Genomic DNA, 486,048 nt, shown 5'->3' with positions numbered 1-486,048 from the left:
CTGCTGCTGCATGGCTGCCCACCACTTTAACAATGTAGGGATCTCTGACTGATCCCTAATACACCCCCAAAGCAGCTCCCGTAACTTGTGCCAAGGGTTGCAGAGGTCTGTCAGATCAGAGATCTGACAACTTCTGATTGCAGACTGACAGATCAGCCAAACCAATCTGCCCTGCATTTTTTTCACCATTTCTTATCAAAATACTGACCTGATACAGGGAAGATCTTACAAAATGTAATAAAGTCTGCTGCTGCCAAGGAATGATTGCTGCTAGCATTTATTTTTCCACAATTATATTCAGGGCTGCTGAGGGCTTGGTTGTCCTTTTGAGACAGACCAGATCAAGGAGTGGTGTATACAGTACATCATCCCAGGATAAATCCGGGGAGGCTCTATGACTCAGAAGTGAGTCACTGCTCCTCCTCTGTTTCTTCCAGACTCTTGGGGGCGTACTAATTTATTGTCGGTCTGTATCTGCAGTAAATTATTACCCCCAGCTCAGCTATCCTGCGCAGAAGGAATTCGGACATGTTCTGCTCGTTCCTCGCCTCTCGGGAGGTGTAAACAGGTGAGCAGACGCACTGTACGATTGCACACTGAGACCCGAGGGCTTGGTAACCTGTGCAGACATCTAAGAGGAAAGCAAAGAAATGGGGGAGTTATTTTTTTCCTCGTTGAATGACATGCTGCCCAGGTTAATTATTTGGAACTACATTGTTCCCACCAACCCCCCAAAATCCCAATTACTAAACTAAGACTGACCTTTCAGAGAGTTATTTCTAAGAACTTGGATAAAATAAGACAGTATGACTCAAACAACAGGAGGAAAGTGTCTGCATCACAGTTAAGCCACACAAATTGCGTTCACTGTCAGAATCAAGCATTCTAAAAAAAAAAACCAAACCAAGAATGATTAATCCTTTTTTCTCTTTAGCAAGACAGATTGAAGTATCCCAGTGGAGCTAGACAGGAAGTGTTTAAACAATGCCTAGTTAGTCTCCAGCAAGTCTTCACTAGTAGGAGTACAAGCTTTAGGTCGGAAAGGAAAACAATAACTAAACAAACAGATTTTTACATATGCATGTACAAGATAAATATATTCAGAGAATCACAGAAAAGCATGAAAAGGTACTGAATAGAAAATAGGCCTGTTCAGCTCTTCACATCCAAAGTTCAGGAGCCTGAGGACACTGAGGATACAGTAGAAATGCATAAAATATGATTTTTCCAGTGGCAATGCTGATTTAAGAATTTCTTCCCCCATGTCATTCATCTTCATCCCCATGCTCATTTTTCCACCTCCCCCCCCCCAGGTTGTGTTTCACGAGACAGTTTTCAATGGCAGCACTGGCTTAAGGTACAACCCCTTTATCATCTCCAACTGCTTATCCCCAGCCTTGTGCCACCCTGGCACAACTGTTTGCATGGCCAAGTGGTAAATGCTCTATTCTGCAAAGATAGGTGCCAAAGTGGACCTGAAATGGCCTTTCAAATCAAAGAAAGAAAGAAAAAATCGTTGCAGAATGGCAAATAGCAATGAAAGAGAATTACGATTTTTAGAATTATATATGTTAAAATGTAAGCAAATCCCCAAATCCCAAATTTCTAAATAAAGACTTTGAACATGAGTATACCACTACTTAAAATCATACGTACTCACAAATTCAATTAATATTATAAATTATATTAAAAATAAATTGATTCTCATCTTCTTAAAAGATTGCATATTAGTTTTCGCCACATTTCTGATTAGCCTTGGCACAGGCTGGCCCTTGAACTTAAATTGCCTTAAAAGGAACCGTTTCCAGTTTTTTCCCCTTCCTTAACATTTTTCACAGACCATCATTATTGTATAGAAAATGATTCTGCTGGCCAGCTGCAGGCTGCTGACTGTGATGTGGCAGATCACTGACGGTCAGCACAGCAGGGGATTACTGGGGATCGCTGTCTTCATGGAAGGAAACCTGGAGGAACATGTTTCCAATAATACCGCAGACCTAATGAGTGCCCAATTTTATGGTGAGACCTAGCAGTGAGGCTGCCGGGCCATTGCTTCATGCTGTGCTGTTCTAACATTCATTTATCACAGTATTTCTCGTGCTTGTTTACTGTTTGCAATGCAGTGGAGCACTCTTCTGATAAATATGCTACAGTAAACAACACGGGCTCCCACCCAGTGACTCCTGTGTATGATCACAGCACAGCTACGTAACAGTAGTACACACGGACAATGCTGTGGGGGCTGGAGAACAGAAGATGATTAATACACATAGTGGGATTCTGTGAAGAAAAAAAAGGAAAAATTCAGCTCTATCAGTGGGTATTTTACCCCTGTGGAGAGCTACAACAATGTCGTAGCTGAACAATGACATCCTAGAGAAAACAGAATTCCCCATAAAAAGCTCCTTAAGAATAGCTTCCCTGTTACATCACAGAAACCTCATTTAGGAAATTTAAGATCAGAAGAGAACAACTCCGAAGTGGCAAGAAGATGGGCTGTCAATAAATTCTCCCATCCCCAGTTTCTGTGATGCTGTGGCCTAACATTCAAAAATATCTTCATTCTAATTTTGTCTTAGAGGATTTGGTAACTCCTAAAAACAGATCGAAAGCTGGAAGAGTGAGGTGTACTTGAATTTGGATGCCTCCTGCGTCTAACCTGGCAGAGGGAAGCGGCACTGGAGCTACCAGCTGAGGCCAGTCCATCCCCTGCAATGCAGCCGCCGGAGCCAGGCTGATGGATGCTGACAGCCCCGCTTTCATCTGGCAGTGTCCCCGCCACCAGCTGCGCCAGGGAAAGAAAGAGCGTGCAGGAATTCACAGCATTCCCCCTCTGATTAATCCCCGGCTGTCCCGCTGCGCCTGAATGAATTGGGCTGGGGATTCGTAGCTCTGCTGGGGGAGATTTGCTGATTTCTTTGAGCCCCCTGGGTGGAAGTGATATAGAGAGCAAATAACTAGCAGGCAGTGCCGAAATGATGTAATGGGCCAGGGCATGAAAGCCCCTCGCCTCTGCTCTACCCATGTTTACTGGTCTTTTCTCCGTATGCAACGGGGAGTGGGTGCAGAGGAAAACTTCACGCTGCTGCCACATGCTGTAGCTTTACAGCTGATTTATAAAGCACACCCCAACTTCCCTAACCGAGTTCTATGCAGATTGGCCAAGTTACAAGAAAAGGCATAAATAATATTTAAGCCATGATCTTGGGAGCACAAAGACAGCTTGGTTGCAACCTGACAGGTGATCTGAGGATGAAGATAGGTAAGTACCAGGGTGCAAGGCCCTGTGGCTGGTGCAGCCACAGCCCTCAGCAGCCGCCCCAAACCCTCTGCCCTGGCTCCCTCCTTCTTTCCAGGCTGGACAATAACTAAATATCAAATTAAAGTGCCATTTCAAAAATGAGACCTAACATAGGCAGAATGGTGGGAAGGCTCTGGAAGCGTTACACTTAAGAAACTAACCCGAATCTTAGAGGAGAGTCACTAAGGGATCCGACTGATTAACCAGGTACCTAGGGACTATGTGAAAACGTGCATGTGAATTCTAACTATAATTATACAGGCCTTGCTATAAAATAACATCACTGTACCATCCTGATGCTTGAAAAAATTGTAAGGTCTCAGATGCTCGTAATTAAGATGAAAAGAGTTCGTAAGTATGCACAAAGCTTCGCATCTCTCTGTTTCCCCAAGTAAGTTTCTCTGAAAGAGAAACACATTTTCTTGCAGTGCGCCCTTGAGCCAGCTCCAGTTTCTAGATTTCAAGATCCAGAGGAAGGAAATGTGACAGATGATCTGTTTTTCCCACCTGTGTGATTCACACATAGCTAGTAATCTCCATCATTTATAAATCAGCAAATACTGCAAGATTTTGTAATTTTTAAAATTTTTGTTATTGTTTTGTGCATGTTTTGCAATCTAGTATGATAACTCTGAGAATATTTAGATATTACATTTATATATATATAAATGTAATAAACACAACTAATAAATAATCACAAAGAAAACAGAAACTGGCATCTGGATTATTTGGCCCATTATAAATATGAAACACAGAGTTCTGAATATTGCACTGAAAAAATTCACAGCAGATAACTTATGATCATGTTGTAGCAAGGAAAGAAACGAAAATACAACATTTCAAATACTGTTATAATTCAAATCGATGTACAGACAAGCTGACTCATTGGCTAAGCCATTCCCTGTGGATTAATTACTCAGCCCAGCCAACCGCTTGCACTTTTGCCTTAGTCTTTTCTGTGAAGGGCTGGAGGGTGAAACTGTTACTCCGAGCAGCTGTAACTAACCCCATTCTGTGTAAACTATCTGTTCTGCAGTGCAGCCAGCTCGTAGGCTCCCATTTTCTCTTTTTTAATATATTGGTGTTGTTTTAGATTTAGATAACAATCTTTTTCACTAATTTTGTACCTTTACAAACGTTGCTCCTGAGTTCTGAAGAATCAGAATGCTGCTGCAGTTCTGGTATAAAAATTCCTGATGCGATAGCCATTCCTGCAGTAGATAATTATTACTCTGGCATTAATGAAGCTGTTAAATATACTGCTGTTGTTCTGCTGAGACCAGGGGATAATGGTCAGAGACCTAAAAGTGAAGAGGTCGGATTATATTTTCAAAGCTAAAAACATTACAACTGGAAATCTCTTGGAGGTTTTTGTGGAAAAATTCACTCTGCTAACTGCATATCCCAGTCATGGTTTCTTGTCTTTCTGTAATACCCTCCCTATGAACAGTTCAAAGTTCCCTGTTTACAGCGATTCTTGGGTCACCAGTGTGGACTGGATTTACTGGAGGGGCAAAGAGGACTACACACGCAGTCTCCCAGCTCCATCTGCCGCAGGAAGCGCTCAGTGCCACCTGCCAGCAGAAAACCTCTTCCGTGTCATGGGTACATTCAGCCTTACTCATAGGTACTTCTCATCCCAGCATCAAAACCAGAGGAAACTGAGACAACGTAATTAAGTGATGTGCTTACTGTCACAAAGTAGGGCCAGGTCTGGAACCGGTGAGTTTCCACTTCCAGTTACAGAGCTCTTTCTCTGACAGTCTGATTTTACGGTGTTGCTATAAATATTGGATTAAAGTATCTTGCAAGGACAAAATGTAAATTTCCTTCTCTTTCTTTAGCACTGCTCATTCAGTTATCCAGAATAGCTTCTTAAAAGTACCAGGTTGCTTCCAATTTGAAAGCCTGTGTTCCTTTTTTACTTTATTACTAACAATACCAGCTAAAAAAGACTCAATTAGAATTGAGAACCCACTGTTAGGTGGTTTTTGTCATCTTAAATGATTAAATTGTGGTCATGAAGGATGAACGCTGAAAAAAGGATCTTGTCAGACAAAATGGGTGAAATTTGAAGGCCTCTTTTATGCAACAGCAAGGCTGAGAGCTGCAAAGGAACCATAGGTGACCCTAGTTCAAAAAGATTTCAAATCAAAAGATCTATCCAATGACTTAGAGGTTTCAAGAAGGCTTTATCCATCACTGTGTTTTAATGGCTGTATCGAACAATCTCTGTGAATCTTACAGTCCTCACTTTCCAGCCCGGCTGAAGAGCTCCCCCGCAGCGTCGGCGCCTGCAGTTGTTGAATAAATGTTTCTCACACTACAGCTCAATTAAGTCAAGGATATGAGGGAGAAGATGATCCAAGTAATTCACTAGCCTGTATAGTAGAGGGAACCCACAGGAGGCTGGAGAATTCATCAATCTTTTAAAATGTACCTTAAGACTTTACAGGGTGTTTTGACTCTGATTTTTCTTTTTCATTCTTTTTCTGGTGTGGTTAGTTGTTCATTATGTTTCACAATCAATATCATGGAGCATACACATAATTTGTAGTGCACCAAACTAAGCTAAACGTGTTATCGATAACTAACATTCTAACAAAGCAGTGTAACATGATATAATATTGCAAAACATTCAAACCAAGTAGAAAACACTTCCAGTACAAAGATACAACAGAATTTGCTGCAAAGATTTACAAAAATATAAGCATCACATAAAAGGATCTGTGATGACTATTAATTTTTTATCATGTTTCCATTTTAGTTGTAAATATTCGCATAGGCGGTTACCAGCAGGAGAAATGTAAGCTATTTGATGTGTAAAAGTCCATTGCTTCTTAAAGATTGTGGTTTTCTAGCCCTGATGCTTGCCATAGATTTAAATGCTAAAGTGACTTTCCAGAACACCACTTCTCATTGTTGTTGGTGCACTCTGTTCTTCTGTTACTGCAAAATGTTAATTCACATGTTACCAATTACTGGATCTTTGACACAACACGTAGCAGGAAGAAGAAACCCCTGTGGTTTTTATGACAATAGTAAGTAGAAGTCAAGTTAACGTTTCATGCCAAGTGGATCAGGAAAGCAGTAACTGGAGAAGAATTTTATGGTATCATAAATATCTACAATATCTTGTCTGGCAATAGCTTATGTAATTTTCTATGTATTGTTGCTTGATACTTAGTTCCTTGCTGAAACTTTGCACCAAAACTCAAGGTAGAGATATTCTACAAATCATGGTAAATTTCACGGAGTTCAAAGCTCAGACATGAGGTTTTTGTCTGCAAAAAATGTCTTCCATGATTTCAAAACAATTCAGCTTTGCTGAGGAGCTAAAGTTTAGCTTTTTGAGAGACTGAACAGAGTTACTTTTAAAGCTATGAAAAGAAACATTAACTTTTCCAAATTTTTGAGGATTACATTATGGCTTTTACAGCTAATGTCAGTGGCGGAGTGGGGCCAAGCATTTGGGAACTGGGGGCTGGAAGTTGTGAATTAGGTGCACGTATATGCATGCACACACAGGAAGGTAATGTACTAACCACACTTCTGAAATAAATTTTGATCTTTCTTCCTTCTGAACAAAGACTTTTCATTACAAATTAAATAAACACTAGGGGATTGGAAAACTCATTTCAGCACATATGCATATATATACACACCATAGATACATATATATGCATGCTTTTTATCTCGGTTGCAACAGGGCGATCGAACATCCAATTCGTCTTCTAATTAGGCCTTTTTAATGGTTAAATCCTCAACACTGTAAACAAGAATGAATAAATCAATAAATCCTTTACTTGGGTGCCCACAAACGTTGTCATCGACCGTTTTGCCTTGGTTTCTCTTCCCTCCCATCACAGCTGATGGCTCCATCCGCTGAGGGATGGATCAGGCTGCCCTGGGGCTGCTGGCTAACAGGGTGGCCCCAGCCCAAGCACCCACAAGGAATGTAAGGCTCTTAAGCAGATTTAGTGTACCTACCAGGATCCTGAAAAAGTGCAAAAGAGAGGACAGAAAACAATTTGAAGGGCTTTTCTTCATGATTTTGGTACCATATCACTCTCTCCTCTTTATGTGGCATGCAAGTCACAGTAGACAGTATTTTTAGCCCTTTCTGTGTTACATGGGTGCAAAAATTGCTGACAGAAACTGCCACCATGCTCCACTAATACCTATAATGCTGTTTCACTGGCATAAATGTCCTTTTACATTAACGTAGACCATCTACTTTAGGGGCTTTTAATGATGCAACTACACTGACATTTAAAGCAATGGAAACTTCTCTGATATGACCTCAGATTAGTGGATCAAATTCTAAGGGGATATATAAAAAGAAGTGGGGTATATTAAAAGCCGACAAGTTGTTAAGAGTCTAACTGGAGCCAACACATGCATCGAGAAGGTGTGGATATGCAGATTTGGAACTACACATTTAGACTCAATTCTTCTTTCAAGTAACATTTTCCTGACAACGGAAAACAAATACGTCACATCTGCCACGAATGTGCTGTACGTAACAGCAGTTCCTACAGCATCAATATTATATTTACTTAGTGATTCATCCCCTTCCTCTGTATGTTTATCTAACTACCCTAACCACATCCAGTTACCAATTACTAGCTAGAAATGGCCTTACAAAACCATGTTCAAGGGACTCCAAACAGTCAAACACAGACTGAGGCTTTGGTGTCACCACTCATCGCCAAACATCTGCACAGCAGAATAAATCAATCAGGACTTTCCTAGAATAAAATATCAGCAAGCAACCTGACTATTTGCAATTGAATCTCCATCTCCTCTAACCAATAAAAAGCTTTCAGATGACTTCAGAAGACTCTCAATTAGGCCTTTAAAACAGAGGAAGCAAGAGATCTTCATATAGTTGTCGCATATTAAAACTGTAAAACAATTTTTCAGAAGCCATTCAGTGATTTCAGATAACAGTACAGGTAAAACCAACAAGTGATTTGCCAGCTCTGCCATTTCAAACCATGAAAGTCAAATTTATTTTTCTTCTGATTTGGGTATCACCACCAGTTACCTGAATTCTCAGAATCGAACTCTGTTCTCTTCAGCTCGTGTCAGTGCAATTCAGAACAGACTCTGGTCCTGCAATGGGGAACTGTACAACTACTAGATTATGCCTTAACTAGAATATAATTCTGTTCCTTTAGTTCTGTGCATTTTACAGGAATAAGACAAATCATAAGACATTTTTCAGTAATGTAAGCAAGTTTACACACTCCTTGTCTTCTCCAAATAAGCTATGTTTCCACAATTGTAATTATTATGTAATTATTCATGGCTTTGTAAGCTCTTTGTGGCAAGAGACAAATGCCAAATCCAACTGCCACAGACTGGACTGTCACTCTCGTATCCCTCTCTCATCCCTTTTAATCTCTCCCAGGAGTTTGGTCTCCCAACATTTTTAGAAGAGAGGCAGTTTGAGGCAGAAGAGCTTCCATGTATGAATGGAGTTGCATAGGATTTCACTCTTTTGGGAATTTAAAGTATTCCCAACACATGTGCAGGCCTACATAATAGTCTTTTGGCTTGAAAGATAAATTATGAAGTCCTAAAAACTCTCAGCTGCTGAAATTCAGAGCCCAAACCACATACCTTCCTCCTTCAGTCTCTCACTTTTCCACAGGACATTCCACCAACAGCAGATGACATTTCTCTGAATGAGAAACAGAGAGGTGGCTACCTTCAAAAGCTAATTTCAACTCCACAAGAACAATCTCCCGATGCTCCCTCAGCAGTCAGTGGAGAAACGGGCACTTCCATATGCCTGTCACTGGCTACCTTCCTTTCTACTCCCCTTTCTCCTGGGACTACACAGGAGGTTAGTCCTACTGGGCTGTGGGAGCAGCCCAAGAGTTAGCCCTCCGGAGCACCTAGACCCTCTGCTTACCCATCTCTCCTTTCTGTACAGCTGTGGTGGCTGGTATCTCACGGCACTTGAGCTAATGCATCTGTCTGCAAAAGAACAGCAGTGAAGCGATAGGAGTAGCACAGCAAGTGGTCCTGGACTACAAAGTAGCTTCCCCTTCTCACAGCTTCAATATGCTTCCGCACAAATGTTTTCACGTGCTTTTCCTGGGGACTGACTGAGAGTCTGGGAAGGCTAAACTAGAGTTAAAAAACACTGTGATCCTGCGTTTAATTATGTGGTAAATAAATGTGGATAAGGGTTTGATGTTAATATGTATTTTTTATAGGTGTTGTAATACAGCTACTGTCTCATGTAGCTGTAATGAACAAATGTGAAGAAAACTTCCATGACTCAACTGACCATCCTCAACTTTTCACACAGTTTGTGAAGGCATACCTGGCTCTTCACATCTCTCTTTATGTGGGGATTCATAAAACCTCAAATCATCCAAAATAAGAAGCTAAATAGTATGGGAGCAGCCCTTCATCTGATATACCCTCAGTGGAACTTACATTTACTTACGTTAGCTGAGGATCTGGCTCCCAACTTCTCCCGTATTTAGTCTCACATCTTCAGACTAGTTCATTTGACTCCTTGTATCTTCCAGCAACTAAAATAAGCTTCCTAACATTTCATATCATTTCCAGATACTACGGTCAGCATACCTGCCAAGGCTTAGCTGTTCCTTTTGTATAGATGCAAATGCATCAAGTGGGCAAAGAAAATTACTTTTTTTGTCAAATTTGTTTTGAATCACTTGACTCTATTTTAGAATGATGTAAGCCCTGAAAAATGCTGTGGGACCATCTGAGTCTGTTAGCACTTTTAAGTAAACAAACAAAACCTGCTTTAATTTAGACAAATTTCCAGGCCACAATTGTCAGAACACCACTAAAAGCTCTTGGGTATTAAAAAACAAAATCTAAATAAGAAACAGAAGCTACGTAAGGAGGAGGGCTCTGTGGGAACCTTCCTGCCTTTGGTCTGACAATCCAAAAAGTGTGTTCTGGTTTCCCCCAGCATCCGGTGCACTCCAGCAGGTTTCTAAATAAAGTTGAGTAAAAACTTCACTCAAAGCTTTAGTGTTCCTTAAATGGCATGTCTCATCTTTGCTGGCAGAGCTGCAGCTCATGTTAAAGTAAGCAACAACATTAACATTTTTCCTAAATGCTACTCTACATAATCTAAATGCTCAGCTCAAAAGTCGCTCAAATAAGCACTTAACAACTTCAAACACTTGCACAAGGCCGCATCCATTCAGAAGAGCTATTTTTTCTTACCTCACTCAATTTCCCTTCAGTGTTCATTAAACAAAGGATGCTCCATATGTGACAAGAGAGAAAGGCTAGATTTCAGCTCGAGGACTAACGTAAGTCAATTAGAATCTATTGGCTCCTAATTACAGGATTTGTTATTTATCCCAGGCTGCCTTCCAGTACAAAAAACTGGTGACTGATGCCTTCTCTTTGTGATAAACATTCACTTAGATACATGTGGAGGCTGAAATGCAATGAAGATTAAGTGTTTCTGTTTCCTTTACTCTGAGCAAGCACTGTTCAGCTTTCATGAGAATGTTTAATCCCCTTTTAAGCCTAAGTAAAAGCAACCTGTATTACATATAGCATATTCTGATTGTGAACACAGATTCTATCTACTGGAAAACCTGTAAAATAATACAAGCCAATGCATTAACTGCAAAAAGTATTAAAAAATTCTGCAAATTAAGACCACATAAAATTAAATTGCTATGCAACACTAACATTTTAGAGATAATGTATCTTATGAAAGTCTAACACTTAATTATGGAAAATGAAATAAGAAGCATGAAAATTATAATTGAACAGTAGTCCCTCTGATACATTCACAGAATAGAGTACTAAAAAATCTTATGAATCCAGGGAAATTATATATGGGTCAACTTAAAAAAAAAACAACACAGAAACAACAGGAAGCCCAAATCTCACTTTAAATACATATTCAAGCACTTGCATCAGCAACTCCTTCTTCAGCAAGCTGAGCACCCAGCATTTTCACTACCATCAACACCTCTTTGAAGTTCAGACCTCCTCAAATGTATTCTCCTGCTTTACATGAATTTCTGTCACAACTCTTTCCTTCCCCATTATCACCTGCACCACAGAGAGCACAAAAATTCACATAAAATCCCACAGAAAATGCAAAAGATCTATATAAAGCTGCAAAGTGTCTTCTGTCTCTCATCTTCAGCTCTTAACAAGTTTCTCAAAATGTTGGGAGAAGAGAGTTCTGGTTACACCATGGAAGGAGGGAAGACGTGAACTGAAATAATCAACAACCACCACCACGAATGCCCCAAACCAGCCTGAATGGTGTAGCAGGCTGCTAACTTCATACACGGGCTATACCAGGAACCTCTGTGTGGCTGCATCAGTGCTTATGACACGTGTCCAGATCAGGGGTTTTGTTCAATAGTTTCATTATCAGTAACAAATGCCCACCACTCGCCTCATTCTGGCTGGTCCAGAACTAATGAGCATTTTAGGAGAGTGCAAATCAGATCTGGGATCCTATTTTTGAAAGGGATTCTTTACAAGTGCAGACACGCCCCCCGACTTAGCATGACCCACTTCTACCCCTGGAGTGTCTGTGTTGCCCTTGACTGCTACGTTTGCCCTGAAAGAGCAGCCCTGCCCGCTCCTCCCTGGGCTCTCACCGGGTTCAGCACAGACCTTCATCTCCCTGCCACAAGGTTTGGGACAGCAGGCAAGACTCTGGAACATCCCAGGAGGACAGCTGAAGCCGCCCAGGGCAGCAGTGCCACTTCCCACTGCTCCACCTGCGCCGAGTTTCTTGACACAAGGGAGCACAGTATCAAAGACAGTCCTATCTGCTTTAAATGTAAAAGGAAAAATATTATATTAGTATAGCTCAGTGAATCTTAATTATTATTGTCAAGGTTTACTAATAACATATACAACTTATTTACCTACAAATTCTTTCTCCTGCCTGTGCTGGATACTTACATTCACCAACATATTAGTCATTGCTTAATTACCGCTACAAAGCCTTATTAATATGTATGGATAAAGAGCTCTCTGGCAGGAATGCATTTTAACGAAGTTGCTGAAAGGCAGCACGCAGTAATTTCTAGAAGGTTATGCCATGATTAACAATAGCAAACCGACTGAAGCAGCCCACGGACAGGATGAGGTATGGAACGAAAAAAATCAAATTAATTTTAATATTTTAATGATAAACTTAATTAGAAAGCGTTTAGGCATTTTGACTGAGCAGTTACAGCTTCGAATGGCTTACAACTATTCTTGGAGGAATGGTGTCACTCAAAATGTTGTCTGCAAGTGCCCAGCAGCGTTGTCTGTAGGACGTGCACTATGCTGCATGAAAGGAGGATGTTGGAGACGTTTTGTGGCCATCCTGTATTTAATGGCACGCGAAGCACCAGCATGTTATTTTTGAGCTACAGTCGGGTCTCTAACATTCTATATTGCCCAACAACATGTAATTTACAAATCAAAACACATATGCTGTGTATGTAATTGCACTTATTTCCTAGAGCAGCAATCCGCTTTGCTCCCTGTGTTATTTTTTGTGATGTTTGCCCTTCGCCTATCGTTTTCACAGCGTTACCCAGGCCTTCCTTGAGGGCACAGGCCCAGCATGCGCCATGCCGAGGCACCCGGAGGGAACTGAGGTGGCGGGAGACCCTGGTGGGGACAACTGGTCCGAGAGGGAACCCAGGGCGGTGGGTGGCAGTACCTGAGCCATGGCACCGCAAAGGGACACCCGGGACCGAGTGGAATCCAGCCCAGCACGCCTCCTTTGGAAGGCAAGGGAGGAGGCACCCGGCAGTACGACCGCGCTCCGGCTGTGTAGGGCCGCGGGCGGGAAGCTGCGGCCAGGCCAGGCCCGTCCCGGCCCGGCCCCGGGGCGCAGCAAGGCCCCGTCGGCAGGCCCGGCCCGGCCCGGCCCGGGCGCCCGGGACAGAGGACACCCATGGCAGAGGACGCTCGGGGGCGGGCCGCCGTGAGGGTTGCGGAGCCGCCCCGAGAGGCGGGCCCGGACCGGACGGCTCAGCGGCGGCTGCCCGAGTAAGGGTCGGCGGGGGCGCGGGGGAAGCCGCGGCGGGCGCGGGGAAGGAGGGAAGGGGAGAGGAGGCAGCGGCGGCCGGGCGGGCCGAGGCGCAGGCCGGGGAGCCTCGCCGGAGGGCCCACGGTCCCGCGCTTCCTGCCCCGGGAACGGCCGCTCAGGGGCCGCCCGGCCCCGCCTCCGCCTCCCGACGCGCTCCGGAGGCCCCGGCTGGGCCCGCTCCCGGCGGCGTCTCTTTCTCTGCTCGTCCCCGGAGCCCCACGGGGCCTCGGGGTGCTGCCACCGTCTCACGGGGCTCTCCTCCGCGGGCAGGGTGCGTGCTGCAAGGCGGGATCCGGGGGAGTTCCCTCACGACCCCGACCTGAGGTGCGGAGTCTGTTTTGCCTCGTCAGTCGAGGGAATCTGAAGTTTAATTTTTGGCAATAAATGCTGTTTTTTCTCCCTTCAGTTCTTAGGGTCATGTGGAACACCGTCACTTTGTGCTCCCTTGGCAGACTGCCCCCCAACGCCACATCTCCGCTGCTTCCAAGGTTACAAACCTTAAATCGCGTGTTCGAAAGAAAGTATAAGGACTTGTGTCATGGTAAACAACCCGCACACATACTGCAGAATCAGGGGTTTGAAAGGACACGCGACATGATTCCCTACCGTTTAGTAAGTAATAAAGCAAAATATAGACAGTATGCAAAAACTTACCCTGTTTTAGATGGACGTATCCTGTCTGTGTATCGACATGTGTTTGAAGAAAATTTAAGGAACAGTGAGGCTGTTATTAAAAGGTAATAAACTGTTTTTGTGGTGTTTTAAATATGTTGCTGCTTCTGAGATGTTGTGACAGTTACTTAGAGGCACTTTTAGGGACTTTTAACATAGGAAGAATGCTAATTAAAAAGCCCAGAGACTAAAAAAAAAAGCAAACTTCTGTTCTTAAAAAGTCCAGAGACTAAAAAAAAAAAAGTTGGGTTTTTTTCCTAACCATTTTGAAGCTTAAACTAGTTTCCTTGCTGCTATTTTCTCGGGCAGCTTCTCTGCAGAGTGAATTTTGCAAGAATCGGCACTTAAAAATTTCAGCCCCCCAAAAGAGGTGCCTAAATGTTGACTGAAATGCCTGAACCTAGGTGCAGACTGTATTTAAAATAGTGCCATGTGACATTGTTTTGTATATATTGCCATTTTTTCTAGACCTTCATAAAATTTGTTTTGTGTTTGATTTTGAATGCAAAGACATAAATGGTGACTCACACATTTACAGATCCCTCCTGCAAGAGTAGGTGACAGTTACTGCAATTAATAGTGATTCACTGATAAAAGCAGGAAAATGTATTTTATGTGTTTGTCCTTAAAGATCAGATGGCAAAAATTCAAAGGCCTTTGTTCAGAGGAATGATACATGAGCTGGAAGCAAAGCTATGGAAAACACACTGTGCCCTCCTGTGGTGGCATTTACGACACTATTAAAGATCCATAGCTTTTTTTCTCCTGAGGTTTTTCAATCTCTACAGTCTGCAGGAAGCCACAATAAGATAATGGAGTCACGAGCAAAGTGGTGCATAAATAGTTATGTCAAACAGTATTTTTAGTTAAAGATGATGCATCTTGGCGAAAAATATTTTACTTTAAATAAATTAAGAACCTGGTTTATTTAAGACCAAAATTATTCGAGGTACCACATTTGTTTACAGTTTATTCAATTCTTTATCTGTACTTGATGCTGCCCCAACAATAATGTTGGTAATCACTTCCTCTCTTGATGATTGTAGTGACACTGCAGTGTTCACTACTTCTAAAGTATATCTTCTGTGCTGTAGAGTGTGCATTTCTTCTAGATTTAGTAATTTATTCTACTTACCAGTTACTGATTTTTGTCAGATAAACTTGTTGAGGGGAACTGAAGGAGGAAGCCCTTGACTGGATTCTTCCCTAGAGTAGTTGGAACATGGAGGTAAATGTCCATGCTGAATTAGGACTAGCAAATAATGATAGCTTTATTAATAGCTGCAAGTTTATAGGCTAATGTTGTTTGTAGGGCAATATCTCTCAAAGTCAGCTTTGGTCGCTGATGATCAGCCCCTTCTCATTACTCCGCTCATGGGGTTGCTGGCAGAGATTAATTATGATCATACATTGTGTTGGGTGTATATGGGCAACACCCAGGGGAGGATATGGATTTAATAACGTCTACTATCTATGAACATAAACTACAGATAGAATATTATTTCACTCTTTTTTTTGTCTTTATTAGACAATTTTGAATAACGAAACTAAAATGCTTGCTTTAAATAACAAACCTTTGCTTTTTATTACACTTTTTACAATCTGAAAATGCGAATTCGTCTTCATTCTCATACCATTGATATGAAAACTGCAATACATTTAAGTCCTATGTTAACTCTACTAAAGGGTAACTTGTAAGTAAAGGTGGTTTTCATTAATTGAAACTTTGTTTTTTAAATCAGATATTCAGAGTTGCTAGAGATGGTCAGTAAAGGAGGGGGAGAAAATGCCATCTTGCATCATACTCAGAGAAACAAGAAGCTGTTTGTTCGTGAACGCCTGAAGTTGCTACTTGATGATGAGTTTTTTCTTGAGCTGTCTCCACTGGCAGGCCTCAATATGCCATATGGTGATGTCCCTGCTGCTGGGTGCCTTACTGGTAATTGCTAGCAAATGTAATATTAGATGTAATGGGAAATTGATGAAGTTCATTTGTTTCATTGCTCATATCTTTAAGTATGATTCATATTAGATCTAAAGATGGATATGGGTTGAGAGTATTGTTTTGAGCAGCCCATGTTGGAGATGCAGCCCAGAAGGAAGAAGGGTTTTGAACCAACATGATCCTTAATATAATTTGAGAGATGCTGTTTGGGTGCAGTGATGAGTAAGTGATTGTAAGCAGTGTACATTCGTTGTAGTCTGTGTGTGCTGCACACCTTCCTATACTAACCAGCCTTGCTCACTGAAGTTAAGGTGTTTGTTCTTACTGGGAAAGGAAAAAGGATGCGTGTAATCAGTTTTATGGAATATTTTAGTATCTTAAGAATGTGCTTTCCTAGGAAAAGTGAACATCAGTTCTATCCAGTAGCAGCTCCCAACATGAAAGAGTTCAGCCACTGCTGTATTATTCTTCTGCAATCTTTGCTGGGTAATCTGGGAGAAACCTTTAAAGAAAAAAATGTTCTTTCATTTCTTCTAGATTTAGCAATTTGTTCTACTTAGCAGTTACTGATTTTTGTTTCAAAAATTTAGAATGATGTGTCAAATACACTGTTGTCTGTTAAAGGAAAGGGGACAAAGTTACTGTGTGACACAGGAGCTGTGACATATATTTTGTAATATTTTTCAAATTATAGATGAGTCTTTTCATTGCATTTTGAAGAGCAGTTCCAGTTTAAAAAGTAACTAGAAGAATAGAGTATGAAATCCTATCTTTTGTCACAGATTGTTAAATTTTTCAGTTTTATATAGGTAATTTTTAATTGCCTTCTCTGTTATCTCAAGAGTTGGAAGTCAGCCTATGTATTTTTTTCTCTTATATTGTCACTGGGAGTAAATAAGTTTATTTCAAGTTCTGTCTTCTGTCATTTACATTTTTTAAAAATGTCATTAGCTTTCAGTTTGTTATTCCAGAAAAGAGCTATAGATTTCTTGTCTGTGTGGTATTCGCAACTTAATTTGCAGCTTCTTGATATGGTATTACCAAAAGAACATCCTAGCTATAATTTGCCCCCCTTGTTTTGTCTATGGTATTCTAGAGAGTCCTGATAAGTATCTGTGGTACCACTTACAGGAATTGGCAAAATCTGTGGGGTCTGGTGTGTCTTCGTGGCAAATGATGCAACTGTGAAAGGAGGAACTATTTATCCGATTGGAGTGAAGAAACAATTAAGAGCTCAAGAAATAGCCATGCAGAACAGACTGTTATCTGTGTACCTCACTGACAGTGGGGGAGCATTCCTACCACTACAGGTAATACCAGAACCACTTAACAGAAGAAAATACCTACATTTATTTTAGTCATACTAACGTTTAACAATAAACCTCAGATTTATGTTTTGTTTTCTTGGCTGGTTGACTTTCATTGTCTGTTGTACTTAAATTGAGTTTTGTTCACAAATTGGAGTCCGGGAGATGATTTGAAGATACGTAACAGTGGTGATCACTATGGCTAACGTTGCATCTAGCATCTAATCAAAGTTTAGAAACTTGAGTATCAGTGGAGGGACAAAGTGCTGACCAAGTATGGATATTCCTCAGTGTGCTGAAATGCTTTGGCATCTTTAATAAATTAGTACCTTGTTTGAGGTTTCAATTTTCAACTTCAGAATCTATAAAATTACTCTGTATTTTATTGTAGTGTTTGTGATAGTGATGCAGTAACCTCCATGGCCTTTAAAAATGTAGTTTTTGAATTTCTTACTATAAAAGGAGAATTTGCACAGGTTCATTTCCAACGTACAGAGGTCATGTTATCACAGAGACTATAATAGTTCCTTCTCCAGACTGAAAGCAAACACATAGAAGTTCTTACCTGACTTAAGGAGTTGTATCGAAAACTAAAAAGGGAAACTGTGCTGAAGTCATTTCGCAGATAAAGTATGAACATGAGCTTCCCCTTCTCCATGTTTACAGTCTCAGTTTGTGTAGAATAAATTGGTTTCACAAAAAATTATGAAACTTATCTCTGCTTTCGAAACACATGGGTATATTTGTGGAACTGCACAATGTATAAGGGGAATAAATATCATAGCAAATGCTGTATATGAAAGTTTCAGCTATGATTGTTAGTGGTGACCTTCCCGGAGTCAGTTCCAATGCGTTTGTGAATTAATGGAGTGAAGAGAAAGCATTGGCTTTTGTAGTTAATATTGAAACTCACTTTGTCTTTTCTCTGTAATGTCAGTCAGAGCTGTTTCCTGACAAGTCACACGGTGGCAGAGTTTTCTACAATGAAGCAATAATGTCTGCCATGAGAATCCCTCAGGTACAGTGTCATTTGGAGTACAAGTAAGTGTAGTACATGTGATCAGTAGAGTTCTGAAAAAAGTTTTGTTCTAATACAGATTCTAGGAACAACTCTCAAATATGCAAAAAATTTTCTAAAGCTCACCTTTTCTGTTTGTGGGGAAGGGAGATGCAAATAGTATCTCACATAACAGAATACTTCAGCCTTAAGGATCCTCTAAGTGTTACCAACTGATCATGATGGAAAAGCATCGAATCACTAGGTTATTTTAGAGTAAACATTGAACTCTCAAAACGAGCATTGTTGTTCATGCTGGTATTTATATCTCTAGTTCATTGTTCCCCAGGCTGCGATTTAGTCTCTTGAATGTTTCTGAAATAAATGTAATGGTTTTGCCTTTCCATTTTCCTCTTTCCAGCATCTTGGTTTGTTTTGGTTTATTTGTCCTTCAGGTGGCAGTGGTGTGCGGCTCCTGTGTAGCTGGAGGTGCTTATGTTCCAACCATGGCAGAAGAAGCTGTGATTATAGATAAAATCGGTACACTGTTCCTTGCTGGCCCACCTCTGGTAAAAGCTGCTACAGGAGAATATGTCTCTCCCGAGGACCTAGGAGGGGCTAAACTTCACTCTAAGTACGTGAAATAAGTCTTTAAAATAGGAGAGAATTCAGCATACTTAGCTTTAAAGAAACTTTCATTTTATCTTAAAATAACGTGAATGAAGCTACTCCAGTGACAGGATACAATACGGTCCTCAAGGACTGAAAAGCATGCAGTGAAAAAAAAAACAGTAGAAATGATACATGAATTATTATAAAGGTTGGTGGCATTCAGTTATATATGTGGGAGTGTCACGGGGCTAGATACAACTCTTTGAAATTAAAAAAGTAACATGGCATTGTAATTTTGTCTTTACTACTGTCCACGGGAACTTTCTACTTCCACTGTGTGTGTACACACACACACACACACGCGCTCGCTCTCTCTGATAGAAATCTCACATAACTACAGAGGTCAGGATCAGGGCCAAAAGTGGAATCTATTATTACACTGTTTGCTTTCCTTCTCAGGTGTGGCTTTTTTGTTAGATCAGCCAAATGGAAGTTAAATTAAGTGATCTTATGGGGTGAAGCAGGGATTGGACAAATCTGGATTTGGTTCCCCATTCTTCCACATACTTTCTGAGCAACTTCAGGCGAGTCTGTTCCTTTGTGCCTCAGAGGGACGAGCTATAGAAGAGGGATGGTATCATTTCTTTTCCTAATGTAAACATTGTCAGGATACAAATATTAAAAAATAATTGTGAGTGTTCGAATACTGTGATGATGGGGAAAATGCATAAGAAATTATCTTTTGTTCCCTAAACTGATGAGTGGAGTGGTGGTATGACTTCTTTCCATTTGTCTGCTTCTGAAGACACTAGACTAACTCACTGCAGAGAAGAATCTGAATGCTTGTAAAAGTACCTGAAGCAAAGAAAAAAAAATGGAAAGCCTGCCTGTCTCTGCTGTTAATGAGGGCTTCATAGCAGGAGATGAGCAAACAAGAAATAAACCTGATAGTAGCTATCTAACCATTTCTTTAATGCTATTTTTCTATGTCAGAAATTTCTGTAGTTGTCAAAATAGTTATTCCCTTCTAGATAGGGGAAAAGGGTGGCTTTGCTTCTTTGTTCTTGGCATTCTATGCTGTGTATATGGTAACCAGATTCCATACCTTTCTCACAAACACAAATAGTAGTATGACAGTCACCTAACTGTGTTACACGTAATAAGTTACTGTCTTTATATCCGGGCTGGAAGTGCTTATTTTGAAATAATTTTTAAAGTTTGTTTTCCCTTTATTATATTGTTTGCAACATCATCATCATGAAAATAAATTCAAAGGTCTTTCTTTAATACAGGTAAACACAAAGGTCACAGGGAAGAACTTACTGTGAATTTGTTTTTGGGTTGGATTGCACAGAAATTCCACTGACTTAACTGCTTTCAGCTCATTCATACAAGAACAAAATCACACAATATTTCCAGGGAGGTTGGAGAGTCACAGTATGGGTTAAGGTTTTTTCCTTTAGTTTGGGTTTTCTATTAGAATTCAGATTTCATTAATTCAATACTAACTAATGTTGCTTTCTCTCCTAGAGTCAGTGGCTGTAGTGACCATTTTGCATCTTCAGAAAAGGAAGCCTATGAATGTATTCGAAATGTTATCTCTACATTAAATTATGATCCACTGCCAGAGAACGTCATAGAGCATGACAGTCCTCTGTATAGTTCTGATGAGCTCTTGGGACTGGCACCGCAAGATTATAGGTGTACTCTTCCTGTAAAATTGGTAAGGTGACAGATACTGTATTCCTTCGTCCTTTCAGTCTGCTCCAGATTAACAGGCAACAGGCTGTTCTCTCTTGGAGAATCCTGAAGTACCTGAGATATTCTGTATTATTACCTAATCAGTTGCCAAACTGTCTTGAGTCTGCAACAAAGCAGAATGGCAACAATTCTGTGGAATTATAGAAAATATTTAAGCTGAAAACCTGCTAGAAATAAGATAATTACAGATTATGCCAGCTGATCCCCATCTGTTTCCATGCACTGTTTGAGATGCTGTTATGTCAGTATGTCTTGTACTGTGTTGGCTGCCTTGAGAATGTGCACCCCTTTAGTGTCCCGTTTTCCCCTCCCTCTGCCTTCCCCCCCCCACCCCAAGTAGTCAAGACTATCATCTTGTAACATAAATGCCTAATGAAAATACTGACTGAAAAAACAACAAAGCTCAAATTAAACTTGCTTGAGGCTGGAACAGATGCTAATACATAAGCAGAGACATGCAGAACTGCCCACGCTATTTTCATTGTGTTGTTCTAGAAGAGATTTAGTCTCCAAGGATGTGAATCCGGTATCTTTTCCAGGGGTAAATTCCTACAGTTAAGGGGATTGACTGTATAAAGCAGTGCAGCTTTGAAGGCAGCTTTTAAACTATGTTTGAAAAAAGCATGAGCAATATGCAACTGAGTGTTTCTTATGCATGCAAACTGTAACTGCACACAGGTTTTTTTTTTTACAACATTTTTATGCACATAAACAACTGTGCTCTGTAACACTGAAATAATTTTGGAGTTGAACTTTGGCTCAGAATACATTGAAGGTAATCAAACATAAACACAAATTTGGTATTTTGTGCATATTGAGTATTTAGCAGAGTGTAAGACATAAAAGGGCCTTCTATGCTCATTTAGGTTGACAACTTGCATTATACAGGTCTCCTTACTATTTGAACAGAGCATATCTTTTAGCAGAACTATCCTATTTTCACTTAAATTTCTGTAGTAAAGACTGTATATTTCTCTGCAGATTCTGAGCCGTCTGATGGATGGAAGCAGATTCCAGGAATTCAAGGCTAATTATGGAACAACATTAGTAACAGGATTTGGCCATGTGGAAGGGTAAGGCTATAAGATTTCATATCAAAATGTATGGACATACCTGTCTAAATAGCTTTCATATCATTATCAGGTTTTACAGTATTCCAATAACAATGTTTATGAAGTTCTGAGTCAGTCAAGAATTGGTAATAAAATACGTCTAGAAAGCCTGATCTTCTGTCTCTGAGCTCTGAATTCACCATGTCTCAGGCCAATAGCAGCAGAGAGTGATTACAAATGAATGGTTTTCACGACTTTGTGAAATGATTTGTTTGTTCACAAAAACTACTAGCCAGACAGTTAGAACACTGAAGTCTCAGCAGATTACTGAAGAAATAAGAAACAGCATCTTTAAAAGTGTTCCATCCCAAACTGAGTTGAAAGCTATCATCCCTTCTCCCATGTGATGGAGATGGGATAATACCCATACAATAAAGCCTTGCATAATTCAGATCAGGCTGTATTATTAACACATTCATGAAGCATACAACATCCCTGTCAAATCATATTTAAAAAAAAAAAAGGTAGTAAAATACATTTTTAGAGGCTCTTTAGGCTGAAAGTATAAACTTTTCAGATTGACTGCTAGGTTCTATGTTACAGGAATTGGAGAGAGCCCAGAGTCCTGACACCTTGTATGTTGTCTTGCAGTGTAAACTCTGACAGGTCCTCTATAGCTTTACCTGCCCTCTGGGTATTAATCCATCTTAATACTTCCATGCTTTACCTATCAGGAGTGCTGCAAGACTTCTTGTTTGTTAGGTATGTGAGGGTCCTTGAATGAAATGACACATGTAAGTGCATCCTTTCACATTCTGAATTTCTGTAGAAGGGCAGATCTGTGTGTGTGTACGGATATTTTTATTTCCTTCCTTCAGAACATTATGAGCTACAGTTTCATAATTTCTGGGGTTCAAAAGTGAAAATGTTCATGTGTCTGTTTTGTAGGCACTTGGTGGGGATAGTGGCTAACAGTGGGGAGCTGTCTCATGATGCTTCTCTCAAGGGTAGCCATTTTGTACAGCTGTGCAGTCAGCGGAGCATTCCCATCCTCTTTTTTCAAAATACTGCTCCACATACAGCAGAGCCAACAAGCATCTCACAGGTATGGCATTTTTAGTTCAATATGCTTAATTCAAGTAATGCTTAGCTCTTTTTTTGTTTAAGATTACATTTTGAAAATTATTGTTAGGAAAATAATTTTTTTAAACCACTCTTGATGGTTTAAATCAAGAAGCTTCATAATTACTTTGTTCTTAAATCTTTCCATTAGCATTCTCACTTTATTCTAGCTTTAAGCAGGCCTCTATGCTTATCTAAAATGGTACTGTCCAGCTGGCATGTGAGCTGTAAAACTTGGAATTTATAGTGCTTTTTATATTGAAATACAACCTATCAATTCTTCTGATACCACTGCGCTCCCCAGAAAAATATACTTGTCTTTTAGAAAAGTGAGGGCATTAAAGTACAGTATGTTTTGTCCTGGGCTACAGAGAGCCTCATGGTAAAACCTACATTAGATTCTCTGAACAGAGACTGTTTCTGCAGCCCTGTTCCTCCCAACTGTCACCAGCACTTAAAACAAAGCCTGGCATAATTGCGTTGTACTAAGTTTCGCTAATGCCTGGGAGAGCTAGGGTTGCACTGTATCGTAGGTTTTTGCACATTGGTTATAATTGTTTTGCTGATTTACATTATAAAATAAGTGCATAATGGGCTTTGGTAGTTAATGATGCTATCTTACTGTTGTGGAAGAAATGATCATATGGAATTGTAAAGAAATAAATGTTTTAGAAATACAAGTTTGATGGGAGCAGAGGGAATCTAGAAGAAAGACTTAAAGGATCTAAAATCTTTATTTTCATTTCAGGCAGAGGCTCACTCCAACAGATTAAAAGCCCAGGCCTCCATGATGGCTGCTGTTGCTTGTGCTGCCGTTCCCAAAATAACCATTGTAATTGGTGGCTGTTACGGGAGTGAAAGTTATATTATGGTATGGGTAGCGTAAATGTTAATGGGTTTGATAATAGACTTTTTACACTTTACCAAGATTTCACAGCACTTCATTTTTAAAAAAGAGTCAGCTGTTGTTACAGACATTTAACTCAGTTTGCTATTTTAACTACTTTTAAAGCAAGAAGTGCATCACAAGATGTGATTACAGAAAATTTGGTCTGCATCTAAGAACCTAGAGCCAGTTCTAAAAGTCCAGGTTATCTGAAAATGTCCCGACTTGGAGACAATCCTGCCTTTTTCTCAGCACATGCTGTTTGTTTTCAGTGATCAAGGAGCATGTCTCCTTTAGTTTTGCTACTATTTGTGCTGTTCATGCAGCTAGTAAGTGCAGTAGGGCTCTTTGCTTAGAATTAAACATGTAAGTGCTTGGAGGAAAAATAAAACAATAAAACAGCAATATTGAGGGCAGCGGGGATTGTGGTGGTTGCTGCTGCAGGGTGTCTGTACTAATACAGGAGCTGTAGCTGTAGTGGTAAAGGAGCTGTATCATTAATGCTTTACAAATTAAACTGTATTACATTCTGCCTTGAACTTGACTGTGTCATCCTATAGCCATCTTTTTGTGATTAATTTCAATGAGTTTGTGTTGTGTATTTTTTTGTAGTGCGGGAGATCATTCAGTCCAAACTTTCTGTTCTTGTGGCCTAATGCAAGAGTTGCTCTTGTAGATTCAAGACATTTCTCCATAGTCCCACAAGCTGGGGACAATGACTGTACAGGAGATGAAGCAGAGCTAAAACATCTGAAAGAAAAGTAAGGACATTAAATATAAACCCTTGCAGTTACACTCAGATTTAATTAGTTAAATTACCTACTTTTGTTCATCTTGCAGGTCAACACATCCCAAACAAATAAAGCAAACCTGAATCTACTGAAAAATACTTTAAATTTCCATGTAATTCCATGTCTGCTCTTAGGGTCTTCTCAAGGAAGCACAAATGTTTGACTTTTAAAAAACCAACCGACCAACCAAACCCCCACAACAACAAAAAAACCACCAAAAAACAACCCCCAAACCATACAACCCAACATCAAGATATTCTGCTGTATATTAAACAATGGCAATCTTCTGAATGTGGAGGATGGTCTGTACTGCAGAATGATCAGATCTGTTATGTATTACATGCTGGATTCTAATTAATTTTAACAGTAGTACTGCACATTCACTTGAGATTGAAGTATATGCCTTTTTCATCTATGATTTTGTTTTACTGGCCTGATGTTTTTTATTACATTTTTGTGCTTTTAAGCTTGTTTAATACTCTGTCTTCTCCAGGCTAGAGGAAGAAAGCAGTGCATTTTACTCTTCTGCCAGACTCTGGGATGACGGTATAATTCTACCTCAAAATACTAGAAAGGTAGGGGTTTTTCCTTATTTGTTCTTTACAGTACATTTTATGCTCAGATCTCAAAAGGATCTTGCGGTGAATGTGCAAGCCTATGACTTGCTCAAGGTCAGCGGCATGCTGAGTCCCAGAACTGGGTCTCCCACTTCTCACTCTGTTTTCTGTGGCATTTAGCTTTGCAATTCTCATCTTTTCTCTTCCCCATTAGTCTATCCAAAAAGTTTCTGTTGAATTCTGGTTACTTGACTACAGCATTTCCTCATTGAACCTCTTAATTGACTTTACCATTTGATTCTGTATCTTAATCCTTTCTTTTTTGGTCTTGCATAATCACCCATATCTTCACTCTTTTAAGTTCAGGCTCATTACTGTTCACATTGTTTCCATTCTTTTGTCCTAGGATGTTTATTTTTGCTACTTTCTCTTCGTGCTTGTAATTTGCTGCTTACAATTGGGATGCCCCCCCCGCCTTTTTATTTATTTTTTAAGTTGGCAAACATCCACTCCACTAGATTCTTTCTGAAAGCCGCTGCCTTTGTTCTTCTAATTTTTCCTTGTTAGGTTGTTTATTAGCAATACTTCGTGTTCTTTGCACTTCTGAAGCTTGTTTGCTTAAAGATCACAAATACAGCCTGCTATCAATTAATCCTTCTAAATATGGTACATATTTATAGTACTATGTAGATGTTAAATATTTTCTGTGGACTTTAGGGGAACTTTGATAATGGGAGAGCACTGAGAAGTATCTTCTAGTACTAGAGCCCAGAGACTACCTCTGTCTAGGAACTACACATGAAAAGAAAATATTCATCCAGGCCTGCATGGATGAACAAGGAGCTCCTGGACAAACTCAAACACAAAAAGGAAGCCTACAGAGGGTGGAAGCAAGGACAGGTGGCCTGGGAGGAATACAGAGAAATTGTCCGAGCAGCCAGGGATCAGGTTAGGAAAGCTAAAGCCCTGATAGAATTAAATCTGGCCAGGGACGTCAAGAGCAACAAGAAAAGCTTCCATAGGTACATCGGGGATAAAAGGAAGACAAGGGAAAATGTGGGCCCTCTCCGGAATGAAACGGGAGACCTGGTTACCCGGGACACAGAGAAGGCTGAGGTACTCAATGACTTTTTTGCCTCAGTCTTCACCGGCAAGTGCTCGAGCCTCACTGCCCAAATTGCAGAAGGCAAAGGCAGGGACTAGGAGAATGAAGAGCTGCCCGCTGTGGGAGAACATCAGGTTCAAGACCATCTAAGGCACCTGAAGGTGCACAAGTCCATGGGACCTGATGAGATGCATCCACAGGTCCTGAGGGAACTGGCGGATGAAGTTCCTAAACCACTATCCATCGTATTTGAGAAGTTGTGGCAGGCTGGTGAAGTTCCCACTGACTGGAAAAGGGGAAACATAACCCCCATTTTTAGAAAGGGAAAAAAGGAAGACCCAGGGAACTACAGGCCAGTCAGTCTCACCTCTGTGCCTGGGAAGATCATGGAACAGGTCCTCCTGGAAGCTATGCTAAGGCACATGGAGGACAGAGAGGTGATTGGTGACAGCCAACATGGCTTCACCAAGGGCAAGTCCTGCCTGACTAACCTAGGGGCCTTCTATGATGGAGTGACCACATCAGTGGACATGGGAAGGGCTACAGATGGCATCTATCTGGACCTCTGTAAGGCCTTTGACATGGTCCCCACAACATCCTTCTCTCTGAACTGGAGAGGTATGGATTTGATGGGTGGACTGTCCAGTGGGTGAGGAACTGGTTAGATGGTCGCATCCAGAGGGTAGTGATCAACGGCTCAATGTCCAGATGGAGATTGGTGACGAGTGGCGTTCTGCAGGGGTTCGTATTGGGACCAGTACTGTTTAATATCTTCATCAATGACATAGACAGTGGGATCGAGTGCACCCTCAGCAAGTTTGCAGATGACACCAAGCTGAGTGGTGCGGTCGATATGCCAGAGGGATGGGATGCCATCCAGAGGGACCTGGACAAGCTCAAGAAGTGGGCCTGTGTGAACCTCATGAGGTTGAACAAGACCAAGTGTGAGGCCCTGCACCTGGGTTGGGGCAACCCCCAGTATCAATACAGGCTGGGGGATGAAGGGATTGAGAGCAGCCCTGCCAAGAAGGACTTGGAGGTACTGGTGGATGAAAAGCTGGACATGAGCCAGCAACGTGCGCTTGCAGCCCAGAAGGCCAATCATATCCTGGGTCGCATCGCAAGAAGCATGGCCAGCAGGTCAAGGGAGGTGATTCTGCCCCTCTACTCTGCTCTGGTGAGACCCCACCTGGAGTAGTGTGTCCAGCTCTGGAGCCCTCAGCATAAGAAAGACACGGACCTGTTGGAACGGGTCCAGAGGAGGGCCACGAAAATGATCAGGGGAATGGAACAGCTCTCCTGTGAAGAAAGGCTGAGAGAGTTGGGGTTGTTCAGCCTGGAGAAGAGAAGGCTCCGGGGAGACCTTATTGCAGCCTATCAGTACTTAAAGGGGGCTTATAAAAAAGATGGCGGCAGACTTTTTAGCAGGGCCTGTTGCGACAGGACAAGGGGGAATGGTTTTAAACTAAAGGGGGGTAGATTTAGACTAGATATAAGGAAGAAATTTTTTACACTGAGGGTGGTGAAGCACTGGAACAAGTTGCCCAGTGAGGTGGTAGATGCCCCATCCCTGGAAACATTCAAGGTCAGGTTGGACAGGGCTCTAAGCAACCTGATCTAGTTGAAGATGTCCCTGCCCACAGCAGGGGGATTGGACTAGATGACCTTTAGAATCATAGAATAGGTTGGAAGGGACCTCTATGTGACAGTTGAAATGAATTATTTTTACTCTCGGGTAATTTTCACCAGCACACCATAATTCCTGTTTACATCTTTAGCTGTTTTTTTACAATATTGTTTTGCTACTTTATCCCAGTTCTTGCTAATAGATGGAATTTATGTTTAGCTTTGTCTGAACTGACAGCATGTGCTCATTCAGATCCTTAATGTGCCTTTTTTTTAATAGGCTTTAAAAGACAATGTGTGCTCCAATAGCAGTGGAATATGCACAGTGAAATTAGGAAAATGCTTCTCATGACTCTTGATTTCCAACAAGATGCACAAAAGGTTTTGGCAAAGGAGACTATTATACACACCATATGATGAAAGTTAACAAAATCTTAATGGATGTTGTTTTTGAAGACCAAAACCAGTTCTGTATTTTCAGTCCCTGTTGTCACAAGACACCAAGAAAGATGACTTCTTAGAAAAAGATGGATGCGGAGGAGGAGGATGTTCTGCTAATTTTTGATATGCGATTGGGAATCTTAGGAGCATAGCTATGTAATAACAGAAATTGATTATCACTTAATATATTTTCATTGGAGTTTTACAGCAAAATAGCTTCCCAGTGTTCCAAAAGTAATTCTCTTGTCACCACAGTGACTTTAAAATGGTTCAGTGGTCTCTGTATGCAATGCATAAACTTTGGGATCCTGAGGACATTCCTTCCTTTACGTTTCCCCTGCCCCAGTGGTAGATTACACTGACATCTTATCTCCCCTGATGCTACAGCCAGCAACTGTTCATTTTAAGTGTTCATTGTTTTGCAAAAAGTAAAACAAATGCATTACGGAATGAGGGCATAACTAGTAAGTTTTACTAGTTTTTTGTCTTATATTGTCTTTTGTTTTTAATTAGGTAATTGCAAAGTGCTTAGAGATTATAGAACAGCAGAAGTACCAGGTCATATCTCCGTGTCAATATCCTGTCATCAGAATGTGACTGCAGCCATTTTCAAGTGATCAGCCTTTTAAAGTTAGCACCGTGTACTAGAAATCTTTAATGTCAATGATTTTCTAATACTTTGATACCATTAAAAACATTACCATTGCAGACAAACAAGAATCCTGGATTTTAAGTCTATTGGCAATAAGTTTGTATTTTGAACCGTAGCCTCTTACTACATTAGTTGAAAACTTATTTTGTGAAAAGGAAGGATTAAGCTGAGAGTCTAGAGCACACTAAGGAAGCAAATTAATCCCAAGCCGTAACAATTGCTTGATTTTTTTCATATTCACGTCTTAGTATGAAATCCAGAACTCAAGAAACTGCACTTTGACAAAAGAAATGGGAAAGAGAAAACACATAAGCTAGCATGTGCAATTTTCAGCCGCAGTAAAGGACGAAATGCTGCCTGCCACACAGTCTTGGGCCTGCCAGTTCAGATTTCCAAAGCAGCTATGGAAAGGCTCCACTCGGATTGCTCTGAGGATACTAAAGGAGTGACCAGGAAGTGATTTAAATCTGTAACACTTCAGTATAGGCTAAAAATTACCTCTTCTCAAGGCATGTAACAGAGCACAGAGACTGGTCTACATGTTTCCATGTGTACAGGTATTGCGTTTACACTGTGCTGTTTCATGCATCTTTAACTCTGCCACAGCTGCAAAGTTTAGTTTTGTAAAACCAAAAAACTCCCCACCATCCCAAACTTGTGTTGTTTTAACTGTATAGTTCTTACACCCTTTGGCATAATTTCAAGATGTACAGTGCTATTTGAAAAATACCTGGTGAAGTATTTTGAAGAATCATCAACAAAACTGAAATGCTCAATCTTAATTAAGTAGCCATACAAAGAAAAAGGCTACTAGGAAGAAAATTAACTCTATCCCAGCTGAAACCAGGACAGTGATGTTGAAGGAGTTTAGGTCATCTGAGTGCTTGTAAAAGGAGACTGCACCTTTTCAGAGATGGAAGAAACCTAATGCGACGTGTTGCAGGCAGTGGTCATGCTCTTTTGAAGAGTCCGTGGAACGTCACGGGAATGTTCACCTCCACTTCAGCCCTGGCAACCTCGCTCATGTCTTTGGCATTCAGGATCAGGAGGTAGGCGGGCTTCAGCCCTGTGCCTGGGCTGATCACGATGCTCAGCACAACCCCTAGTAGGCAAGGAAAACAAGAAGCCTGTCCCAGGTGTGCACTTGCCGTACCCTTCCCTTGGGCTGGTCGAGGTAAGAGTAGCCACTCGCACACAGGACACCAGTAAATCCTGTTATTATCGCATGATCGTCAGTTCTGAAGTAGACAGATTATTTCTCACACCATTTTGGGTTCTTGCCGTTGTCAGCTTGCCAGCGGGGGGTGCTGTGGCACAGTAGCTCCTATAGAGTTTCTTTTTAAAACTGAAAAGTGTTTTTATGCTGAAAAGGAACTATGAAAAGCTATTGCAGGGGCTGACGACAAATGTCACTTACTGGAATATATATCAAATTTGTCCATTAATTTTTTCAACATTATGAATTACTTTATAAACTTTTAAATTACTTTACAATTCTGCTTCTGAGGTTTAATGCGATGAGATACCCATTTCTGGATCCTGGCATCCCTGTGTGGAATGGATGGGACGTCCTAGCTCTTAGGTTGTTTGTTCATTTGTGTACTCTGTGGGTCAGTCATTGCAGGAGAACGTGGGAACAACCATACACCATAGTCCGTGACAGCATCAAACACAGCCTTGGGGAAGATGACAGAAACGTGAGCATGGAGCCCGGTGTTAACTCAGCTTTCGGTGAGTGCTTCTGCAGGGGCTTAAGTCCCAGGAAGTGAGAGAGACTTAAACATATCCCTAAAATGCATGTTGTCTACTTCAGTTAAAGAAAGCTTCTAAGAACAAGCTTCAAACCTTTTCATTTCAGTGGGACTTAAGCCCCTGCATAAGCACTTTCCTGAACTGGGAACAGATAATAAGAAATTTCACTCTGAAATATGAAATATTTGGCTATGACATACAAAACTCTCACTATAAACCAGTGAGACTTGGCTCTTAAATTCAGCAGAGCCAAGACTTCTCCTAGCTTCACGTAATCCTTTTTGGAGATGAGGAATTCAGGGAATAAGTGGACACCCTCTCAGGCTGAGTGCTGCCACTCACCTTCAAAAGTAGGTTCAGGGCTGGGGATGTGCGAAGAAACGCGTACAGTGCTTAGCATGAATACAACTATGTGTTCTTGAATGACAAAGCCTGTATTCACTACACTCCTGCACGAGGAGGATGGGTTAGGAGTAGAAAACACGCTTGGTTTAGGAGAGGTTTAAATTTTACAAAGTTCTGCCACCTGGAATTTCCTGATGGAAAAAGGCTAGGAAATGAGGACAACAGATCATCTAAACCTAGAGGTCTTTCTCCTCCTTTGTTTTCATTCAGTCTCAATTTTCCCACATTCTTCTCAGAAACTTCCCACCAGCGTTAGAACAAGGTACATCATGTCCGGGAGCTGCCTGTGGGCTCTGCTTGTGCCCGCCTCTGGCACAGCCTTGCAGGCAGCCCCCGCGGCCAGCAGACACAAGCTTTTCAAATCATGATGCCATTGACCAAAATAAAAATCACTGTTACCGTCATCTTCCTCTAGGGCATCCGGATTGGAAACAAAGATCGGCTCTGATGGGTACGCGTCTGGCTCCTGCCACACCCATGTCTCCTTTGTTTTAACATTCAGCTTGCAAAGCTAAAGGTGGGAAAAAACCCGAAAAAACCACATCTCAGAAATACTCTTTTTTTTGTCCTTAAACTGAAAGCTCATGCAAAAGATGTGCCTCACCCGTTCATTGATAGTTACCCTGTCTGGGACAAAGTGATTCAGCCCCAGCCCATACGCATACGTGTAAGGTTTCCCACCATATTTCTTGTAATTGATCTGTGGAAATTCAAAGGCTACAATAAAAAAAAATTATGCATGAGGATTAGTAGGTTGCAGAGTGCAGGGGGTACTTGTGTTGCCACTGGCTGTGCTTCAGGGTCATCATCTTACCGTGGCGTGGCCCTGAGAAAATAACTTCTGGCTCCAGCCATATGGTCTCATCGCTGCGCAGGGTCGCCGTAGCTGTCGTGTAGGGCAGGGTGACCAAGTTCTTGCCCGTGTCAGCCTGGGACAAAGAAAAATACACAACAGAAATGCAGAAACAGATTTCTTAGTCTGTTTGCACAGATCCGTTGCAAACTGCATTGAACAGCGAAGGCAGCGATGTGCAGCAGAGCCTCATCAAGCTGCAGAATGGCAGTATGCTTCTTCCATTTTCTTAGCAATAGTGCAGTGAGAGTGCCTATTGCTAAAACCAGACCGTATGTCAGCCTTCACTGTGCTCATAAACACATGCATAACTTTTTTCCCCTCCTTAAGACATTCAGAGGTTTTAATTAAGCACTGCCACATGGGTTGCACTTTTTGCTTGATCAGCAACACAAGCAGGGGTGCCTGTGAGCTTTGCAGCTCTGCAAGCAGCTCGGCTGACCTGCATCCCCCCGGCAGCCCTTGGCCCACCTGCTGATGACCACAAGCGGGATCGCTGGGAAAAAACCCCAGCAATTGCAAGCCAGAGCGCTTTGCACCAGGCTGGCCACTTAATGGACCTCACACTGTGAGTTGGGGCTGGAGGATTTAACCACACGTGCTCAGGCTTGCAGCCGCTCCCTTCTCCGCTCCTGGCAGTGGCACCCTCCAGGATTAACTGCTGCCCCACAGTCTCTGCTCTGAACAGTAACGTATGAGAAATAAAACTGAGTAACATTGATCAGCTAAAGAAAATAAAAAGTTTCTCTAAAGACCCATACTTTAAGTCCTGCACCCCCATGAAAATGCTTAATTTGAATTAAATGGGGTCAGGCAGACCACTAATGATGCTCGGCCATAAGCCCTGCAGGGGAGTGGTGCAGATGCTGGCGCCTCCGAGCCCCGCTGGCAGCTGCAGTGGCACGGAGTCACGCTGGTACCTTGTCGATGTTCAGGGGCAGCACGTATCTGCGGGCTTCAGGCTGCGGGGCTTTCTCTGCCTGTTGCTTCACTTCATCCCAGTTTGCTCGTAAGTTGGCTAAGTAGAGGTAATTGTAAACAAACTCGAACCTGCACAAAAACAGGATCACAGACAGAAACAAAGATGTCATTTGCAAGTGAGGGGATTCAAATGCAGCTGTTTTTTTCTAAAATTCAATGAAGTGAGACGAGTCCCGGCCCAGCTCCTTGGCAGAAGCAAGCTGTGCGTGCGCATCGCTTCCCCTGTGAGGAAAACCCGGCAGCTGCTGGTTTTCGCCCTGAGTGCCCTGCAGCAGCGGCCAGAACCACCTCAGCTCAGGGCGCCCCGGCTATGCAGCCAACACGGGGTTGGGCAACACCATTTCGATGCCACATTTCTCTGTGTTAACACAAAAAGCAGCATTCGAACCTCAAGCAGATCCTGCTCATTGCAGCCCCAGGAACTGAAATATCATCAGCCCTTGGGTAGTCAATAATATTTATTAAAGATAAAGGGAAACGAGGTCTCAGAAAATGAGTTTCAAACAGGCTCTCTGCACCTCTGGGTAACTTCCACACTGTCTAGTCTGTGTGTCACCACATGTGAATATTTAGATGGGTTGGGGAGAGTCAGTGCAAGTGCCGCAGGCGATTCCAGTGGGGAAGGGATGTGCCAGCGCAGGGACCGGCATGTCTGGTGCTGGGGCTCTGCTGGCCCCCACCAGCTTGTGCAGGGGGAGGCACAATGCCACAGGGACCCTCGGCCACCTCCAGGCTCGGCACCGCCAAGACTCACCCCTTCCAGGTGCAGAGGTCAACAATCAGAAATCCATTATCTTCGTAGGTGTTAATGTGATGGAAAAGGTTGAAGGCCGAGGTGCGGTATTTGATGTTCAGGAGCCTGCCTTTCTTCTCTGCCACATGAAGCCAGACCTGAAAAGCAAGCAGCTGCTTGGTGTAGGCTCAGAGAAATGAAAGTGAAACCGATACATGATGGGCCTCCCAGTCCAGGGCTGGCTGCCCAGTACAGCCCAGTTTGGTACGACCCACCGCTTACCCCCATGGTTTCGTTGGACTCGAAGCAGTCCATGTAGTTGGCTCCCCAAAGGCTCCAGGAGGAGAGGAACTTGAGGAGGTTGATTTTCACCGGTGTTTCAACAAACACTATGTAGTTTGAGGTCAGCCCAAAGCTATTTGGAAATGTACGGGGAGCACATCAAGCTCACTGTAGTTAGTTTGGACAAAAACCACGTAGTAGTTTGACTTAAGCGCTGAATATAGCACAAAGATCATCACTTAAAATAACAGGAATATAAACATCCTGATTTTGGTAAATCTCCTAATTTTAGTTGCTGATTACATGCAAGAACAAGCCCTGCGTGTCACTTCTGTAGAGCATGCAATGCCAGCGATGCTGTACACACATACCCCACCTTTGTGTGCTTGCAGAAATAAAAGGGGACTCTGTTAGCCTGCGCTCACTGCTCAGAGCAGCTGCTTTGCCGTGAGAACACGCTGCGTGGCACACGTGAGCAGCATCCCTCTTTTCAGCTGACCTGCATTGTCAGTCTACTGACCCCACGAAACGTTACCTGTGAACGTAAGAGGGCTTAAACCTGTCGCTGCAAGGGAACTGCACCACCACCTCTGACTTGTTCATCGGATCTTCCTTGTCTGGAAGAGGACAGTTGAAGGGTTATGGGGGGTTTCACCCATACTTACTTAGTCTGTATTTGTAGTGTTTACCCAACAAGTTTCTGCCTTTAACACAAAGGGAGTTCATGATTTAGAAACCATGTAAATAATTGTTTTAAAGATAACATTTCCGTTAATTAAAAAAGCAAATACAATCTAAAGATCAAAAAAAAGCAACTTGATGATGAAACTCATTTGAAGGATAAAAAAAAAAATTATTTATGGGACAAGATTTTCTCAGTTCGCTCAGAGGTGGGATTAACTGACCTGCCTGAAGCGGAGGAATCCGTATGATGTTATACGCGAGCGCAAAGTTTTTTCCAAAGCAATTGCCGATGTTGTAAACCGTCCCGTCGTTTTCAATGTGGGGATGAGCCGTTGCCCCATTGACGGACACATATTTACAGAGATCCACCTGGAGAAGAAGATGCAGAAAGTCAGGAGCTTTCTTGGCAGGAGATGAGAAGCTACCAGCTCTGCAAGGTGTTGCAGGTCAATACGTCCTCGCTTCAGATGTGGAAAGTTCTTCTCTAAGCCCAAATCACTGTCTGTTTTGTGACAAGAACAGCAAAGCCAAACAATTTGAGACGGTCAGGTGAGCTGACATAGTTACAGGGAGAGGTTCGGGATCCTGGGGTGCAAAAGGAAAGGCTCCACAGGCTGGACATTGGTAACACAGCAAAGAAAAACATCAACACACGCATTCTATGTTACATATTGTTCTACAGGCTGAATGTTGCTCAGCTCCAATGTAAATAAAGGGAGCAGTAAAGCTCTGGTGAGAAGCCCTCCGGTTACGGTCCCCTTTGGCCAGGCTGCAGTGTAGCTCCAGTTTGCAAACCCCAACCCAAGCACGAGGATACAGACCATGGACCCCCATCGCCTCCTAATTAAATATTACTCAGAGCAGCAGCAGTGGGTTCATTTACAAGCTTGTTCTGACTCTGCTCTCACTAACCCTCACAGCTGGCTTCGTTTCTGGATCATCTTCCTGACAAACCCCAACTCTTGCCTTGTTGTAAGAGGCTGTTATTAAACATTTTCATTTTAGTTTTACTCCTCCACATATTTAGAAGCTCAGTATAAAGACCCACCTGCTTAATTGTCTCTAATGTATCTGGGTTAATTTTGGTTATAAAGTTGGTCTCAGTACACGCATAGTAATCTTCGCCGACGGGGTAGATGTTAACAAGGGCATTATCAGTGACCTCCACACCTTTGAAGTATGAAAAAAACCTGAGCAGAGAAAATGGACAGGCAGTCAGGGGCTTCTTGGAAGCGGAAGCACTGTAGGACATCGCTGCAATGTCTACAACCTCGAGGTACCTGGAAAAGATGTTCTTGCATGGGTCTGGGTACGCATAGGTGCCAAATTCTGTTATCACGATCCTTTTCTCAGTCATTGCTCTTACATAAGCATCAGTTCTGATAAACCTGGGTAGGGCGAGAAGGCACATTACAGGTATAGCTGTAAAACCGCAATGGGCTATGCAGTTAAAATACCAATATTCTTGTGATGAGCCTTGTGAGACCTCTGAAAGCTTGCAGGTCCCCGCAGCCTCACGTTGCATCTGGAGCACGTGAGGTCCAGCAACTGCCCCCCCCCCCCCCCCCCCCTGTGGCACTGGGAAGGGATGGCTGGCAAAAAGCTGAAGCTGATGGGAAATACAGCGCTTTGTCTAAATGTTCAAACACCTGAAAGCTGATAGCTCGGCAGCTTCTAACTGAAAACACATTTCAGTTTTCAGACAACGTTGTAATTCTGTCACTGCCTGCAGCTACATCCAGCCCTCCCTCCCCTCCCAGATGTTTTGTAATCTGTACAAAAAGTTGCATTTCTGCTAACTACGAGTAAGTTTCAGTTATTTTCAGCTGGTTTTAGCGATGTCACTGTTAGAGCTCTTCCAATAACCGCATGGACTTGAAATAACCGGCACCTCCCACGTGCTGGGCAGCAGAGCACATCCTCAGTGCTTGCAGTTGAGCAAGTGCTTCATTATTTATGTTTTTTGTTTGAAAAATTGCCACATACCTTCGGTGATAGGTAACATGCCCCTCCTTGAAGTCGAACTTGTGGAGGAGCGCCTGACCATCAAAGAGGTGATAGAAGGGCTCTGCGCCCACCTCGAACAAGCCAGGACCACATCTCAGAAGGCTTCCTCGCAGCCAGGTGGGAATCCTGCCTGCGGAAGATGCAACATTGGTATGTGCACAGCCCATGGCAAATCAGACCAAATAATTTTTATTGTGTCAACAAAAAGAACAAAAAGCTGCAAGCTATTTTTTTAACGTTTATTAAACTTGGTTTTTAAACATGCATGAGCTCTTTAAACTATGCTGTTTTCTTCACCTACACACCTACCGTAGACCAAGGTATTCAGTATTGAAAAGTCTAAAGATCCCCCATCCAATCTGTCCTTCCTCTACCCCAAAATACACCAGCCCTGTTAAGTCCTTTACCTCCGACCCTGTGCTCCAACCCTTGTAAAGCCTCCGAGCTCTGGTGGCCTGTGAGCTCCCGAGAGCAAAAGCTGGGCAGGAGGAGATCAGGGAGCCCACACCAACCTGTGACGTGGGCGGTCACCGGAGAGGACAGTTCCTCCACAGTCTCAAAGAGCTTCTTGTAGCCTCCAGCGGGATGCTCGACTCTGAAAGGGCCAGCAGACCTGGGGTTACCCCAGTTTTGGGATAGCTTTGGAACCCGCCCCCTCAAGAGAGGGGGTTTTGTTTCTGGATGGACTGATCTGCAACTTGCAAATAACTTGAAAGATCAGGAGAGAGAAGCACCAGCCTTTGTGGGGGAAAAGGCTCTGGGGGCTCTGACCAGCTACTGCAGCCACTAGCAAACCGCCCAGACCCCGAGCCTGAGCGCGTGATGGAGGAATAGGGAATACCGATGGGACAGCCTGTGCCGCAGCACTGCAGGCACTCTCACCCAATGGACAAATTCAGGATATCCTGAATCATCAGGAAGCAAAATCCAACTTGTACCTCCCAGGTCTTGGATAAGCATTTTTTTTCCTTTTTTCTTTGAGTAAAGTGTACTTGAGTGTGTAGCTGAGAATTATTTGCTAGGTTCCAATTTTGACCTACTGCAGAGCCCATGAAGACATGCCAGACAGGCTGTGCAGGGTACTGTCCTTCCCCTCCAAAGTACAGACCATCCTCTGGTACCTGGAGGTGATCCTGTCCCCCCAGACCAGAATCACGCCGCTGCATGGGATGTACCAGCACAGACACCCACACACACAGATTCCCCCCCCCCTTCCTCCTCCCCTCCAGACTGCGCTGACCCCCAGCCTCACAGCAACCCCCCCCAGCCAACGCTACACCGCGATGGCAATCGGTGACTTGCTCCTACAGAGGAGCGCCCGCAGGAATACTCACTGGCTGTACATTCTCTCCCCGACAAAGGACCTGAGCCTCCGGCAGCCAAGTGCGCAGCGAGTGCTGTGTGCTGGGTATTTATGGGGTGCTGAGCCCTGCCAAGGGGAGCCCTGCTCCCAAAACCACCCCTGCCAATGAGTGCACCCTGGGAACAGAGCAGGCTTTCACAACTGAAATCCTCCCCGGGCTTTGAGAGGTTTTATCTTGCCGTTCGCACAAAAAAGGGCTTTGAATTTTTTTCCAAGACCTAAATTCTTCCCAAGCAGAAGTGATTACAAAGGGGGGGAAAAAAAAAAAACCAAACTGAGGGGGAAAAAAAACCCCAAACCAGAAAGGAGTTGCACCGGGTGACATGCCGGGCGCTTGGCACAGCCACTCTGCTCTTCACCGATGGGCCCTGTGCCACAGGGAGACCTTCCCAGCTCCACCACAGACCGAGGGCAGCAAGAAACTGCTCCTTCCTGCAAAACCATTTTGATCCCGTGTAACAGAGCACTCCTCTGCACCCACCCACCTGCAAAACAAGGATCAGTCCTTCACCTAGAAACGACATGACATTAGAGATACTAAAAAATAAGATGGCAGTGTCAAATATTATCATTCCTACCTCCCGTACACATCAGCCACCAGCTTTCTCCTCCATCCTGAGCTTCTGTGCAAGACAGGATGCTTTGCAAGCTTCAACACGTTGGTACAAGTACAGCAAGACTAAACCACTACCCACCAGCCAGGAGGGCATCAGGGAGCATCATCATCTGTGATGGCTGCTCTTACTGTCGCCGTACATTGCCATCTGCTTATGGCCATTGTTTCCCCTCTCGTCCTCCTTGCTTTACTTCAGTGTGTTTCAGTACGGTGGCACATGCCAGCAGCTCTAACTGCTGCATAAGGCAGATTTCTTAAGTCTAATGCACATAAAGTAGTTTTTTTTGGTGGATATTTTTTTTTTTTTTACATGGGGTGTTAACAGCCCTACACACTTAGAAAGATGTCAAACTTGATCATTGTTTGTTTTATAGGCAGCACAGCAGTCGCTATCAGAGACTACCCAAAGATAGCTTTAAAAAAACCTGCCTCTGGTAAGAGTAGATGTTTATGAAAACAATGGTGCTGTAAGGAGTCATTTCAAAGATTAACGAGATTAGAAAGATTACTGCTCTCCCCCTCACAGGTAGCCCATAGTACAGGATGAAGACATTTTATAATACCACGTACCTTCAGGCACTCCTCCCATACAAACAGAAGTGATCAAAACAGTGGTGAAAGGAGAAAATTAGACATTAACTAGCCGCCGTGTTAGATCTGCTACTACAACCATTAAGTGAAAGGTTGGCTTCCTTCTCTTGCATGTTTTCTCTCTTTCTTTCTTCTCTTTACAAGATAGAGTATTTCCTTTTGGACTGAGGGGTCATCTAAGGCTTCTAACCAAAAAAAAGATACTGAGTTGAGCCTTCATGAGCTCTTTCTCACCAAGGCCTCCCATTAACCCTTCACATTAAACAGCCTTAATTATATGGTAATTTGTCTGCGGAAGCATCCTAGCAACAAATATATTCAATATAAACTTCAGTGCAAACTCAAGGCTTCTTAGCAGTGCAACTAATATGGAGATTTTTAATTAACCCCAGGATAAGGACTCAAAACAGCGTCCTAATCTTTGATGCCATGAAAATTCATTGTTTCCATAGTGACAGCGTCTTCCCAGGCCCCATCCTCCTACAGTGGCTCAGAGGGCAGAGATCCAAAAACATCCCTGGCCCCACACACCAGCAGCCAAGTTTTCCTCTTTCTGCATCTTACCAGCACTGAGCATGATCCAGCCCTGTGGACTTGGTGGCAACAGTTAGAAGAAGGATGGGCCACCACAGGCAGCCTCCATCCAGCCCCTGCGGCTCTCCCCCCTTTTCACTCACCATTGCCCGGATGGCGTCTGCCTGCCAGGACTCCCTCCCCAGGAGTCAGGGCCAGGAGTGATGAGCCAGATGAGCTGCTCACAGATAGCTCTGGTTTTAATGCTTTAGACTGGGAGGGGAAGATAAAATTCAAAGAGCATTCTGCTATTACACTTGTGCTGCAGAGCTTGGAGGTGTTCAAGACTCAACACTGCCCCAGGTAACCTGATTTAATTAGATCCATTTTAAACAGGGTTTGGACTAAATGACTTCCGAAGGTCCCTTCCCACCAAAATTATGATCCTATGATTTTCAGTCTTTCCCCCCCTCCCCTTAAAGTATTAATTTTGCCACTTCTATCTGTCTGCTGCCCACATGCAGTTAAATTTGGAGTACACAGTTGCATCATGACTCAATGCTGAGATTAGCCATTAACATTTTGTCCACGTAACTTCCTGTTTTCTACCAGTTGCTTTCTTGGAATCACCAGGTGCCACTGCACACCAGCCAGCGTTAGACCAGACAACTTCTGGTTTGACACCAACACCAAGAACAGCGTAAGACAGCATATAACCTACCAACGCATTATAAAACTGTTCTTCCTTGCAACTAATACAACTAAAAAGGAGTTATTGGCAGTAATTAGCAGAAAAGGTGCCGCTAAGTACAAGCAGCAGCATCTCATCCCGCCTTTCTGTGCAGGAAAGGGAGGCAACAAGTTTATTTACCTCCGACTGCCAGCAGACCAGGTGGTATTGCAGATGGCAATCACAAATAGCAGCTCTAGAACACTTAAGCAAGAGAGAAGAGAGTTTTGGATTTGTGTATGCAAAACAGTAAGTACATATTCAAAACCCAAATAGCCAACCATGCCAGTGCATCTGAATCGGCCACACGCTGAGTGAACAGCTTCTCATTTGCCCAAGACAGTATTCACGAGAGCTAGAGTTGGAAATTACATCTCTGCTGAACATGTTTTTAAATAAACGTAGTCCATTTTAAGTGGGTTTAAAAAAAAAGTCTAAACAGTTTGAGCTTGATTTTTGCATAATAAAAGTTAAACAGCCACAGTGTGTGCGTACGCGCACACAGTCTTTTATAAGTAAGAGACGGAAAATTGAGAACCAGCCCCTAAGCCCCTCGCCCACCCCAGCCCACTGCCTCAGAGCAGAGAAAGGGAGCAAGGCCCAGCAAAACCGTTGGCTAAGCCCCCAGCACGGAATCCTCACTAGCAGCACATATGGTTCAGTGCTGGACCGTGACAGCATTTTCTCCTCTCGAGTCAGTGTGAGACAACCATGAATCCTTCTTGCAGCACCAGTTTTCAGAACAAAACTATACTTCAGGGAACAGGCAGCTCTGCTACACCACATTGTACACAACTGATGGATTACCGGCAACTGCGAATTCACTTCGGATGAACTGCTCCCCATACAGAATTGTAGTTTTTGCAATATGAAAAAATCATAAAAAACTTCCAGTAAAAAAATTCACTCAAGAGAAAACAATAGCTCAAAGCAAGGTTTAGATTAAAATTAAGTTTATATCTGTCATTCATTTGGAATGTTTTAATTGTCCCGTAGCTAGTCAATTTGTCTATTTACTCACATTTTTGTTGAGTTCTATCAAAACTTTAGAAGGGAACATTAAATAACACAGATCAAGAACTCTGAATAACAAGGCCAGTCCTTTGAAAGCTAAATCCTAAGAAATGTGAGCTTCTCACCCAATAAGTTCCTTAACTGGAACACATAAATAAATAAAAGCATTTATGCGACACTTAACAGGTTGAGAAAAATTAGAAGCAAGTTTAAGGCAGGTACTGGATTTTTCAAAGTAGTTGACTACAGGCATTGCAAAGGATGAACATCTGTCACCTACCATGCAAGTGTAAAGTTATCGGCAGGACATTAAAGCATTACTAATACTGGCTAAAACTAGGCTGATCTTGGTTTTTTGTTTACAAAGCCTTCCTCCTCATAAGGAAAAGAGCAGAATGATATATTGCAAAATAGGTACCGTGCCAGATATACCCCAGTTATCAGAACAAAAATTTCTGCACCAACCCCCCACCCCTGTAAAGCTAACATAAGACTAATTTGGTGTATATATATAATTGTATATATACATACACAATTGAGTATCAGATGCAGAACAGAAAGGTGGTTTTGCCTCATTTTTCCAGGGAGGAGAGAATAACTGGAAAGAACTGAAGTGCAGTCTCATGGTTGCAGACCATAGCAGTTACATACTAAGATGTCAAATATAAAAGTGACAATCCTCAACCAAAGACCCTCATTCGTAACACCAAAGTATCTGACACAGCGTATGAACTTGTGCAAGGCTATTATGGAGCCTCCCCATGAGATGCCAAAAAACCCAAACAAACCCAAATCAGGTAAAGAGATGAGTAGCTGAGATTTGCTTTAATTTTGATGACTGGTTTTATGACAATTACTGTAAGAGTCTGCATGTGCAGGTACAACTACAATTCAGTTTCTTGTCCTAGGAATGGGCAAGACATGACAAAGCAAAATGGATATGCCTACACCGCACAGCTCAGAACTGTGTAAGATAACCAACAAGGTAACAGACAACCAAACAGCTCACACAAAGGAAAAGCACCCATCTCTAAAATATCTGATTCCACAAAGCACAAAACTGCTTAATAAAAAAAAAAACCCTTAAAGTGAAAACAAAGTTGGACTTCAAATGTACCTTCTTCTGCAGTCCAATGCTTGCAGTGCATCCCTTCCATTTTTCTGCAAATACAGCCAAAATAAGCATTATTAGCCAAAATAAGATTTATCTAGAAGCAATATTACAACTGAAACATAACACGGACACAAATTCCTCACAACAAAAACCAATTTCGACACTGTTCCAAATGCAGAATGGTTTCAGCGTACGGCACATTATTGATATTGCAATATCATGAGCTTGAAGAAACCCTTTAACTGAAGAGCAGCATGAAAGTATTACGCAGTGAGAAGTCCACCTGAATATCAGCTTAGGTTATGCGAGGGATAGGTCACAGCTTGGACTGTGGGCCTGACAACCAAGTCATCCAACAAATCTGAGAAGCTCAAGCACATGAACATGCAAACAGCTAACACTCGTGACCCTGAATTGCATATATATGGCTAATAAAACCCACTGCAACTAACACCTAAATAAGATATACGTTGTTCCTTACTAGTAAGGAATAGTTTTGGCACAGTATTGGAATATACAAGAAATACTGGATATTAACAAGAGAATTTACATAAATTATATTTTAACATGGTGGCCTCATTGCCTCCAAGGACCTTTAGCTGCCTTATATCGAATTCGTTAGTTCACCTGCATTACTTATCAACTGCTCTCGCCACTTTCTAACTGCTCACAGATGCAGCTACACCCTTACCAGCACTGTTTCTAACCCCCATTGTCACGTTCTCCTCTCCTTGGACTGAGATGACAGGGTGGTGAGAGTTGTGTTCAGACTGAGAGGCGGATCCATTAGTGCTCCCTCCTTGCAGGACGTGTTCTATTAAAAACCTTATCATACACGTAACTTGAAATCATTCCAGTACATAATGGCCCTGTTTCCAGATTACCAGCAGCAATATCCATAGGTCTCATGGCGGAGCTTGGGCCTGGCACATTGGCTGACTAGTTACAAATCACACCTTTCCAAAACGACAACACTTAATATAAACAACGTTTCATTGAATCCTTAAAGGTTCATCCATCTTTTTGCTATACCACACTATTTTTACTCTGTTAAGAGGAAAGGGATTTTTTCGTTAAATCCGATTTAAAATTCCCTTGACTGCCCAAGCTTTACCCCTACATGCTATCGGTGTCTGTTTGAGAAAGCAAACAAAAGGATTTCAGGCTTCTTTTTTGATGGATACAACTATGGGGGAGAAAAGCACTCATTTCTCTCCAAGCCCAGTACTGAACACTGACATCATTCACCACTTGTGACTTCTTAGTTTTTTGCCTGGAGCATATCTGTCTAAATATTAAGCTGGGATCTCCTTTATGAAAACACTTACTTTGAATTGTTCTTTCACAGAAATACTCATGCAGATTTATATTCTTGTGGGGAGCCTTGGCCCCACCAGAATTAATTGGCAAACCCCTAACTCTGGAAACAAAATAGGGAAATTTAATGTATTCTGATTCTATTCGTTGCCACTTCACATATCATCCATCACTTCTATTACTTTGAGAAGTATACCAATAGATCCAAAGTAAGTTCCATGAAAATGTCAGAAATATACCTAAGACTTTTAATATAAATAAATATACAAAAGCTTATGTGAATTTTACAGATGAGATGAACAGAAGTATTTTATGGAGTCAGATAATCATTTATTTGTGGTGAAATTCTGGCTCCCTTGGAAACAACAGAACCAACTTTTAAATTAGTCCCAAACTCAAAGAACATTGTTTTGTTTAAAGACAAGTATTTTGAGAATACAAGGAAGGCACTTATTCACAACATACAGACATTTAAAAACCTACACAAACTATAATAAATGGCATGAATTCCTGAACAGACATTAAGAAAGTTACAATATGCATTATCATTAGTTTCCCATATGAAAACCATATATAAATTTTTGGTTACTAATAGCTTCATGCTTATTTTCACATTTCTTTTACTGAGCACAATATATTGTAATAATTTGTAAACAGATAAATATTTATTTCTCTCTTAGCAGGCATTCAAAAGTTATCTGCACAAAAAAAAGTTATTTTGGCACCTTTCAACATAGTGTCCATGTAAACATTTCTTCCTTCCACATGCAGTGCCACCATCAAATTTCTGTAGCAAGTGCCCTTTGGTAAATCGTTCATACATACATCCATCAAATAAAAAAGCAGCTGAAGTGTGGTGAATTAATATCTTAGGCTACGAAATTTTGGTTTTCTTAGGCTAAGCATCGGTTGTTTGATGGTAGGTTTGTTCTCAAATAGCATTGCTTCATTTTCTGTAGTTGGAAATCTATTCTGGTAGATTAGAGGGTATTCCTTCTGAAACTAGAGAACACAAAAGCAAAAAATAAAATAAAACAGACTCCACCAAAAACTCCAGCCGTGCAGGACTGACTTGAGCATGAATCACCTTGTAAGGATGCATATCAGCACGAGGAGCAAGACTATCCACATGTAAAGTAACTGCTGTGACACTTGACCAAAGCTGTAGCCCTTTGTGCTTACCAGTTCACAACTGATAAACAATGAGTCAAATCGAAATTTTGTCAGGCACTTCATCTTCTGTTGAAATGAGAAAAGCTTCTAATCACATTTTATTCCCAAGGACTTTTAGCTGTTGTGACTGGAACAGCGCTATGAGCAAACACTGTACTGTTCTAACTGTCTTTATCTCCATTTGCAATGACAGCCTGCAGTTGCTCACCATGTTGTTCATCAGCTGAGTAATAGTAATGCTGCGTACTGTCTGAACTGTGTGACCAGCTTTCCACCCCCAAGCAAGGCATGGTAGCCACCCATGTGAAGCCACGGTGTCCGGGCAGCATTGGTATCTATTCTGTTGATGCTTGGAAGAGCTGCCTTTCACGAATCACAATGATGAGTGTTTTACCTAAATGGAAGTTAAGATTCAGCAGATTTTGAAGGTATTCTCAGGAAAGCTTACTACTTAACCAAGGGAGCTATTTTTCAATTCCTGCAGATATACAACTAAATAAAAATATCTGGCTTCAGAGACATCTTTTTGACACAGAAGCTAGATATAAGGAAGACATTTTTTATGCTGAGGGTGGTGAAGCACTGCAACAGGTTGCCCAGAGAGGTGGTGGATGCCCCATCCCTGGAAACATTCAAGGTCAGGTTGGACGGGGCTCTGAGCAACCTGATCTAGTTGAAGATGTCCCTGCCCACGACAGGGGGGTTGGACTAGATGACCCTTAAGAGGTCCCTTCCGACCCAAACTATTCTATGATTCTACATTTTGCCTGTTTCCTATGTAAGGCCTCAGGAAGGAATACTGGTACATACATCTATGCATCAGCCAAAGCTTTCTGCTGATTGATTCGATTCAACCTACAGAAAATGACACCATTTGTAACTTTTGGTGTTGATACAAGTTGGACCTAACCCTCTAGGAAGTGCCATGTATTTGGCTTTCCCCAATTCTAAGTACCAAAACTGAATAATTGCTCCAAAAAGTTGTGATTTATCACACCACTAGCTATCCCAGCACAAATGGCAAGACTAAAACAATACAGTTGTGCAAACTTTAAAAATAAACTTCGCTAACACGTGGCCCCTACAGTACAAGCTGCTTCTGGACTCTGGTGGGAACTCACCAAAAATTTAAGCATGTACCTCAAGTTTTACTATTAGAGGATTTTAGTTTATTTCCTTCCTCCCCACTTCACCTGCTTAAAGTGCTGCTGTGTATCACTTCTTACTGCTTACTTACTCCAAGTTTTAATCGACTGTAATTAACTACTCTTCTTTACATGCAGGAAGTTTTAATGAACTTGAACAAAAGTCCAGCCTTTGCTTTTACAGGTCCAGAAAGTTTTCACAACACATCTGAAAGTCAGTGTTGCAGAAGCTGGGGGAGGGGCACCAAAGAGAAAGAATTGTGCTTGCTCTGAAAAGCTGCTTTTTCAAATTTGAGTCACAAGACTCGCTTAGGAGATTCTAGGACAAGTACAATACTATTCAATTGGTCAGAAATACTTGCCAAAGCTTTTTCGAAAAAGAAAAAACCCTCCAGTATTAAATCCTGCCAGAATTGCTGTATTTTAGCTTTAGTGTTAGGCAATATGTTAGTAGGCCATAGAAGTGCCAGATAATCTCGAGCACCATACATGTTACAAAACACAGAGCTAAGTCCACAGAAAATAATGTTTCAGAATTATGAACAGATAGAGCTTGACCTCTTAAAGCAAACAAATCACCGCCCACCTATGGCATTTTAATGGTAACTTGTATAGCCACTGCACCACAAGAAACCATGCTATAATTCTATCATGTATTATTTAATGGAAAGCAGTACCTCAGAATAATTTTATACTGGTTTTAAACCATTGTTTGAACACCACTGCTGCCAGACAGTATCAAGTGCTGTATTAGACACTATCTTCCAAATCCAACTCAGAGCACGCAATCAAAAAGCATTCAACAGCTCTCTTCTACAAAACAAGCATTTCTCTCTATACAGTCCGCTCTTGTTCTGTACTAGGGTCTAGTGACTGAGATCCTTCCCTCACAAAGGCATTTTCATAAGTAGATGAAATATTCATCAAGTTTCTTACCTGTTTTAACTTTTTCTTTTTGTCTTTCACAGACAAGTTCTTATCTTTGATAATGTTCTCTAAGAGCTCTGCCACTGCAGCTTGAGAGGTAGAAACCTTTTGTTCTTCAAACTCCTGAGGAGTTATTTGTTTGCAATATGAATAAGTTGGCAATATGGCACAAATTTCTTCCTTTGGATATTTGCACTGAAACAAGAGTTGAAGAAGGAGTCAGTACATAATCATTTGAGTATATGCAATTTCAGTAAGAAGGTACCTAACAAACATCCAAGCATACTAACTTCCAGTGACATCACAAGTTGCAAAACATGTAACATAGCTAGTATCTATGATTGCACCAACAGTTTAATAAAAGTTTGCATTCAAAATATACTGGTTTTATTTGCAGTTTTCCCATCCCACCTTCACAAGTAACAAATACTCTGCAATTAGCAAATGAACTTAAACTTCTATCATGACACCAACCTGAGCCATCTTCACGTATTCTATGTGATCTCGCACTGCAACCTGCAGGTAAGTTGGTACTTTAAATATTTCTTGTTGATGGTCCATTAGAAATGAAACTAATCGTGTAGAAAGTAGCTCATCAAGATCTACTTCTTCTGCACAGCATAGCACGCATCGAGAAAAAGTCTGTATCATCTAGAAGTGTTTAGCAGATCATTAGTATGTGAAGTTGAGGGATTTGCCTTCTTTCCAGTCTACACAGTGGCACAACAAATTCTCCAATACCAACTTTCATTGCAATCTCTCTTGCCTGCACCACTGGTCAAGAGAGGAGGAAAACTGATTTTGATTTTTTCCTCATCTGAAATAAAGTAACTTCTTATAACATTAGACTTGTACTTTTTCCCCTAATTGAACAGTACTTTAATTAAGAAATACATATTTTAAAAGATAATAATAAGAAAAAAGTCTTACCTTGTAGAAAAGCGTACATCTTCCGTTAGCCATCCTGAGACAAGTGAGATGATTAAAAAAACCTGCAGAGCCAACCTAACCAAGATCTAATGCACACCAAGATCCAGTTTTAAATAGCTTCAAAAAACATTTTTACAGCTTTCACATTTCCAGCTTTTAGTAGGCTTATTTTAAATTAGCATGTGCAGGTACTTTGTTGTTTTACCTAGTCTCGTTTGACAAAAACCTTTAATCCTTCCAATAAAAGCTTGAATTCAGACCTTGAAGCTAGTATTTAAACCCACTAGGCAGTCAATTTACTTCTTTGGAACTGTTTTTGTTATAACTTCACATACACAAATGTTTAGGCCAAGAAAGGTTTTCTACAGACACTTTGCCAACACCTTTTAAGTTAAATGGCAGTTAGGTGAGAAATCAGACTAAACAATCATTTGCATTCTTTTAAGAATTATTTCCCTTCTCCCAAAGTAAACAAAAGCAACACCAATATTTGAAATGTATTAGGATGGAGACAAGAAAGTGCTTGCTTCAAGTCAGATTTTTGTAAATATTCTGGAGATGAAAAATCTGCCCATTAATCACTATTTAATTGCAATGAGACAAGAACCTCAGGTACGGAATACTGATGGTATTCTCAGCATTACTTCAGCCATGTTCTTAAAACAATAGTTATGCTGCACTTATGATTCTCTTACCAAAGAACGTGTTCCCATCGCATCATGCAGTCGTGGCATATCAACGTTTTCACTGATCCGAGAGATCATACGCATTAGCAGCTGAATCTTTCTACGATTTGGTGGTGGAAGCAACAAACAACATATCTGTAGTGCTTCAACAGCAATTCTTTCTAAATGAGGCTGAAGGAGATCTACAAGTTAATTGTAAAGACAGCTGTCATTAAGGTTTGAACCAACTTTCAGGATATTTTTATCTCAGTACAAGAAATTTCTTTTTTTTCTTTTTCAATGATGATAATCTATGTTTCATAGAAATAAGCTGTAACATAGTAGATAATGTTATGTGGCCTTTTTTTGTGTGGTCATCTTCAACTTGCTTCATTATGATAAACTGCTGGTACAATTAAGACCATGATACAATTAAGAAATGACACTAATGTTATTCCTCAAAGCATTTCCAGAAAAATGTATTTGAAAGACCAGAAAGACATCTCCTCCAACATGCAGGTCTGTGCAAATTCCCTGCCTCACTCTTAGTGTCTAGGTCAGAATTACTTAACACTTACCTGAACAGAAAGGTGAATTACTGACATATCAAGTTTGAGACTCCAAAGATACTACATGCTACTATTTGTTAGCAGAGGTACAAAGGGCTACCTTTAAACAGTGCAATTTAGCAACCAGAATTTTTTTTAGAAACCCACAGATCATGTTATACACATACCAAAAAACCTAGCAACAGTGCCAAAGATTAAGGAAGCAGAGGTTAGTCAGCACAATAAGCCAATACAACATGCTTTAGAAAGCCATCTTACTTTGCGTGCCAGTCAACATGTAAGAAGAGTGAGTAAAAGAGTATTCTGAGAGTTCTATGGTACTTCTGCAGAGTCTCTTTTTGATGATGATATCAGAAACCTCATTCCTGACGTCTACTGAAGAAGCCACACCAGAGGTATTTGGGTTTCTTTGCCCACAAAGTTGAGACCTTGGCTTTACTGTGATTTCAGCAACTGGTATATTAATGCTAGCACAACTTTTGGAGTTCCTCTTGCCAAGTAAACTCAGAGACCTGCATATTTGCTTCGACCCGCGATTTTCATTAAACAGCTCTTTATCCTGAAGAGTTGAAGCAGACACTCTCTTGATACCATGAGTTTGTTTTTGACATGCGTTATCAAAACCAAGCTCCAATACAGAATTAGCTTTATGCTCATATGGTAGTGATTGTTTTCCATTTTTTGTGCCCAGGATGGTGTTCACATCACTTTGCCTGAGGGAATCAGATTCTCCTTTATTACATACACTTAAAGTAGTATCTCCAATTCTTTCCAAAGAGTAACATCTTGTCCTAAATTTTAGAGGTGGATCTTGTTCATTCCTGAAACCTGAAAGATTTTGACAACTTCCTCCTATTAGATAATCAGCACTGCCTTGTTTACATGTCAGTCTACACTGCTGCAAGTTCTTTGCACATTGTTTTTTAATAGTTAGCTCTTCAGAAGACGACTTCCTGGAAGCTTTATATTCTTTCTTTTTTTTGTCAGGCTCTTTGCGAAGTAGGCTTAGAAGAAGACATTCAGTTGACTTGAAAGAGTTCAAGTGAAGAATTTTTGAAGGTTGTGGGTCACATTTCTCATCTTGGACAGAATGTTTTCCACTGCATATATCTGGAATTGTGATGTAGCCACACATAACTATCAGAAAATGAAATATAAATTAAGATGCAAGTGGTATGAAAATGAACAAGTTCAGAAAGAAATAAAGTTGCTAATTGAACAGAGAAGACAACAAATATAAGACATTAATTTATAGTTGACTCGGTTAGTAAAATTAAGAAAAATTTAGCTCAGTCCAAAAGCAATCTAACAAGATAATTGCAACCAACATGCAAGAACAAAGAAAGTTAACACACTGCACTAGTGAGGAACAGACAGGAATGAGCACATATTTTTAAATTATGGTTATTGCATATTTATAATGTTAGCTCAGACAGCAATTTATGTAGGATATTATGAGACAGAACTGCATTTCAATTAATAGTGCAATACAGAATGATAGCATTGATGATCTTCCTCAGATTCAAGCTGCCATACAGATTAGGGGGTCAAGGTCTGCTTTGAATTACAGATTTGTTCCCCAGTTGATATAAACTTAGAGCTTGCACTGATTATTTCTAAATTCATACGTACCTAAAATATTAACAAAAAGTTCATAGTATTCAAAAGTAAGTAATGGTTCAGGGAGATTGAGAAAGTAATCAGCAACTGTTCTGAATACATCCCGTTCAAACCCACTGTAAGTTGGTTGGCTCATGTCATTATTTCTAGGCCCTAAAAAAGAAGTGAAGAAAGAAAAGTCACCAAAAAAAATTTCACAATTCCATTATAAAAGAAATTAAAAAAAAAATCAACATAAGTTTATTCTTGTAGGAATGACTGTTTCACAAGAAAAGAATCATGTCAGCAATATACACATATTTTGTTTAGTTCAGCACTGTACCATTTGTAAGCAAAAATAGTGTAAAATATTCTGTGTAGCCACTGAGGAGTTGTGCTCAGTTTCAACAAGCTGTTCCACACCAAAAAAATAAATTAAAACCCATTTATGCCCTTTATAGGTTCCTCAGCAAAATAATAACGAACTCTTAGCATTCTCCTTCATTTCCAAACTACAGTAATCCCAGTTCTCCACAGGGAGCTCTAGCTTCTAGATCAAGAGGAAACTCATGCTATAACTGACTTTGAAGAATGCGCAAGCTGAGAAGCCAGCCTATATCTATATATCTATATCTATATCTATATGTCGCTTTATGCATAGGCCAAACAGAGCTGGTCAGTATCTTCCCTTTGTGGGGACCTCCTCTTTTCAACTCCTCTATTCAAATGGTTCACCAAGAGTTTTGTTCACTACTACTCCCATGGTGAATCACAGCTACACACAACTAATTTTCTTCAGAAGTGGACAGATGAGCAATCCAATAATCTAAGAGATCTGGTTAATGAACCTTGCCCATGTTGCTACAGACAAGAAAAAGAATGAATGAAAGGGGTCCTGGTATGAATAAAATTTGACATTGTGTAGATCTTTTAACCCTAACATTATCATACTCCACTGAACTCCTACAAATGAAACAAGTTACCTTAAAAAGCCAGTTCTAATGAATTAGGAGACGGCAGTTTTAATTACACATAGAACCAAGGAAAATTTAACTTTTGATATGATCAAACTTTATAATCATAATCACAGTACCACACACTACACTAAAAATATAGTAGAGCAGTATTCCCCCTGCCAGTGTAAGTATTTTTAGTTTTCACTGTGCAAAGTTACTACCACCTTAATCATTTGGTTACAGTATAGCAGCAGATGCAGAGAAAAAATCTCCACTTGAACTAATTCACTCAAATTAGAAATTGAGAATTCAAAAGATCAGAAAGCTTGCTTGCAGTTTTTGTCTCATGAATACAAAGACCTATTAGTTCTAAATACAGGACTGACGTGGGAATTAAGGTATTGAAATGCTCAAAGACCAGTGCTCAGCTATATTTTCCACTTTGATTTAAATCCACTCACCAAGCTCTTCCCTGTCCTGCTTTTCCTAATAGTGTTCTTCATGTAGGAGGCTCTATGTATTTGGGAATGCAGTTGAAGAAAAAGGGTCATTTTCACTAGAGCGTATGCTGCAAACTGAACTTCTGAAGCCACACTAACCCTGCATGGACCCCTACCACAGTTCCACTGAGCAGCTAGAGATATATGCAGATGTATAAACACACACGATCTAACCACATTGTAGCTAGTATAGCTTTGAGGGGAGCTAAATGAAGGAGATTGCCAGGAATAGGGGCAAGAGTTAAACAGCAGGGCAAGCACACATATAAAAAGCGCTCATCATCTCCGATTTCATTTGAGAGGCACTCATCTAACTCTAGCATGCCCTGTTAGCCATTTAAAGAGGCAGTTGTGGAAAAAAAAGAAAAAGAAAAAAGTCAGTCTAATTGTCCTCTGCTTCTCCAGAATCTTTTCAAAGCCTGCTTCACAGAGCTGCAAAGCTTACATAATCGCGATCTGTATGTGTTTGTAACACAATTTCAAACACACCTGACAAAGGAAGCCTCAAAGACAGTTAGAGTCTGTGAATTTTCATAAAAATCAATGGCACTGTGAAGGAGAAAGACTATTAGTACCACACAGGTCTGCTACAGCACATGCTGAAGAACACACACGCTCCTTTATTTACAAGGGAATCCACAGACTGAACTATTAGAAACTGAACTTCATTAGGTTCAACATGAAAGTACTTTTCTTTTCCCTCCAATGTGTGAAAACCTGTGTTAATTGGATTACTCCACAGTAAATACTTTGTCAGTAGTTTCAAGGCAGCTGCCCAAGTACACATAACACTGATGCCTTAGGTAACTGATTCTTCTTTTCTGAAGTTTAAGATTTAACATCATGCCTTTCTAAATTTTACATTTAAGCAAATACACAAAGAAAACAAAACAGAAGCGCTAAGTTTTCTATAAGATGCAACCGCTTTCAGTTTTGCTGCTTGATATTTCATACATTAATACCAAAACAAGGGATGAGTGCAGACTGACTCTCAGTCTGCAGACAATGAAAAGTTCAGTTGTCACGTTTAACAGCTAAAATGTCTGACTTTAAAAATCCATCTCATCTACTAGGCAGTAATTCGTAAGACATTGAAGGCCTTCATTTTCCACAGCTGAACTGTAACTATAAAAGGTGTCTTACAAGGTTTTAAGCATAAGCTTTTTCTAAAGACCATTCAGAGAAAAAGGTGGGGAAGCAGATAAGGAGGTACCAGAGGAGCTATACTCCAGGATCCAGGAACAAATGAATAGAACTCTTCCCTCTGTTGTCATGACAGATTTAGTAGACTGTCAAGCTGACTATACGAGCATGCTTTTATCTCAAACCCTTTGCAAAATTTTGTTTGATTTCTTCTAAGACAAATAAAAAACTAACTGGTTTTCTATGAATTGGCCTCCCCGGTTTAATATGAAATGTAAGAACCGTTTTAGTCCAGCTCAAAGCCAGTAACTAGAAAAGGAAAGTCCCTTTACTCATGAAAAACTGCATTAGAAGAAACCACACACAGGTTTTGCCCAACCACTCAAGTTTTCTCCCTGCCTGACTCTTTGTTAGTAGGAATTATTTTTGTAAAAAACAGTCCTTAGCTTTTTCATGGCCTTGGACAGCATACTTCCACTGAAAGCTTACAGAGTTTAATTAATTCTCCTGTACATTTCATGGATTAAGGAACACTGAAGCCCCTCTTCTTCCACAAATTTAATCTGTTCACATTGCCAAAAATTCATACACAGGCTCACACGATGCAGCCTAAAAGCAGGATAACTAGCTAGACTACTAAAGGACTGATATCTTGATTACCTGAAATATAACATCTTTAACATGTGTTAACTCTTTTACGTTACATTTCTGTGCAATAATTTGATATTAATTGCTGTCATTGCTTCTTAGCGTATCAAGGCACTTAGATTATTTGAATTTCCAAAATGAAACATCACAATTGATCTTAACATGCAAGTATATTTCACTTTCAACTCTCAAAATAGGTTTCTGGAACTTAAAAGCTATTCAGTGACTTACAGTACGCAAGGCATTTCATAGCTGACAATACCCAGTGAGGCAGGTCTTCTAAAATAAAGAAACAAGTACATTATTTATACGTAAGTCCAAAGACTTAATAACTAATACAAATAATGGCACACATGTATTAAATAATACCTCAAATACAAAAGATCAAATGTAAAACTAATTTTAAATATTGCTACACATGTAACTTAAAAGCAAATACAATACACCTACAAAACCTTCCAGACAAATATACTGTACTGTAGTTTGGGAAAAAAATGTAAAAGACTATGAAACATATTACTTTTATTATTGTTTGTTGTAATTACGCCATACAGAATCATTACGCAAAACCAGGAAAAAAAAAAAAATCTTACCCGATTTGTTCTGCAAAATAACAACACCGTGTTTGCTCGTGTTAGTCATGTTGTATATGACATACTCAGGAACTATCTGTGTTGGCTGCAAAACTTCTTCCAAAGATGAGAGGCCTAAAATGGTTTGCAAACTGCAGGGAATAAGAGAGCAAATGTTGTCTAAAAGGTTTGCTAGTAATGAATGAAAACAAGTTCTTTCCATATCTATTCAAACAACAGTTACTTGATAAGCTAGTTGGCTCTTTAACAAATTCTCACTTCCAGAAGGACAATTTGAGGACACACTTTTTCTTGGGACAAACACCAAAAATCAGTAAGAAAGAACATCTATGATACTTAAAATATACTTCAACGCCAGCAACAATAAGTTTCAATAAATTTCTTAAATGCAACAATCCAATGTTAATAAATACGTTAGAAAGCATATGTAAACAATAGTTAGTAAAAATACACAACTTAAACCACAATTTTAAAAATTTCAAAAAAATGCGCAAGCCAAAAGCATGATCGGGCCATTACATACACAAAGCACATATATGAGAAGGTGCTTTTTATAATGTATTACTTACTGTATTAGAATGATATTTCTCCAAGTTTCTTGCACGTATTCCTGGCTTACTTCCTTCCTATGCAGTGTGTCTTCCTCGTTTTCTTCTATTATATCAGGTTTTGTTTTTTCTAAGTTTTCCTGAAAATGAGTGGTTTATACCGTGAGATAAATAAGCCTCTTAAGATAACTTAAAATTAAGTAAAAATTGTTCTCAGAAGTATAGGGCATTCTCCGGAACATTAAATTCCAAAACATGATCCAAGGAGTAACCTTAACAGTCTCAGCACTGAAATGTAAGCATACCCAACTAAAAAGCCAAAGACGGTACTATGAAAGAAGACCTCATCAACTCAGAAGTCAACAATTTAAAAGGTAGAAATATATCAAATCCAAATGCATTAGTAAGCGAAGTATTCTCCTTTAGGATTGCAATCTAAATCAGAAAGTATGCACACACACAAATCTTATTCAAAAGAATAAAGGGCCAAACACTTGCATTCAATCTTTTTCAAAAAGTAAGCAGAACAGTTAAGCAATTTGTGCCTTTTATTTGGCCTAAATGAAAAATATATTAAGTTTCAACAAGGACACATTGTCCAGATCATTTCTAGAACTCCACCTTCGAGCCCTCCCGATACTTTAAATACTGTAGCAGGGATAATTCTGCACTGAAAGAGACAAAATAAATAGAATAATCCAAAAGAAAACAAAAAACCTCCTATACTGATGACTTAAGATGCTCAATTACTTACACATATATACACAATTAAAACTCTATGTAATCTCGGATCATATTGATGTAAAATTAGCCCTATACTGCAGTGGGGGTGCACGCATGTGTGTCAAATGACCTTTCTTTCTGATTAAGTAACATGGCTGCATTAGTAACACTCTACCCCCCATTTCTCTTCAAGAAGCTATTGCCAGTAAGTTTAGAAGAAACAGCTTCATCAAGTTTTAAAAGTGTACTTAATTTCTTCTGTCGAACGCATAATCCCTTTCACTTGCTGCCAGCATTTCAAAAATGCCATGTTACAGTTACAGCTATGATTTTATATGTATGTATTTTGTTTGAATATTTACAGGTTATTTAATAAAATCTTTTTGTACATTGAAGAAGAGAAACAGCACACATCACCAAGATACTTCATTATAAAAATACAGCTGTATCTTTCTATTATGTCTATATAAATGTTCTATTTCACTGTCTAGAAGAACCTACCAATTTATTTCTTAAGCTAGAAGGGAAGATGACACAACAGAACAGTGTCACTAAAAGATGATTGCTTCTAGTTTTATTTTTTTTTAAAGAATAAAGAAAATACATGGTAACTGTAAGAAACATAAGTTATTACCAGAGACTGTAGTAACTCATGTTTTTTAAAAGTTCTCCTGGATAAATGCGGCAGTTTAAAAAGTCTTTCTTTGTCTCTAGAGAAGTTTTCCAAGTTCTCTTTTGGTGGACATGAGCTTGGTAGAGGCTTAACTGGAGATGTCGAAGGAAATCTGTAATGAATAGGAGAGATGTTAAATACATTCAGAATAGATTAGAAATATAAGAAGTCACTCAACCAAAACCATGCCCTATCAGTGTGGTTCCATAAGATTCTGAAAAGATTCAGGGAAGTAAGAAGAAAAACGCTGAAATTTTCTCTTTAGAACACTGTTTAACATTATCATACTATAAATTAGCTTTGGGCTACTTTTCTTGATTCCAAAGTCAAGCTGAAGATACTCAGATATTCATACAGCACTGAGAACAGAATTTGAGAAGTGAGGGCCATTAATACCTTTAATTTAAGAATGTAGGAAAGACTGTTTCACACTTAGACTGCCTTTAAAACGTGCAAGAGAAGTAAACACAGGACTGGTAGCACAGCATAGAGCTAATAAATTCCCCTTGGCTTGCCGCCAAAGCACTTGAGCATAGCACACATGCCAGTGAAAAACTTGGCTAGACAAAAGCATGGAAACAGCCCTCAGCATACAGGATGTGTGGTCTATACTGTAAGTCAGAGTAAAGTAAAAAGGTGAGTGGAGTAAAATGGTGCTAATAATTAATTTTTGGCCCAACTGCTCAACCCAAAGCAAGATACTTTTGCGAATCTGAGCATTAAGACTTTTAAATAAAGTTCTCAACCTGAAAAGCTCTGTTATCTGGTCTTCATTTCAGTACCTGTATAGTGCACCATTGTCTTCTAAATTTTCAGATCCCCATCTCCCTTTTATATCTTCAATTACATGATTCTTGAGAAACTTTCTTAATAACTGAACAGTCTGCTGCCTAGTAACTTCAGGACCAAAGTTACTGTTATTCCTTAATACTTCATGGAGCCAGTCTACAGCTTCTGACGCAGTAAAACAGCTTCCATGTTTTTTGAAATGTTGCCTGTGTTTCCTTAATGGCATGCCTGCGCGGAAATATTTCGTAATTTCATTCCACTGCATGGGAAACAAAACATTAGAGAATGTAAGATTAAAGCCTGAAGTTGATCACTGTAAGTATCAATTAAAACAATATTATATTAATAAGCATATAAATGAAATAACAACATTAATACTAACAAATACTGATAGTTATACTAAATAATGTAGTATTACAATAGAAACATTAAAGTTCAGATTAAAAAATACATAAACATTTCATTTAGGCTTTTACCTCATTCTTCTATAATGAAAATAAGGTTAGAAATTCACAAACATAACGAGTTTTATTGACCCGGTCTGCACATGCCCAGCATTTACATCAACTCAGTTTCCTGAGGCACTGTCAAACCACAGCCTTCAAATTTGGAGCAGCTCTCAGACACGAGATGAATCCAGCTGTCAGAGTACATAAACACCAGTTTTAAATTTTAAAGTATTGTCCGTCTTTCCTATTTACTCGCACAATATTAGATGACACGCTATAATTAGCAGGCTCTTCTTACTAAGCTGTCGCACTATTTTCAAGGAGCAAGGCACTGCCACGGCCGCAGGCCCTCCCCAGGGAGGGTCGCAGGGCGCCTTGCGTTGCGCGACAGCGGTCACGGGGGGCAGAGAGCCGCCTCCTGTCCCTCAGCACCCAGGTTTCCACGCGCTGCATTCAGACAGCAGCGAGCGCGGTCATCCCGAAAGCCCAACGGCCACACGCTGCTTCGGGCACGCCGGAAATTTACCTGACCGTGGGGGCCCAGGAGGGTTAATATTAATTTGTGCTTTACCCGTGAGGCAGAGGCTCGGGCTGACGAGAGGCCCGGGCGCCGCAGCAACAGCCGACTTTCCTCCTCCCGCCCCACAAACCCGCACCGAGCCAGCCCGAAAACCAGAGCCCGCCGCCAGGCTGCCCCGGCCGGCTCCGCACCCCCGGCCCACCGTCCTCACCAGCTTGGTGGCGCGGTAGGGCCCCGGGGCGGCCGGCCGGCCCTCCATGTCGCGCAGCGCAGCGCCTCCGGCCGCCGGGGTAGGTGGGCGCCCGCCGCGCCCCTCCCCGCGCAGCCCAACCGCCGCACCGCGGTTTGAATTCGCTGCGCCAGCCGCCCGCGGAAGCGGATTGGGCGAGGCGGGCGGGCGGGCACGCGCCGCCTCACGTGACGCAGGCGCTGGGGCGGACGGCGGCGTCCTGAGGGGAAAAGCCGGGAAAGCGGCAGCTGTGGGGGCGCCTCAGGCAGGGAGCGAGGTGTGTTACAGGGCCGACGGCCTGCGCCCTCCGAATAGGAAGGTAAATGTCTCCCAAGCAGCCGTAGAGCTATTGCGGCATTCGTTAGGCCTTTACAGATGGACGTTCTAATTCACTGCTTTCTCCCCGTGACATTGACTGACCTAAGCTGTCCCTCAGAGGGCCAAGCCACCTCACGCTGCTCGGTTTGGCCTTGTCTGATGGCTGCAGTGTCACAGTCTACACAGGAGATGCTCAGGCAACAGGTGTACCCCTTGGCTGAGGGTCAAGATACCTGCCTTCCCTGCAGGCAGAGTAGTAGAGTGTGGTAGAAGCCACATAAAAGCACAGACAACAGCCACAGGTCAGTCCTGAACAGGGGTTTAAAAGCTTGCGTCTTCTCAGAAACTCGATTATTTGTTAAGATGAGGGGAAAAGAGCCAACTTGTGTTATGTGACTTGACTTGGTTTTCAGAGCGTTTTCACAGGCAACGCTTACAGAGGCAGGTGTGGCTTACACATTTCTTAGATCCTGTGAGACTAGGACATATCTTACATGGAACTACCTGAACACATGCTAACTGCTTTCAGAAGAAAGCACATTCTTTCAACTACCCTGTTGTGTCCTGTGGATTTCCTACAGATACAAATATAATAGAGACACCCCCCCCCCCAAAAAAAAAAAACCAAAACAAAACCCCCAACAAACAACCTAAGAAACATTGCAATAGCATAGCTTTTGCAGTTTGGGGTTTGTTGTTTTTTTTTTTTTTTTTAAAGCATTCTCTTTTTTCCAGGCCTGTAGACCAAGCATACTTGTAACCTGGGAGCTATAAATACCCCTTGAGTGTTTTATCTCATCTTGATATAGCCATCTATCGCTCAGACATTTCAGGCTCAACACTTAAACTTCTTTTATAGTCAATAAAGACACACAAATACCCCAGACACTTTTATAAGAAGGGATAAAAACATGACTGCTGTGAGAAAACACACCAGCATAACAAGTGGATTTAAGCAGTAAGACCCAATGCTGCAACCTAGGAAAAAGAACAGGAAAAAAAAGCCAAAGGCACCAAAACATGCAGCAACCTAGGTAGTGCCTCCCAGCATACCCAGGACTAGAACAGCACTAAAGAAACCAATTTCTCAACTACATACCCTGCTAAGGGTGGATGGCTATTCTGCTTTTATGCGCTTAAGAAATCAGTTGCAGGAGCCAGTCAAAGCTGTCTCCTAATAACTTCTATCAGATCTGTGAGCTGTAGCACCTGCTGGTAAGCCAGCAGTTGTTGACTTAATGAGTCAGTATAGCAAACAATTCAAAACTCAGTGAAGCTGTGTTATTTCACTTATATTTTGCATCTGATTAGAAGAAGAAAGATGTGGATTCTCTCACTAGATTCAAAAACTTTAGAGATGCTCTTCATCACTTACATATTTCAGTAACTCACCTCCTGTTTTCCTTTCTAACAAAATTGCTTGATGAGCAGTTGCCAAGATAGAAAGTAGTATTGATTTTTCCAATGACCCCGGCTCTAAACCTGTTCAAGAGTATAAATCAATTTACTGATTATCTTAGGAAAATCTCCACGAGTAAAACCTGCAGAAAGTGATGACTACAACTGTTCCACTATGGATTACTTCCCGTACTCCTTCTCTCAGGTCATTTAAAAAAATATAATGCTTGATGTATTTGCATTCAACCTACTGCCTATAGATGATCTAATACGTTTTGTAAAACTTCATATCTTAGATCAAGTAAAGAGATTTTAGGGACATGTCTGGCAAATACAGTAAAAGTGATAATTGGAATAGTCTGGGAAACATCACAGTCCATCTTCTTCATACTAGTGTAAACAGTGTTATACTGTTGTAGCCTAGAGTGTTTTAATTAATTTCCTAGGAGACAAAAACTAGAGTTCTTTTTGCTTTTACAATTTAATTTCAAGTCTACTCTTGCCTGTAGGTTTCCCTACTTCAAGAAAAATGACTACACAGAGGCAGGTGTTCTGTATATTTATCACTACACAGTCATGAATAGACGCAATCATCTGGAAATATAAGCAGTCTTTTAAGATGATTGGAGAGTACCTTCAGGTCACTAAAATTATTCTTAGAGCCAGTTTTACGGCTTTACAATGAGATTTCCTTATCTTTCAGTGTTTTTCTTTCCTTTCTTCTCATTAGAGAATATCAAATACCTAGTGCATACCTGTACAAATACCAACCCAGCTTACTGTAGGAGGGCATCGGTGTAACTCTTCACATACAAAGTTCTGCAAAACACATGAGGGAAAGTAATGGGAAAAAAGCATTATTTTCTGTGTCCCCTTTATAATTGTTTGATATTAGTGTCTGCTACTAGTAACAGTAGAAGGTAAAATAAATAGAGATTAATAAAGTTCGTTTAAAATATCAAGGTTACGGCTGTCCCTCTGGATTGTTTTTCACTGTGTGTGTTAATAAACAGAAGAAGAGGTGTGCACTGTATGCTGTAGGTCTTTGTTTTACTGGGTTTTGACATAGGAATAAAGCTAATGGAAAGTACTTAATATTGATCTGCTGTTTAGTGCAGCTGAATTAACATTCTTGCCCTTAAGTTCAGATAGAAAGTGATTTTAAAACATAAGGGGATAGGTTGCGGAGGCTGCTACTGATAACATAAGCCTTCTGTATTTGTCATTAAGAAATGCAAATACATATACATTTATGAATACATATTCCACTTGGTTTGGGATGATGATGCTATAAATGGGGTGTTCTTCCCCTTGGAAGTGTTGCAGTGACCTGGACTTGGCATGCTAGCCCTGCATGGACTGCAGTCTTTGAGCTTCCAGTGAAAGAAAATTCAGTAGCCTGTGTCCAAAACAACACAGATAGCAGGCCCACATCCCAAAACAGACACAAAGGTTGACCCCACAGGACTTTTCTTTGGCCCCTATGTTTATGACTTTTTCTTTACCACAGCTAAGTGTTGTTTTTGATCTCTGGTAAGGTAAAGCATATATGATTGTAATAGCAGCCATGACCATCCTGCTGCTGGGACAATAAGGAGCAGTGATGAAGAATTGAACTCTTTGAATTTGCTGGTATAAGCACAGTCAGTAGGAAAGCTAAGAGTGGGACCCAGTGCAATGTTTGTAAAGTGCTGTGCAGATTTCAGAAGCATGCTTTGCTAATGTGCTGCTGCTATTCTTTCACGCATGTCTGTTTAAATTTTGATTTTAGGGAGATAGCTTCTATACTTACAGTAGGCGACAAATTGCCTGATATTTAGTGAAATGAAACAAGAAGCATAAAAATGCGTAACAGTTGAAAGATATGTGAGTCCTTAATGCAAAGTTCTCATTGTGTCATTGAGATAACACGGTAAGAACTCAGCCGTTTACATTTCCAGATGAAACATTTAAGCAAATTTTTTTTTCCCCCCAAGAAAATTATGCATCATTCTTTGAGGGTATTAAACAGTGATGCTGGATTTTTTTTTTTTATTGTGTAGTACAGACTTCATAAGAGCAACATTTTGTAGACAAGGAATCTAGTCCAGGCAGGATGTGCCTGGGGGAAGAATGCACACTGAAGACAAACTGCAGCAATTACCGTCATTTCATTACAATAAATTTTTTTCTTAGAAAAGCAATTCTGTGGAATTTGCCAGCTTACAGATAACAACATTTCAGCTGATTTGCTGCTTTCTGGAGATGGAATGACTGTACTTTTATAGTGACAGCGCAGACACTTTCCAGAAGGATTGGCGTGGGAACACTAGAGGAGAATGCCTATGAAGGTTATCATGAAAATGCGTGTGTGAGAATTTGAGAGAAAAAGAAGAATCTCAGTTTGGAACCATATCTTTTTCTACTCCTGCTGAACTTTACCCCATGCAGTATCAGTAGCTTTTACAAAAAGCCACTTAGAGGGGAGTTTTTATGCAGTAGTGTAGAAAAACCAAAACAAACAAGTAGGATAAATCCTGCTGTTGTTCAGCCTTGAACGATTACTTGAGATCCCCTGCTCTACCCCTCAGTAACCTAGGATCCCCAAGCACTTTCCCCTCTCCCACAAACGTTGAGGAATTCTGTGTACTATCACTCCCTAAACACAAGCAACCTGAGCACTGTGTTACTTTCTTTCCTCTGAACGATGATGGATCAGCATCCTGTTCTGCTTGTGCCTTACAGATACTGAGAAATACCCTGCACATTTTCTCACTAGATTTTCACATCATCCAATGCATTTACCTAGCCACCTACCTCCTCCCTTCTTAATGAGTTAACAAGAGCCCCATGAGCTGCTCAGGACTCTGCCCTTCATCCCCATCCTCTGCTAAATACAGTTTGGATCCCATCTGCAGCAGAGGGGTGGGGTCACTTCTCCGCTAGTCTGTTGTTTAACAGAAGTAATGCACAGTCTATAAAGCATACCGTCTGCCCATAGACCTGCTTGAGGTGTTTCCTGACAGAGCTCTTCCCAGCAGTTTGTCTAATAGTGATCACTGAGATTACAAGCCATCATGATACCGGGTAGGAAAATGTTGCTCAGTTCTCTTGTTGGTCTTAGTCCTGTTTCTCCAGCACAGTTCTAAGTAGCTGTTCTGCAGTGGTTTACAAAAATGTGAAAATGTGCTGATGTTGTGTAGAAGTCATAAAGGAAAGCCTTGAAGTCTTTAATGATATCAGTTTTTATGGATATACAGTCCCTTAACCTTGTATGAGTTTAATTTGTGTTTATATTATTACTTCAAGAATGTGAATATCTCTTAGAATGTAAATAGCTCTTAATCTTGAGCTGAATAAAAATGTTAAGAAGGCACGTTTGGAACGCCGTTAGTGTAGAAATAACAATCAATTAACAGCCATCTATTTGTTATTATTAACTATTATAAAAGAAAAAAATCTATCAAGTGGATGAGAGGATTGTGCGTAACAGTATAAGTAGCTATAGCAGGAGTAGTAAGATAAGCATTATACTGCTGTAGGGTGATGTGCACAAAGAGCCTTTTTGCAAGAGAAAATTCATGTAACATTAAATATGTGCAAACAATTAAAATGTGTGTGAAGTTGTGTGATCTTTGAATTTTCAGAAATACTGAGCTTGGAGCTCAGTTTATTTGGGTTAGTTTCAAGTACAGTTTCAAAGTCTTGCAGAACTGTTTAATCTATAATTAACAACTAGTGCTTGCAACCATCTTGGATGAAGGCTGCAGCTTTAATGAAAGCCTATTTTATTTTTAATAGGATTCAAAGATACTGCATACAAAAAGGACATAGCAGTATCTATTTGAGCTGCTATACTTGAGATTGTTAAGTATTTGTACTAACTATGTATTGGAAGCTCTAGATCTAAATAAAGCCTTTGCATGTATAGACATGAGATGTCCTGGCTTCAAACACAGTTAATTAATACAGATAGTGTGAGGCTTGAGGTATTTTTGAACCAATCCTACATTAGAGCCCTTTTGCTTTGCCTTTCATATATTATTTATTATCCTGTCAAAGGGGTTTTTATATACCACATTATGGTATGTTAATTAACTTGTGCTTTTTCTCCCCCAGTCATTTGGCTTAAGACTTAATTAAATAGTGGATGTTAAGTATGGTTTAGTGAAGGGATTCACCTGAGTTTGCTTCTTGCTAGCTCAGGTGCACAGGATGAGCACCGAAGCCGCTTGCTCACTCCACTGTGTTGGTAGTACATAATTCCTTGACGTGGGATCCAGCCCATCTCACTGAAGCACAGAAGTACCTAAATTTCAGATGCCTAATGCAGCCCGAAGTAGCCCCTCTAGAGTAAGCAACTATGCTCTCTGTACAGAGGGACCAACGATTATGGAGAAAACGTTCACTTCTTAAGTGGATGGTTTCTCTGGAGATCTGAAAGGCATTGGTCTCTCTGACTACCTGGGGAATACCGGTCCCTCCCTGGAGAGGATGTCTCCATGACTCAAGCACCTATGTTCATATGCAAGTTAGGTACATACAGTGCATGCCCCTGGGTATCTCAACTGAGACAAGAATAAAGTCATGGCTAGATGTTGTCATTTAGCTGTCTTTTTCTTTATGTGGAAGAGATTGCAAGTGCTAATGCTGTCAACTACAGCCCAGACGTTTCAAACCAATGTACAGTTCATGAAGTTGATTGTTGTGTTTTGTTTTGGTTTTTTTGCTGTGCAGTGTCATGTTTTCCACTGCAATATTTTATCATAAAATGTGTTTCAGTGTTGTTGTATCCCTTAGATGTCATTTGGATTTATCAGATCCATGAACCAAGTTTTTGAAAAGTATTTAGATGCTTTGAGGAATTTTAAAATTCCCAACCATCTTGGTTCAGAGACCTGGGTGTTACAGGACTTTTCTTGCTCTGTGTAATGCTGTTAGGCTTGACATGAAGATCCTCAAAGACATTTTGGTATCTAACTCCTCTTTAAGTATCTGACCTTTTTTGAAAATCTGAATTGTCAACTTTTCAAGGGATGAAGAGCTGGTCTATATTTATGAAGTTTCATTATACAATCTGTTTCATGGAACTATATCTTTGCACACATCTGTCATAGGACTCCTGTTGATCGTCAGATAATTTAACCTGGTAAAACTCGGTTTAGCCTAAATTGTCTACCAGGTAGGGCAGGAATGTGGACTGTGTGTTTCCTGTGGTGACAAACTAGTACCCTGGAGCAGTCCCCCAGCTCTTTGTCATTACAGGGCTTGCCCTGGACAGAGTTTTTAATTCTGCTTTGCAGGGTGTGACTGTGCTTAGAGATGTAAGTTTTCCCAGCTTAGATAACGAATATACAGAGCACCAGCAAAGATGCATACACTCTAGTAAAACTGTATTGTCAGCAGATGGGTGCTGATAGAAATGAAATCTGTAAAATTTTTGAAACGAGGCAGTGGTGTAAAGCATTTACAGCTTGCACTGTTATGTTGATGAATGTCTATCTAAAATTTTGGCTTCTGAGTTGTAACAATTTTTTTAATGAGTTATGCACCTAGCCATTCTCTGTGATTTTGACAATCTGAGTTTGGTGGTTACTCTAAATACATAAAAGTATTGGGAAGTTTTTTTCCTAAATAATACAATGGTTAAAAATGTTGAGCTGCCTACACTGATATGCTTGCTACTTGTGTGGGGAAACTATGGGAGATTTTTTAGATAATTGCAGCATAGAAAGACTCAACTATTAAAAGGCACACTGATCCTGCCTGATATGTGACTCTATATATTTAACAGAGGCTGTTAGAGCAATGGCTCTTCAGTTCAGTTTCTCATAGTGAGATTTGGATGGCTTGAGGTTATTGAAAATTCTAGTTACATGTTGAGAGCTACAGGTTCTGCACCAGCAAGATGCAGAATGAAGCCTTGGAATGGACAAACAGGCAGAGGGAGCATGAGAGATCTAGACCTGGAAGCAAGCCACCTCCGCTGCAATACATAGTATATTGATTGCTTTTCTTGTGTTAAATCATTCCCTTTGGTACCATCAACTGTACTGTGTGGGCTGCTATATTATTGTGTGTGTTGCAGCAGGTTATTAGTAAAATAATTTCTCTTATGTATGTTCTAGGAATAATTTAGAACATTATCTCTGTTCTGTAAAACATTATTGCTGTGCAATGCCTACATATTGTTAGCACAGTTATGAAGGTAAGCTGGATGTTTCTGGCTGCTATCTGGATGGACTTCCCTCCAAACAGGAGGAAATTCCTCTGGATATTTATCTTCTCTCTGAAAAGCATTTCTCAAATCATTTTGGTTACAGGTATAATAATAAAAAAAACCCTTGTTATTTGGAAACTTATGTGGAAACATCAATGCCTTTTCTGTTCTTGTGTATGCTAATCTATTAGCTCTTTGAAAATATGTGATGAAATGAAAAACTGGCAATGCCTCAAATGATTCAACAACTTCATCCAGGAAGGCTGGACATCCTTTTACTTTCTGAGTAAAAGAAAATAGATGAAACTAGAGGGAAAACAGCTAACTACATGTTTTTTTCTTTAATCAGTTTTTTCCTGGGAGGGAGTAAGGATGAGTAGAGAATTGTAGCTCCTTATAAAGTGAAGAAAGGAAGGAAACAGTGCAGAGTCCTGCACCTGGAATGGGCTGACCCCATACGTCTACAGCGTGGGGGCTGCTAGCTAGGCAGCCTCCTAGTACAGGAGAGGATGGCCTCATTCATATGGCAATCCATAGTTAAGGGGTTACGCTATAAAGCAATAATCAGTGCTGTTTCAATTCAGCAAGGACTCTTTCTATGGAATTTACTTTTAAGCTCCTCTTATAATTTCTATTGATCCAACATTATGTGTGTCTGTATGATTTAGTTTTGGCTTTGCTTAGCAGAAATATACCTCTAGATGGATGAAACAATATTATTTCAACTCAGATCTTTTTAAAAGATAGTTATAACTGTCTTTAACTTTGGCATAGTTATGTTTATATGGCACTGAATCTGTAATAATCCATTGGCACGTGCTTCTCTAACAGCTTTGTGCAAATCTTGCGACTCCTGCATTGTGTGACATCTACTCTTGAGATGATTTTTAGAAGGCAAGGTGGGAAGCTGCAAACTGTAGCTTCCTTTTGGGTGTAACAGCAAATGAAAGTTTGCTCTGATAATTTAATATCTGTACTTGGTATACTAAGAATTTTGACCTCTGGTGTTTCTCTGGAAAAACACAGAATTTGCCTTCAATGTGTCTATTTGTTCACATAATTTTTATTGAACTCAGTTGAATTACTCCTGTACTTTAAAAGAAAACTGATTTTCTGACTCTGCTACAGACCTTTAATAACAGTTACTTCAGATACAGGCATTTCCTCCCAGTTACGTTATCCACCAAACTATTTAATTAAAGAAAAAAAAACAAACCCACAACCAACTACATGCAGTTTTAGTGAAGTTAGTCTGAAAAACAATCCTTTTACGCAGTTGCTTACAATTTGTTGCTTTTCATTTGTGAGCTGCATCACAGCTGCACCCAGTTTTTCTCAGAAATTAGTTCATCAGATCTATTATTCTACAAATGTGTAGCAGCTGTTCCTCAAATCCAGCCTGATTGCACATGCCCTCTGCAGTTTTACTCAATTGGTTTACTCCAAACACTTTGTGACTAAATCATTCATTTGGTCATAGCCATCCGTACAAAGTATACATTAAAGTGCTTCATAGTGCAGTAATTTGGAAGCCAGTTGCTCAAAAGATCAAAGGATGGGATCACAAATGGAGTATGATCTCCTTACCCTAGGTATTCACAACTCCTGGCTGTTAGTAAAAGGCAGGTACTTGTATCAAAAGGGGAGAATGCTTGGACTAGAGTTTTCATCATAATGGTATTTGGAAGCAGTGGGGAAACATGAATATTGTACATGTTTTCAGGCATTCATCTCTGATTCCTGGTGCTTCACTCATTCTCCACAAGTCTCTGAAATGCAGATATTCCTTGAGTGGAAGGTGGCAGCTGTCAGGCATGTTAAACAACAGTCGGGAAAAGGGGATGTTGGCAGGAACCAAGGAAGAAACTGTCTTGATCACTAGGAAATATAATTGAATATTTACAAAGATTTTTTTTTTATCAGGATTTTCCTAGATCTTCTGTAGCGTCTAAAGGACTCCAGCACAAAGTGAGTAGCTTTTGCATGCACACAGCCTTAAGGTCATTACTGCTGGTGTTAGTTGTGCTGCTTCCATCATCTGAGGCTGCACTGTTTTAATTAAAAATTTGAAGTACAGCTATCTCTTGACCTAGTAAAAAGACTCGGAAGATCCAAACAGCTTGAAAAAACCAATAGGAGAATATATCAAGAAAACACAAAGCACAAATTGTTCTTGGGAATAGTCCATGGTCTTTCCAAATACTACAAATTTCTGCAGAGATGTTTTGGAAGTGCATGCATGAGATAGGAAATCACTAGGACTCATTGCCTGGTTAGTCTCCTGGATTCAACCACATCAGGATACGTTTCACACTGGTGAATAATCATTTACCAGGTCTGAGATGAGGTAAATGTACATTCTAGCATGTGACAACTCAAGGAGTTGCATGAAGGCAGCTTTACTGTGAGCTCTGGCTGGAGGGTAGACACATGCCCAGACAGACAAACAACCATCTCTTGTCAGATGAGCAAGAAGAGGGGAGGGGAAATTGCACTCCTCGGGCACTCTGGTGTAGATGGAGCTCCTTGGAAGCTGACCCAGAGCAAGCCTTCTGCCTGGGACTGCTGCAGCTAGGAAAGCTCATTTCCTAATTACTTAGCTTATTACCTGAGTGTGAGCTGTTGTTTCCATCCTGTTCACAGGATGCTTTATTGTAATTTGAATCAAAGCTTTGAAAATAGCCTGTTTCTACCCAGCTGCTTGGAAGAATGTGGTCAGTATCAAAACCAACTGGTGAACTGTAGGACCACAGCCTACCCCTGCTCCAACCTTATAATTCCACTGGTGTTTATTTGGTACTGTATGTTCCTCATTTCTCCCAAAGGTACAGGCATACCTGTGTATGATAGCCATGGTCTTGTCTCTATTAATACCTGAAAAATATAATGAGGACTGGGGACGACTGAAATGTAATCTAGAAAGTCAAAGCAGACAAGTAATCCATGACCCTGAGTTTAAAGTACAATGTCCTGTACTGCACAAGGAGAAAATAGCAGAAGTCCATATATACCCATATGAAACCTTGCTTTCTTCAAGTGGATTCGGGAACCTGCTGTAGGATGTCTGACTAATTAAAAAGAAAATGGAGCAAGCCCTTGCTTTTCTGGATTCAAGTCTTGTCTTTCTGAATCACTTCTTGTGATGTGATTGATTTCTGCCACACGGTGGTGGTGTTGCTTTTCATCTGATCCCGAAAAGTTGTTTCCAACACCAGCTGGAGCAATGAAAACTGCTTTATTTGTTAAATGCAACTTAATGATAACATGTTGATTTTAATAAATGGTCATGCAATTTTCATGTTACTTTTGCAGCCAGGGTTTAATAGTACTATCTCATTAATATAAAACAGATCTGTTGTACAGTAGTAAGGCTATTATTGCCAGCTTCCCAGTCCTTTGCATCTAATATTTTCACTGCATTTGGTGGTCTATTGTCCCCATAGAGAAAGAGATGAGCCCTTTTTTTCAAAGAGAACTTATGAACACTTTGAGTCATTAGGCATTATTTTATAAAATTAAAGTTTTTGCTTGTAAAAAGGTGATTTAGGCATCATGTTATGAGGAATGTATTAGTTCAAATTCATGTTGGCACAGGCTGAAATCTGCAAAGATATCCTGCTTGGCAGCCTGGTAACCATCTTGCTCGGGGAAAATGATTCACGCAGTGATGCTCAGTAGCAGACAGAGGTAGTAGTGGCTGTTGTGTGTGGTCCCTGAGCTCCTCAGGTAGGCTGATACGGTCCAGATCTCCTTGGCCAAATATCTTGCAGGCCCTGTAGGGATGTGAAAGCCTTCCTGAAAGTCTGGGAAGTAGCCAGAGAAGACTATGAGAAAAAGAGGTAATTGAAAAGTCCTTGAAATCAGCAGTCCTCAGGTGTCTGTGTTTATAGGCTGGGATTTAGAGCAGGAGCTCAAGTAGGAATTCAAATTAAAAAAAAAAAAAAACTTGATTGTAGTCAATGGAAAAAACTGTAAAAGTGATATGGCATATGCTCCTCCGTCCCTTGTTAGTCTTGCTCTGAAAGCTTCTTGTATGCTGTAGCTTAGTGGTAAAGGCAGGTGCCACTTCTATTTGGGTTTCTCATGAACACTGTAAAACCAACCTTGAAATAGTCCTCTGATTTTGTCCTACTTGAAAACAGAGTACCTCCTTAGACAAAAGGAGAAAGCAACGGAAGCAGTAGCCACAGTGAAAGCCCTTGCATCATTCCTGTCCCCTCCCTGGTTATGGAGCCTCCTGGCAAGGAGAAGGGGTGGCCAGGCAGGTTGAGACCATGTGGAGGGAGTCCCAGAGCATCTGTGCAAGTAGCTGCCTGGACTGGCAGTGCTGGCAGAAGATAAGGGACAATACAAAGAGTTTTGATTCTGTAGCAACCAGCTTTGTCCATCTCCTTCCTCTGTGATTTTGGTGTCCCTATTACTATATTTCTTCCTGATCCATAGGTGATATGTATGCAGAAAGTTTCTAGAAGATAGACCTTATTTATGCAAGTATTTTTTCTTGGAGAGCTAATGCAGAAAAAATGAAATCTTCTAAATAGAAGGGAAACCACTTGAAAATCAACACGATTTGATTAGAAACAACAGACTTCAAGAAAAATCCCAGAGGGAAGGCGGAAGGAACAAATTGGCCATGTGAAACAAGGACAGGATTAATACACTGAGGAAGTGAGAGGCTCGATAAACATTCACACAACTAACATACCAGTACCCCTACTTCTGACGAGAGAGGGCTGCTGTTGAGGTTTTTGCCGCCACCTCTCCCTTGCCCCATTGCCCCAAGGAAGCCATTTACTCGCACTTTAATTACATTGCCTAATGATTCTGATCTTCATAGCATATGTGCTAGTTCTTGTAAAGCTAAAATAAAGCATTGTGCAGTTGATGATACTGCTTGTCGTGAGTACTCTCTTGCATTAATATGAAAGTTCATTTCAATATACATTCAAAAAAGAAAGCATTTTTGTAACTGTTCACTGTTTGGGGTCAGGGACAGCATTATCCTCACTGTGCAGGCTCTAGCACTGACAGTACTTTTCCATGAGCATTCTGTCAATGCAACTCTTGCATACTTGCCACGGACTCATAGCAACGCTACAGTGTAATTTACTATGAGTAGGGTTTGAATTAGTTGCACGGAGTTAAACTTTTTCAGATTTTTGTACTTAATTTGCTTGTAAGCTATGGACAAAAATACCAGTCTCTAATTTTTTTTCTAGGTCACTGTACACTATTATCAGCTGGTATCCTTTATATCAGATTACAACTATTCAGTTTCTAGCCAACGATTTTTTAAAATAAATATTCACTGACTCAAAAAGAGGAGATGCTCTTCTAAAATTGTTGGAGCTTGTTGTTAAAAATGACCTTCATGCAATAGTAGGTTATTTTGTTTAAATAGAAGGCTAAATATAAGTTCTCCATTTCAGCAGAGCAGATTTTGATAGACCGAAAGCATTGCTTGACCATTAACTGAGCTGATAAGCTTGAGAAAATGAAGAAATTCTAGGACTGCTCCAGGTTTAGTGCCAGCTGTTATAGAATCATAGAATTGTTTAGGTTGGAAAAGACCTTTAAGATCATCAGGTCCAACCATTAACCTAGCACTGCCAAGTCCACCACTAAACCATGCCCCTAAGCACCACATCTACACATCTTTTGAATACCTCCAGGGATTGTGACTCAGCCCCTTCCCTGGGCAGCCTGTTCCAGTGCTTGACAACCCTTTCGGTGAAGAAATTTTTCCTAATATCTGAACTAAACCTCCCCTGGTGCAACATGAGGCTGTTTCCTCTTGTCCTAGCGCTTGTTACTTGGGAGAAGAGACCAACCCTCACCTTGCTACAAACTCCTGCTGTTGGGGCAGCCAAGAAGAGGAGGCGAAAGGCTTGGCCCTATCTGTGTAAATAATTGGGTTAGGAAGACTCTTGTGAATAACCAGAGAGCCTAGGAAGGGTGGAAGGAGAAGGACAGATCAGCAAAGAAACCAACATGATGGAACTGGGAACTGCTCCAGAGGACAGCAGGGAACTTGTAGTAGTCTCATGTTTCATGTTGGACCCAATTTGATGGTGTATCCTAATAAATATGAACCTTTGTGTCCACCTCTGAAGTCTGGCTCCTCTCACCTTAGGCATATGCCTCAAGTGCATCTTTCCTTCAAAATTCTGTTCTAGTCTCTTTGTCCAGCCAGTCTGAGATATTCATGCCCTGGCTTCTCTTCAGCTTCTGTTTCTGGCCTGGTGAATATTTATGAGCAGTAAGACAGTCCAACAGGAATGACTTAGAGACATCCTGTCCAGAATAGTTAGTAGCATAGAGATTATGGTAGATGGAGGTCATGTCCTTGGTCCTCCTAGAGGCTCTCATCTAACTCATATGAGTGCCTGAACTCCAGGTTAAATGCTGCTTTATGAAAGTGAGTTTTTTCCCTCTGGGCTTGTATTTAAAAATTATAGGCACTCTCTTTTCTACCTGAAGTAGAATGGCAACAGTAATGAAATAACAAATGTTTTCTGATGGAAAAACCTCTTAAAAAGACCCAATCTTAAGCATTGAGCAATCTCAATAACAGGAAATAGAACCAGCCCCATCCGTAATTAGCTTGGTATCCATTCTTTTCAGCCGAATTTTTTTTTCCCCGATAATGTACTTCTGACAACTCTAATTTTAGACTAGGTATATGTACGCAGATTCAGCAATGCCGGAAGTGGTGTAGTAATATGCTGAAAATTTATTTGATTTAAACTTGAATGATGCTGATGGAAATGGAAACTGCCCACATTTATATAGTCAAAGAGCAATCTGAAGGAGTCATGCTTTTGCATTGCCAGTTATGTATATTTTCAGCTTTGTGTGTGCAGAACAAATGTCTGCTTACCCGACTATTTGTCATAGATGTCCATAGGCTAGTCACCGCACTGAGCTCTGCTTTTCATCTGAAGGGGTCCATTTCTCCATTTGTGCAATAATTTCTTTCATTAATGTTAACATTATTATTTGCAGGGCATTAACATTGCTGTTAATGGGGTTGTGCATAGGAGCTTTCAGAAATGCTCCTTAAATCTGTAATCTGAATTCAGGCTGGATAGAAGCTGCACAGAGTGTTAAACACTTTTCCACTTGAGATCAGACAAAGCCGTGCAGTATTTACATTAATCCCGCACTTTCAAAGCACATGGAAGGTTTAGCTTCACAGCTACTCTTGATTTCAATGCAAGTTAAACACTGTGTGCAACACTTTGAACATTTCTTCTTAGAAGTGTCAGATTTGGGCAGTTCAGCTTCTGAAGCCTTTAGATCATGACTCTTCTGTCCTCATATAGATGAAATTTTAAGAAAATAGGAAACTATTATTCTGGGGAGGCTTCCCCCACAGGAGAGTGACAATTCCTAAATATGTGTTTACCTACAATCCTGTAAACACAGGAGAAATTACTGCAGTTTAACTAACAGTAGAACTTTCTTCTTTGGCTGATAAAAAGCTTTTCTTCTGTTTGGGCCAATACTCTCATGGAAAATCAAACTCTTCTCTCAGCAGATAAGCATTTTAAAGGTAGTTTACTGTGTTCTAAAATATAGATAATGGTGTCATTTTCTTAACAACTGTAGAGAATAAACAGATGTATTATGAAATGATCATGGCCATGCTTAGCTCTTGCTTTACTGAATTTAGACATTTTTCAAACATGATTGTTGTCTTGTTATTTTCAAAGGAAAGCATGCAGGAACCAGATGCGGGAGGGAGTAATCTCCAGGACTCTCAGCAGCGGGAGCACACAGCTCTCGCAGGGGGTTGGAGAGTGTTGGTCAATAGGCAGCTGGGCTGTGTTGCTGTTACTTGTGTCTTCCCAGGGCAAGAGAGCCTGTGCTGTTTGTACGGCTCCATGTAAACCTAGCTGCAGTAAACGTGTGTGCATTTGTGTATGAAGCACCTGTGGTAGAAAATTCAGGCCTGTTGCCTTTGGCTCTCTAAAAGCAAGACTGAGAATTCAGCAGCACTGCATTCCTATCTGAGTGCGTTTTTATTAATATATTTGTGCTGTTGTATCACAGCACAAAAGGTGGAGTATTATGAAAGTAGGCAACCTGGACTATGTCCTGCTGTTACTGGGGTCAGCAGCACCTGTAGGACAGTGTCCTGCCTCCTCCAGATGGAGAGGTGGATACTGTTCCTGCTCTAGTCTGTAAGGAGCTGCCTTGTGACATGGGGAATGGGGGAGGAATGGATATACAATAGTCTGTTTTTCCTAAAGGCTTTGTTTATAGATACTGTCCCTCACTTGTAGCAGAGATGAGTTCAGAGTGTATAGGTCAAACCTGGATTTTGAACGCTAGAAATTTGAGATCCTGACTAGATCCAGGCTTTACCACTGCGTATTTAAAAAAGGGCACAGTGACAAAATTGGGTCTAAACCCAAATACGGAACTGGAATTGCATGGGTTTTCAGAAACACCTCACTTCAGATCCGGTATTTGGTTCAAATCCATCTCATTTAAAAAAAACAAAACCAAAAAAATTTTACTGGAAGTTTCTAATGACATATTATATTAATGATAATAATGATAAATGGCATTAATATAATTTTGTTTCTTATATAAGGACTCCTTGAGAGTTCTGGCAGAGACTGTGAAGCAAGTAGGCACAATGACCAATCTCCCAGCTCTCAAACCTGCCCCTTTATGATGTGTGCTCTGTTTCCCTGGTCTTATACAGGCAGGGTGAATAAAAATCTGTCGATCCCTTCCAGACTATCTGTCTGTCACCTATAGACAGAGTTCAGTTTCTCCATTTGTGCTCTGATTAAAATTAGGAAAGTATTTTGAAAATACTTTAGAGCTCGCTATGTTTTAAAGTGCCAAGAAAACTTCCAAGGAGCAGTGGATCCTTGAAACAGTATATGGGTACAGGTTAGATTCAGAGTATGGATTTAGACTGGTATTTAATTTGGGGCTGAGACTCAGCCACAGCTTTGGTGATATAACACTTAATGCTCTGCTCTTATAAAATGTCAAAAACTTTATGCTATTTAGTGAAATTCATTACATGATTTCTGATGTCTTAAGGAATATAACTTGCTGGTTACACAAGATTCCTGTGAAAATTAATTAAAACCAATCCAAAACCGGTTGTTCCATCTTGTTCTGATTCTGATAAGCACCAGTCCAACAAACCCCAAAAGCAGGCTGAACCATCTAGTCCCAAACCCAGCAGTGACAAGCTGAAGCATGCACACTTCAGGAAAACACTGCTGTATTTGTGAGCGGGAGGTGCTTTGGGGAACTAGCTGTCCCCATGTCATCAGCCTTCCAGAGCACTGTAAAGCTCGTCTATTCAACCGCAAGTGCTAGCAGTAGATACTTATTGTGGCATCCGAAAGGGATTGTTGCTGTGCGTAGTTTTGGTACTGTATGTCTCGTCTCATTTGCAGAATGCAGTCGCCTTTTGTTTGTATTGTTAGGGATAATTACTACAATTTGTTATCCATCAAACAGTCACAGGATGTTGAGCAAATGTACATGGGATACTTCAGCATACCCTGTAATGCAGAACAAGTGATGCAAAGAAGGTGTGTGTCACAAACTTATATGGGGAGATAAAATATTTTTGCAAAGATATAATATGCGTCCTGAACGGTTACAGTAGGGTGAATCATGCAGTGCAAACTATGCTTAAAAAAAAAAAAAGGCACTTGGCAAAATTGCTTCATTATATAATAATGCTTAGTGATTTCTAGGGTTCTGTCCTACAAGATATTGAACAATTCTAACCTGAGAACTACAAAAAGTTGATTTATAATCAGCTACCTGTATTGGCTGACAATAGTTTTGAATAATGGTGCTTAAACACTATTTTCTTGACAATTCTAAAACCAAGTGGTTATTATTTAGTGAATTAGCCTTGCCATAAAAATACAAATTAAAATGAAACATTTCATTAGTGTTTTTGATCACTCGAGATTTCTATTCTTTTCTTTCTTAACTGAAATTTTCACTTAAGTTTAAAGGGTTCACTTCTGTGTGAGTTGTAGTTGTGGTGATTATATACTACCTGTCATACAGATACATTACCTACTGACATTAAAGCTTTGAGAAATTATAATGGACAAGGGCAGATGTTGCCAGGTTTAAAAATAAAATTAAAACAACAGAAACAGCATAGCAGCTCATCAGAATTCATCAGCAATAGGGGCTTAATTCCATGGTACTGTACTGTTATCTGTCAACCATTCATGCAATTAAGAGAAAATATCTCCCAACGTTTCCATGGTGCTAAAGCATTCCAGGAGAACAGCCAGCCCACACAGGACCCAGGAGTGATAAAATATTAATTCAGTACAAGCACATGTTTCGATAATCTCAACATTTAATACAGGCTATAGTAATCCAGTCCTAGCAAATTATTCAGTTAAACAGAGCAGAGCCAGATAGTATACTACTTGGCAATGACTTTATTTGAAAAAAAAGCCTATTTATTGTGGGATTAGGACTGTAGATATGAAAGTGGTGCTTTTGTGTTAGCAATGCAGATACTGTGGATGATGAGTGCAGGCCCAGGCTGAACGGCTCCAGCTGAGGTGAGCATGGAAAGCTCAGTTTTCCAGGTGTGTATCCATTTGCCAGATGAAGTCCAAAAGAAAAGGGAGTTTGAAATGCTGCATCAAGCAGAGAATAATTAATCTACTGCATGGCTTGGAGATGACAAATGAAACCAGTCTTGATGTCTGTTGCAAGGAACTGCATGTCACAGAGTGGATTTTGGGGGGAGTCATCAGCACCAGTGCTCATCCTGTAAAGCACAACCCTCTCCAGCTGGCTGTGTCCACCTCTGGCCCGTGCTGAACCTGTGCTTAAAATTAGAAAAAACATTTCCTGACACTGGAAATGCCTAATAGACCTCTCTAAGGGCACTGGGGGAAAGTTATGTCTGGTAGCAGCATCTTGTAAGTATGGGTTTACCACTGGTCAGCCCTGCGGGGCCGAGTCTGGAGCCAGGGGCATGGGGAGGGCTCCAGCCAGGCTTCCGCCTCTTCTCTGTTTTTGGATCCCTGCCTGCCTTTGCCATTTGCTTTCTGCAGGCAGCACGAGGTGCAGGCGTAGCTAGGATAAATTTGGATTAGCTGGAGTTAGTTACGCCAGGGTTGCCATCTTCTCTCTTGAAAAGAAATCCTGTCCTGACGTAAACTTCTCAGAAGAAAACTTTCCCTAAAAAGTTTCAAGTAGGATGCAACATCTTCCAAACTCCAGCCCAAGGTACTGCCAGCACCAATCTCTGCTGCTGTGCTTGTTTACAGCACAGAGCTGCTGCTGGGGCTCAGTTGCTTCAGGAGGAATCAGAAGTAGTTGCCCCCCAGATATTTTTGAAGACCTGCAGATGAAAGGGCCATTGCAGCCCCTTGGTTTTCCTTTCATCTGTTCTTTATAACATGATGCTTTTTTTTGTTCAGGTTGTTGCTGGAAAGGGAGAGCAAGCTGGAAGCCGTTAATTGAGTCCCACAATGAGTTTTTAGAATATGATCGTACAATTAGCTGAATAACTTTACTCGTGATCAGTTGCCTTGTACTAAAAAGGACAGGCTCATAGCTTGTTTGGAAATACTGTCAGTCAAGGTCATTTTCCCAGAATTTATGATACATTTCCAACATGAGCAAAGGGCCGTGAAATGGATGTTTATAATGATAAATCATAGGGAAACTGAGAATTATATACTCTTGCTTATTTAATTTCTAAATACCTCAAAAATAGGGTTCTATCGGCTCCCTTAATAAGCTGGGCCATATAATGAATTAGATATTGGTAGCTGGAAAAAGGCTTTAAGGGGCTGAAGGGTATTTATTTTAAACTTCTTCAGTGTCTGGTCTACAAAAACCTGAGAAAATGTGTGAAGATAAAGTTTCAAGAAGAAAGGAAGTGAAAACTCTGTGCTTAAAAGGGAAAGGTTGAGAGGGAAATATTGTGAATTTCTGCTTTTTGCTTTTTTCCTAATTTTTCCACTTCAGTGGCTAATTAACATTTCAGAGAAAGGAAGGCTTTGATAAAAATCCAGCATCTCTCCTTAAGGCTTGGCTTAAAAATACGTCCTTGGGATCTTCAAGAATTGTGTAGAAAAACAGGCTAATATTGGCATTCCTAATATTTTAAGGATAAAACAAAGAACAAATCCAGCAAAGCCATTCTAGACCATCCTTCAAGCCCACATAAAGAAACAAATTCAGGCAAAAGAAGAGTGTTTTTAAAATACTTGGCAGCTCATCTTTAATATTAATTCCAGTACTCTTCCCTTATTTTTCTGAATAGTGTGTCCTGGGTATTTAGTCCCTTCAGATATTTTGAGTGACTTCCCCTGTGCTGTTCAGACAAGTTGGTATGCACAATGGTGGCAGCTAAAATTAACTGATTTTTTTAATACACCAACTCCATCCATCTCTTAAATAAATTCAGTTTATTCCCTCTGAACCCCACAGTTTGTCTCTGTCCCTCTGGCAATGAGCTGGTGATGTACGGTAACCAGGAGGTAGGTGAGTGCAGGCCTGGAGGCAGAAGAGGCAATTAAACAGGTCAGGCTCAGAGCAGAATTTGGGGCTTGGGTCTGGAAATGTCTCAGGACAATCTCCCATTTCAAAGACTGAATTGGAAAAAAGAAACCAGCTTTCTGGTGCTTGGATCCAACATCACATAGACTGATAGGACAGATCAGTGGATGGACAAACCCATCTGGAACTAGAACTAACACATTCAAAATCTGAATTCTGTTTTTTAACAACCGCAGTTCCCACTTTGTCCAATATGGATCAATAATCCCGCTGCTTCTCCAGCGATCCCCCGTGGCATTAGTCATTGCATAATGAACAGTTTTTGCTTGACACTGCTGTGGAGTATGCGTTGTTGCACTGCTGATTTCTGCCAGTTGCATTTGATAGTTGCAACCCATACATGTATATGGGAGAAAGAAATACATAAAATCAGGTAAATGTTTTTCAGTAGAAAAATCAGCTACTCTTTTGTTGTCCAGATTACCTCTTGCTTGATTTAGTCAAGAGCAAAATCTTATTAGACAATTTATCAATCTTTGTTTATATCCCTCTAGTATGACACAGAAACAGAAGTAATTATTGACATTAATAACTAACGGAATTGTCTCAAACAGGATTAACTAATACAATGTTCCCATTTTCCCTGTGTTAGTGAGAATACTTACTTTTTGTTAGGATGGGAAATGTAATCCTACAGAGAGTTATTTTTCCCCATCATGTCTCACTGCTAAAACAAAACAAATCTCGAATGAAAAAGTCTCCAAAAGACAAATATGATTTTCATTGACATACTCTGGTGTGAGACTGGCAGCACTGCTGAAAAATTGCAACTTTAAGTTTATTTATGTGAAACTTTTCAGAGACCATTTATCACCGGTTAGCTGCAGAATATTTTTTTTCTTGTGTTGCTAATAAGATATTTCGCCCATAAGACCTTTTAAGCCTTCAGTCAGATGTTAATATGGCAGCTGGTTGTAAACTTCTAACATGACACTAAGTTAATTTTGCTTGTGACAGCACAGAGATCCGTAACGGTGTTCTGGATTTCCATCTTCTGGACTCTCTTTTCTCTACAGCACTTTAAAGTTTGTGCTCTTGCTTCATCCTCCCCAGGGAAAATGACTGCCAGACCCCTAATTCCCAGTTGTGGGCACTGGTCCGTCCCACAGTGTGTAACTGCCCGGACTGGGGAGGAGGCTGCCAGTTTCTGCTGTGGCACTGAATTGCTTTATGGATCCTTATTCATGCCATGGAGCTCGAATGCTGAACTGCCTAAGGAGTGATCCAGAACATCAGTATGAAGTTGGATCGCAGCCCGAGGTGTTACCTGACAGCTGCTTGTCCCTGCACACAGGGAGTCTGCGCTGACCCTGAATTTCAGAGGATTGGAGCCTGCAGGATGACAAATATGTTTACTCTGCTTCCCTCTCCAAGCAGCGTTTCCTCGTTCTAGCAATGCCACGGCACTGATGGCATGGGAGCAAGATTATTGCATTATCAGCGGCTCTCACCAGATTACATTGTATGAGATTTTTAATTATGTTATTTCTATAATTCTGCAGTCATTGTTTTGCCTTTTATTGTATCTCCTGATTTTTGGTTCAGCTAGGGGCTAAAATACATTTTGCTGATGAAACAAAATGGGTTTTCCTACCTATTGGGGAAAAAAATTCATCCTTCTGGGAGGTGATAGTGATCTGAATATTTAGGATCTTATGCTAGGATTTTGCATGTTGTTGTCTTTCTCTTAGTGTGATCTGGGCTGTGCAGTTTCCTAGTTACTCCAAGTCAAAGCATGAGGTCTGCTTATTTTTTTGGTCCGCTATTTCTGGCTTCTGTCTTTCTTCATGGAGACTTTAATTTTTCCATCTCTTTCTGCTAAGGGCAAACCTCTTTTTTGGCTCCTGCTGTAGCTCAGTGCTGCTTGGCCAGGGTGTCAGAGTGCACTGAGGAAAACCTGGCTTTTTGAGGAGGCGGCTGCCTTCGCCAAGTTCATGGAGGCCACAGCAGAGCTGGAAGACCATACAGATGAGGATTACTGTGAATATGGTTGCTATGCTAAAGTCACTGATTCATAAAGGACTTTAAATATAAAACTGTGTATGCTGGCTTAGCCATAAGAACTCATCTGTGTTTTTTTGGTTTTGTTTTCCCCAACTAATCCACTCCTAAGGTCAAAGCAAAATCAGGTGTCCATTGGCTCTTTGTAGAGTTTGACCGAACTACTGAAAGCAGCGCTGAGTGCAGGAGATCACTTCTGATATGCTGACCTCATTTAACCCAAATACTCTCTGGATTTCAACCGTTCAGCCCCTTTCATGCTATTTTTCTGCTTTGCTTTTGCTCCCTTGCTCCATCCATCTCCATTTTCTGCCTCACCAGGGAGAAGCTATGGGTCATAACCAAAGGCCACCTACCTACTGATGCTCTCTAGTGGGCTTTCTCTTTTTGCCTTCAGCTTCTACAAAGGCTTGAGTTCAGGGGCTCTGAGAATTCACCCACATTTCCTTGCTAGAGTTGCCATGCTCTCAGGTGAGTTTTCCAAGCCATTAATATCAAAGCAGCATCACTTGTCTTACAGCGGAGTCTAAAGAGAAAAGAGGCCTTGGAGCTGCTTTGGATGTCTGTACTTGCTGGAAAGCGAGGCTTCTCTCCTCTTCCAGTCACTGCACATATCTGGGACTGGTGTTGACTTCAGTAGGACATATCAGTATTACTGGACTTTATCTGAGATAATCCAATTTTTTAGGTTCCTGGCCAAGCCAGCTATTTCCAGTCCTCATTACAGCATAGTGAAGTCACCAAGTATGTGACACAGTATATGAGTTTTCCATTATTTAGCTTTACCTCTTGTCCTGTGTGCTGTGAAAGGAGGGGCTGTGGTTGGGGGGCAAGGTTGTGTTCATCATTGCCTTCCTCTCAGGAAGCAAGGAGCTGTGTGAGGCTCCCACCGAGCAGAGGAACTGGCAGGGATGGATGCATGCGGGTACCTGACACTTGCATTGTTTTCTGCCTGCTGGCTGCTGCTCAGCAGTGGGTGACTCCTGCAGCCCTGCTTAGTTACTGCATGGAAAAAACAGCGGCAGCAGTTCTGTCAAACTAAATACAGTATCGGGGCCAGATATCCTCCCTGGCTGGAAAAGCAAAACCCTTCAGGTGTAGTTTGAGTGAAGGCCCTAAGTACCCCGAGGCTCCCTCTCCAAGTTGCTTTGCAGTGTGTTGTAACAAGAGCGTGGGTGTAGGTAGCACTTGGTGACACCCCACTATCTGCTAAGAAGACTCTTCTGAAAGCCTTTGCTTGTGCAGGTGTCTGCTGCTCCCTCTCGCATAGCTTTCTTGTCTTCTCATGCTGCATGCATCTTTCTGGACCTTCCTGCTGGGTACTCAATATTATCATAACACTTGAATGCCCTCAGTGACTCTCAGTCAACAGGGTTGGAACAAGGAAGCCTTTGGTTAATATTTACATATACCTTCTTGTTATCTCTAGAGCATTTCCTGTTCATTGTAGTGAAGTTTGAGTGTAGCTTGCCTTCATATATTGTGGGGTTGGGAGTGCATTGCATCTCCGTGCATTTATACTGAACAGAATTTGTATGTTTTAGCCTGTCTAATGACCTCCCCAGCAGTTTTTAGCATAGACTTGCCTCTGGCTTCTTTTCTGTAAATAAATAATTCTGATGATCATGCTAGTGCTCCCTGTGATGGGGTTTTGGTATGGAGCACCCCAGTGGTGCAGGGCCTGTGGTGGAGAAGGGCTCCTGTGGAGCAGCTGGGGTGTGTGGAGCAGAAGATGGCCATGTCCACGAGCCCTCGCCCTGGATGGGGCTGCTGCTCTCTGGGCTTTTTGCATGGGTAGCAGCAGTTTTCTTCCCTTTGTGCTTCTTGTAAGGCATGGCATGGGGCTGTATCTGTTGGGTTTGAAGGCTTCCAGCTCTTACTCATCATGAGATTTTTGGGATAGTTTTAAAGACAATTCTGGAGTAAGCTGATGCATCTTTAAAGATGTTTGCAATAAGTTGAAGCAAGCGATGTAAAATCTCCCTCGTGCTCATTAATGCTGCTCGCTGACAGTCATGACCCGTGAGAGTCTTTCCAGCCCACGAGTTCTTTTCCTGGGTTTCTGCAGTGCCAGGGGGGCGGTAGGAGCAAGCAGCCAGATCCCATGTCCTTTTGCAGTCCCCCTGGACCTTTTGCATCTTTTATTTCTCTGGCTTTATCTTTGCTGCTTCCGTTGTGCCCAAGCTCATCCATAAACATACCATCCTGGCTCTTAATTACGTGTATTATTCTATATTTATAGGTCATTTGAGCCTTACTTGGATGTTTAAGATCACTTCATAGTACTTAACAGAATTTGAATAAAGAAAATGTATTTAAAGACCATGTATTTCTTTTTCCTGCAGGTCTAGGGTTTATTTTTGCTTGCACATGCAGGTCACTGTTTCTCTGACCTCTTTTATGTTCTAATCAATATTGTGTTGCAATCTGAAACATTATCTATTAGGGCCATATATTATGGTGTAAACACGATATAGGTGATATTTTACAGATTAAATGGAGAAGAGACTGGCCACATGAGGACCCACTGGCTTAGGAGCCCAGCCCACCTCATTGATTTAATTGAGGAAAATGGATTATCAAGACTTTTTTAATTGCACTTTCAATGGAAATTCTCTGATGTATCTGTCTACCTTCCTTCCTCTTCTCCTCTCATCCCTCCCGATTTGGATCTGAATCTGTTGTGCCTTTTGTCCCTCTGGGGTTAGACCTCCATCTTCTGTGAGCACTTGTTTGGGGTGCTCCTGCCCTGAATCCCTGCATCCAAACCTCCAGCCTCCTGTCAAACCAGCCTCAAAGTCCACGCCTGTCTCCAGCCCCACAAAGAATAAACTCTTTAATTATATGCTTTAGCAAAACCCAACCCTGCCAGCCTACTTGACCTTACCTCTGTGGTGACTTCCAGTGGGAAGTTGGCACAATGGCACAGCCAGGTGATCTCCTGTGGGCAGAGCCCCACTGCAGCCTCTGTGCTCTCTGCCCACCTTTGTCCTGCAGCTGGACAGAGGTTTCCTTTTCTGTAGCTCATGCACATGTTGAAGGAAAGCACACTCCTCCTGCAGCAGTCCTGGTTTCTTACCATGCATGTACAGAGGAAACTTATGAGACCAAATTATATTTCTCCTAAATTTGAGCTGCTTGGACTTTAGATTCCAAACTGTAACCCTGAGACAGGAGCAAAGCTTACACAAACTCTGTTCTGAGCATGGCTCTCGCATCTCCTGAATAAGAAAGGATGGGTATGTGGCTTGGTGGTTTCAATGGGAATCACCCCTACCTAATCTACTGCTTTAAATTCTTGTTTGAAAAGCCCAGAAACTGTGAGAAGAGAAAACAAACTGATGCTTGAGTTCCCACAGTTTTACTGGCAGAATGTCAGCATTGTATTTTATGCAGTGTACATGCTGCTAAGGTACTGAGATAAGCAAAAACTCTGCAATTTCCCTGCCTAGCAGCTCTCTGATGCTCTTGATTTTGTAAATCTCTTTATAATACGTGATTGGAAAAGGCCACCTCACTGATGAGAAAAGCCACAGTAGGAAACAACAATAATGTGTGCTTACTGTCCAGCTTTGTATCTAAAGCTCTTTTGTGCTTGGATTTAAAAAAAGCTACTTTTATTATTTTTGTGAGTTTTATCTCTTCAGCTGGTCTGGATACAGTGTGTTAGTCAGATGTGTGGGTAGTGAATTACCCATGATGTCAAACTCTGTGTTGTTAATTAAAAATACATGCTTTTGACATATTAAGCATCCATTAAAAGCACCATCCTTTGTCTGGAGAGGCACTGCGCATTGCACTTTAGAAATGGGATAAGGTGACAAGACATGAGGGCTAGCTTGCAGAGAGCAAGATTGGGTAGATTAAATGTAAAGAATGGAACTGTTGCTTTGGATTATGTGTTTGCTTTTGCTTATCTCCCAAGGAATAGATCTCGAGGGCTTAGCTGGCTGTCTGGGTGAGAACTAGCAGGTGAAGTGCTGCCATTTTTTCACTGACTGGTAAAATTGTTTTTCTGATTTGATCAGCATAGTGCAGCACGGTGTCTGTTAGTTAGCACATCCTTGTAGCTGGAGGTTTTCAGGGAAATGAGAAATTGTATCTTTTTAAACTTCATGTGACACACTGCTGAAACAAGCAATATTTATTTTCCCACAGGCTATATTTTCAGAGATGCATTTGGATGGAGACTTGCAGTGCTATAGTATTTCCTTAGAGCTGAAAGTTAGGTTTAATTTATTTAAGAAGCAGGTATTAAGCATACCTTAATTCATGCAAAATATGTCAAGCTGTTCTTCCTTAACACCAAATGAGAAGTGATAACAATGTCCTTGGCCTTGATTCAGGACCGCAGTGTGCATCTGAAAGCCTGGCTCAGGTGCGATGGGTGGCTGGTGCCTGAACTAGAAGAATCTGTGTCCTGGGAGGGGCATCTCTCTGCTTTCCATGTGGCTTTTAAAATGTTTAGTTTCTTTCCTTGCTGGAAGTGCCGCAGTCATGGTTCAGGGCCCCCAGCAGCGGGGGTTTGAGTGCTGGGCCTCTGCTCCCTGCACCCTTCCTAGCAGGGGGCACATCCTCAGGGTGTGCTCTTGGAGGCTGGATTGAGCGGGGCATCTGGGCTGGGCACAGTCTATAATGCAGGTGTGTTTTTACTTGCTTATTTTTCAGAGAAAAATCATGAAGTAAAAGGAAATCTTAAAAAAGAGAAAAAAAAAAAAAAAAAAGAGAGACTGAATTGTAATTAACCAGGAAAAGGGTTGTCTTGTTCCCCATCAATCAAACTCAAGCACAAATGAAAGGGGCTTCTCTGTTCCAAGCAGTTATAACAAAGAAAATGGTAAAACTGTGAAAGCAAGAGTGCTACTAACAGGCTGGTGCTCTGCTATACAGCTGGCTTTTCCTGGGATTATTATGGGCAACCATAGATTTCTTTAATTTTGAAACAGAATAGAAAATAGGCAAAAATTTTTATTAATATGGGTAAATTTGAGTCAGCTGTGACATTTCCTTTAAAACTGGTTTTAGTTTTAATGGGTAGTTGCAGAGTCCTAAGTCTTTTTTCAGCCCATGAGGTAGTGCACATAGAGCTTTACATTCATATGCAGGAAGGAGCTGCAGGTCTGCATTTGTGACAGTCTGTTTAAAACCTGCAAGAGAAGGAGCCTCCTGAAACAAGGTTAAGCTCTTCATTTGCCATTCAAGTGTTGAGAAATTTTATCTGCCACCTCCAAAAAGGAAACAGAAACCCCACCTTATCTTGAGTTTCCTCATAATGATTCTGAACAAAATCTGTTGTTTAATGTTGATATTGAATTTAAATTGATATGTTAATAAAATATGAAGACTTAATATGTGTAACTGATTTAATTCAAAATGGACTATGATTATACACTAAAACTATGCAATGTTGTATAGATATGGCTATTGTGTTTTATAGTTAACACTTCATGTACACGGAGTGAATTTTGGGAAGAAATGCTTTTTGAATTGCAAAACTTCATATTACTTGAATGGACATGTATGTGGGAGCCCTAAAAATTTAGTTGCATCTCATTAAATATATTAGAATTAAATGGAAGATATTTTTGTGGTTTTAAAGAAAGATAATACTAGCACTGTTCAGGGTCAGTAATATTGGTAGTGGTAAGTTGGATGTGGTGACATGCGGGATGTGGGGATGCCTGATGTATCACGTCATAGTCCCAGATTTCAGAGAGATTTCTCAAAAATAGCATTAAAGTAGGGCAGCTCGTTGCCATCTCCTTCCCTGCACCATCCTGCTCTTCCCAGCTTTGCTTTCCTCTCGTACAGGCGGGTGCTGCTGTAGACGTGATGCCGTTGTGATGGGAGAAGCAGCCTCAAACCCAAGCAGGCTTTGCGAGAGACTTTGGGCAGTTCGTACATGCTGGTCAGAGGATGGCCACAGCGATCCTTGCTTTGGAGAGCAAGGGCAGCCCTGGGCTCCATGGAGAGATGCTCCAACAGCCCAGGAAGCTGAGACCAGGTATAGCAAAGTCCTGCTGTCTTCTCACTGCCTGTAAACAAATCAGGAAATCTTTCTTGTTTCTATAGAACTTTCTATAACTTTCAGTAATATCCACTGCATTCACTGACATCTCTTGCCTGAGGAATGCCTAGAATAACAGTCTTTGTTAAAATGTCCTGTGCAGGGAATGTTTTCTTGCTGGTCGTGGAGGAACATGAGGCTCTCCTGTAGCATTTCAGATTTCTCTGCATTTTTAAAGGTGCAGGTTCCTTACAGCTCTGAGTCATTTACTTAAGTATCTCTCTGGAAAGATATGTGTGGTTGGAGCCTGAAGACTTGGCTCTCAAGTGTTTTCACCTGTTGTCAGTGTCTCGAAGCTCACCACAAAGGCTGAAGCCCGAGATGCTGTCCCTTTCCCTGCCCTGTGCTGCAGTGAAGTATTTCCTGTAGCATTTGCAGAAAGGCTGCACAGGGACATCCTGCATGGTCGCCTGTCCCATGCTTCACCCTGCGTTTTGCATGATCAAGTCCACTACAACGTTGCTGTAAATGCATAAACCTGCAGACGGTGTGAACCAAAGAGGTCTCTGAAGCCTGTGTAGAAGGGCCAGGTATGAAAGCCTGGTCATACAAATACCACAACTCCTGAAGGAAACAGGTACCAGGTGCCAGGATGATGTGACACTTCTATTAGACAGGGTTTAAGAAAGGAAGTGGGAACAATATTAAACTTATCAATGCACTGGAAGGATAAAAGCCCAAGGAAAAAAAAAGACATTTGGCTTCAGTGTTGGACACCAGTGAGCGCAAGCAATGCCTCATAAGGCGGATAGCTCTGAAGTGCAATTCCAGTCTGAAAAATTGCCTTGTGATAGCAATGGAGTGAGGTTCGAGGTGGCGTGTATCAGTGGTTTTCAGCATAAATGTTTTTCTAACTGCCATCCCTGGAAATGCAGCCTGAACTCTCAGAGCAAGCTCCAGCTCAAGCCATTAATAAAACTTGTGGCACCTCTTAATTTCAGTGGCGGTGGCTTAGTGGTGACCTCTGGGGTAGAACAGATCTCCTTTCAGTCCCAACTATGTGAAAACCACAGTTTGTGGAAATAAAACTCAGTAAAAACTTATTTTTGTCACTGATTTCAGCAGATAGCGCTTTGAATGCATGCAAGGAGCAGACCTGCTGAGTCAGGTAGAGCCTTTTTACAAAATAGCTTTTCAGAGGAAAAAGCGTGTTTTGAGAAGATGTAAGAATTCTGTGAGGATCCAAACTTCAGTGTGTGATTCAACCAGAAGAAAATATGCAGAAAAAGAAGATAGATATGAAATGTACTGGGACTCCCAGCATGACTAGAGGCAAAAAAGCAAGAGCCAGAATGATCTTGGAAGCTTGTTTCTGCACGCAGGGGAAACCTGCTACCATACAAACTGCTACATTCACTGGGAAAAGCCCCTTTTGTATGTGGATGCGAGGAGGTGCATGCTACTAAAAGTATTAGTGTTATCCATTTTTCTATAGTCGATTTTAGAGTGTAATGAGTGAGGAGTGAAACACCGATAAGGAAATGTGAAATGTTGGAAGCTGCAGCCGTAAGCCACTTCAGACACTTGTGCCAGCATGGTAAAATGAAGCTGTGAAGCATTTCAGTGAGTGGACTACAGGGTCATATGGACTGAAATGAGCTGCTTACGGGCTCAGTAACAAAAGAGAATTTCAGAACAGATTCAGATAAAAGAGGGCGAAGGGGAGCGGCATCAAAGGGCTCCCCAAATCCAGTATGTTAATAGTACTGCAGTAACATTTAAGCTCTCTGGAAGGAGCACAGAACAGGTGATGGGGCCTGGCTGGTGTTTGATATGGCAGGTAACTGCTGTGTCTCATACTTGGGGATATCATTGAGCCTGGGGTTCTGTGCTGCAGAGTACTTGGCAGTCCTGGCTTGGGGACTCCCAGCCCTTCCCTGCTTGTTCCTGTGCTCCCCTGGGCTCGAACCGCCTGGCACAACTGCTCGTGCAGCTGTGCTGTGGGGCAGCAGATGGATTCAGCTTAACAAAAAACAAACAACCCGCCCCCTACCCCCAAAGAAACCAAAACCCAAAAATGCCAGGAGGAGGCCAGCTCCAGGGGGTTCCCCAAGAGGAGCTTCCCAGCAAGCTGGTGGGTCAGGAGAAGCTGTGGACGTCCACTGCAGTGAGAAGAAAAACAAGGAGCTTGAGGCGCAGGGGTGAAACTGCAGCATCCCAAGGAGGCAGCACAGGGAATTGAGAAGGAAAGTACGTGCCAGCGCTTGCAGTGTCAGCGTGGCTGTGCCACAAGGCAGGGTTGCTTAGCAATGAGATGAGGCCTGTGTAGAGCAGCAGAATAAATAACGTTTTCATAGCAACAACCTTAAAAACTTCCCTTCTTTCCTATGCTTTTGGTTCATCTGAAGTTAGCATGTTGCTCTTGAAATTTGAGGGCCATCCTGAAGAACTCCAGCATTGTTCCATGCAGCAGAGCTTAGCCAGTGCAACCCTCTGGCAGAGCGCCCGCAGGGCGACCCTGCCTGCAGCGCCTTCCCAAACACCCCTGTGCTCTTTCCCTGCAAAGCCTGGGGGCTCACGCCTGTCATAGGGCTGCTTTCTGGAGGGAGCTTCTCTTAAGCGGAGCTTCTATTGAGGCACTGGTGGGCACCCGAGTTCCCCTGCAAGCGCCTGTTTCCGTCTCTTTCAGGTTTTTGGTGTTTCTGCTTCACAGGTGGCTGCAGCTTGATTTCTGCTTTTTTCACTGAATACACCTCAGGCATCAGCAGCACCCATTTGGAGTGTCCTTTAAATATTTGTGTATTGAAAAGCCATTGCCTGGGTGCTCGTATGCTATGGCATTTTCGTGGAGCTTTGGAGCATCTGAAATTGGGGCAATTTAGGAATAGCAATATCCCTTCTGGCTTAACAGCCCATTTATCCAATGCATCACAACAGAGGCTGTATGAATTGTGTTTAGGTAAATTGCTGTTTTGTAAGCTGCTCCGTTTATATTATTCAGATGTTGTAAGTGTGGAACTGCAAGCTTTGTTTTCTTGTGTCGTAGCGGAGATCGTAATGGTCCCCCAGCGTCCTCTGAGCTGTAGAAAATCTAATTAAAGGAAAAATACTTTGCTGTGCGCATACAAGATTCACAGCAAAACTGCTTAACGTCTTTGGTGTTTGGCTTTTTCTTTCCTGATGCTTGGCAGAGCCTTTGCCCCCTGGGGAGACACTTTGCCCCCAGTCCCAGGGGCAGGGGTGTGTGCAGGGCAGGGCTGCTGCTTCCTCTGCACAGGGCAGTCTGCAAGGCAGAGAGCCTCCGAGCAAAGAGCCACTGCTCTTTCCATACCTAATCCCGATTAACTTCCTTGGGAGTGTTTCTTTGTGTGCTGCAGCATAATAGTTAGAAAGATGTAATTAAAAAAAAAATCTCAACTCATAATGTACTTAAATCAAAGCGTATTATCCACAGTGCCGCCTTCTCCCGGAGATGATCCGGGCGATGGGGTGTTATCTGCATGGCAGCGCAGGCAGTGGGAGAAGGAGGAGGGCTGTTTGAACCTCTGCTTTGCCGGAGGGTTCTGGACTCCACTTCCATGTCCCCGCTTGTGGGATAGCTGTTGTTCAGAAACAGCAGCAAATGCTGTGGTGTGTGTTCCTCTTGGTGCAAGGGAGGGACTGGATTCCTGAGCAAGGTGAAGCAATTGCTTTTGTAGTCTATTTTTAATATAATTATTATAAATGTAAGTCCTTAAAACATGGAAAATCAATAAGGCAGAAACATAAAGACATGGAAGATATGTTTATATTTACAGATATGGTATTTTTTAGGTGTTTTTAACTATTGTTTATTAGTGCATATTGGCCTGAACCTAACTTTGAAATGTAAATACTTAAAAATTCAGAGTTGTGGAATTTGAATTTAATATTTTACTTGCTCAGCATGTGTGAGGGCTCTGGATCTCTTATGATGATGGGCAGGAGTGTCTCTGAAGTCTGGGGCTTGCAGAATGGAGAAGTAGTGCCATGTGAGGCTAACTTGGATTTGTTTGACATGATGAATCTGCGCCCAAATAAGTCTTTGCTGGGAGAGCAAAGCTGGGAGACCACCTTCTGCACCTTCAGAAGTGGTATATCAGCTCTTGGGGTATTTGTAGTTCTGCTGCTTTATTTTGTGCATATATTCTGCCTGGTGGAGGTTTCCTGGGGTCAGGCAATTTTCTGTTCTTGAGTTCTGTAAACAGCTTGCTGGGCAATTTTGCCTTTTTTTCCTTGCTTTTTTTTTTTTTTTTTTTTTTTTTTTGAAAGAATGGTTGCTGTGTCTGGATATTTCTTTGTTGTAGCTATTTTCCGATCACTAACATTCATTTGCTGTGTGCAGGGATTCATTTTCTGTGTTTCCTTTAACTGATATACCACAAATGAACTTTGTTCTATACTGCCAAAATCCTGTGAAACCGTTTTAGGTGAAACAATGGAAAGAATACGTTCACGCGGATGCAGAGCACCAGCAAGTGCAATGGTTTGGCCTGTCTCTCTAGCACATCTGTATCTCTTGGCACTCAGGGAGGAGCTAGAAGAATGGACCCCTAATTGAAAAATTAAATGGCTTGTATAGACTTCATTGTGTAGACTGATCTGTATTCACTGAAAATCTGATGCTGTTTTGTTTTACTAGCTGGATGAGGTGTTAAATCTTGATCTTCTTTGCATGAAAATATCCATGAAATTTTCCCTTGATTCAGGGTAGTTAAAAAAGGAAAGAATGAATTTATTAAGTTTGAACTTGTGGTTTAAACTGCAAGAGCTAGATTTCATAACTAATTAGGATTATTATTACTGATAAATGAACAGTGTAGAAGCATAACTATGGATTGAGTAAGAGGAGTAGTATGTTTGTTTGTGTAAATGAGGCTGATGATACTGCAACGTGCTTAATAACTACAGCTCAGCCTGATTTAATAGCTGATCATTAAAGTCCGTGGTGCCACAGAGCGACCCCATGGGACTGCAGTATTTTCTCATATCGTGACCTGATTCAGCCACAAAATGTTCAGAAGAATTTAAGTCATGATAAATGCTTGTCTTTAACCTGTGGCTTGTTGTGAGGTGCCTACAGAGAGAGCTTGAGATGCCTTGTTGGAAAGCCTGTTGGTACCTACCTGTCTTGATGGCTGTTGCAGAGGTGAGAACTATAGATTATGGCTTGGGACATCTCTTGATCTCTAGAGACATGCCTATCTGTAGCTATACCAGTAGAACCAGCAATGTATAGCTTGAAGAGTTAATCTCTCATTTTAGGATGCTCTGCTGCATGCTTCCTGCCAGGCAGCAGTTCGGGAGAGCCTGCGCTCTGCCACCCTGTCCCCTGGGGCTGGGGACAGGGCTGTGCTCTCCCCAGCATCAGCCCAGGCGTTTTGGACTCGCTTGGGGTCTCAGTGCGAGTAAAACACGTGCGATCAGTAGTTACAGGGAAACAAAGAGCTGGAGTGAGGTTGACTCTGGGAAGAGCTCTGCCACACACAGGGTTTTAAAATGAGCTAAATTTAAGAATGAAGTGTGAAGCTAAACTTCTGCTTGTGTGGTGCTTTGAAGATATGTTAAGCCCTGAGTAGTACTATGTCTCCAGAAAATGGATTTGGATATTTCCTTTCTGTAAGTAGAATGCTCTCTGCAATTCAGTTTTCTGCTGTATAGTGTATATATCTTCCTTAATTCCTTTCCTTACAAGATGGCACTATTTTTAAATGAGGCTTTTATTTTCCTAATTAACCATGTAATCATTGCTTTTCTGTTTCTCAGTTTTGTTGATACATTTGAAGGCATCTCATTCAAGTTTTGTTTCTGCCCTGGCTTTCCTACAGCTTCCAGAATTATAGCCAATGTTTCACAGCTGATATAAAGTTTCACTGCTGAAGACTTCTTGAAAATAAGTCAGTTAAAATTTACCCGTGCAGCATTTGTATGGAAGGTAGTCGGCATGTCTCACAGCTTCAGAGCAGCTCCTGGTTTGGTTGATCAGCAGGAATATTGTCCTTGGAATAAAATTACTTTTCTTAAATTCTCCTCCTCTCTTCCTGCTGGTCTAGAAGCCACCCAGAGACCTTTCCATGTTAGCTGTGGATTTGTTGTAGACAAGAAGCAGCTCATCTCTTGACTTTCTCTTTTTGTTTACTCAGGAGTTATCCAAACCGCATGTTGATGTAGGCAAAATCTTCTCAACACCAGTGTATCGCTTACCCACAAGACCATCCTATTTAGCCCACGCCTTTTTATACTAAACTCTACTTACAACAAGTAGCCCTCAACTCTTCACTGATTTTTTTTTTTTTGTTGTTGTTGTTCAGGAAAAGGACCTCAGCTCGTGGGTTTGGTGCTGCTGTGTATTTTCACTCATTTCCAGCTGTGCAGTGTTGTGGATAATTCATAGCAGGCAGTGTCCAGAGCTGCCGTGGTGAAGCAGAGCAATGGGATCAGAATGGAAAAAGGAGATCCCCAAAGAAGAGAAGACATAGCGATTATCGTTAAAGCCCCAGAAGCGTTGTGTAGGGGCATGGAATTTAGGTGATTAAAAGGAAGGTAAAGATGTCAGAGCAGAAGGATGCTGGAAAAGCAGAGGTTAGGAACAGTGTGAGAAAGTTGATTACAAGCTGGTGTGCCTTGTGCCATTGATGGAGAGATCTTATATGGGTGTTTGGAGGGTGCTGTGAGGAAAAGAAGATTTTGCATATTAAGGAGTTTGCTACAGGGAGAACTGATCTTCCTTCAGGAAAACTTAAGACGACTATTACTAGCTCTCATTTTTTGTACTGGGGTTTGGTATTAACTTCTAACAACTGTAGAGTGCTCTGCAAAAATTGTTTTGAAAAATTTGGCTGCATTCTTGACCTTTCTGCTGCTTTACTGTGCTGCTATTTGTGAATAACGTATGTGACAAAAGCTGTTAAAATAAGAATGAAGTTTATGAATAAACTTCAAGACTTTGCTGTGAGCAATACTTTTCTTCGTAAGTGAAATTATCACTTGTCTGAGCATTCCTGATTTCATGTTTGTAATAATATCACTATCTGCTTAGTTATTTAAGGCAGTGCTCTGGAGCTTAGCCCAGAGCTGTGGCTCGGGTGCTGGTAAGCCGGGCAGCGAGCGCTGGCTTTGGGAAGGCTGCCAACAGAGATGTACCTTGCTGAGAAATGTCTCGGGAATCAATCAAATCATAAAAGAATCTCATCTTTAATGAAAAGAAGTATAAAGGAATGAAGTGGGTTGGTTTTCCCTCCCTGCTATTAATGGTGTTCTCCTGCCTTCAGGAAGACCAGCCCACACAGTTCATTGGTAATGAACCTCCCTTTCTCTGAGCACTCAGTAGCTGTTAAGATGTCCTGCTCCAGGCATGTTGGAATGAGCAGGCTCATGTCTGTTTGGGTACATTTTGTTTCATGTCTTCTTTCATACCCTGGGGAGCACGTCTCTCTCCGGTCCTCTGTCAACCTGGCCACCAGCATTGCCTTGAGAAAAAGCTAACTGGCTTAAGGAAAGACCAGTTAGGTAGCAATTGTTAAGTCCAGGTGGAGTAAGCATCTCTTACAAGGTAACTAGTTGTCTTCATCAATCAGATGTGCCCCGTATGTGTATTATACCCAGAAATGACTGGAAGTGTCTGGTGCCTTCCCAGGAAAAGGTGTGTTTGGTGAAACAGAACCCAAAATCTTGAGATGTGGGAACTGCTGCAGGTCATGCACATCATCCCCCAGAGGCTACAGAATGCGACCTGTTTCTTCAGACAGAAATATATATATGTGTGTGTATATATTTTTTTTTTTTTTTTTTACTTTGAAAAATATCTCATTAATTATAGTGGCTGCTTCTGCTGTGGAAATTCGGAGCGAGCCAGGCTGACACTGTACGGGATAACCTGCAGCTGTTTGGGGAAGGTTTTCCTTGCCCTGTTAGTGCATTGGGTGGAGTCAGAGCAATGACACTGTATGTGCTTTAGTATAATGTGCATGTACCTTGGAGAGACAGAGAAAATGCTCTAAAAAGTAGGTATTAGGAGAAGTCTTGGTTGCCTTATGTTAATAAAGTCATTAGCCTAACTGATAACATTTCAATAAAAGAGCAAAATTGGAATAGGATTTCAAGGTCGGATGTTGGAAGAATGGATCGGGAAGCGTGGCGGTGAGGCTCCTTGCTGGCGGTGCCAGGTGGAATTAACTGTGGGCAGCTTTTGCCCACCTTGGCTTGCTGGAGTGGCCCTTGGTGCTATCCTCCCCTCTGGATCTGGTTCTTTTACAAGTGATGTCCAAGCAGCAGGCAGCAGAGTGACACAGCACCGCCCTGTTACGTCTGGTGGGCTGGTCTGCCTAACGGTGTAAAGGGGCTGTTTTCTGTCTCCTTGCTTGACAGACCCTTGAAATTTTATTTGAGAAGAAACTGGATTTTTACTCTCCCTTAGGCAGGAACGGATGTATATCTGGAGGAGAAGTCTATGAAAGCTTCTGTGTTTTAAATTTCAAATACCAAACACAACAAACCACTTGCAGACACTGTGATGCTGTTGTTCAGACATGGAAATCAGCCCCCGCACGAGGGCTGGTGAGGATGCTGGGTGGAGCAAAATTGTGCAAAACGTCATCCATGGGACAGCACCGCTCCTTGGATCCTCGGCAAACGCTCGTGGACAGCACAGGTGTGAGAGAGCTGCTCTGTGTGCTGTGACAACGTGGAAACAAAAAATGGTGACGTTTGTTGAACAAGGTGTTCACCAGGATCTGGTCCTCAGCATGGTTTGTCACCGCTGCTTGGCAGCGCATCGAGGAGGAGCTTGGAGTACCAAAAATAGCGTGAATTCAGAAAGACGTGTTTTAAAATTACAGAGCAGCTAGGCAACAAAAAGTACACAGTCCATACTAGGCTTCAGCTGTTTGTTTGATGCTTCAGCCAAAAATGGCTTTGTTAGTCAAAATGAAATACTGTAGGCGGCTAATCCTAAACCCACCAGGGATCCTGAGCAAAATGGCAGCATGAGGCAGACACAGCAGTGTGGGAGCATCTGTTGCCATGCCAACCTCTTAATTTAAAGCTATCGCAGAGCAGATGCTATCGCATCATAAATATAGGTTTACCTTGTAGTAATGATGCTGTTCTAGACATTAAGTTTGCTCATGTGTAGGAATGCTTGGGACCTGAAGTACACAGAATAAATCAAAGTACTGATTAGCTGTATTTATCTTTCATGAAATAAGAATAAGGCTTCCTTGGACTTATTGCTTTGCATGAAAAATAGTGAGTTTCAGTTTTTTTCTAGAACACACCTTTGCACATTGCTCACCTGGGTGCACTCCATCCCCACAGCAGCGTGCTCTGTGCCACCCATCTCCGCTGCCCGTCACTCTGGTACTCAGCTGCTTGGTAGCATCAATTGCCATCTTTTTTGTTTGAAAGATTTTTCTGTAAGTCAAGCTGACAGCCTGCGTATGATGTATATTTGCGAGTTAGAGCTGCAAATAGGCAACCTGACAGTGTGAGAGGTAGAGCGTGGGAAAAGGCTCAGAGCTCCTGCTGGCAGGGGTTTGGGTAGCTCCAGACACGTTCTGGGAAACTGGTGGTGTTTATTCCGGCTTCAATTTTATTGCTTCTCATCCTGAGATGGTATTTTGGATGTGAAAAGACACAGGGACACATTTTAGATTTAAAAAAATAAATAAATACAAATCTCCATCTTGAGAGGAATGGCAGTGACTGGAAGGCCTGTGAAGGACAGGTGCTAATTAAAGGTTGAACCTGCAGTTGAAGCTCTGACACATGTGGTCAGTCCTACTGAGGAGCTGCCCAGACCAGAGCACAGCACCTGGCCAGTGTACAGGCTACAGAACAGCAGCTGTTAAGCTTGTTAGATGGATTAATTGAGGTTACATTTTCCTTCCTCCTTCCTTATCCCTGGTAGCACTAGCCTGGTCACCACATCCTCCAGTGTCATTAAATGGTCAGCTGGGCATCTCCTCTACTTAATCAGAGCTGCCCTGAATTTCTCTGCTTTGCCTTTTCTGATCAGGTGCTCAGTACCTTTTTGTGAGAAGACATCCATCACACCAACAGCTCCATTGCTGAACCCCTGGCCTTTGAAATAGTTTTCTAGGTCCTTCTAGGAAGTATATAGGGGTATGGATTATACTATGTCCTTGCTACTGCAGTTCAATTTATCTAATTCACAGAAACTGGTTATGTTTTCCAGTTTTACATCAGTATTCTCAGATAATAATGATTTTTTTTTTCCTGTTGTGTGTCCAAAAATTTAGAATGCTATGTGGGTACTTGTTGCAATCAGTGCCTTGCCTTTTCTGCTAATGTGCTTTTTTATTCTTGTAGTGAAGTGAGCAGCTGAGCAGCTCGCACCTCTCAGAGGGCTTTCCATTGCAGGCAGCTGTGTCCATCAGGAATGGAGGTGCTGCTGTTCTTATCAGGCATCATGTGGAAATCTCTTTGTAGAAGCTGTCTTAAATTTAGTGACAGGAGTTCAACTATAGCATTTTTATTTTTCTGAGGAGGACAAAGCAGAGATGCACAGAAACTTCATGCCCCAGAGGCAGACTGGTGCTTCTAATTTCTGGCAATTGGTGGAAGGTTGCCGAGTGCATCAGGTGTAACTGGTATGAGTCGTGACTGGAACTGGTATAGAAAACTGTGGTATGTGTGTATTTGGGGAAAGTATATACAGCAGGTGCTCTGGAGTGAATAATACGCTTGCTGTGTCTGAAACCATCTGAAGGATGGATATATCCTGCTCAAAGCACTGTTTTCACCTGTATCCCAAATATAACTAGGGAAACAGGAAACTAGGAAAACATTTTTCAGCTTCTGTGTGCTTGTGGTAGAACAAGTGCTCAAGCAATGTGTTGTCTGACGTGAGAAACGAATAGAGGCTTCACCCTAAAATTGAGGCTGTATCGCAAATGCTGGTGTCTTGTCCACGTTTCTTCCCCAGCAGCAGTGCCACAGCCGCTGAGAGCAAATCCTGCTGCACTTGCCTCCGTACCGTGGTGTCAGTGGGTCACTGTCAGTGGTTAAGATATATAGATTTATATATATACACTTTGCATAGGGCATGTGAAAAGCATTGAAGACACTAATTGCAGGACCAGAAATAACTTCCTAAATGAAGTTCTCACAGGGATACTTGGAGGGGCCGGGGCAAGGCCAAATCCTTTTGCAGGAACAATGCAATAAACCCTGTTTTGGTGAATTCCTCTGCCAGTGAATTCAATGGTGAAGACTGTCCATGGAAAGTGAACAAGTTTAACTGAATTAGTGAGTACTGTAAAGCATTTTAATTTTTTCTTCTTTATTTCCCTTTTGTGCTTGTGAGAAGTATATTACTATCAACGACTCCAGTTAGTTGAAAATTAGTCCCTAAATTCCCTTTTCTGATTTTAGTTTGAGTCGATACCTGCATGTTCTCATTTATACCAGTCTGGTTGGTCTTTATGCGTGTTAACAAGCTGTTGTTATGCCCCCATACAAATATGGTACTCTTCTTTGAGTTGCTTTCACAGTCAACAGATGGAGTCATGCATAAAAATATTGTGGAAAAACGTTGCCCAACAATGATGTTTGGATGAGGTCTAAAAGGTATTATTTAGGAAAAGCTAATGAAAGTGTCAATTTTTACCATATGCAGTACGTGAGCAGCGGTACGGCTTCTGAGATGGGACATGCGGCGTGGGTCTTCTCTGGGAATGCTCTGTCACAATCCAGTGCTTCTTCAGAAGTTCTCTATAAGTAATTAATCATTTATTAATAATCTGCAAATGATATACGTCCTGGAAGCCCAGAACCCTTCCCATGGACCCTGTCCCACTGGTGGGTGTTGGAAATCAGCCATTTTAGCCAGAAATGTGCTGTTTTGTCAGGAAGTTTGTCCCTCACTGTGAGATGTTTCAGATTTTGGGGGTTGCTGGTATTTAAAAGCTGTATTTTTAAAAATTATATGGAATATTAAAGTACCGAAAGGTATTCTTTAAGAAACAGCAAGTTTGCTTTTTAAAAATGCTGGGTTGGATATGGAGAGCAGCTCCTCTGCCGGTGGTAGCCACTCATTTGTTTGATGAATCATTATGGTTTGCCCTGAATTAGCTACTTAGCAGAAAATTGCTGCCATCTTTACAAGCCTCAGAGCCTGGTATATGTGTTTAAAGAGAGGGACAAAAGGCATTCATTTTCAGAAAACCATGGTGCTTAGAAGTGTGTGAGTCCGTGTGCCAAAGCAGCTCAGTACTTTTGGCAGCTGAAATGGGCAGAAACACAAATCAACAGGACCCAAAGTGAAAAAATCTGTGCACATGTAAAAAAGTAAAGAGGAGGATGCAATGAAAGAAGCACTCCTTGTTTTGGCAAGACCCAGCTCTGGGCTACCTACCTTGGCTTGCTCATAGGACCAGATACATGTAACTGTATTTTACTTGCTTTTTTTATCTGCATCTGGTTTATGCCTATCTGTACTATACCCGTGAAGTTATCCTCATACTCTGTGGCGGGACCTCATATTCTCTTTGTTGGGAAGGCAAATAACGCTATCTGAATTTTATCATTTACATTCCTGCCATGCTGAGGAGGTGCAGCGTGGGCACAGACATAGAGGCAGCACATTGAAGACAGAGCTAAGAGGGGCCATCTGCATCTCTGTTGCAAATGCCTGCTTGCGAATTTATCATGCTCCACTGTAGATGTGTTTGTGCTCTTTTGCCCCAATACTCTTTCCAGAGGCCGTCTCATAGTTTCCCTTTGGGCGGCTGGGGAAGTTGGGAGAACACAGGGTGCGGTGTTTGGGAGCCTGGCTCATGTGGTGGGCTATGAGTTAGGAGGAGACACTAAGCAAAAGTAGTTTTCTTTGGGACGTGTAATTTCTAGTCTTTTACCTAAACGCTCGATGCTTTGTCTAACTAATACTTTTTGTATAACTACAAAACTTGTTTGGTGTTTTGTAGGAGAAAGAGGGAGGCTGTGGTTTTGTCAGCCCTATGGGTACTTACGCTGTTGTCTCTGGGTTGTGCATGTGGACACACAATGGTAGGCACCTCTGAGGGCTGTACCCCAGCCTGTGCTGGGGTGCAAAGGATGCAAATACTTCTGGCCAGTCTGGGGAAGGTCAGCGTGGGGCTGGCCGGGGGTCATGGCACACAGCCTCAGCAGGCACGGCATGCAGAAGCATGCTGAGCTGCATGGGTGCCTCTCTCCGGGCTCCCAGCCCTTTTGGTGGGGATGTTTTCTGCGTTATTCACAAGAAATAGATGACCTCTTCAGGGTCCCGTGTCTCCTTGGGATGCTGCAGCTGTGCAAGGGCTCTCAGGCCAGTGTCGGCAGCGTGGCTAGGTGAGTCCTGCTCCCTGGTGCCCGGGTGTGTACTGCCCTGCAGAGCTGGGATGTTTGCTGGAGGGTTCTGGGACGTGGCTATCGAAGAGAGCTCCCTGTCTGCAGGGCTGCTCCCCAGGGCAAACAGGACCTGCCTGCTCAGTCTGCTGCCTTCACCCCGTCCATCACCGCATGGAAAGCCTTTCCTTTAGCAAAGGCATCGGGGGTCTTTGGTACCACTTGTTAAATGGACGTTGTGCTACAGCTGTCGTGCAGCCCTTGGGGGGCAAGAGCTTGCAAGAGCTTCATCTGAAAGCAGCCAAGGGAGGAAGCATAGAGGCAAGTAGGGAGGAATGGGATCTGCCCATTTGCCATCCTGGCAGTGCCCTGGCAGAAAAAGGAGCAGTTTGGTATTTCCGTCATCATGTCTAAATTTGTTCTGTAGCAAGGTTGACCTGTTACATATATACTTAAAAAAAAAAAAAAAAAAAATCACTTAAGTCTGTTTCCCAAATTCAAAGTAGCATCCATTCCAAGGGCTCTAACATGCTGTGAAGTGTCTTACCAGAGCATGGTGGTCCCATTTGTGAACCTTTACTTTCACCTTCCTTTAGCTTCAGCCTGGCTGACATCTGTTTTCACAGCTGCTTCCCCATCTTCATCCCCCACAATTTCCCTTTACTACCTTATTTTAGCCATTTAAAGTGATTTGTCTACTAAGACTCCTCTAAGTAGGAGGAAATAATTCGTTTGCAAATAATACAGGCTGTATCAAGGCAAGCCCGCCGTCATTTACCTGTTTGACTCGATGGACATCCACATAAGAGCGTCTGTCAGCAGGTATGCTCCAAGATGAAATATAATGCTAAAATAGGAAGGAAAAGAGCAGGAAGAACACAGTAACCCCTTACGAGATGGATTTTTCCTTTTTCTTTCATGGATAGTGTAAGGTTTGCACAAGGGATATTTTTTCCCTTTTTAAGGGTATTGCTGTGCTAACCTTTTAATAGCTGACCCATTTGCTATTATCTGCTGGAGCACATTTCCTCAGTGGCTGACAGTCCCCGCACGGGGGGCGAGGCTGCTGGAGGAGCTCTGGAAGGCAGCAGCTCCTCATGCCGCCCTGGGCGTTTTCTGGCAGCTGAATTTTAATGGAGGCCCTGGTGGGGCAGCACTGTGGAGTGAGCCATGTGCAGCGGCTCAGCAGGCAGCAGGCAGGACCTCACTGCTTGAGTTCCTTCCAGCAGACTGTCTCTTTTTCCAGCGCCTCCATCTCCATGTTCCCCACACACTCCATGTGCAGAAGAGGTGGGAACTCGGTGGGAGTTTGACCATGGCTGGGCTCATCAAGAGCATCTTTTTATTTCCCTTTTACTTCTGCAGGCCTGGGTGTTTTTGCATTCAGGAGCAAAGCAGAGTGCTGCTTGCCACCCATGCGATGCACCCATGTGGGGACATCCAGACCTGCCCAGGAAAGGGGGCCCTGTCACTGCTCACCCAGCAGACTGGCTGGGAGCTGTGCCTGTCCCACCAAAAGCCCTGGTGGGACTCTGTTCCACTGGGCTGCAGCCCCTGTTACAGTCTCTGCTGACCGGGAATTAAAATCTGCCTCTGCTGTACTGTCATACAATCTACTTTGCAGTTGTGTTGAGGTACCAGCTTGTTTCAAGCAGCAGATACAACCACTCCTATTCACCCAGAAACATACCAAATGTCTTTTGTTTCTAATACTATTGAAAATGTATATATTTATCATGCTGCCATGTTTCATTTTGCCAGTTGTTTTAAAAAACACGATTTAAAAATCCTCGCAGCCTGCATAGGTAGGGGAGGAGGGAGTGTTTAAAAATTCAGCTCATTTAGAGTAATTTCTAATCTCTCTCCCTAATTATTTAATCACTGAAATAGTGCTGAGGATGTGTCATAAATAATACTATGTTTCTGTTTCCCCTAGCTAGCTACTTTCTTCTCAGCTGAGGCACAATACAGCGAGGCAGAGCTCCTTCATCTTTTATTCTGATTGATCTGAATTCATATTACCCAGTAACACGAAAGCAATCTGGAAAGCAAACCAAAGGTAACTTTGTATTTTCACTTGCTTTAACAATATTTTATTGAGTCATGTACACGTGGGCTTTCACCTTGCGTGTGTACACACACACACACACTCACACATGCACTTTTGGTGCCTTTGGTGGTGGCACTGCTCACCTCAATACAGGCTGTTCTCTGCAGCACTCCTGTTACAAATTAAGAAAAGAATCTGTCAATAGAATAAAATGACGGAAAATTACACTGGGGTGTAATGTATGAGACGGAAATTTGCTGTTTGTTTAGCAGACACATGGGTGCATGCATGCAAGATGCTTGCATCCTACAGCACTTTCTGTCTGCAAAGGGCTTTCAATGCCTTCTTGATTCCTCCCAGTGCCCTTGGGAGAGGGATGAGCCCTTGCGTCTGCCCCTTCCATGTTTAGCAAAATGTGGTTAGGGAAAATATGGTCAGTTCTGGAGAATGAACTGAAGTCAGTCATTCTCCAACTCTGATCTGGATTACTACTCACGATGGAGAACAATGTCCACATCCCTGGTGAGATACCGAAAACCCTCCTGAGCTGGTCCCCAGGTGAGCCGGTGGGATGTCACAGGATTCCCCACCCACAGCAGGGAGCCCATGCATGCTGCTGGGGCCGTCTGATCCCCATTACATCTTAGGTGGATTTCGTGCATCGCAGTGTTCCTCTGGATGGGGCTAAGCCCGGACCCCATGCTTGGTGCAGGCGGTCTTGAACAAGCCAAGAGCTGAGCCCAAGGGCCTGAGGCTGGCGTTTGCTCAGGGCTTGGAGGGGAAAAAAAAAAAGTTTTCCCTGCACAGTGTTTTGAAAATATGCCCTTGAAAGTGCTGAGGGATAATAATTACCTGATCTTAAGATTGCTTCCGATTTGCTTTATGGAAATGGGTTTTCCCCATCCCCTCCTTGCCTGCATCTGGCTGTGCACTTGTGCTTTGCTGCTCCCACCCAGCACCCCCACTGCTGGCTGTGGGGAAGGGCTGTGGCAAATCACTGAAACACCTAGGGAGCACCAGGAAAAGCCAACCAAAGCACGTGGAACCGTCGGGATCCTCTCGCAGGTGTTCCCACAGGGACCAAGACTGCATGCAGGAGCTGTACCATTCACAAGTGCCCCTTCGCTGCGGGCAACTCTCGCCTGCTGTTGCTCTTACCCCAGGGCCACTTCTGCTGCTGGGGCAGAATAGTTCAGATCTGCCTGCGTTGAACCCGGATGGGCATGATGAGAAAAAACTCAAGTTACACCTGAGACGCTTTGGGTACAGAAAAGCTCAATTCTTTCACTTTTAAACTTTTTGCAATGCGTGTTTGTGATGCTTGGCACAAGACAGACATGGTTATAGCTGGTATCTCTGGGCAAAGATTAAGCAATAGCATGTGCAATTACACTGACATGAATTAATTTTTCTTAGAACTTTTAATTAATACTTTAAATTTTGCATGAAATGCTCAAGCATCAATGGACTCTTCATCAAAATTTTTCTTTGCATTTCTGTGTAAGGTGTAAGCGGACTAGATGCTGAAATGCAGATTAAAATTTTGTCTCAAGCATCATAACCTCTAGTAACAAAAAAGCTGCCACATAAAAAACTGGGGATGTGGGGAGTGCCATCCAGCATCTGAGTGCAGGATCAAGGGAATGAGCATGTAGATATGTCCCTCTATACCAGACTGCCTGGCCTCAAGCTCCCAGCGAGGAACCAGAGAGCACTCATTTTCTCTCTCCTGGCTCTCTCGGAGGTGCTTTGACACCCAGGTATCTGCTTTCCAGGAATGCAATTTAATCTGCGGAAAGGCGAGCGTGTCAGATTAATGGGAAGAGCGCGTGGCACGGATCCATTCTTTTTTTTTATATGAGCCGTAATTCCCTTATAAAATGCAGTGGCCATCCTGAGTTAAGGTTGCACATCCATTTTGTCACTTCAGGCTGTGGTGTACTTCAACATGTGTATCTGGGGGGATTTATGCTGTATCTTGGATCTGTCTTTAGAGACCAGGCTCTCACAGAGGAAAAGGCAAAGGCTGCTGTGGGGAACTGCCCTGCAAAAGAGGGAGACTCTGTTTTCTTTATTAATCATTTCTTTCTGAAAATCAATTAGCTGGCAGAGGCACCCAGCAAGTCTCTCAGTAGCTATGGAGACGGACTGAGGAGCCAGGGGAGAAAAGTACAGTTTATTAATGAAAAGTCCAAATTTTGTGTTCTAGTATTTTTAACCTTTTAGAGAGAATTATGAACTATTTTAATTAGAAATGTGTATTGCCAGCTGTAAAACATTGCTGGCTGCTGTCTGGACAGCAAGAGCTGTATATGCCTTTCCTCAGCTTCCCCAGACATGTTCGGTGTCCCCCCTGGGCAGGTTTCAGCAGCCAGTCCCCTGGCAGGTTGATGAGGGGGGCGTGTTGCCTTTGGTCTTGCTCTGAGCCCAGTCTCCAGTGTCAAAACCATCCAGGTTGAGCAGAGACCCAAAGTCAAAACATGCGTATAAAAAGATGAAGCCTGAAGTGGCTTTGCAGGGCATCCCTGGGATTCATGTGGGTACTCATCCTCCTGCTTTGGTGCTGCTTTTTGGTGCAAAATGGGCTGGCATTTATGTATGAAGTGTACTGAATACTTTCTGTTCCTATTAAAATAATAATTTTGCACTGGAAGCCAAATGAGAAGAGCTGATGACTTAAGCATAGAGTATGATAATTAGCACCAGGCTGGTGGTGTGTTTCATGAGGACCCCTTGCAGCCCCTGAGTCTCACTCCAGCACCTGGGTGTTTGCTGCCTGTAACCCCTTGCTGTGCTGGGGCTGAGGTGCAGGTTTTGCAGGCAGCACTGCCTTTACTTCATGTTAACTGATTCTTCCCATTTTCCAGCTGTTAGGCTGGGATGTAAAAGACTACACCATGCTGATGCCCCAGCCCCAGGGTGAGATGGGGGTGGTTTATTCAGGTTGTCTTTAAGAAAACTGGAAGTAGTGTTCCCCAACATGATGCTGTACCACTTTTGCAGTGGAGGAGAAGTGTTATACCTCATGTACGCCCCTGGTGTAGGTATCCACTTTACAATATTGTGGGGCTGCCCAAATCTGCTTCTTGAGGTGGGGCATTGAGGGGTTCCTTGGGGAAAAAGTATTTTTTGCTTCTGGCAGCAGTGCTGCAGCCCTGGCACTGAAAGGTCCATGTCTGCTCCATCTTAGCAACTGTCCCATAGACATCCAGGCCCGAAGAGATCATGCCTCCTTTGGCAAGGGGCTGCAGTCTGAGCATCTCAATTTTTTTCTAGCACTTTCCAAAAGGAAATTGAACTAATATCTGAGACAATGTTTTGTTTTGAACATGGCAAAAATCTGTGCAAAATCTTCCACACAAAAGAAATTTGAAAGAAAGCTGCTTCACTTTGAAAACTCCCCTGTAGAGAACTTCAGAATTTTACTTTTGAAAATCTGTATTTTATTCTCTTTGATACATTGATCGTAATGCATTGCATGGCAATAGGGCCTTGGTCCTTTGGGTGGTCCGTCTGCGGCACAGCTGTGAACCTCATCCTCAGCATCCATGGGGGGGGTTTGCAGGGCAGAGGGTGTGTATTGGGGTGCTGGGGAGAAGCCCGGGAGGGGTGGCCGGCCCTCACCCAGGGGATGATAAGGTGTCATTTCTTGGAAGGAATCAATGACAAAAGGTGTATCTGGATTGCACTTTGAAAGGACCTTGGAATGAGTGATGGTGGAGCTGGCTGCAGTAAGGGATGCTTGGATTCCATGGTCTGCTGTGTGGAGGAGGCTGCAGCTGCTGGCTTGTAAATCAATATGGAGGGCACCTGAGGGACGTGCTGGACTCATAGATCCGTTAGCATATCCCCGCAGCTCAAAGCCTGAGCTGCAGCAGGTAGCAAACCAGCAGTAGATCCAGATCTGAAGGTGCTTGAACTCTCCCAACTGCCCCATGCACACCAGCAGCTCCAGCAACCCAGCACCTCTGTGCTGTGGGAAGGATGAAGCAAAAAGGTGATCCCCCCAGGGTCCTGGACTGCCGGGGCTACTGCTGTGCAGGTGGGAGGGCACATTGAGCAGATGGAGCCCCTGCCTCTGGGTAGCAAATGTAAAAAATCCAGTTCAAATCCATACATACCATGAAATTCAAACTGCTGCCTGACTGAAGCTGTAGCAAAGAAATGACAGTAAAGGTGACATCTCAGGGTCCTGTAATTATTCAGCCGGTGATTTCCATATCCAATCTGACTGCTTTGCAAGGCAGAGCATATTTTTCTAGCAGTTCGCTTTCTGCATTTTAACCTGGCCATGAAAAATCAAGATATCTTATTCACACTTACACCTCTTCACCAGCCAGATATGGGGTAGGAGCCAGCATAAGTGACAATTTTGTTGCGAATGCAGGAAAGCCCCAGCATGGAGTTCATTTTGCAGATACAGGTCCCGAATCTATTCCCGGTCGCATAGCAGTGTCAATCAGGAATAACAGCCTCAGTCAGTGTAACGCAGCCCCCAGAGATTTTTTTCAGCAGTGAGCAAGGTCAAAACTTAAAGCCATAGTTGTCTCTGTGGAAGTAAAAGTGGCAGATTTTTCCTTGTGAAAAGAAGTGATCCAGATCCCTGGGAAGCAGTTATGTCCAAGTGCATGTCCAAGAGGACAGCCAGAGACCCATTTTCTAGCAGGTAATCGCCCAGATTTACTCCTGAAGACCTCCTTAAAAATTTAAATCTTAACTAGTATGTGCTGCAATGCATTGCCATAGGGGAGACTTCTCATTTTAATCAGGACAAAATAAAAAAGGGGGAAAGACCTACAGTCCACCCAGGCTTGCAGTGTGCCCCCGCCTTGGCTGCCCTGCAGGTGCTGGAGGGGCTTTGCTCGGGCTTTGGGCTGCTCAGAGGAAAACCTTTTGGATTGCTTGGCTCCAGAAATATCAGTGAGGTCCCCTGGGTAACAGCGTACACGGTGTTTAAAGAAAATGCTTCTTATCATTTTGTTTCCTTTTTTCCCCAGTTTTGTACAGCCTCCTTTGCTATTTCTATAATGACTGATGCCAAATGAGGCCAGCGCACGCCCTTCTCCAGCTGAGGCGTGTGATGCTTTGTAGGCTCTGGGCTCGCCTTGCATTGTGTCTCAATCCACTGCTGGTTTCAGCCTCCTCTGGTGCACAGTGTCCTTGTGCCCTTAGTCCTGCTCCTGCCTGCATGGGGCTGCTCCAGCTCTGCTGCTGGTGTCCCAGGAGGGAGAGTAAAAATACTTGCAGATCTCTGGGGGAGGACAAGCTGCCGCAGAGTGACAAACCTATGATATTTTATATAAAATCTGCAATTTCATCCTCTCTTTTTTTGTGGTGGTTTTTTGTTTGTTTGTTTTTAAAAAAAGCCATTAACAAGTACATTCATGTGAAATCCTGTGCCATTTCCCGGTTAACCCGTTGTTATGATTTCTCCTCTGTCATTCCCAGCACATTGTTTTCTGCTTCAGCTTCTGCCCCATTGGCTGTCTGCGTGATGCTTCATCCTGCGACATGGAGCTGTGTTTGGGTGTGGGTCTGGGGAGACCTCTCCATGTCAGAGACGATTAATGCTTTTTGGGCAGAGCCTTTGCCTGAATGCCAGTGCAAATGCAAGTTATACAGTGAGAGCAAACGTGGTGGGGTACCAAGGGCTATGGCCAAAAATGAGCACAACTTGTGGTCCTGTGTCAGCTTTGATTTCAAGGCCAGTGATGAAAGAAAACCACTGTCTCCTTCCTGCCTTGCTCTGCTGATCGCTTTCAGCAAGAACTGGAGGTTAAAAAAATTCGGTTCAGCCGAGGTGCATGGCGTTCCACGTGTGCCAGCGGCCACCGCAGAAAACTTTTTTAGTTTCAGGATGTGTGCTTCAGTTTTTACAAGGCTGAAGTGCTAATTGGCAGCTTGTGGGAGGGACGATAGTCTTGCACTAGAAACGCTTGGAAAGATACTTGTGATCTGATCTGGACCGCCAGTGAGATCAGAGGCTCGAACCCAGATTTTGATTCTCAAGTTGGGCGTGGTAGGGTCTGAGACCTACTGGGCATTACCTGCTGTCAGCTCTCTGAGGCTACCCCAAGCATCCCAAGTCCTGGCCTTCCTTCGCTGAGATCTTGGGTTGATGTTTTTTGCATCCCTCCTGTCTTCCATTTTTGTAATGTCTCTGTTCAAATACTTTCTGTCTACACTGTGCCTTTATATATAGTTGGGAATATTAGAAACCTTTGTTGTTAATGTGTTAGGGACCAGACAGTGTCTTCCTGCGAGGAGGTGTGGTGCCTTACAAACTTTGCTTTATGCTGCCAAGTCATTTTTTGTTTGCTGTACCTGAACGCAACCAGACAGTGTCTTCCTGCGAGGAGGTGTGCCTTACAAACTTTGCTTTATGCTGCCAAGTCATTTTTTGTTTGCTGTACCTGAACGCACCTTGTATTATGCATTGCACAGACAGTGAGTGACAGTGGGTGGCAATGACCCCAGAGCGGTGTGTGCTGGTGACACCTGGTCCCGGGCTGGAAGCAATATCCGTATCCTCTACTGTGAAGGAGCACACTCTCTGCATCAGAGGCGTTCAGCAGAAATGTCAACAAGCCAAATTTAGATGTGCTGCCAGAGGGCAAGAAGAAGAGACAAACTCCTCCTGTTTACACTGGGTGCGCGTTTGGCCTCCTGTTTCTGGCATTTCTTTTTTTGTGCGTGAGACCTGGGAGCAGGACTCGGCAGGGACATGCTCCAAGTGCCGGGGTAACACCGGCACCAAATTACTGCTGTGGCTGCACAAAGCACCCTTGCCAAGGAGCAAACATGTTGCACCAAACCCCACGAGTGACTGCTCTGTGGAATAGGTCTGTGGTCTCTGCTTGTTGCATATGGTTACTAAGCGGTGTAAGATCCTGTGGCTGCGGGTGGTGGTAGCACTTTGGGGCTGCTCAGCCCCCAGGCAAGCCCCGGGTACAAGCAGGAGCAGGACAGCCTATGGACGAAACCCAGGGAGACCTGAGTTCGTTTAGAGCAGCACCTGCTAGAGGCTGTCAAGGAGCTGTTAAGATTAACTCCCTTGGTGTCACAGGGAAAAGCTCCACTTTCCTAGAAAAAAAGAAAAATGCATAATTCTCTGTTCTGACTTGAGTATTTTAGCTGCAACTCAGTATTTCTGCCCATTGCAGTAGTGCTTTGCCCTGGTGCCCTCCCAGCTGTGGTGCTCCCCACCTCTCCCTAGCTGAAATCTGGATGCTGCAGCCATCGTGTAGAAGGTGGGAAGAGCTTTACCGAGCTTTGAATTGCAAAATCAGAGTGAATAGTTCTGTGTAAATAAACAGAAAATATTTATGATGGTTTTGCATTTGGAAGGTATGGTGGTGATTTGGATTAGCACTCTTGGCTGTCTCACAGTGCTGGTGGCCAGAAATAGTCCTCTTTTATGGGCAAAAGAAAGAGCGTATAAAACAGCTTAGTACAATTTTGGAGAGAATCCTTTAAAAAATAATTGCGTGTGCCCCAGAGAAGATGACCCGTTAGAAAGAGTTGCTCTGGAGCATCTTGTGCTTTCTCTTTTCCTTGCCATTAGTGATCTGTTTAAATATTCCTGCAGCACTTGGGACACTGTGGATGGGGCAGGTACAGTTATTGCATGCTAACCATATTTTGGTATGCTCCTTCTCTATAATCCACCTGCAGCCCCCGCAGGTGAGGGGTCCTCCTGCTCCTAGCCAGGGTCCCTTCCTCCCTGCAGTCCCTCGGAGGATGAACACGGCAATTTGAGTGATTCCAGGGCACTGTTCCCCGGACCAGGGGAGGGGGAAGCTGTGCACGGCTGCTTTGTGACACTAGGGTGGCCTTAAAAATAAAATGAAATCTGGACTTCAGGGTTGCTTTTAAAATAAGTGGACATCCCAGGCACACACATGATTTAAAACTGTGTCTACCGTGTTTAGGTTTTTGTGCATGCAGGTGGCTAGTTGTGTTTGTTTATTGAGATGGCTGTAAAACTGAGCACAAGCTTGATGGTATGTTGGACAGAAAAATGAAGGCAAGGATTGCTGCCCTTGTCAGTGTTGGACAACTTGTTTTGGCTGTAATCCCAATATTCACTTTTTAATCCCCAGCTGCCAGCTCCTCCCTGCCTGTGTTGGAGGCAGGAGAGGCTGGCTGAGCCCAGCATGCCCCATCCAGCACGGGGCAAAATGGTTTCCCCTGCTGTGCGATTCCCATGGGGAAGGCAGTGTTGGAGTGGTCAGGCTCCCTCTGTGCTCCAGGATGCAGGCACTGCAAGTTTGGTTTGTGGTTTGCTGTGCTGGGGCTCACTCTGAGCCCTGCTCCAACCTCGCGCAGAGGCACTGGTAGCACTTTCCATGTAGGTCTGAGTTTGCTGGAAGTCCTTTTGATCGATTTGTCCTGCTGTGGATAGTCGTCCGTGTCGTCCGTGTCGTGTCCCCCCGTCCCCCCCCCCCCCCCCCCCCGGAGGTGTCTTATCCCAGCAGAGGTGATTTTGATTCTGGAAATGAGCCTGGCTGGGTGGCAGCGAGCACCCTGCACTGGAGCATGGGGATGCCAAAGCTGCACATCCCCTTCCTCATGAGCCAGCCAGAGCTGCCACCTGGGGAGCAGAGACCTGGTACAGCTGGACTTTACATGGCGTCCCTTTGCTGAGGGGCATGGGTTTTCAATTTCTGTAAGGGGCTCAGCTTGCAGATGCTCCGAAAATATTCCCTTGAGTAATATTATTTAGCACTGTACTTCTAATAAACTGTTCTGAGTTTCCACTTGCTCTACAGTCTGTTGGGTTACAGGTAAGAAAACAAATAATCTTGAAGTCAGGCTAAGGGAAAGCATATATGGCAGCTTTTACTCACAAGGTATTGCCAGCCTCTGCTCCACTTTCTGCACAGGGCCGTATTGCTGCGCCTCCGGCAATGCCCGTGCCCTAGGCAGCGCCATTTGCTCCCTGCTGGCCATGGGAGAGGGACTGTGTACCGGCCCGTTGCCTCCCTCTTCCTCCTCCTTTCTCCGGAGACCTTTGAGAAGAAAACTAACATAGTTTCCTCTATCTATAGTAGCTTATTGCTTAAGGTAACGTTTACCCTTCAGTGCTGTCATGGGGGAAAAGGAGGTAAATAAGACTATCTGAAGCAAAGAAATACCGAAGAGGAATATTGGGTTCTTAGGCAAGTCTTTATAGTTGATATTTTTAAGCTAAAATATGATATAGATTGGAACTTTCTGAACAACCCCATCTGAATAATTGGCTCTACCAAAATGTTACCCTAAATACTCCCCCTCCTCCCCTCCCTTTGCTTTCCTTTACCAGGGAGTTCAGAGCACTTTGACTCATCTCTGTGCAGCTGCAGGTGGGGCTTTCAGGCAGAGTGTATGAATGTCCCTGTAGTGAAACCAGTTAAGTGACAGGAAGAATAAAATGCTTTGGAAACTCTTTGTAGGGAGCTGAGGCTTTGGAGGGGAGTGCAGCAAGAGCGCAGCCCCGGGGGCTCAGAGGGTTTGGTTGAATTTGGGCAGTGGGGACAGGAGGATCCCCTGTGACGAGGTCCACGGGTGTGTGAGCTTTTTGGAGAGGGCTGGGCAGGCACAGATGCAATGTGTTTTGCTCAACCTTCTGCAGAGAGGAGAAATTCAATTATTTCAATTAATCAAGCAGACATCACCCTGCTTCCTCAGCACACTAGATAGTAGCTTTATAAATTAATTAATACTACTTTAGCATGAACAGCTCAAAAAGTTCTTTCTCTGTAGCAGTCCAGAGTTTGGGTAGATAATAACGTAACAACGATGCTGAAGTTACCCCGCTCGCATGAGAGGACATCCTTTCTCCTTCGAGAAACAAGAGGGAAAAGAACCTGGAAATTAGTTTGCGATTTGACGCTGTCAGCGACTGAGTGAACCCTGCCGGTGAGCAGCACTGGTGCCGTCTGGGGAACCCAGCCGCCCAGTGCCTTTCAACCCTCGCTTGGGTGTGCTGCGGGTGGACATGAGCTAGTCCCACCAGCATCTTATCAGCCTGGTTATCTGCACGAATGATGCTGAATGAAATACGGGGATGCGACTGCACTCAGCTTGGCTCTGCTCAGGCTTCGCTCCAGGGCAAATTGCAGCAAAATCGCCTCTTCCTCACATATTTCCTTTATTAGTGGGAACTTTGGCAGTCACTGGTATGAATTAGGAAACGTCCACTGGTGAGGAGGACTTTTTTAGGCTGGCTGCGCCATCTTTGTTAAGCAGCCAATGCATCCAGAAGCCCCAGCTTCACAAAGTGAACCTGTGCCGTCTCAGGTAGTGTGGCACAGATTTTAGTCCTGCTTAAAATAATACAGAAAGCTGTTACCACATGTCTTCATCAGGTGCGTTATCACACCTGGCAATTTGGGTGTTTATTATATTAAATTCCTTTTTGTTTGCCCCTGTGGTAAATGAGAGAGGTTTCTTTTGCAGTTGCAAAGAAACCCAAACCAGCCACTTCTCTGGTGACATCGAGGAAGCCCGAGGGATGACACTGGGGAGCCGTGGCTGTTCCCTGTAGGATCTGCAGCACATTTGCGCTGTAGAAGAATGTTATTTCTCTATAATCTATCTTTGAAGTACACAACTTATAAAAGCTTTCAACAGCATCATGCAATGCAGTGCTGCTCGGCTGGGCATGGAAAACCAAGGGCTTCAGGAGCAGGCTGGTGTCCCAGGTAGGAGAGCCATCCTTGTGCTCACTGCATACTTGGCTCCTCATGCTCCAGGCACAGCCTTGGCAGCTGCTTCCCTGCTTGTGTCTCGGAGGATGAATTGGCCCACCAGCTCTTCTCTTTCATCTCATTCAGTTGAATATTTTCAGGATGCTGAGGATGTTTTGGTTCCTCTCCCCCATAACTCACAAGCTAGAGAAGAGAAGGTAATAGACAGCTTTAAGCAAAGCTCTTCTTCCAGAAGCTTTTAAATATAACCTGGCAATGGCATGAGGCTGCTCAATACAGTGCTCAGTATTACTGCATGCAAGTGCAATATTCCACTGTATTTTCCTTATTTCCACCTGTGTTTTCTCTAGGTGACTAAAATGTGCCCAGTAACAAACCAGTTTTAAGTAATTACAGAATCAAATACACACATTTGAATTCAGTGCTTGGTATATTTTGAGATAGCAGAAAAGGGGCCCTGGCGATGCTGGCGGGCTGGCCTGGCAGCACCTGCTGCCTGCGTAGGGGAGGTGGAGATGCCAACAGCCTCTCCTCATCACCTTCTGCCAGGGGTTTGTCTCCAGGAGCTGGGAGAGCCCCTTGGGGTGGTAGGTCCCCCTCTACTTGTGCACAGTGTGCGATGGGCAGGAGATGGCTCATCTGGCATGAAACACAACCCTGCTCTGCTTGAAGAGTGCTCAGTGCTATAATAAAATGCAGTTCATACTACTTCTTAATCAACTGGTGGGGTATCAGTTGCAGTGGGTTATCAGCTACAGGGGTGTTGGTTTACAATACTGTAAAACTGGGCTACACGGGGACACTGTAATTGGAGTTTCAATTCAATAAAAATATCTCTAGAAAGAAGTAATCTTGTTTAGCTCAACAGTAGCAAACCAACGTCTAATTAAAATTAGACATTCTCGATTACCTTCTAAATGGATCTGATGACTTTGTTAATCTGAAGCGATGAGGCAACTCTGTCAGCATATTAAATATTACACGCCATGCTCTGGATGTGATGCAAAAGGGTGAATGGCGGCTGCTGCTCCAAGTCCACGTGCCATGGGACATGGCGGGGGCCCCATGCCCCTCAGTGCGGTCCACCTTCCCCAAAATATTTTGAGTGGAGGTGGTTTGGACAGTTGTCTCTCCTCACATGTCCACGTGCAGAAAGCAGGTGCCTAGGAAATCCTGGAGAAGAAAAGCATCATGGGTAATTAAGTGCCTTTTCATATAGGATTAGACTCTGGAAGCTGGAAAAAAGAGCCATTACCTCTTGATCCATCCTGCCACGGCTATTGGTCACCTTCAGACCCATCTTCAGCCAGCTGCTGTTTCATCATGTGGTATTTAGTTACCAGTCCCAGCATTTTGGTGCCTCAGTGACTTATCTGAGCATGAAGAGTGGGACCAGAATCCACGGCAGAAGAACCACCCCATCATGGAACCCTGTGGCATGGTAATAGTCCTCATTTTGCATGGGCTTGCTGAAAAACATGTTTAAGGTCTTCACACAAAGGCAGTCGGGGATTTATAATAAACTTATTCCCTTTAAAAACAGACTTTGGGTCCTGGTAAAATATAAAGGAGGAAAGAGCATCCATGGACAGTTACTTTGGGCACGTCTCTGAGGCAGGTACCCGTCTGACCCACTGCTGGGTTGGTAAGCTCATCTCTTCTAAAAACCTCCCTAAAAATCCTGCCCGTGTTTCACAGTCCTGTGAATAAATTGCAGGGGGCTAATAGCAGCCTTGAGAATGGAGAAAGAAGAGAGGAAAAAACTTCTCAGGTGTAATTACTCTGTGCTAAAAGCAGTTAAATGCTGAATTTGTCCTGGAAAACTAAATCCTTGTAGGATAAATGCTTCATGCTTCAGTCTGGCAGCTCTTGCCCGGCCTTGCTCAACGTCACACCCCTGTTTTGCAGCTCTGCCCACCCTGCGCCTGCTGCCTGACACAGATTTTTCCTAAGTTAAATATATGTCATGCATGAGACCATTTATTAAGTGAAAGGAGGGTGAATTGGAAACATCTTCCTTGCTTTGTAAAGAATAGGGTTTGCTACAAAGTCATGAATTGTCAGACCATGATTTTGCTCACTTATCCACTTTTGTGTGAGGCTTGAGCTGATTTTAGGGAGAGCAGGAGCTCTGGCCGCTACTGTCCAATTTCTATCTTTGGTCTCTCTTTTTTTTTTTTCTTCTAGCTCAAATAAAATTCCATTTTTCTCTGACTGTCTCTTAATGTTTTCTCTTGGTGTGGCAGCCAAAGGGCTGTTGTGCGGGTACAGGGCTGATGATTGTTTAAAAACAAACAGAAAAAAGATGCCTTTTTATCATCTTTGTAGCAAGCTGATTTTTCTATGGAAAAATTGTTGATATCTCCTGGCAAGGAGAGGTAGGAAACTCTTGACTTTTTGATGAAATATTCCATTTTACGATTAAAAAAATGTTTTTAATTGCAGAATGCCATGTGCAAGTGTTAAATAATGCTTTTTTTCCTGAATGTCCCTCTGAGCATGCTGCAGATCTGGCCCCTGCTGTGGGGCATGATTCTGTAGCTGATTTGTAACTTAGAATTATATGACATGAAGCTTTTACCCCTCGGTAAGGCTCAGGTTATAGGGGGAGATTGGCATGTACTTCTATTGAAACACCTCATTACTGGCTCAGGAGAGAGCGAGCGTAGCGGTTATCCCATCTCAGCCTGGGGATGCAGTTTGTCATGGGGAAGAAAGAGGCAGCCTAGATAAGTAACAGTGAAAATTGTCATCTCACTTGGCAAAGCTGGCCTTGTGTTTGCCAAGTTGAAGAGCTGGTAAGAAAAGAAGCCAAAGATGTTGTTTATGTTCTCTAACGTGGTGATAAATATCTAAGTCAGGGCACGTGGCATCCTTGCACGGGTTTCGTATTTGTAGTTTCCCCCTTTGCAGAACTGCTCCTTCCATCCCCTAGTCCTGTTCTTCCTGTACGTGGTAGCACCGATCTTCAACTTTAGCTCCTTTTCAGGAGCTTTCTTCTGTGTGTGTTATTTTATACTTATCTGCATTGAATTTCATCTAATTTTTTTTATTAACCGTCTGGAAAAAAGAGACTACAAATAAGATGCCTATAAAATGCAGTTCCTAATCACAAGCTGCTTTCTCAGGTGTTTCAGTGTCTTTCCTTAGAATAAAATGCTCTGGAGCTGACTATCTTGGTTTTTCACACGCAGCCTCTGATCTCTGAATGAGTTATTCCTCTTCCCCTCTTTCTTCAGTGCTTTCTGGTCTGCTCCTCTGAGGGCTCATCCGGCTCCGCTGCCATGCCAGCCCTGCTCCCTGCCCTACCGTGGGCGCCGTCAACCTTAGCCCCGCTCACCTTCACAGTATTGCACATCTATGTAGTGAAAAGCATTAATTTTGACTGCAATCTGTTAAGCATATCATCTCCCCAGCATTTTCAGTATTTGATATAAACCACGTGTGGCATCTGCACATGACAGCTGGAGAAGACGGCTCTCAGACAATGTGCTTCATTCAGATGCTTTTTGGATGTCAAAATTGCTCCCTATTCTCTGTCTACTGTCAGCGTAATAGTTGTTGTTTCATAATGAAATTCTGACATCTGGTTTTTGCAAAGGGTGTTGAAAAGGATGCAGATAATAAGTCCAGAAATTGTTTGATTATCCCCCTTCAGATATGATGCTCAGTCTGCAAAGCATCTCCAGACAGCCTGCATAGCGAAGTCCCTGGAAACACTGGCCAGCAGCTTTTAATCCTAATGGAGAGCATTTTGATTGTAGCTTTAGACCAAAGAGGAGCGTCACCTGTATTTTAGATTTCTTCCAGTTCTACAAAGGCTTTCATTTCCCCTACAGATTTATAAAAATAAAAGTATGTGGGCTTCTGTCTTACTGGCAGTAATTATCCATGCCTGGTCTTTTTTCTACAGCAGGTCTGTGCAGGAGTATTGTTTTCCCTTCCAGTAGATCACACTGATGGATGCAAAGCACGTTTGCATGCACAGTCTGGTTTCACTTGAATGTGCAAATTCTGTCTTTTCTGTTTACTTTTAATACTGCAAGTTGAAGTAATTCCTAGCATGAATTTAGGATCTAGCTCGGACCTCTTAGAAAATGTGGCTCTTAGAACGGCATAGGCTGTTGTATTTGCTGACTTTCACATGTTCTTAATGTTCAGCAATACTGTTTTATGAGAAATATATATAATCTATCTGTACTTCACTGCTAAGGGAAAGAAAAACGCAAGCAGTGAGAATGACAATTTCTGACGACTGCTTTCCTGGGACGCTGTGCTTAGACTCACTGCTCCATCAAGGCACAGTGCTATGTTGTATTCTCTGTCTCTTCTCAGCACAGTAAGAAGCAATGTGAACCACTAAAGTGTTTGCTCATACACTCAGTCACATTTCAAAGGGAGATGTTAGGCAGTATCTTCAAACCTTCTAGCTGACCTGTTTTGTAGCTCCATCACATCACAAATTTATAATAGGCTTTTTTTCTCAGAAACTCCAAGTAGAGAGGATCTGACAGCATCACAGGAAATATTTTACCAAATCCGTGTAGTCCTGAAATATTAATGCTAAATGAATACCGAGGACAGGCTCACTGTTGTACCACAGGCAGAGCTGGGAATCTCAGCCACTCCTGTTATGGGTTTTGCTGGTAAATTTGGAAAATGGTTTCCTTCCTCGAGTGGACCCTGTAACATTTGCCTCACAGCAGTCAGGCTCAGCGGGTTGCAGAGCCATGCATGGCTGAGTGCCACTGCAAGTGACTGCAGTGGGACAAGTTTTTTGTCCCATTGGGTTGAGGTCTCTCAATTCCTGCCCCTGGTAGCATTTTGCAGCTCGGCATCGGCCCTGGCCGCTTTCCTGCTTGGACTCTCCTCAGAAGATTCCCTACTTGGCACCCAGCAGGAAGAACTGGTGGATCTGATCGTGCCTTTTGTAACCTTCCCTGCCGAAAGCCGTCACTTGCTGTGTGTGCTCTCGATTACAGAACAGGCAGGAAAAAAGCGAACAGAAGTATTTCTGTCTTGGCTCTAAAAAAGGCTTTTTTGGGGGGGGGCAGGAACTGTTTCTATTTACACTCTGTGACTCTGGTGCTGTTTTCTTGTTTCCTTCACCCCTCGCCTTGTTCTTACTTAGCTTTAAAGGGTGGTGATGCTGGTCTGGTACCAGGCTCCTGTGTAGCAGATATAGGTAGAAATATGCCTTCCCACTGCTCAGCTGCGTTTAGCCTTTGACTCGGATACCAAATGCGTGGGCAGTGCAGGGCGTGCAGGAGCCTTGTGTCCACCAACGGGGCATTGCTTAGTGCAGGAAAACATACACCAAGTCCCACGCTTTTCTGCTGATCGCCCTTGGCAGCTGGGCTTGCACGGCTGAGTTGTGGAGATGTAGTTATAGCTGCTAAGTGGAAATTCAATGGAGAAGTGGAGGAAGTGTTATTTGTATCCGGGGGTCTGTCCTTTACACAAATATCCAGATGCAATAATGCAAATCTGCTCTTTATACAAGGACCCAGATTGCAGATGGGGCTGTGGTTTTCCTTTGTGCATTAAGTTGCTGTATCACACGCTATGCTGCTGCCATGGCTTTTGTGGTCTCCTCCTCCATTCATGGCTCACAGCTCTGCACCAAAGAGGCTCCAAGGTACTTGGGGAGATTAAAAGGATGATTAAAAAAATAAGAACAAAACCAGATCCAGCAGTCTTTTAAAAGGGGATTTATTTGTAATCACAGAAAGAGGAAAATGAGGTCCCAACCTGCTGCGCTGCAAAGTGGGAGAGTCATGTTAAGGACTTGAGCTGGATCCTGGTTCATTTATGATCTTACCATCTGTAATTAAATATAAGTTTATCTGGGCAGAATGTATCTGCCTGCTTATACTACATTGAAATATGGTACTACCTTTTTAGCAAATAAAACTAAAGTTCTGTATTTTATTATTTCTCGTGTTTGTTTAACTTCACAACTGTGTGAGGCGCTGCGGGAGCATGGCGCAGCAAAAGCATCCCTGAATGCTTCTCTGGGGTCTCAAGACACACCAGGGACAGGCCCTGGAAGTCACTGAACTCCCTAGATAAGGTCAAGCTTTGGGATAAGGCCTATACAACAGCAATAAATTGAAAGACTTAGTTTTTCTTTAAAAAAGTAGTTTTCCATTATAATTTTGACCTGCCTTAATAAAAATATTAGAAAAGAATAGAAACCTTACATTAGGAACATGGAAATATCCTTGTCTCTCCGTACCATAACTTTCAGGCTGTCTCATGTTTGTCCTTCTTGCCTTTGACAAGAGGAACACCTTTTTATTCTGTTTTTGGTGTTTTGGTTGGCAAATGATTTCTAAAGGGAATAATCATGTAACACATCTACTGTTTTTCTCACAAGTCTTTGAAGCAAATGAAGGCAGAATAATTTTTTCCTCTGAATGCGTTATTGTCCTAACTGAAGCCTGAGCCTATGCCCTGTCCTACAGCACACGGGGGGAGTGCTGGAGGCCTTCGCTTGCAATTAATTTGTATATAGAAGAGTTATGTAAACAGGTGTAATTACAGCACGCAAGTCAATACTTTTGTCTGTAGTGCCCAAATTATGAGAAAATTCTTGCAATCCTTCCTGAGCTCAGAAGCTTGTCCAAAACCTGAAGGGTGCTGTTGGAGCAAAGGGCCGTTCGTGCGATGCTCTGCAAAGTGCAGGCAGCCACAGCCACCTGTAAGGGTTTGTAGGGCTGCAGGAGAGTCATCAAGGAGCCATTGGCAGATTGCGTGCTCAAATTTACTAGTATGCAGCCTCTGTCCTGGTTTTATCTTCAGCATTTCATGCTCGTAAATTCTGTTCAGTCTATTAAATAATTTCTCATTAAGAATAATTTATCGACGGGTGGTGGGTGAGAATCTTCAGGCACGATGAGGCTGCGGCAAAGCAAGCAGAGACACGGTGCTTTTTGCCATGTCCCATTTGCAGGCAGTGATTTAGCTCCCTGTCCCCTTTTTGTGCTGCCTCTCCTTAACAATACAGACCACTTTTCTATTGTAGTCCTGGGAGACCAGTCAAGTATGTAATTTTTAATTATTACAGCTGCCAAGAAAATAGAAACTTGTATTGATATCAGAGGAAGAGGTGCATGAAGAGTCTGGCTTTCTGCCTTGTAACCTTTGAGAAAAGATGAGGGGTGGCTCCAGCTGGTCTTCGTGCTGGTCTGCAGCTGCGGGAGTGCGGGAGCAGGACTGGGCAGAGGCAGCGCCCGGTCGGATGCAGCCGGCTGTGTTACTGCCTGACCCTCTCGCCTGTGAAATGGCTTTGAATCCATCTTCAGTTGTTGCCTTCTTGCATCGTTATGAGAGCCCAGCTTCTGAGGGAATTACGATGAGATAATGGCAGTAATCAGGACCGAACGCTTCATTATCTGTCAGGTGGCTTACAGACCTGGATACTTTTTTTCCCCCTGGAAGCAGAACATGCTGATTTAAGACTTTGTCGATTCAAAATGCTTGGTGTTGGGGCGCAGATTCAGCTACCAGCAATGAGGCTGGCATTTCGTATGCCACCAGCAAGAAGGGCAGTGATGGGCAGTAGGAAACTGGGAGTCTGCCCGTTTACAGCTGCATTTCTCTGGGCTCTATAGTTGACACTTTCTGGAGTGTTTGGGTGGTTTTTGTTGCAACGGCATAGCGTAACAGGCCCAAACTGCGGAGCGGTCCTGGCCTCGCTTTGCAGCCTCCCCTTGGAGGTGTCCAAATCATTTGCTGTGTTTGGTCTTTCTGGACCCCTCTGACATACGTGCTTGCGGGAGGATGAATGGAAACTTCCTGACAACATGAATTGGGGTGGATGCAGGGCTGAAGAGACCCCAGTAGGTGCTGGCAGTCCCCAGGGTGCCCAACGCCCGCTAAGAGCCATGTGAGGATCATCGCTGCTTTCCAAGCTTGTACAGAGTTATTTTTTTTGTCAAACCTATTTCTGGAGCTCTTATACCTCAGAGAGAGGGAGAAGTTTCTGTGCTGAGCATAGCACAAATGTCCTCTCAGGGCAATGCCGGTGCGACGCAGAGCTGGGGCTTAGGCGGGGGGAGGCTGCATGGGATGGACGGCTGTGCTGTAGAAGCTGTGAAAAACAAAAGTCACAAAAAAAGCAAAAGGCAAAGAACCTGGCATAAGTTTTTCCTACCCATCTTGATAATTAAACATCTTTGAGTTGGGACTTTATCAAACTCAGTGCAGTTTCATGGTAGTTCTGGTCTCTAATTGGAGTCTTTGGGGAAAATAATTTGGAATATTCAAAACCATCTCTGTGTTTGATAATGGTATACGCATCTTCCTCTTCTCTTTCTCACACTTCTGCATGAAGAAGTTCAAGGGTCTTGCGTACCCAGAATATTCCTTTTGTTTTTATTCCTTTTGTATTGGGGGATGCTGTGGGGCCACCTCACAGCCTGGGGATGGGGAAAGCAGCCTTTTCCCTGAAAAACAGATCTTTGGGGCTGCAGAGACCAGTTCTGTAACAGTTGGTTGGATGAGAGTAAATCACTTAACAGGCCCTTGCTAATATCTATAAATCATGTGAAGAGTCCAAAAATTTCACTGATCTCATATATTGTAGCTTGTCGCAAATGCTGTAATACATCATTATGTTGTGTGAATAGCATAAAATAACTCAACAAAGAACTAAAGGCAGGACACATCTGGCATGTCTAGACTGGGAAAATAGGTTACGTTTGAAAATGTTAGCTCTTCCCCAGAGTCACTCATGACCAGTTAACGTATTTTTGAAAGTATTAAATTGCATTTGCACTAGGAGCAAAATCATGTTTAAATTGCTATTAACTAACACATTTTCAAGTGTGGCCTATTTTTCCTCATTTAGAAGTGACTGTTATCAGCTGAGCTGTCACCAACATGAGAGGGGATGTATGAAATGTGAAGAGGTAGGAGATGTTAAAGGAGGCTTTTTTATTATCCCCAATATTTGATTTGGGTTAATTTCAACTTTTGGCTGCAGATTCCTATAACGCATTTTACTGAAACCAGTTTGTGCCCCCATTAAAGAAAGGGGTAAGTAAGTTGGGAAACGTGGGTTTTCTTGGTAAGTGCATCATTAACACATCTTGCCGAGCAGGTAAGTCTAGGAAGTCTCTGGTGTTGCATCTCTGTTCTTCATTGCATCTCTCTGTTTTGATGAGAAACTGTTTGTATTGTTTTGCTGAAAAATTTTGCTAGGTGGGAATTACTAAAACTCTTTTGCTGTCCATCTGTTGTCTGAATGTATTCAAGATGTTCAGCCTTGTCGTTGCACCCAGCTGGGGCTGGATGCTGCCCCTGGGGGACCCATTGTGGGCAAGCGGGAGCTGCCCTGGCCAGATCCCAGCACACTGGCGTTCCCTGTGTGCTCTTATGGACTCCATTGAGGGGTCAAAAGCCCTGTGGGAAATCAAAAGCTCTTACACCAATATTTGCAGAGCGGGCTGGAAGTCTGATATATCCAGCCAAAAGTCTTTGCCGATCAAACCTGGGAAGTGCTCCTCTCTGAAGTCTCAGGGCGCCTGCTGAGGCGGTTGCTGCCTCGTGGCATTGGGTCGAGATGGACTCTGCGGTGTTAGTTGAGAACAATGTACTGCCTAAACCCAGCCGTTACTACAGTCAAGTGTTCATTTTTTTTATCACAAACTGAATTCAGCCCCTGGTTTTACCACCTGATACACATTAAGATTACAGTTTACCTGCTCTGTGAAAAGAACATGGTCATCTCAGCTGACACAGCAACATTTTTTGCTAGTGTAGATTTTAAATAACTATTTGATGTATAGACTGATACTTTATATTGTTTTATCTTTTTTTCTGTTGTTATCCATGAGAATTACTTTTCCATTAATTACTTCTCTGTTAATTACTCACATTAGACTAACAAATAATGTCTATGACTAAGATTGTCAGTGAGGTTCAGGGGCAGAGACCACTGCAGCATGCTCCTGGAATCGCGGTTAACGTGCAGCCACTGCCCTCGGAGAAGATTATCCTCAACCTGCTGAGGGAATGTGAGCTCCAATGAGGAGCTCCCGAGTCAGAAATCAGAGGGCAAAGAGCCTCCAGACAGCAGCTTGGTCACACGTGCTGATGCACAGAAAGGTCATTCTCTGCAGAGAGTGGAAAGTACAGGCAGGCTGGGCAGCACTGCCCCAGCTCCTGGCAGGGATGTTCCAAGGAATAAGCCTGGTGCTGCCACGGACGTGATTTTCTCTCCAGTGTCTCAACGCGTCTCTTCTTTCAATGTGTGTATCATGCTCAGTTGTCCAAGGCATTAATTTTGCTGTAGAAACTAGACACGGGAAATCTGTGAACAACCTAAATCAGCAGTGAAGAGTTCAGTAGCTCAATTTGACCTCATCGGGTAAAGGATAAAAACCCTTTCGGTTATCTTAACAGGAATTGAGAGCTGTCAGAGGATGAAGGATTGCAGGCCTCGCGCATTGCTCCATTGCTCAAATAAACTGAGCTAACTCATCTCATCAAGGGGCTAAAGCTGTCCTGGCCCCATCCATGGGCTCTGCAGCCACGCAGTGCTGCATGGGTCCTGCAGAGCAAACCACAGGGCATCTCGGCTCTGCTGCAATTGGGACATTGCATGTTAAATAACCCTTTTTTTAATTCCTCTGTTTCAAAATCAGGGTGAAAATTAGTTAAGAATGGATACGCGAGCATTAATTAATCTCAGTCTATCCAATTCTGTTTAAGCAGCAAGTATTTTTAGCTGCTGCTCATGGTGATAGTTTTGTGAGTTTATTAATAGTTGGACTGAATTTTTGTGCTCCTCTGCTCAGGAGCAGACTGCTGGTGGTGAACAAGCAATGGGCTGCTGCGGGGAAGGTTCAGATGATCTTCTCCCCAGAAAGTGGCAAGAGCCTGTGGAGGTAACAAGATATGAAAATAAAAACAAAACCAAGAGGATTTTGTGGTTTAAGGGGATGAGACCGCTGACATTTTCAAGTGCTTTAATGAAGACTGCGTTTTGCTCACAGCTGAGGTACGAATGGCGAGGGCTTTGCAGAAGGAGGCAGAGAAAAGCCCGTAAGTCAAAAAATTTCCTTGGTGCAAATCCCACGGGATCTGGAAGAGGCCAGTGCATGGGCTGGCATGGCTGCACCAGGGAGACAGCCCAGGTGAGGCTTTTGGGGTGATACATTGAGCGGCAGCATCGTACGAATGTCCAAGCAAAGCTGGGAAGAGCTGAACAAAGGCACCAGCCGGTGCGGTTTGGGGTGGGAGCGGCTGTTAGGCTTGCGGAGCTGTACAGCCTGGTGGCTCTGCGCGTTCAGGCAGCCTGTGAGTCCACAGAAAGAGGTGGTGTGAAAGGCCATGCATTAGTGGAGTCACTGGGTTTATTACATCTTGGCATTTTGGGTTCTTTCTGGAAATATGCTTCTAAGGGGTATGTTTCACAGATTTCTTTTGGTTTTGTTTCTTGCACTTGTGACTGCCCAGTAAATCCTGACAATTTCTGGAACAGCAGCAGTGTCTGGTCCAGGGGGTCATTGCTGGTGCTCACGCACAGCTCTGTGAAAGCTCTGCAGACAGGCCTACCATATCTCACCTACTGTTGCATTTCTGCCAGTTTTTCCAATTTCAGTAGCCCTGGCCAGAGATGTTATACAAGTCCAGTTACAGAATTTCAGTGGTTTTAAAGTTTACACAGTGTTATTTGTATAGAAGAGTGGCTGCCATTCTTCATGGTGTTAGGACTTTGACTTGCAGGGCGAGTGGTCGGTCAGCTGCAAAGCGGGGCAGAGGAGTGAGGCTCAGAGCAGTGGCAAGGAGAGGACGGCTGTCCCACCATGGGGTGCCTTGTGCTTTAAAATGCAGGAGAAGGCTTGTCGGACCAGGCAGGTTTTGGTGCAAAGACGTTTTCTCATTTCGGGGCTGGCTGTGATGTGTTTGGCCTGGGCTGCCAGTGGGAGTCTCAGCAATGCAGATTGCCAGAGAGGGTTCTTCCCACGTGTGCCTATAAATGATCCTCCAGTGCTGGGTATCACGGGCGTGCAGGCAGGCAGGAGAGTTTAGTGATTGAACTTGCTGGCATCTTGCTGAGGCATGGGTGTGTTTGAGACCTGCATGCACAGCACTCTCGACCTGCGCTGCTGCGAGCTCTGCCACGTGTGCCACCAACGTGCACTGCCGCATCCCTGCCAAGCCGTTGCCAGTAGGACCATGTCCATCCATGTGTTGCCATTACACGCTTTCCCAAACAGGCGCACGTGTCCCACAGCTGAGATTGTTTTGCAAGATTGCGGCAACTCAGTTGCGATGGTGTGTTTATTAAAGAAAAATTACCTATGCAGCTCACAGGTATAGGATGTATTTGACTTTGCACATATCAGATATATTGCTGTCTTTTGAAAAATAAAGAATTGTTACTCTTCATCCATTTAGCCAAGCAGAATCTGACCCAAAATTCCCTTGTAAACCTTAAAGATTTTCTTGACCCATCCCTTCCAAACAATGCGATGGACCACCTGGGCCTGATCTGGGACCGATGGCCCCACATCGATGGAGTATGAAAAGCCCCACAGTGCACTACGCTTCTGAAATCCATTGCGTGGAGGTGTTGGCAGCCGAAGACATCCATCGCCTAGTTAGCGAAAGATCTAAATATTGTCGAAAATCTTGAGGAAATCAATAGACACGTTTAATGACCTCCTGTTGAAGGATGCCTTGAGCTATAGCAACTATTGACCGGGCTGTAGCACTGATAAATGAATGAAAACTGGCACCCCGTCCACCTTCTGCAGTTCTGCTTGGAGATGCCGGTGGGACGTAACAGCTACCGGTCATGGGAACAACATGCGTTTACTTGCAGCTTCCTACACATCCGCTATCCTGAGCTGGCTGCAAGCATCTGGCCATGCTGGGTGACATCCTGCCTCCAGCAAAGCTTCGAGGAGTTTTATCTCCAGCTTTGGTACAAGACCAGGGCACAGGGTGCTGGGGCTGACGTGTGGGGTCTGCCAAGTGTGCAGGACACAGCTCTGGGGGACACCAAGGAAAGTCTTTGCTCTGCGTTTTGTCACAACATCAGCAAACATCAGCCTGAGATGTGTAAACAAAAAGCTGCAGTCTCATTCGGGCCAGCACCGGTGAGGCAGGGCAGAGGTGGGTGTCTTCTCTGAAGGCAGACAGATGGAGCCAGTGGTCCCCCATCCTCATATTAAGTGACGCTGCTTCACTGGGGAAAACACACAGAAATGTCTTTCTGTGTCCAGATTTGCAAACTTCTGCTTGCAGTAGGTTGTCAAGTCTGCAAAATCCAATAACTGTAGATTTCATCCGTCTTCATTGAAATACCACTTTCCTGGATTCCAGATATTTGATTAAGTTTAATTTGATTTGATTTTTTTTATTATTGATTTAATTCTTTTGAAAGTCAGACAATGATCATCAGAGAAGGAAAACAAATATTTTTGTAAGATTAATATGAACTTGTTAGGCAAAATGCAAGTGAAGTCAGACACAGTTCCTTTTTTAGCTCTTTTATTCCTCGTTCTGTGTTGTGACAGTGCTGTTCCTTCCGCTTAGCTAAGAATAGCTGAAAGTCTCCCAGGAGCAGGCTCAGACATGTGCTTCCTGGGGCTTCATAAGAAGAGTCAACTTTGCAGGAGCGTGTGAAGGGGAAAAACACCTCCAGCAAGTTGTCTTTGTGTTGTCTTTACTGACCATGACTGTTTTTCTTGTCTGCTACCCTTTCCGCTGTATAAAATAGCTCTGGACTTTAGCTGTAGTTAGGGGATGAATTAAAGCTAAATCCAAAGCTTTCTGTAGCTGATGCAGAGATCCGTTGTATCAATCTGGCTGACTTTTAATACAGGAACTGATATGTGCTGCTCCCAGAGGAGCTTTTCCTTGTGTTTCCTTCTCCCGTGCAGACTCCCTGGGAGCAGTGGGGCAGGTGGAGGCACGTCCCTGTCCCCGGCTGAGGCCCCCTTCCCCACGGGGCTGGGGCTGGGGCTGGGGCAGCAGCCGGCTGCAGGTGAGTCCTGGTGCTGCAGGCTCCAACACTGTATGAAGCAGTTGTTGTATCAAGGAATAGTGATAGATTCACAGCAAAGTCCATAGCTGATGGCAGGGAAAGCAGCGACACAGAGGGACATAGGTGTTCTGTCTGTGCCCTGTGCCACAACGTATCCCAGACACGGAGGTTGCATTCACACCTTGCCCCGGCCAAGAGTCAAGTCCCACTGACTTGTGACATCCCTGGTGAGGCGTCCCGACCAAGCAAACTGCCTCAACCACCCCTGGGTCCCCCACCTCCGGCAGCGTGTCAGCTTCTGGCAGGAGCAGCTGAGGCACCACCACATTTAGCTGACACCGGTGGTAGGCGTGGGTGTGCAGAGAGAGGGGCTTCATTCAGGGTCATCTGCTTCTGTACGTTTGCCGTAACTCTGCTCAAAGCTGGTGGCAAGCCGATGGTGCTAACACAGCAATATTTTTTCTTAAGATACAATACATACATTTTATGCATACAGTAGTATATATAACACACAGTGATTTCTATCTTACCCAGTTCCTCCGAGTCCCTTTTCAAACAGGACTGTGTTCACCAGCTCTGTTGGGAAGCTGTCTCCATGCTGGCAAGGTCCAGGTGATACCTCTGACCAGGAATCGCTGTACTGCAGCTCATAAAGGGGTTTTGAATTCAGCGAGTTGCTCACTATTGCAATTACACAGGGCCAGATAACTCCAGACTGACTTGATCAGAAAATTGCTCTTATTTTTTCTTTTATTTGTATTCAACCTTTAGCTATGCAAAGCAATTTGCATTTGCTGCAGTAGGATGAGGAGCAGGCTCCTTGTCATAGCTCCTCATGAGGACTTCACAATCATGAGTGTTTCCACCCCACACATTTCAGATAGATTGGAAAAGCAGCAATTTCATTACAGGAAATTCAACTCATTCTTCACACAACTATTATATTGATTAGATGAAACAATTTTGCCTAAGTGTGGTGGCAGCAAATGGCAACTTACGCAAGAGAGGTTAAAATAATCTAATAGTTTTTTTCCCACAACTGTATTTTGACTGAACTTACAAAGATGTCATCTTTATGGACAATAACGTGAGCTGCTAAGTGCTGCGTGCTTACAGCCATACCTGCACTTTATAGCAGAGCACCAGTTGTGGGATGCTGCCATTTGTAAATTAATTAACCCTGAGTACACAGCCATTTGCAATGGGAAACAATATATAGCAGCAGCTATAAAACCAGTTTTATGCCTTTGTGAGTATTTGTCAATCAAAGAGGAGAAAAGTTATTAATACTTATTTTCTGCCAGCTTTTAGAGCTTAGAATTATCTCATTAAGCACTGAAGGAGAGATGAGCTCACAGTAAGAAACCTTGGCTCTAAACTTGCAAATAATTGCTGAAGGCAAGGTGAATATTCTTAATGCTTTCTAAGGTCTTAATATGCAGGACTTTGTTTCAAAGATATCTTTTCCCCTGAGTTGTTTTTATTGTAACTTGTCCTGTCTCAGGTTTTTGTTCTTTTTTAGAATATCAGTTTTTGTTTCCAGTCTTTACATTTTAATAATTAGTTTTATACCTTTGGATATCTGTCTTCTGCTCCTGGCTACCGATGCCACCTATGCCTGCATTCCTCCGCCTACCCGGCGTACATGCTGAGATGCATCAAAACGTACCGCACATCCTGGCGTTTCTTTTGCCCTTGTGCTAACTCATTTCAGTTGATGCAGTTTTCATACCTGTGCCGGCAACAATTAGAGGGGGCTCTGTGAAAAATGTCAGCAACGGTAGGAGCGTGGGAGCGGCAAACACTGCAGCCCTTATTTGACCACGAACTAATGGTAGCTTCATCTTCTGAGTGAAAAGACTCCTTGGGTAAAACCCGACCTGTGCGTAACAGAGATGCCACCAAGGAACACCTTTGCTCTTTGCAGATCAGTGGAAGTTTGATGATGAGCATTTGGCTGTACATACCAGGGGTCCCTGCAGCGGGGAGGGCGGGAGGCCATATCCTGCACACCCGAGCATCGCCCTCTCCGGGCAGCTGAAAAACAAATCGTGCTGCAGATTCAGCCGCTGAGCCCAGAGGTACCTTGTCATTAACCCTCAGGGGCAGCAGCAGAAGCTGCGGTGACGCCAGTGGCTGTTGTCCCTAGTTCAGCTTCCTGAGAGTCGCTGTCAATATTTTGCATTGAAAATGCATTTCTGCAGCCTGCTCTTTAATAGCTGAAGCTGTTGATGTTTGCTAGGGCATGCAATGCAGAATGTGCCAGGAGAGGCGCACGGAGTATGGTTTTCTTATAAGAAAGCAAACAAAAGCGAGTTTAAAAACAGTTGCAAGTTTGAGATTTTGCTCAATTATTTTTAAAGGTTCTTTCCTGAAACACCCCCTCAGGAGTCAATTCTTGTTAAATATTCACGGACCTTTCCAGCCACCGGCCCTCCGTTCCCAACCGCTGTGAGATTGCTGGAAGGAAAGAAGAAACACTGTTAGCTGCTGGATACGTCCCCCTTTGCTGAGTGAGAGCCAGCACCCAGGAGGTTTTCCAGGCCATTTCCCAGAGGAGGCGGGAGGGAGGCACCTGCCTGACTTGCAGGAGGAATTGCAATCCTTTCCATTCCTCAACTCAACCCAGCACGAATCCCTCAAGAACATGATCTTCTGTGAAGAGTACAGCAGCTTTCTGCAGACGTCTGCTCTCCCCCTGCTCCATAATGCATCGTTAAATCAGCAAGTACTTGACATAATTGGATCCCAGTACATAGCTGAAGTTTGTAGTGCCACTGCAGTACAAATAAACATCTTCACCACAGCTGTGGGGCTTATGAGATAAAAATGCGCTCGTCTCCTAAGAAAAACATGGGAGAGTGGCAGGTGATTCCTGCTACAACAGTATCTGGAACCAGGCATCCTTTTTCACTGCTGATTTACTGGTTTTTTTTAAAAAGTAAAATAAAACCAAAACTGGCTGGTGTCGGTACAACGGCGGTGCTGCTAGGAGGAGGGCTGGGACTCAGTATTGCTGAGTCAGCGTTTGCCCGTTGTGGGTGATGGCTGGTAGCTGGTACTGGTCAACGTGGGGTAAGTGCGGCTGCTGCATCCCCAGATCCTGGTGCCGGCAATGCGTGGCAGAGAGCAACCTGTAGCAGCGAAGAGAATAGCTGGTCAGTCAAAGAGAGTGTGAAAGTAAAACATACAAAGTGGGAAAGAAATTCGCAATGTATTAATTAGCAGTTGATCTGGAAAGCTAGTATTTCGGAAATGCTGTTTTCTCTTATTAATCTTGACACAGCTGTTTGAAGGTTATCTGGAAAGGGGATAAGTGATTTACCTGAAAGCAGGTTTTGTGTTTCATCATTTCTTTAAAGCATGTTATTGCAATTACCATTTACCTAATGAACTCTTCAAATTTAATTAGCATAATCGGTGCCAATTTTGTGAAGAAAGATTCATCCTTCTGTAATAAAAGTTTAGATGAAATTCGCCCATATTCTGCAGAGGCCTGGGCTGGCAAATGGCTTCTCAGGACCAAGAGCTGCTTTTGCGCTAGCTTTTCCCTTCACATCGCCGATGGTTTGCCAGGGCAGCAGCCCAGGTCTGGGGGTGCTCGAGCTGCCCTGGACACGCGGACCAGCCCAGCTAAGTTGCTTTGGTATGAGCGAAGCATCATATTATGTTGGCTTGGTCACTGGCACTGAAAATACAAATGAGAATGAGTTTGAAACATAAACACCTATGTGGAGAGAGGCCTGTCCTTGTGACACTGTGATTGGATGAGGACATGCATCCACCTCTGTTTGACAGTCACAGAAAGGTGATGTGATCTGGTCCTGCTCTGTGTTGCTCTATGTTGGCGTCAAGCATGAAATGCAAACGCTCTTGCCTCCGTCTGTGTCCTGATCGCAGGAGCTTTCCTCTTCAATTCAGCCACCTGGAGAATTTGCAATGATTTAAGTTTTGAATGCTTCCCTCCCAGAAAGTGGCATGTTATCTACTCATAAAAATATGTCATGGAGGTTCTGGCCAACATACAGATGGAGAAATTAAACGTATGACAAACATCCTTTACATCTGGCATATAGGAGCTGATAAGTATTTCCAGCTGGATTTGAAATAAAAGATTTAAAAGCTGCTGGGTGAGGGGTTGCCCAGCAGGTTCAGTTAGTGACAGCAGCAAAATCAGTTTTTCCAGTAGGAGATTGGGATGCAGAGGCTGTCCCCCTTGCAGTCCTGCCCTGCGCCTTGCAGGTGCTCTGGGGGACCCAAAATGGATTTGCCAACATTTTTTCTCCCAGAGGTATTTTTTTTTCCCAAAAAGTATTCCAGAGTTTGAGGGAAGTTTTGCTAGAACAGATGCCCAACTGCAGCCGCTCTGCGAGCAGCAAGGCTTTCTATGATACTGCTTTAATGAGAAAAACTGTTCTGTAGCCAAAGCCTCACTTCAAAGCACCAGTACTTTGAATATTTCTCTTAAATGAATTTGACTTTGTTAATTTTACTAATATAATACAATGCAGAAGAACATATGTTGCTGCAAAACAAGCTGCGTCCCAGAGAACTGCCCGTAGGTGCTGCAGAGTGCCACGTGCTTTGGCGTGCTTTACCCACATTGCAGAAGCATTCCTTCTCCATTGAATAAATCCTTCTTAGTATTTGCTTAAACAGTTGTAGAGATGACACCCTTCTGATAAAGAAGTCATGAATTTAACAGAAAGCATTGAAAGCCTGGCTCTGGCATCCGGTGGGAAATGTGGGAGGGGGTTGCAGAGTCAGGCCAGGAGGATGCTCATTTACACCCAGGTGCCGGTGCAGCAGCATGTGGGGATAGTTATGCTCCATAAATGTGGGTCAGGTCTGTTTGTCCTCTCTCTTCCCAACAAGAGTGATGACTGGAGTCCATTTTAAAAATTGAATTATCATTGCTTGGGCTTCACTAGCCATATTTTTCATGTCTCCTGCTATTCAAGTAGTCAGCTCCTGAGCTGCTTTTCCTCTTCTCAGCCTCTTTGCATGAGTGGTTAATTTATGTGAAGCAAAACAGGAAAATGTGAGATTCCAGACATTGCATTAACAAATTAAGAGGAGACTGTCCTGCTTCTGCTGTACAATGGTCTCTTTGTTCCCCGAGTTCAGTGTCTCCCTTTCACGGGCTCCTCAACAGGAGATGAAGACAAGGCTTCCTCTGCAGCAAGCCAACCACCTTTTATGTAGGAGTCTCCCTGCCATCAGGAACCATACGTCAGGAGATGTAATATCCTATGTGGATTGTTTTCCACTATTATTGAATAAAGAGGCACAGTGTTATGTGGAATACCAGCCCAAATCTTGGGAGTCATTACGTGTTCCTGTGCCCTTCATATAACCCATGCGAACATGGTAAATACATCCTTCCAGTTCCCGGTGACGTTCCCAGCAGCAGTGGCCCAGAGTCCCTGGTCCCCTCCCCAGGCTTGGGGATCTCCATGCAGGTTTCGGCCCCACGGTCAGTCTGTTCGTGGAGGAAGATGCCTCCCAACACGAACAGCATTAGGAAAATGGATACCTCTGTTTATCTGTCGGATTTTGCTGGAGCCACTTTGAGCAGCTCCTCGCTCCCCCCATAACCTCTGCACCATCCCACAGCTGGGAAGGGACACGCTCGCCCCGGTGCATCCCTCCGGCACATGGCATCCCCCTGCCTGCCCCCCCAGTGACATTCTCCCAGGGCAGAGCAGCGCGGGGAAAGCAAATCCCCTGCCGGCAGCGTGGGGTGCCAAACCCTTGGTGCCCCGCTGTGCTCAGACCAGGGACTCTGCCTCTGGGAGTATCGGCCTGGCTCCCGGGTGCCAGCAAATGTTGCTTTATCCCCATGTTTCATTAAATCTATTGGGCCCCGATTTTCCTTGGCACCTCTGGAGAGAGCTGCTATCCTAATGAAGTGGGAAGGACAAGCTCCCTCGTTCCTCGGCTCTGGCACGGCTGTTCTCCCTGTGGGTTGCAGAGTGGGTTTGTTTCTGTTTGGTAGTGCAACAAGCCAAGTGTCAGAGTTGAACATGTGTGTAATCAGTGTAACGATGGGGCTGGCTGGGATTTGATGTTTTGGTTAACCTCAGCAGGCACTATTATAAAAATCTATATGTCTGTCTAAAAATTTCGTTCTCATTCCAGTGCCTTGATGAAACTCTTAATTCGTGTAATTACATTGTGGAGAAGCAGTTAACGTGTTAGGAGCTATCGATGGCTCACGTGGCAGCGGTGCCCGAGGCCGGTGCTGGTGTGGGTGCTGCGGGAGGCGGTGATGCAGGATGGGGCCCCCGGCATGGACGGGGTCAGCCCTAACGCCTCCCGGGTGGGCAGTAGTTCATTAAGCATTGTCAGCGCTGTCAGAGGGCTGTGCTGTGGCTGCGGCGGTACCAGTCCTGGTTAATCCGTTGTGAGGGGTGAGGAGGGTAGTGGGTGTGCGGGTGACACCTTCATGGCTTTTCCAGGGATGCACTGGGAATGCATCGGCATCTTCCCTTGGAAGCCATCACTTCCCAGGTCCTGCAGGATTCAAACAGGTACTGTAATTGACCCTTGTCCTGAGGTGCTTCAGCCATTGTTTTTTTTAAAATTAGCCTTCTGTTGTCTCTTTGCATGTAATTAAAATAGAATAAGCCCCTTGTGCTGTAGGTTATAAAACAGAGGCTTGTAGCTTCCAAACTTGTTAGTAAAACTTAATATTCCAGGAGCGTGGAAGATCTGTGGATGGAAATCAATATTTCATGTTCTTCCTTCAGTATACACGTGCTGAGTGATGTTATTTGGGAGGAAATGAAGGGCAGCAGCCTGGTCCTGCTCCTGCCTTTCCCTCTGCCGTGTTCCCACCCCAGCAGCGGGGCTCCCTTGGCGGCTTTTGGGGAGAGCCCTGCCTCCCCCAGGGCAGCAGAGCAGCAGATCACCTCTGTCCATCTTGCCTTATACAATCTGGAAATAATGGAGATGAGAACCACTTAAAAACAAAAAATGGTAACAAGTGTGGCCTGAGCTGAGCGTTGAAAATGAGATTGTTTCTGCTCTGTACAAAATTAAATTCCTGGTGGAAGTGATTAGCAATATTGCTAATAATTTACTATGCTGTATTTCAATATACCAGGCAGCTCCAGAAGTGCATTTCCTGAATAAATTAATGCCCAAGGGGTAGTTCTCCTGTCCTTTGTAATGGTTTCACACCCATCTCTCCCCTGCAGCAGCCATCCCTGTCTCGCTGCTGGGGAGAGCGCAGATGCCAACCTAGCAGTGCCAGGCTCCTGCAGGGACTTCGTCCCCTCTCTTTGGTGACCACAGCAGAGTGTTCTTCTGGGGAGAAGAGCTCCTTTGTGCAGATACGTGCAGTTTCCCCATACTCTTCAGCATCCTGAGATGCCGCACCTCCTGTGCCGTTCGGGGGGAGGGTGTCAGGAGGGAAAGCAGCCAGGCATCGCCTTAGAATTGCAGATCTCCGTCTACCCAGTCCCAGCCCCAGGAACTGCTGCTGCTGATCTTCATGGGGTTTATACATACGCGTAGAAATAAGCATGAAGCACAGAATAGCTAAAGTGTTGAAAATGAAATTAGTGAGATGCTTATCCTCACAAACAGACAATAGTACCTCCTGTTTCTATCTGGTACACTTACATGTTTACTCCTTTAGCATCCTTGCTGGAGGTGACTGCCTTGCCCTTCCTTTTGAAATATTTGCAGACTACAGAGACTGGGAGCTGCTTGAATCCAATAGACAGGGGATTGCGCAGCTGGACAATGAAAAGCAAAACAAGACCACAATACCACGGAAGAAATTTAAAAACTTTTTATTATGCTTTGTGTCATAGATCCGAAGCACTGCTTGAGTTCTATAAAAATGGCAATAAGAGAGGAGGAAATAGCTGGACTGTGCCCCCTGGCTCCCCAAGGATGGGGGTCCTGGCACCCCATCCTTCTCATCCCTCCAACCACCGGGCTGGGGACTGGGTTTGCTTTCCCAGCAGTGCATTTGTGTGCAGCTCCATAGCTGTTGCTGACACCAGCTGCAGCCCACAGCTATCAGCCTTTTTCAGACTAGAGATGCTGGAAGCTGTAGTCTCTGTATTTAAACACACAGTAAGAACATTTAAGGCTTTTTTCAGTGTAGGTAGCATTTAATTCCGCCTTCTTCATCTCCCTGTTTTGACTGATAATAATTTATTTTTGTTTATTAATACAAAAGGTAAAGGTAAGTTGCTTTTAGGCCAGCTCTTCATCTCAGGTCTCTCAGCAAAGCTGCCTGAGGTCGTGCCTGTGCTCGGGAGAATCCCACCTCCAGCCCCTGTCAGTGCCTCCAGTTTCTGTGGTAACAGCATGTCTCCACGGTTTCCACTTCAATATGCTAAAAGAGTTATTAATAACAGCAGAATTTCTTTCATAAGATTTTTCATTTGAATGATGCCAGGTTTAGAGTTAAATTAGCCAGGTATTTTGCTTGCCCTAAATTCAAGCTGGTGTTAATGGCAGATGAAGTTGCCAGTAATTAGGAGTGGTACTGCTGGGACCCGCCGCAGCTGGGGGCAGTTCCCAGGCTCTGCCCACGTCTGCAGGGAGGCCATGGAAACCTTTGCTTGCTGCTACTTGTAATTGTTCTGATTTTTGATATTTGTGTGCCGGCGGATCGCAATGCCCGCAGGCTGGTCAGCGCGGGTTTGCTGGTCTTCATGGAAATATTTGTAGGCTTTGGGGCTCTACTGGATTCTTACAAATTGCTGTAGTTGACTGCAGAGCCTGGTGCTGCCTGTGCCGACCTTCAGATTCTGCTCTCCATGGTCCGTTGTTTGAACCGGTGTTAGAGAAAAGCAATAAAATTAGTTCATTCATCCTAATACCCCTTTATTGTGTTGGCTGGATACAGCTAGAAAAGCTGAATTTTTCTTCTGTGATCTGATTTTTCTATGATCTGGTTTTATTCCTGCTGTAAGTGGTTTATAATTGGTAATGGACAGTTTTGCTTTTCCCATCACGTGAGGCTGAAAGCTTTCTTTACAGGCTTTGGCATGCATTTACTATTCATCTCTCTTCCCTTCCACTTCTCTCATTTTAAGGAGACAATTCATCTCAGGAGTGAGGAACTCCTGCAGGCAGCAGGCCAGCTGAAAATGGCCTCCATGGAAATCCATCACACTTCACTTTGGATGTGGCTGTGCTGAGCAGCTTGGCTGAAGCATCCCACCCAGCTCTGCATGCACGACCACTCACTCCATGAACGGTGCAGATATTTTATTAGTCTTTGAGGAACAAACTTTGAAAAGCTTTGCTGCTCAAGCGGGATGATGTGTGTTGTTAGAGCGGGGCGTTTGGTGCGCGGGCAGAAGAGGCTTGGCAGAAGATAGACCGAGAAGCCAATGTGAGCATAACCATGAACTGACACTATCCAACTGTGAAATATGTTAAATTAAGCTTATGGGGTGAAGAAGTTCGATTTTTTTTCTAGAGCAATAGTTCCTTTAAGGTTCATGAGAAATACTTATCTGCAGCAGTGACACCTTTCGCATGCTGTGTGTGAGCACTAAAGTCTTTGTGGATTTTCAGAGTGGGGACAGCAGGAGCCCCCGCTGTGATTTCAGAAGGGTGGAAGCAAACTCCAGCAAGCCCAGGCAGCCAGTGCCAGTGTCTCCCAGCCAGTGGCACGGCTGGCTGGTTCGTCTGGTGGGCTGCCAGCAGCTGCCGCTGCCTGCCCATGGATTTGCTACTTTATGCTTGGTCTCAGGGATGCAAAACTGATAAAAAGAGATTAAATTGACCTTGAACACGCCCTGTATGGCAGGTGGGTTCAAGTTGAACTGTCTGGTCTACGGGATGCTCATCTTCCAGCTAGAGAGTCTGATTTTAGAGGTTATGCTGGTTTTGCCATCTGAGAACATGAGACAGCAGGATGAGGTATTCAATGCATTTGTTTAGTTTAGGTCATCACTGAATTTAGAGAGATCTCAATATAATTTTTAGGAATAAGGTAATTTTTAGGATGAATCTATAATGGCTTATACTGCAGCCTCATATGTTCCAACTGATTTCAAGTGAAACCCACTTAATTTGGTTTTTACTTAATGAAGTTGTAAAGTTTTATTGCAAGTTAGTAAAAGATCCATTTATTCTGTTTTGGAGTTTACCAGAAAAAAAGCAGCTGCAGCCAAAGGGTGCAGGAGAGCAGACTTTAGATGATAAAGCAGAACTCATGGGGGATCAATGGGAAAGTAACAGAGGTACTAGGGAAGGGGGCCCGGAGGCCTGCAGGGACAGACCCTGTTCTTGACTTCTGTCTTTCCTGCAGCCCAGCCTTGGCTGCTGGGGACATGTGCTGCGGCCGCTGTACCTGCTCACCAGTTCCTCTTCCTGAAATGGAGAAAGTGGGATTTAGCCCATTGCCATCTCCAGGGGTGTACATCAGAAATGCTGAGGGCCCTGGCTAGACCGCGGCAGGGTGTTTGGGTGGGGTGCAGCGTGGGGGCTGTGAACTCCAGCACAGGCAGTAACAGCGTGGGAGTGAAGAAGGAAGAAAAATGCATTTCAGTTGTGCGTTGTTCTGGGAACCAGCAGCTCCAATGGCGCTGGGACTTCACTGTCCTGGCATAAAGTAAGGCAAACCCCACCCTGAGGTTTGTTTATAAATACAGGTATAAACATTGTAGAATATATATGAAATGCAGTGAGTCCATGTGCCTTATGTGCCAACCCCAGGGAGCCCCTGCAGCGCTGCCCATGTCCTGGGGACTGCCCAGAGGGCATTCGTGTCTGAAAACTCATGTGCATAAATAAATTGGTCGAGTGATAAATTATCTGCGATGCTCCAACTATATTCCCTAATATCAAAAGCTCCTTTAAACCCGCAGCAGCAGCAGCAGCAGCAGAGCCACGGGTGCCTCTGTGGCCCTTTGTGTTTCTTGACAGCCAGAGGGACCCGGCACGTGTGGCTCCGGTGAACCCTCCCTTTGCACTATTTCACCATGATTATTCACTATTTCTCTAATGACCATTTCAGCACCCTGCAGCCAAAGGGCTGAGGATGGTCGCAGGTGAGCAGAGCCATGTGCAGGTGCTGCGGGGTGGCTGTCTGTGAGGACAGCTCTTCCATCCCCATCCCTGGCAGGGAAAATCAACCTGCGAAGCCTTGGGGGTTTAACTGAAAAAGCCATTGAGCCTCTGTGCCACAGTGAGAAAAACAGTACAGAAAAACAGAAAAATGCAGTGCAAGGGTTTATCTTTGCTGTCAGGTGCAAGGTCAGACCAGGCTTGGTAGTTCCTCCAACTTGCTCAGCGTACCCAGGCACCCCACATCAGGATGCTGCCTCACGCAGCCACCCTCGCTAGCAGAGGTAATTAGTTTTAAAGTGAAAATAACTTACGACTTCTATTGTCTCAGCCTTATAGCTTGAAAGGTCTACTTGAAAATGCAATAGCTGTATTCCCATCTTCTTTTTTTTTTTTTTAAGAAAAAGATTGTTAGCTCAAAGTTCATATATTCTACTGTTACACAATCTGTTTAAAATAAGCAGTAGACCTGACTGCTACACTTCAACCCTCCAACACGGCAGTGGCCTTCATAAGGTGCCAAGTTTGCTCAGGAGAGAAAGCCGGCAGTATTTTCCACTTGAAATGATCCGCTGGCTTCTTGGGACTACTTATATATTCAGATTAAGGGAGGGAGGCCGAAGTCTGTTTATATAAATGTCATCTAAAGCCTGCTTAATGGAATTAGCAGGAGTAAGTCAGTGGAACTCTACTGAAGTCAATTGAGTTGCTCCCACTTAATTGGTGAATTTGTCATCAAATACTTAATTTGCTCTTTAGAGGGATGGAAACATACTATATATTCTGTATGCTAAAAATAGTCTACATATTGGTCTTTCATCATTAATAAAACTCAAAAAAGGAATTGTGTGCAGCCTGAAAAGCCCATAGTGAAGGTAGTTAATAAGTATTAATTGGTGAAGAACATGCTCCGCCACTTGTGTTGTGCCAGGTGCTCTGGTCCCGCCATGGAGGAGCCTTGCCTATCTGCAAGGTAGAAACCGCTACCCACCAGTTTCTGTGGGCACCAAGAGCGGGTTAAGGGCCGTGTAGTCACAACCTGCCTGTTTTTGCTTGTCTCCCTGGCAGAGGGATGTGGTTGGGAGCTGCCTGTGCACCCACCTGACTTCTCTGCTGCTACAGCTGGTGCCAATATGAATTTTCATGTGAACGTACAAAGCCGGTGTCAGAGCACGGAGAAGTGTGACCACCTGTTGTGCTAAACAGCAAGTTTGGTTCTGATGGCGGCTGGGACACCTGCATCCCATGAGATGCTGGTGCTGAGGGCTGTGTGCAGAGCTGCTGCTGGCAGCGCCGGTCCCTGCAGCCAGCCCCAGGCGGAGCAGGGCAGGGGCAGGATGCCTGCAGCTGCTCCTCCTCAGCTCCCTGCGAGGACAGAAATGACCCTGCTGTTAGCAGTCCTCTAATGGCTACACAAAGGCAGAGAGTCCATGTCACACAGGGCTGCAAGTATTCTGCCATGAGTGTGTGGGGCTACATATGATACTGGTTGTTATATATGTTACATGACTATATATGATACAGTGCCCTCTTACCATGCTGCCTGTGGGCCTTTCTGATTTTCTCTTTCTTACCTGGACAAACGTATCAAGGAAGACACAGATTATTTTGTTTTTATGAGTTTCTTGAAAGAGAAGCTATTTCAGGGGCTCTGAAGAAGCAGCTGCATAGGGGTCCCCCTTTGCCCCAGGCTCTGGTGGAGCTGCAGCTGCAGATAGGTTTGTGTGGGACCAGCCCAGGGGAAACCAGGCATAGAATCATAGAATCATAGAATCATTGAGGTTGGAAAAGACCTCTAAGATCATCGAGTCCAACCGTCGACCCAACACCACCATGCCCACTAAACCATGTCCCTAAGTGCCTCATCTACTCGTCTTTTAAATACCTCCAGGGATGGGGACTCAACCACTTCCCTGGGCAGCCTGTTCCAATGTTTAACCACTCTTTCAGTAAAGAAATTTTTCCTCATGTCCAATCTAAACCTCCCCTGGCGCAACTTGAGGCCATTTCCTCTCATCCTATCGCTAGTTACGTGGGAGAAGAGACCGACACCCACCTCGCTACAACCTCCTTTCAGGTAGTTGTAGAGAGCGATGAGGTCTCCCCTGAGCCTCCTTTTGACTAGGCTAAACAACCCCAGTTCCCTCAGCCGCTCCTCATAAGACTTGTTCTCCAGACCCTTCACCAGCCTCGTTGCCCTTCTCTGGACACGCTCCAGCACCTCAATCATTCCTTCTGCCCCGAGAACTGCTCGTTTGTGTTTCTTCCTTTGTTTATTTGGATTTGTATTTTTACTCTTGTAAACAGTAGTATTGTGAATGGACTGGAGTCAATTTAATGCTTTAATGCTAAGGTTGCTCTTTCTTACTGCAGATTCAGTTCTGAAGAACAGAGGGGCTAGCAACGTTGAGGCACATGTGGACATCGAGCCGAGGTGGTTGAGGTGCCATGAACAACTGTGGAAAGCAGCAGGTTTGAGAGACCTGCTGATGTTTTACATGAGAAGCACCTTTTATTTGTACAGACAGGGAAGACTAGAGTTTGAGCTAGTGAGGCCAAGGGATAGCATAGCTGAAGGGTCTGACAGTGCTTTCCCTGGCACGACAGCAGTCGTGGGAGGAGAGCTGCTGCTTTCTGCGACCCTCCTCCCAAGCCTCACCACTGCTGAAACCACAGCTCAAACGCTCACAATGAAGAGACTCTTTGGCAAGACTGTGGGGCAGAGAAAATCAGGGCAAAAAATGGAGACATAATTAAAAATTAGGAGCTGGACTTCAGAAAAGAAGATTAAGGTATTAGACTAAGGCAAAAGCCACAGTGACTACATGACAGCACTTAATTTTCTTCCCCGGGGCAGACTGAACGCCTGACTTGTGGCCATTTGATGATGTTTTTGAGATTGCTGTGTGGGTCGGTACAAAGCCTGCTTTCCCCTGTTCAGCCTGGTATTATCATCTCACAGTAATTACATTTTCACAAAATGAGACAGAATAAATAAGTGCTTTTTTTGCAAGCATCAATATTTCCATGGGGTTAAATTGGCAGTTCCCTTATTTTGAAGCAAGAATGTCAATGTTTCTAAGCCTGACTTGTCAGCCTTCCCCTTGGCCAGATAATAATAGACTTATTGATTATTACTCAGAAAAATAGAGTAAAGGAACTTTATCTTTCTATGGAAAGCCGGAATTTGACCTGGTGGGTTGCGAGAGGAAGGCTCTGTGCTCCCTCTCTTAGCTAATACATGTTAGGCATTAAGATCTATTTAATTATTTCAGGCCTCCACAGCAAGATGTTTATATTTTAATGTTCCGCTCTGTGCAAATCCAGCTGCTCTGTTTTACAGCAGGGTTCATGTTGAAACCATTGTTTAAAATAAACCATGGTGCAGGCTGAACCGTCATTTGGGAGCGTGCAACCTGGCTGTTCTCACTCTGCTCTGGCCCAGGAATGAAGGGCTTGCGGGCATCTTTGGGACTCACTCAAGGCGAGTGGCTGCTTCAGCTCCATCGCTCCGGAGATCAGTCAGGTTTGGGCTTGCAGGTCAGCCTGTCTTGGGATGGCGATCATGGCATGTGTGAGGCTGACATCCGATGGATGGGTTGAGCCGGTAGCTGATGGACACGGTGCTTCTCCAGGCTGGATGCTGAAGCTCTCAGTTCAGGACGGACTCGAGCAGCCTCTCACCTCCCAAACAGCTTGACCACTGAGCAGCTGCTGGTGAGTCATCAGTCTTAGTAGTTCCCTGCCAGTAGTTTTAAAGTGGTTTGAATTCTTTGCAATAAGAAACAACGACTGACACTCAGAATTCTGGTTTCTGAAGTTATTTCTCAATATACTTTGAGTAACAGAGCGAGTTTTGTAGGGCAATACTGCCAGTCCACATTTGTCCCAAATAACTGCTGCACGCATTTGTTTAGTTCATCAGTTAAAAAGCCATTTATTTCTAGCTGCCAGCCATGGAAACTTAACTTGCTCCCTAGAAGTGGCTGATGTGACTCACGCACCATGTCAAGTGCAGAGGCACAGGAGCTGCTGCCTTTCCGCCTTCCCACCCCCAGCCTCTGCTGGGGCTCTGCAGACTGCGTCATTAAGGACAGCACATGCAACCCTTTGGTAAGGCATGAACCACAACAGAGTCTGATCTGCTTTCCACCAGCCCCAAAAGCTAATGCTAAGCATCATGTTCTCACAGTCATGAGGTCTGACATGCACCAGGAAATGATGTGTTAAGTGCAAAGCTGTCACTCATGCATTGTCTTTTTTATTTGTGCTGTAAAGATACCAAGGCTACACAGTCGGATATCCGCAACATTAGCAAGTGGAGCTGGATGGTACAAAGCTGCCCACTGCAGAGGTGCTTGGGGGAGAGCTGAGGCGCCCTCAAAGCTCCTGGTGACCGCAACATTTCTTGAAGTGCCAGCACTTTCTTTGCTGCTTCTGCTCAGCAGGTCAAGAGCAGAAAGGGGGAAAGAAACTACTACTGAGATAAAAACTATCACTTTGAGCTTTTCTGGTTGCTCGTGTGTAGGTATGTGTTTAAAGCAAGGAGATCAAATCCTCTGTTACATGTAATCAAGTCTTCTGCTAATGGGTTATTTTCTAAGTTGTCTTAGAGGTTACTCACTACAAGCCAGATATAATCAGCAAAGTATGGCTTTGTTTGGTTTAGTTTGTTTATGAATTTGGGAAAGAGGGTATGCTTTGTGCTTGCTAGAAAATTCCCTGAAGAAGCGTATCACTGTGAAGCGAGTCACCCAGCAGCGTGCAGCACGTCGGGTCATGCATTGTCCCCCGGCCTGGGGTCCCTGCACAGCCGGGGCTTTTCTGAGTCACCCGTGGGAATGGAAATGGTGCACCTGGAAGAGAAACCTGGAAGAAAAACCTCTTCCAAATCCCGAGTGCCCAGCAAAATGTAGTGGAACTTCAAGATTAATGTGAATAGCTTGCAAGGTGTTTTGAGGACTGTGATAAAGCTATGGATTGCTTTAGGTAGGAGCTTAACAAATACTTTCCTTATAACATGTGCACAATACAAATCCATAGAAGATTTTCCTAGAGCTAACGTAGTGTTTGAAAACTGTGATTCCAGCTATAAAGCCCCAGAGAACTCAGAGGATGTCTGTGGAGGAGAGCTGACTGCCAAAAGCTGGGTGACCAGTGACTTCCCTTGGCAGTAGCAAATAGGAGAAGGTGCTGCAGAGGGAGCGGGTTTTGGCAGGGAGCAAGAGCTGTGGACCTCACCAGAGAGATCGTTGCCCATTAAACGTTTCAGGTCTGTGGAAGAAAGGAATTAAGCCTTTCACATCTTGTTTTTTCCAGTTATGATGTGATGTAATCAGAAAGAAGCAATGGCTGTTGACATGGCAGTGTTAGTGAACAAAGTTAGAAACGTCTTCTCAATTTCAGGTTTAAATTGTCTGAGCACTTGAACATCACAGATTGCATGTGCTGGCTGCAGCCTGACAGTCCACCCAACATTTTGGTAACAGCATCCTCCAGCAGTTATAGCATCATAAATGAAGAGATACCTACCCCAAAATCCCACTTTCCTTTCATTGGGCGTGTGGCTGAGCTGGACTCGGGGCTGGGGCTGCTTGCGCTGGTGCCCCTGGCCAGGGCGAAACACTAGGAGCACCCAGATGGCTTCAGTCTTTGTGTGACACCAGATACATCCCTAGCACCGCTGCCATGGTGGGGCTGCTGCAGTACCGCCGTGCAGCACCGCCGTGCAGCACCATGCACCAAAGCGGTTGTCTGCACTGAGCAGAGAGCACTGGCTGCACCAATTGTGCACCCAGGGGAGTTAAAAAAGACACCGATTTCAGGTGGTTTCTGATGGTCTTGCAGAAATCTGCGAGTTGGTAACCAACAATATTAAAGGGCAATAACAATTTTGATCTGCAACGTCTGCCATTTCTCACTTGCTGAAACCTCTGCTTTTCACCAGATTGGCTACAAAGATTTCCAGGCGGATTTTCAGCCAGTGTGAATTGCTGCAACTTCTCTGAAGTCCATGGAGGTTTGTGATCCTATGTCAACTGATAATTTGGCCCTTAGTCTTCAAAAAGCAGTCAAGGCTTATGTCCATGACAGGGAAAAGTTATTAGTAAGTGAAAATTACTTCCTTTACTTTTTCTGCTTCTCTTTGTGACAATAAATAACAGTGCAGAAGAGTACTCATGGAGCTATGAGAGCAGGAGCTGATAAAAGCAGAAAAAGAAGTAGCCAAAAATACAAGTGCAAAGAAGAAAGCACCAGAGTGGATCAATATTTTACCTCCCGCTGCTAGGGCACATGGCCCTGGGTGCTGAGGCTCTGGGGGGTGCTGCAGTGGTGGAACTGAGCTGGAGGAAGAAACAAATAGGAGAAAATATAATTCCAGCTGGGACACTGAGTCTCATGAAATACAGAGAGATGAGAACTTGAAGCAAAGCCCGGCAGCAATGCGGGGTATCGATGTGACTGCTGAAGATGCTAATGGCGTAACAGCTGAAGCACTTGGACTCAGTTGGGTTCAATATCTCCCACAGTTCAGTTTAGGGTTAATTACATGTAGACTGCTCAGACTCTGCCCACAAGCCTCTAAGGTGTTGCTTTTAATTTATCTGATTGGACTATTAGGATCTTCTGCTTGCCCAGGGGTAATTTTGGGACATTAAGAGCCAATCAGAAACAGTGCTGCAACAGGTGGGTTCCTTTCTTCTCAAATTAGTTCATTGCTTTAGCCCCAAGACATGGATCAATTCCTGTGTTTGTAGGGGAAAAAGCCCTTGATGAGCAGACCTAAATCATGGGGGAACTATCAGGTGGCAATGACTGCTGATTGCTTCACGAGGCCGGCAGAGCGCGGCAGCCCACCACCCCAGGCTTGTGGACCCAAACCTGGCTCCTAAGCCCATGAAAGGAGTAACGTGCTCCCAAAGGTGCCGAGATATTTTATGGGGTGGATTTGGCTCGAGGCAGTGTGGATAACTGGAACCGGTGCTGCCAGGTGTTTTCATATGTCAGAATTAGATAACACGATGTGCATGTACAAGTGCAGGTGTCTACCTTCAGATTCATTGGGGAGGGAGGTGAAAGAAAAAGGCATAATATTAATGAAAGCACTTCACAGAGCAGAGATGAGGTGGGAGGTTACAGGCAGGAAACCCAAAGATTTAGAGTTCTCCGACCTTTTGTGTCCAGATGCACAAGTGTGTGTGTGTGCACGCACACGTGCATTTCCCCACTGAAGGGTTTTATGTGTCTGTGGAGGATTATATTCTGAAATTGTGTATAAGAGGCTGAGGCTGTGTTGGGGCACTGGGGGTCAGAAGATCTCACCCTGAGTCATGCCAGGGTGAGTATCTCAGGTGTGTTTCATAAACCCCAGTTAAACACTGGAGCTCCCTGGTTTTGTTTATACAAGGCAGCGTCCAATATCTCTGATTTCCCAGGGAAAAGGAAGAGCTATATCAGAGCAAGAGATAAGTAAAAATGACTAACAGCTTCTGGATTTCATGTAGCTCTTTTGTTTGCTGGGTACAGGAAAATCATGTAGGTGCCTTCAGGTTGCACGCAGCAGTCGGGCAGGAGCGAACCCCTCCGCCAGGCTGATGCTGTCACTCCTTCAGGCTTCACCAGTGCCTTTGCTAAGAGTGTCTGAGGTTTTTCCAAAAGCAGAGCCAAGCGGCATAGACCAAAGCATGGTCTAAAAATGGGATGCTAAATAAATCCTTGGGTCTGACTTCAGTGCTGTTAACTAATGCATAGAGCATCATCCCCGCTGGGAGGGAATAGCTGGCATGAAGAGTTCAGCAAGGGCAAGCGCTGCCATCCCTCAAGACTCCATAAGCAATGGGTAAGACAGGAAACAACAAATCTGTTTTCTAAGTTTCAGAGCATATAGGCAGCACAGGTAATATAACAGTCAGTGCTTAAAAAGGGAATGGTTCTACCTAAACCCTACCATTTTCCTGGCAACCAGTGAAATCTCTCCAAGTAGGGCTGGTATAGTCAAAATGGATTTTCTTTCCAGGAAACCTGAAGACAAATACCAGCAGCACGTAGGGCTCCCCGTACACCAAACCTACTGCCCCTGCCAGGCTCCAGATCTGGCTTCAATGATTGAACTGTGAGTGCTGCTCTTCACAACTCCTTTTATTGAGGAGGGGGCCGGAGCCCCCTCTCATTGAAGGAGAAGGAAAGGCTGTCTTTGACGTCAATGAGAATTAAATCGAATCCCTGGAAAGGATCCAAGATGAAAGTGAGTGAATAATTCACAACCAATAATTTATGCATAAAATGTAGTTTCTTTTCCTACTTGAGGCTTGTCTGTAAAATGGAAAAGATTACTTCAGCTGTGTTTGTTGTTTGAATTTGTTCAATTAAGCTGAGTGAGGCTTTGAATCTCAGGTTTATTTTATGGATTGATTATATAAAGTTTATATATCTGATACTTAATTTTCAGAAAACCTCACCTGCTTTGGTTAGGGACAAATTAGCTGAACTGTGTCATGATGCTCATTTTTGTGCTCTGATTGAATGAGCATAATACTTGCAGGGCTTGACCCAAAACTCTTTTTCATCTCTTGCTCTTGGATTTAGCCCACAATCAAGAAGAGGATTGAAGAAATACTTGTTGTAGATGCTTAAGATGTTCAAGAAAAGGAACAGACAAGAAGAACTGGGAAATTTTAGTAAACATAGAACATTTTTTGCATCACTTCAGAGTCATTTGAAGCACGTGAGGTTTCTTGAGAATGAGCCTTCTGTGACAGGTCCTGCCTGCCTTGCTGTAAAATGAGAAAGTGGGTCTGCCCAGTGAGCTGCGGGGGAGAGGGGCTGCAGAGGATGCCCAGCTCGACCTTGACTCAAACATCCTTTTTTAAAGAAATAAACAAATAACAACAACAACAACCCCCATACATTTAAGTTAGCCTTGCACCTATACTACAGTCTTATTAAATTTGGGTGGGTAATAAGCAAAGGGTCTAATTCTGTTGAGACACCTCAGTGTCCTCAAACCAGGGCACATGACACCCCAAAGGAATGATGAGTTGGTTTAAGCAGGCGACAAATAGAGATGTGAGACTTGAAAAGACTTTAAAGAAATTATAATTATTCTTTATAAATTTTAATAAATGATTTATTTTAAAAAAAGAGAACTTACTTATAATAAAAAAAAAAATTGCATATTTAGAGAGCAGCCTGGTTGCATAACGGCAGGGGGAGAAGCAAGCAGCTTCGATTGCTAGCGGTGACAGCTTGCCCTGAGCAGGGAACACTTACCGCTTTTACCTGCTGGCAGCAGCTCGCTCTGTCCAGAGCGGGGAGCCAGCAATTGCAGACAGTTTCCATTTTCCTATCCTGAAAGATGTGAGTTGCTGCCAGTTTTAAATGATGAATTGAAAAGGTTGTTCCTGGTGTTGCATGTACCAGCACAGGTAACCTCTGTCCTTACTGCCTGGCTCTGGGGAAGGCTGGCTGGAAGCGGCTGTCCCCAGTCCCGGGGTGCAGGGGATAGTGGAGCTGGGAGGCATCCCTCCTGCCTTTCCAAATGCAAAATTCAGTGCTTACAGCAGAATTACTTTTTTTTAATCCTGAAGTGCATGCTTTACCCCGTCCTTAAGGGCATCCTAATTCTTCCATCTTTGTGTTGGATGCAGCCTGCCAGTGTTCAGACATCTGCATGCTCTTCTTTCTGTGCCAGGGCCGTAAATTGAAATGCTGAGTTAAATGGAAGCCAAGACCAGAGGTCTTTGAGGAGCTGCATTAGTGATCCCTCTGCAGCCATCCATCCCTCTGCTACGATGCTGCTTTTTCATCCTCGAAGTCCATGTCCACCCTACCAGCCCTGCACTGATCCTGCACTCCTTGGGTAAATACTGGTGACTGTGGGGCTTGGTTACATGTCACGGTCTGTTCATTCTCAGCTCTGGGTTAGTTGGGCTTTTCTGAGCACTTAGGGGACTCAGTGTTCATACACCTTTATTTTTAGTGTGGAAGATGATGTGATATCTCACGGTGGGGCCATTCATGCTGAGAGCTAGAGGTGGGGTAGCAATCACTGGTGTTTCAGGAGGGACTTCCAAATTCTGCTTCTGCGAATTGCCTACTTATGCTCAGCTCTGACTCTTCAAAGTATTTTCTCTTTTTCTTTTGTCAGGGAAATAAATGTAATCACCAAGGTGCTGTTCTAAAATGTACCGCTCATTTTATGTAACCTATCGCATTAATTAACATTCATCTGAGCAGGCATAGGTGTGGTGGGGAGAATAATAGAGGTCTTATAATCAGTCTTCTGGGAAAAAGATATCATAATTCCAGCGCGTGAATACTGTTTTATCCATTGAAAAATATTCCCCTGTTCCCTCATCAAGAGCAGAGTGAAAAAGAGAAAGAAGGATGGTCAGATTACAGTTGTTTCTAATTCAAATGTGAAGGCTCTTCATGGCACTGAATATTTTGAACAGAAAGTGCCTGCAAGCATTGGGCTTCACCAGACGTAGGAACTTCTTATCTCCAGGGAATATATTGCTTTGGTTTAGCGTAGCTGGTGTTTCAGTAACTTGGCAGATTTAAAAATTCTCCACTGAAAACATCTGTGGGACTCTGACAAGTGATTAACAGAAAAGGAGCGTTTCATTAGGACATTCAAATTTTTATGCCGAGCTGTCAGTTTTGGTCTATCTAGAAATGAATAAGGAGTTGATGTTTGGGGCGCTGCTGATATTAATTATACACCACTCAAAATTGCACAGGAGTGAGAATGGACGGGAATAGACATCTGCACTATACAAACCCACTTCTGTTGCACTCGATCCTCTGATGCTGGAACTTGTCCCGTAAATGCTTTACGTCCCGAGTAAAGGTGGTTTGGGGGAGATGTTGTGCAACTGTGAAAGACTTCAGAACTGCACCTTGGGCTGCTGGGACCCTCCCTGCAGCCCCTTGAGTCCCGGTTGACCACTGTGCAAGGAATAACAGGAGATGAAGTAAAAGCCTCCAGTGTAAGGAGGCAGAAGCCAAGTGCTTGAGCAGGAATAGGAGGAAAAAGCCTGGTGGGTGCTGGAGCAGTGCCTCTCCTTCAGCACGGAGCCAAGGGCAGGGGCAGGCAGCTGCCTCTGCCAGCCCCTCTGCAGCTCCTGGATTCAAGAGTTTTCTGTTTGTCCAGGCAGATGCACCAAACTGTGCAATGGTACTAGGGGAATTTGAGAGGTACTGCACTCCAATTGGTTACAAGACCCGAGGATCTGAAAGAAAAATGAACCTGTAGTAATCCCAGCTAAGAGCATCTCTGCCATCCCAAAGGGCTGATGGAGCCTCAGGTAGGAGAACACATTGTGACAGCAACATCGGGGACAGACCGTGGGGGGATCCAGAAGAACAATCTTGATGGCAACTACCATTGGCCAGGCAACGGGAGCTGTGGAGTTTTGGGAGGCACACAGTGCTTTGGACATGACTTGGAATAAAAAATGTTAAGACAGGCAGAAAAGGATGGGGAGTTACATCAAAAAGAACCATGTGCTGTGAGAAGCCGGTCAAACCAGAGAAAAGCCCAGGGTTTGGAAGAAAACGCAAGAACTGCAGTGGATTATGTCACATGAAATCAGAGGATAAATACTAAGCTGGAATGAAATGCCAAGGGTTCAGGTGAATTACTCAAGGAAATGTGGGCATAATTGCAAGGGATAATGGACAGTCGGCTGGGAAGTGCCTGGTCATTTATTAAGCCCAGTCTGGGTGCCAGTGCAAGAACCTGTGCGGGATGTGCCACGGTGCTCCATTGGCCGCAAGAGAAAAGCAAAGAGGATCCATGGGTGGCAAACTGCGAAAACTCAATGCCAGTCGTGGTGACTTGTCTACATTGAAGAAAGAGAGAGAAAATGAAGTAGTGAACAGAGTCTGTGATAATCCCCGTGAAGAGTATGCTTGACAAGTTTGTAAGGTCTGGGGAAAGGAACTGAGGTGGAGCAGTGAGAGAGCAATAGGAAATGGTTTATTTATCAGGAATGTTTCTTGCACAAAGCAAACTTTATAAAATGCTCCACAGGTGGTTTCTCTCTCCATCTTGACCAAATAAATGTTGTCTATGGAAAGACATCCCGCTGAAGAGGCTCCTTTTAACACAGCTTGTTTTGCATGCAACAAGGGACGCGATGATGCCCCCCTTGCTGGCTGCAGGCTTCCTCTTGCCGAAGGACTCACCCCTGCTCTCCTTTCCCACACACAGGACGGGTGCTCAGGCACCAGCCAGTCTCAGTTCCCAAACCTGGTCTCTGGCCGTCACTGGCTATTGCATGAGATAAGGAACTTACACATACATACAGTATGTAGGATCATAAGTGATTGCTGCTTTTGAGGACTGACCATGGCTTTCTTCGTAAAGCTCCAACAGCTTGAAGTATAGTGATTTCCCCACAGGCTGCAGTTGCTGGGAGCTTTTTTCAATGCCTGAATGTATTCATCACATTTGCCAGTGCATCCATCTTTCACGTTTCCAGGAAAAAATCATCATGTCTTTGATGATGTAGAAGGTATTGAGCTCTACACAGGTGATGGTTTGGCCTGGGAATCAGAGCAGCTGAGCAGACAGAACCTTCTTTCTAGTTTCGGGAAGAGCTGTAGTGCAGGCACCTGCAGCTCACAAACCGCAGCTCAGCAAGAGCCTGATTAAAGTTGCACCTAGACTAACAACACACAGCCTGAGACCTCAGAGCAGGGAAAGCTGATTTCTCTCATTCTTGCTCACCCATTCTTTGCACTCGCAAGCATCGAGATGTGCATGACCAGCCAGGTTGGCCAAGATCATGTGTGGGGACAGATAGGACAGGGAGTACCAGCTACAGAGACCTCACCAAGGGTCCGCTCTTGCTCCTGGGTTCTGCCTGCCTGGAGACACTGGGCTGGTCTTTGGGTGGATCTTCTGTACCCTACAAGAGTTGTGATCATTTGTGTTTCATCCTGCTGCCATCCTACAGAAAGTGGATGGGCACAGACAGCTGGGGCATTGCTCAGATCTCGGTGTCAAGCACATTCATCTGTGTACAGAGGACAGCTCTTCAAGTTCTGGAAAGAGACCAGAAACACAATGTAAATCAAAATATATCAATAATCTTGGCTAAGTCCCAACTAAAGGAGTTCAGGGGTAAGGCTGGGGAGCAGCTGCGATGTGCGCTGTGTTGGGCTGTGTGGGGACCGGGGAACCTCGTGGTGGAAACTGGGTGCTCTGGCCGGCGCTGAAGAGGCAGCCGGGGACCCCTGCCCAGAGGCTGGTGCATGCCAGGGAGGATGCTAGTCCCTCTGCCACTGCGTTAGGACAATGACAGCGATGCTCATGTGTCTGCTCCCATTTCTCTCCTGCAGCTTCTGCCTCACCCGGACCCACAGGTGCTGGCTCGAGTCCCCGTCCGGCATGCATGGGCAGCATGTGCGTTTGCCTGGTGGCATGGCCGTGCTGTGAGCCTTGTCCCAGTGAGTGGTGGTGGGCAGTGCTGTTGCTGTAGGGATTGGGCACACTGCGCTCAATCCCAGCTTTCAGATGGGTTTTTTGCTGCTCAGTCCCCTGGCTCGGTGCTCCCCATGGAGGGAAACGTGAGAGCTGGCTGTCGGGTGAAAAAAAATAGGCAGTCCAGGAGAAAGCACAAGGGTTTCGGAGCAGATGTCCGGGATTTCTCCAGCCTTTCACGGCTGTCCGTGCTGCAGCTCAGGGCTTGTATAGGGCCCAGCACCGTTCGGTCCTGGGGCTCCCCGGCGCTGGAACAGAAGTAACGTGATAAAGGACAATGTGACTGCCATTGTTATTTTTGCAATCTGTATTTTTGTCTGCAACTTCATGAGCACTTTCAAACTAAAAAAGGGAAGGACTCTTATCAAAGAGTGTTCCTTGGTAGTTTTTTAAATGGTAATGTTTGCAGGAGGTTCAATATTTCACATAAATTAAAGAAAATACATCTTGTTCCAGAAATGCTATATAATATCCTAAGGAGGGAAGCAGGGAACAATATTGCCTAGTAAGTGATAATATATCAAGGTTCCTCTGCTCATTATCAGCATAAGAGACATAATATACATAAAATGTAGGTCATAGCATCCCATTTAACACTGTATTTATCCTTGGTGTGAGAGGCAGTTGTGTGCTACTGCAAAACAAGACATGTTCTGATAAGATATTTCAATGGCAAAAAGCCTCCTTATCTTTCAGATAAGCAAATGTGCTTTCTTTCTCCATGGATGCTTTTTTACAGTGTGTCATCTCCTCCCCCTTCTCCCTGCCCCACTCTTGCTGCTGCAGGGTGGGTAAGGCTGGGCGAAACTCCCTGTTTGCAGGGTTTGGCCATTGGTGAGCAGAGGGGCTGAAGGCACCAGGGAGCATCTCCAGAAGTATGTGAGCAGGAGGGCGTATTGGCCGGGCTTGGTGATGGCAGAGCAGGCAGGAGGAGGCAGGCAGAGGAGACCAGTGTGTCCTCCCTGCGCTGGCGTGCGGGACAGGCAGAGGAGCCGCACTGGCCCCGGGCAGAGCTGTCCCACCGGCGGGACACAAACAGGTGCAGCTACAGCGATTTCGATAACAGAGGCAGATGCAAGGGGAATCCGGTGACTTTCAGGACTCCGGGCATTGTGCTGTGGATTGCAACTAGGGAAAAAGAGCTGTTGATACAGTTCCATGTGGGATGCTATGACAGAGGAAACTTCACCTTCTAAAAATGTTCTCCCAAAAGATTTTGAAGCAGCTTGGTAACCTGGCCTGAGGGCCCTGCCCAGAGCCACTGAGCTCCTCTTTGAGCAAGAGGAGAAGTTTCAGTGGTGGTGGCATAAAAATGTGGCGTAGGAACCGCTTTTGGAGATGAGGAGGAGATGATCGTCCACTGCTGTGTGCCAGAGGAGGTCAGCTAACCCTGCAAGCAGGGACAAAGTACACCTGTGTAACACTAATCAATGCTGCCACTTGAATTTTATTAATTTTTTGTCATTTTTCTTTCCTCTTTAGCAGAATAGTTTCTCTGCTAGTCACCTGGCCCTGCAATCGCCATCACTGCCTCGCGGCCAGGCAGGAACCTGAAGGAGGCTGGGGGGCATGGGAAGGCTGGGGCACGTGGGGACGGGGACACCAGGAACGGGCACCCACGTGTGACCTGGGTTGCTGTCAGTGCCACTGCTCAGTCCCAGCCTCAGCTCTCTTCTTCCACGGCTGAACATCCGCGTTTTGTGACTTTTTGGGGGTGGATGCTGCAAGCAATTTGCTGAAAACCAGTGCAATCAGGAGCACAAGCAAAAAAGATGCAATTAGTGTCCGGTCTGTTCCCTTGGCATTTCTCGGATGAACTGTATATGGTGTTCTGCATAATAATAAGAAAATTAGAGACAAGAGCTACCACCATTAAGTATCTCCAAAATAATTAAGCAATAAAGAGTAGCGCAGGAGGGTGCAAGAGATGCTGATAGATAATCAGAAAGTTGCTGCAGGTGAAGGCTGACCAGAAATGATAAATGGGAAGGCGGAGGGGAGGAGGGGAATGAAGGGGAAATACTGTTAGCATAGAAAAAACTAAATAATAAGATAGCAAAGCTCCTGCTTGCCCTCCTTTGCCAAGGCAGGATGGATAAGCAGCAGGGTGTCAGGAGTGCAGAGATGGATCACTGAGCAGCTGAAATTTGTCTAAATCACGATGATGAGTGAGACACCGAAGTGCTGGGCTGAAACCCGTAAAGGAGACGGTCCATGAGGTGGTAGGAGTTGGTACAATATGGATGAGGAGCAATATTACATGTGAAGCCAAGAATAGCCTAAAATACTGGCTTTAGCAGGCAGGGAGGACTGGACTAATGTATAACACACCCCCACCCCTCCAATAACAAACAAAAAGAAACTTAAAAGCAAGCAGCAGGCCGTGGGCTGATGGTCAGAAGCCTGTCAAAACTGGGGGTTACCAGTCCCCCCCAGACAGGCCCATGCTGCCAGCGGCAGCCCTCCCTCTGCGTCCCAACCAGAGTGCTCGCAGCTGGGGCACAGCTTGAAACTGGGAAACCACCACTCGTCTTTCATATCGTGCTACAGCAAGTTGCTTTGAATAGATGTGCAAAATTAACATAAAGATAAAGTCAAGCATTCAAAATAAGCAAATATATATTCATTCACAATGTGCAAGATGAGACGGTGAACAAAATCCTCCCTTTGAAAGAACAGCTGTAATGAAAGCGGGGGCCTGGATCAAAACATGATGCTATGGACAGAAATAGAGAAACTGCTGTGGAAGTCTGTAGAGCTAAAAAATACCTTTATAAAGTGATGTATAGGTAAAGAAACATGTGAATGAGGCAAGAAAGCGAAGGCCACAGTGTCACTGATTCCCTGGGGGCTGAGTTCGGGGCATTTCTGCAGTCTCTGCTGTGAGCAAGGTGTTAGTGAAGGGGGACAGAGGGACGGAGAGATCGCGGGACATTTCAGAAGGCTTGGCTGAACTTCTGATGTGTGGAAGTTTTTGAAAGTAGGTTAAGACATCAAATAATAAAATGCCCAGGCAAGCAGACGGAGGCATGGCCCCCAGCCTCCCCGGGCCCCATGCTGCCGTGCTTCTGAAGCAAAGAAGCAAAAAAATAAGAAAATTCAGTTAAGTAGTCTAAAATCAGCTAAAATGCAGAAAGCTGCATAAGACATAGTTATCTAGTTTTTTATTAGGCATAAGGAATATGTTACTCCGGAATTGCATAGCTTTCAGAGCGCCATGGAGGCTCTTTCTACAGCCACGAAATTGACTGTAATAGCAAGATTTCAAGATTTCTGGTGGAAGATGAGCTGGAAATAATGAAGATACCACTGGCAAGGCAGGGAAGTCCTTACGCAGGATCATTTCACAACATGAACTGGGAAAATGCAGTGTCTTTCTGGGTAGCTGAAGGGAGAATAATCGACCCCTGGGAGGCTAATATGATGCTAGGGGACCCCCAAAGGGAAGTGTCCTGCGCTGTGCCTGCAAAAGGTCCGGCAGCCCCTCCTCTGCCCGCAGCTTCGTTTTCCCTGCCTTCCCCCGGAGTGTGAAAACTGAGCAGTGTTCCCCGGTGCCTTGGATGCAGTTACTGCCAAAATACAAAATCTCACCCTTTAGTCCCCCCCTTTAGAGATAATTTTTACTGACATATTCTGATTTTTTTCCCCCCTTTTTTTACACTAAATACATTCGCCAGGCTTTATTTTTAAAACTGTGGAAACCACATAACTTGAATTTTTTATAATATGTGTATTTTTTCCTCTCTCCATCTGGAAAGCCCCTTGGAACTCATTTCATGATCTACATTCCCTATTAGAGGGAATGAGGCTAGTTCCTTACTCAATTCAATAAAAGTTAAATTAAGCTGAAAAATTTTGGAGGAAAACAGCTTCTATATTTATACAGAAACCAGAGGTGAAAATACAAAGCTGAAGCTTTGATGTTGTAAAACTGAGAATATATTTCTGATTTTATGAATAGTGCAGTGGGTTTCCACAGGAATATTTCCTGTATATAGCTTATGCCTAAAAGCATCTCTGTGAGCACTGGGGGGGGCAAAACTTCCAGCCCCGGCAAGCCTGTGCCGACAGCCCGGGGCAGAACAGGCAGGGTCGGACAGCACTCTGTGTACATGCAGATATAGGGAAGGTGGTGCATGTATATCTGAAAATTTGCTACATACATACATGCTTTCAGTGTCATTTTTGTCCAGCTCAAAGCTGCACTCATATGAACAAGTTGTATTTTTGATTCTTTTTGCATTTCTGAGTTGAAAATGGCTGATGCTGAGCCTGCGTTTCTAAATGTGCCGTCTTCTGTTGGTTTCCTTTCTCCCATTAATGTTTCCCATAAAAACTGTATGAGCTGAAGCCCAGGAGCAAGCACTCGACACCTGTGGGCCCTGCCCAGCAGAAGTTAATGCCACGTGGATGCTGCCTTTGGAAACCCGAAGGACTTTTGGAACGCAGCAGGGAGCCCAGGGCTGAGCCACGCGTGGCTGGCAGCCTCACCGCCCCGGGCTGGGACCTCCAGCCTTTTTTCTGCCTGCCTCCACATGCTCTGGGACATGGGGGGTGATGGAATACGGGTAAGATTTGAGAATGCATCCCTGCGTCTGCATGGGTGAGCACTATCTGAAGCCAGCTCAGCACATCTTTGCAGCTGAGCAAACATATCTCGTACCGGCTTGAGTCTTCAGAAAGTCAAAACCTAGGATGGCCAGGCTGGATTGTGGCATTAGCAAGGGAATTGCAATGGGAAGCAGTGTGACACTTCTGGAACTGCACAAATAACCTCATTTCTCTGCAGCTGAAGGACAGCAGTGGTTTCCCATTTGGTGATAAATAGGTGGTCAGTGAGCCTTTGGTGTAGCCTCAGCCCTGCTGAACACTTTGTGGTGGCATGCAGTCCCCGTGCACGTCCCCAGACGTGCTCACTGCATCCAGCACAGAATAATCGAAATAAATAAACCGAAAAATTACAGCAACATTTTCAGTTGTGATAAGCCTGTTGGATGCTGGGCATTGCCAAGCACACATGAAGTCTGAACGTGACTGAAAATCTGAAAATTCATTTCAGATTTGTATTACGTGTCCATCGTGGATTCCTGCAGAATACGCTGTGTTCCTGCAGCCCCACTGAAGTAGGGATCTACAGAAGCTGGACTGGCATGAGGGAGGACAGCTCCATCGCAAGTCCTTAGAAAAGCGCTGTTCACTGATGAATGGGTTTCCATGTTTTTATTATAATAGACTGGCAGAGAAGTAAACAGATGTGCTAACATGAAAAATCAAGTTTCATTTTAATGAAATGTTTATCCACAGCAAGTTTAATATTAATGTTAAATTGATCTGTGGAATTTTTCCCCATCAAAAATTAATGTGATACAGTCTTTGTTTTTCTGCACTGAAACCATCTTCCAGTTAATTGGCAGATAACACACTGTAAATCCAACACCACTACTCAGACAGTCCCGGGCCATTATTTTTTTTAAGTGCACAACCACTCAATGAATAAATAATAATAATTTATAGTGGTATTCAACTATTACTAATGTATCAGTATTATAGAGCAGGTAACAATTTTTTATTTATAGTTGGGAAACAATGAAAATTAAGAATTAATACATATATAAGCTGGTTACCACACATATTGTGCATACATTAAAAATCTGACCTAGCACCTACACAGCAAGATACAGCTGCCATGTTGTGCTTTGTAGAAAGGAGCCCCAAACTTTGCCAGAGATCTAAGCGAACTCCACACAACTTGGTCTAATCTGGAAGCAAACACGCTGGCTTCTCTCTCCTCTCTCGCGAATTCAGGGGCCGGCAGCCAGAGCAGCTCCACATCAAGAGGACAGCTCAGTGCCTTGCAGTGCGTGGCAGCAATTAAAGTGGGGTTTAGAAACAACTTACTCTGCAATTGAAGTAAAAAAAAGGAGCTCTTACCATGGCAACTAACGCAATGTACAGCACTGCATGTTCTCCACGCCACAGCAGGTACCCACCAAGAGCTGCATTCCCCATGTAGAATAGGTCCATGCTTTGCTTCTTTGCACAAGGCAGAAACGTGCCTGGGTATATAACATTAATATTGATTACAAAATTTCATGACTAAGTGTGAGGAGGAAGCAAAATCCTGTTCAGCACTCCAAATAATTTCAAATGCTTATTTTTAGGCCAGCATGAGATAATTGATTTACACTGAACCGTTAACATAGCGATGGAGCCAAGGGCCAGGTACTTAATCCTATTCCCGGCCCTTAATGGCTTCGGGTTGCAAAGCAGCCCCGGTGCACATTGTCACCGATGGGTCTCTGGACCGCAGTCCCTGGGGCTTCGTCCTTCCTTCATTATAGGGTGAAACAACAAGAGCTTGTATACTTTCCACTGCTCCTTTCTCAAGGCTTTCTGCTTCATCAGCATCCTTTTGAATTCGTAATGAAACCAGATAGGCTGTAAAGTAAAACTAGTAAATATAATGTAACATGAAAAACCTCTCCAAAACCTTCTTTATGTATGTTTGTTTGCTAATCCATGGCTTTTCTTTAAATGTTCACACACAAACAAAACCAGCTGAAATTAAAAAACCCTTTGCATATTCAACTCTGAAAAAATGAAACATTCCAGCCACCAAAATAATTACCTTGGGAAGCTGTAAGAAACTGAAAATAGGGCTTAGAGTGAACGTGCAATAATAATAATAATAATAATAATAATAATAATAATAATAATAGAGAAGAGCAGCCAGACAGAGCCTGCAAGGTGGCTAGTGCAGAATGCAAGGAGAGGCAAGCAGGAGGACATCCAAGGAGGGCTGGTCCCCACCGGTGGGAGCTCGCACCAGTGGGCTATGGAGTCGGAGGCCCCTGCGCCAGAGCAGACCCACATAACCAAGGGCAGCGATACATTTTTATCCCTGTTTGTGTGTGCATCGTGTCCTTTCCACCATTGACCTTCTGTCCTTTCCACCATTGACCTTCCCATGCACCTCGTCCACAGTCTGTTGAAGGAAATTAGTGTTGCAACTAATTCTGTGGGGTTTGGAGCCAAGCCCGTGCACTTGGCCTCTCCTAGTACTGAGCACCTTCCAAAATGGGAGGAAACCCATGCAGCCACATGCCTTTAATGGGACCTATAAAGGAAAAAGTAAGGCGTTCATAACTTTCTCCTGTTGTTATGATATTTATTATGAAGGATGTCTGTGATTTTTTCTGCTTGTTCTCTGCTTATTTAAAGGAAAGACGTTTCTCCTGCAGGAGAACCCCTTCTGCGACGCAGGGAGGAGAATGATTCAGTGGCGTGGAGGTTTTCCAGCCTAACTTTTCTCCCTCAGTTGTCAGGGAGGATGGTGTGAGCTGAATTTTAACAAACTTGCTTTCCTGCCAGCTCCAGTGGCAAAAAATAAATGGAGTGTTTGAAACAGCCTGAACACAAATCACACCCCGCTGCATGCAGTTGTGTCTCGTGAAGAAGATGCTGCTGCTGTCGTGGACTTCCTGGTCTTCAGCTACTGACAGATCATCTGCGGGCCTAACAAAGTGGACAACTCCTGGTCTCTCAATGTAAAAAGAGAGGTAAAAAAGGAATATTTTTCACTTTCATGCGTTTAGAAACACTCCCCTTCCCATCCAAATGTGTCCTGGATCCCTTCGCTTTGCGGCTTTTTTGTTCTTTGGGAACCTTGAAGGACTGACTCTGCTCTGGGACGTCAGTGGCTGTCTTCCAGCAGCCTAAGAGGGAACCAAGTAAGATTTAAGGAAAAAAAACCCAAATGGAGGGGTTCAAATGCAATTAGATGTCAGCCCTGATGGTTTCCTGAGGCAGCAGCGTGGTAGGGAGCAAGTTTTGAAGGACACTGTCATCTCTCCAGCTGTGGGGTTTCTAAGTGTCGTGGTTTAACCCCGGCCAGCAACTAAGCACCACACAGCCGCTCACTCACTCCCCAACAGCAGGATGGGGGGAAAAGAGTCGGAAGGGTAAAAGTGAGAAAACTCGTGGGTTGAGATAAAGACAGTTTAACAGGTAAAGCAAAAGCCACGCACGCAAGCAAAGCAAAACAAGGAATTCATTCCCTCCTTCCCATCGGCAGGCAGGTGCTCAGCCATCTCCAGGAAAGCAGGGCTCCATCACATGTACTGGTAACTTGGGAAGACAAATGCCATCGCTCCGAACTTCCCCCCTTCCTTCTTCTTCCCCCAGCTCTATATGCTGAGCATGATGTCATATGGTATGGGATATCCCTCTGGTCAGTTGGGGTCAGCTGTCCCAGCTATGTCCCCTCCCAACTTCTTGTGCACCCCCAGCCTACTTGCTGGTGGGGTGGGATGAGGAGCAGAAAAGGCCTCGACTCTGTGTAAGCACTGCTCAGCAGTAACGAAAACATCCCTGTATTACCAACACTGTTTCCAGCACAAATCCAAAACATAGCCCCATGCTAGCTACTGTGAAGAAAATGAACTCTATCCCAGCAAAACCCAGCACACTAAGGAATACGTTTGCTACACCTTGTATCTGAACTCACATCTCTCATTTTTCAGCAATGCCAAGGTGAAGAGCTCTTTTTTGAGGCAGTACCCACATTCGTTGTGAACAAGTAGACTTTTCTCCATAGGACATGAATTCTACACCCAGAGCTTTCTGAATCTCAGCACAAGCATTCACCAGTTGGTAGACAGTCTCAGGGGAAACTGCACCAAGCTTGCTCATCAAAATAACAAATTAAGGCTCTGTTGGGGCCACTTAGCGCTTTTAAAGCTTGCAGCCAGATTTAGGTAGAGGTGAAGAAAATATTCCTGTCCTTGCAGGGAACTTTTTTGCAATGATAATCACCTGAGGACGGTGACCCCTGGGGTTGGAGAGAGCTGCCTGCCTCATCCCGTGCCACTCCCACCTCTTTGCAGGGCTGGGATGGTGGCTCCAAAGGCCCTTTCATTAGGAGACATAAAGGTTTGTTTGACTTAGCAGGGACTCATCCTATAAAAGAGCTTTTTTGTGTCCCTGGGAAGACCAAAGCCCTGTCCCTTTGGGGCAACGGCCCGTGCAGCACTAGGTGCTGCTCAGAACTGATCCCTTTGCAGAGGTCATCCGTGCTTGTCTGAGTTTAGGAGTGATAAAGCTCCAGGACATCTTGTGGTGAAGGATACTGTCCAGAAACCATAAACCAGCTCCCTCGAGAGTTTCTTTATAGACCTTAGTTATCAACTCCTGTGTCCCCTCAGGCATGCCAGCTGCACAACATCTCCATAGCTACTTCTCTTTTCTTCTTTCCCTCTGCTTTCCCTTTCCCCTCCTCTGGCTTTTTCCTTCTCTCACCCTATCTTCATGCTAACACTTCTGCTGTTGGACCCCATTAAAGTGCCAAATGTGCGTCAAGCAGCACATCCCAGCAGCTCAGGCTCTGCTAGGAGATGCTGATGGGTGCTACGTTTTCAGCCTTGGTTTGTGCGTGTCCGTCTGCTTTTCTCTCTGCCGGTCTTTCCCATTCCCTCAGGGATCCTCCCTTGGCCAGAGCCGAGGGACCTCAGAACGTTGCCCCTCTGCCAGCATCTAAACTCTGCCGGCCAAAGGCGGGGGGGGTTGTAGGATCCCAAGAGTTGGTGAAGGCAGCTACAGGCAGTGGGCATGATGGGTGCACAGACAGAGGATTTGGGCTTTGCATGTCCATCCCACCGTGTCTGCCTGTCCATCCCGTTGTGTCTGTGTGTCCATCCCATCATGCAGGGCTACAGCATCCTCCCACCTGACATTTCACTGAGATCGTGATGAGCTGCTTGAAGCAGGGAAGAGCAGTTCCTCAAGCGGCAGTGGAGGACCGGAGCGGTAATAAAGCGAAGCCCAGCCAGCATCTAAACCTGCCGTGTTCCCATGGCTACCGCATTCCCCAGAGCAACCGGGACAGCGCAACCCAGCGCATCCCAGTCTGCGGCACAGAGCCACCCCCAGCCCTGCTGCGGGGCCAGTGTGCCCCGCACCCCCACCCCAACCATCCTGCTGGGACACGGCAGCACCGGGCCCTGAGACGTGCCTCCTCGGGCCCTTGCGAATGCATCCCCACAGGGTGCCTTGATGTGAGCCCAAACGATGGGCACCCCGGCATGGGGCACTGGTGTAGGTGCAGCCCCTGGCTTTGGGGCTGCAGAGAGGGGCAAAATGCTCCTTGAAAACCTCATGGTTATGTCCATAGGGCAAAAGCAATCCTGGAAGAGCGGGAATGTGTCACCATTGGCACAAAGGCAAAGGAAATACAGGAATGTGTTAAAGCTGTCAATAAATGGCTAAATGCAATAAACTGAGAGAGCATTTTCCTTTGTTCTCCACTTTTGATGTTATGTTTAAATCAAGCATGAGCTCGATGTCTACTTGATTTTACCTTTATAACTGTAATTAAGGGAGACTAGAGATCTCTGGAGTGTTGTCGTCTGATTTTTGTATGCTGGCTTGTGTTAAAATCTGTCACACATTCCCAGTGGAGGGCAGGAGATACGGCGCCAGGCTTTCACAGCCCTTATTGAAGCTTTTTGTGTACCACAATCATTTCCAGGCAGCTTTTCAAGCCACTCTTGCTTCTGGGCGGCTGGAGGAGTTTGCTTGTTGCAGGCGCTCCTTGCAAACCCCGCTCCCCAGCCCAGCCAGTAGTGGGGGCTTTCTCCACTCCCCAAAAAGCCAGGCTGCACGCTGAAACGGGAGCGTGATGGCTCACTGTCACCGAACCCTGTGCCGGGGGAGCTGCTGCCCAAAGGATGCTCCACTGCACAGCATCAAGGAGCTGCCATTAAGAGAGGAGGTGGACGGGGCTTGTCCTTGGGAGGGAAGAGATGTGCTTTCTGCCCACAGTAAGCCAGACACCAGTGCTGGGGTGCCTTGAAGGGTGCAAGAGGTCTGGGGAGCCCTAGTTTTGCTGCAGCTCTTGCTGGTGCATGTGAGTGGACGGAGGTGCGATCGGTGGGCACCAGCCCTGGAGGAAGGGGCGAGGGAGCAGCTCCTCACCCTGGTTTGCTACCACAGGTGCAGGAGCAGGGTGCTAGGGGCTGGGTCCTTTCTGTCCCCCTGAAATTGTCCCAAAGGGGCCAGCAAGTTATGAGAGCTGCTGGCAGGAGCTTGGTCTGCAAATGCTGTGCCGTGATGCTCTGCTGACGGGACCAGCCCTCGCGCGTGGGGTGTAAGGGGCAGAAACCAATGTAGGGCCTTTTCTGTGCAAGATTTTGGGACTGGGTTTTGCGGTTGTCTTGTTTTGACGGGGCATTTCAATTTTCATGTGATCTGAGGCTGTTGGGAGCTGCCCAGGAAGCCTGGAAATGGCATGTCAGTATCGCCACACAGCGAGCGGCAGAGGTGGGGAGAGAGGCACTGCATCCTCTCCCCCTGAAATCAGGCTTTGTTTTACTTTTCAATTAAAGACCTGGAGCTTGCAAAAGCATATGGCTTCCCAGAGGCCCTAACGCTAAGCCAGGAACAAACAGATTAAGGTCCCTGATATGTCTAAGCAGAGTATATTCAAGATCTTCCTTCCTTGATCAGAAATATAAGAAGTTGGTACGAGCCCAGCTTGGGAAAAAAAAAAAGATTACGCAAGGTGCTTCAGGAAACTTGCTGTCAGTAAGTGAGAGAAGAAGCCTCTGAGCTTCCTCGGTGGTGAGCAGAGTGTAACTCTGGTCACGTGTGCATGGAAGTGCCTTCAGGCTGTTTCACTGTGAAACAAGACTCTAGCGTTGCGTTCCTAGTACTCTGGCAGTACTTTGCATTTTTTAATTACTTGCATGCTTTTGCTTTTAAGGAGTGCAACTCCTTGTGCAGACCTCCGGCTGTCTGAGGTCCAGGAGCTGTAAAACCTCCTGGGTAGCACAGGGCCGGTCACGCCGCCTGCACGGGTGTGCTCCAGCTCAGTTCTGCACCTGTTTCCATCGCTAACTTCACTGTCCTGCAGCTTGCAAACAGTTCATTTCAAATGTGAATAAACAGAGTTACTGAGCGTACTGGTGCTTGCCTGGCTCTACTGCTGAAACCTTAGTGCTCTCATTCACTGCCTTCATGGCTGTTATTTTGCTGCTGGTTGTATGCTACTAACAACATGGTTATTTTGCAATATTAAAAGCAGTAAATATCAAATACCATAAGTACAGTTTGATACGATCCAGTACAATTTTGCTGCTGTTACTCTACATTGGTTTTATTTTTCATTTTATTTTTCACATTCTGATCTTAATGCTTTTGCCCTGCTACAGAATACGCAGTTTACGATTTCAGAGTCTACAGTGGCTTCACGTTATTTGTACAAACAGGCTACAGAGAGGTGATGCTGATGTGTAGTGGCGTTGTACAAACTAGGGATAACCACTTGAGTCCAGAAAGTCCTGCACAGCTGGTGTGAGAAGGGAACCAACACTGTAGTGCTTCAGCAAGAAGCAAAACATAATTTTACTTGTTAATGGGTGGTGCTTTTCTTAGTCTGGCCTTCTAGGCTTAGGTTTCTGTCCTGGTTGTTGTGAGTGCCAGCGCCTATAGCGAGCCTCCTCTCCGAGGGAGTCTTATGACACCAGTCTTGACACCAATGTTTGCCTTTGCAGGAGCTTGACTTAGCAAAGCTGTTTCATTTGCTGCTTCAAGTCTGAGCATCAGAAGATGTATGGTTAATTCACTGCCATTGCAAAGATTACGGTAAACACGAAAATACCCTTGCTAGGTCACCAAAAGCTGTACTCTGGGAAAAGAATGAGTGGGAGAAAAGGAGCCTGCCTGCTCCTGGGTGCTCCATGGGGCTTCAGAGTTTGTCCGCTCTGAAACCCGGTTTGGGTTTTTCCCTCCAAGTATTTATGTAGTGCAAAAGCAAGCGTAAGTTGGAAATAGTGGACCGTTTGGTCCTTATGCTCCATGAGCTGGCAGGACGAGTGCTGGCACAGGCACCTGCAGACCCGGGGATGTCCCCAGGTCTCACAGCCCCGCGAGCACACACACCACCCACGTCAGCTCCTCGACTGCCGGCATGCCCTGCTTTCCACCGACCACCTTCCTGTGAGCACTGCGCTCAGAGCCTGACTGCTTTCTCTGGGTTTACCTTAAGCTCTATTATAAAAATGAAGCCCCTGGTAATTTACCAAAGCACTGAAGTAGTATATTAAGTTTCATTTTCCAGGTACTGGACACAACATTTTAAGGAAAAAGTAAGACAATGCAGCAAAATACCTTGCTAGTTGTTCCCATCTAGCTCAGCCAAAGTTATGACAGCGTGCATTAGATGAGAAGGTAATTGCCTCGTTCCTACGGCACAGTCCTGCTGTGGCTGTTCTGGAGCTCTTTCTCCTGCAGATGTGTGGGGATGCTGCTTTGACGTGATGTAAACATAGGATCAGTGATGTCCCATTCGTAGGTTCATTCTGGGAGATACAGCCTAGTTCTAGCCAAAACCTTGCTGCTCACTCTGATTGCACATAAGACCTCAAAAAGTCCTAGGAGTAGGATCTGAGATTGTATGCATACAAAAGCATTAAGTGTGCATGATCTCTCTCTCCATGGGCTTGTTATCAAAGTAAGTGGCAGGTCCAGAATTTTGCTTAGACATTTTTGTGAGTGTTTCTCCTTCCTACTGCTCATGCCGGTCCCGAACATTGCCCATGCTGCCGTGGACAGCTGTGAGCACCTCCTCCAGCTCCACAGTGTGTGCTCACAGCACGTCCACCATAGATCTCCAGAACTTCACTGAGGAGTACCCTTGCTTGGAGGGGGTCTCATGGAGTCATCCTTTCACTGTGCAGCTATGGGTGTCTTTTGGGTGGGATCTGGCCATGTTCTCCTGCCATGAGATTTAATCCATCCCAGCCTGACCGAAGCCGTGCAGAGGAGCACTGGGCAAACAGCTAGGAGGGGGGAAGAGTTACCAGGGCTCTTCCAAAGATGCTCATGGATATGAAACTAGGCGACAAGTAAATATTCTGAGCTGCTAGAGTTACTGCCTTATGTATGTGCTGGTTGCATTATTTTGCTCTATAAACAGCAGTAGGATTTTAGGTTACCCCTTGTGTAAGAAAGCTCAGATTTATAACAGGGGAACCTCCTGGGCTGTCCTCATATGGGCAGGGAGGGAGAGACCACCTTGATCATTTGGAGATGAAGAACAAGTGTTTTGTGTGAAAAATTAAGGGGAAAAAAATCAAATTGGAAGACATCCAGGAACGGTTCTGGAGCTACAGATGACATTTCTCTTGTCAAGGCTGACCAGAAACACGATCACCAAAGCCAGTGTAATCAGGAGAGGTTCTAGAGATACGCCTTTCCACACAGCCCTTTTAATGTATCCCCCACCTGAGGGGAAGGTGTTGTACGTGGGCGTGTTCACAGGAGCACTGAAGAGCTGCCACCACTCCCACCTCTGATGAGAAAAGGACAGCGAAGGGCTGCTCAACATGATGCATTGCACTAACAGGACTTGTGGCTTCTCACCTGCAGGTGACACGGGACCTTACATCCGCTTGCAATGGCCCGCGGAGACACTGCTAACATCCTCCAGGCAAGACACGTGTCTGACTGCACCAGCAGTTTCCCACCGAAGAGTCATGATCTCAAGGGTCCAAAATACACTGAAAGGCTCACGTCAGCTGCCTGGCCTGGGGGTACAAGCTTATACTTGTTTTGCCTCATGAAATGGAGTTGCGTTTGGGAAAGCTGTAGAAGTGATGACTACCTGCAGTACTCAGCACTGCACTGCAGTGGAGCTACCTGTCACATCTAGGGTGGGAATGAAATTTTAGGAGCCCACCCTCACTGTTGGTGAAGGTTATGCTCTACACAGTGCCCCAGCTGATGGAGTGGGAGGGCAAGAGAGCATGGGAGAAGCTGAGGGGCAGGAAGGAGATGGAAAACTCGGTGCCATTCAACTAAAAACTGTTGGCAGCAAGTACAAAATCTGCTGCAGGTATAGGCAGCTTTACACCTGTGACCTCCTGGCAGAACCTTGGTCTTCAGAAATCACCCACATGTCCCGATGGGTGGGTGTACCTGGAGCCTGGTGTTTGGACGTGCTGTGAGCCACCAGGACCTTCTCTGTGAACCACCAGGACCTTCTCTGTGAACCCCGAGTGTCATGGATGGGCACCACAGGTGAGCACAGATCAACCCTCCTGAAAACACTGTTTCACTCTCACGATGGAGGCGTCACCCCAAGGGACCAGGCTCGAGCCTCCCTCGTACCCAAGGCAGGATGGGGAGAGCTTTGCCGGAGCACCAGAGGATTCGGTCCCTTACTTACAGAGGTTGCAGTGCCCCAAGATGGAACTATGTAAAAAGGACTGTATAAATGTAAAAGGAGATGAAAAATGAAGCTTCACACTCTTTGTACTCCCCAGCCACGTCCCCCTCCTCGGCTAGGATACGTGCATAGTGCGTCCCCCGTGACGAGTTGGGAACACGGAGCAGCTAATGCAAGAGACGATCTCTTTTCATATTCACTTGCTATTTTTTCCTGAAAAGAATAAATTTTTTAAGTTAAGTTTTTCACTGCGTCTGTCCTAGAGCATGGACAAGAAAGGTTTGTTATAAATAATGTAGAGCTGCATCCCCTGTTGGGGGGAAGGAAAATACAGGGGGCCTCATAAAGAGAAACACAGCAGCACCCTCGATGGATGGGGATGAGCCAAGGGAGGTGGGGATCCCACCAGGCCACCAAAGCCATTCTCTTGCCTATGGGGAGAGGTGCCGTGGGCCTCTGGACAGGCAGCAAGCAGCCGTGTCTGCACAAGCCAGTCCCGACAGCAGCTCAGGAGGCTTGTCGGGGCAATGAAAAATGCAGCAAAGGTGGTTGGATCAAAGCAGCATCTGAGCACAGAAACACTTATTTGGGGTGTGCTCTGGGAACTACTAGAAGATGAGTCTAAAGAGGAAGGTGTCATCTTCCACCAAGCTTTTTAATCATTTCAGCCAATTTTTTGGTGCATGACAGAGAGCTGACACAGCTGCTGCCTGGCCAGCGCGGTGCACCACCCCCACGTCCTCACCACATGCACGTGCTGCCTGCGTGCTCACTCCCACCCCTGCATCAACACACTGGGAAAAGCTCTGCCCAGGGATGAACCATCACCCCACTGCGCTCCCACCTCAGGACAGCCCAACGACACAATGTCCTCACTTTGGGGAGGTGGACAACTGATTGCTGAGCACTTGGTAATTCATCCTTGGGCACCCGAGTAGTGCAAGCCACACAGGAGCCCTGGAGCTGTAGCCTTCCACCCCTGCCCAGGTTTCCTTGCTTTGTTTTGTCCTTTCGTCCCCCTGTGCTGAAGGTCGGTCACTCCTCAGGCAATGTGGGAGGGACGATGACTCATCGATGGAGAAAATGAGCTTTTGGTGATGGGCTGTGAGATGAGCTTCATGCAGGAAAGAGAAGAAAACTGCTGCAGAGGTTGCATGCAGTACGGACTTCAGAAGGACCGTGGGCAAACAGAGTAAGATGGAAAATTAGGAAGAGGTGGTACCTCGGCAGCTCGGTCAGCACCTGCCTCCCGCTTTGGGCACGAGCAGGGCCACAGCCTGGAAAGCTGCTCTCCAGCAGGACCAGCAGTGTGCGGGGCTGCTGGCTTTCAGCACAGAGTGGCTGCTCTTCGGGAATGTCACGTGCCCTGGGATGAGAAGCTGAAATGCGACATGTATTTGAGACCCAGCACCAACAGTTTCATTGATGGAAACTGTTGTTCAGTTAATTATATACTGAGTATTATGCTGGTGTTCATGAAGTTACTCAGAAAATGAACATGGAACTCCTGAATAATTTGTCAAAGGCAGCAACAATTCATCAGAGGACACTTTGGTCAGCGAGAAGATGGCAGTACTTCCTTGCTGCACATGTTTAATGCTTGGGAGCCGGTGCAGAAGGCCTGGCAGGGGCTTCCTGAGACACCTGTGCTTTTCCATCTCACTCCCCACGTAGGCCCAGCTCTCTTCAATGCTCCATTGCCCACACCATATCCTCCTTTCTGCCAGGGCACCACAGCTTGGTGGGGTTTTAGGTCCCAAGTAAAGCATCTTCCAGGAATTTTTGGACCGTGGGATGGCTGTGTTGGGTCGTTGGTTTCCATACAGATAAACACTAAAGCAATGCATTGGTGGTAGTTTGGATATTGTAATGATGCACAATGCTCTGCAACAAAAGACGTGCATTGCACTCTGCTAACTTCTAAGTTAACAACTTTTCGATATCTCTGCCTGACATAGCATCCAGTACCAGGGCATTTAACTTCCCTGGGTTGTCCTTCATGGCTATATCACAACATTATTATTCCTTTAAGAAAGACTAAAACATGTTTGTCTCCTGACAGCTAATGATTTCTTCAGCATGTGGTTTCTCATGCACAGTGGACTTTTTAGTCTTGTGTCATACAGCGTTGGGAAAAATCCAACTGTTTTTAAAGATTTTTTTTTTTCTATTTAAGTGGCAGGGTTTTCAGTGAAAAGGTCTGTCTGGGAGAAAGACACTCATCCCCTGCCTACTCTTCCTATGGCTCTGTCACAAGAACCATGTTGTGGTTCAGCATTGCCGGACAGCTGAGGGGGCAGGGACCTCTGCGGACGGTCTAGCCCAAATACCTGCTCGAAGCAGAGTCACATGCAGCAGGCTGCCCAGGACCTTGGAAACATAGAAAATCAGGATATAAAAATAAACACAGAAAATCAAGGAGTCCTGACGCACTGCTGGGGCAGGGCTGTCTGCAGCAAAGTTGCCCTCATCATCCTCTTCCATATTGTGGGCAGTGTAATGGCTGTCTGCCGTTAAACTATTGTTTGGAAAGCAGAGGATGCACGTCAGGCTGGGCTTGCTGCCTTTCAGCTGCTTCACACCAAATCCATAATTCAGAGCAGCAACCTGAATCCTGAACAAGTGCAAACTCCTCATGGGCGCTGGGATGAAAGGAGGATACGCAGTCCGTCAGTGGACATTAGACATGTCCCAGAGACATGTCCCGGTCTCCTGGGACAGATGGACACTCTGCGGTCTTCAAGTATTTCAGCACTTTGGGGCCAGCTTTATGATAAATTTAACCTGTCGTGAGGAAACTGTAGTTTGGGAGGAAGAAGGTCTGCTTTGTAGGGGCACATTAAATCCACTGTGGGCACGTGTGCGCCCTGAGAGCCGGCATGCTAAATTATGTATCCAGCAGCAAACTTTAATGGAAGTTTTGAATTCTTTTATTGCTTGGTTTTCTACTTGAAGAGAAATTTAATGGAAGTTTTGAATTCTTTTATTGCTTGGTTTTCTACTTGAAGAGAAATTCATCAAACGGGGACTGCTAGGAGAGCAGAGCACAGTGCAACTTTTCAAAAAATAGGTCTGCTTTCAAGTCATCACTTGTTTCAACTCTACTCTTTACACAGGCCATGGCTGGCAGTCTTCAGCCAGGAACTGGTTTTTCTGATGGTTGCCTGTGGGACACCATCCTTGCAGTCTGATGACCCCTCCCTGCGAGGCAGCAGACCCTTCCCCTTCTTGGCCGGCCGTGAAGCCCCCCCGGTGACTTCTGTGCTCCCGTGCCACCCTCAGGCTGGAGGTGGCCATGGCTTTGGCTCTCATCCCACAACGATTTCTCAGGAAGCAACGTGTTTTTGACAAAGAGGTCACCCCCATGTTTCCCTGCTGTGTCTTGAACCTGTTCCCTTTTCTCAAATTATGAACTTCTTTGTAACGAAGCGGAAGGGGTTAAGAGTGTTAATGAATTAGGGTCACCCCATCTAACTTTTGCAGCCCATAAACTGAACTCAGGGACTTTTTAGACGCCAACCCCCCCCCCCGTCTTGTTTGCAAAAAAAGGATATGGAAGAATCTGATAGGTGAATCATTTGCTCATCCCTTCATTTTTCTTTACACCTTTACCTGCACTAAACTGGCTCAGTATACCATATTTAATAATTTACAAGTCATAAGTCATATACAAGTACAAGTCATATATTGCTCTTTCAGAACAGTAAAGAGATTACATTTGGCTGGCGTATAGCCTTGCACATATGGTTCCTGAAGTTACCTAATTATGGTCGCAAATCTGAATACATTAATTTAACTGAGTGCCAGAAATCCTGCTGCTAAAGATGAAAACAGACCGAGGTGTTATTCACTTCCAAAGAGCCATTGAGATCGGCTGAGCTGCACCATTTTACATCACCGAGGCTGTGGCTGTGCATGGCTGTTTCACTATAGGAAGCTATATATGTTAGGGAAAGCATCTGCTTTTCTACTTAGGTGCATGATTATTTGGACACAAAAGAGCATGAAGTATGGACAAGTCTAACATTCCTTTTGATAATTTTAGTGTATGACTTTTGTTTTTAATACCTGCATCTCCAGCTGCATCTTACAATTTTTATCACCATAAGCTGTACTTTTTTCCCCATTTTCTCTAGCAGACCTATCAATTCTAAGCTGCTTTCTTCCTCTGAAAAGTCTTGGTTAATTGAAAATGTGAGTTATTGTATATTTGATGATATTTTCTCCCCTATTCTAACTCTGGCTGTGATAGTGATTGTTGTGAGAAGAGACATTATCTTAAATCTAGTCATAAAGACACAGTGCAAAAGTCTGAGCTGCCATAAATTGATGAGGGATTCAGGAGAGCTACTTCAGCTAGCAAGGATTTAAACTCCAGTTCTCATGTACCTAATACTTTGTAGGAAAAGTACAGATATTTTTCAAATTTCTCCTAGTCTTGTTTTTAGTTTCATATATTCTACATCTCTGCCAGCGCTGCTCTTGGCTTCTTACAGAGATATTGAGACCCATGAAATTAAAGAAGTCTGATGAAACAGCACATGCGTTGCTTGCAGCAGCTGCATTAAAGCATCAAGTCCTGGGGATCCGCACTCACAGGTATCAGAGGTGCCTGAAAATGGCCAGGGAGAAGATTCAGCTGCACTCAACGTAGCTATCGAAGCCAGGCAGGTTGCCCAAGCCACCCAGTCTGCCCTGCAGTCAGCACGGAGGAACGGGGCCCCGAGGAGACAACAGGCACTTGTTCCAGGTCAGGATGAATTCCCTGGAGATGTTTGCTCCTCTATTGTAGAGGGTGGTTCGTTAGATGTTTGGCTTCTAGATGGTTAAAGTCCGGGGAAGTGAGTCCCTTCCCAGCCTCCTAAAAAATCCAAACACAAGTCAAAGATTAAAAAAAAACACTTCAGATTTTTCATTTTTCCAGTCAAGTTGCGGAAAATGAGTCGAATGTTGGGAAGCACCAGTGCAGCGAGAGCAGACTGTAGCAATGGGGGAAGCAATTGAAGAGCTGTCTGGGTCAATTATCCAGGCTGTTATTATTAAGAATTAAAATCTGATCCTCTTGGAAAGTCTGATGTGGGGGATTGTATGGAGAAACTGTTTGTAGGGAAAAAAAAAAGTGACAATTGCGGCTTACTTCCTTTAAGATCTGAAAACCCTAAAATTGCTGCTTCCACTGCTGTGTTGGGAAGATGCAGGAGTTACTGGGAAGTGTAAGACTCTCTCTACTATTCCAGACTTTCAGGCAATGTTCAGCTTAATCAGTAGGAGAAAATTAAGGCAGAAGAAAATGTGCAATTGAATTTGAGCAAGGACCCGTGAACCACTCTTTCCTGGAAGAACAATGACCCTCTCATCATCATCGAAAGAGAAGTCTACCTGCGGTATCATTTTTATTCTCCGGCTGCAGACATAACTCACTCTGCATCTTGTCCAAACCTCTTTCCTAATCATCATGAAAGAGGTTGACAAGGCACAAGATTATCCTCAGATACGCGCTTTTTCTTACATTTATCTGACTGTCCTTCACCATCTGACTAGCAAAGAATGGGTATAGAAAAGAAAAATGAATAAGGAGGGGAAATGAGCATGGGGAGGACAGCTCTGCACTCAGACAGAAATTGTTATTCCACTTTGGGTGCGTAATGGGAATCCTTCAAGTCTCAGCACCTTTTGGTGCCGACCTGTGATATTTAATATTTTCTAAAATCCATTCTCAGCTGACATCCCTTTATTAGCTGATACTCCTCTTTACTGTCTATAGCCATGAGTTTCCAAAAGTACTTCAGCAACTTAAACCCAGCCACTTCCCAGGAAATTTATGTGCTTATGGTGTCTCGAAAATGCCACCCACTGCAGAACTGGGGTTTTCCCATTCAGAGCTGCCTGCCTCTTGGTGGCAGGTGACTGCGGGGCTGGCCGTGGGTGGGCTGTATGGCATGCTGCTGAGGCAGGAGTCTGCAGCAAGTACAGTGGCTTATGGCTTATAAAAAATGACACTATTAAACGAAGTGAGACTTTGATTTTATGGGGTATGAAATGCTACTTTCATACTGCAGCCTTCAATGGAGATGATCATTAAGCAGTCATTTGCACAAGAAGCTTGGGTGAAAACTGGATGTATGGTTATTTCCCGCAGTCTGGGGTCGCGCTGCTGGCAGGCGGCACCCGCTCTGCTCCCAGGGAGCACCCGGCCAGCTCCGGACCCGAGAAGAGGGAACTGCTGAAAAAGCAGTTGGAAGCAAAAAGCTCCCACTCTTCTGTGTTGCTGGAGAGGAAAAGCATCCTCATGTCTGCTCGGGCTCCTCCGGCAGATTTGCACAGGTTTTGGAGATACTCTGTGATGATGTTCAATACATAATATTATGAACAATGTATGTGTTCATGCAGCGTCCAGAAACCTGCCCTGTGTTGCCTCAACTGCTGTACAAGCGAGACCCGATGTGGTGGGTCCTGCCCGGCGGCTGCACGGTCAGATGGACACAGGGCAGCAAGGGACACGCAGGACGGCGTGGCGACAAGCAGTCAGGGGGAGGGCAGATGGTCTCGGGGTATGGGGGCAACAGAGCTCCTCTGAAATAGCTCCCAGATAACACAGCAAAAAGGTTTCAGGAGGGGCTTTGAGGGAAGAAAATAAACCAGCTTGGCCACTGCCTATGGCAAGGTCTGGCTGAGCATGAAGTATTTCATGAAAGAAATGGAAATTCTGGTTCAAGCTGTATCCAACAGGCCCAGGTGACGATGCCAGGCTCGGTTCAGAGGCCAGGCCGGGCTGTGTGCTGGGGGAGAGGAGCCCCGTCGGGTTGTCTGTGCAGCCACAGGCTGACCACGTGTGAAGAAATATTGCGTTTATTACAAGCAGAGGAAAAAATGCCGCCGTGCTCCTGTTGGCACCATGCTGAGAGCTGGGAGGACAGGAGGGGAGCTTGGGCTGCCCGGTGGGCATGGGCAGCTGCCCACAGGGACAGGGATGGGGCAGCACAGGGGGACACAGGGTTTGTGGAGCTTGCACAGAAACATCGTTAAGTAAAATTTGAATATCTGATGTTGGCAAGAGATTTGATCCAATGAGATACTTTATTTTATTATGAATATATTCTGTACCCAGGCGGCTGCTTTTCTTGTAACAAACATTGTAACTTATTCTAATGCAGCAGAGAAATATCGCTCCAGTTTGCAGTGCCTTTATTAAAGCAAACTCCATTCCTGCGGGGTTTCCCCTTGGCTCTGACCGAGGGCCCGGGTCGGGCTGGGCATGCCGAGCCTGAGCTTCGCCGGGCAAAGGCTGGTCTTCTCTCCATCAGTTTTTACTTGAGTTGTTTAGAAATTCTCAGTGACACTTGAAATATGCAATTAAATTCCCAAAGTGACCAGGTCACCATACCGGCACAAAAGCTTTATTTTAATGTGTTGCCAAGAGAAGTACGAAGAGTCAAGAATTAGGGGAACCTGTAGGTCATAAGGAAGAACAAAGTGAGTAGCTGCTTTTGTCTTTTGCCTTACCCTCCGTCATTACAATCAAGCTTGCCTCTTGCTTTTCATTTAACAGTCACTTACCGATTTCAAAATTTTATTTGTTGAAAGGCAAAGAGAAGCAAAGGAGAAGCAGAGGCGTTGCTTCCACTCGCTGCTACTGAGGTTGCCTCTGCCCCCGGCCCCCAGCACTGCACCACCGGAGTCTGGGCAGGCGTCCGGGGGCTCAGCCCCTTGGCTGCGGGCACGGCCACATCCTGCATCCAGCCCGCTGCAGCTCTGGCTGCGCTCTCCTGGGCTCTGGGTGTTATTATCGTATTAATTCGTACATGGTAACCTGACAGTAACATGATTCACAGAGCCAATAACAGTTTTTGATAACAATAATGCAATTGCTAAGCCTGAGTCCTTAACCAGTACACCTCAGTAGGGAAACATTGACTTCAGATATGTTGTGCTGCTTCAGCTCCTAATAGTCAAAATACTTAATATTGATTTCTTCTTTTTTAAAAAAAAAAATCAATTAGTCATGGCATACTATTTCCTGGCAATTAATGTCTTTAATATATGAAAACATAGCATTCATTGTACAGGTTTGACACTTAACCAAAGTAATTAGTGTATGCAATAATGAATCTAACAATTTTTCCCCACTGTAAGAAATAAAAACATAACTGTAAATAACTTGTTAAAACCTGGACATCTCACCAAGCTTTTAGTGCTTTGTTCAGCACTGTGAGTAAATCAAGTTCTGCCCCATCCTGCTGCTTGTCCCACCCGGCAAGGAGGAGCTGCCAGTCCCCAGCTCCGCATGGGGAGCTCCCCTGCCCTCCCCATGGCCTGTGTGCTGAGCTGGCCGAGCGCATCCCCACAGTGGTTTGCTCTGTGCAGGTGAAACAGTGCCAGCAGTGCCCGTGCCACCGGACAGTCTGAAACCACTGATTTTTCCAGTCCCTGGGAACAGGGAAGGGGTTATTTCTTTGCAACAGCCTCCAAGGTCAGGGCTGCTAGCTGGCATATCAGCAAAAGGCACTGCCGAAAGTCGCACCATATCCTCGACGTGGGCACAGCCAGCATGCCAGTCACATCCCCACTGGCTGAGTTGTGGTGGCCCCAGGCACTGCCCCTCTGCAGCAGGAGCAGGGACACACCAAGCACCCCACATCTGCTACCAAACAAGCCTGTCCCAGCCGCATGGCACAGACATCCCCTCCCGCATAATCCCTCTCTCAGGTACCATCTGTGATTCAGTGCCATGAAGATGTTGTTTAAGTAGGATGAAAGCACTCGGCGTAATAATGATGGGTCTTTAGTTTGTTTAATCTGCCATTCTCCTTTTGAGAATATTGGGAGGGCGGGTTGCATCCAATTTGAATGCAGGTATTGACGAATTCACATCAAAGAGCCCCTAACAGTAAATGGGTATGAGAACTGCAAAAGCTGGATAGAAAAGCTTGCCACCTTCGAATGCCTGTAGAAGCACAAACGCAATTCCAGGATGGGACACTGCCATAAGGAATTGCAGCTCCCAGAGGCGGTGCGATGCTGGGGAGCTCTTGAAGCATCTGTCTGCAGGCAACAGCTTTAAAGTCCCCATCCAGGACAGACGCTCTGCTCACGGTTCAACCTCAATGCCAGAGGTCATGTGTTTTCATTTCGAAGCAGTTTTTACAGCAGTTCATGTAGCATTAAAATAGTATTTGTAATACGCAGAATGTTTTAGTGTCAGGAGAAATCCTGGTATAACAGTATTTGAGAAAATTGTTACAATCATATGGAATTTTCAAATGGGTGTTGGAACAGCTGGCAGCAGCGTGGGCATGACTGCGGGGAGCCCACCAGCGTGGAAGTCGTGCAATGCTCAAATACATGTAACTCCTGCCTGTAAGGGGATCCCTGTCCACGGGCAGTGGTCCCATGTAGATAGCTCACAGGCATGCTGTTAAGGATTTTCCTACTTCTCACAGCAAGTCACTACTTTGGTGACCACTGTAATTATAAAGATTTTGTTTAAAATCTCACTTTCTGTATGTCGGGTTGGGCTTTTTCTGTTCAGATACTACCTGAATGCTTCTGCTTTATTTAGCCATCACTGTTAGTCATTAAATACCCTTGATTGCAATGTTACATAGCAAGAGAAAGGTCACTGAGGTGCCAGCATTTGACCAGAGCTGTGCTGACACTGTTTCTCCTCCCCGTCCCCACTGCAGCTGGGGCGCTGCAAAAGAAAGTTCAGTTCACTCAGTTGCAGGCACCGGTGCCTTTCCATTACCAGCTCTCGTCTGACGATGATTTTTCCCTTTCGTCCTTATTTTTCTTATTCAATGGCACCGTCTGAATGATGGAAATTTAGACTGATTTCACACATGGAAACAATTGGGCTGAAAAAGCTGGCTTCTCCTTGCCCGTTCTGCAACTGCAGCGAGAAAATGCCACGTGTGCTCTCCTGAATAGCAAAGGGGATCACGCAGGGTGGGTTTGGCAGCGGGGGGGCACCTGCCCCTCCATGGGCTGGGGCACAGGGGTCCCACCATGCTGGGTGCTGAGGGTCGCGCCGCCCTCCCCGTCGCCCGTGTCGGATGGGGACCGCGGCAGCCCCCGTCATGCAGCAGCGGGGCTCCAGGTTTTTGGGCAGTGGTTGCGTAGGAGCACACAGCCGTAAAGGAGAGTGGAGCTGCTCCTTGGCCAAAGCTTATCCTTGGGTGACTGAGCAAAAGAACGTCATGGATGCATTTTGTTGTTCAAGTACATGCACATTATTTGACTGGGTTTCCGATCACAAACGACCATCTCTCATTTTTAAGGTCCTGCAAGCCGAGCTGCCACTGGGAGCAGGTGTCTGAGCGAACGCCCCAGCAGGGCTGGGCAGTGGGTGGGTGCCAGCGCTGCGCCAGGGACCCCTTGGGGAGAGGTGGGTGGGTGGGCATAGCAGTGCCCCGACCCGCCAGCACGTTGGGCTTCCCTCCGTCTGAGCCCAACACAAACATCTGCCGATGGCTAGTAACCTCCGGCATGTTGGGAAAGCTAAGCTCATAAGTACTGCCCTGAATTAGAGCTTACAACTGAAGTAGCCCTGCTGAGATCAGTAAAGATAATTTTGATCTCCATGATTAAAGCTGAGAGCTGAATCTATCCCCAGTAAACACATCTCCAAGGACGTCCCACCGGAGGCAAAGCATCACTGTGACCAGTTTTGGATGCAGTACACTTCTTACGGGGGTGGGAACTGCCCGCAGCCACCCTGCCACAGTTGAAGGTGGACCCAATCTCGCTGAACTTCTCATAAAGGAGGTTCTGAAACAAATGTGATCTCTTGAGCAAATAACCACAAGACAGTAATGAGGTAAGTAATCTTAAGGATTAAAAAATTCAGTTTTCATCCTGAAGTTAGTTGTGGGTCCATGTGGGGCAGTAAGTGCTGCAAAGGTGCAGCCCGTGCAGCAGTTTCTGAGCACTGCTCACCTCCCGCTGCATCTTCTTCTGGCTGGATATCCCCACCTGGCTCGTCTCCTTAAGCGGGAATGGAAAGGGCAGCTGAAAAAAAGAGATCAAACAGCAATGAAAAATATTCAGCTGAATACTGCCGTGAAACTCCTGGCAGTAATGGACTTCACTTCTGCATCTCATGTCGTGATTTCTCTCCCTGCCTTACTGCTGATCACTGGGTTTAACGTCAGTCCGTGTCCTCCTGCCCCTGCACGCTCAGCCTGCATCCTGGTGAGCTCATCCTGGGAAATGAGAGTCTCACTCTTCTCCTCACTCCATAACTTTAATGCAGACTGTAAAATGTCTGCAACAATGCCAACTCCACCATCAAGGTGGAGTCACGTCTCTGCTCCTACCTGCCGTCATCTAAGAGGGTTCCCATCCCAGATGACGAGGTGGGGCTGCCAGGATGCACAGACGTGCTTGGGGCAGCAGACGGTGGGCACACAGAGGTGGCTGCTCAGGGCTGCACTTTGCTTTCAAACCTGAGGACCATGGATGTTTCTCCAGCTCTTGTCCCCTGTGTTTACACCACTATACGGTAATATTGTCCCACTTTTTTTTCTTTTATTTAAAGATGTGTGGAAAGGCTTGAAAATCTGACCTGCAAACCAAGATGTTCAAAGCCAGAGTGAAAATAAACAGCTCCTGATGGTTGCTGCTATTGTTCTCGAGGATAATGGGAGAGAGGCAGTGCGGGCTGGGGAGGGAGGGCTCTGATTCATAATTTGTCAACCCACAATGTTTACAGTACTTAGGCTGGGAAAAATACCTGTTCACAGAAACGATCCTCAATAGGCTTTGCTTTCTACTTACTGCCATTGCTTAGTAACAGCTCTATTTTTAAATGCTAAGAGGATATTAGACCAAAAAAAAAGAAAGTTTACTCAATCTCCGATCTAACGGGCGTTAAACTCAATGGGGATGTGGCCGTTGGCCTTCAGGGAGCTGGCCTGAGCACGGGCGGGCTGCGGGCACGGTGAGCCCTGTGCTGGCGGGCTGGGGGGCTGTCGGTGCCAAGAGCTGCTCCCACCAACCTTCAACTCTTCCAGTAGAGTTTAAAAAAAAAATCAATAAAATCTGTGCACTCGTCAGTGTCATTAGCTCATGGTGACCTCCCGGAGCAGGCAGGTAAAACCTGTCCAAATGAGTGATGGGACTCTCCTAGTGCAGCTACAGGTGGGCTGATGAGGAAGGAGAGCATGGACACAGATAGTTGAGCTTGGGAAGCAGGAGTAGGGGCTCTTCGGGGGCACCTGCCAGCTGCCCTCCTTCCCTGGGTGATCTGCCTCCACCCCAGTGTCACTTTGGAAAGAAACCTCTTACAACTTCTGCTTAAATATATTTCCAGGAGTATCCAAATCTCCTGAAATACCGTCCTGAGCATCTGATTTAAGAAACTGCTTTTGCAAGTCCCGTGGAGTCGGGAGCGCAGCCCATCCATCCCGCTGCCCCGGCCCCCCGCACTGCCCCGCAGCAGTACCGGGATAGTACCAGCCACGTCCCACCTGCATGATCCTCCCTTGTTAAAAAATATCGAGATAAATGGGATGAGTTGTTTTGGACTAACCCCTGTGCCCGATCCACCGAAGGTCATGGAAAGTTAATTGACTTCACTGTGATTTGCAGCGTATTTCCCTCCATCCAGGTCTAATGATGAGCATTTATTAGTTCTTTTCCTTTCTCGAGCATACAGCAGATAAACCCTTTGAAATCCCTTGGTGACATAAATGTGCTTGGCCAAGGGAGAGCCCAGTGCCAGTGAAGAGTTGGTATTTCTGCTAACAGCTTGTCCCTAAAAACTCGTGCCACCATCACCTATTGTTGTGTTTTTAATATATTTATATAAGGGATATGGTATTAAATATGTGCGAAAAATCAATTGGTTTATGGTTGATTAAATGTCAAAACAAGGCTCAGAGTTTAGGTAACTGCAAAGCTATTTACTGTGTATACATTTGATTGCCACGAATATCATTCGTGCTGCAAAATGATCATAATAAGAAAGTAATAAACCAGAACATAAATGGCTGTTTTATTTTTTGAGATATCCCAGTGACGCTGTTTTGGGAGCCCTGCCAGGCTGCAGCTGCCTTCTGCCGCTGGCTCCTCTCCTCCCTGCCCATGGAGGGTCCCTGGAAGTGTGGTGCCCTTCTGGGAAGGGGAAACCTGTGCACAGCAGCTACTTGAAAACCATCTACAGATAGAAAAGTAGGGTGAGTTACCAAATACCCAGAATCCCAGAAATGATTTAGAGCATTTTTGATAGCTGTGAATAATAAGAGGATGTCAGGAAAATATGTGTTTTTTAAAAAAATGATGAAAGGTATGAGTCCTGGGTGTGAAAATTGCAGTTTCCCGGGACATTTAAACCAGAGTGATCGTAACAGTGAACATTTATGGGGTAGTAAACTGGATCACCTGGTAGGTGGTTTACATTGCTCATGTCTATGAAGAAATATTTGCTCTTGGACGTATTCTGCAACTTGTGGTGGTCTTACCACCGAGTCCTCTTTTGCGGCATTTCTTTCAGTGCAGCTTTTATGAGTCCTCCTTCCACACACGTGCACACATGCTATTTTGCACACCAGCACGTGGCTGTGCATTGCCATGTGCTCGCTCGTGAGTGGCACGAAACACCCAGCATCCCGAAGCAGAGCGCACTGCAGGCTCTGCAAGCGAGCCGTGCTCCCGCCAGTGGGGAGACGTGGCTCCACACCGCATCCTTCGGACGGCTGGCACCGTCTCCCCTCCTATTGCCACGTCAGTCCATATCTGGTGCAGAATTATTATTTATCACTAATTTTATCTTGCCCGTTGGGATCCGCAGCATTTCAGGGCTGGAAGCCCATCCACAGTGGAGGCAGCTGCTGCCAGGGGTCTCGGCGCGGGCGCCTGCTGGCAGCTCTCCCTCCCGAGCACGTCGCCTACATGGCGTATATTTTAATTTTAGAGATAGAAAGAATTCAAGTATCTTAAAGGTCAGAAGGATTTGAAACAGGGAATAAACACAGACTGTTTCTGTGAAAATATAATGGAGCACATGGTGAGTATTTGTTACTGCTGCAGTATCTGCAATGTATTTTTGACACACGCTTGCTGCAGAGTGCAGCCCACTGCAGCAAAGGAGGGAAGTCGAATTTTCTTCCCTCTGCGCTCGGCGGAAAGCGCCGTGTGTGTGCTTTGATGAGAGGTACAGCAAAAATGTAATAGCCAACAACTTTGCCAGCACTGACAGAAAACACTAGTGGGAAGCCTCTGCATCAAAGCAATTCTAATTTCCCCATGTTAGCAGCGGAGTTAGGAATGACCTTCATCTGCTCTTCATACAGGCGGCTCTGACAGGGAAAGTCATGCATGAATTGTGGCAAATTTAGATTAAATTATGGATTTGAGAGACAGCTGTAATTAGGTTTGAAGCAGACATTTAAATACTTTTTGCTGGATCGACCTAGAGAGCTCAGCCTTCTCCAGGGCGGAATTTAGATGGTAGCGAAGGCTTTTATGCATCACCTGAACAACAGATCTTGGGAGACAGGTACACGATTTGGACGAAAACAGAATGGAAGTGAGAGAATTGGTGAGTCTTCTGACCACAGCCCTGACCCCTGTGGCCAGCACTGAACGTCCCAGCGGCCCCTGCACGTTGCTTGCAATATTAACATTTTTAAAAAGTATAATCTGAAAGCGATTGCAATATCAGGAAATGAGTAAGTGTCTGGGCTCACCTCGGCACTGTTCTGGCCTGGCATTTCAGGGTAGCTACGAGCCAGCCTGAGTGGGACTTTGCCCCAGCCCTGTTGTAGCAGCCTCTGCAGCCCCTTCTGCCGGGGGGGCACAGCCGTGGGTCCCCCGAGCCCCCCTGAGCCCCCTGAGCCCCCCCCCGGCACAGCTGTGGGCTCCTGCAAGGAGAGTCACAGAGCAGGGGATGCAGGCTTGTCCCAGCTCCTCTCGGCTTCTTTTGTCTTTCTGATGAGAAAACCCATGTGAACTTTGTTGCTTTATTGTTAATACGCAACCATGCCTCCTCTCCTAACGAATATCAAGTTGGGTGGAGGTTCAGCTGCTCACGGTGAAATAACCTGGGAAGTGACCCAGGGTGCGGGGGGAGCAGTTAACTCCTGCGGGGAGCGGCCGTTCGCTGTCCCCCCGCCCTGGGCAGCTGCTGCGGCTCTGCTGGTGCTGCACCAGCCAGGTCTCCCCACGGTGTCCTGGCTGCAGCCCCTGGGCGGCAAATACCTCGGAGAGGGCGGCGGGCTGAATCCAGGAGCACTATCCTCCAGGGACTCACAGAGGTGTTTTGATTCTCCCGGTAGGGAAGATGGGCAGTTTAAGAAGCCTGGTCGTTATATTTTATAACAGGTTTCTAAAGTGCTTCCAGTGCTGATTAAATTATTTCACTATTAAGGAGAAGAAATGAGTTGTTCCATTTTGAAAAAGGGTTATAACTTTTGATGTTATAACCTGCTGATGTCACACACTTCAGCAAAGTTAACTTTTCCCCTTACCTGATCCAATGTAATTTCAATTTTTTGACCTACTACAGGCCGCAGGGATGCAAATATCCAAAGCTATTCCAGCGAGTTCCCCAGCCCCTCAGCACCGATCGTCCCTCTCTCCTTCTCTCCACTTGCAACTCATTCTTAACATCAACCCTTGCCAAAGTCTCATGTAACTCACGAGGCTGTCATACCCACAGCCTGCCGTCAGAGCTCACTGCAAGAGAGGAAAGCTCACAAAGTGTTGACACAGTTCTTGGCGTCCTCCTGATGCAAGAACTTTTGCAATATCTCACTGATAATGCTAAAACCCAAGCACATACTGGAGATCAAGAGTGAGGGTGGTACCCAGGTGGCAGCCTGCTCTTCGGAGGGAGGAGCTGCACTGGGCAAGGCAAACTTGGGACCGAGTCTGGTAGTAGGCTGCTTTTTGGGTTTCCATTAAGATTTTTTCTTCCTTTCAATCATACTTTTTCACACCTCTACATAGTCTCCTAAATTCTGTGACGATCAGGAGAGTGCGAAAGACAGTTCAGGTGAAGTCTGTTCCTGAGACCTGCTCCTTCTTCTGACTATCCCCCCTGCCACGGCCCCATCACTCTGCCCGCCAGTTTTTTTCATGGACAGAGAGATCTTGGAGCCTTTTTCTTCAAAATGCCAGAAAACGGGCAAGTGCCTGCTGCCTCCCAGCCACACACGTCTGCCTTTCCTTTTACGGGAAGGCCAGGAGCGGCGGTGGCAGTGGCGGTGGTGGTGCAGCAACGCGCTGACTCCTGACCCAGGCAGGGATGCTCCCACCCGTCCCATCCTGTCCCATCCCATCCTGTTCCTCCCAGCTCTGCTTTTCCCCCCCAAGACTCCCAAGAAGAAGGTCCGTTATTGATAGCTTATGTTTTTTCTGAAGTTACTGATGCTTTTTGCTGGACACTGCACTGACAGGTCCCTTACACGCCCAACCTGGAACCACCATTATCACCTCGCAGCACCCAACTGGACTTTTAGTTACTGTCCGCTGTGGCCTACTTAGAAGGTGACCTAAAAATCAGCATCCATCTATACCACAACAGCCCATGACTCATCCGCTCTTCTCAATCTTAAAATTAAAGCTTCTAGAAATGGAGAGTGCCGTTGTCTGGGAATATATAAAGTAGCACTTGAGAGGACTTAGTACAACCAGAAGGAAAAAAAAAAATACATTGGGACTTCTACAGGGAAAATTTTCAAAGCTGTGTAGCACTCCCATTTATTAAATATAAGGAATTGTGTCCTTAATAACTGTTCCTTCTCTATATATTACAGACTTTTTAAAAATGAGAAGGAAAAATAACTTTATTTCAGGGTTATTAGTCTTAAGGATGTGCTCTGATTCACCACGCCGTCTTCCCAACTAGCACGACTCCAGCAGACACTAGTGAGCCCAAACCTGCCTAACCCCCTTAAGGAATGCATCCAGCTTTCCTATAAAATTTGCTGAAGGAATTTTGTGACTGTAAAATTTTCTTTAGCCAGGTCTACAAATGAATAGAAATCAGTATGGAGGGGAGTTATTTATATGTGCATGTCAGTGAAAATACATTTAAGTACACATGGTGAAGCCCAGGCTATGGACTTGTTCAACTAATCAACTTTAGTTTTGCATTAAGCAGCATTTAGGGATATACCCGGGATCCAAATTTTTTCAGAAAGGGAGTATTTTGGCCTGCTCTTTATTTGCCCCAGTTTGGCACATCTCCACTGGAGTTAGCGGAAGCGAAAGCACTATGAAACTCATGTAAGACTAAGGGAATCGGGGGGTTAAGTTCAGCAGTAATTCAGGATCCCTGATGCTCTTTGTATGGTATTCAAACGCTTCAATGTTATCCACAAAGAGGAGCAATAACGCATACACACCGATAACCGATTAACAAGAGCATCAGGCTTCTCTCCCACACCCCTGTGTCCCCCTGCAGAAGGATGCCGCAGCCCAGCCTGACCAGGTGCTGTTTCACTAGCGATTGCCCAATTCCGGAGGAGGTTTCCCTGCTCACACGGCTGCTTCGCCCCGCAGCACTGGGCAGCGCAGCAGCTGCTGGCACGCAACAAAGCTTTCCAAAATACAAGACTACAGTAAGTCGACTCTTGCTTGTTTGGATGCAGCTACCCATAGTGGCTCATTGTGCCAGCGACAGCAGTACAGGGAGGCGTGGAGAGCAACTCCCGCCGTCTTGTGGAGCAAACCATGCCATGAGCCGTCCCCAGCCATTTGAAAGTGTCTGCATTTTTTTCCTCTATGAGGACAACACAGGGAAAGGCACTGGGATGGCTGGAGTTACAGGTACTGCTGCCATTCAGCAACTATCACTCCCTCACTGCTCCTGGGCCATCTCGCTGTGGGGAGGGATAAGCAGGTCCCACGCCACAGCCCCAGGTTTCTGAAACAGAGCTGCTCCCCCCGTGCTGCCACAGGCACGGGTGGACTGGGTCCCACCTCTCACTTCACACCCAGGGTCCCATGCTGTTGCTACCTCTGCAGCATCTCCTCCGAGCGGTCCCACCTCTACATCGACAAAACCAACCCGGTAGCCCATTTCAATGATTAGTCTCAGACAAGGTTGAAGCCAGAAGAAGAGAAAACCCTCTGTACTCCTAATTCCACCATTGCCAAGGCCACACGCACAGGAGGCGCAGGAAGATCTCCAACACATGCTGCTAAAAAGACAGGCATTTAGGGAGGGTGTCTGTAAGAGGACAGGCTGGTGACACAGGTGGGAATCTCAGTAATGTTAAGCAGGAAACAAAGCCCAGCCCGGAGCTGAACCTCCCTCCCACACCGTGCCCCGGCCATCCCCTTCCAGGGCCCTGGCTTGCAGGGTTTTTGCCTCCTGGAGAAGGTTCCCACCTATCCCTGTTCTTCTGCAGCTCCCCCATAGCACAGCTGTGCATTTCTCCCACTCCACACTTGTCTTTACTGGGAAGAATGATCTGTCTGTATTTTGTAGGTAAGGACTAGCCTCTTCCAGGGTTTTTTCAGTTGCAAGTCTTTTTGCCCTGCAGAATCTTAGAGATGTTTATCAGGAACATACAGGAAGGGAGAAGAACTCCCTGTTATAACAAAAAAAAAAGGTATCTCATGCTACAGTAGATCTCCTGGGAGACAAATTTCCATCATCTGCCTACCAGAAGCTGTCCCTGCCGTACCCATTGCTCCTGTACAGACTGCAGTTCGCCTTCGACGCATACCTGCATTTGGCTGGCACCGGTTTTATGTGCAACTGGTTATAAAAGCAAAGGCTTCTTCTCTTCTTTGATGTGTTTCTACTGAAAGAATATTTTATTTCATGGTCATTCCCTACCGGAGGCAGGTAACCCCAAGGGTGCCACAGGCAGGACTCAGGCTGGTGCCATGCCAGAAGCTGAGGAGGCTGTGGGTGCTCTCTGGCCGGCTGTGGCGGACAGGGAGATGCTAACATTGAATACCGCTTCCCATTTCACCGCTGAAATCAAACTAGTGAATACTCACTTCAAGCAGTACAAAAATGTTAGTGGAGCAAAACTTTTCTGGGCCAAATTTCAGTTCCCACTCTGGAGATGGCGAGAGCGGGAGAGTCTGGGAGCTGCCCCGGCTGGCCCGTCCCCAGAGCAGGCATTCCTGCATCACCAATGGGGAGAGGTTATCCGCACCGAGGGATTAGCCACATGGAACAGGGATGGAGAACTCACTGCTGGTATAAACCCTCCTGTGATCCTCTTCCAGCTCCTACTAAACGCTTTCCCTCTCTGATGCCGGGCAGATCCCGCAGTGCTGGAAGAGCAAGGTGATGACCTTACACAGCACAGAGCAGGCAGGCTGTAAAGCCACCCTGCCACCGAGGAAATCACCTGCCATCATCATGGCCTGCCCAGGAGCCGTGCTCGGCAGCGGCTGCCCCAGCAAGCACAGCTCTGCATGGGCAGGAGGCAGAGGTGGCTAGCAAACGGGACACGCCAGGGGCCATGGCCACTGCTGAGATTTCTGCTGCATTTGGAAACAAAGAGTGAAAACAAACAAGCAGAGCAGCACCTGCACTTGCCAGCTGCAGCAACTGCTCTGCAGAACACCAGGAGAAGCTGCAGAAAACCCATCAACCGATAGGTCCTCAGCATCGCTCCCAGGTAGTGCACAAATACAACGGCAGGTTAGCTAACGGGAGCGCAGGTCTGACACCCATGCGCTTGTCCCTTTCTCTCCCACAGTGGCTGGATGTTCCCGGTGATGGAGAACAGCCTCCACCCAGGGGCAGGATGCCCCTGCAAGGTCTTCCCCATCGCCCACGCTGTTTTAGCCTGTGGCCTGCGACATCCCAGTCCCGTGGCGGGGATGCTGAGCCCCTCCCCGCTGGTCCCCGGCCCCTGCAACTTATCAAAAGTGAAGAAAATGGCTCCTGCCTTACGGAAAGGAGGGAGACCAAGGGCGGGCAGGGCGGGAGGGCGCTGTAAGACAGCCGGGGGAGGTCGAGGGGAACAGGAGCGATGGCTTTTTGGCGTCTCCCCCGCCCCCGCAGCGCGGGGATGCCTCGGCCCCGCCGTTGACGCTCCGGCCGCGGGGCGCCCCGTCGGGGCGGGAACGGGCGGCACCACCTGCGCGCATCGCACCGCACCGCATCGCACCGCACCGCACGGCTCCGTACCGCACCGCACCGCACCGCGGGGAAGGCGCGGCCGCGGCACGCCCCCTCCGCCCCGCCCGCCCGGAGCCGCACCGCTCCGCGCCGCTCCGCCCCTGCGCCGCCGCGGAGCGCAGCGCGGGCGCGCAGCGGGACGGGACCCACCCCGCCGCCGCCGCCGTCGCCGCCTTTGTGTCTGGACGCCGCCCCGCGCACGGAGGCGGGCCCTGCGCGGCGGGGCCGGCGGGCGGCGAGCCGCGGGCGCGGGCAGCCCTCGGCGGCGCCCCCGCAGGCTCGGCGCCCCCGGACCGCGGCTCGGCCGCGCATGGACGCGCGCTCCCGCCTGCACCGTGAGTACCGCCGAGCCGCGGACAAGGGGGGGGGGCGGGGGGTCCCGCGGGGTGACAGCGGCTCCCCCGCCCAGGGACGCCGCCGCCTACGCCCCCGGTGCGGGATGCTGCCGCGGCGCGGGGCGTCCCCGGGGCCGGACCGGGCTGCGGGTCCGCGGCCGCGGAGCGCGGGGGGGGAGTGCCCGGGCGCCGCGGAGCCTCCGCCGAGGACAAAGGACCGGCCGGGAGAGTGGCGGGGCAGCGCGGCCCGGCGCCGGGGCTCCCCGAGGTGCGCAGCCCTCGGGCACGGACCGCGCTCGGTGCCGCCGCCCCCGGCTCCCCGCAGGGCTCCCGCACCGAAATGACATTTCTGGTGTATTTTCGCGGTCGTTCCCTTCAACCTGCCTGAAAGAAGGCATCGGGCTTGGCACAGCTCCTGGAAAATTCTGCGCCCTTTCCCGTTTCTGTACCTTCCTCCCGAAGCTCCGGCGCCTAGGGGAGACGTGGCGAGATGCAGCAGTGCCTCCGAGGCAGGGAAATCGCTGCCTTTCCAGAACCCACGGCTTCTTACGGTCCCGTGTGGCTTAGATGCTGTCATCCCTCTGCTAACACAATCTGATTTTTAAATCTTGGCCACTTTGAAGAAGGCTAGTGTGTGCTGGAAGTTGATTGCCTAGGGTTCGGGGAACCTCAGGGCAATAGGTATGAGCTCATACCTGTTCCTGGGGAATTTAGAAGAACCTCCCCGATTCCTGGGGAGAGGGCTGGGCTGCAGGCACAGGGTCTTGGGGCCTGCGTCTCCCCCGGACCCATCTCCAGCCGTGGCACCCCCGTCTCCCTGCCGAGGGCAAAGGGGACAACGTGTGCTGAGGGATCCGAGGAAATGGCCGGGTTTGCTCGTTATTTCTGTGAGGCTGGACCGGGGAAGGGTCACATCCATGAAAGCACTGTTGAATGTTCCTTGATTTTTGGGAAATAAAAATGATACGTGTCCTGGATATTTTTGGTATGCCTATCACTCCAATTAAAATCCCTTCATTTTGCTTTTGTACATCTGTGATTTTCACCTAAAAACTCTGGCCACGTGCCGTTCTTGGTTTTAACCTCAGGTGTTCTGAGTAATTCTAATCCTTAGGAACAGATGAAATCTAAAGCATTTTTCTCATCGTTACATGACGAGAGAAGTGACTTAATCTGGTGGGTTTTGCTGTTACGCATCTGCTCGCTCAGATACTCGACAGAGGATGTATGCTTGCCATGGCAACCTCCACGTCTCATAGTGCAGCCACTTTTTTGGAAGTAGCAAGACTTGTTAAAGAAATAGGAACTGCTGATTTCAGTATCTCCGTAATTATAAATAAATTTTGCATCTTGGAAAACGTGACCTCTTTTTCAAGAATATTAATGTTACTTCAGTTCATAGGTACGGGGAAGGAAAGGGAATCGGCCTCCTGAGGAGGTCATCTATTTTTCTTTTCATGCAACTGCAGTGAACAAAGGTTTTTTCATTTTTCAAACAGTACTAATTACTGTAATTTATTTCAAAAACGTATTAATTTAATGATCTCATAAGCAAATATCTTGATGTGTTGTGCTAGCTTGATGACCATGTGAACTTTAACCTTTGCCAGTATTTGACGTGTAAAACTTTTTCAGTGATAAAACAGGGGTTTTTATTTTTTTAATTCTCTCACACAGGAGGAGCTTTTCTGTGTGCTTTTGTTATACAAATAATACAGAATACTTAAAAAATGGTTTTACATTAAACCATTTTATGCAGTTCCTGAAGTAACAGCAATCATCACTAATTGCCCACTGTACACTGGATGCTTAACAAGTAGGGAGCGGCAGTTCGGAAGCAAACACTGCTCACTGTGGAGAGCCTGGCTGCAGGCGGATGCTCGGACACGGCGTGACTGGTGCTTGGTACCGCTGTGGGAGTCCATTGAAAGGAGGAGTGGTGCACGGTCATGAGCAAATTCTTCCCTTCTTGGTCCCATAGGAATTTATAAATGCTTCTTAATCATTCATTAAAAAATTGTTAAAGTAGTAGTTGCTTACAAAATGGGATTTTAAAAGGAAGGTTGTCCATTATCTCTGGAATATTTCAAGACAGCAGCATGTGCACACTGTTAAGGCCACAAAACTTCAGATTAATGAGGAATTAATAGCTCCTGAGGTATTTGCCTCTGTACAAAGCTTCAGCTGTGTGCATTGATCTTAAAGCAGAGACGCCAGTGATACAAAATACAGCAGAGCATCGAACTTCATCATAGACCCAGAAGACAGGGATTAACCCACATCTGAACGTGGCCAGCATGTGCTCCCGAGGGAGAGCAGGCTGCAGCGGTGTGGTGGCAGCCCCAGAGCCCCCCAGAGCCCTGTGCCCGCTGAGCCACCTCCAGGCTCCCAGCCACTGTGGTGCCGCTGGGTCCTCCGGCAAACGCCAGGAGCTGCTGCCCAGGAGGGGCCATTCAGTGCCTGGGATCATGGATAGGAGTGGGGGACCGATGTGCAGGAAAGGTCTCCCAGTGCTTCAGAAATGGTGAATTTTAGCCTACTAGACATTCAGCTAATACAACCCCTACCCTGACCTGCTGGAGCGTGATGTGTGAGCGCTGGCTCCATCCCTGGAGCTGCGCAGAAGCCCTGGCCGTGGTCCTGGGCAGCTGGCCCTGGGTGGTCCCGCTTGGGCAGGGCTTGGACTGGTGACCTGAGAGCCAGACACTCTGTAAGTGGGTGTAGGAGGAAATGCTTCCCTTTAAATAAGGGTGTATGAATCCATCAGACCGATCACAGGTGCTTTGAAAATAGGCTGGTCCACTAGATCAGTGTCTGAAAGCCCACACCAATTACCCTGTAAAGTGAAGTGTAGAAAACTGTCCTAGAAATAGTCAGTGCTACTTTATAATATAAATTAAGGATCTTGGTAGGTCTAAGCTGAGCACAGTCCAAGCACCTAAATGTTGTATTAAGCCCTATTTAAAGATTTGTAAGAGCCACTGTCTTTGGTTTTCATCTCAGCTCTCTCTAATTTTAGCGTGTTTTCTGTAGGCTTTAATTTGCCGGCACGGCAGATTGCATCAAATCCTAGGACAAGTCCTTCAGGACTGTTAGCTTTTTGTCAGATCTTTTTTCCTGGGAATGCAGCAATTTGTTGATGGTAGAGAAATACTACATGTTTCACTGTGCATCTTCACTGGGCAGATATACACCTTTTAGTGTGACCTGCTTAGAAGTTATGGAAGAGTCAAAGGTGGAGAGATGTAATGGTCAGGAGGAAGAACTCATGGAAGGAGCTGTGAATTAGGCTGGGTGCAACTTCGTGTAAGAGGTCTGACAGCCCAGAGGAGAGGTTGCCACTGGCAGTTTTGCAGCCAAGTGTAAAATTAGGGAAGTAAAGGAACATAAAATCCGTACAGCTCGAGAGGTGCTCTGGTGAGGTGGAGCAAGTAAAGTGTTAGTGGATCAAGTTACGGTGACTAAAGAAGGAAAGGAAGCCATAAGCTCAGGAAGGCTGCTCTTTTTATTATAAGGGGGAGAACTTTTTTCATCCTTTAGTTCACTCGTATCCAGAGTGAACAAATATATAGCTGCAGGAGTTTAAGCTTATTGGAGGAAAATGCTTCACCCCCCCCCCCCCCCCCAAATATTTTGCTGGGGAAAAGAAATGAAAATGAGAGCTGTGCAAAGAAAATCTGAGGAGAGCAAGTTTAACCTTTCATAAGCGTAGGACACAGTGGGCAGAAAAAATCTGAATCTGTCTTGATTGGATGAAGGACAGCAATACCATTTATTCAGATCCAGTAATCAAGATGTGCGAAACAGTCGGTGGGACTCCTGTGGGTCTGCGCTTGCTGTGCAAGTTCCCATGGATGGGAAGCAAACACTTGGCTTTATGTCACGTAAATTGTCAGTCATTACTATTTTTTCAATGATGTGCTTAAGATGTAAAGACATCCTTATGAAATCTTTGATGCTTAGTTTATCACTGAATTTTGATGCTTGGAAGATATGACACGGACTATAAATAGAGCAATCAATAGAGCAATCTTCCAGGTATAAAATACATACTTAAAGAGCATTTTGATAAACAGAAATCTGTGTGAGCTCAGAAGTTCATGTTGTGTGACATTGCGAGCAGCGTAGCAGAGCAGAGCGTGCTCGTCTCCTCATTGACAATAGGAGTCGGTGGGCTGTGGGCACTGACCCCGAGTCACATAGCTGATGTTCCATTCCTCGGAGAGTGCTGCTCTGAAGTGGAGAATAAAGTGGAATTTAAAGCTTTGGTTGACTTGGATTGTTTTTCAGCCGATTTTAAAATACTGCTTTGTTGTTGTGGTTTTTTGTACTTTTTAAATTTTTACTGCAATTGACTTAGGGAGGATTGTGGAAGAAAGATGGTGGCATGCCAGGAGAAAGATGGCATGCCAGAAACTGCTCTGAGAGGAACCCACTGTCATAATGGATTTATACCTTACTTGTGTTATGTCAGGAGTTACGTGAGAGGCCATCATCAGTGCTGTCTTTCCTTTCTGCAACATGCATTATTTCATCTGCAGTAGGTATTGGGTCTTGGTTGTGGTCGGAGGTAAACAAGCCCTAGTGGGAGCTGAGCCGTGAGGCTGAGGAAGTGCTGTAAGGAGATGAGAGGAGCTGTCAGTGGCAAGGCCTTGGTGTCTTTGGTGGCCAAGGAGTGGAGCTGTGGCTGGCAGGTCCTGGTGGCAGCGCAAGGGGTGGCGGCAGCGGCTGCTCTGGCAGGGCCAGGAGCTCTGTCTCCAGCTCTTCCCATGTCAAACCCCACCAATCCCTCCCACTGTCTGCTTCTCTTGCATCACTTTACTCTCAAATATATTAAAAAGACGCCATTCAAATGCCACATGTTCTGTTTTCAACACCACATTCCCATCTTCTCTTCACTGTTGCTGTTCTCCATTGAAGAGTCTTTCGGGCAGAGGCTCTTCATCCCTGGTAGACGTTTTGTGGGATGTTTATGGTCCTCATTACTCTTGACAAAAGGACAGTTTGACAGGCTGGAGCACCACCCTGACAAGAGGGAAGTGTGGGGATGGTTACGGAGCGATGCCTGGAGGCTGGGGGAGCTAGCGGTGAAATGGATGAGGCTGGGGAGGGGAACGTGTCACCCCAGCAGGAAGGGGCCTCTTGGTACCTGGTGGGCAGCTTCACTTCATAATTAGCATAAAATCTGCTAAAGGTGTTGTTTGAATGGAGTTGAAATCTGTTTGTACCTTGTGTTTAATTTTGCCTCAGGTATTTGATACACTGATCAAACCGTATGGTACATGTGTTAGGCGTTTCCACCTCTACGCATACTGAAGCTTTAGCTGTTGTTACAATAAAAATTCTTAAATTTTAAAGCCTGAGTACTAAATTGGTAGCTTTCAGCGGTTCTCTAATTATGTGAGACATTTTTTGTACTTAACAAATGGTTCTTATTCTTGCCAGCACTTCAGCCCGGTGTTCTAGGACTGTGGGTGTCAGGGAACAGAACATATTTCTGTGTCTGTGAATATGATCCCACACGTTGTCTTAAGTGGGAAAATGTTCACAGCCCTTATATGGTGAGGGATTTTTTCCTAAATCCATCAGTGCTTTCTCCTGCAGTAAAAATGCAGTTTTATCTTCCTGGCGCTTTGTAGGCTGGATATTGATTATGAACCAGAAATATGAAATGGTCTTCCTTTTTTCCTGGCAAAAGTATCCTGCAGTGTAACCTGCTCTGTCTTGTAAACCATTCAGAAATTGTTTCTAGAAATGGCTAATGGTTTTCAACAGCTAGTCAATGTATAGATGCCAAACTAATAGATAAGTACCTGAGAGCAGCAAGGGTGCTAATATTTATTTCTGCCTGGCATTGTGCATCTCTTGTTCATCTTTGCTATGAGTTTACGTGCTCCTCCTCGTGTTCAGCCATTTTGACAGCAGAGTTGCAGTCTCCTACAGCCAAGTGCTGTAGAAGAAGCTAAGATTTCTGCGTGTCACGGCACAGTGACATATTGCACAGTGATGTACCATGCTTTTCAGTCGTGTGCCAGGAGGTATCTTGCCATGTTATGCAGTGAGATTTGTGAAATACATGAGTTACCAGAGTACCTCGTGATGTTCTGAATGAATGTTGGTGAGAGGCTGGTTACAAATTCATGAACATGTGAAATAAAGGGTGAAGAGTTCTTTAGGGTGATGGAAGAGCAGAATTACCCTCAAATGGATTTTGTTGAGGAATACTCATTTTTGCATTAGATATTCCTGCCCAGTGGCATAACACCTCAAAATCCTTTTGGTTTGTAACAGGAAGGCTTTGTAATGCTCATGGTCATATGCAGGAGGAGGAGGTGTGAGGCTTTGTCCATGCTGGTTGTTGGGAAAGCCGGAGGTTGAGGCTTGGAGGGGAGGATGGACGTGCTGCAGCTGGAGCTGGCAGGAGCCCTGCCATGGTAGCTCAGCGGTGTGGCATGGTGCCACCTGTGTTTGGAGGCTCCTTGCTGTACGGATGTTTTGGTGCAAAGCCTGTGTGGTCACCCAATCTGGAGGGCAGTCACCTGATGTAAAGGGCACCCAGCTAGTTTGCATGGGAGAGAGGGAAGAGTAATGACATGAGCATGGATGCTGTTATCCATGGGTAAGCAATGTCATCTTGTGAGCTTTCATGACCACCCTTGTTTTGAGGAGCTATGTGTGTTGGTCCCCTCCTGCATGGGTGCATGGCAAGAAGGGAAGGAGATGACCTAGTGTGGAGGCATGGAGAAGTGGGGATCTGTGGGGATCCATGGGGATCTGCAGGGATCTGTGGGGAGAGGAGAGGGTCAGGCAGGTGCTGGGAAGCAACTGGAGGTGCAGCCTGAACAGGGGATCCAGGATCCTCTTGGACTCCCTGGGTTGATGGTCACATTCTGCATTTCCTTGGTGGTCCTTGGGTACCTTCTTCCTTTTTTCATCCATGCTTTGTCCTGTGACAGATTAGAAAGTACTGCTTCAAAGGCTTGTCTTGCAGAACAACCTGCACCTCTGCACACTTGTAGGATAGCACCGGACGCCTGCGGTGACTTGTGTCGTAGGACTGGAGGGTCTACCAGATCCCATCTCCTGCTCCGTGGGAAGGACGTCTTTAGGTCTGATGCACAATACAGGGTTGTACCTGCTGCTGATGCCTGAGGGAGCTGTGCTGTGCCATCCGCATGGAAGCACATAGTCCCCTCTGGGGTCTGAGCATAGCAGAGATGCTACTGTTGATTCATAGATACATTCGTTGTCTCATGAATTAAGACAATGTTGTAATCCTGTATATGAGCAGGAAGATGAATCATTATAGTACAAAAATTTAGTTATGATCAATATTAATAACATTCCAAGGTTTAATAATTTTCTTGAAAGTTCTACAACTGAGCACAACTTATTTATTTACACAGGTGACTTTTAATTTTTAAGGTAGGGTTTAGGTTTAAGTATCAAAACAAATTGGATCAGAAATGCCATGAAAGTCTGTATGATTTTTAGTATCTTCTTGGAGTGACAGTTAAGAAGAACCATCTCTTGCTTTCCGAAAGGAAGAAGCAGTGGGAGTTTTGAAACAAAATGTAACGTTTTTTGAACAATATTTTTTACCAAATACTTAACAGAATAACAGTTTATGTGAGAAATGCTAGAACATAGATATATTGTATTTGTAGCCACATATTGATATCATCTATATAACAGCATGGTTTGAGGTTTATAAACGTCACGTATAACAGAGGATTTGACTCAGAACTATCTCCAGGACAAAGACAATCTTCATGGACTGTCACAGACTTGGACCCCACCAGGGGCTTCTGCCTGATGTGCCATTTTGGGGAACAATGGTCTTCATGAAATTTGAGAACAAACCTCAGTTAATATGCATGTATTTGTAGGAATTTTTCTTAGTGCCATAAAATACGGTTTTCTTTATTTGTTGTTCCATGGTTGCAGATGCTGCAGTATTTTTCTAAGGAGGATTTTCCTAGTAAAGCCACATTTCAGGATTCCTGAAGAAGTCTCTGTGAAAGAGGCCACACTAAAAAATGAACACTGACATGCTTGCCTCTGCTAGCACATTAGCTTTCAAATCTGTGCACAGAAACTCCTGTAAAGTAAGCATTTCTGTGCATTTTCCAAGGCTGACCAGTGTCTGTGTCTTCATTCTGCCAGGGAAAGGCACTCTTTTTAATGGGATGTCATTAACACTCTCTGCTGAATGATTATTTCAATTTATAATAGCAACAATATGTTAACTTCGACAAGTTAAAAATTAAGATCCTGGAACTGCCAGTCAGAGCGCAAGGGCTGCTGGCATTTTTTAATCATCACTGCTATTTTTGTGTGGACAGATTTAGCATAAATAGGTGTGATGAAAAGTGTCATACCATATTTAGTCCTTGTCCGAGACATCTTAGTTTTGGAATGGTTCTCTTTGTATAAAATTAATCAAGAAAGTCAATCTTTATCCATGGGGAGCGGTGGGGGGAAAAACACAGAACCAAAACCTAGTTGTATAATTAGCACCTCCCTCCCTTTTTCTTCAGTTTCACTGACATTGTGTGAAATACAACAAAGAAAATAGTTTCCAATACAGTGAAGTGATCACCCTCCTTGTGAGGTGTATGTTTTGTGTAGTAGCTTAAAGGGCTGCTTAATTTGTGGCAAATTCAAAGCACATGGAGCTAAGTGGGATTACATTGGTTGTCATTGGGTTTGGCTCTGGTCCATAGCTGTCTTTGGAAACATTGATGTCTACTTCCCTTATTCAGAATATGGTACTTTAACATATGCCTAAGGTTTCTTATTCCCTTATACAGTGGTGTTTTGGTGTTTTGGTTTGTTGTTGTTAATTTTCCCCCCTTTCAATATTGCATATTGTGTCTCAGCAGAAAGACTCTTCTGTGGTCATCTTTGTTCTCCACTCCGATGCTCCATCAGCACCTCTACCTGCTCAGGCACTGCCTTACCCCAGGGAACAAAATTAAGACGAGTAAGGAGGCAGGAAACTAGTATTTCTCAGGACTTGCATGTCCTCTATGCAGCTCCTGCAGTTGGGATGTCATCCATAAATTTGGTTAAAGCAGAAAAAACCTCATCAGTGTTGGCTGTCAGATTAGCCTGAGATTAGATAAATCTTAATTACTTTTGCTAGATTTGATTCTGACTAGTCAAACTAAACTCATTATAATAAGTTACAGGGTCACCTAGGGAGAAACTGAGAGGTAGGATTAACGTACTGTGTTATCAGAAATTATTCCCTGACACCAGGTTTATCTGGAGCTCTCATTTTTGCACTGGAGATAATGATGAGCTGCTCCCGATCCATCTTCTCCATGCCACCTGGGATTTGGTAGATATCTATCATGTTTCCCCCAACTCATCTCTTTTATAAACTGACCTACTTAGTGACTCTTCACAGAGAAGTCTATACCTTTGCCTGTCCTTTTATCCTATTTTGAGCATTTTCCATATCTAGTATGTTCTTCCCTTTTATTTCAATGAGGGGACCATTTTTATATAGCTTTAGAATAGCTCTGGGAAACCTTAAAGCAAAAGAAGTTGTGTCCTTTCTGAAATACTTTGCATTTTTCTAGTCCATTAGTCTGAATGCACTGACTTTGGCAGCATGGGGTGAACAGCATGAAAAAACATAACCGGTATTAACAGAAATAGAAGATTAACAGAATACAGTGAGTTTGTTCTTCTTAATAAATGCTTAGCTAAAATACAATACCTTTTAAGAGGAATGCTCATAGTTGACAAGAAAGAGAAAGAGTGATCATTATCTTTCTAATGAACTGGTAAGTCTGAATATTAAATCATCTACAGAAGCTACCTCTTAGCTTTTATCCATCCTTTTTCTCCATCTGCTTTACAATAGAGAACTCGGCTGCTTCGTTCTTTGGGGTTAAGAAAAAGCACTTTAGCATTGAGTACAAAGCATGTTATTGGCCCTTGTCTCTAACACACAATTTGTGTGTATGCATGTATAAATGTATATGTATATGTGTATATATATAAAAATATAGATTTATATTAATACATGCATAAAAATTTGAATTCACGCTGATCACAGAGATTGCTCCATTCTCACAATAGTAGAGGACCTGGAAACTTTCAGCACATAAAATGCAAACCATTAAGGAGTTTTATGACTTTTCAAAACCTTCAGCATGTGGTGGTGCCAGGGCTTCATTTTTACCTCCTGTGGCTTCTTGGTTCCCTCTGAAGGATGTGTAATGGAATAATTTGTGCTGGAACAGATTAAACTGGAGATGGGGTGAGCAGAGTATGTTTCAGGTGATATGTGTGTTTAGGAAGTGTCACGATACTCACACGTGTTTGGCAGGAGGCAATGAGTGAAGGCAGGGACTTCATGAAACAGCATGAAAGCAAATGGAACAATAAAGAACTCTTGGAGCTGAATTGTTTTCTCCTCAAAGTCCGCATTAGTGTTCCTTGTTATCTTATTGCAGAAAAGAAGGGCAAACTGCTTGCATGTGGACCTTCTTAGGGCTGGGTTCAGCAGGTAGTGCCCTCAGACTCTGTGCGAAAGGGGGAGGTTGCACCTAAATCCTGCATGTCCTAATGACCCCATTGAGTCACATTTTCGTAGCAGCTGTATTGCCATTTCAGGATTTTTTAATAAGCAGCTTGATTTTTCCCAGAAGCCCTGAGTGCACAGAGGCTGCTGCAGAGACCCATGCTGTTCCTGGAGCGCAGCAGCCGGGTGACAGCCCTGGGCAGCTCTTGGTCAGGCTCCCATTGACATGCCGCCGCAGCAGAAACCTGCGGCAGCCCCCAGCTCAGGCAAGCTGCGCTGTGAACAGCAGCATACGCTGTGAGCGGTGCTTTTCCTCCTCAGCTGTGCCATACTGGCCTATTAACCTTGAAACGGTGATCAGCGCTGACCACTGGAAGCTTTCTCTAGAGACAAAAGGGAAATGACTGCTGGTACAGCCCTCGGCTCGCCCTGGCAGAGGGGTTTGCCTGCAGAGCGCGGGGCTGGATGCTCAGGGCAGTGTGTGTAGACCTGCAGTGGCTGAGAGCAGCCCCAGTGCCATCTCAGCAGGGCTGGTCCCGCAGGTGAGTCTGACTGGGACGCTCCGTTGTGCGGAGGTACCGACCTCGTGCCTCAGGGGTGACCTTTGTGAAGACCGAAGGGCAAAGCTGTTCCCTGTGGAAGAGCTGCATGGACGGATACTGGCTCTCTGAAAAGCTGCTTGGGGTGGTTTTTTTCTTTTTCAAGTTTACCCAGAATCAAAATATGAAACATCAACATAAAAAAATAGATCTTTTCAGGCACACAAGGACTTTTCCAGACCTGCTCTTTGCTTCTTCAATCTCATGAAAAAGCTTGCACATCTGCCAAACTTTAGGTCCTGAACTGAATTTTTCCAGTTTATAATTGCTTCCCTGATAAATCTTTTCTTCTTGAGACTGTTAAGACTAGAGGGGGAAAAACCACAATTCTCTGCCTAGGATAGTAACTTTTGATGGCCTTCCATTTTGAAACATTCTCGCCCTTTTAGAAGAAGAGCGCACTGTGGTTTGGTGTGGGGTGGCCATTCTTTCACTGGGGAGGTTTTTCCCACACTCCTGAGAATCCAGGTGGATTTGACCAACATGTCAGCCTTTGGAAGAGCACAGCCCATCCTGTAGTGGGGAATGCCCTTGGCTTTTGGGACCCACGTCACCCTGAGTGGCTGGGATGCTTATCACGGAGCTGCTCAGTGTCCCAGAGGTGAGAACAAATGTTTTTGGGCAGGAGAGCAAGGACTGGCATGGCACCTGCAAGAGGAAGGTCTGCAGCAGCTGTGTGATACCTGTAGAAACACGGAGAGTCATATGGACTGTCCTGGTTTCTGAGGCTTTAAACAGTGTTCAGTAAATAAAACTGTTCTTTGAGCAAGGATGAGAAAACAAAGATAAGAATAGCTGTCCATAAAGTATCATCCCTCTATGCAGTGAAACAGCTGTTCTGTGGAAAAATTAGTGTGAGACTGTGTGGTTAAAGGTGATGTCATGAAAACGCACAGCAAAACTGCCTTAATGCCAAAGGAGCATTAATTCTATGTTGTCGTAAAGCCTGACTCGCTATTCTGATCCTGTAACACAGATGTTTCATGTGCAGAAATGTAGAATGTTAGTATTATTTTTTCATATATAGCATCTGTTGCTATCTTCTAAAAACACATATTACAGTTCTGTAATGCATTTAATACTTCATGTATTTAATTTTAGTCATGTGACCCTTAGTTGTAAACTACCAGTTGAGCATTAATGGACAAACCAGATTTGCTGTAAGATCTTTTAATAATTCTTTTCTACTTTTGTTGTGATTTCATTTCAACCAACTCTGCTCCAAGTAAACACAGAGAAAAATTGAAACCCCTTCTTTTTTTCCCTATGACTTTGAAGACACCCTTTGTATTATTTACTGACCATTGAGGACTACGTATTTATAGCTGAGCGCAGAGCGCAACCAAAACCTTGCAGTGAGACCTGAGTGCAGATGTTGTATGCCACACCGTAGGTTTGTGGAGCATATTGCACAAGTGAAGTAACAAGCTCTTGCCAAGCAATAGCAGAAGGGACCGACTACAAACTCCTTTACCATCCCGGCTTCAAGACCATGGTGCAAAAGGTTTTTTGAGATGAACTGCATACAGAAGAGAGGCAACCTGCCCACGTGTTTCAGGAGGTAAAGCAGATTTCTGTTTGCTGCTGTGGTGAGGGTGCTGTAATAACACACTGCATTTCACTGCTTGATCCAGAGAGGAACAGAAAGAGTACTTGGAAATTGTATGGTGGAAAAAGCTATTAACATTAAGGCACTTTCTCTTGTTTTCAACTGTGAACTGTAATTTACTATGATTATTTGTTTCCTAATAAATTGTGTGTAGCTCATCTCAACATCAAAACACAGTAAGCTTTTTGCTCTGATGTCTGTTACGCAGGCTAATTTAATTCATCTTTGGAAAGGAGTTTATGACCAGATGCGTGAGATTTGACTCCGAGATATCATGCGGCTTGTTCTTTCTATCTGGATATACCCAGAAGGTTAAATTCTGCTCCTTTCTATCCTCATAATTTAATTGAAGTCAAGAGAGCTCCATAGGTATAAATGAAAGTACACTCATTAGATACCAGTGCAGTACGGGAGGGTACTGAATTTCAAGTAAAGGTGGTAGCGCATGAATGAATTGGCTGCTAGTCTATTGAGAAAGTCATCCGACGATGTTTGTCTTTCTTACAAAGCTTCCAACATTTCAGCTGGAGCGGCTACTATTTAGGTAATGGAATTAAAATAGGGATTTTAAATTTAAATAGAATTAAAATACAGAGTAGTGACTACTGACACCATTTAACTGGGGACATAACATGAATGCTTATTATTAATTAGTGAGTGAAAAAAGCTTATTAGCAAGGTACATCATGACATTGTTCTGGGGATGAGTGTTTTGTTATTAAAATTACTTTGAAAGCAAAGATAGTCCACAGCTAAACATAATTTAAGGTGGTTCTCCCACATTTTGTCTCTCTAGTTTTCTGCTCTTTTTGCTTATCTTTCCAAATCGTGATGGGACAAATTCTGCTTTGACTTATTATCATTGTAAGTTGGTGCTAGGTTTGTGCGTGCAAAACGGAGGTTTGTCCTGTGCCAGCCTGGGCATCGGCTGTGCTGGTGTTCAGCTCTCTGTGGGAGGCCATGGCTGCCGCCTTGCCCAGCTTACCATGTCTTGCTAGCCAAACGAGAGCTTTTTCACATTTTCTTTTCTCCTTTTAGAAGATGTTCTTGTATGTTTTGTGTGGATATGCTATCTTGTCCATTTCACTCTTTCTTTTATATATCCTGTGTTATGTTATGACTTCATGACTGTGCAGGTAGGAGGGATCTGATGGGATGCGCTGGCCTTCAGGACTGCACCAGTTTAAAACCCCACCTGAGAATTGCTGGTTCGGAAAAATCGGCATCGCTGTGGGTACCGCTGGGAGTGGAGTGGGAGCCCCACGAGGGTCCAGCAGACCCCGGGCAAGTATGTTGGTGTGAGATGAGGGAGTCAGCTCACATATGGTGGTCAAACCACCCCTGTTTTTGCCTGCATTGCACCTGCTCTGGCCCAGCAGCATTCGAGGAGTCATTTTGGCTGGTTTAACACCCACCCTACAAAAATATCCTGTGTCAGTATCTTTGTCGTGTTCTTCTCAGGGAAGAAAATAGAGCTGTAGGGTGCTGTGCTGCATCCTCACAGCTTCTCCTACACACACTTAACGGCAGCCAAGCAGGGACAGAATGAGACAGTAACCTCGGCGGTTACATGGTACGATAATTTATAAACACCAATCCTTAAAGAAAAGCATGCCGAGAAAGAAATCCAGGTCTTTTGCACTATCAGTAGTTATTTTGTAATTGATTTCCTGGAGCAAAATTTTTAATTTTATGATATTTTAGTGTCCTATATATTTGTGATATATTTGTCAACAGGATGAGCAAAAGCCATATTTATTTGTAGTAGTTGTATTTGAGTTGTGTTTTTGTTGTATTTGAGTCCTGTAACAAGGTACATTTAATGAAGTATAATGGATAGAAAGCCAGCTTCAGCTGTGGCTTACACTGCACAACATTAATGGGATTATATAGGGGGCTCAGTTAAGTTGCTGAAATGTCTTCTACAGACTCTGTATTGTAAGGGCATATTATTGAATGTATTTATTCTTATATTTTGTACTGAACATTGCTGGATTCATTGCATCTAGGAACTGCTGTGTCTCTCCTTCACCTTTCCCTTTCACTAGTGTAGATCCAATTATTTCTTTGGAGTTACCACGTTAATTGCAGCTCTGTAACTCACAATGAAGGGGGCGTATGGGAACCCATAGTGAGCGCAAAGCAATGTGCAGGCAGCCCATGAGTTGCACAGAATGAGGAGCCTGCTCTGCTTTCCTTGATGGTAACGTAAACCAGGAGTCGCTCACTCAGTGTGGCACAGAAAGCAAAACTGAATACTCTGCTTTCGCATGTAATAAACTGTTGAGGATTCAGGTCTTAGGAGCAGACCTCGTGGTGAAAGTCCCAGGATTAGTCAGAGGTTTGGCTCTGAGAAGCACCAGAAAAGGACCTGCAGGTCCAGATGTTTTATAGTCCGTCCTTTATTAGCTTGAGCAAACTTGGTGTCTCACATATGGTGACAAGACTGGAACACCAATCTCACAGACATTCAGGCTATTATGCGGGCACATGAATGACCCAGCAATACAGGACAGACAGCGGTCCTGTATGATTTAGTCTGAGCTCATGTCTGTAGCAGTGCCTGTAACGTACAGGCAGTGGAATAAATACAGTGCCCCAAACCACTGTAAAGCTCTGAAGATCAAGAGTCATTTAAGGCATCGAGATGTGCTATGTCAAGAATGTATAGGTGACTTTCTAATCACCGATTCCTCTGTCAAGTTTTTATTAGCTGTGTGCAGTATGTTCATACAAGATAAATAATGTCTTCCATTTTGTTATTGCTGGTTTTCTGGGCTTTTTGCTTTGTTTTTGCAAGTGCGTATGATGTCTCGATTCTTGAAGGTTGTAAAAGAACTTCCAAATAACTTAATTCTTTTTCTAAAACCATTGAGGAAAAGATAGGAAATTATAAGTCACTTCATGCTTTCAGAATCACGAACACAAACTGGATCCTGATCCAAAGGTTCCCCGAGATCATTAAAACTTGCATTAAATTCCAATTTAATGAATACGAATTCGTATCGTAAAGATACGAATCAGGCTGCCAAAACTTAGGTATTTAGCACAGCTTTATCAGAGGTTTTGTTCTGCACAGAGCTAAATACGTTTTTTTAATGAAGCCGATATTTGTATTTGAAATAGTGTATAGTGTAATGAAAGTACACAAACACTGGGAAGAGATCATTCTGAGATGCCTTTCACTGTTTCAGAAACTATTCTGCACAGTGTCATGCCCTGCTAATATTTCATTTTTTGCTGCAAAATTTTGTTTGGAAACACCAGTTGATTAAATCAAGTGTCTGCTAGAGGAAAATCCAGTCTGGTTTGCAAGTTGTGTGTGGTGAAAGGGAAGGTTGTGTTTTCTTAACCAGAGATCAGCTAGATGATATTGATCTTCAGCAAAAATGACAGTAAAAAGGCACCCCCCAAAAAAAACCAAACCCAAGTGAACTCATTCTGGAGAGGCAAGGAAACCAGGGGCAGATGACCGAAGAGACAGGCCAGCTCTGCTGCTGGGATGGAGCTCCCTGGCAAGCTTCCCTTCAGGTGGGAAGTATCTGCACCCATGGTGCTTGTGAAGAGTTTCCGCACCATTCAAGTTACGTACTCACCCACTGTCTTTGCGTTAGGTTTGCATAGATTAGCTTGTTTGTTAATGCTTACTGGTATAGAACAGATCTAAAAGCTTCATCACTGGATTTTTTTTTGTGGTCTTTTTTTATGCACCAAATACAGAGTTATGTTATTTGCAAGCACTGACCAGAACTGATCAAAATAGAGTCACAGGCCAATTAAATGCAGATAGTAAAATGTCCCCAAGCATCGTCCCATAGCACATTGCTGCTAAGTGCCATGTGCTCAGTCTGTGGCCTTCCCATAGCTCGCTTTTGCGTGTAGCTTCAAAGACAAGTTTACTTGATTGCTGGCTGCTATTTAGCATGCAGGCTTGCAAGTTTTTGTTGGCATAACTAGATTTTCATAGAAGAAAAAATACTGGCTGAGATCTTTAGGTACATTAGAATAAAGATGTTTTCAGCTATCATCTTAAACTATAAAGGGGTTTTGTGGCAATGTTAAATATTTTTGTCAGAAGTAGCATTAATATGGTTGATCCATAATGTGGCTGATCCATAATATAACCATAAATATGGGGTGGGCTGCAGGACACCTTTTTGTCCCTGTTCTTTGTTTATAGTCTATAAGTGGCTTTTCCCATTCTCCTTGCAGAATATGGTTGGCAAAGGCGTGTTGTGGAGGTTGGGAGAAGAGCCACAGAGGCATGCCTCATCCGTATGGCAGATAATCTGGGATCTAGCTAATAGCGCTGTAGGGCTGTGTTTGGTTTTACTGTGATGTGTCTGTAGCAGTTCGGTATCAGTAATAACTGACTAGCACTGCTGTGTCAGGTAAAAGTGTGAAAGAGTGCATTATAATTGCTTGTTTTCTTAACTTGTAACCTGAAATACTCACTTTTGGTGAGTATCCTCCATGGTGTGTCTGAAGAGGAATTTGTTTTCTTTTAGTATTTTCAATTTTTTTTAATTGTTTGTTTTTTTTTAAATTGTGAGAGTGAAAAGCATTTTAACTGTATCTCTTGCTAAAAGATTAGCAGCAAAAGCATCTGAAATGTCTTGGTAAGGATCTTAGCTTTAATAAACCAGTTCCAGTGGTCTTGCTTTAGCTATGCTCAGTCTCACAGCCAGTGTCACAGTTCCTGTCTCTGACACTCCAAAGTCTATGTAACAAGTGGGGTTTTTTGTGACTTTTGAAAGGAAAAATCTAAAATTAAAAAAAAAAAAAAAAAAAAGAAAGCAATTAACATTTCCCACCCAAACAAAAATAACATTAGTTATTGTTAGCACTGTATACCCTAATTAGATTCTTAGAGTATGACCTACAGTGAGTTATGGAATTAGGCGTAATAGTTTTGTAATACCCTGGAAAAATGACATTGCCTTACCTACCAAAAGAGGTACTTGCTAAATCTGCCATTATAAAGAAATGTCTTAAAACACATGTAAAAGTTCAAAAATCTTGATTTTAGACAGGTGAATGTTCATATAAGTTAGTAATCTCATCATTTTACTGTATGGCATTCTTAGAAGCTGAAAATTAAAAGCACCCATTTACATAGAAATACTTGGATTAGACACTGTCCATAAAAATCGGGAATTAGCTGTGCTATCTGTCCTCGGTTTGAGTAGTCTCTGGCTACAAGTTCATGCCTGGAAAATAGGCGTCTACTCAATTGCATACCTTAACATGCTGTGTCCAGTCCTGTCACCTGACTGCATAAGGTGACCTGTCTCCTTCTTTTGATGTTCCTTTTAATACTAATTATGAGCCAGATTGTTCACTGATTATTTGAGCCAGTCCCCTTTTCAGGTGTAATAACAGCTCAGGCCCAACCAAGGTGCACGCTGCTCTAATTTGCAGCTTCATTTCACCTGGGACAGTGCCTAGATCAGCCCCAGTCAGGTTCCCGGAGCAGTGGAGACTTATGGATGAGATAAGAAGTAACTTATGAAAACGATTAAATAAAGGTGGCATCTCTAGGCCAAGAAAGCAGGCATTATGATGTGAGCATTCATCTTTACCGTTTGCCAGTCTTTGACAGATTATTTTAGTGGTTTCAGAAAAATTTCCTGACTGGGAGCAGCAGGCAGGCCATGAAGCCCAGGAATCCCATAGCCTGTCGAAGATCAGCACTCGCTTTGCAAGTTGCCAGTGTTATGGATCCAGTACAAACATTTCAATTTTTACACTAGTGGTTTTTTTTCTTCCTGCTTCTTCTGTTCAGTTGATGCAGCATTCTGTAAAAAAAATGGTGGGAGAGACCGTGGCAGAGAATAAATATTGGTATTTTTCCTCCATGTTGTATATTCACTGTCTCCTGTGAAGCCGTGTATCTAACAATCAAATTGTCTCCTTTGAACTTAATGTAAAGTAGCAAGTTTTTGTTTTCATTGCAGTTTATAACCCTCTCACAGAGGTTATCAACTTTGTGACTGCAGCTTGTGACTGCGTATTTTACACAATATGATCACTATTCTGCATTAGCCCAAATTTATTTGTTAGGGTAATTATACATTTTTATTAATAAATACTTTATTGCCTATGTGTATATATTATTTATTTATAGACAGTCTTGTCTATATACTTTGCCTTATAGATAATAACCCTTGAAAAGCTTGAGGAGGAATTTTCATTTAAAACAAATTTGTCTTCTTCCATTTGGACAAATACATATTCTAAAATTAATTTCATCAGTGATGTCATCAGTCATGCCTGTAAAGTTCTTCGAAGAGTCCTCTAACATGTTTACCCTCAGCTAGCTGGTTCATTTTACTGTGAGAATAAAAAGTCATCTTTCTTCAGAAACACTGAGATCTTAAAAAATAACATTAGTTTAGACATTAATGGCATTTAAGAAAATAGGGGACCTCACCTTGGTATTTGCAGCATTAAAACATAAAAAGGTAAACATCGCAGCCTGATTTCATCTATATGGATTGTGAAGGTTTCCATGCAATGTGTGCAGAGTGATCTGGAAAGGTAGCTGCTCGCTTTGTTAGTTAATGCTTGTGATGCAGGACCATGCTCCAGGTAGGCAGTGTCTGTTCTTGCTCCTCTTCAGAGAAAAGAAAGATAAGGCAAAGCTGGCATGTTCTGTCAGCTCTTGTGGAATACAGCCATGGAGTGGCTGTCATCTTGCCTACACCGTTGCACAGTCATACACATTTCCCTGACCTTTTATCTCTTCCTTCTTCAACGGGGAAGCACTATGAGCCACGAGAAACACGGCAGTTGTGGGGAACCCTTGACGTTTTGCCAATACATTTTAATAGATGGTAGTTAAATCTTTTCAGTATTTTTAAATGTTGTATTCCTTTCTTGATTAGCAAGTCAGACCTGCATTCCACTGTTCTTCATCCTGATATATACTCATTTATGTAACTCGTCTTAGGCTGACACTCCTCAGTTGGTGGTGGAGAAGTATTAAGACATGTTTTTCAAAAGCATGCTTTAAGCTCTTGCATAAGTCAGAGCTTATTTCAAAACTGGGAGTGCAATGACTAAATATTTTAGAAATCTGAGCCCATGTGCCTTCAGCAGTTGGTTTTTCGTTGGGTTTTTTGTGGTGGTTTTTTTTTTTTGCATATACATTGGCATTAGCAGGCGCTTTCCTATAAAGTTATTTGGGATTCTTTCCACCAGCTGGAGCCTTTCCAGTTTGGTCAGAATGACATTCGTTTATTGTAAGTTAAGTGTATGTTTCTTTGCGCTTGATCGTTGAATGAGAGTTTTATTAGTCCTTCTAAGTGGATGATGCTGTAAGGGTAAGATTAAACCTAAGGCCAGTCATTTTACATATTCTGAGACCTTTCACCCTGAAATGACTGTTGTACCTTCTACTGCAACTCAGCAGTCAAGAGCATGGGGGGAGGAGTGATCCAAAATTAACAGTATAATATTTAAGCACACTTGAAATGCCAGCTTGTGGACTAATATAGTTTACTATTGGAATAAAGATACCTGTAGTGTTCTTCATAATGGACTTCTTATGAACTTAAACATTTGTTAATGTAAGCATTTAAACAACTTTAGAAGTAATCCTCAGCCATTGTAATTGTCCCTGAAAGGCTTTATTGATTTTGATAATTTACAACATGACTTCCAGTTTCACAGTTTTTAAAAATATACTTTCCAGTTCTGTAGGAAAAGTGAAATCACCATAAAAAGCATGTTATTAAGTCTTATGAGTTAAATATTTTTATTTTAACTTGTTACATTTGTTAATCATAGGAGTGTGAATTAATTAAACTTCCTAGTCACATATGTAGGATTTATTTTAGCTGATGAATCTCTAAGAAAAAGGTTGGAGATGTGTCAGCATCTCCTCTGGCTCTGTGAAAGGAAAATACATGTAGTTAAAAAGAATTATAGAAGGGACGACATCAATAACTGTGTCCTTCATCCTTCTGGACAAAAAGCACACTGAAAGGGAAACTCTTCTTCAGGGGAAAGACTGTGTGATAATCAGCCTGGGGGTGATATGGAAGCTGCTTTGAATATTCTTATTCATTTTCCTCTCAAGCTAAGTGGATGTGTCTTATCCTCCATATAGTCACAATTAATGAAAAACCTATAGCCCTGTTCAGCACATCTGAGCATTTTTCACTGCTTTCAATTGACTTATCCAGCATCTAGTGTGACTTGATGGACTTGGATGGCTTTCCTTTAGTCCCTGCCCTTTGAACATTTCTTTTTCTGCTAACATTTCACATTTGAGGTTTAATCTCTTGCAGCAATATTTAATAGGAAGAAATTAGCTTCTACAAGAACTGAGCTGTGGAAAATGGATATTTGGATCTTACCCTAATTCAGAAGAACATTGCTGTTGCGGCTGGCGCTTTGGAGTGCGGGTCTCATTAATATACCCTGCACAGTCCGGTTCACGGGAGCAGCCTCTTCCTGCAGAAGATGTATCAGCTGCAAGGAGTGCAGACAGAACAGGCTGATGGTTTTACTCTTAATTTTATATTCTATTTTTATTCCAAATGTTACAATACCCCAAACAAACACTGCTTCCTGCTGTCCCAGAACCGTACTGCAACACAGTGGTCCAGACAGCAGCAGGGACTCCTCCCTTTGTCTTTCTCTGATGTCTTTGACTACGTTAGCCCATTCTCTCATGTTGCTTGCACTGTACCCAGCAGTTCTGCATAGTCCGCAGTTCTTTCTCACTGCTTCCCATCCTGGAGTCCTTTACTCTGCCAGGTCCAGTTGGATACTGGTATTTTTCTGCCCACTGGTAGGACAGTGCTTGGCCATGTTGTTTGCTTGTTCTCTCTTGTCCAACCAGGGGCTGTTGCCCACTCTCTCAGTTGTTTTCAGCTCAGCTGTTTTTAATTCACTTGCACAGAAATGATTTCATGTCTTCTTAAGTCACTGGAGAAGAGGTAAAGTAACAAAAGCCCAAAACTGGGACCTGGATTAAAAACGCACTCCTTCTGTGGTGGTTCCCCATTTACAATTAAGCTTCTTTTCTAAATTTTTCTTTTGTGAGTTTCAAGTCTATTTAGTGTAATATACTGATTTATAACATTCTGATTTCTCAGTCAAAAGCTGTACAGTAGTAAATCCAATGCCTGCTGAATTATGTTGCTTTACCACTGGTACTGTTATCCCCCATACGTGTAATCCCATCAGGAGAAATTTGCTAGGCTAGTTTGACACTGCATTTTTTTATACGCACGTGTACTGGCGTTAATTTTATTAAGCTGCTGCAATTCTTTATAAATAATGTTGCATATTGGTTATTCCATTACATTGTGCAGGATCAGTGTCAGGCTGACAGGCCTGTAACTATTCAGATTATCCTGTTTTCTCTATTAATGATTTGGTACAGCAGCTGCCTGGTCCATTCTGATTCTCCCTGCCAAGGACGTGCAGTATGTCACAAAAGAGGCTGTTGTAATTATACCTGTGACCAACTTATTGATAGTCTTAGAACACAAGTCAAAGGCTCCAGATATATACAGACAAAATCTCTGAAGACACTGCTTTTAGAAAAGAAGGCCCAATACAAAGTAGAAATGTGCAGAGAAGATTGGCCTGCGCTGTCCTGGTGGTTCTTGCTGAAATAACCCCCCAGAGGTTCCTGTAAATTCTCGTTAAGCCAATGCTAGAATGGCCTACAGAGGCATCGATATATTCACTGCTCCAGTAAGTGATCAGTTTATTTTACTTCTAGGTTTCTTCCTAAAATATTGGCAGTGAGCAGCAGAACAGCCATTTGGCCTGACCACTTTTGAATCCTATTTGGAATGCAAGCTAATTCCTGCGATATGTGGAAAACTGCACTTACCTAGTGTGTAATCACAACCAGAATGGCTTTCATCAGACGTGCTGGAAACCACTCCAGACTCAGTCTGTCTGCTCACCTGCTGCATGGCCATCGCTCATTGCTGAGGCTTAGATTTCACTGCAGAAGGCTGCTTTTCTTGGGATGATTTAACACACCACAGATTGCTTGCAGTATATACATATGAGTAGTAAAAGGGGACAATATCTCATGGCAACATATTAAAAAATGTAATGTTATTTACAAATTTAGACAGGTAATGTCATTCTGTTTGCTTATTTACAAGAAAAGTAATTCATCAAAACTCAGCAGTAAAGGAAGGCGTAATAGCTACTGAGCTACCATTTGATTCTTAATATTTTTGGTTGGTAATTTATTTGTCAGGAAGATATTACCGTAAAATATAATTTTTCTGAATATGAACTACTGGGTAATAAAATGGCTTTTTTGGCTGATTGTATACACTGGCCTTATACTGTAGGGAAATTCATACTTTCTCAGCTGTTTACGGCTCTCTTTCTTATCCACTGAGCCATTGCCAGATTTGCAAAATGCGAAAATCTATTTTAAGAAAGGAAGATAAATCCCCGCTGCTGTTCAGAGACTATGAAAAAGTCTTCCAGCTAATGCTAGACAGTGCTGAGGTGTTCTTGATTCACCAGGGCAAGATTTTCTACCTTTCTTCAGACGTCTGGTGAAACTCAGAAGGAAAATGATGTAAAGCTGATGTTCTGGGTTGGTCCACTGGAATAATTTAATTTTGGACTCCTCTCTTATGCCAGCCACTCTTGTTCAAAAAAGCCTTTCAAGAAGTTGGAGACTACCATAGCAAAGAACGGTGTTATTTGGGAATGAATCTGAAATAGAAGTTCAGCAAATCTATCCTCCGCCTCCGCTGAGCTGGGTGGCAGAAATCTGCCAGCCCTATGACAGGCTCAGAAAATGCAGATGCACGGAGGTCCTTCTGTTTTCAGTGGTGGAGAGTGCTTTATAGTTGCTGTACAGTTATATATCAGTAGAGTCTTCCATTTTGCATACAGACACTGCTGGGTCTGAATGCTGTTGTGAGAGCTGCAGTGTGGCTTTTTCTAGGTAGCAATGAAAAGGTCTGGGGGTGAGTGTGGGCTGTGTGGGCTGGTGGCTCGTAACACATCGCCGCTCCGCTGCAACCTCGGGACGGAAAGACTTGCAGTGCTGTGCGTCTGCTCTCAGTTTGCCGAAGGCCCTGAGTGGCACCACCGTGCAGGCTTGATAAATGGGATGCCTCCAAAAGGGGGATGTTTCTCAACAGACTTTTTGTGGCAGAACGAACCACTAAACTGACAAAAGCTGGTGGTGTAGGGGCTAGTGCAGGAAATGTGGAGGTAGAGAAATCACTCTGAATTCCAGAGCTGTCATCTGCTGATCATCACGGATGATGTCTTTGAAGGACTAGAGATTAGAAGTTTATTAAGCTGTGCGTTTGGGGGTTCTTCTCATGGCATATTTCTGTAGTGCTCTGAGAGTCTTGCAGTGCTGAGGGGAGCAAGAACACCGTTTAAGCTACAGAAAAGTGTGCTAATTAAAGACTACGATAGGAATGTAATCTCGGAGAAGCTCCAGGGAAAGGGAAATGTGTTCTTTTTACCTTTGCGTTTTGTAACTGTGCAGCTGAGAACAAAGGAAGAGGGGAAGAAACTCAATCTCAGACAGCACACAAGAGAAAAATCAGTCTCTTATTGCCATCATGTTTGGAAATGAAAGCTCATTGCTGGCATTTCTGTAAGATAAAAGAGGGAAGAGATTCCTAGAGGAAGCAAAGTAAGAGAGTAAAGAAAGATTTATTTATTTATTTATTCCCTTGCCCAAAGAGAAGCTACCCTCACAATGTCCCTACAATTTATATAGCCCTGGGGGAAGGGCTGGGCCCTTGGTTTCCAGATCCCCAGAGGTGATTAATTGGAATAATTAAGGATAAATATTTTGGTTAAATATAATCTATATGGACATTTTGTCTGGCTTATTTTAATCTTTTTATCCTTTGCTTCAAGTTTTGCTGTTTAGCTCTGCTTAAATAAATATTAATCAAGCTGACAATGTGAACTAAGTTCTAAGTGGAATTCTGATTTATGAAACAAATCTGGGATACTCAGATGCTATAGAAAAATAGCTAGGCACTCTCTGAGGTGTGAGGATGAACTGGTAAGTGGTTAAATCATTCCTGGATGTCCTCTGATAGAAGGCCCAGCTGTAAACTGTTGCAAAAGCAAGCAAACAAACAAACAAAAAGTTGTGATATCCATGTGACATCTTTCATCTAAAAGACCAAATTTCTATTGCAAACTTCCTAGTGCCTCTAAAATTCAGATTTGTTTGTGATCTTTTATGCTGTTGTGTTAATGATTTTCAAACATTCAGAAAGTCTGCCATCCTTTGGATTCTGCTAATGAAGTGACTTGCCTTATTCATTGGACAGTGATTTAAAAGTGATGTTGCTATGATAACAGCAAAGGAAAAGGCAATTACACAAAACTGTGTGGCAGAAAGGAAAACAGCAAAGTTGCTCAAGGCCAGTGAGTTGTGTCTCCAGTGAGGTAACCTATACGTATGTTAAATACCATCATTTTACTCGTGGTCTGTCCCCACTTCCTCCTGGCTCAGCATGTGCTCACAAAGCATGTGCTCGGCACCACTCTGCTTGCCGGGAGGAGAAGGGCAGGTGTTCTTCAGACCTGTAACTTCAGCGTTTTGATTTCTTCTCAGAAGTGCTGGTTCCTCCTCAGGAACAGGTTAGACTCCTTTGGTTTTGTTTCTGGATTGCAGTCTTTCTTTTTCTGCCAGACAGAGGGTAAACCACAAACCTCGGGGCTCCCGCAGCAGTCCTTTCTGCAGTAGTATTTCTACAGGTACTAGGTAGCACAAGTTAACTCAGTAAACAAATCTGTATTTAAGAATGTTGTGTAGGAACGTCTTCACACTGCAGAGAGAGAATGTGAGGTGGCACAAGGAAGGGGATGGTCTGGAGCTGCCTTAGGTCGTTCCAAGACGGCACCCATGCCAGCCGCCCTGGATTGCTGGCAGCCCCGCAGTGCCAGACAGGCGCTGGCACACGCAGCCCGTCTCCGCGGGGCCTGGAGAGCTCGCTGGCATGCATCAGCAGCTGAGGCGTGTGGGTCAGTGCTGCGTGCCGTGGAGGCTGCAGGCAACACTCTCTCTAGTAAACGTGCTTGAGATGGGAAGCTGAGAGGAGCTCTTTCAAAGAAGCCCTAGTTCTTCAGACTGACTGAGGACAGCCAGCCCCGAGCTGGTCACCCGTCCCTTTCTTCGTCTTTTTCATGCCCTGTCCTCCTCTTTCAGTACCAGGAACATCCTTTGCAGATCCACTGGATGTTTAATTATTGCTAGCAGCCGTGAATGTTAAATAACATTACAAACCACGTGCATCTGGGAGAGTAAGGTAATTCTTTTTTTTGGATCTGACCCAAAAATTCTAGTTGGTGCCTTGTGATATACATAAGGAGGATGTCAGTAAGTTGGAGCAAAATCACTTGTGACAGATACACAGGCACATCCACAGCCTTAGCGTGTTTAAAGTTATGGAGGGCTCTTAAAAAGTCTTGAAATGCTGCCTTTTAGCTGTCCTGTAATGGAAACAAAATGAATCATTAACATTTAACATTGAACCCCATCTTTTTTTGACTAACTGTTGGAATTAAAAAAAAAAAAGTTACTTTTTCTTTATTGCCAGTTGGAGAATATTGGCCAATGCTTTTGTAATAAAGAAAAAATGTTTGCAGTTTTTCAGTTTTGTGATCTGTTGCTGGGATGGAAGGAGAAAGGAGAAACCAAAGATGAGCACTTACAGAATGAACTTGCCATTATTCCATATCAGAGGAGTGACTGAATGAAGCTGATGAGCAGAAGCAATGATGCAGAGATGCATAGCCTTAGGCAGTGACTAATGTTCAGTTGGTATTTTGCATCAGTGAGTAAAAATGGACTGTGCAGGGTTGATATAATACTCAGTAATCTCCTTTAGAAATTTGGAGTATACCATGGTATGCCGAAAATCTTTTTACTGTATGTGTTGGAGGTGACTTCTTGTTCAGTTGGTTGAATTGACCACACTGTACATTTTGCTCCTGTAAAAGCTCGCCTTAAGTAGCCAGGCTGGAAAAGAGACAGTAAGACTTGACAGTGCCCCTCAGAAGAGGAAAGCTGAGGACATGCTGCAACATTTCTACGATCAAATCTCAACTGATGGCTGTTGATCATGACATACATTTTTAATATAATTTAAATAGATGACAAGCAAATTGCATATTGAATTGGCCTTGTATTTCTCATATTAAAATATCCTTGTCTGCTGTAACAATTAAAAGGCAGTTAGGTTAAAGCCCATATTATCTTACCATAGTTTTCCCAATCTTTCTATATGCAAATAAGAAGATACTCCGTAGCTTGGAAGTAGACAGGAAAAAGCCACAGTAGTTTTCAGGAAAACTTTGTGTAATACATTGCAATGCTACTACGCTGCATCACGTATTTTGCCCTGAATGTATTGATACACCACAAAACATTTTGTAGAGCTTAAGGTAGAATGGTGGACCTCAACACAAGTAGCCAAATCCGCAGCTGCTATGAACTGGAGTAACTCTGTCCCAGTCAAAGGATTAACCTGGCTTACACCAGCTAAAGTTTGACCTTTAATACAAAAAGATTACTGCCTCATGTGGCAGCCAACTTTTCTTTCCCTGCATTTTGTAAAATACAGGTCTCCTTTTTGACATGAGAGCTGTTCTCTTCAGGTATCACCAGGGGCTAAAAACCACCAAATGAACCTAAAGGTTTTACAGCTAAAAGGTTCATTCTGTTCTTTAAAAAGGGCTCATATAATTCCCATTACTGTCACTTGTAGTTATGTATAGAAGATGCACAGCAAAGAAATTCTAGAACTTAAGAAAAATAACATTTTTTAATATGAAAATTAACATAAAGTTATCCATGTCTTTTAATTCTTAAGCAACAAATATTGGACATATTCAGTTACAAAAATAATTTTTGTTCTTTCAAATGTTTCTCTAGTTACAATGTGAATTCCTTTAAATATTTATATTTAAATATGTAAATATAAATACATAATGTACAAGTATATAGATACAAACACATACATTTATAAATATAATTTATAAATATACATACATTTATAAATATAAATACATATTATGTAATATGTAAACATCCGAACCATAAATATAAAATATAGATACATTTAAATATATAAACATGCAAACATAAATACAAGTCTTTTGATTATATTTTGTAGTGTGCTTTCTTTTCAAATACTTGCCTAGTTTCTGATACTGTGATACAGTATCCCTTGTTTCAGCTGGGATAGAGTTAATTTCCTTCCTAGTAGCTGGTACAGTGCTGTGTTTTGGATTTAGGATGAGAATAATGTTGATAACACACTGATGTTTTAGTTGTTGCTAAGCAGTGCTTACACTGGTCAGGGACTTTTCAGCTTCCCATGCTCTACCGAGTGAGAAGGCTGGAGGTGCACAAGAAGCTGGGAGGGGGCACAGCCAGGACAGCTGACCCAAACTGGCCAAAGGGACATTCCATACCATGTGACGTCATGCTCAGTACATAAACTGGGGGAAAGCTGGCCGGGGGGGCCGCTGCTCGGGGACTGGCTGGGCATCGGTCGGCAGGTGGTGAGCAATTGCATTGTGCATCACTTGCTTTGTATATTATTATTATTATTATTATTATTATTTACTACTACTATTAGTAGTAGTAGTATTTTATTTTATTTCAATTATTAAACTGTTTTTCTCTCAACCCAGGAGTTATTCTCACTTTTACTCTTCCGATTCTCTCCCCCATCCCACTGCGGGGGGGTTGGGAGTTAGCAAGCGGCTGTGTGGCGCTCAGTTGCTGGCTGAGGTTAAACCAGGACAGATACATAGGGTTTCTCTTTGATCTACTGGAAACAGGGGAGGAGGTGATGGATGCGTGAGTGCAGCTCTACTGTTTCACTTGCCCTAACAAGTGAACTGCTCTGTAGTGACTGTAGACTGAAGATCAGTTTGGGAGGAGAGGGCAGAGGAGTCCATTGCAGCAGCGTTGTCTGGATGTGAAACCATGAGAATTAGCTGCACAAAGCTAAATTCCTCCTCTCCCTCTGGTACATTGTATTTTATACCTCTCCTGAAGTACTCCGTGCAGCATTCCTAGTTACTGCACTGAAACATCATGGGCTGGATTATGCATGCGACATATAGTCAGTTCTGAGAGGCTTTGTCCTTCCAGAAAGCTTTAATTTTGTAGAGCAAGTGCTGCTGCCTGTCTGCGAAACTTGCATGTAAGAGAGGCGTGTGTAGCCTCTCTCTTCATGGCCAGTTGCGTTTGCTCCAAGCGCGGAGATGGGCCTGCCTTCAAGCAGTAGCACTAGCTGCGTGAGGGGAAAGTACTGCTTATTCTGTATCGTCATGGGGCAAAAAGTCTCAGCTTGGCCAGTTACTCCTTATTGCCAATTAACACAAACTCGTGATGACACAAACTTCCGGCCTCTGTCTCCAGCCCCCTGTGGCAGGCAGCGTGGGGGGGCTGTGGCCGGTGGGTTTTGGCAGGAAGGGGGCTGTGTCGGAGCCGGGTGGAACCGGTTGGGACTGGCCCCGGGCGGTGCGCGGCCCCTCACAGCCCGGCCACGGAGCCTCCCCTGAGGAGGTGCTGAGTCCTCACTGCCTGGTGCTGGATTAAAATGGCAGGCCCTAGAGCCGTGAGATCACATCAGCTTTCTTTGCAAAGTAAGTTACTCACCTTTATTGTTGAAGAGAACAGCTTAAAGGCATGGTCCATAAGGACTCAAATGTCAGACTTGAATAAAAAAGAATGCAAAATCTAATACTTTTATCAACCTTTTTAAAGCAGTTGTGTTGTGGTGGAGCTCACTCATGACTTTTTTCACTTCTTTTTTCAGTTCTCTTTTCAGAGTTTACTTTTTATGAGCCAGCTAGTCTGACTATCCAGAACACCTCCCAGTAGCATGAGAAGAGCTCTCTGTGAAAGGAAAATATATTACTTGGAATTTTATTGAAATCCAGGTCATTTTGAGGGTGAATTTAGGCTTCTGTTTACTCTCTGTAAGGAGAGTCGGTTAGTTCTGGAGAGTTAATTAGGAGCTGTCTTTGAGGGTCCTCATGGTCTTGCATGCCCTAGCTCCTTGGGCGTCTGCTCTCTGCTCTTAGTGGATTTGCCGGTAACCATGGTCATTTGGAATTGCTCCACCCCTCTGTGGGCAATGCACGAGTAATTTTGGCTGAGGAAATCAGTCAGGGACCAAAACAGCCTGTTTCCAAATGCTACATACACATACAAAATATGAAATAAATATGTGTTGAATTAATCTGTGGTACGATTCCAGTGGCAAGAGTGGAATTTGATCATGGGTGAACCCGGCAGCATGCTCGCCTCAGTATTTCCCTGATGTCAGCTAAAGGCAAAGGCTTAGGGATCAAACCCCATTTTTTTTTCCCTTGAGCAGTTCTCTGTAGTCAGACTGTCCCATGGCCTCAGCCAGCCAGGGACTAGCAAGGCTGAGAGCAGTGCAGGCGATGATGCACACCTCTGTAGGAGCTGCACTGATGGGCAAAGAACGGCATGAGCGAACAGGGAGGCCATCTGTGCGTGCCGTGAGTGGGGTGTGCTGGGCAGCCACGCTGGAGCCAGCTTCTCGGGGAGCATCAGCTGCCTGCTGTCAAGTGTCTCCCGCGGCAGAGCCAGAAAATGATGTACATCTCCAGACGCTCCACCAGATGCTTTGGCCATGAGATTGTGTTTCCTCTCCTAATCTGATTTACGCTATTCAGGTGTGTTTTGCTTCAATAAATAACCTCTTAATATTGCTATTTTGTCATTGTGCCAGAGATGAAAAGGGCTGGAAGATTATTATATAAATAAAAAAAAAAAAGAAAAAAAAAGTAAGGCAGTCTATGTGATTAGGAAGCTAGGTATCTTATTCTGCTAAAAAGTAATGTACTTCTGATAAAAATGAAAGTATGGACAGATTATTTTATCATTTCATAGCAAAAGTTTAATCAGACAGCTGTGTACTACAAATTAGCTATGTTTTCCTGATCTGTGATCATCTGACATGATCATATCAGCTATAAGGGAACCCACCCAAGCCTTCAGGGTGACCTCACTGGTGTTTGGAAGGTTGGAGATGGGAAGCTGCTGGAGCGGTCTGTTGTAGAAGTCCTCCTCAGCAATGCACGACTGCTGACAAGATGCAGTGCTGAAGCAGCAGTGTAGCAGTGGCTTTTACAATCCCTTTCCTCTTCTGGTCTGACAAAGTTTGTAAGGGAAGTGTGTGGTCAGATATGTGCACATACGTAATCCTGTAAACATTGGAATCTCAGCAAATATATTCACATAGTACGTATAAACACGAGGCTGCTCTGTTGCTGGACGCTCGTGATGTTGCTGCATTTACTCCTGAGTGAAGGCAGTAGGGGCATGGGCATTTCTGGCGAAGAAAATATTGGAATAAAAATCTAATGGGCAAAACTGGAAGAATAAATCTGTCCTTGGTTTGCTTCCAGCACAGATACCCACAGGGCTTATTTGAATGTGTGAATATGACTGCCTGAATGTGTCTGCTTGTATGTCTGTATTTTTCTTCTAAATTGCTGTTATATTTTGAGGAGAGAGAGAGCATCTGGTGCATCAGAAGGACAGTGCTATATGGAGCTTTAGAGCTGTAGGCTGTGAGTTAAGTCCCTCGCTGTGGGAGTCCACAGATTGTCCCTCCCTTGGTTGGGAACTCTGAGTTGCAGAACCATGTTTGCATCTTGGTACCAGACAGGATTAATGGGCCAGCCCTGGAATAAAAGCACAAACGAATTCCAGAGCTTCTCACTGGGAATTCACAGATGGGCTCAGAAATAGCTTCTTCAAAGGAAAGCACAGTTTATTCATTGTTTTTCTGGGCACTGGCATGTGAAATTTAGGGTTAAAATGGGAGTCCAATGATTTCATGCACCTGAAGTGTGGTTGGTTTATAACTCCTGTTCAGGCTAATTACCCTCACTTTTGGAGTGCACAAGAAAGGCAGATTTTACTAAATACCTTTTTCTTAGACTTCTTCTCTCTATGCTTTTGAAACCTAAGCTGTAAGTTTTAGCTATGTACACAAGTGGTTTCCTAAGGTTTCATTAGCCCATAGGAGTGCTTGGTGGCAGAAACAATGGAGCACTGTTAAACTTACAGTGATGTATTGCCTATGTCAGTATGAACATCTGTACAATGTGAAAAAATGTATTCGCTTTGGAAATGGAAGCTAATTAAATGAAATTACCAAGATGAAACATGAGCGATTCCAATGAAAGCCATATCCATCTATGTGGTGATTAATGCCTCCCCACGGGTCCAAGTGGAAAACATGGCAGAGCAGCAGTGTGTTGCTCACTGCTGCTTAACTACAGGTTGAACAGTCACTGGAGGACCACTGAGCTGCTGCCCTGGGAGCAGCACTTGAATAATGAAAGAAAGTGAGCTGGTCATAGCAGAGGTGCATGTTGCCTTCTAGCAAGAAAGAAGAAAAAAAAAAAGGAGAGCGCAAAAAAAAAGAGAAAAGGAGTAACTGTCTAGTAATGACTCGAGGTCTATATTTTCCCCTTTCCTTCACTTCAGTGAGATTTGGTAAGTTATGGTTTTCTACAGACAATTCTACTTTGAAGGTTTTTCAATTAAGTTACTTAACACAGAATAAGCCCTGAGTATCTTGAGGTGAAGACGAAGAGAAATGTAGCATGCTGATATGCCAATATAAAATAACTAAAATATTAATACTATGATGATTTGGGATCCTTTTAACATTATATGTACTTATTCTTTTCTTTCTATTCACCCATATGTAAAAAAAAAAGCTAACTGGATGTAGAATAAAAAGGCTAATTAGATCTCCTTCCCCATTCCTGCCCTTACCCAGTCCCAGGGGAATAGGGTGCTGCAGGGGATCACTGATCCAGTCAGGCAGAGATTTGCAAAGCAGTGAGCATGTTTAGTAGAGTTAATTCTTGGATTTCTAAGTTGAGCATGAAAGGTAAAATCGTGGCTTACATATTCTTACTGCTGCTAAGATGGTAGTCTAAAACCCAAGAATTCCTTTGTGGCTCTTTCTTGTTAATACAGTAAATACAGTAGTAGGCAGAATTTCTGCTAGCAGGCTGCCAAGTGTTTATCTTCAGTTTCCCAGTATATTTCCATGAGCTTCAGAGGAACTTACTTTATAGTCCCAAACCCATTTTGTCATCGGTTCGTTTCACTTTCTTATCTCTTCCTTTTACTTTTTTCATCTTTTTTTTCTTTAAAAAAAAAAAAAGATTAAAAATATGCACAGGATTTAAAAAGTGTGCTTCCTTGCACTATGTACTCTTAACATACTTACATTTACACCTTGTTGCAGCAACTAGAATCTTAATTGATGTTACTTTCAAATTTAAGAAACATGAAAATAACTGCCCAGATGTGCTTTTAAATTTTTTAATATTCTGAAGCATACAGCTGAAGCCAAATACTAGGTAACAGGTGTGGTAAAAGTTTGAACTGCATCCTATGTTAATGTCTAGCTATATTTCGTTCATTTTTTAAGTTACTGAAGTGATGTGGCATGAGTATTTCTGAGAACGGAGTTTGCTGTTCTGCATTGCTGGCAAATATTCCTATAGCTATATAGTCAGCTATACAGCTGACACCATAGTTTATTGCACATTATGGCTTTGATATTTACTACTATCCCAGTACCTCTTCCTTTTTTATTTTCTGTCTTGGGAACATTGTAACCGATAGACTGGTTTCTCACCTCTTGGCTCACATAATTACAGTCCTTTGAAACTCTCATTCTAAGCACCTCCTCCAGATATCATGTCTAGTTTTTCCTAATTTGGAAATCATTATTTATGGCCTTAAAACACAAATACAAATTCCTGATATAGTTAATCAGTGATTTAGGAAAAGGCTGATAGCTCACATAGTAAAGGGTTTAGACTTTTGCTTTTGCAAACTAGATGTTACCAACAGATTTGCTCAGAACTTCTCAGAGTAAAACTAGAAGGCTGTTTGAAGAAAATATATAAAATATAAAGGGTGAAGTGAAAATTTAATGTTGTCTGTTGTGTCAGTATCTTTTTTAATCCAGAGTCTCTCAAACTTGTTTTGTCTCTGCCTTGTTTTTCTTGTTTTATTTAGAACGTTCGTTGTATCTTTTGCTTTACTGTATTCTCACAAAATGCAGCACTTACTGTGCTGTTCTGGCCTGCAGACTTTTGCGGGAAGCATTTAGGGTGTTCTGGGATTCTTTACCATTGCCATGTTGCTGGATGCTAAACCAAATTTCTTTAGCAGAAAACTTGAAAATCCAAGGCAGGCGGAGTGCTATCTTATTATAGGAACATGAGATTTTTCAGGTTAACTTTGGGGTACTTGCCAATACCTATAAGCTTTGTTTAGGTACCATTTACTCTTTAAAATAACCGGTTGTTGTTTCTTTGTTTTTACGTCATCATCTTTTTACATCATCACCTTTATACAAAAAGAAGATTTTATTTTCTTTATACAAAAGAAGATTTCATTTCCACGTTATCTTCTTTTCAGGAATTATCCCAACATAATTTTCCATGATTTACTCCATTTCTAAAATACATTGATGAACGTTGCGACATCATGAAGGTGGCAAGATGGTTTTAAACAGTGTATTCATCAATAATCATGAAATGTGTTTTTCTGACTTCCGTGCTTTGTCTTTAATCACTATGCAGATTTGCAACCACAACAAATTTTCCTTTCGTTCATGCTTCTTTCCTTTCTCATGCCTTTTTTGTACTCTTATTATCAGACGGCTTAGGTATCATCTATCATCTGGAAAAACTGCTGATTAATTTTGCTCAATACATATTTCTCTAAGTTCTCTAATTTTCCAGAGTAAGAGCTCTTCCTAGAGGTTTGGGCTAGGTTTTTTTCCACTTCATCTCTCCTCTCTCCCTTTAATGTGGAGTGAATCATTAGTGGGTATAATCTCTTCCATCTCAGTTTTCTGCAGTAATTTTCTCTTATATTAGACTTGTGCTTAACTGTTAATTTTTTGAGGAAGCTTTTTTCCTCCATTTCTGATTTCCCTCATGACCACTGAAGAAAAATGCAATGTTCCACCTCACTTTTCCCCTTACTTGAGTCCCTTTCACTCTTTCTTCGATGTTTTACATAAATGATTCCCAACTCTTTTAGAGCCAATTTTTGCTGCTACCATCTTCATCTTTTGCAAGTTGATGGGAAGCGAAATAGAAGAAAGCAAGGTCCTGACTCTGCTCACTCATTTCTTGTCAGTAAAGATGCTTACGTGTGTACACAGACCTGGGCTGCAGTATTTTCTGCAGGAAGTTTATTTCTTCTTCCCATGAGCAAAGACGCTGGAATAGATACTGAGCTGCAGAGGAGTTAGTTATAATCTCTATAATGCGTTGCTCTAGGGACAACAGAAAAAGTTGCCTTCCCTTGCTCAAAGCAAATAATTTATTTCATGACGTAGCTTATCTCCCTACTCTCCAGGCACTTATCTATCCTTATTACTCTTGTATTATTTTCATATGTATGGTGGGCAGTTGTCCCATTGCCATTTTTAGCTTTCTTTTCTATATTTCGTGTGCGCTTCAGCTTTCTTTCATAAGGCCTTCTGTCTTTTTTTATAGTCTTACACATTTGGGAAGTATTTGCTCCTTTTCCCACTTGGATTTAGTATTCCCCTAATCGGCTGCTTTTGTCAGTAGACATTTGTATGTACTCCTTGTTCATTAAAAAAGAAAAATAATATCAGCACATAAATGTCTGATTTACCTTCTTTGGTCCTCTCCATGCAGTTGCCATGAAGGAACCTCCTAGATATACTTTTATAACCTATTTAAACAAACCCTTTAAAATTTTTTTTCTCTCCTTGCTGTAGCACTAATCTTTGGGGTTTTTGTGGTTTTGGTTTTTGTTTGTTTGTTTGGGGTTTTTTAGTTGTAATCTTTGAGGACCTAACTCTTCAAATGTTTATTATTAGATAGTCCTAGCTAAAGGCCATTCTTCCTATGAATGCCTCACAGAGGATGTTTGCAGCGCTGGACTCTGGTGACCTCATCCTGTAGCATGTTTCTTGCTCTCTTGATGAGCAGACCTCAGTACCTGAACAAAATGTATTGATTTCAGTAGAACTCATATATTGCATAAACAAGGTAATGGATTGTAGCTAACCTCACTGTTAGGAAAATATGACTAGTGAAAACACAACTGAAGAGCCATGCAGGACACCAAATAAGGGCAAATATGTCTGTGCAATTCCTTGGATGGGGCTGCTGCTGCTCACTGTAGGGTGTCTGTAGCCAAGCAAGTAAGAGGCTGTGGGTGGCAACAACCTGGGGAAGGAACGTGCAGGGAGAGGAGAAGTCAGGGTCTCCAAAAGCCAGAGTGTTTTACAACAAGCTCTCAGGAAAGCTTTATTTGTCTCTGCTCATACAAACAGTACAAGTAAATAATTTCCTACCATGAGTTCTTACAGTCTTACCCTTTCCTGTCCAATTATTTTTCTGAAAAGGTTTGATGGCACTACATATTTCCTGTGATGTGTGGTAGTTAGTTTGCCAGTAGGCTGTTAATGGCAGGGAGAAGTAGAAACCAGGGTGGGTATACTAGCATTTAGGTCTCTCATTATAAACATATGATGTTTGTAGTAATACCACATAAGATCATGCTTCCCTGGTATACATTCCTAAATCCTAATGATATGAAGCCCCTTAAGGACTTCCTGAACCAGGCATTATGTCTGTGTATTACTTGGTCTTTGTTGGCTTTGTTCCCTCACATGTGTCTGAATGCTTTTTAAAATCCATTTATAACTTTGGCATGTATACAATTCTGTTGCAAGGAGTTAAAGAAAAATTACTCATCTCGATTTCTTTTCCATGTTGCCCTCATGCACAGGATAAAATCAGTGTTATCTTTGTGTAGTTTTTGAACCCTTGAAATTAGCTGTACTGAGAGATAGATCTTTGAATGAGATACTAAATTATAGAAATTATATGACACTGACTAATATTTATTATTAAAGATGTGACCATCTTTAACCCCTAAATTTTATTATTAGCCATATATTCTGCTTTCTTACCGTTCTCAAAGCACTGCATCCAAAAATTTTTTCTAGCATATTCAAAGTTTGTGGTTAAAATGTAATTGAATGTCTTATAGGGATATCTACTGCATATTGCAGCAAGCATCCTTTGACAGTAAATACTGTGCCAATGAACTATCTAACATGAAAATCCTTTTTTCTAATTCCTCTTAGGAGAGATGCCACAATATAATTAGAATGTTATAGAATACAATTGCATTTACACTCGCTAAAATTGTTTTCCTAAGTGAAATTAAAGCTATTTTAAGTCTTATCTTTACAGTGCACATCAATATGCCTCTCACATTAGCAGAGATCCCTGATTTTCATCAGGGGCTGAGGCCTGGTTGCAGGGTGCGGTACTCCTTGCTGTGTTCTGAGTGCAGTGTAGAGATGTTCTGTGTTTGCTGGCAAATACAGAGGTGCGATGCACCTCACTGAATGTCCAGAGGGAGTCTCTGACATTATTTAAGTATGTATGTGCACTTTTCCAAGTTTTTAGCAGCTTGGTAGTTACTGAATAGACACCAAGGGACATATTTTCAAACTGGGCTTTAACCTCTATCTATAAAAACCACATTTACTTCTACTGAAAGACATTTTTACGTGCAAGTTGGGTAATTAAGGATTTAATCACCCTTTCTGAAGTGAAAATAATGTTTTCTGCACAGAAAAAGAAGCAAAGTTTAGAGGCTTCATTCTAGAGAGCTATTTGCACGCTTGATATAGAGTCTGAAATGACTTGTTTGCCTTAAAAATAACTGGATGGTAAATCCCTTGAAAATACATTTTGCCAGGTATCCAGAAGAGAAGGAGTCAAGCCAGAGCGAGTCAATGAACTGCAGAAATGACCTTGTTTTATCCACTAGCATACAGATGTGTCTAGCATTTGATAGGGATGTCCCAGCTAATCCATTTCTATGGAAATGATGTGTTGTTTTTAAGCTCTCAAAATTATAATTGAATTATTTCAATTGCTGGAAATATCACTGATATAAATTCCCTATTTTCTGATCTTTTTAGTGAAAGACACTCACAGATTTGGGGTGAATGGGACTGATTCCAGAACTTAGACAATGGACTTGTCTCTTTACTGGGGACTTGTGAGCAACTTAGTTTCTTGATAGCTCATGGCAATATTAATCAGCCAGATATATAGATGACTTGTGTTAACTCATCATTCATTGCTTCCAAGCAACAGCATATGGGACTTTCAAAGATGTTGAAAGTTTTGCCTAAAAAGTGACAGCATTGTTTTGTTTATAGGATTGTACATAAAACTTGTACTGACGTGATACTTGTAAAAGATCAGTCTAAATAAAGGCAACTTCATCTTAGTTATTTCAGAAATAGGTCCAATGGATAAAGCCAGACGTACTAACCTATGAATGGGAAGATTCCCATTTTCAATTATCCCTTACATTCCCTGCAGAGATTCTGTGGCAAGCTAAGACAATGAGAGAAGCTTAATTTTAATCTAAAATATATTTCAACCCTGGGATATATAGTGTCCGTTTTTTTGTGCTGTTGGCAGTTTTCCCTGTCCTTAAATGTGTCACTACATTCACTCAACTGGTGGTTGTGTGCTTAGCTGCCCTTAAAGACAGTGACTCCTGCATTTAAGGAAACCTTTATTCCTTTTTGTCACCACAATGCTAATATTGAAAGCCAGCTGAAAAAAATGGAACATGTACTGCTAAGGGAGAAGCGTGCTCTGGAGGATTTTTCTATTGACAAGAAAGGCTGCAAGAGTCAGTTGAGTTAGCTGTAAAGCTGATTTACAGTGTAGTGGATGACAAAATATAGCCCAGAATTATGCATGTATCATTCATGTTGTATTCATTTTTTCCAAACGGCCTTCCATGACTTCAGAAGATGATGGATATTGCCAGGTGCTTATATAATTCAGATTCTGTGAAAATTAATTTGGTATCATGCTCTGACATTTGAGACCACTTTGGTATTACAAATGCTTGTGGTTACTTTAACTTCGTTGATGCTTGCATATAAGTCAGTACAACAAGATGTATTAGTATTTGCCTTAAAGAACAGTTTAAAATTTTGTGGCTTGCTACATTTCTGGTTTGGTTTTTTTTTTCTAGAAACAATTCTATTGCATGAGAAAATCTACTGAAAGCATGGCATAGGCAAGGTGTGTAACAGCTGGAAAATAAGTACTTTTTCCATGATTGCTACTTCAGTGAGATACACAGCGCTACAGGAGGTGCCATCCCAGATTCCTTCTCATGGAACTTAAGCTCCTACTAATAGTGAATGAGACTGGCTGTGTGAATGGGCTTCCAGTCCTCTTTTTAAGGATGTATAGCACTTGCTTACATTTGCTTAAAATAAACTCATGCTGGTATGATTCATATAAAATATATATGTAATTAGATTACTTACCATGATTCTGATTTTCCAGTGCAAACCTAGTAGAGCCATAAATTAGTTTTAGGAAGACAATCTCAGGAACGTCCAGTTTGAAGGTTGTGGTAAAAATACCTGAGGTTTCTGAAATGTACCTCCAGACATGGCACTGGCTCTTGTGTGAGTTTTCATATGGGTTCTAGTTTTGCAAACTTTTCCAGACTTTTAAGTACCTTTAAGTAAGATATTGGTCAAAAGAGACACAGAGCTCTCTATGGTGCCGTTAGCGACCTCCTGGGATTCAGTTTTCTCTAGATCAGAGCTCTGACTTCAGTGGCACTCTGCAGGTGGGCAAGGTGTGGCTTCAGGTTAGCAAACTTTATTACTCAACTGACTAAGCTTAGATTCATCGAGTCATACTTTGTGAGTGTGTATATATTTCTTTCTGTCTTGCTCTGTGAACTTTTGATCCTGTTGACTGATTTCAGTCAAATTTGACAGAGTAGAGTTCTCCACATCTGGGGACAGAAGGAAAAGAAAACTTTTAAATGGCCTCACAGGTGTCCCACTGAAGAGGAAGGTTGTAAAGTGAACTCATATAGGAGAGAACCCCAAAGCAAACAGACTTTGTAAATATCCCTACTGCAGAAAAAGCTTCAGCTGTCCAGAAGGAAATCTAACAAAAAGCATATATCCATTGGAAAGCAGGCTTTGCTACTGCTAAGAATCATGGAATTACTTATTTTCCCAAGTCTGAATCCTGTGAAGAATGGGGCATGCACATTGCCAGGAAGCTTGGTTTCAATTGCTCATTTTAAAGTTTGTCTTTAATTACAAGCTTCCATTTCAAATTTTAGAAAATAATCACCATTTTAAGACTTCTTTTTTTCTTAATGTGACAAGGAAAACTGTTCATCTGAAAAAGTGGAATTGGTTCTGCTGAACTGTGGTATTGATTGTTTTCAGATAAATTCCATTCTGTGTGTGTGATGCAATTAATTTCTAAACTCATTGTGTAGAAATTGCAAATAAACTTTCTGGTAATGGAAGATGGCAGTTTCTGATTTTAAGGGATAAACTAGGTACTCTTCTGCAGGCTAGAGTCCTCTGTTGGGTACTCTTTATAGATGCATCTGATTTTTCGTCTTTGAGATTAAATGATATATTAAACAAATAGAATCTCTTGTATACAGTATGATGTTTGGTAGTGCTTCATTCTTTATTTATTTCTTCTACGGTCATCTGAGATTGTAATGTTCTTCATTTCATTTCACAGTTCTTCACATTTCCCCCAATTTTTTGAATGTTCGTGTTGGAAATGAAGTGCGATATATCCATTTTGAGAATGGCTTTCCAATAGTTTGTATTTGATTTACTAGGAAACCCAAGTATCAGGCTGTTTTTTGAACTCCGTTATATTACTATATACAGTTTTCTGTCTCCTTTTGGAAAGTCACAATACCTAAAATAGAACATTCATCTTATTGATGCTTATAGGAAAGAATGTTCTGTTCCTCTAATAGGATTGGCTGTCTTTGATACAAAGTTTCTTTCCTAAACCAGCAATGAAATAATGAAAAATGGGTTTGATAATACTTTCTAAAACCATATTCAACCTTGTAATTGTCATAGTGCATTGATAAGTAGGAACCCTTGGTTCCAGAAAGCAATTGTCATAAAGGTGGTTTTCTAGAACAGGAGACAGGATGGAGAAAAAGAGAGGGACACTGTTGATAGCAAAAATATTCAAGGAGGAAGAACAGAAATATTACAAACTGTATACGTGGAAGTCAGATCCTTACCTGATTTAAGACAATGTGAGTCTGGTGAACTCCAGTATCTGGGGCATAAATGCCCATCCAGACTCTTCTCTAGTTTGTACAGGAATGTTTTGACAGTTTTATTGATAATCAGAGAGAATAACGCTGCTGTATGAGTTGCCTTTCACTGTATACATGTGAGTTCCTGGCAGGTCATTAGGGCTTAGCTACTGGAAGTTAGTCAGGAGTATACTTTTCCTCTATGCTGCTTGCCAGTTATGTACAAGTGTATACTGAAAGATGGTTTTAGCTGAACCTTTTCTAGTCAGCCTATTCACGTTGTGAGATCCAGCCATGAAAGGCTGCCTCTGGGAGTGTCAAATCCATGGCACTGAGTGCTTAGTGCAACAGTCTTTCCTTTTATTTCTTACTGTACTACTGTTCGGGGGGAAGGGGGGAGAAATTATTTACAAGTTGTGAGTCAGCTGTATCAAGAAGTGAGAAAAAAAGAGTTTCACAATTATTAGTAATCCAATTATGTAATAAGGACTTGGTTATGAAAGAATGAAACCCTGCCACATACACAAATCTGAAGCAATTTGTGATGCTCTCAAGTGATACCCATCTGTATTTCTCACTTAATCCAGAAGAGATATTTTTGCCGTATAAAACATTTTGTAAGTGCATTGGAAATCTTTGTATTCTAACCAGTAATGTGCAAACAGAGCTACTCCTGTTACATCCTGTTTGGGAAGGGCACAGCATCATAGGAAAATTGCTGTCGTGCTCATAGTCTGGCCTCTTCTTATTTTAAAGGCTGTAAATCAAGGTTAGACATTAAAAAGCAAACAGTTTATTCTGGAGGAAAAACGGTTTTAAGTGGCTGAAGAATTTGGCCCTTTGGAACAGCTTTTCTAACAAAATACATGCTTTTTGTAAGACATTGATTGTGATGTACTGTGTTTTCAGGTTGTACATGCCTCCAGATATTGTATGTTCTAAAGAAGAGGAAAGATTTACTTGTGATGCCATTGGAATTATTTTCTACAAATATGCATTTATGATATCCAGAGGATGGATTCTACCTAAATAAGAGTGGCCTTAATAACTTCAGCTCTATGCAAAGTTTTAAAGTAGAGATCATGTGAAGTACTAGGTGCAGGCTGAACTGGATAAGAAGGATAAAAACTATATATTTGGAAGGCAATATTGATATGTCTTAGACCATGTTCAGACATATTTATAGCTAAGAATATCTAGAAATCAGGCTTTTATGTTTAAATATAGCTGCTCCTTGCAGAAACAGGTTCTCAATCATTTATCCTACTATACCACCTTTAGTGGACAAATTTATTAGACTGTTTTCTTGTTTCTTGTTTTATCATTTTCCTCATTAAAATTTAATGAAAAGTTAAATGCAAAAGAGAACTACTTTACCGTTATGTTGAAACTGGTGTTTACTCGTCTGAGGCTGAATTTCTAATGCTACATCTGTTCCTCTCTGGTTTATAGACAGAACAGTATCAATATGCATAATTAAGCAGGCTGAATAATTTCCAGGATATCCACACACTTTTAGTTGCTTATAAATTGGCTGGATGAAGCATTTGATTGATTTTTTCCAGGCTTGTTTCTGGCTAAAATTTTTTTGGTTTTGATATGTTTTTTTTTCTTTAAAGTTTCAAGTTTTAGTAACTATCAGAGGAGCTTCTGAGGACCAATGAAAAATAGCTTACTTATTGTTCTTAAACATTGTTATGTAGTTTTGAACATTCTGGCACTTCAGTTATCTGATGCAGAATGTGGAAATTTGGCAGTGAGTAATTCTGAAATGAAATTGTTCCTCTTTCCATGTTTATGAAAAAATTCATAACTGTGTAATGTACAGCTCTTTTGTATACTTGGTAGACTTTATTAGACATTCACCTGGGTTTGCAGAGTACGCCCACCTCATAGAGAGCCCAGATCAAATTGATAAGGCCGTACAATTAAAGACTGGATCATATTCTAGTCATAAAAATGGGTAAAATTAAGGTTGTAAGGTGTTGTGGTTTAACCAGGCAGGCAGCTAAACACCATACAGCTGTTTGCTCACTCCCTGCCCCCCCCCCCAGTGGGATGGGGGAGAGAATTGGGGGGGGGGAAGTAAAATTCATGGGTTGAGGTGAAGACAGTTTAATAGGACAGAAAAGGAAGGGGAGGGAAATAAATAATAAAAAATACACAAAATAAGTGATGCACAATGCAATTGCTCACCACCCTCCAACCGATGCCCAGCCAGTCCCCGAGCAGCGGCCCCCCCGGGCCAGCTTTCCCCCAGTTTATATACTGAGCATGGCGTCACATGGTATGGAATATCCCTTTGGCCAGTTTGGGTCAGCTGTCCTGGCTGTGCCCCCTCCCAGCTTCTTGCTGCCAGGGCATGAGAAGCTGGAAAGTCCTTGACTAGTGTAAGCACTGCTTAGCAACAACTAAAACATCGGTGTGTTATCAACATTATTCTCATCCTAAATCCAAAACACAGCACTGTACCAGCTACTAGGAAGAAAATTAACTCTATCTCAGCTGAAACCAGGACATAAGGGCAACCTATTTGGGGCATTTCTTAACTTTGAAGTGCTTGATTTTCCAGCTTCTTTTGAAAGAGTTTTTGTGGGGGACCTTACAGAAGTACAGTCGCATACTGCCATTTCGCCATGCACAATGGGAAAATAACAAAGGAGACTAGCCAAGAGCTATAAGGCTGGTTTCAAAGGCTTTCAACTGTTATTGTTACTGGACCTAAAAATATTGTTTAAAAGCCTTTATGAAAGCAGTTTTCCCCTGGGGGTGCTGTACAAAGCAACAATGTTCTCTAGTAGAATGTAGACAGCCTTAATACAAGGCTTTGAAATATTGTTACTTTCCTTACTGTCTTTATTCTAAAAATACTGAATAAAAACATTTCTGACGTGTGCTTTTTTTCCCCCCCCCTCTGAGATATTTTCTTGTCTTGGATCATGTCTAACTGTGGATGTGGGCGACTGGTACTGGCTAGCTGTATGTCATGCAGCTGCCAAGTGATAAGATTAAATCATGCAAGACAATAAATGAACAGGCCTCAATATTTAGTGAGTAGCTTAGTTTGGTGATATAGTTTTGATATATTTTTCTTTCAATTCCATCTGTATTTTCAGTATCAGAGTTGTCCAGACTGTGTTTGTGGCTGCTTGAGACACCTTATTGTTCCCATATGCCTCTTTTTCCTCCAAAAAAGTGTAGGTACTCGTCAGAGGTACAGCTAAGTATACTGTATTTCTCTGGGGAGGTTGCATTCAAGCCACAGCCTACTTTAGGCATTCTGCTTTGAGGAGAGATTTGGTTGCCTGAAAACTACAGCTGGTCAAATTGTGGAGTTTCAGTTCCAGAGGAATTTTGGGTTTTCTTTTTTTTTCTTTTGAGTTGGAACAAAGACTGCAGAATTTCTCACAAAATTACCAAGAAGTGGTCAATTGAGACATTTCATTGCAATATAATCCAGATGCTTAATTTAGAGTCTGGTAGAGGATATAGAACATTCACATCAAGAGTTATTTTGGTATTCTGTTCTAGAGAGGTTAAAATGGATCATCTTGAGTTTATCAAAACACTTTTAAACCTCCTATTTGGAAAACAAAGCTCTTGTAGGAAAATGTTTGTATGGCAAGCTTCATTTTTGGCAAGATATTATTCTCAATGGAAAAAACGTTCAGCTGGAAATTTTTTAGGGGGTTGTACTTAGAATCATAGAATCATAGAATCATTGAGGTTGGAAAAGACCTCTAAGATCATCGAGTCCAACCGTCGACCCAACACCACCACGCCCACTAAACCATGTCCCTAAGTGCCTCATCTACTCGTCTTTTAAATACCTCCAGGGATGGGGACTCCACCACTTCCCTGGGCAGCCTGTTCCAATGTTTAACCACTCTTTCAGTAAAGAAATTTTTCCTTACATCCAATCTAAACCTCCCCTGGCGCAACTTGAGGCCATTTCCTCTCATCCTATCGCTAGTTACTTGGGAGAAGAGACCGACACCCACCTCACTACAACCTCCTTTCAGGTAGTTGTAGAGAGCAATGAGGTCTCCCCTCAGCCTCCTTTTCTCTAGGCTAAACAACCACAGTTCCCTCAACCGCTCCTCATAAGACTTGTTCTCCAGACCCCTCACCAGCCTCGTTGCCCTTCTCTGGACATGCTCCAGCACCTCGACGTCCTTCTTGTGGTGAGGGGCCCAAAACTGAACACAGTATTTGAGGTGCGGCCTCACCAGTGCCGAGTACAGGGGCACGATCACTTCCCTACTCCTGCTGGCCACACTGTTTCTGATACAGGCCAGGATGCCATTGGCCTTCTTGGCCGCCTGGGCACACTGCCGGCTCATGTTCAGCCGGCTGTCGACCAACACCCCCAGGTCCTTTTCCGCCAGGCAGCTTTCCAGCCACTCTTCCCCAAGCCTGTAGCACTGCATGGGGTTGTTGTGGCCGAAGTGCAGGACCCGGCACTTGTCCTTGTTGAACCTCATACAATTGGTCTGGGCCCATCGATCCAGCCTGTCCAGGTCCCTCTGCAGAGCCTTCCTACCCTCGAGCAGATCAACGCTCCCGCCCAGCTTGGTGTCATCTGCAAACTTACTGAGGGTGCACTCAATCCCCTCATCCAGATCATCGATAAAGATATTAAACAAGACCGGCCCCAAAACTGAGCCCTGGAGAACACCGCTCGTGACCGGCCACCAACTGGATTTCACTCCATTCACCACAACTCTCTGGGCCCAGCCGTCCAGCCAGTTTTTTACCCAGCGCAGAGTACACCTGTCTAAGCCATGAGCCGCCAGCTTCTCTAGGAGAATGCTGTGGGAGACGGTGTTAAAGGCCTTACTGAAGTCCAGGTAGACCACATCCACAGCCTTTCCCTCGTCCACTAGGCGGGTCACCTGGTCATAGAAGGAGATCAGGTTGGTCAAGCAGGACCTGTCTCTCATGAATCCGTGCTGGCTAGGCCTGATCCCCTGGTTGTCCCGCTCATGCCTTGTGAGCGCCCTCAAGATGAACCGCTCCATAATCTTCCCCAGCACCGAGGTCAGGCTGACAGGCCTGTAGTTCCCCGGATCCTCCTTCCGGCCCTTCTTGTGGATGGGCGTCACATTGGCAAGCCTCCAGTCGCCCGGGACCTCCCCCGTTAACCAGGACTGCTGATAAATGATGGAGAGCGGCTTGGCGAGCACCTCCGCCAGCTCCCTCAGCACTCTCGGGTGGATCCCATCCGGCCCCATAGACTTGTGAGCGTCCAGGTGGCGTAGCAGGTCATTGACTGCTTCCTCTTGGATTATGGGGGGTTCATCCTGCTCGCCATCCCTGTCTTCCAGCTCGGGGGGCCGAGTACCCTGAGGATAACTGGTCTGCCCGTTAAAGACTGAGGCAAAGAAGGCATTGAGTACCTCAGCCTTTTCCTCATCCTCAGTGACAATGTTCCCCCCCGCATCCAATAAGGGATGGAGATTCTCCTTGGCTCTCTTCTTGTCATTAATATATTTGTAAAAACTTTTTTTGTTGTCTTTAACGACGGCAGCCAGATTGCGTTCTAGCTGGGCTTTTGCCTTTCTCTTAACTTGTTTCTTTAAGTCCAACTTTTGGCTTCCTGTTCATGCTTAAGCCAGTCCAGTGACTTTTTAATCCTTGCCCATTATTTTTTCAACTCAGGAGCATTGCATATTTCTCCCCTCTTTCTTTAATGTCTAAAATTTGAGAAATGCTCTGTCCTGTCAGCTGCCATGTAGAGAAGATGAGAACAAGTATTTAAGAGAGAGGAGTGCATTACGTGATGGTATCAGACACAGCCTGCTGCTGTGGCCTGTGGAAGGTTTCTCTCCATGTTCCGTTCCCTGTGAAAGCTCCAGGATATCTGTGAAAGTTGCAGGTGCCAGGGTGTGGTAGGGAGCTCCCAAGCTGTCACCCTCACAGTGACACAAAGCAACGTGGTGTAGCATTAAACAGACTTTCCAATTGGCTTAGGAAATCTTACTGTTCTGTTGGTGTGTCTGCTGCACATGGACGTGTCACCCCTGCTTTTAAAGGCTGGTCACAAGTCTGCACAGAGGCAGTACTTTCAGTCTGGGGTGATGTATATACTGGCGTATTTGGTAGTAGTTGGATCAAAATACCAGAAATCGTGCTCTGTTGAGCTCAAGATGGACCTGATGCAAAGGAGATTTTCTTTTATTTCTTGAGCTTTGTGATCTGCTTTTTTCATATCTGCTTACAAGCTTGAGTGAAGGGGATGTAGACTGATGTTTGGCACTTCTTTGACATTGTGCTGGTACTAATATTAAATTGTGATGAAGAGTATATATAGAGTTTTGGAAAATTAATTACTGGAGAACTTTTCATACATTGCAGAATGACTCCTTTTTCCCCCCTTTCTCAGTCATTTAGTTTCATCCTAAATTGTGTTATTGGCAAATTTGTGTATGGCAGCTTTTTATTTTTATATTTCTATTGCACCACTAAAAGGAAGTCAATAAAATTTATCTTTCGGTCTCAAATGTCTGGTATAATAACTTCTCCCCATTGTGATCCATGGTAAGTGTCAAGATATCAGAACTGGCCTACTATAAAGATAAATTTGATTTTATGAGATTATCGACCTTTCATAAAAAGGGTACAGTTGTGTTAGCTGATTGACAGCAGAAAGCTCCCATTCTGGAGACACAGCTTAGCCCTTCTTTTTTTCATTTTTAAGTTATTTCCATTTTGCTTCATGCATTTTAAAGTTAACTGCTTAGGCTGGGCCTATGTTAAGGGTAGAAAGTGTAAATTAAAAGGTACACAGCTCTCAGCAGAAGCATTGCTGTAATGACTTCATTCAAAGCAGTCTTTTCAAAGCAGGTGCTGACCTATCTGCTTTAAATTGGGTCCTCTTTAACAATAGTTAATTAAAATTTATTCTTTTTTTTTTTTTTTTAAGGAACCCACTATATGAAAAACTGTTGTGAATCAAAATGGTCACTACCTAGAAACCTACAGCTACAGGAATAACTAGCAAGTAGATACTCCATTTTTTCCTAAATATTTATACTCTTGTAATCAGAGCTGTTTAGTTGATGCACATGCGTACATTTGTGATCCTGAAAGAGTGCTCAGCAGCACTCACTAGATTTTCGTTCTAATGCCTAAACAAAAAGGAGGAAAACATTAAAGAATCATTTGACTGAATTAACTGACAGTATAGTACTTAGTAGTGTACAGAGTGTCTGCAGTCTGGAGAGTGCTAAATTTCAAGTACTTTTAAGACTTCCCCATTCATTTTAAAACAAATGTTCCTCTTAGTTATGTCAGATGAAATCCACTGAAATAAATGGCACTATTACAGATTTACACAAGTACAGCTGCAAGTAGGTTCCGGCTACCCGCTGATTATCATCTAATAGCTCAGGTATCACAAGGCACACTGTTGATGAGGGAGAAATACCAGTGTCTTTAAGGTCATAAGTGTACTGGATCAGCTTTGAAATGTCAATGAAAACTTAACTGAATCCTTTCCATCTTGAAATTGAAGGTTGTGTCTTGTTTAATAGGCTTTAAATCTACTTGAAAAGGTTATATTGTAATTAATTAAAACGCAAGCAAACAATGAACAGCAATCTAAATCTGTCAAAAGGGTTTGCTGTATTTTTATTGTTAAGGCATTTTGAGGTGAAGTAAAAGAGATTATTTGCAAAGCAGGCATTCAAATGAAAGTGAATTAGGAAAGTACAAAATGAACAATAAGCAGTATGTAGCAGTGTCAGAACAACCTTTCAATACTCTCTGTTGCTTCTTTCTAGTAAGAAACTTTTTTCTTTAAAAACATAATTTATTTACTGGTAGGGTTATTTCAGTAGAAACTAGAGGCTTTCTTTGATTTTTTTTCTTAACTTTGTTTTGAAAGATTTTCTATTATGTCCATTTTTACTATTTGTGAAATTCAGCCCAAATGAGTTTGGTTAATGTCTCTAAATTGCTTGAGAAAGGGAGTGATTTGAGAAAATCCAGTTTGGTTTTATACTTGTGTAAAAACTTGATAAAGAACCAGGAACAGATGTCAAAATATGTCAAGGCGAGTACAGTGGGAGTAGCACTTGGAACACTCTGAATTTCTGCCTGTGCTTTGGCATGTGGGCAATGAATGAATGAAAATGTCATAACGAAATGCAGGTCTGGAATCTCTGTTTTACAACGTCATGTTGCTCATTGGGAATATAGAATTGTTTTTCTGCAAACTTTTCTTCAAGATTCAAAAACTGTTTCCTGATGATAATACACTATTTTTTTAATAAAATAATGTTTCTAGCATAGATGTATAAATGTATATATATTAAAGCAGCAGAGTAGCTTCTCCAGTAGTGGAAACTAATACGTCACCTTCAGTTAAGGTGCTGTTTTACAGAAGGGAGGAAACTCATATTATGACCAAGAGATTTAACTAAGGCTGTCAAATCCTTGCAGAATGAGGCATTTGCTGTAATATTTTAAGAGTAAAAAAGTTCTTAGACTGCCATTGGATTTTTTTTCTTGGATCATGCTGAGGAAGCAGATTTTTGCAATAAGCAGGATGAAATATAAAAATCTCTGTCTCTGAGAGAATGTCTGTTGCATTAATACAGGTTTTCCCTGAGTCCTGCTTCCATGTTAGGAGGAATTCAGCAGCAAAACTCTAGGTAAACTCAGCAAAGGTAAGATTTCATCCATAACACGAAGCTCACTTAAAATGTGATGAAACTTTTTTCATAAGTGGTTTTTGTTTTTTCTACCAGCTCTAGAGAATTCAGAAAAGTGAGTGAATAGCCTCCTGCTTACTCCTGTTGCACTTCTCAAAGTGGGAAGGGAATCTGACCATGCTTTGCACTGACACAGGCTTTTGCTCTCAAGATGGGGCTGGGCTTTTAGAGTGGTATCAGGACAGTAAGCATGTTTTCCATTGTGCTGTGTCTGGTGCTTGATAGACCAATGCATTGTTCCACCTCGGGGTTACCGTGACCCTAATACTTGAGCAGTGCAGTGATGAATCAGGCTGTGAGCTGTCTTTTGTAGTTAGGCCAAGTGAATGTAAAAAACCCCTTCGACTCCTCAGTGTTAGTTCTTGTACTTCCTTTGCATCATTTTTCACCAGGAAAAAATGATTAATGCAAAAAGGTTCAAAGCTGTTCAAAACAAATATCACACTCTAATTCATGATCACAGAGCCTGATAAAATACTATACCTATATGTACTTTATCAAAATGATATCATGATATCAATACATCTGTCAAGTTGATCTGGCTTGTAAGAGTTTTGGTATAAACTTACTCTCTGATGTATATATTGTTATTGAAAACAAAATCAAATTGCAACAATATATTTAATAGTTAACTATATATCTGCGATTACTTTTAACAGTACAGAATATATTTTATTTGATGGGTTGATAATAACTAATTTATAATTTGGAGAACAAAAAGGGGAAAAATTGCATTACAGACCCCAAACAGCTACAAAACACCTGTCCCTGAAGGGGATTCTCTCTACTACAAAATCTTTCTTTTATTATAATTATGAGGAATTTGAACTGAAGATCAACAGGTATATTTTTTTAGCGACTACCTCTTACTCAGCATTGATAATGCTATTTAGTTAGCATTAACTTTTACCACTGGATATATAATACTTACTGTGAATGTTTTTATGTTTACTCCTACCATCACACTGGTTGCCTTCACTATTGTTAAATGGAGCCATGTCCTATCTAAAGAGATCTAAGTTCCCACTGAAGTCAATATAGCGATGCCAATTTAGGCCAGCTAAGAGCCTGGTCATTTTTATTGCATAGACACTGACGGAATGTAGAAACTTACTGGAGTGAGTCTGGTGAAGGGCTACTAAGATGATTAAGAGCCTGGAGCATCTTTCATATGAGGAGAGGCTGAGAAAGGTGGGGCTGTTCAGCCTGGAAAAGAGAAGGCTCAGAGGGGATCTAAATAGATGTGTAAATACGTGATGGGAGGGAATGAAGAAGTTGGACACAAACCCTTCTCAGTGGTGCCCAGAGATGGGACCCGAGGCAATGAGCACAAACTGAAACACATGAAATTCCTTCTGAACATAAGAAAACAATTTTTTACTGTGAGGGTAGCTGAACACTGGAACAGGTTGCCCAGAGAGGTTGTGAATTCTCATCTGTGGAGATATCCAAACCTGACTGGACACCGTCCTGGGTAACATCCTCCAGCTGTCCCTGCTTGATGCCATGCATGGGGTTGGACCAGGTCATCTTGAGAGGTCCCTACCAACCTCAACCATTCAGTGATTCTGACTTCTGTCAGCTTTTCCACTCCTTTGGATTTGGCTATGAATGCAGGAATGACAGGTTTACTTTCCTAAGTTAAAAATATGTAGTGAAGAAACTTACAATCAGGAGGCATGAGACCGCTAAGGAATAAGATAATACTCTCGCATGAACTGCCAATGGTAATTTAAATCTAAAGGCTTCTATGTGAGTTGATTTGAAAAATAGTCTAAAGATATTGAAGAGCTCATAGCATTTTTGAGTCAGCCCTCTTGGTTCATTTTGTCTAGTTTTTGCAGCACTAGATGTACAAAAAACCAGAGGTTTGTTCCTTTAAAAAAAAAGTTGTTCTATATTATTTAAGTGTTAGGAGATTAGTCACAAATTTCAATTATAATTTTGATGTAGATTCATATAGATTATTTGTCTCCATACTACTGATAATGCCTTTTAAATTGTGGCATTAATTGGCTAAATAAGGTGTTTCCTACAAAAGTAATTTTCTCTCCAAGGAGCATTGTCGGTGTCTTGTACAACACATGTAGAGGAAAAATCACAGAACTGTATCATAAGTTTGATGTAGAACAATGCTGAAAAGCTAAAAACTTGGTGTTTGTTGAGTTTCCCAAAGCTAGAGCATTTTGGATTTAATTTCAGTGATGTGTTTTACCATTGCTAGCAGACTGAGTGATCACTATCGGAAAGTCCATAGTTAATGTACCAGTGATACTAAACCATACATTTGCTGGTTCATCCTCATAATGAAACACAGTAAAAGCAGAAGACCTCATCTTCTGGTACGTTGTGCTTGATTTCATGGCACCACCTTGTAAGGTAGATCCTGGTTTAGGTTCCAACTCCTTTATTCTTGCTATTGTACAGATGCAAGAAAATCTTGCTAGGACAAGAAAGATTTGTCATCACAGAAATTAATGTGTAGATACTTAAGATTATGAAAGCTGTCAATCAGGGCTACTTAAAAATGCTCATACATCTTTCTGGAAGTGTTAAGTGATTTCAGTTCTGTGCCTTTAGATCAACATGCACAAAGTCCATCTCCTAAAACATTAATAAGAGCATTTCCACCATATGAAAGTGAACTAATCAAAACCACTTTTACTGTCTCACAGTTAGTAGTACTTGGATCCCTTCCTGACCAGGATCTCTCAGTCTGTTTCAAAGAGAGTAGAATTGCATACACACTTTTGAGGAAATTCCTGAAGTTGTCAAAATTTGAAGTTGGACAGCTAATTCTGACATGAAGGTGTTTCCCTAAGTTATTTGGAAAATGTCAGAATTTAATTTAAATTTTTTTCTGTGAAATATATTGATTTTTGTTTCAATTAGTTCATTACTTGTCACTAAAAGTTCATAATAACATCTGATGTCATCTGAGTTTATTTGACATGGCATATGGATGTCATAGATATGAAAGTCAAAATATTATCTTTGTTTAATTTTATTTTATTTTTAAACCAGTACAGACAAAATGATACATTTTTCCTTATTTTCTTGGTCAAAGTTTCTCCTGTTAATGAAATATCCTGACAGTCTGAATCAGAAAATATTAGACACCTTGTGAGTAAATTGGAGGAGCAGCTATTTTCAGTAGTCTAGAAATGTTATCACAGTCTAACACATGGGTGTTAAAAACAGCTGCTCCTCTAATTAGTTCACCGAGTATTTCATTTTTCTACATGACTTGAAATGATAAGACATGCCATACTGTGCACTGTTACAACTGAAACAACGTGAAATAATATAAAATGTACTAAATGCATTTTTAAACAAAGGCTTGATTCTGACATTGGTCTTGAAACTTTGAAATTTTATTTTGAAACAGAAGTACTGAGTTTCAGTGACCTCAAACAATGTCTTTAGAGCATTCAAACAAGAATTTTTTCAACGGGGATAAATCTAATATTCTGTGTGTTGACTTTCATGAAACTTAATGGCATCTGAGATACTAATTAATGCTTAGTCTGATTTTTTTTTTGTGCACAGTATTATATTTATGACAGTTGTCGGTATTTGGGAACACAGATGCATGCACATCACTATTTTCTGTAAAACACAAAATGTTTAAAACACCATTGTTGGAATATTGATTTCAGATTAGATTATGGGAAGTTTTACTTTCCCTTTTCCCTTAATAGTAAATGATCAATTGCTTTTAACCAGAAACGGAACCTGCCGTGACAGGTAGCTTTGTCTTAGATTCTTCTTTTCTTTTACTCATGAAAGAAAGACTCCGGTTTTGTGTAAATTTTCACTTCTGTTTCTTTAAAGATGAGAGACCTTCTGCATCTCTTTATGTTGGAAAGTCACATATAACATGTTTCAACTAGAAAAGTTCACAGAATTGTAGAATCACAGAATGGCCGAGGTTGGCAGAACCTCTTGAAATCGTCTAGTCCAACAGCCTGCTGAAGCAGAGTCACCTAGAGCAGGTTGCCCAGGACTCTGTCCAGTCAGGTTTGAATACCTCTACGGATGGAGACTCCACAACCTCCTGGGGCAACCTGTGCCAGTGTTCATTCACAGTCACACTAAAAAAGTATTTCCTTACGTTCAGATGGCATTTCATGTGTAGTATGTCAGATGCTCCAATCCCTTAATCATCTTGCTGGCCCGGCTTGCTCCAGTAAGACCATGTCTGTCTTGTACTGGGGAGCTTGGAACTGGGCACAGCACTCCAGATGTGGCCTCACCAGTGCTGAGAGGAAGAATCACCTCCTGTGACACATGAAAAAGTTGTGAACTACTAATTATACAAACAAGGATAGCAAACAAACTAAACATGACTAAATATGAGGGGGAAAAATTATTTAGAATGCTTGCATTTTAATATTTATGGTTACATATTAATATGTAAATGTACTTTTTAAAGTATATGTTTATGTACTTTTGAAAGTAAATGTTTACATGCAAAATTCCAACCTTGATTTCATTTGAGTGTTAAGAACTGAGATTTTGGTTGTGAGTCATCTTTAGTCATAGCAGAGTCTGATATTTCTATTTGGAAAGGGCAAATACTGTACACTTAGGTGGAGGAATTTGGCCAATTTAAATTTTTTTATTGACTGATGGAGTGTTTCAGAAGTGGAGGAGAGGAAGAAGTGAACATCTTCTGTTTACCTTCTCCCTTATCTCTGTTTAATATCACAATCTCATGAAGTAACATACAATGCCAGGCTGGCATGTTTTTTTCTAGAAAAAAAGGCCAGGCCAGACTTTTTTATAGGTATATCAACTTCACATGTAAAACATGCACTCTGCATTTGAATGGGCTACCTGTGTACAAATGCAACAGCTTAGAAGATGATAAAACTGCGGGTTAAAATTTGGCTGCTGCCTGTGTACATAAAACAGGAAAAGTATTTGGTACCCTTTTCTTTATGAAAATGCAAGGGAGCCATAGTACATTAGTTATGCCATACTGCAGATCTTTCAACAAGCTTTCAAATTTCAGATATGTCTCTGTAAACTGATGGTTCTTTTTAAGAAAAATTCCCTAGAAGAAAAAAAGTAACTCAAGAAAATTTCAAGAAAAAATGGTTCTAAACCAATAGGAACTTCTTTCTCCAACAGATTGACATCTATTATAATCATCTTCTAAATCCAGAAGACAGGTTCTTTGTCAGCTAAATAATATCTTTTTTTCTATCATAGAAAGTGACAAAATGAAATCCTTTTCTTATAATTCTGTCTGTTACAAATTGATGCTCACAAATCTCACAGTACTAGTTCAGCAACTTCCATCCTCATCTCTCTGGGAATTTTCAAACTTAACAGGCTTCTCTCTTTTTTTGGTACGTGTTTATGTGTATATATTATTGACTCAGCTTGCAACTAATCTGAACTAGAAATAAACAGTAAACCCTACGTAAAAATTTAGTAGCCCTGATTCGCCACTGTCCTGCTCTAGTACCTACACCACGGAGCTTCGATCAGCTCTGTAGTGCTGGTGTAGCACTGAAGGAGTGCAGTCAAGTTCCTCTGGCTCATAAGCACGTTTCCTTTGACCTGGTGAATGAAAGGGGAGAAACAGTGCTTAAAATACTGTGGGTAAGGAACTCGTGTGAGATTACATTTTACAGGGTCTGTTCCCCACTTTTCACTTAAGTATTTTCATCCATTCTTACAGACTAGCCCTTTACACAGAATAATTTCTGCACATTGTTTGTAAAACTGTTCTTATGTCATTTTTCCCCCAAATCCCTTCCAATCTATTGTATTCGCAGTACATAGCCAACTACATTTGACTTGTCTGGTTTGAATAATTAAGGCAGTTCTTTTTAAACCTTCCAAACAGTTTCTTTAAAGCCAGGAAGTGGTCAGAGATGTAATGTGTTGTACATTTCTGCTAATGGAAATAAACGTACCAGTATGTTACTGGGATATCTTGTTTCTACCAGCCCCTGCATTTGTGTTTTGCCTATTTGTTTGCCTGTAGTATGAAATGAGGTTGCAGAACTTTTAGAATGGGACAGCACAATTTCGTAGACTCATAGAATCATAGAATAGTTTGAGACCTCTGAGTGTTACCCAGAAGCACAGGGCAGTCATAACAGTTATGCAGACTTTGATAGAATACTTGTCTTGTTCCTGAATTTTTGAACATCAGGATATAAAGTTAGGGAAGCAAGTAACTTGTCTCCATTTTTATCAGAAACTGATGGCACAGCCGCAAACTTTCTCCTGTTATTTTTTGTTAGTTTTTTAGACAGTTCTATCTGCAGCAAACAAATTAGGAAAAAAAATCCCTTTGTTTTTTAAATTTTTTTTAATGATAAAGAAATAAGGCCAGGTGCAAAACCACAAATGTCTGTTTTGTAGAATTTGGCAAAAGATTTCAGAATATTAGAATTAGCATACTTACACTTGCTATTTCCTTAATACCAATGCCAATTTAAGGTAACCTTAGGAACTTAACTGGAATTGTTCCTGTGATACACAGAACATTTAGACCTGGATGTGGTCAGTATAGCAGAGAGATAATAAAGGGAAGGACCTGTTGAATTTTATTGTTGATCTTTTATTGTTCTCCAGTTTCATCACAGTAGATAGCTTCAACCTGAAAACAGGACTAATATGTGAATGGTGTCTGATTTGATAGGATTAAAACAAATGGAGAAATGTGTCAGAGATTACTTTGAACAAAAAGAGGCAAGAATTTAATTTAAAAATTCTAATTTTAAATTTTATTTAAATTTAATTTAATAGCTTTCATCAAAATATCTCTCTACTGATACGAAGAAATGGTTTTGCTGAGAACAGAGCTGAATGTACATTTGAAGGCATATTATATTTAGGATAAATGGTATTTGCTGAAGGCATTTCATGAAGTGATTGTCATTGAATATGTTGAAGAGGCACAGATCTCAGATTCACACTCCCTTACTAAATACTTAATGAATTTTTTTTTGAACTGTGGAATATCAGCATACTTACCAAATGTATTCCTATTTTCAGAAGATTTCTAAAATTAAAAAAGTTTTAAAGTAAAAGCAGTTCCAGCCTGATTTTGGCAGCTGCCAATAACCTACAGTTTGAATCTCAAAATGTTGTCTTAAAAAATTAACTGGCAGATGAGCAGGATGAAACTTGTGAGCATCTGAACCACAGAATAGGACGAATTTCATAACTAATAGGACTAAATTTCATAACTAGGAAGGAAATAAATGTAAAATATGCATACGGTTTTTAATGTTTTGTTTTGTTTTGTTTTTCTTTGTTTGTTTCAAAGCTTTGATATGGAGAGTAAAGAGAGTAACTACATAACGTGTTGTAAATAACTATCTACAAATATGGTTTAAACCAACCAAACATTCAAAATTCCAAAGGTAGAAGTTATCAGGTTTCTGACAACAAACAGGCAACAAGCCTGTTAAAGTATTGTTTATTTATATTTAATATTCTACAAGACACCATAACCATGATTGCTAATGTGTTTCTGTTCCATTTCTGAGGAGCACAACAATGCAGATATTTTTTACATCTTTTGGAAAAAGTGGAATATGATTTTACTCCAAGAAAACTTTTCCCATGGTGCTGCATTACGTAATGAAAGTGGACACCTGATAAAAAGGAGGGCTTAACATGACCTTCATCTAAATTCTTTTTCCCAGTCTTAGATATTTTCAGTGTATGAACTGAACTTCTAAAAGAAGACCTATGAATAAACCAATCATAGAACCTTAGAGTTATTGAAGTTGAGAAGTAGAGAGCCTGTGGTCCAACTGTTGCTCAAAACAAGGCTAGCTTTGATGCTAGATAAGGCTGCTCATCCTCTTGAGTATCTCTGGGGTGAAGATTCCTCAAACTCTCTGGCCCCACTGTTCTAGTACTTGACCACATTCATCGTGCAGACTTTTTTCCTTACATTTAGTCAGAATTTCCTGTGCTACTACTTATGCCTGTTACCTTGGCCCTTTCCTATGCACATCTGAGAAGAGTCTAGGTCTGTTCTCTCTGCAATCCCCCAGTATGTAGATGAAGAGAGCAGTTAAATCACTCTGTGCCTTCTCTTCTTGGGGCTAAGCAAACCCATCTCTCTCAGCTTCTCCTTTATGTCGTGCTCCAGACCCCTGACCACGTTGTCTTTCTAGCTTCGGGGAGCTCAAGAATGCTTTATATGGCGACATTTTGCTGATAGAGAAGCCATTTCATGCATCACTTTTTATTGCTGTATTTCTCTTTTAATTAAGGTAAACAAAAAAGTTAGTTTAAATAGCTGTATTTTAGAACATTTGTTTTGTTTATACCTTGCGTAGCCAGACAAGGTCAAAAAGATTCTACACGGATGAATCTGGTTTTGATGACTTTGTAACAGTTTCTATTGCTTCTTCTGAATTTCCTTATTCTGTTAGACTTGTGTCTATTCTATCAAGTTCATACCTATAAATGAACACGCTGGCAAAGGAGTAAGTAGGTATAAATAGCCTCTGAATGAATTTAGGCCAGTTATTAATAGTAGTATGAAACTCAGAGAAAGTGAAGTTCTACAAGAACATTCCGGTAGGACTAGCCAGGAGCAAGAAAACATTTGACTGGAGATGGAGTTAGAAAAGTTTAAGTAAGAGGTTAAGTGACATGGTTGTAAGCCATAGTAGGGCATCATAATTCACCAGAAAAGTTCCTTCCCGTCCTATACTCCTCTGCCTCTGTTTTTATTCTTTGAGAACAGTAGCATAGACTGTTAGGATGTTGTTCATCTTTCTGATACCATCTGTTTTCCTTGGTGGGAGGGAGAAATGGGATTCATTCCAAGCTGTTCCAAATGTTTTTTTCCTCATTCAGGCTGAAATTCAGATGTTCGTGTTCAGTTTCTAATGCGGTTCAGTGGCACTTAGAGTACTGTACTCTGGGCAGTCCTGATCCATATGTCACTTGACCCAACAAAGCTGTAGTCACCTCTTTATAGAGATAAAAAAGTCTGAGGCAGTTGCTATGAAATCAAAGGACAGTGGTTCATCAGTGAAGCTATCATTGCATTCCTTTGCTGGATTTACAATTTACCCTTGTGTATGGACTAAATGCTTTCCCCTAAGCTTTTGTTCAGCTTTTGTTCCAGTTCTGTATTACCTCTATCTGTTCCTACATGTCTTCTCTGTAATCATCTTGACTACTGGTGATTTTTCATGCATTTCCAGATTCCTTCATGTCCCACTCCAAATTCTCTTTATTTTCCCATCCATTAAAATAATGGACAGTGTCCTGATCTTGCTCACGCAGCCATCATCTCGCCTGTCCTCATTTTTAAATCAATGTTTGTTTTTTTTCAACAGGCAGCTGACAGTCTGAGCACAGTGGTATTCTTTTTTTCTTTTTTTTTTAATTTCAGTCTGCAGTTATATGCCTTCAAATCGGTGAACCTCACCAAAAGGCTGGGGCTGAGAAACTGGCTCTGAAGCTTAAGCCTGGAAAGTACTCTTCAGAACTTTTTCCTGGCTTTTGCAATGTCTACTGCAGAAGAGTTTTCTGCAAGTCCCTCTCTTGCATGACAACACTGTGTAAAACTGTCAAAACCAATATAGCTGAGAGTTGGAAATATTGTATATTGAAAGTCCTTGCAGCAGTTACAGTTAAATGCTGTTCTTCATGTGCATACCCACTCAAGCCATAAGCAATAACAACTCTGTTGGTGTTGTCTCATTCCCTCATGTCTCCTGATGGTGGTTTAAAGATATCCTTGTTTACCAGTCAATAGATGGAATTAAGTACCTAGATTGTTAAAATTATTTTGTTTCTTTTACATTAAGTCCTGATAGGATGTTTTTTGCCTTTTTTAGGCTATGGAGGGGTTGAATTTTTATTTTGCTGTTACAGAACTCAAAGAAAGAATGTATAATTAGATGTTAGAAGAATCATCTCCAAGTTATAAGAGCTGACTACCTATAGTAAATTAGTAAATGCATGATTTCTAATTTCTTTTCTGTATGTGCACTGTTGTTTGGTAATCACCCAGAACTAAGGACTTCAATGTACATAATTCAAGTGTATGGGTTTTTTGTTTTGGTTTGGTTTTTGATGTGGACATCCACATCCATACAGCAGTCCTTTCCATTGCCTTCTCTGGGTCTCACAAAGAGAATCCATATAGACAGAGACTGAAAAATGACAAAGAATCCTTCAACTGTTGAATTACAAATATTTTATATTACATATAGCATTAAAGTGTTTTGACGAGTCAGGCAATAGCAAGAGAAATATGTCAAATGCAAAAGAACACTTGAGTAGTTATTGTGGACCATGTTCTGCTATGCTGCTCATGTGGAGAAATTTATCAATACCTGATTTTCATAAATATCAGTAGAAATGTTGCTGGAATAATTTAATTTGAAATAAATGGATGAAATCATAAACTATCTAGATAAATTTATAAAACCTTCGGGAAAATCCTTGATTCTTTTGCTTACACTGTAAGAATGACAAAATAGGGATTATTCAGTTTGATTATGGAAAAAGATATCTCAAATACTACATTGATGCAGCTCAGAAAACCTAGTTAAATCTTTATAAAATGCATCTGCTTGAGTGTCGTATTCTGAAGCAGAGGAAATTATATTATTGACGGCTCCTGTAAGAATTAACCTGAACATTTTAAAATGGGATAAGGAGTATATTTTAACACCTTTACAAATACTAGTATGACTATTATGGCATAGCTGTAATTCAGTCAGGTCTGGGTATATCTTTTCAGTTTTATTTGGCATTAGCTTAGTACCTACTTGAATGGAATTTTTGCTTTGGCTTGTAGTTGTCCAAATGATTATAAAACTTGACATCTGGTACAGAAAGTGTGTCCATTAAAATACCATAGTTTTGCTAATTCAGTCAAGGACAGGAAATTCTGTATTTCAATTCTCTCTAGCTTACAACAACATGCCTCTAGGCCAAGCTTGCACTGCTTTTTAGACTTCGTGTCACCAGAGCAGATTGTACAATGGAAGTTGTATGTCTATTTATAAGTTGCTGCCAAAAGGCTATCACTGTTTATATACAGCTAAGACTTAATTTAGCAGGTGGGTGGATGCTAAAATATTGCTTAGTTCTTTGTCCACATTTTTTTAATCTTGTTTCAGGCTGTGAGAAATTGCATTGGACTTTTAGCATTCATTGTGCTTGCTCAGGGGAGGTATCTTAGCCCTTGAAGAATGTCTGCTAAACTAAATGAGCTGAGACAAGGAGAGACCTTATGTTTTGTAAGAGTGAACAGTTAGCAATTTAATTATGACCATCAGACAAAAACATGCATAAGTAAGGGAAATACTAAAAAAAAACCCAAAGAAAATCATTGTTGCTGAATGGAAAGAATGTGCCAAAGTGCTTGAATGTTCCGGAGCTTCCAAAGCCCTCCATTAAGAATGAAGCCCTTCTATTTCTTGAGTGGAACAATTTGGTACAGTTCTGGTTGATGATCCCAGTTTACAATGAAAGTGATAAAATTATCTTCAGAAAGTCATTGCTAAGATTGCATAATTGGGCATTAAAGTTCTGATTATACTTTACAAACTCCAGGACTTTGTTAAAAACCTGACATTCCAATGTACTGAATTTCAGTGCTTGACAGCTCAGCTGTGAGAATTTTTTTAGAGAACATTTGTACCATAAGAACAGCATGTTAATTGACTAAAAAAAACTGGGACAGATTAATCATGGGAGGGAACACGGTACTTAAGAGAATGTAGTTCTAGAGCCCTCTGCTGATGAAAACCTTTAGAAATACAGTTCTTTTCAAATGCCCTTTTTTGAATGGCCTGGGTTATTCATCCCATCCATTTCAGACCCCTAACTTGGGGTGGAATAAACCTGCACACTAAGGTGGCTTTCTTGCTAACCGAGAAGGAGCCTAAAGGACTAGCTGGCTCCAGACTCTGAACTTCCATGTGGCCAAAGATGGGGTGAGGTGCAGCTACTTCTCTGTGTTAGCGGGTGTGTCTCCAGGCGTATTAGCAGCATGTAAATTTTGCAAGGATGGCAATTCTCATTCAGCAGTGGCTGTGAACGTAATGAAAGTTACATATTCTGCAAAAAATGATCAGAAAATGGCTGAGTACTATTGAATACATGAGCTAGAAAATTAACCAGCAGAGAATATATACTAACAGCTTATACCTTCCCCACAAACGTCGAAGCAGCGTTTTGCAGCCTGCCTTTCTTTTTTTGTTTTTCAACGTTACTGGTTAAACATGAGCCCCTTACAGCACAGCATGCCTTATTGCTGGGAGTGGTTTTAGTGGCTATATAGGAGGATGGAACAAACCAAATAGACATCTTTATTTTCCATGGTGCCCCTAAACATATTTATTATCCCTACTGCATAGTAAACCTGACTTTTGAGGTGTTCCAGTATCTAAAATATTAGACTGACCATTGTCTGCAGCATTTTGAGAGTGACTGATCTAAGGTGATAAGACTCCCTGGACTTTGATATGGAGTTTACATCCACAAACTGTTGAATGGATTAATTTTTTTTTATTATTTATTGTTAAAAACAGGAGCTGAGTTTGTGTCAGGCAATCAAAGGCCTTGTTTTTTGTTCTTTGGGAACATTTGAAGCAGAAAGAGGTCTGGTAGGGTTTTTTCAGATTTATAAAGCCTTCTGGCAAAATCATTTACTTGGAAAAGAGAGGACCTGTCCTGAAGTTGCCCTTAAATCTGCCATTTTCTTGTACAAGTGGCAGTTACTTTCAGCCTTGTCAAACAGGTACACCCAGAGCAAGGCACAGCTAACAGACTGTGGCAGTTCTGCAGCTTTGCTCTGGGGCTGAAGCGGACAGCACTGTGGGCTGGGCTGGGCTGGTCGCCCTGCTTCTTCAGTGGGTTGGTAACTGCAGTATTGGCTGAGAAAGCCCCCACACACACACCCACTTTCCACAAACGAAGAAGATGATTTCATTTCTGCCAGTGAGGCTGTTCTGAATTCATCTCAAGATGATGGGGCAACTGACACTGGCAAAACGTGTTTAAACCACAAATGGAGAAAACTGCAAAATGCATTTAAGTGTAAAAAACTGGGCTACTGAAAGAAAGTGAGAATGTGCCACCCACGAATTTCCTTAGGGAAGTGAAATAAAATTTTAAGAAACCATTTACCAGTAATACATTATAATATGATAATGTTAACAAAAAGATCATTCTTGTGATCTCTGGCGGCTGTGTAGACAACCATAATGTTGGAAGTCTCCCTCTTCCAGTTGCTAGTGGTGTCCTTTCCCAGTCTTCAATATTCTTTGTAGGTGTTTAATAAACTGTTATATTTACTCATGAAAAATCAGTAAAGAACTAGGCTCGTTTGCCATGGCATAATTAACTTTTTCCAAGAGTGATGTATCATTTTTGCATTGGTCTGCATTTTTTCTTCTCTTATGATATTTCTTGTTATGCCTGCTTTTAGTTTCCCAAGATTGCCTCCTGCCATAGAATTTGAACCTTGCAAGATTTTAAGTAGAAGTCAGTATGGTTGCACAGAAAGAGAATACTCTGTGCAGGTCTTCCCTGTGAATTCATATAAAAGATTCATAGTTCTACAATTATATAATATAGTCTTTACTGAAATGAAATTAACTTTTTCTAATATAAATATATTTTAAACTCTGAAGGTGAAATACACAATCCTCCTGAGTTCTGGAGGGTTTTAATCAAGGGTGTCTGTGTGCTTGATACTTCACAGCTCAAGGCAAGTGATGGGACTAGTTGGTGTTGAGGGGAATGGGCAAAATTCAGATTTTATTACTTGATTCTGGCTAAAAATATGCAAGAGAGAAACGTGGCAGCTACTATATACATTCAAATACGGAGGAGATGTACTCAGGTATTCATGGGTAGTGAGGTATTTATAGAGATAAATGTCTGTTTAGATGTAAAATTGTATTCTCATATTCAAGCAACCAATTTTCATGGATACTTGTGGGAATTATGTTTTCACTTGTGCTGACATTTTGGTATACAGACGTAGGCTTTTGCATTTTGATAATCTGATTTATGAACATACATGCAAGCATATTATGGCACGGATGCATAGCATTAATGGGTATGGTGAAACAAATGGGGAGCATTAAAAAAAAATGCATCTGTAGTAGTATAGAATATAGAATAGAGTATAGAATAACGGAAGAAAGAGGAACTGATGGACAATAAAAGGTTTTATATTTTTCTTGGCAAAATTTAAGATCTTCTATAGAGAGAAGGGAGAGTAAGCGGGGGGGGAAGTTTTTAGTTGTGAGTGAACAGTGGTAATAACTAAGTTATGTGTTTGTGCAATTCAATTGGAGAATTTAAATGTTTATGTATGAACGCAGAGAAGAAAGAATAATTATGTAGTAAAGAAGGCCAGCCTGATTATTGGAAATAGTTGCAGTAGTGCATAACTTAAAAGCCAGATGCAGGGGGTTGGGGAAGCGAAGGAAGGAGGATGTGAGCCAGAAGAGGGGTCTGGAGGTAAGACCTGTGGTTGGGATGTGAAGGGCAAAAGGGCATGTATGAAGGAGAGTGAATCAAGAACTGTGTTAAGATCAGGAAGGAACGAGAGGACAGGGCAGATGAGAAGTTATTGCTGGTGGACGATTGGAAGACCAGAAAAGGCTAAAGAAGGTAGGTGACTGCTGGGGAATAGGTTATGCAAAATATAGAAGGATACCAGGAGATGTTGAGAGAAGAGAGAAGATAAGCAACAGAGATCAGAGAGTAAGCTGTACTTCTGACACTTCAGTCACTTGGAAAGTGGAAGAGTTGACCTAGGTGATGGCAAAATGAAGTCAAAACACTTCCTGTACAAGGAGAGTGTGGTGAAGAACACAATCAGGGATCACAAAAGGCTTTGGATGGACTATACCTGGCAATAATGTGGAGGGTGATAGGAAAAAAAGTGTCTGTTACAGGGCTATTCAAAGAGGAACAGTTTGATAAAAGGTCAAGAGGAGGCATCTGGGAGCACCACAAATAGGAAGGGAGAAGCCCAGAGCTGCCTGCCAGTGCTGTAATGTGACACGGAGTGCGTGCTGAACTGGTCCCTGTAACAACCGTCAGGGACTGTTCAAGTGAAGGGATCTACGTTATTATGGCAGTGCCAAATTACTCAGTTTCTGTCTGGCCTGCATGGCCCAGTTTTCTTTGATGCAAGCAAAGAAGCTGCAGATGAGGAGTGGAGTGGTGCACAAGCAGATTTCATTCTGGTTTGGAACTAGGATATAGTCTGCATCCTGAAGCATAGATGCAGTCCTGCGGGCTGTGGGCTAGACTGGACCTCATGAAAAATACAAGGAATAGTAGCAATATTCACAGGAGTGGTGACCTTAAGGGACAGAAACTGTCTTAAGGTAGAGTTTGAGTGGTGGAGAAGGTTGGCAAAAAAACTTCACATGGAATCAGAACTGTATTTTTTTAATGATTAAAAAAATTCTATTTTTCAAAAAGGAAAAGGTTTTTAAAAAAGGTTTGTGACTGGATGTGAACATTTACCATGGTGAGCAAGCAACATGCGTTTTCTAGGCAGTTTGTTATATGTATTTCAAATGTAACCGTGTTTTGGAAATACAGATGTCTAAACAAATAGGTGTTATGACATGTTGAAAATGAAAATTTCCTTCTATTTTGGACTTCAGTAGTATCTGCTCCAACGTGACTGTATCATACACATGCTGAGCAAGGTAGCAGTAATAAGAATGAAGAGAAAGGTCCCTTGTCCCAGCACATCTCTGCCTGGGTTCTTTCAGAAGATCAGCTTCCATTGTGAGACATAGTTGTCACTTTTAATTAAAACTGTCTTTTCTAGCTGCAGTTTGTAGTTGCACATTATTATCTCTGGAACTTTCTTTGAGCAAACTCAGCAAAACGCATACAGTTTTCCTGTAGTAAACTGCTAAGCTGATTAATATGTCAGGAATAATGCAGACGGATTGTGATGTAAACTGCTGAAAAGTAATTGGGTATTCTGTATGATCCTTTTTCTCTATGAGGAAGAAACCCAGGCTTAATGAAAGTTGTATAGCTCATATTTAAATACCATTTTGTTTAGTTGATGTATTTAGCAGGTAAATTATGTTTTCTGTACTGTTCCTTTGGATAGCAGTTCTAGCCACCATATGGGCAGCAAAATCCATTATACCATAAAGCAAGAAATAAAGCATATTTCATACTAAATTTCATACTAGATAATCTTTTAAACTAAAGGCTTACTTCAAGTAAAAGATGAAACACATCAAAGATCTAAGTTTAAATGTAAATTTCCCAGTTTCCAGAAAGCACACTTTCCAAAGAAGGCTATTTCTCATTTTAGTTTATTGGGATTCTCTCCTACTTAAATGTCTGCAGGGTGGGCCATCAAACTGATTGTAATTTCTAGCAATTAAGAGCATAATTAATAATTTTCAGCATGTGCTACTAATATGCAACAAATTATTGAAATTCTGTCAGTTCTTCTATGAAAAGAAACTGAACAAAACTGGAGTTTTCCTTACAGTTATGCAAAAACTGTCTTTGGGGAGAATAGGATACAGACTTTTTAAAAAAAAAAAACAACCCCAACAACTTCTTTTGCTGTCACTAAACTGTCTTTGTTCTTGGAGTCATCATTGTCTATGATTAAGATAATCCAAAAACCATTTACTCAGAAAATCTCACTTAGGAATTTCAAGGCAAGACCAATAGTAAAGTTTAACTGAAATAAATTAATATCTTATCAGAAAAAGGTAAAGATTGGGTCCTATGTCACAGAGCGGGGTTAAAGGTCTGGTAATTCAAAACTGACTGATATTTTGTAGAAATAATTCTGGCTTAAATTTTAATTTACTCTTTTTGCAAGTTTTCCAAATCTCATGATGGTCAAGTCATAAGCGACATCCCAGATCTTGTAGCAAAGATAGAGAAACTTTCTGTCATTAATATTCTCAGGAGGCAAAAGGTAAAGTTGAAATCTGATTATTCATGCTTGGTTATTTTATTTTAGGATTAGCAAAATCTAAATACAAACTTGAATGCAGAATATAATAACGGATATATAATGAAGATAATTCAATTATCATGCATTAAATGGCATTTCTGGTTGAGATATTCTGGTTATCATGGTATTTCTGTGCAAGATAACAATTCAGATAGTATTTCACACCCCTCTTTTTGATAAGACAAGTTCCCCTTTGGAAGCATTCTAATAATTCTGCTATTGTGACTTTGCCTTTAGAACCATAGTTTCTTAATCTTTTCAGGAAGATTAATGAAAACTATTACAAATGGCTTATAGAAACTGAGTATCTAAATTCCTAAATTTGAGTTACCAATTAGAACATAAAAGTGACATGCCTGACTCTTTCACCTGGCTCAAGTGTGAAATTTCAGTAGAATATGCTTCTTGCTTATAAGCAGGATATGTAAAACTGTAACTTAAAAAAATATATAGTGACTTTGGATGGAGAAAATGAGGTAAAAAGGAGAGAGATCTGGTCAAACCAAGCAGTGCACTTTCTCCTTTTTAAAATATACTAATTGGAACCTTGCAAAAAATTTGACCTTAATTTGAAGGCACTGAAGTTTTACATTGTTTTTCTGAAATTGTGTTCTCCCTGACCAGCCACAATCAGAGTCAAATGTCTGCAGAGTGGAGCCTTTCTCTGAAATTCCATAGCACGCTCCCTCAGAGCGTCGTTTGCAGCTGTTTCCTCCCGTAAGTCTTCTAATATCGCCCCATTTTTCCTTCCCTTCCTGCATAGGTCTTACCACTGATTTATTAAAATACAGAGACTAAATTGCCTTTTTTTCCTTCTTCTTTCTTTTTTCTTTCCCTACGTGGAAAGATACTTTCAGTCCACAATTGTATTTACTTTAGCAGAAATGTTGGAAAAAGAATCACCCATAGAGTTTCATTTGGTTTCTCTTTAGCAGCTCATAACAACTAAGAGCAAAGATGGATTTGAAGTCTCATCCTACATTCAGAAGAGTATATTCAAACAAAATTGGTGGATGTTTTTAAACATGATGGGGAGGATGGCTGACCAGCCAGACCTTGTCTGTGGATGACATGACCAACCTGTTCACGCACATTCCCTGCCCTGCTTCCCAAACACTCGCTTGTCTGTATGTATCTATGAAACATAGCTGGCTGGCACTCCGCCACGAAGTTCAATCCCATTCACCAGTCATCTGTGTCATACGCTCCCGTGCAGGTGTCATACAGATAGGTACAGTCAGAAATGAATTGGTCTTGTTTTAGAGGTACCCAGGGCTTTTTACCTCATACTCTCACTGAAAGCAGGGTGGCAAAGGACTCATTGCTTTGACTCTCAAAGCTTTTCTAGTCTCCAGCCTTCAAGACCAATTCAAGCACAGTCGATCTTGTGTGAGCATCTTCCTTAGACATACATGGCTCTCCTTTGCTGGAGTGTACAGGGGAAGCGCTGTGCCCTTCCGTAAGGGAGGCTGAATAGGACTCATGTGTCCATAGTACATCACTAGAACAATCCCCAACTTCAGCAGCTGGGTAACAAGAGCAGTCAAGCCCCAGCGAGGGGTTCAGTAAGCAGAGGTGCTCTGAGCTGCAGCAATGGTGGTGGCTTCTGCCAGCCATGTCCCGGTGCCCCTTGCCGCCCCTTTGCAGCCTACATGGCAGTGGGCCATGTGGATGGGCTGTCTGTTTCCTGCTGTCATACACTTTTTATATTTCATAGAATCATAGAATAGTTTGGGTTGGAAGGGACCTCTAAAGGTCATCTAGTCCAATCCCCCTGCCGTGGGCAGGGACATCTTCAACTAGATCAGGTTGCTCAGAGCCCCGTCCAACCTGACCTTGAAGGTTTCCAGGGATGGGGCATTGTCGTGGTTTAATCTCAGTCGGCAACTGAGCACCACACAGCCGCTCGCTCACTCCCCCCACCCGGTGGGATGGGGGAGAGAATTGGAAGAGCACAAGTGAGAAAAACTCGTGGGTTGAGATAAAAACAGTTTAATAATTGAAATAAAATGATAATAATAATAATATGATAATAATAATAATACACAAAGCAAGTGATGCACAGTACAATTGCTCACCACCCGCCGACCGATGCCCAGCCAGTCCCCAAGCAGCAGCCCCCCCGGCCAGCTTTCCCCAGTTTAGGTACTGAGCATGACGTCACATGGTATGGAATGTTTCTTTGGCCAGTTTGGCTGTGCCCCCTCCCAGCTTCTTGTGCACCTCCAGCCTTCTCAGTCGGTAGAGCATGGAAAACTAAAAAGTCCTTGGCTAGTGTAAGCATTACCTAGCAACAACTAAAACATCGGTGCGTTATCAACTTTGTTCTCATCCTAAATCCAAAACACAGCACTGTACCAGCTACTAGGAAGGAAATTAACTCTATCCCTGCCGAAACCGGGACAGGCATCCACCACCTCTCTGGGCAACCTGTTCCAGTGCTTCACCACCCTCAGCATAAAAAATTTCTTCCTTATATCTAGTCTAAATCTACCCCCTTTTAGTTTTGTTATTTGTTCTAGTCCTTCCTTGTATCTCTTCCAATTTAAGTTAATTTTTTCTAGACATGGATAAGCAAAGTTGTGTATTTGTTTCCAGTGAAGTATTGTAATGTCTTCTGCAAAGGCATTAATACACCTTCCCATTTTGATATCTTCAGGGGGAAAAAAGCAAATTTTATAGGTGACATACAGTTTTAAGGAAGAGGGATGCTGATTTTCAAGCAAAGAATAAGCAAATTACATTTCATCAGAACTTCTTTTTGAATTGGAAAACTGTGAGAATAGGAAAAATAGCAGTGACTAGTGATGTAAGAGCTTACATAATCATAATTCTCATGTCACAAGTATGGTATTATGGCTATAGACAAAAAGTCTTGACTAGACTAAAAACTGCAAAATGGAGGTATTGAGTTATACGTCTGACTAAGCAAAGAAATAAATGAGTAAAACCTCACACAGTTTCATACAAGACAGTGCTAAGATGATGCCCACAAAGATGCATATAATAGAAAGGTGAGCAGCATATTTAAACACTAAAAGCTGGATGAAGAGGGTACAGCTCATATATGCAGATATAATCTTTCTACTTTTTTAAAAAATATCTAAATTATTAATAGTGCTGTGTTTCTAATTGAAAAGTTGTACTGAAAATTAAGATGACCCTGAGAGCTTTGAAGTTCCCTAATTATTTCAGTGACCCAGACTGAAAATGAACACAATGTAAATCATCTAAACAGCGCACATAATTAATTAAAAGAGAAGAAAGAAAACAAAAGTGGAAGTCTGGCCAGCGCTAGGAGAATATCAGTGAGGAAAAAGTTTTTGACTGAAGGAAATTTGAGGGTTGTTTTGTGGTTGGGTTTTTTTTTTTTTAATTACAACCTTATGCTCAGCTTTGTTCCATTTCATATGCGTAGTTCTCTTTCAGCAGAAAAAATATAACATAAATTCTGGCCTATTGGAACAAACTGGAAAACTCTCAATGCCTTCCTAAGGTCAGAGAAGGGATACCTTCTGTACCTTCAGCACTTGTAGAATCACAAATCATGCTAAATGCTTCAGAGAAGGCTTCTGCTTCACAGAACAAGTGTTTTATAAGATTTGAATAAAAAAGTGGTACTACCGTCAACAAGATGTGGTTTAAAGAAGGTTATGATATCAGGAAAAGAAATAGTAGCTGAAGAGTTTGGTCTCCAGCTTCCTCTTGTGATCAGTCACCTGTGCCGTGCCAGCATTGAGGCTAGCGCTGTGAGAGCGCCGGATCGCAGCAAGGGGAGTTGTCAGTGATGAGCGGCCTCGGCTGGGTCTCGGGGGCGGGTTGAGGGTGTCTGCTTTGGAGACTCCAAGTGGGATGGGTCTTTGGGGACTCTGGGGGCTGGCTGGCTGGGTCTGTCACGGAAGTGCTCTCCGCTTTCATCACTTCTGAAGTGATGAAAGACCTCTGGGAGAACTAGAAGGGGATGATGGAAACTGTGATTGGTTTAGTGATTGATATATTTGTGATTTCTAAGCTTGGTAGTATAACTCACTGCAAAGAGCCAACATATTAGCATATTAATGTTGTTGATTATTCTGATAATAAGAGAAAGAAAAAAGGAACAGAAAAATCATCACTTATCTGTGATGTATGACAAAGAAATCAGTGAAGCGAATTGTCTGCTGCTTTGAATATAATTAATATTTTCTGAACCCTCTGGCAAATGTTACCATTTTTACTCATTCCAGCCTTGTAATGCTCTCATTCAGACTTCTAAGTTCTTTATTTTCAGGATTTCTCGGTAACTTTCTAGCACTACCAGATCACTTGAGGTTTGCAATTTCTTGCAGTTTTCTGAATGAAATTTCAAAAGTATGAACAATTTTATGTTTGATACCTTGTTAGACAACACAGGCTGGTCCTACAGTACTTACTACCTGTTGTTTTTCTTCCTGTTTGAATTTTGACTCAGGCCATTGACTATGGTAGTGCATTGGGGAGCTAAGATAAGATAAGAAAACTTAAATGAAGTGTTACACCAAAAACTTGTTTGGTAGAAAAATTAAATCCATAATTAACCTATACTGAAAAACAGAAAATGAAAAGCTGTTTATACTACCAATTACACAGAGGCAAATTCTGGAGATTTTTTTACAGTAGCATTTTAACTACCTCTTTTCTTCATATATCTACTTGACACTTTAGAAAAAGATGTCAGAAAACTATTGTTTGTTTCTAAGGATTAAAATTGCCTACAATGATTTAAAATTGTTTTTAGTGAAGACTTTCAAGGGCTTGAAGAACATGTATATATGGAGCAGCTGCTCTGTAGTGCTAGTCATGTTAACACACAGCAAATCTGTGGAACTTGTAACAGGAGAGTAGGCTTAAGGCTGTGTGAAGATAATCAGTCCTGGCTGTGTAGTGGAATAAAAATGTATGATGTCAGTGTCACTGTTATTTCTCATCTGTTTTCACTCAGGTTGCTCTTTCAGCAGAATATGCTGGGAAAATTACACCTGGTACTTCTTTGTCAGGGCAAGTCTCTATCTTCTACAGGCAACCATTTTTAAAATTTGTTTGATTTCATTATTGTAAAGTCTAGACTATTTTTTAAATGAAGGGTTATATAGCATTTGTTTAAAGAATGAGCTGCATAGAATTCAGTAGTACCCATCATTTTAGGAGCTGGTTTCCTGATGGAAACAGAATGATTCTTGTCACGCTTGATATAAGCCAGTAAGCCTGATATAAACCAAAGCTTCTATGACTCACAAAGCTTTTTTTAATAGTCTTACTAGTGCTTTCTATCCTGTTTTTTTGGTGTTTGGTTTTTTGTTGATTTTTGGTTTTTTGCCTTTTTTTTAGCATATGTATAAATATATGCATTCAAAGTTTTGCGGGTCCAAGATGATCAAGAGTTGACTTCATAATTACAGTCAGATCTTTCAAATACTGTATTTGGGAATTCTTATTTTAAATGAACCATCAACAAGAAATCGAGTGGATTTCAAAGGCAATTTGAAACTGGTTTTTATGTTACAACTCTTTCAAATTGCTTGCCCAATAATTGCCACTTGCTACTTGTTGTTACTGCTTATTTAACACTGTTAATGGAAAAGTAAAGCATGTTGAAGATAATTCTTTGCACATTTTAGGATAAAACTAAACCAATTAGATAAAAATATTTTCAGAGAGATATGGCTTTTTTTAGTTGTGTTTTTTTAAGCAAATTTTTAATTACTTTGTGAGGGGAAAAAAGGAAAATGGCTATATCTGATGATGTGTAGGCCCATTGCAGAGGGAAAAAGCTTCTGAGATGAAAAAATAAATTCTTCTATCTTGTCTTTCGAAAAAAATTGCTGCCTCTCCTGTTCTTTCAAGGTACCTGAAGTTTTGAAGTTTGTTGAGCTATTTTGTTCCATCTTTAAATCGGTCTTGTGAGCCATACAGCAATTTTCTTTGCCTCTGTCTTTTGAATAGGTAAGGAGAACATCTTCTCTCGTGATTACTGAGAAACAGGGATTAATGGTTTTACTGCACAAAAGATCCATTAATTGAGAAGAGATTAGATTTTATTGTAATTAATTTCCATAAAACTACTCTTTTTCTTAGATTAAGAATTTTCTTTATAAGAGAATAAACTGGCGATGATAATGAGATGCTTGCATGAAGCTGCTAAGTAGCAGTTTATATTTATGCTTCTTTCATAGTTTCTTTAATTCAAGAAAGAATATATTTTTAAAAAAGCATTCCGAAAACAGGTCATAACATTTTTAAGCTTTTGTGGGGAAAAATGTGTTTGTGTTTCATTTTGTTTTTCAAACAAAAATTGTTTTTCAACAATTCAATTTTCTGAATCGTTGAAAAATGGTACATTACAGTTTGTTATGCATGCCGTTGTATAGAATTAATTATTAGTTAAGACATTAATAAATTTCCTGAAGCAGAATCACAAAAAAAAAAAAGGATGTACATTTCATCCTAGTTCTTTTGCATTTGAAAAAATCCACCTGTTCTCACTGCCTTTGCAGGACAGTCTTCATAGCTTTCCAAGTTGCTGAGCATTTCTATATGTGGTCTGATGAATATTGAAAATTTAGTGTTCTTACATGTGAGACTGAATAGACAACCTGAAATTTCTTGATTTTTGACTGTGATATAAATCTTTTAGAGTGTATAGTCTTTAATGTATAGCATGTGAGATACGGTGAGCAATAACCTCTAATACTCAGCTATGGAGAATTATATTTCTTTCACTAGTTTGAATGGGGAAAAGTACTAAGCACTGGTGTTTCTATGAGGAAAACCCATAGAAAGAAAAAAGACTTTCTATATCACTTACAGGGATTATGGAATTTTATAAAGCAGCAATGTGTATGGTGACTCAAACTCCCAAAGTTGGGAGGCCGGCTTTCTGTTGACTATTTGACTTAAATTTTGTTCCCAAGGATCTCAAGTAGCAATCCTCTTACAGTAAGTAACCATCAGAACAAAAGAAAAGCTTTATGAAAATTATGAAGGAATAAAATGTAGGTTAGAAAAGTGTAATTACTAAAGCTGGAATTAGTCCAGGGTAGGAATTAATAATACTGAAATTAATAAAGCGTTTAATTACCATTACTCCACAGGGCATGAATTTTTACTACTTTCAATTGTACCACATGTCCTTTAATTCTGTACTGGTGCTTTCTGAAATTATTGCAAAGAGCAATATAAATCCCAGGGGATCTTTTTTTTACAGGTTTTTCAGCATTTTTGTTTGTTTTCTTTTTAATTACAAAGGGTAAATAATGGAGCAGACTATGGACACATGCAAACCCACTTCTTATCAAAATACATTTAAGTTCATACTTTCCCATGGCCATCCTTCCAGTAAATATTCTATAAGCAGCAGTTTCTGTAGTGGAGTTACTTCATGCTAACTTTTCTCACAAAATCTTAGCAATGCACCATAATTCAGGTTCAAGTACTTTTTTTATTCCAGTATTGATCTTTTCTTAAATACAGATTGCTCATCTATCCAAATCACATTCTGGTTTTGTTTTGTTTTTTTTTCCTGAAGAGGACAGTTCCAATAGATAGCCAATTAATCCCACCAACCTAATTTATCATGACAATTGAGTCTTACCATAGCTTTTGAGAAAGGCAAAGTAATTAAATCACTTTTGTTTATCCTCTGCATTTTTTTCTGTCTAATTTTTAAAACAATTTTTTATTGAGTAAGAAATTATAGATACTTTTATGAACTGCAATAATGGAAACACTTGTGTACATAAGCAAAAGAAAAAAATTTTTAAAAGTGTTTTTGCTGTTGTAATTGCTATTTTTAGTACAGTTCTATCACTTCACTATTTGTACACTTTCTAGTTGTTCTATTATACTGTTACTGTTCTGTGTTTCTATTAAAGTGAAATGCAGGGTTTGTTTTATGTGTATGCCTACAGTAGAGGAGAATAATGCAAAGCTAAGTGCTTTGTAATGCCTATGGGAAGAATGTTTTTCTGAGTAGTTTTTGAAGTACATGTCACTTCAATTGTTCATTATCTTCAAATGGCTTGAAAAGCTACAAATAATTTGATATTCTAAGGGCATTTATTTTTATTGTGTCAAGGTTTGAAATACGCAGTTGCAAATGCTGCTTCCTATGTTTGAATATAAAGAGACTGTGCAACTTGATAGCTAATTTCATTTTTCTTGTGAAATACATATTCTGTGACCAATGCTTTTACAGCTTTTGTCTGTTTCAATCTTGTACACTCAAATGAGCTATTGGGGAAGATTTCTGGAACTAAAGATGCAGTGCAGGTTGGTGTCAGTGGTCAGTGTCTGCCCCCCTTCTGTAGCCTGTGCTCCAATTCTGGAAATACTGGCAAGGCAGAGACATTGGGAGGCCGTGAGGTGTTTGTGCTGCCTTCCCTGTGTCTGGGTCCTCCAGCTGGCTCATTTCCAGCAGGGACATCCACCCTGCTACATACAGGGGATGCTCCTTCAGGAGGGGAAGGACAGGACAGGCTGCCTCAGCTGGGCGTCCCAGGCAGGGGAACATGGCTGGAGGCTGTTGGCCACTGTGTACTTCACATCCTTTCGCCTTCACCCCACCTGCAGCCCTGTTGAGGTTGACAGCTTTCCCTCTTGTCATTACTCCGCCTCTTTTCCTTGCTGCTTCCCACGTGTGAAGGTTTGCTGAAGTCAGCAGTTGCTGCAACTGCAGGTGATCCTAAAGTCAGGTAGAATATGGTGCAAGGTGATTAAGTAGTGATGGCCAAAGCTGCTTTCAACATCCAAACACAGACTTTCCGAGACCAGACGAGCTGATTGCATGTCATGTGCTTTGGTGGTGGGAGCAGATATAGTGCAAAAGATTTGGAGAGAGCAGATAACACCACAATTAGGAAAAAACCCTGATGTGAGAGAGAACTGGGAGAACTTCTGGTGTGGTGAGCCATTCTCCTGCTGGACTTGCTTTGGAGCAGAGCTTTGGGACTTTTCCCACCTTAAATAAAAAATGACAAATGCAAAGTTTTTTGAAGTTGAGAAAACTATAAATGTAATTTCCTCCCAAATGGGTTTGAAATTGACCAACAGATTTGAAGCTGCAAAGGCAATAGCCTTATTTCCAGAGGAAAATTAGGGACAATGTTAAAATAAACATTTCTTTATCACAGGAAATTTTGAGTGCTAATCAAGAACCCAGGTCCAGCAACAGTGTTGAGTATGAATTGTGACTGGGGATATAGTGTTCCTGGTGTAAGACATTTAAATGAAGAACATTTAAAATCAAAGTTCACAGAGTAAGTCTGAGTGGCGTGTGGCATCCTTAAATTTTAGCTGTGTGGCTGTTTGTGTTCTGCAGTGGACTATACCGCTGAACTGAAATAAAACTTCTGGATTTTGTGATTTATTAGATTGTAAATGAATTGCTTCTTTTTTCATACCTGTAAGTGTTCTATTTTTTCATTTTCAGAAGTTTATGGACACTGTATTATGCAGGTGTTTTCACTGCATCAGTTGACTGTAATTAAGATACAACTTTTATGTTATACCCACAAACTTGGCATCTGGTCAAGCTGAATTACAAAATTACTATACTCTTTTATCTGTTTTAAGCTTTACCCTTAATCCAGGATCAGCCAACAGAAAGCCTGTCATTGGCACTGCCAAATGAATAACCAGCTGCACTCTGGTTTCACTGTTGTTCGTTTCAACATTTCAGTCTTCTTGAGAACATGAAAAAACAGTATTTGTTCTGACAGTATTCATGTGCTCATCTCATTGGGATTGCTAAAGGCAGATTAGGTGCTAATAAAATTTAAACAAGGAAATAAAACATTTGAGTATTCTATTTATCTCCAAAATATCAATGTATTACATGATAAAAAAGTCACAGAGATCCATGAATGGAGCATTATCTGACCAATTAAATTATTTTTTTCTCTTACATTTCAGATAAGTAATGGCTTAAACAATATGAATTATCTCCACTGATATTTTGCATGAATATACAGTTGCTTTTTCACTGGCATCCTGTGAAGGAGGATCCTGATGAGCTTTGTTTTGCTTTACTTGGACTAATTTTGTGCATTTTTTTCATATATGTAACTCAAAACCTTGTAAGTGGTTTAGAAAAGGGGAGTTGAAGGTTTAGGCCTTCTTGGCTTTGTGGTAATATGTTTCAGAACAGCCTAATTTATCTATAATCATGTTAAAATAACTTCTAAAAATGTCAATATCTGTTCCAGATTTAGAGACTGCTTGACATGTATAAAATCTGCTTATTGAGTGTTCTCTCAGTTCAAGAGTAGTGAGTTAAAGTATTTTTATTCCACTGAAAAATAGTAAGATACAATTGTGTAAACTGTTACTCATATGAGTTAGTGGTGCTCGTACAAACTGCATATGCAAGGAAGATCTGCAGAACTTGGCATCTAGATTAGAAGAAGTTAGGGAACAGACTGTGGTGAAATTTCCCAGACGTTTATTTTACTGCGGAAAAATTAATGGTATTTCTGCTAAGTCGCTTACCTGAGTTTTCAGCAGACCAAGGTAATATAAGAGAAGCAGGAATGACAGGTAAACAGTCTGGTTTTGGGTTACTTTTGTTCTAGTTTTATAACCAATTAAGTTTACATATCCTTGTCTTTATTCATATGGTTGAAAAGACAGCAAATATACTCCAGCAGTAACTGGAAAGCTAAGGAACTCTGTTGATTTCAGAGAAATCAGGTATAATACAATGGGGCATTTGTCAGGGCAAATCGGAACCAAATGACTCTGGTTCACTTCAGTGGCTCACAGTCCAAACTGAGCAAGGGACTAAAACATGGAGTACAAACGTTGTCATTTTGTACTTTGTCTGATGAACATGTTCATACATGTAGGATTTACACAGCTAATTTTCATCATTAAAGAAAGCAACAGTTGTGGATGGTCTTAGCATGTTTTCTTATGTCCCAGTGTAGGGGAACAGATGATGTATTGAGATTGCTTTTTGTGATTACGCCGGCAAATCTCACTTTTTCATGTTTTGTAGAAAGGTAGAATAAGAAGTGCAGAATGCAGACTACAGATATCCCTCAGGAAAAACTGTATTTAATGGATTGCAATCTCTGTAATAATGCTAAAGAAATAGTCCCCAAAATGTTGATAGTTTCAGAAAACTGTTTTTTCCCCTTTTCCTTCAGTATGCTGTTTGGAGATGACAACCAAAAGGAAAATTATCGGCCGGTTGGTGCCCTGCCGGTGTTTTCGTGGTGAAGAAGAAATCGTCTCAGTGTTAGATTACTCTCACTGTGGCCTACAGCAGGTGCCAAAGGAGGTTTTTAACTTTGAACGGACATTAGAGGAGCTTTACCTAGATGCCAATCAAATTGAAGAGCTACCTAAGGTAATCAGTATTCTGCCTGTAATACAGATGTCAAAGTTGTGTTCTTAAATGTGTATTCGACATGTGCTTCAACTCTGAAATAGGGCTTGCTCTTGACCAGGAGACCTGCTTGCTGTGGAAAGAGTCATGGCTATTAACTCTAGAGATTCAATTACATTTTTACAATTTTTTTTTCTGCCCTCTCTGAAGAGCCCAAACAGCTGAGACACTGTTCTTGCAGATGGTACTGCGTGGGGAGGAGTAGGGCCACCTAATTCTCCTTGCTTCATAGCACAAGAACAGGGGGCAGCCAATGAAGTCTTAAGTTGGGAAATTAATGATTGTTCAAAAGAAGTACTTCTTGCACAACAAGTAATTAATATGGCATTTGATACCTTGACCAGGAGTACGCTGATATATGGGGTAGATGATCTCACATTTGGATCCTCTGTAGCACTGCTTTTAAAAGCAGGCTCTTTGTCAGGATAAGCCGTTTATCCTTGTGGGAGAAATGCCAGTACTATCTGGCTAATATTTTTGTAACTGCAAATGAGGTCCTGCAATAAGATTACTTAAGTTATCCTTCCTGTGTAGAACTTCTTTTATAGAATCTTTAAATCTGTTCTTCTGTTGATTAATGTTTACTATAGGGAATTGAAAATTACTGTAACTTAAGTGTTCTGGAAACAAAAGAGGGCAAGGTAGTGGAAAAACCAATTAATAGTAGGTGCTAGCTACATAATGAAGCATGAAGTAATGTAATCCATTCCTTAATTGAATTTTTCTCAACAATAATGAAAGATGCTTACAAGTCTTTAATTAAACATTGTTCCACTGTAATCCATTCTTCATCATCTCTCAATGTATTTCTTTCTTACACCACATAGAGACTTTATATAAATTCTATTTACAAATGTAGAAAACGTACTTTTTCCATTACATGGAGTTCCTTTATTCGGATATGATGGTTCATTGCTTAAGATTGCTCACTCCGTCAAGAAATTCTTTACAAATGGTAAGACAGGGTGCTACAATCTTTTAAGTGTCACAGAAAAATGATATGGAGAACTGCCTTATATCTCCTGCTACTAGAAAGGACAGCAGAGAACCAGGTATTTTTTTCTGTCCCCATAAATATGAAATGGATTGTGGTGGAGGCCATTTTACTGCTAATTAATACCTTCAGGACTGTTTCTCTTTTAATAATAATGTATGGTTAACCTTGTATATTTTAATTACGCCACTGAAGAATCATACTGAAGAATATATAAAGTGTCTAATTTAGCTAGGGATTTTTGGAATATTTGGTTTGGGTCTCTTGACAGTACGCATCACCATGGTATTCAAACTAAATTGCAGTGTATAATGAAAGACAAATATGTCGGGGCATAGAACAAGAGCAATATGCCATAATTCTATATGGAAAAACTGAGGGCCAAAGGTAGGGGGTCCAAAATTATGAAATTGGGATGAAGGTGATCGTTGTTAGTGTCAGTCACAATTGAAATGTGCATGTTAATGAAACCTTTGCATGGTGTTGTGGTATCATCTATTTTGTCTTTGTTATTTGTGAAACAAAACAGCAGATAAATACATACCTTGGAGACATTTAAATATATAGCACTCTATTTTTACACCTCTTTTTTCTCATTTTTCTTTGTTATAAATAATATTTTGAAGCAAATACTATGTATTGAAGAAATCCTTTTAATCAGTCTTAAGTTTGGGTAAATGCGTCCTTTAACATAGTCTTGGCCTTGTGTAAGAGAAGATTAATGGGAGGGTTAATTTGCTTTCTTTATACCATTTGTATTTTTTTGTCTTAAGCCTTTATTAATCATTATCATAAATTAAACAGTCCAAATAATTTCTTTATCAAATTTTCTGCTTCAAATATTTTTTGCTGCATGTGTCTGAACTTTTTTTCAGTATTGAATTAATATTCTAGGAGAGAAAATGACATTTTTTCATAAAATAGCACCAAATTACTTAACATTAACTTTTGTATTACATGTTATGATCTACCATAGGCAGAACTTTCCTCTCTCTGTAAATGTGAATTCAAATAACTTCTTCCAGAGAAAATTTGTTTTGTCAATTTTCTGTTATTTACCAAATGTTATGTGTCTCTGAAGTTACAATATTCTTTTGAAATTTTCTCTCATCAGAACACTTTATCAAGTTTAAAAATGTAATGAAAAAAGCATAGGTAAAAACTCTGTTAAGTCCTTATCTACCTGGATACATGGTACACTAGAAACCAATAAATTATTTTGCATTAAACTGATGTATTAAACTCATTCCATCTGGTTTTTTTAAAAGTTTTTACCTTACATTTTACGCATCATAATTATGCTTTTTTTCTGCTGTCTTCATTAGAAATGTATTTCTAGTTCCTGATTTCTTATATTTTTCTTTTCTTTTAAGGATTTATAGGATTGTTGTATAATTCTTATTCTCTATTTTCCCCTAAATCTAGCCAAGTCTTTTATTTTATTTGCCTTTGACTTCATTATGATGAGCTGCTGCTGCAAGTATGTCCCTAACTGTATGAGTCAAATGAATCAATGACTACTAAAAAAAATAACGATTTTAATGAAGGTGGAGTCACTGGCAATCAGTATCCAGAAAAACATGAATGAGATGAAAATTCTCCCCAGCAGCTTTCCCTTATAAATATAAAGTAAAATCCGGACTACTTTGTTAGTAAGTAGTTAAATTTTAACTAATTTGTTAAAAAATTAGTTTACTTGTCAATGACTTATGAAAAATTCATCCGTCTCTAACAGCAAATTCTAGAAATAGCCACCACTGTGTTTCACCATCTCACGTGTTGAAAATAGATACCAGTAATGCTAAATATGCTACTGAAGTTAGAGGCTACATCTTAATGCTTAATTGTCTCACTGAGAACAAACAATACAACCAATATATAAACGGTGTTGAGGTAATCACTAATGTATAGCTCACATAGATGGGTAGGTATTATAAATTAACTATATTTTTTCTTTTGCATTGCATTTGCTATATAAGTTATAGTTTCCGTTAAAGGCATTGAATACTTCTTCTAAATCTGCCAATAAGAAATCATGTTTCTGTTCTGCAAAGCTAGAAAGTGTTTTTCCTTTGTAATCCTGACATCAAGTTCCCCCAATATGTTAGCCAACCCATTTCACAGTTATGCCTGTGGAAAGTAAAGAGCAGAAATTTCATATTGTTCTCTAATGGCCCTGGAACCAACAACCTCTATTGCTCTGTAGTCAAGAACTTGAGATATGCAGAATAATAGCTCATTGTTGTAACTCAAATCACAGCACTATTAGCACCACTTGGTTTCCAGTCTGAAAGGAATAAAAGTAGTATATGGACATACGGTATGATGATTACATCAAGATTGTGATGGCAAGGCCATAAAGCACTAGAAATTGAGAAAGACACCTTTTGAAAATCCAGTGGGTAAAAAAAAGTGGGCAATTTTGGGCCTACATACCTGTATTCACACTCTTGTATTATTTCTGATACAACAGTACATCATAAAATTACTCCAGAGGGAGTATTTTTTATTATGCTTCTTCATTCACCAGTTCAAAAGGCTTGTATCTGTTCAGATATTGTCAAAACTTTAAGTTCCAAGCCGTGCTTGGCTTTTAAAATAAGAATTGTCCAGGGGAATGGCTGGGAACATGCACTGGGAATTTAACTTTCCAGGTGTAATAGCATGGTATAGTTTGTATATGTACCAAAATTCTGCAGGTTCCCTATGCTGAACATTACTAATGTCTACAGCTGTTCTCACACAGTAATGTGGCTAGAAATCTCAAGAGCAAACCCTAGAGCCTATTAGTTTCATTACTTTCCAGTCTTATCCAAACTGATGTGCTTCCTTAAAAAAGAGAAAAAGTAGGTGCTCTCAGACGCATTGCAAAGGAATTCCTCATTCTCTGGAGAGATATTTCCCTTTATTAACATTGTCTGCAAGCAGAACTGTGTAACCTGGTTTGGCTTCCAGGGTGTACAGTAAATGTTCTGGCTGTTCCTAGAAATCAGATTGGGAACCGCAGGACCCAGCACAGTTATATGAAATAGTTATAAGAAATAGTTCTCTCTGTCACTCCTGCGGGGCTCCTGGGCTGTAGCAGTGCATTGTACCTCTCTGCCGTTAGCTGGTGAGCGGTGGGGAGGGGGCTGTTGTACAATCTTGAGAATTAACAAGTACGTTTCATGTAAGAGGAAACCTGAAAAAACTGTCAATACAAAGGCATTTTGAAAGGTGTCTTTCAGTAAAAAGGCCCTTTCATATTTGGTGCCAATTGATAGTGATTGTGGTGTGGTGCTTCTCATTCTGAGCATTTTTTATTCATGTGATTCCCTCTCAGTTTTCTGAGAACAGATTATCTTGAAGAAAAAGCAGGATTTTTCTAAATGATTATGAGTTACGGCAGAAAAATGCAGTTTCAAAATGATCTAAAATTTACTTCAAGTGAAGTACCAGGTTGGCATTTGCACACCATTTGTGTGTTAATTTTCTCCTCTCCGGATACTTGGCTGGCTTTTTCATCTAGGCAATCAAATTATTGTGCATTCTCAAATAGCCTGTAGATGAATATATAGACTTTATTCTGATACAGAAGTCTGAAAGAAAGACTAAATCTGTTGTAAACATAGCACTAATATCTAAAGAATGCTTTTGAGATGCCTGCAAAGAGAAGTTGTTCTTCTCTGGAACCCACTGAATTTTCTGGTGCCGTTTGGTGAATTCATATTCGCAGAAAGTCCTACAGGGTTTAGTAACTTTTAACTCTTGAAAAAAGAGTGATGTTTTTAGAGCCTGCAGCCACGAAGTGGGTAATGTGAAGCAGGTCTTTCCTGCAGTCCAGTGTGATGGGTAGCGCAGGAGTGGTTGGTACCAGGAGTTGGAGGCCAGCTGCAGTGATGCTGTGCTGGGTGTGCAAAGCAGGGTTCGTACCACCAAGGCGGGTAGCCACACGTGAGCCTTCTCTGTTACTCTTAACAGTCAATTTTCCACAGTACTGTCACTGGGGAATGTGGAGCATGGCAATAAATAAGCCAAGCAATTATATTGCATTCTCCTCTTATACCTGCTAGCACGCTGGGCTTGAAGAAGCTATAAGCTACTCTATCTAAAAAATGCACCTGCTTGTTCTTCATATATGGCACCTCTAACCTTGCAATGCAATGTACCTAAATGTGAAATCGCTTTTCATGACTGCTTTCTCTTAGTATGGTTGTTTTATTGATTTTTACATGTGTGAGGTGTTATGTGCGATAGTGATATTTCTTGAGGAAAGCAGCCATGTTAAATAGGTGCTTTCAACATGATTTATTGGTTACTTCAGGTTGAAAGGAGGATTGTTTTTGCAGTGGAAATTCTGACATTTTATAAAATTTGAATTGGAATTTAAAATTAGAATCAAGTCCTGAATTTTGGGGGAGACTTAAGGAACATATCATTTTGATAATGTCAAAGCGTTTTGTTTCTTGAAGATAGCAAATTTCTTCTGCGTGCAGTCAAAATATTTTAAAATCTATCATGAAATTAAATTATAAAATCAAATATTTTATTTTACCACAAGCCACAAAAAATTTCAATTGATATGACACATATGAAATATCATGTACCTACAAAATGTTAATTGCAATGAGTATGCAGTTTTTGACAGAAAGCTCTTTTTGAACATTCCTGCTATCAGTCAACTGTTCTGATTATTCTGTGTATAAGCTGTGTTTATGACACTGAGCAGCCTGTAAGAATGTCTTCTTAAATAATGGCTTTTCAAAATATTTTTTGATTATTGAATTCTTATGTAGCAAATGTAGTTTTGTGGTATTTGTTGCTTCTGTGTATAAATAATGATCCCAAACTGATCTTTTTCCTGAAACACTGTAAAGTATCTTTTTATGTTACAGCAACTGTTCAACTGTCAAGCTTTACGCAAACTGAGTATACCAGACAATGACCTTTCAAGTCTGCCAACCACTATTGCTAGCTTAGTTAATCTCAAAGAACTTGATATCAGTAAAAATGGTAAGAGATCAAAAGTATAAGTATTTTAAAGAATTGTAATGAATATGAACAATAATGAAGTTTTAATTCCTAATGATTTACAGACTTGTGTTCTAGAAAACTTGCTCTTTTTCTAGATTATGTACTATTTTCCTGTCTGGCACTTTTGAGAAGTCTGGGTAGATATCTACCTCACTTACTTTTCTGTAAAAAAAAAAAAAAAAAAAGAGGTTGCTTTAGGATAGTATCCCGTGATGACTTGTGACTGATAAACATTAGAAATAGGAGTAGGAGACCATTTTTAAGTGCACTTATGAAGCATTCCACTTTCCAAAGTGGCTTAGTACTTACTAGGCTCTTGTGTAACCTATTTAAGCATATAAGGCTGCAGGTGAACAACTACCAGGATTTATATAGCCAGTGACTAATTTGCTGATGTGCATTTCCAAATTACGCATTTATATTTATGTGCCTAAAAACCTTTACATGTCTGAACTTAAGTGTCTTTGTTTTGAAAACGAGGTTTAGGCATTCTTGAAAATTTTGAAAAATTTATTATCAGTATAGGCCTAGAGACTCTCAGGATTATACGTATGTTCTCCCGAGAAGAGAAGGAGGCAAAGAAGAAAAAGATAAGCAGTTCGGAAAGAAATGAAAGGCACAAATATCACTACAAATGATGTCACTATTTAAGTCTAGAAGATTATATAAATCAAGCATTAGCATAATAGTTTTAGTACAAGGCATATTATCTGTTCTGGTGTATTTATTTAGTGCTTAAGTATCATCTTTTAGACTGTAATACTAAAATACATGTATTCTTCCTGTTATAGCTTAAGTCTGATCTGAAAATGCCAAATGAACTCATATATGAACAAAACAAGTTGAACATTTTTTTTACGTGTGTATAATAATTCTTTCAATATTTTTTTAGGAATTCAAGATTTTCCAGAAAATATTAAATGTTGTAAGTGTTTAACAATTATTGAAGCCAGTGTCAATCCAGTCTCTAAGTGAGTATCAGTAGCTTGTGTTTGTTTACTGCAAGTGCAGAAAATTTACGCAAAGTGAACTAAAATTTAAAGGCACTGTATCAAGTTCATTTGCAGGATTAATCTAAATTTCTTTTTAATTGTTTGAAATCCAGGGTTGATGTATCTATGAAAAGATCTGTGTACTATGTAACAAATGTGGTGTCTTTCCACATAGTAAAGAAAGTGTTGGCAAAGCAATCCATATGATGCAGCCTTTTAAACACAGGAGGCTGGTGCTTTATGTATTTGGGAAGTAAGCCGTGCTGCGTCCTCACATACCATAATCTCTTGGGACTTTGGCAACCCTTATTCCTTGCAAAAACTTGCAATAGTCACAAAAAATCTGTGTTGTAATCCCATGATTTATAAAATGGAGTGAAGGAGATGAAAGGATGAAATTTTAATATTTCAGTTTAAAAAAAAAAAAGAAAGAAAGAAAACACCTTTGGCTTAAAACCCTCAGCTAGGAAGGGAGAAAAGGCTGATGTAACTTGAATGTGCCAGGCATTTGAATTTCATGTGGTTATAGCAACATGGAAAAGATGAGAACGGGCAAAAATGTCGTCTGTAACAAGTAAGTTCTTGAGAATTTGGGTAGAAAAAGAAGGTGAGAGAAAAAGTAATCTTTCTGTTTCTAAATATACATTGTTATTATTTCCATAGCAACTTCGGTGTGAGCATTAAGCTTTTAACTCTTTTTTTTAGGCTGCCAGATGGCTTCACACAACTTCTAAATTTGACCCAGCTCTATCTAAATGATGCCTTTTTGGAGTTTCTTCCAGCTAACTTTGGAAGGTAAGAATTAGTCATCAAAGCACATTGCTCTTTCATATGAACCCAGTTTAGGCTTTAAGGGACCATTTTAAAGCTGTATTCTTTTTAAAAACCAAACAAAGCAAAAAAAAGCACAAAGAGATTTTGGCTTTTCAGCCCTATTTTGATGAATGATTGTTTAGAGAGAATGTTATGTCAGCAAGAATTTTATGATTAAGTGATGCAGTTTGGTGGTTTAGGGAAAAGGTGAGAAGAAATAGAAATTGAAGGAGGCCTGTCCTTGATCAAATGTGTTATTAAATTGTGGAAAGGGCAGAAAATAACAACGTGGTCTATGCCTATTGAAAAATGAACAGAAAGAAAAAGTGTTGTGAGTCAGAAAGGAAGAAAGAAATGACTGAGCGTGGTGGAGTAACCAAAGGAAAAATGTGAAAGCAAAAACAAGAGAAGATTCAAGAGACAGAAAGGATGTAGAATGAGAGTAAAAATAAATGCAGCAGAAACTGAGGCAAAAGTGTTAGATAAGGACAAAGAAGAGGTGGGAGAGGAAATCAAAGTTAACACAATTTGCCATGGCCATTTAAGAGGGCAGCAGAAACCAATGGATCCTTACACTGCACAGGTCTGGCAGAAATGCCAGGTTTATTCCACCTCTGTTGCACTGGTGAGGGAATGGTCAGCCTTTCTGCCCTCGGGTAGTCTAGTTGGGCAAACAGCTCAGAAGACAAAGGATTAACAGAGAAAATATACGGTGGTGTTACAGAATTCACCTAGTATTAGTTTTTTCCTGGTCCATCCAGCTACCCATATGTGTGTTTTATTGCTCAACTGGGAACATCAACTCAGCACTCTAAAATTAATACTGAGGTGACATAATTTGTGTTGGAAATGACATTGGTACGCTCAGGCATTGAGAAATAGAAAGTTCTGCTTTATCAGCATTCACTTGATGGGCCTGTCACTGATGCAGAGCTGAGTCTGGGCTTTATGCTGGAATACCTTTTAGAAAATGCCTAGTTGAAGAAAGAGGAAGAAAAATTGTCATTGTTTGCATTTGATGAGTGTTTTAAATATCAGAGTAAATCCTAAGACAGCCTGCTTCTGCAGTTTGGAATCAGACATTATGTTCAAATGTCAAGGAAAAATAAATACATTAAATAGCCTGCAATTTATCAGATGTGTAGTGTCTATATTCATTATGCTCTTCTAAAGCCTTGCTGGTACTTTGTCTAATAATCTTTGTCGCTTAAGGACATGTCTAGTATTCTAAATATTTTAGCAGAAAGCACTAACTTTTTTTTCCTTTACAAATGCATATTTTATCTAAATGAAATGACGCTAGTTCCAGTTGTGGTTGTTATTCCTTTATTATTATTCTGCTCCTATATTATCTATTTGGTGTCTTGCATTTACAAATCCTTGTCATGTTTCCAAAGCTTCCCACATTAGCATACAGACATTGCTCTTTTGGGTTTTTTTACTAGCCACATGTAGCTCTTTAACTGTATCTCTCTTACTGCACTTCTCCAAATTTGTACAGTAATACTCAGTTAGTCTCTTATAGTCTCATTTAGCCATGTGAATAAAGTCAGGAACAGAGTCTACCTGAGCATCATGTAAAAGTCTCTACACATTTCTCATTTAAAGTTGTTCTTTTTAGTCCTGGTTAAGCGCAACTGTAGGACTTGAAATGTTTTCTGCTTTATTTGGTAGGAGAAAAAGATAAAATCATAGTTTTCTAGAAGAGCATAATATTGGGAAGCCTGAGGTTCCATGAAACAGAAAACTGGTGGTGTGCTGGACAGAGAACTATTTAAAGCTTTGTTGTATTTTTTTTCAACTGTTCTCACATGTTTACGCTTATGGCACTAAAGGACCTGGACTGTAGAGACAGAGTAATATGAGAAGCAGTATTAATGAAATAATTGAAACTCACCATAAAGTTCCTCAATAAACTTTCTTCACATTTAGAAACTATGATATCAGCCTAGAAGCTTTAATAGTATGATTCTGGGCTGACATCTCTGTTTAGAAATGATACAATTACAAATTAGTTATGCGGAACTGCTCAGTTTCACATAGGCCTTGAGCAATCCTGGGCATGGTCAGCTCATGCGTTGAATGTATCTCCAAAAAATAGTTGATTTGATACTCCAGATTTTCTGTGAGTGGAGTTGTACAATTTGAGATGAAGAGGAAAAGACCTTGTTCATCCTTTCGGTTTTGTATCCTCTTCCTTTTCCTCCCCACATTGGTTATAATTTGGGATTAAAAACCCAGTAAAAGGGTGACATGAGTCAAAATCCTTTCATGTTTAACAATTTATCTTCCTAGACAATATGGGTAATTAGACAATACTGCCTCAAATTCTGGAACTCTAATACATTAGTTTCTTCATCTCTTATCTGATGTGTCCTCCTTCCTTCCCATTATTCTACTTCATGAAATGTATTGCTGTGGCTTAAATAATACTGCCAGTTAGAGTTTGCACAATGATATGGAATTGTGAAGTACTGTTGTGTATCGGTTCTAATTTATACCAACACTTAAGCATGTGTCCTACTTCTGTTTAAAATACAGTAAATTCAATGGAGATCTGTTCCGTGGTATTGGTCTGCCTGTGTGGAGCTGTAGAATTCAGTGCTCAAAAAATGCAAAAGAAAGTTGTGAACTAAATAGCGGTTGCTTTTTATCCGTAATAAGTCTGGAAATGTTTGAGAGAAATTAACTTTTACTATGTTTGCCTTGTTTGAATAATTAATAAAAATAATTTGGAATTACTGTGAAAAACTGATATATGTCAAAGTTTTTCAGAAGAGTTCAGGTAAGGACAGATATGTCCTTATCTGAAGCTATCTGTCCTTACATGAAGCTATTTGGTTCTGAATACATTTTGTATCATATTCAGCCCTACAATAACTGGCCGTCTTACTATTGTGCATTAAACGGACTCTTTTTTTGTTGAAATAAGTAGTTTCAAATAATTCTTCTGAATTCCTGAACTAATTCACTGAATGGACTAATTATTTTCTATCATATTTCTAGACTTGTCAAATTGCGAATTTTGGAGTTAAGAGAAAATCACTTGAAAACTCTACCAAAGTAAGTGATTGAATATTTACATAAGTCTCTTTCACCTGAAATTTCCAAAAGTGCAAAATATTTTTATTGTTAGCAATGCAGTGCTGTCATTTCTGTTAAGAGTTATTTTTTCCGTCGTTTAAAGAAATTATACTGAAGGTTTTTAGCAAAAAGTGAACATATAATGGAAAATGGAGTCTGGTGCACTAGCTGACTGTAACTCAATATCTAAAATCTATAATGTGACATTTTAAAATACGAGATGTAAACAAAATTGGAAAACAACATATGAGATAACCCTGGTCAGTGATGATGTGACAGTATTTTCCTCATCAAGAAGTAATCATCTGGTGTATTGAAAACTTACTCAATGTAACCTCAGTAGAACAATCTCCCCATTTGATCTGTACAGAAGTTAAATATATTTGGTGGTTTACAATACTATTTAGAAACCTGTATCATCAGAACATTGAAGAAATGTCAATTTGGTAGTGTTTCTTGGTACTATTTACCAGAAAAGAAAGTTGCTGTAATTTGTTGCTATAATTTGACCAACATTTAGATGATATTTTGAAAAGGAAACAGTAAAGAAATGAAAAATAAATCTATACACTTCCCATGCTAAATATAGGAAGTTGCACTGCATAAAGCAAGGAATATATTTTTGTATTCAGACCAGCATTATATAACCATTTTCTGTAACAGGGATCCTATCCAATGAAAAAATATCCATGGATTTGGGGATTGTTATAAACGGGGGTTGTATGTCCCCATTATAAGTGAGACTTACAGTGGTGGCAATGGACTGTGTTTATGAAACGTTGCTAATACTGAATTGCATATTATTTAGCTCATTTAAAAAGGGCGCCCTTTTTTAGCAAGCATGCATTTATCAAAATCTCCTACTCAGGCATTTTGCCTGTAATGGGATATAGTGACATTTTCACTACTTCTTGTGGGCTTTTATCCACAGCACTTTCCTTTTTTAAAGGAAAGCCATTTTTTTGTGTTAAAGGCAATATTCTTTTGAAAACACTTTTTTTTGTATAAACTTTCTATTTCCTCTGTTCTGAGTTACATTTACTATTTTGAAAAACAGGAAAAAAAGCTTCAATCTGCTACCAAAGTGTTTATCTGCATTTTAAATGAGACCTGTTCAGGGCAGCAGATTTGCAGCCTTTGAGGTCTTTATCATCTGAAAGGCTATATATATACATGCTGTAGTACGTACATGTTACCTAACTACCTCTTAAACATCAGTCTCTTTTAGAAGGGAATTGCATAGTCTTTGCATGCAGAAGGTGCTTGTCGGAATAAATGGATGTGTGTGTGCTAGGATTGAAGAATCAGAATTCCACAACAGAATAATTTTGATCAAACAGAATATTTTTATATTTCTGGTCTAATTCTAATCCCACTGAAAATGATAACAGACTTGTTACTGAATTCAGTGGGAGCAAGATTGGGATTGTGTGTCATTGTTACTAATAATTTTTTTTTCTTCTGTGATACGTGGCGTTTAACAGGCAAATTTTGTCAAGTTTGGCAAGTGTTTAGAAGATTCATACCTAAGCGTAGTAGCCTCTGGTTTCAGTAGCACTAAGTTTGTTAAGGTGGCTGAGTATGACCTTTTCCCACTGTATGATTCTGAAAGTAAGGAAGTTCTTTGATTCTCGTAACCAAGGGAAACATTATTTGTAGGCATGTTTGTTCTCTGCTCTTTGCTATGGCAGAAGACTTTGCTATATACTACTGAGACGAACTGGAAATAAAAGGCTTTGCTTATGCAAATGCTATCCTTAAAACTGCTAGATAAAAGGGACAGCTGTGTTATGAAATAAAGTAAGAGGAAGAGGAAGAAAGTTGACAAGGTCATTTTTGCATCAGCTGGGACAAAAATGGCTGATCTATGCATTTCTGGGCTTCTTTTGTCCTCTAGAGCAGTTTTCTCTGCAAGCAAAAAAAGGTGCACAGTGTAATGGATGGACAGGAGTTAACACATATTAGAGAGTGTTAATTTAGAGGATATACGTCCTGCTTCCTAGTTAGGGTGAACTTGACCTCTTTTATAAAAAGACAGTAACTACTCGTCTAAAGCAGCATCTCTTTGCATGCTGGACTGGGCCTGGGAAGATCAGGGCTGAGCGTGGGAGGTTGGAGGAGGAGAGTGGTGAGGCCGTGGGCGAATGCAGACACGGTAGTGTGGCAGGTGGAAGTAAACCAGTATCAGTATGTCATTTAGGCTTTACAGGGAAACAGGAAAACGTTAAATACCAGGCTGTTTTATTTTCTCAGCCAATAAGAGAAGGAAAATTGTGACAAGAAAACTGTGTCTACAGTAGAACCATCTGCAGTTAGGAAAACAAATGCAGTAATGTAAATCAGAATATATTTTACAATCTAGTTGCAAAAAAGGTGATGCAGGTCTTTCAGATATATACTTAAAGGCTTTCTTTCTTACCCTACAATTTATTGGATATGTCATGAATAAGATAACCTGATTATGTTGGTAGTTTGTCCAGTAGTTCTAATGTAAGAAAAGACATGAAAAGGAAGGCATATAAATAATACTGTAATTTGGCTTTTAAATAGATGTGAAATGTACTGCAAGATTGTTTTAAGTAACTTCTGCTCAGTACTATTACCATGTTAAGTGCAACTTAAAAATGTTATCAAAAAGCAGATCATATTCTTTCATCTGTTCTGTGCTGTAAAATATATGTATAAAGAATTTTTAAAGGAAACATTTAGCATTTTGGCATAAACAGGAATTAAATGTGCTTTGTGTTTACCATAGCTCTAATTTTGCTCTATTTCATACTAGCTCAACAGTCAGGATTGTTGTAAAATGTATAGTAACTGCATAGTAACTGAATGCAAAATGTTCTAAAATTATTTACAAAAATATCAGATTAAGTAAATACTAACTATAGTTGGCTGAAAAGTAGCTCTCTAACCAGAGCATAGATCTCCAAAGTGTCCCTCTTTAATACAACTTGCATTAAAAAGTGAGAGCTTCCCTTTGCTGAATTTGTTGACATAATTTTACAGCATCTAAAGCATGTCCAAACATATCACTATATTCCCAGACACTTTCCTGACAGAAAATTAGTGAAGCATTGTTCATAAAATGCTTTGAAGATTCTTCTGATTTCTTCTGACAAGCATACCAAATATTTAAAATAACACTGTCTTGCTGTATCATACTGGGCTGGAGACATATGTTGCTCTTCAAATGAAAATGTTGCAGGATGTTCCTATTTTCTGTCAGCAGTACTTTCTCTTCAGAAAATACTACTAGGCTTACACATATTTTTAATGTACTGAAAATATTCGTATGTTTAGTCTATATATCTTCACAATACTGTTTTATAAAATCAGTAATTTGTTTTCTCTCTTATATGGTTTGATTAAAGATTATTATTTACACTGGTTTCCAGGATCTTTTGAGCACTTAGAAAGATTTGGAAATCTCTGGCCAATATTGCATATAAATTCTAATATTTTATTAAAGCTTTAATTTGTGCAACAAAAATAGAAAAATCTGGTTTTTTTCTCTTGGATTTCTGTTAAATGTTTCAGATTGTTTGTGAGATTCTGACCAAGTTTCTTACGTTTGAACAATTTTGCCACCTAGATCACAGGGTTGTCTGTTGGTGTGAAGAACCAACTAAGATAATTTTTATTATTCTGTTTGGATAAAAGTGTACTTGATCTTTACTCACTGTAACAACGTGTAATATTACTGCGTAATAGCTCAGGATGGTGTTTTATAGACTGCAGCTCCCGATAGCTCCATAGTGTTCTGTTTTGTAATACTACCCTACTGATTATTTATTTGAAGCTACAGGCGAGGCTTTCCAATTGCCAGTGGTGTTTTCAGTCATTTTGCACCCAAACTGAAGCAATTAAAATCAGTGGACAGATTCCCATTAGCTTCAATGGGTTTTGAATGAGCCAGTTTGTGCTTCAGTGTTTAATTATTCCGTGTTTGAGTAATTTCTCAGAGTGGAGAGATGTAATTTGCGGTTTTCTATCCTGCTGAATAAGGCTGTAGTTCAACCTGGATGGAAAGATACGGGAAAGGAGGAGGCTGCCAAGGGAGGAAACACTTAAGAGAACTGTGGTAGGAGACTGACAAGTCCCACAGGTCCCACCAAGGGCCTGTCTTGCCCTCAGTCCTGTTTGTGGCAGTGATCAACACTTACCTGGCAGGATCTGAGTAACTTGGTGACTGTAAATCTCTTTTCTTTAACATCCTTTTCTGTGTCATTTATAAACTAACCAGCATGTGCTCCAGCCCGGAGCCTGACTATTGGCAGCTCCTCCTCCTCCACCCACTCCTTTAAAATTGGTATTTTTTCCAACCTTTAGTCATTTATTTATCCATGTGAAGACCCTCTCTGGTCACATAGCTGCTTAGGTTAAGATCTTTCAGTGAAGGACCTTTGCACATATCTCTTGGAAATGAGGGTAGACTTTAATGTCCAGCTCTTTTGTACTCTTGACTCTTTCAAAAGACTCCAGAATTATTTTGAGTCATCCCTACTCATCACAAAAACTATGCTGAATTTCCCCAGCTGTCAAAGTCACTGGTCTGTAGTTTCCTAGGCTTATCCTGGAATGATTTAAAAATTGTTGTGACATTAGTTACACACTTCCCAGTCATCTAGCACTGAAGCGCTGTGTGAGGGGTTTTGTGTGCCATACATGCATGTTGTCTGAGTTCTTAACTGTGGGTAAGCATTGCAGCATGGGAGCCTGCCCAAACTCTGAATACAAATACAGAAAATTAATTTAGTTTTTCTGCTCTGACCTTCTTTTTTTCCGAGCATTCCTTTTATATCTTTTCCATAGACTCTGGCAAGCTTCCTGCTCCTGAGGGGCCTGAGGAAAGATTTATTACTACTTTTTACGCCTGTTTTCAAATATTTCTGAAGATATTTTCTGGCCTTTTATAGTTAACCATTTTGTTCTATTTTCCTTATTTGGACATGTTTTCATCTTTTTAAAGGATGTCTTCTAAGTCTCCTATATTCTCTTCTTTGCCATGTTGGCTTTGGATTTTCTCAAGTCCTTTTGACGGGTGATTTTGTATTGCTTTAAGTGTCTTGATCTTCTCCCAGCAGCGATTTAGCTTGCTTAGCTGATGTAGAGGACTCCTCACTGTGATTATTTTCCTCTTACCTGTCCACAGCCATCCTGAGAAAGGCTGGAGCTACTAAACTCGGAGGCCAGACATTACTCCTGAAGGTCTCCTCATGTGGGTCCCGACGTTTCCCCCCGTGGGAAACGTTACTCGCTGTTTGATGCAGAGAGGGACAGACTGACAGACTGTCTGCCATAGCATATTGCAGTCCCGGGACTGTATGTCTACATTGCATCTTTAATGACAGTGAAGTCTGTGCTGGTCAGTGGCCTTGACGTGTGCCAAGCACGTGTAGGAGGCTGACCGCTGAGGAGCACAGTGCAACTCCTACCGTGGCTTCACCAGGAAGAAAACTGCTGTGACAGCACCAGTGACACGCTTAAGTGTGCACATGTATAGATGGCACAAGGCAAACTTGCACCAAAAAGAAGTTGTTCTGAGCATAAAATCAGGAACGTAGATGCACCCTGTGAGCACCTCCACCTTTCCTTTCTCTTCCCCAACAGTACGAGGTCTGCTTGTTTGTCAGAGTTGTTCAGTATTATCCATGTGGGTTGTTTAGTATTATCTGTGTAGGCGTTGTCAATGAAAGTCAGTGAATGTGTCAGCATCTCTGGGTTCAGCACTATAACAACCTGTGATTACAGTTGCACTTTTCATCTGTTGTGTCTGGTGAAACAGAAAACACCTCACAAAGTTTTTTTCTCAAGTTTATAAGAAAAAATACATTTAAGTTAGTTGCACATTTCAGTTATGTATCAAAGCACATATATATTTACATACATACATATATCAATGTATACACACACATATGTATTTATACATACAAATGGTTAGTGAAGAGATGTAATAACACACCCGGTTTCTGGAGGTGCTGTGTCTATACCAGCTCGCAATACAAGTGTTAGCATGCATAGCTCCCTGTGCAACGATCCTTTTCTGTCCCCCACCGACTTGGAGGCACCCGCACCGATCAGGGCAGTGGTAACTGTGTGGAAGTGCTTCTGCTGTTCCCCCGGTGCACCGTGGGGATGCTGTGGTGGGTGCACCTGTCCTCCCCCAAAATGCTTCTGCCTAGCACATGGCTGCTGTTGGGAGCTAGTGTTTCTGCCTGCACTGTTCTTGTTCCTCAAGCTGTCACAGGCCTAAAATTTAAGGACAGGGAGGAGGCTGTTATTGAGACCATAACTACTTACCAAATATATTTTGCTATTTTAAAATCATGATGGTGAACCAGGCGTTAATGAGTTTTCTGATAAATGTTCTGAAGTGTATGAGTGTGTATGCACACGTGTGTGTATGCACCTGGCTTGGTGAATTAGGTGTTCACATTATTGTCTCAGTATTCCCATTTCAGTCCAGATAAACAGCTTTCATACCACTGTTGCCATCTTCTCTGTTTCCCACTCTCTTAACTGTAGTTTCAGTTTATATGGCTTTGTCTCACCTCGGGCACAAACAAATTGGAATGCTGTTTTCCTGTACGATTGCACAATGATGCATTGTTTTACCTAGTGGTTAAATAATTACTAGGCTAGCATTGTCTGTGTTGATATTTTTGAAGCCATTTACCAAATACCTTTTGTGTTGGAGCTGCAAACTCCAAGGCCTATACTTCGTTATAAGGCTACCCTTTAGGAATGGCTGTAAATATTGGACACTCCTGTAAGAACCACAGAATGCTCTGACAGTGACTTTCTAATTTGTATGATTAATCCAACAACTCTGATGCACAGGATATTTCATAATTTTCTTTGAGGAGTTATGTAAATGATATAAAGTACCACTATGTTTTCCCACCGTTTGGTAAGTGGATTTTACTGAATGTGCAAGAGTTCAAGCACTAAGCACTTCTGTTTGTTTTAACATATATTGGTATGGAAAGTAAACCTTTTCCAACCATTAGTTGTTTCTGGAAAGTTATTTCAAACTTTCTTGGAGGAAAGTTCACAGTGGATACAAATACAGAAGTCTTATTTGTGCTGCCTACACTGTAGGAAACAACTTTTACATTATGATGAGTCAGCCTTAGATCATGGAGCAGGAGCTGTGTTCTGCAGTCAGCCTTCGGGTTTGATTGCTTCAGTTCTGACTGCAGTTCGAGACCTGGTGCCCTTTTTCTGGATGTGTAGTTGTAATAAATGTTCTGTTAGGCAGTAGGTCTTCCAAATACAGTCTGATATTCTCCCAAAATAAGTGAAAACCAAAAGTTTGTGTTCAAATTGGATGTAAATCCAGAATACTGAAAAGGATATATTGTTATTGCCCTTCTACCAAAGGGCAGCTGGTTAAATCCTAGCATTGTTTTCCCAGTTTTTTTTTTTTCCCTTGTAAGTGATAAGGCAGTTACATTATGCAGACTTCACATTAGTACAGACTGTATTTTCATTTCCATCTTGACTGTTTTCCGGGAATTTGAGTATAACTTGGTTTGTGTATTAGTAATAAAGACCCATGCCATTGCATTGGTGTTCAGAGGAACCAGGATATTCAGGCTGATGAAAGAACCTTCATAGGAGAGAAGAGAGAATCAGTAAAGCCTAAAATATCTTATAGCGTAATTACACCAGCATATTTAGGAAGCAGAGATATGTAGAGGCTATATATAACTATGCATTTTATGTGTGTGTGTATTTATGTAATATATATGCTTGTATATATACACACTTATATGTACATACACATATGTATGCTATATACACATACACAATACATCTTTATCTATAGTCAGTCATTTCATAGATTGGGAACCAACCTAGCAAAAACAAACCAAAAAAGGAGCAGTAGGTAGTAGGATAGCATGAGTGTCAGTGCCAGAAGAGAAGATGGGGAATGTGCAGAGTATCAGGGGGACAAGAAAGTGAGGGGGGCATTAGGATCAAGGTTTAGATTATATTGACTGCTGAGGACTTACACCCCGTGAGCAATGTGACTGCTGGCGTCAGAAAGCCTTACTTGGCCTGCCCTAGGAAAAGTGCATTCTGACCTTCTGCTTTTAAAAAATAGTCTGGCCTAGACTAGCTAGTCCACAATTTAACCCAACCCCAAATCTAAATTACCAATTTTCCTAATTTTATTGGCCAAGCATTCTAGGAACCGTGGCACATACACAAAGCTCAGAGATGGTTCCCCTCACTAATGTTCATCACTTTGCTTGTTTGCGTGCTGAGGATCTGTGGTTGTGTCAGGACAGTGCAGAGTTATTACAGTAATTGAAGTAAACACCAATTCTTCAAACAATCTAGTAGCTAAATTTACAACTTAGTTGGGAGAGGAATGTTCTGAGCACATTTCAAATGTAAGAACAAAAGCTTTTAATTTCTCTAACAGTTGTATTTAAGCCTGGTCTGGTTACTACTCCTATAGAAGCTCATTAGTTTGCACTGAATTTTGTATTTTCTGAGATTAGACTCTGTCATAAATATTCATTGCTCTTCACAGCAACAAATGTCAGCAGACCTGCCACTCCTAAACTGAATGTTTTGGGACATTAACATCCTATTGAATTCCTGAGAGCAATCAAGAATATTTCATACCTCAGGAAAGAATCTGGAAATGACACCCATGCTGTTGCTTCCACCAAGCAGCCAGGCAACCTGCCTATAATTTTTCAAACATCTTTGAGAAAATTGAAGTTGTTAGTATGATCTTTGCTCTTAGAGCTCTTTGGGCCAAGGAGAACACCTTTTCAGGGTTTTGTGGGATTTCTTTCAGTAGAGATTCATAAAATTTAAAAACTGTAGAAACCACATTTGTAAATGGTGAGTCACTAGTGTCTGAGAGCAGTGACTCTGTAATGTCAAGATTTGTAAATGGTGAGTCACTAGTGTCTGAGAGCAGTGACTCTGAGAGTAGGTGCTCGTAATTGATGAGAAAATACTGGTATTTGTTGTACTCATCCTAATGACTCACTGTTTCCCAACTGAAGCTGTGGCTTCTCATCTTTCCCTTGGTTTTCTTGACAGTAGGTATTACAGCTACTGTTTTTCTGCAATACCATGCTGTTAGGAAATAATGTACAATGGAGACGTTACCAAAGGGGTCGGTCCCTAGCAGCTAATGTTAGGGAAAACGAGGATTTCTCTTGGTCTTCAGCTATTGCTCAGAATTAATTTGCTTTGTGAAGAGTAAAAATTGTAGATCAAGTCTCAAGTACAGCCTCTAAAATTGGAAGAACTATGTAATTCTGAAGAAGTGAACAGTTGAAAACTGGGTGAAATTTAATAGTACAGTGTGCAAGGTTGTGTACCGAGGGACTAATAGAAATTTATGTTATAAATTAGGAGTTCTTCAATCAGAAATCATATTGGAAAAAAAAGACACAAGTGTGTTAGTAGGATGTAAAACATCTATGAGTCATCGATCTAATAGAGCCATGACAATGCCAAATGTTCTTTGTCAAAGTATTTTCACTAGAGACAAAGAAGCGTTTGTGACATTGTACAAAAAATGAGGGAGACCTCATTTGGAGAAGCTCCAAATGAAATGAGGATGAGGAAGAGCTAAAAAAGGTCCTAATCTGATTGGAAAATGAATGCAGAGTGTATTATATGGAAGGGTCCTAAAAATAACGTGTTACTTAAGAAAACAGAAGTTGAGAGGAGATCTGTTAGTGTTTGTCTCTGCACACACAGTCAAGGTAGGCAACGTGGAAGAGAACTATTTCTTCTGCCTGGACAAGGGACAGAGTTGTGTGTGTTTAGCAGAGCAACAAATAAAGATAAGCTGGCCGTGAGAGGTAGGAATGAGAAGTTTCCAAAGTATCAGTCTCATCAGTACCTTCTCTCTCCTCCTTTTAAGATTGAAAAACATCACTCTACATTTTGCTGAAAGGCAAAAGCAGCACTTTTGGCTTGGGGGTGGGTCTCTTCGGTGCAGACTAGTGGAGGTAGGAGGTGGGGGAAACGCCTGGGCTGGTCCCTGTCCCACAGCTGCCAGAGGAGCTGGCTGTGGGTGTCCTGGCAGGCAGGACACGCTGGGATGTGCATTCAGTCTGCCCTGGCTGGTCAGTCTGACCTCCTACTGTCACAAACTTTTAGTTTTCACCAGAAAATTCTGGAAAGATTAAACTTAAATGGCACATGTTGCAGTCCTGATGGTTCGAACTTGTTGGTGTATTGCAACATCACATCTGCTCTCTGCAAAAGGCAAATTTCAGTGGTTGTTAAGTAAACTGGCTGAAATCAACCAGAAATGGTAAGTTTTTATCACAAATGATATAACTACATTGTAAGATTCTTTGTGTTGATCAGCACTTTGATATTCCTTTGAAGATGTTTGCATGCATTGTTCTGTTGTTCTTTGTTGTTTTAAACCAGTACATTTCTGAAAGATACTTATTTTCCAATTATCTCTGTCCCCTCAGTTTGCACTTGTTTTAGTGCAATCTTCCTGCATTGCCAAAATATTACATACCTGTAACTTTACTCCTGGTTTGAGTCAGGAATAAAAGGACTTTATGGATATGATGATGATGATGATAGGGATTATTTTTTTTTCCTTTTGTTAAAATTAGCCATTTTATATTGATGTGTTTTCAGTCTTAAAATGTAAACCAATGTTTTTTATTCTTGATTGCACATTTTTTGGCTTTGATTGTAATAAAATATAACTATGTGAAAATACGGGCAATATGTTTTAGCCACACAGTCTTATTGCTGAGAATTGCTGCTAATTATGTTTGGTGTCAAAATTCAGACTCTAGTTGAAAAATCATTGTTTAGACTTACCTATTGTAGGCAATATAATGTCAAGTCGGTAATCTTCTGTTTTGCTTTTTTCTGCAAATGTCTCAAGTTGTAATGTATCTCTGCGTTTTAACTGCCACTATTTACTTTACAACAGTACTTCTGTGCATTCTAGTTCCACAAAAGAGTGGTTCTCAAAAATTCTATGAAAAATAAACCTTCCTATTTTGTATAATATTTTACTATCAATGCCCAAGTATCTTCCTTGATACAATGCAATGGATACGTTTTCTTCCAATAATTCAAAAGCACAGAAGGTCAGTCTCATCTAAAATTTTCCATGAAAAATATTTCAAAGAGAAAGGGAAACAAGAAGGGTGCCATCTATTAAGTTTTTCCTTCTGGATAATGAATGAAGGTGTGAAAACAGTATTTTTGTGCATATATAATGAAATTATCTGTTTTGGCTTCACAATTAAATATATATTGTAACAAAAACTTGGGGGGGGGGAGAATCCCATTTTTCACGCAGAAGAATTCACTCATGAAATTTCATAAACTGGATTTTTTTCTATCCTTTGAATTCCAAGTGTACTTTTATTTTTTCTCTAAATATAATGTGAAAAATTGACATTTTTCTCTAACATTCTTTCTTTCCATTTCTTTCTTTCCCCCAAAATTTGGAGATAGAACCATAGAAAGTAGAAGTTCTATAAAGTGGTGGTGGGGAGTATACAGGTTTCTTCTCCTCTCCTCCCCCCCCCCCGCCCCCCCCGGTTAAATTATTTAGTTATTTATTTATTTTATTTTACAAACTGATTAAATCAAAAATTTTATGAGTCATAGGTTGTTATTTCTTTTATTCCCTTGCCAATCACCTAGCAATACTATAACTCTTTCACACCTGAAAAATAAGCCAGAATATTAAATGCTGCACTGCGAATGCCAAACTTTTAATTAATTCCACTACCAAGCTACCATGTAGATCTGCACCAAATTAATGTGCCGGTTATCCACAACTACAAAACGTCTAGCAAACAAATCAGATGGAAACAAGGCAAAGTGGTGGAGGTTGTCCTGTTCCTGTTGTAATGATCATAAATACATATTTGTTGAAATTACTTGTAACTCTTTTTTATGCTGGTTATTTCTTAAAATTGGTGAGACCGTGTATAAGGAGATTCAGAGGATAAAGGTTTCTAAGCAGCATCATAAAAACCGTATGAAAAGCACATAGTAATTTGTTTTTAAAACAATATAAAGTGAAGTAGACTAGATTCTTCGTTGGCAGAATACATATAAAATAATAGTAGGTGTTTTGCAGAGGTTAAGTTTGCAAATTGGAAGTATCTAAACCTGTAGAGAGTTATAGCTCTTATGCCCTTCTGTAGCTTAGACTTTATTCCAAATTGAGAAAGTAAACAGAATACAGATGAATCACTTCTTGTATAAATACAGCGTGTGTATTGAACGCTGACATTCCTCTTAAATAATCATTTTAGAATAAAAACTGGCATATATCACTTAGAAGCATCTTTGGTGATTTATCAAAATATTGTTTGAAACACTGTCAGGTAAAGTCATTTTATTCTTGTTCCCTATTTCAATACCACTTTGCTTTGACTTTTAAAGATAAGTATAAATATTTCTCAGCGTTTGCATTGTTGAAAGACTGTAGATATGGCCTTACTTGTTTCTTTAGTTTCATCTCAGCAGGAATGAGCCAATAAAGATTCAGAAAGATATTCAGACATCAAAATGTCACAATCTGTTACCTTTTTTCAGATGTGAAATTTGCTGAATAAAAGTGATGATTATTATTTCCATTAACTTGAAAATGGAAAGCTGAAATGCTGAAAAGCATTCTTGTGACTTAAGAACGTTAGTCCCATTGACTTCAATAACATTTATATTCCTAACATCCTTACCACTTCCAAAATTGTGTTTTAGGAAGTAGATTTGCAAAAATTGCAGGTTGTCTTAAGTGTGTTGAAGTCAGTGAAACAGACAATTTGTATCAGCTGAGAATCTGTCCAGAGGCATCTAAATATAGGTTTAAAAGCTTAGCTTTAGGCTGCTATTTTTTGAAATGCTGTTCCACTTTCTTCCCAGTTTATTATAAAGATGTAAACTGTTTCCCACACTTTGAGATTACAAATATTTTCATCATTCATGATGACCTGTTTTCTTCAAATAGTAACTCTGGCTGAGTTTAATAAACCATATTCCAGAAGGCTTACTACTTTGGCACTACATTATTAAAATATTGCCAATATATTAATAAGCAACTACTACTACGTATCTTCCCTTTAGGCTTTTTTAAACTAAATTTATTTGCTGCTTAGAGAAGATGCAGAAAAATGTATTACAATACGTTGTAATGTATATCTACATATACAATGTATACAATAATTCTTATTGTAAGAATGTTTTTCCAACATATATAGTGGGTCAAACTTGTCTGAAAAATTGCCTTAATAATTCTTGTCTGAAGGCAGTAGTGGCATTTTTTTTGCCGTATCTCCTATAAGGGACACTCTGGGAGAAGATATAGCTAGAACTCCTTGTATTGCAGTGAACATACACCAGTACTGCTTCTGCCATCTAGGATAATCTGGATATTACTTAAACTGTAATTAGTCATTCTTATCTGATGGTGTTCATGCTGTATAATTTTAATGTGTCAAATGGGCAAAGGAAAGACAGAGCAGAAACTAGAGCCCTGTATATAGGCTTGTTTCATATGCCAATTTTTTTTGTATTTATCACTTATTTGTTTCTTTAAAACTTCCATTTAACAGATGCAAAAGTGATTTATTTTTTCAGAAGAGTTTATATCTGACTAGTAGGGTTAAATTTCAAATAAAGACTTCATAGCACAAAGTGGTGGGAGGGGAGAACATTTATAACTATGGAGACTCACCCTAGCCCACCTTACACTCATTTTGTTCTTAATTATACCAGAACCCTGAGCTCCTCCCAGAACAACTGGGAGCTAAACACACACAGAGTTCACTCCGACTGTTATTAATGAGATCTAGTTTGGTTATGCTTAGACTCTGTGCTCTGCTTTCTCAGGTATGGTTGTTTTATGGTATGCAAGGAAATTGTTCATTATACTCAGAACACCTTAAGTCAGTATCCTTTTAATTTAACTTGATTAAAAAACAAATCTACAGAGTAAAAATGCCTGCACACAATTCAAACTGCAAGAGGAATTAAACAGAGAGAAGATGACTGCTGGAATGCATTGAGAAAGGATGGGGTTTTTACCTGCCATGACCATCGGAGACCTTTTCTTTTTCCCAGCTGGAATAGGAGACTACTAGAAGCGCATGCTTCTCAGCTGCAGTACTGATGCAGCGTTGACTTGCAGGTAACACACACCTCCTCTGAGTGTCTGTATGCACTGCACTGTATGTCACTCTCTTGTGTTATCTTTGAGTAATGGCTCAACCTGATACCCTGGGACACTGTGTTTCTGTCATTTAATAGGTTGTTGGATTAAGGATGGATGGTTCTGAGCTGAACACATGTAGAATGACATTTTTAGTTGTTGCCGTCCTTAGCCATATCAAAGTGTAGAAACTGTACCTGCAGATGCTGTGGGCTGTGAACTTCAGCAGTGGCCATTTGTCCCTCCACATGAGAGGGAAGGGATATCCTGTGACCTGTGTTCTTGCAGCGCATCGGAAGTTCCCTAAAGGCCAGCAAGCAGACAGCGCCTAACCTGTGATCAGCTCTGCGGTGTGCAAAAGGTTACCTTGTGCTGCCGTTTCCCTCAAGCCTTGAAAAGTTCACTGTACTGCAAGGCATTTTATTTATGTAATCGGGAAAATAAAAATAATCATGCAAAACGATGACTCTCAACTGCTTATATTCTAACACATATAAAACGTGATTGACAATTACTTTTGAAAAACTGCAGAATACGTATGTCTGAATAAATTACAATGGTCATTAGTTCTTTATCACAATTACATTTTCCTGTAGCTGGTCAGTGAGTTCTTTTATGAACTATTAATATTTGTATTTCTGATTGAAATACATTTGTAGATTATATTCACCAGTTATATCCAGCATTTTTGCTTTGTAGCCATCTTTTTAGCACGTATGGCTTTTCCGTGCTTCTCCCAGTTCAGTGTCTCCAACGGACTGATTCAGTTCAGGCTCACAAGCTCTGTGTTGCAGCTTGCTTCCTGTCACTGGATTATGAAACAAATCTTGCCCATATTTGCCATACTTCGTAATGGAATGTCATCTCTCTGCTTACCTTTAGCAGTTCTCTAATAACTGAATAAGAAGATCGCATTATGGCCTGCAGTTGCTTTGTTTTTTTCCTTTTAAAGCTATGTCTCCTAGATAGAAGTCTTACACTGGCCTCCGCTTTGGCACCTGTTCCCCAGAGTGCAGTGTGTATCAGATGGGGTTAATTTACTTGTGATGTTCTCTCTAGCCCAGTTGGCAAACAGCCACTGCAGCCAAACACATTTTTAATAGTGTGGTAATGTAACTATCTTGGAAAGCCTGTCAGTAGAGATCTTCCAGATCTTACAAACTATACTTCTTACAGTTAAAACTACTGGAGATTACCTATGAAGAAATCAACTATTCTTCTAAGGGGGCATAACTATAACTATATACAGATACGTCATGCACGACAACAGGGGTTGTCCTTCTGCTTTTTCATTTTCTGAGGTGCTCCTTGCCATCTCTGACTACTTCCATACTTCTTCCTTAATTAATATGTAGATAGTTAATGAGTAATGACATTTTTCATCTCAAATTCATCCTTGTCTTTTTCTAGCACATCCCCATTTTATTTCTCTGGCTTTCCTTTTAGAAATAATTCTGGGTTTTATATGTGTTCACGCTGTCTTTAGGCCATATTTCAGTAGAAATAGGAATCAAAAGGACTACTAAATAAGAAACCTGTGTTGAGAGTAAAATTCTTTTACTCTTGTTTTTTGGGTTAGCTAATTCAGTTAACTTTTAGTCATCAGATATTCATTAACACCCTTCGAACTTGGTTCATCCCTGTTAATTATTCAGCACCTTAAGTTAGGTCTTCTTCTTGCTCTCTGGCAAAGTAAATGGGAAAACAGGGCCAAAACTGCATTTTCAGTCTTGCAGGCTAAAAATAGGTCTGTCTTTAATTTATGTTCATTCATTCCATGTAAAACTAGTACATAAGAGTATAAAGCATGTGCTGAATTCTTTAGAGATTTGAAGAATATATTGTGTATCCTGATGAAACATAGGTTATTTTTAGTCAACTTTTAGTAGTGGGAAACCTAGAGCCTGCTTCTCCTCTGTCTTCAAGATGGTGGAGATCCAGATCCCAAGTACTAGTCATTTTATATTAATTTAATAATATGTTTAAGTTGATCAGTACTGCAGTGTTTATAAATCAGTTGTTACTTTGCACTGTATTATTACACTGTAAACAAAATATAAGTTGTCAAATACATTATTTACCAAATACTGAATCTTTTAAGCAAAAACAGTGAGGTGACCTTCGTGGCAGTGAATGATACAGTCAATCTTGCTCAGTTTCAGTGGTTTTGAATTTAGATAACTGCAGTGGGTCCTGGGTTCATAGTTGTTAGACAGATGTATTTGTCCTAGAACATGGAGCAATTTTTATTGTCATTATGGCACCTGTGTTACTGATATATTGTGTTTCTTTGTCCAAATGCAGACATCTTATAGCAAAATCATTGATCTCATCAGAGCCACGTACAGTTTACTAGATGTGAATTTGGCTCCAAGATTTAGTGACTGTTAGGGTGTATTTACCCTGTGACTCTAATGTGCCAAAGCTCATACTTCCCTCAAGGAATATTAATTCTGAAATTCACTGACAAAATAGCTGTATGTTTGCTGTTACTTGTATTTTGAATGGTTTTAACTAGAAATACTTTGAAACTAGATATACTTTGAAATTTTGCAAACATGAATTTCATATGTTCAAGTTGTCCATTGAAATCAGCATTTTAAGATAGATACAAGGTTAAGAAACACATTACTTTCCGGAAAGGGGACAATAGTTTAACTGAGTCCATTTAATCCTGCAAGTGGGCACATATTTTCTTGTATCATCTTCCAGGTAGCATTCCTCTAGATTTTTCTGAGATAAACAGCATGAAGTAGAAAATACCAAATGTTAAGTTAAATTTTCAGTTTTCTATATCAAAGGATCCTTCAAGTAGTGGTGATTCTTAAGCAAAATGGGACATTTCAGGGTCATGATGTGAATGTATACATTAGGGATTATTTGGCTTCAACATTCAGGAAAGCAGTCTTAAGATACTGTATGGAAGTACCACATGTATCCTTTCCTTGTAGTCACACCATTGACCCCATCCCAGCCCATCTTCCTGCTGTTACAGAGCAGTAGGTAACAGTTGCTTACTCTGCAAGTAGGTCCTGTTCAGCAGGCAATTCTGGCAGAGCAGCTGCTGCTCCAAAATGCAGCATAGAATCATAGAATAGTTTGGGTTGGAAGGGACCTTTAAAGCATGTTCCATAAGTGTGGTGAGCAAGAACCCACAAACAGGGATCTACAAAGAATATCTAATTATGTGCCATAGGGCATATCGTAAGAAAATTTGTGCACCAGGTAAGGTAGACTTTCATGTAATTTAGTCCAGAAAGTGGACACATACATTAACCTTGTTTTTAACCATGCAAAGCCAGTTATCAGGAAGAAGGTAGAGGAATCCAGAAAGCGGATGCAAAATAAAAAGAGAAAAAAAAGAGTTTTTAAAAAAAAAAAAGGATAAAAAATGTATTCATAAAGTCTTGATATTGCCAGGAGCTTTGCACTGGCTAATGGCATTTACTCTGCATTCTGTTTATTTATGTAATCAGTTAAGCAGAAGTGGATCTGAACTGAAATTTAGAATGCCCTTTCCCAACGATTTGAAAGCTGTGTTGGGAAAGAAATTGGTGTGTGAACAAAGGTCAAAACTGTGAAGATTTCACCTTTCTCTACAATCAGTTGAGCAAACCTTTCCAGTTGTAGAGTGATTCATAACTGGGTCCTGAACTAAAGGATTAATTTTAGAGATCTGATCCATTTCCACCATAAACAAAACTGATGGGAATTTAGGATCCTATGTGGAAGGCAATATTTTAAGTGAGTAGTGTGTTTTTAAATCCTTACCTTTTGCACGCAAACATTTTTCCTGAAATCGGTTGTCCATGTGTTTTTATTATGACTGAATCATGAAAGAGCTTGATTTCCTGTTTCTGTATATAGGACTTTTGTCTTTGTGGTACTTTTTGTTTTAGGCCCTTGATACAGAATTAGGTAAAGTCTCGCAAGTCTTCGGTGCCATAGATGCATTGGTTGTGTTTAGACACCTTCTGCACCAGCAGTTCCATCTTTTGGGCATTGAAATTGATTTTTCTCATCTTAGCATTTGAAGATGGAGAGTGCCCTTGCCCATCGCCTGAGAGTGTACAGTGGCTCGAACAGCAGAGGACGTGGAGTCAGCAGATTTTCGGGCACCAGAAATGGCAGCATCAGGAGCATCAGCACGAGTAGACTGTGTTGAGGTAGTTCTCCCAAACTATATTATGAAACCAAACAATTCTGGTATACAAAGGCTGATGGAGGCTGCCTCTTAGTCCAGAATGTTTAACCCAGATGAATATGTTGGCTGGTTTTCCCATATGCTTAACCCATTGTGTACAGCCCTGCATTTTGCACAGCGGTATTTCTGATAGCCATGCAGCCAAGGCAACGGTATGCCTTGTGGACTGACTACTCCTAACTTCTGTTTGTCTTAATAACGAGACCATATAAAAGTAACGAAGAACACTGCTACGACTGACTGAGAGTTTCTGGAGTTATTTAGTCTTCAGAGACTTAATTGCTTTAGGCATCATCCCATGGTCTCTGCTATAGTCTCTGATTTGTGGATTGATACTGCAGATTGTAAAACCCTTAAGTTCTTCAATATAATTAAAAGTGAAATGGATATTATTTTTGATAGTTAAAGATGAAATAGACATTATTATAGATATTATGTACATTATTTTAGATATTTTCTCTGTTATGTATTTCAGTCCATGTGTAACAATATTTTGTATCTCAAAATCAATTTTTAAACATACTCTGTTATTTTGAAGCCTGGGTAATATATAGATTCAATACTTTATGACAGATTAATTTATACTTTTGGTCCTTTGCTTTACACCATACATGTTTTCTATTCTAGAAATGATATAAATTATCTTGAGATTCACTGAAAACTAAGACTGAGTTTTCTTTGTAATCCATTAAGTTATGTATAAGTAAATAGCTCTTTGTGACTGTATCATGTAATGCTTTAGCCCTGGTTAAGATTTAGTTACTCTGCAACAGGTAGACTATTAACATTAAGTATTAATTTTACAATGTAACTTCCAAACTGATTCAGTAATGAATTTAAAGTTATATTGCAAGGTTTCAAATACTAAAACTGGAAGAGACTCCTGAATGTGACATTTTAACAACTTTGAAATAAAGGTTACTGTGTACAACAAAAGTGTGAGAAAATATTATTTGAAATGAATACAGCAGATAATCCAGTAATGGCAACATACTTGCATTTATTTGCTTTTTGTTTCTTCGGAAAAGAATGGTACCCATTTATCATAAACTCAAATGAAAATGTAATGCTGTATGTTGTTGCACAAGGAAATAGAGTATGTAACCGTTATACCTTTCTCAGTCCTATCTCTGTAGAAGTATGACATGAAAGAAGCATGCATTAATTGTGTAGTAGCATTATAGTGCCTCTTTCATTGTATTTATCATTGTGTAAATCTAGTTGTGCCTCTGACACAATTGCTTTTCACTCATGAATTTTTACCTATTAGAGATACTTTTGTTATTTATGAATACAGTTCTTCATATGTAGGAATAATTCAGATATGATTAGAGGTTTTTTATTGAAGGTTTGGATAAACCTTCATGTAATCACCATCTCCTATCTGTCAGAAGCTGACCAGGATTTTGATGAGAATACCATGATTTCATTAAAATAATTTATGGCAATTGACTCATTTGTTTTGCCAGAAACTGTAAACGCAAAGCATTTTCCTGATTATTTGAAGTGTTTACAATGTGTAGATAAGTATCTTCTAAATAAGGCAGCAAAAACAAACATGCAAGAACATGAGAAAGTTATGTTAGGCAATATATGTGATTACCATGAATTATAATTAATACCACTGAATTGTATAATGTGAGTTACAATTTATGGACTGTGAATGTTTTAAAACTATTGTGAGCAATGTTAATTTTTCACCAAGTATTCAGTAATGTCTCTAAGCTACTCTCTATGCTGGTTTTCATGCATTTGTAGTTTTTTGAGAACAATGTTCTGTTATTGTGTTTAAAAATAATAAAAAAAAAGATTCACCTTATTCTGAACCTACCATGAGGTCCACTTCCATAGCCAAGAACCAGATCTTCTCCATATAACTCCTGCAGTTACTTATGAATGGAAGAATAGATCCAAATGCAATATGGATAAAGATTTATGTGAAATTTTTGTCTGCAAGTTTTATTAGCACATTAATTATATTACATTACATCATTTAAGCAATGAATATTTAACTGAGCATTACTCATAATTGCACGTTTCCTGTTCCACCTTTATAAAATGACCCCACATAAAAAATATAATGAATCTTTTCATAAGAAAAATATAAGTAATTACATGAAAGAGATAAAAATATCACAAGCTAATGAAAAATCTCATATAATGTTCCATTGGGTACATTTGGCAGTGTGCTTTATCTTTTGATATAGTACCAGCTGACTGACATTAATCTGCCCCCATATAAATGTTACAGTTACAGTTTCTGACTGTAGAAATTACACAAAGTAATGTTTAAAACTTGCCTTTTATGATAAATTTACAGTAGTACAAAACACACCTTTTAAAGTAAAAGCTTTGTTCAAAGGTAGAATACAGTATGAAATACACAAAAATTACTCAATTGTTACAGATTATCATTCATTTAATCTTTGAAGAGTTTCAGAGTTTCACATTTCAAAATATATAATTCTGTGTATGTATAAACAGTAATTATATATGTAGATAACAGAGAAATACTGCTCTTCAGCTTCCAGTTCCTGTTAGGTATTTTCAGTCTTGTGGCTGGGTTCTTTTGAGCACTTTAACATGGGCATGGGGAGTCATAATCAGTAGAAGCTTTTATCGACTTTAATGCAGAATGATAAAGTCAGAAGTAATACTGCCTGTGAGAGAAAACTTTGTACAAACTATTAAAAATGTATGTCACGTTTCCTGTTTTTTTTCCTTGTGAAGGCATTGTACTACATAATGCTTGTCGTTGTATACAGTTAATATTATAACTGAAAAACTTTTAACATCTGCAAATGTAAAGAACTATCAACTTGCAATGCTCACAAGCTGAAATGTGTTTCCTGTGGTAAAAAAACCTTTATGTGGTATTAAGGAGTGAAACCTGCCGTCAGGATTTGTTAAAGGAACTTTGGTAATGTTTAAATGCTTTTCATGACTTAATCCTTCAGGCTGAGAGTGTGTGCACTACCTGACTGTATAATGAGTGGCTAGTCTTCAGAGGGGTCCAACTGATTTGTTTTAAGCAAAAATATTTTGATTTCCAAAACAGCAAATGGTAAATTGTGGATAAGTAAATGTAATAATTTTTAGAAAACTCTTGAGTCCAGTCATGCAAACACTTATTGGCAGGGAGTGCACGCATTAGTGTAAAGAATTCTCATAAAGTTAATGAGATTCTGTATGGTAATAAGAGTGTCCGTAATCATCAAGTTTGCAATTACAAATGTAATTACTTATTCCATTGAGTTCAATTATTTTAAACATTTGTATGCGATATTTACAACTTGTATCTAAATGTCAGAAGTCTAAACTAGATTAACAAATCAATTAAGACACAATGGTGAAAGTTTTAGGAGGAGTAAGTTAGACAAAACATAACAATTTTTAGGGATGTATGTGTTATTTAAAGAGAAAGGGAGTGTAAGTGAGCTGAGTTGAGTGTGTTGCAGCTTTGTTTATTAAACTTAGCTTTTGTCTGGATGTGTAAAATTTCAGTCAGCTTTTGCAAGACGTTTCCAAAGAGAAGCACAGCGCAGTTAGAGCACCAGAGGGGTTAAAAACATTTTTCACTATTATTTTAATGGAGATTATAGTATGAAATGGAATCATTTTGGGGAGAGTGTGAAACATTCACTTTATCCAATTGACTTCATTATCTTTCTTCAGCATCCTCATCTGTTGTGCTGGTGGAATGCTTATTGCTTGAATGGCTCCCAGACTTCCAGATACTCTTGCATACTAAGGACTTACTATTAAAAGATAAAATATTTTCATTAGTCCTTCTGGTTTTATAGCAAGAATAAATCAAAGTAATGAATACTATAAGAACAAAAATGCAGTAAGAAGCAGGTTGGGAATTGGGGACCATGAATCAAGATTTATATTACTAAAATGGGGGTCTGTGTAGAGTATATAGAAAGTCAGTTTCTGCTTAAGAATCTGTGTGCTCAATCTTGACTGATCATAGCTATATTGGTAAATATTGTTTTGGAACAGTGTCAGATGTAATTCCTCCATGTTCTAGGCTTAAACTGCAACATCTTGTTTTGTACTTCGTAGTCAAAAATTTGTTGTTACTTTTTCACTTAATTTTAATTTAGGCGCTAACCCCTTTGGAGCTGTGTGGGCAGCTACCATTCATTTTAGCAAACAAGCAAAAAGTATCTGTCGCTTTCCTGTCTCAAAGATATTTGTGAACATTGATCAAGTAGGTTGGAAAATATGTTGGAAAAGAGACGTGGAATAGTTGTGGGACAGGAAAGAGAAATATATAAGGAAACCATGTACAACAGTGAACTTGAGTGAGTATGAAATGGGTGAACTATCAAAAATCATTAAAAAGAAAAGTTATCGTGACTTAATCTGCATTAGAGTGACTGTCAGCATAGAAAGATGAAATGATTCTGAAAGTAAACTGTGACTGTTTCTAGATATTTCCAAAAGACCAAATGATTAGCAGAAATAACATAGTTGCTAGGTTTCAAAGACTTGTTAGGAAACTGAGATTATGCAAAACGGGACAAAAAAAGAACGGTAATGAACAAGTAGAAAGATGAACACTTAGAGGAACATTTTAGAAAGCCATGAAGGTTAAAACAGACATACAGTAACACAGAAGGCACTGAAGAAATCAATAATATAGGAATATGTCCTGCAGTGGTATTACCAGTAGTTTGACAGTACTGGTAACAGCAGTTTCAAAGGACTTTAGGACTTGGCATTGCAGTCCCCAAAACTGTTGTGTAAATGCATTGGTACTTACCACATTTTCCAGCTTAAATTTTCTGTGTTTGAAAATACTGCAGATTATGTTAGATGAAAGTTAAATATGAAAGACAGCAGGTTCTATCAAAAGGAATTATTCATTTGGTTCAGTGGTGAACTATTTGCCTAAGAGGCCTAGATATATTTTAACAACTTCTCTGTATAGAACGTTAATTTCTGTAAAGTGCAGAAGCACATCTGATGCCTGATCTTAATTTGTGACCATAGGATTCATTCCTTGAAGTTATGCTGAATGGTGAAGAAATAGAGTAGGTCAGTCAAAGTGTCTGTTTAATTAAAGAAATCTAATAAAGTACATAACTTCTTAAACTTGAGAGAGGAATATTTGTTTATCTACATGTTTTTTGATTTTGCTAACATATGTCTAGCAAACAATGCTTCACTCGACTACTGAAGAATGGCAGTTATATTTCTGTGATTTTTTTTTCCTGTTTAGAAAACTAAAAGTAAAGTTTGCTTGTAATAAATATGCAGCAGTGTTCTCTGTCTAGCCCCATCGCAACCTTATTTTTCCATAATTTAAATGTTAAAACAGGTCTCTATTTTTTAGCCATAGCATCTTTGATGATCAGTTTTACTTCTGATACAAATTGCAGAGATAAAATGGTTGATATTTTAGATCCCATCAATTAAGGCTATGCTAATTTTTGGATTAGGATCAACTCTGATTACATTAGGAGGCCGCTAAACTGACTGCTGCAGTTAACGCTAAATTACTTAATTATTTTTATCCTCTTTTTTTACCACCGCCACCACCAACAAAACCCAGTATGGTGTTTAGAGTATATTGTTCTACCAGGGCTTAAAGAGAAGTTCTGCAGTAGAGGTAATATCCTGTTCCAATTTTGTTCACGGAAACAAAGGCAGTAATTAATTTATTAAATTTGAACTTGATTCAGAACAGGGTAGCCACATTGCCTTTTGGAAGGCGTTCTGGCTCAGGCTGTCTCCCAGATCTGCCCAGGAATTGCGTGGGGTAGAGCTAACCAGTAGGAGCCAAAACTGTGTGAGGAACCATTTCATGTTTAGACAGCAGTAGGGATGGTGGAGGGCCAACATCCAGGGTCACTTTCTGGCATGTTACACCACTCGCATAGTCGTAGCTCTTAGGTCCCTGGGAGACTTACTATCTGAAATGCCTTGTTCAGTGCAGAATTTTCATTCAAAGGCCTGGAAGAATATAATCATCATAATTCAATTTTTTCAAAATGAATGAAATCTTTATGGAATATTTATAAAGCCATTTGGTTTAAATTTAATAACCCTCTAAAATACAAAATAAGGGTATTGAGTGCACTATTTGAAATCATTTACTAACGTTTAAATGTCAGCCATTATAAAAAATCAAGATTGATATATTCAAATGATGAAATCGTTCTTATTCTCTAATGTCATAGTAATTTTGAATACCACTTCCTAATCTTAATTTCATACAAATACGAAATTCTAACATTTTGGAAAGCCCTGAAGTAGCAAATAGTACACATGTATCATGTAGTAAATTAGCTTTAGAAAAAGCTTATTTTTTTCCAGCATGAGCAAAGTTGTACAGTACACAACTGCAGAACGTCCATTCCAGTTAAGGAAATCACAGTCCTGCCATCCTTCTAGCATGCTCAGTCCTTCAATTCCTGTTCACAAGTTGCTCAGCAATTTTCCTCTCATTTTGAAAAGATCTTTGCTGCTTTGGGATTACTTCTTTGAGTCAGTGCTTCTGCTGTCATATGTTCTAAGTATAGTTTTTAAAACTCTGTGTATTTTTAAAAAGTTTGCCTATATTCAAAATTGATAGATTTTAAATGCTTTTAACAGTCATTCCACATGCACTGTGATATGTGCCTTTGTCAGTTTAAGCTATACTTGACATAACCAGTTTTTTTCACAGCACAAATTCAGAGATACACCTGGGAGATTTATCCCATTGACTTTGGTAAATTAAGAATTTAATCATGTAATTTTTAGCAATTTCTCACTTTTCCTCTTATTTCACTGTTTGAGTCACCTGAGCCCGAGCAGTAAAAGTGCCTTTTTTGCTGTTATGTAGTGATCAGTCACAGATGTAAATCCAAATTATTCCTCATTTAAAGCCCTTTACTGCATAAAGCATGGTTGATACTAACTTTTGGTTCACTTTCTTACGATATGTTCTTATTTGACTCTTTCTTTTATAATGCTGTGAAGAAGGATAAGCTGCTTTGGTTGATTTTGCTGTCATTTGCACACAGTCTTTTGCAACAGAGGCTGCGTGAAGCCTTTCTTGCCCTCAGAGGAGCTGCTGCCTGAAAAGGGGCTCTCAGGGAATCACCCACCAGCAAAGTATGACACCTTGCTCCCATCCACACGCGGTGTCGTGGATCACACCATCTCCCTGCCATGCTCCTGTGCCATGAACTGCACAGAGAGAGGAACACTTGCCTAGATGTGCTTTGCAGCAGATCAAAGGCTTGACTCTCAGATTGGTCATTTAATTAAAAATCTGTATTCTGTTGTTTATGTGCTTACAATGATAGAGTTTTCATAAGCTACTGGCAGACAGCGAGTGTCACTAAATACCACTGCTTACGGGTGTGACAGTTTGTTTACTTACTACTAAAATGGAAGCCGTGTTTCAGGTCACCCGTACTACAACCCAAAGAGGAGGGGACCCCATCAGCTCAGTGCATTCTGTTAAACCAACACAAGTACTCAAAACAAGCCTCATCTAAGCTTAATTTGTTTAGCATGCTGATCCTTACACAAAAGTGCTTTTGCATCGTGACTGTAGTTAGGCACAGTTTTGGGGAGGTAACAACCGTACTTTGTACTTTGTACTGTTTGGCTGTGAAGAGCCAAAACACTTTCTAGTGGTTTATAAAGAAGTTAATAACAAATTTATAAATCTGTATCAAAAAATGTCACAATTGATATTACTTTCAAATGCTTATAAATATAACATAGGTCATTTTCCTGAAGCAACTATGCAAAATTATACCAAGACTACTAAAGTAATTGTTGCTAACTTTTTAGTTCAAGTACTTTAGCTCATGTCTTAAAGATGGAGTATATTGTTCTCATTTGTATCAGCATCAGTCTGATGTAATTCTTTTTGCAATAACAGTATCATTTGAGCTTTATTTTTATCTAAACAAAATTTGACCGACATTTTGCAAGTAAAAAATTCATCTTAGATATCTCTGAATCTGTTACAGGTCAATGCACAAACTGACTCAACTGGAGAGACTTGATCTGGGCAATAATGAATTCTCTGAGCTGGTAAGAAATGCACCATTTTTTAACAGAAAGTCTGTGTGCTTTGGATGCTCTGTGTATGGGGCATTAAACTTTTACTTAAAAGGCATTATTGTATTATGGCCACATGCCATGGTCACATTTCCTTGTAGAATAGAAGATTGATCATAGTTCATGAGGTGAATGTTGATAATACATTATGCTTCATCTACATCAGGCTTCTGTGATTCAGATCAAGGTCACAGGTGATTCTCACTCTGAGCTGGTTGCCACTGCTGGAATACTTCAATGTGGGATGAATTGTTGATCTCAGCATAAATACTTGTGTCGATTATGTATTAATTTCTTAATATCTATCATTATATCCTGCAAATATTAGCAATTGGTATTAACAGAAGTAAATTTTGGACTCCAAAAGAGGTTTCTGTCCCTAGCTCACCTCTAAGATGAGAATTAGGTTCCCTGAGGTTTAATAGCTTTTGGGAATTTTCTCTAGTATCAGTATAGAAAATAATCAAGTTGCTGTTCCCTTTAGGTATGTTTCTACTACATCTATAGGAATTGACACTTCTCAGAAACAGTATGAGGGTGTTTAAACTGTGTTTTAAATTTGGTCTGTTTCTAAGGAGAGCTCACTGACTTCATCCTGCAGGAACTGTAAATATGTCAAGAGAAGCAAAACTCAGAAAAACTGCTGCCTCATCCTTTTTGAGACCTATCACTGCTAGGGCTATTTGGGAGGGCCTGTGTGTTTGCAGGACAACAATTTAATACTGTGACACCCACTGTTGCACTGATGGCGAAATAAATGTCTGCGTGTGCCTTATCCACCAACAGCCTGTCCAGTGACTGTTAAACCCTGTGAGGTGAACCACCTTTCCTCCAGAGTCATAGAAGAACAATCTGTAAAAATGGTGCTGCTGAATCAGGGCTTACAATTTTATGAGGGTGATATTTCCTGTAGCTTTAATTAAAATTAAGGTAATTTCACTTTAAACAAATTGTGAAATGTCATCTAGTAGGAGAAAGATGTAGCAAAGAGTCTACATCTGGTTTATAGACGGTGCGCTATCTTCTACCATTATGGTTATAATCCTGTTAATGTTTACTGATTTATACTGCTGTGTAGGAGAAAATAGATGGTTTTAACTCAGATTTTTAATTAAACCTAGAAATCTTTTGCATAGATAAATAGAATAAAATTTTCAGAAGTGGTATTTGGAATTTTGATCAAAAGAAATATATATATATATGCTTCCTAAATTCAGAGTGTGTCTTTTTGGGGGGTGAGTTGGGGGTGGTTTGGTTTTGCAGTCTTTGTTTTAAATGACTTCAACATCATTCTGCGTTTTTGCATTGTAGCATACTGTCCCCTAAGAATGATAAATCAGGAGTCCAGTGGTCCCATACTGCTATTAGGACCAGACTCCCAGAGTTGACTCATTTTTCAGGAAGCTGGGCCAAAAATGTATGAACTAGAATCAAATGCCAGAAGCAAAATGGGCGAAAAGGCAAGGGAACAGCATGAATCTGCAGACATGTCATAGGAAAAGTGGTACTAGTTTAAATCAAGATCTCCTGGAAAAAAGGATCGAAAAGTCCTCTTTTCATGGATTCTGAAAATCTGATTTGGGTTGCTTCTTACTGGGGAAAAATACTGCCTAGAACTGTGGTGGTGTGGAAGAGGTTAATTTCTTTGACAGTCCATCCCTGGACTATTGAAGTCCCTCCCTTTGCACTGGGAGACTGTGCTTTTCATACAGACAATCTGGAGCAATAGGCATGAGGTTAAGACTACAGGCAGTTGCAAAAATGAAGTAATTCTGTTAATTCATTTTCTGGAAACAAGATTATACAAATCATGACATAGGTATGGGCCCAAAATAGAAATTGTCACTTCCTAAATAGCAGCCATGTTCAGGTGACTTAATGTAATCAAGGAAGGGAATAGGTAATCTGTGTCACGGGTCTCCAGGAAAACTGGAGCATTAAATCAAAAGGTATAGATCAAGGATTTGAAATCTCTCCATCTTTGAAGTGTCAAAAAATGGCACTGGACAAGTGAGCAGCAGCAATTGTAGAACCTTTGCCTGAAAGGAGGGGGAAGGCTGGCATAGTTCTTTCCAGAGTTTCAGGACTCCAGTGTCAGGAGCAAGGCTTTAGAAGAAATTTTGAAAGAAAATAGTTAAAGGTAGGGAGAGAAGGAAAAGGAAAAGGAAAGAGGATAAAATGTGATATACTTTTACTGAAGATTAATGTCAGTCTTCGATTCAGACTTGATACTAGGAAACATTTCTTTACCAAGAGGGTGTTCGAACAGGCTTCCTGGAGATGTGGTCGATGCCCCAAGCCTGTCAGTGTTTAAGGGGCATTTGGACAGTGCCCTTTATAATAAGTTTTAAGTTTTGGTCAGCCCTGAAGTGGTCAGGCAGTTGAACTGGATGATGGTTGTAGGTCCGTTCCATCTGAACTATTCTATTCTATTCTATTCTATTCTAATTGTGGCAATCTATGTGGAAAATGAAGTTATTCTCCAAAAATGCATCAGCAGAAGCATTTCTAACAGAGACAAATAATAAGTTTTTAATACCACTTATCAAAACATTTGTGAGATCTCATCTGAATTATAGTATACCATAATCCATACTCAAGAAATTTCAAATCAAACTGTAATATGTACAACATAGGAGTAGGCTGTTGACTTTGAGAAGGGCATCTGTCTGATGAGAGGAATTTAAAAGAAAATTAAAGTTGAGAGGGGAAATTATGATTATCTATAATAACCTTAGTCAGTGAACACTCTGGAGGGATAAAGAACCATTAATCATTACAGAAACAAATAGTATAAAATGACCATTAATTAATTTAGCCTGGAAATTAGAAGTAGTTTTAACCACTGAAGGACAACAAAATTTCAATAGAATTAGCCAAGGCAAAATAAATTACCTTCAAAATACTGACTAATCATTTTTTAATAGAAACGCATTATGTGACAACATGGAAAACTGAGGGATTGAGCTCTCCAGATTAGCAGGTTCTTTCTTATCCAATGATGCATCCAGGAGCTTCTCCCATAATGTACTATGTGACCTGGGCAACTGGGAAATCATATTTCTTACGGGAATTACAACATTCCAAGGAACTTAGTCCACAGGAGATAATTAGAGGTCTCTCTTAAGGTCCTGGGATGCTAGACAGATACATTTGTTTCTAGCTGTGTTGAAATAATTCCAGTGGAATAGTACTACAGACTTTTAAAATGCTAGAATCTGATTTAGTCAGAACCAAATGAAATGTTTAGTATCAGTTTCTGGCAGACTTTGAAAAAAATCTCTACAACTTTACAGAGCTAAGGCAAATTGAAAGTCTTGTTTTATCTGTGAAAATAGTCTTTCATGAAAAAAAAATACTGCTTAGGCTGAAACATGGAAATATTTGAGACCTGATAATTCTTGATTTTCACAGCTGTAATGAATGAGAAATGATTTGGGGAATTGCCTTTTTCAGTTTCACTAGTATCCTGTAGTGTTGAAAAGAATAGAATATCTTAGATTAAAGCTTACTATTGTGATTTTAAGGCTTGATCATTGCATACCACTATTTTAACTACTGAATATGACAATTGCAGACATTAAATCATACATAAATGCGGTATATCCAGGAGAGTGTTCAGCAATATGCCTCTGTTAAGCTGTTTTTAAGACAGAGTTTAGCATGTGCTGCAAGATGAGATTTGGTCTTTCATTTCAGTGCATTGTTTCTGAAGCTCCACAATTCTCACTTCTCTTATTTGCCTTGTTCATCAATTGCATACTGCCAGTGAACTGTTTAGAACAAGAACTTCTAAGGAGTTCTTTGTATTCATTTATTTTCCAAAGGGTTCTTAAATTTTACAAGGTTTGAAAAAGAGCAACAGTGGTTAAATTAAATGAAATGAGCATACTGTTCATGTCATTAACTACCTGAAAGTCTGATGTGGGTTATAAAAAGAAAAAAAAGGTGAAGAGGGAATCTTTTTTTTGAGAAAATATTGATTTATATTTAACTACAAAAAAATACTGATTTATTTAACTGTCCATAATACTATATTCTTTTCCTCAGCCTGAGGTTCTCGAACAAATACAAAATCTAAAGGAATTGTGGATGGACAATAATTCTTTGCAAATACTACCTGGGGTATGAACATTTATTTTATGTAATCAAAATTATTGTGTGATATAATGAACTATTTACCTTGCAGTAAATAAATGCACGTGCATTTTCTTGAATGAGTACATATTCCTAGTTTATATAGTCATTAATTATTATCAAGAAATAAAAGCTGCAGCATAGCCATTCATATGAAAACCTTTTACATGTTGTGTTATCACATGGTAGTGTCTAAATGGGGATGTGCCTGTTTTATTTAAGCGTTGATTAGTTTTCATTGTGAGAGGAAATTATTTCCTATTGTCTTCTCAGTCACCATGCATTAACTAGCAGTTTTATAAAAACCCACGTGAGTTTTAAAAAGGAAGAGGAAATATTAAGTAATCTAAATAAACTTAAAAATAACAGATGGTATGTACAGATTCAACTATACTAAAAGCAATTCTGAGGCAGTGGAATGAAGATATATTCCTCTAGAAAGCACTCCATTTAGGAATGGAACAAAAAATATTTTAAAATCTAAACATTAGGATCATGGTTATGTATTAGTGCTGTTTCTGAGTTGTTGCTACCCCATAGTAGAACTTTAATTTTCAATTTTTATTGCCATAAGCTATTTGAGATTGTCACTCTAAAATACCTACACTGGTTATGATGGGAGAAAGTGGATCCCCGTCATTAGCATTTTATCACACAGGTGACAGATCGTATGTTTCACACAATAATGCTCTTCATTGCTGCAGGGAAAATTTAGAACTAGATCTAGCACAAACTTGTCTAGGTGTTGGAAGAAGAAGTACTTACTCTTTCAGCTTTGAACATTTATTAATCAAAATTCAATTTTTTGCATTGAGCAATGACTGATTTTTGTCTTAAATAGATTACATTCATTTTTTATTTTGTGTTAAGCATGATGTTTGCACAGAAAATGGTCATTTTCAGTCCCTGTCCAAATATCCACTTTTTGAGTGTTTTGTTAGTGAAAAGAAAAGCTGATGTCGAAACCACTTCTTGATACTGAAACCAGCTGGAGATCAGGAACAGAAATATTGCAATGTTGTTGCTGCAGTGTAACTGAGTAGAAGTATCAGATGTACAAGAGAATGTGGGCACAAACACTTTAACCATTACTCTGTTTCTTTTCTGTTCACAATGAAATTGGTTAATATATCCAGTGGTAAAATATGTTCCAAACACAGTCCTCCTCATAATCCCTGGAGAGGGTATTTAGAGTTGAAGATGTTCAATAGATCGTGGAACTGAATCCCAAGGAGCATAATTATTTTCAGTGAATAATTCATGTTTCCTGAATCTGATTCTAGTAGAACCTAGATGATGTTTTGTGAAAGTCTTCTCCAAAACAAGAGGTTTAAAACAGTTAAGATTAGCTTTAAATTTTGACTTTTAAAAATAGAAAGGAAATACCAACTGGTAATTGATTTTAAGATTTAGAGATTTGCCAGGTTTCCAATGTTAATAATTCAGTTTTTAAAAAAGTAGTCTGTGCTAGAAACAAAGATTGTATTCAACTATTAATATGGGTAGAGTGGCAAAGGTTGGGGTGAAAGGGAGATTTTCCCATTATACAACAACTCAGATACGATTAAAGATAACATGAAACTGCCTCCTTAGAAGCAGAGAGCAGATCTCAGCAAGGTAAGAGATGAAAAGCAAGCTATATTCATATTCTTTCGAAAGTACGTGTAGATGAAGCTGTCTAAAACTATTTTCCTTTTTCATGTGTACAGTAAATAACCACTAAAAGTATATGTAAATAACTAAAAAACCCATTCCCATGAACTTTTATAGAATCCATACACTTCACAAGCGATTCCCATGGCTTTCCCAAAATCCATAAAGGAAGTTCCCACATAGGCCATGAATGTTTGTTCATTTGGTTTGAAACAGTATTTCTGTGGATGCACAGTATTGCAACCACATGGTAGCTCTCCATAACAGTATTGTGCTGCCTTGTCTCACTCCTACTGTGTAATCCTCCAGTTTGTATCATAGCTCTGCCACTGGGTCATAGATCCAGGTCGTTTACTCTAGACCCAGCAGTGATACCTCTTTGCTGTTCCACTTGTAGGTTTTAGTTTAAGGAAAATAACAGCATCTTTTTTGTTGATTTTCTTGGTGAAATTTCATGTCTAGAATGAAGCGACCTTCTTGTGATAACGGACCAAGAAGCAGGTTGCTTCTACAGGCTTCAAACTCTTACACGCTACGCAGATTTTCCAAGAAATTAGGGAAGAATTCCTGTCATGTTGCTCATTGATGTTATAGCTGCAATTAAGCGCTGTATTCACAAAAGTGTACTGTTGGGATTAACTGCTCATAATTGAACTATGAATATCTGAAGTCTTAATTTTAGATTTTATAAAATTCAGAGAATCAGTTTGGCACAGAAAAGCTTTACCTGCATGTCTAGCCTCAGTGACCTTAAGGGCTGCTGTTATGAGTAGATGTGAATTGTGAGTAAATGTCCCTTGGATCTGTGTCCAAATGAAGAAATAATACAGCTGTATGACTGAGAACTCAAACTTTCAGCAGATTTAATGAATCTGGAACACATTAATTAGCTTGGTATAAGTCATTTAGTTTGCTACAGTTCCTTTTGCACTTACCTGAAGAGGAAGGCTATTAGACCACTACTGATACTGCTTCAGTGAAATAACGCTTGTAAAAAGGATGCTGAGATAACTGAATATAAGCCTGTGTTACTATTGTTTGTCTTTAATTAAACTTAGTAACTGGCGTGCAGTATATATCTGTTCAAGTAACACTTTGTAACATGCTATTAAGTCTATAGGGAAGTTAAAACAGCTCGTGTACCTGGATGTGTCAAAAAACAGGATAGAAACTGTTGATTTGGACATATCAGGATGTGAAGGACTTGAAGATCTCCTGTTGTCATCCAATATGTTGCAGCAATTGCCAGACTCCATAGGTGAGAAAAGCTCAGGATTTCTTGTAATCTTTTACAGTTGAGGATTTCATTTATGTCTTTTTTTGGTTATGATGAGACTTTATAATAGCTGGAACAAGAACTGCCATTAAATTCCAAAGGAGTTTGAAACACCTGTGACTGGACAGTCCATGAAGACCATTTTGTAAAGTCAGGAAAAAAATTCATGGTTAGAAGGTATTGATTATTTTGATTCGCTATTTTAAAGAAAATAAGCAAAGAAAGATATAAATGATCTGATCTAAATTTGAAAGTAAGTATAATAGTGATTATGTTAATAGTGTTAAACTCTTGAAAGAAATTGCTACTCTTAGTTTCCGTAGTGCAATTCCATATGAGAGCATTGAACAAAGAAATAGTTCAAACTATTTTTTTTTTTTTTTTTTTACTATATTGCATGCATAGAATTTCTGAATTATTTAGAATATATAGAAATTCTGGAAGATAAGTTGTTGTAGGTTTATCACTCTATACATCTGGATAATTCATTTCAGTCTTGATCCCTTATATTTTCTTTGGAAACACTTGAGGTCTTTCCTCTCTTCTATTGCTTCCAGCCGATGAGCCCACTGTATCATCATCATGTTTTTCACTTTCCTAAGTGTGTCCCTTTGAACATGGAACTGTTAAATTCCCCAATTTTAAATCAACTCAGCCAAGACTCCAAAATGTATTGCTCACTAATAATGCTGTGCTGCATGAATGTTACTAGATGTCTTTTACAGCTATTTTCCATTTTGGTCTTCTACATCTCACCATAAATTCTAGAATTTTTACTTTTTGTGGTTTTCTGATATGCATATGCAGATTGATTTTTAGAGGGCATTTAGCTGCTGTAAAAAAGGAATAAATGTTTACATTTTGAATTATACATTCTTGCAATTAGATATATTCAGTTCTCATTTCTGAATTCCTGTTACTGAATGGTAATAGATTTAACAGAAGTAAAGCAAAACCAATCATTTCAATACTGCATTTTCCGATGAGAGCTTGCTGAAATTCATTTTGGTGGAACGTTTTCCTCTTAAAAGAAAATTTTGGTGAAACCTAGATGTTTCTTGGAACATGTTGATTTTGAAAAAGTTTTCAACAAAAATGTGCTGCAATTGAAATGAGTAGTGTTTCTAGTATCCCTTTTAATTACACTTTTCATTTGCTTCAGCTTTCATATTATGGCACATTCAGTTTAACATTTTTCTCTGTATTAGTGATTAATTTATATTATTCCCAGCATTAATTACAAATAATCATTTAAAAAATGCTATTGCAATATATGCAGAATTTTTTCAAGGAAAAAACAGATTTTGAAATGTTAATAACTTGCAGGAGGTGGATACTGTTTCAAGCACTGTTTCTAGCACTGTAACACAATACTTTTCCCATTTTTTCTGTCTTTACTTTTTTATTGTTTTCTGCTGTCGCACACTGGTAAAGCAGAAGTTTCGTTCCCTTCTTGGTAAATGTTACGCAGTTATGCATCTGCTTACACTTAGATATATAATAATTCTTTTAATGATAAGAATTAACCGCATATACAAAGGCATTCAGGATTGATTCTGGTTTTCAGTCTGATTGTGGTTTTCTGTCTATACCTACATATTGTGAAGCTTTATAAATGTAGCATTTACTTTAGATAATTTGCCTAATGTCCTGTTATGACCTGAGCACCTTTTAATCAAGGCAACAGGACTTGAATTCAATTGAAACATTGATAAGTAGAAATACTGCTCTTCCTACAGATAGGTACTATTCTTTTTTCTGTTACTTTTTTTTCAAGACTCTAGAAATACACTTAATATTTTACTTGCAGTTCAGTTAACATTTAATCAGTGCTTCATTTTGATGAAACATATTTTCAATGGGACAAGAATGTGTCTGTGTACTGTCCTATATACAGATGTTTTCTAAAATCTAGATCAAAGTTATTCAGTGTTAGAAATCATTGTTTGTTTAAGGATATGGGAGATTACAGAAGGTAAAACAGATTAATGTGAAATATTTTTCTATTACTTCTTCCTTACCTGTTTTGTAGGACTGTTGAAAAGGCTTACAACTTTAAAAGTAGATGACAATCAGCTTACAATTCTGCCAAATGCAATTGGAAAGTGAGTATAAATCTCATGATTTTCAATATTAAGTAAAATGTGTTTTCCCTTCTGCTTGCGGAATGTGGGTTTTTTAAAATAAAAAATGAGACAAAGATGTACTGAATTATAAAATAATTTCAAATTGTGTGCCTAACACCCAGCTTATAACATTTAAATTTGGAGCAACACTATTACTTCTGTGGACTCATACTGCCGTAAGTGATAAGAAGATGAAATGTATCACATTTTCCAAGAAAATGAACAAAGATATTTTTCTGCATGAATCACTTGCAATTTAGATGATTAGAGCAGCAAAAGTAGAAGAAATAGAAGTATTTGGGGGGAATACGTCTGTTTCCATAGCAACAGCCTGTACTTGATGCTGAAAAGAAAATGGCTGTAAACCTCATATGTAGGAATATTTCTTAAAATATTGAAGTAGCATAAATGAAAAAGTCATGACAATTTCATAGGTGCATACATCAAAATGTGAAAGTATCGTATAAGTAATCTTATTATGAAAAGCACTAATGATGCCCTTTAGCTGTCATTTTGTCAGATATTACATGATCACTGGTGCAAAATTCTGTCTTGTACTGCTGTGTGTCTTGAGTTTATTGCTAAATGAAATCTGCAATTTAATGTAAAATTCAAGGTGGATGCAAACCTGTCTCCAAGAACGGAAATAGGTGATTCTTTATATTGTTTCTCACTATACATATCCCTTTCTAGCAGAAGATATCTTTAACATTGATATTTTGTATCTTCCTCTACATATTTTACTTCTGAAATGCTATATAAACTGATACTTGGAAAAAAATTCAGGATACATGGTCCCCGGCTGCCTTCTACAGCTATAGCTCTAGTGTTTTCATCATCCTCCTTGCACCAGCAGTAATATTCATGCAGAAGAAACAGTTCAGCCTAACTGATAATTGTCTGGTGTGACTGAACACATGGTTATGCCATTTATAAGAGTTTTGTGCTGTCAGCATGAGACATTGGGAATGGGGCATCTGTGAGCAGAGCTGCACTCAGACTCTGTGCCTTTGCTCTCAGTGCAAAAACCGTTCTCTCTTCAGCAGGTTGTAGCTCAAGAAACTATTTCGTTAGAAGTAGTTTTCTTAAACCAGAGCTGTTCTGAGGCTTCCAAAATTAAAGCCTAGAAGGCTTCATTTAGACTTGTCCACAAATATGATAGTACAGTGAGGTCTCTAGAATAGAAATAATCTCTAACCTGCGCAGCCAGTGCTTTACTACTCATGCACCCATTTTATAGTAATAATTTCAATAATAATTTAGTTATTGGTATGCCAGTCAGGAAAAAAAAAATGCGAATTTGTGAACTATTACAACTGTAGCAACTGGTAGCTCAGGTTTGGCTTACCATGCTGTACTTCTTGTAGTATCTTTAGATTTATGTGATATTCATGGAGAGTATTAAAAGTTGGTTATACAAATCACAAAAGGGGAAATCTTATAAACATTGTGTAGCAATAAATTCTGATGGGCAGTGAAAGCTCATAAGGCTCAAAGCTGTACTGGACACTCTGAAAAAAGGTTGATATAATGTCCAACATTATCTTTAACAATTTTTGGGGTCAATTTTTAAAACCTGTCATGAAGGTGCTTTTGTATTTATTGAATTTTTCAAATTGAAGGGGAACCCCTCTTTTTTTTTAACCTAATAGCTGTTCAGTATTGTTTGTCATGGAGCCTTAATTACATTTTAATGTAATATTACATGTATACTGCTGCTCTAAACGGTCTATATGCAGAGCAGTAGGCTAACCACCTAATATTATCACATTATTTTTGAGTGATTGGTTGTGCTTTTTAAATGAAGTACTTTCATTTAATGAGGACAGTGTCTCCCACATTAAAATGAACTTACTTTCTCTGACTCATCCATTTGGATAGTTTCCTACTGGGTCTCCTTCTCCTAAATGATAGTTGTAGTACCCACTGCAGAGTATATTATTGTCACACAAAGATTAGCAATGTGGAGGAGGGAACTCTCCCTCCAGGGACCAATTTCATGATGAGACACAGAGCACTTCAACACTGTCTGAGTCGATGTTGCTAATAGTGAACCGCCACCCTCATTCTTGGCAGTCTTGTTCAAAGGGCAAGCCTGTAAGTGGCATTTAGAGTTTGACCCTGCAAGGATACTGTGCGCAGTAGACCCAGCTTAATAAAACATTCCTCATAAAATCAGTGGATTCACATTGATTAAGTACCAAATTGGACCCAAAGACTGGAGATTGTATCTGTAGGACCTGAGTGAATGCCCATGTTCCCACTTTGTGGGTAGGAAGGTGTCACGAGGGAACTCGTGACCCATACATAGGTAATGGTGCAGTAGCTCAAGAGCCCGTGTATTGTATTAGACGAATGTTTTGTGCATGTGTCTAGTCTATACCATATCTGACAGTATCAGATGCTGCAAAGGAAAGTGTAAACTTGTATTCCTGGGTCTGCAAAATTCCTTTTGCCTGATGTTGGACAAATAGTTGAGTATAGGTAACTCAGGATTTAGGCTTCTTTGGCAGTTATCTGGGTGCTGTGGCTGTTGGGAGAAAAGGGCTGTGACTGTATGAAATGGGGCTGAGATGGGTTGGAACTACTCTTTTATTCATGGCAGTCTTCATTCTCCATGAATCTCTCTCTACCAAGCTGTCTAAAAATATTCCTCATCTACCTTACGACATGTACTGTGAACTGCCTCATTTCAATGGGTGCCAAACTGAACAGCAGGTGCACACCCTATTTTTGTCTGCCTTTCTTTAAACCTATCAAGAATGATCTGAATTTAGCCCAAGAAGACAGTGACGTTAATGGTATTTTAGCTAAATTAGCATTGTTGGAATTATAGCTGTTATTGTCAACTTACTTTCATGCACAATCCATGATGAATGAAAAGGCACTTTCTGAAGTGCGTATTTTTTTAACCATGGTTGTTATAGAGATAAAATATAGTTTCACACTGACTTTGTTGTTTTTATTGTGGCCATCTTCATTTGTCTGCTGCTGATGTCATCAGGAAGGAAAGAAGCTGAGAATGTCTGTGCCAGACAATACCTTTCAAATAAAATTCTATTGTCTGATAAAGTCATTCTTCACTGTCAGGGAAACTTCCACAGTTACAGTTCAGAGTATCAGATTTTCCAATTGCCATTGGAAACATAGTAGTTCTCAATTAGCTTATCTATTTTCAAGCTTTTCTGGTTGTGTTATCATCGGTAAAATGAAGAATGTGTGCATCTTGCAATTTAACAAGCTTTCCAGTTGGACTTCGCCCTGTCAAGCGCATATTCTGTATGAAGTAGGTAAACATGACTGAATTTTGCCTTTACTGAAATTGTTCTGTATCTAGTTTGAAATAAATTGTGGTGGATGCAAAGCTTGTATTAAAGAAAAGCTATAACCAAACCTGGCAGAGCTTTTGGATATATTCCATGCATCTTTCACTAATCACTGTATGACTCACTTTGGCTTTTCAGTCTACTGAAATACAGCAATTAGAGGAAAGTTCTGAGAATTCCATGTTAGAAATAGCTATTTCTGGTTTCACGTTTCATAAAATTTGAAGGCTGAAAGACCTTTTTTTAATTAAGAAACTGGAATAAAGGTAAGTTAGACATACAGTCAAGGTCCAGTCCTGCAGCTGTGACTCATATAAATACTAAGGAGCAAGGTTTGTAGCAGAGGTAAACTTTTTATCAGATCTACCAAAACATTTGGAAAAAACCCAGACAATCTTCTGGGCACCTAGTCCCTTCGTCAGAAGAGAGAGAGATTACAAATGTTGAGGAAGAAATAACTGGTTGCCATTTAACCTTACAATTAATTAAAGCACTTGAGAGAAAAAGGTAGCATCTGTGGAGCAAAAAAGGGGCAGCAGAAGCAGGGAGCGATGGCATTTGTAATGGGTCACAAAACTTTTATTCCGTGAGCTGAATGAGCAGTGTAGTACAGCATTCATTTCAAGAATATTTATATCCAGCCTAATTTTTTAAGAGATTCAGTAGATATTTCTTCAGAATATTTTTATATATGTGTGTGTATGTGCATAATATATATGTAATATGTATATATTTATATATGTCTCTGTATAACATGTATTACATATATATTCCTGTTTGTGTTATTTGCACTAGCAAAGGTCAAATGGTTGATTCTTAATCACCAAAGTAAGATTTATGTTTAAGTGTTGCCTGATACCACCTGCTGTCTTCAGGGAAAAGCAAACAATCAAAAGAGTCCTGAGGGTTGTGTGACTGGCTAGGACAGAGTCCTGAAGAGCAGAAAAACGCCTCTGAAGCCCATTTCGTACCAGAGCAGTGGTGGGTGGGGAGGTTCAAGTGCTGACTGTCAGAGCTCTGCATTGGGTCAGCTCTCTTGGCGTTTCCTTGGCTTTCATTCTGCATAGGTGCCAGCTGCTGTTAGAGGAGGTGGTGGCTTTTACGATATGGGCTCCTTTCGTTTAGGACTCGGTACAAAACCTCCAACTCATTTCATAACCTCTTCGTGGATGATAAAATGCAGGAATATACTGAATGCCAGTTCCGTGCACTAGGAAGCTGTGCTTTCTCTATACATACTGCTGTCTGGTACTGTGGGCTATGGCTAACCTGGACTTCAGTTCAACAGGGGAGTTTCTGTCAGCTGTGTCTGTTTCATCCTCTTTCCTGAAAACATGACTATGTGGAGGAAAGGTCAGGTCTCTTTCTTTTCACAATTTGACAGAATACAACAATCTAGGAAAAGGGAGAAGACAAAAATGGAAGTTATTTCATTTTTTTTTAAAGAGAGAACTTGAGTGTCAGAAGATTACTTACTTTGGTCTGCTTTGTTTCAGTCCTTGCCAAACATACCCTTTCAAAGATCACTTTTTAGCCAGCTTTCTCAACATGTGAAAGATAAGCACTTTTACAAAAGCTGTGTCTGACTACGACAGGCTGAGATTAATTTGCTGAGTTTGGATCCAAGTTCATCTTTTTCACTACTGATCTGTATTAGAAATTATGTCAAGTGCATCAGTTGGAATGTACCCTGGAGGCAATTTCTGCTTCCCTTCCCTTTGCTCTCACCAGCGGTATTTCTTTACCTGTTATCTGTCTTTGTATGTTAAGATTATAAATTTTTTTGTTTGATTCTTCAGCTTAGTATGAATTGCCCTGATCACTGTTTGAAGTACCTTGAATACTTCCTCATTACAAAAAGTAAGAATAATAATGTGGGGAAACTAAGTGGTCTTTCTTAAACTGCCTTACTGGATAAGATTGATTAACAGTGTCCCTAATAGTTCCTATAATCATATTATTATAGACTTCTCCTAGGGAAATCTGCAATAAAGGTTCCCTCTTCAGGGCATGATGTATGTAGTAGTATGATGCTTTAAAACTTTCAAAGGTTTTAGATTGTTAATTTTTGTTATCTACTCCTTGCATAGCATCTAACAAGTGTATTTACAATTTCAGTTTATCTTTATTAGAAGAATTTGACTGCAGCTGTAATGAGTTGGAGTCCTTGCCTTCTACCATCGGCTACCTTCATAACCTAAGGACATTGGCTGTGGATGAGAATTTCCTTCCTGAACTGCCCAGAGAAGTGAGAAGCTGATTCTGTTTTTAAATTACAGATTGAAATGTTTTGTGGTAGGCCCAAGATTTCGTCCCTACTCAGACAAAATACCTGTTAAACCAATTGTTTCTGCACGATGTGGAAGCCCAAATCTTTCTTACATACTCAATAGTAAAACAGTAAAACCAGTAAATTAGTAAATTCATGTAAAGGTGAGAGTATCACTCAGAAGAGTAGTGCAAGTAGCCCTAGGCATTTCCCTGATGTTACTGACAAAGTGAGGGCTTCATTTTCTGACTTTAGATTCTGTATTTTCTGCTTTTTGTCAGTTATAGTAAAAACCACAATTTGGCCACCTCCCGACATAAAAAGTTCGTGATAATAAATTTTATCAAAGTAGGTATCCTAACATCTTTCATTTTTCATTCCTATAGATTGGAAGCTGTAAAAATGTAACAGTGATGTCTCTGCGCTCTAACAAGCTAGAATTTCTTCCTGATGAAATTGGTCAGATGCAGAAGCTGAGAGTGTTAAATTTGAGCGATAACAGGTATAGTTCACATAATTTTTATAACCCATTATAAGAATTTATTTTAAAAAAAATGTAAACTATTCTTTTTAGGTATTTGTAAAAATAAATTTGTATAAAATATATTTAAAAATGTAAAAATTATACTTAGAATTACTTTATTTAAGCTATTTAAACCATAAGGAAAAAAATCTTGATTTTGTTTTTTTTAATCTTTATGGTTTGGTTTTCGTTCCACTGACATCCAAAGAAAAACTTGAATGGGGCCAAGATCTGGGTCTCAGTGTGTTTTAATAGATTAAAACCTGTTTACTTCTTTTATCTCCTGGTGTTTCCATGTGAAAGTGTGATATTTGGCTTTAAAATTGTATAACTTTGTAATATTTAATGATTAAAAAATTGTGATAAGCTGATATATAGGAAATCATTAAAGGCAAGCACACTAGCATGTTGTCCTGACTCACTGAAATCAAAAGAAAATTTTCTATTTCCTGTAGCAGAGCAAAGGTTTTGTCAAAAACCAGATTGTTCTGTTCTTATGCACATGACTATTCCTCTGAGAAACCGAATGCTTAAAATGAACCTTTCTACCTATCCTGTGCTGCCATAGGCATCAGAAAAGACTGACTTTTTGCAATTTCTACAAATGTATGTTCCAAGAATATGTTAATTTTCAGTATAACCACAGAAATACATGTCTGCTCGGTGATGCAACAAATGGTGTGTGAATACCATTTTGTTTCCAGTAATTATCATCCACACTCAGTAAAAATTAGAGGAAGGACTTTCCACATCTGTGTCTGATTTACTGTCAGCAGTTTCATTGTTGAAATTAAGGTTGAATTAAGGGTAGAAATCCCTGTAATATATTTGTTTAAAATTATTTGCTTTATTCTGTTAGATGATTTTCCGCATTGCAATTGTGTATCATAAAATACATTATGTCATCCAGACCAGACCAGAACGTAAAGTTAAACTTAACTCTAGTTTGTGTTGAAACTGTCCAAGTCCCAGAATCAAATCTTGTCTCTTGACTTCGGGTTTCAGATTACAGTGCTTTCCCAGGGACAGGGAGTACTCTCCCATCAGTATGTCATAGAATCATAGAATCATAGAATAGTTTGGGTTGGAAGGGACCTTTAAAGGTCATCTAGTCCAACCCCCCTGCCGTGGGCAGGGACATCTTCAACTAAATCAGGTTGCTCAGAGCCCCGTCCAACCTGACCTTGAAGGTTTCCAGGGATGGGGCATCCACCACCTCTCTGAGCCTGTTCCAGTGCTTCACCACCCTCAGCCTAAAAAATTTCTTCCTTATATCTAATCTAAATCTACCCCCCTTTAATTTAAGGCCATTCCCCCTTGTCCTGTCGCAACAGGCCCTGCTAAAAAGTCTGCCACCATCTTCTTTATAAGCCCCCTTTAAGTACTGATAGGCTGCAATAAGGTCTTCCTGAAGCCTTCTCTTCTCTAGGCTGAACAACCCCAACTCTCTCAGCCTTTCTTCACAGGAGAGCTGTTCCATTCCCCTGATCATTTTTGTGGCCCTCCTCTGGACCCGCTCCAACAGGTCCGTGTCTGTCTTATGCTGAGGGCTCCAGAGCTGGACGCAGTACTCCAGGTGGGGTCTCACCAGAGCAGAGTAGAGGGGCAGAATCACCTCCCTCGACCTGCTGGCCACGCTTCTTTGGATGCAGCCCAGGATACGATTGGCCTTCTGGGCTGCAAGCACATGTTGCTGGCTCATGTCCAGCTTTTCATCCACCAGTACCCCCAAGTCCTTCTCGGCAGGGCTGCTCTCAATCCCTTCATCCCCCAGCCTGTATTGATACCGGGGGTTGTCCCGACCCGGGTGCAGGGCCTCGCACTTGGCCTTGTTCAACCTCATGAGGTTCACACAGGCCCACTTCTCGAGCTTGTCCAGCAGTCTACGTTTGTGCTTTTATCTGTACAGCTAGAGTCTGAAACTGTATTTCAGGCAACACTTTAAACTCCCTCAGACTGGCATTCTTGCCAACAAAGGCAGTCCAGCTTCCCCTCACTGTTCCTGCATCTGTATACCCTGTCCTGTCTTAGTGCGATTTTTTCTAGGCGTATGGTGATCTTGAGTACGTAAGTGATACAGATGAAAACAGCCTATCAGAAATATGGTGAATTTTCAGATGGACGTTTCCAGTGGCTGGTCTATCCTGTTGTTGCACAGCCAGCTGTAGTGACACACAGGAGGAGGCACAGAGTGGGCATAGGAGTGGGAAGGCAACAGGACAGTGCTGGTTTGGGGCCTCTTGGGAATCCAAGGAGCTGCAACTGCAGGGTGCCTTCCCTCATACATTAAACCAATCTGAGCTGGATCATTCTGTTTGCCCTCTTTTCAAACCTGTAATTGTGCCATGAGTTTGTGTTGAGGAAGCAGAAAACTAGTCTTTTTTTTTTTTTTTTTTTTTGCCAAGTTACTTTTCAGTCAGGTCAGTTGCTGATTTCAAGCACATGACTTCATGTGTAATTACTGATTATGAGTGCTATTGCTGGGGTGAGAGAGGGAGGAAGTGGCTCACTGTTGGGAGGAGGCAGTGGAGGTCGTAAGAGCAGGCAAGGTTTCCCGACCAAGCTGACCTGACAGCTGGATGCCACCAGAACAGTAATCCTGCCCCACCTTCCTTTTTCCCCAGCTGCCCAAGTATAAGAGAGAATTGGGATTTCTATTGTGGAGGAAGGTAATTACGGGACCAGCATCCCAATGATGTGATGTTCCCTGGGGTGGAGTGTGTCAGCTGCTGTCCTTCCCACTACCCCTTCAGTGCTGGCTGGTAGCCCTGCATCTGCCCTTGTGCTTGCTCAGGGCTCACTGGACAAGTCACTGAGCTGATTTATCTCACTGAAAATGGAAGAAGCTATCGTTCTTCTTGTTGTGTTCATTTTATGCCACTCCTCACTGTCCATTTGCTCACCGTGGAGTCTGGCAAACACCAAAGCCAGCTAAAGGTAAACAGTGGCTGTGCACCAAAGCAGGTGTGAGGACGGCAGGAGAATGGAACCTTTGCCTGTTGGGGTGCGAAGCTGTTCTCTCAAGTCCACCTGAAAAACTGTACAGTGAGTTGTAAGCATTGGAGAACTAGTGGGAGAGTACAGTCTGGACTAGGAGAGATAGGAACTGACTCAGACCGTAGACCTGCAACCTTTAAACCTGGTTGAATTGTCTCATGTACTTTTCTTGAGGGGTTTGGGGAGTAAATCTTTCCTCCTTTGTTGATATCAATTCCGTCTGAGGTTAAATGTTGCCCTGCTGAGACACTGTGATAATGCTTTTGTTATGGAACTTCCCACCTTAATGAAACTAAAAAGTTTCAACATTTTGGCACCAAAGAGTTTGGCAAAGTTCAGATACCATCTTAATGTTGAAATTTTTTTTATTCTTTTTTTTTTACTTTTCTGTTTTCCCATTTTCTCATTCATATTAACATTAAGGCAATATCCATTCTTTCTTTGAATGAGTCCACATGTACATGTTAATAAGGAGTGTACTTGGGCTCTGCTTGTTGCTAGGAACCTTTCCATGTTACCACAACAGTTTTGCCCCTCTACTCTTCCTGCTTCAGATATGACAGAGAAGGTAAAGCACACCAGCTCTTTTCCTGGATACCCTTTCGAGCCATTGGAAGAAGACACACAGACACGCAAGCAAAGCAGAAAGGCGATTCTAGAGCCAAGGGGTCAGTGCATGCGCTTCACCCTACAGTGATGGGCTCCTGGGTCCTGGGATGTGGGTCCGCCTTTTCCCTGTCAGCCTGTTATGAGACCTGCTGAGCCCTGGCCTCTGTGGGCTCTGCTGCTAAGGCAGACCCATTCACACCAAACACTGCTGATGCAGCCTGTTTGGCATGAAAGCTCCAACCTTTGCACAAATCTTCTGAAGAGCAGCTGTTACTCCCTGTATAACAAATGGGGATGGACTGTGCATATGATCGCATATACTTTCAGAATTTATCTGGTCAGTCCTTGATGACCTTCCTCTCCTGACACCAGAGAGGATTTCACGTCCATTCTGGCAGGCGTCCTGTTGCTCATGCATCTTTGCATGTTATTTTCCTTGCAGAGAGAACAGACTCTGTCACCACGACTGTCAATCCATGCTGATTATCATGGATGTATAGTTTTACAAAAGGAACACAGTCTTCCATTTGGGATCTGTCCACTGCAGGTTCACCCCAGTGAATGATACCTCAGGGTCATCTCCTTCTACTTTGTCACGTGCCAAATTTCACCTCTAGCGTCTACAACTGTGACTGTAAATGGTGCACTTGTGTATCCGTTAGCCTCTTATGTCATTGCCTTTATCCCAGTGATTTTCTCTGCTAGTAGCTGGGCTACTCAAGTGTTTATTGAGAGACGCCCTTTTGCCACTAAAAATGTTCATTCTGGACATGTTCCTCATGGCATGGGGACTGCGCTCTGGCTCAAGGCATGTAGAGTGCAAGGATATTGGTGGCTTTGAACTTGCCTTGCCAGAGTGCATGGAAAATTTGCAGTCTACTCTCTGAATGGTCATGCACACATGGAGTGATGAACAACTGTGATGTAGCATGTAAAGATGAAAAGAGGAACTCTCCCTCTTTGCATTATCTGGAGCTTGTCTGGGTATGCAAGTCAGAAACATTTTGGGAGATTTGGTCTAAAATCCTGATTGGATGTCTTTCAGGAAGGGGGCAAACCTGTCATAGACCTCTTTGCCGCTCAGGCTAACAGGAATCTCAAATTTTTGTGAGTTGACACATTTTGCTCAAAGGTGGGTCGGTGTTTGGAGTCACTCTCTAGTGCATTTTTAAAACTATGGTTTCAGCTACTACAGGCTTTTGCTCTTATTCCATGTCTTCTGAAGGCCCCCATCGCTGTAAGATGGACCTTGCTGATCTTAATTGACCAGAAGTTGGTTTAGGTCCAGGACTGTATTCAAATATTCATGTTAGAATTCCATTTTAACCAGGGAATTAGACTCCAGCTTTTCTTTCCCATGCCATACACTCTAAGACTATATACTTCTCATCTCCATAGTTGGGAGTCCTCTCTCCTTTTATCTTTACAGATCCAAACCATTTCAACCCTGTTACAGGTTCTTCATCCCTGGGAAATGCAGTATTCGGTTGTCTCTACACAGTAAAAGGCAATGATGGGTTGAATCCTGACTTGCTATAAGATTGCAAAGGTGGAGTCTAATGAGGGCTAGTGTGCATCTGACTAGAGCTTAGGTGGCTTCACCCTCTGCAGTCAGGAAAGTTTTGGTTCCAGATGCTTGCAATGCAGCTACCTGGAGATTCATCCTTGTCTTTGCCAGGCATAACACTGTCTCCAGTGCTTCAAGAACCAATGCAGCATTTGATAAAGTAGTTGTGCAATTACTACTTGCATGAAAGATATCGAGACCTCCACCATGCAATGAATCATTGGGGGTAGCTGCTTGGATTCATTCACTGTTAAGAGTGCACATGGGATTCATTCAAAGAAAAAAAGATGTCTTACCAGTAACCGGTGTTCTTCACAATGTGTAGTCCACATATACATTTGTCTTCCATCTGCTTCTCCTCTCTCCTCAGAGTCCTTCCAGGTATGAGTCCTGTGATTGAGAGGTAGAATTGTTAGAATGTACATTTGGGCTACACTTCTCAAAGAGCATCGGTTACTGGTAAGTAACCTTTCTTTTAGTTTTAGATTGTTCTTAAAGAAGAGCTGAAAGAATCATCACCTTTTTGTATTTGCACTGCTTCTGCTTCTGTCCTGGGGTCAGAGCTCAAATACTGCTCTGAATCTCACCCACAGAAGTTAGATGAAAAAAGGTCCTAAGATTACATGATCCATTAAAAAAAAAGACTGTTCCCTGGTGTAACTTTTCTTTTTCTGTTTAGTTATTTAATTATACAATATTCCTCATTGCCAAAGAGGTAATTACTTCTGGCTATGTATATCCACAAGTGGTTTTGTGAACAGTATGTTGATGGGTTAATGTGAATCATGTTCTTTTAAACTTTCACACTCTGAAAACCCTATTATTATCAATTTGCTGAGAGTTACCTTGGAGAACTGTCACATATAGCAACTATCTCTGGGCTTGACCAACTGACTGGTAATGCTGCTTGTTATGATTAACTTTCAACATGTTTTGACATGAATTTTTCATGTTTGGGTTATTATTTGAAAATTCTTTCTGAATGTCACCGAAATATAATATATGCATCGATGAATCTAGAAAGTATTCCCCCAGGTGTTTGGTAAGCTCTTCGTATGTTGTATTACTCAAACTAATAATCAGTGGAAACTCTTCCCATACTCTGAGCTTGCTTACTCAGGGCATAACAAAAACAAAATTTAGTACCAGGTACAAATAGGTAGTGGGTTACTTTAGAAAACTATGAGAAAAACAATTATTATCAAGAAAGAAAAGTTAAAATTATGTCTGTCAGTAGGCTTACAGTAAAAGCAAAGACTACTTTCGCCCCATAAGACCCCTCAAATATCGACATTTGATATTTTTTATGTTTAAAGAGTATCAGTGACATTTTCTTTGCTTTTCTTGTGTTCCATAAATATATTCATTAGCTTACTCTTAAAGTATTTAGCCCTTAAGAACTTAACAAATTATGCAAAAGATGTTATCTAGGATTAATAATGGAAGGAATTATTCTAAAGTCCTCATTCCAGAATGGTGTAACGCACTGACATGTAGCTTCTTTGAGGTTGTGAAGTCAAATGGTACAACGGTTTAACGTTTAGGGGTGTCATTTCAAAAAGTGTGCTGGTTTTGGTTTAGTTTGTTTTTATTCACCTGAGGAACTTCAGGGGAAATTTCTCATAAGAAAATATGAAAATTAAACACTAGAAAAAGAACATATGCATTTCATGCTTTTCCAAGCTATTACTGCAGATGGTTGTTTTCCTGAAAAATCAGTTGATGCTTCAGGATTTACCTTAAAAGAAAAATTTTTATTAATAATTTTCAAACTTTTACATTTACCAATGATTTTACCTGTAATTTAACCTAATTAATATGAATATAGATAATCTCTATAGCACTAAGAGATTTCTTTAATTTGGCTGTCGCATTTTCAGCTGGTTTTACAAATCAGTTTAAGAGATTGCAAACTGAAGTTATTAGTGATTAAAAAATTGCACAGGAATGAAACTGTTGCTCATTCAAGAAAGCGTGCACAGCGGGTGGCTGCCAAGTGTTAGAACTAGTGTAATTGGTCTGAAGATTCAGAGATACTGTTTTCCCACAGACTTCATGTCTCTGGATGCCATTCAGCTGATGCCTGAAGGAATGGGTGCAAGGTCTATGGCTATATTTCTGTTAGTCCTATTCCCAATCCTGACTGCTGGGCTACAGTTGCTCTGAAACAGTCAAACAGCACCTTCCAGTAGAGAAATGGCCTCATGCAAAGGTTATTTATTCAGGCTGAGTAAAATACCATCCATAGTAAGAATAAGTCTTTTTGGTACAGCATAGTTTGCCTTTGAATTGTAAGTTAATTTAATTTGGCCATCTTCTTAATTAACTATCTATGCAACAATTAAAGTTTCATCTAGTATTGTGAATACATTTTTCCTTAGATTTATAAAAACAATTATGTATGTAATTTTCCAGACTGTCTAGTGAGAAGTTTCAGCATTTAAGCATAAAAGAAAAGCTCTCTGTTGAATAGCACAGCCATAAACTTTACATTTCTTTGTACTGATATCTGATTGCAGTCCTGTATTAGATCAATGGAAGCAGTGCAGATTAATCACTTTTTTCAATTACTGATGAACAGTTTTCTCTTCAGAGGAGGCCAAATCCTTTACTGAGGATGATGTGAGTGAGTTCTCAGAGTTATGCTGATTTATAGCAAATAGGATCTGGCCTATAGTTTGTAGAAAGTAATCAATATACATCCATGCATAACTAATATTTGAGATCCTTTGCAGGTGTAGTATACCCTTATTTTGACTGATGAAGCTAGAAAAACATTTATGTATTTACCTTTCATGGTTAAATTAATACAGTGTAAGTGACAATTATCATGGGCCTTGTTTTGAAAGTGGGTATAATGCAAAGTCACTTGGTAATTCAGTTGTTCATGAAAGTCAGAGTGTTTGCATGTGCGTTGTTAGTGCAGAGGAAGGAGAAATGTTCCTACAGTACACAATTTAAAAAGCAGTCTTAAACTTGCAAAAACAAATTGCAATTAGAAAAAGAGGCTGAGGCTTATCTTGGTTGAAAATTTTCAAAAAACAGTAATGATTTTGGGTGCCTCCATTCTTTGATCTCTAATTTGAGATTTTTTCTTTTAAAGACTCCTTAAAATCGGACCTTTTCAGATGTTTAAAAACAGGTATCCAGGCTTATTGGCAAAGAAGAATTAAAAATAAGGAATTCTGTGTTTTGTTTGAATATGGAAATGGAAAACCAGCTTGGAGATCCCCTTTCCACACATAATTTCTGAAGCATGCTTACCAATTTTGCTTCTCCCTTTGATATACACTTCTCAACTTGAGTGCATTGGAAACATCACCAGTAACCCTCTGCAGACAAAGGTTTCTGTATAGTTTTGAAACTTAACCTTACAGGTACTGAATCCTAAAGTGTAAAGAAATAAAGGTATCACTTGAAAAGCAAATGTTCTTCTCTTTTTATACAGGAAAAAAGCTCTGAATAAAACATCTGGATAAACTCTATTTAAGAATCTTTATGTTAACTATTAAAGCTTAAACTTGTAACCTGAATTTATAAAGAATGTCACATACTGCACTATTCCGCACTGCAGTATTCATTTTATGGTAAGACAGGAATGAAAACTAAATTTCAGGTAGTTTAGGTACTCCTTACTTTCTTATGGCATTAATTCTAGGTTTAAACATGCACACACATGTAAAACTGCTCTAGTCTATACAGGTATTTAATTGGAGATTATGTCATAGCACATTATGTATGTGTATACTTTCATGTCAATTTATTTCACTTTTATAGATAAGTCATTTTTAGTATAAGGTATTCTTATTAAAATCTTTAAAATGCGTTACTTGCAGTAAGTACACACTGCTTTCTGAAATAACATGATTTTTGATGGTAATGACTTTGTGGCAAAAATACATCTGAAGTAATTCCGTAATGGATACACTTCAAAGCGCTGCATAGAGGCAATGGTACAAAACCTTGTGAGGTGCCTATCTCCCAGAAAGACAGATAGATTTTTAGTATGAAGAAGACTGTAGGAGTATTGTTGGTTATTTGCTGGTCGAGGGTTAAAGGATTCTCCTGATGGTACCATGCAGGTGGAGTACCTGACAGGGGATTGCCTGTCTTTATCTGAGGTGTGAGTGAACGTATCTGCAAAAGCCCTTCTTTCCACAGTATGGGATTGTCTGACTATCTCAGAAAAGGGCTTTTCCTCTTTTCTTTTTGTTAAATCACATTTAGCTTTTGTCTTTGTAGACAGTCCTTTGGTTGGTCCATTTCTTCCTACAGTCCTCCAGCTCCTTAACCTTCTGTAACACAAAGATGTGAGAATATCAGCATGTGGTTAGGACAGCCCTCTCATGTTGGTACAGACTGAAAAGTAAAAATAATATGTTCAGAACTAGTTAGTGGGAAAAACATGAATGAAGTTTCCACAAGTATCTAGTCATCATTTCCCCATTCCCACATTCAGATCACTTTTAGGAAATGTGTTTACGTGTATAATTAAAATGCTAATTTTGTTACTGTTTCATTTAATTTTGTCATTTAGGTTCACTATGAATATTTATATTATCTTAAGCTTTTTCCTTGCATTTCTGCAAAAATGAATTTTCAATAATCTTAGAGTATTTCTGTTCCAAAACTTGTGTCCAATAAAAGGATTTCTGTTAGCTACACTGAAAACTGTTAGGTCTTTCCTATAAGTCTCCCTGGGACCAAGATTTTTTCTGTTTTCTGTGTTACAAGCTGTAACTTTGGTTACATTATAGCCTAGGCAAAATATTGGTATCTCCTTAGTACCTTTAGGGTATGGTGTCAGTAGTTTTAGATTCCAAATGTCACTCTTAATGTGGAATGTCCTTAATAAAATATTATATTTTAGTAAAAAGTGAGAGAAAATAAAGATATGAAATTATAGCAATTTCAGTATGATCAAGATAAACATGCTATATACAAATATTTAAAAGAAACTACTGTGAAAATGAAGGATTCATGTTGTTCCAATATTATCATTTACAGACTGAAGAATTTGCCATTCACTTTTACTAAACTTAAAGAACTTGCAGCTTTGTGGCTTTCTGACAACCAGGTAATGACTTTCAATATTCATATTTTCTTTAGTAACTAGGGATCTTAGCAAGGGCCGTAAATGAAACCTATAATTTAATACATGATTGTAGTAGAATTTTAGAAGTGTTTGCTCCCAGTCCAGCTTTATACTTTCATACCAAGCTATAGATTCTTCTGGCTGTCATTTATTAACTTGGAAAGATCACCTTTGCAGCATTTATTACTTGCATCTAGCTAAGCTTCTATATCCTTACAAAAGTAGTAAATAAAGGCCAAAAGCATCAAGAGAATGTTTTGTGAATAGAAATTCAAGAGGTAAGACTTTGTTATCAAACTTGTTATTAGTTTGTCCCATCCTTTACTCCATCTATGCCTCTATTCTTGTCGTCTTCCTTTTCCCTTTTCCTGTCCGTGCTTCCATTCCTGCATATTTTAAACTCCATTAAGGTCAGTGGGAGTTTAAACATGTAAAAGATGCACAAGAACTCTTAGTCTTCTTTTGGAGAAAACTCTCATTTAAGTTCCTTTTGAATTTAAGTATGCCTTTCTTTGTTCCAAGGGGTTTGGTTTCACTACTATATATTCTTTAGGATTCCATTTTAAAACAAATTGTGTAACATGAACACTGAGAAATGCAACAGTTCAGCCAGCATCTGAGCACTAAAATAAGTCTTGATCCTTTCCAGGATTGGTGGCTAGAGTAATTTTGCACTTCCATAATGTAACTCCAAGTTAAATTAGGAGAAAAACTCAATTTGTACAATGTTAGAAATGTTCAACATACCTAACAGGTTTTAATCATCTCAATAAATTCTCATAATCTCATCTTTTTCACTTTGCAATAATGCCCATGGTCAGCTATTATACCTCTTTAACTGAAGTTGATGAGGATAATTCTTCAGGGGCCAGTTATCACGCTACTGGAAATTAATCCATCCTTTTATCCATATGAAAAAGCCACAGGGACTCAGGTCCTGCGGCTGCCTGTTTGCAGGAGATCGTGTGCATATGCCTGTGCTGAGCACTGCTGGTTGCAGAACGCTCAGAGCAGAGCCCGTGCCTGTCCACGGGGCACAGCCCAGCAGACGGAGTCATTTCTTTGTCAAGATGTCAGATGGAATTCCTGCTGACTCCTGGCCAGTGCATACCATTCAGCTGTGCCCTCAAATCATAGCAAAGCCAAATGCAGTGCAGTCAATAGACTTACACTGGTACATGCTTATTGCACTGCTCCTGTACTTTTTACTTTTACAGCTAAGCAAAAAATTTTAAAGCTGAAGGGAGGGGAGACAAAGTGGGAGGGATAATAGAAAATGATGAGTAAATTTTAATGTGTTAAATTAGGAGTCTCATTTTTTTCACTCTAATTTCCATTAAAAATATAACATTGCATGACTCCTCAGCCCAGCCACAGAACATACACTTCCTTTTAAATATACAATATTTTTTCAGCATTTTGACTTTTCTACAGTATAGCATAGATCAATTTCTATTCTATGAACTATGACAGTCACTCCTAGATGCTACATTAGAGCAAAGCAATAATAAAAAATAATCAGTTGAAGTAAAACGCAACAGTAACATCTGAATATTCAGAGGACCTCCATGTAAATTCTCCAGTATCTTGCACCAGGTTTACCCTCAGATGAACTAATAACTATCGTGAATTTACTTCTCGTTAGCCCTAGCTTAACGTAGATCACAGCCATAATGTGGTTGTTTTAACTGTGTAATTGCAGCTCTGTTCTGCTGATCCTTTAGCTTCCTCACTGGTATGACTCTGAACATGCAGTCAGTATTTCTGATATTTAGTGTTCTTCTGTTGATCCCCGCAGGAATTACAGGAATTACAGAAGTGAGGAATGGGAGAGGAGGCATTTCCACCAGATTAATACTTGTTTTAGTCCATAGAGAAGTTTATTTTCACATAGAATTTTAGTTAATCTTGTATTTTCTCTTTATCAAATGCTAAAATCCCATCTCAGTTAACACACATGCTCTGAGTTAACAGCTCTTTGTTTTGCCTTTCCTGTACAGTCCAAGGCTCTCATTCCACTGCAAACTGAGGCTCACCCAGAAACAAAGCAGCGAGTACTGACTAACTACATGTTTCCCCAGCAACCCCGCAGTGATGAAGGTAAAAACACCATCAGCAATTCCTACAAATGCAGGAACAGTGCTTGTTCAGATAGTGGAGAAAAAAACAGAGGGAGGGAGAGAAAGGGGTTTCAGACATGGTTCTGTGTGTGTGTCTCTTCTGACACATAAAGCCAGTGGTGCACACATAACAGTCTGTATTTTGTCATACACAAAGGAATCCTGTTTGCAAATCCATTATTCTCAGGCCATCAGATTTACGTTTTCTTAAACACTTTTTTATTTTCAGAAGAATGGCCTTGTATAAACAATGTGAACCTGGGAATTGAGTGTGCATGGGACAGAAATTCTAGGATATGCCTTGCTGCCGTGCTGACAGGCTGTTGGCCAGAGCCAGCTCAACCTGCAGAGACACTGGACCCGTCTGAGGGAGCTGGGGGAGTGGGCCAGCTCCTAGACATGGGGGGTTCAGAGCTCTGAGCCTGGCAGAATTGAGGGTTTGGCTCCTGACATACCTACGTTAAGTTAGAGAGTTTGCCCTCAGCTCCAGATCTGCCCTGAAACCCTGTTGCTTCCCATCACTCTAATTTCAGTTTTAATATTAAACTCTGTTTGTAATGGTTTGTCAGTTACTACTCTCACTGCCCCCCTCAACAGTTTTAAAACAATAACCCAAGATTACAGGATCAACTACGAACTTATCTTTCTAGATAATTTCCAATCTTCTGTTGGGTGCACTAATTACTTGTTCTTGTGCATTGCTGTTTGCAATTTAACTGTAGATTTCCAGTCAGACAGTGATAGTTTTAACCCTACTTTATGGGAGGAGCAGAGACAGCAACGTATGACTGTTGCCTTTGAATTTGAAGAAAAAAAGGAAGAGGAGGAAAATGCAGGGAAAGTTAAGGTAAGTTCTATTTAATTTATTCTGGTATTCACATATTATGGACAGGGTCCAATTTACAAATCTTGAGTTGAACTATTTTTGTGTTCTAAATACCCAGAAAATACTTGTCATCATGTTTCAAGTACAGCAGTTGAGGAAGAATAACGTATCTGTTCTCCCTGAAGTACACATTACCAATTTCTGCTTTTGCTATTGTTGTCTAGCCAGCAAAACTTTGATTTCATAAGTCAGTTCAGGCCCATAACCCTAATGTCAGGTTCCTACTGTGACAGGTGTTTTATCATGAAGACAAAATTAACACAAAATGTTGGGAGACTTAGGATTAATGTCCAACCACCTAGTTCTTTAGAAATATTTAGATCACATAGGGGATTCCATATTCCTCTCAAAGTGGAAGTTGACGAGAGCTTTGCAACTTCATGGAGTTACACAGGAATGTGGTTACATCAATTTTGTAACCTACCAAAAATGAAGATCAAAACATGAATATCCTCCCCCATTTATCTGAAATTAATATAATTCCAGAGTTTTCAATTGAGCCCTTAATCAGTTACATTGTTAGAAGGATATTGTCAGGACCATCTACGTTTACATGGCATGAAAATTTCTATTTCTTGAATAATATAAAGGAACTACCCCAGATCAAACACTTAAACATTGCAAATTTTTAACTGCAGTAGGATACCCAACGTAAAATGTATTGCCAGAGACAAAAATAATATGAGGAGATTTAAATCATATTTTAATTTTAAAATTAACAATACCATTATTAATAGCTATTTAACAATCCATTTAGATCTTGGAAATTTTGGATTTGTCTTTTAATATTTTTCCCAATTAGAAATTTTCATCTAACTCTTGTAACCAGAGATAATGGACTCTGCTGCTTTAGTAAAACAGAAAATGAAGTCAAAAAGCAACCTTTGCCTCACAATAAATAGATTAAACTGAAATTTTACCCCAGATGAACTGCAGATTTATAAGTCATATATGGAAAACAGAGCATCTGGGAGACTTTTATATTGTTCCACCACTTCTTATCAGAATTTTAACTGTAGGTAATATGGCTGTCCAAATGTGCAAAACAATTGAAATATGAACAGAGAAATAGATACTAATTTCTAAGATCATAGAATTTAATTGTATTGTTACTTGCAAGCATTATTTTAAATATTGAAATGTAATATATGAATTATATCACTTAGATAGCCATTTTGGTTTTAATATATTTCAGAACACTATGAATGACTGAAACAAATGTTTCCTTTGAGTAAACTGTTCTTGTAGAAAAAATAAATCCTGCATCCACTGAATGCTATTCCTGTACTTCAGTTCAAATGCTGCCATCTGCTGTATGGAAAACGGGGAGGCAAACGCAGCTGAGACACAGTACCACATTTTCAGGTTTCCTAGAAACAGCACTTAACAAAAATAGCTGGCCTGTGCCCATGCTGTGAGCAGATGTCTCTGTGTGGTGTGATCCCAGGCCCAGGCGTGCCGCACCAGAGCTGTTCAGGATGCAATGGATGCTCTGGTTGCAGTGCTTCTTACCTGGGCTGTTTGCTCATCCCTGGCAGCTGCTGCCAAAGTTGTGGTCTGCGGAGCAGAGTTTGCATTCCCAGAGGTGTGCATCCATCAGCTGCAGTCTCAGCCCAGTCGCAGCAGGACATGAGAAGGGCAGCCTGCGGCCAGTCATGCTGCCAGCGGAAGGAGTGGTTTGTACCATGTGGGTCATCCATGTCCCACAGGGCTGCACCTCTCCGTAATGTTTTGGCTTGGCCATCCAAAGGTCAAGACAGTCTTTATCCTTTGTATCACTGCTCCTTAGTTGTGGAAGAGTCCAACACTAAAATATATTTCCTGGAGTTCGTTCTTACCTGTTCTCCCTCTCATCCATAGAGAGTGGGTATAAACCAATGTTGTAGTACATGAGTCTGTTTCTGCATGAGATTCCTCTATTCCCATATACAATCCAATGTTCCTCTCCTCCATAATGATCCTAACGTCTGCTCATCAGACCAAAACACTAAATTTTGCAGCTGATGCTATAGTTATTGCTTATATAGAGAAGAATTATTAAATGAAAAGCTAAGCAGGGAGCTAGGAGCTGATAAAATATTTCCTCCCATCTGTGTACCTTGAAGAGAGCATCTCTCGTGTCTCACTGTGTGTACACCAGATACCCATGAATACCTGTAGTTTGTAAAAACTGAAGGTAGAGAAGTAATACTGTTCAAACCTGGGAAATCTTGCCAGGCTGTGAAAGGAAAAGATTTTCCACTGAAGGTGTGTGTGGGTTTTTTTCCCTATCATGGAAAACAGCCTTTTCGCCCAAGCCATGAAAAAAATGAGCTGAAAGTCAATTACTATTAATAAGGTAGAAATGCTTGTTTGCATCCTTCTGGTATGTCTGTGCTCTTTCCCAGTAGTGCCAATTCATCTCTATATATGAATGACCATAAAAGTGTTGTAAAGAGCTATTTGACTGAACTGTTCACCAGCCTGTGTTTAGATGCATGCACATGAACTAAAAGCTAGTTGCTGGAATCTTTTAAGAACTTAGTGTGTGTCACTCCATCCATGTGTTGCAACAGGCCTTAGGGAGGATTTAACATGTATGTTTTTAGCAGTTTCACCAGACCTTTATGGGATGAATTTGAAGGTTAACTTAAATTATCAATAGGCATTAACCACAAACATTGGTAGCATTTTATAAAAGCATACATAGTTTTCACTTTTTATCTTTCATAGTTAAAACTGAACTCTCAGCCAACTATATGTTAAAATAGATTTGGTAGTTGAAATTGTTCAATAACTTCTTCCATCAAAAATTTTGAACTTCAAAAATTCTCTTTTCAGGGTCATGCTACTTTTCATGTAGAATTAAACATACAAGAATTGTATTGACAGGGAGTACAGATTTCCTCAGTAATGATAAGTCTAAATCAGTGATGAAAATATCTGCATTCTAGTGGATATCACCTACCACAGCTGCCAGTATTTTTACTGTTTAATATTAATACTCACAGTGATATGAAACTCTTGCTGAAATACCTGTCTATGACTTGTCTATCTCATGAAAGTCTTTCGGTTAATTTTTCCTTGAGTAGTACTTAGTGAGGAATTGCTCTATAACTTGACTTTTAGCTATGTTTGTCTGCAGACCTCACACTTAAATCATGGTCTGAATTTTGTGAAAAAGGAATTGCCTAATTAGGCCACATCTAAATACGATTTCTTTCAACCGTAAATCAACCAGAGCTTTAGTAATGCTTTACAGACTTAATTTATTTTTTCTGTTGAAATTCTTAACATATGACATCATAGTCATACATTTTAACGTTTTATGTTAAAGTCATGTCAGAATCTATTATCCGTAATGTTTATTCTATTGTGGTTCAGAATTGTATGCTAGTATTTCATACAGTTTTATTTTCCAAATCGATCATGCTTTTGCTTCTAAACTATTCCTATCAGCAGACCATATTCATTTGAATCCAAAATTACATTTTTCCTACTCATTAGGAATTTAAAATCCAACAGCTATAATAGTGAGTTATTAAAAGTAAGCTCCCTTTGCTTACCTCACGTACACAATGAGGTGAAAGCTTCTTTGTGGTAAATGATTCCAAATACTTACCACATGGTACATGTGGAGTAATTTCAAATTTCACAGCCTCATAATCGGGAGCAGTTATCCTGACGTGCACAGCTTGCACTGGGAGCTGTAATTTTACTCCACTGAAGAATTTTATTGCATTTCCACCCCAAATTTGGGCCCAAAGAGAGTGGCAGGCTCAGCCAGCACCTTCTACATTTCAGCTGACTGCATTTGGTGGCTGTTAGGTGCATTCGAGTGGCCTTGCTGCTCTGCAGGGTGTGCTCTCTGGTTCACCTTGTGAATCCCAAGCTTGGTGCTTAAGCCACAACCATCTTTCACAGCTTGCACACAGGTGGTGGAGATAGGGCAGGTCTGCAGCATGAAGGATGGAGTGGGGAGGGCAGGAGATGCTCTGTGGAGGAGAGGGAAGCATCTGCCGCAGGCTAGGCTCAAGGGACAGACCTACAAGCTACACTTTCTGCACAGCCCAAGCAGCCTTGCTGAGGTCGTGCTTTGTTTGGATGCATGCTTCAGTTTCCTCAGCATCTCTTCTCATGATGTGGTGTGATGTTCAGCAGACAAAATATGTCTGTAACACAGTAGGGGAGGTATAAGGAGAAGTCAACATCATGTATGTCGCCTTTCAAGCTTGGATCATTCCTGACGTGGTCATTTGCTGCACCGTCTCCTCAGAGCAATTTGCTGATAGTGTAATGTCTTGCCAGATGATGAGGGGCGATGTTGTCCATGAGCCTTCTCAGCCACTCTTCCCCTTTCACTCAACCCTGAGATTTTCTAGAATTGTCTTCAAATTAGGATTGCTTTGGACTTGGGAAATACAATGTTTCTCTACTTCCGAGTGATAAAAATTATAAACTTAAAATGTGGAGTTTTCTAGAAAATCCGTAGGTCTGTCAGTTAAAGTACTATTCAGTGTGACTTTTCTGTAGTGGTTTGAGTCTATTTTCCTGTACTTTCTGTATAAGAAAAGAGTAAGATACACTTGAGCACATGTATGTACATTATACATCTCAAAGAGCAAATAGCTCCCAGTAGATCAGATTCTGTTCTCAGCTGCCGTAGATAATTCAGATTAATTCAGTACACTGAACATAGCTAAATTAATTCTGCATTTACACCAGTATTGTTTTGAAAAAGTGTGATTTAATACGTCAGTACTCTCAAGTGAAGTGTAGAATTAAAATACAATACTCTCACAGGGTAAAAGGTAGGCTTATAGGGAACCATTCCCATCCATTATTTTATGTCACTGAAATTCCATTATAGGTTGATATAGTGTAACTGAGAGCAAATTTCAGTGCAAAAATTCATGAAGATAGCTCTATGTAACACATTACCTCAAATAGATTAATTAAAAATTTGAGGAATTTGCACTTAGCCATAGTACTGTAACCATGGTTTTAGTTTGCATGCTGTTTTCATTTTGTATTTGTGCTTTAATTCTTTTTATGAATGTTCAGGTTGAAATAAATCTAAAACGTTATCCCACTCCATACCCGGAGGATTTAAAGAATATGGTAAAATCAGTTCAAAATCTGGTGGGCAAAACAAGCCATGGAGTACGGCCTGAGAACTCAACACCAACTGCGAACAGTGAACAAACTGTGAAAGAAAAGTATGAGCACAAGTGGCCCATGGCACCAAAGGAGATTTCAGTGGAGGTAATGTAAAAGGATCGTTGTTCCTCTCAAGAGTTTGAGATGGGGTTTTAACATAACTCCATCAAATGATATTCTGCATCTGCTGTGAACTTCATACCTAATAGTTTCTAGTTTCATTCCGTAAAGTTAATTTAGTTTCATACTGAGTTGCTGTTTTTCCCAATACTACTGAGTTTATCAGACTGAATTTTTGGTTTTAAATCTAACTAGATCTGAATTTTGGTATTGATATATACAAGCACTCTCCTAAATTTTAATGGTATGAGAGACTTGCATATTAGCAGGAAAATGGACCTGATCATGATTTACATTTCAGACTTAAGTAAGTGTATTTCTGCGTCAAATATGTTAATGACAAATCAGTTTGTTCTGTCTGACCCTATGTTTTGGTTTAACCCCAGATGGCAACCAAGCACCACACAGCCACTTGCTCACCCTCCCTCCCCGCCCGGTGGGATGGGGGAGAGAATTGGAAGAGCAAAAGTAACAAAACTTGCATATTAAGATAAGAACAGTTTAATAATTGAAATAAAATAAAATAACAATAATAATAATAAATTGTAATGAAAAGGAAAACAATGAGAGAGAGAGAGAGAGAGGAACAAAACCCAGGAAAAACAAGTGATGCAACTGCTCACCACCCGCTGGCCGACGCCCAGCCAGTCCCTGAGCAGCAGTCACTGCCCCCCAGCCAACTCCCCCCAGTTTATATACTGAGCATGATGTCACATGGTATGGAATATCCCTTTGGCCAGTTTGGGTCGGCTGTCCTGGCTGTGCCCTCTCCCAGCTTATTGTGCACCTAACCTTGCTTGCAGAGTATGGGAAGCTGAAAGGTCCTTGACTTATTATAAACACTGCTTAGCAACAACTAAAACATCAGTGTGTTATCACTTACTCTCATGCTAAATCCAAAACACAGCACTATGCCAGCTGCTAGGAAGAAAACTCTATCCCAGCCGAAACCAGGACACCCTACTATGCCATTAGGTTCTGCTTCTTCTATTCACATTACGTGTAGTAGATAGCCAATTTACCTTGTCAAAAGTTAATGAAGTCAGCAGGAGCGCTTCTTCGAGTGCAGGGAACTTTAGATCAGGCACCCCCTGAATAGCGACTTACAATGAGTTGCAGTATCTAGCCCTTAATATGTTTGCCAGAAGTGGGTCAGTATGCATAGTAACAAAGTCTTCTATTCTAACATCAATACAGTCACTGAAAGGTAAATTCTTACATACTGCAGTCTTGTGCAAAGCTGTTACAAATAGCTGAAGCTTGATCTCAGAGGGCATCTACTCATTATCATTCACACTAACGACTTACTTTGTGCAGGCACAATTTATAAATAAGGGAAATCTCTTACCCTGGCAGTATGTACTAATAGTTTATAAGCTTGGACAGGTCTACAAGAATACCAGCATTCTTGAAAGTCTTTGTGAAGTCTTAATGTTCAAAAGAAATAAATGAGGAAAAAAAATTATCATATTATCTTTTCACTCCTTTGTTATTTAAATATTATGATAAATTCATTGTCCTTGAAATAACCCTGTCTCTGGCTAGTTGTGTATGCATTAATTTTTCTTCCTCAATTTTCCGTATCATTAACACAGATTGGCTGTTCTTACATATTCAGCAGTCACTGTAGCTGCTCTGTCAGTACTGTGTGTTTTATTTACAGTTAAATATATTCATTTCTTAAAAAAAAAAACAAACAAGTTTTCTCTTAAAATGGCTTCAGAAGACTTTCTTCAAATCTAGGCACAGGTTCGATTAGTACTTCAAACTAAAATATTTAAGTTAAATCATTCATGTTTTTATCTAAATCTGAAATTCCACCATTATTCCTTTTTACTCATTAAATTATTTCTTACTGTGTAAATCTGGCCTTTGAACCAACTTATGTTTTGTGGCATGAGTATTGACATGTTCTGCTGTTGTTGCTGAATACATACAATTTGTTTTGTATCATCTAGCTTTTGAACTTGAATATTCTTAATAGCTTTCTGCGGGTTTTAATTATCCCTACTGTGAACACACATATTATCTATCTGGAATTTGAATCAATGTTGTCTGACAAAGACATTAGGTGTTTGGTCTTGTAGCTGTGTCTGGTGACGCAGGCTTCAGAACTAGGCAGCTGTACTGGTTTAGTTGCTGTTAAACTAAATGTTGTTAAACTAAAATGTTAACATCCCAGTTAACTGAGCCACAGCAGAGAGTCCTGTGAGTATGCAGAGCCCAGTGAAGCCTCCATTATGGAGGTGTAAGGAAGGAGTAAATGGCAGCAACACCATAAAATACTGCAGTTACTCTGAAATGCCTGTGTGACCACATACTGTGTTCTACCATAGAAAAAGATGAAGACAAATTTCATTCTTACATTTCATTCTTTGATAAAAATGCATTCACTTTTGCAACAGAAAAATAATCATCTCTAGTTTTTCTGTGAATGTAGATGAACTGTTAATTGCATGAGCATCACAAAAACCACTCTATAAAAATAGTTGAATTGCTGAAGACCCTGCGGTAATTCCTGAAGTGCAATTAAATAATGTGATTGCAATTTCCTAGTTAATTTTCTACCACAAGTAACTGATGTGGGTGCATGACTATTTCCATCATATCAGTGAAGATGTATTTTTCATCTTCTATTATTATAATAGTGAAGATGGTGGAACTTTTTCAGATTTTAATTTCCCTAGTACTTAGTCAAGACTAGTAACACAACTATCTCGTCAACTCAAGAAAAGAAAAAAAAGTGTTCTTGTCATTCCTACAAATAATGACACTGGGAAGATTTTATGGCCGTAAAGCAGGATGATGTATACATTTTACTCTCTTTGGCTTCCTGCATGAAGATGAAGAAGAGGTATGGGAAACTGTAGAAAAAGTGTGAATGATTTTGTGAACAATATTAGCATGATTTCAGTTGTAACACATTAAATAAAACATAATTAGGCTCCATTTGCTTTTCAGATAATTAGGAGACATGATCTCAAGCCTCAAGTTAAAATACGGTTTGAAAATGCAGGTGTGTTCTGATATAGATTTAGACTAAAGACAGTTTCTAATAACAAGGTAATTTAATTTCAGGTGCAATGCTCACTATTTCATCCTCAGAGGCCAGATAAGCTGTTTTCTTTTCTGATCTCTTTTGGGTTTTCTTGCAATTAATTTACACGTCTCTTCACAAAACTGTTTCTAAATAATTAAAGGGACCATCTGAAATGAGTAAGAAGCTACATTTCAAATCCCCTGTATCATCCTCCACCTTCAGTTATAATAAGCAAACAATTTCTTAATGAATCATCAATTAAAATAAACCTCTTCATTGTCCTAAGTAATTTTGAAAGATGTGCATTTTGGACAAAAAGAAATCTGGGATAACTTAGTGTATTGTGTAGCTTTTCTGTGAGAAACAATGAGAAATACCACAAATCAGCAATTAAGACCTTTATACTTAATATTCTTGATATGTATGAATTGACAAATAAACTGGAAATACTTCTATATAACTCTCAGGTCTGGATTAAAAAAAAGTCTTTTCTAGTCCAACCTACAGCATTCCATCCTTTGTGTTCATTCCTAGCAGGTTTATTAATACTGTGTAAACAGGAGAGATTGTTACTCTTTGAGTGATCCGATGCAGATGCAGATGCTAGTGCTAACAGCTAGAAAAATACCACCTCAGCTGTATTGGATCTTCTGAGACCTTCATCTCATCTCAGTCAAAATAAGACCTCAATCCTTTTAACTTCTGACTTTGTTACTGTGTGGCTTTGGTTTTGGGTTTTTTTTTTGGTGAGTGGGGGTGGAGAAGAGAGTTCTTTTTGTTTTGTTTTTAGTGAAAGTTTCAGAGACTGTCTTAAAAAGATCATCTTGCCTTTTCAGGAAGACTTACACACTTTTATTTCCCCCAGGGTGCCTGGCTTCAATTGATTCAGTTGATGTGTCCATTGTGGGAGCTGTTTTCCACTAATGAGATGCACAATGACAGTCTCTCCTGATTGGGAGAGGAATATATGCTAAAGATTTTTGGTTTGTATCTGCATGAAGCCCATACCTTGATAAGCTCTTTGCAACAGAATTACCTATATTCTACCAGGAGTCAGAAATACCTTCATTATAGAGTTTTTGGTTTCTCCGTGGCACAAAAGATCTTTATTGAGGTTATGACCTTGGTGCCTTCTTATCAAAGGAGAACGGAGGTAATGGTTTACTCATCTGGAGGTCTGACTCACAAGAGACCTTTCTTCAGGTAGGATGTCAAATGTCTTAAAGTTCATTTTGAGTTACTTTGACTTCTGCCTGACCTTATCTAAGTGTCTGGATTGGAGGGGCATTATTCAGGGCTGCCTCCAAGATAAAGCGTACCTTCCATAAAATCAGTCCAAGACATCACTTGTCCCCCTGAGGCTACTGCTCTGTCCGTCCCCACCTGCCTGAGGACTCAGGAGGTGCAGTATTACATGTCTGGACATGGCACTCTGTACAAACTCATATACACAGGGCACGTAGCCCTGGTTTATGTTTGATGGACCATGAAGTGGCTTTTTTGCAAAAGGCCTGAGACTCTCTCTATTGGCAGCAACCTCTGTGAGATGTATGCAGTTGGGTGTACTTCATCTAGATAAAGAGCAACAGAAGCTTGTTTCCTCCAGAGATGGGAAAGCACAGAGAGTGCAATTCACATATCGGGCTGTTGTAACTCAGGGCAGTACTGAGACTTCTGTCCTCACACTGAAGACCACATACAGAGCTGGACAAGAGCCTCTCCATGGTTTATAACTGAGGATGATGTTAAAAGGTCTCCCATCCTCTGCAGTACAGGACTGACGACTGGTCGGGTAAGCATCAGCAGTTTATCTTTGCAGAATCCTGACCATGTCAGCCATAAACCATATGGCTTAGCCATATGAGATTAAACTACTGCAAATGGAAATTTTCATTCTAAAATATGTCTTTGTAGGCTGGGGATCTCTAACTTTGATTTCTTTGGTGATAGGTAGTTCTGGTCAGTTCTTGGATGCGTGCCCTTGGCTGTATTTCTGATCACCTGAATAGGCAAGGTTAATGTGTGCATTCCTCCAACTGCTTGCCGGTCCACTGGACTGCAAGACAAAGAGACACATGGCAGAAACAATCATTATGCCCTACCTGCAGATGACAACTTTTTTCCAGGATCTACTATGTCTTTCCATGTGGAGTCCCAAAAACTACCTCTGTCCCAGTCCGTTCCTCATGTTCTTATGTCTCCTTTTAAAGCTCTATCATATGTCTGAGATTGCCTGCTGGAGCTGAAAAGGTGAGAGCTCATTGCATCAGTGCTGTAACGTTGTGCTGGCTGCTGTATCACCTCTGCAGGTAGGAAGTGAGTTGGGGTTCCTTTGTTCTCCCACTTTCAGATTCTATATCCACATTCAGAAGTTTTCCTTCCACCGGTTCAGTTATATATTGTATTAACATCCTGTTTGGGACAATCTTCAGATCTAATGGCTACTGAAACTGGCCTTTCTGGAAGCTGCCACTGCAGCCACAAGAGTGGGAGAGATTTAGGAGCAGGTGGAAGATCCTCCACTCTGCTTTCTTCTGGGATAATCCCATGTTTTGGGGTGACTCTCAGTGCATTCCTGGTTTGGTGACTGAATTTTATTTAGATCAGTCTGATAATTGCTAGCTTAGGCAGCAAAATGTCCAGAACTGTGACTGCCTTTCACATGCTGAGCTTCAGATAGAATTTGTTTCATGATTTTTGTCAGGAGAAGACTATTTAGTGGGACTTTACAACTATTGACGTCCAGGGCTGAGAGGTAGAAGTACTGCCATTTTCTGTGCAGAGACTGTAACGTGGGTAGGTGGCTCAGCGAGGCTTTGTTACAAAACTGCACCACTAACTGTGATTCTCAGGAAAGATGTCTATGCCTCAGTTAGCCTTGCTTGTATCTAGGGATATTCTGACAACTATCTGGTCGCATTTGTTCCTACACTTTCTGTGATCTCCTTTATTCTTTCATTAAAGTTTTAGTAAAATCTGGACCGAGTCACATTTGCCTTAATCCGTTTATTTCTTTGCTTCTCCTTTTCTTTATAGCCAGCTTGTCATTCTTCAGGTTGACCTAGCCTTCTCCAGTTTAGAAGTGCTACCAACCCTTGATGTATATTTAATTGTTCCTCTGGAATAGATCCATCATTAATCATCCTGCACTCCTCTGCCTTGTGCGTGCTGCATCTGGCCAAAGCCCCGGTCTGCTCTATTTGGACGCTTTATATTCTTTGCAAGCAGACTCAGAGTTAGGTTATTTTAAAAATTCCATCTCTCCAGATTATAATTTAATGTTCTTGTGTTGTCAGCATGAATAATTGGTGATATTTCTCTTTCCCAGTTATTTTAATGGTTTTTACCATGTATTTTCTCTTGGGAAAGAGCTCACCATATTTTTCTGTCCTCTACCTATATCTTTCTCTGGTTGGTCCTGAGGAATAAATTCTGACACAACACAATTGCATTTATCTCTTCCCTTTGTTCTTGCAATTGGTCGTTTTGATAATACTTTTTTTTTCTCCCTATTAGTGACCTTTTTGTTCTTGGGCTTGTAAGAAAAAAGGTCCTCTTAAACAGAGTAGAATTAAATGGAATATGATTTTGGTTTTTTACAACATATTTCACTTTCATGGCATATTCACAAATGCCGGACTAGTTCTTTCAAAAGTGTACTGGTTTTGTTGGAATAGCTGGAGTAGGGGCTAAAAAGAAAAAAAAAAGGATATAAAATAGAAAACTTCATAAAATCATGCACCTGAAATAAAAAAACTGTGTTCATCATTATGTCAAAAATGGAACTGCTGGTTCTTCCTATCTTACAGCAAGTAGTTTTATTTTAAGCTTATAGCTTTTGGAATTTTCATGGCACAATATTGGGATTCTAGGTTCAAGATAGAGAAAATAAAGAATTCGAAAAGAGTCACCTGTCTGATACAGACAACACTCATAAATCGACTCTGGAAATCCCAGACAGGAAGGAGAAAGAAGAGCATACAAAAAGCTCAGAGGTACAACAAGAGACTTAACATGCACCATGCTTCAAAGGTGGAGAATTTCACACTCTGCAAATGCTATGCACTTTTTTATTTCTCAAAAAATGTTTTTGCATAAGTTTGTTACACTGCACTAGAAAATGATTGTGCTGCACTGGAAAAATGCTGTTGCACTATTGTTAGCTTTGAGTTGTATGTACATCACTACTGTTATGTAAGAAATATCATACACAACAAGGGATCTCTGCATGTGAAAGTAGTTTAAAGTCTTGAATGTATTACACCGTGTAAGAATCAGTACATAGCTATATGTACGCACTGAGGGCGTTAATTAAATGGGCTGTGAAGGTACCTGTTCTTTGCTGGTTTGGTATGGTGCTACCTCCAGTAGAACACCAAATACAGAAGGATTAAAATATCTGTTGTGTAGATACAATTACATTCTTCAAGGATAAATCACATGGCAAATGCTTCTACAAATCTCTGTTTCCACTGTTGCTACAAAAAGTAGTTAATGGAGAGTAAACCTCTGAAAGTTTTCTCCTTATAAGTAAAAGCAAGTAAATGTTAAAAATATTGTAGCATTTTACATTTTAATAATGTGGTTTTGGTTTTGGTACTCCATTTTAAATTGTTTCTCTAAATATTACATCTCTTTCCTTTATTGACTTCACTCTGCAAAATCACTGGAGTACCTTTAACAACAAAATGTCAGGGTACAGAGGTCTTCATAGTGTCTCCATTAGTGTAAGTTCCCTCCTAAATATGTTTCTCCTATTTCCTTCTTCATTTATACTACTAATTATTGATTTTCTCCTAATATCTCTCCAAAACTTCCTCTTTTTCACTAGATACTCTCCTTCTCCAGCTTCCATCCTCTTTATGAAATCACAGCTCATCCTCTCACTTCCGAGATGATGCATGTTTCTTGTACCCCTCCCCACAAGGATCTTGACTGGCACTGGCATGACTTTCCAGTGTTGCCGTGCCCATCTTATCAGTTCCCTTTCCATTTCATTTCCCTGAGCCCATGCACCAACACCCACAAAGTGGGTTTCCCATATTGCTCGTTCTTCCCGTTCCCTTTCCTTAAGTCCCCTCCTGAGGGCAGGGTTACCAGTATCATTCCTCCAGTAACTGTCATCCCCTATCCTGTCTCCCCAAGACACCTATCTTCAGGTCAGTGTCTTTCTCATTTCTGAACTTCCTTCCAGGGTTAAGAAATGCCATGGATTCCCTGTTTGTGTCTTCATTCCCTTCTAGCTATCCTATGAGCCTAATTTAAATGTCCTAATTTAAAATATCTCTTTCTAAGACTACATGTCACTTTCTTTCCACTTTTTAACCCATGTTATTTCCAGTATATTTCCCGTTGCTGGCTAGAACAGCAAAATAGTTGTGCAGGGCAGTCTTTGAAGGTCAAGATTTGCTGAACTCTCAATGAGAAGTTTATGAAATCTGAATCATTTTAATTTAGCAAAAAACTCTTCAGAGACAAAGTCATTTTAATTAAATATAGCTATAGGGACAGTTGCATCTATGGAAGGACTTCTGCCACGAATAAATGAATGAGGAATACTTACTCCTGAAATAAGAAGTAATTGTTCATTCTAAATTTTTATTTATTTCTACTGGCAGCTTGCATTTTTGTGACCTTTACTTCATCAAAAATGTTTACATGGCTTTGATGTTTCTTGCAAGTTCCATCTGTTTTGTCCACATTTTCAGAATGAACACATCACCGTAATTTTTACAAGTATTTAAGTAGGACTAATTAGAATTTTCAGCTGAGAAATCAGCATGATTAGACACTACCCATATGGTGGGGTTTTGGTGCGTTGTCACATTCATGAAAAGAAGGCTGTGAAATATTTGTTCGTTGCAGTTTGAAGTGGATTCTGTTTCCTATGTTTACTCTACATTATTATATTCCTCAGGATGCCTTTGGACATCCTGCCAGTGAGATGAGGATAGGGGAACTTCGTCCTTCCATGCCAGAGACTCCGTTGTACCCACCCAAACTCGTTCTTTTGGGTAAAGAGAAAAAAGGTACTAACTCAGCTTAAAACCTTTTAGATGAAAGCATATGTAATGTACACAGATAGACACATTACTTCAGATGTTCTACACTTCACTCTGATTTTAAAACATATTGCATGCATATTTGTGCACATGTGTATATATATCCATAGTATCAATTTAAAAATGCATTTTTCTGGAGTTTAGTTTTCAAATACCACGTTCTGAAAACGTTTGCTGTGTTTCGTTTCAGAATCGACAGATGAGTCTGAAGCAGATAAGATCCATTGTCTGAATAACAGCGTTTCCTCAGGCACTTACTCAGACTATTCCCCTTCCCAGGCTTCCTCAGGGTCCTCCAACGCGCATGTTAAAATGGGGTCCTTGCAGACAACGGCTAAAGAAGCAGTGAATAACTCTTTGTGGGGGAACAGGTGTTTCCTTTCTTTCTTAACACAGCTTCTGGTTGCCTTTCATCTTATGTTGTCATATGCATTCAAAGTGATCGTATGCTATCTGTTAAGGCATTCAATTAAAAAAATACAATGTTTTTACCCCAGTTTTACAGAGGTGTACATAGCTATTCAAAGACCAGGCTGTGCAGAGTTGGCCACCTGTTCATACTCTTATAAATGGCAGTAATTCTACAGCTGGTTTTTCAACTATGTGCTATAACCACGCATTAAAAGCGCCTAGTAATTGAGCTGCAATTATTCTGCTCTGTGTGGTCCTGAGCTGCAGCTGGCTGTGGTTTAGCATAGATAGCAGAGTGTATGTCTCTCATGTTATTGCTGTCCTGAGCCTCACTCTGCTCTGGACCTCCAAGAACAACACAGTTCTTTGAAAGTCACTGGCCATCAGCAACCTGAAAACACCCTCGTACCATACCGGGAACACTTTGCCCTGTCTATTCCTGCCGTAAATCACCTAATGTAGTTCCATCCTAAATGTAGTTCCATCCACAGGCTCATCCTCATTAAAGAGAGGCTGGAGCCTGCTCACTGGAGATGCATAAAATCTTGGTGGTGAAGAACATGCACAAACTGAATCTGGTATTTTTGTTTAAAAAAAAGAATAATGTAAGTGTAAAAAAATCTTCCCCTGCACTCATAGAAGATTATTTTAAAGCAGGAAAATACGTTCAGCTGGATTGATATGAACATGGCATTGACCCACCCAGAACTTTTGACTGACTTCTTAGTTTCTCTGTGTACATACTTACAGAATCTGTACTCCAGTGCAAACAACTGCTGCAGCCATTCATGCCAAACCAGTGGCACAAGGTGCACATCTCATAGTACGATCCCAAAGCCAGAGTATAGATGGGAGAATATTAAATTGCTTTATAATTGCATCTTTCTGATGACTGCTTATGTGCTCTAATAGAGGGCATTTTATCTTGTTTCATTTTGTTTTGTTTTTGCAGGCTGGCACAGTCATTTCCACAGCCCCTTGAAGCAAAGCCATTGCTGAGCCAGCGGGAATCTGCTGTGGCGGGGAACCTGCCACAGCGCACTGACAGGCGCCCGTTGAGCGATACCTTCGCTGACAGCTGGAACGACAGCTCACACTACGATAACACAGGGTTCGTTGCGGAGGAGGGCACGGTGGAGAATCCTAGTGCTAACCCCCTCCTGAGCACGAAATCCAGAAGCACATCTGCGCACGGACGCAGGCCGTTGATTAGACAAGACAGGATAGTTGGCATTCCTCTGGAGCTGGAGCAGCCAACGCTCAGAAACACACACGAATCTGAAGTGCCTCCTCCCAATCCTTGGCAAAATTGGACCAGAACCCCTAGTCCTTTTGAAGACAGGACAGCTTTTCCTTCCAAACTGGAAAGCACCCCCACCACCAGCCCTTTGCCTGAGCGGAAAAATCATGTCAAAGAGTCTCCTGAAATGACTAGCACTTTCACTCCAGGAATAGCATGGGAATATCACGATTCAAATGCTAACAGAAGTCTCACAAACGTCTTTTCCCATATCCACTGTCGCCCAGATCCTTCCAAAAGTGTTATTTCAATCAGCAAGAGTACAGAACGGCTTTCTCCAATGATGAGGGATTTAAAAACTAACAAATTTAAGAAGTCACAAAGTATCGATGAGATAGACATTGGTACATACAAAGTGTATAATATACCCTTAGAAAACTATGCATCTGGTAATGATACTGTAGGAACCCACGAGAGGGTGGACAAGCTCCTGGGCCCGGAGCACGGCATGCTGAGCATGTCCCGCAGCCAGTCGGTCCCCATGCTGGACGACGAGCTGCTGACCTACGGCAGCGTCAAGGTGCAGCCTCAGCAGAAGTCATCCGTCACGAAGAAAGTCTACCAGTTCGACCAAAGCTTCAACCCGCAGGGAACAGTGGAAGTCACAGCGGAGAAGAGGCTACCGCCACCTTTCCAGCTCAACCCCGAGTACATTCCCCAGCAGAGTAAAAACCTGCCCCAGGATCTGGTCAGCCCGAGGACCTACCGCGGCTACCCCCCCGTGGAGCACATGTTCTCCTTCTCCCAGCCTTCGGTGAACGAGGAGGCGGTCAGTGCCCCCTTTGCGAGCCAGGGGTCTCGCCCGGGGTTCTTGAGGAGGGCGGATTCGTTGGCCAGCTCCACCGAGATGTCCATGTTCAGGAGAGTCAGTGAGCCCCATGAGCTGCCCCCGAGCGATAGGTATGGCAGGCCTCCGTACCGAGGAGCTGTGGAGCGCCAAAGCAGTATCTCGGTCTCTGAGTCTCAGTTCCTCAAGAGGAATGGCAGGTACGAAGACGAGCATCCTTCCTACCAAGAAGTGAAAGCCCAGACTGGAAGCTTTCCAGTTAAAAACCTTACACAAAGGAGGCCGTTGTCTGCAAGAAGCTACAGTACAGAGAGTTACGGCACATCCCAAACCAGGCCGGTTTCAGCGAGGCCTACAATGGCAGCTCTGCTGGAAAAGATACCGTCGGACTATAACTTGGGTAACTATGGCGACAAGCCTTCCGATAACAGTGATATAAAGACAAGGCCTACCCCTGTGAAGGGAAATGAGAGCTGTGCTAAAATGCCCGCTGACTGGAGACAACAGCTACTTAGACATATAGAAGCTAGAAGGTTAGACAGGGTATGTTTGGCATTTCTCTGCAATTAATGCCTTTAGTTGTGTGTTTTGGTATTTCAAACTATTTGCACGTACAGTGGTAACCACCAGAATTCCCAGTAATGAAATTCTTGCATTGGTGTCAGAGGAACCGGCCCACAAAGGGGTCTGGGGGTGCTCAAAAGCAGCTGGAGCGAGGGGTAAATGAGTGATAAGGAGTCTCTGCACGAGTAACACACCACAGTGCATGTTACTAATGTAGTAACTGCTGCAGCACTGTCTGAAATGATAAAAACCATAAAAATCTCTCATCAACAGATGTGAACGTGCTGCTGAAGTCTACCACTTCAGTAATGATTTCAGAGCTTTAAAAGATGCTGGACACATCTTTGCAGTAAAAGGCAATAAAGAAAAACATCACAGATAAAAAGTAAAATAATGTATTTTAGCTTTCATATCACTGTTAGTGGAGGGGATTTAAAGGTATCTCTTAACTCTGGAAAATATCACTGGATATACACTGCCACTGTTTTTAACAAGGAATATGATTATTACTCCTTTTAGCAGTAGGAAGTTATGCTTATTTACCTTCTATACAAAACAGTACAAGTACTATAGTGCATGATTTCGATAATGATCTTGAGTATTTAATGACCTACTTCATGAATCGGATTTACTTCATAATCTGAAGTGGTTGTGAAAAATTACCATCATCAAATGCATAAGTTAGTTTCAAAATGTGTCCATATACCTATTTTATGCTAGATACTCATGAGTTTGGCGTTAATATATTCATTACCTTCCAGTTGCTCGGATGTGATGCATATTAAAATATCATTAAGGATCAAATGGATAAGCTTTAAAAACTGGCTTGAAGGCTGAAGCTTTTTACTTACTTCAGCTATTTTCCTTGTGTTGTGTAAAGCTGATTGGAAAATACATAATACCTAGGCAAGATAGTGCACCCCAAGTAGAGATGTTTCTGGTGGAAATAAACACTTCCCAGATGATGTTTGTTTCAGAAATACCTTTACACTTAGTTTACAGTGTGTATTTGCTTAAGAAATACTTTATCTCATGGAAAGCTGACACTGGTGATTTTATCTAGTTAAACTGAGTTCATAGTAATCCCTGCAGGTGCCAGCGAGCTAGTTTCTAGTCGTTTGCAACATACGATAAGCAAAGCTCTAAGAAGCTGGGCTGTCTGGTGGAGATTTTGCCGATGAGAACGCCTGGGCACTGTGATGCAGCGGCTGCTCCAGGAGAAGATGCTGCCCATCTGCCCACAGTTGGCGAGATGCCGGTCTGTGCAGGGCCTGTGTACCCGCTGTGCTGGGCCCAACCAAAGCTTGTCCCTTGCGGGCAGCTGCTAGCCAGGGAGCAGTCGCAAAGCTCTAAGATGGTGCAGAGCTGCCTTGTATAGGGTTTCTTCCTCTGCCTTTGGTGCTCTTTTATGCTAGATACATGTTTTCTGGCCCATCCATGGTTGCGCAGGTGTACCAAAATTTGGCCATATTTGCAAAATAAAGACTTGTACCATGTTATAGACTGCAATTTTCAAACTACAGATAACAACATATTTCATCTGCTGTCAGCGTTGAAGTCTTTTATGGTATCCATTTTATGTATAACTAGCAATGTATTTGCTTCCGTGTGACCCAGTGCATGCATCAAGAAGCTATTTATTTCTTGGTACTGTTTGTTTGCTTAAACTAAAACTTTGTGAAATTAACCATATATGTGTGATACTTAATTCAATGAGCATGTGTGTTCATATCCTGTCACGTGGTTGTTTCCTCTACTCAGACCGCTGCTTACAAACACAACACAGTTAGCCTTGGCATGCTGCACTCTGGAGGTTTTTCAGCAATGCATGCCGGCAGAAGCATGACTTTAAACTTGCAGACTAAATCTAAATTTGAAAACCAAATGCTTCAAGAGCTACCTCTACCGAAAGTAAGTATGGGATAGCCAGCATATACCAGCATTACAAAATAAATTAATAATACTCCTTGCTTTTTCCTGGTTTAGCTTTTGCCTATTATTCATGCTTATACTATACACAATCCAAAAAGCAAAGATGATAGTAATACAGTTTTCCTACTCAGTAATCTTGCTTTTTGGATTAAGTAGCTCACATGGCTGTCATTACTGCTTTCTGCTCTCGTGTTACAGACTGATGCGATCATTTTCTCAATGACTTAATCTGTGCACAGAAATGGAGAACGTGTTTTGTTTTGTGACTGTTTGATCTTAGAAAAATTAATGCAGAAATGTTTAATATGCATTTAAATAGGCTTCAAGAGACAGGGACTTCAATATTTGAACATTAATTGGGTATGCTTTAATAGTTGATGAGTTTTGAGTACATGCCTACCACACCTAAACTAATTTTAAACTTTTGTTGAGTAATGCCTATAGAAAGAAAATAATTTTCTCATTTTTTTTACTGTTTATTTCACAGCTATTAATGATATATTGTTGATAAGTACATACATACAAAATCATATACAAACAAATGTTTGATGGGAAAAGCACATATGACAAGCCAGAGAGGGACATTGCTGAAGTATTTTCACAGTATCAGAGAGGAGATGCTGAGACCTTACTCTGCGTCCTGTATGGCCACACTGGAATCACAACAGCAGCCAGTTGCCAGACACTTGCAAGCGGTTGCACTGTTGGGATCGTGTGTAATGGCAGGGGGCTTACTGCAGTGCTAGAAGTGACAAGCATCGTTAAGTGTCGTACTGCATTAGCGTCAGTAGCTGTTGGTACAAATTAGCAACACCTCTGGGAGTAATTAAAGGGTAGCAGAGCACAGATTCAGGCACTGAAATGTGATCATCTGCGCTGTTAATTGCTGGACTGGCCTCAGGTGTGGTTTGGTCCAGGCCAGCTGGCACCCTCCCAGGCAATCCCTGGCTGGGGCTCTGGAGTCAGCACTGGCCAGAAATTCCCAAAGAAGGGTTCCAATGCCCTATTTAAGAGTTTAGATCCAAGCCTATTCAGAAGAGTAAGATAATTTAATGGCAGCAACATGACCACATTGTGCTGGTTGGCTGGAGGACAGGCCTTAGCACTGCTTAGCTTACTAATACAGGCATAGGCATCATACACTGGATTTCCAAGCAAAGCTGTGATAGGTTAACAGCACACAGACGCGCGCATGCACACAAACACACAGATCATTGTCAGGTTTCTCCTGCTGTAACTTACTTTCCATACACTGTTAACTTCATTTACACCTCCCATTCAGCTGTCCCTGGATTTAAACAAGTCCTAATGTTAGTGTGTGCTTCTCTGTTGTTCAGTTGATGACATCTAGGTCAAATCTTAACTGTAGATGTGTGTGTGTTTGGACACAGACAACTTTCCAGTGTCGGTCATACTGTTTCTTTCTCTCAAAGAATTTGTTTGTCTACTTGGGTATATATTAATTCTTGTCACAAGTCCATGAAAGAAGTCCATTTGACATCAACTCTAAATAATGGTACTATTTTTCTACACGCATTTAGGAATAAGGTATTATATATCACTTTAAGAATTTTAGGCTGTAGATGAATATGGATACTAATATATGGATGTTTGAGGAAATTCATGAAACTGTTTAGGGTGACATGTTTTGGGGTGTGGTCTTATGTGAATTATTCTGCTTTATATTTCACCAGCATTTCGTTGCTACATATGCATATAAAATGTGATGCTGAACTGCATGAAAGGGGGTGTATTCTCTTACTGTACTGTTTAGAAAGCAGTGAAAAATTATTATTGAACAAATAACACAAATGTTTAGAATTGTTTAATTTTATTCCTTCGCATGTTCTAAAGAATTTGCATTTCTTAAGGAATCCAGGCCACAGCAGCTTAATTTACCTCTTCTTCTTCCTCTTTCTTGTGGCCTAGATTCAAGAGAGTAATGAGTGAGGTCTGATTGTCCAGTGGAAGATCAGGAAATCAAGTATAGCAATTACTTATTTTGAGAAAGTTTATTACGTTGATTCTACTCCATGTATAAAATGTTTGAACTGCTGCTTTTCATTTTTTACCTAGATTTAATAGATACGTAGTTTGTTTGCAGTCTGTCTGAGCTCTGTAAATGAATAATATTGCAAGTAGATGAATTCATTTTACTGCAGAAAATGAAAAGAAAAACCTGTTATCACAGAATTTTCGTATTTACTGAGCAAGCAGGAAGCACCCTCTATATTTTTTCTTTTTCCATTTTGAGTGCGAAGTCACCTCTGCAGATTAGTCAGTTGCTTATAAAAACGGCACAGCATTGTCTGCAGCGACAAAAGAAACACTTTTCAGAAGAATGCTTTCAATTTTTGGCATCCATCTCACAGTTCTTTTGAAAGTTTATGGCTTGGTGCACTTCATTCTCAGAAGTGTACAGTACCACCTGCCTTTAGGAATAATCAGCATATTCACATGTGTCCCTTAGGAGGAAAAACAGAAGTTCCCTTAGGAAGCTGCCTCACTAATCCCCTCTGTCTCTGCATGGTGAGGGCACATAGCATGTTCTATAAATTCATCTCACAGGGAGGTGAGCAGATTTCCAGCACAGCCTTGGGCACCTCAGTCTGTGGGTGACTCTCAAGGGATGACTCACGTCACAAAGATGATGGCCTTTCTTTTTCATTGTTTTTTACTACTACTCAGAGCAGAATTTTTTGCAATTGTACTTTTTCATTTTACAACTTATTTGCTGCCCTGGTCTCAGATGATGTACCCCCTGTTTGGATGAGGGTTACGTGGGGATATGCAGCAAACAGGGCAGAGTGGCTGATTCATGAGTGTACGTAGGTACAAAGAGCCCTACCTGGGCCCAAACTGGGATCCAAATTCTGGTCTGTGGACAAACAGGCCTCAATGTGTCCTGGTCTGGGAAGCCTTGGGCAGGGACTAACCCCCGGCAGCGTGTTCAGGCAGGCTGCTCACAGTCCTGGACGCCTGTCCAGACACAAAGGTTTAGCTGCGTGCGAGGGACTTAGAGCCATATCGTCAGGTTTCATGCATGTCTGTATGCCAGCATACAGCTCTGGGCCCAAATTTGCCAGCGTTCGAGAGTGTTGTGCTATCTGAGAGAGCAGCAGCACTGCTGCATCAGGCACTGGGACCAGTGTCTGTTGATCTGTGAGGGATAACCTATGGAAAAAGTGCTGAGGTTGGTCTCATTTTTCCGTATTTAATGTGTGTAAAGAAAGCTCTACAGCGAGGTCTTGTAGTTTCAACAGGGGACATGTTTTTCTAGTGTTTTTTAATACAAGGAAAATCACATCTTTCCTGATTTTTCCGGAAGACTTCTTGAATGATGAGAGAATTATAATGAAAGTTTTCTTTGATTTTAAATAATTAGGGTTGAATTTTTTTACTTAACCTCAGAGGAATGTGATTTAAATCACAATTTATTTCTATTTACTTTTAAAGGATTTTTAAGCTTGCATAAAAAAAGTTCTTAATTGACCAGTTACCAGCTTTAATATTTCAAAGCAACAGTTTCATTTGTTCTTCAGTCATCTAAAGAAGTGTTTCGTGATTTTTTTTAATCTAAGCTGAAGAAGAAATTGCTTGAATGACAGAGGGGAAGAATAGACTTTTTTTTTTTTTTCTTTGCAGATTACCATTAATCAGAACTGAATAAGCAGTTAACTGAATAAGCACTACATAATGCTAAGTGCTGTCAGTGGTAGTACAATGTCAGCATTTTGGAAAGCCTGACACAAAAAGCCATACCCATGTTAGCAAAATTTCCAGCTATGGTAAAGAAATACAGAGAGATAACAGAAAATCAGGATGGGACACGTCCTCAAAAGTACTGAAAACAGGAATAAAATAACCAGGGGAAAAAGTGACAAAGAAGAAACATGTATAAAAGGAGAGAAAAGTGGAAAATAATAACAAAAGTATCAAGCTCATTTAGGAAACTTTAAATGCATGTTATGTCCATTCATATTCAGGAAAGCATTTAATTACTGGTTAATATTGTACATATGATATCCTGTTAACTTAGAACTAAACCGGCCATAGCCTAGAGAGAAGTCTGTGAGAAGCACACCACACACAGTGATACACAGAGCATAGCGCGAGGTAAGAGTAGTCACAAGTTCAATATTGCCATTAAGGAAGATTTTCTGAAGAAAATATAAGCATATAATTTATCTTGGTGGCAAATACTTAATAAAAAAGTTTTTGATGCTTGAATGCCCAGTAAGAAAGTTCTAACTCAAATGATTAATGGCAGACTGCATGTTTAAATATGGAACTTTGCCAAAATTTGTTTCTCTGAAAATAATGAGTTACGTTAAATTAATTTTTTGTTTTCTCTCATCATTCATTATTCTCATTATTTCTCTTATGTATCTTTCAAGATCTCCTACTTGCAGAGCCCGACAGCAATATGATTACATGTTAACAAAATACTGTAAAAATTTAAGAGGATTTCCATTTTAGCAATAGCGTGTTGCAGTTTAACTGGGTTGATTACTGAAATAAATACGAAGAGAGAATTTTCTGTCATGGTGTGTCCAGTGACTAAAGGCTGCCCCTACCGTTTCTGCAACAGACCCCATCGCAGCAGAGCAGCATTCTGGACAACGGGCAGGAGGAGGTGTCTGTGAGCAGCCAGTGGAACCCCTACCCGCTGGGGCGGCGGGACGTGCCGCCAGACACCGTCACAAAGAAGGTAAGCTGCACGAGCAAAGCTACTGACATAGCTATGGTTGTCTTCTTTTCCCAGCGAATCACTGGAAGGAGGAGAACAGGTTAATGAGGACAGGCTTGGGAAACATGTTTTTGTTTCAAAGTTTAAAGCACTAATCATTAGGAATTAAGGATGGTGTTTTCATGCCTGCTACCTGTTTTTGTATTTATTTATGCAGATGCTAGTAGTTACATCTGTAGTGTGTGAAATGGGCACAGTGGGCTTGACAGGTGTATTCCTGCATGTATGAGACAGCCGTCGGCTCCCTCTTGTCCTGAAAAGTCTTCATTCAAATTTTTCATTTCAATTACATTCTTCAGTTCACGACAAAAATAAATGTGTTGAGATGGAGGCCAGCCCAGTGTCTGGACAGTCACAGACATTTTGGCAGAGACATCCTAGGCACTCATCATTTGCTGATAAACTCACTAGAAAGGAGTCTAATTTCTAGTACCTTGTGGCGGTAGATATTAAATTCCCATGCTTGGATCTGGCCTGTTTCTATGAAAACACTGGCTGCTCTCTCCCAGCCCTAACTTGGCTCTGTTCATCGACTGAGAAACTGCCATTTTTTGATACTCCGATCATAAAGCTGGAGAATAAAGGATCTCGACAAACTAAACTGTTTGCAATCAGTTTTAGAAGGTGGAGCTGCATATGTAAGCAGTGATAATTACATTGATTGTTATCTGTATGGAGATCAGTCCTGCTCATTCCTGAAGTAAAGACTTATGAGTGAATAAAACTGGTGTGAAAGTCATAATGTGCACACTGGTAACTTCTGTAGCATAATTAACTGTCAGCACTGATGAGGCAAGTATCTCCCTACTGGCTTCACATCTCTTTATCCAAGACAGTTTCAGAAGCAGTAGCCCTTGCCCTCATACAAAAGTAGCGACAAGAGATACACATGTACAAGAGAATTGCTTGAAGATGGGAGACGAAAGCCATTGCACCTAGAGCAGCCCAGAGACTCCTTCCCAGGCACAGGAGGGTGAGGAGGAGGGCACCCTGGCATTGTGTGATGGAGTTGGCTCTGACAGCCAAGTTATTCGAAGGGTTTCTTTGTCCTCTGATATGCAAGAAATTAGGATAAGAAATTTAAGAGGAGTCACTGCTTATCTTCACTGGCATATTGGGATAAAACCTGCGTTAATCCATTCATACAGTCTAACACAGCCTGTGTCTTACATTTGTGCATCATCACCGTTACTGTAATAAGAAACTGCAGATTCTGTTTCATTCTGAATAGTTCAGTATCTCGCTGCTCAGATGTGGTAAGTACAAACATTGCATAACTGTACTGAAATCTGCTTAACTCAGTGGAGCAACCCATTGTTACATCCGTTGTCAGCTACTTTAATTATACTGCAAATATTGGACACTGAGCTGAAAATAATTAACTTTTGTGGTGGACGTTAAATAAAGTAAAGAATAGAAACAAAATTGGGGAAGCAGTCTGCATAATAGAGATTTTTTTTTCTGCAGAATAAATAATTCCCGTTTCCAAGAAAGGCAGCTTATCCACCTCCAGCAAGAGCCACAGCGTGAATACACAAGAAGTAGTGATATGATGTCTTCAAAGTCTATTAACAGGAGTGAGAAAATGAATTCTGAAAATTTTTTACCCACCGTCCTCAGGAGGTGGTTTGCAATGTGCTGTTATGACAACACTAGTCTCTTCTCCATTGAAAGTGACCTCGAGTGTCTTGGTTTCCCAGCATTTGGGGATTAAAATACAGCAATTATTTGAAGTCAGACTCAGAAAATCTTCTATAGAATTAAACTTCGACATTACAAACAATTAAATGATGTAAATATAAACTGTAGTGTATGTTTTGTTTTTCCACTAACATAATAGTACTAGTGTGAATAGGCTCCTGCAGAGCAGAGTCACTGCATGGTAGAGCCATACTTGGGAAATCACTGGAAGAAGAGTTGGGACTTGTTCTTCCAAGGGGAAGAGCGTGTACTATAGACGGATGGACTGTGTACTGTAGTACATATATAGACACATTATCCTCACATAGAAGGCTACTATATGTGTAGTGGTGGCTATTTATGTATGTTAGGTAGGGTGGGAATACTACACAGTAATCACTACATAATTACGTGGTTGTTTCTGTCCTTTTTGCTGTTCAGAATGCAGATTAAATGCTAATTTTATTTTAAATATGATAATTTATGCGATCATTCCATAATTTATGGGCTATTTCTCTTATGGAAAAGTTGGATATTTTAATCTTCAAATTGAATAATCCACTGATTTATTAAAAGACTACAGTATTTATGCTTCCTGGAAGACAACTTTTTCTGTCATGTCAACAAGTCAGCTACATGGCTGATTAAATCAGTTGTATTCTGAGTTAGCTGCTCCTCCATAAAAAGGGAAGGGGTAGAAGTGTGGCAGGGCATCACCAAAAGGGAACCTGGAAATCACTCCTTATGAAAAAGAGAGGTTGAAGAGTGAGAAGGAAGGTGGAAAATGAACAGAGATCAGGCTGGCCAACCTGGGTGCAGGGTGACGACCCTCTAAGAGGATGAGCTACACAGATTTGGGGATGCGTAGGACTGTGTTAGTTGGCCTCTTCTGCTGCAGGATCGCAGCAGCCCACATGAAGGGTGAAGCCATGCAAACTCTCGGAGATCCCTGCATGGGCTGTAATGGTCTCGGTGGATGTGGAAGGAGCATATGCAATGGAACTGGAGCAAGGCAGCTACCTCAAAACTGGGACATACAAAAGTGTCCGAGTCACCATTTCTCTCCCTTTCTGACTTGGGAGTATTTCTGTTAGCCACAACTGAGAGGCTGGAGGCTCTTTCTGTTTCATTTCCAGCATCTGCTGTTCAATCCAGAGGTCTTTTAACCTGATAAAGAAGATTGGAAGTTTTTCAGTGAAGAAGCACAATTTTTTTTTGTATTTGAAGTAGACATCTTCCTCTGAGGCAGACAATGCACTTGCTGTGGACTGCTGTGGTGGATATGGGATTATATCTGGGGCAAATAGCAGAATTTATGAGATTCTGCTTTTTTTGGATCTTGTTGTGATGACTATCTGACACAACATGAAGTAGAGAACCATGCTGCACACGGTCACCTGCTCGCCTTGTATCTCCACAGTGCAGGGTGACATGGATTCAGCAATCCACTGCGGGCACAGCTTGTTGCTGCGAGGGAGTTAATAAATAGCTAAAAAGTCTGTCTTGAGCATTTTCCTTCTCTTCTGATCTTGGCTGAATTGAAGATCTCTCTGACTTGTAAACTGGGATGTTTGCAGTACAGACTGACTTCACCAGGCTATTCTTGGAGTAAGTTTGTCAATGTCTATTAAGCACTTTCATGTCCACAGGTGAGCTGTTTTTTAAGAAGAGTTTGGGGATTGAAGATTTGGGCACAAGGAGTAAGAGATTTCTCTGTCATTACGTACTTTGAGACTATCCCTCTTATACTAAAATAAAGAACTGACAGACATGTACTCTGCCTACTCCTTTTCTTCAAATGTAGTCAGCAAAAAAATACGACAGAGCAGATCAGTTTTGCTCGCAGTCACTGCGTGTCTTGCTGGGATTCTGTGTTCAGTGACACAAGTAGCTCCAACTGCATCTGTATTAATGATGTGTTCTGCAGACAAATCTTGGAGATCCATTAACATGTATTTTTGCTGTGGCAACAAGCAATTAATTCTAATGCCCTGGCTGCTATAACTTCTGAGGCCAGATGATTGGCCAACGGGTAAGAAATGTTTTGATCTTTTGCTGTATTAAATTTAATCTTGCCTAAAATATAGTCTCACAATTGGTGACTCTTCCAGCAGGATCATAAAGGTTCAGTAGTACTGAGGATTAGACCTTCATGATGAGACGTGGTTGTGGTGTTGGCTGGTGTAAACTTAATGTGAAACATTGTTCAAGTAGGTCTGTTTTGTCTGTAGAGTCTTGCAGATAATTGAGACATGCAGTCGTAATGCTCTTTAACGTTCAGGCTGTTCAAATAATAGCGCTGGTTGATGGGTACATATGATCTGAAAACTCTCAGTAGCAACGGTGTGGTATTTCATGGAGGTAATAATATTTGATCATACAACGGAGCATGAATTTTGCTCCTTCCCTTATGGCTAAGTTCATGTGATTATTTATAAGCAACAACATCTGAATCCTGTAAATATGAAAAGTATAAAATTGTCTCAACTGAATTTATTTTGCAAAGATTTGTCTCAAATATTTATGTAATCCATGTGTCTAAATAGAGACTGTGTATTGAAGAGTAAGCAAGTATGCAACTTTACCATGCCAAGAACAGAATACAGAAAGCAAACCTCACCTGTTAGATCACAGCTGCAAACGTGAAAGGCAATGGGGATGGAGGGGATGATAGCAGTCATCCATTTTTTTCTGAAAATATCAAAAGGGCAAGTCAATGTAAATGCAGTATTTCACTTATATTTAGAAAATATTAGAGCTTCAAATCCGTAGATATTATCATAGAAATTTGATAATTTGATTAGTTACATATTGTAAAAGCCACATTTGTTCCTAGGACAAGGCATAGAATTTAATTGATATATGCTTTCCATACACAATGCACAATACTGGCCAAGATCTGTATTTGTGGTATAAATCTTACTCCAAACTATCCACAGAAAAAATGCATTCCAGTATCTTCAGAGTGTGCTGCGATGAATAATCCACCCTACTTCAATTTATTAAATATTTTCAGTTCACAAAACATTCTGAGCAGAAGCATATATCATGGCATGAGGAAAAAAATATTTTCTGTTTATAAAACATTCTGCATACGGCTAATTTCCCTTAAACCTCCTAGGGTCACTAAATGCAATGGCCATATCCTTGCTGCTTTTAATCATGGTTGTTTCCAACTGTGGTCAAAAGGCAAACCTCTGATATGATTTAAGAGGTTTGCTTTTACTTGACTCTGTAAGTTGTAATAATTGCTTCTTTTCAGCTTCCTGAATTTCTGGCCTAACGGGTTACGTTACCCACAGGCAGGTAGCCATATCCAGACTTTAATGGGATCACAAAGCCTACAGCATCGGAGCCGTGAGCAGCAGTATGAAGGAAACATGAACAAAGTCACCATTCAGCAGTTTCAGCCACCGCTGCCTATTCAGATTCCCTCTTCGCAGAGCTCTCGAGCACCTCAGACAGGGCGATGTTTAATCCAAACCAAGGGTCAGAGAAGTACAGATGCGTATCAGGAGCAGGTAAGAAAATGTGTCTATAAAATAAGAGTTTGACAAAAACTTTCTGTTTTTTTTCTGCCTTGTATACAGCAGGAAAAGGGAGCCTAGGGCAATAACAGCGGGCAACTGAGCCAGACAGCATGGGGGAGCATGGCTGAGCTGGAGGCAGGCGAGCAGGTCTGTCCTCTTCCCCAGCACCAGGGACTGATACCATTTTTTTCTTGGATTGACCAAGCAACACAATTTGGCCCTGAAGTTCCTGAACAGAGCTGACATCACTGAGTCATACCAAATTCATTTGCAATTTCTGCCAATTCCCCAGTGACCTAGTTAAGTGCTAACAGTGCAGCATACTTGGCAAGACGCTGTTCTTCTCAGGTTTGTACTGGCTGCTCCAGTTCAGCCCTACAAAGGGCCAGCTGTAGCTCCAGTGCCCCCAGTCTAACAAAATGGGTGCTGATGAGTTTCTTCATTAAGTGGTCCTCTCCCCATTATATTTGGCCTTAATGATTGCGATAACTGTTTGAGGCACCTGACTTGCAGAATAAGGTTCAGAATCATTAGTGAACCTTTCTCTTGTGTAAAGCGTTAGACGATCCACGCAAGTAGCTGCCTGTATTAAGTCCCTGAGTATAGCATTGAGATTCAGAAGCAATTGCTTGTGTGGCTCGAGTACATGCTCAGACTGGCTCAATGAGTAGTCATTAAGCTACACTGAAGTAATTTTTATTTTATATTCAATTACCCAATGCCATTTACAGTCATCCTGATGAAAAGCTAAGATTCAGCACTATTTCCTGGAGTAAGGCACTTGTAAAAGTGGTTGGTGCTCAGTGCAGGCTACTGGGGCTGTGGCCTTGATACTGACAATGGTCTGAAGATCTCTGAGCTTCAGAGTACTTATTCCTTGGGTTTGTCCCACGCATAGCACCTGAGGATGCTGCACGTGTGACAACTTCTGGAAAAATAAAAGTGCACACGATGAAGCCTCACTGACAGATTTATCCCAATGTTTAAGTGAAAAATTTGGCCAGTGTGAACTGCTCTTTCACAAATCTAAAGGGTTTTTTTTCTCTTTGAAAATAAAATGTTAAAATATATGCAACAATACATGCAGCACTGTGAATATTATGGTATCTTTGCAGCATGCTAAAATAATGAAAATACTTTCAGTTTATAACAATATTCTACTGACTTTTACTGTATTGTGCAATACAGCTTTTGAGAGGGTCAACTCGTCTCGAAAAGGGATATGTAAGAAGAAGATGCCATTGTTTAGATAGGCTTTAACATCGGCATTGACTTATCTTGCCATATCTTTTTAACCTAGTTTTGTGTGAGAATAGAGAAGAATCCTGGCCTTGGTTTTAGTATCAGTGGTGGAATAAGTGGACAAGGAAATCCATTCAAACCTTCTGATAAGGTAAGTTATAAATTTCTCTCTAAATGGTCCTTATTTTAGAGTGCTATATAGTGGAGACATAGATAACATGAGTGAAATTTTTATGCGCTTCTGTTGTGATAATTGAAAGAATTTTTCCCATACTTGGCTTTTTTTTGTTAGGGGAATGTTGTTTGCTTTATTTTTCTGGTTAATGAAGATAAGAGAATCAAAACAGAAAACATGTGGGTGTCTGCCTTATATTCCATGTATAAGATAATTTTTGAGATTGTTTTCTGGAGAATCGTCTCTCTCACTTTTTTCTTTTAAGAGTCAATATAAGCCCTGATTCAACTTCCACTAAAGTCATCAGAGGGAATACTAAACCAGTAATAGCATCACTAGGTAGCTGAAATGCCAGGGTTTATAGCAACTGTATCAAATAAAATCAGCCTGGCCTGCAAACTGGTCTGGAGGCCAGCGGTGCCTTACAAACACCATGGCAAGCAGTTTTCTGTTCTGTAATGCTAATTAAAAATTACACCATTATGGCCCATGGTGGTCTTGGAGACTCAGTATTCATTCTAGGAATTGCACATTTAAGAGGTTGATAAATCTCTTTACAGTAAAAGGAAGCCTAGTAAAAATACAACATCTGGTGATTATCAGCTACACAGGGCTTTAGGATTAGGAAATGGACTCCTAGACCTGTGAATTCATCTGTTCTGTGCGGTAAAACTGACTGGAACTTGTTGAAAAACAAGTACTATGGGTACCTTTGAGTTACACATATTGTTAACATTTATATTCTTTGATAATACTGGCTTCAGTTCTAAGAGGCAGTCATAACTTCCATAAATATTGAGAATGTTTGGCAAATGATGAAATTAAAACTATCTTTTAATCTCTTCTCAAAGATTTGAGATCTGCGTGCAAATTAAAAAACTAATTTCCCCACCACTCTGAATTACAACAGAAAGCTAATTGGAAATGTTAAATACGCTTGGGAATATCAACCTAACACAAGCTTAATTCCTTTAAATTTTCTTATTGATAATCCCTGTTTTGAACTTCAAGAATAGTTCCATTTAATGTACATAAGCATTGGGCATTTTAACGAGTATCCCTTAAAGCATACTCATTTGTGGTGTCCTTCTTTGAGGACACCACACGCAGGAATTATACTTTATAACATCATGGTCTTTTTTCCCCACAGTTTAATGTATGATATTAGAATTAAGCTGTACTTCCATTGTCTAACACTTGCCTGAAATTATTAAAGAAGAATCTATATCCCAGTATGAATGTGTCTACACCAGTAATACATGCAGTGCAATAACAGCTGTAGATAGACTTAGTTTTACCAATAACAGAAATGCAAAATTGTCTACTAAGGGAGTGATAGGGTGGTTATATTGAAGGAATTAATAGTTCAAAGGTTTTTTATGTGTTGTTACTCTGAAACATTGCTTCCCACACCGTTAAATCAGATTTATCATGTTTTACATATCACAAAAGCGGTAAGAGAGCGATATTGTCTGTCATCATACATGCCAGTCATTTGTGATGGTTTTAAGTCACGCATATGGTACTATTCTGTCTATAAGATGAAATCGGTGGGGATGGCAGCGAGCACTCTTCTGCATAGTAATATACCCTTGTCCTGACATGCTGACGGTACTGTGGTGAGAGGAAAGGACAGGAAAAGCAGCAGAAAGCACAGAAGCAATCAATCATTTTGAATGGCAGGCTTGTGTCACAAGTTAATGGCACGTGAATGAAATATAAGCAGCCCATCACTCTGCTCTCGAGGAGCTCAGGTTTTTACAAGGTTAACAGAAATACCAGTGCTCCAGAAGGCTATAAAATCCCTCAAGGACGCACATGATTTGCATGATGATACCAAGCAGGGAATTTCCCTGGTAGCCATGTAAATGGCTAAAATTTAGCCTATGCTCAGTTTTAGACTCTGCTTAAAGGTATTCACCCTTGGCAGCAGGGTAAGCACAGCAGAGAAAGTGAGACTAAGGGTACAGAAGTACAGAACTGCATGAGCTGTACGGGAAATATTTCAAATGTGTTCATCATCTAGGAACTCAATCTTTGATTTTGGGTCTTATTACTGTATTTTACTGAAATTCTGACAACAAATCTAAAAATATCCTTTATTACTTCATAATTTCTCCCCTTTCAAAGTGGTTCACTCCTCAGACACTGGATTAAGTGACAGTCCTACAGACCATTGTACTGAATATCTCAAGGGCTGAATATGAAGACTGCTTTTTAGAAATTGTTTTAAACTTTTTTTTCCTAGAGGAAGTAAACGAAGATTACTGTATAGATTATGATACGCATTATTATAATAAATTAATGCTTGCTTCATTTAAATTATCCTCCTGATAACCCTGTTACTCTTGCCCTATTCAAATTGGACATTATTTCGTGACATGGAACCTTAGTTTCAAATGACCCACAATTTCTATTTATATCAGGCAATAACTAGCTGAAGGTCATGGAGAGCTGCTACAAACCTGTACTACTGTTTGATTACAAACAGATTAAAAAAAAGAGTTTAGTATTTAGACCAATGCCAGAGTATATAAAGCCCCCAGACACCTGTTAGGTGTCTCCCAGTTAGGGAGACACCTGTTTTTTGGGAACTAGATCTTGGTGATAGCATCCTAACCTCTGTTACTTCTGACTTATAGGGTATCTTTGTTACTAGGGTTCAGCCTGACGGACCAGCATCCAGCCTGCTCCAGCCTGGCGATAAGATCCTCCAGGTATGGATGGATTTAACTGCTTTGTAACTGAACTCAGTCTTTGCATCTTACAAGTACAATGATACTGTTTTCAGTAGAAGTTAACTGCTAGTTTTGTTATCATGATACTTTAATATTGATTTAGAACAGAGTGTTATTGCAGTACTTTTGAAAGAAGGAAGGAATAAAGGCATTTGAAAACAAACCGGGGATGTGGAAAAGAGGCACTGGGGTGTGCTGTCTGACAACCCCCCTGCCACTAGTGGGGAGCTGAATTAAACCCAGGGAGCACACTGAGAGCAGAGGGAGCGTAGCACAGCAAGGAGCCAGACTGTCCTTCATTTTGCCTGGCAGTTTCTGCTCCCCAGGGATACTGAATAAGGCACACTGATGCCAGCACCAGCCTTCTGGGAGAGAATGGCACTGCAGGAAAGGGTTAATGCTTACAGTCTGTCACAGGAATGATCCAGGTGACACAATTTAAACTCTAAAATAAAAATAATCCTTACATCATACCCAGCTTTTCCACACTAACAGCACAAGAAGGTACAGGGAGAAAGGAGCTTTACAAGCAGTTTCACAAGCATAAGTATATGACAAAGCAAGACGTTTATAATTTTCACCTTTGCAGCTCATGTGACACTGGTGTAAGGAGCTATATAGTCACATTTTTTGACAGAATTGTAACTGGCAATATTTTTGGCTCTCTTTTGCTGCCTCAGCATTTTTTAATGCACTTGCATGAAAAACAGCCGCTACTGGATCCGCTACTGGATCCACTACTGGATCATGGACGCATCCGCATAACTTACAGAGAAATCTCAGCTTTTTGTTTTCCTTTTCATTTCTGTAATAAATATTTTCTGTATCCAGTGAACTTTTTACATAGAAAGACAGGCTATGCCTGAACATACCTTTCAAAAATTCCTCATTCACAGAAAATAACGGCTGTCCATGTAGAAAAGGGTTTTCTACCATGTCCTCCAAGGTTGTTTCTTTTTTTTGTTAAGCCTGGAAAATGTGTTACCACTGGCAGCAAATAGTATTACTCTGACAAAAGGAAGAGAGTCGTCATAGTTGTCTGAAAGGCTTATAACAGTTTTTAAAGCCGGTCACACTGATCAAGGGAAAGAGATTAACTGTGTTGTAATCAGTTATATGAAGGAAGTCTGCAAACCAAGGATGTTTTCAAACATCTTTGGTAGCCTCTCTCCTCCTGCCTCCCTCTCTCCTTCACTCCCCACTGCCCCTCCTACCCGGCATGGGCACTGCAGTAGTTATCGGCTCTGAAGTCTACAATAGGCAACTCACGTTTAATTGCTAGTATGTTCAAAAAAACAGCGAAATAAAGAAAATAGTGAAGCAAAACTAAGTACAAAATTAGCTAGAGATACTTAGAATAATCAAGGTGCTATATGGAAAGCTGAGCTTAGTAACGGAAACAAAAATAGGTAAGAGTAAAATATGTTAAAAAGTAACAGCAAAATAAGGTGAGAAGGTTGCCTGCAGGGGCAAGCAGTGGGCATACGCCGTGGGAGTAGTCTTAACGGGGTCGTGCGAGGGCTGCATTGTTCTGTGCAGGGACAGGTCTGTTGCATGTGTACCTAGCATGTCTTCATCAAAGATGTACACTTTTGGCCTGCATTTATTTTATAGCTATTGTCATGTCAAATGATTTCTCCTGATAGGCACAGGCCATCAGGAGCTGGGGTTTCTCATGTTTCAGCATGTGTTCCTAAAATGGGAGCATTTATGTATATTTATATAATCGCATTTAAGGTACTGCTGCATTTTTTTTAGGTAGCAAATTTCACGCTCCTAATTTATTCATCACTTATGTTGATGAAGTTTGACTTTGCACTCTCAGTCATTCTCATAGGATTGTGGATCAGTCTCAGCAGAGTTTCTTATTTGTCACTGTCAGTACATCATTTCAAATTCTCTGGCAAGAACATTTTCCTTTTATTTGCAATTACTTCTACCCATGCATAATACCTATTACCAGGTGTTGATTTACATTGTGGCAAGTAAAAGGGTGGTCATTAATCTCATGAAGGAATTAACAGAGAAAAAAACATAACTGTGATGAAGGATATTTTACTTCTCAAATATAAGCAATGCCTTTAGCTAGAAGTACCCAGTTCCCTAGGCAGTAGGAACTTGAAATTATTAATACTCACTGGCATTACTTCACCTCCACCCCCATTTTCCACTATTACCATCATCCCTGTTTGCATTTATCTCATGAGACAATCCCCTGCCAGATACCAGAGCTTTGCAATACCAGTACTATATAGAAGGAGGTTCCTCTTCACCCATAATCTGTCGTCTTTGGTATCTGTAGCTATCTGCACCACTTGTCTTCCACACATGCACTGGTTATGACACCAGTTTCTGCTGGGACTCCAAGGGAGGAGCCATCTTCCTGTGCTTCCTCAGTCTTAGCCCACCCGTCCTCACGCTGTCTGCCCCATGATCTGCTTTTAGTATCATCTAAATCTTGGTGCTACAGACTCTCTCTCCTCTCATGTCTGCCTGACACTTGTCCCCCAGCGTTACTGGCTGGAGCCTTTATGTTTTATCATGTCAGGTAACCCCAGTGTCACTGTTACTGGAGCACCTCGATGTCTGTGCACCTTTTGTGCTCCCATGCAGTGAATTCAGTCTACACGAGATGATAGGCAGGAAGATATTATCAGACCAAGGCTCCAAGGGGAAATTTTTTAAACATTTACATGGAAGAATTTGCTTAGCAGGATGTTTTCAGGAGAAGCAGTAATGTTTCTGTCATGCATTTATGTGTCTCCCCAAGCAGTTTTGGTAAAAGAGGGAGGGAAGCTTTAAAAATTAAAAGGCTTGACGTTCCCTGGGTGGACTTACCCAGCTCATAGAGAAACTGCCATTCTTAAACACAGTTTTGCCCGATGCCTGTTTTTGATAGAAGAGTGTGTGTGTCTTCTGCAGTGAACAAATTCTGGTCCTTGCAAGTCCAGAAGCCCACGGCCCCACTGGGATCCTGAGGGGGAGCAAAATTGTTGTATCTTTCCTTTCTGTGTCATAAGCTCTTAAGTTATTTATTTGATAAGTAAGAATGATTTTTCTGTTATAAAATTAGCAGCAGTTTTAGTAGATGACTTTTAAGGAGGAACACAATTGTGTGGTGCTAAGTCTGTCAGCAGGGAGAAAGCAGCTCTATCAGCCATATTGCACAATTTTGCCACTGTATGTTAAAGGCTGCCCTTCAGTTCTAAGAAATCTTGTTTTGGTGGCTCCATCATTCAGCTAAAAACCATTCTTTCTGTCTAATAATTAGAACTAAATAATAACTCAATGTGTAAAAATATATGTGGATTTCATAGCATATTTTGTGCAGAATGTGAGACCACAGCAGGAATGAAAGAAGTAGATTCCAATTATCATTTATTTATATGTTAAATAACAAAGCCCTCTGGGTGTGGCCTGCTTAGGTATTTTTGGATGTGTGTCTCCTACAGCCCTCTTCCACTGAGAAACTTTTCTTGTAGAAAAGAGGTTTCTCTGCTAGCTAGAGCTGAACCTGCTCATTTTCCTGTACCCCTCACTGCACTGCTTGAAAATGAGTAGGCAGAGCTGGCCTGCTCTCAGGTTTGTTTGCAGGTTCTTTTATTACTTTTTTTTCCAAATGAGCAATACAGATCCCAGTGAGCTGTGTGGTGAATAAACTGGAACTTCTTCAGTTTGCCTCTGAATTACATCAGAATCCGAGCTGACCTCAAACTGAATCCCAAATCGCTGCCTAATTTTGGCACATAAGTGAATGTCTTTGAAGCTTTTCCTGCCTGAAATTTGTATTCCTGTTTCTCAGAGCAAATATATTTTATTTTATTGTACTAAGCAGAATAGAAGTGAACTACTTTTCACTATTGCTCGGATGCTGCCTTTTCTCTGTGCTCTGTGCCTGCCATTGCCATTCCGGTGCAGTTGTCAGTGCTAGAGCTTGCAGCAGCTGATACCTTTGAACGGAAACCTTTAAGTGCCAAAAAAGCACCACCACACTCATGGGCTTCCTGTTCCTGTAGAGATGTGTGCGCAGCACTTCTTTTAATTATCATTCTGGGCTGGGCATCCTTTAATACAGCGAGAGGGCATGGGGCATCCTTTCAGCAAGCACGTGGTCCAGGGGGGAGGATCATAAACTTCTGCGAGGAGATGACCGGCAGCGGGCATGGGTGAGCTGGGGAGATGTGAGCGCCCTGGGGGACTCAGGCAGCCACTTTGTGCTGCTTGTCCAATACCTCAGACATGCTGGTTGCTGGTAAGGGGTGGCTCTCCAAGTCTGTCTTCTGTATATAATGTGGTGTAGTATGGTTTTGTTGTGGCCAAGAAGATATCAATGTATGACGGTCTGGATATGTGCAACAGATGTCTGGTAGTTCTACAGGGCTGTAATTTCACAGCAGTGGGTGGTAGTTTATTAACCATAGCATGAAGGCTTCACTAACGTATTTTTAAATGTTAGTTAAAAAAAAATATATATATATAGTTAAAGTGCAGTGTGTTTATAGAATTGCTGTAAGCTAGAGAAACGATTCTGCCATGGACAGCCCTATAGCCTGTCTCTCGATTACCTTCTCAGCCTCCATAACCACTGCAGAGCACCTGTCCCAGCTGTATACCTGCGCGTTCCCAGACGTGGTCTCGCTCTGCCTTTAGCAATGGGCTCCATGGGTAAAGGACAGCGGAGGTTTCTGCTGCTGTCTTTGGGGAGGGAGGGGGGAGCTTTGAACCAGCTGAGCATCTACCCAGCTGTGTGCAAACCCTGCAGTAGGGCCACAGGAGTCTGAGGACTTACCTGGCACCTAGGGAGTAGTCTTGAGGCTTTCATGGATGGCTAAATGGCAGGTGTCTGCAGCGAGCGTTATCTTTGTTCAGTACCTGATCTCCTTCACGGGCTGGCTTTATTCTGTAGAATGGTGGATCTTCTACTTTGGCTTATTGATCACACTTCATAAACTGTTGGTAATTGTGTTTAAAGTTTGACTATTTTAAATAGCGTTGTAACAGACAAGTTGTAGAAAGACTTAATGAGCACTAAAGCAGAACAGTTTATTCAGTAAATTTTTCCCTTTTGTATATGCAGTATGTCTGCATCTGATCTGAGCCGGAGCCGCCTTTGTAGTCAGCGATGCATTCTGGCAGCATTAACGTTCTTTGGGCTTCACAGTGTTTGAAACTCTTACATCCCAGAGTTATTGTTTCTTCAGAAAATATGCGGAATATCATAGAGTCACAGAATAATTTAAGTTGGAAAGGAGCCCCGAAGGTCATCTAGTCCAGCCCCGGCTCAAAGCAGGGGGGTGCAGTATCTGTCCAACGGAGGAAGAGAGAAATGTGTTCTCTCAGTGGTATGGTCAAACTCCTGTTTGTGGGAAATCGTTACATGATTATTATTTATTTTAGCCTTGTTTTTAATTTTCATATATCCCTTTGCTCCCCCAGAATGAAAACAGTAAATAGAATCTCACTGGATTTCTCCTTGTTTTTGTGTTACAGGCAAATGGACACAGTTTTGTACATATGGAACATGAGAAAGCTGTATTACTACTGAAGAGTTTCCAGAATACAGTAGACCTAGTTATTCAACGTGAGCTTACTGTCTAAATATTTTTTTATAAATAATAAATATGTCTAGCCAGATCTAATGTTCAAACAGATTTATACATAGGAAACAAATTTTTTGCCAATTGCTGGACCAATGGCAAACAGTAGTGCCAAATGTATAATACTATATGTTAGTACCAATCATCTTGAAAAAAATATATTAACTATATAAATATATTGTTCATGTGGCTATGTATTAGTTTTAATTGTCAGCCTCTGGCTGTGCATTGGTGCGTTTTTTTAATCAAGTTACTTCTTAAAGTCAATTTCATATGATTTCAAAACACAGAAGCACATACAAATTCTTTAGGAATTCTGCTGTCCATCAGAAACACTGCCTCAAAGTTGTATATGCCTTTATAAAGATAAAATATATTAACCTGTACTTCCCATGAAATATTTCTATCATGTCACATACAAAAATATAGAGAAAAAATATTTTCATAAACACCTCGAAGAAAGTATATATTAAATTAAATTTAATAATGTTCATTTATTTTCAATGCAAAGATATTATATGCCTTATGAAAATACCTGTACATATGCAGTGTGTATAGCTGGCTCCATATTAATTAGTAAAAATGTCACTATACAGGGTGAGATACTTAATAAATTATACCGTCAACTCTGGGACCTAGATACAAATAACCTACATGAAAATTGGTTAACTTCCTTTTGTTTGACACTTTCAGTTGATTCCATGTGAACACACTAAATGGATGAACAGTGAGTTTAGACAGGTATGGTTCATAAATGGAAGAAGGTGGTGATGGGTGGCAGTAAAACTTCTTTTGTTCCTGCTAATTTTATTATTTAACTTTTTAATTTAAAATCATAGGCCCTTTACTTACATTCCCCATCCCCCCAGTCTTACATTGTTCTGTATTTTCACTCCGGTCCAGGCTGTGCTAGCCCTTGCTCGCTATAGTCACTATCAGTGAGGCTTTAACCTTTATGCAATCCTTTATTTGAGTAATAGTCTCTTTAAAATGAATGGGAGCAGATTTAATCTAAGATATGATGCATCACAGGGGGAGCAGCGAATGACACTGAGCGAGCCTGGGAAAAGCTTTCCCACTGAAGTATGCAGTTTGAAAACCCTTAAGGTAAAAGTCCTGGTGCTGTTCCCAACAGAGAATATTGACAGCACGGAACTTTGCAAAACCTCTGTTGGCTCAGCAGTTCAGGTGTCCGTCGTGTTTATAACTGACAGCAAGATGGAAAAACATAAGAAAACCTCCCGCGAGATTTTTTTCAGGGGATCCAGTTTCCATTGACCTGAATGACACCGATGGCAATGGACTGCAGGGAGAGCCAGAACCTGCTCCGGGAGGGCCGGGCTCACTCCCACCTTTTCCGGCTGGATTAGCAACACCCTGAAAAACCCAAGTCAGAGGAGTGTAGCTATAGCACATGGGCACGGCCAGGAGCATTTTACTTTTTTGCTTGCGAGAGCCTCTAGAAAGTCTTAAACCTTTCTCCTCTTCCCATCAAGCGCACACTGACCGAGGTAATTACACTTCAAATTAAACTAAACTTCAAAAGACGGTACTGCCGTTATGTATAAGCCCTGTCTGCTATACGGACCTAGTATTCCTCCCACAGAGGTATGAACACACTTTGTGGAGTTTTGCTGCAGTCCTGCGTACAGTAAGCGGAAGGCCTGAACTACGAAAGGTGCTGTCAGCATTCCTGTTAGCCAATCTGTCCCTGACACCACCGAAACACACCAGTACTCGGAGCTCCTGCACAGGCGGTTTGGTATGTGAGGCGCTTACACCAGGCTCAAGGCAAACCGGACAAATTCACGGAAGAGAAATCTGCTCAGGTTACTAAATGCCTAGCAATCGCTTTGGGTTCTGGTGTTGGGAGAGGGTGGTATTATGAAGACCACCTGTGCACATAGCAAAGGAGAGAGAAAGTACCCCCCCCCCAAACATTAAATTACAAATCAGTTAGTACAGTAGGAACTATCCCCTCATGTTATTATGAAGCACCAGCTTTTTAATTGTTTGGATTTTTTTTGCCTCCCCCGCCCCAGCTGCATGGCAGCTGTTGAGAAGCGGAGTCCGGCCGGGCTGTGGCACTGAAGCCAGCGTGCTGGGTCAGCGCAGAGCTGCAGCCCTGCGCTCGGCCGCGCTAAGGGATTTCTTTAGCAATCATTTGGAAAGCAAGACTTCTACATTTGCTTGTAAGTTCCCTATTCTCTGGTTGTTTGCATCTCCCTTTTTCTCCTCAATCAACAGGAATGATTAAGTTTATTAGTATAAATATTAATGAAACATGAATTCCAAGCTGACTGAGCAGGTTCCCACATCACATGAACTTTACTTTATCCATGCAAGCGTTCCTGCTGGAAGAGCTTCTGTACCACCGGAGTGGCAACGCACCACCAGATACCACAGTGAGCCATAGCTGATGCTAATCCTAAAATTTACAATTTGAATAAATGATTTGATGATATTCAGAACATAAATTTAAAGAATTAATACTTTTCAGTAAATTAAAATCTTCTTGATACCACAAGCTGAAAAAGCTTACTGAATTCACATGATTTGGTTTTGGATCGTTATTTGTTCAATTTTTTCGGTTTTCAGTTTTCCATCACATGGGTGTAATTTCATAACGTGCCATCAAATCACACAGGCTCTGGCAGAGCCCATCTGAAACTTTTCTAACATTCATGGCATTTCAGAGACCAAAATTTCCGTTCTTAAGTCCTCATTGCCCTTTAAAAAAAGAAGTAAGGGTTTATTCAACATCATGTTCAGAAAATTGTAGACACCTACGTAGCTTTTAGTTAATTATGTTGAACGGGCATTAGGTCCCTTAATAGGCATTTATGCACCTAAGTTCCTCTGTGGAGCTGCCTTTGTCTTTTCATGCAGAGAATCACTCTTCTGAATGTGACCACACACGCACCCACACGGCGATGCAGCGTATACCAGCACGTCTGTTGTTACACACCCCGTAGGCATTTCGTGACAGCACAGCTCCCCAGCTCAGAAATCCTTCCTGTGACTCTGCTTCGGGCAGGAAAATGGAGTAAATGACTACGGCAGCTTTGAATCATGCTGTAACACTGCCTGATGTCATCATACAGAACACGGTGCGCTCACCCGCCCCCTCCGCAAGCAAAACGGCAAGACAGGCTCCTGAGACGTGTGGCAGTGTTAAAAATACATATTACGTACATAGCACCAAAAATGTGGTAGGGAGTTGCAGATACAGGAAGGGTGACGAGGGCTCTGCCTTAGGGCTTAGAACCAAGATAACAACTTACAGGTAAAAACTGGTAAACTGCAAAAAGCAAGTGAGCTTTAGTGCCTGTTAATACCATATTTTGTGCTCGGTTGTTTTTCTGCCTGCTGAGCTTATTAGATCTAAAGCACAGTGGCATAATCAGTTGGGGCTGTGTGCAGAACTGTATTTCAGGATTGCTGAGTGCTTTCATTAATGGGTTATAATGAAAAGGAAATTACAATAAAATTAAGTTAGCGCGGTGGAATGTCACATTTAAGTCCTTAACTTAGCCGAAACTCCCACCGACCCTAGAAAGGGGCTTGGGAGGGGGGGGAGTTCGGACTCCCGGCTGAAACATGCAGTAGCAAAGCTTTAACATCAACCCCCACTGCCCCAAAAATACCAAATGTTTTCTTTTTGGCATTATTTTTATTCAAATTGGCTGAAATGATGTTTAGCTAGCACTAGGATTATGAGCAACTAAAATTACTTTAATGGGACTACTTAGGATTTTTACATTAGTCCTTCAAAATAACTTGCACCTTTTGTCTTTCCTGGAAGGTCTCCTGTAACCTCACAGACAGAATCACCTACAACCCGGTTTGCAGGCCGGGTACCAGGTTATGTGTGTGCTTTGCACATAATTATGGTGGGTTTTGTTTTTTTTTTTTTTTACTAAATATGACTGTATGGCAAGTGCTGGAGGCAGGTGACAGTTCATCCTGAGGTGAATTCCACGTGTGGGCTCACTTTCACGTGTGTGAATGAATTTTGATCCAGGCAAGCACAGTCCCGGAATGCAGATGGTTTCCTTTCTTCAGGCTATTCAGCACTCCCAAATACACCGTATGTTCTCCCACGCTGACTATACAAGCACTCAAACTCGGTATCTTTCTAAAGCTACTAATGGAAATTTTCATACTGACTGAAACAGGCTGTGTTAGAAATACCATGGGGAAGTCCAGCGTGCGGCCGGCAGCTTTCCCCCGCCAGGTTTTTGCCGTAGTGCTGCAGCGCGCACACGTTCCCATGGCAATAGGTCTGTTGGCTGGGAACGCGCAGTTTGGCTTTTTTAGATTTTTTCCATGCAATAAACACTACTGACGATCCTCAGGGAAGGGCTAGATTAAAAAAGGAAGCCTGCGATGTAATTCCCTTGTCCTCATTTTGCAACAAGTTTTAAGGAGCTCAGCGGTAGGTGCCAGAGCTCCCGTTCCTGTGCTACCCCTCGTACCCCGTAACCGACTGCGGGGCCTCCTCCGCCGAGTACACGGTGTGCCGAAAACCCAGTGGCCAGACTGGTAGGAACTCGTGTGCTTTTCTGCAGTCTTGTTACAAGGCAGCTCTTAAGGGGAAAAAAGAAAGAAAAAAAGAAAAAAAAAAAGGGAAAAAAAGCTGCTTCCAAAATGCTTTCCTTATTTTGAGAGAAAAGTTAAGACCAGACCCCAGGAAGCCTGCAGGACTCTCCAGTCTTAGTAATTTACCCATTTTCCCATTCACAGCTTGCAGTTTCTATCTGGGTGTTGATAACCTATGATATTTAGAAGCCAGTTGTTCATAATAGCGATCATTTAACATCTTCAAATCTGTTTTGATGTTTTCCAAGATATTTTTTCACGTGTCCATGTCTGCATCTGTATTTCACGGCACTACGCTAGCTCCTGAGGTGGGGACAGGGAGTGCCAGCCAGGGACGGCCGTGCCTGGCCAGTGTCTCAGCGCCGGTACCTGGGCGGGACAAAGCCGAGTGTGTAAGTGACAGCTGAGGGCCACGCCGAGGGGTAAGTTCCTAACGCTGAGTGCAGTGCCTCCGTGGGACAGCAAATGCAACCATTTCCAGGGGTTCACTGGGAACACTCAGCCTGAAAGACTGCTGAGGCTTTTAGAGAGTGGCCTTTTTCTGAACAGGAGTGAAAAGACCTTGGAAGCGCTGCTGTAATAGCCATATTTTTAGCTCATATAGGAACACATGAAAAGTGAAATCACTGATGTTATAGAACACCACTAATCTTCATGAGCCAAAAATCCAACTAAAAATTACAGTATGAAATGTTCAGGAGATTGGTTTGCTGTTGCTAGTAAGCACTCTGAATGTAAAAAAAAGACGTTCCTTGGTTAAACCTCGCTGGCTTGTAATACAGCATTTAATTACCTTATGCAATCAAAAAAATGCTTATTTACAGATATGTGTATATATATGTGTGTGTATATATATATATATGTATATCTCTGATAGAGATACACGCAACAGTAAATGCCAAGACAGTATTAAATGAGAAACCATACACTGCAGTCTGCTCACGTGGAGGATCTGGTCTCAAGAGAAGACCCAGGGATCAATAGCAGGACGACTGGGCGTCAGTCAGGGGTATTTACTCCCGGGGAACTAACCGCTAACAGGTAACAGGGTTAGCGCTTGGGGTCCGTGCTGCCCAGCCTCTTCGGTGGAAGCTAAGCTCACCAGCACGTGGGGCTCCGCGTGTCACCGTAGCGCTACCCCTCTCCCACACTGCCAGGCCAGCCCTGTAAAACAGAAGGAAGATTTGACACAAGTATCCGTTTCCCAAAATTCATGAAGAGGCACAGGAGGTGATGAGCCTCAGCCGTGGGCTGTGGATTCACCACCTACCTTAGCAGCATTTTTAACTGGTGGGATTTTCCATTTAGAATTTCCAAATGAGAATAAAGTTTTATCTGAAGTTTGAGCTCCTTACCCATGGGCTAGTGTGTACCAACCCCCATCCTGCCTCAGCGCTCTTCCCCCCGTCTGCTGCCTTCAAAAATTTAATTTTAAGCAAGCGCACGACGATGTACCATTTCATTTTCGAGCAATCAGATGTAAGGACTTATTTCACTTGTCAGTCTTGGCAGTGTGAGTGGAATACAACGTAACGATACAACTTTCAGGCCAGTAGTTTGGATAGGATATGAATTAATTGGTGGTTTGGTTTTGCTTTGAACAACTTGGGTTTGGGTATGTGTGATGGCAGGCATCAAGCCACGTGTGCGGCACAGCAGTGGCACCCAGAGGCCAGGCAAGGACGCCCGTGCTCTGCCCCGCAGAGGGCGTGCGGGGCGGCTAACGTCAACTTTCATGGAAAAGCAAATTTGAAAAGAGAGTATTTGCGAATCATAGAGTTTAAATAGTTTCTCTTTTTAAAAAAAAAAAAAAAAAAGCAAGCCTTTTGCCCATCCTCTTCCTGGACAATTCCAGCAAATATTCTGGAAGTGAATGACATCACTGCATTGCATAAGAATTTCCACGGCCCTTGTAAGGCGTTTTCTGCAGCACCACCGACCCAGCCACAGCCCTGCAGCACAAGAGGCTTCATCTCTGTCAATTGGGGCCTTCTCTGTCTCTTTGCTGGCACGCGTGGCTTTGCCCCGACCCCCCGGGCAGAACAAACGCTCTCATCAGTTCGGTTTTCTACTTGTGAGTACTGTATCCCGTTCAGAACCAACAGCTTACTTTATTAAAAATTTTACCATTTTATAAAAGACATGTTTAATTATGATGGAGATGGCTGTATTGTAATTAATATTTTGAGATAATTGTGATTTTGAGCTTAAATTATATACAGAAAATGGTCATTTTTGTATGTGTTAAAAGATTGCTATATTACAAATGACTAACTGTACTTTTCAGTTTAATTACAGTATCAATGTAAATAAAGCTGAATGAAGAAATATTTACTACTTTATTAACATAGATTGTGAATGTACTTAATGTTTTTTGCAGTATAAAGACTTACTGAACTTGAAAGCTGCTTCATTTTCTGTGCGAAAAGGTACTTCAAAATTCTATTTTAAATCTATTGATTCAGTGCAATCAATTATATTGTTAGTTCATTTGCACATGCAGGTTGTATCCTTCCAGTTTTATTTCATGTATGACACTTATCCGTAAGGTGCATATTGTGTTTAGAATGCATTTTGCAGATGCTTCTGTACATAAAACAAATACAGGGACTAAAACAATGCTGTGCAGTGTATAGCAGAGCCATTTTTCGGCTTTGGTGTACCCAACTTTTTCAGTATTTAAAAAAGTGTTTTGAATAACATTAAAAAGTCTCTTTATTGTATAAATAATAAAAATGTCACCTTATTGTAATTAATTTTTGTCATCTTTTACTATTGGAAAGGATCCGAGGTTTCCAAAAACACTGTTCTGCAAGTTACGGAAAATGAGATGGTTGTTACCGACCCATCTCTTTGAAACTGGTGCGGATACCTAGTAACTACACCTTTCTCTTCAGCCATTTCACTTACAGCTTCAGAAACCGTCACAGCATCTACCAGCAAACCAAGCGGTGTTTGAGGGAAAGACTCCTTTTAATTACCAGGTATGTCAGAAAGAGACTTGAAAATGGAGCAACTCCCCTTGTTCAGCCATAGCTACTGGCGAGACATCAAATCTGGAAATGGAGCGACTGCAAGCTTGCGAAGAAAACCTTAGCATTTGCTGCTTTTTGGGTACAAATGCCGTATGGAAGACGGGGGAAACAAAAGAGCGGGTCGGGGGGGGGGAGGGGTGAGAGCAGCAGTTCCATCATCCGAGTAACGACAGAACAGCTCTTGACTTGTTCGAGCTCAAACAAGCCATCATTCTTTCTGCACAAAGACGCTATCATGTATTTCTAACAGGAAATGCCTTGCCCCTTCCCCTTCCCTCTCCTCCGCCGCCCCCCCCAGTCCCTCTCTTTCTAGAGCAGGTTAATACCAGGCACCAGGTCTCTGGTGTCTCCAGCCGTGCTGGCCAGTTCTCGTCCTTCTCTAACGGGGGTCACGGTCCTGTGCAGCTGTGTGTAAGGTACGTCAGACATCCTCGCTGCCGCTGAAAGGTGCTCGCTAAATTCAAAGACCCTGAGGCTGAGTAAGTGCAGTTTATGTTAATTCTGGACACATTCAAAACCTGGGAAGTTTAACTTTGAACCGTATTAAATTTTGCTGTGTTACAGAAAGGACGGGTGGAGACAGGAAAATGCTTTCATTACACGTACCTTTTTTCCTTATGAACACATACCACAGGAAGGATAGCCATTTGATGTCAGCCTGGCAGCCTTCATACAGAGGCTGAATGGAAGGGCGAGGCATATTTCTGTTCCTAAAGCTTAGCAAGGATGTCTTTTACTTGAAAGCTTTTTCTTTCTTTAAATTTTAGATTGCAAAGAACTCAGCAGTTTGCAGTTAGATGCAGTAGTCATGCATAGGGACAGCATTAAATTTTGTTTGCTGGCAAGAGAAGACAGTGCAGTACTGGGAAGAAATAGATGCTGCTGCTCAAGTACCAGAAGTAACGCAGCTACCTCGGCCCAGCCTTGTGCCTGGCCACACGGCGGCTCCTTGGGCCGTAGCGCTGCTGCGCCCTGTGTGTACCGTACCCTACCCACAGCACCTACGTGGTACCTACAGTGACACAGCCGTAAGAACAGTCAGCTGCTGCTTCCCAGTGTGCTTACGGCAGTACTCAGTGCAGTTTAAAAACCAAACCAACCACCACACGACACCCCACCGGCGGGAATCCATCTGGTTTCTGCTTCAATTCCATTTCCAATTCATAGGCCTGGAGAAGTCTAACACAGAAGCAACGGATCTGCAGTCACAGAGCAAGCAGCATCAAGCAGCCCTTCCTCTTATATTATTAATATCCACAATGCATTACTATTCTTAAAGGCATCACTTTCAGGACACGGAAGTGTGTTTAAATAAAAAAAATGAAAAGTATCTAAATGTTACTGGCTAGAAAACTTGATTATAGCGTAGTCTTAAAAAACTCAAAACATGCATCCAACAGGAAACATTTATTGTTTCAGTGCAGCTACCAACATCAACCACATTCTGCTTACTTTTACGCGTGACATGCACAGTCTGCAGCAGCTCTCATACCGTACCCTTATCATCACCACACTGTTTAAGGGTTCTAGCATTTTATCACATACAGACCAGTAAGCAATTTTTTGAGGCAGCAGTGAAGAGAGACTAAATACCTTACGGGAGATTATACAACAGGCATACAAACAGTAAAAAGTTTACGTCTGCCTTTTGCTCAAACACTATGATGTTGACAATGCTTTTAAAAATTAGCCTAATTGTAGAAAAAACATTGTCACTATTACTGACGGCAGCTTTCAATGGCATTCTTTGTTACAAAAAGTGTGGTGTTTTAAAATGCACTCTGGAAACATGCAACCTCGAGGGGAAAATATTTCATAGGTGAGTTCTTTCTTAACAAGCAACCTACAGACAGTATTATAAATGCTCTATAGCACAGGCCAGGTTAACAAACAGTTGATGAAGAAGGAGGAAGGCAGTAAAACCATACAGCGTTTGGTCGGATAGGACAATACTTTGCTCGTACTTTGATTCCCGAGTCTGCCAAGGAAAGAGGCTATCGTATCAAGTAGGAATTCGGCTTCTCAGATACTCTAGCACTGCAGCTGTTCCTTTTGCTAAAATGGCTGCTCGGGGAGCGCGGAATGGATTTCCTTCTAACAGAAGTGTCCTAGAAAAACGGAGAGATTTTGAGTTATTTGTATAAAGACTTTTCCTTGTACCAACACATTCATACGAATTTCAAAAGATTCAAAAGTCTATATGCAGCGTAAGTAATTCCTCTTCTGTACTACTAAAAGAATTTTAACTTCTGCTTCCCTAGTTCACACTAATTTATCTTCTTTAGAGACATCTGAATTTTAATTTATGCTAATAAACCAATGGTGGTATACTATTGTAGACACACAATACACACATACCCTGCTTCTTCAGCAAGCCTCTGCCAGAAGAAAAACAACTTCTGAAATACAGAAACGGCACAATAAAAGGGGAAAACTATGTTAAATCCTAGCCCTCCACTTTGTAGCTTAGCTGCTAGCCCACTCTTCTTTGGTACTCATAAATCTCTGTGGAGGTTTTTACTTGGTGGGGTGGGGGTGGTGTTGCATTTTGTATTTTTGAAGTCCCTCTGAAATTGTCCTTATAGGGAAAAACCACAGAGACCAGTAATTTGTTGTCTTTGACATGACAGACTACTTACGCATAACCGTCGTCTTTGTGGTGTGTTGTGTAAGGATATTCACAGTCATGTCTCTTTATACATTATTTAAAGCATGTTATCCTGCCTCTTTTGTAGCAACGTGCGTAACACACACAGGTAAGGAGCTAAATGTATTCACTGACAGACAGTGCTATGGCTCACCTACCTGGCTTGTCTGTAGGTGCACCAGCAGCGTGTAGGTACATACAGACAAGGTAACTGACTTAGGCTCTAACATCAGATTTACACGCACCGACATAACCTTTCAATTTTTTTTAAAAATCATGAAACAACTCCCCCAATTCTCTACAATACTGAGGAAATATGGAAGAAATTGCATTGTTTTATAAATGGCAAGAGAGACCCTTCTTGTGCATCGAGACCTACAAACAAATATACTGGCGATTAGCACTTTTTCCTCTGACAAAACATGCCCTGAAGAAATTGGTCAGAATATATTTTTATAAAACAGGTCACCACTTAAAACACACACCTCAGAGTTTCACAGTTTCCAAGTTCCGGTGGCACCTGGAGGAGGTCATTGTTCTGAAGGTCCAGAGTTCCAAGCTTGTCCATCTTCTTTAGCTGCAGAGGGTCTATGGACCCAACCTGATTGTTACTGAGCAGGATAGTCTCCAGTGCTACGATGTGATACAGGACGCTGGGAAATACTTTAAATCTTCAGGAAGAAAAAGGAGGCAAACCAATAAAAGTCAGAAATAGGGCATTCAAAAAATTAGCAGCCTTTAAAATCAGACAGCATTTTAGCTTTGTTTATTTAAGGTAAACATTTAAACATGCTGCTCTGAAATGAGAAAGCATCCATTATTTTGCCTTGCACACAGTGAACAAGCTGAACAAAACGTGCTCAGCGACAGCTCAGCACCTCTGACAGAACTGCAGGCCCACTACCCTCATTTGACAAGACTGGCGTCGCTCAGCACCTCTGACAGAACTGCAGGCCCACTATCCTCATTTGACAAGACTGGCGTCGCTCAGCACCTCTGACAGAACTGCAGGCCTACTACCCTCATTTGACAAGACTGGCGTGTCACACGGAATGTGACTCACCAGTGTAAAGAAGGAGAACAACGGCCAATTGTTCGCTGTGTACTTAAGAAATGCCCTGCTGAGTCAGAGGAACGGGGCTTCCAGCCCAGTGCTGTGACCCTGCTGTGAGCCACAGCAGCAACAGCAGGTTGTCTGCAGGGACACCACTCGGCTGCTTCCTGCCGACCATTCCCCTCATACTTTTCCATCATTCGGAACTGCTGTATTACGGATGCCAAAGGGCAGTCCTGTTGGTATCCATTTTTTGATATATGGTTCACAACATTGTTTAATCCCTTTTTTAACCAGTTGCTACCGTCTCTCCAAAACTTTTGTGGCAGAAAGTTCCAAAAATACACTACCCATTGTGTAAAGAAGTACATGCACTTCATCCTGTTTTAAGCTCACAGCTAGTTGATCAAGTGCCTCCTCATTCTTACATCACAGGAAAGTCATATTGAATTCAGTCCAGTTCTTTTCATTATTGTACATATAAAAAAAAAATCTAAATAGTTGCTCACCTATTAAAAGAAAGATTTATTACTTGCAGTCTTGTCAGTGCCTCCATTTCCTCAGGTAAAGATGTCAAAAAATTATTTCTGTGTATCAAACAAAGACAAACAATAATCGCTAACTTCTACGAAGCTTTAGTTAAGAATCCACAGAGACAGAATATGCATACTTATCAGTGCTAACATGCTGTCTTAAACCAATTAGTTGCTTCATAAATGGGTCAAGACCACGCTCAAGTACAGATGCTTGCTAATGCAAGCCAGCTTTGCATTCTCATTTCTGCCAGTAGGAGATTTAGAGTCCGTCCTCTAAAGACTCCCAAGTGTTTCAAAGCATCTAACAACTCCACAAACCTGCCTGGCAATTCAGCTCCTTGCGCTTCAGAGGAAAGCTTATGGAACTGCCCAGATCTTGGTGCCAAAGTGAATCAGTAGGATAACTCTAAATCTCTTCAAAATTCATTTAGCCTGGTATCCAACTGCTGTAACAAACTTGTTTATGGCTAGTGTTACCCTAGTGTTTCCCACGACAGGAAGCCATTCAGAAGCTTCTTAAATACAAGGAAGACAGGGGTTTGTAAGGACAAATGAGATATGTCCTGAGTGTGACACAAAGAGCCATTACAGGGAAATAAAGACCACTCACTAAAAGATGCCCAGACTTAGACCTAAATTCTTAATCATCAAGATATTCAACCTTGCTCCCTCATCAATCTCATATTATCATCCATTTCTGCAATCTTCAGCCTAACTCCTCCATCAGCAGCACGTATTGTCACAGCATCACAGACTGGTTGAGGCTGGCAGGGACCTCTGGAGCTCATCTGGTCCAATCCCCTAGAGCAGGTGGCCCAGGACCATGTTCGGTTGGGTTCTGGATATCTCCACGGATGGAGACTCCACCACCTCCCTGGTGGTACTCTGTCACCCTCACAGTGAAAAAGTATTTCCTGATGTCCAGGAAACTGACATCCTGTGTGTCAGTTTGTGCCCGTGGCCTCTGGTCCTGGCACTGGGCACCACTGAGAAGAGCCTGGCTCCGTCCTCTCTGCACCCTCTCTGCAGGTGTTTATACACATGGATGAGACCTCCCTGAGCCTGCTCTGCTCCAGGCTGAGCAGTCCCAGCTCTCCCAGCCTCTCCCCATAGGAGAGATGCTCCAGTCCCTTCAGCATCTTAGGGGTCCCTCGCTAGACTCTCTCCAGGCACAGGCAGAGTACTTTAAACCAAACCTCTGCAACTCCGCTTTGCTACTTTTCATTTCGTGAAACACCAAAGATAATAAAGGCCAGTGAGCTGAACCTGATGTCTAAACAAATGCAATGAGCATTTTTCAGAAGTAGAGAAGGTAAAATGACAGCAACTATCTATTGCAATACTATACTACCTATAGACAGCTTCAGTTTCAGGCAGCACAACAGGGTTTGTGCCTTCACTGTACTGCTTCCCAGCTATCCTCCAGGATTTTTTGGTGTGGGAGTTTGGGTTTTTTGGGGGGAGGAGGAAGGGCTGGTTTTAGATAGCAACTTAACATCTCTGAGACCCTTTTATGGCTGAGACAAGACCTTTCATCACAGCAAGTCTCAGAGCTTGTCCGCTTGTTTTTTGTGTTTTTCTTTAACCAATGCCTAAATCTAGGCCACTTGCTATTTCAGATCTGCCGGTCATTCAGCTGTCATGGAGGCATTTTGGGAAATGAAAAATTATTTCAGTACTGCTATTCCACTGTAACAGATGGCTGGTTTAAAAAGGCATGAAAATAAGTTACCGAGAAAGGAAGCCCAACGCACGTCACAAACCTGATATCCAAATGTGTCAATTTATGGAGCATGCAAAGCTCCAAGGAAAGAGATGAGATTTTATTGAAGCCAAGGTTGACGTCACAAACCGAGTCTTTCAGCTCCACTATCCTGAAACCCAATATGAATATACTTTTATTATGTTAGCTCATGTTTGCATTCTATTTTCTAAGTTATTGAAAAAAACCTGCTTTATTCTACAAATCAAGGACACTCTATGTTTCTTCTCATTTCATAAGCAATTTTGTGGAGTGAAGATAATGGAAACTTCACCTGTGAAAGCTGCCTGTCCTGGAGTCTTACACTTGATGTAAAGACAAAGCTAAGAATCACTTTTCTCAAGTTATTAGGAGAGTAAATGTTCTCTCACAGGTTAGGAGAGTAAATTTTACTACAAAAGCCTACTCACTTAAATGCAATTAAGAGGTATTTCAGAAACCATGGCACAGATGACCATCACTGCCATCTCCTGCCCTGTAAATGTTTTAACAAAAAGACTATCCATCTTCTTTAGCAGTGAAACAAACAGAAAGAGATTGTTATTTTATTTCCATCTTTCATTTCTGTTCCACTGTTCTGCTATGACAAATTCCAGGAAACACAGCACTTGCTGCTTCTTGTAAAAGGGTATTATATTAAGATGTTTTGGTGTAAAATATTTAACAGCTCAAAAAGTTAGCTGTTGAATCCCTGTAACAGAATCTCTGTTTTAGCCCTAAAAACAAAAGGTAATTAAATGAGCTAAATACTCATCTCTCCTATCTGGATTGACACTGAATTCTCTGGCACCTAGCAGCTGCACACCTACACCTTCCTCCTCAGTGAATGCAACAGCCTCTAATACAGTGAAAAAGCATGGGAGGCACCAGCATGATCTCACTAAATAGATTTTCTACAAATTGTACTGAGAAGAGATTTTTTCCTATGAGAAAGAGATTGCACCTCTTCAAGTTCTATGTGCTAAAAGTTAAATGTTCAGCACACTTGGGTCCAAGAATGGAAATAAGTTACCCCCACAAATGTGGTGGTATCCTTAAAAAATCAGCTTTCAGGATTTTTTTGGGCTACCAGAGATGCAGTATCCTTCCTCCTTACACAAAAAGACTATTTATTCCCATTAGCGTCAAGAGAAAGCTTGTCCTTCACTGCGGATGAAGTAACAAGTGCAATAATATCAAATGCTATGTGATGGGACACAAAACCTATCAAGAAGAGAGGCATGGAAATTGTTCAGGCTTCCTTAAAAAAACCAGAAACAATTATGCTGTCTGAAGAAATTGAATTTAAATAGAACCTCAGCTATAATACAAAGCTATCACCCAATAAAGTGGTGAATCCACACCGATCATCTTCATATGGGAAAAAGACTGCCTTGTAGAGAAAACAATGCTACGCTGTCATTAAGTACAGCACTTCATTATTATGAGAAGTCACATCAGTCTCCCCTCATTCATTTCAACAATGCTTAGCAAAGCAAGATGAACAACATGTAATGAAAGCACCACTGAGTATAGCCAAGCTTCTTTTTACTGCAATCTTCATGCTAATCAATGAACCCACCTGCATGCTACTCGTACTAGAAATGCAAGTGTATTATTCAGCCTCTCAATTATACTTTCATTTGTGTGTGTGAGTGTATACACACACACATACATAGCATAAAGTGTAAATATACTTGATTAGGCAAAACATAAGATGCTGAGGAACAAAAGTAGAAACAAAAGTAACAAACAGAGAATGACCTTTACAAAAGTACCTTGGAGGAATTTCATTCAGCTGATTTTTGCTGAAGTTGACAGTGGCAACAGGATTGCTTCTGACTGCATTGAACATTTCATCAGGAATCACGGCTGCCTGTTTCTCACTAAACAATGAAAAGCAGTTAGCTGAGTCACACGAACAAGTTCATAATTTCCTATTTATTAACAAGACATTTTCATCTTCTTTTAGAAAAAGATGAGTAGTAGAATAGATATATAAATATCTACAATCTGAAGTCCTTGAAGGACTGTTAATCAGAAAGCTACCAATCACTGCACCATGCTACACAGCATCTGGGCGATAATATCATTTCACACTGGCACCCTGATCTGTTATCTTGCTCGGGAAAAATTGGTAAGACCTGAGTTATGTCACCACCTCAACAAATATGTGAATGCTGCATACTGGGCCAGAAAGTGTAGTGAGGTTGGCATTAAACAGATTTCCCCCACTCAGCTCAGAAAACATCCCCAGCACAGCGATGTGTAACTCAGGTAACTACTCAGTTTGGAGCTCCGGAACATTTGTGGTGACCAAAGTCATCCCAACCCTTTCACCACAGTGAGGTCCTTTCCACATTCCAGCTTTCAGCAGGACTATGCATTTCACCCGGCAGTTCTCAGCAAATAGGGTTTTCTTCCCCTTTCCCAACCTAACAAGTTACATTGTTGGTTACATTTAAGAAATAACTGAAGAGATACTCACCTACTACAAGATGTTCCGAGACTTAATGAAAATTGCTAAAGAAGTTTAAAAGGTACTAAAAGCACCTGAAGGTATTAAGCATTTCAGTGAGTTAAAAGGAATGTTACTGCAGAATATTTGGTAATATTCAAATCTGCCTATTCCTGAGCACACGAAGTGAAAAATGCACAAATGCAGCAGGATTTGCAGACAGTTTGGTATACACCATAAAGGGGGAAAAAAAAAAAAAGAGGCAAAAAATAGGAAAGTGTTCTTACAACTTTAGAAATAGGTAATATTTCAAAACACATACCTATATTCCAATAATTTTAGTGAAGTTATGGCATGCATGTTAATCCTTGACTCGCTTGGAAGAGTCATGGCTGTCACAGGAGGCTCTTCATTTGGGCTAGTTACATCATCTAGAGATAACAAATGTATATAGTCACACTAACTACAGGCTGCAGTCAGATGTGGTGTTCCAAATTACCTAGATGGAGAGGTTTAGTGTCCCTAGTCACCAGCCATCACCCTTTTTAGTTCTTCCTGTATTCTGGCTCAATTGAATATAATCTGATTCAGATTATTTCAAGAATTTTCTAGTAAAGGTTTTTTGTAATCTTGGGTTTCTGGGTTGTTTTTTTTTAGGCTGGGTGGAGGGGAGAGGAGTTGACTTGGATTTTGAAAAAATAGGTCAGGAAGCAATAGAGATGTTACACTAGCTGTAGCTAGCTGTTATGTTAGGCAGTAGCCTCCAAGGGGTGGAGAGCTAGAAACTGATAAACAGGGAATTGGGGCTAGAAGTGATGATCCAGATCACCTATATCCAGAACAGCAAATCTGACCACAATTTTAGTTAAAACATTAATATTTATAAACCTTCATTATACCCTATCTACAATCCACACGAAAAAGCTATTGGCTTTGCAAGGTCACTTTGTATGTTTAAGAAATGCAGATTAAAAGCATTGTTCTGCACATCTGAGGTGTGGCATCACACCCTAGGGATTCACATGCATGTAAGTAGGGTGAAGCTTAGCTAGAAGTCCAAACATATGATAAATCCAACTTCCACTAAAAGAAATTGAACAAAACTCTATGGAAATTCAGCAGCATTCATGAATAAAAGTCTACTAACAATTGCACCTAACCTTTCATTAAGAAAGGTCAAAAGGTCAAAAACAAGCTAAAAAAAAAGAGGACTTTTTCCAGTTTAAACCTCTTCAGAAATAGGATTGCTACTGGTTTCGCTCCAACTTAGGTGCCATAACAGGTAGTGTAAAATCATAAGCATTGCTGTACATGCAAGACATTGGCTAATTTTATTATCCACAATTATATTATCTATTATATTTCATCAGATAAGCTTCTGAGTATGTACTCTAGCATCCAATTAATTTTTGTCAAGCTAATAATATGTCAGATTTGCATAGAACCTGACATTTTGAAGCAATTTTATATGCTGCAGTAACCTAATTAATACTGCCATCCTCTGGCAGACAGAGAAAACCCACTTAACAAAAAGGAAAATTCACTCATACCATTTTCAATAAAAGTTGCTTGCATGTATTATCAAGGTCCCTTCTAAATTAAATGGCAAAAAATGCTTAACCTCTTAAGTGCAGCATAATCGTTTCTATATTATATTTAACATGACCAGTGAATTCGGTCATTTTGCCTACTTTATTTTTTAAAACTTAGGATGAAGATTTCTAAAGATGGTAAACGAAAGTCCTGTTTTGAAAGGATTTCATCTGCTCAGCATGCAAGTTACTTAAGGACTCTGACAGCCTGTTTCCTATATAATAAAAAATAAATTGTCATCTCCACTATTTTGTTTAGAAAACACAGAACAAAAAGAAAAAAAAAAAACAAATGCCGAAATATCTCAGTGAATTAGACGCCCAGGTATCAATCTGGAACGTGACTTGAGTGCACAGAAGCAACTAGCAACGTTTTGTCTGCTTTTTTAATACTATCAGTTCATTTTTACAAAGTACTGTATCTGTTAGGGAAATGTGATACAGAATCATCTAGGTGCTTTTTAATCCACAGAGGCAGAGCTTTGAATCCAAGAGAGGATCCTGCAAAAAACATAGAGCATTTGCGCAGAGAAGTAATCCCCTTGAAATGTTTCATCTGATTTTCTGCTTTATGACTTTTTAAGTATTTCTGTATGGAATGTTGGGATCAAGACTATTAGATAGTAGAAAGATGAATTCTAACAGGCCAGGATTAGAATGATGTTTAAAATAATGAGTTACTTTCTCCCCCAAAACTCTTTATATTCTTAGTCAGCTCGTGGTAGACTTCATGGCATCACCAAGACTTTAAGGCAGACTTTTTTACGCATGTACTTTCTGGGAATCACAGGACTGTACTGCCCACATTGTTACATGAATGAACAATACCTTTGCAAAATATCACCTACTCTTCTATACTGTGACCAAGCCAGCAGACAGATGGCAAGCTTAAAAAGAACCCCTTATGTAAACTTCCCATGATGTTCAGGGGAAAAATAAAAAAGCTACTGGAACTCCTCATGCAAAATGCATAAAGGGACCAGGGGAAAAATACTTAAAATTGTTTTTCTAAATTATAGTCCTCAATAATGTTTGTTATTTGGTATTTTCTAACAGAATAAGAAAAAGAATCAGCACTGAAATATAAAAGCAAACTGTTAAGTAAAGAAAACTCTATTATTGCAGGATAACTGAAGGAAACTGGATTGAAACAGCTACCCTCTGTAGGGTCTACTTTATTTTAATTTCTTAGAAAGATTCTCTTTAAAATGCAATGCAATAGAGCAACATACCTTGTATTTTGCTTCTTAGATATTTCAGAAGTTCCTGGGTGCCTTTCTTTTTAAAAAAAAAAAAAAAAAAAAGGCAATAAGCATTTGCCAGCCAGTATTTATATAGCTGTTTGACAATGAAGAAAGACAGTTCCAGTCACACAGGTGGAGCCCATAGCACTGCTGACTATAAAAGCCACCTAATGCTTCCCATAGAAAAACCCTCTTTGCAGCAGCTTTTGAACTTGCTTATTTACAATTTTGTTTATTTATTCCAGTTGAAAATTTCCAATCCTGTGTCACTACCTTAGGCTCCACATTTTTAGCTTTTTATCTAAAGTAGTTAGCTAGTTCCAAGAGCAAGGAAAAACTGTTCAAATAAACTTAATCTTCTCTTTAAAAAGGTCTGAAGCAATTACGCTTTGGAGAAGAAATTTAAAATTTGTCAAAGAAGCTGACTGTTCAGTGTTCAGGTAACTTTTTGTGTCCAAAATTATAAACTCTAGGAAAAACACTGCAGTTCACATAATTTGCATGGATTTTTAACAGCTGGATTCTCCAATGACCTTCAATCCTCTGATAGCAACTTCTACTGGTCAAACACAGTTACTGTCTGCATAATCTATGAGTAATTAAGCATAATCTTGTCCAGCCCATTTGTTTTAGGAAAAAGCTATGTTTTCCTTACAATTTTACATGCTTCTCCTTGATGCTTTAAAACCAGGGACTGACCTGAAGCGCCTTCTCATTCTAGCTGACAACTATATTACACACAATAAGAGATTGACTGATCTGAATGCAGAGGGGATAAAGGAAATGTGGAAGTGGAAAAAGAAGGAACTCTCACAAGGAACCTGGTGAGACAACAGAAAAAGACAAAAGACTGAGAAAGAGAGGCTGGAGGAGACTGGGACTGACTGCAGGCACGGCTAGGCGTGGCACATGCTGAGCTGAGCAAGACAAGAGAAGCCAATATGGAAGAGCCTGGAAACTTTTAAGGAAAAGGTGAAGGTCAAACAGAAAGCTGAGTAACAGTCACGTGGCTTGCGTAGAGAGGAAAGCAGACAATAAGGCAAAGCTCAACAGCCAGGTGATGGTATGTTAAGCAAAAAGGAGAGACTAGGATTTAACAGAAGGTGACTGGAAATTTATCAAGAAACAAGAGTGAGTTTGGGACTTGAATGAGAGGTCTGAAGAAAAGGCAAAGATGAGACGGAGCAGGGATGGACAAGAGAAGAATCTGTGCCTGCTAGACTATACTTACCCCCCAGTCCTTGCCAATCCTTAATCTCAGTATTCACCTGCTGCTAAGAAGTGTCTGGGGAACCCTACAAGCTTTATCAATTGCTCCTCTAAATCAAGTGTAAAAAAATCTAGATAGGCATATAAAATTCCAGTTATATGAATTTACAGTGTTGGTAATGGATCAAGACAATATAAATATCAAATTTCATAATAGAATCCTTGTACCTGTCGTTTGCTACAAATTTGAAATATACACAAGAAATTACACACAACTATGCTCTTACATTTGAAAGACAGCAAAGCCTCAGAATCTAGGGAATACCAAAACTAAAGTAGCCAGGCAGCACTAACTCAGACTCTTTTGCATGTACATTTTAAGCCAACTTTGAGCTCTGGAATCATGGATGACTTCCATCCACGGAACCCCTGCTCATTAATTTAGTGCATACAATGCTCACTTAATCAGATACACGATGTTTTCCCTCTTCTGACAGATATTACAAAACTTCATTTCAAGACTGAGTCTTCAGTGTTGCTTATTTTTAGCGAATCCCAGTACTTTGTAAACATCTCTTTTACAACACTGGCAAAAGCACAGAAAGAAATAATGTATACCACCAATGAGAAGAGGGGCCTGCTGGGGAAAAAATAAAAGGGAATTCTATAGCAGCAGTAGTGCCCACGCCCCAGCCTCCCTGCTGCCCTATGTACTTGTTTTCTCATGCACAATTCACACCTTCACTTTGCTGTTTACCTACAGAGAGAACGCAGATCTGAGGTGTAGGTTATCCGTAAGAAAACGTAGTACATCAGAATGTCATTGCTCAAAATGCATCTGCCATCAAGTACACTTTGGAAATCGAAACCTAGATCCTTAATTCAGGCAAGTAGGAAATGAAGAACAGAAATCCATGCTCATCTAGGAAAAGCCTGATGTAAAGTACTCGCCTAGCACTGCAATGAACTGTGATTGCAACAGGATTAGGCAGCAGACAGTTGCCTTATCCTTTTCTTCCCAGACATCCATTGCTTCATTTGCAATATATATTATAACTTCTGTAGCAAATCAGAAACAGGTCCTATAAAGCAACAACTTCCTTTATTCCACAGTCCTCATGATTTTATGCATTGCATCAGACTCCAGTGGAAAGAGTACCTGAACCACAACACACGCAAACAAAGGAGACGGATTAAAGTTGCACAGGCTACTTGAAATCTGGATGTTTTCTAATTGTTTTAAATGTTTTGTCTACACAATTTGGATAACGTACATATGTGACATAATCAAACTTTATATATTGTCTACAGTGCTTACTTGCAGAAGGTCTCTTCGAATGGTTCTCAAAGGATTTCCCTCTAATGCCAGGAATTTCAACTGAGGAAGGTTCCCCAGTGTGTAAGGCAATCTGCAAATGGAAAAAACTCATTTCAAAGCAGCTTCAAAACAAATTCTAAAGAATTTGCAATGGTTTGTCAGGTAGCCTGGTATTCCAAAGCTCAGGTTCAAATAAAAAGATACAGAATATATTACATTTAAGAAAGGCACAGTTTGATCATAGCATTTACACAATATAGAAACGGTTCCTTCATTTTATGATTGAGTCTCTTTTTAATTACATTTTACAAAGTGAAATACATCAGCTATAGAATTAGATGTCATTAGCTATGCCTCATCACAGACATAATGCAGTTTTTAACATTACCTACTGATATCATTGTTGGCGAGGTCAAGTCGCTCCAGCTTCTGAAGCAGAGTAATTTCATCAGGAACTGATTTTATCTTGTTGTCTCTAAGTTCCAATACAGAGAGGGAATTCAGATGCTTCAGATTCTCTGCATTTAATATTTCAATCTGATTTTCACCAGCATGTAATTCCTATGGAAATAAAGATCACCTACAATTACGTTACTCTAGTAAAATTACTTTATAACTTACTAATCTTCTGAATCATGGCACTGGCAAAAACATATGGTATCGTGGAGAAAATACAGATCTTGATTCCCTCTCATCTGCATATGAAATATCAAAGCCTCCAAAGATCCAGAAACAGAAGTCTGAACTTAGCTTTTCTGAAACCATCACAGAACCCTCAGCTTTGAGTTCCATTTCCAAGCTACGAATACCTTTGCTCTGCATTTGTCAAGAACTTGTCAACGACTTCTTTGCTCAAGAAGTTTCTTAAATTCCAAGTTACAGGAAGTTGAGAGGGCAGCTCTCCATGTCCCTATTGGAAATGTTTCACTTATAATGGAAAAATCAAATGGTTCTTTAGACCAAGAGTGTACACATGCTGCTGGACACACTAAGACACTGAACTTCACATATCACGAATTTTGTTAGAAAATGCTGAAATAGCTTGGGATTTTAACTTCTGAGTTCAGAGTTATGCAGAACTAAGAAGGTATCTGCATTCTTTGATGGATTTGGTCATTGGAAACAACACAGTGATACAGGCATTCAATTGGCCCAATCATTATTCTATTAGTTGAGTAACAAATTTCTGATGTTCTGAGGCAGGCGATTTTCAATTTTAAACATATCAGGAATTAAGGCTACAAAATACTTGGAAGATCTGACTATGCTAAAAGGAAAAAAAAAAAAGTATAGTTTCTCTGCAGTTACAAAGAAAAAATTGATAGTGAACAAAGTAAATTTATCCAGAAAATATTCCTAGAGATAAAAAATAACTGTTGCAGGCAATATTAGGCCTAGTTTTCCAGTCATTCCTCTTCTAAATATTTCTTTTATTTTCCAAATCTGAAGAGTACTGCTGCAAATTTGTCTTCCAAATGACCTTAAGATTGACCAGTGTGGACAGTAAGAGTAATTACAAATGGGGATGTATTAAATAGAGCTCTACACACAGAATTATAAACTTTTGATCACAGCAATTCACAAAAATTTGTGTTTAAAGTAACAGCTATTATTTTAAAAGTTTACAGCAAATACATTTACAGTATACCAACCATTTCAAACCTTACCTTCAGTAATTTGCATGACGGAAATTCTGGTAAGGAACGTAATTTATTTTTTCTCAGATAAAGTTGTTCCAAAGATGCCATAGTCGCTAATTTAGAAGGTACAGTTTCCAGGTAGTTTTTAGTACAATCCAGTTGTCTTAAGCCTATAGAAGTAAGCGCGCAAGTGACAAACAGAAAAGAAAGAGAAAATAAAAGTTGTTTTCTATGGAAGCATAAATATCCTGGTTTTTAAAATAAATATAACAACATTTTGCCAATAAGAATTTTGGAAGAAATCGAATCAGTTAGCATCAACATTTCTGAAAACAAGGCATCTGCTTTTCATTTATTCTTCATAGGCCATTCTGGAATGCTTTCAATGACGCTGCCAGATACTAGCTCTTGTTTAGAGTACGGGACCGAAGGGAAGAAAGAGTCTAATATTGTAGACCATCTCAGAAGGATCTGCAGGTAATTTCTATAGCATTTATAAAAGCTGGCAGTCTACCACCTGTTCCTGTAGATCTGCCACAGCTACTAAAATAGGCGTTTCACATCAACGACTGGTCAGCTTGATATTTAACATTCAAATATTAGAATTCAATTTTATCACTCTCTAATTTATGGTTTTTTTCTCTCCAGTACTTTCAACTCTCTCTGATTTATGCTTTATTTGCCACTCAAAATATGCAATAAAGAAAAAAAAAATTGTCAGATTGCTTATTGCAGTCTTAAGGCTAACAACAACTAAGCAGAACAGTATTAATCCTTACACTTTTCTGATCATTTTGTGTCCCATTTATCAAGAAATATGAACCATAAGAGGTCTCAAGACTCAAGGACTGTAGCTGGTCTTTTTAAATAATTCTGAACTAATATTCTTGAGAATACAGTAACTCTTTAAGAATATATTTTTAAAATCCTGATTAATATGCATTACATTTCTGAACATAACTACAGAACTGGCTGTATGTCATTTAATAATCTGAGGAAACTAATTTACTTTTCATCGCACTGATATCTGCAGGCAGGTTCTTGAGTTGATTACAAGCCAAATTGAGTCGCACTAAGTTAATGAGCAAAGCAAAACTTGTTGGAATGTCTGTGAGATGGTTGTTGGACAAATCCTGAAGATTAAAAAAAGAGAGAGAGAGGAAGAGAGAGCGAGAGAGAGGTTAGAAATAGAGATGTTTAAAATATCCCACGAGTACTGTTACTGCAAAGTTAATTACTGACAGAACATTAAAATTAGATGGCTGACGTCTTCAGGATCTCCCTGGTAGAAATGTGAATGGAAGAAACAAGTCTCCCATGACTGACAGATCACAAGGGATTTGATTTTTGTTAAAATATTTGGCAAACCAAGAGCAAAACTTAGTTTCAAACAAACAAACAAAAAAAGCCATGTAATAACTGACAAGCTACACAAGTCATTAGAACATTCACAAAGTTCTGCCGTCCAAGCTATGGTTTTTTTCATTAGCAGTAGCAAAACATGGATAAATCAGCCTTTCTGAACAAATAAATGTTTTTCAAAAAGTTGTAATTTACTAATTCTTCTAAATTGACAAGCTGTCCAAATCCATCCGGCAAGTGACTCAGCTCATTGTGATGAAGAAGAAGGCTCTTCAAATGTGGCAACTGCATCAACTCCTCTGGGATACTTTTCAGTTTGTTGTGGCTAGTATTAAAACATGGAACACAAACAGAAAACCCAATTACTAAGTAGTTTTAAGAACATAAATGCATAAAGAACACTCCGTTACATATGATGCTATCCAAAGTAAGAGTTACACTTGTATCAGCCAGATTATTTTAGCCATACACAGCCTGTTGAAACACAAACTCTTCAGACCCTCCAGCAAGTACAAAGCGCGTCCAGCATCAGATACACTGGATGTTCCGTGCTGCCACAGGCTAATTGTTAATTACATCTGCAGTGAGACAGGCTTCTGCAAAACATTCTCACACTACAGCATGCACATATGCTTGCTGTTTGGGATACCGTCACCTTTAAGAAAAATCTGTCTCCTACAACTGTTACAGCCCTCTTCAATGGATTAGTTTCCTAGGAGGAATTAATTATGTTTATTTGTTCAAGACTACTTTTAATCCTCATCTGAATTTACAATATTCCAGCTAGATCTTACATTCTCTTCTGTGGTTCACACACACAGTGGCAGCATACCCTCTTTCTCCTTGTGCACAAATCTACAAAATTACTCCAGTGACCAGAATAATATGACTTTCCAGCATGAACAAGAGCTACACAATTATTTCCAATGTATATTATTCATGACAAAAAGTATTTTTGTTCCTTTAAAACAAAATTGCCAGGGAGGCACATTGAATGTAGACACTGCTTTTGTGTGATTATTCAACATACCACTGTTTTCACCTTCCAAGGGAGACTGTGACTTTGAGCATCAGTGAAAATAATTTTAACAAACCTAAGACCATCAGTTTTGATCCAAAACTTACGATTCTCAATATACTAATATTCTCTAGTTAAAAATCTGAAATTAATTTTCTGAAAGAAAATTTTATATACTGCAATCTCTTATTCACACTGTGAAAGTCACTGCAATATTTCTCGTGTTCCAGTTCTGTAACATGTACCTACCTGACATCAAGTTTCTGAAGATTTTCTAATTGTCCTAAAGCAGAAGGAAGCGATGTCAGTTGATTATCATGCACCTGGAAAATAAAGTTTTTAGAATACAGTTACTAATTTGTACCTTGTAGGTTTTCTTTCCCTACCCCAGAAACAAATCAAGCTAACCTAATACATGGAATAATTTTGTATAAAAGTAGTAGCTATGTACATGGCTCAGTGCAATTACCAATAGCAGCACTGCAACTGCCAATCTGTCAAAATTCCACTGAATTGACAGTAAACGCTAAGAGATTAGATATGAAGGGGGGTGCGTGCAGGAAAGGTGGTTGCATCCAGTAATAGCTCTTCCTTCCTTCAGTGTCCATAATAAAACTTCCTAGATCTTTCTACAGAACAGTACCCACTACCAGCATACAAATTGGTATACTATCAGTGATCTGTAACAATCTTTTCTTTATCCTGAGAATACCTCAACGCCACTTCTACACATCCACCATTGCAGGGAAATGGAAAACAAAGATCTAAGACCATGTTTTCCCACCTCTTACAGAGAGAGTACAGTCCTACCATAACAGGATCATGGTACTTACATCCAGAACAGTGAGCGCAGGCAGAAGTTTGACATCCTCTGAAAGACACTGCAGTTTGTTTGAGGCGAGTATCAGCTTGGTCAGATCTGTTTGCTCCCACCAGCGATCCGCAGCACCAAAAGAGAGATTTTGATGAGCTTCCTCTGGAGTATCCAAATTTATCCGCCACACATGTTGAGGCACTACATACACAAACATACATGCATCAGCTAAAGTCTTCTGATATTTACTCTCAAACTTCCACTGTCATAGTGCTTTTCCTACATACATACGTATAGTCAACTGGTTTTCTAGAGACATTTTTCTAGAGCTGACAATAACAAGCTGATGGAAATCTGCCAGCAACAGCCAAAAGTAAGTTGAGCTGCAGACAGATGGCAGGAAATATTCACTGTTGTTGCTCCCTCTGTATTCTTCCTGTTTTGCCCGGATGGCATTGCCAAGCATAAACCCAAGGCACAGGAGGAACACCAAGCCCGCCGAATCGGCCAGCAGCCACCTGCAAACACGGCGCCTGTTCCCTCAGCTGAAGAGTCGTGTGGTTTTCAGGAGAGCCGAGGGCTCGGCACAAGCGCAGCCGCTTTTCCCGGGCTCCCACCCGGCCGCAGAAAGGCGCGGACGGCAGGCCCAGCGCCGCCCTGCCCGCCCCGGCCCTCTACGGCAGCACCGCCGCTTCCAGCGAGGCAGCAAACCCGGCTTAGCGTGGCCTAAGTGCGGGGAAGAACGGGGGTAACCGCCAGCTATAGAGGAGGGCAAGGAGCAGCGCGTCCCCGCCGGCACCGAGCTCACCCACACCGCCCCAGGCCGGCAGGAGCCGCGGCGGGGTCTCCGCCGCCCCGCGGGTCCGGGGCCGGCTCCCCGCGCTCACCCTCACTGAGGCTGCGGCCCGACAGGTTTAACTGTCCGCTCTTCCGAGCCGCCCGGATCAGCCCCTGCGGCACGGCGGGGCCCGGCTCCGCCGCCGGCCGCCTGAAACCAGCGCGAGGGTCCCCCGCCCGCGCTCTCCGAGCCGCCGCCATCCCTCGCCAGAGCCGGGCCGGCGCCGCCCCGCCGCCCGCGAGCAGGCGGGGCCTGGCGGGGCCCCTCAGGCGGGGTCCCGGCTCTGGCAGCAGCCCGGCTCTGGCAGCAGCCCCGCGGAGCGCTCGGCGGGCCACCGCCTCCCCCGGCTCGGCGCGGCGGCACGGCCCCGGCCGTTTCCCGCCCGGCGGTGCAGGGTGGAAGCCACGACGCTGAAATGGTGCCCCGAAATGGGAGCGGGGCCGGCCAGCAAACTCTCCCTCCCATCCCGGACAGGGTTCACCCCAGCGCCTGGGACTGCGGGCCCAGGGGGGGCCGTCTGCATCTTCCCCAGGGGTTTTTGTTGCTGCTCCGACTTCTGCAAAACTTAGCAGCCAGACTGTCACCTTTGTGCCAGATGAAAACTGCCATTTCCATACTGATCTCGGGTCAGCTGCACTGTATACGGTTTTCACCACCCAGATCCGCTTGCGTTTTTGGCCGTAACTCCCCCCAACAAACGGGAGGACAAAGGAGAAGTCCTGTCCCCTCAACAGCAGCGCTTCCCTGAAGAGCAGTCTGAATATTTGGTACAAATCCGCAGAGCCTGTGAACGAAGCAAGACTAGAAACTGTAGTTGACAACACAACTGAGGACATCAAATTCTTACTAATTACTAGAAAGGAGACTCAGCAACAAATCACCTGCAGCTGTGCACACCGTATTACACAGATATCACTTCCCACTCTTCCTCTCCCCCATTTTTTTTTGCTAAGGTCTTCATCTTTGTCACAAGTGTGAATCCAGACCAAATAAGCTGGAAATATTTTATACATACACGAGGTATACCAAATAAAAAGGCATTTTTACATCAACCTATTGTTTTTCCTTTTCCCTTTAGTCCAGAGTTCGCAAACTAAATAAAAATATTTCAGACTGAAAAATTCTGGCTGCCTACCAATATTTGAGATTAACAGGGACCAGTCACCGCTTCTACTGTTCAACCTGTGAGTCAGAGCGATGTCTGCCTGATCCTACCAGCAGTTCCTGGTGAGAAGTAAGTTATGAAAATGGAGTGTTTCCCCCTCAGTCATTGAAGTTTTTAGCTGTAGCTCTTCTCACTTCCAAACACCACGTTTGTGTTTCAAACACTACCCTTTTTGAGAAAAGCTTCTACTATTAGTTCCATTGAACTTAAAATTAGTTAAGGACCAAATACCACATTAGGTAAATAAGCATGTGATTCAAGAAACTGTCATACTTCAGGCACTAGCTCTTGACTAATTATTTTGGCCTCATTAGTTTTTTACCACTGTTCTTTAATTCCCCTTTTCTCTGTCTCCTCTCTCTGGGAGTCACCAGGCAGTACTCTGTAAGAAAATGCTGGGTGTTTCAACTGGGTATTAAGAAAAACAGTGCTGGAAACCCCAGATTTTTGTACGAAGTCTTCAAGTTAAGTTTATGTTTGTTCCCGTAAGAGAAAGATATATTTGGAAGGGCAGGAGTTAAGCAAGCTGAAGCTGGTTCATAACAGGTAGAAATCATGCCAATGGATGGGAAGGGCTGGGGGTAGGGCTGAACTTCCTGGAATGATTAATATTCGTTACTTAAAAATTGCTTTTATGGACTTTGGAAATAACCTATTGCTTTATTTACAATCTGATGCCAAGAGCGATAGAGCAGAAAATGTCGAGAGCACTCAAAGTACATTCATCCCAGTGAAGCCAGGCAACAAAATACCTATTCCACTCATCTCTATGCAAAAACAATTAATTCCTAGGTCAACCAATTGACCTAGCCTGTCTAAAATGCGGCAATTTTAAGCCTACAGCTCTGAAGGAGCAAGCAACATTGCCAAACCCATCTGAAACACCTTGGGCAGGGCACTGTTAGCAATGCACCAGCCCAGCTGGGGTTGAGGCCTCCGAGACCCATCCGCCCCTCCGAAAACTGACCAGAAGTACTCTGGAACCCCAGCCGCCATCCGGATGAGCGCCCGTGCTACCGGCACAAAGGGCAGCTTGGGCTCAATACTCTCTGTCAGCATTAGAACCCTTCAGGCTCCCCAGCCCCTGAGGCGAGACGCAGGCCGCGCACGGAAGCGGCCGCAGCCACCTCACACCTCTCCCGCCCCCAGCCAGCCACCGCCCCCGCTCCCGCTCTGCGCATGCGCGACGCGGCGCGCGCGCACGGAGCGGGTAGCACGCGTGCGGGGAGGCGGAGCCGTTTCCCCCCTTCCCGCGGGAGTTGGCGACTGGCTGCGCACGCGCCGTCCCCGCGCGTTCCCGGGAGAGGCCGGGGACACGCGCATGCGCAGGCGCGGCCGCTCCGTGCGGGCCCCGGGCTGTGAGCCTGCGTGGGTCCGCGCGCTGCGCGCAGTGCGCCTGCGCGGGGGGGCGACGGCGGGGGATTGTGGGATACTGCGGCCCAGGCAGGCTGGTGAGGCGGGCGGCGGTTTGTGCACGGCGGCGGCTGGGCCGGGCCGGGCCGGAGGCGGCAGGAGGAGGCGCAGCGAGGAGCTGCAGCGAGGAGCTGCTCGGGCCTAACGCGCTCTTCCTCTCCCCGATGTGCTTGTAGCAGCGGAGCGGGCGGCAGCGCAATGGCTTCAAGCAGCGGCACCGACGTGATCCAGGTCACCAACGTCTCCCCCAGCGCCAGCTCCGAGCAGATGCGCACGCTCTTCGGCTTCCTCGGAAAGATCGAGGAGCTGCGCCTCTTCCCTCCCGAGTGAGTGGCGCCCCTCTCCCTCCCCTCCCCCGCGAGGAGCGGGCCCCTTCCGCCGCCTCTCCGCGGCCCGGCCGCCGCCTCCGCCTTCCCCTCCCCTCCCCTCCCCTCCTCTCCTCTCCTCTCCTCTCCCCTCCCCTCCCCCAGCGCAGGCCAGCGGCCCGCCTCCTGCCTCCATGGCGGCCGGCAGCGGGCTCCCGCCGCGGCGAGACAGCCGGGCCTCGGGCTGCCCCCGCCCCCGGCTCGGCGCTGACTCGCGGAGGAGCTCGCCCGATCGTGAGGCGGCGAGTTCTCCGCTAGCCCACATCGGTCAGCACCGTGTGGCTGTGCTCGGGGGCATCTCAGTGAGTCGGGTCGGAGCGAGCTGCTTTCTATGCCTTTGCAGCCTTCTTTCTTCTCCGATAGAGTTGCTGTAAGAGTTTACGTGCTTATTACGATTGTAATTATTCACGTAATTATGTTACGCGCATATGTGGGGAAAAGACAGTAGTTCACGGCATGCAGTTCGTAACACGCAGGATTCCTCCTGTCAAATGCACATTTTTCTCTAGGGGCTCTTTATTCCAGGGCTGTCTAGCTGACCTCTGCTGTCTGGTTAACCTCCAGAACTGTAGGCAGTTTATGGATGGTTGGCCATAAAACTAAAATTTTGATATAATTATGTGTTCCTTGCAAAGAATTCTGTGCAAAATGGGCAGGTAATCACTAACATACAAATAATACACATTTATTATGTTAGTTAGGCCATAACATTGATTTTGGCCATGTCAGTTTGATTTGTTTTACAGAACCTAGTGTCATTATATGTTGATCTTTTGCATATGTATTATGTAAGTAAAAAGGTTTCTTTTTGCCATGATGAATGAGGATTGTTTGATTGGAGAAAAATCAAACAAGAACACAGTCAATTATTTTTAATACCCAAGACTACTTGGATTTTTTTATTTTAGAAAAAAATGCTATCACAAAGCATTCTTTTTTTCACCATTCAGTCTTCAATCCCTGCTAGCGAAAAAACAGGAAAATTCCCCCATCCTGCTAGCTGGTTATCTGTGCAAATTCAGAAACAGTATTTCTTGTGTTCTTGCAGTTTCTTACTTTGGGTTGGATTTTGGCAATTTCATGTTGGAAATTCAAGCGTAGAAGGAAATGGAATGTGTATGTCACTGAAATTGAGGGACAGTTCCAGACGTGAGAGTTGCGTTGTTAATAGCTGGGATAACTATACTTAAATGGCAGAACCATTAATGCTTGGCAGCCAGCAAAGTAACTCACATTTAAACAGATGCAGTTATTTGATGTGCTGCTCTGTATTTTAATATTTTGTCCAATTTTTGTGGAAGGTTGTTATAGGTGAATTCTGTTTCTGAAACTTTGTAGTTTTAGATACATATTAACTAATCTGTTAAGAGATTACTTTTGTGGTATCAGAACGAGGTGCTCTACAAAAGATCCCAAAATCCAAAGCCCAGCCCAGCAACTCTCCTTTTACCATACTCCAGACTGTATACATTATATATATATGTATATTATACATTCTTAATTTGGCTTCTTTGCACAAATGTGTGGTGAAATACTGGCCCCACAGGACCCTACTCAGTACAAGCATTGGATCTGTCTTGGGGTTGTGCGCTGGAGAGAAGTCTGTGGTGGATATGTTGTGGAGCTGGGCTATGGGAAGAGAAGACATGGCTGCAGGGAGATCTGTGTTGTACCCTTGTGTCTGTAATGTTTGATACTAGTAGATGCGAGTCTTTAGGGCATACTTACTGGTTCATATCCTGGCGTAGGTTTGTTTCTGCAAAAAGGCCGGGCTCCTGCATTTGACTGCTGACTTCTGCCTCCTTTGTTCTGGCACTGGTGTTCTTGTCACTTCAGCTGGGTCATTTTGTTGGTATAGAAAAATGCTGAGTTGACTGCCTTTACAGCTGCGTTGGTGAAGGCTACGTGCCGAGGGAGAAAAGGCAACAAGATGCAAATAACTCCAGTAACCCAGGTGCCAGGTATCTCAAATTGGATGACCAAAAATTACTTAAAACATTTGGCCTAAATTTCTTTTGTATTTCAAAGCCCTAAATGAAAGAGTAGGATGATACTTATTCATCTTGTAGGAATATTGTGGAGATTTCTTAGTATTTATGAAAAAGTTGTAACTATAGAAAAGCCACTGAAGAAGTTAATACGGAACAGGAAATATAGTGTAACTAAATAGGCCTTGTGCAGACGATGTAGAAAATACTGAATAGCTGTTGAAGTGAACATTATCATATATCTTCATTCTCGAATGTATGTCTTGGTGGGAAAAACAGCATTTTTGAAAACTGTATATAAAGGTTGTACAGTTGATACTAGACCAGGCACTTTTTTAGACTGGGTTAATTTTTAACTACTATTTTAAGGAGGTTTTGTGTCATTTCCTTTGTGTTGCTGTCCATACAGAGATGCTAAGGGCTCTGGCACCTCTAGACCCACTGCGGGTCTCAGCTGAGGTGCTCAGGGATCTGATCTCAGGATGCTTTAGAGTCTCCGATTTCATTTCATGCCAAAGAGGGGTGTATTTTCTAATAGTGGCAGGTTCTTTTATCTGTTTCTTCTAAAACCTTTTCTGTGCCTTCTCCTTTCCCTGTTCATGGTGTTCATCCATTTTTTGGAGGGTACAGGATATAAATTATAATCTGTAAATTCTCTCCATAATCTGAATCTCTTTATGTCCCAGATTATACCGGGATTCTTTCTTGCATACAGTATTTCTGAGTAACCAGTCCCATTTCCGTTGCTCTACCTCCTTATTTGATCTTTCTGTCAGTCACTCTGATTCTGCTGTTCCCTGTAGAAGTTCCTTATTCTCCCAGGCTTCCAGATCAGATACAACTTCCTGAGCTTCCCTGTGTTTGTTTCTCTTTCTCTCCCCTCATCCATCTCCTTATCCAGTTTATTTAATCAGCTGTTACACGTTTTATGTATACCTCAGCTTCATATTACATCTTTAATCTACAACCGGCTCTGTGACTTCTTCCATTTTTCTTCCCTAAACCCTTTCTTCCCTCCTTTTTCTGCTTTTCCTCAACTCCATTGCCTGGTTCTTGTCTTTAGTGTATTTCGTATAGCTTCATCCTCCATGGTAGGCAAAACTGAAAGTGGAGGGAATGGATTTCTGAGAGTGCTTTTTCTTTTGCGTTCCTTTCTTTTGCGTTCCTTTCTTTTGCGTTCCTTTCTTTTGCGTTCCTTTCTTTTGCGTTCCTTTCTTTTGCGTTCCTTTCTTTTGCGTTCCTTTCTTTTGCGTTCCTTTCTTTTGCGTTCCTTTCTTTTGCGTTCCTTTCTTTTGCGTTCCTTTCTTTTGCGTTCCTTTCTTTTGCGTTCCTTTCTTTTGCGTTCCTTTCTTTTGCGTTCCTTTCTTTTGCGTTCCTTTCTTTTGCGTTCCTTTCTTTTGCGTTCCTTTCTTTTGCGTTCCTTGTGTGTGTGTGTGTATATGCGCACACACACACACACATATATAAAAAAGCTGATTTCAGCATATTCTGTTTAGCGTATGAAAACTGCCTTTCCATCAAAACTTAAGTTTCTGCTCTGAAACTTGGACATAAAAGGTCTTATGCCACTGGTGTTTGATAGAAAAACCAATGTGGTCTCTGGTCTTGCTCTTTAGATATGAATGATCCAGTCAAATTTTTACGGACAGAGAATTTTACCAAGAAAAAAGCACATCTGATGGAAAATACAGTCTACAGAGTTAAAGCTTGATAAAATTAGGAGCATACTTAATAATAATTCCGTATGTTGGATGGCATAGTAATTGGCAAGATCTTTTGCCTTGTCTAATAACTGCTGCTGAAAGTTACACAAGAACTCAATATCAGAATACCGGCATTACTTGCAATTGCCACTGGTAGTTGGTTTGCTAAGAAAAGGATGACAACTTCTGTTTCCACGTGAAGCACGTGGGTTGGTTCGTTTTTGGGGGTTTTGTTTGTTTGGGTTTTTTTAGTTGTGGGTTTTTTTTTTTTAAACTCTGTTTCTTCCCACCCAATGAACATGATAATGTTGAAGAACATCTCTTGCATGAACAATCTATTCACTTCAGCCTGATTCTAGCTTGATTTTACATCAGTAATAATATCAGTAATAATGTTTATGTAAGTGGTAGAAATATCCTTTAAAAAAATCAGATTTAATATTTAAGATGCTGGTTGCAATATGAGGGAACTTCGGTGGAGCGAGTAGTTAGAGGTTATGATACGAAGGTTGGATTTCCCTGTATCTGCTGTATTTCCGAATCTACTGTACTTCAGAATGGGTACATTGTTCAGACATCAACCACAGTAAATCGTCATGTGTCTCAGCATTCATTGGCACGATGTCTGAGAAAGAATTACTACATTTTTCGATCTCTGGTGGATTAGAATAATGATGGCCTTTTTTTGGTAACTGTTGAGAACGTTCTGTTCTTGATGAATTTCGCTCAGCCACAGCTTGAATTTTAGTGTGACTGGAAATACATTTTTAAAAATGAAATATTAAATGTCAGGCTGCATAAGCATAGCCTTATGTATTTTCAGTTGTTTTTGTAGGTTCAGCTAGTTCTACAGTTTAGTACACAGTGGTACTCATGTATATAAACAGTATCTAGTTTGTTTCATGTTCCCATGTTATCACAGACATTTTAACAATGTTTGAAAATATTATACTGCATTTATGTAATAAATTGTTCAGTTTTTTTAGAACTTAGATTAGTATACCATTCAGGTATGCCATAACTCTTGGATTTACTTTAAAATTTTACTATTGTGATTTTGTTAAACACTGTTTCCTAATGCTTCTTTGGTTTTTATGTTTTTATGCAAATGGTTAAGAAAAAGGCACCATTTTGGCAAGCTACTGTGTATTCATAGATACAAAAGAGCTAATAGTTTCAATTTTCTATCTGTGCCATTTATTGCTACAATGTTACTTTCCAGTTTATTAAATCTGCAAGATGTTGGATGAAGTGGATGTTTCTAATTATAATACCTTAAAAGCTGCAATATACTGGCTCCAATCTAGTTTTTAACATCAGGTTAAATTTAAAGTACATTGAAGTGCGATCTGATAGATGTTTAGGGCAGTTCTTGAGTTTGTGTAAATTGCACGTTGGTCTGAGCCTATGCTCAGTGGTGGTGAAGGTTAGATATTTTTTGGCATTTGCACTAACAAAAATAGATCTTGGATGTCTTTCTTGTTGATGTTGAAGTCATTCTTCTTTCTCCTGAATTCTGACAACTCTCTCTGCGCTATCAGTGCGTAAAAACTTGATCAAAATTCTTCAACCCAGATAAAATTGTTTTGGCAGTGGGATATATTTTGAAGAGCTAGTCTTATAATTGTTTCTGGGAATCTAGTTAGTAAAGGTAGATCTTTGTCATGAAGAGTTAGTGAATATTTTTCAGAGCTACCTCTTTAGGCTAATTTGTACCTCTGATATTTGAGGGCAGAACCGAACAGCACATGTACCCTGGCCTTGTTTAGGAACTAGGGTTTTAGGACTTGCTACTACTCTCAGTACCTGCCCTGCACCTTCAAGAGGCAGCTTTTAACTCATCTGCTGCACAGTTGTGTCTGCATAACAATTTTTCTTGCTGTCTTTTAGTTCATATGTCTGATTAAAGCAAAATCTGCACCATTTTCAGGATATATGGACTTTTGGAACCCATTCTGAACCTTTATTGGGTTCATTCTGCCTCTGCTTTTTGGGGGTTTGGTTTTGTTTTGTTTCAGGGAAGGGGAGGGGGGAACAGTTGTATGGCCTACAATTCTTTCCTATTGTTGTAGGAAGTAGGTACTTCTGTTCTTTTCAAGTGACTCAAAACTTCTGCATTCTCTTGGATTTTCCATGTCTGGGATTTTTTATACAGCTTTGCTGACAGAAACCCATTTTGAGCTGTGGATTAGGTACAGACCTATCTTGGAAAGAGGTCTATGTTTACTGATGGGTTGTTTAGGAACTCTTCGCCCATTAGTGAGATTTCAACTGTAGTGTTGCCTACCTGAGCTTCTTGAATTTCTTTGTGTTTAGTTCTGTTACTGCTGAATGATAAACACATGTTTAGCAGTGTACATCCCTTCAGAATGAGCTTGGCAGTTTCTGTATGTGTGAGAAGCATCATGATGAAGTTTGGTATAGAAGCTTTTATGAAATTGTGTTGATAAGTAAAATCATAGTGGTCTTTTAATCATTACCCTCTTCGTTTCATAATTTACCTTAATAAGTAATTTGGGGCCTAAAGCAGAGAGCGTAAAACTACTGGTTTTGTTAACTTATGTGGTATACGTAGTAGGTAACTTATTATCTTTCTTGAGCAAAGTTTTTCTTTGTCTCCTTCCCTTCTCACAGACAGGTCATGAAAGTTAATTTGCATTTAGGTGACTGGTCATAGATACATTGTGCATAATAGAATTCATTGCAAATGAGGCAATAAAGCAATTTTGCAATTTTACAGTGAATTGGCTTCATTCAATGTAATTTCGTATCTGTGGTCATGCAAAATGATGTTTGATACAAAACCTGAAATTGTGTTCTTGCGTAAAGTACCTCATAGCCCTGTATGACTTCCTAGTTTGGTGGAAGTGGAGATACAATAGAAGTTACAAGTTTCATACTGTCAGAGTTGCTTCCATCTAAGTAATTTATTTCTTTCTTTTTCAGTGATTCTCCTTTGCCTGTTTCATCGCGTGTCTGTTTTGTAAAGTTCCATGATCCTGACTCGGCAGTTGTGGCCCAGCATCTGACAAACACTGTATTCGTTGACAGAGCGTTGATAGTCGTACCATATGCAGAAGGTTTGTGAATCGTTTAATGGCCTATGAAGCCACCGTATGATGGCATTTTATTCCAGTATAGTTCACAAAAATGAGGATTAGTAAAATGTCAAACATATAAGATATTAACATTTTGAAACCCTTGGTATATTGCCATTGGCCCATGGATTAAACTATTGACACTAAATGAAAGTGGAAAGTTTACCTCTTACTGATTTTGTGTGTCTTTAAGTTTAGAATATTAACGTTTTAGGCAGAATTATTTGCAAATTTTGCTCTTTATCAGTCTCAATGAGACATTTTCCTAAATAGACTTATGCAAACAGGTCAACATTTTAAGGAAATTTTGCCTTAATAATTAAGTGTTTGCCACTTTCACGTAGGCATAAATCTCTTCACGAGAATGGTTTCTCCCTCCCTGAGAGTGCGTGGGAGAGTAGATTAACATTTCTTTGAGATATGCTGCCGCTGCATTTAGTTGGGAACTTCCCTGAAAAGGCACTCACTCTCATTGTGAAGTCCAGTATACCAAGGGTTTGAATAATTATGGTTTAATTTGAAAGTGAGATCTTCCAAGAGGTGCCAAATGGGCACTGGTACTAGTTTTTTATTCCAAGTTTTCTTGTTCATCCTTGATATATTTTATAGAATTTCACTAAATAATAAACTCTTCTCTCTGTTATTTGTGTGTGTGATTTTTGTAGTGGAGAAGGCAAATGCAAAGCCCTTCCAGATGACTGAAAAACAGTGGGTCCTCTGCAGCTACAGGGGATTCTAGACATTAACTAAAGGCCAGCAAGCACTCAAGTCCCCAAGTGTTTTCCTGGTGTAACCACTTGTTAACTACATTTTCTCTTCTTCTTTTTATTTTTACATTTTAGGGTGTTACAGTAATTTGAAAGGCAATGAGCAGGGTTTTTGGAACTTACCTTAAAAACAAAGTGCTGAGAAGACACCTCTTCTTACAGAAGTCTTATTAAACTCTTCTAGACTTGCTTTAGAAGTAATTGATTTCCATTGTACTATTTCTTGATTTACTTCTGAAATAATGGATTTTCCCAGATTGCTTGAATTAAATAAAATCTCTGCAGATTAAGTCATACTACAGTAATAAATTTGGTACATGGCCTGGGTTCAGACCTATAATCAAGACATTGTAATGCTGTAGGCTGTCTTTTGAGGCCTGGGGAGCTGTCTTATCTTTGTATTCCTTAAACTTACAAGATATGAAAACTTAATTTCTGGAATGGAGGAATCTGCAGTGTGACCTTTGATTGAGACACGCTGCTTTTTGAGAGTACGGAACACGTTCTGAAATTGCCCTTGATTTACTGCTTCTGCTTTCACTAGTTTAGGTATAATAGCATAGTTGAAAGGCATCTTGTCCTCGTCTTTGTATTAAAGCATGATATAGCAACAGTCCATCTGACTTAGTACTGAAATATTCTCCAAGGCCCATGGTGAAGAATGTTAGTGTTTAACTTTTCCAATAAGGATAAAAACATTTTTCTCTTTGTCGGTCTGACTTTGTCCATTGTGCTTGATGGTGGATAAATCTGGCACATTGAGAAATCTGCCCAGTAGTTTTGGTTCAGATTGTGTAAAGAAAATAAAATTAATAAAGTAGAACATTTTAATGGGCCTGTTTAAATCAAGGAGTTCTTCATGGGCTGTTTCTTGTGGTGTTCTAGCGGTTCAGAATGTTGATGTTTTTGGCATAATGGTGTGGCATATCACAAGAGATATGTTCAGCCAATTAAGTTACGCCCCCAGGTTTTGTAATCATATGCTTTTGTCCCTGTACTGGAGTATAGTTTTTCCTGCAAATGCATACTGCCAGGGTCCCAATTCAACAAGCTATTTAAGCACGATACAGCAAGATTCTTAAAACTGTGGTGAAATTGCTCATGTGCTTAAAGCCAGGCGTATGCTTAACTACTGTGCTGAACTGGGCCCTTTTATCTTTTATTTTCTATTGTGATAATTCTGTATTAATATTGCCTGTCACTAAAGTAAATGTTTATTATCTGTTTAGTGCAATAATTATCCCCTATATCACAAGCGCACTCCAGTTTTAGCATACACAGACATTTTGGTGTTGGCTGTTGCTTTGTGTTATAGAACTATACACAAAGTCTACGGTAAGGTTTAGTATTTGTAATTTTCACTGTGATATTCCTAGATTTGGAAGGAACTCTAAGATTAAAGATGGCTGGGGGGGGTATTTAGGTTCTTTGGTTAATGTTTGTTTCTTTTGTCTGTTTCTTTTTCTTTCATTTCTACACATTCATGCAGTATTTCATGGTTCTAACAAAGCAGCAGTAAAAAAAACTCTTGAAGCATGAAAATTAACTGGTGAGGGGCCTCATTGCTTTTTTTTTAAAATTGTAGTTTATTTATTTCTAAATACTTTTTTAAAAACAATTAGAGGATCAGATGCATGATTTTTTTTAATGGATGCAGATCTTCTATGAGGTGTCTCAAGATAAGTCTGAGGATTTGTATTTAGATGCCAGAAATGTTGTAGTTGCACTAATTTGAAATGTTTAGATATAATTTATAAATATCCTCTGAGACATAATTTTGCATGCAAAATTACCCCATAATCTCTCTGTAGGTATGTTAATATATTTATGCATTAATGCCCTTTATCTAAATGACCTTTTTCCCCCCTCTCCCTCCATAACTTTTGGTATCTAAATTGATGACAGCTCAATGACACAAGCAAGATAACAGTGCTGTGTATTATACATTTGTTTATATTATCGGCACTTCTCAGTATAGGTGGAAGGAACCATTACCTTTATTTAACAGTGGTTTTTCTTTTTTGTTGTTGTGTTTTACAGTTCTTTTCCCTGGTTCAGCCTGAACTATATACCAGGCCCTGCTGAAAATACCACCCAACAGTTTTCTTCTGCAGCTTATCCAGTTTCTCTTAAGTGCCCTGTACATATTGTATGTTTTATGATGAGATGCAGTTTCTTAATATGTATTACAGAAACACTACTGGTATTTGCAAATATATAGTAAAATTGTTTTATTGAACTCTCATTTTGGGGGCTTGGGCACATTAACAAATTAATCCATCTGTATAGGGCTTTTGCTGTTGGATAGAATAAAAATACTTACATAATTACTTGTTCCATAGTAGGACCCTTAAAATTATATATGCAGAGCAGGCAGTAAAATAAGACACTTGTCTTAGTTGGCTGCAAGATTTTGGGCCAGAAGTTTCTTCTGAAATGGCAGTATGTAGCAGCATTCTTGGTACAATAAGCATGGCACATATTGGAACAAATGCATTTTACTGCACAGGTAAGGAATGTGCCACAATATACTGTATGTATGCACCCATCCAGCCACAGACACACATACACAGCGTGTATTTGAAGATCTGCAGAGACTTTCATTTTCATTTGACAAGTCAGCAAAAGCCCTACGCTTGATTCAGCAAAAAATATTTCCATACCTTCTCTTAAGTTTTACAAAATTTATATGGTAGGTGTAAAAGAAAACATAGTGAACTGTACCATATTATTAACCCCTAAATCAAACTTTTTTTGTCTTGTGTATCTTGATTTTTCTGTGTGCTTTATAGTGAAGCAGCCGACACGAGTCGTTGTTCATAAAACAGCTTTTGAAAGTTGAGAGCACACCCCTGGAGAACCGACTGTGCTTGCTTACGTTTGGTTCATGACTTAAAAATCGAGTACAGGTGATGAAATCTTGGCAGTGTTAACAAAAAAGTAGTGTGTATTGTGCTATTTTTTTGCTCTAGAAACTTAACCATTTGTAGAGAAAAAGGAACAGTCAAATTTTCACACATTGAAGTTTCATTCTGACAAAAAAATTAATGATAAATATTAATAGACATCAAGCTTTGTATTTTAGCCAACATAAGTACTTTCAACAAACTCAGGTGGTGTATCAGGGAGACATTTTCTGGGTGTATTTGTGTATTTTCTGCCTTTGAAATGGAATGCATTCTAATGCAAGGCTATTTCTCTGCAGGAGTTATTCCTGATGAGACTAAGGCTTTGTCTCTCTTGGCACCAGCTAATGCTGTGGCAGGTCTGCTGCCTGGAGGTGGACTCCTGCCTACTCCCAACCCACTTTCTCAGGTAGGCTTTCCAGTTAGACTGAAGTAAAGGGAAACGGTTAGATGTATTCTGTTAGATTCTAACTTGCTTTCTGTTGGTTTTTTTCAGGACAAATAGACTGATGTGCTAATGCTGATTCCTAGAATGTTTTAGTTTATATACCTTGATGGATTGTTACAGCTATCTGATATGAATTGTTGCAAAACGATGATAAGTTGCTAGATGGGATACTTGTATTTCCCAAGTATGATGCTTCTGGTATCTCAGGGGCCCTGTGTTTCTCTCTCTCTCTCTCTCATCCCTCTTTTATCCATTGTACACTTACAGACAGATCTGACAAGCAGTAGAGATCTCGTAGATTTTAAATTCGTGAAGTTCAAGGAGTTGACATGCTGTGGAGATAACTTCTGTTAATACTCCAATTTAGGGGAAAAAATTGTAGCCTGTATTTGCTCATTATCTAAATACACAAGAATTCTTGTGGAAGATGAACAGTAAGAATTAATACATTGTGGAAAAAGTTTCAGTCAAAGCACATATCTTATTAGAGAACAGAGAATCAAAGTACAAGAGGCAAATTAATAAGAATAAAGCTTCATTAATTCTGCAGTTCTCAAATCTGCTTCTTCAGCTTGTGCTTAGCTCTTCTTTGTGTAGCTTCTGTTAGATTTCTGATTGCATGAAAGATATACTTGCCATTGAGTTATTCAGAAGGTCTCTTTAACCATATGTAGAGGGAAAAGTCTAATGTTTAACTTTGAAACTCGAGGAAAGGGATGGAAGAAACAAATACCGTCTTAAAAGATTTCTTTCACCAAAAATTGTATGTATATAAATTCCTGAAAATGGTGGTGAACCACCTTAATTTTAGTTCTGTCACTCTGAATCCCAGCCTACTCCAGTCCACTTAATGGTAGAATTTATTTAACACATCCATTTTATGGAAAATTGTGGTGGATGGTCATTTTTTTCAAACCCATCTTGAAAGCTTGTTATGTAGCTCCTTTTGGCTTATTGGGAGTTGGGCATCTAACTCAGTAAAAACGAATTAGAGCTGTAGTTTATGTTCACGAAATCAGTGTGTGGGAATGTGGCTTTTTCTTTTGAGACTGCAGGAAGAAGTCTGTACAGTTTTAAGAGATCAGCTAACTGAAAAACTCATTGTCAAAAAGTGGAAGGTTCTGACATGCTCTTGCTGCTGCTTTTATGCTGGCTCTGGAGCTCATCAGATCTTTTTGTGAACTATTGTGTTAGCTTGATGCAGACAGCACAAAAATAAGTTCTCTGATGGCTCAGTGGGTTGAATTGCTTGACAAATGAGTCTCAAGTGCCAGAGCAGTCAGAAAGGAGGCAGTGAGAAGGAAGGAAGGGAGAGCAAGACCTCATAGCAACAGCACAGTGTTTGATTAACATAAGATCACGTGGCTTTTAGCACAGTGTGTTGTTTTGTTTCAGTGTGTGTTTTGATCATCTCACTTTAAATGGCCAAAAAACAAGGTTCTTTTTTGAGGCTTCTAGATTAATTTAAGGAATTCAGACCTATACAGTCATCCTACTTATTCTTCCAGTAGCTTTTCAACCCGTTTGCCAGTTTTAACCAAATCTGAGAAATTTGCAGAGATGTAATAATATTATATTGTCTTTTAACACAAAACATGTTAATTTCAATCCTAAATTGATTTAGATATGCAGTAGTTGGCTCAGAAACTTATAATGGATTTTCATTTTAACACTGGAAAAGAATTTAATTTTAAACTATTTCTTGAAGGTAGTGGAATGCTTTACTTTTTTACTTCCCCCACCCCCCTCCCCCTTTGGGATGCAGGGGAAATGGAATTTCATTTTAGAATATTTATAGGAAAAAAATCTTTCATATACTAAGCTTTGGAATACCTGAATAAGGAAAACTGAAATACTCTCACTGACCTCAGTATACTGTTTCCTGTGGCTAGAAGCCTAAGTAAAACCCAGTTCAAGTTTCCACGTGTCTAATGCTTGGGAATCTTGATCTAACAGCTTTTTATCAATTGCATATGGCTTTGTCTAATTGCTGTCTTTGTTACAGATTGGTGCTGTTCCTTTAGCTGCTTTAGGAGCTCCTGCTCTTGATCCTGCCCTAGCTGCTCTTGGGCTTCCTGGAGCAAACTTAAACTCTCAGGTATGTCACACATTCTAAAATTTTCTTTATTGTCCCTAGCACATACTTAGTTTGACTAGCATACGTGATGCTCTTAGTGTTCACCAGTATATTAAATAACAAGCTGAAGTTCTGGAAATACTATACTTAGGTTTGAAGAAGTGTTACAAAATATTACTTTTTATTAAAGGCTTGGCTCAGCGTAGTCTGCACAGGCTGCTGGTTCTTTAAACTTCTTGGAATTGTTACAGAATGCAGTCTTTGTTTCTTGGCATAGCAGGTTTATATATGAACACTTTTCTTTTGCTACCCTCTTTTCTGTTTTAAAAGTAATTTTGATTTATATCAGTTTAACAGCCACTGTCTGAAAAATCCAGTGATAGTTTTTTCTGAGCACCTGTTTGGAATAAATAGTATCTGTAGGAGTATCGAATTAAATGCCGGAAGAACCTAAAAAATAATTTGGGACTAATAATGAAATATTTCAAATATGTGTCATTATCAAGCTATGAACCTGTCTTGTACTTACAGTAAAACAAAAAATTGCTTGACTTTTTAATTTTGTAGGTGTGGAAAATACTGAGGAGACTTTGTTATACTGTAGTCTTTTTAAAACTGAATAAAAAAAGACTCTTAAGTACTAAGTAATAGTGAGTTGAATATTGAGTTAATATTTAAGATATAAGAACCAAATACTGTACAGAGAACATTTTACAGATACAAGTAGTAATAATTTAATGCATTGCTAAGAAATCCATTATTTAGCATTCTCTTTATGCATGCCATATGTAGTAACAAACAAATAATGGTGATAATGAAATAAGAAATGAAAAAAAAAAAGTATTCTAAATGCATATTAGAAAAATATAAATTTGGTATGATGGATTGTTTCCTTTGTCCGTTAAGCCAGCTGATTGTAACAAACTGTTTGGGTTCAGCACATGGCTCCCTCTGTATAAAGAAAATTAGTGGGGACTAAATATTTTGTTGTTAATACACCACTGGTACAGGAAGTGACCAATTGCAATAATACCTGGATTTTCCTAAGAGCTGTGAAATAGATTTTTTTTTTTTGTGGAATTTTTAGAGTAAAGAAGCTTTTGCTTATTGTTCATAAATTGACATTGAGGACTACCCATGGACAGGCAACTTAGTTCTCTAATGAGATCTCTATTTTCTTGAAGTAACAGAGAAATAACCTGTAAAAACCAAAAGTGTATTTTTATTCTAAAGTGCTTCGATTCTGTCCAGGAAGGGGCCTGTGTTTGGCCGCTGTGGGGGGGAAAAAGTACCTAAGCACCACTGAAATGTGATGTTTACACCCTCACCACCATCCACAAGTTTTAAAACAGACCAATATGCCTTTTCATCTGTAACTTGTTTGGGGTGTGTTTTGTTTTGGTTTTTTCATCTGTAGAGCCTGTTTGCTTTAGCCATTGGGTACATTCAAGGAAGATAATCTTCTTAAGCATACACATCTTCCAATGTGGTTTTAACTTTTTTTTTTTCCCCCCCCTCACAGTCTCTTGCAGCAGATCAACTACTAAAACTTATGAGCACAGTGGATCCAAAGTAAGCATCAGTGTTTACAAATATTTGTATTGCAATACACTTGATCTTGGGAATATCTGTTGTGATTCAGTATCCAATCTTTGTCCTGCTGGATCTAATTAAGGTTGGAGAAAACTAGTGTCTTGGGGACCTTGTGCAGACCCTCTTTTGCGTGCTAGAGAGAAAAAAAGGGAAGAAATTAAGATTATTCAGCCTTTCATCTACAGAACACCACCAATTAATCTCTGGGATTTCATTTTGCTAGAGACAGAAATTCTGGTTTTCGTATGTCATTTTTGTCACTTCTGTGTCCGTAATGTAAAGGTGCGGCTAGCACCTTATGTCCTGCAAGGATGAAATGAAAGGGCTATGGTTGAGAATGAGCTGAGACCAGCAACTGTTGTAAAAGACAATAATAAAAGAGTCTATGTATGTTACAGCTGTTGGAAGATAACAAAAGACAGCATGTCTTATTACTTGGTAGAAAAAGGGTGCAAATAACAGTAAGCACAAGTATTTGCTGATTTTCATTTCAGTATTCAGAAAAAGGATAATTTTATTCAAAATAGTATGGCATGGGGACAAAGAAGTAGGGAAGGATTGCAGCACTTAATGTATTAATGTGCTGTTAAGCTATTGATAGCATTGCAATAGGATGATAAACACATATGCCATTGAAAAAAAGCTATTAGACAGATTAGTAGATGAAAAGTGTTCTAAATGCAAAGAAACCACATCTGCCTCAGAAAGCCCTTGTACTGCAAATTGCAGGAAGCTTTGGGGAGAATTCTTTCAACTCTCAGCTTTGGGAAGGCATATCAACGTATGCTTGCCCTGCTGTTGTATTAGCTAAATAGACTACTTCTATCCCTGTTTGGCTGTTCCAGTGTTTTTAAATTGTCAGAGCCATCTGATCTATACCAGGGGATAAAGCTAGCTATGTGATCTATCTTTGTTTTTAATACTGTTCTGGCATATTATTCTCTATTTTAAATTGACATTTCTGTAAGCAGGGAATGCATAACTGATTGAACAAAATAGTTACCCAAGATAATGGATTAGATAAACATCAGTCAGGTATATTGGGTATACCTGGTTGGCTTCAAAGCCACCTTGTAGAACACATCTTCTGAACTTTAAATCTCATCACTGTTTGTAGGCTTCTCAGTATGGCTTATAAAAATGGAAACTGACTTCCTACTGTGTAATATACTGTTTCCTGTGGAGTTGCTCTTTTCAGGTGATGAGAATTGAAATTGTGTTGTACAAAAATGTTCTGAAAAGTGTCATTAGAAACATATCTGTGCAAGACAATACAAACTTTCCTGCTATTTACAGTTTTCTGGAATTCTAAGAGCCGTATGTGCTAGTATCTTGTGCCACTGTTTTCAGCACACATATCACATCTTAGACTTACTACTCTGTTATCTGAACAGTGACAAAACGCAGGCAGATTCCGATTCACTTAGATCAGTCACTTTGAATAGGCTGCAAACTGACAATGGAGGCATGTATTTCTTGGATTCATCAATACTGAATTTCTAAAATTCTTTTTTGTTTACCAGGTTGAACCATGTAGCTGCAGGTCTTGTTTCACCAAGTCTGAAATCAGATACCTCCAGTAAAGAAATAGAAGAAGCTATGAAAAGAGTACGAGAAGCACAGTCATTAATTTCTGCTGCTATAGAGCCAGGTAATTTTAAATCGTAGAATACCTCATTCAATTCAAGATGGAGTTTTGACATGGTATATGATAAAAGCTAACTGTCTGCAAAATGTTGGCTTAATGCTTTCATGTTCTGTAGTGACTTAATTTATAGTTGACAGGTTTTTAGTTGTCCTACAGTGTGAATGATTCGTGTGTCCTGCAGAACAATGCAGGGAATTAATCATCTGTTGTTTTTCCCAAAATTCACTTGATATGAAGATGGCAAAATGCTTGAGCTTCCCCTGATTGAAGTTCATACTGCCATCTCTGAGTTTTCACTGGAAACAGCAAGTGGCTTAACCACTTGACATCCTAGTGATGTTTGTTCTTGGGGATGATTTCCTTTCTTTTAATTCCTTAGTCTGTAAATAATTCTTTTTTTTGTAGCTTATTTCAGTAGATTTTATTTTAGGACAAGGTGCAGCAGTTCGTCCACAAATGTCAGATCCACCAAATCTGAGAAGCAGTAACTTGGAACACTGAAAATACAGTTTGCAGCCTCCTGATCATTTTCAGGAAAGGATAGAACTCCTGTTCTTTTATTATACCAGAAAAATGCGCTCAAGTTTTGCTTGAGGCTTTTTGTGGGAAATTCAAAACAATAATTTGAGAGATTGTTTAGCCCTTCACAAAATGGCAGATTCTGAGATTTTAACAAGACTTTCCATTGCCCTGCAGCTGTCATCTTTTAACTGACTTAAATTAAACATTTTCTGAATTTTGATTTCTTCAGTTTTGCATAAAGCTTTGTTGGTTTTATGTCACATACATGTCTTTGTCACGTGTTCATTGTTTGTGTCATCTTTTGAGGAAAAGGATAGATAAGCCTAAATTTCAAATGTCAAAATATTCCTTATGTTTTCTTTATCTTATTTATATCTGTAGTGTGGAGCTCAACTTCCTTTCCAATGTAAAATCTTTTGAATACTAAAATAACATTGGGGTTTTTACTATGCTTTTCCTTTTTAACACCAGACAAAAAAGATGAAAAACGAAGGCATTCGAGGTCAAGGTCACGCTCAAGGAGGAGGAGGACACCTTCTTCATCTAGACACAGGTAGTTAGCTTATTTGCTTTAAAAAAACCCAAACACATAGCTGAAACAATTCTTTCAAAAATACTTCTTGGAAGTGATGCTTCACTTGTGGAGGCTGACAAATGGAAGAATGCAAATGGGTCTGAAGAAAGCTGAGGCTGTGATTTTAGCTAGACTGTAGCGTGAGATGGAGGCCTACCTCTGGTTCTGTAGAAAGGGCGGGAGAGAGATGATAGCAAAAAATACCTCAAAAATACCTTAAACTACTGCAGAAAGAACTTCAGGACCCCTAGTCCTAGCAGTGTTTGGACTCTGATTTTATTTAACAATAAGTTGTTTCTTGTATCAGATAAGAAACACCTTAGCACAGAGCCTTGGTTTTACACAGCCCTCACTGCTATGAACACCTAAGCTGTTGTAGGCTGTCCATTTTAGAATAGTTCCTTAAATCTCTGTTCTTTCTTCAGTCTTTTTCCAGTGTGCTCGTGTGGTAATTACAGTTTGTCTTAAAACCAAGTACTAGGAGACTTCTCTTGAGCATTGTTATTTATGTACATAAATGTTTACCTGTTGGGCTGTTTGTTTCTAGTATGTGCAGCAAATTCAGCTTAGTGGAAGTATCTGGGACAAAAGTTTTTCCAGTGTTTTCTAGGTTATGAGTTACTTGGAGATCAGGTCTGTTCAGGTATCCTGACTAGAGATCGTAATATTGTCCTACCCAAACAGAAAGACATATGGCTTATTTATGCTGTTGGCTTGTCAATTCCAATTAGACAGTGCATGCCAGTGGTCTGTGCAAAGCCATTTTAACTGTGGCCTTCCCATTTGTGCTTTTTTGCTATTTTCATATTGAGTAATTGGCTTGTATTTGGTTTAGTGTTTTAAAAACTTCTTCACATTTCAACATGACTTACCAGTTTTCCTCTACGATAGGACTGATATTTTCTTACAAGGAGAGTAATAAGAAAGCTGATTGAAGCATCATTGTTCTTTGACATTTAGCATTTGTGCACTTCCTTTTTCCATTTCCTTGGTGGACTCAGTGGACTCAGCAACTCCTTTGCTGTTTTCTGTATTCTTTTTTCTGTTTTCTGTATCATTGTGCGTTACAATACTGTTAGCGCTGAGCAGATGGATTCTGAATGGTCTATCAAAATTTCATATACTTAACTCCCATGTACAATGTGTTACTGGTAGACGGTCAAGAAGTCGATCAAGGAGAAGGTCCCATTCAAAATCAAGAAGCAGGAGGCGATCTAAAAGTCCAAGGCGAAGAAGATCTCATTCCAGAGAGAGAAGCAGAAGGTCTAGGAGCACGTCCAAAACCAGGTAATTGCTTCAGTAAACCTGTTCTATTTGCTAGAAATTAAATTATTAAATTTTGGTGCTTAATTAAAAAAAAACCAACCAAAACCACAAACAAACAAAAAACCTAGGGTAGAATGAACTAGTGGCTCTTTTTAAAGTCACAGTCTCTTGTAACGTCTTACAGAATTATATTACACTTGCCCTATGCGTGTGCAGTTAGTTACATAAAAACATGTGACATGCTTTTCCTAAGAGTCAACAGATGCAGCAGGCATTAGCTGAATCACTCAGTAGCTGTCTTTGGAAAGCAGGAAATGTGAGCATCTAGACTTGCAGATTTTGTGCTGCTCGTACACAGAAGCTATAAAAGAGCTGTTCTTTTATTTTGCTGTAGATAATTGTAATCTTTGTTTCCATTAATATAATGTGCCTGGCCCCAGAAATACTAAACAGTATATGGTATCCAATGTAGTTATCATGTCTTCGTTCGTTTTCCTACATAGCAAAAGTAGTGAATGCTACTTGAATTGTTTGAAAATGACTTAAACTTAAAATCTGTATTTTACTAAAAGGGATAAAAAGAAGGAAGAGAAAGAAAAGAAACGTTCTAAAACTCCCCCCAAAAGCTACAGCACAACTAGACGATCAAGAAGCACAAGCAGGTACAGTCACATGAAAGTTTTCCTCGGTCTCTATTTCCAGCACGCTCTATCCACTTTAATAGAAAGAACATTCTTGTATGTAATAGGATGATGATTCTATTGTGGATATATTGGGTACATGCACAAATGCATGTATACTCCTTCTACCTATGTCTGTAAGATGCTTTATTTTTTTCCCTGATACTGTAATTTTCTGGAGGTATTGTTTGGGCTTAGAATAGTTTCTACTTGCTCTATATCAAAGAGAGTATGATGCTTTGAGGTCACTGTTAAACACTGTCCTGATTTATGGAATAAATACATGCAAAATGCTTGCCATTCTTTTTTAGAAAACTTCCAAAATTAACTTGCAATATTAACAAGAACAAACTGGTTTATTCCTATTTGCAAAAAGAGTCAGTATCCCTAATACAGTCTAAGCTAGCAACTTGTTCATGAAGGTGGAGGTAGAGCAGGAAACAACTTACTCTGCTGATCAGCAACTGTGTGGGCTTTGCAGTACTGCTAATAGTAAATATCTGGTTTGAGTTATACATATTTACTACCTTTTGAGCAGTGCTGGTTTTGGAGCCAGAGATGTATTTGTAGCTTTTAAAAAAAAAAAAAAAAAAAAAAAGCATTGATCTCTTTCCTGCAGAGAAAGACGACGTAGAAGAAGCAGGAGTGGAACACGGTCACCTAAGAAACCCAGGTCTCCTAAAAGGAAAATGTCCCGGTCCCCATCTCCAAGAAGGTCAGTATGCCTCTTGGCTAAAAAAAAAAAAAAAAAAGTGTCTGGGTGGAAAATGCCCAAGATGTGAGCTATAGCAAAGATCACAGGGGGTTGTTTTGAAGATGGCGTGTGTTTGGCTTGTTCCTTATACCTAGCCCGAAGGTTGACTTCTTGAGCGAGAGAGTGCATCTCTGCTGCCTGCTACGGCTTTTATCATAATTTAATCGGCTTTAAGCATAGAGCTTCTCTGTTAGTGCCCAAGAACTCCAAACGTGAGGTATTCCACGGGTGAGGAGTAGGAAATACCCAGAGTTCCCGTCCGGTTTGGCTCTGTACAATAGGAGTCAACTGACTTTTGGGTGGGCCTGGGCATTTTGTGATCCTCTCTCCCTAAATGGGGAACTTGAGCCGCTCCTTCATAAAATGCTATAGTGTTGCTATTCCTAACAGGGCATTTCTTAGACTTCGCTTTGTGGTGGTTGTGTTCGATTGAGAGCTAAGAAATCGGATGTTTGGTTATTTTCTGAAAGTGTGTGTTTTAGTTGCACATTGCTATTTCTCCTGTTAGATTTGTAATGAACTATGGGTAGCAGTCTGGACGTGGTCTGTGTTCTAGTTATGGAATGGTGTGATTGTGTTTTTCATTCTTCTACATACTTTTTCATTGTAGACATAAAAAGGAAAAAAAGAAGGATAAAGACAAGGAGAGAAGTAGAGATGAGAGGGAGCGGTCAACAAGCAAGAAAAAAAAAAGCAAAGACAAAGAGAAGGATCGAGAACGAAAATCCGAGAGTGATAAAGATGTGAAAGTATGTTTAAAAACCTGTTTAACTGCACTGCCTGTACTGTAGTGTTAACCTTCAACCAACAGGGGCTTTGAAAGCAAGTTTTACTTTTTTTTTTTATCTCGGCAAAGCAGGTCACAAGGGATTATGACGAAGAAGAACAAGGATATGACAGCGAGAAGGAGAAAAAGGAAGAAAAGAAAATGGCAGATTCTTCCTCCCCTAAAGTAAAGGAGTCTGCTGCCGATAAAGGAAGTGGAGATTCAGCAAGGGAATCCAAAGTAAATGGGGATGATCATCATGAAGAGGACATGGATATGAGTGACTGAATTTTGCCTTTGCAGTGAACGCAGCTGCAGACGTGCATCAGTGTCATTCCTGTGTGATTCTTTTATGCTGTACTTGTTAATCCTAAATCTAGATGTATACAGCTCTAAGCTATACATGGTTTGTAAATCTCCTGATACTAACTCACATCAAAAGCTTTATAGAAAGGTAACCATTCTTGTTACGGCCGAAAGGGATTGCGTAGCCAAGCAATTTTTACTAACTTGGTGATGCTTCAAGCAAAAGTAAAAAGCTGCATGCATCTACAGCAGGCATGGACTGTTTGTTGTATGATCTCCTTTAGTAAATCAGCTCACTTATGATAGTGTTTCTAGAATTTGATTCATTGCAGTAATAGAGCAGTATAGGGAATGCACTGACTGCATGTTGATTGTGGCAGAAACATCCTAAATGTTCTAAAGTCCTACAACATACGGTGGATCTACTTAAGGGTCTTAAGTGTGACTACACAAAAAAAATTGACAGTACATCTGAAAATAAGCATTCTGATATAGGTAGTTTTTTGGTTTTGTTTTTTTTAAGCCATGTGGCTGGGGTTGTTTTGTTTTGTTTTGTTTTTCCCAGTGGGTTTTGTTTGGCTTTGACAAAGTTAAAATGCACTAACCTTTTTGAGGGCTTTTTTTAATCTGTCAGTTCAAATCCATCTCAGGCGAGTTGTAATGGTTCTTAACTTTTCTTCTTGAGCCTTGGGAAGTGAAAATCTCTGCTTGATCGGTGCCCAGTGATTAAAGGTTGATTCATGCAGTTTTCATAATCCAGGTCGTTTTATTTGTTTAATGAGCTAAACACATTGCAAAAAGGTAGTGCATTTTAAAATTGACCTTTGTATGCTTTTAAAAGCAAGTCTACTTGATAATGTACTTTTTACTTGATCTCAAGTTGTATAAACTAATAAATTTGTGTTTACTGTCACTGCAGTAGTAATCTTATGCACACAGTGATTCCATGTTATATGCAAAGTAGTTAGGCAAGCTGTTTTCTTAGTTACAGAAGTTCAAGAGCTTTTACTTTTGTGCAGGTAAAAAGGCAAAAGTAGGCTACAGTCTGTGCCATGTTGATGTACAGTTTCTGAAATTGTTTTACAAAACTTTGATAATAAAACCCTTAAACTTATACTCATGTTCCTATAAAACTCTGCTGGTATTTATTTACACCACTGAATGTATGAAACTTTACCTCATTCATTTAGAGTATACATTTTTCTTCATCTACCTATTTTAAAAAGACCGTAACAACTCCATCTCTTCAAAAACTGTAAGTGCAGTGACAAAGCTGATAAGCCTGCCATTTTAGCTCTAGTTAAGTATGTTACACTAAAGAAAGAATTATTTTACTTTTTGGGGGAATGAAGGGAATGGGCTTAAATGGGAAGCTAGAGGTATTATGGGACAAGTACTTTTAAAAAGAAATATGTATTTGTAAAAGTCTTTTGTATTTTCATTGAAATATGAACATTCACCTCTTCAGGATGGTAATGGAAGACTAGCAGAAACAGGAAGCAGAGAGTGCTTTCTGCATATAAAGTAGGCTGTTAATGTCAACTAAAAACTTACCGGTTTAAATTAGTGAGTTTTGGAATGAAACTAAAAAGTGATGCTTGAACTTCTTGCATCTGGTGAGTCAAACCACCTTCTTTTTAAACTGTCCTTTTGCCCCAGGCAAAGTGGAACTTGCCATTTAGATCTGCAGTGTCATTTTTAGAATTTGTAGAAATGTAAATTTTTACCAACTGTTTTGAGTATTTTGTCAATACAGAGAGGTATATGTCATACAACCAGTTCTAGGCTTTTATTTCTGGTGGGGAGAGAGGGATAGTTCTTGTAATAAAATAAAAATAGCAAAGACAAGGTGCATGATGTCTTCATGAATGTGCCTTTTTTGTTGTCATCAAGATATTTATATGTGAAGTACAAGAACATAAACGGATTTATAGTAATAAAGTAAACCTCCTTGATCCTTAGACCTTGTTGTTGTGAAAGTTGTTCACGTGCTGTAATGAAGGACCAAGTCAGGGTATTGAGCTCAAGATGGTACGTCAGGGGCTACATGTAATTAAACTACGTTGTTTCTAGTTTATGTTACTAACAAACCAAGTCTGTGTTGTGTGTTAACTGCGTACCTCCGGCTGCCCAAGCCCAAATACAAACTGGAGAAACGTGTGGGTTTAGACCACATTTGCTAATTGCGCACATAACCTTACATATTTTTGGTTTATTGCCTTTCAGGGTTAAGAGTGTGCGTTGGCTGAGCCTGTAGAGCTGTGCTGTGGGAGGTGGCTGCCAGTTCCTTCAGGGAACAGTGTGTAACCCTTTCGGGTACTCCCCTCCAGGGGTGGTACAGACAGGCCACTGCCCTCCTCCCGCATTGCTTGAATCTGTACGAGAGCTTCCTCACACAGTTCAGCAAACTTAAAAGGTCTCCTTCCCTCCCTCCCAGGTAGCTATTTCTAAACTTCTGACTCCTTAGCTCTAGGTAAATGCCAGAAGCTACTGTTCATGTCCTTCCACCACTGCTATTCCACTGTGGACTAGGCAGTCCAATAAAATTTGGAGCTTTACAGAGGGTAAGGAACAGTCTATAATGAAAATGCAGGATTTTATTTAAAAAATGACCAATAAAATGCCCTTGCAGAATGTAGCAGTGTGAGCTTATCCCCTCGGATCAAATCCCTGCTCAGAGATGCATGTCTAGAGTGTATACATATCCTGAAAAGTACTGTGACAGGAGAGTTAAAACTCGATTTTCACATGTTGAACAGTTTCAGAATCAAACAGCGTATTTTGGTCTTTATTCTAACAAATGATACAACCAAAAATTACTATTAGTGAAGGTAAGTTAAAAACATGGACCAGACAACTAGTAAAATGCAAAAAAGTGACATTGTTTCCATGATAATTACAAATTGTAAGGAAAATAAATGTGAAACTGCAGCATTACAGGAAATTTGTTAATACAGATTAAATAATGCAGTTATCCTTGCATGAATTACAAATCAAGAACAAATACATTTAAAAAAAAAAAAAGCAACAGACAGTTGCTTTGAACATTAACTTAACAAGGTGGGTTTCCAGCACAAATATATCCAGAGTTTTTTGTAACAAATAGTTTCAATACATAAATCAAGAATTGCAGTAAAGTGAGTACAGTGACTGGAACAGCAGCTCCTTGTAAGGAAAAAGAAAACACATTCCCTTTGCCACAAATTAAAGCAGTATTTTGGAAGACCAGTAAAACAGTTTGGTTAAGAAACAACCCTAGGAATTCTTTTGCAACAATTTCTTATTTCAGTTTACCAAAATTGATGGCTGTCTTTTAATACTTATTCATATAAAAAAAAACCCCCTCACAGTCGTCAGGAAAAAAAAAAGTGGCAAGATCAGAAAGAAACAAAGCCCCAAACTCTGAACTGAGGTGGTCTCTCCCACAGCCCTAGTACAGAGGTTTCCTCCTCCACACTTGTCACTCACGCACCATTGTCAGCTTCACCTCAAAGAACACCACGGTGTCAGTGTGCATCTTAATACAGTGATTCTTACCCAACCTGTGCAAGCTCCCTTTTTCATCCCACTTGTGTTAACCACAAGTGATACCGTATACCTCAGCTGGTGTGTCCAGAAAGGCATTTTTAGTTACCCAGATATTCTTATATTCCAGGGTATTTTGTTGCAATGGAAGTCCCTACACGTGCACAAGTCAAATTAACAAGTTAAAGCTGACATGCTTCTTGTTACGCAGCAGTGATGAGACAACCTCTGTAAAACTGCTGTGGATATGTATTCACTCTACAGGGGACCAAACCTTCCCTTAACACCCGACATGGTCTTAAGGAAAAGATAAGGAGAAAAACAAAAATTAAGTTCTGCTAATCAATCCTGCTAGAAAAAAAATAAATTTCCAAAAGATATCTGAACAGGAGATCGCAAGTGGTAACGGACACGGGTGCCCACAGCACAGCTGCAGACGAAGGCTCCCTCTACACTAGAAACACTTCACCCACCCACAGCGCTGGCGAAGCTTCTGTGCAGACACATCCATACCGACAGATACACACTTTGTGTCAGTACAACACAAAAACCCTTGCAAGAAAAACAAATCATAGTGGATAAAACATTTATATCAGTGTGGACAGAGTCACCACTAAAGAACTGCACCAGCACAGCTACGCTGCCGGGATCACATCTCTTCACGCCTGTGGATTGCTACAGCTGTGCCAAGACGCAAGTCCCTAAGGTAGGCTCAGCCTAACATCCCTCTCGCTAATGAGGATTCCTGCAGCTTGCAGTGTATCCATCAGGAAACCATGCCCCAAGCGTCCCTATGTTTTAAGTTTTGAACCTTATCACTAGGAATGTTTCAGACAGAAAACACATCACCAAAAGTTGGAGGGAAATGTACCGAGAAACAGTTCACTGAGTCTTATTTCATGAGGCTGTCACAGGAATCTGAAAACAGTCACTGAACTGGAAAGGACAATCTGGTTGGAGTCAGATCATTCAGCTTCATAGTAGGAAGAAAAGAAGTAGCAGGGTATGCTCACCATAACAATGTAAAAAGACTACAGTCAACCAAATCTGTGTCCACTCTTCTCTGCTGACACTCCAAATTAGAGCAAGCCTTAATATAGCAACCCACTATAAAAAGTTTCTGCAAATCTTAAAACGTATCAAAGTTAGTAGTTGTGTAATCATGAAGGTTAAAAAAACCCCCACAAAATCTGCAGCCGGAGTCCATGGAAATCAGAGAAAACATTTCCACAAACTGCAGTGAGCTTTGAGTCAGACACCTCATTTGCCACCAGAAGACATGGGTTGTTCTATAGGCAGATGGAGATATACAGAACCCTGTTTTCATGTGAGGCTACACAAAAAGCTTTGTTTTGTTTTTAAAGTCTAAAATCCAGTCCATCGCAGCGGCTATATTGCCTAAACCACATAGCTCCAACTACGTATGTTCCTTCCTATGTCAGCAAGCTCTGTGATGGTAATTTGGAATAACCAAAAATGCAAAGTAATATGAAACACATGGTTCTTTCCCTGTAATACTGAGAAAAAGGATTTCTAACATTCATCTTATGGAGAAATGTTCTTCTGCGTTTGCTGAAATTTCCAAGCAACTCGGTCAGTACTCCTGTACGGCACCTGCACTCACTTCAGTTTCACACCTGGCACAAGACCCGATCCAGCAACACTACACACAACATTCTACCCTGCAACGGGCATCTGTAACAGAGGGCGACAGGAGAAATCTGTATTTGGCCCCACTGACATTTAATCCTGACCTCCAGTACTGACAGGATAATTCAGTCTCTACATACATTCAACCCTGGTCTCTCATGGTAAGGATCTCAGCTGTTTCTAAGGAGGAGCATGAGGTGATCTCAATTTATACCACAGATGTAAAACACTTTAGGAATTCATAATTACTTGGAAGAAGTTTATCATTCCTACCAAGTGTTCAACATCTGCTACTGATACAGTACTTCAAAAGTAATTACAATTCTACATTTCCCTTTGCTTTTTTCCCCCCTATAGTTTTATTTTCAATTTGATTTTGAATTAAGAACTCCAAGGTATCGATCACAGTCTGCAAAGTAAACATTACTCACCTGTCAAACTCGTAGGTTTATAGTGATGCTGGAAGAGGATCAACCTCAACTTCCTATTTTCAAGTTTATCTGTACTTTGCTGATAGTGATTCACTAGGACTCCACTTACAGAGTGGACACTGTACTTCTCTAGAGCAGCCTCTTTGGGTTTTATACAGACAGATTCCAGAAGTTTTGAAAGACCGTCTGCTTCAGACATGTATTTCCATGTTCTGTCGATGTGCCTGACAAGTCAGCTTTTATTGCCTTGTGATAAGCCATCTCCGTTTATCACCTACATGGTTAGTTAGGTTGGTTACCTTTACTAAGCATTGATGGTACTCTTTATTATAAAGTTTGATACTTAACTCTATTGATTTCCAGAAAAAGTTTTAACTACAGTGCACAAAGAATATAATTTTGAAAATATTTACATTTTTGTACAATTACACCACAGCACTTTAAATCTAAATTTCTTAATACAAACAAATAGCACCATTAGCCTTTTGCACAAATTCTTTCTAACAAACCAAAAAGCTGGATTATTGTCAAATTAGGAGACTGGAACCACTTGGAATGAGAATAAGCTCAAGAAGCCAGAGTACCAAAACGCCTACCTATTCAAAATATTAAGAGGAAGGAAATTAATCTGGAAACATCCTAAGCATTTGCAAATAAAGTCTTCCAATGTGAGCCCTATTCAATGTGCACTACAATTAAACTAACTTCAAGAGAAACTTTTTCTTATATGAAGATTTAATGCTTGAGCTTATTGTTCTAGTAACTCTTCATATGCATCCCATGTTTTCGAGTGGCTGCTGAATACAAATACAAGATAACCTAGTTGACACTCAACCATTATGGAGCAAGTCTCCTAAGTAAATGTGAAAAAAAAAAGAAGAAAAAAGTGACAATTTCTAGCTAATGAACCTCCGAGCATGCTAATCAACACAGCATCATGGACACAGCAGGGACTTTCAAGCCAGTATGACAACGAGAAGTTAAGCGCAGAGCCAATGAAAGGAAGATTAACGAACAGCTCAGTGAAGAAATTAACGGTTCAGAGACATGGGTAGCACCACAATGGATTGCACTAATGTGTTAGAGGAGGTACCTTATTCCCCGCAGAGCGAATGCTATTTCTGAAGTGTACTGCAGTATGAAAATGCAATTGTTTAATGGTTACCATTTGGTTCATTCATCTACAGAAAATGCATTCCTTCTAATATACGTTCAACTAACATTCAAATTACTGAACTATACATAATGATACATAGTTTACAATTCATGAAAACAAAGCTTGAAAGAATATAATATGGTCATCTTAAGTATGGTGGGATGTTTTATAGGGCTAATATCCAGCTAAGACATTTCAACTTTTATGCTAATGGTCCAAGAGTGCTTTTTGTATCACCAAGAAATGTAAAAAATTTAAAAACGAATGATAGTCCTCACAGCTGTTAAGTATTCTCAGGGTCATCGAGGTGTCAGACTACCACGCTTGCAGTACTGGATGTATAAAAGTGTGAACGACGCATCAGGAGACTTGCTGTAAATCAGGAACTAGATTAGATGCCCATTAGAGAGAGTATCAGTACATCAGTCATTTGATGCATGTTCCCTTTTCTTCTGGATTATTAAGTTTATCCCTTCCTTTATGACCCACTTTTCTATCTATATCTGTGGGCTATTTGCATCCATTTGCTTTCACTGTGGTACGCTGGTATTGTTATTCACCAATAACCTTCCAGTTTAGTTAAAGATCAGGAAAACGGCTGGGGTCCTCCTTGTAGTCATCAGGAATTGTGAAGATGGATTCATCAAATTCATCATAACGGAACTCCTGAAAAGTCACAGTGGCTGTGATGGTGGGAAATACAGGAATATCTAGATAGGAAGTAAAATGGTACAATGAAGAGCAAAGAAATACAGGCTTACCAGTAATCACCAACTGTTACTTAAAGATTTTTAACTTCAGACTTGCTAAAGACGTAAAAGCTTGTTCAGTATTCTATACAATGGCGATTCAAAACTCTTAAAAAAAGGAGGTGGTTTAAAGTAAGTTATTTCAGAATATACTCAGATACCCTGAGCGCGGAAACAATACCCAACTCAATACACCATTCAAAAAACTGTTAATAATATTATTAATTCAGTGGTTTTCCTTTCTTGATGCAAACTGACGACATGGAAACCAAGGTGCTGTGAACATACAGATTAATCTGTTAAAATAGAGGACATTCGCCTGAAGATGATACAAGATAAAAATAACCTTGCCACGTGTAAGCTTCAGTTGAGCAAATCCGCATGAAAAGACAAGCCTTTTTAATGTTTCCTTTAAAATATAACCCTTTTCCAATTTGTATTGAAGTTGAACACTTAAGAATTATCCTCAGTAAAACTGGCTTGCCCATGAACTAACTTAATGAGCTAAGCAAAAATCCAATCCTCAATAAACAGAGCTGTGCAAATATGATAGGAGGTAGAATATAGTCTGTTCTGAATTGTCTAGCTTAAACAGCTTACCGGTATGCAAGAAATCCTGTAACGCTTAAAAAAGGTACTATTACTTTTTGGCAGTTTATGCTGTGATAATCTATACCATGAATAAATTGCTTTATACATTTCCATTTATTAGAAGTGTAATAGTTTTCTATTTATTTGTAAGTGAAAAATATATCACCAGTAATCCTTGAGGAAAAAGAAATACAAAAATGCTACAAAATACTTAACTCGTGACTGAGATCATCCTTTAATGCAACAATAATTCAGCATATCTACATTACTCTTAGAACAAGACCCTAGCATTAGGAAAATGTAAATTACAGAGCTCTCTTCCTGACTAGGACTATATTCACCTTTCACCTGCAGATTTCCTATCTTACTTCCACTAACTTAACTATGTTCTCCTGAAACCTACAGCAAGACACTCTTAGGTAAGAGAGTTCTTTTCCAAAACTCAACAGAAGTTTTGAACACATTGCATGAGTAAGTACACACATTTTGGAAATACAAAGCCATAAGAGTTGCTGTAGTCATCTTACCTAATTTTACAGGAAAGCCTGGTGGAAGCTTCATTTGAACAAATTCTCTAAGTTTGTTAAAGTGCTTGAAGGGTGCAATTACTTCTAAAACATTCAACAATCTGAAAAGGAAAACAGCTTTCATTACAAATTCTTGTTTCAGAAGCTTTCCCTCTAGAAAAGATAGAAACGACCCAAAGAGCAAGGTGATAAAAAAGGAGTTGAAGAATTACATTATGCTTATATATCTATCTCCTTAGAGCTTCAATATCAGCATCCTCACATTCAGTTCTTAGTGATCTGTATTGTATTACCATAGGTGTACAAATAAACATCAAAATATTAATTTCTTGTCCTCATTTTACACACGAGACTGAAGCATATAGTACCACACCCTCTTCTCCATGGACATAAGGAACCTGACATGGTTTTGTATTGGTTTAGAGGACGTAACTTTGTGCTAAAACTTGTTACGGGCAAAAATGTTTTAGAATTCTGTAGGCACATCAGTATTGTGACAAGTTAACGATAAACCTGGTCAAACCTCTGGTCTTGTCAAGTAAGATAAGCACTTGGCTCTTTGCAATAACAGGCACACCAGCACCGAAGTCCCTAATTTTAACAGTTTACTCGCTTAACAGTGTGACTTCATTCACAAGGTTTTGAACTGCCAAATTCCCTCCGTATCTGAAGATACGAAGAATTTTGCAGTTCATAAACACGTTAAAACATTTCCTACATATAAATACCATTCATGGCCAATAATTTTGACTTACGATTCAATTCCTAAGGGAAATTCCTGGCTCATAGCTATCGTGGCTTTAAAGGTTTTCTTGCTTTCTTTGCAGACCAGCTCTCTACCCAGATGAGGAGCTCTGTAAGGGAGAGGGGAGAAAGACGAAGTCAGTTTTTCTCTCAGTGAAACCTTGGTTTTAAAGGAAGGAAGACAGACTCAGGTTTGAAACCGTCAGTAAAGAATCCCTACAATAAAGCAAATACTTTAAAAGTAAAAGCTGTGCATAGTAAAGATGAGTAAGTAACCATCTTAACTTAGATTACTATGAGTTCTGCTAAACCGGGAGACAAGACAAAAACAGTTAGGGAAACGACTTAAAAATCTTCAAATAATTCCTCATAAACATTATGTTAATAAACACTATAGAAAGACATGACAACTACCCAGAAATATATACAGCTGATTTCAGATGTTAATTGAAACAGTCTGTATGTGAACAAAGTATCAAGTTAAACTAGAAAAAGGTTAATTTGCTTTCAGCCTAAAATATGAAACAATCTCAGAGAAAGTGAAGAAGTTACTCTACTATCACTAGAAGGCAATACCAGAAAACACAGGACAGAAAATTCTGTTATAGGAGAGGAATAGACAGGTAATAAATAAGATAACAAATCTTTTCCTCTTTTGCTTTATATTAGCTAGAAACCTAGATTTCCCATTAAACTCCCTTCAGTTAATCAGATTATTAAACAAAGCGAAATCTTATATACATACGTATTTCTGTACCAATAGTAATAGCTGTTCATGCATAACCTATTTATTCTGCTTGAATATTCATTCTATCTCAAATACATTAAAAATAAAATTAGTTAAAAAAAACAAACAAAAAACCCAAAACAGATCCATGTGCCTTTTTAGTAAGCCTGTACTGTAATATCATCATATTCCCTGGTAACATCTGACTATAGGCTAGTCTAGTATCTTTGGAGAAAGGACTTTTATCATTGTTACTTATGTGACATACTCAGTCCATTTTTTGGTCCTTCTACATTCAACAGCTAAACAGCATACAGTCCTTGAAAATAAATTCAACTGCATACATCTTCTAAAATGAAACTACTGTAAATTAATTTAAATTATAGCTGTTTGCTACCTAGTTACACACCTAGAGGAGAGTATCTTGCAAAGATCTAGCCAGTACTAGGAGATCTGTATGTTCTTGTATTCCAGAAGTGTGCATTTTTGTACACTGCCACTTCTACTACAGTCTCATTAAATCATAAACTTTTATTTTAAACATGGTGAATTGGATTATTTATTACTATCATAAATAAAGATAAATAAATTACAGCAATGAATTTGTCAGAAAAATCTTCCTTAAAAAAAAAGCCAGCTTAGATGTGCATATTTTCCAAATGTTTCAAACCACGGGTATCAGGTAGATGCCCATCCAATATTTTTATCACCAGTTGATGCAATAATACTGTTTACGTATACAGGTATCAGCTTCCCAGCCAGCCTACTGAAGAATGTTAAACATCCAAGACATCAAACCCAATGTTCCTCTGTCCCCAGAAAACTATAAACAAAAAGCATCCACAAACTAGAGAACACAAAAAAAACCCACCCCAAAACCAAAACAAAAACCACAACCCCAAACCAATAATCTAAAGGCATCTATGGGAATTAATGTCAATAAAACAAAAATACTTACTTTCCATTTTCAGCAGATATATACTCTTCCCATGTAATTGTATTGGGTGATGGTGGAGTAAGTGACTGCCGTCTGACAGGCTGTTCAGAAAAACATGTCTTAACTGTTTATCTTTCCTTATATTCTCTTAGAATTTTGCCATTCAAAAGATACAACTGTACTTCAATTCTACGAAGAACAGCAATATAGTCTATCCAGTTTGTAGCTGATACTTCACTGGGCTTTTCCATCTCCTGCTCTTGCTCTTACAGTCTCCATTGAGGTATTTGGCCTCAAACTGTATTTTACATAGAAGTTGGCTGTTTTAATACATCAGTTAATCAGTTAATTCAAGTGTCTGAATGACAAGTAACAAAGCACAAGCTAATACAGAAATAAATCAATCATTTTTAAAAGGCTATATTGTGTGTTCCCAGATGATGTCTGGCTCATTCTGAATAGCTCTTGATTTCATGGTGATAATAACAGGCTTAGTTCATTTTAATGAAGCTAAAGGAAAACACGATTGAAAAGAAAACCAGAAAGGCTTTCTAAACAATAAACATTTGATCTAAAAGAAGTTAAAGTGATTTGCCACAGCCAAAACCATCATCTTTTACTAAGAGACAAATTAAGACTGAAATATCCAGTATAATCACAGAAATTTCTCAATGTGTGCACTAATCAGGATAATTAATTAACATATGTGCTGGTTTTGGCTGGGATAAAGTTAATTTTCTTCATAGCAGTTAGTATGGGGCTATGTTTTGGATTTGTGCTGAAAACAGCGTTGATCACACAGGGATGTTTTCATTATTGCTGAGCAGTGCTTACACAGAGTCAAGGCTTTTTCTGCTTCTCACCCCACCCCACCAGCGAGTAGGCTGGGGGTGCACAAGAAGCTGGGACAGGACACGGCCCGGAGAGCTGACCTCAACTGACCAAGTGCTCAAGCCTCACCGCCCAAGCCACAGAAGGCAAAAGCGGGGACTGGAAGAATGAAGAGCCGCCCACTGTGGGAGAATATCAGGTTCAAGACCATCTAAGGCACCTGAAGGTGCACAAGTCCATGGGACCCGATGAGATCCATCCACGGGTCCTGAGGGAACTGGCGGATGAAGTTCCTAAACCACTATCCATCGTATTTGAGAAGTCGTGGCAGGCCGGTGAAGTTCCCACTGACTGGAAAAGGGGAAACATAACCCCCATTTTTAAAAAGGGAAAAAAGGAAGACCCAGGGAACTACAGGCCAGTCAGTCTCACCTCTGTGCCTGGGAAGGTCATGGAACAGGTCCTCCTGGAAGCTATGCTAAGGCACATGGAGGACAGAGAGGTGATTCGAGACAGCCGACATGGCTTCACCAAGGGCAAGTCCTGCCTGACTAACCTAGGGGCCTTCTATGATGGAGTGACTACATCAGTGGGCATGGGAAGGGCTACAGGTGTCATCTATTGGACCTCTGTAAGGCCTTTGACACAGTCCCCCACAACATCCTTCTCTCTAAACTGGAGAGGTATGGATTTGATGGGTGGACTGTCCAGTGGGTGAGGAACTGGTTAGATGGTCGCATCCAGAGGGTAGTGATCAACGGCTCAATGTCCAGATGGAGATTGGTGACAAGTAGCATCCTGCAGGGGTCCGTATTGGCACTGGTACTGTTTAATATCTTCATCAATGACATAGACAGTGGGATCGAGTGCACCCTCAGCAAGTTTGCAGATGACACCAAGCTGAGTGGTGCGGTCGATATGCCAGAGGGATGGGATGCCATCCAGAGGGACCTGGACAAGCTCAAGAAGTGGGCCTGTGTGAACCTCATGAGGTTGAACAAGACCAAGTGTGAGGCCCTGCACCTGGGTCGGGGCAACCCCCAGTATCAATACAGGCTGGGGGATGAAGGGATTGAGAGCAGCCCTGCCAAGAAGGACTTGGAGGTACTGGTGGATGAAAAGCTGGACATGAGCCAGCAACGTGCGCTTGCAGCCCAGAAGGCCAATCATATCCTGGGTCGCATCGCAAGAAGCATGGCCAGCAGGTCAAGGGAGGTGATTCTGCCCCTCTACTCTGCTCTGGTGAGACCCCACCTGGAGTAGTGTGTCCAGCTCTGGAGCCCTCAGCATAAGACAGACACGGACCTGTTAGAGTGGGTCCAGAGGGCCACGAAAGCGATCAGGGGAATGGAACAGCTCTCCTATGAAGAAAGGCTGAGAGAGTTGGGGTTGTTCAGCCTAGAGAAGAGAAGGCTCCGGGAAGACCTTATTGCAGCCTATCAGTACTTAAAGGGGGCTTATAAAAAAGATGGTGGCAGACTTTTTAGCAGGGCCTGTTGCGACAGGGCAAGGGGCAATGGGTTTAAACTAAAGGGGGGTAGATTTAGACTAGATATAAGGAAGAAATTTTTTACACTGAGGGTGGTGAAACACTGGAACAAGTTGCCCAGTGAGGTGGTAGATGCCCCATCCCTGGAAACATTCAAGGTCAGGTTGGACAGGGCTCTGAGCAACCTGATCTAGTTGAAAAAGTCCCTGCCTACGGCAGGGGGTTGGACTAGATGACCTTTAAAAGGTCCCTTCCAACCCAAACTATTCTATGATTCTATTCTATGATTCTATGACATCCCATACCATATGACATCATGCTCAGCATATAAAGCTGGGGGAAGAAGAAGGAAGGTGGGGGATGTTCAGAGTGATGGTGTTTGTCTTCCCAAGTAACCGTTAGGCGTGATGGAGCCCTGCTTTCCTGGAGATGGCAGAACACCTGCCTGCTGATGGGAAGGAATGAATGAATTCCTTGTTTTGCTTTGCTTGTGTGCACAGCTTTTGCTTTACCTATTAAATTGTTTTTATCTCAACCCATGAGTTTTCTCACTTTTACTCTTCCGATTCTCTTCCCCCATCCCACCGGGGGGGGGAGTGAGTGAGCGGCTCTGTGGTGCTTAGTTGCCAGCTGGGGTTAAACCACGACAACGTATCACCATGATTATACTTGCACGTCATATTTATTATTTTAAAATTAAGACAATCCGAATAAAAACATTATCTATAGATTTTGCTAAATGACTGGTGTGAAAGATTATTCTCCTATGCAAAAATTCACATACTGTGAAGAATTATTTAAGTATACCTCAAAATTTTGTTCCATTAAGTTGCCACCTTTACTCAGGCTCTCCATGATAGCTTTATTTCGAAGAATATCCTCCTCACTGAGATGTTCTCTTCTTTTCCTTGATTCTAATACAAGTCCATTAACCAAGTAGAAATCTGCCAAAAAGTTTCCTACTCTTTCCTGCATGAAAGGAATTGGACGTTAATGACTCACAGAAGATAAAATCAAAACATTTAAATTCTTGTATATCCAAATAATTGCACTTCGGGGCAGTAAGATAACTTGAGGATTGAAGTGATGTAATTTACACAACCAACCACATAAGCTATCAGTGGACAATCCCAGAAAGATATGTACAGCACAAACGCAAGAACTCCATCAGGAACAGATATTTCATATCAATGGAAACTTTAAGACAGAAAAGATGGTTTAAGAATTTAAGAGTGGCCAAGGGAAATCTAACTAAAATTCCCTTCAACAGCAAGCTGTGTTAAAGGATAATTTACACATGCAGAATACGGATTTGGTATTCAGAAGGAAAAAAGTTCTGAAACACTAGCTCAGACGAAAACTTGTGATGAATGGCACTACCTGAACAGATCCAGATGAAAACTAAATCTTTCAGAGCTAGTCACAGGATAGCAACTTCCTACTCAAAGAAGTTATGATGGTGGCTGTTTCAATTTTTTCCCACAGCTGAGAACTTGCACCTCAGTCAGACTGATGACACAGAAAGGAACACCTAAAGGAAACTACCCAGAACACTCCCACCTTCCTGCATTTCTCTGACACAGGAGCGCACAGTATCCTTACCGCACACCCTGGAATGAATTTGCAGAGACCATATACTCCTACAATGAAGTAATTTTCAGTACAATCTGTTCTCCCCCCTGCCCAGTAGCTACAGTTTGTTATCTTTCTTCCAGGCTACTTTTTTCTTATGAAGGCCATCATATATATTCTATGTGGTCAAACTAGTGACAATTGTGGGGGGTAGGGGGAGACATTTTTCCTCTGTCCTGAGCATCTTATTCTTTTACTCCTTATTTCTTCCCAACCACATCATAAGGCTGTCTGAACTATTCTGTCTCCAGTAATGAAGTCTGTGAAGTTTTCTTTCAGCTTACTGTTTTGTCTTCTCGAAAAAGCCATCCCGTTTGGGCACGTGTGAAGGTAATTGATTTGGTTGATAATGTTGCAGAGTAAATATCACTGCTCATCAAAATGTCAACTTCTTCTTCTGTTTCCATCTCAGATTCCTAGAAGAAAAATTCCCAAACACTGCATAGAACTTAATAATGATGATTACTTCTTCAAAAAAAAAAAAACAAAAAAAAAAAAACACCAAACCAAACACCAAACCCAAACCCAACAAAAACCAATAAACCTTTTCCTTTGGAACTTTTCCCAGAACTAGCATTTCCTGAATTTTCGAACTGTTTTATAGAAGGTCTGGCCAAATGGTTACCAAATAGTTTAATCTTAAATATTAATGCAAAGAAAGCATCCAAGTGTGATTTATCCAGAAGGTCAGCAGCCACACCTTCTCCACAGGCAAAGATCCATATGCTTTAGTGATTGGTGGATAAAGCTGTATTTAGTCAAGTTTTTAATTACAAGGGGGCCAATAAGTCATACCCTTGCATTGTTAACAGCTAAACTGGCCACAGAGTGACTAAATGGACGCAAAGCAGCGGCAAGCAAGTTTGAAAACCCACCTGAGGACACCTAAATCAAGCCCACTGGAAAGATTTAAAGTAGCATGCGTCATAACTTAAAACATATTTGCCTATTCAGAATGATAAAAGATTTTTCCAAAAGATTCACATTCTAGCTTTTTCCTCATTTAGAAGTCTGTATTCAAAAGCACTGTTTTGCATAACAATTTTATGTCACCTATACAGCTTAAGTGATAGCAACTGAACAAAAAATTATTTGGTTTGTGTTTCTTTGGAGCTTGTTTGGGTCTTTTTGAGAGGCACATTTTGTTTAATAAAGTAAGTCAGACTTCTGACATGAAGTAAAAGCTTGAGGTATTTCACACCCTACATTCACACAGATCTTTACCTCATGATGTATTCGCTGGTAAACTTTTTGTTCATTGTCTAAAACTACAAAAGATTCAGAGGGTGCGGCATCACCATTAAAAATGAAGCTTAAATCCCCTCGTTGGCACTTCATGTCGGTAAAGTCTATGAGAGTTGTGTCCAGCCTGTGAAAATATACCAGTACTTTAAACAAAAGTTGCCCATAAACACTCAAATACACTAGTAAGTTCAGTTTGCAAGCAGAAGCTTTTTTTTTTTTTTTTAATCACAACCAAACACATTAAGGCCTAAGTTTCATAGAGTATTTCATAAGTGAAGCCTGGATGCAGAAATAAAAAAAAATTGCTATTAACAATTAATAAGTTTCACATTATAACATCTCTACCATTATAAACACATTCCAAACTATTCTTACGCTAACTTCATAGGAAGAGGTAAAGTTTTCTTCAGAAAACTTGATTTCAAAACTGCCAGCATGAGGAAGTGACAGAATTTATACAGCCAGTATGTGCTACACACTGAGAAACACAACTACTCCATGCAATCAGCATCCTATTCTACAAGAAGCAGCCACTGATTTGAGTAACAGTATTAGGACATAACCCACATTATGAAGAGGACTAAGAAACAGACCGATTTTTTTTAATTCGACTTATTTTAGTTGTTATTTCTATTTTTTCCCCCCTCACCAACACAAAAGAAATGCTTCTGCTGACCTAAATAACTAGAAGATGGAGCCAAGGAGAAAGATCTCTTTAGCAATTCATATCCGTTATTGCTAGAATATTTACTTCTTTAACAAAGATGGTTAAAGAGCCTGAATTTAGTGACCACTTCAGCTCTAAGGGGTGATTGCTTAATACTCATCATATATTGGCCTCTGATTTCAAGAAAGAATCTGTAGCTATTTCCACTCAGGGCCAGCCTCTTAACTCCCCATCTCATACAAGCAGAGCACACAGAAATGAGAAGGAAAAAAAAAAAAAAAAATGGTCTCAGACTCAAATTTGACCTAAAAAGTCAGTTCACACACCTATGCTAACAGCTTTAATAGAATAAAATTTTCTACAGATTGAATCTTCTGAATCATATTCTTGACTTTTTGTTTGTTTTAAGCTTTGGAACCTGAAGAAAAAGGTAGAAAAGACATTTGAATCCAAAACCCCAAACTAAACCAGTTAAAGAGCCGAGCTTGGAAAGACTCCTGGAAGCACTCTATTGAGTTTGTGAATCTGTCACATTAAGCATCTTAAAAAGAGAAACTATACACTTTTTTTTTTTTACTACATGGACTGAAGCAGTAACATTTCTCCACAAAATACTGAAAGCTCATTTATTTGAAATTGTGTTAAAAATATCAAATTCTTATTTTTCAATTAATCATTGTCATGTCGGGTAGATAAAGCCTTATACAGCTTAACTGCTTTTGCTTTATGTTTTAAGTGACTCAGGAACTGAAGTTAAATTCAGATCAATAGAGAAAAAAAGACAGTCTGAAGTTCAAACCACTTCTTGCCTCTAAACGCCCATGTACAAACACAATACTGTTTCACAAATGTTTGCAGACTCCTCAGTGACTTCTTTCAGACCATGCTGGAATCTAGCATTTTCACTAACATGCAGATATTTATGACTTAGATAACACACACTGTAAAATCAGTACTTACCTGATATTTATACCTTGTTTGTGTATTTTACATGCATCAGAAGGCAGAATTCGGGAAAGTAAAGGCACTAAAGGTAGAAAGAGAATGCAATTAGGACATTGAGGTTCCTCTGCAAAGTATTTCTACTAAAACTATACATCAGTTTGAATCTTGAAGTATTTTAATACAAATACAGCATACCCATTTTCCATCATAATCTCAACACAAATACAACTAATACCAGAGTTATTTCTATGCAATAACTGCAAAACTGATTTGTAATTGTACAGACTACTTTCAGCATCAGGACATAATTTAAAATGCCCTCAGCCACAGCTAGATCATTTATAAATTCTAATAACTCGTCATCTAGCTGTTTGAAATTTTAATTCTATGATTTGATAGTTTACTTATATATTGTACAAACTGAAAGCCTAGCTACAATTAAAGCAGAACACCCACAAGCAGAAAAAAAAATCCAATGCACTAAGCTTAAAACATCAAGCAAACATTAAATCACCAGTGGAACTGAGAGTCAGTATGGTATTACGAGATGGATATATGAGACTGCAGCTGTCCTTATTCTAAAAAGGACTATTTACTTTATAGCAATAAAGCCAATTCAACACAATGGCATTTCAGCACGTTCTTCAAAATGAACTACAAAGAATTAAGACCACCTGTAAAATGTAATTAGTCTAGAGGACCAATATTTAGGACAGAGGCACTGCCCAGAGCCTCTTTTTCCCCTTCAAGAAAGAGAACGTATAGAAAAAACTAAATAATGTAAACAAAGGCACAGTGAGACTCCTGGAGAAGAGGACCCCTAGAAGCTGGCTTTACCTCTGGCATCACTTTTTCTGTGCGATGTCTGACTGCCACCATCATACTCTGCAAGTCAGGCTGCAGTCTCATCACTAAGCAATGTCTTGTCTTACTCCATGCCTAGCTCTACTCTCTTTTTTATGCTGACTCTTCCATGAAAAAGTCCACTCATTAAATGTGCAGCACACAGTAGGCCACCTAGAAAAACGAGGCGTTTGTTCCATATCTGTTTAACGTTTGATGGCACCCTGGCTGCTCATTCCTCCTCTGAATATTGGAAGAGGCATATAGTGCAGCAAATACTTAGACTATGCCTATATGAAAGTATATAGAATTACTAACTTAAATTTCAGCCAGTAACAGAAGGTATCACTTCTGATATTTTGACATTATACGGACATGTTGATCATTGTTAATACGTTTTTGCTAATTTAGATTTTTCTTCTACAGATAACAGGAGGTGGAAATTGAGAAAACACTAAATGTTATACAGTCACATAAAAGAAACATTAAGGTGAAGCTAGGGTTTGAAGAACCTACCATATAGTTGCACTTAACTGACAGTCACCATTCAGAGTACAGGCTAAAATTCAGGAAATTAAATGCCCAAGTCCAGTTACTCAACTAAATTGTTCAAACCACTGCTCTATAGTGACACCAATCGACCAGAGACATTTTAATACTATACTCTTCTAATAATCAATTTCTTAAAGTGAACAACAGCTTGTTCCCCCCCATATTGTGTCATTGGATTACAGAATAGAATTCAGCTCCAAAAATGAATAAGCAAAAATAATTCAGCAAAAAAGTTGTCTGTCCTTTCTTTCTAACTTAGATCTTGAGAACTGAATTGTGAACTTTCCAACATGCAAACCAAAAGAGAATTTAAGCTTGAGAGAACAAGCGTGCTGAAGACTGATTATATTATCTCCCTATGAAAGGAATATGCAATTGCTTACCCCAACTTTGAAAATCCCAGTGAAGCTCTAGATAGAAGTCACCTAGCTGAGATGAAAAGAAGAATATATTAACAAGCTTTTTAGTCTAAATGACAACTGTAAAATTTGCTAAATGACAACTGTAAAATTTGCTGAAAGACAGGCAGAAGTTGTGTTTTGCCAAACAAAGAAAACTTTTTCTCTAATGTTAGTATTTGAATTTATACTGAACTTAAACATACCTGAAGCTTTAACTAGAGTACAATCAATAATGATAGAATTACGTAACTCATTTGAACTACCCATTTTTAATGAATTTTTTAAAAATAATAATTTACACAACTATTAAGCTGTGGATTGCGAAGGATTTATTGTAAACGTGTTTAAAAAAAAAGATCTATGGAGCTCTTTGCTTGCTTTGATTCATCACATCCAACCCCATGGAATTATACGTTCTGGCTTAAATTAATGAGTCAAGTTTCAGCTAGCAGTATTCACATACACAAATTTCAGTTTGCCTTCTGGAAATATGCGTAAGTCATTATATAAAAATTCCTCTACCTCCATAAACACATGCCAGCCAACTCCTTTAAACTGTATGCAAAGCAAAAGCAAAGTAAGGGGTGACGATTAAAATTAGCAAATACTGGTAATACACTGAGGTAGCCACATACATTCACTCCATACAAGAAGAAAGAGAGGCAACTCTAGGTCAGATCTTGCACCAGCAGGAATAAGGAACAGCAGAGCTGTTTTAGTAAGGCTGTGTCTGCTTTCTGTTTGCTCTCACACAAAAACTGAAAGCTTTTCACTTCTAGACAGACAACAGGGTTTGTTTTTTTTTTCTTGGATCAATGAAAAACATAGGAACATTGGTAGAGCGTATTCATAGAGTGTATCACTGACACAGTTTAGCTCAACTTTTCAGATGCATGGATTAACTAAGATAAATGGTTTTCTACAAACCCATTCATATTTTACCACTTGACTAGGCAGGAGAAGCTCACCCCACCTAAAGGGAAATAAACACCTGTGGTTTATAACCACAGTTTTAGCACACTAGCAGCAGTTTGAAATGGAGGAAACTGAGCTTTTCTTCTTGGTTTCCCTAAACTGAGGAATGTTTCACTGTGCTCAAGAAGAATTGGCTGCTGCATGTAGATGGATAATTAAACCAAAAATCTCTTTCATTACTAAGCAAGAAAAGAAAGTGTCATTCATGATTGGTAACTAAACAAAACCAGTAAATTATTCACCAAAAGATTTAAGAAAGCCTTAAAAATCTAATGAAATAAATACAGATTAAAAATACATTCTTTAACTTTTAGATCGCAAAGAAGACTAGCAAGTTTGTCTTACATAAACCTTTCTATTTAAATTTCTAGAAGTTGAGAAGGAAGTATTACCTTAAAGATACACATAATTCTGTGACCCCTTAAAATGGACACTGTAAGCCAAGATTGCTATTAAGAGCAAGAGATTTGTAAAAGCAAGTAAAAAAACTTTTTTACAGTTTGCCAGAGCATCCATACTAAGAACACAAGCCACTGCTTTCCATAACGATCTGTTTTTGTCAACACAACTGCCTTGAACTTACCTCTTTCAGGGCTTTTAATAATCGAGGTCGCTTTTCTTCAACACTTTCCCTGGACTGCTGTTTAAGCTTCCTTAGGAGTGCTGTAACTAAACAGAAGTTAACTATAAAGTAAATCTATTCTATTTTTTTGTTAATTACAGGTCCGTTAGTGTCATTATTTGACATCTTAAAAAAAGAAAAAACAATGCAAATGTAACATTTCGTCAGACTTTAGAGAAATTAACTTCAAGTTATAGTAATTATACATAGCATACTCTGATCACAACAGGAAGAAAAGCCTTAATAATTGTTTATAACAAAGTATACAATCACATCAAGAGGTCTTTTACATGCGTATTAGTAAACATCTGGGTACACATGCATATTATTGAACACGAGCCTATAGATTGCATAACATCTACTCCCACTGAGAAAATTCTTTAGTAGTGAAGAGCTGACATGCAGGATATTGTTAGTATATTACAAACTAGTGCATTTATATATATAAAATATATAGTGAATTTTCTGCTATGGGACATGGTAGTACCAAATACTATTAACATCCATTAGTGAGTAGCAGTAGAATAATATTCCCTTTACTACTTCATATCTGAAGTGAATCAGTAATCACTATATTTGCCTACTGGCCTGTTGAGATGAAACATGAAAGCGATATCCCATTGCCAATTGATATATCAAATATACATATGACCACATGGAGTAGTTCCAATTAGATGATCCCATACAGCTAAAATCCATTCTGACCTTGTAACTCCAATTTTAAATACAGAATGCTAGTTTATAGCTTTTACAATCACTTTAAGCAAAATCTTAACTCTACTTTGCATTACATATCCCAATGCAATTTCTTTCTTATCAAGCAAATGGACATGTGTAGAGCTTGTTATATCATATTTAGATATAAAAAAGTTCAGCTGATTAAGATAAACTCTTCAGAGAACTAAAATAGGAGTATTATAAAAAACCCTAGCTTGGAATGAGTTCTGAATGAGGCCTCAATTTCTGATTAATTGGGAAGTAGAGGTTCTTACTCATTTGTCTGTCTCCATAGCTGATGGCTTCTGCAAGAGGGCTCCATCCCTGAGCATTTTTCACCTTTACTGGAGCATTATGGGCTAAAAGCAAGTGGGCACATTCTGTAACAAAACAGTAATAATTATTTACAGCAAACATCAAGGATGTAGCAATAGAATCATAGAGGTTGGAAAAGACCTCTAAGATCATCGAGTCCAACTGTCAACCCAACACCACCAGGCCCACTAAACCATGTCCCTAAGTGCCTCATCTACTCGTCTTTTAAATACCTCCAGGGATGGGGACTCCACCACTTCCCTGGGCAGCGTCTTCCAATGTTTAACCACTCTTTCAGTAAAGAAATTTTTCCTTACATCCAATCTAAACCTCCCCTGGCGCAACTTGAGGCCATTTCCTTTCGTCCTATCGCTTGTTACTTGGGAGAAGAGACTGACACCCACCTCGCTACAACCTCCTTTCAGGTAGTTGTAGAGAGCGATGAGGTCTCCCCTCAGCCTCCTTTTCTCCAGGCTAAACAACCCCAGTTCCCTCAGCCGCTCCTCATAAGACTTGTTCTCCAGACCCTTCACCAGCCTCGTTGCCCTTCTCTGGACACACTCCAGCACCTCAACGTCCTTCTTGTAGTGAGGGGCCCAAAACTGAACACAGTATTCGAGGTGCGGCCTCACCAGTGCCAAGTACAGGGGCACGATCACTTCCCTACTCCTGCTGGCCACACTAGTTCTGATACAGGCCAGGATGCCATTGGCCTTCTTGGCCGCCTGGGCACACTGCCGGCTCATGTTCAGCCGGCTGTCGACCAACACCCCCAGGTCCTTTTCCGCCAGGCAGCTTTCCAGCCACTCTTCCCCAAGCCTGTAGCGCTGCATGGGGTTGTTGTGGCCGAAGTGCAGGACCCGGCACTTGGCCTTGTTGAATCTCATACAGTTGGCCTCAGCCCATCGATCCAGCCTGTCCAGGTCCCTCTGCAGAGCCTTCCTACCCTCGAGCAGATCAACGCTCCTGCCCAAAATAGCATTCATAATAAAGGAAACAATAATAAAGTAAAAGTAGTAGATATTCAATATATTAAACAGTTCATCAAAATACGTATCTGGATTCTGACTCAAACTTTAAACAAACAAAAAACATTTATGTAAGTACTTATAGCACCTCCCTGTTAAATATTAGCACTAAAAACATAATTGGTTATCAACCACCAATTACAGAACCACTGAAGAAATGTCCCTTCTGCTTCTTGTATTTTGCGTTTTATAAAGCTATATTTCTGTATGTGCATATACACACACAACTATGTAACAAGTATTTTTAAAACATTACATCAGGTCTCTCTACTTAATGCACAAAACCACGTACCAAGACACACTTCATGGTCTTCTACACATGGAAGTTGTGCACGGTCTTCCCCCTTTCTATCTCAACCCCCTTCGCCCAAAGGTCAATGGTGAACTGATTTGCTAGAAACGTGCATGGAGATGTAGACTTTAGGCAACTCTTGAGAACATCGTGTGTATGGGAGACAGAGAGGAAGCTGTGGCACTAACACATCCCTATGTGCTGTAACATCTTGTGGTAACATGGCACCTAAAGCGGGCAAGCAAGCACACTCTGACCTAGGAAAGCCTATGTGCATAACCAGCTGTACAAGAAGTAACAGGTGTTGTAGGACTAAAAACGTGGATATCTGGAGCACTGAAAACAGAGCACACAACTCATGGTCCTGTGCTCCATCAATAGAGAGGTACGCTTGCAACGTGCTACATTTTGCATCAACAGCATCAGTAACAGCACGCATCAATGCTATCCCCGATGCTCAGCATGCACACACTGTGCTGATAAAGCAACAATAACATCTCAAAGCCACACAAATTCCTAGTGGAGTCAGCTCAACTTGCGTTCCCTTCTCTGTCTACGGGTAAAAGGTGATGGCAGAATGATGAACAGTCCTTAAAATTAAGGAGAGAAGAAAGCTTTCAGTGTTCCCATGTTCTGAATAAGCTGTCCTCATTTGAAACGGTTCTTCAGTTTCTAACTACAGAAAGTTTCCTCACCACAGCTCATTAAAATCAACCTGACCCATCTGCAAATGATAGAGCAGCACCAAGCTGGAGCTGTAAGCTGAAGCAATGTCTCATTATGAATAGGATGGGCAGGCATGACTGATAGAGGAACTTCCTGGATTATTCTCCTACTATAGGTGTTACAGGAAACCGTACTAGTCATTCCAGATGCAACAATCGTGAGTCACTGGCAAGCACAGCGTTTGGAAAGGAAGAGAGATACTTCACTGGTGAATACACTATCTTTTGTGGTAAATAAACAAAAGCCCTGACTACTTTGTCAGCAAACACAAGGAGGTATTTTTATCATTGCTTAATTATTGTGCCTAACACAATAACAACACTGTACAGCGAGCTGGCAAGTAAGCTTGCATTTACCAGCCAGATTACATCTTCACTTAAACAAACAGGATGTAAATTCACCCTGCACTTCAGAAAAGACTGGCTATAACACTGCTATATACAGCTGAACAGTCTATACGTATCACTCCAGAAAGACAGAAAACTGACCTTCGATATCAGTGAGACAGACGAACAAGGTAGAAAAGAACCTGGGGTTCTTGGTGGATCTACGACTACGCAGGATTCAAAGTTGATACAGTAAAACCAGGTACTGTGCTGGATGTCATGTACAAATAGCCCTGCTCTAGGCAAGCTAGACAAAGGCTCACCACAAGCATCCTAAAGGATTTCGGGCTTTACACACAGCATGACTGACTATACGGAAAGCCAAGAGGTGAACTGCAAACTGAAATCTAAAACATGCAGCCAATGAGAAAAGAGTAGAGGGAAGAAATGCCTCTCCTCATGAGGATAACTCATATTCAAGGAATCTGTCAGCACTGAATAGATTGCTTTTTATCCTGGAGCTGAAACATAAAATAATTTTAAGAGACTTAGAATAAATATTCAACCATACTGAATTAAAGTTGGTAAACTCTTTTCTATCAGTTTTATTAGAAGAAGCATCTTTAATAAATACAAACAATTTTGATCAATGTGGTATGATATTGTTGTGGTTATATGGAAAGTGTCCCTTCACGACAGCTAATCACCTTTTAACCAAAAATACACAACCCTTTCTATACCCAACAGTGCAAAACTTGTAAATATTAACTAATGACCGTGATAAACTAAAGCTTGAAACAAACACTGCAATAAGGCACAATAGAAGTCATATACATAGCTGATCATCATTGGTTGAAAACACAACAGAGTAAGTAGTTACAAAACTAAAATCTATCTTACAAAGAAAAATGCCTTATTTAAGGCTGAGAAATTAAAGGAAGGCTTCTGCCTCTGCTTCCTTCTGTTGTTCTAAGCCTCTAGTCTAGGACCCTCACTGGAAAACAGCAGTTCTGACAAGGACCATTTTTCACAAGTTGAAAAAAACCCTCCTATCTGTGCCTAGGCAGGCACTTGTAAAACATATTTGCCTCACTGCTGTCTCAAGAAGTTTCCGCATCTCTTCTTTTTTCTTCTTTTTTTTTTTTAAATTTAAGAAGTATCAGAGGATAGACCAATATTGGCAGATTCCAGCAAGCTCTACTGTTTCTTCTTCTGCGCAAGCCACCTCTCTCCCTTCTTCCTTCAAAATTACTTCCCACTCTAACTCTCAATTACCTTAGATCACTTCCTAGGTATTACCAAAACATCCTGAGACAACTGATTGCATTTCCTGCATTCCCCTCTCCAAATCTGCTGGCTGTTTCAGTTAACAGCAGCACTCTCATGGAGCAGTACCATACACCAGGCATAGGACTCACATGGCTGAACGAAACCAAGCCATTCTTGTTTCAGTAGTGAGAAAGAATTTTACTGTCATGGAGACTGAACAATCACAGTCCAGGTTTCCTCCCAGTCTTGAAACATGTCTACTTCTATACTTTCTATTGGAAGTAGAAATTTAAATCCTGTGCCTTGAAATTCTGCTGTAAAGAAATCCTTGAAGGATACCTGGAAAGATGAGAGCCATCGTGAATCAACAGGCTGCACAGTCCTGTAGGCTGTCCTGTGCCCTGCACAGGGCAGTCTTGAAACATGAAGAAACAACTAGGTGGTGGGTCAGAAATTCAAATCAAGTGAGTGAAGGAGGATGCAAAAAGCAGGTGAGTGATTACATTTCCACTCACAGTCTTTTTATTCTAGAGGATGTTACTCTGATTCACTTCACTGGGAGAAAACTAAACAGGGTTGTTCAACACCTCTAGTGAGCAGATCAGCAACAAACACAGTGACACTAATAACCAGAAAACTGTTGACTAGGAGAAAGGGTATCATCACACAAACAGAAATTAATAACCCTTCTACCATGAATTAATTACACATTAAAATAGAGATCTGCCTGGATCAAGTCTCCTGCCTACATATACTGAGTATATCCCTCCGCTTCAGCTGCTTGGACACCAAAGGGGAAGCAAGCATGCATGTGCTTGCCTCCATTGCTTAGAGTTGTTTCTCAATCTTTTATGATATTCCAAATTTCCCAATTTCCTTCTAACTCTGCAAAAAGAGAGGAACCGGGTCCACCCACCGTTCTTGTTCTAGGCTCATAAAGAGTCCAACTGCTACAACTCCTTTCCATCCTACCCCATTCACTACCTAGCTCCTTGATTTCAGTCTAAAGAACAGCTCTGATTTCTTCTCCAACTTTTCTCTTCTAAATCTGCATGGTGTCTTCTTTTCAGAAAACCTCAACTTTGAACTAGCTTGAAACACAAGATCACATTCAGGAAAAACAAAAAATCCTGTTTTCCCCTCTTGCCCTTAAGTCTTCGGGATAATTTAAGAGCTAACAAAATTGATGGTTTTACCTACCTTTATGTCCCAACATCACAGCAAGATGTAAAGGAGTGTTTCCTAAAATAAATAACAGAAATAAAAAGATATTAGATTCAAAGTAACAGAATCCATTGCAATTCCTTCAGGCATTTGCACATACAACTCAAATGTTACGTGTTAAGAAACTTCAGTTACATGACCTAACCAAGGAACATGCTAAAATACACCAGAGCAGTTACATTTTTCTAAGCAAGTATTTGGATTATACTTCCTAGAATAAATATATCTGAAACACATTTAATGGGCCAAGAGAGCTTTTTTTAATGACATCCTGAAACTTAACTCCAGCCAAAGAGGTCTAATTGTATCTTCAAGAAAGAGATAACCGAAACATCTATGCTTATCATGGTCTGAAGAGTCTGATATCAGACAAAGAATGACATATCTAGGTTAAAGCTACTCAAAGATATGATACTGATTAAGATTTTAAGAGGCTATTTTATTAATTTTTCAAATATTTTGTACTAAATTTTTACTAATACGGTATTGGACAGATTGAGAAGTAACAGTAACTTCGCTACAAAAAAGCCTTTTGGTTATTTTAATGCCTTGTTTCCAAAGTAAGCTTCCGAGATTATCAGCAGATATTACAAACATGGCCCTATTTTCCTGGCTACGCATATGACATATTTTGTAATTCTGTTCTTAAATATGCACTGTAAGGTACAGAGAGTTGTTTTTCTGGATTAATGCTGCTATCAGAATTCTGACACATTTTATTTACATAACTTAAGCACGCTTCCATTTAACTGGATTACTCTGTTTATATGTTTAAACATTTTCTTAGTGGAGTTAACAGAAAAATTGCTGGAAAACAAATTTCTTTTGCAGTTATAACAAATGCACTTGATTCTAGGGTTATTTTACAGTATCATGTTAGCAATAAGTACTTGCTACATGCAAAGGATGATGTACTGCACATCTGAAAGATGCAATCCAAAACATTGAGAGATTGCTATACAAAGTAATTGCCGGCATGCTATAGTACCATGAAATCTCCGATCAAGATAGGCAAGCAGTCAAAGGCAGAGTTTCTAAGTGGTTTTGAATGAGCTATTCAACATGTAGTACAAATTATTCTTGCGGGTCACCAGCAACATCACAGACAGCTACATCCTAGTTCATTATGCACACTCTAACTAAGCTAACCTCAATTTTTCTATTAATAGATTTTGTAACATCTGTGAGCCAAAACATAATTTAGAATACTGGATGCTGCCATCCTTTGTTAAGTGACTGAAATAACAACGTTATTGAGGAACAAACTTGAGAATGAGCCAAACCACGTACTCAGAAAATTCAAATTATGCAAGCTGGGGGTAAACATTTTCCTCACCTTATCAAGCACTTCAACAGGATATATATATAAAAATAGCTCTACACTAAGTTTTATCTTGCATTAATAAACGTTAAAATTTAAAAAAACACCCCACCTTTCAAACGGTGACTAAAACAGAGCCAGACAGCTCCAGTAGCTATGACAGCTTGGTATAATGGCAAGAAACAACAAAATGAAAGCTAACCAGGCCCCTGACAGCTTTCCTGAGAACTGTGTTGGATTTCATTCAGCCGATAAGCAGAAAGCGCAGTTGTGCGATAACACACATCATTTCAAAACTCCTCTGGACAAGGTTCTAAGCAACCTGACCTAACTCCGGTGTTATCTCTGCTTTGAGCAGGAGGCTGGACTAGATCACCTCCAGAGAGCTCTTCCAGCATAGATTTTTCTTTGACTCAATGATTGTCTTCACACCAAAAAGTATGCCATTCAAAAATTAGATAGGAAACTTGGATATAGCAGACAAGGGGGAGGGGAAGAGGAGCATGCAGAAAAACAGCCAGTACAATAACCGATAAAGCACAGAAACTGGAATTTATCAATTCCAGAAGGAAAAAAAAAAAAGCTATTTATGAGGAAGCTGAAAAGAGGTAACATCCTGCTTGCTGGTCTTTAGCCAGTAAGTCCCTGGCAAGGGGGAGTCTAAAGTTTAACAAACATCAGCGAGATAAAATAAGAGGTTAGCTGCGGTACCAAAGGGAGAGGAGCCACACTAACAGGTAAGCCAGGAAAGCACCTTTAGGAAAGGGGGTAAGAAGGAAAGACAAGGCAAGCACATAGAAAAGGGACATTATGAAACTTAGAAACAAACACTGTAGTTCCTACTGTTCTGGACTACCTGGCCAGTCAGGCCTTTCTCTCACTGCCCATGATAAACTCCTCTCCAGATAACTCTTAACCCAGACCAGCCAAGCTCAGTGAACACGGATGCAACAGCGCGCAGCTGTTCTGGAGAGCCGACTGGAGCATCATGGCAGGACTGTGGATAGAGCAGTCTAACGATGTACACACAGGACACCAAACCCTGTAAGCACCACAGATAATCTCACCTACGTTTTTATTCCATCAAAATTCCAGTACTACTTTACAGAAGTACCTCCCTGAACCCCTCCCCAAAGGAAAAGAGTCTCAGCAAGAGCTGAGACACAACGCTAGCTGTGGCACATCCAAAAATCAAACCTGGAACAGCATTTTGCACAGTTCCATTACTAATCATCTGTCTTAAGATCTGATAAACCTGGAGAGGTCTCGATGCTCTTTGGGCCAAACAAAATGGGGTTTATCAGTAGCAAATTTAACTCTGACTTATCAAAATAAGCCATCCAAACTGTGTAAGGTTGTATGTCACAAAATGAAGAAATTATGGTGAGGAATCACTCAGTTCATAGAATGCCTCCATGCAACCTTCAGGTTCTTCCCCCAGCAGGAGAAAGGGAAGAGCTGTTCAAGCAGGAAGACCCCTCTTTTCTCTAATCATAGTCTTAAGCAGAGGTAAGTTTTCACTCTGCCCAGGAAAACTGAGGGAAGACAAATGCCTTGGAAAAGGTGAGACCAGTGCTGTCAGAGTCTTCCATCTAGCAACAACTGCCAACCATCACTACTGAGTGGCAGCAGCAGTACTTATCAGGGTCTGAAGAAGGCAGCAGCCGAAGACTTGCCATACATTTCATCTCAGAAACCTGGCTGGCAGGCACAAGGGGACAAGCTAACTTCTACTCCTTTGGGAGAGACGGGATCTGAAAATGTAAACTCAATCCCAGCAGCTGCTGAAACAGAGCCACACTATCACGCTCTTGCTAGCATTTGGATGATAAAAAGTCCCAGACTGATAAATTAATTAGTACCAGTATTTACAGGACAAAGGGAACCGCTCCACACATTCTATCGCACCGCAACCTCAAGTTCCACTGATCCTAAAATACAAATCATGTTTAGTTGCTTCATCACGGCAAGAACAGCTGCGGCTCCTCTAGAACGTTTACTATCCAGAGCATACAGAATAATTCTAGGTAAAATTAGTCTGATGAAAAAAATGGTGAACTTTAACACTAATCAATTTTTCCTAGCCAGTGCACAGTGCAACTAAGCATTTCTGCCAGGACAGGCAAGAGGGTGGGAGAGGACAGTTTCAATTCTTTCAGTTGCATGGATGGTTTTAACAGCTTGAGGTTTTCAATGAACCACAGCACAAGCCGCAACAGTAAGCATTAGATTCCATGAAAACAAGTAGCTTTACATGAGACAGCTCCTGGAGAGAAAGAGAAGGGTGCAAATATACTACTACGTCATCTACCTATGTAAGAGAGCTGTAATAAAAAGGGCACTGTAAATAATTAAGTGGCTGACATGCAGTTTTGGTGACTTCCATGCAATTTAATCATAATGATAACATGTTTAAGATCATCATTTCTAAACAGTGACTAGAACATGAATGGGCACATACTTGAACAGTTGCAATCAAATTCATTCTCCTTTGGCAACAGCTTGATTCATCACATAAACAAATCTCACATTTCCTTTCCATCTAATGACAACTTCATCAATATCTATAGCTTTGGGAAACAAGCATATATGCTTCCCTCCCCAAGTCATATAGCCTACAGGGCCTTATTCCAAGAAAGCAGTGATACAACAGTGCTTGAAATCCTGCACATGCACATCCAGGGTATGCGAACAAAACCTGTTTGCACAAAAGAGCAGATAAAATACAGTACTTGTCCACATGCGCGTGCGTGTGTAGCTTTTAACCTTTCGTTAGGCACCTGGCACACCTACAAGGAAGCCGAGTCTGTTCTCCAAGAGTAATTCAGCAAGAAGATTTGTCCATTCCAGAATATAATGTTTTTATTCTGAATATACGTTTAAGCTCTTAAATGCATATTATAGTAAAAATAAAAGTAATCTAATAGGTATACATACAAGCTTCTCCCAAGAAACCCATTGTTTTTGGAATAATGATACTGGCCTTCTGACGGGTAATGTTTTTTGAAGTTAATTTAGAGAGCGAGGCAGGCTGCACTCAACTTACAGACACAGCCAGCGCTTGTTTTATCAGAATACCAAGAGTTTAACATTCTACAGGACTTGGCTTTTCTGCACTTAACCGCACACTAAAAATGAGACTGAATTATAAACAATAACTGTTACTAGAAGTTCTTTCTCCCCTCTGTCACTTCCTTATCATGTACTAGGATTCTTCTGGCTTATTTCTGAGTATAGTTGTAAGCTGAAGTTATGTACCCCAAATAACTCACAATTCAAATATGTAAACAAGTGACAGATGGATTCAGGCAGAAAGAAAACAATAACAAGGAAATATTAGTCAGGCCTTTGGTATGTCAAGACATCAAGGGTTTTGTTGTTGGGGTTTTTTTTGAAAACTTAATAGCAAAGGAACGCTTAAAGTAAAAACTTGGAGGAAGATAATGAGACAGAAATCCCCAAAGCATTCCTACTGTAAACAGCATTGAGAAAGCAGAAAGATGTTAATTTGAAATTTTTATATAAATATATATGTGCATGTGCATATATTAAAAAAAGGATGGTATCAATGTGTGTGATACACATTGAACATGATAGTGCAGCAAAGATGTACCAGGAAGTGCCTTCAAAGTAAAGATGTTAAGCTTATGATGAGTTATTTGGTGAGGAATTGGAGGAGGTGTAGGAGAGAAGTCAGCAGAAGGAATACACTTAGTGAGAAAATTTCTTCCCGAGTCTGTTGCTTTCATTCTACCAGTATTTGCTGCAACATTTGGAACAAAGATGACAGGATAAATATATCTGTAGCTATATTTATAACAACATACTTAGAAAAATGTTATGACAGTTGTAAGAAATACTCCTCCCTGTCTTGATTGAGAAAACTGAGCTGTATATTACTCCGCATACATTAGTTTGTGTTTCAGAGTACCTAATGTTACCACGAACATGGCTTTTAATTTCCAACTACATTATTCTTCCCATTGTACCAAGCCCAAAGATTGCTCTTAATGTTCCTTTTTATTTTACATAACACAATTAAGTAAATGAAAGGGAACATTTATCTCTTAATCAGAAAAAGAACATAACTGTACCCTTTAACCACAACTTCTCCAGATACCGCATATGGTATAACTTAGCATCCTCCAGCAGAAATGTATCATGTTACTCTTGAAATAGGTAGGAAATGTAGATGAAAACTAACCATGAAACTTAAGCTGACTTGACAGGCTGATTTATTTTTTAACAATGTAAAATATTCCCCAAATTGAACATATTCTTTTAAAATGTCCTAGCAAGATTTTAAATATTTATGCATTACAGAGTAGCATGAGGAACATATGTCTACCGCTGCTACTGCCACTTCTATGTCCAAAGCAAGCTTGCAGAGGAGCAGAGGTCAAGATTTTAGCTCTTTCAAATCCCAGAACTAAAGCATTTAGGAAAAAAAAAAAAGCTTTGTTTTCTTAGCCTGGGGAAGAATCAAAGATAGTTCCACCAACAGCCAAAGGAACCACTCCTGAGTGTGCTCGTCATCTCCGAACGCAAACAGGTAACAGTTCAGACACTTTAAAAAAATATTTTTTTTTTTTTTAAATGAAATAGGTTTTTGGACCTGAAGCAACACCCGGTAAGAGGAAGGTCTCCCAGCATTACGCTGTTACAAAAGCCGGCACCGTGCTCGCTCCTATTACGAAAATCCCAAGAATCTTCCAAGCGTGCGGCCGCACGACTCCGCAGACCCCGTTGCCACTTCCACCGCCGCCGCCAACTGCCCAAACCCCAGGAGAGAAACACCGGCGGCAATTCAGAAAACAGAGACGAGGTCTCAGGCCGAACAAGAGAGAAAGAAGAGGCTGCGGCTCCGGCGGAGCCCGAGGGAGCTCCCCACGCGCGGCGGTCGAAGCGGCCGCCACCTCCCGCACGCCGGGCACCAGGCCCGCCCCGCGGGCAGCGCCGCTCCGCTCCGCTCCCCCCCGCCGCCCAGGCGCTCACCGTGACTGTCCTTCTGGCCGATGCCCTGGGTGCGGATGAGGGCCGAGAGCCGCCTCACGTCCCCCTTGAAAACGCACTCGTGCACGGGGAAGTGCGCCGGACACTTGTCGGGCTCGGCGGGCGGGCCCGTCCCGCCGGCCGCCGGCCCCCCCTTCAGCGGCAGCCGGTGGTGGTGGTTGCTGAAGATGCGGTGGCCCCCGGCCCGGCCGCCCTTGCCGCTGCTCCCGCGTCCCCCGGTGAAGATGCCTCCAGGCGCGGCGGCCGCCTCCTCCTCGCCGGGCGCCAGCAGGTCCCCGTCCTCCTTGCTGGGCTTGTGGTCCCTGCGCAGCGAGCGCAGCTTCTCTCCGGTCATCGCCAGCGGCGGCCCCGCGGGCGGCGGGGCCCCGCCGGGAAGGCTCGCCGCAGCCGGAGGGTCGATGCGCTCAGAGCCGCGGAGGCGAGTCCCGTCCCGTCGGCATCCCCCGCCAGAAGCACCCGGAGCCCGCCGCGCCGAGGAGCCGCCTGCCCGCCCGCGGGGGCCCGCTCAACGGCGCGGCGCCGCCGCCATCTTGTCCGACTGCTCCCGCGAGAGGCGCGGCGCCAGGCGAGACTTCCCCGGGCACCGCGAGACTGCGCGGAGAGCGGGAGCGACGGCAGGGCGAGGCGGCGGGCTGCCCCCGCGGCTGAGGCGGCGTGGCCCGGCACCGCCCCTCGCTCGGCTCGGCGGGCCCATTGAGGGCCCGGCGCTTACACAAGCGGGGCCTCGCCCGGGGCAGGAGCTCGCGGGCAGCCCCTGGCGGCCGCCGGCGAGGCGAAGGCCGAGCCAGCGCTCGGAGTGCCGCGGGCAGCCTCTGGCCGGACGGCTGCGCAGGCTCTGTAGGTTAGGGCTTGGGTGCATCCGTCACTGGGATTTATGCACACGCTAATGTATCTGTGCTGAGAATATATCTGGCATTTCTAGGGAAACAGCTGCTTCTTACGCTGGCAGTAAGGGCCTGCCGTTGTCTCACGGGTACAGGGAGAGGAAATACCTTGTGGGCCAGGCAGCTCGCCATTCTTCCCTTGAGGTGGCTGCATTTCACAGAGGGCTGTGCCTTCCTACAGACCTTGCATCCCATATCCTTGGACCATTACTGCCGCTACAGCACAGGCTCTGGCTGTTGGGAAGTGCTCCTGGCTACCTAGGCTTATCTCAGCCTGCCGAGGGAGAGAAGCACCGTCTCTGGTGCTGCATATCATGAGGGAAGGACCCGGATTCTCAGTCCATTGCAAAGATCTGCTGTGATGACTCCTACGGATTCCTCTCGGATTCGTTTGTAAAGTGGCAAGGTGGATCCAGGACTGTCTTGGTTTGAGGTTTAGTTACACAACTGTATAGATGATGGCGCATGTTTTGTACGTTGCTGTGTGCCAGAGGTGTAAATAAACTACACAACAATGAAATAAATGAGATGAGCCAATTCCCCTTGTTTGCGAAGAGAACAGAAGCACTGGGTTACTTCCCGGGTCACGAAAGGTCAAGGGATTCCTCAACGCGATCTCAAATCAGCACTCATACGCCTCCTCTGGCGCTCCTTCTGTGAATCCCCTTGTGAGCCAAGGAAAAGAAATAGGCTGCTAATGCTGTTCCGAACAAAACGTCGCCCAGTCCCTTCACTATTCATCCATTTCCCTCATTTGCGTGGCTATTTCATTCACTGAGGGAAGGGGAAATAGAAGGAAAAGACCCAGCATGATACATGACTGTGAAACAAGAAGTTATCTGGAGAATGGCGGGACCTGTACAAGTTGTCTTCCTCAAAAGCACATGCAGGAAAAGAGAAAGACGAGACAGTCCTCCTGTCCTTATGTCAGTCCTTGTAGATGCATTATCATCTTACAAAGTAACTGTGTTAGGTTCAGAGCTTCCAGATTTCCCTGCAGGAGCTCCTTCTTTAGCGCTAGTTCTGCAAGTATCTACTTACAATAGTGGAATGAATCATTTAAAAAATGATGATGTGTCAAATTCCACATAAACTGGATTTTTTACTAGTGCTTCCAGGGGAAACAACCTACAAGTTGTCAGGAAGATTAGATCTGCTGTGATAAAAACTACCTTTCTGGGTGATCTCTTTCTTTACCCAGTTTGCATCATCTCCTCTCATACTAAGTGGCTAAGAAGAATTCTAGGCAGAGATGGAAACTATGAAATACGATTTCTGTGCCTGCTGTCTTCAGAGTCACAGCACAGGTGCTTCCCGCACAGCTATTTACAATTCTAATATGGAATTTTAAATAATTCTAGAGAAAAAAAAAAGTCACCTTTGCTCTATACTCCATTGGTCTTTCTGACAAGATTTTTCTGACTCTTCTTGCTTTTAGAGAAAATTAAAACCCATTTACAAACAGAATTTGAAAGGTTGACACTGTTAGCAATTCTGATGTCTCTTGTCCATTCTCCAGTGCTGCACAAGAGGCTGTTTGCCCTGGTGCCGTGCTGGAAAGATGTACGGTGCATAGCTAGTCTTGTGGAGGAGATGTACTAGCTCAGGTTTTAGCTGATGTTGGAAGCTTCACGTTGCATTTTTAGTTACTGGAGGCCAGCTAAGAGGAGACAGAGGCATGAAGTCACTGTTTACCAGCTTATTATGGACACCCTTATTCAATCCAGAAATATAATGAATGCATTACTAATGGGAACTGCTCTGTGAAAACTGGTGTTTGTAGTGAATCTAGATGTCCTCCCATGCTAGGATCGTACTGCATAATTATTATATACCTACAAAGTCTTGAGAATGTTTAGGGTTTTTTTACCATCTAAGAACAGAACTTTGTCTTGTTTATATTCTCAATTTTCTTAAATTACTTAAATTCCTCTCTTCCAAGCACTCGGCAATTTAGATAAAAGTAGCAGGATCAGACATTGTGGCAATGTGGAACTGCATTTCCTACATTTTCTGGGTTGTGAGTCTATGGAAACTTCACTTACGGAATTCCTCAAGTAGTAAATAAATAATGGAGGAGTAATTTCTCATGGGTGTATTCCTCCAGGAAGGCTGCTGACTTTTTTAGTATATAAATGAGTAGGTCAAAAAATAGAGAGGAATAAAAGTCTAAATTTGTACAAACCTCAAAGGTAGGCTGTAAATGAAAATGATATACTGTAAGTGTGCATCTGCATTTAGTCTAGCTGTAAGTCTAACAGTAACACTTAAACTTACGAAGAGTACCTAATAGAATATTGAAAGCACCAGAGTAAAGAGAAATGTTCTCCGACTGCCTTTTTCCTTACTTCCACAAGGCAAAACAAAAATAAATGAGGTCCTGGAGGACAGTGAATGAAATTTGCCAGCTCTGGAGAAATTAACATCTGCTTCTCCCAGGCATTCAGAATGACTGGCTTGAGAGATGCTAGAGAGCAATACATTTTTCAAAGTGCCAAAGAACATGTAAGGAAATTGAACATTTGAGGAAATTAAACATTTAAGGAAAAAGTAGGTAAGAAATTTTAAGACATCATAGCCTCAGTGGCTTCTGTTCAAGTGGACGTATTAATTCTCTTTTCTTTTCAGCTGGTGGTGTCCCGAAGCACTTCAGAAATTTTTATCTCTCCTTATTAAAAAGAAAAAAACACAAGCTGTTTACTCAGGTTGCTCAGACTAATCCATGGGACTAGGATCTGCAGAGTTCCTTTTTGTACTTACTCAGTGAAGTGCTTCAGCAGCCAGTTGCGGGGATGTTAGGGTGAGGATCTGTGTCCGTGAAAGGAGCAATAGCACCAAAGACCTGTACACTTACTTACAGACAGGACAACCTCCTGCAGGAATATCCACAAAAGACTATTGTGGGCTACACAGACAACCGTATCATGAAACTGGAGGTAGACAAAGAAATTTTGTATGACACGGAAATAATTCCATTTTCCCCTTTGTCTCAGCTTGACTATCCTGAATTTCAAAATACAAATTACTATAAAAAGAAAATGGAGCATTTATGGTACTGCCTGAGATTCGCTGGCCACCTGAAACTTTGACTCGGTGTCCTGGCAGTATGGCAGGTTCAAAGCAAAGCTTTGCCCATGGGATTTATGTAGACATTTTCAGCAGGCCTACAGGAAACAGATTTGTCACCAGAGAATTAAACTCCTCTGTCCTAAATTTCAGGTTTCTACTATGTGCTGAGGCTGAAAAATGGGCTTGAGAATAATCTGTGTATTTCTTCCACTTAGATCCAGTTTTGCTCTAAATTTACCTGCAAATGATACAAAAAATATTTCAACTTCAGCCTGAAATGTAAGAGAAGAAAGTGTCGGCATTAGGAAAAGTTCTCTAACCATAAATCTCGGTTTAGGTTGTGTGACCTCGCTGGGCCCACTAGCGTACGTCGGGCTGATGGCCTCAGGTGCAGAGACAGGAGGCAGCCGTTCCCTGGGGATCGCTCGGTGGGGCCACCGGACCCCCTGTCATCTGCCGCCAGGTACGGCGACCGCCCCTTGCCGGCTGCCCTACGGGGCGAACGGCTTCCCGCCGTTTGGCTTGTCTCCTGCCGCCTGCCGCCAAGGCCACGGGCTGCCGGGCTGCCAGGCAGGTTCTCTCTTCTGGCGGGAACGGCTGCTCTCAGGGCCCGAGCCACGCTGACTCGCTGCCCGACCCGCCCGCGTGCCGTTCCGGCGGCCCGTAGGCTGGGACAGCGCTGCCGTTACCGCTGCAGGCACCGGGACGGAGGAGAGGGTCCAGCCCGGCCGTCAGCAGCCGCCGCCGCCGCCGGTCCCGCCGCCGGCGGGCCGTGCTGGCAGTCCGGCGGCGCCCCCCGGCGGGCGGGCGGTGCCTCAACGGGACGTCGCTCCCCGCCCTGCGGCGCGGGCGCTGCCCGGCCCCGCCCCGCCCCGCCCCAGCCAATGGTGGGCGGTGGCGAGGCCCCGCCCGCGGCGGGCCCCTGGGGGCGGGGCGGCGGCAGTGGCGGTGTCTGTGTCTGTGGTGCCGGCGACGGCGGCGGCAGTCGGAGCGCGGCCATGGAGCGCGGCGGGGCGCGGGGCTTCCTGCCGCCGTTCGCCCACTTCGCCACGCAGGCCATCCACGTCGGGCAGGAACCTGAGCAGTGGCGCTCGGCCGCCGTGGTGCCGCCCATCTCCCTCTCCACCACCTTCAAGCAGCTTGCCCCCGGGCAGCACGCGGTGAGTGCGGCCGCCGGCGGAGCCCCGAGCCGGGCTTGTCCCCGCCGGCCCGGTCCGCCCGTGCGGGGGGCTCCGGGGCGGCGCGGGGGTCTGAGGTCAAAGACGTCGCGCTCGGACGTGGTCTGGGGGCGCGGCCGGGGACACCGCGAGGGCCCGCGGCCCGGCATGGCCCGGCCCGGCATGGCCCGGCCCGGCATGGCCCGGCCCGGCGGGCTGCCCCGGGAGGTGCTGGCCGGCCGGGGGGGGTCCGGGGAGGCGGCAGGCTCCGGGAAGGGGAGGGGGGCTCTCGGTTTGCAGCGCGTGGAAATACTTGCCCTCCTGCTAGCTCCTGAAAAAAACCCAAACATCTTTTTCCCACTGGAAGAGACGGGTTTTCCCGCAGTGGGCTGGAAGGCACATTTAGGGTGATTTTCAATGTGAAAGCGGCATGAAGGGGAGCACCCAGTGCCCCTCGGACTCGGCAGCCTCTGCTTTGCTGGGTGCATGGGCGTTAGGTGCAGGAAGCTGACAACCGCGTGAAGGTTCAGGCCTTGGTCGGATGATTTGCATGCAGCCGGGGACTTTCTTGAAGACTGCGTGATAACAGTGCTTTACTTTGCCGCTGGGCTCAGGCAGAATACATTTTCTCGTTTACACAGATTGTGTAAGAGGCTGCTTCAGTTGTCCTTCCAGACCAAATGAATATTTCATAAGTATTTTGTGGATGTATTGTAGAAAGTGCTGGAAGTGTTTGCATTGAACTATCATGAAGTTTCTGTTCGCTACCATGCGTGTATGAGGGAAATGACACAAATTCGCAACTCATAAATCAGTATTTGTTCCAAACCCGAGGTCTGAACATCACAGTGTGCTGGTTGGGCAATAGGAATTTGCCTTGTGATCTTTGATTCCACACAAAATCACTTACACAGACTAAAATTGTGAATGCTTGTAAGTAGGTAGCTGTGTTGAAGAAGACCACAGAAGAAGGAGTCACACGCTACTGTATTCACGTACTGATGATAGAGTGGCCATGTTCCTGCCGGAAGCTCCATGAGAGCGGTCTGCCAGGTTCCTGAATATGATGAAGTTGTCATTAAACAGAAATCCTGAAAGTACGCAAATACCAGGAAGCTTAGCCAGGTTCTCTCTGTAACAAGTCCATCCATGCATACATGAGTGTTTTTTTTCTTGTTAAATTTTCTCAGTATTCACATAAAAGCTGTTGCACTGAAGTGTGGAACTTGACCTGATTGCATGCCAGGGAAACATTTGAACTTTCAAGAACTTTTGATGGGTACAGGTTGGCACTGGCTAGTGCCCCATAGCATCTTTCAAGCAGAGCGTCATGGAGATGGGACACATTCTTGCTGATAACATAAGAATGAGTGGACTGTGTCAGACCAAGGCCTTTTCTCCAACAGTGACCAGAGATGGATATCGAGGAAAAAGTAGGAGGGTGTGGCTAGCAGTATGATACTTCCCCCAGTGCACCCCTAGAAACCATTTTCAGGTTGGGGATGCCCAATTGGCTGTTGTATACAGCAGCTTGACGTAGCCGGAAAACCAGCTTGCTGTTCTTGGAGGAGGTGGATGCATAACCTCAGTGTTGAGAGTGAGGACTTTTTAAGGAACCTAGGACTATTATTGTACAAAACTTTCTCAGTGCTCTCTCAAGTTATATTTTTTTTCTTGCTTTCACAATAGGGTTATGAATACAGCCGGAGTGGGAACCCTACCCGGAATTGCCTGGAGAAGGCTGTGGCAGCGCTAGATGGAGCTAAATACTGTAAGCAATTAATAGGTTCCTCAAGCAAGATGTCAGCATGTGTGTCTCCTGACAGTGTCTACAGTAGACATAACTTGGGGAGCAAGGACACTGAGTTGTCAGCAGCAGTTGTGTCACAGCAAGGCTTTCACAGCCACTGACTACTGGTTATGGGCAAGAGCTGCTTCATGGCGTGAAGAGAGTCCAACACTTATCATTCAGGAAAGTCCAGCTCAATCATTGGACTTTCCATAGTGACTTTGCTTCATCTTGCTGCATTTGATGCCTACGCTAAACTGAATCCATCCTTGTGCAGCAGCACTGAATGCAGTGGAGAGCGGGAGCCCCGCAGCAGCTGTTACGAGACTGTGTTACCAGTGTTCATCCTGGGTTCCACCCTGTGTAAAATCAGGCTGCTGCTTTTACTGAATCCACTTAACAAGAGAGATAGCATAAGTGAGGGTGACAGAACAGGTTCCTTTTAAAAGCAAAGTGAGGAAAGCAAAGGTGAGTTTGACAAGGTTGTATCACATTAAAATACAGTCTGTCTGCCGCTTGTTCTTTTCTGTTTTAGGTTTAGCTTATGCTTCTGGCTTAGCTGCTACTTTGAATATTACTCACCTGTTAAAGGCAGGGGACACGATTATCTGCATGGATGACGTCTATGGAGGTATGTAAAGCACAAGTATGTTTTTGATTGTCATTGTGCAAATGATTAAATGTACCTATTTGTGATTCTCATGAACTTTCTGAATTTCCCATGTAGGACCTTACTTTTCTTTAAAGCCTTTTCATTTCATGAGAACACAGAACACTCCTGTCTGATTTTGGTGTTAGAAATTCAAACACTGAAAGATTCTGCGGCACAATGTGGAGGTTTAAAAAATACAGCTAACTAGTAATATATGCTTGAATGAGGGGAAAATAGCAATCCTAGCCTTGCACCGATTTGTTTGCAGAGCAGGACCCCCTGCAGTCCAATGTAACACAGCTTACCAGCTTCTGGTATTGCTACTACTCCTTTCCTAGGTTTGACCCTTTACCAACCAGCATTTTGTCTGGACTGTTTCAGACAACTATTCTGCCATCTTCCCTGATAGCACAACTTGCATCTGTTATGCCCATGTCTTCTGAATGCTTCAGTGATGCTGCAACCCACTATTAGGTTTTGATAGTGCATAGTTTTTTTGATTCATTCTTCCAAGAAACTCCCTAGGAACAAACCGAGTTCATCCACCTCTGCTGAAGTCCTTCAAACGGTTGATGCCACCCAAAAGTCCGTAGTAGGGAAGTCTGCCAGGATAAGCTGTGATAATCGGTGTCCTTAGTGCCCAACTCGTGTTTCACTGATCAGCGAAGCTTGTCTCCCTCCATCTGCTTCAAGGCTTTAGCACAAAGAGATCAAATCTGCTTTGTTTTCAAAGGAAGGTTAGAGAGGCCAGCAACAGGTAGCATTTTCCCAAGCAATAGCTGGAAAACCTTTTAGCAAGAATAATCACCTTTCCCATCACTAGGAGTGATTACTATTTGCCAGTCAGTTCTCTATCCTTGTGCATATCAGATATAAATACACACATTTGCTTTTAATGTCTTAGTTCTGTCATGCCAGATAGCTCTTCTCCAAAGTACATCTGGAGCCAAGTTGAGTGAAGACAGCAGGAATCCCTACTGACAATCTGCTCCTTTAATTCACGGTCCTCCCACCACAGAACTCAGTAAATCAAAGTCATTTGGCCAAAGCATACTGTCAGTTCCTTACTTCAGAAAGGCCCATAGGTGTATTTTTCAAGCAAAACCAGTTTGCCTGCTCATTAAAGCCTCAGCCTGTGGTGGTTTCTGCGGAGATGAATTTCATTGTTTCTTCCCTGAATTTTTTTATACTTTTGTTGTAAAGAGACTGGCTTCCCCACAGACAGCCTTATTCAGTAGAGTTCACACCCCATGACATGGTACATCTGCAGATGCCACTGGCCGCCGTGGCCAGTATGTGTTCAGCCCCTTTATTCTTCCCTTGGCTATTAGGGGCTCCTTGTCCCCTAAATCCCTGCTTGTTTTTCTCCTAGGCTGTGCTCTTCTGGCTGTTCTTAGTCATCTTTCCGGCTCGTGTTCTTGCACACTGCAGCCTGGTCCTTTGTCAGCCATTTCCTCGGTGTTGTCTGTGCTGACTCCTTTTTACCATGCGGGCTTTACTCCTCCACCATGCTTGCCCTGCGCAGCATTTCATACTTCAGCCCTGTAGTAGCAAACTTTGAGTCACTGGGTACTGAGTGCTGGCGTGTGTCCCTGCTCCCTTAAGGGTACACTACCTTTGGTAAGCTTTTAGTATGTTTTTTGTGAAAAGCCTGGTTGGATAGGAAAGCAGTACTGTGCTTGCTAACTCAAATGAGTCCACAGTATTCAAGGTTGTCAGAAAAACAGTAAGAAAATGAAAAGCTCTTGGGCAATGCTCGAAAGCGTATTGCCTGGGATGTGTTTAAGAGACGCTGAGTTTTGGGAGGTGTGAGGAGCTGTAGGTAGTTGACACCTCTGAATTCTGAGCCATTGCTGTAACTTCTTAAAAGGGCTACTTTCAGTGTAACCTCTCATTTCCATCTAAGTTTTTTTTGTAGTGTGCTATTATTGAAAGTATGTAAGACTAAAACAACTTTTCTGTGGTTTGTATTTGTAGAGTTGACAGCCGATGTGAAAATTTCCCATGCTTGAATAAACTTCTTACAGCACAAGAGAGAATATAGCTTATTGTACAAATAAAAGTGTTTCCTTAAAAAAAAAAAAAATCATTCAGACGTAGTGTTCAGCACACAAAATTGTACCCTGCATGTACTATGACTTTATGGCTAGATGGCAAACTGCTGTTCTGTGTAAGTGAGTAAATGTTGAATAACCTTGGCAGAAAGACCTAATAAATTAATTTTTAATCCAGGCAGTGTCTCCAGATAGTCCGTATGTTGCACATCTAGTGATCAACTCATTGCTTCTGGTTTCTTCTTTTAACCTTTCCAGTGAAAGACTTCAAAGACAGAAAGGAAGGAAATAATCACTTTTTTATGTTCCTCGCTGCAAGTTTATTTAATGGAATAATAAGAAACACAGTACCTGGAGTCTTCCCCTTCATTCTTCTTGTCCCAGATTCTCAATTAAGCTTATTAAATAGAAAAAAGAGTTTGAAAATATGTCGTGGAAAAAAGTTATTAAAAGTGGGGTGGGGGAAAGACAGTATAAAAACTGGAACTGCTAGCTTGCGCGTGGAAAAGGGCTGGAGGAAAACTTAGAAGCAGGCAAACTAAAAGGGGTCTATTTAATCTTCTGATTAAAAAAACCCCAAACAGTTATTAATTGAAAGTACTTCATAAATCACTCTGATTCCATATTCCCATTATTACTTTTCCATGATGTTTAAAGCTACAGCAGTCTTTAAACATTTTAGAAATAAAAAAATAATAATGTGCCATTTATGGTGTACAGCATAAAACTGTACCCTCCTGACTTTCCATGGATGCATACAAGAGACTGGAGATCAGTGAAGGAAAGTTAAGGAAGTTGTTTCATTTTGCGTCTCTGATTTTTTGTTTTGTTTCATTTGGTTTTGTTTGGGTTTTTTTTAGGGACAAACAGATACTTCAGGAAAGTAGCCATGAAAATGGGTTTGAATGTAGTTTTTGTTGACTGCGTAAAAACGGAATGCCTGGAAGCTGCAATTACACCAGAGACCAAGGTAGGGGAGAGGGAAATTGCTGAACTTACTTGCTTAATGTCGTTAAATAATTTTATTCTTGCTCTTGTTGTATTGGGTGTATGTGTCAAGCAGTGGGGGCTGCAGGGGTGACCTCTGTGGAGACAGGTTGGGGCACTGCAGGCCACTTAGTGACGTTTGTGGTGCCTCATTGAAACATTTTAAGGGCAAAAAACACCACAGAGAGAGAGGAGAAGGGAAAAGGTAACAAACAGCAGAGGGAACACCAAGGTTCGGAGGAGGAGGTGCTCCATGGCACTGGAGCAGATAATTCCCTGCTCTAGTGGAAGATAATTCGGCTGGAAAAGGCTTACAAACTTTTGGGCGTAAAGACTTTCTTCTGGCTATGTCAGGCCTTCTTCAAATGGGATGCACTTGGGTTTTCAAAATCTTTGATGTTCTTCCCATGCATCAGTTGTTTTTGTGGAGAATATTACCTCTCTCAAGAAACCTTGCCTTTCTTCAGTAGGGACACTTTCTTATTTCCACTCTGCAAACCTGCATGGGAAGCTGACACTCAACGATTTAAAGTTTAAAAGCATTTATGACTTACACATGTATCATCACCAGCATTGTAAAATCTCTAAACTGATGTTTTGTGTTGTTGAATTACTGCAGCTCGTTTGGATTGAAACGCCCACAAACCCCACACTGAAGGTCATTGACATTCAGGCCTGTGCAGATGTAGTACATAAGCATAAAGATGTTCTTCTAGTGGTAGACAACACTTTTATGTCTGCATATTTCCAGGTAAGCACTTTGTTTGTTTACAATTACCCCATTATTTCAGTGTATTCGAAGATACATTTTTAAAACGGAAGCACCACCAAGGAATTGTAGTTTTGATCTGTGCATTGTAAAATGACCTGTTCTGTTTCTAAGTACAACCCATGTACTGCTGCTGTTTACATTAGTAAAGATGGTATGCAAAGTATTTTATCGCTAGCCATATACCAGTATGATACCAGCAAAACCAATATAGCTCAGCAGTCAAGTAAACACACTGAATCAAGACAGTCAGGTAAGCCATTGGGAGAATGGCTTCTCTGTCATTCAAAAATCATGTTTTTTAGTTCTCACTGATGGAAATCAGGCCTATTAGAAAACAGGACACTTTTTAACTTTGGCCTTTTTATACCAATTCTTTTGTGTATGCTGTTTATGATCTGTTCTGAACCACTTGATATTCTAAAAAAGGTAGTGGAAGAAAAAGTTAAAACAGGCAAACTTTGTTAAATCTTTCTTTGAGACATCCAAGTTACTTTTTTCTTCAATATTTTGGTGAATGTGTGGCTTAGAAGTTTGTAATTTTGATCTCGAACAACTGGCATAACTTTTCTGCTTTTATAACTAGAATACATGAAATGAAGACAATTTCTTAAGTGCTAAAAATGCTTTGGAATAATAAACTTCAAAGTCTTGTTCATCTTAACATGGGCTAGAAATATTCATGTATACTTCCCAGGAGATCAAACTAATCCCTTGTATTTTAGGTCTAAAGTAAAACTTTTTTATGAGTGCAAAAGGCAAGGTGTCTTTGTTTTTGTTAAGGGTACTGAGATCTTTATAAATTAAGAGAGTTTACAGAAAGTGTTAATGCTTAGCTAAAGCAGCACTTGAGTTTGTCTTCTACATACCAAAAGCTTGGTGATTTCCCCCCCGCAATGTATATTACTTCAGAAAGACATGTGTGAAAAGAAAAGTGAGCATCTGGATATATGAGCTAGTTAATGTATCTTACTGGCCTGGTGCTAAGAGAAAGTCAGTTGTAATGACTAATTCTAGTAAGCATAATAGGTAATGTCTTTAAACCCCTCCAGACTGCTGCTGATACACTGTACTAAGAAGATCATAATTTCAGAGTGATTTACGTAGCAATATTGAATGTAAAAGGCACTGGTGTTTATGCTAACGTTCTCCTGGCTGCGCATTGGGAATGTACATTATGCACGTTCCTTGAATAGACGTCTGTGTTTAATCTGACAGCAGCAGTCTTTTATTCTAAATCTGCTTGCTTTGCTACCTTTTAACATACTGATACTCTTCAGTCTTTATAATACATTTATGTTACGCGCAGAGTCCTTCACTTAATGACTGATTAAAAAAAATGTGTTGTTCTTTACTTCTTGCCCATCAACATCTCAGTTTGCCTCACCTTAAAAAGGCTTCTGGGAAGAAAGCTGGGAGGTTAGGGAAGAGAGACCTGGCAGACGAAACTCTTTGCACTTTCTTCAGGTTTTCAGTTCTTTCGGTGCAGTATCACCAATACTTATATCTAGAAAACAATGCAATTTTTTTTGCTTTGCAGACCGTGTTGAGGTCTCCATTTTCTAAGGAAATATACTTTACAGCAAATACCATTACTTATCCCTGCCTCAGCTAAGCGATATAACTAATTTTTTCACAAATACGAACAGGCTGTATGTTAGATGTATTCAATCACTCCTCTCCCTGAAGCCGGTGGGAATTAGACCAGTGCTTTTAAATCACATTTTATTGTGGGTTCTTTTTATTGTACTTATCTTGAATTCAGAGTGCTTTCCTGTACTATTGTTTTTGACACATATTCTGTCTATCTTCATTCTCAAGTTTTTGTGTTTAAGGTGTTAAGTTTTGTGTTAAGTTTTTGTGGTTTTTTTAGTTTCTCCACCTATTGTTATTTTCTGTGTCGGATCACAGCCTTTCTGGATAGCTTGAAATGAACCAGAGTGCACACAAGCTTTAATTTGACCTATTATTTTCATTTCATTTCAGCGTCCTTTATCTCTGGGGGCTGATATTTGTATGTATTCTGCAACCAAATATATGAATGGTAAGTATGTGAGCTCAACACAACTCAGGCTGGCTAAAAGCCATTCTGGCTGCAGGCAGTTCACAAAAGCCAACGTGTCTGCCAGTAATTCTTAGATGGACCATTAGAGCAGGTGGACCATTGAATAGACCATTAGTCTTTGTAGCTCCTAAACTGCCCCTGGGAGAAGGAATATTGACCTTACTTCAGGTAATAGACCTAGAGGTGTTTATAGCCATGTTGGCTTTAAGTTGACTACAACAAAGCAAGTGTCTTCAGTAGAAGGTAGCTGCCAGAAATTATATTAAGGTTCAAAGGAGGTTTCATACAGCTGTGTTGGAGCCTGTCCGAAAGCACATTCACTGTGGTGTTCCCCAAACAGCCAAGACTTGGAGCTAACGTGACTGTAGCTGTGTTGTAACCATATGTCCCTGGTGGTGCAGATAGAAGTGGAAGTTTTCTAGCGGGTGTTCACTCTCGCTAAGACAGCAGCCTGGTGCTGCTCCGCAGGACACACCTGATTCCTGTACAATGTCCTGCTTTTTGACAGTTAGCGGTGGCGGGCTTGGGAAGTGTCTTGGGGCATGTGTGTGGCACACGGCAGAGCACACTGCTGACCAGAGCTTTAGAAAAAGCTGAAATCTGCTTTATGGTTCATGTGCTGCACAGGAAGGATAGCAGTAGCAATGAGAAGGAACCCAGTGTCTTGCAAAAATGGGACTGTATTAGCACGAAGACTGAGAAAATGGGGGTTTGTGGCAGAACCCTGGAGCAGATGGGGTGGCTGATTCTGTTCTTGTCTTCTCCTTGCGTTTTTAGGGCATAGTGACGTTGTAATGGGACTTGTTTCAGTAAATTGTGATGATCTCTACGAAAGGCTGAAATTCTTACAAAACTGTAAGTAGTCAATGTAGGAAATACCTTAAAATGAATTGTATGTAGCTTGTAATGGGAAGCATGTTGCATGCACACAAGTATGAAATCTATCTAGAAATGTAGCTCAGGCATTTAAATGTGCAGAAGTGCAAATGACTGCAGAGAAAGTGGTAACACAGATGAAGGAAGCCTGAATTCTCTTCCCTGCCTTTCACTGGTACGTAGGGTGGTCTTACACAAATACGATAGTTTTCAGTATGCCTCTGTGGCTCCTCTCTCAAATAAAGTTAATGACACAGGTCTCCACTTCCTAACTGCTTCTAGAAAAGTGCTGAGAGCAGTGTGGGTTGTTCAACATTTGTTTACCAGGGGCTGGTGAGTGGGGTGAATTGTCTGGTGGCAGGTGCTTGAATGCAGGCAGCACTCTTCACTGCAGGACTGTAATTCCCCTCTATCCTTGCTTTCCCCTGAGAAGTGTGTGCCCTGCTGCTCTCGAGGGAGGACTGAGCTGCGGAGCATCTCTCGAGTGTGCTTCTTGGAGCCACACGCTGGTGTGGCGTGGAGAGCTCTGCCTGTGCTCTGTGCATCATGCGCAGAGGCAGGAGATGTGGCATGTCCTGAAGGCATCAGATGCAGAGTGGCTGCGGTCTGTCTCCCATGTGCAGTACCTGCAGTTACATGGGGCATGACTGCTTACAAAGTCTCTCTTTAGGTTATAGTTAAGAAAGTGGTAGAAAGAGCACAATTGTTTCCTATATTCACTTGACTTCATACATGAAGAGGGATACAAACCTTTAAATTACTCCTTTATTTAATTTCATCTAACTCATCTCAAGTACATCTGGGGTTTTTTAAACTCATTCATACATCGGAGGATATGCCTAATGCAAAACTTTCATATGTGAGTTGATTTTAACAATTTTACTGTCTCTTAATTGTAATGAATAAATTTCTGTACAGTGTTCTGTCTGCCTCCTGTCTACAACAGAAGGAGTAAAGGTATGGTATGTCTAGTAAATTTAATCCTTGAGTCTTCAGTTTGTTAATTCAGCTCATTAATTGGCTTCCCATGTGTGTGAGATGAAGAAGACAGATTGCATCAGAAGTCTTTCCACCTGTCTTGTTCTAACTTTAGAAATTTTGAAAATTAGGACTCTGTTTAGTTTTACTAAAAACAAATCCCTTTGTTTTATGTGGAATTTTGTTTCAATTTCTGTAGCTCTTGGAGCTGTTCCATCTGCCTTTGACTGTTACTTGTGCAATCGTGGTTTGAAGACACTACAAATCCGGATGAAACAACATTTCCACAATGCATTAGCTGTTGCTCGATTTCTTGAGTCAGATTCCCGGGTGGAGAAAGTCATTTTCCCAGGTAGGTTGGCAAGACTTCAGAGCAGGTGACGTCTTAGAGTGAGGCTGGATTTGGGTACTGTAATACTACGTGTTGTTTGTGCACCCTTCACATTTGGTGACTCTGGCTTAGGTGTCCGCCTTGGCAATGGGCTGTTTCTACATAGCTGAGGGTGAGCTACTTTACCCTTTGAAGTGATGGTAATTAACTTAAAGCAACTTCTACAAATTTCAGGCTTGCCTTCACACCCTCAGCATGAGTTGATCAAGCGGCAGTGTACGGGCTGTCCTGGGATGGTAACCTTTTACATTAAAGGAAATCTCAAACATGCTGCTACCTTTCTCGAGAATTTAAAGGTAAATGATGGTAAATACGCATTACCTTAGAGGGACTTGAGCCTGTCCTTCTGAGGGTGATAATGGAAGGAAGTGTTTTTTCTTGGGGTGGGGAGAGTCTTTCTCTGTACTTGCAAAGCTTCTAAAGTCTTTTGGGTGTAACCATCTCTAAATAATAGATTCTTTGTAAATGAGAGGGAAGAAAAGGATGCCTCGGCTCATTTGAAGTATTTGTTTACATAGTAGGGTGTAGTATATCCAGGTTAGCCAGGCACTGCTTCTAATAAAGGGCCTGCATACCAGCCTTTTGCAAAAATACCTGTAGTATTTGAAAGCAGAGAAGCTGTGGCTGGTGTAACACTGTTGTAATATTTCAAAGTACTCATCAGGAGAAAAACCTGTTGAGATATGACATGAGTCATGAAGCAAAGAGGGAGTCCCTCAATTTGGAGGATGGTTGTTTGTGTACTTTACCTAAACCATAGGCTTTTGCTTTTGTCTTGCAATGTATTAATTCTGCCTGTATTCTTTAATGTGTTTGCTAGTCTTGATCTCTGGTTAATTTGTATCCTGCTCTTGTGTTTTTGCTGTTTTGTTCTTGGAAAAACAAATCAGTAATAATTGACAAAGGTAAATTAGAACTTCCTTCCCCTCCCTATCTTTCTTACTTGCCAGCTAATGTCATCAACTGAAAATGAATTTACTAAAAATATACGTGAGAGACAGCATTTAATCCTGGCACAGGAGATCTACCAGCTTTGACAAAAGGCATCAGAGAGTACATTCCAGAAGTAGTCCCTTATGAGTATATTCACTTCAGCCCTTTAGCTTGGATAACCATCAGTTTGTCACTAGGTTGGTACAAAAGTAAAGCCATTTCCTTAAACCAGGCTGAGCAGAGGATTCTTTGGTTGATAGGTTTAGTTGTTTGGGTTTTTTTTTAAAAGGAAAAAATAGTCAATATGAGCAACCAGGGCTGGAGAGAAATGTTGAGGGTAGTAAGTGCCTTCACAAAAGACAAATCGTGAATCCGTGTTTGAATGCAGTTGGCTCTCTAGAGAGCCTTTTTGTCATCCAGGAATATATGTCCATAATTCAAAGAGCAGTGCTAAAAAAACCTTAACTAACAGTAAGCATTTCACAAATACTAGTCCTGTTAGGCACTGAGAAATTTAGGCAAGTTTTCAAAATACTAAACTAACCATCAGACCCAAGCAATGAGTGAAAAAATCTGTCCAGCCTTATGAGGAGAATCTTAAATGTTTGGGTTTTTTCCCCATCAAGTCTGCTATTTGCCAGCCTGAAAAGCGTAGGTGTTAAATGTGAACATTAAGTAATGTTGAAAGAAGAGTCTGTAAGGATAGGATATAATCACTTCAACCTTAACTGAAATTTTTGAGATTTGACTCTTACTTTGTTCAGGCAGTCTGCTCTATCCTTCCTCTGAACAGAATGAAAACTCTGGTGGTGCCCAGGCAGAACCTGCTCCCTCATGTTGTGCATTTTCCCTTCTGCTTTGCCTCCATTGCTGCCCATGCATTGCATTGTACAAACTACTCCCGAGTTATTTCAGTTTTGCATCAGTGTCTCTTTAAAACCTTTTTAGGACAAGTCTATTCTAAATCTTAATAGCTCTTACCTGCTAAATGTGCACTTTTTTCCCTAACTGCAGCTAATACCTTTCAAAATATAAAAGTTACTATAGAAAAACTTAGGAACCCCCCCCCAACCACTAAACATTCCTTTTTCATTAACTGTCTCTTTCTAAGCATTCATAAACTTACACTTCTTAGGTTAACTGCTGTTTAATTTTTCCCATAGGTTTTTGCACTGGCTGAGAGTCTGGGAGGATATGAAAGCCTAGCAGAGCATCCGTAAGTCATTCTTCATCTTAGAAGTCTAAAAAAGCTGCAGAGTAACAAAAAAGTTTCTGCTGTATTTTGATGGGAGTTCTAAAATTTTCTAGTACGTGAAGCTAAGATATTTTGCATATGACTGAGATTCAAGGATAGTATGTTGTACGGCACAAAAACCAGTGGCTACTCCAGAAATGAGTGTGACTTTTGTGAATATAAGAATGCAATGATGAAAGAATTTCCGCGCTTCCTTGTTTTAACTGGGAGACTGAGCTGCAGTTTGTTGCTATGATAACAAATCCAAGAAATCAGCGTGTGTTTGAATAAGTAGTATTGAGCAGATGTGGTCAAACTGTTGAGGAAAGAGGTTTGCCGTTCTGCCTGCTTACACAAGAGGGCATGTTCAGTATGCTACACTGAACTGCATCTGTCTCCATGTCAGGTAAATTTTGTGGGGATTTTAGTAATACTTAGTTGCTCTTGTTTAGGTTAAAAGGCTAAAAATAGGATTTTTATGGAATTAGATTATTTCACTTAAATCCAATTTGCTTTTCAAAAAGATACATGGAAAGTTATGACTAAACTTATACGCTAAATCATTTCAGTTGCTCATCTTAGAATAACAGCAAATCTTAAAACACTCAAGCAGTTGAAAGGTAATTGCTAACTGGTGGATGTCAGTGACTGAGCATATGGGGGAAATAGCTTCTTACCTATATCCTCCATAGCTGGGGATAATAAACTCTTCAATGTAAGTGGTAGTTTGACAAGTGATCTGAGAAAACAGAAGTTAAAAAAAAAACATCTGGAGATTTTATACTGGATATTGTATACTATAGCTGTTTCTCCATATGCTTAAAGTAGAGCTTTTAGATACTTTTTTTCAGAAAAAAACCTAAAAAAAATCTGGAAGGAAGAGGAATAGGATTTTTTTTTCCTCATTTGTCATTTCCAGATTGTTAAGTATCCACTTTTTATTAATCATTTGTAGCTTGGAAATACTGTGTTGAAACGCTGGGAGATACAAGTCACTGATTGCTCTGCAGTTCGCATAATTTACAGTAACTGATGATAGGATCTCTTTCCATCTGTGGGTTAACCAGCAGGTGGTACACAGAAGGTGTAAAGTCTTTATGGAACTTCAGGGGATGCTGGCAGGAAGCCAATTTCTTTGGTCTTTACCAATAGAAAGTAAACACTTCTTAGAAAAAAGGCTATTTTTTTCCTCCAGGGCCATCATGACTCACTCTTCAGTGCCTAAAGAAGACAGAGAAGCTCTTGGAATCAGTGATACATTAGTTCGCCTGTCAGTTGGTTTGGAAGATGAAGAAGACTTACTGGAAGACCTAGACCAAGCTCTGAAAGCTGCGGTAAGTGGGTTGTTACCTTAGTGCTGTCACTCTAAAAATAATTTCCCCTCTAGTCCTCTTCCTTTCTCACTAAACTGCTGGTAATTCTTACCTCACTTAATTTTTAAACTACTCATAAGCAGACCCTGCAGAGTGGATGTAGGGTTTTAAAGCTTTTGTTGTTAGGTTTCTCTCTGCAGTGAAATTTACAGTCCTTGTCAGTCATGAGTTAATTCATGTAGATTCTTAGAGCGGACGGGATGTCCCTGGCATCTGAGTGACAGGGATAGCGAGGGGAGGCTGTCATATAGGCATCGAAGTGCTTAGTGTGTGCTTCAGATTTTTCATGTCATAGTTCTAGAGAGGGTTGAAATATATTAAGGAGCTTCAAGAAAAGAGCTTCTACCAGACAGTAAGTCCAATATTTGAGTAACGCTATTTCCTTTACAAGCCCTACTTCTACTCCTCTACCCACAGTTCTGTATTTCAGACAATAGATTAAAATTGTTTTTTTACTTGGTGATTAATGTGATGCCATATTGTGTCTTTTCTTCTCAAGGCAGGTTTCCTAAAATACATGAGGTGTATATGTGTTTGTGTATGAGTATACACACATGCATATATGCAGGGGAGAGGCTGGTTAAATGCGTATTGTCTTTCGGTCCTACACACCTTTGTGCTATGCTTTGGATCGGCTAATGCTGTGACTGAAGGAATAATGGGGGTTTTTGCAAGCTTTTTTTTTTTTAATCTTTTTTTTTTAAACTAGAAAGGATTAGTCATAACTGAAAAGTATGAAGTATGGGCACTTGACTTTGAACCAGTACATCAGTCTGATGGATCCTCTTTGGCAGCTGCAGATACTGCAGTTTGATATACCAGTATTTCATTGCAGAATATGCTATGTTGTACTGTACCTTGTATTTATCATGCTGTGACTTACCCAGGGCATTGCCAATGTCTTTGGTTTCTGCAATTGCAGATAACTTGTTAGGTGAGCTTCCCAGATGATCCTAGGAAGCAGACCACATGGTGTGAAAGGTCCTTTCTTTTTCCCAGAAGGAGGTCACTGACCTTTGGGTATGCAGGAGAATTCCTCTTGATGTGAAATCTCATGGCAGCTTTAGATCTGAATGTGTGAGCAAGGCATGTAAACCAGATGCCTAAAGCCTAGCCGGGCACTCTGCCTCAGCCTCTAATTTTGTCTGTTCTTCAGAGCTTCAATGGAAGACTAAAATCCCTCCAACCTTCATAAGCATAATTATGTGTTGGAGAGAGGAAGGAGAATTTCCTATTGATCCTGGTGGGCAATAAACAGAGCCCAGAGGTATGGGATGGCTGCACGCAAAGCGCCAGCCAGTCATTTCAAATGCTGTTGGAGATCTTGGGATATCCATTGCTCAAGGATGCATACTAGATCTTTGGATCTTGTTGCAAGCATAGTTTTTGTTCTCAGGAACTGCCAACTGCTGTCACACAATCCCATCCACAAAATTTGTTATTCTGTCTTTACAATTTTAGGTATCCTGTTTGCCTCATACAGAACTTCACTCCTGGAAAGTCAAAAACTTTGATTTACAAAATCTAAATATACTTCCTAACCTGTTTGTATCCACTTGATCACATGTTGCTCCTACACAGGCAAATGGAGGTATTAGACATGTTGCTACTAGGCAGTGAAAATGTTTCATCAGGGCAGCATGCTCTCTGCCATACTGTGGGGCGGGTGAGGGGGTCAAAGAGAAGGAGACAAACCAAGGACTGCAGCAAGGCACATGCTTAAGATGGGTTTCAGAAAGTTTTGGAATAAAGTTTAATAAATAACCACACTAAAAAAGCAGGACTTTCCTTCTTCCCTTCTCCCAACTTGTACTTTCATACTGTAGGAGCACCATAACTCTCGTTGGTTTGTCTGTTTTTTTTTCTTTGAGTGGGAATTCTGCAGATTTGGTGACTCCTCAGTAGTCCTTGCAACGCTGAGGACAGAGTTCACAGTCTTTGGTGGACCTTGAGTCAGCTCCAAGTCAATGGCCGAGGCAGAACTAGGTTCAGCACTACCTTGTTCTCCTCTGCCACCTCTGCATCCTTGCAGGCACCTGCATCGCAAAAAAGAATTAAAAAAATAAAGGTGTTTGAAATACAGAGTTTTGTCTGTGTGAGAGAACATGGTGGTATTGGTGGGTAAAGTATAAATTTGAGCCCTGCAGCAATTGTAGCAGATGTATAATAGTTTGATGTACTGTACAGACAGGAAACTTTTTGTCCCTCTATTTTTCTCTCTCTCTTTTTTTTTTTTGTTTTGTTTGGTGATAGGGAAAATTAGCAACAGTAACTGCATGTATTTCTATATGCCAGCACAGAGCATGAAGATAATCTGATGCTAAAGTATATCTTATTTACGAAAAGAAGAAAAAAGTGCATGGTTGATATAGGTGCATAGCATAATTATCTCTCATTTTTCCTTCTTGTTGCAGTTTGCAGACCATAAGGCTTGACGTTTAAAACCAGAACTTGGAATTGAACATTGAAATGGCTAAAGAAGGTGACACAGAAAGCCAAATTGCTAATGATTTTCCTTTGATTTGCCTTTGAGAATTGAAATCTGTTCAATCCAACGCTGGATTCCTGGGGCACACAGCCTGTGCTCTCCTGTGGGTCCATTTCTGTTGTATTGTAATCCTTTGGCTTTGGATTTATGGAGTCAATAAGTTGTTTTTGAGAACAGCCATGATGCACACTCAGGAATATTATCCCGGTTCTCTCAGTGGAGATTAGTGTTTCTCATTTGCCATGCTAGTGCTGCAAGGGTGTTAGGTCAAAAGGGTTGGTTTCTGTCCCTGCTCCTCAGGATGCACAATTAATTTTTCTCATATCTTCTAATCCAACAGTCCAACGTAAAAACTGTTGATTTAACTTAGATTTTTTTTTTTTTTAATTAGGTTGGAAATGTGGTTAAATGCTTTTTCACCTCTTGATATTTTATGGAGTATTGACAATGAAGCAAAATCCAATACCTGGTAAACAATAGTAACTTTCTAAAGAGGATTCTTTCCTTTTTTAAAAGAATCATGTAATGTTAATTGTGGTAATGATTTGGTTTATATTTGGAATGCAACTCATTTTAATTAAAATATGCTTTGAATTTCCCTGATGTATTACTTGTTTTGACATTTGTGTGTACTAATTGCATTCAAAATCAGGTGATAAAATGACCCTGGATTTGTTTAAATTTTCCTTTGGAAAAATGATGTCATTGATGTTTTTACTTTTGTCAAGAAAAAAAGATTTAAATTCTAATGTATAGCAACCTATCATGCAGTATTCAGGCAAGGAATATTCAGGTGCCTCAAGGCACTGGTTGCTTGTGGTAGGTGATGTGCAGCTGCCTGAAGCGCCCTGCAAAGTGTCATGTCTGAGCAGACCTCAGCCTTCCTGCCCGCTTCCCCGTGGCTTATCTAAATATCTGTGCTGAAAAACCACAGAAGAGGCACAAGTACTGCAGGTCTTTGTTACAAGACTGACTGCACAGATCTTGGTAAAAACATTTAGCTTTCCCAAACTAAATGAAAATTAGACTTTCTGGGGGTGTCTTTTTGTTTTGTTTCTTTCTCAGATTGAGAGCTGACACGAAATGCGAGTTCGGTGACTTCACTCACCAGCTGATTTGATCTTGCCACCTGCCTTAGATTATGGTACAGAACACCCTAACACATGTGCAAGTGAGACGAGAGGGCTGTAGCTGAGACAATAGGGCTGTAGCTGGCTGCCAGTTGCTGTGAGCCCTGGTGGTACCCCAAGCAGGGATGACTATTGTCTGCTGTTGCTGTAGGAGAATTGAGCCCTCGGGGTTCTGCACGGCCGGGGCAGAGGCTGAGCACGAGATGGAAATGAATGTATTTCATCTAGCCCTCGGAGTGGTTATTCTGAGTCATTCTTGGTTAGCCTGTCTGTAAGATCAGTGAAACATTGCAGGTAGCTTTTTATTAACTTCTACAGGATAAATATTGTTATTCTACTGTCCGGATCTGTTTTCGACTCTAAGCATAAGCAGCATATCAGTGTTAATTTCTGTGGAAAGACTTCAGCAAATAATTCTTTGCATATATAGTTACAAGTACAGCTTTAAAAACCTTGACAAGCTCCAAATTAACTGCGTTGGCATTTGTGCAGGTGTGTGGCACATTAGTGAGGCTGGCAGCTGAGTCGGAGAGTGGGAAGGGGCTACGGCGGGAGAGATCCACCAGCAGATGGATCAGATGGGTCAGAGAGCGGCAGTGGATGCCAGCTGTGGTGCGGGCAGCATGCTGAGATCCTAGGGCCTGGTTTTGGGATGATAAAGCAGGTCAGAAGTGGTGGGGCTGTGCTTTGCACAGCAGTGGTAGTGGTGCGGGCACACTGAACCTGTGTTGTGGTGCATCGGTCTGCCCTCCCTGAGGGGGGAACCAGCATGGAGGGTGCCTGTGCACGTCTGCTTACAGATGACTGCAGAGCCCTGCTTGTGTTGCGTGGCCCAGCACAGTGTCTGAGCTCAGGCAGTGCTTTAAATAGGTGAAGACTTCTATTTGTTGTAATTAAAGTTAAGACTGTGCTTGCTATACCAGATCAATACAGCATTTCAGTGTGAAGTACGGAGTACGAAGATAATTATCAACCTGTCTAGGCACTGTGCTTTCTGAGCAGCAAACAATTATGTATATTGACACACAAACAGAGTAGTCTTGATTATCTAGAATGATTAAATCCTGGGAAAACTGAGATGAAGGTATGTATACCAAACGAACACTTCATTTACTTAACTGCATTGCGAGTATATCATAAAAGCACATGCAAAATGAATAAGATGCTATAGGGGATGTAGGCTGGTAGGTGGTATGAAAATGAGGAGCTCTTGTTATTTTTTGAAAAGCCGACAACCGGTGATGAAGAGTCTCAAAGGCATCATGGTTGTATTGTATGAGCTAGTAACTCTCCCTGCTCTTAGTGAAAACCATCTTCTCTTCCATATTAATCTCTCTCTTAAATTTTCATGTTTGTGGTTACAACATTTTTTGACTAAATATCTGATTTAATTTCTGTGTTCCCAGTCTGGATAGTTTTTGTAGTGTCTTCAGTAACACAGATGTAATGAGTGATGAATATGGGCGGTTTTAGACAGGATAAACTGAACAGAAAGATGTGTCTGCATCTGTGAGGAATTGATGGGGAGGTGTGAATGTCCCAGCGACCGTATGCACCCTTAGGTGGCAGTGATGGGCTGGAAACCCCTCACTCCCTGCTGGCGCGGAGTAACGCAATAAAAGGTGAGCAGCTTGCATTTTTCCCCTTCCCTGGAGATCAGGAACGAGACGTAATATTTCCATTATTCTTTATTTATCTGAATACCCTTGATCAACGTTTCCAAATTAGATCACAAATGTCAAAACAAGATTTCAGTGAAATGTCAAATACAGGAGCTGCTACACTGAAGTAATGCCTGCGCTTGGTTCATGGCTGGGTGGAAAGGGGAGAGCTGAGCCCCAGGAGGCTGAACTGCAGGTCAGGGCCGTGGAGGGGACAAGAAATCAACACCAATCAGTCCTGGGGCAGGGAGGGGTGGTGGTGATGGGCTGGGTCCTGCCGTCCTGGTATGACCTGTGATCTTGGTGTGGCTCGTTTTGGTGGACCAGGGGCTGAGCTGACCCCTTTCAGCCTTGCTCCAGCTCAGGAATTAATCTTCTTGCAATCAAGTCAATAAGCTTTAAGTGTTGCTACATAAAACAGCTTTACAATCAGGATACCCTTCCTTCTGCTGAGGTTTTCCCAGGTCTAGCGCAAAACCATGAGTGCTCTGTTAACCACAGCTGCTGTCTTTGCATGGGCCACTCATGAGGATGATCCTCTGAAAAGCTATGATTTGAGGGTTGGGGAGGTCTGCTTTCCTTTATACCATTTATTTGGGGAAGGGACAGATGGAACTGCTAGCAGCTAAATTCTCACTGAATTGTTCACTGATTTTCTTAACACATGCAATATCGGCCTGAAGTTGGCTCTAAGGTTGCCTTCCCCGCGACTGGGGGCTGGCCTCTCGTTGGACCTGCCAGAAACTGGTCTCCTTATGGGGAGGGGTTGAAGTGAATGGTAGGAGAATGCAACAAGCTGATTACACATCTGAACAGAAGATAATCCTTTGAGATCTCTAAATATCCCTTCTTTCTATGTCTTTCTTGGAGTCATCCCATCTGCCCCCTCTCACGGGCTGACTCCAGATCCATCATGCATTTCACATACCACATTCTTTCTGAAGTTAAAAGGATGCATTTCATCCTTTGATTAGATTTTGCAGATGTGGATTCAGGTTGCATTACACTTCAAGGGGAATTTCTTTTTTTATGTTGAGGCCCAGGTCACACTTGTATTGAATAAAGATTACATTTGTCCCCTGGAAAATAATTGTATAGTGCTAAGCCTAGAAATAAAACCAATTAAACTGTGTCTGTTCTGAGAAACTGCAGCCTGCAACATGGCTTAATGGCGTTATGGGGAAAGTGGAAGTGCTGCAGTGTGGCAGCTCCTGTACAAAATCCAGCCCTGGTGTTGCAGGTCTGATCCTTGCCCTGTGAATTAGATGTTCTGCAAATCTGCATGGTGGGGGATGCCAAAGGCAAAATGGTCCTTGTCCTTACACTGGCGGGAATCTACTGAGGAGAGTGGGTGTCTCAGGAATAAATGCCTGCCCTTCCTTTTCTGTAGTGCACCAACTCACTGGCCCAGGTCAGAAAGTGAAAGGCAAATGCAAAAGCCCTGCTGGAGCATAGCGTCACCCGCTACAGAGAAAAGTGGGCACGTGCTTACTTCTGTGCACAGCGCTGCTGGTACACGTTTCAGAAGCGTTTCTCCATTTGGGGTGCCCCACTCATGCACATGCACGAGCACTCAGGAGCAGAAGCAGCAGCTCACTGCTCCTTGGCAAGCCTCTGCCCTGCCGGCTGCGAGGAGGGGGCTTCTGCTGGAAAAAGCTAAATCCCGAATCACAGAGATGGCTTCATTTTTGCTACAGGTGGCTTTGCTGGCTGTGGGGCTGTGCCCGCCTTCTCCCTCTGCCCTGGGTGCTGCCAGGAGGGCACAGCTTGTTTGCTGTTTACTGGGCTTGGCTATAAGAGTTAGTGGACTGTGCTGAAATAAAATGCCACCAGTGCAACTTCTGCTGAAAAACTTTGGCCTAGAATGTAATTTTAAGCTGTATACAAGAGTGATCCCCATCCGGCTGTTTTCTGACTTTTTTTACCATCCTGAAGGAGAGGAGGTGCTGCTTTTCCCGTACCAATTGACTGCCTTGCACCCAAGGCAGGTGTGGCTGCAAAACTCCCCTCTGCGTCCAGGAAAGGTATTTGGGGAAGGGGATTTCCATCCTGAACCACCTGTGGAAGATGCCAGGAGCAGCCAGGTCACACTGCGGGAGGTGCTAAGCAGTGTGGGACTGGGCGAGCAGTGACATTCTCCGTGGGAGGTTTTGGGACCTTGCTCCCCTTCCCTGCAGCGCTGCATGGAGGAGAGGCAGCGGCCGGCTCCCGGCCCCAGCGTTACAAATGGCAGCAAGTGCAGGAGTCAGCACCTCCCGCCCTCTCTCCCAGCCTAGATTCCCCTAACTTGAGCTTTTTTTGGCGTTATCGGCTGCAGTTGCAGTTGCAACCTTTTGATGAAGGGCTTTTTTGTTTTCCAGCTGTAGCACAGCCAAGAGCTGTACCACATTAGTCAGAATAGTTCTTAGAAACTTCCAGCTTTTACTTACAGGAAAGTTGCTGTAATTGAAATCTGCTATTTGTCATAATTATATAAACTTGCATATATAGAAAATGTCAAGCGATACTGTGCATACTTTCCATTTCAGCAGAGATACTCGCCCATTTTGCAGGTTTGCAGACTGGCCCTTGCTGTCACCACTGACCATGAACACAGAAATATGAAGATGCTTCATCTTCTCCTGCTGCTGTAGGTCCGTGTCAGAGCACGAGCTGGGAAACGGCAGTTCAGTATCCTGTGTATTTGTGGATTTAGTGGACTCAAGGGCATTAACTCCAGCAAAGCAGTTGCACTTTCGTATTACTATGGCTTCCTAACCATTGCAGGCATGTCTTTGTGAAACACTAAACTGAGTTTGAGACTGATAAGTGCTTCATATCTGCTGTTGTGTGCAGTAACTGACTTACAAATGCAATTTTTGTTCCGCCCTTTTATCGTCTTCCATTAGGAAAATATTGATTCTCTCATGTCTTGCTAAAAAGCCAGGTGTTATAAAATGGAAATAGAGCTGCGGCTCTTGCCCTGCTAGCCTCGCCGCAGCCAAACACAGCTCCAGGTCCCCAGAGTTTCCCTCTGCTCAGCTTGTGCGGAGGCGAGAGCATCTCAATCTCCAGACACCCAGGTCGCTCCAGGCAGTTGCTGGGGTTGGAGCCACATCCCTATCCCACCGGCTGGGTCCCTGGGATGTTGGAGCAGGGAGGGGGATTGAAAGATTTTTCTCCCAAAGCTTTCAGCCTTCGTTTCTAGCTCTATAAGCAACCATGAAAATTTATTTTTCCTCTATTGCATAACACATTTTTCACCTATTACATCATATTACTGCTTTATTAAACCAAAAGGTCCTCTAACTGCCCGCGTTTCCTCCCCGTGTGTTTACCTACACAGGTGTTTGCTCAGCGTCTGGCACTGCTGTCCTTGAGCCTTACCAACGACAGCATTAGCCTCAGGTCACCTCCCCTTTCTGCCCTTTTCTGGTGGCTGCTCTGCACCCTGAGAGGCAGCGGAGCCCTCCCCAGAGCCAGCGGCTGCTCCCCGCAGAACAGGGAGCTTTCCTCCCCTCGCTTCGGGAGGAAATAATGTCCTGGCTGTTTATTTCTTGCCCAAGAGGGCTGCTTCCTTCAATTGAGGGTGTTTAATGGAAACGCTGACTGTCTTGGTGAAAGTTTTCTGGTTCAGACTGGGGCTGTCAAGGCATTGCTGAGGACAGAAGTGGAAAGAAAGGGAAAGATTTGATGAAAAAAGAGATGTTTTGAGCCTGACACTGTTCTCTGAAAAAAGTCTGACGACTCAGGGCTTTTTATGTCTCTGTGGAGTGGGAGCAGATGTTTGCCTCTCCATCGCTGCCATGAAACCATCCGGTCCCCTGCAGCCCTCCCTGCTGCCCCGGGCTCCCCTTGCACACAGGACCGCACCCCCTGACTCATTTTCCCCCACTCTAAGGGCAAGCAACGCTCTCGCATCTCTGACACACGTTGCAGGAATGGGAACAAGAATGTATTTTTTTTCAAAATGGAGAAGAGACTTAATGAGACGTAAGCATGAAGACTCCTGGCTCGCCGGGACCCTGCAGCACCAAGCCCTCTCCCAGTCGTGCATGAGAAACAAATCCGAGTCCATCACTCCAAAGTCTGGGTTGCACACAGTTAAAGGTGGTGCATCCTTGGAGGGCAGTCCTGCCATTTACAGAAAGAAAAAAAATCCAATTAGCAATGCTTATTAATTAAGAGTATTTGATCTATTAACAACGAAAATTAACTTGCCGATAGATGCACAGTACTTGAGAGAGTGAATATGAATTAATGACTACAGATATTGATATCTGTTAGAAATCGCAAGGATTCTGCAATCAATTCCTCTCGCTCTGTTAATTAGATTGGTCAATAGAAATTTTGGGTAAATTTCTTGCAAGTGGAATGCTGAGCAAGCTGCTCTTAAAAAACCTAAAAGTCATAAGTCTACGTTAGTGTCTAGAATTAATGAAGAAACTGGAGTGCATGTCTAGAATTTCACCTGTATCTTGACTAAATATCAAGGTTATTTGGAATGAATAAATTAAGTCTGAACAGCTTTATTTGTTTAGGTTCAGGTATTTGAACCACAAATACACCTACCAAACCAAATCTGGGATAGCAGAGATGCTGAAGATGTGACTCCTCGGAGGCATTGAGAAGGTTTGTCAGGGCACCAGCAAGACACGTGTCTCAGAAAATGCTCCAGCTTCAATGCAGTGCTGCATCAGCACAGAATTAATTCCTAAATTACCAGCCCTCCTTCACAGAAAATTCTGTTTTTTTCCTGCTTTATCATCACTGCAATTATTAAAACTAAACAACATTTATTTCAATGTGTTTCTAAAGTATGTAGAAGTATTTGTCGGATCCCAAATCTGTGATTTTCAGAGGAGCACAAGAAAATGAAGACCACCAATTCCCTGAGAAATTGGACACCTACATTTCTGAGGATAATCTGTAAATCCAAGACTAAACTGCATTTTACTCTTAGGAAATGTATTGCTGTTCTTAGTGGCAGTAATATTTATTCAAGGTACAACAGTACGAAGTTCAGATTGTCTTCCACATTCGAGACCAAATCCCATCTGGTTTCTCGGGGATATATTTTTCTTAACTTCTTCAAGTAACTGTCCATGATCAGTTTATTTAGATTTGCAAAGTCCTCACTCTAGAGACCACTATATGTTGCTGAGACGATCATGCTGGCAGTAGCAACTTCGACATGAATTCATCCTTTGGCAGATGAGCTGGAAAGGATCCTCTGGGGTCCTGTATGGACATGATGGACTGGAGCTGGAAATCCCTGCCTTTTCACAAGTCCAATGCTTAAAAAATTCTGATGAAGAGTAACAGGATATTGAAACATTGATAAGGAATTTTATGGTCTGATAGCTGTGTTTTAAAAACCACCTGACACACTATCGAAGAAAGTAGCCAAGCCCTCTAACTGGTTGCACTTTCCCTTCTTTAAGTAATTTACTGATTTGCATAAACTCAATTTTATAGGCAATTCTACGGACTGCATTTCCTTTCCCAAGCATGGGAGGTACTCTTTTACCTGTTAGAAATTACAGTGCCTGACTGCAAGATGGGAACAGGAGTTTTGGCAGAGTCTTCAACCAGTCTGAGGATCTGTACCCACCTCTGGAGCGGGGCCACTGCCCCAGCTAATATATATACACACATTTCACCCCAATGGACCTTCACCCAGATGAGTGGGAGAGGGGAACGGGATGAGGCCATCGGTGCTGGTGGTGCTGGTGCCATCGCAGAGTGTCTGCAGATGAAGTGGTTCCCTTCTTGCTGTGCTGCAGAGTTTGGGTAGCAAAGTTTAATAGTTAGGGTGTTTTTTAATATTTCCATGTCTGCCTGTATTTCCAAGGTGCCTGTTGTGTTCTCACCATGGCACAATTATTGACATCATAATTACTGACTTTAAAAGGCTTCATGTGTTTCACAAGAGCAATATGAAGTCTGTGAGGAACGGAGCGAAATTCCATTTCAGTTGGGAATATTTCCCAAGAGAGCATGTCACAAAGGCTCTAAGAATGAAGAAAATCTTTATATTTAGATTATGTTAATCATTTATCTCTTCTCCTCTTCTAGGCTTTCATGAGGACAGATGAACGTAAAAGGAGTTCTTTCGCTTGGACACATAGAGAAGAGCAGAAACAGATCAGTTCCAGCCACAAGTAATGTTTTCTTTTCCCAGGCTTCATTTCAGAATCGGTATGCCTGCTTCTGGTAAGTGATTTCATCCAAGCAGCAAGTTCACAGCTAGTTTCAGCAACATGTTAAGGTGAGGAAATGGGAAGTTCAGATTTAAAATTTAGAAACACTACCATTTGAGATATCAAAACAAATATTTGTCTGAAGAGAGAAGTATCTCAGAAAGTCAAATTAAGGTGCTTCTGCTTGTAGGCAAAATAGAAAAGAGAATGAACATGAAAGGAAGCA

The 486,048-nt window shown here is 41.3% G+C and overlaps 8 protein-coding genes across 20 annotated transcripts; 4 read left to right on the top strand and 4 right to left on the bottom strand.

Annotated features, from left to right (window-relative positions):
- The first annotated feature begins 13,244 nt into the window (after nt 1-13,244).
- On the top strand, nt 13,245-29,013 carry LOC143161215 (methylcrotonoyl-CoA carboxylase beta chain, mitochondrial-like). 4 transcript variants are annotated; one of them, XM_076339956.1, is made up of 13 exons: nt 13,245-13,333; nt 13,780-14,110; nt 15,788-15,984; nt 17,122-17,300; nt 18,235-18,315; nt 18,750-18,928; nt 20,437-20,629; nt 21,649-21,740; nt 22,668-22,824; nt 23,590-23,712; nt 24,340-24,488; nt 25,012-25,093; nt 28,761-29,013. In XM_076339956.1, exons 2-13 carry the CDS (start codon nt 13,791-13,793, stop codon nt 28,842-28,844), a joined length of 1,836 nt encoding a protein of 611 aa, XP_076196071.1. In that variant the 5' UTR covers nt 13,245-13,333; nt 13,780-13,790; the 3' UTR covers nt 28,845-29,013. The 4 variants fall into 4 exon arrangements, with proteins under 4 accessions (XP_076196071.1, XP_076196072.1, XP_076196073.1 ...); XM_076339957.1 differs by lacking the exon at nt 13,245-13,333 and adding an exon at nt 13,573-13,644; XM_076339958.1 differs by lacking the exon at nt 13,245-13,333 and adding an exon at nt 13,680-13,697.
- A 57-nt stretch (nt 29,014-29,070) lies between these two features.
- Nucleotides 29,071-37,945, bottom strand: RPE65 (retinoid isomerohydrolase RPE65). The gene is made up of 14 exons (XM_076339960.1): nt 37,931-37,945; nt 37,109-37,191; nt 36,576-36,726; nt 35,870-35,977; nt 35,638-35,779; nt 34,811-34,958; nt 34,441-34,522; nt 33,906-34,038; nt 33,645-33,781; nt 32,830-32,959; nt 31,871-31,985; nt 31,679-31,773; nt 31,456-31,567; nt 29,071-30,001 (listed from the first exon to the last, which is right to left on the bottom strand). The coding sequence occupies exons 1-14, from the start codon at nt 37,939-37,941 to the stop codon at nt 29,850-29,852; spliced, it is 1,599 nt and encodes a 532-aa protein (XP_076196075.1). The 5' UTR covers nt 37,942-37,945; the 3' UTR covers nt 29,071-29,849.
- A 6,160-nt stretch (nt 37,946-44,105) lies between these two features.
- DEPDC1 (DEP domain containing 1) lies at nt 44,106-58,663 on the bottom strand. Its single transcript, XM_076338211.1, has 12 exons — nt 58,616-58,663; nt 57,429-57,694; nt 56,608-56,758; nt 55,272-55,390; nt 54,703-54,833; nt 54,341-54,388; nt 50,896-51,036; nt 49,522-50,400; nt 48,725-48,897; nt 47,574-47,750; nt 47,109-47,294; nt 44,106-44,856 (listed from the first exon to the last, which is right to left on the bottom strand). Exons 1-12 carry the CDS (start codon nt 58,661-58,663, stop codon nt 44,716-44,718), a joined length of 2,460 nt encoding a protein of 819 aa, XP_076194326.1. The 3' UTR covers nt 44,106-44,715.
- Nucleotides 58,664-187,367: 128,704 nt separating this feature from the next.
- LRRC7 (leucine rich repeat containing 7) lies at nt 187,368-377,887 on the top strand. 6 transcript variants are annotated; one of them, XM_076339955.1, is made up of 26 exons: nt 187,389-187,431; nt 265,277-265,479; nt 271,387-271,504; nt 272,418-272,496; nt 273,223-273,312; nt 276,337-276,393; nt 302,792-302,855; nt 306,933-307,007; nt 309,786-309,930; nt 311,981-312,053; nt 317,519-317,648; nt 318,056-318,171; nt 328,373-328,442; nt 330,461-330,560; nt 331,303-331,427; nt 336,510-336,710; nt 343,638-343,760; nt 345,683-345,794; nt 346,018-346,198; nt 347,191-348,868; nt 350,651-350,800; nt 355,413-355,532; nt 360,554-360,772; nt 362,082-362,174; nt 364,841-364,915; nt 370,427-377,887. In XM_076339955.1, the coding sequence occupies exons 1-26, from the start codon at nt 187,407-187,409 to the stop codon at nt 370,532-370,534; spliced, it is 4,530 nt and encodes a 1,509-aa protein (XP_076196070.1). In that variant the 5' UTR covers nt 187,389-187,406; the 3' UTR covers nt 370,535-377,887. The 6 variants fall into 6 exon arrangements, with proteins under 6 accessions (XP_076196069.1, XP_076196065.1, XP_076196070.1 ...); XM_076339954.1 differs by lacking the exon at nt 343,638-343,760 and having other exon boundaries at nt 187,368-187,431; XM_076339950.1 differs by lacking the exons at nt 343,638-343,760; nt 350,651-350,800 and having other exon boundaries at nt 187,368-187,431.
- Nucleotides 377,888-379,562: 1,675 nt separating this feature from the next.
- On the bottom strand, nt 379,563-398,271 carry LRRC40 (leucine rich repeat containing 40). Of its 3 annotated transcripts, none has more exons than XM_076339948.1 (15): nt 398,226-398,271; nt 396,823-397,004; nt 396,239-396,312; nt 395,167-395,296; nt 394,619-394,742; nt 393,637-393,779; nt 392,358-392,530; nt 391,970-392,060; nt 389,431-389,476; nt 386,929-387,037; nt 385,927-386,034; nt 384,171-384,281; nt 382,381-382,458; nt 381,303-381,488; nt 379,563-380,278 (listed from the first exon to the last, which is right to left on the bottom strand). In XM_076339948.1, the coding sequence occupies exons 1-15, from the start codon at nt 398,254-398,256 to the stop codon at nt 380,173-380,175; spliced, it is 1,692 nt and encodes a 563-aa protein (XP_076196063.1). In that variant the 5' UTR covers nt 398,257-398,271; the 3' UTR covers nt 379,563-380,172. The 3 variants fall into 3 exon arrangements, with proteins under 3 accessions (XP_076196063.1, XP_076196064.1, XP_076196062.1); XM_076339949.1 differs by lacking the exon at nt 398,226-398,271 and adding an exon at nt 397,691-397,856; XM_076339947.1 differs by lacking the exon at nt 398,226-398,271 and adding an exon at nt 397,095-397,152.
- Nucleotides 398,272-400,281: 2,010 nt separating this feature from the next.
- On the top strand, nt 400,282-422,794 carry SRSF11 (serine and arginine rich splicing factor 11). Of its 2 annotated transcripts, none has more exons than XM_076339945.1 (12): nt 400,282-400,545; nt 407,222-407,355; nt 411,346-411,455; nt 413,500-413,592; nt 415,094-415,143; nt 416,688-416,815; nt 417,806-417,887; nt 419,064-419,195; nt 419,747-419,836; nt 420,474-420,569; nt 421,219-421,357; nt 421,468-422,794. In XM_076339945.1, the coding sequence occupies exons 1-12, from the start codon at nt 400,418-400,420 to the stop codon at nt 421,660-421,662; spliced, it is 1,377 nt and encodes a 458-aa protein (XP_076196060.1). In that variant the 5' UTR covers nt 400,282-400,417; the 3' UTR covers nt 421,663-422,794. The 2 variants fall into 2 exon arrangements, with proteins under 2 accessions (XP_076196060.1, XP_076196059.1); XM_076339944.1 differs by having other exon boundaries at nt 400,396-400,545; nt 421,465-422,794.
- Nucleotides 422,795-424,259: 1,465 nt separating this feature from the next.
- Nucleotides 424,260-455,663, bottom strand: ANKRD13C (ankyrin repeat domain 13C). Its single transcript, XM_076339943.1, has 13 exons — nt 455,133-455,663; nt 448,793-448,834; nt 443,912-444,016; nt 442,881-442,966; nt 441,305-441,350; nt 439,542-439,608; nt 437,894-438,038; nt 436,954-437,085; nt 435,845-436,006; nt 432,739-432,818; nt 431,065-431,163; nt 430,310-430,410; nt 424,260-429,152 (listed from the first exon to the last, which is right to left on the bottom strand). The coding sequence occupies exons 1-13, from the start codon at nt 455,482-455,484 to the stop codon at nt 429,022-429,024; spliced, it is 1,548 nt and encodes a 515-aa protein (XP_076196058.1). The 5' UTR covers nt 455,485-455,663; the 3' UTR covers nt 424,260-429,021.
- A 4,413-nt stretch (nt 455,664-460,076) lies between these two features.
- Nucleotides 460,077-485,716, top strand: CTH (cystathionine gamma-lyase). 2 transcript variants are annotated; one of them, XM_076339942.1, is made up of 13 exons: nt 460,077-460,263; nt 461,950-462,031; nt 462,585-462,680; nt 465,616-465,725; nt 466,362-466,493; nt 468,498-468,555; nt 469,354-469,431; nt 470,630-470,782; nt 470,996-471,117; nt 472,918-472,970; nt 474,184-474,322; nt 476,776-476,843; nt 485,698-485,716. In XM_076339942.1, exons 1-12 carry the CDS (start codon nt 460,102-460,104, stop codon nt 476,794-476,796), a joined length of 1,206 nt encoding a protein of 401 aa, XP_076196057.1. In that variant the 5' UTR covers nt 460,077-460,101; the 3' UTR covers nt 476,797-476,843; nt 485,698-485,716. The 2 variants fall into 2 exon arrangements, with proteins under 2 accessions (XP_076196057.1, XP_076196056.1); XM_076339941.1 differs by lacking the exon at nt 485,698-485,716 and having other exon boundaries at nt 476,776-477,530.
- The last annotated feature ends 332 nt before the right edge of the window (nt 485,717-486,048 follow it).

Source organism: Aptenodytes patagonicus, chromosome 5, assembly GCF_965638725.1.
Source record: "Aptenodytes patagonicus chromosome 5, bAptPat1.pri.cur, whole genome shotgun sequence".
Lineage (NCBI taxonomy): Eukaryota > Metazoa > Chordata > Aves > Sphenisciformes > Spheniscidae > Aptenodytes > Aptenodytes patagonicus.
This window is presented reverse-complemented; position numbering and strand designations above follow the sequence as displayed.

Bases quoted from the DNA above. Each gene is read 5' to 3' on its own strand.
- LOC143161215 (XM_076339956.1), top strand. From the start codon at position 13,791: ATGTGGAACACCGTCACTTTGTGCTCCCTTGGCAGACTGCCCCCCAAC. The intron at 18,929-20,436 runs GTACGTGAAATA...TTTCTCTCCTAG, and splicing joins GGGGCTAAACTTCACTCTAA to AGTCAGTGGCTGTAGTGACC. The intron at 25,094-28,760 runs GTAGGGGTTTTT...GTTTTTAATTAG, and splicing joins TACCTCAAAATACTAGAAAG to GTAATTGCAAAGTGCTTAGA.
- RPE65 (XM_076339960.1), bottom strand. The intron at 35,780-35,869 runs GTACCTCGAGGT...TTCTCTGCTCAG, and splicing joins TGCAAGAACATCTTTTCCAG to GTTTTTTTCATACTTCAAAG. The intron at 34,959-35,637 runs GTGGGTCTTTAT...CTTCTTCTCCAG, and splicing joins CATTAGAGACAATTAAGCAG to GTGGATCTCTGTAAATATGT.
- DEPDC1 (XM_076338211.1), bottom strand. From the start codon at position 58,663: ATGGAGGGCCGGCCGGCCGCCCCGGGGCCCTACCGCGCCACCAAGCTG. The intron at 57,695-58,615 runs GTGAGGACGGTG...TTTCCCATGCAG, and splicing joins CCTACCGCGCCACCAAGCTG to TGGAATGAAATTACGAAATA. The intron at 47,295-47,573 runs GTTGGTGTCATG...CTCTTGTTTCAG, and splicing joins AATACGTGAAGATGGCTCAG to TGCAAATATCCAAAGGAAGA.
- LRRC7 (XM_076339955.1), top strand. From the start codon at position 187,407: ATGGACGCGCGCTCCCGCCTGCACC. The intron at 302,856-306,932 runs GTAAGAAATGCA...TCTTTTCCTCAG, and splicing joins ATAATGAATTCTCTGAGCTG to CCTGAGGTTCTCGAACAAAT. The intron at 331,428-336,509 runs GTAAGTTCTATT...ATGAATGTTCAG, and splicing joins AAAATGCAGGGAAAGTTAAG to GTTGAAATAAATCTAAAACG.
- LRRC40 (XM_076339949.1), bottom strand. From the start codon at position 397,841: ATGGCGGCGGCTCGGAGAGCGCGGGCGGGGGACCCTCGCGCTGGTTTC. The intron at 397,005-397,690 runs GTGAGCGCGGGG...TTGTGTATGTAG, and splicing joins GGGCCGCAGCCTCAGTGAGG to TGCCTCAACATGTGTGGCGG. The intron at 396,313-396,822 runs GTAAGTACCATG...TTTATTTTCCAG, and splicing joins CTGCGCTCACTGTTCTGGAT to GTGCATGATAATCAACTGAC.
- SRSF11 (XM_076339944.1), top strand. From the start codon at position 400,418: ATGGCTTCAAGCAGCGGCACCGACGTGATCCAGGTCACCAACGTCTCC. The intron at 400,546-407,221 runs GTGAGTGGCGCC...TTTCTTTTTCAG, and splicing joins CTGCGCCTCTTCCCTCCCGA to TGATTCTCCTTTGCCTGTTT. The intron at 419,837-420,473 runs GTACAGTCACAT...TCTTTCCTGCAG, and splicing joins CGATCAAGAAGCACAAGCAG to AGAAAGACGACGTAGAAGAA.
- ANKRD13C (XM_076339943.1), bottom strand. From the start codon at position 455,484: ATGACCGGAGAGAAGCTGCGCTCGCTGCGCAGGGACCACAAGCCCAGC. The intron at 441,351-442,880 runs GTAAGTTCAAGG...TTTTCATCTCAG, and splicing joins TATTAAAAGCCCTGAAAGAG to CTAGGTGACTTCTATCTAGA. The intron at 437,086-437,893 runs GTAAAGATCTGT...TTTTTCTTCTAG, and splicing joins ACCAGCGAATACATCATGAG to GAATCTGAGATGGAAACAGA.
- CTH (XM_076339942.1), top strand. From the start codon at position 460,102: ATGGAGCGCGGCGGGGCGCGGGGCTTCCTGCCGCCGTTCGCCCACTTC. The intron at 469,432-470,629 runs GTAAGTAGTCAA...CAATTTCTGTAG, and splicing joins GCTGAAATTCTTACAAAACT to CTCTTGGAGCTGTTCCATCT. The intron at 470,783-470,995 runs GTAGGTTGGCAA...TACAAATTTCAG, and splicing joins GGAGAAAGTCATTTTCCCAG to GCTTGCCTTCACACCCTCAG.